At 48.9% G+C, this 516406-nt stretch overlaps 2 protein-coding genes and 1 pseudogene across 2 annotated transcripts; 1 reads left to right on the forward strand and 2 right to left on the reverse strand.

Annotated features, from left to right (window-relative positions):
• Window positions 1–13794: 13794 nt before the first annotated feature.
• Window positions 13795–48987, reverse strand: LOC139281545 (wee1-like protein kinase 2). The gene is made up of 11 exons (XM_070901710.1): window positions 48506–48987; window positions 43154–43374; window positions 38274–38331; window positions 33010–33179; window positions 32098–32219; window positions 25947–26093; window positions 25128–25241; window positions 24500–24585; window positions 20118–20288; window positions 16438–16583; window positions 13795–14768 (listed from the first exon to the last, which is right to left on the reverse strand). Exons 1-11 carry the CDS (start codon window positions 48806–48808, stop codon window positions 14615–14617), a joined length of 1692 nt encoding a protein of 563 aa, XP_070757811.1. The 5' UTR covers window positions 48809–48987; the 3' UTR covers window positions 13795–14614.
• Window positions 48988–222377: 173390 nt separating this feature from the next.
• On the forward strand, window positions 222378–340980 carry LOC139281548 (differentially expressed in FDCP 6-like). Its single transcript, XM_070901713.1, has 12 exons — window positions 222378–222752; window positions 228989–229129; window positions 262735–262917; window positions 289569–289799; window positions 301254–301400; window positions 303651–303759; window positions 314054–314244; window positions 315835–315942; window positions 318321–318487; window positions 333575–333764; window positions 338103–338193; window positions 340387–340980. The coding sequence occupies exons 1-12, from the start codon at window positions 222657–222659 to the stop codon at window positions 340620–340622; spliced, it is 1890 nt and encodes a 629-aa protein (XP_070757814.1). The 5' UTR covers window positions 222378–222656; the 3' UTR covers window positions 340623–340980.
• A 2558-nt stretch (window positions 340981–343538) lies between these two features.
• LOC139281564 (NACHT domain- and WD repeat-containing protein 1-like) lies at window positions 343539–463864 on the reverse strand (annotated as a pseudogene).
• Between the last annotated feature and the right edge of the window lie 52542 nt (window positions 463865–516406).

A 516406-nucleotide genomic window follows, 5' to 3' on the forward strand; every position in this document is an offset into this window, starting at 1 on the left:
AGCAGGCAGGGAAGTGGAGCTGAGTACATGATCACATCAGCCATAATCTTATTGAATGGTGGAGCAGGCTCGAGGGACCGTATGGCCTACTCCTGCTCCTATTTCTTATGTAATATGAGCTCAATACAGGATCTACAGACGCTGTCACAGGCGGGGCTGATGGTGGTTGAAGAGAGAGGGAGGGCGGGTGCTTGATTTGTCATACGCTCCTCCTGCTGTTTGTACTTGGCTTCCGCGTGCTATCAACGAAGAGTCTCGAAGTGTTCGGCGCCTTCTCGAATGCTTTTCCACTTTGAGCGGTCTTGGGCCACTCGGTGGGGATGTTACATTTTTTAAAGGAGGCTTTGAGAGCATTTTTTCTGCCCTCCTGGGACTTGCTTGTCGTGACTGAGCTCGGAGTAGAGTGCTATAGGAGCTGGTGCAATCTCCATCTGATCCCAGGACAGTTATTGGACCCAGCAGCTAGGCCCAACGCACCAATTGTTTTATGGCTTCATAAGCAGTGTGAACCTTCGCACATGTGGGCGGTCGGTTGTCCTGGACTGTCACGTGGTCAACCAGTCTCCAGTGTGCATTTGCCAGGAGGGGCGGTGGGGGAAGATAAAGGGACAGCCACCGAGTGTTGCTCGCCAAGTCCTGCAAGTGAGCGTGCATCTCCTCACTGTTAATGGGATACAGGCTGCTCTCTCAGGTGCTAATACCCCAGTACAGTGTCACCATGGGAAGGGCAGTCTTATCCACGGCTAGGCAACCAAGGCATCTGGATAGAGCTTGGCGGCAATATCTCAAGGCAATGGGTGTTCTGTGCACAATACATTGAAGGTTTGGATGGGGAATGATATTAAAAGGTGCTGTAACCAAATTTTTTTTGGGGGGGGTGGGGGTGAAGAGAGGGGGAATGGGGGAAAGAGCCGGGAGGCTTCACTCCTACATTGTAGCCAGCTGCAGGGGGTGAGACCACCCAGACTTCACCCACCCAAGCAGTTGGGAGTGGTGGGGTCGGGGTTGAATGACTTGTTGGGTCAGCTCGGAGCACAACACAGGTGGGCTGGGCTGTAAGTCACAAAGCAATTGATCAAGGGGTTTAAATGCACAGGGAAGCCAGAGTCACACACACATCAGCCAAGGTTCTGGGCAAAGGCAGCCAGCAAGCTCATAGCCCAGTCTGAATTTAACAAGGCACTTTGTCCAGAAACCATAGATTTGGCCACACGCTGGTTCTGCACCGCACTACAGAGAAGGTAACCTTCGCATGCGCACTTTGGCTGCCACTCCGGACCTCAACCATTCAATACTCTTCCACTTTACCCCGCTTTGTCACTACCTGACCACTCTCTCCTGACCTTATGTCTCTTTTCATCTCCACTCTCTCAGATACTCTGCCTACCCCAACCCTTCATTACTCTTCGACCTTCCTACTCTCCTGCCATTGTCCCAGGCTTGACTCCCTCCTCGATAAACCTGCAGCTTCCCTCTGCGCCTCTCGTCATCCTACGAAGGGCCCATTGAGGCCCTCGTCACTGCCTCCTTACGAGCAGCAACCCCGACAGTCCCATCCTCTCTCCCCAAACTTCCTACCCAGCGAGCCCACTGGGGGCCAATCTCCTTCCCATCCAACACCATCCCCAGCTCTGACTCTGTGGACACTGGTTGTGGGTCATCTATCACCAGCCCTCTCTGTATCTCCCTCCAGAATGTCTGTTCGCTTGTGAACAAGGCCCTTATCGTGGATGATTGCATCGACATCATGGCCCTGAATAGAAACCTTGTTGTTAAGGGGCAATGATGCCTTACCCTTCGCCGAAGCCTCCAAGCCCAGCTATACCTTCCACCACTTGCCCCTCTCAGACCACCGTGGCGGTGTAGCTCTCAACAACAACTTATTTATATAGCACCTTTAATGTGGTAAAACGTCCCAAGGCACTTCACAGCAGTGTTACAAGACAAAACATAAATTTGACACCGAGCCACATAAGAAAATACGGCAGATGACCAAAAGCTTGGTCAAAGAGGTAGGTTTTAAGGAGCATCTTAAAAGGAGGAGAGAGATGAGGAGGTTTAGGGAGGTAGTTCCAGAGCTTGGGGCCCAGGCAACAGAAGGCACGGCCACCACTCGTTGAGCGATTATAATGAGGGATGTTCAAGAGGGCAGAATTTGAGGAGCGCAGACATCTTGTGGGGTTGTGAGGCTGAAAAAGATTACCAAGATAGGGAGGGGCAAGATCATGGAGGGATTTGTAAACCAGGATGAGAATTTTGAAATTGAGGAAATCAAATTTCATCACCAAATCACAACTTAATCTGTCCCCTACTCCTCCGGCACTTTCTCCTCCTTTGAGCATCTCACCTTACTCCACCCCTCTCACCTCATTTAAAACTCTCATTCTCTACCACTCACACAAGTATGAGAAAAATTTTATTACCGATATTTGTTCACTACTTTCCTCCCTCTGTACCGAACGACTTCTCATCCTCGGTGATTTCAACTTCCATCTCAATTCAGCATGCTCTCCTAAGTTCACTACCCTCCTATCCTCCCTAATCTCTCCCTCCATGTAAACTCTCCAACCCATACCATCCCCCACCACCACCTATATCCGCCCCAGAAAAATCTCCCGACTCTCTTACAACTGCACTTCTGTTCAGTCTTTAGCCCTCCATTCACCACCACATTCCTGCAGCTACCGACCTGCTCAATCACACCCTCACCTCCACCTTTGATGCCCCAGTGCCTGTTAAAACTATTACTCTCTCTTGCATTGGCCCTCATCTTTGCTCCCTTAAGTCCAAGGGACGTAGACTTGAACGGATATGGTATAGCCATTCACCGCCAGATCTGTCTGGACCACGTAAAGCATTATCGGGTGGGTCCTGCTCTCCTCTGCCAAAATTGCTCACTATTCCAGGATCATTCTGAAATAGTGAGCGATTTTACAATCATTCTGGAATGTAAAGATAAACCCCAGCTTCTATTCTCCACTGGTAACCGTCTTCTTAAACCCCTCTCCCCAATCTCCACGCTCACCTCTAACAATAAGTGTGAGGAGCTCATGGACTTCTTTGTCTCTAAGATTGAGACCATCTGTTCAGCTGCCTCTAGCTCTTCCCTTCCTTCCCCTAGCCCACCACGTCAAACTTCCTCTAAGGAAGTCCCCTGCCCTAGCCCTGACCTTCTCCAGTTTCTCTCCGATCTCCCCTCGTGGCCTTTCCGAGCTCATGCTGTTTATGTGACCCACTTCCTGTTCTCTTGACTCTATTGCTACCAAACAGCTGACCACCCAAGTTCCTTTTCTGGATCCCATGTTAGCCGATATTGTGAACGGTTCTCTCTCCTCAGGTACTGTCCCCCTCTGCCTCAAATCTGCCGTCATCACCCCCCTCCTCAAAAAAACAACCCTGGACCCCTCCATCCTTAAACTGCTGCCCCATCTCCAACCTCCCTTTCCTCTCCAAAGTTCTTGAACATGTTGTTGCTTCCCAAATCCCTGCCCATCTTTCCTGCAATTTCAGTGCTAGACCTTGTATCATTAGGACAAAGATCTGTTTGAATACCTCTTTTGAATCCCTCCAATCCAGTTTCTGCGCCTGACACAGTAGCGAAACGGCTCTCAAAGTCACAATTCACATCCTTTGTGATGTGACAAAGGCAAAGATCCCTCCTCGTCCTTCTTGACTTGTCCGCAGCCTTTGACACGGTTGACTCACTATCGGACTTCTCTTGATCCCTCCACAGTCTCTAACTTGTCAGACTGCTTGTCCAACAGCCAGTCCTGGATGAGTAGAAATTTTCTCCAATTGAATATTGGGGAAGACCGATGGCATTGTTTTCGGTCCCTGCCACAAACTCCGTTCCCTAGCCACTGCCTTCATTCCTCTCCCCAACTCCTGTCTGGGGCTGAACCAGACTGTCCATAACCTTAGTGTCATAGGACCCTGAAATGAGCTATCCGCCTATTCCACCTCCGTAACATCGCCCGTTTCCGCCCTTGCCTCAGCTCACCTGCTGCTGAAGCCCTCATCCATTTGTTACCTCTAGACTTAACTATGCCAACGCACTCATGCTGGCCTCCCACATTCTACCCAATGTAAACTAGGTGATTATAACCTTAGTTTTGGTATCATCTTTGTCAATCTTTTTTGCACCTTCTCCAGTACCTCGATAGCCATTTTATAACATGTCGACCAGAACTGTTCACGGTACTCCCTCTGTAAATTAGAGGTGATCCAAAACTCGGCTGCCTGTGACCTAACTCGCACCAAGTCCTGCTTACCATCACCCCTGTGCTCACTGACCTACATGGGCTTATGGTTAAACAAGGCCTCGATTTCAAAATTCTCATCCTTATTTTTAAACTCCCCAATAGCCTCGCCCCTCCCTATCTCTGTAATCTCCTCGCCCACCCGAGATGTCTGTGCTCCTCTAATTCTGCCCTCATGAGCATCCCTGATCGTAATTGCTCAACCATTGGTGGCCGTGCCTTTGGTTGCCTGGGCCCTAAACTCGAACTCCCTCCCTAAACCTCTCCACCTCAAGACGCTCCTTGACCCCTACCTCTGATCAAGCTTTCGGGCACTAAGGGATAAATTGTAAGTGTTGCAAATAGGTGGTCAGAATTATGCTGAAGGTAGTGAATTTATCAGTATTAGGAGGGTCTGTATAATTGCCTATTTATGTAACATTTGCTTATGTAGGTATAGCACACATGTATAATGCATTAAGCTGAATCTGTAACCTCTGTAATACTTAAACAGCAAAACCAGCAGTTGTTGACCAGAAGTCTCTGAGGAAGAGATAAGGAAGTCAGTTTAGGCGTCTATTATACTGCGGCAAAGTGCAAGTCATGGAACAACACCATAGAAGATGGGCAATTGCATATATCACTGAGACAGTTTGATAAGAGTCGACAAATCAATGTAACTTCGCTGATAGAATTAGACCTATCGAGGATTTTGTAGGAGGGTGCTCCTCTCCAAAACCTTCATAAGTTCTACTTGAAAGCTCATGTATTTCGGAGGTTCCACGACTGAACCTTCGCTTGCAATTGCTCGTAATAAAAGCCGGTTGAACCTGGGATTTTGTGTGTTCACATCCGTGGTCGTTATAGTTAATCGACATCTCGCCCTTCTCCTGTTGTATATCAGTATCAGTTAGTCCACCTTGAGGGAGAGAAGCCTCCTTTTTACCACAACAGTTACCTGTGCTAATGGCTTGATGTCAATTTTTTTATCTCAATGCTCCTGTGAAGTGCCTTGGGACATTTCACTACGTTAAAAGGTGCTATATAAATACAGGTTGTTGTCTCTGCTGTTCAAGGGAAGGATGCAGGGTGTGGGGAAGCAGTATCTGGGTGGAACTACTGCTTTAACAGTATGGTGGCAAACTGGCCTGCGATCGAACCTGCACACTGCCCAGTCCTGTTATGAGGCAGTCCTGTGGTGGCTAGAGGTTTGACCAGATCCAGTCACACCCACAAACTTGTGGGAGCAAGGCACCTGATGCAGGTGGGCTGGTTTCCACAATGGAGCGATTGGCAGCTACAGCTGGCATGATCTTCTCAAACCAAAACGAATAGGAGGCCATTCGGCCCCTTGAGCCTGCTCCGCCATTCAATGAGATCATGGCTGATCATCTACCTCAACTCCACTTTCCTGCACTGTCCCCATATCCCCTGATTCCCTGAGTATTCAAAAATCTATCGATCTCTATCTCGAATATACTGAGCCTCCACAGCCCTCTGGGGTAGAGAATTCCAAAGATTCACCACCCTCTGAGTGAAGAAGTTTCTGATCTCAGTCCTAAATGGCCGACCCCTTAATCTGAGACTATGCCCCCTGATTCTAGACTCTCCAGCCAGGGGGATTTTATATGTTTCAATGAGATCACCTCTCATTCTTCTAAACTCTAGACAATATAGGTCTAGTCGACTCAATCTCTCCTCATAGGACAATCCCCCCATCGCAGGAATCAGTCTGGTGAACCTTTGTTGTACTCCCTCTAGGCAAGTATATCCTTTCTTGAGTAAGGAGACCAAAACTGTACACAATACTCCAGGTGTGGTCTCACCAGGGCCCTATATAAATGCAGTAAGACATCTTTACTCTTATGCTCAAATCCTCCTGTAATAAAGGCCAACATACCATTTGCTTTGATTGCTTGCTGTAGCTGCATGTTAACTTTCAGTGATTCGTGTACAAGGACACCAACATTTTCCAATCTCTCACCATTTAAACAATACTTTTCTATTTTTCCCTACCAAGGGGGATAACTTCACATTTCTCCACATTATATTCCATTTGCCATGTTCTTGCCCACTCACTGAGCCTGTCTAGATCCCCTTGAAATCTCTGTCTTCCTCACAACTTACATTCCCACCTAGCTTTGTATCATCAGCGAACTTGGATATATTACATTTGATCCCCTTATCCAAATCATTGATATAGATTGTGAATAGCTGGGGCCCAAGCACCAACCGTTGCGGCACCCCACTAGTTACAGCCTGCCAACCTGAAAATGACCCATTTATTCCTACTGTCTGTCAATCCTCAATCCATGCTAGTATAGTACCCCAATCCCATGGGCCCTAATTTTGTTCAATAACCTCTTGTGTGGCACCTTATTGAGTGCTGCCTTAAAATCCAAATACGCCACATCCACTGGTTCCCCCTTATCCATTCTGCTAGTTACAACTCTTGTTGAAACCCAGGATTGAACCAGGAACCTGTAGATTTTCAGTCGAATGCTATCCCAACTGAGCTATTTCGGCTCAAAAAACACTAACAGATTTGTCGAACATGATTTGCCATTCATAAATCTGTGTTGAATCTGCCCAATCTTATTCTTTTCTAAGTGCCCTATTACCACGTCCTTAACAGATTCTCGCATTTTCCCCACTACTGATGTCAGGCTAACTGGTCTATAGTTCCCAGCTTTCTCTCCCTCCTTTCTTAAGTAGCACGGTTATATTTGCTACATTCTAATCTGCAGGAACCGTTCTAGAATCTATGGAATTTTGGAAGATGACAACCCATGCATCTACTATCACTATAGCCACCTCTCAAAATGCTAGGATGTAGGCCATCAGGTCCAGGGGATTTATTGGCTTTCAGTCCCATTCATTTCTCCAGTACTATTTTTTACTAATTCCTTTCAGTTCCTCATTCTCTAGACCCTTGGTTCTTCACTATTTCTGGCAATTTTTTTGCGTCTTCTGTGAATCACAATCAGAAATTTGCAGCACAGAAGGAGGCCATTTCAGCCCATCATGTCCGTGCCGGCTGACCAAGAGCTATCCAGCCTAATCCCACTTTCCAGCTCTTGATCGTAGCTCTGTAGGTTACGGCACTTCAAGTGCACACCCAAGTATCTTTTTAATGTGCTGAGGGTTTCTGCCTCTACCACCCTTTCAGGCAGTGAGTTCCAGACCCCCACCACCCTCTGGGTGAAAAAAAAGTTCCCCTCAAAATCTCCGACCAATTATTTTAAATCTATGCCCCCTGGTTGTTGACTCCTCTGCTAAGGGAAACAGGTCCTTCCTATCCACTATCTAGGTCCTTCATAATTTTATACACCTCAATAAGGTCTCCCCTCAGCCTCCTCTGTTCCAAAGAAAACAAGCCCAGCCTATCCAATCTTTCCTCATAGCTAAAATTCTCCAGTCCAGGAAACATTCTTGTAAATCTCCTCTGTCCCTCTCCAGTGCAATCACATCTTTCCTGTAATATGGTGACCAGAACTGCACACAGTACTCCAGCTGCAGCCCAACCAGTGTTTTATACAGTTCAAGTATAATGTCTTTGCTCTCGTATTCTATGCCTCAGCTAATAAAGGCAAGTATTCCGTATGCCTTCTTAACCACCTTATCTACCTGGCCTGCTACCTTCAGGGATCTGGACATGCACTCCAAGGTCCCTTTGTTCCTCTACACTTTTCAGTGTCATACCATTTAATGTGTATTGATATCTTCCTGCAGTCTACAGCTTTCTTCTTCATTATCATCCACACAGCCGATTTTAGTATCATCTGCAAACTTCTTAATCATACCCCCTACATTTAAGTCTAGATCATTGATATATACCACAAAAAGCAAGGGACCCAGTACTGAGCCCTATGGAACCCCACTGGATACAGCCTTCCAGTCACAAAAACACCCATCAACCATTACCCTTTGCTTCCTGCCTCTGAGCCAATTTTGGATCCAACTTGCACTTTGCCCTGGATCCCATGGGCTTTTACTTCCGTGACCAGTCTGCCATGTGGGACCTTATCAAAAGCTTTGCTAAAATCCATATATACTACATCATACGCACTGCCCTCATTAACTCCCCTGGTTACCTCCTCAAAAAAATTCAACCAAGTTAGTCAGACACGACCTTCCCTTAACAAATCCACGCTGACTGTCCTTGATTAATCCATGTCTTTCCAAATGTTGATTTATCCCGTCCCTGAGAACTTTCTAATCATTTTCCTACCACCGATTGGCCTGAAATTGCTGGGTCCTATCCCTTTTTAAACAGACATACACAAAGTATTTGTTTAGTGTCTCTGCCAAGTGTAGATGCTGAGAAACAGGAGTAGGCCATTTGCCCCCCACCTTATCTACCTGGCCTGCTACCTTCGGGAATCTGTGGACCTGCACCCCACGGTTCCCCCACCCCATCCCCCTTTCCTGCCCAATCCTCATTCCTTTCACAGTCCAAAAATCTATTGATTTTAGCCTTGAATATTCTCAAGGACTGAGCATCCACAGCCTTCTGGGGTCGAGAATTCCAAAGATTACCCAGAGTGAAGACATTTCTCCTCATCCAGCTCCTAACTGGCCGACCCTTACCCGTGACTATGGCCCCTAGTTCTCGACTCCCTCTCAGCAATCTCTCAGCATCTACTCAGAATGCCCACTCAGAATCCTGTATGTTTTGATGGGATCACCCCTCACGCGAGTATAGACCCATTCTATTCAATCTCTCCTCAGGACAATCCTCTCATCCAGGAATTAATCTAGTGAACCTTCATTGCACCCCTCTAAAGGCAAATATATCCTGCCTTAAGCCAGCCATTCGACACGAGGCCAGAACAACCTTTAAGGAGGTGGGGGGCAGGAGTAAAATGACAAGTGTAAATACTTGTTTATTTTCAATTCAACATGTTTTGTATCCCTTGCAAGTTTGCCTTACTTGAACTTAGGTCACAGACTTAACTGAATATTAAATGTAATGATCGTCACTTTGCAAGATGTTCCCTTAATCTTGTTAACTAATTCTGGTTCATTACTAATCACTAACTCTAGCATAGCCTGTTCCCGTGCTGGTTCTAAAACATTGTCCCAGAAAAGTATACCAAAAACATTCTAGAAATTTCTAACTTTACTATTCTGCTTCTCCCAGTCTATGAGAAAATTAAAATCTATTACAGATATAATTATTGTTTTTGCTACATGCTTCCCTGCCCTTGTTATTTACCTATCCACCCTGCCCCCCAGTGCTGACCCTGCATAGGACCTCCCTTTATATACCTGGATGACCAGGTGAGGAGGGTCTCCAAGTTCACCCCCTGTGGCCAAGGTGTGCATTACTCAGGTGTATACAGTGTAGTTACGTGAAGGTTACAAACATGACATCACCTCCCCCCAACGTCCTTGGGTCAAAGATTGAGTCTTTCAGGCGATCGACGCTCTCTCATGGAGCGCCGCAGTTGGGGCTCTGGTAGTTGGGCCTTGGCATGCGTCTCTGTCGCCTGAGGTGATTCCGGCCTGTCCGGGCTGGCCGCAGGGACTGTGCATGCTGGTGAATGTCCTTGGTGCTCGTTCTCTGGCAGTGGTGTAGGTGACATCTCATGATCTTCCTCAGGTTCCTCAGTGTCCATGCTGAACCTTTTCTTTACTTGGTCACGATGTTTGCGGCATATCTGACCATTGTTATGTCTGACCACCATGACCCTATTCCCCTCTTTGCCTATTACAGTGCCCTCAAGCCACTTGCATCCCAAAGCATGATTGAAAACAAATACAGGGTCATCGATTTCTATGCATCTCCCCACTGAGTTGCGATCATGGCACGTGATTTGGGACTGGCGCTTGCCCTCAACAATGTCTGACAGGGCTGGATGAATGAGGGACAGTCGCGTTTTAAGCATGCGTTTCATGAGTAGTTCCGCGGGCGGGACTCATGTGAGCGAATGCGGCCGGGACCTGTAGGCCAGCAGGAGGCGCGATAGGCGGTACCGAAGGGAGGGTCGTTGAATCCGGAGCATGCCCTGTTTTATGATTTGAACCGCACGTTCCGCCTGGCCATTGGAAGCCGGCTTGAACGGTGCTGTCCTGACGTGTTTGATACTATTACCCGACATAAACTCCTGGAATTCATACCTAGTGAAACACGGGCCGTTGTCGCTAACCAGGATGTCCGGCAAGCCGTGGGTCGCGAAGACCGTACGCAGACTCTCCACAGTGGTGGATGTCGTGCACGAATTCAATATGATGCACTCGATCCATTTCGAGTATGCATCAACAACAATCAGAAACATTTTTCCCATGAACGGGCCCGTGTAGTCTACGTGAATACGTGACCATGGCCTGGTGGGGCCTCCCTGAGGGCATTTCCCAGCTGAGCACACGTCGTGCACCTGCAAACCCAGTGTTCCAGGTCTGAGTCAATTCCCGGCCACCACACATGTGACCGGGCAATGGCCTTCATCAACACGATGCCAGGGTGCTCGCTGTGGAGTTCCCTGATGAAAGCTTCCCTTCCTTTCTGGGGCATGACTACCCGGCTGCCCCATAGCAGGCAGTCGGCTTGGATGGAGAGCTCGTCCATCCGTCTGTGAAACGGTTTGACCTCCTCGGGGCACGCTCCGTGTGCGGGCGCCCAATCCCGGGTCAGGACACATTTCTTTATCAGGGATAGGAGGGGATCTCTGTTGGTCCAGATTTTGATCTGGTGAGCTATGATGGAGGAGCCTGCGGTGTTGAAAGCCTCAACGGCCATGACCATCTCTGCACTTTGCTCCGACTCCCCCTCGGTGATCACCAGTGGGAGCCTACTGAGCGCGTCAGTACAATTTTCAGTGCCTGGCCGGTGCCGTATGGTGTAGTCATACGCAGCCAGCGTAAGGGCCCACCGCTGTATGCGAGCTGACGCATTGGCATTGACAGCCTTGCTGTTGGACAACAGGGATGTTAACGGCTTGTGGTCCGTTTCTAGCTCGAACCTTCTGCTGAAAAGGTACTGGTGCAACTTTTTCACCCCGTAGACACATGCAAGTGCTTCCTTTTCAACCATCCCATATCCCCGTTCTGCCTGGGAGAGCGACCTGGAGGCATAAGCCACAGGTTGGAGTTGGCCCTCAGCGTTACTCTGCTGCAACACGCACCCAACCCCATAGAATGACGCATCACACATTAAAACCAGTTTCTTACAGGAGCTGTACAAGGTCTATACAAGGTCAACAGTTTATTAGAACAAAGCAGATTCCACGCCCGATTGAAAGCCCGTTCTTGACAGTCCCCCCAAAACCATTCACAACCCTTATGCAGGAGCATGTGCAGCGGGGCTCCAACAATGTGCTTAAGTTCAGCAGAAAGTTCCCGAAGTAGTTCAATAATCCCAGAAATGACTGCAACTCTGATGTGTTGCCGGGTCTGGGCACACGACAGATCGCCTCAGTTTTGGATTCAATGGGCCGGATCCCGTCTGCGGCAATCCTCCTGCCCAAAAACTCGAACTCTGGGGCCAAAAACACACACTTGGACTTTAGTTGCAAGCCTACCCGGTCTAGTCGGCATAGCACCTCCTCCAGGTTGTGGAGGTGTTCCTCAGTGTCTCGACCCATGATTAGGATGTCATCTTGTAATACGCTTGTTCCAGGGATGGATTTAAGCAAGCTTTCCATGTTCCTCTGGAAGATAGCGACCGCTGAACGAATGCCAAACGGACACCTGTTGTAAACAAATAGCCCCTTGTGCGTAGTGATGGTGGTCAGAAGCTTGGATTCTTCAGCCAGTTCCTGAGTCATGTAGGCTGAAGTGAGGTCCAACTTGGTGAACAGCTTGCCACCTGCCAGCGTGGCAAAAAGGTCCTCCGCTCTCGGAAGCGGGTAGTGGTCCTGTAGTGACACTCGGTTGATGGTGGCCTTGTAGTCGCCACAAATCCTGACTGAGCCATCCGCTTTAAGGACAGGAACGATGGGGCTTGCCCAGTCACTGAATTCAACAGGCGAAATTATGCCCTCTCTTAGCAGCCCGTCCAACTCACACTCAATTCTCTCACACATCACGGCTCTGGCTTTGTGGTGCACTGGTCTGGCATCTGCGGTGATGTGTATCACTACTTTGGTGCCCTTAAAAGTCCCGACACCTGGTTGAAAAAGTGGCTCGAATTTCTGTAGGACCTGTGAGCATGAACTTCGCTCCACAGATGAAATGGCGTGTACATCCCCCAATTTCTAGTTCATCTCGGCTAACCAGCTCCTCCCCAACATTGCGGGACCATTGCCCGGGACAATCCAGAGTGGCAGCTGGTTCTCCGATCCATTGTGTTGACCACTAAGTTTGCACTGCCTAGTACTGGGATGATCTCTCTGGTGTACGTCTGTGTGTTAATGCGTTCCAGTTTGGGCCATAGTTTAAAGCCCTTCTGCCACGGTAAACCCGGGGGCAGGAATCAAAACTCCCCTTGGGCTGTACTTGTAACTTCTTTTTTGTCTACATGAAGCACCATGATCTGTAAACACCTACATAGTGCCATGTACAATGCAAGGTCTGTTTCGTAATGCACGTTGAAAAGAAAAAATTTAAATGTACCGTCACCCATTCTGTGCACTGTAGTGACACATCTAATGTAATGTGTCAAATGTACTAAAATGTATCCCGTGTCGTACACAATTGTACTTGAAATGAAAAGCAAGGAAATGTATCGAACAGAACTGCTGTCAGCACCCAAATGTGGTGTATAGGATTGCTGACCGCAGCTAAACGTATTGACTGCTCTTTACTGTACAAATTTTTTATGAATACATTCAAGTATATTTTGAAATTAATAAAAAAGCTGTGGACATCTGTCACATGAACCCGCTGGACTTCAGCGTCTATAGCTTTGACCCAAGCATCACCCTGCCTTGCAGACTCCTCGTCTGGTTCCTCTGCCTCGTAAACTAGCCTCGCTATGGGCTTTCTGCACATTCTGGCCAGATGTCCACTGAAGTTACAGCTTCTGCAGATAGATTGCTGAAACCTACAGGTTCTCGCATGTTTGCCACCACATCTCCAGCATGAGCAAAGGAACTGTTAACAGGCATTCCTCTCAGATTGTCTCTTTGATTACTCCTGAGCACTCTGTTGCTGAGTGTCAATGGTTCCATCCCGGGACGCATTGTCCCTTGTGATGGCGTGAATTGCCGATTCCCCTTTCATTTCTCTGTTGCTGGCCCACCCTAGAGTCTGTTGCTGCCTGGGCAGTGTTGAATTACCCTTTCTCTGCTATATTAAATCCAAGGGCCAGGGAAAATCCCAGTATTCACACCTGATGAAACTCAAAAATGCAAGTTTGCAGAACCCTCCGGTCAGGACACCAAGTTGCTGTTGGATCATTGTTCCAGGACCAAGGACGATCAGGAGGTGGAGGAGCTGTGGACAGGGCCCCAAGAGCCGAGACTGCCAACCCTGACCCCAGCCTGTGTAACACGTATCAGGTGACACTAGCCGAGCCACAATTCCCTGGACGCAAAACTGCAATTGAAGTGACTGAAGCACAGGCAGCAATATGAAAAATTAAAACTTTAATTACAGTTGAATTCTCCACAAAACTCAATTATCCATTAAAATTAGATAAAATTAGATAAATGCAAGATTTGTCCATGTCCATTTTAAATGGCAGTATGTTGGAGGTGCATTTCCCTTTTAAATACACGCCACTGATTAAAGATTCTGTTCCCCCTGTACAATTGAGAACAGACTAGCCACACCTCTTGGTAAAGGCTCAAAGCAATCCGGTTCAGGAGCTGGAATGCCCCAGAGCCATGGTGGAGTTGGCAAAAGCCTAAAACAATATCCACTGATCGGGACAATCTGCTCAATAACATTTCTCAGCGGCACAGACAAAGACAACCCAGACTCATTGCAAACACTTGATGCCCCAAGCCCCCTCCAAGAGAGAGTTTGGAACCTAAAATGAGACATGCAATCAGTCAGTTACTGCTGCATTAGGGGGATTTAAAAAAAAAGTAGTTCACATCTGTAACTATAGTGGTTTGTATCTAAAGGAGACAGCTAGCTCCTGGAGATGAGAAATAAACAGGAAGATTTAACAGCTCAACATTTACACATTAGAGGTGCACCATTTTGCATTACACAGAATATAAAAATACTCTAGACAAGAGTGGCCATTACACACTGCAGCTTTGTACAGCATCAAAGTGTTAAAGAAATGGCCAGAGGTGATCAAAGCTTACATTATATTAAAATCTCTCGCTGTTTAAAAACATCTGAAACTTATTGCCTACTCCATCTTCATTCTGCTTCAGGTAGATTGATTTAACCATGACTAGTGGCCATCTATTGCCCTACTGAAGGTTGTCCAAGCACCCCCCAGGCCACTGCCTCTCCACCACCCACTTGGATGGCCCTCAGTAACCACCACAGTTGAAGCTCATCGAGCGGCTGGTTCTACCTCCCACCATCCTTTGACTCTTCTCTGGAAGGATTGGCCTCTTCACTGGATGCAGGGATTGAAGATCAGACTGTGGAAAGCCCTGAGAGAGTCTTGCCTTCATCAGCTCCCTAAACACATTTGGGAGAAAAGCCAAAATTAAAGGAATAATTAGCCCAAACACCATGTTGCATAGGTTGTTAAATTCAAGGCAACAGAAACAGGCCATTTATAGAGGCACTGGAGGCAGTTTAGAAAAGGTTCACGAGGTTGATTCCAGAGCTGAGGAGGTTCACTTAAGATAGGTTGAGCCTATACTCATTGGAGTTCAGATGAATGAGGTGATCTTATTGAAACTTATAAGATAATGAGGGGGCTCAACAAGGTGGATGGAGAGAGGATATTTCCACTCAGAATAAAGAGGCAGCCCATTTAAAACTGAGATGAGGAGAAATTTATTCTGAGAGTTGTAAATCTATGGAATTCTCTGCCCCAGAGAGCTGTGGAGGCTGGATCATTGAATATATTTAAGGCAGAGATACAGATTTTTGAGCGATGTGAGTAAAGGGGAGCGGGCAGGGAAGTGAAGCTGAGTCCATGATCAGATCAGCCATGATCATATTGAATGGCAGAGCAGGCTCAAGGGGCCAAATGGTATGTTCTCATGTCTCAGGTCAACACTGAACCACTGATACCACTCTCTATTGCTCCTTCACAATCTCCAGCTTTGAAGGCAATGTGCAGAAAACTGGGAGTAACCTGGGTTAACAGTGTCAAGGAACAGCAGAAGCACCTACAGAAACATCCATCACATACTGAAGGAGTGTAACCATCACACCAACTCAAGTGGGCATTCTTCATGTGAGCAGAGGTAGTATTGGGTTATTTCATGGGAGAACATCAGAACCAAACCCAATCCCATTATCCTCAGACGCACTTTCCAACTATGGTGACCGAACAGATCAAGACCTTGGAATTCCTGCTCTGCTCCCCCTCCCAGTTAGCCCAGGGCCAGAGGTCACAGTCAGACTAGAGCAAGGATTGAACCTTGCACCATCTTGTCTAATGGATCAATAAGTGGCCATGGCCATGACCCACACAGGCCGCAGGGAGCTAACCAGTTGTATTTATGAAGGTGCTATTTTTCCAACAAGCATTCAGCCCCTGCTGTTCATGTATAGAGAGAGGAACAGTTTATCCAGTTACAGAAATTCAACTCACCAAACTGGGTTTAAGGACCTCAAGGTTACCCATCTGCCAAAGATGGAGAGTTGTGTTCACTGATGGAAAATGAAAAACTGGAAACCTAAAGATGCAATGCTGGAAATACAGAGGGCAGTCAGCATTGGTCAAGAGAACAGGCTGGTCATGACCTTTTGGGTGTGTTCAGAACACAAGGGTATGCCCAAAACACATCAACATTCCTGGTCACAGTGCTGAATGGCCCACCGTGCATTTCTGGCATTATTCATCAACTGCTCAATGGAACAGCAGAGAATGAGCATCTGTAAACGCCCAGGACCTCACAACTGGACCACCATCTCCTGGTCATTCATCTCCCCCCCCCCACCCCACAATACAAGCAAAGATTGATTTACCCCCACCATCTCAATGCCAGGCTCAGGAGGGGGCAGAAGTTAGGAATGAGTTTTTTGGACCTCTTGTCCTTGCTTCTAGAAACTTACAACCATGCTGGTCACCAGCACTTGGGACAACATTTGCCCCCCTGCCCACCATGGTGAACAACCCAGGTTACCCCAGTCACTGAACACCCCAGGTTGCCCCCCACATTACCAATACCTTTCTAACATGGCAGTCCTGAAACGTTCCATGTTGAGCTCTTTCCGGAGTTGCGAGGCCAGCTTCCTGGAGTTCCTGTGAAGGACAGGATGTCGGGTCAGTCCCGCAGAGGATGGCCTCTCCACAGGATCTGGGCTAATCATCAGCTGGGTCAGGAGAGAACACAGCCATTAGAACAGGGACTGCCAGATTAGAAACATTTGCTCAGTTGTTGGCGTAAACAGGTGATTATTTGTATTCAAAGAACTAAAACTGTACAATATAAATTAAAATTATCTTTATCTGGAGACTTCTGATCTCATTATCAGACTTATTTTTGGAATTGAATAAAGGTTGCAGCAAGTGGTTAGCACTAAGCACTGGATACTACCTATTAGTGTCTTACATTATGAAAGGAGGACATAAGAAATGGGAACAGGAACAGGCCAATCGGCCCCTTGAGCCTGCTCTGCCATTCAATGAGACCAAGGCTGATGATCTACCTCAACACTTTCCTGCACTATCCCATATCCCTTGGTTCTCTCTGCCCCAAAATCTATCGATCTCACTCTTGAAGATACCAATCCACTGAGCATCCACAGTCCTTTAAAGAATTCAAAGATTTACAACCCTGTGAAGATATTTCTCATCAGTCCTAAATGGTCAACCTCTTATCCTGAGTCTGTGACCCCTGGTTCTAACCTCTCCAGCCAAGGGAAACAGCATCGACTCAGTCAAGCCTTCTTAAGAATTTACATGCTTCAATGAGATCACTTATCTTCCTTCTAAACTCCAAGAATTTCAGACCGATCTACTCAACCTCTCATCATGGGAAAACCCCAGGAATCAATCAAGTGAACCTTCGTTGCTCTATCTCCAAGGCAAGTCTATCCTTCCTTACGACAGGGACCAAAACTGTGCGCAGTACTCCAGGTGTGGTTTCACCAAAGCCCTGTACAATTGCAGCAGAACTTCCTTACTCTTGTACTCCAACCCCCTTGCAATAAAGGCCAACATACCACTTGCCTTCCTAAATGCTTGTTGAATCAGAAGGTTAACCTTCTGATTCATGTGCACCACCACCCAAATCCCCTTTAATACCAATACATAAAATGTCACACTTCCCCACATTATACTCCATCTGCCACCTTCTTGCCCACTCACTTAACCGGACTATATCCCTTTGCAGACTGTTCTCCGCTTACTTGCCCGCCTAGCTTTCCATAGTCAGCAAACTTGGATATATTACACTCGGTCCCCTCATTGATAGATTGTAAATAGCTGGGGCCCCAGCACCGATCCCTGCAGCACCCCACTAGTTACACCCTGCCATCCTGAAAATTACATGTTTATTCCTATGGTTTTCAGTTTGTTAACCAATCCAGGCTAATATATTACCCCCAATCCCAGCTAATTTATTACTCCCAATCCCATGAGCCTTAATCTTGTGCAAAAATCTAGTGTGACACCTTATCAAATACTTTCTGAAAATCCAAATATACTACATCCACTGGTTTCCCCTCAGCTATCCTGCTAGTTACTCCCACAAAAAACTCAATAGATTTGACAAATACAATTTTCCTTTCATAAATCAGTATTAACTATCTAATCATTTTTGCCTCTCCCAGGAGATCACATGGCTCCAGTTGGGGTGGAGCGTAGAATGTTCGCAGGGAGTGTCGCAGTTGTGCGATGCAGACTGGTTGGGCTGGGTGCTCTTTGCCTTTCCGTCATTGTTCATAGGTTTATATGTAACCTTCAGGATTGCTGACCAAGGGCCGTGCCGCTCTGTGTCAGCCGGTGTGGACACGATGGGCCGAATTGGCCTCCTGCGCTGTAAACTTCTATGTTTCTGTTATGATTTTCTAAGTGCCCCATTACCATGTCCTTAATAGATTCAGCATTTTCCTACAAATGTCAAGCTAACCAGCCTATAGTTCCCTGTTTTCTCTCTCCCTCCTTTCTTGAATAGCGGGGTTTGCTACCATCCAATCCATGGGGTCCATTCCGAATCTTGGGAATTCTGAAAGATCAAAACTATGCCTCTACTATCTCTGCAGCTTAAAACCTTCTAATGTTGGCCATCAGGTCCAGGGGATTGGTCAGCTTTTAATCCCATTAATTTCTCCAGTACTTTTTCCTCTATTACTTCAAGTTCCTCACTCCTGCAACCCTTGGTGCCCCACTACAATCAATCAGTAATGAGCTTTTAGCACAGGTTAGATAGTAAATTTCCACACTGCCCCAGTATTTCTCAACTTGCTGCATCTGACCACCATCCTTCCTATGGCCCTGATGCCATTTGAGGAGAGTTTTGTGGTGGGCCCATACCCACCAGAAGGTGGATAGGAGGTTTATTCACCAGCACGGAACACCTGCTCCTGGAGGCTAGGCTTACCGGCTGCACCGGGATCTCTGCTCCAGGGTCCAGTTAGGTGCCTTGGTCAGGGACATATTCCAATTCCACGGCAACGTGGAATTCCTGGCCTTCAAAAAAAGTCCACATTGACCCATTTTCTTAGCCAGGATCACCAAGCTCTGACAGCCTGCATACAAAATGGTATCAAAGTTAAAAACCCACCGACTGAAAAGGAGAGAAGTACAGGAGAAGTGCGGTACCAGAAAGGAGCTGTACACACTGTTCTATCCCCCATCCCATGCAATTTGTAGTTTCAATGGGAAAATGTCCATTCCTCAGCTCACCTGGACCCACCGTTTTATCTCAGTGCTGCGAAGCACCAGGTGACATGTTAGCTAAGTTAAAGGTGCTGAATAATTACAGGTAGTTATACAGAACACCTTGAACAGAAACGGCCCAACAAGCTTCTACACAAAGGGTGTGGAGAACACAGATGCCATGTTCAGATGGATTTTGCCTGAACTGGTCTTCCTTTTGCTAAAGAAGCCAAAATAAAAAGCAACTGTGACAAGTCAAGAGTGGAACCCTCCTTCTATTCCACAGGATGACTGTCGATAATGAGCAAGTTAATTGCACCATCTTACAGTTTGAGAAATCCACTGCGGGCATCATCTTTCATTTACCAATTGGATATCCAGGTATATCCGCATCACGAGATGGGCAATGACACCACATGGTTTAAGCAGCAAATGAGCTGTGTCCTGGCTGTTCAGGAGACCCCTCTCTATTTCACCACCAACTGGAGACCAAATACTACCTCAAGGATTGTGGATCACAAACCACGTGGCCCACTGCCCAGAGAATGGGCACAACCCAGGTATCTGCTCAGACCATCCTTGTGAGCAGTCAGGAGTGAGAGTTAGCTCACGCATAGAGACAGGAACACTGCAGGTAATGTTGGTGCTGGAGCCCACAGGCAAGCAGACAGGATTGTGTTGGCATTGACCTCTAGCAAGCTGAACCTTCCAACTGGGCTATGGCCCCACCGCTGTCCTCACCTTGCCCAAGTGGCCATTCTGCGAGCAGTGACTTTACTCATGAGCCCCTCCTCCTTCCCCTCCACCAATCTACTCAAGGATGTGAACGAAAGGTCACCAATCCGGCTGCTGGCAGGGGCAGAGTAGATGAACCTTTACTGCCCTCAGCTTCTGATCTGGGCATGCTCAGTACGAGCTCTGGACAAACGCACAATTCTCGACCACGGACATCCCTCACTGACCAGAGCAGATCCACGCCCACACCAAGTCAATCTTAAATCATATTGAAAAAGGATAATACTTACTTTCAATAGGCTGAAAAAGTCATGGGACAGCTGTTGTGGGAGTGTGGGCAGGTTGCCCTTCCTGATGTAATGCCAGGCCATGTCGTTCTGGGGCAGCTCCTCCGCTCCTGCTGCGAGGGCCATGGTCAGACCCAACGCAAAGATATCGGCCTTGGGCAAGTTGGAATAGTCCTAAAGGGGCAATGCATGGGGTTGGCTACAATCTTGTAAATAAGGACTATGTTCAGATAGAGTGCCAAAAGGTAAAGAACCTTGCATTTACAAAGCGTCTTTTGAAACTTCAGGATGTCTAAAAGCACTTTACCACTAATGAAGTACTTTTGGAGTGTAGTCACTGTTGTAATGTAGGAAATGCAGCAGCCAATTTGCACACAGCAAGCTCCCACACACAACAATATGATAATGACCAAATTCTTTAAAAAAAAATAGTGATGTTGGTTGAAGGATAAATATTGCCCAGGACACCAGGGATAACACTTCTGTTCTTTAGTGCCATTGGATCCTTTACATCCACTGAAGAGAGCAGACTCTGTCATAACACATCCTAAAGACAGCACCTGACGGAATGCTGCACTCCCTCAGTACTGCACTAGAGTGTCAGCCTGGATTACGTGCTCAAGTATTCAGACAATGCGTCCAGGGATTCAGACACCAGGATGGAAGGATACAAGACTATAAAGTACAACAAAACTCAAGCCGACTTGACATTTACACTAAATATCACTGAAATCAGCTTATTTGCAACACAGGTTCCTGTGGTCTGGCTGGCATTTTGTTCCTTACCCATCCCATGATAAAACATCTGCTTCAATTATAGGCAGAATCCACTCACCATTGGTTAAACCGAATTCATCCTGGACCCCACAGCATTGTAAACCGCGGAGTCCGGAGAGGGTTGTGTAAGGAGCTATTGTTCCAATCACAGATATCAAAGAGGGGTCAGAGGGTCGAGTAAGAAGGAGGAACTGAGGGAAATCCTTTAGTCGGGAAATTGTGTTGGGGAAATTGATGGGATTGAAGGCCGATAAATCCCCAGGTCCTGATGGACTGCATCCCAGAGTACTTAAGGAGGTGGCCTTGGAAATAGCAGATGCATTGAGTCATTTTCCAACATTCCATAGACTCTGGATCAGTTCCTATGGAGTGGAAGGTAGCCAATGTAATCCCACTTTTTAAAAAAGGAGGGAGAGAAAACAGGTAATTATAGACCGGTCAGCCTGACATCGATAGTGGGTAAAATGATGGAATCAATTATTAAGGATGTCACAGCAGCGCATTTGGAAAGAGGTGACATGATGGGTCCAAGTCAGCATGGATTTGTGAAAGGGAAATCATGCTTGACAAATCTTCTGGAATTTTTTGAGGATGTTTCCAGTAGAGTGGACAAGGGAGAACCAGTTGATGGTGTATTTGGACTTTCAGAAGGCTTTCGACAAGGTCCCACACAAGAAATTAATGTGCAAAGTTAAAGCACATGGGATTGGGGGTAGTGTGCTGACGTGGATTAAGAACTGGTTTGCAGACAGGAAGCAAAGAGTAGGAGTAAATGGGTACTTTTCAGAATGGCAGACAGTGACTAGTGGGGTACCACAAGGTTCTATGCTGGGGCCCCAGCTGTTTACATTGTACATCAATGATTTAGAAAGCATGGCAGATGAAGTATAATGTGGATAAATGTGAGGTTATCCACTTTGGTGGTAAAAACAGAGAGACAGACTATTATCTGAATGGTGACAGATTAGGAAAAGGGGAGGTGCAAAGAGACCTGGGTGTCATGGTACATCAGTCATTGAAGGTTGGCATGCAGGTGCAGCAGGCGGTTAAGAAAGCAAATGGCATGTTGGCCTTCATAGCAAGGGGATTTGAGTACAGGGGCAGGGAGGTGTTGCTACAGTTGTACAGGGCATTGGTGAGGCCACACCTGGAGTATTGTGTACAGTTTTGGTCTCCTAACCTGAGGAAGGACATTCTTGCTATTGAGGGAGTGCAGCGAAGGTTCACCAGACTGATTTCCGGGATGGCGGGACTGACCTATCAAGAAAGACTGGATCAACTGGGCTTGTATTCACTGGAGTTCAGAAGAATGAGAGGGGACCTCATAGAAACATATAAAATTCTGACAGGGTTAGACAGGTTAGATGCAGGAAGAATGTTCCCAATGTTGGGGAAGTCCAGAACCAGGGGTCACAGTCTAAGGATAAGGGGTAAGCCATTTAGGACCGAGATGCGGAGGAACTTCTTCACCCAGAGAGTGGTGAACCTGTGGAATTCTCTACCACAGAAAGTTGTTGAGGCCAATTCACTAAATATATTCAAAAAGGAGTTAGATGAGGTCCTTACTGCTAGGGGGATCAAGGGGTATGGCGAGAAAGCAGGAATGGGGTACTGAAGTTGAATGTTCAGCCATGAACTCATTGAATGGCGGTGCAGGCTAGAAGGGCCGAATGGCCTACTCCTGCACCTATTTTCTATGTTTCTATGTTTCTATGTTTCTAGACGAGGGGATTAAGTGTAGTATCTCCAAATTTGCGGATGACACTAAGTTGGGTGGCAGTGTGAGCTGCGAGGAGGATGCTATGAGGCTGCAGAGTGACTTGGATAGGTTAGGTGAGTGGGCAAATGCATGGCAGATGAAGTATAATGTGGATAAATGTGAGGTTATCCACTTTGGTAGCAAAAACAGAGAGACAGACCATTATCTGAATGGTGACAGATTAGGAAAAGGGGAGGTGCAACAAGACCTGGGTGTCATGGTACATCAGTCATTGAAGGTTGGCATGCAGGTACAGCAGATGGTTAAGAAAGCAAATGGCATGTTGGCCTTCCTGCCCCTGTACTCAAATCCCCTCGCTATGGAGGTGTTACTACAGTTATACAGGGCCTTGATGAGGCCACACCTGGAGTATTGTGTACAATTTTGGTCTCCTAACTTGAGGAAGGACATTCTTGCTATTGAGGGAGTGCAACGAAGGTTCACCAGACTTATTCCCGGGATGGTGGAACTGACCTATCAAGAAAGACTGGATCAACTGGGCTTGTATTCACTGGAGTTCAGAAGAATGAGAGGGGATCTCAGAAACGTTTAAAATTCTGACAGGTTTAGACAGGTTAGATACAGGAAAAATGTTCCCAATGTTGGGGAAGTCCAGAAGCAGGGGTCACAGTTTAAGGATAAGGGGTAAGCCATTTAGGACCGAGATGAGGAGAAACTTCTTCACCCAGAGTGGTGAACCTGTGGAATTCTCTACCACAGAAAGTTGTTGAGGCCAATTCACTAAATATATTCAAAAAGGAGTTAGATGTAGTCCTTACTACTAGGGGGGGGATCAAGGGGTATGGCGAGAAAGCAGGAATGGGGTACTGAAGTTGCATGTTCAGCCATGAACTCATTGACATTGAATGGCAGTACAGGCTCGAAGGGCCGAATGGCCTACTCCTGCACCTATTTTCTATGTTTCTATGTTTCTACTGGGATCAAAACTGGCATTGAACAGGAAAAAGTGAAACTCTTGCCCCACCATTTTGTTTTCCGCAAAGGCAAGATTCATGTTGCAAGACCAATAGTTGCCGCTAGCGTAATGGGTGCGACAGCAATGTACAGATACACCAACAGACCAACCACATGGGCTGTTCCAGCCAATCGGTACAATGCAGGAGATTGGTCTAGTTTTTAAACACATTGAATGGACTGCAAAAATAGTCCACCTTATCCAGTTGTAGTTTTGCATCAGTTTTTCCAGGGTAGAGATAAAATACATTGGACTGCAAACCAGTTTATAGGATAGACCTTAAGACAGCGAAGGCACCTCCAACAGAGACTTGAGCAAGAGAGACAGCTGCTGGAGATCTTAGAGAAAGTTATGGTGGAGGAACTTCCAAGGTAAATAAATGTAGATAAAAGGTACACTCAACTTTTCCCAGCAAAGCCAGAATAAATATAACCTGGTGAAGTGAATTTTAAAGAGATTAGGAAGATCTTCTGTTTTCAAAGTGAGAATTATGGGGAATAATCTATTGAGCCAAGTTATTGGGACAAGTTATTGGGACAGTGAAAATGTACTCGGATGCCAGGCAGGATGAGCGGCAATAGACTGGGCCTTTATCAGATTGCTCTTCAAGCTTTAGGTCCTCCTTCACTATTGTGCTGTAGAAGAACTGGTCACATGGGCTATTGCCTCAGGGCTCAACGAATCACAAGACTGTACGGGCAGGCCGGGAGCTCAGCCACGATTGGTTCAAGATAAAAGCGCCAGGAGACACAGAAGCACCCCCTCCCTGGGAGCACTTCACATTTTCAGCCCCAGCTCAGTTATGCTCCCAGTCTGGGGGCGAGGCCTCTATGGGATCGAGATCCTTTGCTGCATTTCTCAGGTCATACTTGCCTCTTGCAAGATCTCATTGGCCAAGAAGCAGCTGTCTCCTTCCTCCACCTGTGGATTGCACATTGACGTCACGTGGCCAAGGTCACCTTAAAAGGCAAAATCAGGAGTGAGCGCAGTCACGGACGTTCAAAGATCACAGTTGCAGGATGTAAACTTAACGCTAACAGGTTCTTTTCTCCCCTCCCCCGCTCCTACACTTGCTTAAAACTGGTTCTATTTAACTTTTTCAGTTCTGACAAAAGGTCATCGACCCGAAACCTTAACTCTGTTTCTCTCTCCACAGATGCTGCCCGACCAGTTTCTATTTCCAGCATCCACCAGTATTTTGCTTGTGAAATTAAATGAAGTTGTGCAGCCACAGTATTAGATGGTCAATAGTTTAGAATGCTAAGGTGCGCCATTAAAGGAAGGGAGGGAGCAGGTGGGAATAACGGAAAACTGAAACCAGATTGGAAACCAACAGGATTGACTCTTGGTTTAGCCAGAGCTGACACTTGGCCACATAGCCCTTGTCCCACAGATGTGCTGCCTGGAGGCCTATTAAACTCACACCACAAGTTGCACCTACACTGTGCTTCTGCAGTCCCCAAACTTCAGCTCCCATTGTCCACACCCGAAAGGCAGTTACCAATTTTGTACAATATGTTGGGAGTGGTCAAGATCCCCTCCTCTTCAGCATCACTCTCCTCTTCCACACAGCCAATCACATCCGGCTTCACTCTTCGACAGATGAAGATGTTACCTAAGGAAAAGCACCACCATTACTGAAGGACGGACACCACTCACACTCACACTCACACTCACACTCACACTCACACTCACACTCACACTCACACTCACACTCACACTCACACTCACACTCACACTCACACTCACACTCACACTCACACTCACACTCACACTCACACTCGACACCTGGGGAGGCCCCTCCCACACAGTACCGAGTCAAGCTCTTCAAGCACTGACCTCAAGTGGGAAGAAGCCCAACATGCCGGAGCCAACTAACCCACAACTGGGAGGCCCAGATACTGCCCTGAGCATTCCTTGCCTTTTGCCCAATATCCGACAACTTCCCAGGCCAGAAACATCCCTTTGAAATGATGGCAACCTCGACAGGCATATGCAGTCCCATTGAGGAGTTAAGGGAACTGCAGAGCAGGGCCACTGTGTTTGAGGGGTCAGTATAGGTGTGCAGAGCAGTGGGCCACAGTACAGGTGGGTACCTTTCTCTATACATTGGATGGTGGCAAGCCCAGTTTAATAGGGAGAATAAAGACAAGCTGTGGAGCTACTAGAAATGTACAAAATTTCATAGGCACTTTGATCAGTCTCATTAATTGTAAAATAGTTTGTTTACATCTGAAGCATAGTCATCATCAAGTAGTCAAATCGACATCAAGCACCCAAGTGATACAGTCCCCACCTTGCATGCAGCCCCAATACTCACTTGGCTTGACATCCATGTGAACCAGGCTGGAGCTGTGAATATACTTCAGACCCATCGATACCTGCAGCAGGACCTCCTTCAGCTCCACCTCCGCCAGCAATATTCCTTCTTGCACGTTCTCCATCAGTGCATCGGCCAGACTGCCCCCTGAAACCACACCAGATACAAGTGCGTCCTTGAAGTGAGGAAGGTGAAATCAAAAGGGACACGAAAAGGTGCAGCCCGGGGTCCAGATAACGTACAACCATTTTACTGCTCCTTCTAATGAGGCACAGAAATAGCTGATCAGAAGTGGCCAGCTGCCCTGCCCCATGGGGAGGGGGGGGGAAACCAGCCCCTTTACACCCTGAGGGAGGGGACAGACCCCCTCCTTCAACTGGCACTCAACGCTATAATCAGCAATTCAGGTTTAATAAGTGGGGTGAGGCAGAACCACAGGGTGTGCACACGTGAAGGGAGGCGGGGTGCAGTAAGGAGAGAGAGAGAGAGAGAGAGAGAGAGAGAGAGAGAGAGAGAGAGACTTAGCCTTGTGGTCCCTAGGCAACAGCGAGAGTCCCTCCTTCCCTCGCACTTTGGATGCAATAGCCCTGGAGTGGGGAACGAGCCCATATAGCTTCCAACAGTTAGAAAATGAACAATACAGGAGGACAAGAGTCACGCCCCCAGTAACTGGGCGAGAGTTAAGTCAGTCCGCTGCTGGAGGCACTTAATCAGCTGGCAGTGTATCCCTAACTGGGAGGTGTTTATTGAGAGTCAATGGTTATGAACTAGTGTTTTTAGAAGGTATATATTCTGCCAAGTTCCCACATTACAACAGTGACTACACTTCAAAAGTACTTCATTGGCTGTAAAGCACTTTGAGACGTCCCGTGGTCATGAAGGGCGCTATATAAATCCAAGTCTTTCTTTTTGCTAAAGAACAGTATGGAGTAAATCTGCTAACTGATGACAGGAATGGAGGGTGGGAATTTAGTGCAGGGGTAATGATGCACAAGTAAATACATAAATTAATGAGTAATTAATTAGATCAAAGGGGATAACATGAAAATTAATGATACCACCAACATTAAAGGAATCTGAATTGCATTAAATAGAAATCTGGTATACATTAATAAATAGGAGCCATGGGAATACCAAAATAAAGTTAACAAAAAAGACAAGACTAATAAGATAGAAATTAACCTGAAATCAAGATAAATCCAACTACTAAATTTAATTGCATGTAGAATTAAATTACTATCAAATAATAAATACTAGAAATGGTAGCACGGGCAATGTGTCAGGACTGTAATATGTGGGAGTTTGTGGACAGCCTGTCTGAGATTGCCACATCTGCAGGAAATGTCACCACTCGAGACAATCCAGCTTAGAGTCAATGATCTGGAGTGTGAGTAAGAGGCACTACAACACACAAGGGGCAGGAATTTCTAGATAGGTTTCTCCAGAGTCCAGTTACACCTCAGGAGAGCACAGGTCCAGGAAGGGGAGTGCGAGATTGTCAGGGAGCCTGGTAAGGGGAAACCAATGGGAGGTAGAGGAGGTATCCCAGGGTCACTGGTTCTATTCAACATGTACAATATACTCACTACCTGGGAGGATAAGGAGAAAGACTGCAGGGAAGGGCAGGCTCAATGCTGACCTTGGCCCCATGGAGCAGAGGGCTGTCCAAAGGGCCGAATAGAAATATAGAAGTTATAGGAGATTCAACAACAACGGCGAGATAGCATCCTCTGCAGCCACGAGAGTCCTAAAGGGTGCGCTGCTTACCTGGTGCCAGGGTAAGGGACATCTCGGAGGCTGGATAAGGAGGAGATGATCTAGTTGTGGTGCATGTGGCAACCAATGATATAGGGAGGAGGTCCTGCTGGGGGAATATCTGAACAATTAATTTTTAGGACCTCCAGGGTGGTAATCTCAAGAATATTACCCAAGCCACAGGTTAACTGGCATAAGGATAGACAGACCAGGAACATGAACAGTGGTGTGGGAATGAGGGGCTCCATTTCACAGGTCACTGGCACAGGAAGGCACTGTATTGTTGGGAACATAATCTTAAAATTAGATTTAGGCCACTCAGGGATGATGTCAGGAAACATCTTCATACAAAGGGCAGTGGAAATCTGGAACTCTCCAAAAAGCTGTTGAGGCCGGGGGTCAATTGAAGATTTCAAAATGGAGATTGTAGATTTGTTCAGCAAGGGTATTAAGAATTACAGAACCAAGGTGGGTAGATGGTGTTAAGATACCAATCAGGCACGATCTAATTGAATGATGGAACAGGCTCAAGGGGCTGAATGGCCTGTTCCTATGCTCCAAAATCTGAGCCTGTGAATTCTGAGAGGTTTGCCAACAGAAGCCGATGATCCAGAAATACTAGGGGACCAAAGGTCTAGCGAGAAGGAGGAACTGAGGGAACTCTTAGGTCAGGAACTTGATGGGATTGAAGGCCGATAAATTCCCAGGGCCTGATAATCTGCATCCCAGAGTACTTAAGGAAGTGGCCCTAGAAATAGTGGATGCATTGGTGATCATTTTCCAACAGTCTATTGACTCTGGATCAGTTCCTGTGGATTGGAGGGTAACTAATGTAACACCACTTTTTTTAAAAAAAGGAGAGAAAACAGGGAATTATAGACCAGTTAGCCTGACATCAGTAGTGGGGAAAATGTTGGAAGAAAATATTAAATATGTAATAGCAGCACATTTGGAAAAATGACAGGATCAGTCCAAGTCAGCATGGATTTATGAAAGGGAAATCATGCTTGACAAATCTGGATTTTTTTTTGAGGATGTAACTAGCAGAGTGGACAAGGGAGAACCAGTGGATGTGGTGTATTTGGACTTTCAAAAGGATTTGGACAAGGTCCCACACAAGAGGTTAGTATGCAAAATTAAAGCACATGGTCTTGGGGTAATGTATTGACGTGCATAGAGAACTGGTTGGCAGACAGGAAGCAAAGAGTAGGAATAAACGGGTCCTTTTCAGAATGGCAGGCAGTGACTAGTGGGGTGCCACAGGCTCAGTGCTAGGATTCCAGCTATTTACAATATACATTAATGATTTAGATGAAGGAATTGAATGCAATATCTCCAACTTTGCAGATGACACTAAGCTGGGTGGCAGTCTGAGCTGTGAGGAGGATGCTATGAGACTGCAGGGTGACTTGGACAAGTTAGGTGAATGGGCAAATGCATGTCAGATGCAGTATAATGTAGATAAATGAGGTAATCCACATTGGTGGCAAAAACAGGAAGGCAGATTATCTGAATGGTGACAGATTAGGAAAAGGGGAGGTGCAACAAGACCTGGGTGTCATGGTACATCAGTCATTGAAAGTTGGCATGCAGGCGGTGAAGGAGGCAAATTGGCCTTCATAACGAGAGGATTTGAGTACAGGGGCAGGGACAACTTACTGCAGTTGTACAAGGCCTTGGTGAGACCACACCTTGAATATTGTGTACAGTTTTGGTCTCCTAATCAGAGGAAGGACATTCTTGCTATTGAGGGAGTGCAGCAAAGGTTCACCAGACTGATCGACTAGGTTTATATTCAATGGAATTTAGAAGGATGGGAGGGATCTCAAACAAAATTCTGGCAGGATTGGACAGGTTAGATGCAGGAAGAATGTTCCCAATGTTGGGGGAAGTCCAGAACCAGGGGTCACAGTCTAAAAGATAAGGGGTAAACCATTTAGGACTGAGATGATGGGAAACTTCTTCACTCAGAATTGTGAACCTGTGGAATTCTCTACCACAGAAAGTTGTTGAGGCCAGTTCATTAGATATAGTCAAAAGGGAGTTAGATGTGGCCCTTATGGCTAAAGGGATCAAGGGGTATGGAGAGAAAGCAGGAATGAGGTACTGAAGTTGCATGAACAGCCATGATCATATTGAATGGTGGTGCAGGCTCAAAGGGTCGAATGGCCTACTCCTGCACCTATTTTCTATATTTATGATCCCTACTGTATTTTATTGTCTCTTGAACACTTCGTTCAACTTTAACTATGAGATCTCAGCCAGCCATGGAGCTTATGATGTTCCTTCACAGACCCTCAATACAGCTCCCTATACCTCCTAGCTAGAGGGTGCTATAAATTATATCAAGATGTCCTAGGTAGAGAGCACTATACATTATATTGTTGCACCTTTCCTTTCATAAACAAAAATGAATTCAAAAGTTAGCTTCAATATAAACAGGTAGAAAATTTAATACATGTATTAAACAACTACAAGTTTAACAAAATTCTTGCCTTATTAATTCTTTATCCAAGTGTCCAGTGTCCATAATTTCTTATTTCTGTACAGTGCTCCAGGTATTTTGGTGATGTGCGGATTCTGTTGCTTTGCCTCAAACGGGTTGTTTCAGTGGTGTTCTATGCACCTATCGCTTTAGTCCCTTTATCAGTGCCCGGAGGGGAAATATCCCTGTTTTCACGTGTTGTGGTTGAAGTGCTGTTTTGCATGTTAGTTGGCTGTGTAGTCAGCAGATTGTGTGGGTGTCACCGAGATAGAGCTTCAAATGAATATCTCAACACAGATGTTTCCTATTTCTGCAATACTCTCAGCCATCTTCTGTAATGACCTGATATGATCGAATGCGACTTGTTTTTGAACCCGAGCTTTTTTTCCCCCACTCTCACGGTTTCTCTTTTCTGAAGTGCAAGACGTGCTGTAGCACCTCTGTTGTAGTAGTGTGCTTGTTTGACATGGTTCTTTTCTTTGTCGACGATGACCGTGTATGATTCTTGGTTTGAGTAGTTCATTTGCGATTGGGATGTTTGTCTTTGTGCGGCGATCAACTTTACCAAGCATCTTTATATAGTCATGACTTCAAAATCAGAACTATAACTCTCTTCATAAACAGTGCATGAACTTTTGGCTTACCTTTATATTTAGGGTTATGTGTAGACTTCAGCCTCGATCCACTGTCTGCACTTTTGAGAAAAGTGATTTAGTTTGTGCAGGTCTTCCCATTTGGTATCTAGTTTTTGACAGCTCATGTCTTTTGCCACAATATCTGCAATTGTTAGTGAACCCGGTCTGTGAATTCTTCCTTGTGGGCCAGGGTTTCTGTCTGATAGCTTTGACATCTTCAGTCTGTTTTAGCGAGCTTCATGGATTTCATTTGGGCAACTGTGGCCTCTGTAGCTTTACAGACCACATTTATCGAGCGTTAGGCTTGATTCTTGCAACAGCCCCTTACACAGAGTGTTATCAGATATTCCACAGACCTCGGTCTCTGATGAAATCATCCCTCAAATTGCCAAAAATCACATGACAATGCTAGCTCTCACTTTCACGCGATCTGTCAAATCGCTCGTCCCCTTGTACACAGTTGTTAAACTGGTACCATTCACAGATGCTGGTTTTACCTTTAGTGCTATTCTTAGAGCTTGAAAATAATCTCAATTTCCTGCTAGTCTTCCTCTGATTTGTAGAGAAGATTATTGTGGATATCTCTGGCATCACTGCCAATGGCAGTGATATACGTTGCAAATTTAACTATTGGGTTTTTCCACAATGTAATAATTTCATAGCTGTCCCACAGCTGTTTGAATTTTTTCCCATTTTCAAATCACCAGTCACCTGCAATGGAGGTGGGAGAGGAATGTGCGTGGGAGTTGGCACTGTGGTGGTCATGATAGCTCGCTAGATTAGGACTGCGTTTTTGTCACATACATGCATACAGTTCAAATACCCAGAGGATTAGAACAAGTCTCAAGTAAAATATCGTGGCCATGTAATTGTAGAAATAAGTTTTCCAATTGTGGCTCTACAATAACTCATGCCACTAAGTTTACTTTACTAACGCCTCTAGATTATTTTACAAGCTTATGACTATCGCCCTTCACGGATCCACGCACGTGTAGGAAGCACGCTCTGCACTGCTTAATGTCGATTTCGATCGGAACGAAAAAGTCTTAGTTCCAATATTTCGGTTGCAGATGCATTCTACGAAAGATCAGAAGTCACTGCTTCTGACACTGTGTATTTTATAGTCTCTTGAACACTTCATTCAACTTAACTATTTATTTGGGAGATCTCAGCCATGTAGAGCTTAAGATGGCATTCCTTCACAGACCCTCCCTCTCAATACAGCTCCCTATACCTCCTAGCTAGAGGGCACTATACATTATCTCATTACACTTACCATTACAGTACTCATTCTGGATCAACATGTGGTCATCCTCTGCCCAGGCCGAATAGTACCGCACCACGTGGGGATGATGTCCCAGCACCGCATGTGCATACACCTCGCGGAGCGCAGTCTGCCTATAGAATAAACAGCAGTAATGACAGATCCTCAGCCCAGGTGTGCTGCAGTCAGTACCTCCATTACAGAGCCCCGCCAGTGTAATCTCCATCTATAATCCCAAGCAAACAGGCCCACCCCAGCTTGCCACAATATATTTCGTTTTAAAATGATAAACTCACTATAATGCAATCAGCAGAACAGAGTAGTGGTAGGGTCAGGAAATAAAACGAGGAATATTTGTAGAACACCTTTCACAAACTCATGACATTCCAAATTACCTTTGGAGTGTAGTCACTGTTGTAATGTAGGAAACGCGGCAGCCAATTTGTGCACAGCAAGCTCCCACAAACACCAATGTGATAATGATCAGATAATCCATGTGGTGTTGGTTGTAGGATAAATATTGGCCAGGATATTAGAACGCCCCTGCTCTTCAATTAGTGCCATGGGATCTTTAATGTCCACCCAAGGAAGCAGACAGGTTCGGGCTTCAGATCCATCAAAAAAGACAGCTCCTTCAACTTTGTGGCACTCCCTCAGCACTGCACCGGAGGGTCAGCCTGGATTAATGTCCTCCAGTCTCGAGTGGGCCTTGGACCGATGACCCCGACACAGAACCACAGCCTGCCAGGAGCAAGGACTCCATGGGAGTCCACTGACCAGCAGGACATGGAAGTGGGCACCCCAGTGTGCTGTAGTTGCTTCAGGTGGACATTGGCAACTAGACGAGTTTCAGGATTAATATTGACTTTTGCTCAGAATTAAGTGATTTGGAAGGGCCAAGACGCTGGAGTACTTGACACTCACTCATCAAGTGAACCGGAGAGGGGTCTTTTCAGCTGTTTGATGGCATACAGGCAGCCATCCAGTCGCTTGACACATTTAAACACAGCACCAAACTCCCCGCAGCCAATCTTCTCCAACTCGTAAAACTCCGTGGCGTAGCGGGAGCACATGTTCTCACGGAAGTTGAATCTCTGGAGGGGACACAGGTGTGAAGCTCATTTACTGAGACACTAGGTTTGTAACAACAAAAACAAACATTCATTCTCAGGATGTGGGCATCACTAGCAAGGCCAGCATTTATTGCCCATCCCTAATTGCCCTCGAGAAGGTGGTGGTGAGCTGTCTTCTTGAACTGCTGCAGTCCGTGTGGTGAAGGGACTCCCACAGTGCTGTTAGGGAGGGAGTTCCAGGATTTTGATCCAGCAACAATGAAGGAACGGCGATACATTTCCAAGTCAAGATGGCGATAAGTGACTCAACTGGTTTGTTAAAACCCTTTAAGGAAACCCACCATCCATACTCAGTCTGGTACAGGAAGTACATCTGAGAGGGCGCTGAGCACAGAGTCTTGTCGCCGAGAGCATGCAGAAACCAAGCACAGGAAGTGGAAAGAGCGTGCAGCAAACCAGTCCCACCCACCCCTTCCCTCAATGGCTATCTGAGAAAGTCTGTGGTTTTCATATTGGACTGTTCAGCCACTGAAGAATTCACTTCAGCAGTGGAAGCAAGTCTTCCTTGATTCCGAGGGACTGCTTATGATGATGGTATAAACAAGACTCCAGTCCCACCAATGTGCTCAACTCAAACTACCTTCTGAAGTGGGCTAGCAAACGCAGTCGGGAGGCGGGAGTTCGTGAGGCGAGTGGCCTATAAAGGCCCAACAGTTTGAGTGTCGGCAGTCGGGAGATGGGAGGCAGGAGTTTGTGAGGAGAACGGACTATAAAGGCCCAGCTTGTGCAGCTGCAGGGGTGAGAGAAGGCAAAAAAGTAGAAAGAAATCGAAAGGTGACATCACAGCCAAGGGGTAAGTGATTGGTGAGTAGCTTTTCTTTTCTTTATCAGCAAGTAATATTGTTGCCAAATTAAGTTTATCTCGGGGTTAAGTCATGGCAGGAGAGCTCGGACACGTGTTATGCTCCTCCTGTACTATGTGGGAAGTCTGGGACACTTCCAGTGTCCCTGATGATGACGTGTGCGGGAAGTTTATCCGCCTGCAGCTCCTGACGGACTGCATTGCGGCGCTGGAGCTGCGGGTGGATGAACTCTGGAGCATCCACGATTCTGAGAATGATGAGAATAGTACTTTGAGCGAGTTGGCCTTACTGCAGGTAAAGTGTACACAGCCAGATAGGGAATGGGTGACCAACAGGAAGAGCAGTGCAAGGAAGGTACTGCAGGGGTCCCCTGTGGTCATCCCCATGCAAAACAGATACACCGCTTTGGGTACTGTTGAGGAGGGATGACTCATCAGGGGAGAGCAGCAGCCAAGTTCATGGCACCATGGGTGGCTCTGCTGCACAGGAGGGCAGGAAAAAGAGTGGGAGAGCTATAGTGAGAGGATTCAATTGCAAGGGGGAATAGATAGGTGTTTCTGCGGCCGCAACAGAGACTCCAGGATGGTATGTTGCCTCCCTGGTGCAAGGGTCAAGGATGTCTGAGCGGGTGCAGGATATTCTGAAAAAGGGAGGGTGAACAGCCAGTTGTCGTGGTGCACATAGATACCAATGACATAGGTAAAAAATGGGATGAGGTCCTACGAGATGAATTTAGGGAGCTAGGAGCTAAATTGAAAAGTAGGACCTCAAAAGTAGCAATCTCAGGATTGTTACCAGTGCCTTGTGCTAGTCAGAGTAGGAATCGCAGGATAGCTCAGATGAATATGTGGCTTGAGGAGTGGTGCAGAAGGGAGGGATTCAAATTCCTGGGACATTGGAACTGGTTCTGGGGGAGGTGGGACCAGTACAAACCAGATGGTCTGCACCTGGGCAGGACCAGAACCAATGTCCTAGGGGGAGTATTTTTTAATGCTGTTGTGGAGGAGTTAAACAAACATGGCAGGGGGATAGGAACCTATGCAGGGAGACAGAGGGAAATAAAATGGAGGCAGAAGCAAAAGATAGAAAGGAGAATAGTAAAAGTGGAGGGCAGAGAAAACCAAGGCAAAAAACAAAAAAGGCCACATTACACCAAAATTCTAAAAAGACAAGCCTGAAGGTTCTGTGCCTCAATGCAAGGAGTATTCGGAATAAGATGGACGAATTAACTGTGCAGACAGCAATTAACGGAAATTGGCATTACGGAGACATGGCTCCAGGGTGACCAAGGCTGGGAACTCTACATCCAGGGGTATTCAATATTCAGGAAGGATAGACAGAAAGGAAAAGGAGGCAGGTGGCGTTGTGTTAATTTTCTCTTTAACCAGCAATAGAAGGAAGGACATTAGCTTGGATAATGTGGAATCGGTATGGCTGGAGCTGCGGAATACCAAAGGGCAGAAAACACTAGTGGGAGTTGTGTACAGACCACAAAACAGTAGTAGTGAGGTTGGGGACAGCATAAAACAAGAAATAAGGGATGTGTGCAATAAAAGGTACAGCAGTTATCATGGGCGACTTTAATCTACATATAGATTGGGCGAACCAAACTGGTAGCAATACAGTGGAGGAGGATTTCTGGAGTGTATTAAGGATGGTTTTCTAGACCAATATGTCGAGGAACCAACTAGAGAGCAGGCCATCCTAGATTGGGTGATGTGTAATAAGAAGGGACTAATTAGCAATCTTGTTGTGCTAGGCTCCTTGGGGAAGTGTGACCAAAATATGGTAGAATTCCTTATCAAGATGGAGTGAGTTAATTTGGAAACTAGGGTCCTGAACTTAAGGAAAGGTAACTTCAATGGTATGAGGCATGAATTGGCTAGAATAGACTGGCAAAGGATACTTAAAGGGTTGACGGTGGATAAGCAATGGCAAACATTTAAAGATCACATGGATGAACTTCAGCAATTGTACATCCCTGTCTGGAGTAAAATTAAAACGGGGAAGGTGGCTCAACCATGGCTAACAAGAGAAATTAAGATAGTGTTAAAACCAAGGAAGAGGCATATAAATTGGCTAGAAAAAGCAACAAACCTGAGGACTGGGAGAAATTTAGAATTCAACAGAGGAGGACTAAGGGTTTAAGTAAGAGGGCGGGGAATAGAGTACAAGAGGAAGCTTGCAGGGAACATAAAAACTGACTGCAAAAGCTTCTATAAATATTTGGAGAAAAAGATTAATGAAGACAAGCGTAGGTCTCTTGCAGTCAGATTCAGATGAATTTATAATGGGGAACAAAGAAATGGCAGACCAATTGAACAAATACTTCGGTTCTGTCTTCATGAAGGAAGACACAAATAACCTTCCTAATTTACTAGGGGACCGAGGGTCTAGTGAGAAGGAGGAACGGAAGGATATCCTTATTAGGCAGGAAATTGTGTTGGGGAAATTGATGGGATTGAAGGCTGATAAATCCCCGGGGCCTGATAGTCTGCATCCCAGAGTACTTAAGGAAGTGGCCCTAGAAATAGTGGATGCATTGGTGATCATTTTCCAACAGTCTATTGACTCTGGATCAGTTCCTATGGACTGGAGGGTAGCTATTGTAACACCACTTTTTAAAAAGGAGGGAGAGACAAAACCGGTTAGCCTGACATCAGTAGAGGGGAAAATGTTGGAATCAATCATTAAGGATGAAATAGCAGCACATTTGGAAAGCAGTGACAGGATCGGTCCAAGTCAGCATGGATTTATGAAAGGGAAATCATGCTTGACGAATCTTCTGGAATTTTTTGAGGATGTAACAGTAGAGTGGACAAGGGAGAACCAGTGGATGTGGTGTATTTGGACTTTCAAAAGGCTTTTGACAAGGTCCCACACAAGAGATTGGTGTGCAAAATTAAAGCGCATGGTATTGGGGGTAATGTACTGACATGGATAGAGAACTGGTTGGCAGACAGGAAGCAGAGAGTCAGGATAGACGTGTCCTTTTCAGAATGGCAGGCAGTGACTAGTGGGGTGCCGCAGGGCTCAGTGCTGGAACCCCAGCTCTTTACAATATACATTAATGATTTAGATGAAGGAAGAGAGTGTAATATCTCAAAGTTTGCAGATGACACTAAACTGGATGGCGGTGTGAGCTGTGATGAGGACGCTAAGAGGCTGGAGGGTGAATTGGACAGGTTAGGTGAGTGGACAAATGCATGGCAGATGCAGTATAATGTGGATAAATGTGCAGTTATCCATTCTGGGGGCAAAAACACAAAGGCAGAATATTATCTGAATGGCAGCAGATTAGGAAAAGGGGAGATGCAACGAGACCTGGGTGTCATGGTTCATCAGTCATTGAAAGTTGGCATGCAGGTACAGCAAGCGGTGAAGGCAAATGGTATGTTGGCCTTCATAGCTAGGGGATTTGAGTATAGGAGCAGGGAGGTCTTACTGCAGTTGTACAGGGCCTTGGTGAGGCCTCACCTGGAATAGTGTGTTCAGTTTTGGCCTCCTAATCTGAGGAAGGACATTGTTGCTATTGAGGGAGTGCAGCAAAGGTTCACCAGACTGATTCCAGGGATGGCTGGACTGTCATATGACAAGAGACTGGATCAACTGGGCCTTTATTCACTGGAGTTTAGAAGGATGAGTGGGGGTCTCAAAAACATAAGATTCTGACAGGACTGGACAGGTTAGATGCAGGAAGAATGTTCCCAATGTTGGGGAAGTCCAGAACCAGGGGACAGAGTCTTAGGATAAGAGGTAGGCCATTTAGGACTGAGATGAGGAGAAACTTCTTCACTCAGAGTTGTTAACCTGTGGAATTCCCTGCCACAGAGAATTGTTGATGCCAGTTCATTGGATATATTCAAGAGGGAGTTAGATATGGCCCTTACGGTTAAGGGGATCAAGGGGTATGGAGAGAAAGCAGGAAAGGGATACTGAGGGAATGATCAGCCATGATCTTATTGAATGGTGGTGCAGGCTCCAAGGGCCGAATGGCCTACTCCTGCACCTATTTTCTATGTTTCTATTAAACGGCTGGGAACTAATGGGCAGGTCTGCCTTGGGGAGCAGGGGAGCCCCACAGATGGCAACTAGTTACGTTGTACTGTTATACCCCCTCACCTCTTGGACCAGCAGCTCACCATCACCCACCCAGCCCTGTCCTGCCCCACCCCCAAGACATTTCTGTTCTTATGTCCTTCTATTAACCGTCGCTGAAGTAATTGAAGTGCCCCGGGTTCGATTTCCTCACCTTCGCCTGTAGCAGTGATTCCTCAATGCTATCGCGCGGTCTCATTTCAACATCTCTCCTAAAAAGCAATGTCGGAAAAAAATGAACTCAGATCCTCGGCAACAGAACGTCATGAAATGCTGGTACAGTCAAGTTCATCTCCCCAAACTGCATTTTCTACTGATGGTCATCAGGGACAGTTGGAAGACAACAGCAATCAATAGGAAGCCCCCCCAAAGTCCAGCGTGTCTTTTCCCTAAGTGGAGGAAGTGCATCCGGGAGGGCACTGAGCACCTCGCGTCCCATCACCGAGAGCATGCAGAAACAGCGTGCAGCAAACCTGTCCCCCCACACCCCTTCCCTCAACGACTGTCAGTCCAACCTGTGACAGTCTGTAATTCCAATATTGGACTGTTCAGTCACCTTAGAGTGGAAGCAAATCTTCCTCGATTTTGAGGGACTGCCTATAATGATTATTGCTCCCCATTCAGCACAGGACACAAACTCTGTTTTAGTCACAGACAAGTGAGCCAGGTATGATCTGGGGGGGCGGGGGGCACAGGGAAGAGAAGGGAAAGGAGAGAAATCAAGTTGATCAACAGTGCAATTATTGCCAGAGTTTTACGCCTTTTGACCAATACCATAAATTGGAGCATTAAATGATAATGCTGAGCAGAGATGCTACATTAAGCCATGCCCAGGCTGCAATCAGAGTTAATCAGGACCAGGCAAGTCCAGCAACCCAACCAAAGTTATTGAAACGGTCCCAATCACATCAGAGTTTGGTTTTGCACATGTATAATCTACACAGCAGAATTAGAGATTGATTCCTTCTCAACCTCTAGTTAACGAAGAAATCCCGTTTTCGATATTGCACTTAACTCCACCTTCTGTTAGTTGGGTTTGCGTCCAGTAACTGATCAGGAACTAGACAATATCAGATATTAAACCATAGACAGAGATCCCACTAGAGATTTATTCCCACACCAGCAGCACTGGGATTTTCCAGCCAAGAGGTTAGGTCAGGAACAATCACTCTGATAACTTCAGTCATCAGCACACAGGAACAATAGGAATATAGGAACAGGAAGAGGCCATTCAGACCCTTGAGACTGTTCTGCCATTCAAATCAGATAATGGCTGATCTGTATCCTAACTATCCCTTAATACCCTTGATTAGCCAAAATCTATCATTCAGATTTAAAATTATTAATTGAGTGAGTTTCTACTGCTTTGAGAGAGTGTGTTCTCTCCACATATCTACCATCCTTTGCATATAGAAAAGTGTTTACAAACTTCTCCCGAATGGCCTGGCTCAGATTTTAAGATTACGTCCCTTGCCCTAGACTCGCCCAACAGTCTCTATCTACCCGATAAAGGATATCACGGAGCGGGGACAGGGCATCCCGAGAGAGGGAGGGGAACTGCCAGAAGTCATGGTCCACGTTGGAACCAGTAACGTGAGTAGAAAGTGTGGAGGTCCTTCAGGAAGTTTCAGCAGCTAGGAAAGAAATTTTAAAAACCACAGTACCTCAAAAAAGGTAGTAATCTTCAGATTACTTCCAGCATCAGATTACAGAAACAGGAAGATGGTGCAGATGGCTGGAGAAGTGGTGCAGGAGGGGGGGGGGGGGTTTCAGATGCTTGAGACATTGAGAGCAGCTCTGGGGTTAGGGGTGCCTATGGAAGATGGACAGTTTGCACCTGAACAAAGGCGGGACTGATAATCTCACCGAGACGTTAATTAGTATTGCTGGAAGGGTTTAAACTAATTTGGCAAGAGGAGAGGGGGAGAAACAGAAATCAGCAGAAAGGAGATCAGAGGACAGATATATAAACAGCAGGAACATTAGAAATATTCCAAAAATTGCAAGGACCAGATTGAGGAAAACAAGTGACAAAGGAGGTATGAAATTGTAAGTCAGTCAATGCCTATAGTGTAACTAATAGAGTTAGCGAGCTGCAGGCACAAATTGCTACATGGAATGATGTCGTTGCATTAACAGACAGGACTCAAACAAGGCCAGGAATGGGTTGGTAATATTCCTGGTTACCAAGAATTAAGGAATGATGGAAGGTAAAAAAGAGGGCGTGGCAGTATTGATTAGGGATGATGTTACAGTTCTAAATACAAGGATATATCCCAAGGGTTTGAGGACAGAATTGAATGGCTCGAGCTAAGGAACAGAGGGGGAGCAGTAACATGGGTGTGCAAGAGCACCAAACAGTGAGGAGGGGACAGAGGAGCAAATTTGTCAGCAAATTTCAACAATGTGCAAAAAAATAGAGAGTAATAATATTAGGAGGCTTTAATGATCCCAAGTGATAAGGGTAGGGAAGAGAGGAATTTCTGAGGTGTACACAAGAATGTTCTCGATCAATATGTCCCCAGTCAAAGGGCGGAAGCAGAGTTGGATCTGTTTCTGGGAAATGAGGTAGGGCAAGTGGAAGGCGTTACAGTAGATCATTATCCAGCTAACCGTGACTGCAACATCAGTTAGAGAAATTATAGAAAGAACAGAAAAGATTGGACAGTAAAAATGCTGAACTGGGAAGAGCGAATTTCACCTAGCATAAGTAGATTGCAGGGTAAAGCAGTAATGATATTCACAGAAGAGATAGTTCGGGTACAAACTCTTCATGTTACTTTGCCGGGAAAAGGTAGAGCATCCTAAATTAATGAGCCCTGGATGACAAACAAAATAAATAAGTTAAAATAAAACAGAAAGGTGGCTTAGGACAAATGTCAGGAGAAAATTAGTTAATAACCAGGGAGATTGTGTAAAGTACAGAAAGCAATTAATACAGGAGGCAAAGAGAGGTTAGGAGAAAAGATTAGCAAGCAAACATTGAATTGAACCCTAAAACATTTAATAAACAAAGTGTAGGATTAGCTCAGGAACAGGCTGGACCTATTAAGGGCCCAAAGGGAGATCTCCGTCTAGAGGCAGAGGACAGGGCTACAGTATGCAAAGGAAGCAGATGGTGTGAAGGTTACACTAAGAGGGAGGAAAGTTATATCAGGATAGTAAGAGAAAGTACATATGAAATGATTAGCATTACTGAATGTTGGATAGAAGGCATCGTGGTGTCAGCGGTGGCTCAGTGGGCACACTCACTTCAGTCAGAAGATTAAGAGTTCAAGTCCCACTCCAGGAACTGGAGCACATTTATTAAAAAAAATATCTAGGTTGACACTGCAGTGTTGAGGAAGTGCTGCACTGTGAGGTGCCGTCTTTTAGATGACTTGTTAAACAGGTGAGCGTAAAAGATCCCGCAACACTATTTCAAAGAAGAGCAGGGGAGCTATCCTCGGTGTCCTGGCCAATATTTATCCCTCAATCAACATTAAAAAAAAATTATCTGGCCATTATCACATTGCTGTTTGTGAGAGATTGCTGTGCGCAAATTGGCTGCCGCATTTCCCATATTACAACAGTGACTACACTCCAAAAGTAGCTGTAAAGTGCTTGGAGACACCCGGTGGTCACGAAAGGCACTATATAAATTTAAGTCTTTCTTTCTATGTTGCTGAAAAAAGCAAAGGTAGAAAAAAGCAGAGGCACTGGTCACAATCTTTAATCCTCATTGGATCCAGGTGTAGTGCGGGAGGACTGGAGAGTTGCTAATGTTAGACCTCTATTCAACAAACGGAAGATAAACCACGAACCTACAGGCTGCTCAGTCTAACATCAGTGGTAAGGAAGTTATCTCAGGGACAAAATAAACTCATTTGGAAAGGCATGGGTTAATCAAGGAGAGCCAGCATGGATTTGTTAAAGTTAAATCGTGCCTGACTAACTCGATTGAATTCTTTGATGAGGTAACAGAAGGTTGATTAAGGTAGTGCAGTAGATGTTGTGTATGGACTTTCAGAAGGCATTTGACAAAGTGCCACACAGCAGGCTTATTAAGAAGTTGGAATCCCATGGAATTAAGACGAAAGTGGTGGTATGGATACAAAATTGTCTCAATGACAGGAAGCACAGGCTGGTGGTGGACGGATGTTTATCAGACTGGGAGGTGTTTTGCAGTGCTGTTGCCCAAGGGTCAGTTTTGGGCCCATTACTCTCAGCAATTTTTATAAACGATCGAGACTCAGGTGTAGGGAGCAGCATTATAAAGTTTGCAGATTATATGAAACTTGGCAAAGTAGTCGACCATGATGAGGATAGTTAAAGGCTTCCGGATGACACAGACAGGACAGTGAAATGGATAGAAGCTCGGCAGATGGAGTTCAACGCAGAGAAATGTGAAGTGATGCATTTTGGGAGGGCCAATATGGACAGACAGTTTACTATAAATGGCACAAATTTAAAATATAGATGAGCAGACACCCTGATGTTCATATACACAAATCCATATAAGGGGATATACAACTCTCTATTGTGTTACCCAAGTCATTAATAAATATAATGACTAGTTGAAGCCCCAGCACAGATCTTTGTGGGCCACCTCTAGTCACTGCCTTCCAATGTGAGTACCTACCCATTATCCTTACTCTGCCTTCTACCCCCTAACCAGGTCATTCATTTGCCTTGAATTCCATGAGCTTTAATTTTAGCTAACAAAAGGAGGAAGAGCTGAACAGTTTTTCTTCCTTCCCTCAAAAAAAAGTACTTGAAACTACAGGTCTTTTCAGGAAGTTGTACAGATGCAACATATTGGGTAGCCTGTGCGTTTAGCATCACCACACTTGGCTCAAGGCTGTTGGGCTAAATGAGGTACCATGCCAGGATCAGTCCACACACAGAGGGGTGCTCTGACTGCTGCTACTGCCATTCTAAATCAGCTGCTGGAAGAGGGGCTCCAGTTAACTTTGCTCATTCACAAGCTCCGTTCCAATGAAGGCAACCTTTCGACCACCTCCTGTCCACACACCAAGCTGCAACAACCTTTACCTGCCTCTTTCTTCAATCCTTTTCTTTCTCTTTCCGGTTTTCTCTGTCTTTACACTGCGTGGGAGGCCCAGCTCATGGTACAGAGTTGGGGTGAAGGGGTTTACGTTCACCGATGGAACCCGCAGGTGCTCAGAACCGGTAGATAGTCCCAATGGTCGACGAATCCTTGAGACAGGACCCTTGGTGGCAGTCGAGAGCTGGCCAGCCTTGGAGAAGAGGCTCTAGAAATAAAACAAGACAGTAACTCCTCTAGATTCAAGAGCAGCAATGGTAGGAGATTCATCGACTCAACTGTTGTTGGTCAGTAAGGATAGTGTACAATAGGAGTTCCTAGTGCACTGAAATAGGGCTTTAAACACCTAGGGCAAGGGGGAAAACTGAAGAAAGGGGTCATATTCTGTAACCTCATGAAGTAACATTACCCACTTACCCAGGCACTGTGCAAATGCAACCACTAACATTACCCACTTTTGCAAAAAACAGAAAATCTCAAACGAACCAAAATGAAGTTGAAACCCAGAAATGCAGCAACTGTAGGAGTTTGCTCCCTCAACCCTTGCAGACCCCATTGCACGCCGATACTATTGGGGCACGGCTCCTTCCTCTCTGCTGGACCATTACCAGTAACAAGATAACCAGGAGAAAAAGAATCATTTTAAGTCTGCTTTATTTTAAATAATTAAAATCCAGTACGAGAGTTGCAAATATGAGCCTGTTTTAGTCAAAAGGCATCTTTTAAAAGTGCCCCACATATCTAAATGGCTAGTATCATCCTAGGCTCAACCATCTTCAGCTGCTTCACCAATGACCAAAAGGTCAGAAGTGGGGATGTTTGCTGATGACTGCAGTGTTCAGTTTCGCAACTCCTCAGATAAGAGAGCAGTCCATGTCCCAAAGCAGACGCTCTACTCGGAACTCCTTCATGGTAAACGAGCCAAAGGTGAGCAGAGGAAACGTTACAAGGACACCGCAAAGTCTCCCTGATAAAGTGCAACATCCCCACTGACACCTGGAAGTCCCTGACAATAGACCGCCCCAAGTGAAGGAAGTGCATCCGGGAGGGTGTTGAGCTCCTCGAGTCTCGTCGCCGAGAGCATGCAGAAATCAAGTGCAGGCAGCGGAAGGAGCGTGCGGCAAACCAGGCTCCCTGCCCACCCTTTCCCTCAACGACTATCTGTCTGACCTGTGACAGAGACTCTGGTTCTCGCATTGGACTGTACAGTCACCTAAGAACTCATGCTAAGAGTGGAAGCAAGTCTTCCTCGATTCCAAGGGACTGCCTATGATGATGACAGCAAGACCTGGACATTTAGGCTTGGGCTAAGTGGCAAGGATCATTTGTGCCACACAAGTGCCAACAAGCGAGTCTAACCACCACCCCTTGACATTCAATGGCATTGCTATTGCCGAGACCCATCAATACCCTGGGGGTCACCATTGACCAGAAACTTAACTGGACCAGCCACATAAATACTGTGGTAACAAGAGCAGGTCAGAGGCTGGGTATTCTGCAACGAGTGTCTCACCTCCTGACTCCCCAAAGCCTTTCCACCATCTACAAGGTACAAGTCAGGAGTGTGATGGAATACTCTCCACTTGCCTGGATGAGTGCAGCTCCAACAACACACAAGAAGCTCAACACCATCCAGGACAAAGCAGCCCGCTTGATTGGCTCCCCATCCACCACCTTCAACATTCACTCCCTCCACCACCGGCGCACCGTGGCTGCAGTGTGTACCATCTACAAGATCACTGCAGCAACTCACCAAGGCTTCTTCAGCAGCACCTCCCAAAACCACGACCTCCACCACCTAGAAGGACAAGGGCAGCAGGCGCATGGGAACACCATCACCTCCACGTTCCCCTCCAAGTCACACGCCATCCTGACTTGGAAATACATCGTCACTGGGTCAAAACCCTGGAACTCCCTCCCTAACAGCACTGTGGGAGCAACTTCACCACACGGACTGCAGTGGTTCAAGATGGTAGCTCACCACCTCCTTCTCAAGGACAATTAGGGATGGGCAATAAATGCCAGCCTTACCAGCAATGCCCACATCCCATGAACTAATAAAATATTCACACAGCAAGATCCCATAAACAGCAATGAGAAAATGGCGAGATAATCTATTTAGTAATGTTGGTTGAGGGGTAATTATTGGCCAGGGGAGACCACTTTGCTCTTCAAGTAGTGGCCATGGGATCCTTTACATCCAGAGATGGAGGGGGAGAAAACCTTGACCAGTTACATATTGGACTCAATATAGGAGCCAGCTATTTCCACAGGGAGCCCCCAATCTCCCACCATAACTTAGATTGACAGTAACTGGAGAAACTGCACAGTGGCCAAGGTTCCCCCCACTCCTGATGTTAAAGATCAGGAACCCCTGTGGAAATTCTAAACCAATATTTCCTACAAGTGGACCTCCTATGGCACTGCCGCAGAACGTCAGGTTAATGAAGATTTCCCTCAGTGCTGCTGGTGCAGGGATGGGTAACTGGACATTTGGAGTGTAGTCACTGTTGAAATGTAGGAAAGACGGCAGCCAATTTGCACATAGCAAGGTCCCCCAAACAGCAACGTGATAGTGACCAAATCATGTGTTTTAGTGATGTTGGTTGAGGGATAAATACTGACCAGGACAGAGGAGAACTCTCCTGCTCTGCTTCGAATAGCGTCATGGGATCTTTAGTGTCCACCCGAGGGGACAGAGGGGATCAGGTTAACGTCTAATCCGAGACAGCGCAGATCCAGATTTCCTGATCCTCATTCCCAGTTTTTCAATTTCTTGCACTCTTTTCTCAAATAACTCAGCCTGTCGCTTCTGCTTTTTGCTCCCCCAGCACCGCACTGGGGTGTCAGCCTGTATTTTGTGCTCAAGTCCCTGGAGTGGGACTCCAACCCACAACCTTCTGACTCGAGGAAGGGGAGGGCAGTGCAAGTGTTACCTATGGAGCCACGGTGACACCTCACGATCTGAGCTGGAGAGTGAACAACGTATAGCTCTAATTATGTTTCCTGTCCTGGATTCTACCACCAGAGGGAAAAAAAGTTTCTATATCTATCCAGTTGAATACTAACACCTCGATCAAATCACTCCTTAATCTTCTATATGCAAGATAATACTACACAAGTTTATGGCACCTCAATTGAACCCTTTAACCCAAGTATAAAAAGTCCATCAGAAAATATCTACAGGCACACGAGTAGAAAACTTAAGACAAGAACAGATAGCAGCCCAACTTGGGCTATCGTCTACATCAGGACATCACATCACATCTGAAGTCTTAAGATTTCACTGAGCAATGCACCATCAGTCATTCTGAAGTAGAATTCACTCTGGGATTGCACTATATACCTTGAGTTTCTAGTTAACCCTTCATCTAGGTCACAAACTAGATTCTGCACATTACATTAGTCAGTTCTTAGATTGAAGAATATTCTATTACCCGGCATATTCTCAACATGATTTGTCGAGGACAGGAGAAGCCATCTGGCTCATCAATGTTCATCCAACTAGAAAAGTCTGCGGAAAACCCCACCTCCAATCACAGCGATTCCGAAAACAATTCCAATATCCTGCCTGGATGTCCACCTCAATCCTAAATGTACTTTGCCAGTCTGAACCAATGCCCTGTGCCTGGTTATAGTTTTGTTCTTATTGTTCCCAATGAACCCATTCAAACCAGCATTTTTACAGCATTTACAAGCAATCATCTCTAAGCCACTGGACAAAGTGGATCCCAACCAGAAGGATTTGCAGGTGGTGGGGTGGGGGGGGGGGGGTGGGGGGGACAGAAGTGAAAAGCAGTCAAAGTAGTAAATTAAAGTTGGTTTTGAAAGTTGGGCTGGGAAGAAACAAGATGGAGTGGGGTGGTGGGGGGCAGGGGCAACATTAGAGGTGAAAGAAAACAGTGTTGATGGATGAGGTATGACAGGGACAATGTTGGTCAGGATCAAGCAGTAGGCTTAAGAAGGGGTGCTGGGGCTGGTGGCAGAGTTTGGGAGAGGGTGGTATCAGTTTTGATGACATTTGCTACAGGAGGTTGTTCTGGCACATCCTCACCTTACTGTTCGAGGCAGCTTTGAATCACAACACAATTACAGACAAAGGAAGGCCATTCAGCCCATCTGAGGGGCTCAGCACAGCATCCAACTATTTAAATGGTTCTGAGACTATCTTTGTTGTGTTACATTGATCCATCGTATGTGCAGTGTATGGGTTCCGACATTAGTCGCAGGCTGGCCTTGCGCCTACACCCCATTAGCCAACTGGGATATATTCTTACCACACAAGATGGCTGCATTACATCATGTGACTTGACATAACTTAGTTATACACCAGTAGTTGCATTACCACAGTAGTCCACTAAATAGGGCTCTATATTACACCTACCCTTCCATTTGGTTATTTTCTAGATCTACCTTTCCACATCATTTACTGTCTCTGCCACCTTCAGGAAGTCCTTCCTCAGTCACCCAAGGCTGAAAATCCAGGTTTCTCCAGTCTATCAGAACCAATTTCATGGCTGCTCTCTGCACTGCCCCAACACATGGAGGTCTGCCTTGTGTCTGTGATCACAACCAGCCCTGGTGCTGGAGCAGTCAGTCTGAAGCTCAGTACAGTCTGATCACAACTCCCTCCAACCTGCTCTGTTGGTTTTAGTGGAGATTTGTTTATCAAGAGACAGAGAAATGAAAGTCCTGTCTTTAAATAAATCTATTTACATTGTTTCTGAACTCAAAGTTCACTTGCAGGTTCAGGAGGCTCTCAAAACACACCCATACTTCCCACCCTCCAGCCCAGCTAGAGTCAACCAGGGCCAGGTTACAGGAAACTTTGGGGCTCGAGTCCTTTAAGAACATAACATAAGGAGCAGGAGTAGGCCATACGGCCCCTCGAGCCTGCTTCGCCATTTAATACGATCATGGCTGATACGATCATGGACTCAGCTCCACTTCCCTGCCCGCTCCCCATAAGCCCTTATCCTCTTATCGTTTAAGAAACTGTCTATTTCTATCTTAAATTTATTCCATGTCCCAGCTTCCACAGCTCTCTGAGGCAGTGAATTCCACAGATTTATAACCCCCTGAAGAAATTCCTCCTCATCTCAGTTTTAAATTCTAACAATGCCCTCTATCTAGTTCTAGTCTCCCCTCTGCATTCTTGCAAGAAAAGTGGTACAAATGGATTAAAAGTTCACTTTAGTCCAGATTTGCAGCAGGTCAGTGTAAAGTTTAGAGGTGACCAGGCAGGAGCCCAAAGCCCCTGGGTCGGCGGCTTACAGAAATACTGACAGAGTTCGAGGCTATGCATCAGGTGGCGTTAGTTATTAGGAAAACAGACGCACCTTGGGAGTGTAAGGGGTGTCACAAAGCCGCAGCTTCCTCCAGTTCAAGCAGTGGATGGGGGTCCCCGGACACTCGCTTCTCCCAGCCAGGCGTGTCCGGGGCAGTGCCCTCTCCCGGGAGGGCGTGCCCAGACCTCCGCCCACCGGGAAGCGGCTGAACGGGGAGACGCACCGTCTCCGGGGCGCCGAGGGGACGGCGGCTTCTTCCTGCACTCGTAGGTCACAGAACTTCTCCTCCTCTCCCTCCTCCTCACTGGAAAACTGCAGCTTCTGGCTGATGGCACTGAGGGTTAAACGGCTCATGCTCACACCAGCCGGGCCCCGGGGCTCCCAATGTTGGGTGATGTGGAGCAGGGTGCGGGCTGCCCACAGGTCTCTCCTGCCCCTACAAGGTGCACCCTCGCTGATACCCCTTCACTTGTGCACAAGACAAGCCTCGACTCCTGTCCCTCTCGGGCTTTCCACCCCCCAAACTCCCTTTCCTTCCCTCTTCTCTTCTCAGGAATGTCACCATCCCCACCCATTGCCCCTCCTTTATAACCAACCCCTGATTGCGTCATTAAGGCGGGGAGCTTCGAACCTGTCAGTTTCAGGAAGCCTGATTTGTGTTAATTTAACACACTCCTGGCGCGGGAAACACCGAGTTATCTCATAATAGTCCAGTCCCAGTCACTGCACTCAGTGCTAGCTCACTATCTCATCAAACAGCAAAGCACCGCCTTCTGCCAAACAGTTGGCCAATTAAAGAGAAAGTTTCAGCCCCAAGATTACATCACTGGATGCTGGTGATGTGATAACTCTGTCAGCGACTATATTTTACATTGAAACACACCCAATGTTAGTTTTGTTGTGTACCAGATAGTTTGGAACTTTATGCTCTCTCTGTATTCTCACATCGCTGGGTACCTTTTTAAGCCTGCCATTATTCGCAGTGCAAGTTTTCAACTTTATTCCAAGTGCATTTGTGCAGCCTCGATAACTGCACTTGGCCATTGGGATTGTACAACAGGCTGGCGCTTTCCTTCCTGGTCCCTACCCAGTGACTCGGGCTGGGAAACACACAACGTGTGTACACTGAACAACATAACATAAGAACATAAGCATTAGGAACAGGAGTAGGCCATCTAGCCCCTCGAGCCTGCTCCGCCATTCAATAAGATCATGGCTGATCTGGCCGGGGTCTCAGCTCCACTTACCCGCCCGCTCCCCGTAACCCTTAATTCCCTTATTGGTTAAAAATCTATCTATCTGTGACTTGAATACATTCAATGAGCTAGCCTCAACTGCTTCCTTGGGCAGAGAATTCCACAGATTCACAACCCTCTGGGAGAAGAAATTCCTTCTCAACTCGGTTTTAAATTGGCTCCCCCGTATTTTGAGGCTGTGCCCCCTAGTTCTAGTCTCCCCGACAGTGGAAACAACCTCTCTGCCTCTATCTTGTCTATCCCTGAACCATGCACAATTCTTATAGGGCTTGACAGGGTAAACATGGAAACATAGACCATAGAAAATAGGTGCAGGTGTAGGCCATTCGGCCCTTCGAGCCTGCACCACCATCCATTATGATCATGGCTGATCATGCAACTTCAGAACCCCATTCCTGCTTTCTCGCCATACCCCTTGATCCCTTTAGCCATAAGGGCCACATCTAACCCCTTTTGAATATATCTAATGAACTGGCCTCAATAACTTTCTGTGGTAGAGAATTCCACAGGTTCACAATTCTCTGAGTAAATGCAAGGAGGATGTTTCCCTCTGGCTGGGAAGTCGAGGACCAGGGATCACAGTCTCAGAATAAGGGGTCGGCCATTTAGGACTGAGATGAGGAGAAACCTCTTCACTCAGAGGATGGTGAGCCTCAGTATTTGGTATATTCAAGGCAGAGATCGATAGATTTTTGGATATTAAGGGAATCAAGGGATATGGGGATAGTGCAGGAAAGTGGGGTTGAGGTTGAAGATCAGCCATGATGTCATTGAATGGCGGAGCAGGCTCGAGGGGCCGAATGGCCGACTCCTGCTCCTAATTCTTATGTTCTTATTACCGGACAGGAATCCAGCTGGACTGTGATGGCCCCACATCTCAACTAGTTCAATACCTCCATTAGACCAGTGGTTCTCAAATCTTTCTTGGTTGAAGGATCCCTTTTCAAATGGATTAGTAATCATAGACTCCCTTCCCAAATTAAACGATAATACTATAAACTCCTTGCACAACAATTGTACATCCCTGTCTGGAGTAAAAATAAAACAGGGAAGGTGGCTCAACCGTGGCTAACAAGGGAAATTAGGGATAGTGTTAAATCCAAGGAAGAGGCATATAAATTGGCCAGAAAAAGCAGCAAACCTGAGGACTGGGAGAAATTTAGAATTCAGCAGAGGAGAACAAAAGGTTTAATTAGGAGGGGGAAAATAGAGTATGAGAGGAAGCTTGCTGGGAATATAAAAACTGCTAAAGCTTCTATAGATTTGTGAAGAGAAAAAGATTAGTGAAGACAAACGTAGGTCCCTTGCAGTCAGAATCAGGTGAATTTATAATGGGGAACAAAGAAATGGCAGACCAATTGAACAAATACTTTGGTTCTGACTTCACGAAGGAAGACACAAATAACCTTCCGGAAATACTAGGGGACCGAGGGTCTAGAGAGAAGGAGGAACTAAAGGAAATCCTTATTAGGCGGGAAATTGTGTTAGGGAAATTGATGGGATTGAAGGCCGATAAATCCCTGGGGCCTGATAGTCTGCATCCCAGAGTACTTAAGGGAGTGGCCCTAGAAATAGTGGATGCATTGGTGATCATTTTCCAACAGTCTAGCGACTCTGGATCAGTTCCTATGGACTGGAGGATAGCTAATGTAACACCACTTTTTAAAAAAGGAGGCAGAGAGAAAGCAGGTAATTATAGACCGGTTAGCCTGACATCAGTAGTGGGGAAAATGTTGGAATCAATTATTAAAAATGAAATAGCAGCACATTTGGAAAGCAGTGACAGGATCGGTCCAAGTCAGCATGGATTTATGAAAGGGAAATCATGCTTGACAAATCTAGAATTTTTTGAGGATGTAACTAGTAGAGTGGACAAGGGAGAATCAATGGATGTGGTGTATTTGGACTTTCAAAAGGCTTTTGACAAGGTCCCACCCAAGAGATTGGTGTGCAAAATTAAAGCACATGGTATTGGGGGTAATGTACTGACGTGGATAGAGAACTGGTTGGCAGACAGGAAGCAGAGAGTCGGGATAAACGGGTCCTTTTCAGAATTTACAATATACATCAATGATTTAGATGAAGGAATTGAGTGTAATATCTCCAAGTTTGCAGATGACACTAAGCTGGGTGGTGGTGTGAGCTGTGAGGGGGATGCTAAGAGGCTGCAGGGTGACTTGGACAGGTTAGGTGAGTGGGCAAATGCATGGCAGATGCAGGATAATGTGGATAAATGTGAGGTTATCCACTTTGGTGGCAAAAACAGGGAGGTAGAATATTATCTGAATGTCGGCAGATTAGGAAAAGGGGAAGTGCAACTAGACCTGGGTGCATTGGTACATCAGTCATTGAAAGTTGGTATGCAGGTACAGCAGACGGTGAAGAAGGCAAATGGTATGTTAGCCTTCATAGCTAGGGGATTTGAGTATAGGAGCAGGGAGGTCTTACTGCAGTTGTACAGAGCCTTGGTGAGGCTTCATCTGGAATATTGTGTTCAGTTTTGGTCTCCTAATCTGAGGAAGGACATTCTTGCTATTGAGGGAGTGCAGCGAAGATTCACCAAACTGATTCTCGGGATGGCATGACTGACATATGAGGAGAGACTGGATCGACTGCGTCTGTATTCGCTGGAGTTTAGAAGAATGAGAGGGGATTTCATAGAAATATTTAAATTCTGATGTGACTGGACAGGTTAGATGCAGGAAGAATGTTCTTAATGTTGGGGAAGGCAGAAACAGGGGACACAGTCTAAGAATAAGGGGGTAAGCCATTTAGGACTGAGATGAGGAGAAACTTCTTCACTCAGAGAGTTGTTAACCTGTGGAATTCTCTACTGCAGAGAGTTGTTGATGCCAGTTCGTTAGATATATTCAAGAGGGAGTTAGATGTGGCCCTTACGGCTAAAGGGATTAAGGGGTATGGAGAGAAAGCAGGAAAGGGGTACTGAGGGAATGATCAGCCATGATCTTATTGAATGGTGGTGCAGGCTCGAACTGCCGAATGGCCTACTCCTGCATCTATTTTCTATGTTTCTATGTTTCACATTGACATTTCTGAATGTAAAGTTCCTCAGTGTCCTGTTAAACGGACTTGCATGAAGTGTTGCCTGGGCTGTCGGATATAGTGAACATTGATGTGATTGGTGATGTGAAAACTTTTATCTTCCCTTAAGCTGAAAGGTAAACTTACAGGTTCAGCAACATGCCTGTTAAATACTTCACCGCACAGCATCTCCCTGCACTTCCGGGAGTGGGATTAGTGCCGATTGTTTGGAACACTCACCGTTTCAGGTGTAACCCTCCACCGCCCGCCTTCTCATTGCACAAATGCTGAGTGTTTCAGGGGCTTTCCCACTCCCCCTGGCTGTTTAGCGGCCTGCCTTTGCTGGAATATCGCTAACACGCTGCCGACTGTGTGACATTTCTGCCACTGGGAACCCTGCCAGTAAGCAGGAGAGTGGCTTTAGTCTGGGGCCAGTCATAGGCCCAACTGCCGTACTCACTGAACGAAGCTGGGCTTATGTATGACGAAAGAGTCTGACTGAATTCTGTGAGCTCAAAGTAAAGTGTGACCTTAGTCTTTTATTGCAGGTCTCCAGAGTGCCTCTCCAACCTGTGAGGCCTCCTTAAGTACCTGTGCTCCCAAGGAATTATGGGATCCATTAGGACTCCAGGGGATGAGCCCTCTGGCGTCACGTACAGAGTATATACAAGTTAACATATATAACAACACTCCCCCCCCCCCCAAAGTCAATAGTGTAACTATTTATAAGGTGAGTCGATCAGGGGCCTTTCTTTCTCTGGTTGATCGTCTCAGGACAAATGCTGGTTTTGGTGAATCATCTGTTGGACCCTCGCTGGGCTGCTGTGCAGCTGGCCTTGCTGGGCTGCCTGGCGTGTTGGGCCCTGCAGGGCTGCTGTGGATGATGGGTTCTGCTTCGTGGTCAACCGTGGTGCTGGTTGCCACTGGTGTGTATGATGGGGGATCAAAAAAGGTAGGGTCCAAGGTGGGTTGCTCAGGATAGTCCGTGAATCTGAGTTTGATTTGGTCCAAGTGTTTTCGGTGAATGAGTCCATTTGAAATGATGACCCAAAACACCCTGCTCCCCTCTTTGGCCACAACAGTGCTGGGAAGCCACTTGGGACCTTGTCCATAATTCAATGCAAATACAGGATCATTGATTTCAATCTCGCATGGCACACTTGCGCTACCATGATATTGAGTTTGTTGAAGCTGCCTGCTCTCTACCTGTTCACATAGATCGGGGTGAACTAACGAGAGCCTTGTCTTAAGTACTCTTTTCATGAACAGTTCAGCAGGTGGAATCCCAGTGAGCAAGTGGGGTCTCATGCGGTACCTAAGCAGGACTTGGGAAAGGCGAGTCTGCAGTGAGCCTTCCATTACCTTCTTCAAGCTCTGCTTGATGGTTTGCACTGCTCTCTCTGCCTGACTATTGGATGCTGGTTTAAACGGGGCAGATGTGACATGTTTGATCCCATTACGGGTCATGAATTCTTTGAACTTGGCACTGGTAAAACATGGCCCGTTGTCACTCTCAAGGACATCAGGTAGTCCGTGCGTGGCAAACATGGCCCGCAGGCTTTCAGTGGTGGCAGTGGACATGCTCGCCGACATTATCTCACATTCAATCCATTTGGAGTACGCATCGACAACCACAAGGGACATTTTACCCAAGAACGGGCCTGCATAGTCGCCATGGACCCTAGACCACGGTTTGGAGGGCCAAGACAATAAACATTGTGGCGCCTCCCTGGGTACATTGCTTAGTTGCGAGCAAGTGTTACATCTGTGCAGGTAGGACTCTAAGTCCGCATCGATACCGGGCCATCACACGTGGGATCTGGCTATCGCTTTCATCATTACGATGCCTGGGTGGGTACTGTGGAGGTCACTGATGAAGGTGTCTCTGCCCTTCTTGGGAACCACTACCCGATTAATCCACAGAGGAGAGGCGTGAGTTCAAGGCCCAGAAGAGCCGAGGGCCCTACTGCAATATGTGTGCAGAGCAGAGCAGGTTTCCAGTCGTCTTGGTTAACCTTTACCACTGGACCAAGACCTCGTTCTGTCAAGCCCGTGTGGTGGCTGGTGTGCAACAGCCAACACACGGTAAAAAACATCCACGCACAGGCATCTTCCACCCTTCAATATGTAGTTCGGGATCTGGAATATCAGGTCCTTCTTTGAAACACCTGTGAACTCATCCCTTTTTGGCGTGGAAGCAAGTCATCCTCGATACGAGGGACCGCTTATGATAACTCCACAGAAGGCAGTCTGCCTGTATAGACATTTCATCTTTTCGCCATTGGAACGGCTTTATCCCTTCCTGCATTTCCACTGGGACACTGGACCAACTCCAATGAAGCACACAGTTTTTGACTAGGGACAATAAGGGGTCCTGGCTCCTCCAGGTTTTAATCTGTCGGGCTGTGACGGGTGATTGCTCACTCTCAAATGCTTCCATAACCAGGACTAAATCTGCGGGCCGCTCCATTTCCACACCCGTGGTGGGCAATAGAAATATAGAAACATATAAATTAGCTGCAGGAGCAGGCCATTCGGCCCTTCGAGCTTGCACCGCCATTCAATAAGATCATGGCTGATCATTCAACCTCAGTACCCCTTTCCTGCATTCTCTCCATACCGCTTGATCCCTTTAGCCGTAAGGGCCATATCTAACTCCCTTTTGAATATATCTAACGAACTGGCCTCAACTGGCCTCAACAACTTTCTGCGGTAGAGAATTCCACAGGTTAACCATTCTCTGAGTGATAATATTCTGTCTTCCTGTTTTTGCCACCGAAGTGGATAACCTCACATTTATCCACATTATACTGCATCTGCCATGCATTTGCCCACTTACCTAACCTGTCCAAGTCATCCTGCAGCCTCTTAGCATCCTCCTCACAGCTCACACCGCCACCCAGCTTAGTGTCATCAGCAAACTTGGAGATTTTACATTCAATTCCTTCATCTAAATCATTGATGTATATTGTAAATAGCTGGGGTCCCAGCATTGAACCCTGCGGCACCCCACTAGTCACTGCCTGCCATTCTGAAAAGGACCCGTTTATCCCGACTCTCTGCTTCCTGTCTGCCAACCAGTTCTCTATCCACATCAATACATTACCCCAATACCATGTGCTTTAATTTTGCACACCAATCTCTTGTGTGAGACCTTGTCAAAGGCATTTTAAAAGTCCAAATACCCCACATCCACTGGTTCTCCCTTGTCCACTCTACTAGTTACATCCTCAAAAAATTCTAGAAGATTTGTCAAGCATGGTTTCCCTTTCATAAATCCATGCTGACTTGGACCTATCCTGTCACTGCTTTCCAAATGCGCTGCTATTTCATCTTTAGTAATTGATTCCAACATTTTCCCCACTACTGATGTCAGGCGAACCAGTCTATAATTATCTGTTTTCTCTCTCCCTCCTTTTTTAAAAAGTGGTGTTACATTAGCTACCCTCCAGTCCATAGGAACTGATCCAGAGTCAATTGACTGTTGGAAAATGATCCACTATTTCTAGGATCACTTCCTTAAGTACTCTGGCATGCAGCCTATCAGGCCCCAGGGATTTATCGGCCTTCAATCCCATTAATTTCCCTAACACAATTTCCTGCCTAATAAGGATTTCCTTCAGTTGCTCCTTTTCGCTCCTCCTCTATGGCAGCCTACTGAGAGCATTGGCACAGTTTTCTGTGCCTGGCCTGTGGCGGATGGCGTAGTTGTATGCGGACAACGTGAGCGCCCATCTCTGGATGCGGGCCGATGCATTAGTATTTATCCCCTTATTCTCCGAAAACAGGGATATCAGTGGCTTATGGTCAGTTTCCAATTCAAATTTTAGTCCACACAGATATTGATGCATTTTCTTTACCCCATTGACACACGCTAACGCTTCTTTTTCAATCATGCTGTCGGCTCTCTCAGCCTTAGACAGACATCTGGATGCATAAGCAACCGGTTGCAATTTCCCCAAATCATTAACTTGTGGCAATACACACCCGACGCCATATGACGACGCATCACATGCGAGTACCAAACGCTTACATGGATCATACAACACAAGCAATTTGTTTGAGCATAACAATTTTCTCGCTTTTACAAAGGCATTTTCTTGGCTTTTGCCCCATACTCATTCGTCCCCTTTACGCAGTAAGGCGTGCAGTGGTTCTAACAGTGTGCTGAGACCCGGTAAGAAGTTACCAAAGTAGTTCAGGAGTCCCAGATACGACTGCAGCTTCGTTACGCTCTGTGGCCTCGGTGCGTTCTCGATTGCCTCTGTCTTCGACTCGGTGGGCCTGATGCCGTTCGCCGCAATCCTCCTCCCCAGGAACTCCACTTCAGGTGTCAAGAAAACACACTTCAAGCGTTTTAACCTGAGCCCCACGCGGTTGAGTCGACTAAGAACCTCCTCCAGGTTCTGCAGATGCTCGACAGTGTCCCGAACTGTAACCAATATATTGTCCTGGAAGACCACCGTGCATGGGACCGACTTCTGTAAGCTTTCCATGTTTCTCTGGAATATCACTGCCGCTGATCGAATTCCAAACGGGCATTTGTTATAAATGAAGAGACCTTTGTGCGTGTTGATGCAGGTTAGGCCCTTCGACGATTCCTCCAGTTCCTGCGTCATGTAGCTGAAGTCAAGTCCAGCTTCGTAAACGTCTTTCCTCCCGCCAGCGTTGCAAAGAGATCGTCGGCCTTTGGTCGTGGGTATTGATCCTGCAGGGAGAAACGATTGATAGTTACTTTGTAATCGTCACAAATTCTGACGGGGCTGTCTCCCTTGAGGACTGGGATGATCGGGCTGGCCCACTCGTTGAATTTGATCGGTGAAATGATGCCCTCTCTTTGCAGCCGGTCTAGCTCGATCTCTACCCTTTCTCTCATCAGGTACGGTACTGCTCTCGCCTTGTGATGGATGGGTCATGCCCCCGGAATTAGGTGGATCTGCACTTTTGCTCCTTAGAATTTCCCAATGCCTGGTTCGAACAGCAAAGGGAACTTGTTTAAGACCTGGGCACACGAAGTGTCGTCAGTGGGCGAGAGCGCTCGGATGTCGTCCCAGGCCCAGCATATCTTTCACAGCCAGCTCCTGCCGAGCACGTGGGGCCATCGCCCGGTACCACCCAGAGTGGTAGCTTGTGCACCGCTCCATCGTAAGAGACTTTTACGGTAGCACTGCCGATTACGGGAATCAGTTCCTTTGTGTAAGTTCTTAGTTGCGTGCAAATTGGAGTTAAGGTTGGTCTTGAGGCCTTGCTGCACCACAATTTTTCGAAAGTCTTTTTGCTCATGATGGACTGGCTCGCGCCCGTGTCCAGCTCCATTGACACCGGGAGTCCATTTAGTTTAACATTCAGCATTATCGGCGGACACTTTGTGGTAAATGTGTATACCCCATATATCTCTGCCTCCTTGGTCTGAGGCTCTGGTTCATTGTGATCCACCTTGGATCTGTCCTCCTCTGCAACATGACAGGATTAACAGGATTTGCAGCTTGCCTGCACATACATTGGAGGTGTCCCATTGTTCCACAGCCCTTGCAAATGTACCCTTTCAAGCGGCATGAATGGAAATGATGATCACCCCCACAGCGCCAACAAGGTGTTAATGGCCTTGCATTCATCATCCTTGATGGTGGACTCAGAGACATCTGCGGATGTGCAGCTGCAGGCATGTGGGGCCTGCCCTGTACGTTGCGATTTGAAAACAACATCACTTTGTTCACAGTACTTGTAGCAGCACTCGTGTGCTGAGAGATTTGCTTAGTATTGTCACTGGTGGCAATGAACGCCTGGGCTATCGCTATGGCCTTACTCAAGGTTGGGGTCTCTATAGTCAAAAGTTTGCGAAGTATTGTTTCGTGGCCAATGCCAAGTATGAAAAAAGCTCTGAGCATGTGTTCCAAATGTCCTTCAAATTCGCAATGTCCTGCAAGGCGTCTTAGCTTGGTGACATAACTCGCCACTTCCTGGCCTTCAGACCTTTTGTAGGTGTAGAACCGGTACCTCACCATCAGAATACTTTCCTTCGGGTTCAAATGCTCCCCGACCAGTGTGCACAAATCATCGTACGATCTCTCTGTGGGTTTCGCTGGAGCGAGCAGATTTTTCATAAGGCCATACGTTGGTGCCCCGCAGACGGTGAGGAGAATCGCCCTTCGTTTGGCAGTATTCACTTCTCCTTCCAGCTCGTTGGCTACGAAGTATTGGTCGAGTCGCTCCACAAAGGTTTCCCAATCATCTCCTTCCGAGATTTCTCCATAATGCCTTCTGTTCTCTGCATCATTGGATTCGTTATCTGTATCTCATCGCCAGTTGTTATGTATGAAGAAAGAGTCTGACTGAATGCTGTGAGCTCAAAGTAAAGTGTGACCTTAGTCTTTTATTGCAGGTCTCCAGAGTGCCTCTCCAGCTGTGAGGCCTTCTTAAGTACCTGTGCTCCCAAGTGATTATGGGATCCCTTGGGACTCCAGGGAATGAGCCCTCTGGTGGCTGTCCAGTGTATATACAAGTTTGTATATATAACACCAACCTTGGACAAGGCTGGCATGGCGGCTCCTTCCCACCTACCTAGAGTGCCAGCTGTGGCTCAGTGGGCAGCACTTTCGCCTCAGAGTCAGAAGGTTGTGGGTTCAAATCCCACTCCAGAGACTTGAGCTCATAAATCTAGGCTGACACTCCAGTGCAGTACTGAGGGAGTGCTGCACTGTCAGAGGTGCCAGCTTTCGGATGAGACGATAAACCGAGACCCTGTCTGCTCTCTCAGGTGAACATAAAAGATCCCACGGCACTATTTCGAAGAAGAGCAGGGGAGATATCGCCGGTGTCCTGGCCAATATTTATCCCTCAGTCAACATAACAAAAACAGATTCTCTGGTCATTATCACATTGCTGTGTGTGGGAGCTTGCTGTGCACAAATTGGCTGCCGCGTTTCCCACATTACAACAGTGACTACACTCCAAAAATACTTCGTTGGCTGGAAAGCGCTTTGAGATGTCCGGTGTGAAAGGCGCTATATAAATGCAAGTCTTTCTTTTCCCCCCAGCCCTGTGAATCCATTCCCGCTATCTCTCGGGCCTCCCATCTCCTATCTTGGGATTCTCAGTCAGTCTGAGGCCCCGCTAATCCGGTTACGTGTGCGTTTCCAGAGCTGCCTCGGCCCCAGTGCTGGTCTGGCGATCACTGATCAACGTCTTACTGTGTGACTGCCCCAGCTCCCCCAGGTCCCCGGGTCTGACACCCAACTCCCTGGGGCGAGAGTTCTCGGCTGTGCCTCTCAAGTGGACCGAGGAAATCACAATATCGGCCAACATTGCCTGACTCGCGCCTTCGCAGTAACAGGTCCCATTCACGTTATTCCACGGACTCCAAGAGTGTCTCTACAGACCCCCAGCAGTGCACAAACCCCAGTTTGAGAGCGACTGAATTAGATCACCTCTTAATTGTCTATGTTCAAAGGAACACTAACCTAGTTTATGCAACCTGGCCTCATAATATAACCCTTTGAGCCTTGGTACCGTTCTGGTGAATCTGCGCTGCTCCCTCCAAGGCCAATATACCCCTCCTGAGGGACAGTGCCCAGAGCTGAACGCAGTGCTCCAGATGGGGGCTGACCAGAGCTGTATATAACTGCAACAAAGGCTTCTACCCCTTTGTATTCCAGCCCACGTGAGATAACGGCCTACATTCCATTGGCCTTTATAATTCTTTTGGTACCTGCCCACTAGCTTTTGGTGATTTCTGTATATGGACCCCTAAATCTCTCGGCTCATCCACAGTTCCAAGCTTCTCGCCATTTAGAAATTACTCTGGTCGATCCTTCTTGGGCCCAAAGTGGATGTCCTCACCCTTTCCCCACATTGAACTTCATCTGCCACAGTTTTGCCCACTCACTTAATCTATCAAAAGTCTCTTTGCAGCTTCCTGCTCCCAGCTGCATCACATACTGTACCAGCTAATGGTGTCAGCAGCAAACGTGGATATATGGTTCTCTACTCCTTCATCTAAGTCACCTATAACTATAGTGAAAAGCTGAGGCCCCAGTACAGACCCCTGGGGATCATCATCATAGGCAGTCCCTCAAAATCCAGGAAGACTTGCTTCCACTCTAAAAGTGAGTTCTCAGGTGACTGAACAGTCCAATACAGGAATTACAGTCTCTGTCACAGGTGGGACAGACAGTGGTTGAGGGAAAGGGTGGGTGGGACTGGTTTGCCGCACGTTCTTTCCACTGTCTGCACTTGATTTCTGCATACTCTCGGCGACGACACTCGAGGTGCTCAGCGCCCTCCCGGATGCACTTCCTCCACTTAGGGCGATCTTTGGCCAGGGACTCCCAGGTGTCGGTGGGGATGTTGCACTTTATCAAGGAGGCTTTGAGGGTGTCCTTGTAACGCTTCCTCTGCCCGCCTTTGGCTTGCTTGCTGTGTAGGAGTTCTGAGAAAACGCTTGCTTTGGGAGTCTGGTGTCGGGTATGCGGACGATGTGGCCTGCCCAATGGAGCTGGTCGAGTGTGCTCAATGCTTCGAGGCTGGGGAACACCACTAGTCACATCCTGCCAATTTGTGTACATACCCATTATACCTACTGTCTGTCTCCTATCCCCAAAATATCCATAGACATTCCCTTATCTACCACGTTACTGACCTCAAAAAAGTCAACTGAGTTTGTTAGACATGACTTATCCTTTACAATCCACGCTGGCTCTGTCTGGTCAATTCGTAGTAAAAAGACTTGTTCCTAGAATCATAGAATGGTTCCAGCACGGAAGGAGGCCATTCGGCCCGTCGAGCCCGTGCCGGCTCTCTGCAAGAGCACTTTAGCTCGTCTCCCTCCCCCGCCCTTTCCCTGTAGCCCTGCAATTGTTTTTCTTCAGGTACTTATCCAATTCCCTTTTGAAAGCCGTGATTGAGTCTGCCTCCACCACCCTCTCAGGCAGTGCATTCCAGATCCTAACCACTTGCTACGTAAAAACAATTTTCCTCATGTTGCCTTTGGTTCTTTTGCAAATCGCCTAAAATCTGTGTCCTCTGGTTCTCGACCCTTCCGCCAATAGGAACAGTTTCTCTCTATCTACTCTGTCTAGAACCCTCATGATTTTGAACTCCTTTAACAAATCATCTCTCAATCTCCTCTCCTCCAAGGAGAACAACTCCTGCTTCTCCAGTCTATCCACGTAACTGAAGTCCCTCATCCTTGGACAGGCCTCTTTCTCAACCTGTCTTGCCACCTTCAATGATTTGTGCCCATATACCCCCAGGTCTCACTGTTCATGCACCCCCTTTAGTTTATATTGCTTCTCCTTGTTCTTCCTGCATTAAATTTCATCTGCCACGTGTCCACCCATTCCACCAGCCTGTCTATATCTTCTTGAAGTCGATCACTATCCTCCTCACTGTTCACTATATTTCCAAGTTTTGTGTCATCTGCAAATTTTTAAATTGTGTCCTGTATACACAAGTCCAAATCATTAATTATATATCAAGAAAAGCAGTGGTCCCAGTACTGCCCCCTGGGTAACACCACTGTATACCTTCCTCCAATCCGACAAACAACGTTCACCGCTACTCTCCGTTTCCTGTCACTGAGCCAATTCCGTATCCATGCTGTCACTGTCCCTTTTATTCCATGGGCTTCAACTTTGCTGGCAAGCCTATTATGTGGCACTTTGCCAAATGCCTTTCAGAAATCCATGTACAGCAGCTCAACCGCATTGCCCTCATCAACCCTCTCTGTTACCTCATCAAAAAACTCCATCAAGTTGATTAAACACAATTTGTCTTTAACAAATCTGTGCTGGCTTTCCTTAATTAATCTACATTTGTCCACGTGACTGTTAACATTGTCCCTGATTATCATTTCTAAAAGCTTCCCCTCTACCGAGGTTAAACTGAGTGACCTGTAATTGCCCAGTTTATCCTTGCATCTTTTTTTGAACATGGGTATAACATTTGCAATTCTTCAGTCCTCTGGCACCAGCCCCGTATCTAAGGAGGATTGGAAGATTATGGCCAGTACCTCTGCAATTTCCACCTTTACTTCTCTCAGCATTCTAGGATGAACCCCAACTGGTCCTTACACTGCGGGGTGACCACCTCCTGAAACATGGTAACTATGTAGCTCTCAGACTCACGGATGCACCGCAGTGATGCCAGCTCCTGCTCATGCTCCAAAACCCGGAGCTTGAGCTCCTCCAGCTGACGACATCTCCTGCACATGTGGTTGTCCCGGACATGGGAAGCATCCTGTTCCACACGGCACAGGATGTGTATTCCGCTGGACAGAGCTGCCCTGCCTTGCCTCCACTTAATAGACTATTAAGTAACTTAACAGAAATAAACTTAAGACTTAAAAAAACTGTCATATATGTATACTTGTATTTACTCTGTACAGCCACCAGAGGGTGCATCCCCTGGAGTTCCAAGGGATCCCATAATCCCTTGGCAGCACAGGTATTTAAGGAGGCTTCACAGGTTGGAGAGGCACTCTGGAGACTTGAAATAAAAGACGAAGCTCACACTATACTTCAAGCTCACAGTATTCAGTCTGACTCTTTCTCCATACACAACAACTGGCAACGAGATACAGATAGCGAACCCAAAGATGCAGAGAACAGTGGGCATCCTGGAGAAATTCTTGGAGGGAGATGATTGGGAAACTTTTGTGGAGCGACTCGACCAATTCTTTGTGGTCAACGAGGTAGATGAGGGAGAGTGCTGACAAATGAAGGGCGATCCTGTTCACCGTCAACTTGCGTGCAATAAAGGTACAGCAGTTATCACGGGCGGCGACTTTAATCTACATATAAATTGGGCTAACCAAGCTGGTAGCAATGCAGTGGAGGAGGATTTTCTGGAGTGCATTAGGGATGGCTTTCCAGACCATTATGTCGAGGATCCAACTCGAGAGTTGGCCATCCTAGACTGGGTGATGTGTAATGAGAGAGAACTAATTAGCAATCTTGTTGTGCGAGGCCCCCTGGGCAAGAGTGACACAGATGGAGAGTGACACAGTTAATTCAGAGAGTAGGGTCCGGAACTTAAGTAAAGGTACTTTCGATGGTATGAGACGTGAATTGGCTAGAATAGACTGGCAAATGATACTTAAAGAGTTGACGGTGGATAGACAATGGCAAACATTTAAAGATCACATGGATGAACTTCAACAATTATACATCCCTGTCTGGAGTAAAAATAAAATGGGGAAGGTGGCTCAACCATGGCTAACAAGGGAAATTAAGGATAGTGTTAAGTCCAAGGAAGAGGCATATAAATTAGCCAGAAAAAGCAGCAAACCTGAGGACTGGGAGAAATTTAGAATTCAGCAGAGGAGGACAAAGGGTTTGATTAGGAGGGGAAAAATAGAGTATGAGAGGAAGCTTGCCAGGAACATAAAAACTGACGGCAAAAGCTTCTATAGATATGTGAAGAGAAAAAGATTAGTGAAAACAAACGTAGATCCCTTGCAGTCAGATTCAGGAGAATTTATCATGGGGAACAAAGAAATGGCAGACCAGTTGAACAAATACTTTGGTTCTATCTTCACAAAGGAAGACACAAATAACCTTCCGGAAGTACTAGGGGACCGAGGATCTAGTGAGAAGGAGGAACTGAAGGATATCCTTATTAGGCGGGAAATTGTGTAAGGGAAATTAATGAGATTGAAGGCCGATAAATCCCTGGGGCCTGATAGTCTGCATCCCAGAGTACTTAAGGAAGTGGCCCTAGAAATAGTGGATGCATTGGTGATCATTTTCCAACAGTCTATCGACTCTGGATCAGTTCCTATGGACTGGAGGGTAGCTAATGTAACACCACTTTTTAAAAAAGGAGGGAGAGAGAAAACAGATAATTATAGACTGGTTAGCCTGACTTCAGTAATGGGGAAAATGTTGGAATCAATTGTTAAAGATGAAATAGCAGCGCATTTGGAAAGCAGTGACAGGATCAGTCCAAGTCAGCATGGATTTATGAAAGGGAAATCATGCTTGACGAATCTTCTGGAATTTTTTGAGCATGTAACTAGTAGAGTGGACAAGGGAGAACCAGTGGATGTGGTGTATTTGGACTTTAAAAAGGCTTTTGACAAGGTCCCGCACAAGAGATTGGTGTGCAAAATTAAAGCACATGGTATTGAGGATAATGTACTGACATGGATAGAAAACTGGTTGGCGGACAGGAAGCAGAGAGTCTGGATAAACGGGTCCTTTTCAGAATGGCAGGCAGTGACTAGTGCCGCAGGGCTCAGTGCTGGGACCCCAGTTATTTACAATATACATTAATGATTTAGATGAAGGAATTGAGTGTAATATCTCCAAGTTTGCAGATGACACTAAACTGGGTGGCGGTGTGAGCTGTGAGGAGGACGCGAAGAGGCTGCAGAGTGACTTGGACAGGTTAGGTGAGTGGGCAAATGCATAGCAGATGCAGTATAATGTGGATAAATGTGAGATTATTCTCATTCGGGGCAAAATCACAAAGGCAGAATATTATCTGAATGGCGGCAGATTAGGAAAAGGGGAGGTGCAATGAGACCTGGGTGTCATGGTTCATCAGTCATTGAAAGTTGGCGTGCAGATACAGCAGGTGGTGAAGAAGGCAAATGGTATGTTGGCCTTCATAGCTAGGGGATTTGAGTATAGGAGCAGGGAGGTCTTACTGCAGTTGTACAGGGCCTTGGTGATGCCTCACCTGGAATATTGTGTTCAGTTTTGATCTCCTAATCTGAGGAAGGACATTCTTGCTATTGAGGGAGTGCAGCGAAGGTTCACCAGACTGATTCCCAGGATAGTTGGACTGATATATGAGGAGAGTCTGGATCGACTGGGCCTTTATTTACTGGAGATTAGAAGGATGAGAGAGGATCTCATAGAAACATATAAATTCTGACGGGACTGGACAGGTTAGATGCAGGAAGAATGTTCCCGATATTGGGGCAGTTCAGAACGAGAGAACACAGTCTAAGGATAAGGATAAGCCATTTAGGACTGAGATGAGGAGAAACTTCTTCACTCAGAGAGTTGTTAACCTGTGGAATTCCCTGCCGCAGAGAGTTGTTGATGCCTGTTGATTGGATGTATTCAAGAGGGAGTTAGATCTGGCCCTTACAGCTAAAGGGATCAAGGGGTATGGAGAGAAAGCAGGAAAGAGGTACTGAGACGAATGATCAGCCATGATCTTATTGCATGGTGGTGCAGGCTTGAAGGGCTGAATGGCCTGCTCCTGCACCTATTTTCTATGTTTCTATGTTTCTATGTAACACCTAGTTGGCGCTGCGGGGGTGATCATCATTTCCATTCATGCCGATTCAAAGAGTACATTTGCAAGGGCTGTGGAACAATGGGACACCTCCAACAAGTGTGCAGGCGAGCTGCAAAGCCTGTTAAACCTGAAAACCACCATATTCCAGAGGAGGACAGATCCATGAAGGATCACAACGAACCAGAGCCTCAGATCGAGGAGGCAGAGGTACAAGGGGTACACACATTCACCACGAATTGACCCCCGATAATGCTGAATGTTGAACTAAATGGACTCCCGGTGTCAATGGAGCTGGACACGGGCGCAAGCTCATGGGCAAAAAGACTTTCGAAAAATTGTGGTGCAACAAAGCCTCAAGGCCAGTCTTAACTCCAGTTCGCACAAAACTAAGAACTTACACGAAAGAACTGATTCCTGTAATCGGCAGTGCTACCGTAAAGGTCTCCTACGATGGAGTGGTGCACAAGCTACCACTCTGGGTGGTACCGGGCGATGGTCCCACACTGCTCGGCAGGAGCTGGCTAGGAAAGATACGCTGGAACTGGGACGACGTCCGAGCGCTATTGCCCGCTGATGACACTTCGTGTGCCCAGATCTTAAACAAATTTCTTTCGCTGTTCGAACCAGGCATCAGGAAATTCCAAGGAGCAAAAGTGCAGATCCACCTAATTCTGGGGGCGTGACCCATCCATCACAAGGCGAGAGCAGTACTGTTCATGATGAGCGAAAGGGTAGAGATCAAGCTAGACCGGCTGCAAAGAGAGGGCATCATTTCACTGATCGAGTTCAACGAGTGGGCCAGACCTATCACCCCAGTCCTCAAGCGAGACAGCACCGTCAGAATCTGTGGCGATTACAAAGTAACTATCAATCGTTTCTCCCTGCAGGACCAATACCCACTACTAAATGCCGACGAACTCTTTGCAATGCTGGCAGGAGGAAAGACGTTCACGAAGCTGGATCTGACTTCAGCCTACATGACACAGGAACTGGAGGAATCATCGAAGGCCCTCACCTGCATCAACGTGCACAAAGGTCTTTTTGTTTATAATAGATGCCCGTTTGGAATCCAATCGACGGCGGCGATATTCCAGAGAAACTTGGAAAGTTTACTGAAGTCGGTCCTGCACACCGTGGTCTTCCAGGACAATATCTTGGTCACAGGTCAGGACACAGTCGAGCACCTATAGAACCTGGAGGAGGTTCTTAGTCGACTCAACCACGTGGGGCTCAGGTAGAAATGCTCGAAGTGCGTTTTCCTGGTGCCTGAAGTGGAGTTCCTGTGGAGGAGGATCACGGCGGATGGCATCAGGCCCACCACCGCGAAGACGGAGGCAATCGAGAACGCACCGAGGCCACAGAACGTGACGGAGCTGCGGTCGTTTCTGGGACTCCTGAGCTACTTTGGTAACTTCTTATCGGGTCTCAGCACACTGTTAGAACCACTGCATGTCTTACTACGAAAAGGGGACGAAAGGGGGTTTGGGGCAAAAGCCAACAAAATGCCTTTGTAAAAGCGAGAAAATGATTATGCGCAAATTGCTTGTGTTGTATGATCCATGTAAGCATTTGGAACTAGCATGTGATGCGTCGTCATATGGCGTCAGGTGTGTATTGCAACAAGCTAATGATTTCGGGAAACTGCAACCGGTTGCTTATGCATCCAGGAATCTGTCTGAGGCCGAGAGACTCTACAGCATGATTGAGATAAAGCCGTTCCAGCGGCGCAAAGATGAAATGTCTATACAGGCAGACTGCCTTCTGTGGGGCAATCGAGTAGTGGTCCTCAAGAAGGGCAGAGACACCTTCATCAATGACCTCCACAGTACCCACCCAGGCATCGTAATGATGAAAGCGATAGCCAGATCCCACGTATGGTGGCCCGGTATCGATGCGGACTTAGGGTCCTGCATTCACAGATGTAATACATGCTCGCAGTTAAGCAATGTACCCAGGGAGGCACCGCTAAGTTTATGGTCTTGGCCCTCCAAACCGTGGTCTAGGGTACACGTTGATTATGCAGGCCCGTTCTTGGGTAAAATGTTCCTTGTGGTTGTAGACACGTACTCCAAGTGGATTGAATGTGAGATAATGTCGGCTAGCACGTCCGCTGCCACTACTGAAAGCCTGCGGGCCATGTTTGCCACACACGGCTTACCCGATGTCCTGGTGAGCGACAACGGGCCATGTTTTACCAGTGCTGAGTTCAAAGAATTCATGACCCGTAACGGGATCAAACATGTCACATCTGCCCCGTTTAAACCAGCTCCCAATGGTCAGGCAGGGAGAGCAGTGCAAACCATCAAACAAGGCTTGAAGAGGGTAACTGAAGGCACACTGCAGACTCGCCTATCCCGAGTCCTGCTTAGCTACTGCACGAGACCCTACTCACTCACTGGGATTCCATCTGCTGAACTGCTCATAAAAAGAGTACTTAAGACAAGGCTCTCGTTAGTTCACCCTGATCTACATGAACAGGTAGAGAGCAGGCGGTTTCAACAAAGTGCATACCATGATAGCGCAAATGTGTCACGCAAGATTGAAATCAACGATCCTGTATTTGTATGAAATTATGGACAAGGTCCCAAGTGGCTTCCCGGCACTGTCGTGGCCAAAGAGGGGAGCAGGGTGTTTCGGGTCAAACTTTCAAATGGACTCATTCATCGGAAACACTTGGACCAAATCAAACTCAGATTCACGGACTATCCTGAGCAACCCACCTTGGACCCTACCTTTTTTGATCCCCCAACACACACACCAGAGCCAACCGACACCACGGTTGACCACGAAGCAGAACCCATCATCCACAGCAGCCCTGCAGGCCCAACACAGCAGGCAGCCCAGCAAGGCCAGCAGCACAGCAGCCCAGCGAGGGCCCAACAAATGATTCAACAATACCAGCCTTCACACCGAGACGATCAACCAGGGCAAGAAGGGCCCCAGATTGACTCCCATTGTAAATAGTTACACTGTTGACTTTGGGGGGGAATGTTGTTATATATGTTAACTTGTATATACTCTGTACAGCCACCAGAGGATTCAACCCCTGGAGTCCCAATGGATCCCATAATCCCTTGGGAGCACAGGTATTTAAGGAGGTGTCGAAGGTTTTAGAGGCACTCTGGAGAACTGCAATAAAAGACTACGGTCACACTTTACTTTGAACTCACAGTGTTCAGAGTGACTCTTTATCCATACATAACAAAAACAATCACCAACTTTCTCACCAATCAGCTCCGTCCCTTGCGCTGACATCACTGACCTCAGTCCCTGACACCCGCGCTCCCTCTTGGCTCTTGGCCCGACCTATATCTGCGGCCGCTCCTCTCGCTGTGCCGAACAGCTGCTCACGTGTCTATTAACTTAGAGACATTGGGTTCTGTGGCCCCATTCCTCCTTTTCAGTCAGACACCTCCACTGCCTTCCTCTTCTGCATCAAAACCCTGCACTCACAAAGTTCCTCACTCTGCTTATGATTCACTCGGTTCGCGCTCTCCCAGCTCGGTCTCCAAGCTCTGTGCTCAAGCTCTCTTCAGCACAGACTGGGACCAGGCGTTGTATTGGGTAAAGACCCTGATCAATGTGGGGGTAAAGGTCCGATTAATGTGTTGGGTAAAGCCCTTGATTAATGTGGGGGTAAAGGCCCTGATTAATGTGAGGGGTAAAGGCCCTGACTAATGTGGGGGGTAAAGGCCCTGACTAATGTGGGGGTAAGGCCCTGATTAATGTGGGGGTAAGGCCCTGATGAATGTGGGAGTTAGGCCCTGATTAATGTGGGGGGTAAAGGACCTGATTAATGTGGGGATTAAAGGCCCTGATTAATGTGGGGGTAAAGGCCCTGATTAATGTGGGGGTTAAAGGCCCTGATTAATGTGGGGGTTAAAGGCCCTGATTAATGTGGGGGTTAAAGGCCCTGATTAATGTGGGGGTTAAAGGCCCTGATTAATGTGGGGGTTAAAGGCCCTGATTAATGTTGGGGTAAAGGCCCTGATTAATGTGGGGATAAAGGCCCTGATTAATGTTGGGGTATAGGCCCTGATTAATGTTGGGGTAAAGGCCCTGATTAAGGTGGGGGGGTAAAAGGCCCTGATAAATGTGGGGATAAAGGCCCTGATTAATGTGGGAATAAAGACCCTGATTAATGTGGGAATAAAGGCCCTGATTAATGTGGGGGTTAAAGGCCCTGATTAATGTGGGGATAAAGGCCCTGATTAACGTGGGAAAAAAGGCCCTGATTAATGTGGGGATAAAGGCCCTGATTAATGTGGGGGTTAAAGGCCCTGATTAATGTGGGGGTTAAAGGCCCTGATTAATGAGGGGATAAAGGCCCTGATTAATGTGGGGATAAAGGCCCTGATTAATGTGGGGGTTAAAGGCCCTGATCATTGTGGGGGTAAAGGCTCCGATTAATGTGGGGGTTAAAGGCCCTGATTAATGTGGGGGTAAAGGCCCTGATTAATGTGGGGATTAAAGTCCTTGATTAATGTGGGGGTTAAAGACCCTGATTAATGTGTGGGTAAAGGCCCTGATTAATGTGGGGGTAAAGGTCCTGATTAACGTGGGGGTTAAAGGCCCTGATTAATGTGGGATAAAGGCCCTGATTAACGTGGGGATAAAAGCCCTGATTAATTTTGCAGTAAAGGCCCTGATTAATGTGGAGGTTAAAGGCCCTGATTAATTTTGCAGTAAAGGCCCTGATTAATGTGGGGGGTAAAGGCCCTGATTAATGTGGGCGTAAGGCCCTGATTAATGTGGGGGTAAATGCCCTGATTAATGTGGGGGTTAAAGGTCCTGATTAATGTGGGGGTAAAGGTCCTATTGATGTGGGGGTTAAAGACCCTGACTAATGTGGGGGTAAAGGTCCGATTAATGTGGGGGTTAAAGACCCTGATTAATGTCGGGGTTAAAGGCTCTGATTAACGTGGGGGTTAAAGACCCTGATTAATTTAGGGGCAAGGCCCTGATTAATGTGGCGGTAAAGGCCCTGATGAATGTGGAGGTTAAAGGCCCTGATTAATGTGGGGTAAGGCTCTGATTAATGTGGGGGTTAAAGGCCCTGATTAATGTGGGGGTAAATGCCCTAATTAATGTGGGGGTTAAAGGCCATGGTTAAAGACCCTGATTAATGTGGGGGTAAGGTCCAGATTAATGTGGCGGTAAAGGCCCTGATCAATGTGGAGGTTAAAGGCCCTGATTAATGTGGGGGTAAGGCTCTGATTAATGTGGGGGTTAAAGGCCCTGACTAATGTGGGCGTAAGGCCCAGATTAATGTGGGGGTTAAAGGCCCTGATTAATGTGAGGGTAAGGCCCTGATTAATGTGAGGGTTAAAGACCCTGATTAATTTAGGGGCAAGGCCCTGATTAATGTGGCGGTAAAGGCCCTGATTAATGTGGAGGTTAAAGGCCCTGATTAATGTGGGGTAAGGCCCTGATTAATATGGGGGTTAATGACCCTGATTAATGTGGGGATAAAGGCCCTGATTAATGTGGGGGTTAAATGCCCTGATTAATGTGGGGGTAAAGGCCCTGATTAATGTGGGGATAAAGGCCCTGATTAATGTGGGGGTTAAAGACCCTGATTAATGTGGGGATAAAGGCCCTGATTAATGTGGGGGTTAAAGGCCCTGATTAATGTGGGGGTAAATGCCCTGATTAATGTGGGGGTTAAAGGTCCTGATTAATGTGGGGGTAAAGGTCCTATTAATGTGGGGGTTAAAGACCCTGATTAATGTGGGGGTAAAGGTCCGATTAATGTGGGGGTTAAAGACCCTGATTAATGTGGGGGTTAAAGGCTCTGATTAACATGGGGATTAAAGGCCCTGATTAATGTGGGGGTTAAAGGTCATGATTAATGTGGGGGTAAAGGCCCTGATTAATGTGGGGGTTAAAGACCCTGATTAATGTGGGGGTAAAGGTCCTATTAATGTGGGGATTAAAGACACTGATTAATGTGGGGGTAAGGCCCTGATTAATGTGGGGGTGAAAGGCTCTGATTAATGTGGGGGTTAAAGGCCCTGATTAATTTGGGGATAAAAGTTCTGATTAATGTGGGTGTTAAAGGCCCTGATTATTGTGGGGATAAAGGCCATGATTAAAGTGGGGGTTAAAGGCCCTGAGTAATGTGGGGATAAAGGCCCTGATCATTGTGGGGGTAAAAGCTCCGATTAATTTGGGGGTTAAAGAACCTGATTAATGTGGGGGTAAAGGTCCTATTAATGTGGGGATTAAAGACACTGATTAATGTGGGGGTAAGGCCCTGATTAATGTGGGGGTTAAAGGCTCTGATTAATGTGGGGGTTAAAGGCCCTGATTAATTTGGGGATAAAAGTTCTGATTAATGTGGGTGTTAAAGGCCCTGATTATTGTGGGGATAAAGGCCATGATTAAAGTGGGGGTTAAAGGCCCTGAGTAATGTGGGGATAAAGGCCCTGATCATTGTGGGGGTAAAAGCTCCGATTAATGTGGGGGTTAAAGGCCCTGATTAATGTGGGGGTAAAGGCCCTGATTAATGTGGGGATTAAAGTCCTTGATTAATGTGGGGGTTAAAGACCCTGATTAATGTGTGGGTAAAGACCCTGATTAATGTGGGGGTAAAGGTCCTGATTAACGTGGGGGTTAAAGGCCCTGATTAATGTGGGATAAAGGCCCTGATTAACGTGGGGATAAAAGCCCTGATTAATTTTGCAGTAAAGGCCCTGATTAATGTGGGGGGTAAAGGCCCTGATTAATGTGGGCGTAAGGCCCTGATTAATGTGGAGGTAAATGCCCTGATTAATGTGGGGGTTAAAGGACCTGATTAATGTGGGGGTAAAGGTCCTATTAATGTGGGGATTAAAGACACTGATTAATGTGGGGGTAAGGCCCTGATTAATGTGGGGGTTAAAGGCCCTGATTAATGTGGGTGTTAAAGGCCCTGATTATTGTGGGGATAAAGGCCATGATTAAAGTGGGGGTTAAACGCCCTGAGTAATGTGGGGATAAAGGCCCTGATCATTGTGGGGGTAAAGGCTCCGATTAATGTGGGGGTTAAAGGCCCTGATTAATGTGGGGGTAAAGGCCCTGATTAATGTGGGGATTAAAGTCCTTGATTAATGTGGGGGTTAAAGACCCTGATTAATGTGTGGGTAAAGGCCCTGATTAATGTGGAGGTAAAGGTCCTGATTAACGTGGGGGTTAAAGGCCCTGATTAACGTGGGGATAAAAGCCCTGATTAATTTTGCAGTAAAGGCCCTGATTAATGTGGAGGTTAAAGGCCCTGATTAATTTTGCAGTAAAGGCCCTGATTAATGTGGGGGGTAAAGGCCCTGATTAATGTGGGCGTAAGGCCCTGATTAATGTGGGGGTAAATGCCCTGATTAATGTGGGGGTTAAAGGTCCTGATTAATGTGGGGGTAAAGGTCTTATTAATGTGGGGGTTAAAGACCGTGACTAATGTGGGGGTAAAGGTCCGATTAATGTGGGGGTTAAAGACCCTGATTAATGTCGGGGTTAAAGGCTCTGATTAACGTGGGGGTTAAAGACCCTGATTAATTTAGGGGCAAGGCCCTGATTAATGTGGCGGTAAAGGCCCTGATGAATGTGGAGGTTAAAGGCCCTGATTAATGTGGGGTAAGGCTCTGATTAATGTGGGGGTTAAAGGCCCTGATTAATGTGGGGGTAAATGCCCTGATTAATGTGGGGGTTAAAGGCCATGGTTAAAGACCCTGATTAATGTGGGGGTAAGGTCCAGATTAATGTGGCGGTAAAGGCCCTGATTAATGTGGAGGTTAAAGGCCCTGATTAATGTGGGGGTAAGGCTCTGATTAATGTGGGGGTTAAAGGCCCTGACTAATGTGGGCATAAGGCCCAGATTAATGTGGGGGTTAAAGGCCCTGATTAATGTGAGGGTAAGGCCCTGATTAATGTGAGGGTTAAAGACCCTGATTAATTTAGGGGCAAGGCCCTGATTAATGTGGCGGTAAAGGCCCTGATTAATGTGGGGATAAAGGCCCTGATTAATGTGGGGGTTAAAGACCCTGATTAATGTGGGGATAAAGGCCCTGATTAATGTGGGGGTTAAAGGCCCTGATTAATGTGGGGGTAAATGCCCTGATTAATGTGGGGGTTAAAGGTCCTGATTAATGTGGGGGTAAAGGTCCGATTAATGTGGGGGTTAAAGACCCTGATTAATGTGGGGGTTAAAGGCTCTGATTAACATGGGGATTAAAGGTCCTGATTAATGTGGGGGTTAAAGGTCATGATTAATGTGGGGGTAAAGGCCCTGATTAATGTGGGGGTTAAAGACCCTGATTAATGTGGGGATAAAGGCCTGATTAATGTGGGGGTTAAAGAACCTGATTAATGTGGGGGTAAAGGTCCTATTAATGTGGGGATTAAAGACCCTGATTAATGTGGGGGTAAGGCCCTGATTAATGTAGGGGTTAAAGGCCCTGATTAATGTGGGGGTTAAAGGCCCTGATTAATTTGGGGATAAAAGTTCTGATTAATGTGGGTGTTAAAGGCCCTGATTATTGTGGGGATAAAGGCCATGATTAAAGTGGGGGTTAAAGGCCCTGAGTAATGTGGGGATAAAGGCCCTGATCATTGTGGGGGTAAAAGCTCCGATTAATGTGGGGGTTAAAGGCCCTGATTAATGTGGGGGTAAAGGCCCTGATTAATGTGGGGATTAAAGTCCTTGATTAATGTGGGGGTTAAAGACCCTGATTAATGTGTGGGTAAAGGCCCTGATTAATGTGGGGGTAAAGGTCCTGATTAACGTGGGGGTTAAAGGCCCTGATTAATGTGGGATAAAGGCCCTGATTAACGTGGGGATAAAAGCCCTGATTAATTTTGCAGTAAAGGCCCTGATTAATGTGGGGGGTAAAGGCCCTGATTAATGTGGGCGTAAGGCCCTGATTAATGTGGAGGTAAATGCCCTGATTAATGTGGGGGTTAAAGGTCCTGATTAATGTGGGGGTAAAGGTCCTATTAATGTGGGTGTTAAAGACCCTGACTAATGTGGGGGTAAAGGTTCGATTAATGTGGGGGTTAAAGACCCTGATTAATGTCGGGGTTAAAAGCTCTGATTAACGTGGGGATTAAAGGCCCTGATTAATGTGGGGGTTAAATGTCATGATTAATGTGGGGGTAAAGGCCCTGATTAATGTGGGGGTTAAAGACCCTGATTAATGTGGGGATAAAGGCCCAGATTTATGTGGGGGTTAAAGGACCTGATTAATGTGGGAGTAAAAGTCCTATTAATGTGGGGGTTAAAGGCCCTGATTAATGTGGGATAAAGGCCCTGATTAACGTGGGGATAAAGGCCCTGATTAATTTTGAAGTAAAGGCCCTGATTAATGTGGAGGTTAAAGGCCCTGATTAATTTTGCAGTAAAGGCCCTGATTAATGTGGGGGGTAAAGGCCCTGATTAATGTGGGGGTTAAAGGCCCTGATTAATGTGGGGGTTAAAGGCCCTGATTAATGTGGGGGTTAAAGACCCTGATTAATGTGGGGGTTAAAGACCCTGATTAATGTGGGGGTAAGGCCCTGATTAATGTGGGGGTTAAAGGCCCTGATTAATGTGAGGGTAAGGCCCTGATTAATGTGGGGGTTAAAGACCCTGATTAATGTGGGGGTAAGGCCCTGATTAATGTGGGGGTTAAAGGCCCTGATTAATGTGAGGGTAAGGCCCTGATTAATGTGGGGGTTAAAGACCCTGATTAATGTGGGGGTAAGGCCCAGATTAATGTGGTGGTAAAGGCCCTGATTAATGTGGAGGTTAAAGGCCCTGATTAATGTGGGGGTAAGGCTCTGATTAATGTGGGGGTTAAAGGCCCTGATTAATGTGGGAATAAAGGCCCTGATTAATGTGGGGGTTAAAGGCCCTGATTAATGTTGGGGTAAAGGCCCTGATTAATGTGGGGATAAAGGCCCTGATTAATGTGGGGGTTAAAGACCCTGATTAATTTAGGGGCAACGCCCTGATTAATGTGGCGGTAAAGGCCCAGATTAATGTGGAGGTTAAAGGCTCTGATTAATGTGGGGGTAAGGCTCTGATTAATGTGGGGGTTAAAGGCCCTGATTAATGTGGGGGTTGAAAGCCCTGATTAATGTGGGGATAAAGGCCCTGATTAATGTGGGGGTTAAAGACGCTGATTAATGTGGGGTTAAAGGACCTGATTAATGTGGGGGTAAAGGTCCTATTAATGTGGGGATTAAAGACCCTGATTAATGTGGGGGTAAGGCCCTGATTAACGTGGGGGTTAAAGGCCCTGATTAATGTGGGGGTTAAAGGCCCTGATTAATTTGTGGATAAAGGCCCTGATTAATGTGGGTGTTAAAGGCCCTGATTATTGTGGGGATAAAGGCCATGATTAAAGTGGGGGTTAAAGGCCCTGAGTAATGTGGGGCTAAAGGCCCTGATCATTGTGGGGGTAAAGGCTCCGATTAATGTTGGGGTTAAAGGCCCTGATTAAAGTGGGTGTAAAGGCTCTGATTAATGTGGGGATTAAAGGCCTTGATTAATGTGGGGGTTAAAAACCCTGATTAATGTGTGGGTAAAGGCCCTGATTAATGTGGGGGTAAAGGTCCTGATTAATGTGGGGGTTAAAGGCCCTGATTAATGTGGGATAAAGGCCCTGATTGACGTGGGGATAAAGGCCCTGATTAATTTTGCAGTAAAGGCCCTGATTAATGTGGAGGTTAAAGGCCCTGATTAATTTTGCAGTAAAGGCCCTGATTAATGTGGGGGGTAAAGGCCCTGATTAATGTGGGCGTAAGGCCCTGATTAATGTGGGGGTTAAAGGCCCTGATTAATGTGAGTTAAGGCCCTGATTAATGTGGGGGTTAAAGACCCTGATTAATGTGGGGGTAAGGCCCAGATTAATGTAGCGGTAAAGGCCCTGATTAATGTGGAGGTTAAAGGCCCTGATTAATGTGGGGGAAAGGCTCTGATTAATGTGGGGGTTAAAGGCCCTGATTAATGTGGGCGTAAGGCCCAGATTAATGTGGGGGTTAAAGGCCCTGATTAATGTGAGGGTGAGGCCCTGATTAATGTGGGGGTTAAAGACCCTGATTAATTTAGGGGCAAGGCCCTGATTAATGTGGCGGTAAAGGCCCTGATGAATGTGGAGGTTAAAGGCCCTGATTAATGTGGGGTAAGGCTCTGATTAATGTGGGGGTTAAAGGCCCTGATTAATGTGGGGGTTGAAGGCCCTGATTAATGTGGGGGTAAATGCCCTGATTAATGTGGGGGTTAAAGGCCATGGTTAAAGACCCTGATTAATGTGGGGGTAAGGCCCAGATTAATGTGGCGGTAAAGGCCCTGATTAATGTGGAGGTTAAAGACCCTGATTAATGTGGGGGTAAGGCTCTGATTAATGTGGGGGTTAAAGGCCCTGATTAATGTGGGCGTAAGGCCCAGATTAATGTGGGGGTTAAAGACCCTGATTAATGTGGGGATAAAGGCCTGATTAATGTGGGGCTTAAAGGACCTGATTAATGTGGGGGTAAAGGTCCTATTAATGTGGGGATTAAAGACACTGATTAATGTGAGGGTAAGGCCCTGATTAATGTGGGGGTTAAAGGCCCTGATTAATGTGGGGGTTAAAGGCCCTGATTAATTTGGGGATAAAAGTTTTGATTAATGTGGGTGTTTAAGGCCCTGATTATTGTGGGGATAAAGGCCATGATTAAAGTGGGGGTTAAAGGCCCTGAGTAATGTGGGGATAAAGGCCCTGATCATTGTGGGGGTAAAGGCTCCGATTAATGTGGGGGTTAAAGGCCCTGATTAATGTGGGGGTAAAGGCCCTGATTAATGTGGGGATTAAAGTCCTTGATTAATGTGGGGGTTAAAGACCCTGATTAATGTGTGGGTAAAGGCCCTGATTAATGTGGGGGTAAAGGTCCTGATTAACGTGGGGGTTAAAGGCCCTGATTAATGTGGGATAAAGGCCCTGATTAACGTGGGGATAAAAGCCCTGATTAATTTTGCAGTAAAGGCCCTGATTAATGTGGAGGTTAAAGGCCCTGATTAATTTTGCAGCAAAGGCCCTGATTAATGTGGGGGGTAAAGGCCCTGATTAATGTGGGCGTAAGGCCCTGATTAATGTGGGGGTAAATGCCCTGATTAATGTGGGGGTTAAAGGTCCTGATTAATGTGGGGGTAAAGGTCCTATTAATGTGGGGGTTAAAGACCCTAACTAATGTGGGGGTAAAGGTCCGATTAATGTGGGGGTTAAAGACCCTGATTAATGTCGGGGTTAAAGGCTCTGATTAACGTGGGGGTTAAAGACCCTGATTAATTTAGGGGCAAGGCCCTGATTAATGTGGTGGTAAAGGCCCTGATGAATGTGGAGGTTAAAGGCCCTGATTAATGTGGGGTAAGGCTCTGATTAATGTGGGGGTTAAAGGCCCTGATTAATGTGGGGGTAAATGCCCTGATTAATGTGGGGGTTAAAGGCCATGGTTAAAGACCCTGATTAATGTGGGGGTAAGGCCCAGATTAATGTGGCGGTAAAGGCCCTGATTAATGTGGTGGTTAAAGGCCCTGATTAATGTGGGGGTAAGGCTCTGATTAATGTGGGGGTTAAAGGCCCTGATTAATGTGGGCGTAAGGCCCAGATTAATGTGGGGGTTAAAGGCCCTGATTAATGTGAGGGTAAGGCCCTGATTAATGTGAGGGTTAAAGACCCTGATTAATTTAGGGGCAAGGCCCTGATTAATGTGGCGGTAAAGGCCCTGATTAATGTGGGGGTTAAAGGCCCTGATTAATGTGGGGTAAGGCCCTGATTAATATGGGGGTTAAAGACCCTGATTAATGTGGGGATAAAGGCCCTGATTAATGTGGGTGTTAAAGGCCCTGATTAATGTGGGGGTAAATGCCCTGATTAATGTGGGGGTTAAAGGTCCTGATTAATGTGGGGGTAAAGGTCCTATTAATGTGGGGGTTAAAGACCCTGATTAATGTGGGGGTAAAGGTCCGATTAATGTGGGGGTTAAAGACCCTGATTAATGTGGGGGTTAAAGGCTCTGATTAACATGGGGATTAAAGGCCCTGATTAATGTGGGGGTTAAAGACCCTGATTAATGTGGGGATAAAGGCCTGATTAATGTGGGGGTTAAAGAACCTGATTAATGTGGGGGTAAAGGTCCTATTAATGTGGGGATTAAAGACACTGATTAATGTGGGGGTAAGGCCCTGATTAATGTGGGGGTTAAAGGCCCTGATTAATGTGGGGGTTAAAGGCCCTGATTAATTTGGGGATAAAAGTTCTGATTAATGTGGGTGTTAAAGGCCCTGATTATTGTGGGGATAAAGGCCATGATTAAAGTGGGGGTTAAAGGCCCTGAGTAATGTGGGGATAAAGGCCCTGATCATTGTGGGGGTAAAAGCTCCGATTAATGTGGGGGTTAAAGGCCCTGATTAATGTGGGGGTAAAGGCCCTGATTAATGTGGGGATTAAAGTCCTTGATTAATGTGGGGGTAAAGGCCCTGATTAATGTGTGGGTAAAGGCCCTGATTAATGTGGGGGTAAAGGTCCTGATTAACGTGGGGGTTAAAGGCCCTGATTAATGTGGGATAAAGGCCCTGATTAACGTGGGGATAAAAGCCCTGATTAATTTTGCAGTAAAGGCCCTGATTAATGTGGAGGTTAAAGGCCCTGATTAATTTTGCAGTAAAGGCCCTGATTAATGTGGGGGGTAAAGGCCCTGATTAATGTGGGCGTAAGGCCCTGATTAATGTGGAGGTAAATGCCCTGATTAATGTGGGGGTTAAAGGACCTGATTAATGTGGGGGTAAAGGTCCTATTAATGTGGGGATTAAAGACACTGATTAATGTGGGGGTAAGGCCCTGATTAATGTGGGGGTTAAAGGCCCTGATTAATGTGGGGGTTAAAGGCCCTGATTAATTTGGGGATAAAAGTTCTGATTAATGTGGGTGTTAAAGGCCCTGATTATTGTGGGGATAAAGGCCATGATTAAAGTGGGGGTTAAAGGCCCTGAGTAATGTGGGGATAAAGGCCCTGATCATTGTTGGGGTAAAGGCTCCGATTAATGTGGGGGTTAAAGGCCCTGATTAATGTGGGGGTAAAGGCCCTGATTAATGTGGGGATTAAAGTCCTTGATTAATGTGGGGGTTAAAGACCCTGATTAATGTGTGGGTAAAGGCCCTGATTAATGTGGGGGTAAAGGTCCTGATTAACGTGGGGGTTAAAGGCCCTGATTAACGTGGGATAAAGGCCCTGATTAACATGGGGATAAAAGCCCTGATTAATTTTGCAGTAAAGGCCCTGATTAATGTGGAGGTTAAAGGCCCTGATTAATTTTGCAGTAAAGGCCCTGATTAATGTGGAGGTTAAAGGCCCTGATTAATTTTGCAGTAAAGGCCCTGATTAATGTGGGGGGTAAAGGCCCTGATTAATGTGGGCGTAAGGCCCTGATTAATGTGGGGGTTAAAGGCCCTGATTAATGTGAGTTAAGGCCCTGATTAATGTGGGGGTTAAAGACCCTGATTAATGTGGGGGTAAGGCCCAGATTAATGTAGCGGTAAAGGCCCTGATTAATGTGGAGGTTAAAGGCCCTGATTAATTTGGGGGAAAGGCTCTGGATTAATGTGGGATTAAAGGCCCTGATTAATGTGGGCATAAGGCCCAGATTAATGTGGGGGTTAAAGGCCCTGATTAATGTGAGGGTAAGGCCCTGATTAATGTGGGGTTTAAAGACCCTGATTAATTTAGGGGCAAGGCCCTGATTAATGTGGCGGTAAAGGCCCTGATGAATGTGGAGGTTAAAGGCCCTGATTAATGTGGGGTAAGGCTCTGATTAATGTAGGGGTTAAAGGCCCTGATTAATGTGGGGGTTGAAGGCCCTGATTAATGTGGGGGTAAATGCCCTGATTAATGTGGGGGTTAAAGGCCATGGTTAAAGACCCTGATTAATGTGGGGGTAAGGCCCAGATTAATGTGGCGGTAAAGGCCCTGATTAATGTGGAGGTTAAAGGCCCTGATTAATGTGGGGGTAAAGCTCTGATTAATGTGGGGGTTAAAGGCCCTGATTAATGTGGGCGTAAGGCCCTGATTAATGTGGCGGTAAAGGCCCTGATTAATGTGGAGGTTAAAGGCCCTGATTAATGTGGGGGTTAAAGACCCTGATTAATGTGGGGGTTAAAGGCCATGATTAATGTGGGGGTTAAAGGCCCTGATTAATGTGGGGGTAAATGCCCTGATTAATGTGGGGGTTAAAGGTCCTGATTAATGTGGGGGTAAAGGTCCTATTAATGTGGGGGTTAAAGACCCTGATTAATGTGGGGGTAAAGGTCCGATTAATGTGGGGGTTAAAGACCCTGATTAATGTGGGGGTTAAAGGCTCTGATTAACATGGGGATTAAAGGCCCTGATTAATGTGGGGGTTAAAGGTCATGATTAATGTGGGGGTAAAGGTCCTGATTAATGTGGGGGTTAAAGACCCTGATTAATGTGGGGATAAAGGCCTGATTAATGTGGGGGTTAAAGGACCTGATTAATGTGGGGGTAAAGGTCCTATTAATGTGGGGATTAAAGACACTGATTAATGTGGGGGTAAGGCCCTGATTAATGTGGGGGTTAAAGGCCCTGATTAATGTGGGGGTAAATGCCCTGATTAATGTGGGGGTTAAAGGTCCTGATTAATGTGGGGGTAAAGGTCCTATTAATGTGGAGGTTAAAGACCCTGACTAATGTGGGGGTAAAGGTCCGATTAATGTGGGGGTTAAAGACCCTGATTAATGTCGGGGTTAAAGGCTCTGATTAACGTGAGGGTTAAAGACCCTGATTAATTTAGGGGCAAGGCCCCGATTAATGTGGCGGTAAAGGCCCTGATGAATGTGGAGGTTAAAGGCCCTGATTAATGTGGGGTAAGGCTCTGATTAATGTGGGGGTTAAAGGCCCTGATTAATGTGGGGTTAAATGCCCTGATTAATGTGGGGGTTAAAGGCCATGGTTAAAGACCCTGATTAATGTGGGGGTAAGGCCCAGATTAATGTGGCGGTAAAGGCCCTGATTAATGTGGAGGTTAAAGGCCCTGATTAATGTGGGGGTAAGGCTCTGATTAATGTGGGGGTTAAAGGCCCTGATTAATGTGGGCGTAAGGCCCAGATTAATGTGGGGGTTAAAGGCCCTGATTAATGTGAGGGTAAGGCCCTGATTAATGTGGGGGTTAAAGACCCTGATTAATTTAGGGGCAAGGCCCTGATTAATGTGGCGGTAAAGGCCCTGATTAATGTGGAGGTTAAAGGCCCTGATTAATGTGGGGTAAGGCCCTGATTAAAATGGGGGTTAATGACCCTGATTAATGTGGGGATAAAGGCCCTGATTAATGTGGGGGTTAAAGGCCATGATTAATGTGGGGGTAAAGGCCCTGATTAATGTGGGGATAAAGGCCCTGATTAATGTGGGGGTTAAAGACCCTGATTAATGTGGGGATAAAGGCCCTAATTAATGTGGGGGTTAAAGGCCCTAATTAATGTTGGTGTAAATGCCCTGATTAATGTGGGGGTTAAAGGTCCAGATTAATGTGGCGGTAAAGGCCCTGATTAATGTGGTGGTTAAAGGCCCTGATTAATGTGGGGGTAAGGCTCTGATTAATGTGGGGGTTAAAGGCCCTGATTAATGTGGGCGTAAGGCCCAGATTAATGTGGGGGTTAAAGGCCCTGATTAATGTGAGGGTAAGGCCCTGATTAATGTGAGGGTTAAAGACCCTGATTAATTTAGGGGCAAGGCCCTGATTAATGTGGCGGTAAAGGCCCTGATTAATGTGGAGGTTAAAGGCCCTGATTAATGTGGGGTAAGGCCCTGATTAATATGGGGGTTAATGACCCTGATTAATGTGGGGATAAAGGCCCTGATTAATGTGGGGGTTAAATGCCCTGATTAATGTGGGGGTAAAGGCCCTGATTAATGTGGGGATAAAGGCCCTGATTAATGTGGGGGTTAAAGACCCTGATTAATGTGGGGATAAAGGCCCTGATTAATGTGGGGGTTAAAGGCCCTGATTAATGTGGGGGTAAATGCCCTGATTAATGTGGGGGTTAAAGGTCCTGATTAATGTGGGGGTAAAGGTCCTATTAATGTGGGGGTTAAAGACCCTGATTAATGTGGGGGTAAAGGTCCGATTAATGTGGGGGTTAAAGACCCTGATTAATGTGGGGGTTAAAGGCTCTGATTAACATGGGGATTAAAGGCCCTGATTAATGTGGGGGTTAAAGGTCATGATTAATGTGGGGGTAAAGGCCCTGATTAATGTGGGGGTTAAAGACCCTGATTAATGTGGGGATAAAGGCCTGATTAATGTGGGGGTTAAAGAACCTTATTAATGTGGGGGTAAAGGTCCTATTAATGTGGGGATTAAAGACACTGATTAATGTGGGGGTAAGGCCCTGATTAATGTGGGGGTTAAAGGCCCTGATTAATGTGGGGGTTAAAGGCTCTGATTAATTTGGGGATTAAAGGCCCTGATTAATGTGGGTGTTAAAGGCCCTGATTATTGTGGGGATAAAGGCCATGATTAAAGTGGGGGTTAAAGGCCCTGAGTAATGTGGGGATAAAGGCCCTGATCATTGTGGGGGTAAAAGCTCCGATTAATGTGGGGATTAAAGGCCCTGATTAATGTGGGGGTAAAGGCCCTGATTAATGTGGGGATTAAAGTCCTTGATTAATGTGGGGGTTAAAGACCCTGATTAATGTGTGGGTAAAGGCCCTGATTAATGTGGGGGTAAAGGTCCTGATTAACGTGGGGGTTAAAGGCCCTGATTAATGTGGGATAAAGGCCCTGATTAACGTGGGGATAAAAGCCCTGATTAATTTTGCAGTAAAGGCCCTGATTAATGTGGAGGTTAAAGGCCCTGATTAATTTTGCAGTAAAGGCCCTGATTAATGTGGGGGGTAAAGGCCCTGATTAATGTGGGCGTAAGGCCCTGATTAATGTGGAGGTAAATGCCCTGATTAATGTGGGGGTTAAAGGTCCTGATTAATGTGGGGGTAAAGGTCCTATTAATGTGGGTGTTAAAGACCCTGACTAATGTGGGGGTAAAGGTCCTATTAATGTGGGGGTTAAAGACCCTGATTAATGTGGGGGTAAAGGTCCGATTAATGTGGGGGTTAAAGACCCTGATTAATGTGGGGGTTAAAGGCTCTGATTAACATGGGGATTAAAGGCCCTGATTAATGTGGGGGTTAAAGGTCATGATTAATGTGGGGGTAAAGGCCCTGATTAATGTGGGGGTTAAAGACCCTGATTAATGTGGGGATAAAGGCCTGATTAATGTGGGGGTTAAAGAACCTTATTAATGTGGGGGTAAAGGTCCTATTAATGTGGGGATTAAAGACACTGATTAATGTGGGGGTAAGGCCCTGATTAATGTGGGGGTTAAAGGCCCTGATTAATGTGGGGGTTAAAGGCTCTGATTAATTTGGGGATTAAAGGCCCTGATTAATGTGGGTGTTAAAGGCCCTGATTATTGTGGGGATAAAGGCCATGATTAAAGTGGGGGTTAAAGGCCCTGAGTAATGTGGGGATAAAGGCCCTGATCATTGTGGGGGTAAAAGCTCCGATTAATGTGGGGATTAAAGGCCCTGATTAATGTGGGGGTAAAGGCCCTGATTAATGTGGGGATTAAAGTCCTTGATTAATGTGGGGGTTAAAGACCCTGATTAATGTGTGGGTAAAGGCCCTGATTAATGTGGGGGTAAAGGTCCTGATTAACGTGGGGGTTAAAGGCCCTGATTAATGTGGGATAAAGGCCCTGATTAACGTGGTGATAAAAGCCCTGATTAATTTTGCAGTAAAGGCCCTGATTAATGTGGAGGTTAAAGGCCCTGATTAATTTTGCAGTAAAGGCCCTGATTAATGTGGGGGGTAAAGGCCCTGATTAATGTGGGCGTAAGGCCCTGATTAATGTGGAGGTAAATGCCCTGATTAATGTGGGGGTTAAAGGTCCTGATTAATGTGGGGGTAAAGGTCCTATTAATGTGGGTGTTAAAGACCCTGACTAATGTGGGGGTAAAGGTTCGATTAATGTGGGGGTTAAAGACCCTGATTAATGTCGGGGTTAAAAGCTCTGATTAACGTGGGGATTAAAGGCCCTGATTAATGTGGGGGTTAAATGTCATGATTAATGTGGGGGTAAAGGCCCTGATTAATGTGGGGGTTAAAGACCCTGATTAATGTGGGGATAAAGGCCCAGATTTATGTGGGGGTTAAAGGACCTGATTAATGTGGGAGTAAAAGTCCTATTAATGTGGGGGTTAAAGGCCCTGATTAATGTGGGATAAAGGCCCTGATTAACGTGGGGATAAAGGCCCTGATTAATTTTGAAGTAAAGGCCCTGATTAATGTGGAGGTTAAAGGCCCTGATTAATTTTGCAGTAAAGGCCCTGATTAATGTGGGGGGTAAAGGCCCTGATTAATGTGGGTGTAAGGCCCTGATTAATGTGGGGGTTAAAGGCCCTGATTAATGTGAGGGTAAGGCCCTGATTAATGTGGGGGTTAAAGACCCTGATTAATGTGGGGGTAAGGCCCTGATTAATGTGGGGGTTAAAGGCCCTGATTAATGTGAGGGTAAGGCCCTGATTAATGTGGGGGTTAAAGACCCTGATTAATGTGGGGGTAAGGCCCAGATTAATGTGGTGGTAAAGGCCCTGATTAATGTGGAGGTTAAAGGCCCTGATTAATGTGGGAATAAAGGCCCTGATTAATGTGGGGGTTAAAGACCCTGACTAATGTGGGGGTAAAGGTTCGATTAATGTGGGGGTTAAAGACCCTGATTAATGTCGGGGTTAAAAGCTCTGATTAACGTGGGGGTAAAGGCCCTGATTAATGTGGGGGTTAAAGACCCTGATTAATGTGGGGATAAAGGCCCAGATTTATGTGGGGGTTAAAGGACCTGATTAATGTGGGAGTAAAAGTCCTATTAATGTGGGGGTTAAAGGCCCTGATTAATGTGGGATAAAGGCCCTGATTAACGTGGGGATAAAGGCCCTGATTAATTTTGAAGTAAAGGCCCTGATTAATGTGGGGGTTAAAGGCCCTGATTAATTTTGCAGTAAAGGCCCTGATTAATTTTGCAGTAAAGGCCCTGATTAATGTGGGGGGTAAAGGCCCTGATTAATGTGGGCGTAAGGCCCTGATTAATGTGGGGGTTAAAGGCCCTGATTAATGTGAGGGTAAGGCCCTGATTAATGTGGGGGTTAAAGACCCTGATTAATGTGGGGGTAAGGCCCTGATTAATGTGGGGGTTAAAGGCCCTGATTAATGTGAGGGTAAGGCCCTGATTAATGTGGGGGTTAAAGACCCTGATTAATGTGGGGGTAAGGCCCAGATTAATGTGGTGGTAAAGGCCCTGATTAATGTGGAGGTTAAAGGCCCTGATTAATGTGGGGGTAAGGCTCTGATTAATGTGGGGGTTAAAGGCCCTGATTAATGTGGGAATAAAGGCCCTGATTAATGTGGGGGTTAAAGGCCCTGATTAATGTTGGGGTAAAGGCCCTGATTAATGTGGGGATAAAGGCCCTGATTAATGTGGGGGTTAAAGACCCTGATTAATTTAGGGGCAACGCCCTGATTAATGTGGCGGTAAAGGCCCAGATTAATGTGGAGGTTAAAGGCCCTGATTAATGTGGGGGTAAGGCTCTGATTAATGTGGGGGTTAAAGGCCCTGATTAATGTGGGGGTTGAAAGCCCTGATTAATGTGGGGATAAAGGCCCTGATTAATGTGGGGTTTAAAGACGCTGATTAATGTGGGGATAAAGGCCCTGATTAATGTGGGGTTAAAGGACCTGATTAATGTGGGGGTAAAGGTCCTATTAATGTGGGGATTAAAGACCCTGATTAATGTGGGGGTAAGGCCCTGATTAACGTGGGGGTTAAAGGCCCTGATTAATGTGGGCGTAAGGCCCAGATTAATGTGGGGGTTAAAGGCCCTGATTAATGTGAGGGTAAGGCCCTGATTAATGTGGGGGTTAAAGACCCTGATTAATTTAGGGGCAAGGCCCTGATTAATGTGGCGGTAAAGGCCCTGATGAATGTTGAGGTTAAAGGCCCTGATTAATGTGGGGTAAGGCTCTGATTAATGTGGGGGTTAAAGGCCCTGATTAATGTGGGGGTTGAAGGCCCTGATTAATGTGGGGGTAAATGCCCTGATTAATGTGGGGGTTAAAGGCCATGGTTAAAGACCCTGATTAATGTGGGGGTAAGGCCCAGATTAATGTGGCGGTAAAGGCCCTGATTAATGTGGAGGTTAAAGACCCTGATTAATGTGGGGGTAAGGCTCTGATTAATGTGGGGGTTAAAGGCCCTGATTAATGTGGGCGTAAGGCCCAGATTAATGTGGGGGTTAAAGACCCTGATTAATGTGGGGATAAAGGCCCAGATTTATGTGGGGGTTAAAGGACCTGATTAATGTGGGAGTAAAAGTCCTATTAATGTGGGGGTTAAAGGCCCTGATTAATGTGGGATAAAGGCCCTGATTAACGTGGGGATAAAGGCCCTGATTAATTTTGAAGTAAAGGCCCTGATTAATGTGGAGGTTAAAGGCCCTGATTAATTTTGCAGTAAAGGCCCTGATTAATGTGGGGGGTAAAGGCCCTGATTAATATGGGCGTAAGGCCCTGATTAATGTGGGGGTTAAAGGCCCTGATTAATGTGAGGGTAAGGCCCTGATTAATGTGGGGGTTAAAGACCCTGATTAATGTGGGGGTAAGGCCCTGATTAATGTGGGGGTTAAAGGCCCTGATTAATGTGAGGGTAAGGCCCTGATTAATGTGGGGGTTAAAGACCCTGATTAATGTGGGGGTAAGGCCCAGATTAATGTGGTGGTAAAGGCCCTGATTAATGTGGAGGTTAAAGGCCCTGATTAATGTGGGGGTAAGGCTCTGATTAATGTGGGGGTTAAAGGCCCTGATTAATGTGGGAATAAAGGCCCTGATTAATGTGGGGGTTAAAGACCCTGACTAATGTGGGGGTAAAGGTTCGATTAATGTGGGGGTTAAAGACCCTGATTAATGTCGGGGTTAAAAGCTCTGATTAACGTGGGGGTAAAGGCCCTGATTAATGTGGGGGTTAAAGACCCTGATTAATGTGGGGATAAAGGCCCAGATTTATGTGGGGGTTAATGGACCTGATTAATGTGGGAGTAAAAGTCCTATTAATGTGGGGGTTAAAGGCCCTGATTAATGTGGGATAAAGGCCCTGATTAACGTGGGGATAAAGGCCCTGATTAATTTTGAAGTAAAGGCCCTGATTAATGTGGAGGTTAAAGGCCCTGATTAATTTTGCAGTAAAGGCCCTGATTAATGTGGGGGGTAAAGGCCCTGATTAATGTGGGCGTAAGGCCCTGATTAATGTGGGGGTTAAAGGCCCTGATTAATGTGAGGGTAAGGCCCTGATTAATGTGGGGGTTAAAGACCCTGATTAATGTGGGGGTAAGGCCCTGATTAATGTGGGGGTTAAAGGCCCTGATTAATGTGAGGGTAAGGCCCTGATTAATGTGGGGGTTAAAGACCCTGATTAATGTGGGGGTAAGGCCCAGATTAATGTGGTGGTAAAGGCCCTGATTAATGTGGAGGTTAAAGGCCCTGATTAATGTGGGGGTAAGGCTCTGATTAATGTGGGGGTTAAAGGCCCTGATTAATGTGGGAATAAAGGCCCTGATTAATGTGGGGGTTAAAGGCCCTGATTAATGTTGGGGTAAAGGCCCTGATTAATGTGGGGATAAAGGCCCTGATTAATGTGGGGGTTAAAGACCCTGATTAATTTAGGGGCAACGCCCTGATTAATGTGGCGGTAAAGGCCCAGATTAATGTGGAGGTTAAAGGCCCTGATTAATGTGGGGGTAAGGCTCTGATTAATGTGGGGGTTAAAGGCCCTGATTAATGTGGGGGTTGAAAGCCCTGATTAATGTGGGGATAAAGGCCCTGATTAATGTGGGGGTTAAAGACGCTGATTAATGTGGGGATAAAGGCCCTGATTAATGTGGGGTTAAAGGACCTGATTAATGTGGGGGTAAAGGTCCTATTAATGTGGGGATTAAAGACCCTGATTAATGTGGGGGTAAGGCCCTGATTAACGTGGGGGTTAAAGGCCCTGATTAATGTGGGGGTTGAAGGCCCTGATTAATTTGTGGATAAAGGCCCTGATTAATGTGGGTGTTAAAGGCCATGATTATTGTGGGGATAAAGGCCATGATTAAAGTGGGGGTTAAAGGCCCTGAGTAATGTGGGGCTAAAGGCCCTGATCATTGTGGGGGTAAAGGCTCCGATTAATGTTGGGGTTAAAGGCCCTGATTAATGTGGGTGTAAAGGCTCTGATTAATGTGGGGATTAAAGGCCTTGATTAATGTGGGGGTTAAAAACCCTGATTAATGTGTGGGTAAAGGCCCTGATTAATGTGGGGGTAAAGGTCCTGATTAATGTGGGGGTTAAAGGCCCTGATTAATGTGGGATAAAGGCCCTGATTGACGTGGGGATAAAGGCCCTGATTAATTTTGCAGTAAAGGCCCTGATTAATGTGGAGGTTAAAGGCCCTGATTAATTTTGCAGTAAAGGCCCTGATTAATGTGGGGGGTAAAGGCCCTGATTAATGTGGGGGTTAAAGGCCCTGATTAATGTGAGTTAAGGCCCTGATTAATGTGGGGGTTAAAGACCCTGATTAATGTGGGGGTAAGGCCCAGATTAATGTAGCGGTAAAGGCCCTGATTAATGTGGAGGTTAAAGGCCCTGATTAATGTGGGGGAAAGGCTCTGATTAATGTGGGGGTTAAAGGCCCTGATTAATGTGGGCGTAAGGCCCAGATTAATGTGGGGGTTAAAGGCCCTGATTAATGTGAGGGTAAGGCCCTGATTAATGTGGGGGTTAAAGACCCTGATTAATTTAGGGGCAAGGCCCTGATTAATGTGGCGGTAAAGGCCCTGATGAATGTGGAGGTTAAAGGCCCTGATTAATGTGGGGTAAGGCTCTGATTAATGTGGGGGTTAAAGGCCCTGATTAATGTGGGGGTTGAAGGCCCTGATTAATGTGGGGGTAAATGCCCTGATTAATGTGGGGGTTAAAGGCCATGGTTAAAGACCCTGATTAATGTGGGGGTAAGGCCCAGATTAATGTGGCGGTAAAGGCCCTGATTAATGTGGAGGTTAAAGACCCTGATTAATGTGGGGGTAAGGCTCTGATTAATGTGGGGGTTAAAGGCCCTGATTAATGTGGGCGTAAGGCCCAGATTAATGTGAGGGTTAAAGACCCTGATTAATGTGGGGGTTAAAGGCCCTGATTAATGTGGGGGTAAAGGCCCTGATTAATGTGGGGATTAAAGTCCTTGATTAATGTGGGGGTTAAAGACCCTGATTAATGTGTGGGTAAAGGCCCTGATTAATGTGGGGGTAAAGGTCCTGATTAATGTGGGGGTTAAAGGCCCTGATTAATGTGGGATAAAGGCCCTGATTAACGTGGGGATAAAAGCCCTGATTAATTTTGCAGTAAAGGCCCTGATTAATGTGGAGGTTAAAGGCCCTGATTAATTTTGCAGCAAAGGCCCTGATTAATGTGGGGGGTAAAGGCCCTGATTAATGTGGGCGTAAGGCCCTGATTAATGTGGGGGTAAATGCCCTGATTAATGTGGGGGTTAAAGGTCCTGATTAATGTGGGGGTAAAGGTCCTATTAATGTGGGGGTTAAAGACCGTGACTAATGTGGGGGTAAAGGTCCGATTAATGTGGGGGTTAAAGACCCTGATTAATGTCGGGGTTAAAGGCTCTGATTAACGTGGGGGTTAAAGACCCTGATTAATTTAGGGGCAAGGCCCTGATTAATGTGGTGGTAAAGGCCCTGATGAATGTGGAGGTTAAAGGCAATGATTAATGTGGGGTAAGGCTCTGATTAATGTGGGGGTTAAAGGCCCTGATTAATGTGGGGGTAAATGCCCTGATTAATGTGGGGGTTAAAGGCCATGGTTAAAGACCCTGATTAATGTGGGGGTAAGGCCCAGATTAATGTGGCGGTAAAGGCCCTGATTAATGTGGTGGTTAAAGGCCCTGATTAATGTGGGGGTAAGGCTCTGATTAATGTGGGGGTTAAAGGCCCTGATTAATGTGGGCGTAAGGCCCAGATTAATGTGGGGGTTAAAGGCCCTGATTAATGTGAGGGTAAGGCCCTGATTAATGTGAGGGTTAAAGACCCTGATTAATTTAAGGGCAAGGCCCTGATTAATGTGGCGGTAAAGGCCCTGATTAATGTGGAGGTTAAAGGCCCTGATTAATGTGGGGTAAGGCCCTGATTAATATGGGGGTTAATGACCCTGATTAATGTGGGGATAAAGGCCCTGATTAATGTGGGGGTTAAATGCCCTGATTAATGTGGGGGTAAAGGCCCTGATTAATGTGGGGATAAAGGCCCTGATTAATGTGGGGGTTAAAGACCCTGATAAATGTGGGGATAAAGGCCCTGATTAATGTGGGGGTTAAAGGCCCTGATTAATGTGGGAGTAAATGCCCTGATTTATGTGGGGGTTAAAGGTCCTGATTAATGTGGGGGTAAAGGTCCTATTAATGTGGGGGTTAAAGACCCTGATTAATGTGGGGGTAAAGGTCCGATTAATGTGGGGGTTAAAGACCCTGATTAATGTGGGGGTTAAAGGCTCTGATTAACATGGGGATTAAAGGCCCTGATTAATGTGGGGGTTAAAGGTCATGATTAATGTGGGGGTAAAGGCCCTGATTAATGTGGGGGTTAAAGACCCTGATTAATGTGGGGATAAAGGCCTGATTAATGTGGGGGTTAAAGAACCTGATTAATGTGGGGGTAAAGGTCCTATTAATGTGGGGATTAAAGACACTGATTAATGTGGGGGTAAGGCCCTGATTAATTTTGCAGTAAAGGCCCTGATTAATGTGGAGGTTAAAGGCCCTGATTAATTTTGCAGTAAAGGCCCTGATTAATGTGGGCGTAAGGCCCTGATTAATGTGGAGGTAAATGCCCTGATTAATTTGGGGGTTAAAGGACCTGATTAATGTGGGGGTAAAGGTCCTATTAATGTGGGGATTAAAGACACTGATTAATGTGGGGGTAAGGCCCTGATTAATGTGGGGGTTAAAGGCCCTGATTAATGTGGGGGTTAAAGGCCCTGATTAATTTGGGGATAAAAGTTCTGATTAATGTGGGTGTTAAAGGCCCTGATTATTGTGGGGATAAAGGCCATGATTAAAGTGGGGGTTAAAGGCCCTGAGTAATGTGGGGATAAAGGCCCTGATCATTGTGGGGGTAAAGGCTCCGATTAATGTGGGGGTTAAAGGCCCTGATTTATGTGGGGGTAAAGGCCCTGATTAATGTGGGGATTAAAGTCCTTGATTAATGTGGGGGTTAAAGACCCTGATTAATGTGTGGGTAAAGGCCCTGATTAATGTGGGGGTAAAGGTCCTGATTAACGTGGGGGTTAAAGGCCCTGATTAATGTGGGATAAAGGCCCTGATTAACATGGGGATAAAAGCCCTGATTAATTTTGCAGTAAAGGCCCTGATTAATGTGGAGGTTAAAGGCCCTGATTAATTTTGCAGTAAAGGCCCTGATTAATGTGGAGGTTAAAGGCCCTGATTAATTTTGCAGTAAAGGCCCTGATTAATGTGGGGGGTAAAGGCCCTGATTAATGTGGGCGTAAGGCCCTGATTAATGTGGGGGTTAAAGGCCCTGATTAATGTGAGTTAAGGCCCTGATTAATGTGGGGGTTAAAGACCCTGATTAATGTGGGGGTAAGGCCCAGATTAATGTAGCGGTAAAGGCCCTGATTAATGTGGAGGTTAAAGGCCCTGATTAATTTGGGGGAAAGGCTCTGATTAATGTGGGGTTAAAGGCCCTGATTAATGTGGGCATAAGGCCCAGATTAATGTGGGGGTTAAAGGCCCTGATTAATGTGAGGGTAAGGCCCTGATTAATGTGGGTTTTAAAGACCCTGATTAATTTAGGGGCAAGGCCCTGATTAATGTGGCGGTAAAGGCCCTGATGAATGTGGAGGTTAAAGAACCTGATTAATGTGGGGTAAGGCTCTGATTAATGTAGGGGTTAAAGGCCCTGATTAATGTGGGGTTGAAGGCCCTGATTAATGTGGGGGTAAATGCCCTGATTAATGTGGGGGTTAAAGGCCATGGTTAAAGACCCTGATTAATGTGGGGGTAAGGCCCAGATTAATGTGGCGGTAAAGGCCCTGATTAATGTGGAGGTTAAAGGCCCTGATTAATGTGGGGGTAAGGCTCTGATTAATGTGGGGGTTAAAGGCCCTGATTAATGTGGGCGTAAGGCCCAGATTAATGTGGGGGTTAAAGGCCCTGATTAATGTGAGGGTAAGGCCCTGATTAATGTGGGGGTTAAAGACCCTGATTAATTTAGGGGCAAGGCCCTGATTAATGTGGCGGTAAAGGCCCTGATTAATGTGGAGGTTAAAGGCCCTGATTAATGTGGGGTAAGGCCCTGATTAATGTGGGGGTTAAAGGCCATGATTAATGTGGGGGTTAAAGGCCCTGATTAATGTGGGGGTAAATGCCCTGATTAATGTGGGGGTTAAAGGTCCTGATTAATGTGGGGGTAAAGGTCCTATTAATGTGGGTGTTAAAGACCCTGATTAATGTGGGGGTAAAGGTCCGATTAATGTGGGGGTTAAAGACCCTGATTAATGTGGGGGTTAAAGGCTCTGATTAACATGGGGATTAAAGGCCCTGATTAATGTGGGGGTTAAAGGTCATGATTAATGTGGGGGTAAAGGTCCTGATTAATGTGGGGGTTAAAGACCCTGATTAATGTGGGGATAAAGGCCTGATTAATGTGGGGGTTAAAGGACCTGATTAATGTGGGGGTAAAGGTCCTATTAATGTGGGAATTAAAGACACTGATTAATGTGGGGGTAAGGCCCTGATTAATGTGGGGGTTAAAGGCCCTGATTAATGTGGGGGTAAATGCCCTGATTAATGTGGGGGTTAAAGGTCCTGATTAATGTGGGGGTAAAGGTCCTATTAATGTGGAGGTTAAAGACCCTGACTAATGTGGGGGTAAAGGTCCGATTAATGTGGGGGTTAAAGACCCTGATTAATGTCGGGGTTAAAGGCTCTGATTAACGTGAGGGTTAAAGACCCTGATTAATTTAGGGGCAAGGCCCCGATTAATGTGGCGGTAAAGGCCCTGATGAATGTGGAGGTTAAAGGCCCTGATTAATGTGGGGTAAGGCTCTGATTAATGTGGGGGTTAAAGGCCCTGATTAATGTGGGGGTAAATGCCCTGATTAATGTGGGGGTTAAAGGCCATGGTTAAAGACCCTGATTAATGTGGGGGTAAGGCCCAGATTAATGTGGCGGTAAAGGCCCTGATTAATGTGGAGGTTAAAGGCCCTGATTAATGTGGGGGTAAGGCTCTGATTAATGTGGGGGTTAAAGGCCCTGATTAATGTGGGCGTAAGGCCCAGATTAATGTGGGGGTTAAAGGCCCTGATTAATGTGAGGGTAAGGCCCTGATTAATGTGGGGGTTAAAGACCCTGATTAATTTAGGGGCAAGGCCCTGATTAATGTGGCGGTAAAGGCCCTGATTAATGTGGAGGTTAAAGGCCCTGATTAATGTGGGGTAAGGCCCTGATTAAAATGGGGGTTAATGACCCTGATTAATGTGGGGATAAAGGCCCTGATTAATGTGGGGGTTAAAGGCCATGATTAATGTGGGGGTAAAGGCCCTGATTAATGTGGGGATAAAGGCCCTGATTAATGTGGGGGTTAAAGACCCTGATTCATGTGGGGATAAAGGCCCTAATTAATGTGGGGTTAAAGGCCCTGATTAATGTGGGGGTAAATGCCCTGATTAATGTGGGGGTTAAAGGTCCAGATTAATGTGGCGGTAAAGGCCCTGATTAATGTGGTGGTTAAAGGCCCTGATTAATGTGGGGGTAAGGCTCTGATTAATGTGGGGGTTAAAGGCCCTGATTAATGTGGGCGTAAGGCCCAGATTAATGTGGGGGTTAAAGGCCCTGATTAATGTGAGGGTAAGGCCCTGATTAATGTGAGGGTTAAAGACCCTGATTAATTTAAGGGCAAGGCCCTGATTAATGTGGCGGTAAAGGCCCTGATTAATGTGGAGGTTAAAGGCCCTGATTAATGTGGGGTAAGGCCCTGATTAATATGGGGGTTAATGACCCTGATTAATGTGGGGATAAAGGCCCTGATTAATGTGGGGGTTAAATGCCCTGATTAATGTGGGGGTAAAGGCCCTGATTAATGTGGGGATAAAGGCCCTGATTAATGTGGGGGTTAAAGACCCTGATTAATGTGGGGATAAAGGCCCTGATTAATGTGGGGGTTAAAGGCCCTGATTAATGTGGGGGTAAATGCCCTGATTAATGTGGGGGTTAAAGGTCCTGATTAATGTGGGGGTAAAGGTCCTATTAATGTGGGGGTTAAAGACCCTGATTAATGTGGGGGTAAAGGTCCGATTAATGTGGGGGTTAAAGACCCTGATTAATGTGGGGGTTAAAGGCTCTGATTAACATGGGGATTAAAGGCCCTGATTAATGTGGGGGTTAAAGGTCATGATTAATGTGGGGGTAAAGGCCCTGATTAATGTGGGGGTTAAAGACCCTGATTAATGTGGGGATAAAGGCCTGATTAATGTGGGGGTTAAAGAACCTGATTAATGTGGGGGTAAAGGTCCTATTAATGTGGGGATTAAAGACACTGATTAATGTGGGGGTAAGGCCCTGATTAATGTGGGGGTTAAAGGCCCTGATTAATGTGGGGGTTAAAGGCCCTGATTAATTTGGGGATAAAAGTTCTGATTAAAGTGGGTGTTAAAGGCCCTGATTATTGTGGGGATAAAGGCCATGATTAAAGTGGGGGTTAAAGGCCCTGAGTAATGTGGGGATAAAGGCCCTGATCATTGTGGGGGTAAAAGCTCCGATTAATGTGGGGGTTAAAGGCCCTGATTAATGTGGGGGTAAAGGCCCTGATTAATGTGGGGATTAAAGTCCTTGATTAATGTGGGGGTTAAAGACCCTGATTAATGTGTGGGTAAAGGCCCTGATTAATGTGGGGGTAAAGGTCCTGATTAACGTGGGGGTTAAAGGCCCTGATTAATGTGGGATAAAGGCCCTGATTAACGTGGGGATAAGAGCCCTGATTAATTTTGCAGTAAAGGCCCTGATTAATGTGGAGGTTAAAGGCCCTGATTAATTTTGCAGTAAAGGCCCTGATTAATGTGGGGGGTAAAGGCCCTGATTAATGTGGGCGTAAGGCCCTGATTAATGTGGAGGTAAATGCCCTGATTAATGTGGGGGTTAAAGGACCTGATTAATGTGGGGGTAAAGGTCCTATTAATGTGGGGATTAAAGACACTGATTAATGTGGGGGTAAGGCCCTGATTAATGTGGGGGTTAAAGGCCCTGATTAATGTGGGGGTTAAAGGCCCTGATTAATGTGGAGGTTAAAGGCCCTGATTAATGTGGGGGGTAAAGGCCCTGATTAATGTGGGCGTAAGGCCCTGATTAATGTGGAGGTAAATGCCCTGATTAATGTGGGGGTTAAAGGACCTGATTAATGTGGGGGTAAAGGTCCTATTAATGTGGGGATTAAAGACACTGATTAATGTGGGGGTAAGGCCCTGATTAATGTGGGGGTTAAAGGCCCTGATTAATGTGGGGGTTAAAGGCCCTGATTAATTTGGGGATAAAAGTTCTGATTAATGTGGGTGTTAAAGGCCCTGATTATTGTGGGGATAAAGGCCATGATTAAAGTGGGGGTTAAAGGCCCTGATTAATGTGGGGGTAAAGGCCCTGATTAATGTGGGGATTAAAGTCCTTGATTAATGTGGGGGTTAAAGACCCTGATTAATGTGTGGGTAAAGGCCCTGATTAATGTGGGGGTAAAGGTCCTGATTAACGTGGGGGTTAAAGGCCCTGATTAACGTGGGATAAAGGCCCTGATTAACATGGGAATAAAAGCCCTGATTAATTTTGCAGTAAAGGCCCTGATTAATGTGGAGGTTAAAGGCCCTGATTAATTTTGCAGTAAAGGCCCTGATTAATGTGGAGGTTAAAGGCCCTGATTAATTTTGCAGTAAAGACCCTGATTAATGTGGGGGGTAAAGGCCCTGATTAATGTGGGCGTAAGGCCCTGATTAATGTGGGGGTTAAAGGCCCTGATTAATGTGAGTTAAGGCCCTGATTAATGTGGGGGTTAAAGACCCTGATTAATGTGAGTTAAGGCCCTGATTAATGTGGAGGTTAAAGACCCTGATTAATGTGGGGGTAAGGCCCAGATTAATGTAGCGGTAAAGGCCCTGATTAATGTGGGCGTAAGGCCCTGATTAATGTGGGGGTTAAAGGCCCTGATTAATGTGAGTTAAGGCCCTGATTAATGTGGAGGTTAAAGACCCTGATTAATGTGAGGGTAAGGCCCAGATTAATGTAGCGGTAAAGGCCCTGATTAATGTGGAGGTTAAAGGCCCTGATTAATTTTGGGGAAAGGCTCTGATTAATGTGGGGTTAAAGGCCCTGATTAATGTCGGCATAAGGCCCAGATTAATGTGGGGGTTAAAGGCCCTGATTAATGTGGGGGTAAGGCCCAGATTAATGTGGCGGTAAAGGCCCTGATTAATGTGGAGGTTAAAGGCCCTGATTAATGTGGGGGTAAGGCTCTGATTAATGTGGGGGTTAAAGGCCCTGATTAATGTGGGGGGTAAAGACCCTGATTAATGTGGGCGTAAGGCCCAGATTAATGTGGGGGTTAAAGGCCCTGATTAATGTGAGGGTAAGGCCCTGATTAATGTGGGCGTTAAAGACCCTGATTAATTTAGGGGCAAGGCCCTGATTAATGTGGCGGTAAAGGCCCTGATTAATGTGGAGGTTAAAGGCTCTGATTAGTGTGGGGTAAGGCCCTGATTAATATGGGGGTTAATGACCCTGATTAATGTGGGGATAAAGGCCCTGATTAATGTGGGGGTTAAAGGCCATGATTAATGTGGGGGGTAAAGGCCTTGATTAATGTGGGGATTAAAGGCCCTGATTAATGTGGGGGTTAAAGGTCATGATTAATGTGGGGGTAAAGGCCCTGATTAATGTGGGGGTTAAAGACCCTGATTAATGTGGGGATAAAGGCCTGATTAATGTGGGGGTTAAAGGACCTGATTAATGTGGGGGTAAAGGTCCTATTAATGTGGGGATTAAAGACACTGATTAATGTGGGGGTAAGGCCCTGAGTTATGTGTGGGTTAAAGGCCCTGATTAATGTGGGGGTTAAAGGCCCTGATTAATTTGGGGATAAAAGTTCTGATTAATGTGGGTGTTAAAGGCCCTGATTATTGTGGGGATAAAGGCCATGATTAAAGTGGGGGTTAAAGGCCCTGAGTAATGTGGGGATAAAGGCCCTGATCATTGTGGGGGTAAAGGCTCCGATTAATGTGGGGGTTAAAGGCCCTGATTAATGTGGGGTTAAAGGCCCTGATTAATGTGGGGATTAAATTCCTTGATTAATGTGGGGGTTAAAGACCCTGATTAACGTGGGATAAAGGCCCTGATTAACGTGGGGATAAAAGCCCTGATTAATTTTGCAGTAAAGGCCCTGATTAATGTGGAGGTTAAAGGCCCTGATTAATTTTGCAGTAAAGGCCCTGATTAATGTGGGGGGTAAAGGCCCTGATTAATGTGGGCATAAGGCCCTGATTAATGTGGGGGTAAATGCCCTGATTAATGTGGGGGTTAAAGGTCCTGATTAATGTGGGGGTAAAGGTCCTATTAATGTGGGGGTTAAAGACCCTGACTAATGTGGGGGTAAAGGTCCGATTAATGTGGGGGTTAAAGACCCTGATTAATGTCGGGGTTAAAGGCTCTGATTAACGTGGGGGTTAAAGACCCTGATTAATTTAGGGGCAAGGCCCTGATTAATGTGGCGGTAAAGGCCCTGATGAATGTGGAGGTTAAAGGCCCTGATTAATGTGGGGTAAGGCTCTGATTAATGTGGGGGTGAAAGGCCCTGATTAATGTGGGAATAAAGGCCCTGATTAATGTGGGGGTTAAAGGCCCTGATTAATGTTGGGGTAAAGGCCCTGATTAATGTGGGGGTTAAAGGCCCTGATTAATGTGGGGGTAAATGCCCTGATTAATGTGGGGGTTAAAGGTCCTGATTAATGTGGGGGTAAAGGTCCTATTAATGTGGGGGTTAAAGACCCTGATTAATGTGGGGGTAAAGGTCCTATTAATGTGGGGATTAAAGACACTGATTAATGTGGGGGTAAGGCCCTGATTAATGTGGGGGTTAAAGGCCCTGATTAATGTGGGGGTTAAAGGCCCTGATTAATTTGGGGATAAAAGTTCTGATTAATGTGGGTGTTAAAGGCCCTGATTATTGTGGGGATAAAGGCCATGATTAAAGTGGGGGTTAAAGGCCCTGAGTAATGTGGGGATAAAGGCCCTGATCATTGTGGGGGTAAAGGCTCCGATTAATGTGGGGGTTAAAGGCCCTGATTAATGTGGGGGTAAAGGCCCTGATTAATGTGGGGATTAAAGTCCTTGATTAATGTGGGGGTTAAAGACCCTGATTAATGTGTGGGTAAAGGCCATGATTAATGTGGGGGTAAAGGTCCTGATTAACGTGGGGGTTAAAGGCCCTGATTAATGTGGGATAAAGGCCCTGATTAACGTGGGGATAAAAGCCCTGATTAATTTTGCAGTAAAGGCCCTGATTAATGTGGAGGTTAAAGGCCCTGATTAATTTTGCAGTAAAGGCCCTGATTAATGTGGGGGGTAAAGGCCCTGATTAATGTGGGCGTAAGGCCCTGATTAATGTGGGGGTAAATGCCCTCATTAATGTGGGGGTTAAAGGTCCTGATTAATGTGGGGGTAAATGTCCTATTAATGTGGGGGTTAAAGACCCTGACTAATGTGGGGGTAAAGGTCCGATTAATGTGGGGGTTAAAGACCCTGATTAATGTCGGGGTTAAAGGCTCTGATTAACGTGGGGATTAAAGGCCCTGATTAATGTGGGGGTTAAATGTCATGATTAATGTGGGGGTAAAGCCCCTGATTAATGTGCGGGTTAAAGACCCTGATTAATGTGGGGATAAAGGCCCTGATTTATGTGGTGGTTAACGGACCTGATTAATGTGGGGGTAAAAGTCCTATTAATGTGGGGATTAAAGACCCTGATTAATGTGGGGGTAAAGCCCTGATTAATGTGGGGGTTAAAGGCCCTGATTAATTTGGGGATAAAGTCCCTGATTAATGTGGGGGTTAAAGGCCCTGATTAATTTGGGGATAAAGGCCCTGATTAATGTGGGTGTTAAAGGCCCTGATTATTGTGGGGATAAAGGCCATGATTAAAGTGGGGGTTAAAGGCCCTGAGTAATGTGGGGATAAATGCCCTGATCATTGTGGAGGTAAAGGCTCCGATTAATGTGGGGGTTAAAGGCCCTGATTAATGTGGGGGTAAAGGCTCTGATTAATGTGGGGATTAAAGGCCTTGATTAATGTGGGGGTTAAAGACCCTGATTAATGTGTGGGTAAAGGCCCTGATTAATGTGGGGGTAAAGGTCCTGATTAATGTGGGGGTTAAAGGCCCTGATTAACGTGGGATAAAGGCCCTGATTAACGTGGTGATAAAGGCCCTGATTAATTTTGCAGTAAAGGCCCTGATTAATGTGGAGGTTAAAGGCCCTGATTAATTTTGCAGTAAAGGCCCTGATTAATGTGGGGGGTAAAGGCCCTGATTAATGTGGGCGTAAGGCCCTGATTAATGTGGGGTTTAAAGGCCATGATTAATGTGAGGGTAAGGCCCTGATTAATGTGGGGGTTAAAGACCCTGATTAATTTAGGGGCAAGGCCCTGATTAATGTGGCGGTAAAGGCCCTGATTAATGTGGAGGTTAAAGGCCCTGATTGATGTGGGGGTAAGGCTCTGATTAATGTGGGGGTTAAATGCCCTGATTAATGTGGGGATTGAAGGCCCTGATTAATGTGGGGGTAAATGCCCTGATTAATGTGGGGGTTAAACGCCATGATTAATGTGGGGGTTAAAGACCCTGATTAATGTGGGGATAAAGGCCCTGATTAATGTGGGGGTTATAGGCCCTGATTAATGTGGGGATAAAGGCCCTGATTAATGTGGGGGGTAAAGACCCTGATTAATGTGGGGATAAAGGCCCTGATTAATGTGGGGGTTAAAGGACCTGATTAATGTGGGGGTAAAGGTCCTATTAATGTGGGATTAAAGACCCTGATTAATGTGGGGGTAAGGCCCTGATTAACGTGGGGGTTAAAGGCCCTGATTAATGTGGGGGTTAAAGGCCCTGATTAATTTAGGGATAAAGGCCATGATTAATGTGGGTGTTAAAGGCCCTGATTATTGTGGGGATAAAGGCCATGATTAAAGTGGGGTTTAAAGGCCCTGAGTAATGTGGGGATAAAGGCCCTGATCATTGTGGGGGTATAGGCTCCGATTAATGTGGGGGTTAAAGGCCCTGATTAATGTGGGGGTTAAAGGCCCTGATTAATTTGGGGATAAAGTCCCTGATTAATGTGGGGGTTAAAGGCCCTGATTAATTTGGGGATAAAGGCCCTGATTAATGTGGGTGTTAAAGGCCCTGATTATTGTGGGGATAAAGGCCATGATTAAAGTGGGGGTTAAAGGCCCTGAGTAATGTGGGGATAAATGCCCTGATCATTGTGGGGGTAAAGGCTCCGATTAATGTGGGGGTTAAAGGCCCTGATTAATGTGGGGGTAAAGGCTCTGATGAATGTGGGGATTAAAGGCCTTGATTAATGTGGGGGTTAAATACCCTGATTAATGTGTGGGTAAAGGCCCTGATTAATGTGGGGGTAAAGGTCCTGATTAATGTGGGGGTTAAAGGCCCTGATTAACGTGGGATAAAGGCCCTGATTAACGTGGTGATAAAGGCCCTGATTAATTTTGCAGTAAAGGCCCTGATTAATGTGGAGGTTAAAGGCCCTGATTAATTTTGCAGTAAAGGCCCTGATTAATGTGGGGGGTAAAGGCCCTGATTAATGTGGGCGTAAGGCCCTGATTAATGTGGGGTTTAAAGGCCATGATTAATGTGAGGGTAAGGCCCTGATTAATGTGGGGGTTAAAGACCCTGATTAATTTAGGGGCAAGGCCTGATTAATGTGGCGGTAAAGGCCCTGATTAATGTGGAGGTTAAAGGCCCTGATTGATGTGGGGGTAAGGCTCTGATTAATGTGGGGGTTAAATGCCCTGATTAATGTGGGGATTGAAGGCCCTGATTAATGTGGGGGTAAATGCCCTGATTAATGTGGGGGTTAAACGCCATGATTAATGTGGGGGTTAAAGACCCTGATTAATGTGGGGATAAAGGCCCTGATTAATGTGAGGGTTATAGGCCCTGATTAATGTGGGGATAAAGGCCCTGATTAATGTGGGGGGTAAAGACCCTGATTAATGTGGGGATAAAGTCCCTGATTAATGTGGGGGTTAAAGGACCTGATTAATGTGGGGGTAAAGGTCCTATTAATGTGGGATTAAAGACCCTGATTAATGTGGGGGTAAGGCCCTGATTAATGTGAGGGTTAAAGGCCCTGATTAATGTGGGGGTTAAAGGCCCTGATTAATTTGGGGATAAAGGCCATGATTAATGTCGGTGTTAAAGGCCCTGATTATTGTGGGGATAAAGGCCATGATTAAAGTGGGGTTTAAAGGCCCTGAGTAATGTGGGGATAAAGGCCCTGATCATTGTGGGGGTATAGGCTCCGATTAATGTGGGGGTTAAAGGCCCTGATTAATGTGGGGGTAAAGGCCCTGATTAATGTGGGGATTAAAGGCCTTGATTAATGTGGGGGTTAAAGACCCTGATTAATGTGTGGGTAAAGGCCCTGATTAATGTGGGGTTAAAGGTCCTTATTAATGTGGGGGTTAAAGGCCCTGATTAATGTGGGATAAAGGCCCTGATTAATTTTGCAGTAAAGGCCCTGATTAATGTGGAGGTTAAAGGCCCTGATTAATTTTGCAGTAAAGGCCCTGATTAATGTGGGGGTTAAAGACCTGATTAATGTGGGGATAAAGGCCCTGATTAATGTGGGGGTTAAAGACACTGATTAATGTGGGGATAAAGGCCCTGATTAATGTGGGCGTAAGGCGCTGATTAATGTGGGGGTTGAAGGCCCTGATTAATGTGAGGGTAAGGCCCTGATTAATGCGGGGGTTAAAGACCCTGATTAATATGGGGGTAAGGCCGAGGTTAATGTGGCGGTAAAGGCCCTGATTAATGTGGAGGTTAAAGGCCCTGATTAATGTGGGGGTAAGGCTCTGATTAATGTGGGGGTTAAAGGCCCTGATTAATGTGGGCGTAAGGCCCTGATTAATGTGGGGGTTAAAGACCCAGATTAATTTAGGGGCATGGCCCTGATTAATGTGGCGGTAAAGGCCCTGATTAATGTGGGGTTAAAGGCCCTGATTAATGTTGGGGTAAGGCTCTGATTAATGTGGGGGTTAAAGGCCCTGATTAATGTGGGGGTTGAAGGCCCTGATTAATGTGGGGGTAAATGCCCTGATTAATGTGGGGTTTAAAGGCCATGATTAATGTGGGGGTTAAAGACCCTGATTAATGTGGGGATAAAGGCCGTGATTAATGTGGGGGTTAAAGACCCTGATTAATGTGGGGATAAAGGCCCTGATTAATGTGGGGGGTAAAGATCCTGATTAATGTGGGGATAAAGGCCCTGATTAATGTGGGGGTTAAAGGACCTGATTAATGTGGGGGTAAAGGTCCTATTAATGTGGGGATTAAAGACCCTGATTAATGTGGGGGTAAGGCCCTGATTAATGTAAGGGTTAAAGGCCCTGATTAATGTGGAGGTAAGGCCCTGATTAATGTGGAGGTAAAGGCCCTGATTAATGTGGAAGTTAAAGGCCCTGATTAATGTGGGGGTAAGGCCCTGATTAATGTGGGGGTTAAAGGCCCTGATTAATTTGGGGATAAAGTCCCTGATTAATGTGGGGGTTAAAGGCCCTGATTAATTTGGGGATAAAGGCCCTGATTAATGTGGGTGTTAAAGGCCCTGATTATTGTGGGGATAAAGGCCATGATTAAAGTGGGGGTTAAAGGCCCTGAGTAATGTGGGGATAAATGCCCTGATCATTGTGGAGGTAAAGGCTCCGATTAATGTGGGGGTTAAAGGCCCTGATTAATGTGGGGGTAAAGGCTCTGATTAATGTGGGGATTAAAGGCCTTGATTAATGTGGGGGTTAAAGACCCTGATTAATGTGTGGGTAAAGGCCCTGATTAATGTGGGGGTAAAGGTCCTGATTAATGTGGGGGTTAAAGGCCCTGATTAACGTGGGATAAAGGCCCTGATTAACGTGGTGATAAAGGCCCTGATTAATTTTGCAGTAAAGGCCCTGATTAATGTGGAGGTTAAAGGCCCTGATTAATTTTGCAGTAAAGGCCCTGATTAATGTGGGGGGTAAAGGCCCTGATTAATGTGGGCGTAAGGCCCTGATTAATGTGGGGTTTAAAGGCCATGATTAATGTGAGGGTAAGGCCCTGATTAATGTGGGGGTTAAAGACCCTGATTAATTTAGGGGCAAGGCCCTGATTAATGTGGCGGTAAAGGCCCTGATTAATGTGGAGGTTAAAGGCCCTGATTGATGTGGGGGTAAGGCTCTGATTAATGTGGGGGTTAAATGCCCTGATTAATGTGGGGATTGAAGGCCCTGATTAATGTGGGGGTAAATGCCCTGATTAATGTGGGGGTTAAACGCCATGATTAATGTGGGGGTTAAAGACCCTGATTAATGTGGGGATAAAGGCCCTGATTAATGTGGGGGTTATAGGCCCTGATTAATGTGGGGATAAAGGCCCTGATTAATGTGGGGGGTAAAGACCCTGATTAATGTGGGGATAAAGGCCCTGATTAATGTGGGGGTTAAAGGACCTGATTAATGTGGGGGTAAAGGTCCTATTAATGTGGGATTAAAGACCCTGATTAATGTGGGGGTAAGGCCCTGATTAACGTGGGGGTTAAAGGCCCTGATTAATGTGGGGGTTAAAGGCCCTGATTAATTTAGGGATAAAGGCCATGATTAATGTGGGTGTTAAAGGCCCTGATTATTGTGGGGATAAAGGCCATGATTAAAGTGGGGTTTAAAGGCCCTGAGTAATGTGGGGATAAAGGCCCTGATCATTGTGGGGGTATAGGCTCCGATTAATGTGGGGGTTAAAGGCCCTGATTAATGTGGGGGTTAAAGGCCCTGATTAATTTGGGGATAAAGTCCCTGATTAATGTGGGGGTTAAAGGCCCTGATTAATTTGGGGATAAAGGCCCTGATTAATGTGGGTGTTAAAGGCCCTGATTATTGTGGGGATAAAGGCCATGATTAAAGTGGGGGTTAAAGGCCCTGAGTAATGTGGGGATAAATGCCCTGATCATTGTGGGGGTAAAGGCTCCGATTAATGTGGGGGTTAAAGGCCCTGATTAATGTGGGGGTAAAGGCTCTGATGAATGTGGGGATTAAAGGCCTTGATTAATGTGGGGGTTAAATACCCTGATTAATGTGTGGGTAAAGGCCCTGATTAATGTGGGGGTAAAGGTCCTGATTAATGTGGGGGTTAAAGGCCCTGATTAACGTGGGATAAAGGCCCTGATTAACGTGGTGATAAAGGCCCTGATTAATTTTGCAGTAAAGGCCCTGATTAATGTGGAGGTTAAAGGCCCTGATTAATTTTGCAGTAAAGGCCCTGATTAATGTGGGGGGTAAAGGCCCTGATTAATGTGGGCGTAAGGCCCTGATTAATGTGGGGTTTAAAGGCCATGATTAATGTGAGGGTAAGGCCCTGATTAATGTGGGGGTTAAAGACCCTGATTAATTTAGGGGCAAGGCCTGATTAATGTGGCGGTAAAGGCCCTGATTAATGTGGAGGTTAAAGGCCCTGATTGATGTGGGGGTAAGGCTCTGATTAATGTGGGGGTTAAATGCCCTGATTAATGTGGGGATTGAAGGCCCTGATTAATGTGGGGGTAAATGCCCTGATTAATGTGGGGGTTAAACGCCATGATTAATGTGGGGGTTAAAGACCCTGATTAATGTGGGGATAAAGGCCCTGATTAATGTGAGGGTTATAGGCCCTGATTAATGTGGGGATAAAGGCCCTGATTAATGTGGGGGGTAAAGACCCTGATTAATGTGGGGATAAAGTCCCTGATTAATGTGGGGGTTAAAGGACCTGATTAATGTGGGGGTAAAGGTCCTATTAATGTGGGATTAAAGACCCTGATTAATGTGGGGGTAAGGCCCTGATTAATGTGAGGGTTAAAGGCCCTGATTAATGTGGGGGTTAAAGGCCCTGATTAATTTGGGGATAAAGGCCATGATTAATGTCGGTGTTAAAGGCCCTGATTATTGTGGGGATAAAGGCCATGATTAAAGTGGGGTTTAAAGGCCCTGAGTAATGTGGGGATAAAGGCCCTGATCATTGTGGGGGTATAGGCTCCGATTAATGTGGGGGTTAAAGGCCCTGATTAATGTGGGGGTAAAGGCCCTGATTAATGTGGGGATTAAAGGCCTTGATTAATGTGGGGGTTAAAGACCCTGATTAATGTGTGGGTAAAGGCCCTGATTAATGTGGGGTTAAAGGTCCTTATTAATGTGGGGGTTAAAGGCCCTGATTAATGTGGGATAAAGGCCCTGATTAATTTTGCAGTAAAGGCCCTGATTAATGTGGAGGTTAAAGGCCCTGATTAATTTTGCAGTAAAGGCCCTGATTAATGTGGGGGTTAAAGACCTGATTAATGTGGGGATAAAGGCCCTGATTAATGTGGGGGTTAAAGACACTGATTAATGTGGGGATAAAGGCCCTGATTAATGTGGGCGTAAGGCGCTGATTAATGTGGGGGTTGAAGGCCCTGATTAATGTGAGGGTAAGGCCCTGATTAATGCGGGGGTTAAAGACCCTGATTAATATGGGGGTAAGGCCGAGGTTAATGTGGCGGTAAAGGCCCTGATTAATGTGGAGGTTAAAGGCCCTGATTAATGTGGGGGTAAGGCTCTGATTAATGTGGGGGTTAAAGGCCCTGATTAATGTGGGCGTAAGGCCCTGATTAATGTGGGGGTTAAAGACCCAGATTAATTTAGGGGCATGGCCCTGATTAATGTGGCGGTAAAGGCCCTGATTAATGTGGGGTTAAAGGCCCTGATTAATGTTGGGGTAAGGCTCTGATTAATGTGGGGGTTAAAGGCCCTGATTAATGTGGGGGTTGAAGGCCCTGATTAATGTGGGGGTAAATGCCCTGATTAATGTGGGGTTTAAAGGCCATGATTAATGTGGGGGTTAAAGACCCTGATTAATGTGGGGATAAAGGCCGTGATTAATGTGGGGGTTAAAGACCCTGATTAATGTGGGGATAAAGGCCCTGATTAATGTGGGGGGTAAAGATCCTGATTAATGTGGGGATAAAGGCCCTGATTAATGTGGGGGTTAAAGGACCTGATTAATGTGGGGGTAAAGGTCCTATTAATGTGGGGATTAAAGACCCTGATTAATGTGGGGGTAAGGCCCTGATTAATGTAAGGGTTAAAGGCCCTGATTAATGTGGAGGTAAGGCCCTGATTAATGTGGAGGTAAAGGCCCTGATTAATGTGGAAGTTAAAGGCCCTGATTAATGTGGGGGTAAGGCCCTGATTAATGTGGGGGTTAAAGGCCCTGATTAATGTGGGGGTTGAAGGCCCTGATTAATGTGGGGGTAAATGCCCTGATTAATGTGGGGGTTGAAGGCCATGATTAATGTGGGGGTTAAAGACCCTGATTAATGTGGGGATAAAGGCCCTGATTAATATGGGGGTTAAAGACCCTGATCAATGTGGTGATAAAGGCCCTGATTAATGTGGGGGTTAAAGGCCATGATTAATGTGGGGATTAAAGGCTCTGATTAATGTGCGGATAAAGGCCCTGATTAATGTGGGGGTTAAAGACACTGATTAATGTGGGGATAAAGGCCCTGATTAATGTGGGGGTTAAAGGACTTATTAATGTGGGGGTAAATGCCCTGATTAATGTGGGGGTTAAAGGTCCTGATTAATGTGGGGGTAAAGGTCCTATTAATGTGTGGATTAAAGACCCTGATTAATGTGGGGGTAAGGCCATGATTAATGTGGGGGTTAAAGGCCCTGATTAATGTGGGGGTTAAAGGCCCTGATTAATTTGGGGATAAAGGCCCTGATTAATGTGGGTGTTAAAGGCCCTGATTATTGTGGGGATAAAGGCCATGATTAAAGTGGGGGTTAAAGGCCCTGAGTAATGTGGGGATAAAGGCCCTGATCATTGTGGGGGTAAAGGCTCCGATTAATGTGGGGGTTAAAGGCCCTTTTTTATGTGGGGGTAAAGGCCCTGATTAATGTGGGGATTAAAGGCCTTGATTAATGTGGGGGTTAAAGACCCTGATTAATGTGTGGGTAAAGGCCCTGATTAATGTGGGGGTAAAGGTCCTGATTAATGTGGGGGTTAAAGGCCCTGATTAATGTGGGATAATGGCCCTGATTAACGTGGGGCATCAAGGCCATGATTAATTTTGCAGTAAAGGCCCTGATTAATGTGGAGGTTAAAGGCCCTGATTAATTTTGCAGTAAAGGCCCTGATTAATGTGGGGAGTAAAGGCCCTGATTAATGTGGGAATAGGCCCTGATTAATGTGGAGGTAAATGCCCTGATTAATGTGGGGGTTAAAGACCCTGATTAATGTGGGGGTAAATGTCCGATTAATGTGGTGTTTAAAGACCCTGATTAATGTGGGGGTTAAAGGCTCTGATTAACGTGGGGATTAAAGGCCCTGATTAATGTGGGGGTTAAAGGTCATGATTAATGTGGGGGTTAAAGACCCTGATTAATGTGGGGGTTAAAGGACCTGATTAATGTGAAGGTAAAGGTCCTATTAATGTGGGGATTAAAGACCCTGATTAATGTGGGGGTAAGGCCCTGATTAATGTAAGGGTTAAAGGCCCTGATTAATGTGGAGGTAAGTCCCTGATTAATGTGGAGGTAAAGGCCCTGATTAATGTGGAAGTTAAAGGCCCTGATTAATGTGGGGGTAAGGCCCTGATTAATGTGGGGGTTAAAGGCCCTGATTAACGTGGGGGTTGAAGGCCCTGATTAATGTGGGGGTTAAAGACACTGATTAATGTGGGGATAAAGGCCCTGATTAATGTGGGGGTTAAAGGCCCTGATTAATGTGGGGGTAAAGGTCCTGATTAATGTGGGGGTTAAAGGCCCTGATTAATGTGGGATAATGGCCCTGATTAACGTGGGGCATAAAGGCCATGATTAATTTTGCAGTAAAGGCCCTGATTAATGTGGAGGTTAAAGGCCCTGATTAATTTTGCAGTAAAGGCCCTGATTAATGTGGGGGGTAAAGGCCCTGATTAATGTGGGAATAGGCCCTGATTAATGTGGAGGTAAATGCCCTGATTAATGTGGGGGTTGAAGGTCCTGATTAATGTGGGGGTAAATGCCCTGATTAATGTGGGGTTTAAAGGCCATGATTAATGTGGGGGTTAAAGACCCTGATTAATGTGGGGATAAAGGCCCTGATTAATGTGGGGGGTAAAGACCCTGATTAATGTGGGGATAAAGGCCCTGATTAATGTGGGGGTTAAAGGACCTGATTAATGTGGGGGACAAGGTCCTATTAATGTGGGGATTAAAGACCCTGATTAATGTGGGGGTAAGGCCCTGATTAATGTAAGGGTTAAAGGCCCTGATTAATGTGGAGGTAAGGCCCTGATTAATGTGGAGGTAAAGGCCCTGATTAATGTGGAAGTTAAAGGCCCTGATTAATGTGGGGGTAAGGCCCTGATTAATGTGGGGGTTAAAGGCCCTGATTAACGTGGGGGTTGAAGGCCCTGATTAATGTGGGGGTTAAAGACACTGATTAATGTGGGGATAAAGGCCCTGATTAATGTGGGGGTTAAAGGCCCTGATTAATGTGGGGGTAAATGCCCTGATTAATGTGGGGGTTAAAGGCCATGATTAATGTGGGGGTTAAAGGCCCTGATTAATGTGGGGATAAAGGCCCTGATTAATGTGGGGGTTAAAGACACTGATTAATGTGGGGATAAAGGCCCTGATTAATGTGGGGGTTAAAGGCCCTGATTAATGTGGGGGTAAATGCCCTGATTAATGTGGGGGTTAAAGGTCCTGATTAATGTGGGGGTAAAGGTCCTATTAATGTGGGGATTAAAGACCCTGATTAATGTGGGGGTAAGGCCATGATTAATGTGGGGGTTAAAGGCCCTGATTAATGTGGGGGTTAAAGGCCCTGATTAATTTGGGGATAAAGGCCCTGATTAATGTGGGTGTTAAAGGCCCTGATTATTGTGGGGATAAAGGCCATGATTAAAGTGGGGGTTAAAGGCCCTGAGTAATGTGGGGATAAAGGCCCTGATCATTGTGGGGGTAAAGGCTCCGATTAATGTGGGGGTTAAAGGCCCTGATTAATGTGGGGGTAAAGGCCCTGATTAATGTGGGGATTAAAAGCCTTGATTAATGTGGGGGTTAAAGACCCTGATTAATGTGTGGGTAAAGGCCCTGATTAATGTGGGGGTAAAGGTCCTGATTAATGTGGGGGTTAAAGGCCCTGATTAAAGTGGGATAAAGGCCCTGATTAACGTTGGGCATAAAGGCCGTGATTAATTTTGCAGTAAAGGCCCTGATTAATGTGGAGGTTAAAGGCCCTGATTAATTTTGCAGTAAAGGCCCTGATTAATGTGGGGGGTAAAGGCCCTGATTAATGTGGGAATAGGCCCTGATTAATGTGGGGGTAAATGCCCTGATTAATGTGGGGGTTAAAGACCCTGATTAATGTGGGGGTAAAGGTCCGATTAATGTGGTGGTTAAAGACCCTGATTAATGTGGGGGTTAAAGGCTCTGATTAACGTGGGGATTAAAGGCCCTGATTAATGTGGGGGTTAAAGGTCATGATTAATGTGGGGGTTAAAGGCCATGATTAATGTGGGGGTAAAGGTCCTATTAATGTGGGGATTAAAGACCCTGATTAATGTGGGGATAAGGCCCTGATTAATGTGGGGGTTAAAGACCCTGATTAATGTGGGGGTAAGGCCCTGATTAACGTGGCGGTAAATGCCCTGATTAATGTGGGGGTTAAAGCCCATGATGAATGTAGGGGTAAAGGTCCTATTAATGTGGGATTAAAGACCCTGATTAATGTGGAGGTAAAGGCCCTGATTAATGTGGAGGTTAAAGGCCATGATTAATGTGGGGGTAAAGGCCCTGATTAATGTGGGGGTTAAAGGACCTGATTAATGTGGGGGTAAAGGTCCTATTAATGTGGGGATTAAAGACCCTGATTAATGTGAGGGTAAGGCCCTGATTAATGTGGAGGTAAAGGCCCTGATTAATGTGGAAGTTAAAGGCCCTGATTAATGTGGGGGTAAGGCTCTGATTAATGTGGGCGTAAGGCGCTGATTAATGTGGGGGTTGAAGACCCTGATTAATGTGAGGGTAAGGCCCTGATTAATGCGGGGGTTAAAGACCCTGATTAATATGGGGGTAAGGCCGAGATTAATGTGGCGGTAAAGGCCCTGATTAATGTGGAGGTTAAAGGCCCTGATTAAATGTGGGGGTAAGGCTCTGATTAATGTGGGGGTTAAAGGCCCTGATTAATGTGGGCGTAAGGCCCTGATTAATGTGGGGGTTAAAGACCCAGATTAATTTAGGGGCATGGCCCTGATTAATGTGGCGGTAAAGGCCCTGATTAATGTGGGGGTTAAAGGCCCTGATTAATGTTGGGGTAAGGCTCTGATTAATGTGGGGGTTAAAGGCCCTGATTAATGTGGGGGTTGAAGGCCCTGATTAATGTGGGGGTAAATGCCCTGATTAATGTGGGGTTTAAAGGCCATGATTAATGTGGGGGTTAAAGACCCTAATTAATGTGGGGATAAAGGCCCTGATTAATGTGGGGGGTAAAGACCCTGATTAATGTGGGGATAAAGGCCCTGATTAATGTGGGGGTTAAAGGACCTGATTAATGTGGGGGTAAAGGTCCTATTAATGTGGGGATTAAAGACCCTGATTAATGTGGGGGTAAGGCCCTGATTAATGTAAGGGTTAAAGGCCCTGATTAATGTGGAGGTAAGGCCCTGATTAATGTGGAGGTAAAGGCCCTGATTAATGTGGAAGTTAAAGGCCCTGATTAATGTGGGGGTAAGGCCCTGATTAATGTGGGGGTTAAAGGCCCTGATTAATGTGGGGGTTGAAGGCCCTGATTAATGTGGGGGTAAATGCCCTGATTAATGTGGGGGTTAAAGGCCATGATTAATGTGGGGGTTAAAGACCCTGATCAATGTGGTGATAAAGGCCCTGATTAATGTGGGGGTTAAAGGCCATGATTAATGTGGGGGTTAAAGGCCCTGATTAATGTGGGGATAAAGGCCCTGATTAATGTGGGGGTAAATGCCCTGATTAATGTGGGGTTTAAAGGCCATGATTAATGTGGGGGTTAAAGACCCTAATTAATGTGGGGATAAAGGCCCTGATTAATGTGGGGGGTAAAGACCCTGATTAATGTGGGGATAAAGGCCCTGATTAATGTGGGGGTTAAAGGACCTGATTAATGTGGGGGTAAAGGTCCTATTAATGTGGGGATTAAAGACCCTGATTAATGTGGGGGTAAGGCCCTGATTAATGTAAGGGTTAAAGGCCCTGATCAATGTGGAGGTAAGGCCCTGATTAATGTGGAGGTAAAGGCCCTGATTAATGTGGAAGTTAAAGGCCCTGATTAATGTGGGGGTAAGGCCCTGATTAATGTGGGGGTTAAAGGCCCTGATTAATGTGGGGGTTGAAGGCCCTGATTAATGTGGGGGTAAATGCCCTGATTAATGTGGGGGTTAAAGGCCATGATTAATGTGGGGGTTAAAGACCCTGATCAATGTGGTGATAAAGGCCCTGATTAATGTGGGGGTTAAAGGCCATGATTAATGTGGGGGTTAAAGGCCCTGATTAATGTGGGGATAAAGGCCCTGATTAATGTGGGGGTTAAAGACACTGATTAATGTGGGGGTTAAAGGTCCTGATTAATGTGGGGTTAAAGGTCCTATTAATGTGGGGATTAAAGACCCTGATTAATGTGGGGGTAAGGCCATGATTAATGTGGGGGTTAAAGGCCCTGATTAATGTGGGGGTTAAAGGCCCTGATTAATTTGGGGATAAAGGCCCTGATTAATGTGGGTGTTAAAGGCCCTGATTATTGTGGGGATGAAGGCCATGATTAAAGTGGGGGTTAAAGGCCCTGAGTAATGTGGGGATAAAGGCCCTGATCATTGTGGGGGTAATGGCTCCGATTAATGTGGGGGTTAAAGGCCCTGATTAATGTGGGGGTAAAGGCCCTGATTAATGTGGGGTTTAAAGGCCTTGATTAATGTGGGGGTTAAAGACCCTGATTAATGTGTGGGTAAAGGCCCTGATTAATGTGGGGGTAAAGGTCCTGATTAATGTGGGGGTTAAAGGCCCTGATTAATGTGGGATAAAGGCCCTGATTAACGTGGGGCATAAAGGCCGTGATTAATTTTGCAGTAAAGGCCCTGATTAATGTGGAGGTTAAAGGCCCTGATTAATTTTGCAGTAAAGGCCCTGATTAATGTGGGGGGTAAAGGCCCTGATTAATGTGGGCGTAAGGCCCTGATTAATGTGGGGGTAAATGCCCTGATTAATGTGGGGGTTAAAGACACTGATTAATGTGGGGGTAAAGGTCCGATTAATGTGGTGGTTAAAGACCCTGATTAATGTGGGGGTTAAAGGCTCTGATTAACGTGGGGATTAAAGGCCCTGATTAATGTGGGGGTTAAAGGTCATGATTAATGTGGGGGTTAAAGGCCATGATTAATGTGGGGGTAAATGTCCTATTAATGTGGGATTAAAGACCCTGATTAATGTGGGGGTAAGGCCCTGATTAATGTGCCGGTAAATGCCCTGATTAATGTGGAGGTAAGGCCCTGATTAATGTGGAGGTAAAGGCCCTGATTAATGTGGAGGTTAAAGGCCATGATTAATGTGGGGGTAAGGCCCTGATTAATGTGGGGGGTAAAGGTCCTATTAATGTGGGATTAAAGACCCTGATTAATGTGGGGGTAAGGCCCTGATTAATGTGGGGGTAAAGGTCCTATTAATGTGGGAATAAAGACCCTGATTAATGTGGGGGATAAGGCCCTGATTAATGTGGGGGTTAAAGGCCCTGATTAATGTGGAGGTAAGGCCCTGATTAATGTGGAGGTAAAGGCCCTGATTAATGTGGAGGTTAAAGGCCCTGATTAATGTGGGGGTAAGGCTCTGATTAAAGTGGGGGTTAAAGGCCCTGATTAACGTGGGGGTTGAAGGCCCTGATTAATGTGGGGGTAAATGCCCTGATTAACGTGGGGGTTAAAGGCCATGATTAATGTGGGGGTTAAAGACCCTGATTAATGTGTGGGTAAAGGCCCTGATTAATGTGGGGGTAAAGGTCCTGATTAATGTGGGGGTTAAAGGCCCTGATTAATGTGGGATAAAGGCCCTGATTAACGTGGGGATAAAGGCGCTGATTAATTTTGCAGTAAAGGCCCTGATTAATGAGGAGGTTAAAGGCCCTGATTAATTTTGCAGTAAAGGCCCTGATTAATGTGGGGGTTAAAGACCCTGATTAATGTGGGGGTAAGGCCCAGATTAATGTGGCGGTAAAGGCCCTGATTAATGTGGAGGTTAAAGGCCCTGATCAATGTGGGCGTAAGGCCCTGATTAATGTGGGGGTTAAAGGCCATGATTAATGTGAGGGTAATGCCCTGATTAATGTGGGGGTTAAAGACCCTGATTAATTTAGGGGCAAGGCCCTGATTAATGTGGCGGTAAATGCCCTGATTAATGTGGAGGTTATAGGCCCTGATTAATGTGGGGGTAAGGCTCTGATTAATGTGGGGGTTAAAGGCCCTGATTAATGTGGGGGTTGAAGGCCCTGATTAATGTGGGGGTAAATGCCCTGATTAATGTGGGGGTTAAAGGCCATGATTAATGTGGGGGTTAAAGACCCTGATTAATGTGGGGATAAAGGCCCTGATTAATGTGGGGGTTAAAGGCCATGATTAATGTGGAGGTTAAAGACCCTGATTAATGTGTGGGTAAAGGCCCTGATTAATGTGTGGGTAAAGGTCCAGATTAATGTGGGGGTTAAAGGCCCTGATTAACGTGGGATAAAGGCACTGATTAACGTGGGGATAAAGGCCCTGATTAATTTTGCAGTAAAGGCCCTGATTAATGTGGAGGTTAAAGGCCCTGATTAATTTTGCAGTAAAGGCCCTGATTAATGTGGGGGTTAAAGACCCTGATTAATGTGGGGGTAAAGGTCCTATTAATGTGGGATGAAAGACCCTGATTAATGTGGGGGTAAGGCCCTGATTAATGTGGGGGTAAAGGTCCTATTAATGTGGGATTAAAGACCCTGATTAATGTGGGGGTAAGGCCCTGATTAATGTGGGGGTTAAAGGCCCTGATTAATGTGGAGGTAAGGCCCTGATTAATGTGGGGGTTGAAGGCCCTGATTAATGTGGGGGTAAATGCCCTGATTAATGTGGGGGTTAAAGGCCATGATTAATGTGGGGGTTAAAGACCCTGATTAATGTGTGGGTAAAGGCCCTGATTAATGTGGGGGTAAAGGTCCTGATTAATGTGGGGGTTAAAGGCCCTGATTAATGTGGGATAAAGGCCCTGATTAACGTGGGGATAAAGGCGCTGATTAATTTTGCAGTAAAGGCCCTGATTAATGAGGAGGTTAAAGGCCCTGATTAATTTTGCAGTAAAGGCCCTGATTAATGTGGGGGTTAAAGACCCTGATTAATGTGGGGGTAAGGCCCAGATTAATGTGGCGGTAAAGGCCCTGATTAATGTGGAGGTTAAAGGCCCTGATCAATGTGGGCGTAAGGCCCTGATTAATGTGGGGGTTAAAGGCCATGATTAATGTGAGGGTAATGCCCTGATTAATGTGGGGGTTAAAGACCCTGATTAATTTAGGGGCAAGGCCCTGATTAATGTGGCGGTAAATGCCCTGATTAATGTGGAGGTTAAAGGCCCTGATTAATGTGGGGGTAAGGCTCTGATTAATGTGGGGGTTAAAGGCCCTGATTAATGTGGGGGTTGAAGGCCCTGATTAATGTGGGGGTAAATGCCCTGATTAATGTGGGGGTTAAAGGCCATGATTAATGTGGGGGTTAAAGACCCTGATTAATGTGGGGATAAAGGCCCTGATTAATGTGGGGGTTAAAGGCCATGATTAATGTGGAGGTTAAAGACCCTGATTAATGTGTGGGTAAAGGCCCTGATTAATGTGTGGGTAAAGGTCCAGATTAATGTGGGGGTTAAAGGCCCTGATTAACGTGGGATAAAGGCACTGATTAACGTGGGGATAAAGGCCCTGATTAATTTTGCAGTAAAGGCCCTGATTAATGTGGAGGTTAAAGGCCCTGATTAATTTTGCAGTAAAGGCCCTGATTAATGTGGGGGTTAAAGACCCTGATTAATGTGGGGGTAAAGGTCCTATTAATGTGGGATTAAAGACCCTGATTAATGTGGGGGTAAGGCCCTGATTAATGTGGGGGTAAAGGTCCTATTAATGTGGGATTAAAGACCCTGATTAATGTGGGGGTAAGGCCCTGATTAATGTGGGGGTTAAAGGCCCTGATTAATGTGGAGGTAAGGCCCTGATTAATGTGGCGGTAAAGGCCCTGATTAATGTGGAGGTTAAAGGCCCTGATTAATGTGGGGGTAAGGCTCTGATTAATGTGGGGGTTAAATGCCCTGATTAATGTGGGGGTTAAAGGCCCTGATTAATGTGGGGGTTAAAGGCCCTGATTAATGTGGGGGTTAAAGGCCATGATTAATGTGGGGGTTAAAGACCCTGATTAATGTGGGAATAAAGGCCCTGATTAATGTGGGTTTAAAGACCCTGATTAATGTGGGGATAAAGGCCCTGATTAATGTGGGGGGTAAAGACCCTGATTAATGTGGGGGATAAAGGCCCTGATTAATGTGGGGGTTAAAGGACCTGATTAATGTGGGGGTAAAGGTCCTATTAATGTGGGATTAAAGACCCTGATTAATGTGGGTTTAAAGACCCTGATTAATGTGGGGATAAAGGCCCTGATTAATGTGGAGGTAAGGCCCTGATTAATGTGGAGGTAAAGGCCCTGATTAATGTGGAGGTTAAAGGCCCTGATTAATGTGGGGGTAAGGCTCTGATTAAAGTGGGGGTTAAAGGCCCTGATTAATGTGGGGGTTGAAGGCCCTGATTAATGTGGGGGTAAATGCCCTGATTAATGTGGGGGTTAAAGGCCATGATTAATGTGGGGGTTAAAGACCCTGATTAATGTGTGGGTAAAGGCCCTGATTAATGTGGGGGTAAAGGTCCTGATTAATGTGGGGGTTAAAGGCCCTGATTAATGTGGGATAAAGGCCCTGATTAACGTGGGGATAAAGGCGCTGATTAATTTTGCAGTAGAGGCCCTGATTAATGAGGAGGTTAAAGGCCCTGATTAATTTTGCAGTAAAGGCCCTGATTAATGTGGGGGTTAAAGACCCTGATTAATGTGGGGGTAAGGCCCAGATTAATGTGGCGGTAAAGGCCCTGATTAATGTGGAGGTTAAAGGCCCTGATCAATGTGGGCGTAAGGCCCTGATTAATGTGGGGGTTAAAGGCCATGATTTATGTGAGGGTAATGCCCTGATTAATGTGGGGGTAAATGCCCTGATTAATGTGGGGGTTAAAGGCCATGATTAATGTGGGGGTTAAAGACCCTGATTAATGTGGGGATAAAGGCCCTGATTAATGTGGGGGTTAAAGGCCATGATTAATGTGGAGTTTAAAGACCCTGATTAATTTAGGGGCAAGGCCCTGATTAATGTGGCGGTAAATGCCCTGATTAATGTGGAGGTTAAAGGCCCTGATTAATGTGGGGGTAAGGCTCTGATTAATGTGGGGGTTAAAGGCCCTGATTAATGTGGGGGTTGAAGGCCCTGATTAATGTGGGGGTAAATGCCCTGATTAATGTGGGGGTTAAAGGCCATGATTAATGTGGGGGTTAAAGACCCTGATTAATGTGGGGATAAAGGCCCTGATTAATGTGGGGGTTAAAGGCCATGATTAATGTGGAGTTTAAAGACCCTGATTAATGTGTGGGTAAAGGCCCTGATTAATGTGTGGGTAAAGGTCCAGATTAATGTGGGGGTTAAAGGCCCTGATTAACGTGGGATAAAGGCACTGATTAACGTGGGGATAAAGGCCCTGATTAATTTTGCAGTAAAGGCCCTGATTAATGTGGAGGTTAAAGGCCCTGATTAATTTTGCAGTAAAGGCCCTGATTAATGTGGGGGTTAAAGACCCTGATTAATGTGGGGGTAAAGGTCCTATTAATGTGGGATGAAAGACCCTGATTAATGTGGGGGTAAGGCCCTGATTAATGTGGGGGTAAAGGTCCTATTAATGTGGGATTAAAGACCCTGATTAATGTGGGGGTAAGGCCCTGATTAATGTGGGGGTTAAAGGCCCTGATTAATGTGGAGGTAAGGCCCTGATTAATGTGGCGGTAAAGGCCCTGATTAATGTGGGGGTAAGGCTCTGATTAATGTGGGGGTTAAATGCCCTGATTAATGTGGGGGTTAAAGGCCCTGATTAATGTGGGGGTTAAAGACCCTGATTAATGTGGGGGTAAAGGTCCTATTAATGTGGGGGTTAAAGGCCCTGATTAATGTGGGGGTTAAAGGCCCTGATTAATGTGGGGGTTAAAGGCCATGATTAATGTGGGGGTTAAAGACCCTGATTAATGTGGGGATAAAGGCCCTGATTAATGTGGGGGATAAAGGCCCTGATTAATGTGGGGGTTAAAGGACCTGATTAATGTGGGGGTAAAGGTCCTATTAATGTGGGATTAAAGACCCTGATTAATGTGGGGGTTAAAGGCCCTGATTAATGTGGAGGTAAGGCCCTGATTAATGTGGAGGTAAGGCCCTGATTAATGTGGAGGTAAAGGCCCCGATTAATGTGGAGGTTAAAGGCCCTGATTAATGTGGGGGTAAGGCTCTGATTAATGTGGGGGTTAAAGGCACTGATTAATGTGGGGGTTGAAGGCCCTGATTAATGTGCGGGTAAAGGTCCTATTAATGTGGTATTAAAGACCCTGATTAATGTGGGGGTAAGGCCCTGATTAATGTGGGGGTTAAAGGCCCTGATTAATGTGGAGGTAAGGCCCTGATTAATGTGGAGGTAAAGACCCCGATTAATGTGGAGGTTAAAGGCCCTGATTAATGTGGGGGTTGAAGGCCCTGATTAATGTGGGGGTAAATGCCCTGATTAATGTGGGGGTTAAAGGCCCTGATTAATGTGGGGGTTAAAGACCCTGATTAATGTGGGGGTAAAGGTCCTATCAATGTGGGATTAAAGACCCTGATTAATGTGGGGGTAAGGCCCTGATTAATGTGGGGTAAAGGTCCTATTAATGTGGGATTAAAGACCCCGATTAATGTAGGGGTAAGGCCCTGATTAATGTGGGGGTTAAAGGCCCTGATTAATGTGGAGGTAAGGCCCTGATTAATGTGGAGGTAAAGGCCCTGATTAATGTGGAGGTTAAAGGCCCTGATTAATTTGGAGGTAAGGCCCTGATTAATGTGGGGGTTAAAGGGCCTGATTAATGTGGGGGTTAAAGACCCTGATTAATGTGGGGGTAAAGGTCCTATTAATGTGGGATTTAAGACCCTGATTAATGTGGGGGTAAGGCCCTGATTAATGTGGGGGTAAAGGTCCTATTAATGTGGGATTAAAGACCCTGATTAATGTGGGGGTAAGGCCCTGATTAATGTGGGGGTTAAAGGCCCTGATTAATGTGGAGGTAAGGCCCTGATTAATGTGGAGGTAAAGGCCCTGATTAATGTGGAGGTTAAAGGCCCTGATTAATGTGGGGGTAAGGCTCTGATTAATGTGGGGGTTAAAGGCCCTGATTAATGTGGGGGTTGAAGGCCCTGATTAATATGGGGGTAAATGCCCTGATTAATGTGGGGGTTAAAGGCCATGATTAATGTGGGGGTTGAAGACCCTGATTAATGTGTGGGTAAAGGCCCTGATTAATGTGGGGGTAAAGGTCCTGATTAATGTGTGGGTAAAGGCCCTGATTAATGTGGGGGTAAAGGTCCTGATTAACGTGGGGATAAAGGCCCTTATTAATTTTGCAGTGAAGGCCCTGATTAATGTGGGGGTTAAAGACCCTGATTAATGTGGGGGTAAAGGTCCTATTAATGTGGGATTAAAGACCCTGATTAATGTCGGGGTAAGGCCCTGATTAATGTGGGGGTAAAGGTCCTATTAATGTGGGCTTAAAGACCCTGATTAATGTGGGGGTAAGGCCCTGATTAATGTGGGGGTTAAAGGCCCTGATTAATGTGGAGGTAAGGCCCTGATTAATGTGGAGGTAAAGGCCCTGATTAATGTGGAGGTTAAAGGCCCTGATTAATGTGGGGGTAAGGCTCTGATTAATGTGGGGGTTAAAGGCACTGATTAATGTGGGGGTTGAAGGCCCTGATTAATGTGCGGGTAAAGGTCCTATTAATGTGGTATTAAAGACCCTGATTAATGTGGGGGTAAGGCCCTGATTAATGTGGGGGTTAAAGGCCCTGATTAATGTGGAGGTAAGGCCCTGATTAATGTGGAGGTAAAGACCCCGATTAATGTGGAGGTTAAAGGCCCTGATTAATGTGGGGGTTGAAGGCCCTGATTAATGTGGGGGTAAATGCCCTGATTAATGTGGGGGTTAAAGGCCCTGATTAATGTGGGGGTTAAAGACCCTGATTAATGTGGGGGTAAAGGTCCTATCAATGTGGGATTAAAGACCCTGATTAATGTGGGGGTAAGGCCCTGATTAATGTGGGGGTAAAGGTCCTATTAATGTGGGATTAAAGACCCTGATTAATGTGGGGGTAAGGCCCAGATTAATGTGGCGGTAAAGGCCCTGATTAATGTGGAGGTTAAAGGCCCTGATCAATGTGGGCGTAAGGCCCTGATTAATGTGGGGGTTAAAGGCCATGATTTATGTGAGGGTAATGCCCTGATTAATGTGGGGGTAAATGCCCTGATTAATGTGGGGGTTAAAGGCCATGATTAATGTGGGGGTTAAAGACCCTGATTAATGTGGGGATAAAGGCCCTGATTAATGTGGGGGTTAAAGGCCATGATTAATGTGGAGTTTAAAGACCCTGATTAATTTAGGGGCAAGGCCCTGATTAATGTGGCGGTAAATGCCCTGATTAATGTGGAGGTTAAAGGCCCTGATTAATGTGGGGGTAAGGCTCTGATTAATGTGGGGGTTAAAGGCCCTGATTAATGTGGGGGTTGAAGGCCCTGATTAATGTGGGGGTAAATGCCCTGATTAATGTGGGGGTTAAAGGCCATGATTAATGTGGGGGTTAAAGACCCTGATTAATGTGGGGATAAAGGCCCTGATTAATGTGGGGGTTAAAGGCCATGATTAATGTGGAGTTTAAAGACCCTGATTAATGTGTGGGTAAAGGCCCTGATTAATGTGTGGGTAAAGGTCCAGATTAATGTGGGGGTTAAAGGCCCTGATTAACGTGGGATAAAGGCACTGATTAACGTGGGGATAAAGGCCCTGATTAATTTTGCAGTAAAGGCCCTGATTAATGTGGAGGTTAAAGGCCCTGATTAATTTTGCAGTAAAGGCCCTGATTAATGTGGGGGTTAAAGACCCTGATTAATGTGGGGGTAAAGGTCCTATTAATGTGGGATGAAAGACCCTGATTAATGTGGGGGTAAGGCCCTGATTAATGTGGGGGTAAAGGTCCTATTAATGTGGGATTAAAGACCCTGATTAATGTGGGGGTAAGGCCCTGATTAATGTGGGGGTTAAAGGCCCTGATTAATGTGGAGGTAAGGCCCTGATTAATGTGGCGGTAAAGGCCCTGATTAATGTGGGGGTAAGGCTCTGATTAATGTGGGGGTTAAATGCCCTGATTAATGTGGGGGTTAAAGGCCCTGATTAATGTGGGTTTAAAGACCCTGATTAATGTGGGGATAAAGGCCCTGATTAATGTGGAGGTAAGGCCCTGATTAATGTGGAGGTAAAGGCCCTGATTAATGTGGAGGTTAAAGGCCCTGATTAATGTGGGGGTAAGGCTCTGATTAAAGTGGGGGTTAAAGGCCCTGATTAATGTGGGGGTTGAAGGCCCTGATTAATGTGGGGGTAAATGCCCTGATTAATGTGGGGGTTAAAGGCCATGATTAATGTGGGGGTTAAAGACCCTGATTAATGTGTGGGTAAAGGCCCTGATTAATGTGGGGGTAAAGGTCCTGATTAATGTGGGGGTTAAAGGCCCTGATTAATGTGGGATAAAGGCCCTGATTAACGTGGGGATAAAGGCGCTGATTAATTTTGCAGTAGAGGCCCTGATTAATGAGGAGGTTAAAGGCCCTGATTAATTTTGCAGTAAAGGCCCTGATTAATGTGGGGGTTAAAGACCCTGATTAATGTGGGGGTAAGGCCCAGATTAATGTGGCGGTAAAGGCCCTGATTAATGTGGAGGTTAAAGGCCCTGATCAATGTGGGCGTAAGGCCCTGATTAATGTGGGGGTTAAAGGCCATGATTTATGTGAGGGTAATGCCCTGATTAATGTGGGGGTAAATGCCCTGATTAATGTGGGGGTTAAAGGCCATGATTAATGTGGGGGTTAAAGACCCTGATTAATGTGGGGATAAAGGCCCTGATTAATGTGGGGGTTAAAGGCCATGATTAATGTGGAGTTTAAAGACCCTGATTAATTTAGGGGCAAGGCCCTGATTAATGTGGCGGTAAATGCCCTGATTAATGTGGAGGTTAAAGGCCCTGATTAATGTGGGGGTAAGGCTCTGATTAATGTGGGGTTTAAAGGCCCTGATTAATGTGGGGGTTGAAGGCCCTGATTAATGTGGGGGTAAATGCCCTGATTAATGTGGGGGTTAAAGGCCATGATTAATGTGGGGGTTAAAGACCCTGATTAATGTGGGGATAAAGGCCCTGATTAATGTGGGGGTTAAAGGCCATGATTAATGTGGAGTTTAAAGACCCTGATTAATGTGTGGGTAAAGGCCCTGATTAATGTGTGGGTAAAGGTCCAGATTAATGTGGGGGTTAAAGGCCCTGATTAACGTGGGATAAAGGCACTGATTAACGTGGGGATAAAGGCCCTGATTAATTTTGCAGTAAAGGCCCTGATTAATGTGGAGGTTAAAGGCCCTGATTAATTTTGCAGTAAAGGCCCTGATTAATGTGGGGGTTAAAGACCCTGATTAATGTGGGGGTAAAGGTCCTATTAATGTGGGATGAAAGACCCTGATTAATGTGGGGGTAAGGCCCTGATTAATGTGGGGGTAAAGGTCCTATTAATGTGGGATTAAAGACCCTGATTAATGTGGGGGTAAGGCCCTGATTAATGTGGGGGTTAAAGGCCCTGATTAATGTGGAGGTAAGGCCCTGATTAATGTGGCGGTAAAGGCCCTGATTAATGTGGGGGTAAGGCTCTGATTAATGTGGGGGTTAAATGCCCTGATTAATGTGGGGGTTAAAGGCCCTGATTAATGTGGGGGTTAAAGACCCTGATTAATGTGGGGGTAAAGGTCCTATTAATGTGGGGGTTAAAGGCCCTGATTAATGTGGGGGTTAAAGGCCCTGATTAATGTGGGGGTTAAAGGCCATGATTAATGTGGGGGTTAAAGACCCTGATTAATGTGGGGATAAAGGCCCTGATTAATGTGGGTTTAAAGACCCTGATTAATGTGGGGATAAAGGCCCTGATTAATGTGGGGGGTAAAGACCCTGATTAATGTGGGGGATAAAGGCCCTGATTAATGTGGGGGTTAAAGGACCTGATTAATGTGGGGGTAAAGGTCCTATTAATGTGGGATTAAAGACCCTGATTAATGTGGGGGTTAAAGGCCCTGATTAATGTGGAGGTAAGGCCCTGATTAATGTGGAGGTAAGGCCCTGATTAATGTGGAGGTAAAGGCCCCGATTAATGTGGAGGTTAAAGGCCCTGATTAATGTGGGGGTAAGGCTCTGATTAATGTGGGGGTTAAAGGCACTGATTAATGTGGGGGTTGAAGGCCCTGATTAATGTGCGGGTAAAGGTCCTATTAATGTGGTATTAAAGACCCTGATTAATGTGGGGGTAAGGCCCTGATTAATGTGGGGGTTAAAGGCCCTGATTAATGTGGAGGTAAGGCCCTGATTAATGTGGAGGTAAAGACCCCGATTAATGTGGAGGTTAAAGGCCCTGATTAATGTGGGGGTTGAAGGCCCTGATTAATGTGGGGGTAAATGCCCTGATTAATGTGGGGGTTAAAGGCCCTGATTAATGTGGGGGTTAAAGACCCTGATTAATGTGGGGGTAAAGGTCCTATCAATGTGGGATTAAAGACCCTGATTAATGTGGGGGTAAGGCCCTGATTAATGTGGGGTAAAGGTCCTATTAATGTGGGATTAAAGACCCCGATTAATGTAGGGGTAAGGCCCTGATTAATGTGGGGGTTAAAGGCCCTGATTAATGTGGAGGTAAGGCCCTGATTAATGTGGAGGTAAAGGCCCTGATTAATGTGGAGGTTAAAGGCCCTGATTAATTTGGGGGTAAGGCCCTGATTAATGTGGGGGTTAAAGGGCCTGATTAATGTGGGGGTTAAAGACCCTGATTAATGTGGGGGTAAAGGTCCTATTAATGTGGGATTTAAGACCCTGATTAATGTGGGGGTAAGGCCCTGATTAATGTGGGGGTAAAGGTCCTATTAATGTGGGATTAAAGACCCTGATTAATGTGGGGGTAAGGCCCTGATTAATGTGGGGGTTAAAGGCCCTGATTAATGTGGAGGTAAGGCCCTGATTAATGTGGAGGTAAAGGCCCTGATTAATGTGGAGGTTAAAGGCCCTGATTAATGTGGGGGTAAGGCTCTGATTAATGTGGGGGTTAAAGGCCCTGATTAATGTGGGGGTTGAAGGCCCTGATTAATATGGGGGTAAATGCCCTGATTAATGTGGGGGTTAAAGGCCATGATTAATGTGGGGGTTGAAGACCCTGATTAATGTGTGGGTAAAGGCCCTGATTAATGTGGGGGTAAAGGTCCTGATTAATGTGTGGGTAAAGGCCCTGATTAATGTGGGGGTAAAGGTCCTGATTAACGTGGGGATAAAGGCCCTTATTAATTTTGCAGTGAAGGCCCTGATTAATGTGGGGGTTAAAGACCCTGATTAATGTGGGGGTAAAGGTCCTATTAATGTGGGATTAAAGACCCTGATTAATGTCGGGGTAAGGCCCTGATTAATGTGGGGGTAAAGGTCCTATTAATGTGGGCTTAAAGACCCTGATTAATGTGGGGGTAAGGCCCTGATTAATGTGGGGGTTAAAGGCCCTGATTAATGTGGAGGTAAGGCCCTGATTAATGTGGAGGTAAAGGCCCTGATTAATGTGCGGGTAAAGGTCCTATTAATGTGGGATTAAAGACCCTGATTAATGTGGGGGTAAGGCCCTGATTAATGTGGGGGTTAAAGGCCCTGATTAATGTGGAGGTAAGGCGCAGATTAATGTGGAGGTAAAGACCCCGATTAATGTGGAGGTTAAAGGCCCTGATTAATGTGGGGGATGAAGGCCCTGATTAATGTGGGGGTAAATGCCCTGATTAATGTGGGGGTTAAAGGCCCTGATTAATGTGGGGGTTAAAGACCCTGATTAATGTGGGGGTAAAGGTCCTATTAATGTGGGATTAAAGACCCTGATTAATGTGGGGGTAAGGCCCTGATTAATGTGGGGGTAAAGGTCCTATTAATGTGGGATTAAAGACCCTGATTAATGTGGGGGTAAGGCCCTGATTAATGTGGGGGTTAAAGGCCCTGATTAATGTGGAGGTAAAGGCCCTGATTAATGTGGAGGTTAAAGGCCCTCATTAATGTGGGGGTAAGGCTCTGATTAATGTGGGGGTTAAAGGCCCTGATTAATGTGGGGGTTAAAGGCCCTGATTAATGTGGGGGTAAAGGTCCTATTAATGTGGGATTAAAGACCCTGATTAATGTGGGGGTAAGGCCCTGATTAATGTGGGGGTTAAAGGCCCTGATTAATGTGGAGGTAAGGCCCTGATTAATGTGGAGGTAAAGGCCCTGATTAATGTGGAGGTTAAAGGCCCTGATTAATGTGGGGGTAAGGCTCTGATTAATGTGGGGGTTAAAGGCCCTGATTAATGTGGGGGTTGAAGGCCCTGATTAATATGGGGGTAAATGCCCTGATTAATGTGGGGGGTTAAAGGCCTTGATTAATGTGGGGGGTAAAGACACTGATTAATGTGTGGGTAAAGGCCCTGATTAATGTGGGGGTAAAGGTCCTGATTAATGTGGGGGTTAAAGGCCCTGATTTATGTGGGATAAAGGCCCTGATTAACGTGGGGATAAAGGCCCTGATTAATTTTGCAGTAATGGCCCTGATTAATGTGGAGGTTAAAGGCCCTGATTAATATTGCAGTAAAGGCCCTGATTAATGTGGGGGTTAAAGACCCTGATTAATGTGGGGGTAAAGGTCCTATGAATGTGGGATTAAAGACCCTGATTAATGTGGGGGTAAGGCCCTGATTAATGTGGGGGTAAAGGTCCTATTAATGTGGGATTAAAGACACTGATTAATGTGGGGGTAAGGCCCTGATTAATGTGGGGGTTAAAGGCCCTGATTAATGTGGAGGTAAGGCCCTGATTAATGTGGAGGTAAAGGCCCTGATTAATGTGGAGGTTAAAGGCCCTGATTAATGTGGGGGTAAGGCTCTGATGAATGTGGGGGTTAAATGCCCTGATTAAGGTGGGGGTTAAAGGCCCTGATTAATGTGGGGGTTAAAGACCCTGATTAATGTGGGGGTAAAGGTCCTATTAATGTGGGATTAAAGACCCTGATTAATGTAGGGGTAAGGCCCTGATTAATGTGGGGGTAAAGGTCCTATTAATGTGGGATTAAAGACCCTGATTAATGTGGGGGTAAGGCCCTGATTAATGTGGGATAAAGGCCCTGATTAACGTGGGGATAAAGGCCCTGATTAATTTTGCAGTAAAGGCCCTGATTAATGTGGGGGTAAAGGTCCTATTAATGTGGGATTAAAGACCCTGATTAATGTGGGGGTAAGGCCCTGATTAATGTGGGGGTTAAAGGCCCTGATTAATGTGGAGGTAAGGCCCTGATTAATGTGGAGGTAAAGGCCCTGATTAATGTGGAGGTTAAAGGCCCTGATTAATGTGGGGGTAAGGCTCTGATTAATGTGGGGGTTAAATGCCCTGATTAATGTGGGTGTTAAAGGCCCTGATTAATGTGGTGGTTAAAGACCCTGATTAATGTGGGGGTAAAGGTCCTATTAATGTGGGATTAAAGACCCTGATTAATGTGGGGGTAAGGCCCTGATTAATGTGGGGGTAAATGCCCTGATTAATGTGGAGGTAAGGCCCTGATTAATGTGGAGGTAAAGGCCCTGATTAATGTGGAGGTTAAAGGCCCTGATTAATGTGGGGGTAAGACTCTGATTAAGGTGGGGGTTAAATGCCCTGATTAATGTGGAGGTAAGGCCCTGATTAATGTGGAGGTAAAGACCCCGATTAATGTGGAGGTTAAAGGCCCTGATTAATGTGGGCGATGAAGGCCCTGAGTAATGTGGGGGTAAATGCCCTGATTAATGTGGGGGTTAAAGGCCCTGATTAATGTGGGGGTAAGGCTCTGATTAATGTGGGGGTTAAAGGCCCTGATTAATGTGGGGGTTGAAGGCCCTGATTAATATGGGGGTAAATGCCCTGATTAATGTGGGGGTTAAAGGCCTTGATTAATGTGGGGGTTAAAGACCCTGATTAATGTGTGGGTAAAGGCCCTGATTAATGTGGGGGTAAAGGTCCTGATTAATGTGGGGGTTAAAGGCCCTGATTAATTTTGCAGTAATGGCCCTGATTAATGTGGAGGTTAAAGGCCCTGATTAATGTGGAGGTTAAAGGCCCTGATTAATTTTGCAGTAAAGGCCCTGATTAATGTGGGGGTTAAAGGCCCTGATTAATGTGGGGGTAAAGGTCCTGATTAACGTGGGGATAAAGGCCCTGATTAATTTTGCAGTAATGGCCCTGATTAATGTGGAGGTTAAAGGCCCTGATTAATTTTGCAGTAAAGGCCCTGATTAATGTGGGGGTTAAAGACCCTGATTAACGTGGGGGTAAAGGTCCTATTAATGTGGGATTAAAGACCCTGATTAATGTGGGGGTAAGGCCCTGATTAATGTGGGGGTAAAGGTCCTATTAATGTGGGATTAAAGACCCTGATTAATGTGGGGGTAAGGCCCTGATTAATGTGGGGGTAAAGGTCCTATTTATGTGGGATTAAAGACCCTGATTAATGTGGGGGTAAGGCCCTGATTAATGTGGGGGTTAAAGGCCCTGATTAATGTGGAGGTAAGGCCCTGATTAATGTGGAGGTAAAGGCCCTGATTAATGTGGAGGTTAAAGGCCCTGATTAATGTGGGGGTAAGGCTCTGATTAATGTGGGGGTTAAATGCCCTGATTAATGTGGGGGTTAAAGGCCCTGATTAATGTGGGGGTTAAAGACCCTGATTAATGTGCGGGTAAAGGTCCTATTAATGTGGGATTAAAGACCCTGATTAAGGTGGGGGTTAAAGGCCCTGATTAATGTGGGGGTTAAAGGCCCTGATTAATGTGGGGGTTAAAGGCCATGATTAATGTGGGGGGTAAAGACCCTGATTAATGTGGGGATAAAGGCCCCGATTCATGTGGGGGTTAAAGGACCTGATTAATGTGGGGGTTAAAGGCCCTGATTAATGTGGGGGTTAAAGACCCTGATTAATGTGGGGGTAAAGGTCCTATTAATGTGGGATTAAAGACCCTGATTAATGTGGGGATAAAGGCCCTGATTAATGTGGGTTTAAAGACTCTGATTAATGTGGGGATAAAGGCCCTGATTAATGTGGGGGGTAAAGACCCTGATTAATGTGGGGATAAAGGCCCCGATTAATGTGGGGGTTAAAGGACCTGATTAATGTGGGGGTAAAGGTCCTATTAATGTGGGATTAAAGACCCTGATTAATGTGGGGGTTAAAGGCCCTGATTAATGTGGAGGTAAGGCCCTGATTAATGTGGAGGTTAAAGGCCCTGATTAATGTGGGGGTAAGGCTCTGATTAATGTGGGGGTTAAAGGCACTGATTAATGTGGGGGTAGAAGGCCCTGATTAATGTGCGGGTAAAGGTCCTATTAATGTGGGATTAAAGACCCTGATTAATGTGGGGGTAAGGCCCTGATTAATGTGGGGGTTAAAGGCCCTGATTAATGTGGAGGTAAGGCCCTGATTAATGTGGAGGTAAAGACCCCGATTAATGTGGAGGTTAAAGGCCCTGATTAATGTGGGGGATGAAGGCCCTGATTAATGTGGGGGTAAATGCCCTGATTAATGTGGGGGTTAAAGGCCCTGATTAATGTGGGGGTTAAAGACCCTGATTAATGTGGGGGTAAAGGTCCTATTAATGTGGGATTAAAGACCCTGATTAATGTGGGGGTAAGGCCCTGATTAATGTGGGGGTAAAGGTCCTATTAATGTGGGATTAAAGACCCTGATTAATGTGGGGGTAAGGCCCTGATTAATGTGGGGGTTAAATGCCCTGATTAATGTGGAGGTAAGGCCCTGATTAATGTGGAGGTAAAGGCCCTGATTAATGTGGAGGTTAAAGGCCCTGATTAATGTGGGGGTAAGGCTCTGATTAATGTGGGGGTTAAAGGCCCTGATTAATGTAGGGGTTAAAGGCCCTGATTAATGTGGGGGTTAAAGACCCTGATTAATGTGGGGGTAAAGGTCCTATTAATGTGGGATTAAAGACCCTGATTAATGTGGGGGTAAGGCCCTGATTAATGTGCTGGTTAAAGGCCCTCATTAATGTGGAGGTAAGGCCCTGATTAATGTGGAGGTAAAGGCCCTGATTAATGTGGAGGTTAAAGGCCCTGATTAATGTGGGGGTAAGGCTCTGATTAATGTGGGGGTTAAAGGCCCTGATTAATGTGGGGATTGAAGGCCCTGATTAATATGGGGGTAAATGCCCTGATTAATGTGGGGGTTAAAGACCTTGATTAATGTGGGGGTTAAAGACCCTGATTAATGTGTGGGTAAAGGCCCTGATTAATGTGGGGGTAAAGGTCCTGATTAATGTGGGGGTTAAAGGCCCTGATTAATGTGGGATAAAGGCCCTGATTAACGTGGGGATAAAGGCCCTGATTAATTTTGCAGTAAAGGCCCTGATTAATGTGGAGGTTAAAGGCCCTGATTAATTTTGCAGTAATGGCCCTGATTAATGTGGAGGTTAAAGGCACTGATTAATTTTGCAGTAAAGGCCCTGATTAATGTGGAGGTTAAAGGCACTGATTAATTTTGCAGTAAAGGCCCTGATTAATGTGGGGGTTAAAGACCCTGATTAATGTGGGATTAAAGACCCTGATTAATGTGGGGGTAAGGCCCTGATTAATGTGGGGGTAAAGGTCCTATTAATGTGGGATTAAAGACACTGATTAATGTGGGGGTAAGGCCCTGATTAATGTGGGGGTAAAGGTCCTATTAATGTGGGATTAAAGACACTGATTAATGTGGGATAAAGGCCCTGATTAACGTGGGGATAAAGGCCCTGATTAATTTTGCAGTAATGGCCCTGATTAATGTGGAGGTTAAAGGCACTGATTAATTTTGCAGTAAAGGCCCTGATTAATGTGGGGGTTAAAGACCCTGATTAATGTGGGGGTAAAGGCCCTGATTAATGTGGGATTAAAGACCCTGATTAATGTGGGGGTAAGGCCCTGATTAATGTGGGGGTAAAGGTCCTATTAATGTGGGATTAAAGACACTGATTAATGTGGGGGTAAGGCCCTGATTAATGTGGGGGTTAAAGGCCCTGATTAATGTGGAGGTAAGGCCCTGATTAATGTGGAGGTAAAGGCCCTGATTAATGTGGAGGTTAAAGGCCTGATTAATGTGGGGGTAAGGCTCTGATTAATGTGGGGGTTAAATGCCCTGATTAATGTGGGGGTTAAAGGCCCTGATTAATGTGGGGGTTAAATACCCTGATTAATGTGGGGGTAAAGGTCCTATTAATGTGGGATTAAAGACCCTGATTAATGTGGGGGTAAGGCCCTGATTAATGTGGGGGTAAAGGTCCTATTAATGTGGGATTAAAGACCCTGATTAATGTGGGGGTAAGGCCCTGATTAATGTGGGATAAAGGCCCTGATTAACGTGGGTATAAAGGCCCTGATTAATTTTGCAGTAAAGGCCCTGATTAATGTGGGGGTAAAGGTCCTATTAATGTGGGATTAAACACCCTGATTAATGTGGGGGTAAGGCCCTGATTAATGTGGGGGTTAAAAGCCCTGATTAATGTGGAGGTAAGGCCCTGATTAATGTGGAGGTAAAGGCCCTGATTAATGTGGAGGTTACAGGCCCTGATTAATGTGGGGGTAAGGCTCTGATTAATGTGGGGGTTAAATGCCCTGATTAATGTGGGGGTTAAAGGCCCTGATTAATGTGGTGGTTAAAGACCCTGATTAATGTGGGGGTAAAGGTCCTATTAATGTGGGATTAAAGACCCTGATTAATGTGGGGGTAAGGCCCTGATTAATGTGGGGGTAAATGCCCTGATTAATGTGGAGGCAAGGCCCTGATTAATGTGGAGGTAAAGGCCCTGATTAATGTGGAGGTTAAAGGCCCTGATTAATGTGGGGGTAAGGCTCTGATTAATGTGGGGGTTAAATGCCCTGATTAATGTGGAGGTAAGGCCCTGATTCATGTGGAGGTAAAGACCCCGATTAATGTGGAGGTTAAAGGCCCTGATTAATGTGGGAGATGAAGGCCCTGATTAATGTGGGGGTAAATGCCCTGATTAATGTGGGGGTTAAAGGCCCTGATTAATGTGGGGGTTAAAGACCCTGATTAATGTGGGGGTAAAGGTCCTATTAATGTGGGATTAAAGACCCTGATTAATGTGGGGGTAAGGCCCTGATTAATGTGGGGGTAAAGGTCCTATTAATGTGGGATTAAAGACCCTGATTAATGTGGGGGTAAGGCTCTGATTAATGTGGAGGTAAGGCCCTGATTAATGTGGAGGTAAAGGCCCTGATTAATGTGGAGGTTAAAGGCCCTGATTAATGTGGGGGTAAGGCTCTGATTAATGTGGGGGTTAAATGCCCTGATTAATGTGGAGGTAAGGCCCTGATTAATGTGGAGGTAAGGCCCTGATTAATGTGGAGGTAAAGGCCCTGATTAATGTGGAGGTTACAGGCCCTGATTAATGTGGGGGTAAGGCCCTGATTAATGTGGGGGTTAAATGCCCTGATTAATGTGGGGGTTAAAGGCCCTGATTAATGTGGTGGTTAAAGACCCTGATTAATGTGGGGGTAAAGGTCCTATTAATGTGGGATTAAAGACCCTGATTAATGTGGGGGTAAGGCCCTGATTAATGTGGGGGTAAATGCCCTGATTAATGTGGAGGTAAGGCCCTGATTAATGTGGAGGTAAAGGCCCTGATTAATGTGGAGGTTAAAGGCCCTGATTAATGTGGGGGTAAGGCTCTGATTAATGTGGGGGTTAAATGCCCTGATTAATGTGGAGGTAAGGCCCTGATTAATGTGGAGGTAAAGACCCCGATTAATGTGGAGGTTAAAGGCCCTGATTAATGTGGGGGATGAAGGCCCTGATTAATGTGGGGGTAAAGGTCCTATTAATGTGGGATTAAAGACCCTGATTAATGTGGGGGTAAGGCCCTGATTAATGTGGGGGTAAAGTTCCTATTAATGTGGGATTAAAGACCCTGATTAATGTGGGGGTATGGCCCTGATTAATGTGGGGGTTAAAGGCCCTGATTAATGTGGAGGTAAGGCCCTGATTAATGTGGAGGTAAAGGCCCTGATTAATGTGGAGGTTAAAGGCCCTGATTAATGTGGGGGTAAGGCTCTGATTAATGTGGGGGTTAAAGACCCTGATTAATGTGGGGGTTAAAGGCCCTGATTAATGTGGGGGTAAAGGTCCTATTAATGTGGGATTAAAGACCCTGATTAATGTGGGGGTAAGGCCCTGATTAATGTGGGGGTTAAAGGCCCTGATTAATGTGGAGGTAAGGCCCTGATTAATGTGGAGGTAAAGGCCCTGATTAATGTGGAGGTTAAAGGCCCTGATTAATGTGGGGGTAAGGCTCTGATTAATGTGGGGGTTAAAGGCCCTGATTAATGTGGGGGTTGAAGGCCCTGATTAATATGGGGGAAAATGCCCTGATTAATGTGGGGGTTAAAGGCCTTGATTAATGTGGGGGTTAAAGACCCTGATTAATGTGTGGGTAAAGGCCCTGATTAATGTGGGGGTAAAGGTCCTGATTAATGTGGGGGTTAAAGGCCCTGATTAATGTGGGATAAAGGCCCTGATTAACGTGGGGATAAAGGCCCTGATTAATTTTGCAGTAATGGCCCTGATTAATGTGGAGGTTAAAGGCCCTGATTAATTTTGCAGTAAAGGCCCTGATTAATGTGGGGGTTAAAGACCCTGATTAATGTGGGGGTAAAGGCCCTGATTAATGTGGGGGTTAAAGGCCCTGATTAATGTGGAGGTAAGGCCCTGATTAATGTGGAGGTAAAGGCCCTGATTAATGTGGAGGTTAAAGGCCCTGATTAATGTGGGGGTAAGGCTCTGATTAATGTGGGGTTTAAATGCCCTGATTAATGTGGGGGTTAAAGGCCCTGATTAATGTGGGGGTAAAAGACCCTGATTAATGTGGGGGTAAAGGTCCTATTAATGTGGGATTAAAGACCCTGATTAATGTGGGGGTAAGGCCCTGATTAATGTGGGGGTAAAGGTCCTATTAATGTGGGATTAAAGACCCTGATTAATGTGGGGGTAAGGCCCTGATTAATGTGGGATAAAGGCCCTGATTAACGTGGGGATAAAGGCCCTGATTAATTTTGCAGTAAAGGCCCTGATTAATGTGGGGGTAAAGGTCCTATTAATGTGGGATTAAAGACCCTGATTAATGTGGGGGTAAGGCCCTGATTAATGTGGGGGTTTAAGGCCCTGATTAATGTGGAGGTAAGGCCCTGATTAATGTGGAGGTAAAGGCCCTGATTAATGTGGAGGTTAAAGGCCCTGATTAATGTGGGGGTAAGGCTCTGATTAATGTGGGGGTTAAATGCCCCGATTAATGTGGGGGTTAAAGGCCCTGATTAATGTGGTGGTTAAAGACCCTGATTAATGTGGGGGTAAAGGTCCTATTAATGTGGGATTAAAGACCCTGATTAATGTGGGGGTAAGGCCCTGATTAATGTGGGGGTAAATGCCCTGATTAATGTGGGGGTTAAAGACCCTGATTAATGTGGGGGAAAAGATCCGATTAATGTGGTGGTTAAAGACCCTGATTAATGTGGGGGTTAAAGGCTATGATTAACGTGGTGATTAAAGGCCCTGATTAATGTGGGGGTTAAAGACCCTGATTAATGTGGGGGTAAAGGTCCTATTAATGTGGGATTAAAGACCCTGATTAATGTGGGGGTAAGGCCCTGATTAATGTGGGGGTTAAAGGCCCTGATTAATGTGGAGGTAAGGCCCTGATTAATGTGGAGGTAAAGGCCTTGATTAATGTGGAGGTTAAAGGCCCTGATTAATGTGGGGGTAAGGCTCTGATTAATGTGGGGGTTAAAGGCCATGATTAATGTGGGGGTTGAAGGCCCTGATTAATATGGGGGAAAATGCCCTGATTAATGTGGGGGTTAAAGGCCTTGATTAATGTGGGGGTTAAAGACCCTGATTAATGTGTGGGTAAAGGCCCTGATTAATGTGGGGGTAAAGGTCCTGATTAATGTGGGGGTTAAAGGCCCTGATTAATGTGGGATAAAGGCCCTGATTAACGTGGGGATAAAGGCCCTGATTAATTTTGCAGTAATGGCCCTGATTAATGTGGAGGTTAAAGGCACTGATTAATTTTGCAGTAAAGGCCCTGATTAATGTGGGGGTTAAATACCCTGATTAATGTGGGGTTAAAGGCCCTGATTAATGTGGGGGTTAAAGGCCCTGATTAATGTGGAGGTAAGGCCCTGATTAATGTGGAGGTAAAGGCCCTGATTAATGTGGAGGTTAAAGGCCCTGATTAATGTGGGGGTAAGGCTCTGATTAATGTGGGGGTTAAATGCCCTGATTGATGTGGGGGTTAAAGGCCCTGTTTAATGTGGGGGTTAAAGACCCTGATTAATGTGGGGGTAAAGGTCCTATTAATGTGGGATTAAAGACCCTGATTAATGTGGGGGTTAAAGGCCCTGATTAATGTGGGGGTTAAAGGCCCTGATTAATGTGGGGGTTAAAGGCCATGATTAATGTGGGGGTTAAAGACCCTGATTAATGTGGGGATAAAGGCCCTGATTAATGTGGGTTTAAAGACCCTGATTAATGTGGGGATAAAGGCCCTGATTAATGTGGGGGGTAAAGACCCTGATTAATGTGGGGATAAAGGCCCTGATTAATGTGGGGGTTAAAGGACCTGATTAATGTGGGGGTAAAGATCCTATTAATGTGGGATTAAAGACCCTGATTAATGTGGGGGTTAAAGGCCCTGATTAATGTGGAGGTAAGGCCCTGATTAATGTGGAGGTGAAGGCCCTGATTAATGTGGAGGTTAAAGGCCCTGATTAATGTGGGGGTAAGGCTCTGATTAATGTGGGGGTTAAAGGCACTGATTAATGTGGGGGTTGAAGGCCCAGATTAATGTGCGGGTATAGGTCCTATTAATGTGGGATTAAAGACCCTGATTAATGTGGGGGTAAGGCCCTGATTAATGTGGGGGTTAAAGGCCCTGATTAATGTGGAGGTAAGGCCCTGATTAATGTGGAGGTAAAGACCCCGATTAATGTGGAGGTTAAAGGCCCTGATTAATGTGGGGGTTGAAGGCCCTGATTAATGTGGGGGTAAATGCCCTGATTAATGTGGGGGTTAAAGGCCCTGATTAATGTGGGGGTAAAGGTCCTATTAATGTGGGATTAAAGACCCTGATTAATGTGGGGGTAAGGCCCTGATTAATGTGGGGGTAAGGCCCTGATTAATGTGGGGGTAAAGGTCCTATTAATGTGGGATTAAAGACCCTGATTAATGTCGGGGTAAGGCCCTGATTAATGTGGAGGTTAAAGGCCCTGATTAATGTGGAGGTAAGGCCCTGATTAATGTGGAGGTAAAGGCCCTGAGTAATGTGGAGGTTAAAGGCCCTGATTAATGTGGGGGTAAGGCTCTGATTAATGTGGGGGTTAAAGGCCCTGATTAATGTGGGGGTTAAAGGCCCTGATTAATGTGGGGGTTAAAGATCCTGATTAATGTGGGGGTAAAGGTCCTATTAATGTGGGATTAAAGACCCTGATTAATGTGGGGGTAAGGCCCTGATTAATGTGGGGGTAAAGGTCCTATTAATGTGGGATTAAAGACCCTGATTAACGTGGGGGTAAGGCCCTGATTAATGTGGGGGTTAAAGGCCCTGATTAATGTGGAGGTAAGGCCCTGATTAATGTGGAGGTAAAGGCCCTGATTAATGTGGAGGTTAAAGGCCCTGATTAATGTGGGGGTAAGGCTCTGATTAATGTGGGGCTTAAATGCCCTGATTAATGTGGGGGTTGAAGGCCCTGATTAATATGGGGGTAAATGCCCTGATTAATGTGGGGGTTAAAGGCCATGATTAATTTTGCAGTAAAGGCCCTGATTAATGTGGGGGTTAAAGACCCTGATTAATGTGGGGGTAAAGGTCCTATTAATGTGGGATTAAAGACCCTGATTAATGTGGGGGTAAGGCCCTGATTAATGTGGGGGTAAAGGTCCTATTAATGTGGGATTAAAGACACTGATTAATGTGCGGGTAAGGCCCTGATTAATGTGGGGGTTAAAGGCCCTGATTAATGTGGAGGGTAAGGCCCTGATTAATGTGGATGTAAAGGCCCTGATTAATGTGGAGGTTAAAGGCCCTGATTAATGTGGGGGTAAGGCTCTGATTAATGTGGGGGTTAAAGGCCCTGATTAATGTGGGGGTTAAAGGCCCTGATTAATGTGGGGGTTAAAGACCCTGATTAATGTGGGGGTAAAGGTCCTATTAATGTGGGATTAAAGACGCTGATTAATGTGGGTGCAAGGCCCTGATTAATGTGGGGGTAAAGGTCCTATTAATGTGGGATTAAAGACCCTGATTAATGTGGGGGTAAGGCCCTGATTAATGTGGGGGTTAAAGGCCCTGATTAATGTGGAGGTAAGGCCCTGATTAATGTGGAGGTAAAGGCCCTGATTAATGTGGAGGTTAAAGGCCCTGATTAATGTGGGGGTAAGGCTCTGATTAATGTGGGGGTTAAAGGCCCTGATTAATGTGGGGGTTAAAGGCCCTGATTAATGTGGGGGTTAAAGACCCTGATTAATGTGGGGGTAAAGGTCCTATTAATGTGGGATTAAAGACCCTGATTAATGTGGGGGTAAGGCCCTGATTAATGTGGGGGTAAAGGTCCTATTAAGGTGGGATTAAAGACACTGATTAATGTGGGGGTAAGGCCCTGATTAATGTGGGGGTTAAAGGCCCTGATTAATGTGGAGGTAAGGCCCTGATTAATGTGGATGTAAAGGCCCTGATTAATGTGGAGGTTAAAGGCCCTGATTAATGTGGGGGTAAGGCTCTGATTAATGTGGGGGTTAAATGCCCTGATTAATGTGGGGGTTGAAGGCCCTGATTAATATGGGGGTAAATGCCCTGATTAATGTGGGGGTTAAAGGCCATGATTAATGTGGGGGTAAAAGACCCTGATTAATGTGTGGGTAAAGGCCCTGATTAATGTGGGGGTAAAGGTCCTGATTAATGTGGGGGTTAAAGGCCCTGATTAATGTGGGATAAAGGCCCTGATTAACGTGGGGATAAAGGCCCTGATTAATTTTGCAGTAAAGGCCCTGATTAATGTGGAGGTTAAAGGCCCTGATTAATTTTGCAGTAAAGGCCCTGATTAATGTGGGGGTTAAAGACCCTGATTAATGTGGGGGTAAAGGTCCTATTAATGTGGGATTAAAGACCCTGATTAATGTGGGGGTAAGGCCCTGATTAATGTGGGGGTAAAGGTCCTATTAATGTGGGATTAAAGACCCTGATTAATGTGGGGGTAAGGCCCTGATTAATGTGGGGGTTAAAGGCCCTGATTAATGTGGAGGGTAAGGCCCTGATTAATGTGGAGGTAAAGGCCCTGATTAATGTGGAGGTTAAAGGCCCTGATTAATGTGGGGGTAAGGCTCTGATTAATGTGGGGGTTAAATGCCCTGATTAATGTGGGGGTTAAAGACCCTGATTAACGTGGGGGTAAAGGTCCTATTAATGTGGGATTAAATACCCTGATTAATGTGGGGGTAAGGCCCTGATTAATGTGAGGGTAAAGGTCCTATTAATGTGGGATTAAAGACCCTGATTAATGTGGGGGTAAGGCCCTGATTAATGTGGGGGTTAAAGGCCCTGATTAATGTGGAGGTAAGGCCCTGATTAATGTGGAGGTAAAGGCCCTGATTAATGTGGAGGTTAAAGGCCCTGATTAATGTGGGGGTAAGGCTCTGATTAATGTGGGGGTTAACGGCCCTGATTAATGTGGGGGTTGAATGCCCTGATTAATATGGGGGTAAATGCCCTGATTAATGTGGCGGTTAAAGGCCATGATTAATGTGGGGGTTAAAGACCCTGATTAAAGTGTGGGTAAAGGCCCTGATTAATGTGGGGGTAAAGGTCCTGATTAATGTGGGATAAAGGCCCTGATTAACGTGGGGATAAAGGCCCTGATTAAATTTGCAGTAAAGGCCCTGATTAATGTGGGGGTAAAGGTCCTATTAATGTGGGATTAAAGACCCTGATTAATGTGGGGGTAAGGCCCTGATTAATGTGGGGGTTAAAGGTCCTGATTAATGTGGAGGTCAGGCCCTGATTAATGTGGAGGTTAAAGGCCCTGATTAATGTGGGGGTAAGTCTCTGATGAATGTGGGGGTTAAATGCCCTGATTAATGTGGGGGTTAAAGGCCCTGATTAATGTGGGGGTTAAAGACCCTGATTAATGTGGGGGTAAAAGTCCTATTAATGTGGGATTAAAGACCCTGAGTAATGTGGGGGTAAGGCCCTGATTAATGTGGGGGTAAATGCCCTGATTAATGTGGGGGTTAAAGGCCATGATTAATGTGGGGGTTAAAGACCCTGATTAATGTGGGGATAAAGGCCCTGATTAATGTGGGTTTAAAGACCCTGATTAATGTGGGGATGAAGGCCCTGATTAATGTGGGGGATAAAGACCCTGATTAATGTGGGGATAAAGGCCCTGATTAATGTGGGGGTTAAAGGACCTGATTAATGTGCGGGTAAAGGTCCTATTAATGTGGGATTAAAAACCCTGATTAATGTGGGGGTTAAAGGCCCTGATTAATATGGAGGTAAGGCCCTGATTAATGTGGAGGTAAAGGCCCTGATTAATGTGGAGGTTAAAGGCCCTGATTAATGTGGGGGTTAGGCTCTGATTAATGTGGGGGTTAAAGGCACTGATTAATGTGGGGGTAAAGGTCCTATTAATGTGGGATTAAAGACCCTGATTAATGTGGGGGTAAGGCCCTGATTAATGTGGGGGTAAAGGTCCTATTAATGTGGGATTAAAGACCCTGATTAATGTGGGGGTAAGGCCCTGATTAATGTGGGGGTTAAAGGCCCTGATTAATGTGGAGGTAAGGCCCTGATTAATGTGGAGGTAAAGGCCCTGATTAATGTGGATGTTAAAGGCCCTGATTAATGTGGGGGTAAGGCTCTGATTAATGTGGGGGTTAAAGGCCCTGATTAATGTGGGGGTTAAAGGCCCTGATTAATGTGGGGGTTAAAGACCCTGATTAATGTGGGGGTAAAGGTCCTATTAATGTGGGATTAAAGACACTGATTAATGTGGGGGTAAGGCCCTGATTAATGTGGGGGTTAAAGGCCCTGATTAATGTGGAGGTAAGGCCCTGATTAATGTGGAGGTAAAGGCCCTGATTAATGTGGAGGTTAAAGGCCCTGATTAATGTGGGGGTAAGGCTCTGATTAATGTGGGGGTTAAATGCCCTGATTAATGTGGGGGTTGAAGGCCCTGATTAATATGGGGGTAAATGCCCTGATTAATGTGGGGGTTAAAGGCCATGATTAATGTGGGGGTTAAAGACCCTGATTAATGTGTGGGTAAAGGCCCTGATTAATGTGGGGGTAAAGGTCCTGATTAATGTGGGGGTTAAAGGCCCTGATTAATGTGGGATAAAGGCCCTGATTAACGTGGGGATAAAGGCCCTGATTAATTTTGCAGTAAAGGCCCTGATTAATGTGGAGGTTAAAGGCCCTGATTAATTTTGCAGTAAAGGCCCTGATTAATGTGGGGGTTAAAGACCCTGATTAATGTGGGGGTAAAGGTCCTATTAATGTGGGATTAAAGACCCTGATTAATGTGGGGGTAAGGCCCTGATTAATGTGGGGGTAAAGGTCCTATTAATGTGGGATTAAAGACCCTGATTAATGTGGGGGTAAGGCCCTGATTAATGTGGGGGTTAAAGGCCCTGATTAATGTGGAGGGTAAGGCCCTGATTAATGTGGAGGTAAAGGCCCTGATTAATGTGGAGGTTAAAGGCCCTGATTAATGTGGGGGTAAGGCTCTGATTAATGTGGGGGTTAAATGCCCTGATTAATGTGGGGGTTAAAGACCCTGATTAATGTGGGGGTAAAGGTCCTATTAATGTGGGATTAAAGACCCTGATTAATGTGGGGGTAAGGCCCTGATTAATGTGGGGGTAAAGGTCCTATTAATGTGGGATTAAAGACCCTGATTAATGTGGGGGTAAGGCCCTGATTAATGTGGGGGTTAAAGGCCCTGATTAATGTGGAGGTTAAAGGCCATGATTAATGTGGGGGTTAAAGACCCTGATTAATGTGGGGATAAAGGCCCTGATTAATGTGGAGGTAAAGGCCCTGATTAATGTGGAGGTTAAAGGCCCTGATTAATGTGGGGGTAAGGCTCTGATTAATATGGGGGTAAAGGTCCTTATTAATGTGGGATAAAGGCCCTGATTAACGTGGGGATAAAGGCCCTGATTAATTTTGCAGTAAAGGCCCTGATTAATGTGGAGGTTAAAGGCCCTGATTAATTTTGCAGTAAAGGCCCTGATTAATGTGGGGGTTAAAGACCCTGATTAATGTGGGGGTAAAGGTCCTATTAATGTGGGATTAAAGACCCTGATTAATGTGGGGGTAAGGCTCTGATGAATGTGGGGGTTAAATGCCCTGATTAATGTGGGGGTTAAAGGCCCTGGTTAATGTGGGGGTTAAAGACCCTGATTAATGTGGGGGTAAAGGTCATATTAATGTGGGATTAAAGACCCTGAGTAATGTGGGGGTAAGGCCCTGATTAATGTGGGGGTAAATGCCCTGATTAATGTGGGGGTTAAAGGCCATGATTAATGTGGGGGTTAAAGACCCTGATTAATGTGGGGATAAAGGCCCTGATTAATGTGGGTTTAAAGACCCTGATTAATGTGGGGATGAAGGCCCTGATTAATGTGGGGGGTAAAGACCCTGATTAATGTGGGGATAAAGGCCCTGATTAATGTGGGGGTTAAAGGAACTGATTAATGTGGGGGTAAGGCCCTGATTAATGTGGAGGTAAAGACCCCGATTAATGAGGAGGTTAAAGGCCCTGATTAATGTGGGGGTTGAAGGCCCTGATTAATGTGGGGGTAAATGCCCTGATTAATGTGGGGGTTAAAGGCCCAGATTAATGTGGGGGTTAAAGACCCTGATTAATGTGGGGGTAAATGTCCTATTAATGTGGGATTAAAGACCCTGATTAATGTGGGGGTAAGGCCCTGATTAATGTGGGGGTAAAGGTCCTATTAATGTGGGATTAAAGACCCTGATTAATGTGGGGGTAAGGCCCTGATTAATGTGGGGGTTAAAGGCCCTGATTAATGTGGAGGTAAGGCCCTAATTAATGTGGAGGTAAAGGCCCTGATTAATGTGGATGTTAAAGGCCCTGATTAATGTGGGGGTAAGGCTCTGATTAATGTGGGGGTTAAAGGCCCTGATTAATGTGGGGGTTAAAGGCCCTGATTAATGTGGGGGTTAAAGACCCTGATTAATGTGGGGGTAAAGGTCCTATTATGGTGGGATTAAAGACCCTGATTAATGTGGTGGTAAGGCCCTGATTAATGTGGGGGTAAAGGTCCTATTAATGTGGGATTAAAGACCCTGATTAATGTGTGGGTAAGGCCCTGATTAATGTGGGGGTTAAAGGCCCTGATTAATGTGGAGGTAAGGCCCTGATTAATGTGGAGGTAAAGGCCCTGATTAATGTGGAGGTTAAAGGCCCTGATTAATGTGGGGGTAAGGCTCTGATTAATGTGGGGGTTAAAGGCCCTGATTAATGTGGGGGTTGAAGGCCCTGATTAATATGGGGGTAAATGCCCTGATTAATGTGGGGGTTAAAGGCCATGATTAATGTGGGGGTTAAAGACCCTGATGAATGTGTGGGTAAAGGCCCTGATTAATGTGGGGGTAAAGGTCCTGATTAATGTGGGGGTTAAAGGCCCTGATTAATGTGGGATAAAGGCCCTGATTAACGTGGGGATAAAGGCCCTGATTAATTTTGCAGTAAAGGCCCTGATTAATGTGGAGGTTAAAGGCCCTGATTAATTTTGCGGTAAAGGCCCTGATTAATGTGGGGGTTAAAGACCCTGATTAATGTGTGGGTAAAGGTCCTATTAATGTGGGATTAAAGACCCTGATTAATGTGGGGGTAAAGCCCTGATTAATGTGGGGGTTAAAGGCCCTGATTAATGTGGGGGTTAAAGGCCATGATTAATGTGGGGTTAAAGACCCTGATTAATGTGGGGATAAAGGCCCTGATTAATGTGGGTTTAAAGACCCTGATTAATGTGGGGATAAAGGCCCTGATTAATGTGGGGGGTAAAGACCCTGATTAATGTGGGGATAAAGGCCCTGATTAATGTGGGGGTTAAAGGACCTGATTAATGTGGGGGTAAAGGTCCTATTAATGTGGGATTAAAGACCCTGATTAATGTGGGGGTTAAAGGCCCTGATTAATGTGGAGGTAAGGCCCTGATTAATGTGGAGGTAAAGGCCCTGATTAATGTGGAGGTTAAAGGCCCTGATTAATGTGGGGGTAAGGCTCTGATTAATGTGGGGGTTAAAGGCACTGATTAATGTGGGGGTAAGGCCCTGATTAATGTGGGGGTAAAGGTCCTATTAATGTGGGATTAAAGACCCTGATTAATGTGGGGGTAAGGCCCTGATTAATGTGGGGGTTAAAGGCCCTGATTAATGTGGAGGTAAGGCCCTGATTAATGTGGAGGTAAAGGCCCTGATTAATGTGGAGGTTAAAGGCCCTGATTAATGTGGGGGTAAGGCTCTGATTAATGTGGGGGTTAAAGGCCCTGATTAATGTGGGGGTTGAAGGCCCTGATTAATGTGGGGGTTAAAGACCCTGATTAATGTGGGGGTAAAGGTCCTATTAATGTGGGATTAAAGACCCTGATTAATGTGGGGGTAAGGCCCTGATTAATGTGGGGGTTAAAGGCCCTGATTAATGTGGAGGTAAGGCCCTGATTAATGTGGAGGTAAAGGCCCTGATTAATGTGGAGGTTAAAGGCCCTGATTAATGTGGGGGTAAGGCTCTGATTAATGTGGGGGTTAAATGCCCTGATTAATGTGGGGGTTGAAGGCCCTGATTAATATGGGGGTAAATGCCCTGATTAATGTGGGGGTTAAAGGCCATGATTAATGTGGGGGTTAAAGACCCTGATTAATGTGTGGGTAAAGGCCCTGATTAATGTGGGGGTAAAGGTCCTGATTAATGTGGGGGTTAAAGGCCCTGATTAATGTGGGATAAAGGCCCTGATTAACGTGGGGATAAAGGCCCTGATTAATTTTGCAGTAAAGGCCCTGATTAATGTGGAGGTTAAAGGCCCTGATTAATTTTGCAGTAAAGGCCCTGATTAATGTGGGGGTTAAAGACCCTGATTAATGTGGGGGTAAAGGTCCTATTAATGTGGGATTAAAGACCCTGATTAATGTGGGGGTAAGGCCCTGATTAATGTGGGGGTAAAGGTCCTATTAATGTGGGATTAAAGACCCTGATTAATGTGGGGGTAAGGCCCTGATTAATGTGGGGGTTAAAGGCCCTGATTAATGTGGAGGTAAGGCCCTGATTAATGTGGAGGTAAAGGCCCTGATTAATGTGGAGGTTAAAGGCCCTGATTAATGTGGGGGTAAGGCTCTGATTAATGTGGGGGTTAAATGCCCTGATTAATGTGGGGGTTAAAGGCCCTGATTAATGTGGGGGTTAAAGACCCTGATTAATGTGGGGGTAAAGGTCCTATTAATGTGGGATTAAAGACCCTGATTAATGTGGGGGTAAGGCTCTGATTAATGTGGGGGTAAAGGTCCTATTAATGTGGGATTAAAGACCCTGATTAATGTGGGGGTAAGGCCCTGATTAATGTGGGGGTTAAAGGCCCTGATTAATGTGGAGGTAAGGCCCTGATTAATGTGGAGGTAAAGGCCCTGATTAATGTGGAGGTTAAAGGCCCTGATTAATGTGGGGGTAAGGCTCTGATTAATGTGGGGGTTAAAGGCCCTGATTAATGTGGGGGTTGAAGGCCATGATTAATATGGGGGTAAATGCCCTGATTAATGTGGGGGTTAAAGGCCATGATTAATGTGGGGGTTAAAGACCCTGATTAATGTGTGGGTAAAGGCCCTGATTAATGTGGGGGTAAAGGTCCTGATTAATGTGGGGGTTAAAGGCCCTGATTAATGTGGGATAAAGGCCCTGATTAACGTGGGGATAAAGGCCCTGATTAATGTGGGGATAAAGGCCCTGATTAATGTGGGGGGTAAAGACCCTGATTAATGTGGGGATAAAGGCCCTGATTAATGTGGGGGTTAAAGGACCTGATTAATGTGGGGGTAAAGGTCCTATTAATGTGGGATTAAAGACCCTGATTAATGTGGGGGTTAAAGGCCCTGATTAATGTGGAGGTAAGGCCCTGATTAATGTGGAGGTAAAGGCCCTGATTAATGTGGAGGTTAAAGGCCCTGATTAATGTGGGGGTAAGGCACTGATTAATGTGGGGGTTAAAGGCACTGATTAATGTGGGGGTTGAAGGCCCTGATTAATGTGCGGGTAAAGGTCCTATTAATGTGGGATTAAAGACCCTGATTAATGTGGGGGTAAGGCCCTGATTAATGTGGGGGTTAAAGGCCCTGATTAATGTGGAGGGTAAAGGCCCTGATTAATGTGGGGGTAAGGCTCTGATTAATGTGGGGGTTAAAGGCCCTGATTAATGTGGGGGTTGAAGGCCCTGATTAATATGGGGGTAAATGCCCTGATTAATGTAGGGGTTAAAGGCCATGATTAATGTGGGGGTTAAAGACCCTGATTAATGTGTGGGTAAAGGCCCTGATTAATGTGGGGGTAAAGGTCCTGATTAATGTGGGGGTTAAAGGCCCTGATTAATGTGGGATAAAGGCCCTGATTAATGTGGGGATAAAGGCCCTGATTAATTTTGCAGTAAAGGCCCTGATTAATGTGGAGGTTAAAGGCCCTGATTAATTTTGCAGTAAAGGCCCTGATTAATGTGGGGTTTAAAGACCCTGATTAATGTGGGGGTAAAGGTCCTATTAATGTCGGATTAAAGACCCTGATTAATGTGGGGGTAAGGCCCTGATTTATGTGGGGGTTAAAGGCCCTGATTAATGTGGGTGTTAAAGGCCATGATTAATGTGGGGGTTAAAGACCCTGATTAATGTGGGGATAAAGGCCCTGATTAATGTGGGTTTAAAGACCCTGATTAATGTGGGGATAAAGGCCCTGATTAATGTGGGGGGTAAAGACCCTGATTAATGTGGGGATAAAGGCCCTGATTAATGTGGGGGTTAAAGGACCTGATTAATGTGGGGGTAAAGGTCCTATTAATGTGGGATTAAAGACCCTGATTAATGTGGGGGTTAAAGGCCCTGATTAATGTGGAGGTAAGGCCCTGATTAATGTGGAGGTAAAGGCCCTGATTAATGTGGAGGTTAAAGGCCCTGATTAATGTGGGGGTAAGGCTCTGATTAATGTGGGGGTTAAAGGCACTGATTAATGTGGGGGTAAGGCCCTGATTAATGTGGGGGTAAAGGTCCTATTAATGTGGGATTAAAGACCCTGATTAATGTGGGGGTAAGGCCCTGATTAATGTGGGGGTTAAAGGCCCTGATTAATGTGGAGGTAAGGCCCTGATTAATGTGGAGGTAAAGGCCCTGATTAATGTGGAGGTTAAAGGCCCTGATTAATGTGGGGGTAAGGCTCTGATTAATGTGGGGGTTAAAGGCCCTGATTAATGTGGGGGTTGAAGGCCCTGATTAATGTGGGGGTTAAAGACCCTGATTAATGTGGCGGTAAACGTCCTATTAATGTGGGATTAAAGACCCTGATTAATGTGGGGGTAAGGCCCTGATTAATGTGGGGGTAAAGGTCCTATTAATGTGGGATTAAATACCCTGATTAATGTGGGGGTAAGGCCCTGATTAATGTGGGGGTTAAAGGCCCTGATTAATGTGGAGGTAAGGCCCTGATTAATGTGGAGGTAAAGGCCCTGATTAATGTGGAGGTTAAAGGCCCTGATTAATGTGGGGGTAAGGCTCTGATTAATGTGGGGGTTAAATGCCCTGATTAATGTGGGGGTTGAAGGCCCTGATTAATATGGGGGTAAATGCCCTGATTAATGTGGGGGTTAAAGGCCATGATTAATGTGGGGGTTAAAGACCCTGATTAATGTGTGGGTAAAGGCCCTGATTAATGTGGGGGTAAAGGTCCTGATTAATGTGGGGGTTATAGGCCCTGATTAATGTGGGATAAAGGCCCTGATTAACGTGGGGATAAAGGCCCTGATTAATTTTGCAGTAAAGGCCCTGATTAATGTGGAGGTTAAAGGCCCTGATTAATTTTGCAGTAAAGGCCCTGATTAATGTGGGGGTTAAAGACCCTGATTAATGTGGGGGTAAAGGTCCTATTAATGTGGGATTAAAGACCCTGATTAATGTGGGGGTAAGGCCCTGATTAATGTGGGGGTAAAGGTCCTATTAATGTGGGATTAAAGACCCTGATTAATGTGGGGGTAAGGCCCTGATTAATGTGGGGGTTAAAGGCCCTGATTAATGTGGAGGTAAGGCCCTGATTAATGTGGAGGTAAAGGCCCTGATTAATGTGGAGGTTAAAGGCCCTGATTAATGTGGGGGTAAGGCTCTGATTAATGTGGGGGTTAAATGCCCTGATTAATGTGGGGGTTAAAGGCCCTGATTAATGTGGGGATAAAGACCCTGATTAATGTGGGGGTAAAGGTCCTATTAATGTGGGATTAAAGACCCTGATTAATGTGGGGGTAAGGCCCTGATTAATGTGGGGGTAAAGGTCCTATTAATGTGGGATTAAAGACCCTGATTAATGTGGGGGTAAGGCCCTGATTAATGTGGGGGTTAAAGGCCCTGATTAATGTGGAGGTAAGGCCCTGATTAATGTGGAGGTAAAGGCCCTGATTAATGTGGAGGTTAAAGGCCCTGATTAATGTGGGGGTAAGGCTCTGATTAATGTGGGGGTTAAAGGCCCTGATTAATGTGGGGGTTGAAGGCCCTGATTAATATGGGGGTAAATGCCTGATTAATGTGGGGGTTAAAGGCCATGATTAATGTGGGGGTTAAAGACCCTGATTAATGTGTGGGTAAAGGCCCTGATTAATGTGGGGGTAAAGGTCCTGATTAATGTGGGGGTTAAAGGCCCTGATTAATGTGGGATAAAGGCCCTGATTAACGTGGGGATAAAGGCCCTGATTAATTTTGCAGTAAAGGCCCTGATTAATGTGGGGGTAAAGGTCCTATTAATGTGGGATTAAAGACCCTGATTAATGTGGGGGTAAGGCCCTGATTAATGTGGGGGTTAACGGCCCTGATTAATGTGGGGGTTGAATGCCCTGATTAATATGGGGGTAAATGCCCTGATTAATGTGGCGGTTAAAGGCCATGATTAATGTGGGGGTTAAAGACCCTGATTAATGTGTGGGTAAAGGCCCTGATTAATGTGGGGGTAAAGGTCCTGATTAATGTGGGATAAAGGCCCTGATTAACGTGGGGATAAAGGCCCTGATTAATTTTGCAGTAAAGGCCCTGATTAATGTGGGGGTAAAGATCCTATTAATGTGGGATTAAAGACCCTGATTAATGTGGGGGTAAGGCCCTGATTAATGTGGGGGTTAAAGGTCCTGATTAAAGTGGAGGTCAGGCCCTGATTAATGTGGAGGTTAAAGGCCCTGATTAATGTGGGGGTAAGTCTCTGATGAATGTGGGGGTTAAATGCCCTGATTAATGTGGGGGTTAAAGGCCCTGATTAATGTGGGGGTTAAAGACCCTGATTAATGTGGGGGTAAAGGTCCTATTAATGTGGGGGTTAAAGGCCATGATTAATGTGGGGGTTAAAGACCCTGATTAATGTGGGGATAAAGGCCCTGATTAATGTGGGTTTAAAGACCCTGATTAATGTGGGGATGAAGGCCCTGATTAATATGGGGGGTAAAGACCCTGATTAATGTGGGGATAAAGGCCCTGATTAATGTGGGGGTTAAAGGACCTGATTAATGTGCGGGTAAAGGTCCTATTAATGTGGGATTAAAGACCCTGATTAATGTGGGGGTTAAAGGCCCTGATTAATATGGAGGTAAGGCCCTGATTAATGTGGAGGTAAAGGCCCTGATTAATGTGGAGGTTAAAGGCCCTGATTAATGTGGGGGTAAGGCTCTGATTAATGTGGGGGTTAAAGGCACTGATTAATGTGGGGGTTGAAGGCCCTGATTAATGTGCGGGTAAAGGTCCTATTAATGTGGGATTAAAGACCCTGATTAATGTGGGGGTAAGGCCCTGATTAATGTGGGGGTTAAAGGCCCTGATTAATGTGGAGGTAAGGCCCTGATTAATGTGGAGGTAAAGGCCCTGATTAATGTGGGGGTTAAAGGCCCTGATTAATGTGGGGTTTAAAGACCCTGATTAATGTGGGGGTAAAGGTCCTATTAATGTGGGATTAAAGACCCTGATTAATGTGGGGGTAAGGCCCTGATTAATGTGGGGGTAAAGGTCCTATTAATGTGGGATTAAAGACCCTGATTAATGTGGGGGTAAGGCCCTGATTAATGTGGGGGTTAAAGGCCCTGATTAATGTGGAGGTAAGGCCCTGATTAATGTGGAGGTAAAGGCCCTGATTAATGTGGATGTTAAAGGCCCTGATTAATGTGGGGGTAAGGCTCTGATTAATGTGGGGGTTAAAGGCCCTGATTAATGTGGGGGTTAAAGGCCCTGATTAATGTGGGGGTTAAAGACCCTGATTAATGTGGGGGTAAAGGTCCTATTAATGTGGGATTAAAGACACTGATTAATGTGGGGGTAAGGCCCTGATTAATGTGGGGGTTAAAGGCCCTGATTAATGTGGAGGTAAGGCCCTGATTAATGTGGAGGTAAAGGCCCTGATTAATGTGGAGGTTAAAGGCCCTGATTAATGTGGGGGTAAGGCTCTGATTAATGTGGGGGTTAAATGCCCTGATTAATGTGGGGGTTGAAGGCCCTGATTAATATGGGGGTAAATGCCCTGATTAATGTGGGGGTTAAAGGCCCTGATTAATGTGGGATAAAGGCCCTGATTAACGTGGGGATAAAGGCCCTGATTAATTTTGCAGTAAAGGCCCTGATTAATGTGGAGGTTAAAGGCCCTGATTAATTTTGCAGTAAAGGCCCTGATTAATGTGGGGGTTAAAGACCCTGATTAATGTGGGGGTAAAGGTCCTATTAATGTGGGATTAAAGACCCTGATTAATGTGGAGGTAAGGCCCTGATTAATGTGGGGGTAAAGGTCCTATTAATGTGGGATTAAAGACCCTGATTAATGTGGGGGTAAGGCCCTGATTAATGTGGGGGTTAAAGGCCCTGATTAATGTGGAGGGTAAGGCCCTGATTAATGTGGAGGTAAAGGCCCTGATTAATGTGGAGGTTAAAGGCCCTGATTAATGTGGGGGTAAGGCTCTGATTAATGTGGGGGTTAAATGCCCTGATTAATGTGGGGGTTAAAGACCCTGATTAATGTGGGGGTAAAGGTCCTATTAATGTGGGATTAAAGACCCTGATTAATGTGGGGGTAAGGCCCTGATTAATGTGGGGGTAAAGGTCCTATTAATGTGGGATTAAAGACCCTGATTAATGTGGGGGTAAGGCCCTGATTAATGTGGGGGTTAAAGGCCCTGATTAATGTGGAGGTTAAAGGCCATGATTAATGTGGGGGTTAAAGACCCTGATTAATGTGGGGATAAAGGCCCTGATTAATGTGGAGGTAAAGGCCCTGATTAATGTGGAGGTTAAAGGACCTGATTAATGTGGGGGTAAGGCTCTGATTAATATGGGGGTAAAGGTCCTTATTAATGTGGGATAAAGGCCCTGATTAACGTGGGGATAAAGGCCCTGATTAATTTTGCAGTAAAGGCCCTGATTAATGTGGAGGTTAAAGGCCCTGATTAATTTTGCAGTAAAGGCCCTGATTAATGTGGGGGTTAAAGACCCTGATTAATGTGGGGGTAAAGGTCCTATTAATGTGGGATTAAAGACCCTGATTAATGTGGGGGTAAGGCTCTGATGAATGTGGGGGTTAAATGCCCTGATTAATGTGGGGGTTAAAGGCCCTGGTTAATGTGGGGGTTAAAGACCCTGATTAATGTGGGGGTAAAGGTCATATTAATGTGGGATTAAAGACCCTGAGTAATGTGGGGGTAAGGCCCTGATTAATGTGGGGGTAAATGCCCTGATTAATGTGGGGGTTAAAGGCCATGATTAATGTGGGGGTTAAAGACCCTGATTAATGTGGGGATAAAGGCCCTGATTAATGTGGGTTTAAAGACCCTGATTAATGTGGGGATGAAGGCCCTGATTAATGTGGGGGGTAAAGACCCTGATTAATGTGGGGATAAAGGCCCTGATTAATGTGGGGGTTAAAGGAACTGATTAATGTGGGGGTAAAGGTCCTATTAATGTGGGATTAAAGACCCTGATTAATGTGGGGGTAAGGCCCTGATTAATATGGAGGTAAGGCCCTGATTAATGTGGAGGTAAAGGCCCTGATTAATGTGGAGGTTAAAGGCCCTGATTAATGTGGGGGTAAGGCTCTGATTAATGTGGGGGTTAAAGGCACTGATTAATGTGGGAGTTGAAGGCCCTGATTAATGTGCGGGTAAAGGTCCTATTAATGTGGGATTAAAGACCCTGATTAATGTGGGGGTAAGGCCCTGATTAATGTGGGGGTTAAAGGCCCTGATTAATGTGGAGGTAAGGCCCTGATTAATGTGGAGGTAAAGACCCCGATTAATGAGGAGGTTAAAGGCCCTGATTAATGTGGGGGTTGAAGGCCCTGATTAATGTGGGGGTAAATGCCCTGATTAATGTGGGGGTTAAAGGCCCAGATTAATGTGGGGGTTAAAGACCCTGATTAATGTGGGGGTAAATGTCCTATTAATGTGGGATTAAAGACCCTGATTAATGTGGGGGTAAGGCCCTGATTAATGTGGGGGTAAAGGTCCTTATTAATGTGGGATAAAGGCCCTGATTAACGTGGGGATAAAGGCCCTGATTAATTTTGCAGTAAAGGCCCTGATTAATGTGGAGGTTAAAGGCCCTGATTAATTTTGCAGTAAAGGCCCTGATTAATGTGGGGGGTTAAAGACCCTGATTAATGTGGGGGTAAATGTCCTATTAATGTGGGATTAAAGACCCTGATTAATGTGGGGGTAAGGCCCTGATTAATGTGGGGGTAAAGGTCCTATTAATGTGGGATTAAAGACCCTGATTAATGTGGGGGTAAGGCCCTGATTAATGTGGGGGTTAAAGGCCCTGATTAATGTGGAGGTAAGGCCCTGATTAATGTGGAGGTAAAGGCCCTGATTAATGTGGATGTTAAAGGCCCTGATTAATGTGGGGGTAAGGCTCTGATTAATGTGGGGGTTAAAGGCCCTGATTAATGTGGGGGTTAAAGGCCCTGATTAATGTGGGGGTTAAAGACCCTGATTAATGTGGGGGTAAAGGTCCTATTATGGTGGGATTAAAGACCCTGATTAATGTGGAGGTTAAAGGCCATGATTAATGTGGGGGTTAAAGACCCTGATTAATGTGGGGATAAAGGCCCTGATTAATGTGGAGGTAAAGGCCCTGATTAATGTGGAGGTTAAAGGCCCTGATAATGTGGGGGTAAGGCTCTGATTAATATGGGGGTAAAGGTCCTTATTAATGTGGGATAAAGGCCCTGATTAACGTGGGGATAAAGGCCCTGATTAATTTTGCAGTAAAGGCCCTGATTAATGTGGAGGTTAAAGGCCCTGATTAATTTTGCAGTAAAGGCCCTGATTAATGTGGGGGTTAAAGACCCTGATTAATGTGGGGGTAAAGGTCCTATTAATGTGGGATTAAAGACCCTGATTAATGTGGGGGTAAGGCTCTGATGAATGTGGGGGTTAAATGCCCTGATTAATGTGGGGGTTAAAGGCCCTGATTAATGTGGGTTTAAAGATCCTGATTAATGTGGGGATGAAGGCCCTGATTAATGTGGGGGGTAAAGACCCTGATTAATGTGGGGATAAAGGCCCTGATTAATGTGGGGGTTAAAGGAACTGATTAATGTGGGGGTAAAGGTCCTATTAATGTGGGATTAAAGACCCTGATTAATGTGGGGGTAAGGCCCTGATTAATATGGAGGTAAGGCCCTGATTAATGTGGAGGTAAAGGCCCTGATTAATGTGGAGGTTAAAGGCCCTGATTAATGTGGGGGTAAGGCTCTGATTAATGTGGGGGTTAAAGGCACTGATTAATGTGGGAGTTGAAGGCCCTGATTAATGTGCGGGTAAAGGTCCTATTAATGTGGGATTAAAGACCCTGATTAATGTGGGGGTAAGGCCCTGATTAATGTGGGGGTTAAAGGCCCTGATTAATGTGGAGGTAAGGCCCTGATTAATGTGGAGGTAAAGACCCCGATTAATGAGGAGGTTAAAGGCCCTGATTAATGTGGGGGTTGAAGGCCCTGATTAATGTGGGGGTAAATGCCCTGATTAATGTGGGGGTTAAAGGCCCAGATTAATGTGGGGGTTAAAGACCCTGATTAATGTGGGGGTAAATGTCCTATTAATGTGGGATTAAAGACCCTGATTAATGTGGGGGTAAGGCCCTGATTAATGTGGGGGTAAAGGTCCTATTAATGTGGGATTAAAGACCCTGATTAATGTGGGGGTAAGGCCCTGATTAATGTGGGGGTTAAAGGCCCTGATTAATGTGGAGGTAAGGCCCTGATTAATGTGGAGGTAAAGGCCCTGATTAATGTGGATGTTAAAGGCCCTGATTAATGTGGGGGTAAGGCTCTGATTAATGTGGGGGTTAAAGGCCCTGATTAATGTGGGGGTTAAAGGCCCTGATTAATGTGGGGGTTAAAGACCCTGATTAATGTGGGGGTAAAGGTCCTATTATGGTGGGATTAAAGACCCTGATTAATGTGGTGGTAAGGCCCTGATTAATGTGGGGGTAAAGGTCCTATTAATGTGGGATTAAAGACACTGATTAATGTGGGGGTAAGGCCCTGATTAATGTGGGGGTTAAAGGCCCTGATTAATGTGGAGGTAAGGCCCTGATTAATGTGGAGGTAAAGGCCCTGATTAATGTGGAGGTTAAAGGCCCTGATTAATGTGGGGGTAAGGCTCTGATTAATGTGGGGGTTAAATGCCCTGATTAATGTGGGGGTTGAAGGCCCTGATTAATATGGGGGTAAATGCCCTGATTAATGTGGGGGTTAAAGGCCATGATTAATGTGGGGGTTAAAGACCCTGATGAATGTGTGGGTAAAGGCCCTGATTAATGTGGGGGTAAAGGTCCTGATTAATGTGGGGGTTAAAGGCCCTGATTAATGTGGGATAAAGGCCCTGATTAACGTGGGGATAAAGGCCCTGATTAATTTTGCAGTAAAGGCCCTGATTAATGTGGAGGTTAAAGGCCCTGATTAATTTTGCGGTAAAGGCCCTGATTAATGTGGGGGTTAAAGACCCTGATTAATGTGTGGGTAAAGGTCCTATTAATGTGGGATTAAAGACCCTGATTAATGTGGGGGTAAAGCCCTGATTAATGTGGGGGTTAAAGGCCCTGATTAATGTGGGGGTTAAAGGCCATGATTAATGTGGGGTTAAAGACCCTGATTAATGTGGGGATAAAGGCCCTGATTAATGTGGGTTTAAAGACCCTGATTAATGTGGGGATAAAGGCCCTGATTAATGTGGGGGGTAAAGACCCTGATTAATGTGGGGATAAAGGCCCTGATTAATGTGGGGGTTAAAGGACCTGATTAATGTGGGGGTAAAGGTCCTATTAATGTGGGATTAAAGACCCTGATTAATGTGGGGATAAAGGCCCTGATTAATGTGGGGGTAAGGCTCTGATTAATGTGGGGGTTAAAGGCCCTGATTAATGTGTGGGTTGAAGGCCCTGATTAATATGGGGGTAAATGCCCTGATTAATGTAGGGGTTAAAGGCCATGATTAATGTGGGGGTTAAAGACCCTGATTAATGTGTGGGTAAAGGCCCTGATTAATGTGGGGGTAAAGGTCCTGATTAATGTGGGGGTTAAAGGCCCTGATTAATGTGGGATAAAGGCCCTGATTAACGTGGGGATAAAGGCCCTGATTAATTTTGCAGTAAAGGCCCTGATTAATGTGGAGGTTAAAGGCCCTGATTAATTTTGCAGTAAAGGCCCTGATTAATGTGGGGTTTAAAGACCCTGATTAATGTGGGGGTAAAGGTCCTATTAATGTAGGATTAAAGACCCTGATTAATGTGGGGGTAAGGCCCTGATTTATGTGGGGGTTAAAGGCCCTGATTAATGTGGGGGTTAGAGGCCATGATTAATGTGGGGGTTAAAGACCCTGATTAATGTGGGGATAAAGGCCCTGATTAATGTGGGTTTAAAGACCCTGATTAATGTGGGGATAAAGGCCCTGATTAATGTGGGGGGTAAAGACCCTGATTAATGTGGGGATAAAGGCCCTGATTAATGTGGGGGTTAAAGGACCTGATTAATGTGGGGGTAAAGGTCCTATTAATGTGGGATTAAAGACCCTGATTAATGTGGGGGTTAAAGGCCCTGATTAATGTGGAGGTAAGGCCCTGATTAATGTGGAGGTAAAGGCCCTGATTAATGTGGAGGTTAAAGGCCCTGATTAATGTGGGGGTAAGGCTCTGATTAATGTGGGGGTTAAAGGCACTGATTAATGTGGGGGTAAGGCCCTGATTAATGTGGGGGTAAAGGTCCTATTAATGTGGGATTAAAGACCCTGATTAATGTGGGGGTAAGGCCCTGATTAATGTGGGGGTTAAAGGCCCTGATTAATGTGGAGGTAAGGCCCTGATTAATGTGGAGGTAAAGGCCCTGATTAATGTGGAGGTTAAAGGCCCTGATTAATGTGGGGGTAAGGCTCTGATTAATGTGGGGGTTAAAGGCCCTGATTAATGTGGGGGTTGAAGGCCCTGATTAATGTGGGGGTTAAAGACCCTGATTAATGTGGGGGTAAAGGTCCTATTAATGTGGGATTAAAGACCCTGATTAATGTGGGGGTAAGGCCCTGATTAATGTGGGGGTTAAAGGCCCTGATTAATGTGGAGGTAAGGCCCTGATTAATGTGGAGGTAAAGGCCCTGATTAATGTGGAGGTTAAAGGCCCTGATTAATGTGGGGGTAAGGCTCTGATTAATGTGGGGGTTAAATGCCCTGATTAATGTGGGGGTTGAAGGCCCTGATTAATATGGGGGTAAATGCCCTGATTAATGTGGGGGTTAAAGGCCATGATTAATGTGGGGGTTAAAGACCCTGATTAATGTGTGGGTAAAGGCCCTGATTAATGTGGGGGTAAAGGTCCTGATTAATGTGGGGGTTAAAGGCCCTGATTAATGTGGGATAAAGGCCCTGATTAACGTGGGGATAAAGGCCCTGATTAATTTTGCAGTAAAGGCCCTGATTAATGTGGAGGTTAAAGGCCCTGATTAATTTTGCAGTAAAGGCCCTGATTAATGTGGGGGTTAAAGACCCTGATTAATGTGGGGGTAAAGGTCCTATTAATGTGGGATTAAAGACCCTGATTAATGTGGGGGTAAGGCCCTGATTAATGTGGGGGTAAAGGTCCTATTAATGTGGGATTAAAGACCCTGATTAATGTGGGGGTAAGGCCCTGATTAATGTGGGGGTTAAAGGCCCTGATTAATGTGGAGGTAAGGCCCTGATTAATGTGGAGGTAAAGGCCCTGATTAATGTGGGGGTTAAAGGCCCTGATTAATGTGGGGGTAAGGCTCTGATTAATGTGGGGGTTAAATGCCCTGATTAATGTGGGGGTTAAAGGCCCTGATTAATGTGGGGGTTAAAGACCCTGATTAATGTGGGGGTAAAGGTCCTATTAATGTGGGATTAAAGACCCTGATTAATGTGGGGGTAAGGCCCTGATTAATGTGGGGGTAAAGGTCCTATTAATGTGGGATTAAAGACCCTGATTAATGTGGGGGTAAGGCCCTGATTAATGTGGGGGTTAATGGCCCTGATTAATGTGGAGGTAAGGCCCTGATTAATGTGGAGGTAAAGGCCCTGATTAATGTGGAGGTTAAAGGCCCTGATTAATGTGGGGGTAAGGCTCTGATTAATGTGGGGGTTAAAGGCCCTGATTAATGTGGGGGTTGAAGGCCATGATTAATATGGGGGTAAATGCCCTGATTAATGTGGGGGTTAAAGGCCATGATTAATGTGGGGGTTAAAGACCCTGATTAATGTGTGGGTAAAGGCCCTGATTAATGTGGGGGTAAAGGTCCTGATTAATGTGGGGGTTAAAGGCCCTGATTAATGTGGGATAAAGGCCCTGATTAACGTGGGGATAAAGGCCCTGATTAATGTGGGGATAAAGGCCCTGATTAATGTGGGGGGTAAAGACCCTGATTAATGTGGGGATAAAGGCCCTGATTAATGTGGGGGTTAAAGGACCTGATTAATGTGGGGGTAAAGGTCCTATTAATGTGGGATTAAAGACCCTGATTAATGTGGGGGTTAAAGGCCCTGATTAATGTGGAGGTAAGGCCCTGATTAATGTGGAGGTAAAGGCCCTGATTAATGTGGAGGTTAAAGGCCCTGATTAATGTGGGGGTAAGGCACTGATTAATGTGGGGGTTAAAGGCACTGATTAATGTGGGGGTTGAAGGCCCTGATTAATGTGCGGGTAAAGGTCCTATTAATGTGGGGGTAAGGCTCTGATTAATGTGGGGGTTAAAGGCCCTGATTAATGTGGGGGTTGAAGGCCCTGATTAATATGGGGGTAAATGCCCTGATTAATGTAGGGGTTAAAGGCCATGATTAATGTGGGGGTTAAAGACCCTGATTAATGTGTGGGTAAAGGCCCTGATTAATGTGGGGGTAAAGGTCCTGATTAATGTGGGGGTTAAAGGCCCTGATTAATGTGGGATAAAGGCCCTGATTAATGTGGGGATAAAGGCCCTGATTAATTTTGCAGTAAAGGCCCTGATTAATGTGGAGGTTAAAGGCCCTGATTAATTTTGCAGTAAAGGCCCTGATTAATGTGGGGTTTAAAGACCCTGATTAATGTGGGGGTAAAGGTCCTATTAATGTAGGATTAAAGACCCTGATTAATGTGGGGGTAAGGCCCTGATTTATGTGGGGGTTAAAGGCCCTGATTAATGTGGGGGTTAAAGGCCATGATTAATGTGGGGGTTAAAGACCCTGATTAATGTGGGGATAAAGGCCCTGATTAATGTGGGTTTAAAGACCCTGATTAATGTGGGGATAAAGGCCCTGATTAATGTGGGGGGTAAAGACCCTGATTAATGTGGGGATAAAGGCCCTGATTAATGTGGGGGTTAAAGGACCTGATTAATGTGGGGGTAAAGGTCCTATTAATGTGGGATTAAAGACCCTGATTAATGTGGGGGTTAAAGGCCCTGATTAATGTGGAGGTAAGGCCCTGATTAATGTGGAGGTAAAGGCCCTGATTAATGTGGAGGTTAAAGGCCCTGATTAATGTGGGGGTAAGGCTCTGATTAATGTGGGGGTTAAAGGCACTGATTAATGTGGGGGTAAGGCCCTGATTAATGTGGGGGTAAAGGTCCTATTAATGTGGGATTAAAGACCCTGATTAATGTGGGGGTAAGGCCCTGATTAATGTGGGGGTTAAAGGCCCTGATTAATGTGGAGGTAAGGCCCTGATTAATGTGGAGGTAAAGGCCCTGATTAATGTGGAGGTTAAAGGCCCTGATTAATGTGGGGGTAAGGCTCTGATTAATGTGGGGGTTAAAGGCCCTGATTAATGTGGGGGTTGAAGGCCCTGATTAATGTGGGGGTTAAAGACCCTGATTAATGTGGGGGTAAAGGTCCTATTAATGTGGGATTAAAGACCCTGATTAATGTGGGGGTAAGGCCCTGATTAATGTGGGGGTAAAGGTCCTATTAATGTGGGATTAAATACCCTGATTAATGTGGGGGTAAGGCCCTGATTAATGTGGGGGTTAAAGGCCCTGATTAATGTGGAGGTAAGGCCCTGATTAATGTGGAGGTAAAGGCCCTGATTAATGTGGAGGTTAAAGGCCCTGATTAATGTGGGGGTAAGGCTCTGATTAATGTGGGGGTTAAATGCCCTGATTAATGTGGGGGTTGAAGGCCCTGATTAATATGGTGGTAAATGCCCTGATTAATGTGGGGGTTAAAGGCCATGATTAATGTGGGGGTTAAAGACCCTGATTAATGTGTGGGTAAAGGCCCTGATTAATGTGGGGGTAAAGGTCCTGATTAATGTGGGGGTTATAGGCCCTGATTAATGTGGGATAAAGGCCCTGATTAACGTGGGGATAAAGGCCCTGATTAATTTTGCAGTAAAGGCCCTGATTAATGTGGAGGTTAAAGGCCCTGATTAATTTTGCAGTAAAGGCCCTGATTAATGTGGGGGTTAAAGACCCTGATTAATGTGGGGGTAAAGGTCCTATTAATGTGGGATTAAAGACCCTGATTAATGTGGGGGTAAGGCCCTGATTAATGTGGGGGTAAAGGTCCTATTAATGTGGGATTAAAGACCCTGATTAATGTGGGGGTAAGGCCCTGATTAATGTGGGGGTTAAAGGCCCTGATTAATGTGGAGGTAAGGCCCTGATTAATGTGGAGGTAAAGGCCCTGATTAATGTGGAGGTTAAAGGCCCTGATTAATGTGGGGGTAAGGCTCTGATTAATGTGGGGGTTAAATGCCCTGATTAATGTGGGGGTTAAAGGCCCTGATTAATGTGGGGGTTAAAGACCCTGATTAATGTGGGGGTAAAGGTCCTATTAATGTGGGATTAAAGACCCTGATTAATGTGGGGGTAAGGCCCTGATTAATGTGGGGGTAAAGGTCCTATTAATGTGGGATTAAAGACCCTGATTAATGTGGGGGTAAGGCCCTGATTAATGTGGGGGTTAAAGGCCCTGATTAATGTGGAGGTAAGGCCCTGATTAATGTGGAGGTAAAGGCCCTGATTAATGTGGAGGTTAAAGGCCCTGATTAATGTGGGGGTAAGGCTCTGATTAATGTGGGGGTTAAAGGCCCTGATTAATGTGGGGGTTGAAGGCCCTGATTAATATGGGGGTAAATGCCTGATTAATGTGGGGGTTAAAGGCCATGATTAATGTGGGGGTTAAAGACCCTGATTAATGTGTGGGTAAAGCCCTGATTAATGTGGGGGTAAAGGTCCTGATTAATGTGGGGGTTAAAGGCCCTGATTAATGTGGGATAAAGGCCCTGATTAACGTGGGGATAAAGGCCCTGATTAATTTTGCAGTAAAGGCCCTGATTAATGTGGGGGTAAAGGTCCTATTAATGTGGGATTAAAGACCCTGATTAATGTGGGGGTAAGGCCCTGATTAATGTGGGGGTTAAAGGCCCTGATTAATGTGGAGGTAAGGCGCTGATTAATGTGGAGGTAAAGGCCCTGATTAATGTGGAGGTTAAAGGACCTGATTAATGTGGGGGTAAGGCTCTGATTAATGTGGGGGTTAAATGCCCTGATTAATGTGGGGGTTAAAGGCCCTGATTAATGTGGGGGTTAAAGACCCTGATTAATGTGGGGGTAAAGGTCCTATTAATGTGGGATTAAAGACCCTGATTAATGTGGGGGTAAGGCCCTGATTAATGTGGGGGCAAAGGTCCTATTAATGTGGGATTAAATACCCTGATTAATGTGGGGGTAAGGCCCTGATTAATGTGGGGGTTAAAGGCCCTGATTAATGTGGAGGTAAGGCCCTGATTAATGTGGAGGTAAAGGCCCTGATTAATGTGGAGGTTAAAGGCCCTGATTAATGTGGGGGTAAGGCTCTGATTAATGTGGGGGTTAAATGCCCTGATTAATGTGGGGGTTGAAGGCCCTGATTAATATGGGGGTAAATGCCCTGATTAATGTGGGGGTTAAAGGCCATGATTAATGTGGGGGTTAAAGACCCTGATTAATGTGTGGGTAAAGGCCCTGATTAATGTGGGGGTAAAGGTCCTGATTAATGTGGGGGTTATAGGCCCTGATTAAGGTGGGATAAAGGCCCTGATTAACGTGGGGATAAAGGCCCTGATTAATTTTGCAGTAAAGGCCCTGATTAATGTGGAGGTTAAAGGCCCTGATTAATTTTGCAGTAAAGGCCCTGATTAATGTGGGGGTTAAAGACCCTGATTAATGTGGGGGTAAAGGTCCTATTAATGTGGGATTAAAGACCCTGATTAATGTGGGGGTAAGGCCCTGATTAATGTGGGGGTAAAGGTCCTATTAATGTGGGATTAAAGACCCTGATTAATGTGGGGGTAAGGCCCTGATTAATGTGGGGGTTAAAGGCCCTGATTAATGTGGAGGTAAGGCCCTGATTAATGTGGAGGTAAAGGCCCTGATTAATGTGGAGGTTAAAGGCCCTGATTAATGTGGGGGTAAGGCTCTGATTAATGTGGGGGTTAAATGCCCTGATTAATGTGGGGGTTAAAGGCCCTGATTAATGTGGGGGTTAAAGACCCTGATTAATGTGGGGGTAAAGGTCCTATTAATGTGGGATTAAAGACCCTGATTAATGTGGGGGTAAGGCCCTGATTAATGTGGGGGTAAAGGTCCTATTAATGTGGGATTAAAGACCCTGATTAATGTGGGGGTAAGGCCCTGATTAATGTGGGGGTTAAAGGCCCTGATTAATGTGGAGGTAAGGCCCTGATTAATGTGGAGGTAAAGGCCCTGATTAATGTGGAGGTTAAAGGCCCTGATTAATGTGGGGGTAAGGCTCTGATTAATGTGGGGGTTAAAGGCCCTGATTAATGTGGGGGTTGAAGGCCCTGATTAATATGGGGGTAAATGCCTGATTAATGTGGGGGTTAAAGGCCATGATTAATGTGGGGGTTAAAGACCCTGATTAATGTGTGGGTAAAGGCCCTGATTAATGTGGGGGTAAAGGTCCTGATTAATGTGGGGGTTAAAGGCCCTGATTAATGTGGGATAAAGGCCCTGATTAACGTGGGGATAAAGGCCCTGATTAATTTTGCAGTAAAGGCCCTGATTAATGTGGGGGTAAAGGTCCTATTAATGTGGGATTAAAGACCCTGATTAATGTGGGGGTAAGGCCCTGATTAAAGAGGGGGTTAAAGGCCCTGATTAATGTGGAGGTAAGGCGCTGATTAATGTGGAGGTAAAGGCCCTGATTAATGTGGAGGTTAAAGGACCTGATTAATGTGGGGGTAAGGCTCTGATTAATGTGGGGGTTAAATGCCCTGATTAATGTGGGGGTTAAAGGCCCTGATTAATGTGGGGGTTAAAGACCCTGATTAATGTGGGGGTAAAGGTCCTATTAATGTGGGATTAAAGACCCTGATTAATGTGGGGGTAAGGCCCTGATTAATGTGGGGGTAAATGCCCTGATTAATGTGGGGGTTAAAGGCCATGATTAATGTGGGGGTTAAAGACCCTGATTAATGTGGGGTTAAAGGCCCTGATTAATGTGGGTTTAAAGACCCTGATTAATGTGGGGATAAAGGCTCTGATTAATGTGGGGGGTAAAGACCCTGATTAATGTGGGGATAAAGGCCCTGATTAATTCGGGGGTTAAAGGACCTGATTAATGTGGGGGTAAAGGTCCTATTAATGTGGGATTAAAGACCCTGATTAATGTGGGGGTTAAAGGCCCTGATTAATGTGGAGGTAAGGCCCTGATTAATGTGGAGGTAAAGACCCCGATTAATGTGAAGGTTAAAGGCCCTGATTAATGTGGGGGTTGAAGGCCCTGATTAATGTGGGGGTAAATGCCCTGATTAATGTGGGGGTTAAAGGCCGTGATTAATGTGGGGTTTAAAGACCCTGATTAATGTGGGGGTAAAGGTCCTATTAATGTGGGATTAAAGACCCTGATTAATGTGGGGGTAAGGCCCTGATTAATGTGGGGGTAAAGGTCCTATTAATGTGGGATTAAAGACCCTGATTAATGTGGGGGTAAGGCCCTGATTAATGTGGGGGTTAATGGCCCTGATTAATGTGGAGGTAAGGCCCTGATTAATGTGGAGGTAAAGGCCCTGATTAATGTGGAGGTTAAAGGCCCTGATTAATGTGGGGGTAAGGCTCTGATTAATGTGGGGGTTAAAGGCCCTGATTAATGTGGGGTTTGAAGGCCCTGATTAATATGGGGGTAAATGCCCTGATTAATGTGGGGTTTAAAGGCCATGATTAATGTGGGGGTTAAAGACCCTGATTAATGTGTGGGTAAAGGCCCTGATTAATGTGGGGGTAAAGGTCCTGATTAATGTGGGGGTTAAAGGCCCTGATTAATGTGGGATAAATGCCCTGATTAACGTGGGGATAAAGGCCCTGATTAATTTTGCAGTAAAGGCCCTGATTAATGTGGAGGTTAAAGGCCCTGATTAATTTTGCAGTAAAGGCCCTGATTAATGTGTGGGTAAAGGCCCTGATTAATGTGGGCGTAAGGCCCTGATTAATGTGGGGGTAAATGCCCTGATTAATGTGGGGGTTAAAGACCCTGATTAATGTGGGGGTAAATGTCCGATTAATGTGGTGGTTAAAGACCCTGATGAATGTGGTGGTTAAAGGCTCTGATTAACGTGGGGATTAAAGGCCCTGATTAATGTGGGGGTTAAAGGTCATGTTTAATGTGGGGGTTAAAGGCCATGATTAATGTGGAGGTTAAAGGACCTGATTAATTTTGCAGTAAAGGCCCTGATTAATGTGGGGGTTAAAGACCCTGATTAATGTGGGGGTAAAGGTCCTATTAATGTGGGATTAAAGACCCTGATTAATGTGGGGGTATGGCCCTGATTAATGTGGGGGTAAAGGTCCTATTAATGTGGGATTAAAGACCCTGATTAATGTGGGGGTAAGGCCCTGATTAATGTGGGGGTTAAAGGCCCTGATTAATGTGGAGGTTAGGCCCTGATTAATGTGGAGGTAAAGGCCCTGATTAATGTGGGGGTTAAAGGCCCTGATTAATGTGGGGTTTAAAGACCCTGATTAATGTGGGGGTAAAGGTCCTATTAATGTGGGATTAAAGACCCTGATTAATGTGGGGGTAAGGCTCTGATTAATGTGGAGGTAAGGCGCTGATTAATGTGGAGGTAAAGGCCCTGATTAATGTGGAGGTTAAAGGACCTGATTAATGTGGGGGTAAGGCTCTGATTAATGTGGGGGTTAAATGCCCTGATTAATGTGGGGGTTAAAGGCCCTGATTAATGTGGGGGTTAAAGGCCCTGATTAATGTGGAGGTAAGGCCCTGATTAATGTGGAGGTAAAGGCCCTGATTAATGTGGAGGTTAAAGGACCTGATTAATGTGGGGGTAAGGCTCTGATTAATGTGTGGGTTAAATGCCCTGATTAATGTGGGGGTTAAAGGCCCTGATTAATGTGGGGGTTAAAGACCCTGATTAATGTGGGGGTAAAGGTCCTATTAATGTGGGATTAAAGACCCTGATTAATGTGGGGGTAAGGCCCTGATTAATGTGGGGGTAAATGCCCTGATTAATGTGGGGGTTAAAGGCCATGATTAATGTGGGGGTTAAAGACCCTGATTAATGTGGAGGTTAAAGGCCCTGATTAATGTTGGGGTAAGGCTCTGATTAATGTGGGGGTTAAAGGCACTGATTAATGTGGGGGTTGAAGGCCCTGATTAATGTGCGGGTAAAGGTCCTATTAATGTGGGATTAAAGACCCTGATTAATGTGGGGGTAAGGCCCTGATTAATGTGGGGGTTAAAGGCCCTGATTAATGTGGAGGTAAGGCCCTGATTAATGTGGAGGTAAAGACCCCGATTAATGTGAAGGTTAAAGGCCCTGATTAATGTGGGGGTTGAAGGCCCTGATTAATGTGGGGGTAAATGCCCTGATTAATGTGGGGGTTAAAGGCCGTGATTAATGTGGGGTTTAAAGACCCTGATTAATGTGGGGGTAAAGGTCCTATTAATGTGGGATTAAAGACCCTGATTAATGTGGGGGTAAGGCCCTGATTAATGTGGGGGTAAAGGTCCTATTAATGTGGGATTAAAGACCCTGATTAATGTGGGGGTAAGGCCCTGATTAATGTGGGGGTTAATGGCCCTGATTAATGTGGAGGTAAGGCCCTGATTAATGTGGAGGTAAAGGCCCTGATTAATGTGGAGGTTAAAGGCACTGATTAATGTGGGGGTAAGGCTCTGATTAATGTGGGGGTTAAAGGCCCTGATTAATGTGGGGTTTGAAGGCCCTGATTAATATGGGGGTAAATGCCCTGATTAATGTGGGGGTTAAAGGCCATGATTAATGTGGGGGTTAAAGACCCTGATTAATGTGTGGGTAAAGGCCCTGATTAATGTGGGGGTAAAGGTCCTGATTAATGTGGGGGTTAAAGGCCCTGATTAATGTGGGATAAAGGCCCTGATTAACGTGGGGATAAAGGCCCTGATTAATTTTGCAGTAAAGGCCCTGATTAATGTGGAGGTTAAAGGCCCTGATTAATTTTGCAGTAAAGGCCCTGATTAATGTGTGGGTAAAGGCCCTGATTAATGTGGGCGTAAGGCCCTGATTAATGTGGGGGTAAATGCCCTGATTAATGTGGGGGTTAAAGACCCTGATTAATGTGGGGGTAAATGTCCGATTAATGTGGTGGTTAAAGACCCTGATGAATGTGGTGGTTAAAGGCTCTGATTAACGTGGGGATTAAAGGCCCTGATTAATGTGGGGGTTAAAGGTCATGATTAATGTGGGGGTTAAAGGCCATGATTAATGTGGAGGTTAAAGGACCTGATTAATTTTGCAGTAAAGGCCCTGATTAATGTGGGGGTTAAAGACCCTGATTAATGTGGGGGTAAAGGTCCTATTAATGTGGGATTAAAGACCCTGATTAATGTGGGGGTATGGCCCTGATTAATGTGGGGGTAAAGGTCCTATTAATGTGGGATTAAAGACCCTGATTAATGTGGGGGTAAGGCCCTGATTAATGTGGGGGTTAAAGGCCCTGATTAATGTGGAGGTTAGGCCCTGATTAATGTGGAGGTAAAGGCCCTGATTAATGTGGGGGTTAAAGGCCCTGATTACTGTGGGGTTTAAAGACCCTGATTAATGTGGGGGTAAAGGTCCTATTAATGTGGGATTAAAGACCCTGATTAATGTGGGGGTAAGGCCCTGATTAATGTGGGGGTAAAGGTCCTATTAATGTGGGGGTTAAAGACCCTGATTAATGTGGGGGTATGGCCCTGATTAATGTGCGGGTTAAAGGCCCTGATTAATGTGGAGGTAAGGCCCTGATTAATGTGGAGGTAAAGGCCCTGATTAATGTGGAGGTTAAAGGCCCTGATTAATGTGGGGGTAAGGCTCTGATTAATGTGGGGGTTAAAGGCCCTGATTAATGTGGGGGTTGAAGGCCCTGATTAATATGGGGGTAAATGCCCTGATTAATGTGGGGCTTAAAGGCCCTGATTAATGTGGGGCTTAAAGGCCCTGATTAATGTGGGGGTTAAAGGCCCTGATTAATGTGGAGGTAAGGCCCTGATTAATGTGGAGGTAAAGGCCCTGATTAATGTGGAGGTTAAAGGCCCTGATTAATGTGGGGGTTAAAGGCCCTGATTAATGTGGCATTAAAGACCCTGATTAATGTGGGGGTAAGGCCCTGATTAATGTGAGGGTTAAAGGCCCTGATTAATGTGGATGTAAGGCCCTGATTAATGTGGAGGTAAAGGCCCTGATTAACGTGGGGGTTAAAGGCCCTGATTAATGTGGGGGTTAAAGACCCTGATTAATGTGGGGGTAAAGGTCCTATTAATGTGGGATTAAAGACCCTGATTAATGTGGGGGTAAGGCCCTGATTAATGTGGGGGTAAAGGTCCTATTAATGTGGGATTAAAGACCCTGATTAATGTGGGGGTAAGGCCCTGATTAATGTGGGGGTTAAAGGCCCTGATTAATGTGGAGGTAAGGCCCTGATTAATGTGGAGGTAAAGGCCCTGATTAATGTGGAGGTTAAAGGCCCTGATTAATGTGGGGGTAAGGCTCTGATTAATGTGGGGGTTAAAGGCCCTGATTAATGTGGGGGTTGAAGGCCCTGATTAATATGGGGGTAAATGCCCTGATTAATGTAGGGGTTAAAGGCCATGATTAATGTGGGGGTTAAAGACCCTGATTAATGTGTGGGTAAAGGCCCTGATTAATATGGGGGTAAATGCCCTGATTAATGTAGGGGTTAAAGGCCATGATTAATGTGGGGGTTAAAGACCCTGATTAATGTGTGGGTAAAGGCCCTGATTAATGTGGGGGTAAAGGTCCTGATTAATGTGGGGGTTAAAGGCCCTGATTAACGTGGGGATAAAGGCCCTGATTAATTTTGCAGTAAAGGCCCTGATTAATGTGGAGGTTAAAGGCCCTGATTAATTTTGCAGTAAAGGCCCTGATTAATGTGGGGGGTAAAGGCACTGATTAATGTGGGCGTAAGGCCCTGATTAACGTGGGGGTAAATGCCCTGATTAATGTGGGGGTTAAAGACCCTGATTAATGTGGGGGTAAATGTCCGATTAATGGGGTGGTTAAAGACCCTGATGAATGTGGGGGTTAAAGGCTCTGATTAACGTGGGGATTAAAGGCCCTGATTAATGTGGGGGTGAAAGGTCATGATTAATGTGGGGGTTAAAGGCCATGATTAATGTGGGGGTAAAGGTCCTATTAATGTGGGATTAAAGACCCTGATTAATGTGGGGGTAAGGCCCTGATTAATGTGGCGGTAAATGCCCTGATTAATGTGGGGGTTAAAGGCCATGATTAAAGTGGGGGTAAAGGTCCTCTTAATGTGGGATTAAAGACCCTGATTAATGTGGGGGTAAGGCCCTGATTAATGTGGGGGTTAAAGACCCTGATTAATGTGGAGGTAAGGCCCTGATTAATGTGGAGGTAAAGACCCTGATTAATGTGGAGGTTAAAGGCCCTGATTAATGTGGGGGTAAGGCCCTGATTAATGTGGGGGTTAAATGCCCTGATTAAAGTGGGGGTTAAAGGCCCTGATTAATGTGGGGGTTAAAGACCCTGATTAATGTGGGGGTAAAGGTCGTATTAATGTGGGATTAAAGACCCTGATTAATGTGGGGGTAAGCCCCTGATTAATGTGGGGATAAAGGTCCTATTAATGTGGGATTAAAGACCCTGATTAATGTGGGGGTAAGGCCCTGATTAATGTGGGGGTTAAAGGCCCTGATTAATGTGGAGGTAAGGCCCTGATTAATGTGGGGGTAAGGCCCTGATTAATGTGGGGGTTAAATGCCCTGATTAAAGTGGGGGTTAAAGGCCCTGATTAATGTGGGGGTTAAAGACCCTGATTAATGTGGGGGTAAAGGTCGTATTAATGTGGGATTAAAGACCCTGATTAATGTGGGGGTAAGGCCCTGATTAATGTGGGGGTAAATGTCCTATTAATGTGGGATTAAAGACCCTGATTAATGTGGGGGTTAAAGGCCCTGATTAATGTGGAGGTAAGGCTCTGATTAATGTGGAGGTAAAGGCCCTGATTAATGTGGAGGTTAAAGGCCCTGATTAATGTGGGGGTAAGGCCCTGATTAATGTGGGGGTTAAATGCCCTGATTAATGTGGGGGTTAAAGGCCCTGATTAATGTGGGGGTTAAAGACTCTGATTAATGTGGGGGTAAAGGTCCTATTAATGTGGGATTAAAGACCCGGATTAATGTGGGGGTAAGGCCCTGATTAATGTGGGGGTAAAGGTCCTATTAATGTGGGTTTAAAGACCCTGATTAATGTGGGGATAACGGCCCTGATTAATGTGGGGGGTAAAGACCCTGATTAATGTGGGGATAAAGGCCCTGATTAATGTGGGGGTTAAAGGACCTGATTAATTTGGGTGTAAAGGTCCTATTAATGTGGGATTAAAGACCATGATTAATGTGGGGGTTAAAGGCCATGATTAAAGTGGGGGTAAAGGTCCTCTTAATGTGGGATTAAAGACCCTGATTAATGTGGGGGTAAGGCCCTGATTAATGTGGGGGTTAAACGCCCTGATTAATGTGGAGGTAAGGCCCTGATTAATGTGGAGGTAAAGGCCCTGATTAATGTGGAGGTTAAAGGCCCTGATTAATGTGGGGGTAAGGCCCTGATTAATGTGGGGGTTCAATGCCCTGATTAATGTGGCGGTTAAAGGCCCTGATTAATGTGGGAGTTAAAGACCCTGATTAATGTGGGGTTAAAGGTCCTATTAATGTGGGATTAAAGACCCTGATTAATGTGGGGGTAAGGCCCTGATTAATGTGGGGGTAAAGGTCCTATTAATGTGGGATTAAAGACCCTGATTAATGTGGGGGTATGGCCCTGATTAATGTGGGGGTTAAAGGCCCTCATTAATGTGGAGGTAAGGCCCTGATTAATGTGGAGGTAAAGGCCCTGATTAATGTGGAGGTTAAAGGCCCTGATTAATGTGGGGGTAAGGCTCTGATTAATGTGGGGGTTAAAGGCCCTGATTAATGTGGGGGTTGAAGGCCCTGATTAATATGGGGGTAAATGCCCTGATTAATGTGGGGGTTAAAGGCCATGATTAATGTGGGGGTTAAAGACCCTGATTAATGTGTGGGTAAAGGTCCTGATTAATGTGGGGGTTAAAGGCCCTGATTAACGTGGGATAAAGGCCCTGATTAACGTGGGGATAAAGGCCCTGATTAATTTTGCAGCAAAGGCCCTGATTAATGTGGAGGTTAAAGGCCCTGATTAATTTTGCAGTAAAGGCCCTGATTAATGTGGGGTTTAAAGACCCTGATTAATGTGGGGGTAAAGGTCCTATTAATGTGGGATTAAAGACCCTGATTAATGTGGGGGTAAGGCCCTGATTAATGTGGGGGTTAAAGGCCCTGATTAATGTGGGATTAAAGACCCTGATTAATGTGGGGGTAAGGCCCTGATTAATGTGGGGGTTAAAGGCCCTGATTAATGTGGATGTAAGGCCCTGATTAATGTGGAGGTAAAGGCCCTGATTAATGTGGGGGTTAAAGGCCCTGATTAATGTGGAGGTTAAAGGCCCTGATTAATTTTGCAGTAAAGGCCCTGATTAATGTGGGGGATAAAGGCACTGATTAGTGTGGGCGTAAGGCCCTGATTAACGTGGGGGTAAATGCCCTGATTAATGTGGGGGTTAAAGACCCTGATTAATGTGGGGGTAAATGTCCGATTAATGTGGTGGTTGAAGACCCTGATGAATGTGGGGGTTAAAGTCTCTGATTAACGTGGGGATTAAAGGCCCTGATTAATGTGGGGGTTAAAGGTCATGATTAATGTGGGGGTTAAAGGCCATGATTAATGTGGGGGTAAAGGTCCTATTAATGTGGGATTAAAGACCCTGATTAATGTGGGGGTAAGGCCCTGATTAATCTGGCGGTAAATGCCCTGATTAATGTGGGGGTTAAAGGCCATGATTAAAGTGGGGGTAAAGGTCCTCTTAATGTGGGATTAAAGACCCTGATTAATGTGGGGGTAAGGCCCTGATTAATGTGGGGGTTAAAGACCCTGATTAATGTGGAGGTAAGGCCCTGATTAATGTGGAGGTAAAGACCCTGATTAATGTGGAGGTTAAAGGCCCTGATTAATGTAGGGGTAAGGCCCTGATTAATGTGGGGGTTAAATGCCCTGATTAAAGTGGGGGTTAAAGGCCCTGATTAATGTGGGGGTTAAAGACCCTGATTAATGTGGGGGTAAAGGTCGTATTAATGTGGGATTAAAGACCCTGATTAATGTGGGAGTAAGGCCCTGATTAATGTGGGGGTAAAGGTCCTATTAATGTGGGATTAAAGACCCTGATTAATGTGGGGGTAAGGCCCTGATTAATGTGGGGGTTAAAGGCCCTGATTAATGTGGAGGTAAGGCCCTGATTAATGTGGGGGTAAGGCCCTGATTAATGTGGGGGTTAAATGCCCTGATTAAAGTGGGGGTTAAAGGCCCTGATTAATGTGGGGGTTAAAGACCCTGATTAATGTGGGGGTAAAGGTCCTATTAATGTGGGATTAAAGACCCTGATTAATGTGGGGGTAAGGCCCTGATTAATGTGGGGGTAAAGGTCCTATTAATGTGGGTTTAAAGACCCTGATTAATGTGGGGATAAAGGCCCTGATTAATGTGGGGGGTAAAGACCCTGATTAATGTGGGGATAAAGGCCCTGATTAATGTGGGGGTTAAAGGACCTGATTAATGTGGGGGTAAAGGTCCTATTAATGTGGGATTAAAGACCCTGATTAATGTGGGGGTTAAAGGCCATGATTAAAGTGGGGGTAAAGGTCCTCTTAATGTGGGATTAAAGACCCTGATTAATATGGGGGTAAGGCCCTGATTAATGTGGGGGTTAAAGGCCCTGATTAATGTGGAGGTAAGGCCCTGATTAATGTGGAGGTAAAGGCCCTGATTAATGTGGAGGTTAAAGGCCCTGATTAATGTGGGGGTAAGGCCCTGATTAATCTGGGGGTTAAATGCCCTGATTAATGTGGGGGTTAAAGTCCTTGATTAATGTGGGAGTTAAAGACCCTGATTAATGTGGGGGTAAAGGTCCTATTAATGTGGGATTAAAGACCCTGATTAATGTGGGGGTAAGGCCCTGATTAATGTGGGGGTAAAGGTCCTATTAATGTGGGTTTAAAGGCCCTGATTAATGTGGGGATAAAGGCCCTGATTAATGTGGGGGTAAAGACCCTGATTTATGTGGGGATAAAGGCCCTGATTTATGTGGGGGTTAAAGGCCCTGATTAATGTGGGGGTAAAGGTCCTATTAATGTGGGATTAAAGACCCTGATTAATGTGGGGGTTAAAGGCCCTGATTAATGTGGAGGTAAGGCCCTGATTAATGTGGAGGTAAAGGCCCTGATTAATGTGGTGGTTAAAGGCCCTGATTAATGTGGGGGTAAGGCTCTGATTAATGTGGAGGTAAGGCCCTGATTAATGTGGAGGTAAAGGCACTGATTAATGTGGGGGTTGAAGGCCCTGATTAATGTGCGGGTAAAGTTCCTATTAATGTGGAATAAAGACCCTGATTAATGTGGGAGTAAGGCCCTGATTAATGTGGGGGTTAAAGGCCCTGATTAATGTGGAGGTAAGGCCCTGATTAATGTGGATGTAAAGACCCCGATTAATGTGGAGGTTAAAGGCCCTGATTAATGTGGGGGTTGAAGGCCCTGATTAATGTGGGGGTAAATGCCCTGATTAATGTGGGGCTTAAAGGCCCTGATTAATGTGGGGGTTAAAGACCCTGATTAATGTGGGGGTAAAGGTCCTATTAATGTGGGATTAAAGACCCTGATTAATGTGGGGGTAAGGCCCTGATTAATGTGGGGGTAAAGGTCCTATTAATGTGGGATTAAAGACCCTGATTAATGTGGGGGTAAGGCCCTGATTAATGTGGGGGTTAAAGGCCCTGATTAATGTGGAGGTAAGGCCCTGATTAATGTGGAGGTAAAGGCCCTGATTAATGTGGAGGTTAAAGGCCCTGATTAATGTGGGGGTAAGGCTCTGATTAATGTGGGGGTTAAAGGCACTGATTAATGTGGGGGTTGAAGGCCCTGATTAATGTGCGGGTAAAGGTCCTATTAATGTGGGATTAAAGACCCTGATTAATGTGGGGGTAAGGCCCTGATTAATGTGGGGGTTAAAGGCCCTGATTAATGTGGAGGTAAGGCCCTGATTAATGTGGAGGTAAAGACCCCGATTAATGTGGAGGTTAAAGGCCCTGATTAATCTGGGGGTTGAAGGCCCTGATTAATGTGGGGGTAAATGCCCTGATTAATGTGGGGGTTAAAGGCCCTGATTAATGTGGGGGTAAAGGTCCTATTAATGTGGGATTAAAGACCCTGATTAATGTGGGGGAAAGGCCCTGATAAATGTGGGGGTAAAGGTCCTATTAATGTGGGATTAAAGACCCTGATTAATGTGGGGGTAAGGCCCTGATTAATGTGGAGGTAAAGGCCCTGATTAATGTGGAGGTTAAAGACCCTGATTAATGTGGGGGTAAGGCTCTGATTAATGTGGGGGTTAAAGGCCCTGATTAATGTGTGGGTAAAGGTCCTATTAATGTGGGATTAAAGACCCTGATTAATGTGGGGGTAAGGCCCTGATTAATGTGGGGGTAAAGGTCCTATTAATGTGGGATTAAAGACCCTGATTAATGTGGGTGTAAGGCCCTGATTAATGTGGGGGTTAAAGGCCCTGATTAATGTGGAGGTAAGGCCCTGATTAATGTGGAGGTAAAGGCCCTGATTAATGTGGAGGTTAAAGGCCCTGATTAATGTGGGGGTAAGGCTCTGATTAATGTGGGGGTTAAAGGCCCTGATTAATGTGGGGGTTGAAGGCCCTGATTAATATGGGGGTAAATGCCCTGATTAATGTGGGGGTTAAAGGACATGATTAATGTGGGGGTTAAAGACCCTGATTAATGTGTGGGTAAAGGCCCTGATTAATGTGGGGGTAAAGGTCCTGATTAATGTGGGGGTTAAAGGCCTTGATTAATGTGGGATAAAGGCCCTGATTAACGTGGGGATAAAGGCCCTGATTAATTTTGCAGTAAAGGCCCTGATTAATGTGGAGGTTAAAGGCCCTGATTAATTTTGCATTAAAGGCCCTGATTAATGTGGGGGTTAAAGACCCTGATTAATATGGGGGTAAAGGTCCTATTAATGTGGGATTAAAGACCCTGATTAATGTGGGGGTAAGGCCCTGATTAATGTGGGGGTAAAGGTGCTATTAATGTGGGATTAAAGACCCTGAATAATGTGGGGGTATGGCCCTGATTAATGTGGGGGTTAAAGGCCCTGATTAATGTGGAGGTAAGGCCCTGATTAATGTGGAGGTAAAGGCCCTGATTAATGTGGAGGTTAAAGGCCCTGATTAATGTGGGGATAAGGCTCTGATTAATGTGGGGGTTAAATGCCCTGATTAATGTGGGGGTTAAAGGCCCTGATTAATGTGGGGGTTAAAGACCCTGATTAATGTGGGAGTAAAGGTCCTATTAATGTGGGATTAAAGACCCTGATTAATGTGGGGGTATGGCCCTGATTAATGTGGGGGTAAAGATCCTATTAATGTGGGATTAAAGACCCTAATTAATGTGGGGGTAAGGCCCTGATTAATGTGGGGGTTAAAGGCCCTGATTAATGTGGAGGTAAGGCCCTGATTAATGTGGAGGTAAAGGCCCTGATTAACGTGGAGGTTAAAGGCCCTGATTAATGTGTGGGTAAGGCTCTGATTAATGTGGGGGTTAAAGGCCCTGATTAATGTGGGGGTTGAAGGCCCTGATTAATATGGGGGTAAATGCCCTGATTAATCTGGGGGTTAAAGGCCATGATTAATGTGGGGGTTAATGACCCTGATTAATGTGTGGGTAAAGGCCCTGATTAATGTGGGGGTAAAGGTCCTGATTAATGTGGGGGTTAAAGACCCTGATTAATGTGGGGGTAAATGTCCTATTAATGTGGTGGTTAAAGACCCTGATGTATGTGGGGGTTAAAGGCTCTGATTAACGTGGGGATTAAAGGCCCTGATTAATGTGGGGGTTAAAGGTCATGATTAATGTGGGGGTTAAAGGCCATGATTAATGTGGGGGTAAAGGTCCTATTAATGTGGGATTAAAGACCCTGATTAATGTGGGGGTAAGGCCCTGATTAATGTGGCGGTAAATGCCCTGATTAATGTGGGGGTTAAAGGCCATGATTAAAGTGGGGGTAAAGGTCCTCTTAATGTGGGATTAAAGACCCTGATTAATGTGGGGGTAAGGCCCTGATTAATGTGGGGGTTAAAGGCCCTGATTAATGTGGAGGTAAGGCCCTGATTAATGTGGAGGTAAAGGCCCTGATTAATGTGGAGGTTAAAGGCCCTGATTAATGTGGGGGTAAGGCCCTGATTAAAGTGGGGGTTAAAGGCCCTGATTAATGTGGGGGTTGAAGGCCCTGATTAATGTGGGGGTAAATGCCCTGATTAATGTGGGGGTTAAAGGCCATGATTAATGTGGGGGTTAAAGACCCTGATTAATGTGTGGGTAAAGGCCCTGATTAATGTGGGGGTAAAGGTCCTGATTAATGTGGGGGTTAAAGGCCCTGATTAATGTGGGATAAAGGCCCTGATTAACGTGGGGCATAAAGGCCCTGATTAATTTTGCAGTAAAGGCCCTGATTAATGAGGAGGTTAAAGTCCCTGATTAATTTTGCAGTAAAGGCCCTGATTAATGTGGGGGGTAAAGGCCCTGATTAATGTGGGCGTAAGGCCCTGATTAATGTGGGGGTTAAAGGCCCTGATTAATGTGAGGGGTAAAGGCCCTGATTAATGTGGGCGTAAGGCCCTGATTAATGTGGGGGTTAAAGGCCCTGATTAATGTGAGGGTAAGGCCCTGATTAATGTGGGGGTTAAAGGCCCTGATTAATGTGGGATAAAGGCCCTGATTAACGTGGGGATAAAGGCCCTGATTAATTTTGCAGTAAAGGCCCTGATTAATGAGGAGGTTAAAGTCCCTGATTAATTTTGCAGTAAAGGCCCTGATTAATGTGGGGGGTAAAGGCCCTGATTAATGTGGGCGTAAGGCCCTGATTAATGTGGGGGTTAAAGGCCCTGATTAATGTGAGGGTAAGGCCCTGATTAATGTGGGGGTTAAAGACCCTGATTAATGTGGGGGTAAAGGCCCAGATTAATGTGGCGGTAAAGGCCCTGATTAATGTGGAGGTTAAAGGCCCTGATCAATGTGGGCGTAAGGCCCTGATTAATGTGGGGGTTAAAGGCCATGATTAATGATAGGGTAAGGCCCTGATTAATGTGGGGGTTAAAGACCCTGATTAATTTAGGGGCAAGGCCCTGATTAATGTGGCGGTAAAGGCCCTGATTAATGTGGGGGTTAAAGGCCATGATTAATGTGGGGGTAAAGGTCCTCTTAATGTGTGATTAAAGAACCTGATTAATGTGGGGGTAAGGCCCTGATTAATGTGGGGGTTAAAGGCCCTGATTAATGTGGAGGTAAGGCCCTGATTAATGTGGAGGTAAAGGCCCTGATTAATGTGGAGGTTAAATGCCCTGATAAATGTGGGGGTAAGGCCCTGATTAATGTGGGGGTAAAGGTCCTATTAATGTGGGATTAAAGACCCTGATTAATGTGGAGGTAAGGCCCTGATTAATGTGGGGGTAAAGGTCCTATTAATGTGGGATTAAAGACCCTGATTAATGTGGGGGATAAGGCCCTGATTAATGTGGGGGTTGAAGGCCCTGATTAATGTGGGGGTAAATGCCCTGATTAACGTGAGGCTTAAAGGTGATGATTAATGTGGGGGTTAAAGACCCTGATTAATGTGTGGGTAAAGGCCATGATTAATGTGGGGGTAAAGGTCCTGATTAATGTGGGGGTTAAAGGCCCTGATTAATGTGGGATAAAGGCCCTGATTAACGTGGGGATAAAGGCCCTGATTAATTTTGCAGTAAAGGCCCTGATTAATGTGGAGGTTAAAGGCCCTGATTAATTTTGCAGTAAAGGCCCTGATTAATGTGGGGGGTAAAGGCCCTGATTAATGTGGGCGTAAGGCCCTGATTAATGTGGGGGTAAATGCCCTGATTAATGTGGGGGTTAAAAACCCTGATTAATGTGGGGGTAAATGTCCGATTAATGTGGTGGTTAAAGACCCTGATGAATGTGGGGGTGAAAGGCTCTGATTAACGTGGGGATTAAAGGCCCTGATTAATGTGGGGGTTAAAGGTCATGATTAATGTGGGGGTTAAAGGCCATGATTAATGTGGGGGTAAAGGTCCTATTAATGTGGGATTAAAGACCCTGATTAATGTGGGGGTAAGGCCCTGATTAATGTGGCGGTAAATGCCCTGATTAATGTGGGGGTTAAAGGCCATGATTAAAGTGGGGGTAAAGGTCCTCTTAATGTGGGATTAAAGACACTGATTAATGTGGGGGTAAGGCCCTGATTAATGTGGGGGTTAAAGGCCCTGATTAATGTGGAGGTAAGGCCCTAATTAATGTGGAGGTAAAGGCCCTGATTAATGTGGAGGTTAAAGGCCCTGATTAATGTGGGGGTAAGGCCCTGATTAAAGTGGGGGTTGAAGGTCCTGATTAATGTGGCGGTTGAAGGCCCTGATTAATGTGGGGGTAAATGCCCTGATTAATGTGGGGTTTAAAGGCCATGATTAATGTGGGGGTTAAAGACCCTGATTAATGTGTGGGTAAAGGCCCTGATTAATGTGGGGGTAAAGGTCCCGATTAATGTGGGGGTTAAAGGCCCTGATTAATGTGGGATAAAGGCCCTGATTAACGTGGGGATAAAGGCCCTGATTAATTTTGCAGTAAAGGCCCTGATTAATGAGGAGGTTAAAGGCCCTGATTAATATTGCAGTAAAGGCCCTGATTAATGTGGGGGGTAAAGGCCCTGATTAATGTGGGCGTAAAGCCCTGATTAATGTGGGGGTTAAAGGCCCTGATTAATGTGAGGGTAAGGCCCTGATTAATGTGGGGGTTAAAGACCCTGATTAATGTGGGGGTAAGGCCCAGATTAATGTTGCGGTAAAGCCCCTGATTAATGTGGAGGTTAAAGGCCCTGATCAATGTGGGCGTAAGGCCCTGATTAATGTGGGGGTTAAAGGCCATCATTAATGAGAGGGTAAGGCCCTGATTAATGTGGGGGTTAAAGATCCTGATTAATTTAGGGGCAAGGCCCTGATTAATGTGGCGGTAAAGGCCCTGATTAATGTGGGGGTTAAAGGCCATGATTAATGTGGGGGTAAAGGTCCTCTTAATGTGTGATTAAAGACCCTGATTAATGTGGGGGTAAGGCCCTGATTAATGTGGGGGTTAAAGGCCCTGATTAATTTGGAGGTAAGGCCCTGATTAATGTGGAGGTAAAGGTCCTGATTAATGTGGAGGTTAAAGGCCCTGATTAATGTGGGGGTAAGGCCCTGATTAATGTGGGGGTAAAGGTCCTATTAATGTGGGATTAAAGACCCTGATTAATGTGGAGGTAAGGCCCTGATTAATGTGGGGGTAAAGGTCCTATTAATGTGGGATTAAAGACCCTGATTAATGTGGTGGATAAGGCCCTGATTAATGTGGGGGATGAAGGCCCTGATTAATGTGGGGGTAAATGCCCTGATTAATGTGGGGGTTAAAGGCCATGATTAATGTGGGGGTTAAAGACCCTGATTAATGTGTGGGTAAAGGCCCTGATTAATGTGGGGGTAAAGGTCCTGATTAATGTGGGGGTTAAAGGCCCTGATTAATGTGGGATAAAGGCCCTGATTAACGTGGGGATAAAGGCCCTGATTAATTTTGCAGTAAAGGCCCTGATTAATGAGGAGGTTAAAGGCCCTGATTAATTTTGCAGTAAAGGCCCTGATTAATGTGGGGGGTAAAGGCCCTGATCAATGTGGGCGTAAGGCCCTGATTAATGTGGGGGTTAAAGGCCATGATTAATGTGAGGGTAAGGCCCTGATTAATGTGGGGGTTAAAGACCCTGATTAATTTAAGGGCAAGGCCTTGATTAATGTGGCGGTAAAGGCCCTGATTAATGTGGAGGTTAAAGGCCCTGATTAATGTGGGGGTAAGGCTCTGATTAATGTGGGGGTTGAAGGCCCTGATTAATGTGGGGGATGAAGGCCCTGATTAATGTGGGGGTAAATGCCCTGATTAATGTGGGGGTTAAAGGCCATGATTAATGTGGGGGTAAAGGTCCTATTAATGTGGGATTAAAGACCCTGATTAATGTGGGGGTAAGGCCCTGATTAATGTGGGGGTAAAGGTCCTATTAATGTGGGATTAAAGACCCTGATTAATGTGGGGGATAAGGCCCTGATTAATGTGGGTGTTAAAGGCCCTGATTAATGTGGAGGTAAGGCCCTGATTAATGTGGAGGTAAAGGCCCTGATTAATGTGGAGGTTAAAGGCCCTGATTAATGTGGGGGTAAGGCTCTGATTAATGTGGGGGTTAAAGGCCCTGATTAATGTGGGGGTTGAAGGCCCTGATTAATGTGGGGGTAAATGCCCTGATTAATGTGGGGGTTAAAGGCCATGATTAATGTGGGGGTTAAAGACCCTGATTAATGTGTGGGTAAAGGCCCTGATTAATGTGGGGGTAAAGGTCCTGATTAATGTGGAGGTTAAAGGCCCTGATTAATGTGGGATAAAGGCCCTGATTAATGTGGAGGTTAAAGGCCCTGATTAATTTTGCAGTAAAGGCCCTGATTAATGTGGGGGGTAAAGGCCATGATTAATGTGGGTGTAAGGCCCTGATTAATGTGGGGGTTAAAGGCCATGATTAATGTGAGGGTAAGGCCCTGATTAATGTGGGGGTTAAAGACCCTGATTAATTTAGGGGCAAGGCCCTGATTAATGTGGCGGTAAATGCCCTGATTAATGTGGAGGTTAAAGGCCCTGATTAATGTGGGGGTAAGTTTCTGATTAATGTGGGGGTTAAAGACCCTGATTAATGTGGGGATAAAGGCCCTGATTAATGTGGGGGTTAAAGGCCCTGATTAATGTGGGGGTAAATGCCCTGATTAATGTGGGGGTTAAAGGTCCTGATTAATGTGGGGATAAAGGCCCTGATTAATGTGGGGGTTAAAGACCCTGATTAATGTGGGGGTTAAAGGCTCTGATTAACGTGGGGATTAAAGGCCCTGATTAATGTGGGGGTTAAAGGTCATGATTAATGTGGGGGTTAAAGACCCTGATTAATGTGGGGATAAAGGCCCTGATTAATGTGGGGGTTAAAGGACCTGATTAATGTGGGGGTAAAGGTTCTATTAATGTGGGGATTAAAGACCCTGATTAATGTGGGGGTAAGGCCCTGATTAATGTGGGGGTTAAAGGCCCTGATTAATGTGGGGGTTAAAGGCCCTGATTAATTTGGGGATAAAGGCCCTGATTAATGTGGGTGTTAAAGGCCATGATTATTGTGGGGATAAAGGCCATGATTAAAGTGGGGGTTAAAGTCCCTGAGTAATGTGGGGATAAAGGCCCTGATCATTGTGGGGGTAATAGCTCCGATTAATGTGGGGGTTAAAGGTCCTGATTAATGTGGGGGTAAAGGCCCTGATTAATGTGGGGATTAAAGGCCTTGATTAATGTGGGGGTTAAAGACCCTGATTAATGTGTGGGTAAAGGCCCTGATTAATGTGGGGGTAAAGGTCCTGATTAATGTGGGGGTTAAAGGCCCTGATTAACGTGGGATAAAGGCCCTGATTAACGTGGGGATAAAGGCCCTGATTAATTTTGCAGTAAAGGCCCTGATTAATGTGGGGGGTAAAGGCCCTGATTAATGTGGGTGTAAGGCCCTGATTAATGTGGGGGTTAAAGGCCCTGATTAATGTGAGGGTAAGGCCCTGATTAATGTGGGGGTTAAAGACCCTGATCAATGTGGGCGTAAGGCCCTGATTAATGTGGGGGTTAAAGGCTATGATTAATGTGAGGGTAAGGCACTGATTAATGTGGGGGTTAAAGGCCCTGATTAATGTGGGCGTAAGGCCCTGATTAATGTGGGGGTTAAAGGCCATGATTAATGTGAGGGTAAGACCCTGATTAATGTGGGGGTTAAAGACCCTGATTAATTTAGGGGCAAGGCCCTGATTAATGTGGCGGTAAAGGCCCTGATTAATGTGGAGGTTAAAGGCCCTGATTAATGTGGGGGTAAGGCTCTGATTATTGTGGGGCTTAAAGACCCTGATTAATGTGGGGATAAAGGCCCTGATTAATGTGGGGGTTAAAGGCCCTGATTAATGTGGGGATTAAAGGCCTTGATTAATGTGGGGGTTAAAGACCCTGATTAATGTGTGGGTAAAGGCCCTGATTAATGTGGGGGTAAAGGTCCTGATTAATGTGGGGGTTAAAGGCCCTGATTAACGTGGGATAAAGGCCCTGATTAACGTGGGGATAAAGGCCCTGATTAATTTTGCAGTAAAGGCCCTGATTAATGAGGAGGTTAAAGGCCCTGATTAATTTTGCAGTAAAGGCCCTGATTAATGTGGGGGGTAAAGGCCCTGATTAATGTGGCGGTAAAGGCCCTGATTAATGTGGGGGTTAAAGGCCCTGATTAATGTGAGGGTAAGGCCCTGATTAATGTGGGGGTTAAAGACCCTGATCAATGTGGGCGTAAGGCCCTGATTAATGTGGGGGTTAAAGGCTATGATTAATGTGAGGGTAAGGCACTGATTAATGTGGGGGTTAAAGACCCTGATTAATTTAGGGGCAATGCCCTGATTAATGTGGCGGTAAAGGCCCTGATTAATGTGGAGGTTAAAGGCCCTGATTAATGTGGGGTTAAAGGCCCTGATTAATGTGGTGGTTAAAGGCCCTGATTAATGTGGGGGTAAATGCCCTGATTAATGTGGGGGTTAAAGGCCATGATTAATGTGGGGGTAAAGGTCCTATTAATGTGGGATTAAAGACCCTGATTAATGTGGGGGTAAGGCACTGATTAATGTGGGGGTTAAAGGCCCTGATTCATGTGGAGGTAAGGCCCTGATTAATGTGGGCGTAAGGCCCTGATTAATGTGGGGGTTAAAGGCCCTGATTAATGTGAGGGTAAGGCCCTGATTAATGTGGGGGTTAAAGACCCTGATTAATGTGGGGGTAAGGCCCAGATTAATGTGGCGGTAAAGGCCCTGATTAATGTGGAGGTTAAAGGCCCTGATCAATGTGGGCGTAAGGCCCTGATTAATGTGGGGGTTAAAGGCCATGATTAATGTGAGGGTAAGGCCCTGATTAATGTGGGGGTTAAAGACCCTGATTAATTTAGGGGCAAGGCCCTGATTAATGTGGCGGTAAAGGCCCTGATTAATGTGGAGGTTAAAGGCCCTGATTAATGTGGGGGTAAGGCTCTGATTATTGTGGGGGTTAAAGACCCTGATTAATGTGGGGATAAAGGCCCTGATTAATGTGGGGGTTAAAGGCCCTGATTAATGTGGGGGTAAATGCCCTGATTAATGTGGGGGTTAAAGGTCCTGATTAATGTGGGGGTAAAGGTCCGATTAATGTGCGGGTTAAAGACCCTGATTAATGTGGGGGTTAAAGGCTCTGATTAACGTGGAGATTAAAGGCCCTGATTAATGTGGGGGTTAAAGGTCATGATTAATGTGGGGGTTAAAGGCCCTGAGTAATGTGGGGATAAAGGCCCTGATTAATGTGGGGGTTAAAGACCCTGATTAATTTAGGGGCAAGGCCCTGATTAATGTGGCGGTAAAGGCCCTGATTAATGTGGAGGTTAAAGGCCCTGATTAATGTGGGGGTAAGGCTCTGATTAATGTGGGGGTTAAAGGCCCTGATTAATGTTGGGGTTGAAGGCCCTAATTAATTTGGGGGTAAATGCCCTGATTAATGTGGGGGTTAAAGGCCATGATTAATGTGGGGGTAAAGGTCCTATTAATGTGGGATTAAAGACCCTGATTAATGTGGGGGTAAGGCCCTGATTAATGTGGGGGTTAAATGCCCTGATTAATGTGGGGGTTGAAGGCCCTGATTAATATGGTGGTAAATGCCCTGATTAATGTGGGGGTTAAAGGCCCTGATTAATGTGGAGGTAAGGCCGTGATTAATGTGGAGGTAAAGGCCCTGATTAATGTGGAGGTTAAAGGCCCTGATTAATGTGGGGGTAAGGCCCTGATTAATGTGGGGTTAAGGTCCTATTAATGTGGGATTAAAGACCCTGATTAATGTGGGGGTAAGGCCCTGATTAACGTGGGGATAAAGGCCCTGATTAATGTGGGGGTTAAAGACCCTGATTAATGTGGGGGTTAAAGGCCCTGATTAATGTGAGGGTAAGGCCCTGATTAATGTGGGGGTTAAAGACCCTGATTAATGTGGGGGTAAGGCCCAGATTAATGTGGCGGTAAAGGCCCTGATTAATGTGCAGGTTAAAGGCCCTGATCAATGTGGGCGTAAGGCCCTGATTAATGTGGGGGTTAAAGGCCATGATTAATGTGAGGGTAAGGCCCTGATTAATGTGGGGGTTAAAGACCCTGATTAATTTAGGGGCAAGGCCCTGATTAATGTGGCGGAAAAGGCCCTGATTAATGTGGAGGTTAAAGGCCCTGATTAATGTGGGGGTAAGGCTCTGATTAATGTGGGGGTTAAAGGCCCTGATTAATGTTGGGGTTGAAGGCCCTAATTAATGTGGGGTAAATGCCCTGATTAATGTGGGGGTTAAAGGCCATGATTAATGTGGGGGTAAAGGTCCTATTAATGTGGGATTAAAGACCCTGATTAATGTGGGGGTTAAAGGCCCTGATTAATGTGGAGGTAAGGCCCTGATTAATGTGGAGGTAAAGGCCCTGATTAATGTGGAGGTTAAAGGCCCTGATTAATGTGGGGGTAAGGCCCTGATTAATGTGGGGGTAAAGGTCCTATTAATGTGGGATTAAAGACCCTGATTAATGTGGGGGTAAGGCCCTGATTAATGTGGGGGTAAAGGTCCTATTAATGTGGGATTAAAGATCCTGATTAATGTGGGGGTTAGGCCCTGATTAATGTGGGGGTTAAAGGCCCTGATTAATGTGGAGGTAAGGCCCTGATTAATGTGGAGGTAAAGGCCCTGATTAATGTGGAGGTTAAAGGCCCTGATTAATGTGGGGGTAAGGCTCTGATTAATGTGGGGGTTAAAGGCCCTGATTAATGTGGGGGTTGAAGGCCCTGATTAATGTGGGGGTAAATGCCCTGATTAATGTGGGGGTTAAAGGCCATGATTAATGTGGGGGTTAAAGACCCTGATTAATGTGTGGGTAAAGGCCCTGATTAATGTGGGGGTAAAGGTCCTGATTAATGTGGGGGTTAAAGGCCTGATTAATGTGGGTGTAAGGCCCTGATTAATGTGGGGGTTAAAGGCCCTGATTAATGTGGGTGTAAGGCCCTGATTAATGTGGGGGTTAAAGGCCCTGATTAATGTGGGGGTAAATGCCCTGATTAATTTGGGGGTTAAAGGCCATGATTAATGTGGGGGTAAAGGTCCTATTAATGTGGGATTAAAGACCCTGATTAATGTGGGGGTAAGGCCCTGATTAATGTGGGGGTTAAAGGCCCTGATTAATGTGGAGGTAAGGCCCTGATTAATGTGGGCGTAAGGCCCTGATTAATGTGGGGGTTAAATGCCCTGATTAATGTGAGGGTAAGGCCCTGATTAATGTGGGGCTTAAAGACCCTGATTAATGTGGGGGTAAGGCCCAGATTAATGTGGCGGTAAAGGCCCTGATTAATGTGGAGGTTAAAGGCCCTGATCAATGTGGGCATAAGGCCCTGATTAATGTGGGGGTTAATGGCCATGATTAATGTGAGGGTAAGGCCCTGATTAATGTGGGGGTTAAAGACCCTGATTAATTTAGGGGCAAGGCCCTGATTAATGTGGCGGTAAAGACCCTGATTAATGTGGGGGTTAAAGGCTCTGATTAACGTGGAGATTAAAGGCCCTGATTAATGTGGGGGTTAAAGGTCATGATTAATGTGGGGGTAAAGGCCCTGATTAATGTGGGGGTTAAAGACCCTGATTAATGTGGGGATAAAGGCCTGATTAATGTGGGGTTTAAAGGACCTGATTAATGTGGGGGTAAAGGTCCTATTAATGTGGGGATTAAAGATCCTGATTAATGTGGGGGTAAGGCCCTGATTAATGTGGGGGTTAAAGGCCCTGATTAATGTGGGGGTTAAAGGCCCTGATTAATTTGGGGATAAAGGCCCTGATTAATGTGGGTGTTAAAGGCCCTGATTATTGTGGGATAAAGGCCCTGATTAACGTGGGGCATAAAGGCCGTGATTAATTTTGCAGTAAAGCCCTGATTAATGTGGAGGTTAAAGGCCTTGATTAATTTTGCAGTTAAGGCCCTGATTAATGTGAGGGGTAAAGGCCCTGATTAATGTGGGCATAAGGCCCTGATTAATGTGGGGGTAAATGCCCTGATTAATGTGGGGGTTAAAGACCCTGATTAATGTGGGGGTAAAGGTCCGATTAATGTGGTGGTTAAAGACCCTGATTAATGTGGGGGTTAAAGGCTCTGATTAACGTGGGGATTAAAGGCCCTGATTAATGTGGGGGTTAAAGGTCATGATTAATGTGGGGGTAAAGGCCCTGATTAATGTGGGGGTTAAAGACCCTGATTAATGTGGGGATAAAGGCCCTGATTAATGTGGGGGTTAAAGACCCTGATTAATGTGGGGATAAAGGCCTGATTAATGTGGGGGTTAAAGGACCTGATTAATGTGGGGGTAAAGGTCCTATTAATGTGGGGATTAAAGACCCTGATTAATGTGGGGGTAAGGCCCTGATTAATGTGGGGGATAAAGGCCCTGATTAATTTGGGGATAAAGGCCCTGATTAATGTGGGTGTTAAAGGCCCTGATTATTATGGGATAAAGGCCCTGATTAACGTGGAGGTTAAAGGCCCTGATCAATGTGGGCGTAAGGCCCTGATTAATGTGGGGGTTAAAGGCCATGATTAATGTGAGGGTAAGGCCCTGATTAATGTGGGGGTTAAAGACCCTGATTAATTTAGGGGCAAGGCCCTGATTAATGTGGCGGTAAAGGCCCTGATTAATGTGGAGGTTAAAGGCCCTGATTAATGTGGGGGTAAGGCTCTGATTATTGTGGGGGTTAAAGACCCTGATTAATGTGGGGATAAAGGCCCTGATTAATGTGGGGGTTAAAGGCCCTGATTAATGTGGGGGTAAATGCCCTGATTAATGTGGGGGTTAAAGGTCCTGATTAATGTGGGGGTAAAGGTCCGATTAATGTGGGGGTTAAAGACCCTGATTAATGTGGGGGTTAAAGGCTCTGATTAACGTGGAGATTAAAGGCCCTGATTAATGTGGGGGTTAAAGGTCATGATTAATGTGGGGGTAAAGGTCCTGATTAATGTGGGGGTTAAAGACCCTGATTAATGTGGGGATAAAGGCCTGATTAATGTGGGGTTTAAAGGACCTGATTAATGTGGGGGTAAAGGTCCTATTAATGTGGGGATTAAAGACCCTGATTAATGTGGGGGTAAGGCCCTGATTAATGTGGGGGTTAAAGGCCCTGATTAATGTGGGGGTTAAAGGCCCTGATTAATTTGGGGATAAAGGCCCTGATTAATGTGGGTGTTAAAGGCCCTGATTATTGTGGGATAAAGGCCCTGATTAACGTGGGGCATAAAGGCCGTGATTAATTTTGCAGTAAAGGCCCTGATTAATGTGGAGGTTAAAGGCCCTGATTAATTTTGCAGTTAAGGCCCTGATTAATGTGGGGGGAAAAGGCCCTGATTAATGTGGGCATAAGGCCCTGATTAATGTGGGGGTAAAGGTCCGATTAATGTGGTGGTTAAAGACCCTGATTAATGTGGGGATTAAAGGCCCTGATTAATGTGGGGGTTAAAGGTCATGATTAATGTGGGGGTAAAGGCCCTGATTAATGTGGGGGTAAAAGACCCTGATTAATGTGGGGATAAAGGCCCTGATTAATGTGGGGGTTAAAGACCCTGATTAATGTGGGGATAAAGGCCTGATTAATGTGGGGGTTAAAGGACCTGATTAATGTGGGGGTAAAGGTCCTATTAATGTGGGGATTAAAGACCCTGATTAATGTGGGGGTAAGGCCCTGATTAATGTGGGGGTTAAAGGCCCTGATTAATTTGGGGATAAAGGCCCTGATTAATGTGGGTGTTAAAGGCCCTGATTATTGTGGGATAAAGGCCCTGATTAACGTGGGGCATAAAGGCCGTGATTAATTTTGCAGTAAAGGCCCTGATTAATGTGGAGGTTAAAGGCCCTGATTAATGTGGGCATAAGGCCCTGATTAATGTGGGGGGTAAAGGCCCTGATTAATGTGGGCATAAGGCCCAGATTAATGTGGGGGTAAATGCCCTGATTAATGTGGGGTTTAAAGACCCTGATTAATGTGGGGGTAAAGGTCCGATTAATGTGGTGGTTAAAGACCCTGATTAATGTGGGGGTTAAAGGCTCTGATTAACGTGGGGATTAAAGGCCCTGATTAATGTGGGGGTTAAAGGTCATGATTAATGTGGGGGTAAAGGCCCTGATTAATGTGGGGGTTAAAGACCCTGATTAATGTGGGGATAAAGGCCCTGATTAATGTGGGGGTTAAAGGACCTGATTAATGTGGGGGTAAAGGTCCTATTAATGTGGGGATTAATGACCCTGATTAATGTGGGGCTAAGGCCCTGATTAATGTGGGGGTTAAAGGCCCTGATTAATGTGGGCGTAAGGCGCTGATTAATGTGGGAGTTGAAGACCCTGATTAATGTGGGTTTTAAAGGCCATGATTATTGTGGGGATAAAGGCCATGATTAAAGTGGGGGTTAAAGGCCCTGAGTAATGTGGGGATAAAGGCCCTGATCATTGTGGGGGTAAAGGCTCCGATTAATGTGGGGGTTAAAGGTCCTGATTAATGTGGGGGTAAAGGCCCTGATTAATGTGGGGATTAAAGGCCTTGATTAATGTGGGGGTTAAAGACCCTGATTAATGTGTGGGTAAAGGCCCTGATTAATGTGGGGGAAAAGGTCCTGATTAATGTGGGGGTTAAAGGCCCTGATTAACGTGGGATAAAGGCCCTGATTAACGTGGGGATAAAGGCCCTGATTAATGTGGGGGTTAAAGACCCTGATTAATGTGGGGGTTAAAGGCCCTGATTAAAGTGAGGGTAAGGCCCTGATTAATGTGGGGGTTAAAGACCCTGATTAATGTGGGGGTAAGGCCCAGATTAATGTGGCGGTAAAGGCCCTGATTAATGTGCAGGTTAAAGGCCCTGATCAATGTGGGCGTAAGGCCCTGATTAATGTGGGGGTTAAAGGCCATGATTAATGTGAGGGTAAGGCCCTGATTAATGTGGGGGTTAAAGACCCTGATTAATTTAGGGGCAAGGCCCTGATTAATGTGGCGGTAAAGGCCCTGATTAATGTGGAGGTTAAAGGCCCTGATTAATGTGGGGGTAAGGCTCTGATTAATGTGGGGGTTAAAGGCCCTGATTAATGTTGGGGTTGAAGGCCCTAATTAATGTGGGGGTAAATGCCCTGATTAATGTGGGGGTTAAAGGCCATGATTAATGTGGGGGTAAAGGTCCTATTAATGTGGGATTAAAGACCCTGATTAATTTGGGGTTAAGGCCCTGATTAATGTGGGGGTTAAAGGCCCTGATTAATGTGGAGGTAAGGCCCTGATTAATGTGGAGGTAAAGGCCCTTATTAATGTGGAGGTTAAAGGCCCTGATTAATGTGGGGGTAAGGCCCTGATTAATGTGGGGGTAAAGGTCCTATTAATGTGGGATTAAAGACCCTGATTAATGTGGGGGTAAGGCCCTGATTAATGTGGGGGTAAAGGTCCTATTAATGTGGGATTAAAGACCCTGATTAATGTGGGGGTAAGGCCCTGATTAATGTGGGGGTTAAAGGCCCTGATTAATGTGGAGGTAAGGCCCTGATTAATGTGGAGGTAAAGGCCCTGATTAATGTGGAGGTTAAAGGCCCTGATTAATGTGGGGGTAAGGCTCTGATTAATCTGGGGGTTAAAGGCCCTGATTAATGTGGGGGTTGAAGGCCCTGATTAATGTGGGGGTAAATGCCCTGATTAATGTGGGGGTTAAAGGCCATGATTAATGTGGGGGTTAAAGACCCTGATTAATATGTGGGTAAAGGCACTGATTAATGTGGGGGTAAAGGTCCTGATTAATGTGGGGGTTAAAGGCCCTGATTAATGTGGGATAAAGGCCCTGATTAACGTGGGGATAAAGGCCCTGATTAATTTTGCAGTAAAGGCCCTGATTAATGTGGAGGTTAAAGGCCCTGATTAATTTTGCAGTAAAGGCCCTGATTAATGTGGGGGGTAAAGGCCTGATTAATGTGGGTGTAAGGCCCTGATTAATGTGGGGGTTAAAGGCCCTGATTAATGTAAGGGTAAGGCCCTGATTAATGTGGGGGTTAAAGACCCTGATTAATGTGGGGGTAAGGCCCAGATTAATGTGGCGGTAAAGGCCCTGATTAATGTGGAGGTTAAAGGCCGTGATCAATGTGGGCGTAAGGCCCTGATTAATGTGGGGGTTAAAGGCCATGATTAATGTGAGGGTAAGGCCCTGATTAATGTGGGGGTTAAAGACCCTGATTAATTTAGGGGCAAGGCCCTGATTAATGTGGCGGTAAAGGCCCTGATTAATGTGGAGGTTAAAGGCCCTGATTAATGTGGGGGTAAGGCTCTGATTAACGTGGGGGTTAAAGGCCCTGATTAATGTGGGGGTTGAAGGCCCTGATTAATGTGGGGGTAAATGCCCTGATTAATGTGGGGGTTAAAGGCCATGATTAATGTGGGGGTTAAAGACCCTGATTAATGTGGGGATAAAGGCCCTGATTAATGTGGGGGGTAAAGACCCTGATTAATGTGGGGATAAAGGCCCTGATTAATGTGCGGGTTAAAGGCCCTGATTAATGTGGGGGTAAGGCTCTGATTAATGTGGGGGTTAAAGGCACTGATTAATGTGGGGGTTGAAGGCCTTGATTAATGTGCGGGTAAAGGTCCTATTAATGTGGGATTAAAGACCCTGATTAATGTGGGGGTAAGGCCCTGATTAATGTGGGGGTTAAAGGCCCTGATTAATGTGGAGGTAAGGCCCTGATTAATGTGGAGTTAAAGACCCTGATTAATGTGGAGGTTAAAGGCCCTGATTAATGTGGGGGTAAGGCCCTGATTAATGTGGGGGTAAAGGTCCTATTAATGTGGGATTAAAGACCCTGATTAATGTGGGGGTAAGGCCCTGATTAATGTGGGGGTAAAGGTCCTATTAATGTGGGATTAAAGACCCTGATTAATGTGGGGGTAAGGCCCTGATTAATGTGGGGGTTAAAGGCCCTGATTAATGTGGAGGTAAGGCCCTGATTAATGTGGAGGTAAAGGCCCTGATTAATGTGGAGGTTAAAGGCCCTGATTAATGTGGGGGTAAGGCTCCGATTAATGTGGGGGTTAAAGGCCCTGATTAATGTGGGGGTTGAAGGCCCTGATTAATGTGGGGGTTGAAGGCCCTGATTAATGTGGGGGTAAAGGTCCTATTAATGTGGGATTAAAGACCCTGATTAATGTGGGGGTAAGGCCCTGATTAATGTGGGGGTTAAAGGCCCTGATTAATGTGGAGGTAAGGCCCTGATTAATGTGGAGGTAAAGGCCCTGATTAATGTGGAGGTTAAAGGCCCTGATTAATGTGGGGGTAAGGCCCTGATTAATGTGGGGGTAACGGTCCTATTAATGTGGGATTAAAGACGCTGATTAATGTGGGAGTAAGGCCCTGATTAATGTGGGGGTAAAGGTCCTATTAATGTGGGATTAAAGACCCTGATTAATGTGGGGGTAAGGCCCTGATTAATGTGGGGGTTAAAGGCCCTGATTAATGAGGAGGTAAGGCCCTGATTAATGTGGAGGTAAAGGCCCTGCTAAATGTGGATGTTAAAGGCCCTGATTAATGTGGGGGTAAGGCTCTGATTAATGTGGGGTTTAAAGGTCCTGATTAATGTGGGGGTAAATGCCCTGATTAATGTGGGGGTAACGGTCCTATTAATGTGGGATTAAAGACGCTGATTAATGTGGGAGTAAGGCCCTGATTAATGTGGGGGTAAAGGTCCTATTAATGTGGGATTAAAGACCCTGATTAATGTGGGGGTAAGGCCCTGATTAATGTGGGGGTTAAAGGCCCTGATTAATGAGGAGGTAAGGCCCTGATTAATGTGGAGGTAAAGGCCCTGCTAAATGTGGATGTTAAAGGCCCTGATTAATGTGGGGGTAAGGCTCTGATTAATGTGGGGTTTAAAGGTCCTGATTAATGTGGGGGTTGAAGGCCCTGATTAATGTGGGGGTAAATGCCCTGATTAATGTGGGGATTAAAGGCCCTGATTAATGTGGGGGTTAAAGACCCTGATTAATGTGGGGATAAAGGCCCTGATTAATGTGGGTATAAAGGCCCTGATTAATGTGGGTGTTAAAGGACCTGATTAATGTGGGTGTAAAGGTCCTATTAATGTGGGATTAAAGACCCTGATTAATGTGGGGGTAAGGCCCTAATTAATGTGGGGGTTAAAGGCCCTGATTAATGTGGAGGTAAGGCCCTGATTAATGTGGAGGTAAAGGCCCTGATTAATGTGGAGGTTAAAGGCCCTGATTAATGTGGGGGTAAGGCCCTGATTAATGTGGGGGTTAAAGGCCCTGATTAATGTGGGGGTAAATGCCCTGATTAATGTGGTGGTTAAAAGCCATGATTAATGTGGGGGTTAAAGACCCTGATTCATGTGGGGATAAAGGCCCTGATTAATATGGGGGTTAAAGACCCTGATTAATGTGGGGACAAAGGCCCTGATTAATGTGGGGGTTAAAGACCCTGATTAATGTGGGGATAAAAGCCCTGATTAATTTGGGGATTAAAGGCCCTGATTTTTTTGGGTTAAATGCCCTGATTAATGTGGGGGTTAAAGGTCCTGAATAATGTGGGTGTAAAGTTCCTATTAATGTGGGGGTTAAAGACCCTGATTAACGTGGGGTTAAAGGCTATGATTAATGTGGGGATTAAAGACCCTGATTAATGTGGGGGGTAAAGGCCCTGATTAATGTGGGGGTAAGGCCCTGATTAATGTGTGGGTTAAAAGCCCTGATTAATGTGGGGGTTAAAGGCCCTGATTAATGTGGGTGTTAAAGGCCCTGATTAAAGTAGGGGTTAGAGGCCCTGATTACAGTAGGGGTTAAAGGCCCTGATTAAAGTAGGGGTTAAAGGCCCTGATTAAAGTGGGGATAAAGGCCCTGATTAATGTGGGTGTTAAGGGCCCTGATTAATGTGGGGGTTAAAGACCCTGATTAATGTGGGGGTTAAAGAACATAAGAACATAAGAACATAAGAATTAAGAACAGGAGTAGGCCATCTAGCCCCTCGAGCCTGCTCCGCCATTCAATAAGATCATGGCTGATCTGGTCGTGGACTCAGCTCCACTTACCCGCCCTCTCACCGTGACCCTTAATTCCCTTATTGGTTAAAAATCTATCTATCTTTGCCTCAACTGTTTCCTTGGGCAGAGAATTCCACAGATTCACAACCCTCTGGGAGAAGAAATTCCTTCTCAACTCGGTTTTAAATTGGCTCCTCCGTATTTTGAGGCTGTGCCCCCTAGTTCTAGTCTCCCCCACCAATGGAAACAACCTCTCTGCCTCTATCTTGTCTATCCCTTTCATGATTTTAAATGTTTCTATAAGATCACCCCTCATCCTTCTGAACTCCAACGAGTAAAGACCCAGTCTACTCAATCTATCATCATAAGGTAACTCCCTCATTTCTGGAATCAGCCTAGTGAATCGTCTCTGTACCCCTTCCAAAGCTAGTATATCCTTCCTTAAGTAAGGTGACCAAAACTGCACGCAGTACTCCAGGTGCGGCCTTACCAATACCTTATACAGTTGCAGCAAGACCTCCCTGCTTTTGTACTCCATCCCTCTCGCAATGAAGGCCAACATTCCATTTGCCTTCCTGATTACCTGCTGCACCTGCAAACTAACCTTTTGGGATTCATGCACAAGGACCCCCAGGTCCCTCTGCACCACAGCATGTTGTAATTTCTCCCCATTCAAATAATATTCCCTTTTACTGTTTTTTTTCCCAAGGTGGATGACCTCACACTTTCCGACATTGTATTCCATCTGCCAAACCTTAGCCCATTCGCTTAACCTATCCAAATCTCATTGCAGCCTCTCTGAGTCCTCTACACAACCCGCTTTCCCACTAATCTTAGTGTCATCTGCAAATTTTGTTACACTACACTCTGTCCCCTCTTCTAGGTCATCTATGTATATTGTGGTCCCAGCACTGATCCCTGTGGCACACCACTAACCACTGATTTCCAACCGGAAAAGGACCCATTTATCCCGACTCGCTGCTTTCTGTTCGCCAGCCAATTCTCTATCCATGCTAATACATTTCCTCTGACTCCGCGTACCTTTATCTTCTGCAGTAACCTTTTGTGTGGCACCTTATCAAATGCCTTTTGGAAATCTAAATACACCACATCCATCGGTACACCTCTATCCACCATGCTCATTATATCCTCAAAGAATTCCAGTAAGTTAGTTAAACATGATTTCCCTTTCATGAATCCATGCTGCGTCTGCTTGATTGCACTATTCCTATCCAGATGTCTCGCTATTTCATCCTTAATGATAGCTTCAAGCATTTTCCCCACTACAGATATTAAACTAACTGGCCTATAGTTACCTGCCTTTTGCCTGCCCCCTTTTTTAAACAGAGGCGTTACATTAGCTGCTCTCCAATCCGCTGGTACCTCCCCAGAGTCCAGAGAATTTTGGTAGATTATAACGAATGCATCTGCTATAACTTCCACCATATCTTTTAATACCCTGGGATGCATTTCATCAGGACCAGGGGACTTGTCTACCTTCAGTTCCATTAGCCTGTCCAGCACTACCCCCCTAGTGATAGTGATTGTCTCAAGGTCCTCCCTTCCCACATTCCTGTGGCCTGCAAATTTTGGCATGGTTTTTGTGTCTTCCACTGTGAAGACGAAAGCAAAATAATAGTTTAAGGTCTCAGCCATTTCCACATTTCCCATTATTAAATCCCCCTTTTCATCTTCTAAGGGACCAACATTTACTTTAGTCACTCTTTTCCGTTTTATATATTTGTAAAAGCTTTTACTATCTGTTTTTATGTTTTGCGCAAGTTTACCTTCGAAATCTATCTTCCCTTTCTTTATTACTTTTTTAGTCATTCTTTGCTGTTGCTTAAAATTTTCCCAATCCTCTAGTTTCCCACTAACCTTGGCCACCTTATACGCATTGGTCTTTGATTTGATACTTTCCTTTATTTCCTTGGTTATCTACGGCTGGTTATCCCTTCTCTTGCCGCCCTTCTTTTTCACTGGAATATATTTTTGTTGCGCACTATGAAAGAGCTCCTTAAAAGACCTCCACTGTTCCTCAATTGTGTCACCATTTAGTCCTTGTTTCCAGTCTACTTTAGCCAACTCTGCCCTCATCCCACTGTAGTCCCCTTTGTTTAAGCATAGTACGCTCGTTTCTGACACAACTTCCTCATCCTCAATCTGTATTACAAATTCAACCATATTGTGATCACTCATTCCGAGAGGATCTTTTACGAGGAGATCATTTATTTTTCCTGTCTCGTTACACAGGACCAGATCCAAGATGGCTTGCTCCCTTGTATGCTCTGTTACATACTGTTCTAAGAAACAATCCCGTATGCATTCTATGAATTCCTCCTCCAGGCTACCCCTGTGATTTGATTTGACCAATCGATATGTAGGTTAAAATCCCCCATGACTACTGCCGTTCCTTTTTCACATGCCTCCATTATTCCCTTGATTATTGCCCGCGCCACCGTGAAGTTATTATTTGGTGGCCTATAAACTACGCCGACCAGTGACTTTTTCCCCTTACTATCTCTAATCTCCACCCACAATGATTCAACATTTTGTTCATTCGAGCCAATATCATCCCTCACAACTGTCCTGATATCATCTTTTATTAACAGAGCTACCCCACCTCCTTTCCTTTCTTGCCTATCTTTCTGAATCGTCAGATACCCCTGTATGTTTAATTCCCAGTCTTGGCCACCTTGCAACCATGTTTCTGTAATGGCCACCAAATCATACCCATTTGTAATGATTTGTGCCGTTAACTCATTTACTTTATTTCGAATGTTGAGTGCATTTAAGTAGAGTTTTTTCATCCTAGTTTTTAAACCATGATTTTTAGTTTTTACCCCTCCTGCAGCCCTTTTATATTCAGTGGCCCTTTTTGTTTCTTGCCTTTGGTTTCTCTGCCCTCCACTTTTACTCATCTCTTTTCTGTCTTTTGTTTTTGTCTCCTTTTTGTTTCCCTCTGTCTCCCTGTATTGGTTCCCATCCCCCTGCCATATTAGTTTAACTCCTCACCAACAGCACTAGCAAACACTCTCCCTAGGACATTGGTTCCGTTCCTGCCCAAGTGCAGACCGTCCAGTTTGTACTGGTCCCACCTCCCCCAGAACCTGTTCCAATGTCCCACGAATTTGAATCCCTCCCTGCTGCACCACTGCTCAAGCCACGTATTCATCTGTGCTATCCTGCGATTCCTGCTCTGACTAGCACGTGGCACTGGTAGCAATCCCGAGATTACTACTTTTGAGGTACTACTTTTTAATTTAACTCCTAGCTGATTAATTAAAGGCCCTGATTAATGTGGGGATAAAGACCCTGATTAATGTGGGGGTTAAAGACCCTGATTAATGTAGGGATAAAGGCCCTGATTAATGTGGGGGTAAGGGCCCTGATTATTGTGGGGTAAAGGCCCTGATTAATGTGGGGGTAAAGGTCCTGATTAATGTGGGGGTAAGGCCCTGATTAATGTGGGGGTAAAGGTCCTATTAATGTGGGATAAAAGACCCTGATTAATGTGGGGGTAAGGCCCTGATTAATGTGGGGGTAAAGGTCCTATTAATGTGGGATAAAAGACCCTGATTAATGTGGGGGTAAGGCCCTGATTAATGTGGGGGTTAAAGGCCCTGATTAATGTGGAGGTAAGGCCCTGATTAATGTGGAGGTAAAGGCCCTGATTAATGTGGAGGTTAAAGGCCCTGATTAATGTGGGGGTAAGGCTCTGATTAATGTGGGGGTTAAAGGCCCTGATTAATGTGGGGGTTGAAGGCCCTGATTAATGTGGGGGCAAATGCCCTTATTAATGTGGGTGTTAAAGGCCATGATTATTGTGGGGATAAAGGCCATGATTAAAGTGGGGGTTAAAGGCCCTGAGTAATGTGGGGATAAAGGCCCTGATCATTGTTGCGGTAAAGGCTCCGATTAATGTGGAGGTTAAAGGCCCTGATTAATGTGGGGGTAAAGGCCCTGATTAATGTGGGGATTAAAGGTCTTGATTAATGTGGGAGTTAAAGACCCTGATTAATGTGTGGGAAAAGGCCCTGATTAATGTGGGGATAAAGGCCCTGATTAATTTTGCAGTAAAGGCCCTGATTAATGTGGAGGTTAAAGGCCCTGATTAATTTTGCAGTAAAGGCCCTGATTAATGTGGGGGGTAAAGGCCCTGATTAATGTGGGCGTAAGGCCCTGATTAATGTGGGGGTTAAAGGCCATGATTAATGTGAGGGTAAGGCCCTGATTAATGTGGGGGTTAAAGACCCTGATTAATTTAGGGGCAAGGCCCTGATTAATGTGGCGGTGAATGCCCTGATTAATGTGCGGGTTAAAGGCCATGATTAATGTGGGGGTAATGGTCCTATTAATGTGGGATTAAAGACCCTGATTAATGTGGGGGTAAGGCCATGATTAATGTGGGGGTTAAAGGTCCTGATGAATGTGGAGGTAAGGCCCTGATTAATGTGGAGGTAAAGGCCCTGATTAATGTGGAGGTTAAAGGCCCTGATTAATGTGGGGGTAAGGCCCTGATTAATGTGGAGGTAAAGGTCCTATTAATGTGGGATTAAAGACCCTGATTAATGTGGGGGTAAGGCCCTGATTAATGTGGGGGTAAAGGTCCTATTAATGTGGGATTAAAGACCCTGATTAATGTGGGGGATAAGGCCCTGATTAATGTGGGGGTTAAAGGCCCTGATTAATGTGGAGGTTAAAGGCCCTGATTAATGTGGGGGTAAGGCTCTGATTAAAGTGGGGGTTAAAGGCCCTGATTAATGTGGGGGTTAAAGGCCATGATTAATGTGGGGGTTAAAGACCCTGATTAATGTGTGGGTAAAGGCCCTGATTAATGTGGGGGTAACGGTCCTGATTAATGTGGGGGTTAAAGGCCCTGATTAATGTGGGTTAAAGGCCCTGATTAACGTGGGGATAAAGGCCCTGATTAATTTTGCAGTAAAGGCCCTGATTAATGTGGAGGTTAAAGGCCCTGATTAATTTTGCAGTAAAGGCCCTGATTAATGTGGGGGGTAAAGGCCCTGATTAATGTGGGTGTAAGGCCCTGATTAATGTGGGGGTTAAAGGCCCTGATTAATGTGAGGGTAAGGCCCTGATTAATGTGGGGGTTAAAGACCCTGATTAATGTGGGGGTAAGGTCCAGATTAAAGTGGCGGTAAAGGCCCTGATTAATGTGGAAGCTAAAGGCCTTGATCAATGTGGGCGTAAGGCCCTGATTAATGTGGGGGTTAAAGACCCTGATTAATTTAGGGGCAAGGCCCTGATTAATGTGGCGGTAAAGGCCCTGATTAATGTGGAGGTTAAAGGCCCTGATTAATGTGGGGGTAAGGCTCTGATTAATGTGGGGGTTAAAGGCCCTGATTAATATTGGGGTTGAACGCCCTGATTAATGTGGGGGTAAATGCCCTGATTAATGTGGGGGTTAAAGGCAATGATTAATGTGGGGGTTAAAGACCCTGATTAATGTGGGGATAAAGGCCCTGATTAATGTGGGGGTTAAAGACCCTGATTAATGTGGGGATAAAGGCCCTGATTAATGTGGGGGGTAAAGACCCTGATTAATGTGGGGATAAAGGCCCTGATTAATGTGGGGGTTAAAGGACCTGATTAATGTGGGGGTAAAGGTCCTATTAATGTGGGATTAAAGACCCTGATTAATGTGGGGGTAAGGCCCTGATTAATGTGGGGGTTAAAGGCCCTGATTAATGTGGAGGTAAGGCCCTGATTAATGTGGAGATAAAGGCCCTGATTAATGTGGAGGTTAAAGGCTCTGATTAATGTGGGGGTAAGGCTCTGATTAATGTGGGGGTTAAAGGCCCTGATTAATGTGGGGGTTGAAGGCCCTGATTAATGTGGGGGTAAAGGTCCTATTAATGTGGGATTAAAGACCCTGATTAATGTGGGGGTAAGGCCCTGATTAATGTGGGGGTAAGGCTCTGATTAATGTGGGGGTTAAAGGCCCTGATTAATGTGGGGGTTGAAGGCCCTGATTAATGTGGGGGTAAATGCCCTGATTAATGTGGGGGTTAAAGGCCCTGATTAATGTGGGGATAAAGGCCCTGATTAATGTGGGTATAAAGGCCCTGATTAATGTGGGGGCTAAAGGACCTGATTAATGTGGGTGTAAAGGTCCTATTAATGTGGGATTAAAGACCCTGATTAATGTGGGGGTAAGGCCCTGATTAATGTGGGGGTTAAAGGCCCTGATTAATGTGGAGGTAAGGCCCTGATTAATGTGGAGGTAAAGGCCCTGATTAATGTGGAGGTTAAAGGCCCTGATTAATGTGGGGGTAAGGCCCTGATTAATGTGGGGGTTAAAGGCCCTGATTAATGTGGGGGTAAGGCCCTGATTAATGTGGGGATAAGGCGCTGATTAATGTGGGGGTTAAAGGCCCTGATTAATGTGGGGGTTGAAGGCCCTGATTAATGTGGGGGTAAATGCCCTGATTAATGTGGGGGTTAAAGGCCCTGATTAATGTGGGGGTTAAAGACCCTGATTAATGTGGGGATAAAGGCCCTGATTAATGTGGGTATAAAGGCCCTGATTAATGTGGGGGTTAAAGGACCTGATTAATGTGGGTGTAAAGGTCCTATTAATGTGGAATTAAAGACCCTGATTAATGTGGGGGTAAGGCCCTGATTAATGTGGGGGTTAAAGGCCCTGATTAATGCGGAGGTAAGGCCCTGATTAATGTGGAGGTAAAGGCCCTGATTAATGTGGAGGTTAAAGGCCCTGATTAATGTGGGGGTAAGGCCCTGATTAATGTGGGGGTTAAAGGCCCTGATTAATGTGGGGGTTGAAGGCCCTAATTAATGTGGGGGTAAGGCCCTGATTAATGTGGGGGTTAAAGGCCCTGATTAATGTGGAGGTAAGGCCCTGATTAATGTGGAGATAAAGGCCCTGATTAATGTGCAGGTTAAAGGCCCTGATTAATGTGGGGGTAAGGCCCTGATTAATGTGGGGGTTAAAGGCCCTGATTAATGTGGAGGTAAGGCCCTGATTAATGTGGAGATAAAGGCCCTGATTAATGTGCAGGTTAAAGGCCCTGATTAATGTGGGGGTAAGGCTCTGATTAATGTGGGGGTTAAAGGCCCTGATTAATGTGGGGGTTGAAGGCCCTGATTAATGTGGGGGTAAAGGTCCTATTAATGTGGGATTAAAGACCCTGATTAATGTGGGGGTAAGGCCCTGATTAATGTGGGGATAAGGCTCTGATTAATGTGGGGGTTAAAGGCCCTGATTAATGTGGGGGTTGAAGGCCCTGATTAATGTGGGGGTAAATGCCCTGATTAATGTGGGGGTTAAAGGCCCTGATTAATGTGGGGGTTAAAGACCCTGATTAATGTGGGGATAAAGGCCCTGATTAATGTGGGTATAAAGGCCCTGATTAATGTGGGGGTTAAAGGACCTGATTAATGTGGGTGTAAAGGTCCTATTAATGTGGGATTAAACACTCTGATTAATGTGGGGGTAAGGCCCTGATTAATGTGGGGGTTAAAGGCCCTGATTAATGCGGAGGTAAGGCCCTGATTAATGTGGAGGTAAAGGCCCTGATTAATGTGGAGGTTAAAGGCCCTGATTAATGTGGGGGTAAGGCCCTGATTAATGTGGGGGTTAAAGGCCCTGATTAATGTGGGGGTTGAAGGCCCTGATTAATGTGGGGGTAAGGCCCTGATTAATGTGGGGGTTAAAAGCTCTGATTAATGTGGGGGTTAAAGGCCCTGATTCATGTGGGTGTTAAAGGCCCTGATTAAAGTAGGGGTTAGAGGCCCTGATTAAAGTAGGGGTTAAAGGCCCTGATTAAAGTAGGGGTTAAAGGCCCTGATTAAAGTGGGGATAAATGCCCTGATTAATGTGGGTGTTAAAGGCCCTGATTAATGTGGGGGTTAAAGACCCTGATTAATGTGGGGGTTAAAGAACATAAGAACATAAGAACATAAGAATTAAGAACAGGAGTAGGCCATCTAGCCCCTCGAGCCTGCTCCGCCATTCAATAAGATCATGGCTGATCTGGTCGTGGACTCAGCTCCACTTACCCGCCCTCTCACCGTGACCCTTAATTCCCTTATTGGTTAAAAATCTATCTATCTTTGCCTCAACTGCTTCCTTGGGCAGAGAATTCCACAGATTCACAACCCTCTGGGAGAAGAAATTCCTTCTCAACTCGGTTTTAAATTGGCTCCTCCGTATTTTGAGGCTGTGCCCCCTAGTTCTAGTCTCCCCCACCAATGGAAACAACCTCTCTGCCTCTATCTTGTCTATCCCTTTCATGATTTTAAATGTTTCTATAAGATCACCCCTCATCCTTCTGAACTCCAACGAGTAAAGACCCAGTCTACTCAATCTATCATCATAAGGTAACCCCCTCATTTCTGGAATCAGCCTAGTGAATCGTCTCTGTACCCCTTCCAAAGCTAGTATATCCTTCCTTAAGTAAGGTGACCAAAACTGCACGCAGTACTCCAGGTGCGGCCTTACCAATACCTTATACAGTTGCAGCAAGACCTCCCTACTTTTGTACTCCATCCCTCTCGCAATGAAGGTCAACATTCCATTTGCCTTCCTGATTACCTGCTGCACCTGCAAACTAACCTTTTGGGATTCATGCACAAGGACCCCCAGGTCCCTCTGCACCACAGCATGTTGTAATTTCTCCCCATTCAAATAATATTCCCTTTTACTGTTTTTTTTCCCAAGGTGGATGACCTCACACTTTCCGACATTGTATTCCATCTGCCAAACCTTAGCCCATTCGCTTAACCTATCCAAATCTCATTGCAGCCTCTCTGAGTCCTCTACACAACCCGCTTTCCCACTAATCTTAGTGTCATCTGCAAATTTTGTTACACTACACTCTGTCCCCTCTTCTAGGTCATCAATGTATATTGTAAACAGTTGTGGTCCCAGCACTGATCCCTGTGGCACACCACTAACCACTGATTTCCAACCGGAAAAGGACCCATTTATCCCGACTCTCTGCTTTCTGTTCGCCAGCCAATTCTCTATCCATGCTAATACATTTCCTCTGACTCCGCGTACCTTTATCTTCTGCAGTAACCTTTTGTGTGGCACCTCATCAAATGCCTTTTGGAAATCTAAATACACCACATCCATCGGTACACCTCTATCCACCATGCTCATTATATCCTCAAAGAATTCCAGTAAGTTAGTTAAACATGATTTCCCTTTCATGAATCCATGCTGCGTCTGCTTGATTGCACTATTCCTATCCAGATGTCTCGCTATTTCTTCCTTAATGATAGCTTCAAGCATTTTCCCCACTACAGATATTAAACTAACCGGCCTATAGTTACCTGCCTTTTGCCTGCCCCCTTTTTTAAACAGAGGCGTTACATTAGCTGCTCTCCAATCCGCTGGTACCTCCCCAGAGTCCAGAGAATTTTGGTAGATTATAACGAATGCATCTGCTATAACTTCCACCATCTCTTTTAATACCCTGGGATGCATTTCATCAGGACCAGGGGACTTGTCTACCTTCAGTCCCATTAGCCTGTCCAGCACTACCCCCCTAGTGATAGTGATTGTCTCAAGGTCCTCCCTTCCCACATTCCTGTGGCCTGCAAATTTTGGCATGGTTTTTGTGTCTTCCACTGTGAAGACGAAAGCAAAATAATAGTTTAAGGTCTCAGCCATTTCCACATTTCCCATTATTAAATCCCCCTTTTCATCTTCTAAGGGACCAACATTTACTTTAGTCACTCTTTTCCGTTTTATATATTTGTAAAAGCTTTTACTATCTGTTTTTATGTTTTGCGCAAGTTTACCTTCGAAATCTATCTTCCCTTTCTTTATTACTTTTTTAGTCATTCTTTGCTGTTGCTTAAAATTTTCCCAATCCTCTAGTTTCCCACTAACCTTGGCCACCTTATACGCATTGGTCTTTGATTTGATACTTTCCTTTATTTCCTTGGTTATCTACGGCTGGTTATCCCTTCTCTTGCCGCCCTTCTTTTTCACTGGAATATATTTTTGTTGCGCACTATGAAAGAGCTCCTTAAAAGTCCTCCACTGTTCCTCAATTGTGTCACCATTTAGTCCTTGTTTCCAGTCTACTTTAGCCAACTCTGCCCTCATCCCACTGTAGTCCCCTTTGTTTAAGCATAGTACGCTCGTTTCTGACACAACTTCCTCATCCTCAATCTGTATTACAAATTCAACCATATTGTGATCACTCATTCCGAGAGGATCTTTTACGAGGAGATCATTTATTTTTCCTGTCTCGTTACACAGGACCAGATCCAAGATGGCTTGCTCCCTTGTATGCTCTGTTACATACTGTTCTAAGAAACAATCCCGTATGCATTCTATGAATTCCTCCTCCAGGCTACCCCTGTGATTTGATTTGACCAATCGATATGTAGGTTAAAATCCCCCATGACTACTGCCGTTCCTTTTTCACATGCCTCCATTATTCCCTTGATTATTGCCCGCGCCACCGTGAAGTTATTATTTGGTGGCCTATAAACTACGCCGACCAGTGACTTTTTCCCCTTACTATCTCTAATCTCCACCCACAATGATTCAACATTTTGTTCATTCGAGCCAATATCATCCCTCACAACTGTCCTGATATCATCTTTTATTAACAGAGCTACCACACCTCCTTTCCTTTCTTGCCTATCTTTCTGAATCGTCAGATAACCCTGTATGTTTAATTCCCAGTCTTGGCCACCTTGCAACCATGTTTCTGTAATGGCCACCAAATCATACCCATTTGTAATGATTTGTGCCGTTAACTCATTTACTTTATTTCGAATGTTGCGTGCATTTAAGTAGAGTGTTTTCATCCTAGTTTTTAAACCATGATTTTTAGTTTTTACCCCTCCTGCAGCCCTTTTATATTCAGTGGCCCTTTTTGTTTCTTGCCTTTGGTTTCTCTGCCCTCCACTTTTACTCATCTCTTTTCTGTCTTTTGTTTTTGTCTCCTTTTTGTTTCCCTCTGTCTCCCTGTATTGGTTCCCATCCCCCTGCCATATTAGTTTAACTCCTCACCAACAGCACTAGCAAACACTCTCCCTAGGACATTGGTTCCGTTCCTGCCCAAGTGCAGACCGTCCAGTTTGTACTGGTCCCACCTCCCCCAGAACCTGTTCCAATGTCCCACGAATTTGAATCCCTCCCTGCTGCACCACTGCTCAAGCCACGTATTCATCTGTGCTATCCTGCGATTCCTGCTCTGACTAGCACGTGGCACTGGTAGCAATCCCGAGATTACTACTTTTGAGGTACTACTTTTTAATTTAACTCCTAGCTGATTAATTAAAGGCCCTGATTAATGTGGGGATAAAGACCCTGATTAATGTGGGGGTTAAAGACCCTGATTAATGTAGGGATAAAGGCCCTGATTAATGTGGGAGTAAGGGCCCTGATTATTGTGGGGTAAAGGCCCTGATTAATGTGGGGGTAAAGGTCCTGATTAATGTGGGGGTAAGGCCCTGATTAATGTGGGGGTAAAGGTCCTATTAATGTGGGATAAAAGACCCTGATTAATGTGGGGGTAAGGCCCTGATTAATGTGGGGGTAAAGGTCCTATTAATGTGGGATAAAAGACCCTGATTAATGTGGGGGTAAGGCCCTGATTAATGTGGGGGTTAAAGGCCCTGATTAATGTGGAGGTAAGGCCCTGATTAATGTGGAGGTAAAGGCCCTGATTAATGTGGAGGTTAAAGGCCCTGATTAATGTGGGGGTAAGGCTCTGATTAATGTGGGGGTTAAAGGCCCTGATTAATGTGGGGGTTGAAGGCCCTGATTAATGTGGGGGCAAATGCCCTTATTAATGTGGGTGTTAAAGGCCATGATTATTGTGGGGATAAAGGCCATGATTAAAGTGGGGGTTAAAGGCCCTGAGTAATGTGGGGATAAAGGCCCTGATCATTGTTGCGGTAAAGGCTCCGATTAATGTGGAGGTTAAAGGCCCTGATTAATGTGGGGGTAAAGGCCCTGATTAATGTGGGGATTAAAGGTCTTGATTAATGTGGGGGTTAAAGACCCTGATTAATGTGTGGGTAAAGGCCCTGATTAATGTGGGGGTAAAGGTCCTGATTAATGTGGGGGTTAAAGGCCCTGATTAATGTGGGATAAAGGCCCTGATTAACGTGGGGATAAAGGCCCTGATTAATTTTGCAGTAAAGGCCCTGATTAATGTGGAGGTTAAAGGCCCTGATTAATTTTGCAGTAAAGGCCCTGATTAATGTGGGGGGTAAAGGCCCTGATTAATGTGGGCGTAAGGCCCTGATTAATGTGGGGGTTAAAGGCCATGATTAATGTGAGGGTAAGGCCCTGATTAATGTGGGGGTTAAAGACCCTGATTAATTTAGGGGCAAGGCCCTGATTAATGTGGCGGTGAATGCCCTGATTAATGTGCGGGTTAAAGGCCATGATTAATGTGGGGGTAATGGTCCTATTAATGTGGGATTAAAGACCCTGATTAATGTGGGGGTAAGGCCCTGATTAATGTGGGGGTTAAAGGTCCTGATTAATGTGGAGGTAAGGCCCTGATTAATGTGGAGGTAAAGGCCCTGATTAATGTGGAGGTTAAAGGCCCTGATTAATGTGGGGGTAAGGCCCTGATTAATGTGGAGGTAAAGGTCCTATTAATGTGGGATTAAAGACCCTGATTAATGTGGGGGTAAGGCCCTGATTAATGTGGGGGTAAAGGTCCTATTAATGTGGGATTAAAGACCCTGATTAATGTGGGGGATAAGGCCCTGATTAATGTGGGGGTTAAAGGCCCTGATTAATGTGGGGGTTAAAGGCCCTGATTAATGTGAGGGTAAGGCCCTGATTAATGTGGGGGTTAAAGACCCTGATTAATGTGGGGGTAAGGTCCAGATTAATGTGGCGGTAAAGGCCCTGATTAATGTGGAAGCTAAAGGCCTTGATCAATGTGGGCGTAAGGCCCTGATTAATGTGGGGGTTAAAGACCCTGATTAATTTAGGGGCAAGGCCCTGATTAATGTGGCGGTAAAGGCCCTGATTAATGTGGAGGTTAAAGGCCCTGATTAATGTGGGGGTAAGGCTCTGATTAATGTGGGGGTTAAAGGCCCTGATTAATATTGGGGTTGAAGGCCCTGATTAATGTGGGGGTAAATGCCCTGATTAATGTGGGGGTTAAAGGCAATGATTAATGTGGGGGTTAAAGACCCTGATTAATGTGGGGATAAAGGCCCTGATTAATGTGGGGGTTAAAGACCCTGATTAATGTGGGGATAAAGGCCCTGATTAATGTGGGGGGTAAAGACCCTGATTAATGTGGGGATAAAGGCCCTGATTAATGTGGGGGTTAAAGGACCTGATTAATGTGGGGGTAAAGGTCCTATTAATGTGGGATTAAAGACCCTGATTAATGTGGGGGTAAGGCCCTGATTAATGTGGGGGTTAAAGGCCCTGATTAATGTGGAGGTAAGGCCCTGATTAATGTGGAGATAAAGGCCCTGATTAATGTGGAGGTTAAAGGCTCTGATTAATGTGGGGGTAAGGCTCTGATTAATGTGGGGGTTAAAGGCCCTGATTAATGTGGGGGTTGAAGGCCCTGATTAATGTGGGGGTAAATGCCCTGATTAATGTGGGGGTTAAAGGCCCTGATTAATGTGGGGATAAAGGCCCTGATTAATGTGGGTATAAAGGCCCTGATTAATGTGGGGGTTAAAGGACCTGATTAATGTGGGTGTAAAGGTCCTATTAATGTGGGATTAAAGACCCTGATTAATGTGGGGGTAAGGCCCTGATTAATGTGGGGGTTAAAGGCCCTGATTAATGTGGAGGTAAGGCCCTGATTAATGTGGAGGTAAAGGCCCTGATTAATGTGGAGGTTAAAGGCCCTGATTAATGTGGGGGTAAGGCCCAGATTAATGTGGGGGTTAAAGGCCCTGATTAATGTGGGGGTAAGGCCCTGATTAATGTGGGGATAAGGCTCTGATTAATGTGGGGGTTAAAGGCCCTGATTAATGTGGGGGTTGAAGGCCCTGATTAATGTGGGTTAAATGCCCTGATTAATGTGGGGGTTAAAGGCCCTGATTAATGTGGGGGTTGAAGGCCCTAATTAATGTGGGGGTAAGGCCCTGATTAATGTGGGGGTTAAAGGCCCTGATTAATGTGGAGGTAAGGCCCTGATTAATGTGGAGATAAAGGCCCTGATTAATGTGCAGGTTAAAGGCCCTGATTAATGTGGGGGTAAGGCCCTGATTAATGTGGGGGTTAAAGGCCCTGATTAATGTGGAGGTAAGGCCCTGATTAATGTGGAGATAAAGGCCCTGATTAATGTGCAGGTTAAAGGCCCTGATTAATGTGGGGGTAAGGCTCTGATTAATGTGGGGGTTAAAGGCCCTGATTAATGTGGGGGTTGAAGGCCCTGATTAATGTGGGGGTAAAGGTCCTATTAATGTGGGATTAAAGACCCTGATTAATGTGGGGGTAAGGCCCTGATTAATGTGGGGATAAGGCTCTGATTAATGTGGGGGTTAAAGGCCCTGATTAATGTGGGGGTTGAAGGCCCTGATTAATGTGGGGGTAAATGCCCTGATTAATGTGGGGGTTAAAGGCCCTGATTAATGTGGGGGTTAAAGACCCTGATTAATGTGGGGATAAAGGCCCTGATTAATGTGGGTATAAAGGCCCTGATTAATGTGGGGGTTAAAGGACCTGGTTAATGTGGGTGTAAAGGTCCTATTAATGTGGGATTAAACACCCTGATTAATGTGGGGGTAAGGCCCTGATTAATGTGGGGGTTAAAGGCCCTGATTAATGCGGAGGTAAGGCCCTGATTAATGTGGAGGTAAAGGCCCTGATTAATGTGGAGGTTAAAGGCCCTGATTAATGTGGGGGTAAGGCCCTGATTAATGTGGGGGTTAAAGGCCCTGATTAATGTGGGGGTTGAAGGCCCTGATTAATGTGGGGGTAAGGCCCTGATTAATGTGGGGGTTAAAAGCTCTGATTAATGTGGGGGTTAAAGGCCCTGATTAAAGTAGGGGTTAGAGGCCCTGATTAAAGTAGGGGTTAAAGGCCCTGATTAAAGTAGGGGTTAAAGGCCCTGATTAAAGTGGGGATAAATGCCCTGATTAATGTGGGTGTTAAAGGCCCTGATTAATGTGGGGGTTAAAGACCCTGATTAATGTGGGGGTTAAAGAACATAAGAACATAAGAACATAAGAATTAAGAACAGGAGTAGGCCATCTAGCCCCTCGAGCCTGCTCCGCCATTCAATAAGATCATGGCTGATCTGGTCGTGGACTCAGCTCCACTTACCCGCCCTCTCACCGTGACCCTTAATTCCCTTATTGGTTAAAAATCTATCTATCTTTGCCTCAACTGCTTCCTTGGGCAGAGAATTCCACAGATTCACAACCCTCTGGGAGAAGAAATTCCTTCTCAACTCGGTTTTAAATTGGCTCCTCCGTATTTTGAGGCTGTGCCCCCTAGTTCTAGTCTCCCCCACCAATGGAAACAACCTCTCTGCCTCTATCTTGTCTATCCCTTTCATGATTTTAAATGTTTCTATAAGATCACCCCTCATCCTTCTGAACTCCAACGAGTAAAGACCCAGTCTACTCAATCTATCATCATAAGGTAACCCCCTCATTTCTGGAATCAGCCTAGTGAATCGTCTCTGTACCCCTTCCAAAGCTAGTATATCCTTCCTTAAGTAAGGTGACCAAAACTGCACGCAGTACTCCAGGTGCGGCCTTACCAATACCTTATACAGTTGCAGCAAGACCTCCCTACTTTTGTACTCCATCCCTCTCGCAATGAAGGTCAACATTCCATTTGCCTTCCTGATTACCTGCTGCACCTGCAAACTAACCTTTTGGGATTCATGCACAAGGACCCCCAGGTCCCTCTGCACCACAGCATGTTGTAATTTCTCCCCATTCAAATAATATTCCCTTTTACTGTTTTTTTTCCCAAGGTGGATGACCTCACACTTTCCGACATTGTATTCCATCTGCCAAACCTTAGCCCATTCGCTTAACCTATCCAAATCTCATTGCAGCCTCTCTGAGTCCTCTACACAACCCGCTTTCCCACTAATCTTAGTGTCATCTGCAAATTTTGTTACACTACACTCTGTCCCCTCTTCTAGGTCATCAATGTATATTGTAAACAGTTGTGGTCCCAGCACTGATCCCTGTGGCACACCACTAACCACTGATTTCCAACCGGAAAAGGACCCATTTATCCCGACTCTCTGCTTTCTGTTCGCCAGCCAATTCTCTATCCATGCTAATACATTTCCTCTGACTCCGCGTACCTTTATCTTCTGCAGTAACCTTTTGTGTGGCACCTTATCAAATGCCTTTTGGAAATCTAAATACACCACATCCATCGGTACACCTCTATCCACCATACTCATTATATCCTTAAAGAATTCCAGTAAGTTAGTTAAACATGATTTCCCTTTCATGAATCCATGCTGCGTCTGCTTGATTGCACTATTCCTATCCAGATGTCTCGCTATTTCTTCCTTAATGATAGCTTCAAGCATTTTCCCCACTACAGATATTAAACTAACCGGCCTATAGTTACCTGCCTTTTGCCTGCCCCCTTTTTTAAACAGAGGCGTTACATTAGCTGCTCTCCAATCCGCTGGTACCTCCCCAGAGTCCAGAGAATTTTGGTAGATTATAACGAATGCATCTGCTATAACTTCCACCATCTCTTTTAATACCCTGGGATGCATTTCATCAGGACCAGGGGACTTGTCTACCTTCAGTCCCATTAGCCTGTCCAGCACTACCCCCCTAGTGATAGTGATTGTCTCAAGGTCCTCCCTTCCCACATTCCTGTGGCCTGCAAATTTTGGCATGGTTTTTGTGTCTTCCACTGTGAAGACGAAAGCAAAATAATAGTTTAAGGTCTCAGCCATTTCCACATTTCCCATTATTAAATCCCCCTTTTCATCTTCTAAGGGACCAACATTTACTTTAGTCACTCTTTTCCGTTTTATATATTTGTAAAAGCTTTTACTATCTGTTTTTATGTTTTGCGCAAGTTTACCTTCGAAATCTATCTTCCCTTTCTTTATTACTTTTTTAGTCATTCTTTGCTGTTGCTTAAAATTTTCCCAATCCTCTAGTTTCCCACTAACCTTGGCCACCTTATACGCATTGGTCTTTGATTTGATACTTTCCTTTATTTCCTTGGTTATCTACGGCTGGTTATCCCTTCTCTTGCCGCCCTTCTTTTTCACTGGAATATATTTTTGTTGCGCACTATGAAAGAGCTCCTTAAAAGTCCTCCACTGTTCCTCAATTGTGTCACCATTTAGTCCTTGTTTCCAGTCTACTTTAGCCAACTCTGCCCTCATCCCACTGTAGTCCCCTTTGTTTAAGCATAGTACGCTCGTTTCTGACACAACTTCCTCATCCTCAATCTGTATTACAAATTCAACCATATTGTGATCACTCATTCCGAGAGGATCTTTTACGAGGAGATCATTTATTTTTCCTGTCTCGTTACACAGGACCAGATCCAAGATGGCTTGCTCCCTTGTATGCTCTGTTACCTACTGTTCTAAGAAACAATCCCGTATGCATTCTATGAATTCCTCCTCCAGGCTACCCCTGTGATTTGATTTGACCAATCGATATGTAGGTTAAAATCCCCCATGACTACTGCCGTTCCTTTTTCACATGCCTCCATTATTCCCTTGATTATTGCCCGCGCCACCGTGAAGTTATTATTTGGTGGCCTATAAACTACGCCGACCAGTGACTTTTTCCCCTTACTATCTCTAATCTCCACCCACAATGATTCAACATTTTGTTCATTCGAGCCAATATCATCCCTCACAACTGTCCTGATATCATCTTTTATTAACAGAGCTACCACACCTCCTTTCCTTTCTTGCCTATCTTTCTGAATCGTCAGATAACCCTGTATGTTTAATTCCCAGTCTTGGCCACCTTGCAACCATGTTTCTGTAATGGCCACCAAATCATACCCATTTGTAATGATTTGTGCCGTTAACTCATTTACTTTATTTCGAATGTTGCGTGCATTTAAGTAGAGTGTTTTCATCCTAGTTTTTAAACCATGATTTTTAGTTTTTACCCCTCCTGCAGCCCTTTTATATTCAGTGGCCCTTTTTGTTTCTTGCCTTTGGTTTCTCTGCCCTCCACTTTTACTCATCTCTTTTCTGTCTTTTGTTTTTGTCTCCTTTTTGTTTCCCTCTGTCTCCCTGTATTGGTTCCCATCCCCCTGCCATATTAGTTTAACTCCTCACCAACAGCACTAGCAAACACTCTCCCTAGGACATTGGTTCCGTTCCTGCCCAAGTGCAGACCGTCCAGTTTGTACTGGTCCCACCTCCCCCAGAACCTGTTCCAATGTCCCACGAATTTGAATCCCTCCCTGCTGCACCACTGCTCAAGCCACGTATTCATCTGTGCTATCCTGCGATTCCTGCTCTGACTAGCACGTGGCACTGGTAGCAATCCCGAGATTACTACTTTTGAGGTACTACTTTTTAATTGAACTCCTAGCTGATTAATTAAAGGCCCTGATTAATGTGGGGATAAAGACCCTGATTAATGTGGGGGTTAAAGACCCTGATTAATGTAGGGATAAAGGCCCTGATTAATGTGGGGGTAAGGGCCCTGATTATTGTGGGGTAAAGGCCCTGATTAATGTGGGGGTAAAGGTCCTGATTAATGTGGGGGTAAGGCCCTGATTAATGTGGGGGTAAAGTTCCTATTAATGTGGGATAAAAGACCCTGATTAATGTGGGGGTAAGGCCCTGATTAATGTGGGGGTAAAGGTCCTATTAATGTGGGATAAAAGACCCTGATTAATGTGGGGGTAAGGCCCTGATTAATGTGGGGGTTAAAGGCCCTGATTAATGTGGAGGTAAGGCCCTGATTAATGTGGAGGTAAAGGCCCTGATTAATGTGGAGGTTAAAGGCCCTGATTAATGTGGGGGTAAGGCTCTGATTAATGTGGGGGTTAAAGGCCCTGATTAATGTGGGGGTTGAAGGCCCTGATTAATGTGGGGGCAAATGCCCTTATTAATGTGGGTGTTAAAGGCCATGATTATTGTGGGGATAAAGGCCATGATTAAAGTGGGGGTTAAAGGCCCTGAGTAATGTGGGGATAAAGGCCCTGATCATTGTTGCGGTAAAGGCTCCGATTAATGTGGAGGTTAAAGGCCCTGATTAATGTGGGGGTAAAGGCCCTGATTAATGTGGGGATTAAAGGTCTTGATTAATGTGTGGGTAAAGGCCCTGATTAATGTGGGGGTAAAGGTCCTGATTAATGTGGGGGTTAAAGGCCCTGATTAATGTGGGATAAAGGCCCTGATTAACGTGGGGATAAAGGCCCTGATTAATTTTGCAGTAAAGGCCCTGATTAATGTGGAGGTTAAAGGCCCTGATTAATTTTGCAGTAAAGGCCCTGATTAATGTGGGGGGTAAAGGCCCTGATTAATGTGGGCGTAAGGCCCTGATTAATGTGGGGGTTAAAGGCCATGATTAATGTGAGGGTAAGGCCCTGATTAATGTGGGGGTTAAAGACCCTGATTAATTTAGGGGCAAGGCCCTGATTAATGTGGCGGTGAATGCCCTGATTAATGTGCGGGTTAAAGGCCATGATTAATGTGGGGGTAATGGTCCTATTAATGTGGGATTAAAGACCCTGATTAATGTGGGGGTAAGGCCCTGATTAATGTGGGGGTTAAAGGTCCTGATTAATGTGGAGGTAAGGCCCTGATTAATGTGGAGGTAAAGGCCCTGATTAATGTGGAGGTTAAAGGCCCTGATTAATGTGGGGGTAAGGCCCTGATTAATGTGGAGGTAAAGGTCCTATTAATGTGGGATTAAAGACACTGATTAATGTGGGGGTAAGGCCCTGATTAATGTGGGGGTAAAGGTCCTATTAATGTGGGATTAAAGACCCTGATTAATGTGGGGGATAAGGCCCTGATTAATGTGGGGGTTAAAGGCCCTGATTAATGTGGAGGTTAAAGGCCCTGATTAATGTGGGGGTAAGGCTCTGATTAAAGTGGGGGTTAAAGGCCCTGATTAATGTGGGGGTTGAAGGCCCTGATTAATGTGGGGGTAAATGCCCTGATTAATGTGGGGGTTAAAGGCCATGATTAATGTGGGGGTTAAAGACCCTGATTAATGTGTGGGTAAAGGCCCTGATTAATGTGGGGTAAAGGTCCTGATTAATGTGGGGGTTAAAGGCCCTGATTAATGTGGGTTAAAGGCCCTGATTAACGTGGGGATAAAGGCCCTGATTAATTTTGCAGTAAAGGCCCTGATTAATGTGGAGGTTAAAGGCCCTGATTAATTTTGCAGTAAAGGCCCTGATTAATGTGGGGGGTAAAGGCCCTGATTAATGTGGGGGGTAAAGGCCCTGATTAATGTGGGTGTAAGGCCCTGATTAATGTGGGGGTTAAAGGCCCTGATTAATGTGAGGGTAAGGCCCTGATTAATGTGGGGGTTAAAGACCCTGATTAATGTGGGGGTAAGGTCCAGATTAATGTGGCGGTAAAGGCCCTGATTAATGTGGAAGCTAAAGGCCTTGATCAATGTGGGCGTAAGGCCCTGATTAATGTGGGGGTTAAAGACCCTGATTAATTTAGGGGCAAGGCCCTGATTAATGTGGCGGTAAAGGCCCTGATTAATGTGGAGGTTAAAGGCCCTGATTAATGTGGGGGTAAGGCTCTGATTAATGTGGGGGTTAAAGGCCCTGATTAATATTGGGGTTGAAGGCCCTGATTAATGTGGGGGTAAATGCCCTGATTAATGTGGGGGTTAAAGGCAATGATTAATGTGGGGGTTAAAGACCCTGATTAATGTGGGGATAAAGGCCCTGATTAATTTGGGGGTTAAAGACCCTGATTAATGTGGGGATAAAGGCCCTGATTAATGTGGGGGGTAAAGACCCTGATTAATGTGGGGATAAAGGCCCTGATTAATGTGGGGGTTAAAGGACCTGATTAATGTGGGGGTAAAGGTCCTATTAATGTGGGATTAAAGACCCTGATTAATGTGGGGGTAAGGCCCTGATTAATGTGGGGGTTAAAGGCCCTGATTAATGTGGAGGTAAGGCCCTGATTAATGTGGAGATAAAGGCCCTGATTAATGTGGAGGTTAAAGGCTCTGATTAATGTGGGGGTAAGGCTCTGATTAATGTGGGGGTTAAAGGCCCTGATTAATGTGGGGGTTGAAGGCCCTGATTAATGTGGGGGTAAAGGTCCTATTAATGTGGGATTAAAGACCCTGATTAATGTGGGGGTAAGGCCCTGATTAATGTGGGGGTAAGGCTCTGATTAATGTGGGGGTTAAAGGCCCTGATTAATGTGGGGGTTGAAGGCCCTGATTAATGTGGGGGTAAATGCCCTGATTAATGTGGGGGTTAAAGGCCCTGATTAATGTGGGGATAAAGGCCCTGATTAATGTGGGTATAAAGGCCCTGATTAATGTGGGGGTTAAAGGACCTGATTAATGTGGGTGTAAAGGTCCTATTAATGTGGGATTAAAGACCCTGATTAATGTGGGGGTAAGGCCCTGATTAATGTGGGGGTTAAAGGCCCTGATTAATGTGGAGGTAAGGCCCTGATTAATGTGGAGGTAAAGGCCCTGATTAATGTGGAGGTTAAAGGCCCTGATTAATGTGGGGGTAAGGCCCTGATTAATGTGGGGGTTAAAGGCCCTGATTAATGTGGGGGTTGAAGACCCTGATTAATGTGGGCGTAAGGCCCTGATTAATGTGGGGGTTAAAGGTCCTGATTAATGTGAAGGTAAGACTCTGATTAATGTGGAGGTAAAGCCCCTGATTAATGTGGAGGTTAAAGGCCCTGATTAATGTGGGGGTAAGGCCCTGATTAATGTGGGGGTAAAGGTCCTATTAATGTGGGATTAAAGACCCTGATTAATGTGGGGGTAAGGCCCTGATTAATGTGGGGGTAAAGGTCCTATTAATGTGGGATTAAAGACCCTGATTAATGTGGGGGTAAGGCCCTGATTAATGTGGGGTTAAAGGTCCTATTAATGTGGGATTAAAGACCCTGATTAATGTGGGGGTAAGGCCCTGATTAATGTGGGGGTAAAGGTCCTATTAATGTGGGTTTAAAGACCCTGATTAATGTGGGGGATAAGGCCCTGATTAATGTGGGGGTTAAAGGCCCTGATTAATGTGGAGGTAAGGCCCTGATTAATGTGGAGGTAAAGGCCCTGATTAATGTGGGGGTTAAAGACCCTGATTAATGTGTGGGTAAAGGCCCTGATTAATGTGGGGGTAAAGGTCCTGATTAATGTGGGGGTTAAAGGCCCTGATTAATGTGGGATAAAGGCCCTGATTAACGTGGGGATAAAGGCCCTGATTAATTTTGCAGTAAAGGCCCTGATTAATGTGGAGGTTAAAGGCCCTGATTAATTTTGCAGTAAAGGCCCTGATTAATGTGGGGTGTAAAGGCCCTGATTAATGTGGGTGTAAGGCCCTGATTAATGTGGGGGTTAAAGGCCCTGATTAATGTGAGGGTAAGGCCCTGATTAATGTGGGGGTTAAAGACCCTGATTAATGTGGGGGTAAGGTCCAGATTAATGTGGCGGTAAAGGCCCTGATTAATGTGGAGGCTAAAGGCCCTGATCAATGTGGGCGTAAGGCCCTGATTAATGTGGGGGTTAAAGACCCTGATTAATTTAGGGGCAAGGCCCTGATTAATGTGGCGGTAAAGGCCCTGATTAATGTGGAGGTCAAAGGCCCTGATTAATGTGGGGGTAAGGCTCTGATTAATGTGGGGGTTAAAGGCCCTGATTAATATTGGGGTTGAAGGCCCTGATTAATGTGGGGGTAAATGCCCTGATTAATGTGGGGGTTAAAGGCCATGATTAATGTGGGAGTTAAAGACCCTTATTAATGTGGGGATAAAGGCCCTGATTAATGTGGGGGTTAAAGACCCTGATTAATGTGGGGATAAAGGCCCTGATTAATGTGGGGGGTAAAGACCCTGATTAATGTGGGGATAAAGGCCCTGATTAATGTGGGGGTTAAAGGACCTGATTAATGTGGGGGTAAAGGTCCTATTAATGTGGAATTAAAGACCCTGATTAATGTGGGGGTAAGGGCCCTGATTATTGTGGGGCAAAGGCCCTGATTAATGTGGGGGTAAAGGTCCTGATTAATGTTGGGGTAAAGTCCCTGATTAATGTGGGGGTAAGGGCCCCGACTATTGTGGAGTAAAGGCCCTGATTAATGTGGGGGTTAAAGGCCCTGATTAATGTGGGGATAAAGAACCTGATTAATTTGGGGGTAAAGGCTCTGATTAATGTGGGGGTTAAAGGCCCTGATTAATGCGGGGGTTAAAGGCCCTGATTAATGTGGGGTAAGGGCCCTGATTAATGTGGGGGTTAAAGGCCGTGATTAATGTGTTGTATAGGCCCTGATTAACGTGGGGGTAAAGGCCCTGATTAATGTGGTGTATAGGCCCTGATTAATTTTGGGGTAAGGGCCCTGATTAACGTGGTGTATAGGCCCTGATTAACGTGGGGGTAAAGGCCCTGCACGATGTGCAGGTTGGATCCCCGGTCCATGTTGTTAGCTGATTTCCTGGCGGTCTAATGGTGGAGCAGCTGCAATTGGCCTCAGTGCCCAAGGCGGATGAGGGAAGTGCCATTGTCAGCCAGGGCTCCGGCTCTGGCTTGCTCTCCTGCGACCCCTGCTAGAAAGTGTGTGTCTTGCCATAAGGTGAAGACAGGATTGGATCTGGTGTAATGCCTTTTCCAGTTGAATAGCATGCTGACACACTCACAGGCCCACTTGGACAAGGTATCTTCGGAACAGGAGTAGACCATTCAGCCCCTCGAGCCTGTTCCCCCATTCAATGAGATCATGGCTGATCTGCGAGCTAACTGCCTTTGCCCCATATTTCTTAATACCTTAGGTTAACAGAAATCTATCAATCTCCGATTTAAAATTAACATTTGATCTAGCATCAATTGCTTTTAACGGAAGAGAGTTTCAAATGTCTACCACCCTTTGTGTGTAGAAGTGTTTCCTCCTATAAGGTCTGGCTCTAATGTTTAGACTCTGCCCCCTAGTCCTAGACTCTCCAACCAACGGGAATAGTCTCTCTCTGTCTACCCTCTCTGTTCCCCTTAGTATTCTGAAAACTTCGATCAGATCATCCCTTAACATAAATTCTCGTGAACACGGCCCCAGTTTGTATCAGAGGCCCCCGGCCTGCAAGCACCATCAGAGCAGGCCGGGGAGTAGAAGGAGCAGCATGGAGGTGTACCACTCCAGGGAGCAGGAGGGCAACGCAGTGAAGAGTGACGTCAGCAAGGTCCAGGTCGGTGATTGGAGCATGGGCAGGTACTGCAGGAGCAGCGAAGTCGGGACGAAGGAGCGGCGAGAGATTGTAGAGGGATGTGACCGGGGCCCAGAAGAGGCGAGGGTCCGGGGCAGCACAGACCAGCCCACACTGCGATATGTGTGTGCACTGGGTCCGTGCAGCAGAGCTGGTCTCCAGTCGTCCTGTTTAATCCTTGTCACTGGACCAAGACCAAGCTCTGTCAAGCCGTGTGGTGGCTGGTGTGCAACGGTCACCCCACGTTAAAATAATCCACATTCAGGCATCTTCCACCCTTCTGGATGTTGTTTGGGACCTTGAATATTAGGTATTTCTTTGAAACACCTGTGAACTTTTTGGCGTAGAAGCAAGTCATCCTCGATTTAAGGGACCGCCTATGATGATGGTATCAGAGGGTGGGTGGCACACACACTCCAGCATCGTGAGGAGAGGAATGGACGATTCACTGAGTCTCTGTAAATCGCCCTGGGGGACTTTCTGAGACAAGGCACTTCACAAACTGTTTTCAATTTGACCTTACTGCTTTTCCTCTTGTAATACCGCTTGGAGTCAGCAGGTGTCACTTGGGAACGTTTTTCTAACGAGCACTCCAACTCTATCCTGGTAATAACGCAAAAACAGCATGGCACCGGGAATGTGAAAAATCCGAAACCATAAGGCAGCATCTGGGGAAATGGAAATGGACAGACAACATTTTGGGGGCTCGGTCATGGGTTAATCGCCTACTGTAAATAGCACCTTATAGGTCATTGCAATTCTTATTATGTGTCTGTGTCTGAGTGCAGGTGTGTGTATATGTGTATGTGTGTATATGTGTGTATGTGTGCGTGTGTGTGTATATGTGTGTATGTGTATGTGTGTGTGTATGTGTATATGTGTGTATGTGTACGTGTGTGTGTATGTATGTGTATATATGTGTATGTGTGTGTGTGTGTGTGTGTATGTGTATATGTGTGTATGTGTACGTGTGTGTGTATGTATGTGTATATATGTGTATGTGTGTGTGTGTGTGTATGTGTATATGTGTGTATGTGTGTTGTTAGAAATCAGGGATTCAAAATAAATGAAACTGACATGAAGGATATGGTCTTTAAAATGTTGTTTTGAACAGGAGCTGAACTGTCTCCTCAGAAATGCTAATATATTGGCTCCCTGCTGAGATGTTATAGTATCCTGCATTATGACAACCATTATCTGTCGTTTTCAAGTTAAGACTTCAACTTTGTTTATGTATCTTTAAAACAATTTGTTATAAAAAGACTTAGAATGCATGGAATTGTGAGAGTTAACATAAACATTTGCTACATCATAAAGGAGGTACCGGTGTGATGTCCGAAATCCGGAAACCTCGGGATTGAGGCCATCCTGGATTCTGGGTATTTCCAGATTTCAGAACGTTTTTGCCTTGGCCGAGGTAGGTGGGGTGGGGGGGGGGGGGGGCAGTCGGATAGGTCAGAGTGAGGTCGGGGCGAGGTTGGGCGAGGTCGGGGGAGGTCAGGGTGAGGTCGTGGCAAGGTCGGGGTGAGGTCGAGGAGGTCAGGGCGAGGTCGGGGCGAGGTTGGGCGAGGTCGGGAGAGGTCAGGGTGAGGTTGGGGTGAGGTTGGGCGAGGTCAAGGCGGGATCGGGGGAGGTCAGGGTGAGGTTGGGGTGAAGTCGGGGGAGGTCAGGGTGAGGTTGGGGTGAAGTCGGGGGAGGTCCGGGCGAGGTCGGGGGCGAAGTCAGGGCGAGGTCAGGGAGGTCAGGCTGAGGTCGGGAAGGTCAGGGCAAGGGCGGGGAAGTCAGGGCAAGGTCAGGGTGAAGTTGGGCGAGGTCGGAGACAAGGTCGAGGGCGAGGTCGGGAGACGTCAGGACGAGGTCAGGGCGAGGTCGGGGGACATCAGGACGAGGTCAGGGGAGGTCAAGGCAAGGTCGGAGGAAGTCAGGTTGAGGTCGGTGGCGAGGTCAGGGCGAGGTCACGGGAGGTCAGGACGAGTTCGGGGGAGGTCAGGGTGAGGTCGGGGTGAGGTCAGGGCGAGGTTGGGGAGGTCAGGGCGAGGTCGGGGAGAGGTCAGGGCGAGGTCGGGGTGAGGTTGGGTGAGGTCATGGAAGGTCAGGGCGAGTTCGGGAAGGTCAGAGCGAGGTCGGGGGAAGTCAGGGTGAGGTCGGGCGAGGTCAGGGTGAGGTCGGGGAGAGGTCAGGGCGAGGTCAGGGTGAGGTTGGGCGAGGTCAGGGGCAAGGTCGGAGGAGGTTGGGGAGGTCAGGGCGAGGTTGGAAGAGGTCAGGGCAAGGACAGGGTGAGGTTGGACGAGGTAGGGGAAGGTCAGGGCGAGGTCGGGAAGGTCAGAGCAAGGTCGGGGGAAGTCAGGGTGAGGTCAGGCGAGGTCAGGGCAAGGTCGGGTGAGGTCAGGGCGAGGATGGGGCGAGGTTGGGTGAGGTCAAGGCAAGGTCAGGGGAGGTCAGGCTGAGGTCGGGGAGGGCAGGGCGAGGTCGGGTAGGTCAGTGCGAGGTCGATGGAGGTCAAGTCGAGGTCGGGGCAATGTCAGGGCGAGATCGGAGAGGTCAGGGTGAGGTCGGGGTGAGGTCGGGGGTGGTCAGGGCGAGGTCAGGGCTAAGATGGGGGGAGGTCAGGGCGAAGTTGGGGGGAGGTCAGGGTGAGGTCAGGGCAAGGTCAGGGCGAGGTCGGGGCGAGGTCAGAGCGAGGTCAGGCGGCCAGGGCGGGGGAGTCCAGATTTCAGAACATTTTCCAGTTTCCGGTCGAACTCGCCGCGGATCAGCCCAGTGTCTGGATTCCGGAACATTCCGAATTTCAGAACTCCGGATTTCGGACTTTCAACCTGTAACACTCTGAAGCGAGCAGTTTTCTGGTTTGGCCTCATGGCATCAAAGGTAGGATATGGACGAAAGAGATAAGATACAAATTTGAAAGTACAAGCCCTGGGAAAGTGTATAAAGAAAGATCTGTGGCCAAAATCGTTAGGGCAGGTTCTTGACACAAGAATCGAGACAACGAACTAGAAAGCTAGTTTTTAGGGGAACCTCTAAAGGTCAAAAGGTCTTGTTAATACCCCATGTCGGGCCCACCCCTAAAAAGAGAACAAAAGTAGCCTCCTCAAGGCTCCCCTCACAAATGGTGTGAGGGGAGAGCGAAACTGGAGTTGTGTTGGTCAAATATTCTCTCAACGATCCCATGCTTTACCGAAGGAAGATCGAGATGAAGAGAAAGAGGCTGAAAGTCGGAGAACTGCTCACATGCACCAACTGTTTGTCCAATCGGGATCGGTATCAGCTGCTTGTCACGGTCGTATGTTTTTGCTGAATAACTAATGTGTTATATTCCATCTTAAATTCTGATTAAACACAATATACCCACCAGATTGGTTTACTGTCAATACTGCTTATTAAAGTGACCAGAGACAGCCTTAAACTTGGCAATTTTTATCAGCGTGTATGTGTATATGTGTGTGTGTGCGTGCCTCAGGGCAGTGTCCTAGGCCCAACCATCTTCAGCTGCTTCATCAATGACCTTCCCTCCATCATAAGGTCAGAAGTGGGGATGTTCGCTGATGATTGCACAGTGTTCAGTTCCATTCGCAACCCCTCAGATAATGAAGCAGTCCATGCCCGCATGCAGCAAGACCTGGAAAACATTCAGGCTTGGGCTGATAAGTGACAAGTAGCATTTTTTTTAATGGTGAGCCACCTTCTTGAACCGCTGCAGTCCGTGTGGTGAAGGTGCTCCCACAGTGCTGTTAGGGAGGGAGTTCCAAGATTTTGACCCAGCGACGATGAAGGAACGGCCGATATATTTCCAAGTCAGGATGGTGTGTGACTTGGAGGGGACCGTGGAGGTGATGGTGTTCCCGTGCACCTACTGCCCTTGTCCTTCTAGGTGGTAGAGGTCGCGGGTTTGGGAGGTGCTGCCGAAGAAGCCTTGGCGAGTTGCTGCAGTGCATCTTGTAGATGGTACACACTGCAGCCAGGGGGCGCCGGTGGTGGAGGGAGTGAATGTTTAAGGTGGTGGATGGGGTCCTGATCAAGCGGCTGCTTTGTCCTGGATGGTGTCGAGCTTCTTGAGTGTTGTTGGAGCTGCGCTCATCCAGGCAAGTAGAGAGTATTCCATCGCACTCCTGACTTGTGCCTTGTAAATGGTGGAAAGGCTCTGGGGAGTCAGGAGGTGAGACACTCGCCGCAGAATACCCAGCCTCTGACCTATCTCGTTGCCACAGTATTTATGTGGTTGGTCCAGTTAAGCTTCTGGTCAGTGGTGACCCCCAGGATGTTGATGTTGGGGGATTTGGCGATGGTAATGCCGTTGAATGTTAAGGGGAGGTGGTTAGACTCTCGCTTGTTGGAGATGGTCATTGCCTGGCACTTGTGTGACGCGAATGTTACTTGCCACTTATCAGCCCAAGCCTGAATGTTGTCCAGGTCTTGCTGTACGCGGGCATGGACTGCTCCATTATCTGAGGAGTTGTGAATGGAACTGAACACTGTGCTGTCATCAGTGAACATCTCCACTTCTGACCTTATGGTGGAGGGAAGGTCATTGATGAAGCAGCTGAAGATGGTTGGGCCTAGGACACTGCCCTGAGGATCTCCTGCAACGATGTCCTGGGGCTGTGCTGATTGACCTCGAACAGTCACAACCATCTTCCTTTGTGCTAGGTATGATTCCAGCCAGTGGAGAGTGTTCCCCCTAATTCCCATTGATTTCAGTTTTACTCGGGCTTCTTGGTGCCACACTCGGTAAAATACTGCCTTGATGTTGAGGGCAGTCACTCCTACCTCATCTCTGGAATTCAGCTCTTTTGTCCATGTTTGGACCAAGGCTGTAATGAGGTCTGGAGCCGAGTGGTCCTGCTGGACCCCAAACTGGGCATCGGTGAGCAGGTTATTGGTGAGTAAGTGCCACTTGATTGCACTGTCGATAACACCTTCAATCACTTTGCTGATGATTGAGAGTAGACTGATGGGGTAGTAATTGGCCGGATTGGATTTGTCCTGCTTTTTGTGCCCAGGACATAACTGGGCAGTTTTTCACATTGTCGGATAGATGCCAGTGTTGTAGCTGTACTGGAACAGCTTGGCTAGAGGCGCAGCTAGTTCTGGAGCACAAGTCTTCAGCACAACAGCTGGGATGTTGTTGGGGCCCATAGCCTTTGCCATTTCTTGATATGACGTGGAGTGAATCAACTTGGCTGAAGACTGGCTTCTGTGATGGTGGGGACCCCAGGAGGGGCCAATATGGATCATCCACTGAAGATGGTGTCTTTTGTACTCATGTACTGGGATTTTTCATCATTGAGGATGGGAATGTCCATGGAGCCTCCTCCTGTTAATTGTTTAATTGCCCACCACCATTCATTACTGGTGTCGAATCCTACATCATCAACATCCTGGAGGTCACCATTGACTAGAAACTTAACTGGACCAGCCACATAAATACTGTGGCAACAAGAGCAGGTCAGAGGCTGGGTATTCTGCTGTGAGTGCCTCACCTCCTGACTCCCCAAAGCCTTTCCACCATCTACAAGGCACAAGTCAGACGTGTGATGGAATACTCTCCACTTGCCTGGACAAGTGCAGCTCCAATAACACTCACGAAGCTCACCACAATCCAGGACAAAGCAGCCCACTGCACTGCAGCAACTCGCCAAGGCTTCTTCAGCAGCACCTCCCAAACCCGCGACCTTTACCACCTAGAGGGACAAGAGCAGCAGGCGCATGGGAACACCATCACCTCCACGTTCCCCTCCAAGTCACACACCATCCTGACTTGGAAATATATCGTCGTTCCTTCATCGTTGCTGGGTCACAATCCTGGAACTCCCTCCCTAACAGCACTGTGGGAGCACCTTCACCACACGGACTGCAGCGGTTAAAGAAGGCAGCTCACCACCACCTTCTCAAGGGCGATTAGGGATGCCGGCCTTGCCAGCGACGCCCACATCCCATGAAGGAATAAAAAATAGGTGTGCTGATATATGTGTGTGTATGAGTGTGTGAATCCATGTTCATCAAACTGAACAATACCTGTACCCACACACCGGGCAGTGACATTACCCACACACTGGACAGTGCGCCCACACACCGGGCAGTGGGCCCACACACCGGTCAGTGAGTTGTTACTCTACCCACAAGAAGGTGGCAATGTAACTCGGTGCTAAGCTCACATCCTGGATAAAATGAGTTCTCTATTTTAAAACAAAGAGGGAGCCTCAATATTTGAAAGTTGTAGAAAGCCCTATACCATGATGTGTGTGTGGGTTTGGAAGTGTTTATGTTGGGAATGAGTTCAGGACGGAGTTGGAGAAGTGAATACTCCCTGTTTAGCAGCCCCCTATGTGAGCCAATGACGGCTCTTCCGGGCGCGGTGCCCTGATGCCGGGGACACACCCACGGCTGATCGGCTACAGGTGGCGTCGCGTGCCCGCACATCGAGCGTAAAGCCGTCAATGCGGGCGGAAGTTCAGGAGGGAGACAGAGAGAGAAACAGAAGTGAGGAGAACCGGTGTGGCGGGTTGTGGACCGAGTGCTTGGCTCTGGGCAGTGCCAGGGGCAGGGGAGCGAAGTCCCCCCCAGCCGAGCAGCCAACGCCTGTCACTTTGCTGGTCACTTTGCAGTGTCTCTCTCCTCGCCCGGCGCACACTCCGCGTTGGACTTTATTCTCTCATTCTCTGCCAGGATCTGCTGCAAACCATGGATTTAAAAAGCGAGCTCCTGAAATCCATCTGGTACGCGTTCACAGCCCTGGATCTGGAGAAGAGCGGCAAGGTTTCCAAATCCCAGCTGAAGGTAAAGAGGATGCAGCACCGACAGGGTCTGTGTGTGTGTGTGGAAAATTCCAGTTGTTTAAAAGTGCAGCTAACTTCTGCACTCCGAACCTGTACGCTGCCAGCTCTCGGCTCGGTGGCATTGTTTTTCCAAAAATATACTTTATTCATGTAAAATGTTCACAATACATTGGAAAATAGTTCAGTACCTTACGGTCAGCAATTCCATACAATTCACTAGTGTGCATTTCATTTCAATGTACAGTTTAATACAATCTGTAAATCACCTTACATGTAGTACTGCGCAAATAAGGGTATTACATGGAGCAGGTAAGGACAGGTTTACATTACATTCCAGGATACATTTCAATACCGATCACCGATCACGTTACATGTAACACTATGTAGGCTCAGTGGCATTGTGCAGACCATGCCCAGGCCAGCACTGAGTCCTCACCCAGTGTCACTAACACACAGCCGTGCCTCAGTGCCAACACTCTCCCGCTGGGTCACAGGGCTGTGGCTTCAAGCCCCACTCCTGATGCCCCAGTGCAGTGCTGAGGGAGCGCCGCACTGCCTGCCCACTCAACTGCACATTAAACATCCCGCGCAGGGGAATTCTCCCTGGCGTTTTGGCCAAATAAATCGGCACATTAAAGTGGAAGGGGCAAATTAAAGGGAAAGACACATGCCATCCAACATGTACATTGACAGGAATGTGAGTGATTTCCATCACACTACCCATTCTGTCTGCTCCGTTTCTCTGGGTTTCTCTGCTGACTGCAGTAATTACCTCTTGTTCCCTAAACCCCCCACCCCAGCAGCAGAATTGCGTCCCACATCATCATCATCATAGGCAGTCCCTCGGAATCGAGGAAGACTTGCTTCCACTCCCAAAGTGAGTTCTTTGGTGGCTGAACAGTCCGATACGAGAGCCACAGACCCTGTTACTGGTGGGACAGACATTCGTCGGGGGAAGTGGGGGGGGGTGGAACTGATTTGCCGCGCGCTCCTTCCGCTGCCTGTGCCTAACCTCTTCACGCTCGCAGCGTTGAGACTCGAGGAGCTCAATGCCCTCCCGGATGCACTTTCTCCACCTCGGGTGGTCTTTGGCCAGGGACTCCCAGGTGTCAGTGGGGATGCTGCACTTTACCAGGGAGGCTTTGAGGGTGTCCTTGTAACGTTTCCACTGCCCATCTTTGGCTTGTTTGCCATGAAGGAGCTCCGCGTAGAGCAATTGCTTGGGTAGTCTCGTGTCTAACTTGCGAACTGTGTGGCCTACCCAGTGAAGCTGATCGAGTGTGGTCAGTGCTTCAATGCTGGGGATTTTAGCCTGGTTGAGGACACTGATGTTGGTGTGTCTGTCCTCCCAGGGGATTTGCAGGATCTTGCAGAGACATTGTTGGTGGTATTTCTCCAGCGACTTGAGGTGTCTTCTGTACATTGTCCATGCCTCTGAGCCATACAGGAGGGCAGGTATTACTACAGTCCTGTAGCCCATGAGCTTGGTGGTAGGTTTGAGGGCCTGGTCTTCAAACACTCTTTTCGTCAGGCGCTGAAGGCTGCACTGGCTCATTGATCTCCGCATCAATGTCTGCTTTTGTTGATGAGGCTCCCGAGGTATGGGAAATGGTCCACAGTGTCCAGGGCCATGCTGTGGATCTTGATGACTGGAGGGCAGTGCTATGCGGCAAGAATAGGCTGGTGGAGGACCTTTGTCTTACGGATATTAAGCGTAAGGCCCATGCTTTCATATGCCCCGGTGAATACACCGACTATATCCTGGAGTTCAGCCTCAGAATGTGCGCCGACGTAGTCGCAGGCATCGTCCATGGACTGCACCATCGCCACATGGACTGCAGTAGTTCAGGAGGTGACGGTACACACTGCAACCACGGTGCGCCGGTGGTGGAGGGAGTGAATGTTGAAGGTGGTGGATGGGGAGCCAATCAAGTGGGCTGCTTTGTCCTGGATGGTGTCGAGCTTCTTGAATGTTGGAGCTGCACTCATCCAGGCAAGTGGAGAGTATTCCATCACACTCCTGACTTGTGCCTTGTAGATGGTGGAAAGGCTCTGGGGAGTCAGGGGGTGATAACAACTCTGTCAGTCCCAGTGGGCAGAGTACGTGAGGTCACTACAGCGCCAGCCAATCCATTAGCTTCATTCTCATTGACCAGGGATTGTCAGATCCATGTTTGTCCAAAGGTGCCAGTTAGAAGACATCAACGCCAGGGCAACACCGTTGGGATAACCTCGGGAAAGAGCATAAACAGCCCATAACCCAGGGAAATGGAGAGTGCAGGGAGCAATGAGCTGGGGGACTGTGGTGTAATGAGCTGGGGCCTTTTTTTTTTCGCTCCTGAGATGTGGGAATCGCTGGCAAGGCCAGCATTTATTGCCCATCCCTAATTGTCCTTGAGAAAGTGGTGGTGAGCCGCCTTCTTGAACCGCTGCAGTCCGTGTGGTGAAGGTACTCCCACAGTGCTGTTAGGGAGGGAGTTTCAAGATTTTGACCCAGTGACGATGAAGGAACGGCGATATATTTCCAAATCAGGATGGTGTGTGACTTGGAGGGGAACGTGGAGGTGGTGGTGTTCCCATGCGCCTGCTGCCCTTGTCCTTCTAGGTGGTAGAGGTCGTGGATTTGGGAGGTGCTGCCGAAGAAGCCTTAGCGAGTTGCTGCAGTGCATCTTGTAGATGGTACACACTGCAGCCACGGTGCGCCGGTGGTGGAGGGAATGAATGTTGAAGGTGGTGGATGGGAAGCCAATCAAGCGGCTGCTTTGTCCTGGATGGTGTCGAGCTTCTTGAGTGTTGTTGGAGCTGCACTCATCCAGGCAAGTGAGGAGTGTTCCATCACACTCCTGACTTGTGCCTTGTAGATGGTAGAAAGGCTTCGGGGAGTCAGGAGGTGAGACACTCGCCGCAGAATACCCAGCCTCTGACCTGCTCTTGTGGCCACAGTATTTATGTGACTGGTCCAGTTAGGTTTCTGGTCAATGGTGACCCCCAGGATATTGATGGTGGGGGATTCGGCGATGGTAATGCCGTTGAATGTCAAGGGGCGGTGGTTAGGCTCTCGCTTGTTGGAGATAGTCATTGCCTGGCACTTGTGTGGCGCGAATGTTACTTGCCACTTATCAGCCCAAGCCTGAATGTTGTCCAGGTCTTGCTTATGCGGGCATGGACTGTTCCATTATCTGAGGAGTTGCGAATGGAACTGAACACTGTGCTGTCATCACCGAAAACCCCCTCTTCTCACCTTATGATGGAGGGAAGGTCATTGATGATCCTAGGCCCAAGATAGCTGAAGATGGTTGGGCCTAGGACACTGCCCTGAGGAACTCTTGCAGCGATGTCCTGGGGCTGTGATGATTGACCTCCAACCACCACAACCTTTGTGCTGGGTATGACTCCAGCCAGTGGAGAGTTTTCTTCCCGATTCCCATTGACTCCAGTTTTACTCGGGTTCCTTGATGCCACACTCGGTCAAATGCTGCCTTGATGTCAATCTCACCTCACCTCTGGAATTCAGCTCTTTGTCCATGTTTGGGCCAAGGCTGTAATGAGGTCTGGAGCCGAGTGGTCCTGGCGGAACCCAAACTGGGCATCGGTGAGCAGGTTATTGGTGAGTAAGTGCTGCTTGATAGCACTGTCGATCACACCTTCCATCACTTTGCTGATGATTGAGAGTAGACGGATGGGGCAGTAATTGGCCGGATTGGATTTGTCCTGCTTTTTGTGGACAGGACATACCTGGGCAATTTTCCACATTGTCGGGTAGATGCCAGTGTTGTACCTGTACTGGAACAGCTTGGCTAGAGGCGTGGCTAGTTCTGGAGCACAAGTCTTCAGCACAACAGCCGGGATATTGTCGGGGCTCATAGCCTTTGCTGTATCCAGTGCACTCAGCCGCTTCCTGATATCACGTGGAGTGAATCGAATTGGCTGAAGACTGGCCTCTGTGATGGTGGGGACTCCAGGAGGAGGCCAATATGGATCATCCACTTGGCACTTCTGGCTGAAGATGGTTGTAAACACTTCAGCCTTGTCTTTTGCACTACATGCTGGGCTCCGCCATCATTGAGGATTGGGATATTCATGGAGCCTCCTCCTCATGTTAGTTGTTTAATGGTCCACCACCATTTACGACTGGATGTGGCAGGACTACAGAGCTTTGGTTGTGGGATCGCTTAGCCTTGTCTCTAGCATGCTGATTCCACTGTTTAGCGTGCATGTAGTCCTATATTGCAGCTTCCCCAGGCTTGTACTCATTTTCAGGTATGCCTGGTGCTGCTCCTGGCATGCTCTTCTACATTCCTCATTGAACCAGGGTTAGTCGCCTGGCTGGATGGTAATGGTAGAGTGAGGGATATGCCGGGCCACGAGGTTACAGATTGTGGTGGAATACAATTCTGCTGCTGCTGATGGCCCACAGCGCCTCATGGATGTCTACTTTTGAGCTGATAGATCTGTTCTGAATCTATCCCAAGGACAGATGCATCTGAGACAGGTAGATTGGTGAGGACGAGGTCATGGAGGGTTTTTTTCACCACCTGCTGCAGGCCCAGTCTGGCTGCTCCATCTTTCAGGACTCGGCCAGCTCGATCAGTAGTGGTGCTACCGAGCCACTCTTGGCGATGGACATTGAAGTTCCCCACCCAGAGTACATTCTGTGCCCTTGCTACCCTCAGTGCTTCTTCCAAGTGGTGTTCAACATGGAGCATACTGATTCATCAGCTGAGGGAGGACAGTAGGTTTCCTTGCCCATGCTTGACCTGAAGCCATGAGACATCATGGGGTCCAGAGTCAATGTTGAGGACTCCCAGGGTCCATCCCTCCCGACTGTATATCACTGTGTCGCCACCCCTGGTGGGTTTGTCCTGCTGGTGGAACAGGAAATACCCAGGGATGGTGATGGACTATGTCAGACTGTTTGCTTGACTAGTCTGTGGGACAGCTCTCCCAATTTTGGCACAAGTCCCCAGATGTTGGTGACGAGGACTTTGCAGGACTGGGCTGGGTGTGCCGTTGTCCTGTCTGTAGCCGGTGCCAAGTGGTCCGTTCGGTTTTGTTCTTGTTTTATATAGCAGTTTGTTACAACTGAGTGTCTCGCTGGGCCATTTCAGGGCAGTTCGAGTCAACCAAATTGATGTGGGTCTGGAGTCACATATCGGCCAGACAGGGTAAGGGCGACAGATTTCCTTCCCTGAAGGCCATGAGTGAACCAGATGGATTTTTACAACAATCTGGTAGTTTCATGGTCACCAGTACTGATACTAGCTTTTTATTCCAGATTTATTTAATGAACTGAATTTAAATTCCCCAGTTGCCATGGTGGGATTTGAACTCATGTCCCCGGATCATTAGTCCAGGCCTCTGGATTACTGGTCCGGTGATGTTACCACTATGCTACCATTCCCTATGTTGTCAGGGCCCATAGCCTTTGCTGTATCCAGTGCGTTCAGCCATTCATTGGGGAGTAATGAGCCTGTGGGAGTGGGGAGTAATGGGTTGGGGGGCTAGTGGGGAGCAATGAGCCCGGGGGCGGTGGGGGGAGTGGGGAGTAACGAGCCAGGGGATAGTGGGGAGTAACAAGCTGGGGGAGGGAGTGGGGAGTAACGAGCCAGGAGGGCGGGGGTGGGGGTGAGTGGGGAGTAATGAGCCGGGGGGGTGAGTGGGGAGTAATGAGCCGGGGGTGTGTGGGGAGTAATGATCCGGGAATGGGGGGAGTGGGGAATAATGAGCCGGGGGGGGGGGGGGGTTAATGGGGAGTAACAAGCCGGGGGGGGGTGGGGAGTGGGGAATAATGAGCTGAGGGATGTGGGGAGAGTAACGAGTCGGGGGGGGGGGTGGGAGAGTAACGAGTCGGGGTGGGGGAGGGTGAGTGGGGAGTAACAAGCCGGGGGTGGGGGGTGAGTGGGGAGTAATGAGCTGGGGGGGGGGGGGGCAGGGGCAGTGGATAGTAATGAGCCGGGGGGGGGGTTTAAACTGGGGAGTAACGAGCCGGGGTGGGGCGGGGGAGGACATGAGTGGGGAATAACGAGCCGGGAGGTGGGGGGGCGGGGAGTAACGGGGTGGGGGGGGGGGGGGGGAGTAACGAGCCGGAGGAGGGAGGGTTGAGTAATGACCGGCGCAGGCTCACAGATCAGGTGGGGAGGTTGTCGGGGTGACTGCCGAGGGGAGTTGAGTGTGTGACGTGCTGGGTGAAGTGGTGACCCAGTGACAGAGTATTGACCGTTGCCGTGTGTTTTCCAGGTGTTGTCACACAACCTGTACACGGCGCTGAACATTCCCCATGACCCCACCGCTCTGGAGGACCACTTCCGCGATGACAACAATGGGCCTGTTTCCAGCTACGGGTACATGCCTTATCTCAACAAGTACATCCTGGACAAGGTGAGTCAACGTTCAGGGTCCTGTTTTATCTGATCCGAGGTCGCCACCTCGCCATTGCCTTGAACAAGCCGGCTGTCGTCTCTCTGTCTCTGGGGCGGAGGGCTCACACACAGTAGTACAGGGTATAGGTCTGGCACCTGGCTTCCCCACTCTGAAATCCCTCATTTCTGACGGGCAAATTACTGTGGGAACATGCTGAGGTCGAGGGCATGTGTAAGCAACAACAATAATGTGCATTTGTACAGCACCTGTATGTTGTAAAACATCCCAAGGAACTTCACAGGAATGTAGTGAAACACAATGTGACACCGAGCCACGGGATAAGACATTAGGTGACCAAAGAGCCAAGGAATGTTTCAAAGGAAGAGGGAGAGGTATAGAGGCAGAAAGTTTAGGGAAGGAATTTCATTACAGGAGATAGAGGAGCAGGTTTGCAAAGAAATTACTGAGAGGTGCAAAAACTATAGAGTACTGATAATGGGAGACTTTAACCAGCCTAATATTGAATGGGGTCGTGTAAAGGGCAGAGAAGAGGAGGAATTTCTGAAGTGTGCTCAGGAGAATTTTGTTGATCAGTATGTTCCTTGCCTAACGAGCAAAGAGACTTTGCTGGATCTGGTCCTGGGGAATGAAAAGGGGCAAGTGCAGAATGGCACAGTTGGAGAGCACCTTGAGAATAGTGATCATAATATAATAAGGTTTAGATTATGGAGAAGGACAAGGAGCAATCTAGAGTAAAAAAACTTAACTGAAGGAGGGTTAATTTCAGAGAATTGAGGAGGGATCTGGCCCAGGTATATTGGAGTCACAGACTGGCGGGCAGGAATGTAATGGAGCAATGGGCAGCCTTTAAAGAGGAGATGGTTGGGGTACAGTCGAGGTATATTGCCACAAGGGGAAAAGGGAGGGCGACCAAAGCCAGACCTCCCTGGATGACAAAAGAATATAAAAAGTGCAGAGGAGAAGTGAAAGAAGAAATGAGGGGCAGAGAGTACCAGAATAGATTGGTGGTTAACATAAAAGGGAATTCAAAGGTCTTCTTTTGGCAGTAAATGGGTTATCAGAGGATTGATGGGGCCAATTAGGGACCAAAATGGCAATATATTGGTGGTGGCAGAGGGCATGGCCGAGGTACTAAATAAGTACTTTGCATCGGTCTTTACCGAGCAAGAGACTTTGTCAAAGCTATGATGAACGAGGAGGCTGCTGGGATATTGAATGAGATAAAAATAGATAACGAGGATAAGTCAGGATGGGATGCCTCCTCGGTTGCTGAAGGAGGTTAAGGTGGAAATCGTGGAGGTACTGGCCATAACCTTCCAATCCTCCTTTGATTCAGGAGAGGTGTTCAAAGAACTGGAGGATTGCAAATGTCAGACCCTTGTTCAAAAAAGTGTCGAAGAATAAACCCAGTAATTACAGGCCGGTCAGTTTAACGTTGGGGTTGGGGAAGCTTTTATTAACAATAATCGGGAGAGAATGAACAGCCACTTGGACAAGTGTGGAGTAATAAAGGAGAGCCAGCACAGGTAAATCGTGTTTGACTGATGTGATTGAGTTTTTTGATGAGGTAACAGAGAGAGTGGATGAGGGCAGTGCAGTTGAGGTTGTGTATACGGACTTTCAAAAGGCGTTTGATAAAGTAGCACATTATCAGGCTTGTTAGCAAAATTAAAGCCTGTGGAGTAACGGACAGTGGCAGCATGGATACAAAATTGGCTCAGTGACGGAAAACAGAGAGTTGTGGTGACTGGCTGTTTTCAGACTGGAGGGAGCTATACAGTGGCATTCCCCAAGGTTCAGTACTTGAACCCTGCTGTTTCTGATACATATTAATGACTTGGGCTTGTGGGTACAGGGCATAATTTTGAAACTTGGAAGTATAGTAAACAGTGAGGAAGATAGTGATAGACTTCAAGAGCACACAGACAGGCTGGTGGAATGGGCGGACACGTGGCAGATGAAATTCAATGCAGAAAAGTGTGATTTTGGGAGGAAGAATGAGGAGAGACCATGCACACTAAATGGTACAATTCTAAAGAGGGTGCAAGAACCGAGAGACCTGGGGGCGCTTGTGCACAAATTGTTGAAGGTGGAGGGCAGGTTAACAAACCAGTTAAAGCATATGGGATCCTGGGCTTTATAAATAGAGGCATAGAGTATAAAAGTCAGGAAATTATGCTGAACCTGTATAAAACACTAGTTCGGTCCCAGCTGGAATATTGTGGGGACCACACTTTCCTCTTGCAAGGCTTTGGAGAGATACAGAAAAAAATTGCGAGAATGGTTCCATGGTTTATGGTTTACAGTTACACTAGAGAAGGCTAAGAGGAGATTTGATGGAGGTGTTTAAAATCACGAAGGGTTTAGTTAGAGTAAATAAAGAGAAGCTATTTCCAATGGCTGAAGGGTGGATAACGAGAGGGCACAGATTTAAGGTGATCGGCAAAAGAACCAGAGGCAACATGAGGAAAAATGTTTTTACGCAATGAATGGTTAGGATTTGGAACACACGGTCTGACTGTGTGGTGGCTACAGAGTCAATGGTAGCCTTCGAAAGGGAATGGGATAAATACTTGGAGAAAAAGTTTCTAGGATATGGGGAAAGAGCGGGGGAGTGGGACGAACAGGATCGCTCTTCAAAAGACTCGATGGGCCGAATGGTCTCCTGCTGTGCTGTACTGTTCTATGCTTCTGTGACTCTATGAATTTGAGAGCTCAGGGTCTAGACTGCTGAAGACATGGCCGCCCATGGTGCAGCGATGGAAATCGGGAGTTGGAGGAGCGCAGGGATCTCGGAGGGTTGGAGTTACAGAGATAGAGAGGGGCGAAGCCAGGGAGGGATTTGAACAGAAGGATGAGAATTTTAAAATTGAGGCCAGTGTGGGTCAGTGAGCACAGGTACACCTAGGAACCTGATGACTTTAACATGACCAATTTTGCCTGCACTGAATTCAGGCTCCTGATTTTCCACAGTCCCATTGTCTTGCTCAGCTCCCACACCCTTTAAATAATTTCCTTCAGCAATGAACCTGCACCTTTCTGAATTCTGGACTCAGCACATGGAGCAAGGCATTTCACAGCCCAACCGCCCGATAAGGTTAGCGCCTTCTAGCCTGCCCCTTTATGTAGCAAGTGTTTTCCTGTGGTAATATATATTCTGGTTATTGTTTTTAATTTCACACCACGATCCCTCGATTTACCAAGATCCTGTCAGCTGTGGCTCAATTGTTAGCATACCCGCCTCTGAGGCAGCAGATGGCGGATTCTAAGTCCCGCTCCAGGGACTTGAGCCCATAATCCAGGCCGACGCTGCAGTGCAGTGCTGAGGGAGTTGTGGAGTTTCGGATGGGACGTTAAACCGAGGCCTCGTCTGCCCTCTCAGTTGGATGTTGGGACGTTCTGAGGTCAGGAGAGGCCCAACATAAATATTGGTCTTTGTTTTATGTTTTCTTTTACTGAACTATTCTCTGTTCTCCGGGCTATTCTGTTTCTCAATTTGGCACTTTGCTCAAACTCCCCTCTCAATCCGCTCAGTCAGAGAGATGAGTAGCCAAGCGGGAGGCGGACACTGCTCCCCCATATTCCCCAATGTCCCATCACATTGACATCATCAGAGCCCGAGCCACGTTCGGCTGGACTTCCTGCAACCAAAACCCACAGTCGGCCGGATGGGGGGGGTGAATGGAGTGGGTCAGCTCGTCCCTGCTCCATTTTAACCACCTCCCCTCATGGTTATCCTTAGGTGGGGCTAAAATTGAGCCTGTAGCGTCTCCAGGAATGTATGGAAACTGTCGATGAGCTGATAGATCGACCTGATTCACTGTCCTGTGTACTCACGTGAAACATTCCCTGATTTGTCTCCCAGGTTCACTTGCAGTCCCTGGGAGGTAGAACCACAGGGGGAGAAATTTGGTTGGTTAGCACCACCCTGGGGGGGCTAAGCACCTCCTGGTGGAGCGCCGCTCTGTCATTGCCTACCGCAAACGTCAGTGAACGTTTAGTGGAGGCGCCGACAGTTTACATTGCGTTCACTAGCCCCGCCCACTCGGTGACATCATCGAATGTGCAACGCCCCCCGTAGTCGTGCGTTTGTAAAATTCAGTCTTTCGCCTGCCGTAGCCTGAGACCGGCGGGGGAAAGCAGTCGGTCAGCGATGATCCCGGGTCGATATCGTCCGCAGCGCAAGGTAAGGGCTGGAATTTCACTTTTTAAACTTTTATTTATTTGTTGCAGTAGTGGGGAAGTGTGGGTGAGGTTTATTGCCGGCATCCTAACACCAACAATTGAGTAGGCCTCCTGTGCTATCGCTCCGTTAGCACCCAAAGAGGAGTGTGGAATGCTTCTCTTCGCGAACAACTCTCCTCTTGGGGCGATACAACAGAATATCGCACTTTGAGGCGGTAAACATCGCCCAGCGCTAAAGGTGGCACTCCGGTGGCACCAAAGCGGGCGGTAACGAATTTCTTGCCCTCGAGTTCTACAGCACAGAAAGAGGCCATTCGGCCCATCGTGCCTGTGCCGGCTCTGTGAAAGAGCGATCCAATTAGTCCCACTCCCCCGTCTTTCCGCACAGCCCTGTAAATTTCTCTCCTTCAAGTTTTTATCCAATTCTCTTGTGAATGTTATTAAATCTGCTCCCACCGGCCTTTCAGGCAGTGCGTTCCAGATCACAACAACTCGCTGCGTAAGAATATTTCTCCTTATGTCGCCTCTGATTGTTTCGCCATTTATCTTAACTCTGTGTCCTCTGGTCAACAACTCAATCCCTGGCACCATTCGAATAAATCTCCTCCGCACCCGCTCTAAGGCCTTGATAGCCTGCCTAAAGTGTGGTGCCCACAATCGGCCACAGTACTCCGGCTGGGGCCGAACCAGGGATTTAGATTTAGTTCCTGGATATTCCCGCACAATCGGAAGGGTTCGCTACATTAGCTGACAACACACATGGCCCCCAAATCAGCCCAGTTGTTCTCCCTCCCTGCCCCCACCCCCATCCTGCAACCACCCCCACCCCCGCCCCCGCCCACATTACTGCCCCCATCCCTGCCCCCGCCCCTGTCCCCACCCCCCCATCCCCACTCCTGCCCCCAACCCCACCCCCACCCTCGTCCCTGCCCACATTACTGCCCCACCCCCTGTCCCCACCCCCCTGTCCCCACTCCTGCCCCCAACCCCACCCCCACCCTCGTCCCTGCCCACATTACTGCCCCAATCCCGTCCCCATCCCCCTGTCCCCACTCCTGTCCCCAACCCTACCCCTACCCCCACCCCCCCACCCCACATGTTTCCCACAGTGAGTCTGCCTGTGTGGGGGGAGGCCTCTCAGGCAAAGTTATCACCAGGGGCCGATGTGAGAAAGGCAACAGTTGCAGTTCGGGCTGCAGTGTATTGTGCGTCAGCATGGCCAAGATCGGCAGCCAAACATGTTACAGTTTACTGGTGACGGACTGTTCAAGGCTAACTGTGAACTGTTGCTGAGTGTGCAGGGCACCACACGCACTGTGACGAACCCTGTGCTCGGAGATACCACTCCCACCCTCTCGCCACATACCATCTGTAACTTTAGCTGCTCTGTATTGTGCAGACACTGATTCCCAGGACGATGGTAATGTGAGCACTCACACTGGGTACTATGGGCAAGTTAGCACATGTCAGATAATGGCCGGGCCCCACATGTCCCCATGGATACATTTATCTCAATGTGGCCTCGAATTGTCACAAATGACAAAGGCCTTTACTGTTTTTCTTTCACGATTTCTTAAAGTGATTGGCCTCATAGCTGCAGGGGCAGGAGAAGCTTGGGACTTTCTGCTACAATAATAATTCTCCCTCAGAGGCTTGTTTCAATGGCTGGTACCTGGGGCAATGGAAGAATACTCACTCCTGATAGGTGCTTGGGCCCAACCAGAGAGAGGCAATGTCCCTCCTCACATCGACTGAACCCCCCCCCTCACATTGACTGAACCCCCCCCTCACATCGACTGAACCCCCCCTCACATCGACTGAACCCCCCCCTCACATCGACTGAACCCCCCCCCCCTCACATCGACTGAACCCCCCCCCATCACATCGACTGAACCCCCCCCCCTCACATCGACTGAACCCCCCCTCACATCGACTGAACCCCCCCTCACATCGACTGAACCCCCCCTCACATCGACTGAACCCCCCCCTCACATCGACTGAACCCCCCCCCTCACATCGACTGAACCCCCCCCCCTCACATCGACTGAACCCCCCCCCCTCACATTGACTGAACCCCCCCCTCACATCGACTGAACCCCCCCTCACATCGACTGAACCCCCCCCTCACATCGACTGAACCCCCCCCCCCTCACATCGACTGAACCCCCCCCCATCACATCGACTGAACCCCCCCCCCTCACATCGACTGAACCCCCCCTCACATCGACTGAACCCCCCCTCACATCGACTGAACCCCCCCCCATCACATCGACTGAACCCCCCCCCTCACATCGACTGAACCCCCCCTCACATCGACTGAACCCCCCCCTCACATCGACTGAACCCCCCCCCCCTCACATCGACTGAACCCCCCCCCATCACATCGACTGAACCCCCCCCCCTCACATCGACTGAACCCCCCCCTCACATCGACTGAACCCCCCCTCACAGCGACTGAACCCCCCCCCTCACATCGACTGAACCCCCCCCTCACATCAACTGAACCCCCCCCCTCACATCGAATGGACCCCTCTCAGACAGAATGGGTCCTCATCAGATATAATAGATCCCTGTCGGATAGAATTGATCCACATCGGATCTCATTGAAATGTATAAAATTCTGACTGGGTTGGATAGACTGGATGAGGGGAGGATGTTTCTGGGAAGTCTAGAACAAGGGGTCACAGTCTCAGAATACGGAGGAGGAAAATTAGGACCGAGATGAGGAGAAATGTTTTCACTCAGAGGGTGGTGATCCTGTGGAATTCTCTACCACAGAAGGCTGTGGAGGCCAAGTCACTGAATATATTTAAGAAGGAGATAGATAGATTTCTAGACACAAAAGGCATCAAAGGCGTATGGGGGAAAAAGTGGGAATATGGTGTTGAGATAGAGGATCAGCCATGATCATATTGAATGGCGGCACAGACTCGAAGGGCCGAATGGCCTACTCCTGCTCCTATTTTCTATGTTTCTATGAATTGATCCCTGTCGGATAGAATGGGGGATAAAACTGTGTTTATGTAACGCCCGTTGTCTGGGTACCACGTGTGGTGAATTGACTCAGAAATGTTGACGAGCTGCGAGCGACACCATTGCTCCGGGCCGCGCCGCACGTTGTTTTGGTGAGGGGCATTGATCGTGGCGTCTCACTGATCTTATTCCACGCTGCCATATTCAATCTCAACGCTGGAGCGAATGCTCTCTCTTAACCGCGCACAGCTGAACATCGTTCAGCAGCAGGAAGGACCCCCACCAGCGATATTTATAGGATCATCATCTACTTACTTCCACTGGCTGTCGCTGAGTTTATAGAAGTGTTTGGTGCTTTCTAGACTTCTTTAAAGTTGCATAAAGTCTGCAAGGAGTGGTGTGGCACTTGCTCAAGGACTCGGTACTGACTTGCAAAGGTTTCGCTCAGACCAGTGGCTCCCAGACATGGTGCAGCAGTTTGTACCCCGCTTGGCCTGCAACGTGACAGGGAGAATGAGCAGAGGTGACTTAGAGCAGGGCAAGCTGCTCGAGGGGGGAGGGGGGGCAGGGGGGAGGAGGGGGAGGGGGCGAAGGGGCAGGGGGAGGATGGGGAGGAACACTCTCAGCAGGAGGCCATTTCCACCTAGGGTTTTCAGGGAGTAGTTCTCCTCCTTCGACCTCAGTGACGAACAGTGTGCGCGATAACTGGGTTTTACAAAGGAGGTACTGACTGAAATCCGCCCCCTGCTGCAGCCTCAGTCCAGGACAAGGGCAGCATTGCCAGCGGCTGTAAAGGTAAGCGGGCCTTGAACTGCTTCACTTCGGGCTCCTTCCAGCCTGGAGCAGGCGACATCTGTAACATCCCCCTGTTTGCCGTCCACTCCTGTTTAAGGGAGGTGAGTGAGGCGTGTATGCAAAGGGAGCTGAATAAATGTCATTCTCTCTTGCCGGAGAGACGCAGGCGGAGTGAGCACATGGCTTTTCCAGGATAGCAGACTTCCCCATGGTGCGAGGTACCATTGACTGCACACACATCGCTTTGTGGGCTCCGCATCGCGATTGGGAGATGCACTGCAAGCGGAAGGGATTCCATCCCCTCAATATCGACGTGGTGTGTGACCATACTCAGCCCATTGTGCAGGTCAATGCCCGGTATCCTGGCAACAGTCATGGTGCCTTCATTTGGTGGCAGTCCGCTGTACAATCAGCATTTGAACCACCACAACAAACCAGTAGGTGGCTACTGGCCAAAGGCTATCCGCTGACCACCTGGCTCGTGACTTCGCTGTGCAATCCACACACACATGGGCAGCCTGCATATAACGAAAACTATGCTGCCACACCGATCATTGGAGGCAGCAGGCGGTTGAGAGGGTTGTCGGCCTGACTGCCGACCTCTCTTCTGCAGCAAAGTTCCAGCCCGGGTGTCACAGAATCATAGAAATTTACAGCACGGAAGGAGGCCATTTCGGCCCATCGTGTCTGCGTCGGCCAATTAAGAGCTATCCAGCCTAATCCCACTTTCCAGCTCTGGGTCCGTAGCCCTGTAGGTTACGGCACTTCAGGTGCACATCCAAGTACTTTTTAAATGTGGTGAGGGTTTCTGCCTTTACCACCCTTTCAGGCAGTGAGTTCCAGACCCCCTGGGTGAAGACATTTCCCCTCAAATCCCCTATAAACCTCCCCCCAATTACTTTAAATCTATACCCCTTGGATGTTGACCCCTCTGCTAAAGGAAATAGGTCCTTTCTATCCACTCCAACTCGGCCCCTCATAATTTTATACACCTCAATGAGGTCTCCCCTCAACCTCCTCTGTTCCAATGAAAACAACCTCAGCCTATCAATCTTTCCTCATAGCCAAAATTCTCCAACCCAAGCAACATCCTCATAAATCTCCTCGGCATCCTTTCCAGTGCAATCACATCTTTCCTGTAAAGTGGTGACCAGAACTGCACGCAGTACTCTAGTTGTGGCCTAACCAGTGTTTTATACAGCTCTTGTATTCTATGTCTCAGCTAATAAAGCCTAATCGTCAATAATAGTTTCAAATTTTTTAAAAAAAGGCACGTTTTGTAGTTGAGCCCCAGGGCACAGCGGCGGGTCGCGACCCCTCCCCTCCCCTGCTGGGAATGATGCCGGACAAGTGTGGGTTGTCGGTTAAAGGAATACCAGATAAGAGAAGTTCAACCTGTACTCTCATCGACCCTCCTGGTTACCTCCTCAAAAAATTCAATCAAGTTGTCAGACACAACCTTCCCTTAACAAATCCAAGCTGACTGTCCTTGATTAATCCTTGTCTTTGTAAATGAAGCTTTATCCTGACCCTCAGAATTTTTTCCAATAATTTTACCACCACCAAGGTTAGGTTGTCTGGTCTATAATGACTCAGTCTATCCCTTTCTCCCTTTTTAAACAACACCTGTATCCAGAGAGGATTGGAAAATGATGGTCAGAGCATCTGCTATTTCCTCTTTTGCTTCTCTTAACAGCCTGGGATCCATTTCATCTGAGCCTGGGGATTTATCCACTTTCAAAGATGCTAAACCGCATAATACTTCCTCTCTCACTATGTTTATTTCATCTAATATTTCACACTCCTCCTCCCTGATTGCAACGTCTGCATTACCCCTCTCTTTTGTGAAAACAGATGCAAAGTATTCATTAAGAACCTGGAGATGGAGCACGCGGTGTCCACCGGTACGCTCGAGGCCTTCGGTGGCCGGTGGGCACTGGAGGGACTGGAGTGCTTCATCCCCCCCACCCCCCGTGTATTACATTTTAATTTAATTTGTTAAGTTTCCTTTAAACCTTTTTGTTAAGTCACAGTTTTTATTGGTTGTGTCTACTTAAAAAGGGGGTACATGCTGCACTTTAAATTGGCATTTGCCAGAAATAAGGAGAGTGAGCAGACCATTGGCATCCATAACCAACATTTCCTCTGCCTGCAGTACTGACCAGAGCACGTCTCAAGGTTCGTCATGGTCTGCTGTAAGCTGCACAACCTCACCATCATGAGCCCATACGGTGACTTGCTGAGGAGGAGGAGGATATTAAGGCAATCAAGGGATAGGGGGGACAGTGGAGTTGAGGTAGAAGATCAGCCATGATCTTATTTGAATGTTGGAGCAGGCTTGAGGGGCAGAATGGCCGACTCCCGCTCTAGTTCTTGTGTTCTTACGAAGAGGAGGAAGCAGAAAGGGGGAGGCATCGCAGGCAGCCCCTTTCTGCCCGGGCTGTCCATGATCGACTCATCTGACTGCGGTACCAATGAATGCAATCCCAATTCCCCATTCACCAATCGTCCCACACCTTCCTTCCCTCTGTTGCTGACCATCACAGGGTCCTCTTGGCCGCAATGCTACAATAAAAGCCACCACAAAACAAGCATTCCAAACCATTTTTATGAATCAAACCATTACAATATTTCATTCAAAGGTCAACTAATCACCCTTGTTTATCCCTTAGTGCCTTGTCTTCATTGTGCTGTTGCTGGTCCGAGTGCACCGACACAGTGCTCCCTCTGTGACTGCAGCATGGCTGGTAGAAGGCTGCTAACTTTCCTTGGGGGAGATTGCAGAACAACCTCAAGGAGCTCTGGGCCTAGTAACATAGAAACATAGAAAATAGGTGCGGGAGTAGGCCATTCGGCCTTTCGAGTCTGCACCACCATTCAATATGATCATGGCTGATCATTCAACTTCAGTACCCCACTCCTGCCTTCTCTCCATACCCACTGATCCTTTTAGCCGTAAGGGCCACATCTAACTCCCTTTGGAATATATCCAACGAACTGGCCTCAACAACTTTCTGTGGTAGGGAATTCCACAGGTTCATAATTCTCTGAGTGAAGAAGTTTCTCCTCATCTCGGTCCTAAATGGCTTACCCCTTATCCTTAGACTGTAATCCCTGGTTCTGGACTTCCCCAACAACGCGAACATCCTTCCTGCATCTAACCTGTCCAATCCCGTCAGAATTTTATATGTTTCTATGAGATACCCTCTCATTCTTCTAAATTCCAGTAAATACAGGCCGAGTCGATCCGGTCTTTCTTCATATGTCAGTCCTGCCATCCCGAGAATCAGTCTGGTGAACCTTCGCTGCACTCCCTCAATAGCAAGAATGTCCTTCCTCAGATTAGGAGACCAAAACTGAACACAATATTCAAGGTGTAGTCTCACCAAGGCCCTGTACAACTGCAGTAAGACCTCCCTGCTCCTATACCCAAATCGACTCGCTATGAAGGCCAACATGTCATTTGCTTTCTTAACTGCCTGCTGTATCTACATGCCAACTTTCATTGACTGATGTACCATGACACCCAGATCTCGTTGCACCTCCTCTTTTCCTAATCTGTCACCATTCAAATATACTGTCTTCCTGTTTTTGCCACCAAAGTGGATAACCTCACATTTATCCACATTATACTGCATCTGCCATGCATTTGCCCACTCACCTAACCTGTCCAAGTCACTCTGCAGCCTTATAGCATCCTGCTCACAGCTTACACTGCCACCCAGCTTAGTGTCATCTGAAAACGTAGAGATATTACATTCAATTCCTTCGTCTAAATCATCAATACATATTGTAAATAGCTGGAGTCCCAGCACTGAACCTTGTAGTACCCCACTAGTCACTGCTTGCCATTCTGAAAAGGACCCGTTTATTCCCACTCTTTGCTTCCTGTCTGCCAACCAGTTCTCTATCCACGTCAATACATTACCCCCAATATCATGTACCTTAATTTTGCACACTAATCTCTTGTGTGGGACCTTATTAAAAGCCTTTTGAAAGTCCAAATACACCACATCCACTGGTTCACCCTTATCCACTCTACTAGTTACATCCTCAAAAAATTCTAGAAGATTTGTCAAGCATGATTTCCCTTTTTATAACTCCATGCTGACTTGGACCGATCCTGTCACTACTTTCCAAATGCGCTGCTATTACACCTTTTAATAATTGACTCCAACATTTTTCCCACTACTGATGTCAGGCTAACCGGTCTATAATTCCCTGTTTTCTCTCTCCCTCCTTTTTTAAAAAGTGGTGTTACATTAGCTACCCTCCAGTCCATAGGAAGTGATCCATAGTCCATGGAATGTTAGAAAATGACCACCAATGCATCCACTATATCTAGTAGGCCTGGCTTCGGACTGCACCATCTCTGCATGGGCGGCAGCAGTCTGGCTGGCTGGCTGACAGGAAACAGTAAGGGCACTGGCAGAGTGGCAGTGGTGGGAGATGAATGCTGTCATCCTGAGAGATGACAGCAGGTTTACCTCCACGGAGCCACTGCCACTCACCCGGGGCAGCGCCTCAGCAATCCTAGTAAATTGTTGGAGGACGGACTGCTGTGACACCATGCAAGCCCCTTTCCACACTGATAATCTCAGCCATGATGGCAGCAGTCAGTACCTGTGTGGCAGTAAGCTGAGCTTGCTTGACTTCAGTCTGAGCTTGCACTGCCACACTTGGACGTTGGTTGGCTGCTGCTTGTGCTGCAGTGGAAGCTAGGACCTCGGCCATCAGATGCTGCATGCTGGTTGGGTCCATAAGTGTACGAATGGTCCTGCCCACCTCTTCCACGCTGGACAGGATGGGCTCCAAGCTCTGCCCCGTGCTCCTTGACATTGCATTCAGGCTTTCTGGCAGGCCTGCCAATGCACCAAGCATTTTGTTGTGCATAGCCTCAGCTTTGTTCTGTCGGCTGCCCCATCGAACTCCTCATCTGAGTCCTGTGCAGCAGAACTCGTGTGTGAGCTCACCCTCCAGGGACCGAGCACATGCGCCACCCTTTGCTCCTGCCCTGGCCACAGCGCACTCACGCCTGGTGACACACTCCGTGCAGATCCCGCTTCCTAGCTTCCCCCGAAAATCTGCCCAGTGCCAGTATATTATTTTTATACGTTCCAGGATGTGGGTGTCACTGGCATTGTTGGCATTTATTGCCCATCCCTAATTGCCCTTAGGTGGTGGTGAGCCGCCTTCTTGAACCGCTGCAGTCCGTGTGGTGAAGGTGCTCCCACAGTGCTGTTAGGGAGGGAGTTCCAGGATTTGACGCAGTGACGATGAAGGAACGGCGATATATTTCCAATTCAGGATGGTGTGTGACTCGGAGGGGAATTGGAGGTGGTGGTGTTCCCATGCGCCTGCTGCCCTTGCCCTTCCAGGTGATGGAGGTCGCTGGTTTGGGAGGTGCTGCTGAAGAAGCCTTGGCGAGTTGCTGCAGTGTGTATCTTGTAGATGATGCACACTGCAGCCACAGTGCACCGGTGGTGGAGGGAGTGAGTGTTGAAGGTGGTGGATGGGGTGCCAATCAAACGGGTTGCTTTGTCCTGGATGGCGTCGAGCTTCTAGAGTGTTGTTGGAGCTGCACTCATCCAGGCAAGTGGAGAGTATTCCATCACACTCCTGACTTGTGCCTTGTAGATGGTGGAAAGGCTTTGGGGAGTCAGGAGGTGAGACACTCGCTGCAGAATACCCAGCCTCTGACTTGCTCTTGTTGCCACAGTATTTATGTGGCTGGTCCAGTTAAATTTCTGATAAATGGTGACCCCCAGGATGTTGATGGTGGGGGATTTGGCGATGGTAATGCCGTTGAATGTCAAGGGGCAGAGGTTAGACTCTCGCTTGTTGGAGATGGTCATTGCCTGGCACTTGTGTGGTGCGAATGTTACTTGCCACTTATCAGCCCAAGCCTGAATGTTGTCCAGGTCTTGCTGAATTCTTTATTAAGATGGAGAGTGACAGTGTTAATTCAGAGACTAGGGTCCTGAACTTAAGGAAAGGTAACTTCGATGGTATGAGACATGAATTGGCTAGGATAGACTAGCAAATGATACTTAAAGGGTTGACAGTGGATAGGCAATGGCAGACATTTATAGATTACATGGATGAACTTCAACAATTGTACATCCCTGTCTGGAGTAAAAATAAAATGGGGAAGGTAGCTCAACCGTGGCTAACAAGGGAAATTAGGGATAGTGTTAAATCCAAGGAAGAGGCATAAAAATTGGCCAGAAAAAGCAGCAAATCTGAGGACTGGGAGAAATTTAGAATTCAGCAGAGGAGGACTAAGGGTTTAATTAGGAGGGGAAAATAAAGTATGAGAAGAAGCTTGCTGGGAACATAAAAACTGACTGCAAAAGCTTCCATAGATATGTGAAGAGAAAAAGATTAGTGAAGACCAAAGTAGGTCCTTTGTAGACAGAATCAGGTGAATTTATAAAGGGGAACAAAGAAATGGCAGACCAATTGAACAAATACTTTGGATCTGTCTTCACTAAGGAAGACACAAATATCCTTCCGGAAGTACTAGAGGTTCGAGGGTGTAGCGAAAAGGAGGAACTGAAGGAAATCCTTATTAGTCAGGAAATTGTGTGATGGGAAATTGATGGGATTGAAGGCCGATAAATCCTCAGGGCCTGATAGGCTGCATCCCAGAGTACTTAAGGAAGTGGCCCTAGAAATAGTGGATGCATTGGCGATCATTTTCCAACATTCTATTGACTTTGGATCAGTTCCTATGGACTGGAGGGTAGCTAATGTAACACCACTTTTTTAAAAAAAGGAGGGAGAGAGAAAATGGTGAATTATAGACCGGTCAGCCTGACATCAGTAGTGGAGAAAATGTTGGAATCAATTATTAAAGATGAAATAGCAGCGCATTTGGAAAGCAGTGACAGGATCGGTCCAAGTCAGCATGGATTTATGAAAGGGAAATCATGCTTGACAAATCTTCTAGAATTCTTTGAAGATGTAACTAGTAGAGTGGACAAGGGAGAACCAGTGGATGTGGTGTATTTGGACTTTCAAAAGGCTTTTGACAAGGTCCCACACAAGAGATTAGTGTACAAAATTAAAGCACATGGTATTGGGGGTAATGTATTGACGTGGATAGAGAACTGGTTGGCAGACAGGAAGCAGAGAATTGGAATAAACGGGTCCTTTTCAGAATGGCAGGCAGTGACCAGTGGGGTGCCACAGGGTTCAATGCTGGGACCCCAGCTATTTACAGTATACATCAATGATTTAGATGAAGGAATTGAATGTAATATCTCCAAGTTTGCAGATGACACTAAGCTGGGTGGCAGTCTGAGCTGTGAGGAGGATGCTAAGAGGCTGCAGGGTGACTTGGACAGGTTAGGCGAATGGGCAAATACATGGCAGATGCAGTATAATGTGGATAAATGTGAGGTTATCCACTTTGGTGGCAAAAACAGGAAGACAGAATATTATCTGAATGGTGACAGATTAGGAAAAGAGGAGGTGCAACGAGACCTGGGTGTCATGGTACATCAGTCATTGAAGTTTGGCATGCAGGTACAGCTGGCGGTGAAGAAGGCAAGTGGTATGTTGGCCTTCATAGCTAGGGGATTTGAGTATAGGAGCTGGGAGGTCTTACTGCAGTTGTACAGAGCCTTGGTGAGGCCACACCTTGAATATTGTGTTCAGTTTTGGTCTCCTAATCTGAGGAAGGACATTCTTGCTATTGAGGGAGTGCAGCGAAGGTTTACCAGATTGATTCCCGGGATAGCAGGACTGACATATGAGGAGAGATTGGATCAACTGGGCTTGTATCCACTGGAATTTAGAAGAATGAGAGGGGATCTCAAAGAAACATATAAAATTCTGATGGGATTGGACATGTTAGAGGCAGGAAGAATGTTCCCGTTGCTGGGGAGTTCCAGAACCAGGGGTCACAGTCTAAGAGTAAGGGGTATGCCATTTAGGATCGAGATGAGGAGAAACATCTTCACTCAGAGAGTGGTTAAACTGTGGAATTCTCTACTGCAGAAAGTTGTTGAAGCCAGTTCGTTAGATATATTCAAAAGGGAGTTAGGTATGGCCCTTACTGCCAAAGGGATCAAGGGGTATGGAGAGAAAGCAGGAAAGGGGTACTGAGGTTGAATGATCAGCCATGATCTTATTGAATAGCGGTGCAGGCTCGAAGGGCCGAATGGCCTGCTCCTGCACCTATTTTCTATGTTTCTATGTTTCTGTGCTGCACATGGGCATGGAGGGGTTGCGAATGGCACTGAACACTGTGCAATCATCAGCGAACATCACCACTTCTGACCTTAGGATGGAGGGAAGGTCATTGATGAAGCAGCTGAAGATGGTTGGGCCTAGATAACACCCTGAGGAACTCCTGCAGCGATGTCCTGGGGCTGTGATGATTGACCTCCAACCACCACAACCATCTTCCTTTGTGCTGGATATGACTCCAGCCAGTGGAGATTTTTCCCCTGATTCCCATTGACTTCAATTTTATTCGGGCTCCTTGATGCCACACTCGCAAAAAATGCTGCCTTGATATCGAGGGCAGTCACTCTCACCTCACCTCTGGAATTCAGCTCTTTTGTTCATGTTTGGACCAAGGCTGTAATGAGGTCTGGAGCCAAGTGGTCCTGGCGGAACCCAAACTGAGCATCGGTGAGCAGGTTATTGGTGAGTAAGTGCCGCTTGATAGCACTGTCGACGAAACCTTCCATCACTTTACTGATGATTGAGAGTAGACGGATGGGGTGGAAATTGGCCGGATTGGATTTGTCCTGCTTTTTGTGGACAGGACATACCTGGGCAGTTTTCCACGTTGTCGGATAGATGCCAGTGTTGTACCTGTACTGGAGCAGCTTGGCTAGAGGCGCAGCTAGTTCTGGAGCACAAGTCTTCAGCACAACAGCCGGGATGTTGTCGGGGTCCATAACCTTTGCTGTATCCAATGTGCTCAGCCATGATATCACGTGGAGTGAATCAAATTGGCTGAAGACTGGCTTCTGTGATGGTGGGGACCTCAAGAGGAGGCCGATATGGATCATCCAATCGGCACTTCTGGCTGAAGATGGTTGTAAACACTTCAGCCTTGTCTTGTTCCCCCGCGTGCTGGGAACCGCCATCATTGAGGATCTGAGCTGGTGGCTGCGAGTTTCAGATTGAGTGACGGTGTCTCTTCCTCATCATCATTCTCCTCTTCCTCTTCCTCTTGCATCACTGCCTGGCCAGGTTGTATTTCTTGTGTCTCTGAAATCAGAAAGCCCCAAGGGTTGGGTTGTGGTGAGGGGGAGAATGGGGGGCAGCACGATGTCCATGCTTACACCATCTGCAGCTTGTAAGTCACAAGTGGTTGTGGGATGAGGGGAAAGTGGGATGTGAGAAGGAGGATTGGGTATGAGCGTCCTGTCATGTTCAATGGTTTCATGGCTATGACCTCAGTCACGGCCACTCCAGTTATGCCAAGCACCGTCTCCTCGAGCGGGGTCAGGATACGGAGGCGCGCCTGTCCCCTTCCGGTTAGCTGCCACTGTCTACGGTTGTGTGCCACCTTGTCCTGCAAGAAAGAGGCAAGTGAGTCAGTGAGTGTGGTTCAATGTGTTTGTGTGATGTGGCTGTCATGGTTGAATAGCTTGCAGTGTGTGCAAGCTGGGAGATGTGGATGTGAGGCTTGCTGCAGTTGTAAGTGTGTGAAGGTGAGATGGAGCATATGAACATGAGTTATAAGTTGTGATTGATAGAGATGGTTGGTAGATGGGTGACGGGGGGTGTGGTGAACTGAGCAGTGTGTGAGGCTAGTGGTGTAGTTGGTCGGATATGGAATGTGAAGATGCATGCACTGACCTTGAAACCTCATGTGAGGTCATTGAACTTCTTCCGGCACTACATCCAGGTCCTCAGGGCAACACTGCTGGCATTGGCCTCCATGGCTATCTGCTCCCACTGCCTTTGCAGTCTCTGTCTGGCACCCTGTGAAAACAGGACCACGCTCCTCCTTGCCACCTCCTGCACTAAGGCCACCAGTGCTGCGGCTGAGAGTCTTGGAGTCCTTTCCCTGGCCTGTTGTGACATTCCTGTATGTTTCCCAGGTGAAAATCCCTTCCAGCACCTGGTGTCATCAAACTGCACCTCCTTTAAGAGGTGCAGACTGGCTTTAAGAAGTGCAAGCCTCACAAGAACTTGTGCCACCTGATGAGCGTATAGCCACTCAGCGGCACTTTTAGCAGGATCCGTATGGATTAGACACAGAAAGAAAGACTTGCATTTATACAGAGCCATTCGTGACCACCGGACATCTCAAAGCACTTTACAACCAGGTGAATTTATAATGGGGAACAAGGAAATGGCAGACCAATTGAACAAATACTTTGGATCTGTCTTCACTAAGGAAGACACAAATAACCTCCCAAAAATACGAGGGGACCGAGGGTCTCGCGAGAAGGGGAAACTGAGGGAAATCCTTATTAGTCAGGAAATTGTGTTAGGGAAATTGATGAGATTGAAGGCCGATATATCCCCAGGGCCTGATAGTCTGCATCCCAAAATACTTAAGGAAGTGGCCCTAGAAATAGTGGATGTATTGGTGATCATTTTCCAACAGTCTATCAACTCTGGATCAGTTCCTATGGATTGGAGGGTAGCTAATGTAACACCACTTTTTAAAAAAGGAGGGAGAGAGAAAACAGGGAATTATAGACCGGTTAGCCTGACATCAGTGGTGGGGAAAATGCTAGAATCAGTTATTAAAGATGAAATAGCAGCACATTTGGAAAGCAGTGACAGGATCGGACCAAGTCAGCATGGATTTATGAAAGGGAAATCATGCTTGACAAATCTTCTAGAATTCTTTGAAGATGTAACTAGGAGTGGATAAGGGAGAACCAGTGGATGTGGTGTATTTGGAATTTCAAAAAGCTTTTGACAAGGTCTCACACAAGAGATTAGTGTGCAAAATTAAATCACATGGTATTGGGGGTAATGTATTGACGTGGATAGAGAACTGGTTGGCAGACAGGAAGCAAAGAGTGGAAATAAACGGGTCCTTTTCAGAATGGCAAGCAGTGACTAGTGGGGTACCACAAGGTTCAGTGCTGGGACTCCAGCTATTTACAATATGTATTGATGATTTAGACGAAGGAATTGAATGTAATATCTCTAAGTTTGCAGATGACACTAAGCTGGGTGGCAGTTTGAGCTGTGAGGAGGATGCTATGAGGCTGCAGAGTGACTTGGACAGGTTAGGTGAGTGGGCAAATGCATGGCAGATGCAGTATAATGTGAATAAATGTGAGGTTATCTATTTTGGTGGCAAAAACAGGAAGGCAGATTATTATCTGAATGGTGACAGATTAGTAAAAGGGGAGGTGCAACGAGACCTGGGCGTCATGATACATCAGTCATTGAAAGTAGGCATGTAGGTACAGCAGGCAGTTAAGAAAGCAAATGGCATGTTGGCCTTCACAGCGAGACGATTTGAGTATAGGAGCAAGGAGGTCTTGCTGCAGCTGTACAGGGCCTTGGTGAGACCACACCTTGAGTATTGTGTTCAGTTTTGTCTCCTAATCTGAGGAAGGACATTCTTGCTATTGAGGGAGTGCAGCGAAGGTTCACCAGACTGATTCTTGGGATGGCAGGACTGACATATGAAGAAATATTGGATTGACTAGGCTTATATTCACTGGAATTTAGAAGAATGAGAGGGGATCTCATAGAAGCATATAAAATTCTGACAGGATTGGACAGGTTAGATGCAGGAAGAATGTTCCCGATGTTGGGGAAGTCCAGAACCAGAGGTCACAGTTGAAGGATAAAGGGGTAAGCCACATAGGACCGAGATGAGGAGAAACTTTTTCACCCAGAGAATTGTGAACCTGTGGAATTCTCTACCACAAAAAGTTGTTGAGTGCAGTTCGTTGGATATATTCAAAAGGGAGTTAGATGTGGTCCTTATGGCTAAAGGGATCAAAGGGTATGGAGAGAAAGCAGGAATGGGGTACTGAAGTTGCATGATCAGCCATGATCTTATTGAATGGTGGTGCAGGCTCGAAGGGCCGAATGGCCTCCTCCTGCACCTATTTTCTATGAAGTACTTTTTGAAGTGTAGTCATTGTTGTAATGTGGGAAACACGGCAGCCAATTTGCGCAAAGCAAACTCCCACAAACAGCAATGTGATAATGACCAAATAATCTGTTTTTTTTGTTATGTAGATTGAGATAAATATTGACCTATACACTGGGGATAACTCCCCTGCACTTCTTCAAAATAGTTCCATGGAATCTTTTACATGGAATCTGAACCTGAGAGGGCAGATGGGGCCTCGGTTTAATGTTTCATCTGAAAGACGGCACCTCTGACTGTGCAGTGCTCCCTCAGTACTGCACTGGAGTGTCCGCCTAGATTTCTGTGCTCAAGTCCCTGGAGTGGGACTTGAACCCACAACCTCCTGACTCAGAGGTGAGAGTGCTACCCACTGAGCCACGGCTGACAGGAGGTCGGTGATCTGGGTCAATGGGGATTGGAGGTGGTGGGGGGTCGGTGAGGTGGGAGGGGGGTCGGTAAGCTAGGTCAGTGGGGATTGGAGGTTGGGGGGGTTTGGTGAGCTCGGTCAGTGGGGATTGGTGGTGGGGGGGGCTCGGTGTGCTGGGTCAGTGGGGATTGGAGGTGGGGGGGTCGGTGAGCTGGGTCAGTGGGGCTTGGAGGTGGGGGGCGGTCAGGGGACTGCAGGGGGGACGTCGCTGAGCTGGTTCAGTGGGGATTGGAGGTGGGGGGGTCGGTGAGCTGGGTCAGTGGGGATTGGAGGTGGGGGGGGGTGTCACTGAGCTGGGTCAGTGGGGATTGGAGGTGGGGGGCGGTCGGTGAGCTGGGTTAGTGGGGATTGGAGGTGGAGGGGGAGCATCGGTGAGCTGGGTCAGTGGGGATTGGAGGTGCTGGGGGAGCATCGGTGAGCTGGGTCAGTGGGGATTGGAGGTGGGGGGGGTCGGTGAGCTGGGTCAGTGGGGATTGGAGGGGATGGGTTGTCTGGGAGCTGTTGATGAATGGAGGATAGTGGGGGCTGCAGGAATGCCCTCACGGGCAGAGGCCGAGTTATGATACCGTCAGGCAAAGGCACTGCTGGGACGGCTAAATCCCAAATATTTACCGTACAGGATTATTGCCGCAGGAATGAGCGAGTGGAGTTAGAAATTGTCTCCCTCGGACTTTCCCTCCCCGGTCCCCTGGAGGGGCTGACTGCTACTAGGCTGTAGCTAAACTGGTCCCTTGTCCCCTGTGTCATTATTTTTCGCTTGTGAGCTGATATGGTGAATGTTGGCAGGCTGTTCAACCATGGAAACCATCGCATCATGGCAGGCGTCACCACCCTCTGGGAAATCTGCTTTTGGACACCGTGAACTGACGCGACCTTGTGTTTAGTCCTTATCTGGTGCTGAGAGCTGAGTCTGACGTTACACTGGGAGGGGGGAGCGGAGATAAAATTGTCCAGTGTGACCTTGAATAGAGGAGATTTATTTATTTTTGGGCTAACGTCCAGTGCTGATCCGTATGTGATGAACTCTTGAGAAAGCGATGATCCATGGTATCTGCAGACTGACCTCTCCTGAAATCAGGCCACGGGTTCCTTTGAATATATAGAATCATAGAAACATGGAAAATATGTGCAGGAGTAGGCCATTCGGCCCTTCGAGCCTGCACCGCCATTCAATAAGCTGATCATTCACCTCAGTACCCCTTTCCTGCTTTCTCTCCCTACCCCTTGATCCCTTTAGCCATAAGGGCCATATCTAACTCCCTCTTGAATATATCTAACGAACTGGCATTAACAACTCTCTGCGGTAGGGAATTCCACAGGTTAACAACTCTCTGAGTGAAGAAGTTTCTCCTCATCTCAGTCCTAAATGGCCTACCCTTTATCCTTAGACTATGTCCCCTCGTTCTGGACTTCCCCAACATCGGGAACATTCTTCCTGCCTCTAATCTGTCCAATCCCGTCAGAATTTTATACGTTTCCATGAGATCCCCTCTCATTCTACTAAACTCCAGTGAATACAGGCCCAGGCAATCCAATCTCTCCTCATACGTCAGTCCTGTCATCCCAGGAATCAGTCTGGTGTTTCACTTTCACTAATTCATTCATTCTGTCGGCACATCCCCCTGTCTGTACCTTCTCCCCCCATCTGTACCCTCTCCCCCCACCCCGGTCTGTACCCTCTCTTTCCCCCCCCCCCCCCCCGTCTGTACCCTCTCTTTCCCCCCCCCCCTGTCTGTACCCTCCCCTCCCCCGTCTGTACCATCTCTTTCCCCCCCGTCTGTACCCTCCCCCCCACCGTCTGTACCCTCTCTCTCCCCCCTCCCCCCGTCTGTACCCTCCCCTCCCGTCGTCGTCTGTACCCTCTCTTCCCCCTCCCCCCCGTCTGTACCCTCTCTCCCCCCCCGTCTGTACCCTCTCTCCACCCCCCCGTCTGTACCCTCTCTCCACCCCCCCGTCTGTACCCTCTCTTTCCCCCCCTCCGTCTGTACCCTCCCCCCTCCCCCCCCGTCTGTACCCTCCCCCTCCCCCCCCCGTCTGTACCCTCTCTCTCCCCCCCCCCCATCTGTCCCCTCTCTCTTCCCCCCCCCCATCTGTCCCCTCTCTCTTTCCCCCCCCCCCGTCTGTACCCTCTCTTCCCCCCCCCGTTTGTACCCTCTCCCCCCCACCCCCTGTCTGTACCTTCTCTCTCCAACCCCCCCCGTCTGTACCTTCCCTCTCCACCCCCCCCCACCGTCTGTACCTTCTCTCTCCCCCCCCCCCCCAGCCCCCCGTCTGTACCTTCTCTCTTCCCCCCCCCATCTGTACCCTCTTCCCCCCCCCCTCCTCCCCCCACCTCCGTCTGTACCCTCTCCCCCTGCCCCCATCTGTATCCCCTCCCTCTCCCCAATCTGTATCCTTCCCCACCCCCCACCCCCCTCCTGTATCTTCTACTTCCCGTCTGTACCGTCTCCCCGTCCCCCTCCCCGGTCTGTATCTTCTTCCTCCCGTCTGTACCCTCTTCCCCCCCCATCTGTATCATAAGAACATAAGAAATAGGAGCAGGAGTAGACCAATTGGCCCCTCGAACCTGCTCCGCCATTTAATACTGGACCAGTACAAACCGGACGGTCTGCACCTGGGTAGGACTGGAACCGATGTCCTAGGGGGAGTGTTTGTTAGTGCTGTTGGGGAGGCTTTAACCAAACTAATATGGCAGGGGGATGAGAATCTACGTAGGGAGGCAGAGGGAAGTAAAAAGGGGGCAGAAGCAAAAGGTAGGAAGGAGAAAAGCAAGAGTGGAGGGCAGAGAAATCAAGGGCAAAAATCAAAAAGGACCACATTACAACATAATTCTAAAAGGTCAAAGTGTGTTAAAAAAACAAACCTGAAGGCTCTGAGTCTCAATGCGAGGAGCATTCGTAATAAAGTGGATGAATTGACTGCTTAGATAGCTGTTAACGGATATGATGTAATTGGGATTACGGAGACTGGCTCCAGGGTGACCAAGGCTGGGAACTCAAAATCCAGGGGTATCCAATATTCAGGAAGGACAGACAGACAGGAAGGAAAAGGAAGTGGGGTAGCGTTACTGGTTAAAGAGAACGTTAACACAATGGTAAGGAAGGACATTAACTTGGATGATGTGTAATCTAAATGGGTAGAGCTGCGAAACACCAAAGGGCAGAAAATGTTAGTGGGAGTTGTGTATAGACCACCAAACAGTAGTAGGGAGGTTGGGGATAGCATCAAACAGGAAATTAGGGACTCGTTCAATAAGGGTACAGCAGTTATCATGGGTGACTTTAATCTGCATATTGATTGGGTTAACCAAACTGGTGGCAATACTATGGAGGAGGATTTTCTGGAGTGTATAAGGGATGGTTTTCTAGACCAATATGTCGAGGAACCAACTAGAGAACAGGCCATCCTAGACTGGGTTTTGTATAACGTGAGTGGATTACTTAGCAATCTGGTCATGCGGGGCCCTTTGGGGAATAGTGACCATAATTCTTCATTAAGATGGAGAGTGACACAGTTAAGTCAGAGACTAGGGTCCTGAACTTAAAGAAAGGTAACTTTGATGGTATGAGACGTAAATTGGCTAGGATAGACTGGAGAATGATACTTAAAGGATTGACGGTGGATAGGCAATGGCGGACATTTAAAGATCACATAGATGAACTACAACAATTATACATCCCTGTGTGGCGTAAGAATAAAAAAGGGAAGGTGGCTCAACCGTGGCTAACAAGGGAAATTAGAGAAAGCGTTAAATCCAAGGAAGAGGCATATAAATTTGCCAGAAAAAGCAACAATTCTGAGGACTGGGAGAAATTTAGAATTCAGCAGAGGAGGACTAAGGATTTAATTAGGAGGGAGAAAATAGAGTATGAGAGCAAGCTTGCAGGGCACATAAAAACTGACTGCAAAAGCTTCTATCGATATGTGAAGAGAAAAAGATTAGTGAAGACTAATGTAGGTTCCTTGCAGTCAGAATCAGGGGTCTTCATAATGGGGAACAAGGAAATGGCAGACCAATTGAACAAATACTTTGGTTCTGTCTTCACGAAGGAAGACACGAATAACCTCCCGAAAATACTAGGGAACAAGGGTCTAGCGAGAAGGGGGAACTGAGGGAAATCCTTATTAGTCAGGAAATGGTGTTAGGGAAATTAAAGCGACTGAAGGCCAATAAATCCCCAATTCCTGATACTCTGCATCCCAGAGTACTTAAGGAAGTGGCCCTAGAAATAGTGGATGCATTGGTGGTCATTTTCCAACATTCTATAGACTCTGGTTCAGTTCCTATGGATTTGAGGGTAGCTAATGTAACCCCACTTTTTAAAAAAGGAGGGAGAGAGAAAACAGGGAATTATAGACCGGTTAGCCTACTATCGGTAGTGGGGAAAATGTTGGAATCAATTATTAAAGATGTAATAGCAGCGCATTTGGAAAACAGTGACAGGATCGGTCCAAGTCAGCATGGATTTATGAAAGGGAAATCATGCTTGACAAATCTTCTAGAATTTTTTGAGGATGTAATTAGTAGAGTGGATAAGGGAGAACCAGTGGATGTGGTGTATTTGGACTTTCAAAAGGCTTTTGACAAGGTCCCACACAAGAGATTAGTGTACAAAATTAAGGCACATGGTATTGGCGTGGATAGGTTGGCAGACAGGAAGCAAAGAGTAGGAATAAATGGGTCCTTTTCAGAATGGCAGGCAGTGACTAGTGGGGTACCGCAGGGTTCAGTGCTGGGACCCCAGCTATTTACAGCATACAATAATGATTTAGACGAAGGAATTGAATGTAATATCTCCAAGTTTGTAGATGACATTAGGCTGGGTGGCAGTGCGAGCTGCAAGGAAGATGTTAGGAGGCTGCAGATAAACTTGGACAGGTTAGGTGAGTGGGCAAATGCATGCAGATACAGTATAATGTGGATAAGTGTGAGGTTATCCACTTTGTTTGCAAAAACAGGAAGGCAGATTATTAAAAGGGGAGGTGCAACGAGACCTGGGTTTCATGGTACATCAGTCATTGAAGGTAGATATGCAGGTACAGCAGGCAGTAAAGAAGGTAAATGACATGCTGGCCTTCATAGCGAGGGGATTTGAGTATACGAGCAGGGAGGTCTTACTGTAGTTGTACAGGGCATTGAATATTGTGTGCAGTTTTGGTCTCCTAATCTGAGGAAGGACATTCTTGCTATAGAGGGAGTGCAGCGAAGGTTCACCAGATTGATTCCCGAGATGACAGGACTGACATATGAAGAAAGACTGGATCGCCTAGGCTTATATTCACTGGAATTTAGAAGAATGAGAGGGGATCTCATAAAAACATAAAATTCTGACGGGATTGGACAGGTTAGATGCAGGAAGAATGTTCCCGATGTTGGGGAAGTCTAGAACCAGGGGTCATAGTCTAAAGATAAGGGTAAACCATTTAGGACTGAGATGAGAAACTTCTTCATTCAGAGAATTGTGAACCTGTGGAATTCTCTACCACAGAAAGTTGTTGAGGGCAGTTCGTTAGATATATTCAAAAGGGAGTTAGATGTGGCCCTTACAGCTAAAGGGATGAAGGGGTATGGAGAGAAAGCAGGAATGGGGTACTGAAGTCATATTGAATGGCGGTGCAGGCTCGACGGGCCGATTGGCCGACTCCTGCACCTATTTTCTATGTTTCTATGTTTAATATGATCATGGCTGATCTTCTACCTCCACTCCACTTTCCTGCACTGTCCCTATATCCCTTGGTTCCCTTAGTAATCCCATCTATAGCCTGTCCCACCGTCCCCACCCCCCTCACCCTGTTGCTATTTTCTGTCTCCCCTGTCTGGGCCGTTTCAATTCCTGTTTCCCCAGCTCTGAGTTTGACGTGTACAGTGATCCTTGACCAGTAAACCAGAGACTGTGAGTATAAACTCCAGGGCATGTTGTGAACCTGAATTCAATAAATCTGGTCAGTTGTGGCTGGCCCCGAGAAGGATTGTTGTAGATGGTCTTTAATGACCTTCAGGAGGACAATCTCCCACCCTTACCTTGGCTGGTCTACACGTGACTCCAGTCCCACCCTGCATGGTTGGCTGAATCCTTTGGAAGTGGCCTTGCAAACCGGCTAGTTTTAAGTAAGAGATGGCAATTATTGACCAGAGTCACTCACAGAACAAGCACAAATTAAAGACAAAACAGAAACTAGTGGAAATACGGGTGATCTCATCGAGGTGTTTAAGACAAATACAGCAACAACTTGTATTTATATAGCACTTTTAACAAAGTAAAACGTCCCAAGGTGCTTCACAGGAGTGTAAAAAGACAAAATATTTGACACCGAGCCTCATAAGGAGAAATTAGCGCAGGTGACCAAAAGCTGGTTGAAAGAGGTAGGTTTTAAGGAGCGTCTTAAAGGGGGAAAAGAGAGGTAGAGAGGCAGAGAAGTTTAGGCAGGGAGTTCCAGAGCTTGGGGCCTAGGCAACAGAAGGCACAGCCACCGATGGTGGAGCGATTATAATCGGGGATGCTCAAGAGGGCAGAATTAGAGGAGCGCAGACATCTGGGGGGTTTGTGGGGCGAGAGGAGATTGCAGAGATAGGGAGGGGCGAGGCCATGGAGGGATTTAAAAACTAGGATGAGAATTTTGAAATTGAGGCATTGCTTAACCGGGAGCCAAGGTTGGTATGTGGGGAGCAATACAAGGAAGTGGTGAGAGATGGCCTTATCTGCGATTGACATGATGGGAGTAGCGAGACCAGAAGAGATGGCACGGTCGAGGGGCTGGCCGTGAATATGGGTTGGGTACATAGAGGGAGAGATTAAGAGAGGAGAGGAGGCTAGCAAACTCAGAGGAGAGAGCGCAAGATGAATTGAGATGGAGGTTGAAATCTCTGAGGATGAGAAGCCACTTGGTGCAGAGGCTGAGGGAGGAAAGTAGTGAAGATATCTCGGTAATACACTTTTATCATAGTTGGGCGGTAGAGAATGAGAGGTGAGAGAAGTGGAACAAGGTGAGATGCTCCGAAGAGGAGAAAGTGCCGGAGGAGTAGGGGCACAGACCAAGGTGTGATTTAGTGATGAGAGCCACACCGCCACCACGGTGGTCTGTACGGGGCAAATGGTGGAAGGTATAGTCAGGCGGGGAGGCTTCGTTTAAAGGTTAGGTGTCATCACCCCTCAGCTAAGTTTCTGTCAGGGCCATGATGTCGATGCAATTATCCACGATAAGCTCATAGATGGCAAGGACCTTGTTCACAAGTGAACAGACGTTCTGGAGGGAGATGCGGAGAGGGTCGGTGATGGCTGATGCACTGCCAGCGTTCACAGGGTCAGCACTTGGAGGGGTGAGTTGGATGGGGAGGAGATTGGCAAGGTTAGCCCTCAGTGGGCACGCTGGGCGGGAAGGTCAGGGAGAGAGTAGGATTGGGCAGTTGGGGTTGCTGTTCGTGAGGAGGCAGTGATGAGGGCCTCGATGGGCCCATCATAGGATGCCAAGGGAAGTTGCAGACTTGTCTAGGAGGGAGTCAAGCCTGGGACGGCGGTGGCGGGGGGGAGGGGGTTAGAATAGGAAAGTCAAAGAGTAATGAAGGGTTGGGGGAGGGATTTGGGAGGGCAGAGTATTTGAGAGAGGAAAGATGAAAGGCAGCAAGAGGACAGGAGAGAGCAGTCAGGGAGAGATAGAGAGAAATGGAAAAGAGTATTGAATGGCTAGGGTCCGGAGCGGTAGCCGATATGCACACGCGAATGGTTACAGGGGAAACACGTTCAGGTTACATAGTCCTGTTTAAATGTAGCAGTTAATGGGATACAATAGTAGGGAGGTCAGGGTCGGAGGTCCCATGGATGAACAGGTTGAGCCAGCACAGAGCATCGACGGTCCGCTGCCCAAGGCAGGCAAGTGAAGCCCAGAAGCTGTTTGAGGTGTGGAGAGTTTGAGGATGTGCTGCAGGAGGGAGAGTCGGTAATGGTGCAGGAAGCTGATGGCGACAGTGACGCAAGTTGGAGGTCACCGTAAATCAACGTGGCGGAAAAACGGTGAAACCACAAGCCAGCGACCCGCAAAGCTGAAAACCGGGGCAACGAGACACCGGGCAGCACGTGAAGCAGCAACAGTGAGCTAGGAGCCAGCAGAACCTGTTCAGCAGAGACACATCATAGGCAGTTCCTCGGAATCGAGGAAGACTTGCTTCCTCTCTAAAAGTGAGTTCTCAGGTGACTGAACAGTCCAATACGGGAATTACAGTCTCTGTCACAGGTGGGACAGACAGTGGTTGTAGGAAAGGGACACAGCCCGAGTTTTAAAGATAAAAAATCTTTTAGCAGCAGGGATAGAGACACAGCAGGTAAGTCTTACAGTGTAATCCAGTGTGATACAGTGAAGAAATGTAGTGCTGTGATCCAGTGTGATCCAGTGAAGAAATGTAGTGCTGTGATCCAGGGCAGAAACATAGTGCTGTAATCCAGTCTAATCCAATGCAGAAATGTAGTCTCGATGTCCAGGGAAGTCCAGGAGATCAGAAACCAATTTGATAAAAGAATTCAGCAGCCACAGGCTGGGTCACGGTGTGGTCAGTACAGCAGTGCGTCCTGTTGGCCAGGAATCCAGGTGATGGAAGTGAAGTTTCAGCAGAGTTGCGGCAGTTGAAAGAGGTTGGTGAGAACAAAGACACGCCAGGTCGGGCGATGGGCAGTGGTTCTCAAACTGAGGTCCGTGAAACATTGACCAATTGTCCTTCTACCTCCCTTCCTACTTTAAATGGTTAGTGCGGAATGGTTTGCTGACAGAGTGCATACCTGCCTGGCACTCTGCTCGGTGGTTGGGTATTGGGGCATTTACTGTTATAGACGGACATTCCCTGATGTCGCAGGCTGATTGGCGGTTCTGTTATCCAATCAGCCGTCTTGCCCGATGGTTTGTTTGGAACGTTACTAACGGGTGTTATCCAATCAGCTCATGGCAAAAGTGGGACCTCCATGTGTGAAGGTAGGAGGAAGGGGAGTAGCTTTGTGTGAGAGCTTAGATCTGCATCGTCTGCATGCCAGACACGAGACTCCCAAAGCAAGCGCTCTACTCGGAACTTCTTCACGGCAAGCGAGCCAAAGGTGGGCAGAGGAAACGTTAAAAGGACACCCTCAAAGCCTCCCTGAAAAAGTGCGACATCCCCATTGACTCCTGGGAGTCCCTGGCCAAAGACCACCCTAAGTGGAGGAAGTGCATCCGAGAGGGCGCTGAGCACCTTGAGTCTCATCGCCGAGAGCATGCAGAAATCAAGCACAGGCAGTGGAAAGAGCGTGCGGCAAACCTGTCCCATCCACCCTTACCCTCAACGACTATCTGTCCCACCTGTGACAGGGACTGTGGCTCTCGTATTGGACTGTTCAACCACGTAAGGACTCATTTTTAGAGTGGAAGCAAGTCTTCCTCGATTCCGAGGGACTGCCGATGATGATGATGATGGGATCTTATACACACACCCTTACTGTGTAATGTGTGGGCTTAAACCCGGCTGGTAAATGCAGCATGGATCAACCTTCAGATATATTTCAATAAATGTGGGATCATCCCAAACATCCACATGTGACCTGCCTCACGGAGTCCGGGGTGAAATTGACACACTTAATCGTAATCAATTGAGGAACAGTCTTGCTCATTTCAAGTTGAGCAAGCGGAAATAAGAAAACTCTGGAATGACATTTTATGTGTGGGAATTGATATTTTCGATTTGCTGGGATGGCTATTTTCAGAAATCAAACTATTTTTGGGAGCTGGGCGAGTCCAAGCATTTGGAAGTGAGTGTGTGGATCGAGCGAAAGGCGGGGGGAGGCCAGGCTAACCTGAACCAAACGCAATGATTGTCGAGGTCTCAGGGACAGGAGACACAAAGGAGCAATCTTTTTAACTCAGCACGGATGGCAAATGGGAGTAAATTTACTGAAATGAAACAGGAAGGAGTAACTAGGTGCATTTTCTCCCTCCCTGACCTGAAGCCACCACGTCCTGGTATCGGTTTGGCTGCCCTGTGGTACCTTGTTCCTATGGCCATTCCTTGGGTGAACCTGGATACTAAGTATTGGCATGCTATGATAGCTGAGCAGATCTTGTCCTCACCAGTCCCCACACAAGCCTATTTCCAGCAGGAGTCTTAGCAGAGTAATCAGGATTGGGAAATTTGGCCCCAATTTTAGTTTTCCCTTCTTACGGTTGGGTGCTGACACCGATTGTCGTGAATGCGATCCTCCTCACTCTTGCCACCAGCCAAGTCATTGTAGACCAAGGATCTGACCTGCGATCTTCCTGGTCTGTGAACAGTGCCACACTTGCGAGTGTATTTAACCGTGGAGTCATTGGAGCAGCTCAAGTGACATCTGGCTTGCTGAATGGGGGAAGGGATGTTAGCGAAAGGAGGCGTAGAAATAAGTTGTCTAACATCACACCAAGAATAGACTGGAGTGAGAAGCAGGCACACCATCTCACCATCTGTGAGCAAATACTAGAGGCTAGACATTGCATGGCGCCCTGTTTGGGGTGCTAACTTTTAAATTATCGCCAAAGTATCGGCAGGTGAAAATGATTTTCTGCTCCTGGGAACTTCCGCTTTAATGCTCCAAGAGGGAAGTGGAGTGTTAACTCACACACTGCCACCTCCCTTAGAGTGCTAAAGTGTGTGAGGGGGCGATATCGGCAGAGCGCTCAACGATGTTCCGTCCAGCGCTGCCGGCATCAGAGGCTCCTTCCCTCGCTTAAAGGGACGAGCCGGTGATGGGCTGAAACATTCTATTGCTCTCTGTGTGGGCCCATGGGACCTACGCGACTTGCATTACAGCCCGAAGGAATCCGAGAATGGAGGGCTGAGACACCGCGCAGAAATCAGCGGTGGAAAGCAATCAGAAAGCACCAGACTGGTGCGAGGAATTAGGTTTGCCCTACCTGACCAGCATTGCCTTTAATAACCGCTCCCCAAGTGGCCGGCCGCGGTGACCACACCTCCTGAAGCTGCCGTTGTCGACGCCTGGCGATATCGCAGGGGGCAGGAGCGAATATTGCATCCGGGCCGGTAACGGAGCGCTGCGCACCGGATGATGTCACGATCTCTGGGCACCAGCGCAAAACCGCCAACGAAGTTCACGGGCATCGGTGAATCCGCCTGGCCCGGTCAGTAACCCCTCAGTGCCCCGTTAACGTCCCCCACAGGCACTAACGGGAAGTGCAGCAGCCAAATTTATCCCCCTCGTTTTCTTACAAGCATTATTAAACACTCTTTACATGCAGCACTTTCATAGTATGAGTATTATATCGTATTATAATTTAGATGGGGGGGGTCTGCGATTACTAATCTATTTGAAAAAGGGTCCTCCTACCGAAAAGGTTTGAGAACCACTGGTTGAAGAAGATTAAAGGATTTGGATAGGGTAGACAGAGAAAAATATTTCCTCTGGTGGGGGATTCCAGAACAAGAGGGCAACAATGACAACTTGCATTTATATAGCGCCTTTAATATAGTAAAACATCTCAAGGCTCTTCATAGCAGTGATTATCGAACAATATTTGACACCGAGCAATATGAGGAGATGTTAGGACAGGAATCAAAGAGGTAGGTTTTAAGAGCAACTTAAAGGAGGAGAGAGAGACAGAGAGGTTTAGGGAGGGAATTCCAGAGCTTAGGGCCTTGGCACGGTCGCCAATGGTTGGGCAATAGGAGTAGGGGATGGATAAAACCAGTCTGCATTTGGAGTCTCTGAGGCAGAGGCGAGAGCAGGGATGCAGTGTACCAGGTGAGAGCAGGTTGACAAGAATTGCTGCCTCACCTGGCAGGTTGTGTGTGGGGCCCTGGGCAGTGATGGGGGGGGAGGTGGGTATCTGTGGGCAGTGATTAGGGGGAGGTGGGTATCTGTGGGCAATGATGGGGGGGGCTGGGTATCTGTGGGCAATGGTGGGGGGGGGCTGGGTATCTGTGGGCAGTGATGGGGGGGGGGGGGAGAGCTGGGTATCTGTGGGCAGTGATGGTGGGGTGCTGGATATCTGTGGGTAATGATGGGGAAAGCTGGGTATCTGTGGGCAGTGATGGTGGGGTGCTGGATATCTGTGGGTAATGATGGGGAGAGCTGGGTATCTGTGGGCAGTGATGGGGGGGGGGGGGAGAGCTGGGTATCTGTGGGCAGTGATGGTGGGGTGCTGGATATCTGTGGGTAATGATGGGGAAAGCTGGGTATCTGTGGGCAGTGATGGTGGGGTGCTGGATATCTGTGGGTAATGATGGGGAGAGCTGGGTATCTGTGGGCAGTGATTGTGGGGTGCTGGGTATCTGTGGGCAGTGATGGGGGGGGGAGAGCGGGGTATCTGTGCGCAATGGTGGGGGGGCTGGGTATCTGTGGGCAGTAATGGGGGGGGGGAGAGCTGGGTATCTGTGGGCAGTGATGGGGGGGAGAGCGGGGTATCTGTGGGCAATGGTGGGGGGGACTGGGTATCTGTGGGCAGTGATGGGGGGGGCAGAGCTGGGTATCTGTGGGCAGTGATTGCGGGGTGCTGGGTATCTGTAGGCAGTGATGGGGGGGTGGGAGAGCGGGGTATCTGTGGGCAATGGTGGGGGGGGTTGGGTATCTGTGGGCAGTGATGGGGGGGGGGGGAGAGCTGGGTATCTGGGCAGTGATGGGGGGGCGGGGGGAGAGCTGGGTACCTGCTGTGGGTATATGGGGAAGGGGAGTTAGATGTCAGCGTGATGGAAGAACGAAGGAGATCCGGGGAATGGTCTTCCGGGGAAGCGGAGAGGGGAGGGGAGAGGTTTCGGTGCTTAGTGCTGGGATAACACCACACGTGGAGGACACAGCAGCAAATGGCTTGGTGCAGGGGTAGGCTGCTGGGGTTGAAGGTGAGGACAAGGAGGATCTTGCTGTTGTGGGAGGGAGGGTAGGAATGATGGAACAGGCAGGAGAAAGGACCAGTCAGCTACGACTAAAGGGAGAGGAGCATCCATCAGTCTGGGTGCTAAGGGTGAGTTTGACTCATGGTCATGTGACTGATCATTATGTACTCGTTACTGAGAGCAGCGTTCTAAAGGAAAGTTGCCATCTGTGCCCAAATATTCTTCCTTCCCTAATTGTTGCTGTCGTTCGTATGAAAGGCTTTACCCGACTGACACTCCCAATGTGATGTCACTTTTTATTCCAGGTGCAAGACGGTAATTTTGTCAAAGAAACATTCAACGACCTTTGCTGGACATTAACTGCCAAGAAGAACTACAAACCCTCGAAAGGCCAGGGCCTGATTGCCGAGAGAGACGCCTTCAAGCTCTGGTGTCTCTTCAACTTCCTGTCAGAGGACAAGTATCCCCCGATCGTCGTCCAAGAGGAGGTGAGGGTCTGTTGCGTTTCACTAAGGAAGGTGGGAGGGGGTGGGAGCAAGGTGGGCTATGTTAGGGTAGGGGGGCTTTAGAACATAAGAATTAGGAGCAGGAGTCCGCCATTCAATAAGATCATGGCTGATCTGATCATGGGCTCAGCTCCACTTCCCCGCCCGCTCCCCATAAACCTTTACTCCCCTTTTCGCTCAAAAATCTGTCGACCTCCGCCTTAAATATATTCCATGACCCAGCCTCCACAGCTCCCTGGGGCAGAGAATTCCACAGATTTACAACCCTCTGAGAAGAAATTTCTCCTCATCTCAGTTTTAAATGGGCGGCCCCTTATTCTGAGACTATGCCCCCTAGTTTTAGTTTCCCCTATGAGTGGAAATATCCTCTCTGCATCCACCTTGTCGAGGCCCCTCATTATCTTATATGTTTCGATAAGATCACCTCTCATTCTTCTAAACTCCAATGAGTATAGGCCCAACCTGCTCAACCTTTCTTCATAAGTCAACCCCCTCATCTCCGGATTCAACCAAGTGAACCTTCTATGAACAGCCTCCAATGCAAGTATATCCTTCCTTACGGAGACCAAAACTGTACGCAGTACTCCAGGTGTGACCTCACCAATACCCTGTACAGTTGTAGCAGGACTTCCCTGCTTTTATACTCTATCCCCTTGCAATAAAGGCCAACATTCCATTTGCCTTCCTGATTACTTGCTGTACCTGCATACTAACTTTTTGTGTTTCATGCACAAGGACCCCCAGGTCTCTCTGTACTGCAGCACTTTGTAATCTCTCTCCATTTAAATAATAATTTGCTTTTTTATTTTTTCTGCCAAAGTAGATAACCTCACATTTTCCCACATTATACTCCATCTGCCAAATATTTTCCCCCTCACTTAGCCTGTCTATATCTCTTTGCAGATTTTTTGTGTCCTCCTCACAATTTGCTTTCCCACCCATCATTGTATCATCAGCAAACTTGGCTACATTACACTCAGTCCCTTCATCCAAGTCATTTAATATAGTTTGTAAATAGTTGAGGCCCCAGCACCGATCCCTGCGGCACCCCACTAGTTACTGTTTGCCAACCGGAAAATTACCCATTCATCCCGACTCTCTGTTTTCTGTTAGTTAGCCAATCCTCTATCCATGCTAATATATTACCCCCAACCCCGTGAACTTTTATCTTGTGCAGTAACCTTTTATGTGGCACCTTATCGAGTGCCTGCTGGAAATCCAAATACACCACAACCACTGGTTCCCCCTTATCCACCCCGCTCGTTACATCCTCAAAGAACTCAAGCAAATTTGGCAAATATGATTTTCCCTTTCATAAAACCATGTTTCATTGTTTCATTGAATCATGCTTTTCCAAATGTCCTACTACTGCTTGCTTAATAGTTGACTTCAGCATTTTCCCAACGACCGATGTTAGGCTAACTGGTCTATAGTTTCCTGCTTTTTGTCTGCCTCCTTTTTTAAATAGGGGCGTTACATTTGCGGTTTTCCAATCTGTTGGGACCGCCCCAGAATCCAGGGAATTTAGGTAGATTACAACCAATGCATCCACTATCTCTGCAGCCACTTCTGTTAAGACCCTAGGATGTAAGCCATCAGGTCCAGGGGACTTGTCCACCTTTAGTCCCATTATTTTACCGAGTACTACTTCATTAGTGATAGTTATTGTGTAGCCATATAGCCCCTTGATTATCCACTATTGAGATGTGTTTAGTGTCTTCTACCGTAAAGACCGATACAAAATATTAGTTCAACGTCTGCTATTTCCCTGTTCTCCATTATTAATTCCCCAGTCTCATCCTCTAGGGGACCAGCATTTACTTTAGCCACTCTTTTCCTTTTTACGTACCTGTAGAAACTCTTACTATCTGTTTTTATGTGTTTTCTTGATTTGTTGGAGGGTGTTTCATGGGCAGGGGTGTACTGCACCTGCTAAGTAGTCTGGTCACTAGATAACAATAACTTGCATTTATATAGCGGCTCCAACATGGTCAAACATCCCAAGGCGCTTCACAGGAGTGTACGCAGACAAAAACTGATGCCAAGTCAAAGCAGGAGATGTTGGGACAGGTGATGTAATGCTTGGTCAAAAAGGTAGGTTTGAAGGAGCTTTTTAAAGGCGGGGAGACAGGTAGGGAGGTGGAGTGTAGGGGGAGAATTCCCGAGCTTAGGGCCTAATCAGCTGAAGACACAGCTGTCAATGGTGGAGGGATGAAAATCAGGAATACGCAAGAGGCCAGAATTGGAGGAGCACGGAGATCTCGGAAGGTTGTAGGGCCAGAGGAGGTTACAGAGGTAGGGAGGGGCGAGGGCATGGAGGGATGTGAACACAGATATGTGGCATGGTACGTTATGTTTTAATGTAGCATGTTAAATATTACTAGGGACAATGAAACCAGACAGTGGGATTCAGAAGCAGGCAGATGGACACCTCACTCTGGGGCCTTTTAACGTCGGACCTTGAGGTTGATTTACAGATCTGACATGATGGCGTGGGCAAACATGGAGACTAAGTGCCGCCCACACACAATTAATCTGGGACAGCCAGATTCACAGCCACCTCGCTGGGAGACACATGTTCTGTTAGATGCTCAGTACTCACCCGACCCCATCCCAAATACCGCAGCAAGGTGTTTAAAATCAGTCCCAGTATTGTTTGTGCTGAAATTATGGTGAGACCAGGGAGAAAGCAGCCAAACAGGGAACTGATTGGGACAATAGTTTTATTTTACGATCATTATCCATTTTGGTTCTCTTCCCCCTTGATTCTCTGCCCCATTAGATGTCTCCTCACCCATGCAACATCGATCTCGGTTACACTGTTCCCCAGACCCACTCCCTCCCCCAGCTCCAATGGTTAATTCCCCCAGTCCCACTGCTGCCCCCCCCCAACTCCAATGGTTAATTCTCCCATCCCCCCCCCCCCGCAGTTCCAATGGTTAATCCCACCCACACCACGATCCCACTCCTGCCCCCCCCCAGCTCCAATGGTTAATCCCCCCAGCCCCCCCCACACCCCAGCTCCAATGGTTAATCCCACCCATCTCCCTATCCCACTCCGCCAAACCCCCAGCTCCAGTGTTTAATCCCCCCAGTCCCACTCCCCCCCAACCCCCCGAGCTCCAATGGTTAATCCCCCCCAGTCTCTCTGACCGCCCCCCCAGCTCCAATGGTTAATCCCCCCCCCCCCAGCAGTTCCAATGGTTAATCCCACCCACCCCACTATCCCCCCCCTCCCCCCCGCTCCAATGGTTAATCCCACCAGCTCCCTATCCCATGCCGCCCATCCCTCCCCAGCTCCAGTGGTTAATCCCCCCAGTCCCACTCTCCGCCCCCCCCCCCAGCTCCAGTGGTTAATCCCCCCAGTCCCACCCCCCGCCAGCTCCAATGGTTAATCCACGCAGTCCCCCCCACCCAGCTCCAATGGTTAATCCCCCCCCACCCTCATCTCCAATGGTTAATCCCCCCCATTCCCACTCCTCCCCCTAGTTCCACTCCACCTCCCCACCCCCAGCTCCAATGGTTAATCCCCCCAGTAATCCGACGCCAGTCCCACTCTCCCCCGCCCCCCCCACCCACCCCTCCAGCTCCAATGATTAATTCTCCAGCCTGGTTGTTCTGGGTGGCCTGTTTCTGTAATGTAATTGCTATTAAATTCTATGTAATGTCGGTGAAATATCAAGCCTCAGGCCTGGTGACATTGCGGAGCAGTTTAATGGCAAACAGCAGCATAGAGACTGTGAGTGAGCAGGCAGTCTCTGTTCTCAAGCAGCTGGTTTAAATGGTGCAAAATCCTGTGACTTTGATGCCACAAATCCTGATTGTGTGTCGGATTGCGGTTATTCTAAGATCCTTGGCTGGGTGCGAATGTCAGGGGAGCTTGACATTTGGCTAAGTTGCTCGTTGTTGTCGAATGGCCCACTGACACTCACTGTCCAGGCTCCCATATCACTAATGGTCACTTGGGTGAGATGCTTCAGGGTGAGCGATGTCCATAGAACTGTCCCCAACCTGAGTCCGATCCTTCAGCATGGGAACAGAGAGTGTGGGTGAGAATAGAATAAAGAAACATAGAAAATTGGTGCAGGAGTAGGCCATTCGGCCCTTCGAGCCTGCACCACCATTCAATAAGATCATGGCTGATCATTCATCTCGGTACCCCTTTCCTGCTTTCTCTCCATACCCTTTGATCCCTTTAGCCGTAAAGGCCATATCTAACTCCCTCTTGAATATATCCAATCAACTGGCATCAACAACTCTCTGCGGTAGGGAATTCCACAGGTTAACAACTCTCTGAGTGAAGAAGTTTCTCCTCATCTCAATCCTAAATGGCTTACCCCTTATCCTAAGACTGTGTCCACTGGTTCTGGACTTACCCAACATTGGGAACATTCTTCCCGCATCTAACCTGTCCCGTCCCGTGAGAATCTTATTCGTTTCTATGAGATCCCCTCTCATCCTTCTAAACTCCAGTGTATAAAGGCCCAGTTATTCCAGTCTCTCCTCATATGTCAGCCACGCCATCCCGGGAATCAGTCTGGTGAACCTTCGCTGCACTCCCTCAATAGCAAGAACGTCCTTCCTCAGATTAGGAGACCAAAACTGAACACCATATTCCAGGTGAGGCCTCACCAAGGCCCTGTACAACTGCAGTAAGATCTCCCTGCTCGTATATTCAAATCCCCTAACTATGAAGGCCAACATACCATTTGCCTTTTTCACCGCCTGCTGTACCTGCATGCCAACTTTCAATGACTGACAAAACATGATACCCGGGTCTCGTTGCACCTCCCCTTTTCCTAATCTGCCGACATTCAGATAATATTCTGCCTTGGTGTTTTTGCCCCCAAAATGGATACCCTCACATTTATCCACATTATACTGCATCTGCCATGCTTTTGCCCACTCACCTAACCTGTCCAAGTCACCCTGCAGCCTTTTAGAATCCTCCTCACAGCTCACACCGCCACCCAGTTTAGTGTCATCTGCAAACTTGGAGATATTACACTCAATTCCTTCATCTAAATCATTAATGTATATTGTAAATAGCTGGGGTCCCAGCACTGAGCCCTGCGGCACCCCACTAGTCACTGCCTGCCATTCTGAAAAGGAATACCGTTTATCCCGACTCTCTGCTTCCTGTCTGCCAACCAGTTCTCTATCCACGTCAGTACATTAATGGGAACTTGACTTCGAATTGCAGGACTTGTGAAATACTTCCCGTCCCGTACGGTCGGTGGTTATGTAGGTCAGTGTGGAAGTATACCAACAAATGATCTGTTGTTTACTGGTGTTTGCTGAGATATGAATGTTGGCCAAGATCCCTGGGGAAGCCCCGCTCCTCTCAGCAGGCTCTGTGACGGGGCCTGGGTTTAACCTCCTATCTGTGGATAACACTGAGGTGTCGGTGTAGACTCTGTGCTCAAGGTGCGGAATGAGGCTTCAGCCCACAATCCTCGGGGCGACTAAGCCATGCTGACACTTTAGGGCGATCGCACGATGTAGTTGTGACATTGTTTGCCTGGGCTCTGCTGGCAAGGTGCTGTGTTCATACTCTGGAGCTCACGGGACAGGCATTAGGACCCTGCGGGAGCTATTCACAGTTGCTGTACTCATGCTGGTTCATGCTGGTTGGGGAACTCCATTTTGGATTGTATAAAAGCACACTTAAGTTAAGTTACTTTTCTCCTGGCTCAGTTTGTCAGTTATTTACCCGTACACAACACAAAGCTTCATTTTTTATCCATCTCTAAACCCTAAAAACAACAACAACTTGTATTTATATAACGCCTTTAACATAGTGAAACGTCTCAAGGTGCTTCACAGGAGTATTATGAGATAACCTTTGACACCGAGCCGCATAAGTAGAAATTAGCGCAGGTGACCAAAGCTTGGTCAAAGAGGTAGATTTTCAGGAGCGTCTTGAAGGAGGAAAGTGAGGTGGAGAGGTTTAGGCAGGGAGTTCCAGAGCTTGGGGCCTAGGCAACAGAAGGCACGGCCACCAATGGTTGAGCGATTACAATCAGGGATGCTCAGGAGGGCAGAATTAGAGGAGCACAGACATCTCGGGGAGGGGGGTTGGTTGTGGGGCCTGGAGGAGATTACAGAGATAGGGAGGGTTGAGGGCCATGGAGGGATTTGAAAATAAGGATGAGAATTTTGAAATCGATGCGTTGCTTAACCGGGAGCCAGTGTAGGTCAGCGAGCACAGGGGTGATGGGTCGATGGGACTTGGTGTGAGTTAGGTCACAGGCAGTTGAGTTTTGGTCCAGTTGCCTTCTGTAGTGAGCAGCTTACTAGACTTTCAGAGGGCATTTACGGGTCACAGAGTGCGGAACAGGAGTCACGTATAGGCCAGACCAGGCAGCTTCCCTCAATGGGTGGTACTGAGTCAGAGGTTGTGAGTTCGAGCCCGGCTACAGGAAGGATGTGATTGCACTGGAGAGGGTACAGAGGAGATTTACGAGGATGTTGCCTGGGCTGGAGAATTTTAGCTATGAGAAAAGATTAGAAAGGCTGGGTTGTTTGGAACAGAGGAGACTGAGGGGAGACCTTATTGAGGTGTATAAAATTATGAGGGGCTTAGATAGAGTGGATAGGAAGGACCTGTTTCCCTGAGCAGAGGGGTCAATAACCAGGGGGCATAGATTTAAAGTAATTGGGGGGAGGTTTAGAGGGGATTTGAGGGGAAATTTCTTCACCCAGAGGGTGGTGCGGGTCTGGAACTCACTGCATGAAAGGGTGGTAGAGGCAGAAACCCTCACCACATTTAAAAAATACTTGGATGTGCACCTGAAGTGCCCTAACCTACAGGGCTACAGATCAAGAGCTGGAAAGTGGGATTAGGCTGGATAGCTCTTGGTCAGCCGGCACGGACATGATGGGCCAAAATGGCCTCCTTCCGTGCTGTAAATTTCTATGATTCTGAGATTCCAGATATTTAAGCACATAATCCAGGCTGTGGTGCTGAGGGAGTGCTGCACTGTTGGAGGTGTTGTCTTTCAGATGAGACGTTAAACCGAGGTCCTGTCTGCCCTCTCAGGCTGATGTAAACAATCGTATGGCACTATTTGAAGAAGAGCAGGGGAGTTCTCCCCGGTGTCCTGGCCAATATTTATCCCTCAATCAACATCACTAAAACAGATTATCTGGTCATTATCGCATTGCTGTTTGTGGGAGCTTGCTGTGCGCAAGTTGGCTGTCGCGTTTCCCACATTACAACAGTCACTATACTCCAAAAGTATTTCATTGGTTGTAAAGCACTTTGGGACGTCCTGAGGTCATGAAAGGCAAGTTCTTCCTTTAAGGGGGTGAAATGGGTCTACTCCAGAATTGAGAAACAGCCTCATGGTGAATCGCTTTACATGAGCGTTTAACGTCAATGGGAAAGAAAATGGGATGGGGTGTAAACTGAGCTGGTGAGTGACTGTGGGCCTGTTCTGCCCGACTGGCATCGGCCAATCCTTCCCCCAGAGTGGGTTTCATGCTCACTGTCTGAACTTGCCATGGTGAGATTATGAGCTCACCCTCTCTGGGGTGCGAGTCTCAGACTAGAACCACTCCACTACAAGGTATAAATGGATCTGACACCTCTGATGATCAGCTCCTGCTGTTGTGTAGTTTTCTCTCTTGTTTAAGTCAGTAGTACTCAGCTATCTGTCAGAGTGAAGTTTGAAGGTCCTCCCTCTCCCCACCCCATCATCTGTGGTCCGTGGTTTGGCCCAATTTCTCTCAAGTCTTTGCTCGGTTCTAGGCATTTTCCACGCTCTTACTTCCTGCTGTGCTACCCAGTGGTATTATCTGATGCTCAGTGAAGATGGTGATGGAGGGGTGACCTTTAATGGTAACCAAGGAGACACAGCCACTTCAGACGGCCGTGAATACTTGCTGTGGTTCACTCGTGATTTACACGCACAGCATGTTCATTCGAAAATAGGACAACATCCAACAGGCTCGGTCCTGGCACCAAACTCGTACACAGATCACTCTTCAGTGCCTCTGAATAGAGTGCAGCATGATTCATAACCTTCACAGCAATGTCTACAATTCTCTACAGGTTGAGTGTCCGAAATCTGGAGTTCCAAAATTTGGAATGTTCTGGAATCCGGATACCGGGCCGATCCGTGGCGGGGTTGTCTGGAAACCGGAAAATGATCCAAAATCCGGACTCCCCCTGCCCCCCCACTCCCCTGCCTCGGTGGCCCGACCTCCCCCCCCCCTCCCCCTGACCTCCGGCGGCCCGACCTCCCCCCGGCCCTCGGTGGCCCGACCTCCACCCCCCCTCCCCCTGACCTCCGGTGGCCCGACCTCCCCCCGGCCCCCGGTGGCCCGACCTCCACCCCCCCTCCCCCTGACCTCCGGCGGCCCGATCTCCCCCCGGCCCCCGGCGGCCCGATCTCCCCCCGGCCCTCGGCGGCCCGACCTCCACCCGACCTCCCCCCGGCCCTCGGCGGCCCGACCTCCCCCCGGCCCCCCGGCCCTTGGCGGCCCGACCTCCCCCCCCAACCTCCCCTCGGCCCCCGGCGGCCCAACCTCCCCCCGGCCCCCGGCGGCCCGACCTCCCCCCGGCCCCCGGCGGCTCGACCTCCCCCCGGCCCCCGGCGGCCCGACCTCCCCCCGGCCCTTGGCGGCCCGACCTTCCCCCCCCAACCTCCCCTCGGCCCCCGGCGGCCCGACCTCCCCCCGCCCCCCCCCTCCCCCCGGCCCTTGGCGGCCCGACCTCCCCCCGGCCCTTGGCGGCCCGACCTCCCCTCGGCCCTTGGTGGCCCGACCTCCCCCCCCCCCCCTCCCCTCGGCGGCCCGACCTCCCCTCGGCCCTTGGTGGCCCGACCTCCCCCCCCCCTCCCCTCGGCCCCCGGCGGCCCGACCTCCCCCCGGCCCTTGGCGGCCCGACCTCCCCTCGGCCCTTGGTGGCCCGACCTCCCCCCCCCCCTCCCCTCGGCCCTCGGCAGCCCGACCTCCCCCCAGCCCTCGGTGGCCCAACCTCCCCCCCCCCCCCCCACCGGCCCCCGGCGGCCCGACCTCCCCCCGGCCCTCGGCGGCCCGACCTCGCTCCCTTACCATGGCTGCCGGACCCCACCGACCTCGGCCCAGGCAACGACGTTCCAAAATCCGGAAATACCCAGAATCCGGAATGACCTCGGTCCCAAGGTTTCCGGATTTCGGGTGCTCAGCCTGTACAACCATCCACCTTGGACAGTTCCGAGAATGTGGCTTCGAATCTACCCTGGGAGTCAATGGGAAGGGTTTAGTATACTTAGATCATATACACTGGGAGTGATTGGGAAGGAATTCAGTATACTGGGATCATATACACAAGGAGTCAGTGGGAAGTGTTTAGTATACTGGGATCATGTACACTAGGATTGAATGGGAAGGGGTTCAGTATACTGGGATCATATACATTCGGAGTCAGTGGGAAGGGTTTAGTATACAGGGATCACATACACTGGGATTGATTGGGAAGGAGTTCAGTACACTAGGATCATATACACTGGAATTGATTGGAAAGTGGTTCAGTATACTTTGAAAAAATTTGTTCCGGGAAGGCCAGCATTTATTGCCCATCCCTAATTGCCCTTGAGAAGGTGGTGGTGAGCTGCCTTCTTGAACCGCTGCAGTCCGTGTGGTGAAGGTACTCCCACAGTGCTGTTAGGGAGGGAGTTCCAGGATTGTGACCCAGCGACGATGAAGGAATAGCGATATATTTCCAAGTCAGGATGATGTGTAACTAGGAGGAGAACTTGGAGGTGGTGGTGTTCCCATGCACCTGCTGCCTTTGTCCTTCTCATCATAGGCAGTCCCTCGAATCGAGGATGAATTGCTTCCACATCAAAAAATTCACAGGTATTTCAATGAAGGACCTAAAATTCCAGGTCTGAACTAAATCTTCAAGGGTGGAAGATGCCTATGTGTGGATTTTTCTAATGTGTGGTGGCCGTTGCACACCAGCCACCACATGGGCTTGACAGAGCTTGGTCTTGGTCCAGTGGCAAGGATTAACCAAGACAACTGGAGACCTGCTCTGCTGCACTGACCTAGTGCGCACACATATCGCAGTGTGGGCTGGCTCGTGCTGCCCCTGGGGGGACTCATGTCTCTCCCGGGTCCCACTCACATTCCTTTGTCCTTCTAGGCGGTAAAGATTGCGGGTTTGGGAGGTGCTGCCGAAGAAGCCTTGGCGAGTTGTATCTTGTAGATGGTACACACTGCAGCCACGGTGCGCCGGTGGTGGAGGGAGTGAATGTTGAAGGTGGTGAATGGGGAGCCAATCAAGCAGCTGCTTTGTCCTGGATGATGTCGAACTTCGTGAGTGTTGTTGGAGCTGCACTCATCCAGGCAAGTGGAGAGTATTCCATCACACTCCTGACTTGTGCCTTGTAGATGGTGGAAAAGCTTTGGGGAGTCGGGAGGTGAGACACTCACCGCAGAATACCCAGCCTCTGACCTGCTCTTGTAGCCACAGTATTTATGTGGCTAGTCCAGTTAAGTTCCTGACCCCCCAGGATGTTGATGGTGGGGGATTCGGTGATGGTAATGCCGTTGAATGTCAGGGGTCAGTGGTTATACTTTCGCTTGTTGGAGATGGTCATTGCCTGGCACTTGTGTGGCGCGAATGTTATTTGCCACTTATCAGCCCAAGCCTGAATGTTGTCCAGGTCTTGCTGCATGTGGGTATGGACTGCTTCATTATCTAAGGGATTGCGAATAGAAATGAACACTGTGCAGTTATCAGCGAACATTCCCACTTCTGACCTTATGATGGAGGAAAGGTCATTGATGGTTGGGCCTAGGACACTGCCCTGAGGATCTCCTACAGCGATGTCCTGGGGCTGTGATGATTGACCTCCAACCACCACAACCATCTTCCTTTGTGCTGGGTATGACTCCAGCCAGTGGAGAGTTTCCCCCCCCCCCCCCCGATTCCCATTGACTTCAGTTTTACTCGGGCTCCTTGGTGCCACACTCAGTCAAATGCTGCCTTGATGTCAAGGGCAGTCACTTCCACCTCACCTCTGGAATTCAGCTCTTTTGTCCATGTTTGGACCAAGGCTGTAATGAGGTCTGGAGCCGAGTGGTCCTGGCGGAACCCAGACTGAGCATCGGTGAGCAGGTTATTGGTGAGTAAGTGTCGCTTGATAGCACTGTCAACGAAACCTTCCATCACTTTGTTGATGATTGAGAGTAGACTGATGGGGCAGTAATTGGCCGGTTTGGATTTGCCCTGCTTTTGGTGCACAGGACATACCTGGGCAGTTTTCCACATTGTCGGGTAGAAGCCAGTGTTGTACCTGTACTGGAACAGCTTGGCTAGAGGTACGGCTAGTTCTGGAGCACAAGTCTTCAGCACAACAGCCGGGATGTTGTCGGGGCCCATAGCCTTTGCTGTATCCAGTGCACTCAGCCGCTTCCTGATATCACGTGGAGTGAATCGAATTGGCTGAAAACTGGCTTCTGTGATGGTGGGGATCTCAGGAGGAGGCCAATATGGATCATCCACTCGGCACTTCTGGCGGAAGATGGTTTAAAATACTTCAGCCTTGTCTTTTATACTCCCGTACTGGGCTCCATCATCATTGAGGATGGGGATATTTATGGAGCCTCCTCCTCTCGTTAATTGTACACCTTTCACGACTGAATGTGAGCTGAAACATCGCGAGAGCGGCTCCCATTCAAACAGCGTGAGTTAGCCGGAGCAGCCAGCAAACCAGCATCAACTGACCTGCCAGGATAAGGAGTTAAAAGAATCGAAGTATGACGTCAGAGGAAAATATGGAAGTGATTGGTTGGTCAGTTTTTCTCTCTATTCTTGGGCAATAGTTCAAATTAAGAGCCATGATTAAAAACTAAATGTTCAAAACTTGAATACTTAATTAACTTAATACATTAGGACACGATGGGCCGAAATGGCGTCCTTCTATAAACTTCTATGATTCGAGATGGCAGGGCGGGCAATGTGTTACTGCTGCAACATGTGGGAGCTGGTTGAGCCCATTGAGGGCCACGGTGACCACATCTGCAGCAAGTGTCTACAGCTCGAGGAACTTCGGCTCAGAGTTTGATGAGCTGGGGTCCGAGCTTCAGACACTGCAACACATCAGGGAGGGGGAGAGTTACCTGGACACTGTGTTCCAGGAGGCAGTCACACCCCTTAGGTTAATTAATTCAAATTTGGTCCATGGTCAGGGACAGGAGGGTGTGACTACGAGCGAGGCAGGTATGGGGGCCCAGGAGGTAGTGATGGGGGAGCCTCAGCCCTTGCTCTTGTCCAACAGGTTCGAGGTTCTTACTCCCTGTGTGGACGAGAGCAGGGACTGCAGGGAGGATGAGCAAACTGACCACAGCACCGTGGTACAGGGGGCCATTCAAGTGGGGGGTGTAAAAGAAACATTGTAGTGGTAGGGGACAGTATAGTTAGGGGGATAGATACCGTTCTCTGCAGCCGAGAGCGTGAGGCCCGAAGGCTGTGTTACCTGCCCAGTGCCAGGGTTAAGGACATCTCCTCTGGGCTGGAGAGGAACTTGGAGTGGGAGGGGGAAGATCCAGTTGTTGTGGTCCACGTGGGTACCAACGAAATAGGTAGGACAAAGAAAGAGGTTCTGCTGAGGGAATATGAGCAGCTAGGTGTTATGTATGTAATAACTCGATAGACTGAATACTGTAAACTAACACAGGTACAAACCTGGCTCTACTTTATCAGGGCCCAAAGTGATCACATTACATGATGGCTTGCCTTTTATACCTGGGCCGCACACACGTGCACACAGCCCAATGACCTCCGACAGTGGCGCCGTCTGGTGGCTAGTAACCCCAAGCATACATACATGACAATATCCCCCTTTAAGATATTAGTAACAGTCTTTTTACAAATTGAGATGGTCCGAGGCTTTCTGCTCCCGAGTTGATCGTCTCAGTTCAACTGCAGCCTTGGGCGAGTGTTCTGAGTCTGTTATGACTGGGGGCTGGGTAGCCGATCTGATGGGAATGGCAATGAAAGTTCAGATTCATTGATGACAGCAGAGTCCTCTGATGACTGAGGGTAGGTTGGTTGTGTCACTGATTGTGTCTTCCTCAGACTGTTCCGGTTCATCCGTGTGCCGCAGTTTTATCTGATCGACATGTTTCCTGCATGTCTGCCCATTCTTGAGCTTAACGATAAACACCCTGTTACCCTCCTTGGCCATAACAGTACCGGTGATCCATTTGGGACCTTGACCATAATTTAGTACATACACAGGACCATTGATGGAAATGTCGCGTGACACAGCAGCGAGATCATGATACCACTGCTGACTTGGACGTCTGTATTCAACATGTTTGTTCAAGTCAGGGTGGACAAGCGAGATCTTGGTCTTGAGACCTCTCTTCATCAATAGTTCAGCAGGGGGACCCCGGTAAGCATGTGGGGTCTTGTCCTGTAGCTAAGCAATATACATGACAAGCAAGTCTGCAGTGAATCTTGAGTTACACGGTTCATTCTCTGCTTGATGGTTTGGACAGCACTCTCTGCTTGACCATTAGATCGGATTTGAATGGTGCTGAGCTCACATGTTTGAAACCATTGAGTTTCATGAACTCTTGAAACTCCATACAGGTGAAGCAAGATCCGTTGTCGCTTACAACGATGTCAGGCAGACCATGCGTAGCAAACATGACACGAAAGCTCTCAATGGTAACTGTGGATGTGCTGGATGACATAATTATACACTCTATCCACTTGGAATATGCATCCACCACAACTAAAAACATCTTTCCCAGGAAGGGACCTGCAAAGTCGATGTGGACCCTGGACCATGGTTTAGACGGCCACGACCACAGACTCAGTGGCGATTCCACTGGTGATTTACTAAGCTGCATGCAAGTGTTGCACTGATGCACACATGATTCCAGATCAGAGTCAATTCCAGGCCACCATACATGAGACCTGACAATGGCTTTCATCATGACAATACCGGGATGAGTGCTATGTAGATCATGTACAAATTTCTCTCTGCCTTTCTTAGGCATAACAACACGATTACCCCACACTATACAATCTGACTGAATGGATAGTTCGTCTTTGCGATGGTTGTAAGGTTTGGTCTCATACCCATTTGCTTGGGTATGGCAGACCAATTACCACTAAGGACACAATGTTTCACAACCGATAATATCGGGTCCTGGCTGGTCCAGGTCTTAACTTGTTGGGCCGTGACAGGGTTCCTTCACTTTCAAAAGCATCCATACCTAACAGTAGGTCTGCAGGTTGTGGCGTCTCCACCTCCGGTGTGGGCAACGGCAGACGGCTCAGTGCATCGGCACAGTTCTCGGGGCCAGGTCTATGCGAATGACATAATCATAGGCAGATAATATAAGTGCTCACCTCTGGATGCGGGACGATGCATTGGTATTTATACCTTTGTTTTCAGAAAACAATGAAATGAGTGGCTTGTGATCTGTTTCCAGTTCAAACCGAAGACCAAACAGGTACTGATACATCTTTTTAACCTCATACACACAGGCTAGTGCTTCTTTCTCTACTATGCTGTAGGCTTTTTCCACCTTTGACAAACTTTTAGAAGCATGCGCAACAGGTTGTAGCTTACCCAACTCATTAGCTTGTTGGAGCACGCAACCAATTCCATATGACGAAGCATCACAGACGCTTACACAGATCATAATGTACCAGCAGCTTGTTAGAGCAAAGCAAATTAGTGGCTTTCTCAAAAGCTCTGTCTTGAGACTCACCCCAAACCCATTTGTCGCCTTTTCTTAGCAGCATGTGCAGTGGCTCTAATGAAGTGCTCAATCTAGGTAGGAGATTACCGAAGTAGTTGAGTAGACCAAGGAACGAACACAGCTCCATCACGTTCTGAGGCTTGGGTGCATTTTTGATGGCCTTGGTTTTCGAGTCGATAGGCCTGATGTCGTCAGCAGCAATTTTCCTCCCCAGGAATTCGACTTCTGGTGCCATGAAGAAGCACTTTGAATGTTTCAGTCTGAGTCCCACTTTGTCCAGATGATGTAGAACCTCTTCCAGGTTGTTCAGATGTTCAGCGGTGTCACAACCTGTGACTAGGATGTCATCTTGGAACACGATAGTTCTAGGGACGGACTTCAGTAGATTCTCCATGTTCCTCAGAAATATGGCTGCAGCCGAGCGAATTCCGAAAGGACACCTGTTGTAGATAAACAGTCCTTTATCAGTGTTGATACATGTATCGACCAGCTCCTGTGTCATGCAGGCCAACGTCAGATCCAGTTTAGTGAACAACTCCCCCCGGCTAGCGTTGCAAACAGGTCATCAGCCTTCGGTAACGGGTATTGATCCTGTTTCGAAACTCGGTTGATCGTAACCTCGTAGTCTCACAAATCCTGACAGTGCCAACACTCTTCAACACAGGAACAATGGGGCTGGCCCATTCGTTAAATTAGACCAGTGATATGATCCCTTCACACTGGAGTCTGTCCAATTCGATTTCGACCTTCTCCCTCATCATGTACTGAATCGCCCGAGCTTTATGATGGATGGGTCTTGCATCCGAGTCATAGAAACATAGAAACATAGAAAATAGGTGCAGGAGTAGGCCATTTGGCCCTTCTAGCCTGCACCGCCATTCAATGAGTTCATGGCTGAACATGCAACTTCAGTACCCCATTCCTGCTTTCTCACCATACCCCTTGATTCCCCGAGTAGTAAGGACTCCATCTAACTCCTTTTTGAATATATTTAGTGAATTGGCCTCAACAACTTTCTGTGGTAGAGAATTCCACAGGTTCACCACTCTGGGTGAAGAAATTCCTCCTCATCTCGGTCCTAAATGGCTTACCCCTTATCCTTAGACTGTGTCCCCTGGTTCTGGACTTCCCCAACATTGGGAACATTCTTCCTGCATCTAACCTGTCTAACCCCGTCAGAATTTTAAACGTTTCTATGAGGTCCCCTCTCATCCTTCTAAACTCCAGTGTATAAAGGCCCAGTTATTCCAGTCTCTCCTCATATGTCAGCCCCGCCATCCCGGGAATCAGTCTGGTGAACCTTCGCTGCACTCCCTCAATAGCAAGAATGTCCTTCCTCAGGTTAGGAGACCAAAACTGTACACAATACTCCAGGTGTGGCCTCACCAAGGCCCTGTACAACTGTAGCAACACCTCCCTGCCCCTGTACTGAAATCCCCTCGCTATGAAGGCCAACATGCCATTTGCTTTCTTAACCGCCTGCTGTACCTGCATGCCAACCTTCAATGACTGATGTACCATGACACCCAGGTCTCGTTGCACCTCCCCTTTTCCTAATCTGTCACCATTCAGATAATAGTCTGTCTCTCTGTTTTTACCACCAAAGTGGATAACCTCACATTTATCCACATTATACTTCATCTGCCATGCATTTGCCCACTCACCTAACCTATCCAAGTTGCTCTGCAGCCTCATAGCATCCTCCTCGCAGCTCACACTGTCACCCAACTTAGTGTCATCCGCAAATTTGGAGATACTACATTTAATCCCCTCATCTAAATCATTAATAAACAGTGTAAACAGCTGGGGCCCCAGCACAGAACCTTGCGGTACCCCACTAGTCACTGCCTGCCATTCTGAAAAGTCCCCATTTACTCCTACTCTTTGCTTCCTGTCTGACAACCAGTTCTCAATCCATGTCAGCACACTACCCCCAATCCCATGTGCTTTAACTTTTCACATTACTCTCTTGTGTGGGACCTTGTCGAAAGCCTTCTGAAAGTCCAAATATATCACATCAACTGGTTCTCCCTTGTCCACTCTACTGGAAACATCCTCAAAAAATTCCAGAAGATTTGTCAAGTATGATTTCCCTTTCACAAATCCATGCTGACTTGGACCTATCATGTCACCTCTTTCCAAATGCACTGCTATGACATCCTTAATAATTGATTCCATCATTTTACCCACTACCGATGTCAGGCTGACCGGTCTATAATTCCCTGTTTTCTCTCTCCCTCCTTTTTTAAAAAGTGGGGTTACATTGGCTACCCTCCACTCCATAGGAACTGATCCAGAGTCAATGGAATGTTGGAAAATGACTGTCAATGCATCCGCTATTTCCAAGGCCACCTCCTTAAGTACTCTGGGATGCAGTCCATCAGGCCCTGGGGATTTATCGACCTTCAATCCCATCAATTTCCCCAACACAATTTCCCGACTAATAAGGATTTCCCTCAGTTCCTCCTCCTTACTAGACCCTCCGACCCCTTTTATATCCGGAAGGTTGTTTGTGTCCTCCTCAGTGAATACCGAACCAAAGTACTTGTTCAATTGGTCCGCCATTTCTTTGTTCCCCGTTATGACTTCCCCTGATTCTGACTGCAGGGGACCTACGTTTGTCTTTACTAACCTTTTTCTCTTTACATATCGATAGAAACTTTTGCAATCCGTCTTAATGTTCCCTGCAAGCTTCTTCTCGTACTCCATTTTCCCTGCCCTAATCAAACCCTTTGTCCTCCTCTGCTGAGTTCTAAATTTCTCCCAGTCCCCGGGTTCGCTGCTATTTCTGGCCAATTTGTATGCCACTTACTTGGCTTTAATACTATCCCTGATTTCCCTTGATAGCCACGGTTGAGCCACCTTCCCTTTTTTATTTTTACGCCAGACAGGAATGTACAATTGTTGTAGTTCATCCATGCGGTCTCTAAATGTCTGCCATTGCCCATCCACAGTCAACCCCTTCAGTATCATTCGCCAATCTATCCTAGCCAATTCACGCCTCATACCTTCAAAGTTACCCTTCTTTAAGTTCTGGACCATGGTCTCTGAATTAACTGTTTCATTCTCCATCCTAATGCAGAATTCCACCATATTATGGTCACTCTTCCCCAAGGGGTCTCGCACAATGAGATTGCTAATTAATCCTCTCTCATTGCACAACACCCAGTCTAAGATGGCCTCCCCCTTAGTTGGTTCCTCGACATATTGGTCTAAAAAACCATCCCTTATGCACTCCAGGAAATCCTCCCCCACCGTATTGCTTCCAGTTTGGTTAACCCAATCTATGTGCATATTAAAGTCACCCATTATAACTGCTGCACCTTTATTGCACGCACCCCTAATTTCATGTTTGATGCCCTCCCCAACATCACTACTACTGTTTGGAGGTCTGTACACAACTCCACTAACGTTTTTTGCCCTTTGGTATTCTGCAGCTCTACCCATATAGATTCCACATCATCCAAGCTAATGTCCTTCCGAACTATTGCCTTAATTTCCTCCTTAACCAGCAATGCTACCCCACCTCCTTTTCCTTTTATTCTATCTTTCCTGAATGTTGAATACCCCTGGATGTTGAGTTCCCAGCCCTGATCATCCTGGAGCCACGTCTCCATAATCCCAATCACATCATATTTGTTAACATCTATTTACACAGTTAATTCATCCACCTTATTGCGGATACTCCTTGCATTAAGACACAAAGCCTTCAGGCTTGTTTTTTTAACACCCTTTGTCCTTTTAGAATTTTGCTGTACAGTGGCCCTTTTTGTTCTTTGCCTTGGGTTTCTCTAACCTCCACTTTTCCTCATCTCTTTTCTGTCTTTTGCTTTTGCCTCCTTTTTGTTTCCCTCTGTCTCCCTGCATTGGTTCCCGTCCCCCTGCCATATTAGTTTAAATCCTCCCCAACAGCACTAGCAAACACTCCCCCTAGGACATTGGTTCCGGTCCTGCCCAGGTGCAGACCGTCCAGTTTGTACTGGTCCCACCTCCCCCAGAACCGGTTCCAATGCCCCAGGAATTTGAATCCCTCCCTGCTGCACCACTGCTCAAGCCACGTATTCATCTGCGCTATCCTGCGATTCCTACTCTGACTATCATGTGGCACTGGTAGCAATCCCGAGATTACTACTTTTGAGGTCCTACTTTTTAATTTAGCTCCTAGCTCCTTAAATTCGTTTTGTGGGACCTCATCCCTTTTTTTTACCTATGTCGTTGGTACCAATGTGCACCACGACAACTGGCTGATCTCCCTCCCTTTTTAGAATGTCCTGCACCCGCTCCGAGACATCCTTGACCCTTGCACCAGGGAGGCAACATACCATCCTGTAGTCTCGGTTGCGGCCGCAGAAACGCCTATGTGGATCTGCACCTTGGTTCTTGTGAAATTGCCGATGCCTGGGTCAAACAGCGAGGGGAACTTGTTCAGCACTTGAGCACATGGAGTATCATCCTCCGACGTCAACGCTTTGATATCGTTCCAATTCCATTTGATTTTTTTCTAGCCAATTCCTGCCGAACAGCATTAGACCATTGCCTGGAACAATCCATAAAGGTAAATCATGAACAGCACCATCATACGACACCTTGACTACTGTACTGCCAATCACCGTTATGAGTCCTTTAGTGTACGTACGCAACTTGGCATTGACTGGACTCAGCTTAGGCCTCACAGCTTCAGTATCCCACAGCTTGTCGAATGTCCTCTGGCTATTATTGATTGACTCGCACCCGTATCCAATTCCATCGGTCCCGGCACACCGTTAAGTTTCAAATTAATCATTATCGGTTGGCTCTTTGTTAGAAACGAATACAGTCCATACACCTCCTCCTCTGGTATCTCTGATTGCATATCCGGATCCGCGCTAGACTGGTCATCATCCTCCACATGGTGTGTCGCAGTACGCTTGCTCAGTTGAGGACACATGCGCTGGAGAATGTACTGTTTAAACCGACATTGATGAGGCCGATGATTTCCCCCACAACGCCAACACGGTGAAATCGGATTCATTCCCGCTGGTGGCCTTTGAACAGCCACAGGTTTCGCATACACAGTCGCGTAGGCCCTGCTATATGCAGCTCTGCCAAATGACGATGCTATCTTGTTTACAGTACTTGCCGAGTTCCGATTTTTCGATGACATTTGCTTTCAGTTTTTGTCCGCCGTCATGCATGCCTGGGCAATTGTGTTGGCCTTGCTCAAATCCAGCGTCTCCGCTGACAGTAGCTTATGCAAGATCACCTCATGGTTGATGCCCTCAGCATGTCTCCCAATGCGTTTTCAAACTTACACGGTCCAGCTAGACGTCTTTGGTCGGCAACGAATTCCGACACATCCTGGCCCTCAGATCGAACGTGCTTGTAGATTCGATATCGTGAGATGATGATGCTGCCTTCTGGTTTGAGATGGTTACGTACCAGAGCACACAATGTGTCTTAGTCCTTGTCCGTTGGACTTGCAGGCGAGAAAAGATTCTTTGAGTCCATAGATTTTCGGACCACAAACCGTGAGGAAGACCGCCCTGCACCTAATTGCGTCAGTGGGTTCCTCCATTTTGTTGGCCATGAAGTACTGGTCCAGGCGAGCTACAAAATTTGCCCAGCCCTCTCCCTCTATGAATCTCTTCAGAATTCCAATTGTGCTCATTTTTGCATGCGAAGGTTCTTAAGTGACCTCGTCGCCAAATGTTATGAATGTAATAACTCGATAGACTGAATATTGTAAACTAACACAGGTACAAACCTGGCTCTACTTTATTAGGGCCCAAAGTGATCACATTACATGATGGCTTGCCTTTTATACCTGGGCCGCACACACGTGCACACAGCCCAATGACCTCCGACAGTCGATGGCTAGGGACTAAATTAAAAAGCAGAACCACAAAGGTAAGAATCTCTGGATTACTACCTGAGCCACGAGTAAATTTGCATAGGGTAAATAAGTTCAGAGTTAACTACGTGTCTCAAAGACTGGTGGGGGAGAAATGGGTTTTGGTTCATGGGGCACTGGCACCATTACTGGGGTAAGAGGGAGCTGTTCCGTTGGGGCCGGCTTCACTTGAACCATGCTGGGGCTGGTGTCCTGGCGAATCAAATAACTAGGGCTGTAAGGAAGGCTTTAAACTAAATACAGTGGGGGAGAGTTCATGTGAGCGGAAATTTAAAAAGTCAAAAAGCAATAGAGCAGGGTAGCATGGGGGGAAATGATAACCAGAGCGTGACAGGAAGGGACAGAATGTATAAACATAAGAGTGTATCAGAAAGTGGGGTCAAAGCAGGGAAAATGGTGAAAAAACAAAATTAAAAGATCTTTATCTGAATGCACGCAGCATTCGATAGATGAGTTGATGGCATAAATAGATATAAATGGGTATGATCTGATAGCTACAGAGACATGGTCGCAAGGTGACCAAGGCTGGGAACTGAATATTATCGGGTATTTGACAATTAGGAAGAATAGACAGAAAGGAAAAGGATTTTAAATAAAGGAAATTACAAAGATATGAAGGCAGAGTTGGCTAAAGTGGACTGGGGAAATAGATTAAAGACATTTAATGAGATATTTCATAACTCGCAACAAAAATATATTCCAGAGAGAAGGAAAGACTTTGAGAAGGAAGAACCATCCATGGCTAACTAAGGGAATAAGGATGGTATGAAATTGAAAACAATGGGAAACAAAGTGGCCAAGATTAGTGGGAGGCCAGAGGATTGGGAAACTTTTAAAAACCAGCAAAGGACGACTGACTAAATAATAGAGAGGGAAGATAGATTATGAGAGTGGACTAGCAAAAAATATAAAAACAGATAGTAAGAGTTTCTACAGGTATATAAAAAGAAAGAGAGTAGCTAAAGTAAACGTTGGTCCATCTGAGGATGAGACTGGGAATTAATAATAGGGAACAGGGAAATGGCAGAGACGTTGAACAAGTAAAGGCTGTTATCAAATCGGAACTTTTTAAAAACCAGCAAAGAAAGACTAAAAAAGATGATAAAGGGAGGGACGATAGATTAGGAATGTAAGCTATAAAGAAATACATTATTCTACAGGTATATAAAAAGGAAGAGATTAGCTAAAGTAAACTTTGGTCCCCTGGAGGATGAGACTGGGGAATTAATAATGGGGAACAGGGAAATGGCAACGACTTTGAACAAATATTTTATATCGGTCTTCACGGTAGAAGACACTAAAAACATCGCAATAGTGGATAATTTGGGGGCTATAGGGAGGGAGGAACTTAATACTATCACTATCACTAAAGAAAAAGTACTCGGTAAAATAATGGGACTAAAGGTGGACAAGCCCCTCGGACCTGATGGCCTGCATCCTAGGGTCTTAAAAGAAGTAGCGGCAGGGATAGTAGATGCATTGGTTGTAATCTACCAAAATTCCCTGGATTCTGGAGAGGTCCCAGCGGATTGGAAAACTGCAAATGTAACGCTCCTATTTTAAAAAGTAGGCAGGCAGAAAGCAGGAAACTATAGACCAGTTAGCCTAACATCTGTCATTGGGAAAATGCTGGGGTCCATTATTAAGGAAGCAGTAACAGGACATTTGGAAAAACATCATACAGTCAAGCAGAGTCAGCATGGTTTTATGAAAGGGAAATCATGTTTGACAAATTTGCTGGAGTTCTTTGAGGATGTAATGAGCAGGGTGGATAAGGGGGAACCAGTGGATGTGGTGTATTTGGATTTCCAGAAAGCTTTCGATAAGGTGCCACATAAAAAGTTACTGCACAAGGTAAAGGTTCATGGGGTTGGAAATAATACATTAGCGTGGATAGAGGATTGGCTAACTAACAGAAAACAGAGAGTCGGGATAAATGGATCATTTTCCAGTTGGCAAACAGTAACTAGTGGGGTGCCGCAGGGATCGGTGCTGAGGCCTCCACTATTTACAATCTATATTCATGACTTGGATGAAGGGACCGAGTGTAATGTAGCCAAGTTTGCTGCTGATACAAAGATAGGTGGGAAAGCAAATTGTGAGGAGGACACAAAAAATCTGCAAAGTGATATAGACAGGCTAAGTGAGTGGGCAAAAATTTGGCTGCTGGAGTATAATGTGGGAAAATGTGAAGTAATCCACTGTGGCAGGAAAAATAAAAAAGCAAATAATTATTTAAATGGAGAGAAATTACAAAATGATGCAGTACAGAGATATAAGATCCTGAAGGGGCTTGACAAGGTAGATGCAGAGAGGATGTTTCCCCTCATGGGGGAAATCTAGAACTAGAGGGGCATAGTTTCCGAATAAGGGGTCGCCTATTTAAAACTGTGATGAGGAGAAATTTCTTCTCTGAGGGTTGTAAATCTGTGGAATTCTCTGCCTCAGAGAGCTGTGGAGGCTGGGTCATCGAATATAATTAAGGTGGAGATAGACAAATTTTTGAACAATGAGGGAGTAAAGGGTTATGGGGAGCGAGCAGGGAAGTGGAGCTGAGCCCAAGATCGGATCAACCATGATCTTATTGAATGGTGGAGCAGGCTCAAGGGACCAAATGGCTGACTCCTGCTCCTATTTCTTATGTTCTTATGACTGCAAAGCTTTGATCTGATCTGTTGATTGTGGGATCGCTTAGCCCTGTCTATAGCTTGCTGCTTCCGCTGTTTAGTATGCATGTAGTCCTCTGTTGCAACTTCCCCAGGTTGGTACCTCATTTTTGGTACACCTGGTGCTGCTCCTGGCATGCTCTTCTACACTCCTCATTGAACCCGAGTTGGTCCCCAGGCCTGATGGTAATGGTAGAGTGAGGGATATACCGGGCCATGAGGTTACAGATTGTGGTGGAATACAATTCTGCTGCTGCTGATGCCTCATGGATGCCCAGTTTTGAGCTGCTAGATCTGTTCTGAATCTATCTCATTTAGCGCGGTGGTAGTGCCACACAACATGATGGTGTGTTCTCAGTGTGAAGACGGGACTTCGTCTCCACAATGACTGTGTGGTGGTCACTGCTAACAATGCTGTCATGGACAGATGCATCTGTGACAGGTAGATTGGTGAGGACGAGCTCAAGTAGGTTTTTCCCTCGTGTTGGTTCTCTCACCACCTGCTGCAGTCCCAGCCTGGTAGCTATGTCCTTCAGGACTCGTCCAGCTCGGTCAGTAATGGTGACACCGAGCCACTCTTGATGATGGACATTGAAGTCCCCCACCCAGAGTACATTCTGTGCCCTTGCTACCCTCAGTGCTTCTTCCAAGTGGTGTTCAACATGGAGGATACTGATTCATCAGCTGAGTGAGGGCGGTAGGTGGTAATCAGCAGGAGATTTCCTTGCCCATGCTTGACCTGAAGCCATGAGACTTCATGGGGTCTGGAGTCAATGTTGGGGATTCCCAGGGCCCCTCCCTCCCGACTGTATACCACTGTGCCCCCACCCCTGGTGGGTCTGTCCTGCCGGTGTGACAGGACATACCCAGGAATGGTGATGGAGGGGTCTGGGACATTGGCTGAAAGGTATGATTCTGTGAGAATGACTGTCAGGCTGTTGCTTGACTAGTCTGTGGGACAGCTCTCCCAATTTTGGTGCAAGTCCCCAGATGTTGGTGAGGAGGACTTTGCCGGGTCGACTGGGCTGGGTGTGCCGTTGCCGTGTCTGTAGCCGATGCCTAGGTCGATGCCGGGTGGTCCGTCCGATTTTATTCTTATTATTTTTTTCTTGAAGCGGTTTGTTACAAATGAACGTCTCGCTCGGCCCTTTAAGGGCCGTTAATGGTCAACCACATTTCTGTGGGTCTGGAGTCACATATAGGCCAAGCCGGGTAAGGACGGCAGATTTCCTTCCCTGAAGGACATTAGTGAATCAGATGGATTTTTCCAGTTTCATGGTCACTATTATTGACACTAGGAAGCAGAAATTTCCCTGTGCCAGAAACGGGGCCCACCTACTATTTTTGTTGTGTTCTTGGCGGCCTATCCGGCGAAATTCAGCTCCTCCTCGTTTTTTTTCCGTGGGGCGGAAGTAGATTATCATGGGGGCAGAAGTCGGGGTGGGACGGAGTGTCTGCCGCTGTCAGACATCAATGCTCCACTGATGACATCATCACGCTGGCACGTCACAACGTCCCTCCCCTTCAGTTAAAGGAGCGGGACGCTGTGAACTCTGCATTTATTGCAGTTGGGCCACTAGGTCACCAGGGAGGGTTTCGGCCGGGCCAGCGGTCTGACACCCAACCTGGCAGTCGTCCAACAAAAAAAATAACATGGCGGCTGCAGCAGTGCGCCCTCCCCTTTAAAGGCAGCCGCACCGCCATTTCACACACAGTGTGGCGACAAAAAAAGCTGTCGGGGGCACCGGCCGGTGGCAGCTCCGGCGCAGTTTCGGTGAAGGGAGTCTCCGCCAGACGGTAAGGGGTCGGTGTGTGCACAGGGCGGCAGGAAAACCGGCAGAGGGTTCCGGACACCACGCCGCTCCTGAGGAAGGGCAATTTAGAAAATGGCGGCCCCTCCGCGGAAATTCGGCGGCCATTCCGCACCACCCCGTGGCCGCCGTTTCAGGTGGTCAGAGGTTTATCGGGAAGGGCAATTTTAGCCCACTTTTTAACCCAGATTTATTTAATTTAATGAAGTTAAATTCCCCAGCTGCTGTGGTGGGATTCAAACTCACTTCAGTGGATTGTTAGTCTCGGCCTCTGGATTACTCGTCCCGTATACTTGGATAATATACACCGGGAGTCAATGGGAAGGGTTTAGTATACTGGGGTTATATAAACCGGGAATCAATGGGAAGGGTTTAGTATACTGGGATCAGATACACCGGGAGTCAATGGGAAAGGTTTAGTATACTGGGGTTATATAAACCAGGAGTCAATGGGAAGGGTTTAGTATACTGGGGTTATATACACCAGGAATCAATGGGAAGGGTTTAGTATACTGGGATCAGATACACCGGGAGTCAATGGAAAGGTTTAGTATACTGGGGTTATATAAACCAGGAATCAATGGGAAGGGTTTAGTATACTGGGATCAGATACACCGGGAGTCAATGGGAAAGGTTTAGTATACTGCGATCATATACACTGGGAGTCAATGGGAAGGGTTTAGTATACTGGAATCAGATACACCGGCAGTCAATGGGAAGGGGTTCAGTATACTGGGATCATATACACTGGGAGTCAATGGGAAGGGTTTAGTATACTGGGGTTATATACACCGGGAATCAATGGGAAGGGTTTAGTATACTGGGGTCATATACACTGGGAGTCAATGAGAAGGGTTTAGTATACTGGGGTCATATACACTGGGAGTCAATGAGAAGGGTTTAGTATACTGGGGTTATATACACCGGGAGTCAATGGGAAGGGTTTAGTATACTGGGATCATATACACTGGATTTGATTGGTTAAGGTTTCATTCTTTCTCTTTTTCCCCTTCTTTTCCTTCCCTCCCTCTCTCCCTCCCTTCCCTCCTTCCTCCCTTCCTTTCCTCCCTCCCTCCCTTCCTCCCTTCCCTCTTTCCTGTTCGGGAGGGAGTTGGATGTGGTCTTTGCGGCTGGGGGGGTCGGGGGGTGTGGAGGGGGCTTGGGGGGGAGGTGCTGGGGTGGGTGATCAGCCATGATCTTGTTGAATGGCGGTGCAGGCTCAAAGGGCCGAATGGCCTACTCCTGCACCTATTTTCTATGTTTCTATGTTTCCCTCCTTCCTTCCCTCCCTCCCTCCCTTCCTGCCTTCGTGCCCTCCTTCCTTCCCTCCTTCCCTCTCCACTCCTGATCACTGACCCGTGACCACCCTGCGTTTGTGTGTGGGCGAAGGTGAGGTCAGAAGTGGGCACAGCCCTGTGTGTTTGGAGACCCAGTGCGGTGGGCTAACATAGGGCCAGCGATGCCTGTAGAATGTCAGCAAGTGTTACCAGAGGCTTGGTTTGACCATCTTACCAAATCGATTTTGTTTCCCTGTCCGGGTCCATGCAGGTGGCCTATTTGCTGAGGAGGTTGTTCATGGCCACGGGGCAGGAATGGCTTCATGAAGAGGAACTGATGGACTACTTTACCCAGAATCTCTCCCTTTCGGGAGCAGTCACAGTATGGCAGTTCCTGGAGCTGATGGAGTCGGGCAGGCTTACTAAACCAGCCAGCAAGGAGTCTCTCGCTCTGGGGATCCAGTCCGTTTTTGAAGAGCTGGTGTTGGACGTGATGCAAAAGGTCAGTGGATATTTTCCAAAATCTTCATAACTCATTTAAACAACCTCCTGGAATTCTCACCTGTATCTGCACTGTTCACCTACAGAAAGCATGAGGGGGCCTCTCAGAAATGAACCAGCGAAGGCCTGCTTCAAAGGGACCCTTTTAGTCAAACCCAGATCCAACAACTCTCCTGTGGTTGGTAGAGACCCATGAGATACCATCAAGATCTCAGTAGTGCATTACTCCCGATACGGACTGAGCTTGGCTGTTGGTCTATAGACCAGGCAGGTCTACTCTATGCTGAGTTAGCTAATCTCAGCCGGGCTACCAAACCTGGCCTCAGGACTCCTGTGTAGGGAAAGAAAGGCCAGCCAGGGCTCCCATTTATTAATCTTTAATAATGGCAGTAGGGATGGGGTGGGTTGCTGTTCATCTCCTCTTCCTGTTTCTCCCCCTCTTCCTTTTCTTACTCTTCTGTTCCTCTTCCTTCTTCTCTAGTTCCTCCTCCTCTTCCGTGTTCCTATTCCACTTCCTCCTTGATCTCCTTGTTCTCCTGTTCCTGCTCCTCTTTTTCTGTTCCCCACCTCCTCCTCCTCCTGTTCCCCACCTCCTCCTCCTCCTGTTCCCCACCTCCTCCTCCTCCTGTTCCTCTCCTTCTCCTCCTCCAGTTACATAAGAACATAAGAAATAGGAGCAGGAGTAGGCCATACGGCCCCTCGAGCCTGCTCCACCATTTAATAAGATCACGGCTGATCTGATCTTGGACTCAGCTCCACTTCCCTGCCCACTCCCCATAACCCTTGACTCCCATATCGTTCATAAATCTGTCTATCTCCACCTTTAAATATATTCAATGACCCAGCCTCCACAGCTCTCTGGGGCAGAGAATTCCACAGATTTATGACCCTCTGAGAAGAAATTCCTCCTCATCTCAGTTCTAAATGTGTGACCCCTCATTCTGAAACTATGACTCCTAGTTCTAGATTCACGGACAAGGGGAAACATCCTCTCTGCATCTACCCTGTTGAGTCCCCTCAGTATCTTCTATGTATCAATAAGTTCACCTCTCATTCTTCTAAACTCCAGTGAGTATAGGCCCAACCTACTCAACCTTTCATCATATGTCAACCCCTTCATCTCAGGAATCAATCTAGTGAACCTTCTCTGAACTGCCTCCAATGCAAGTATATCCCTCCTTCAATAAGGAGACCAAAACTGTATGCAGTACTCCTAGTGTAGCCTCACCAATATCCGGTGCAGTTGTAGCAGGACTTCTCTGCTTTTATACTCCATCCCCCTTGCAATAAAGGCCAACATTCCATTTGCCTTTCTGATTACTTGCTGTACCTGCATACTAACTTTTTGTGTTTCATGCACAAGGTCCCCAGGTCCCTCTCCATTTAAATAATAATTTGCTTTTTTATTTTTCCTGCCAAAGTGGATAACCTCTCACTTTCCCACATTATACTCCATCTGCCAAATATTTGCCCACTCAATTAGCCTGTCTATATCCCTGAGCAGATTCTTTGTGTCTCCTCACAATTTGCTTTCCCACCTATCTTTGTATCAGCAGCAAACTTGGCTACACTACACTTGGTCCCTTCATCCAAGTCATTAATCTATATTGTTGAGGCCCCAGCACTGATCCCTGTGGCACCCCACTAGTCACTGTTTGCCAACCGGAAAATTACCCATTTATCCCGACCCTGTTTTCTGTTAGTTAGCCAATCCTCTATCCATGCTAATATATTATCCCCAACCCCGTGAGCTTTTATCTTGTGCAGTAACCTTTTATGTGGCACCTTATCGAATGCCTTCTGGAAATTCAAATACACCACATCCATCAGGTCCAGGGGACTTGTCCGCCTTTAGTCCCATTATTTTACCCAGTATTTTTATCCACCCCTGCTCGTTACATCCTCAAAGAACTCCCGCAAATGTGTCAAATATGATTTCCCTTTCATAAAACCATGCTGACTCTGCTTGACTGCATTATGATTTTCCAAATGTCCCACTACTGCTTCCTTAATAATGGACCCCAGCATTTTCCCAACGACAGATGTTAGGCTAACCGATCTATAGTTTGCTGCTTTTTGTCTGCCTCCTTTTTTAAATAGGGGCGTTACATTAGCAGTTATCCAATCCGCTGGGACCACCCCAGAATCCAGGTAACTTTGGTAGATCTCTGCAGCCACTTCTCTTAAGATCCTAAGATGTAAGGCATCAGGTCCAGGGGACTTGCTCGCCTTTAGTCCCATTATTTTACCCAGTACTTTTAATTTAGAGATAGTTATTGTTTTTTAAGTCCCCCCTCCCTATAGCCCCTTGATTATCCACTATTGGGATGTTTTTAGTGTCTTCTACCGTGAAGACCGATACAAAATATTTCTTCAAAGTCTCGTTGTTCGAAGTTCCTCTCCTCTTCCATTTCCTCTCCTTCTAGCGTCTGGTGGATTTAGGTCCTGGTCGCGGGAGGACCACCCACCTCAGGGGAGGTAAAGACGGAGCAGGTCAACACGTTAGGCGAATGGCTGTAGGGCCAGCAGCCCCATGATCCGTATACCGGCTTAAACCTCCCTCCCTCCCCCCACCCCCCCAACGGTAAACCTCCCCCACGGTAAACCTCCTCCATCTTAAACCTCCCCCCTCCCCCATGGTAAACCTCCCCCCCTTCCCCCATCTTAAACCTCCCCCATCTTAAACCTCCCCCTCCCCCACCTTAAACCTCTCCCCTCCCCCACCTTAAACCTCTCCCCTCCCCCACCTTAAACCACTCCCCTCCCCCACCTTAAACCTCTCCCCTCCCCCACCTTAAACCTCTGCCCTCCCCCACCTTAAACCTCTGCCCTCCCCCACCTTAAACCTCTACCCTCCCCCACCTTAAACCTCTCCCCTCCCCCACCTTAAACCTCTCCCCTCCCCCACCTTAAACCTCTGCCCTCCCCCACCTTAAACTTCTACCCTCCCCCACCTTAAACCTCTCCCCTCCCCCACCTTAAACCTCTACCCTCCCCCACCTTAAACCTCTCCCCTCCCCCACCTTAAACCTCTCCTCTTCCCCCACCTTAAACATCTCCCCTCCCCCACCTTAAACCTCTACCCTCCCCCACCTTAAACCTCTCCTCTTCCCCCACCTTAAACCTCTCCCCTCCCCCACCTTAAACCTCTCCCCTCCCCCACCTTAAACCTCTCCTCTTCCCCCACCTTAAACCTCTCCCCTCCCCCACCTTAAACCTCTACCCTCCCCCACCTTAAACCTCTCCTCTTCCCCCACCTTAAACCTCTCCCCTCCCCCACCTTAAACCTCTCCCCTCCCCCACCTTAAACCTCTCCCCTCCCCCACCTTAAACCTCTCCCCTCCCCCACCTTAAACCTCTCCCCTCCCCCACCTTAAACCTCTCCCCTCCCCCACCTTAAACCTCTCCCCTCCCCCACCTTAAACCTCTCCCCTCCCCCACCTTAAACCTCTCCCCTCCCCCACCTTAAACCTCTCCCCTCCCCCACCTTAAACCTCTCCCCTCCCCCACCTTAAACCTCTCCCCTCCCCCACCTTAAACCTCTCCCCTCCCCCACCTTAAACCTCTCCCCTCCCCCACCTTAAACCTCTCCCCTCCCCCACCTTAAACCTCTCCCCTCCCCCACCTTAAACCTCTCCCCTCCCCCACCTTAAACCTCTCCCCTCCCCCACCTTAAACCTCTCCCCTCCCCCACCTTAAACCTCTCCCCTCCCCCACCTTAAACCTCTCCCCTCCCCCACCTTAAACCTCTCCCCTCCCCCACCTTAAACCTCTCCCCTCCCCCACCTTAAACCTCTCCCCTCCCCCACCTTAAACCTCTCCCCTCCCCCACCTTAAACCTCTCCCCTCCCCCACCTTAAACCTCTCCCCTCCCCCACCTTAAACCTCTCCCCTCCCCCACCTTAAACCTCTCCCCTCCCCCACCTTAAACCTCTCCCCTCCCCCACCTTAAACCTCTCCCCTCCCCCACCTTAAACCTCTCCCCTCCCCCACCTTAAACCTCTCCCCTCCCCCACCTTAAACCTCTCCCCTCCCCCACCTTAAACCTCTCCTCTTCCCCCACCTTAAACCTCTCCCCTCCCCCACCTTAAACCTCTACCCTCCCCCACCTTAAACCTCTACCCTCCCCCACCTTAAACCTCTCCTCTTCCCCCACCTTAAACCTCTCCCCTCCCCCACCTTAAACCTCTCCCCTCCCCCACCTTAAACCTCTCCCCTCCCCCACCTTAAACCTCTCCCCTCCCCCACCTTAAACCTCTCCCCTCCCCCACCTTAAACCTCTCCCCTCCCCCACCTTAAACCTCTTCCCTCCCCCACCTTAAACCTCTCCCCTCCCCACCTTAAACCTCTCCCCTCCCCCACCTTAAACCTCTCCCCTCCCCCACCTTAAACCTCTCCCCTCCCCCACCTTAAACCTCTCCCCTCCCCCACCTTAAACCTCTCCCCTCCCCCACCTTAAACCTCTCCCCTTCCCCACCTTAAACCTCCCCCCTCCCCCACCTTAAACCCCCCCCCCCCCCTCCCACGGTAAAACTCCCCCCTCCCCCCACAGTAAACATTCACCCCTCCCCAGAACAGATGCCAGAATCTATATGGTTTGAGTTAAGAAACAATAGAGGTGCCATTACACTACTCGGTATATTCTATAAGCCACCGACTAGTGGGAAAAATATGGGGGAGCAAATTTGTAGAGAAATTAGAGAGATGCAAGAATTATAGAGAAGTGATAATGGGGGACTGCAATTTTCCTAATATAGACCGGGATAGTAACGGTGTAAAGGGTAGAGAGGGGAAAGAGTTTTTGAAATGTGTTCAGGAGAACTTTCTTGATCAGTATGTTTCCTTCCCAGCGAGGGAGGAGGCATTGCTGGATCTGGTTCTGGGGAATGAGGTGGGTCAGGTGGAGCTAGTGTCAATAGGGGAACATTTAGGGAACAGTGATCATAGTATCATAACGTTTAAATTAGCTACGGAAAAGGATAGGGAGCAATCTAGAGTTAAAATAATTAGAGGAAGGGAAATTTCAGTGGGATGAGAATGAATCTGACCCGGGTAAATTGGAATCAAAGATTGGCAGTAAAACTGTAATGGAACAATGGGTTGCCTTTAAAGAGGAAATAGTTTGGGTACAGTCGAGGTACATTCCCACTAGGGGGGAAAGCCAGGGCAACTAAAGTCAGAGCTCCCTGGATGATGAACGAAATAGAGAGTAAGGATGAAGCAGAAAAAGAGTTTGTATGACACATATCAGGTTGAGAATACACGTGAAAATCAGGCTGAATATAGAAAGGTCAGAGGTGAAGTGAAAAAGAGCATAAGAGGGGCAAAGAGAGAGTATGATAATAGATTGGCAGCTAATGTAAAAGGTAATGCAAATGTCTTCTATAGGCATATAAATAGTAAGCGGAGGAGTGGGGCCGATTAGGTACCAAAAAGGAGACCTACGCATGGAGGCAGAGGGTATGGCTGAGTATAAATGAATACTTTGCATCTGTCTTCACCAAGGAAGAAGATGCTGCCACAGACACAGTAAAGAAAGAGGAGGTAGTGGAGATACTGGATGGGATAAAAATTGATAAAGAGGCGGTACTAGAAAGGCTGGCTGCATTTAAAGTAGATAAGTCACCAGGACCGGATGGGATGCATCCTCGGATGCTAAGAGAAGTTAAGGAGGAAATTGCAGAGGTACTGGCCATAATCTTCCAATCCTCCATAGATACGGGGCTGGTACCAGAGGACTGGAGAATTGCAAATGTTACAGCCTTGTTCAAAAAAGAGTGTGAGGATAAACCCAGAAACTACGGGCCGGTCAGTTTAACCTCGGGAGCGGGGAAGCTTTTAGAAATGATAATCAGGGACAAAATTAACAGTCACTTGGACAAGTGTGATTAATTAAGGAAAGCCAACACGGATCGTGCTTAACCAACTTGATGGAGTTTTTTGATGAGGTAACAGAGAGGGTTGATGAGGGCAATGCGGTTGAGGTGCTGTACATGGATTTCCAAAAGACATTCGACGAAGTGCCACATAATAGGCTTGCCAGCAAAGTTGAAGCCCATGGAATAAAAGGGACAGTGACAGCATGGATATGGAATTGGCTCAGTGACAGGAAACAGAGAGTAGTGGTGAACGTTGTTTGTCGGACTGGAGGAAGGTATACAGTGGTGTTACCCAGGGGGCAGTACTGGGACCACTGCTTTACTTGATTTATATAAATGACTTGGAATTGGGTGTACACGGCACAATTTCAAAATTTGCAGATGACACAAAACTTGGAAATATAGTGAACAGTGCAGAGGATAGTGATAGACTTCAAGAGGACATGGACAGGCTGGTGGAATGGGCAGACACGTGGCAGATGAAATTTAATGCAGAAAAGTGCAAAGTGATACATTTTGGTAGAAAGAAAGAGAAAGAAAATATAAACTAAAGGATACAATCATAAAGGAGGTACTTGACCTAGGGGTATATGTGAGCACATCGTTGAAGGTGGCAGGCATGTTAAAAAAGCTTATGGGACCCTAGGCTTCATAAATAGAGGCATAGTGTACAAAAGTGTGGAAATAATGATGAACCTTTATAAAACACTGGTTCGGCCCCAGCTGCAGTATTGTGGCCAATGCTGGGCCCCGCACTTTAGGAAGGATATGAAGGCCTTGGAGAGGATGCAGAAAAGATTTACAAGAATAATTACAGGCATGACGGACTTCAGTTATGTTGATAGACTGGAGAAGCTGAGGTTATTCTCTTTTGAGCAGATATGATTGAGAGGTGATTTGATAAGGGTGTTCAAAATCATGAGGGGTCTGGACAGAATAGAGAGAAACTGTTCCCATTGGTGGAAGGGTTGAGAACCAGAGGACACAGATTTAAAGTGATTGGTAAAGAACCAAAGGCTCCACACCCCCTCCCATCCCTCCCCCGCTCCTCCCTTCCCCGCTCACTCCCCCTCCTCATCCCGCTCCCTCCCCCACTCCCTCCCACCCTTCGCTCCCTCCCTGCTCCCTCCCATCCTTCACTCCCTCCCCTCTCCCACTCCCTCCCACCCTTCGCTCCCTCCCCTCCCCCACTCTCTCCCACCCTTCGCTCCCTCCCACCCTTCGCTCCCTCCCGGCTCCCTCCCATTCTTCACTCCCTCCCCTCCCCGCTCCCTCCCATCCTTCGCTCCCTCCCCTCTCCCACTCCCTCCCACCCTTCGCTCCCTCCCCTCCCCCACTCTCTCCCACCCTTCGCTCCCTCCCCGCTCCCTCCCATCCTTCGATCCCTCCCCCACTCTCTCCCACCCTTCGCTCCCTCCACCCTTCGCTCCCTCCCTGCTCCCTCCCATCCTTCACTCCCTCCCCTCCCCGCTCCCCCCCTCCCATCCTTCGCTCCCTCCCCTCCCCCACTCTCTCCCACCCTTCGCTCCCTCCCCGCTCCCTCCACCCTTCGCTCCCTCCCCGCTCCCTCCCATCCTTCACTCCCTCCCCTCCCCGCTCCCTCCCTCCCATCCTTCACTCCCTCCCCTCCCCGCTCCCTCCCTCCCATCCTTCGCTCCCTCCCCTCCCCCACTCTCTCCCACCCTTCGCTCCCTCCACCCTTCGCTCCCTCCCCGCTCCCTCCCATCCTTCGCTCCCTTCCCTCCCCACTCCCTCCCATCCTTCGCTCCCTCCCCTCCCCGCTCCCTCCCATCCTTCGCTCCCTCCTCTCCCTCCCCTCCCCCACTCCCTCCACTGCCCAGCGCCCCCCACATCACCTGCCTGTAAATATCGGGTCCCAGTTTTTCAGATTGCGATCTGCATGTGGTTTATGTGAGTCACGTGTACTACAGAGTCCAGATGTGTTCATCAGAAATAATTACTAAGCAGCCAGAACAGCAATTTCTTCCAGCGGAAGTGGAATAAAAATAGTTGCGATGTTGTCAGTCTCTGGTTTTGAGTGCTGGCTTCCTCACACATTTCCCTCACTCAGCTTCACCGCGAGAGATTACAGCTCCATCTGTCAAACTCCACACAGCAGCATTTCAGTCACACACATGTCTCTGATTGTTAACACATTAGTTTTCTCACCTCCACAGCAAACCATTCGGATTGAGTTTCCTACAACCGCGACTGCACTTTAAAAGTATTTCACTGGCTGTAACTTTATTTGGGGCGTCCTGAGGCCATGAAAGACGCTCTAGGAATGCGAGTTCTTGTTCTCCCCACGGGTCTGTTTCCCCAGGTGTCTCTGGTTCCTCCTGTCCACCTTCAGCTTCCACTGTCCGATCACAGATCCCCAACCACTCTCGCTGGTAACCAGCTCCTGCCCCAATCCCGCCAGCCTCTCCCTCTCTCCGTGCTCCCAGCAGATCCTGGGACCGGCTTGGCTTTGCAGAGGAGAGGTTTATATCATTTCAGGAAACGGGGAGCTGTGGGGAGGTGTTCTGTTTGTCTGCTGGGCAGTCTCTGAGCTGGTGAGCAGGGCAGTATCTCGCTTGGTGAATTGACCCAGTGGCGAAGAGTAAGGTGAACGCCTGTGTTGGATTCATGTCTTTTCTGGGAGATTAAAAAAATATATTAATTCACAGGATGTGGGCATCACTGGCAAGGCCAGCATTTATTGCCCATCCCTAATTGCCCTTGAGAAGGTGGTGGTGAGCCGCCTTCTTGAACTTTTTTTAAAAACATTTTTTAATTTTAATTTTTTTATTTTAATTAATTTATTTTTTCCGCCTTCTTGAACTGCTGCAGTCCGTGTGGTGAAGGTGCTGTTCGGGAGGGAGTTCCAGGATTTTGACCCAATGACGATATACTTCCAAGTCAGGGGAACATGGAGGTGGTGGTGTTCCCATGCGCCTGCTGCCCTTGTCCTTCTAGGTGGTAGAGGTCGCGGGTTTGGGAGGTGCTGCCGAAGAAGCCTTGGCGAGTTGCTGCAGTGCATCTTGTAGATGGTACACACTGCAGCCAGGGGGCGCCGGTGGTGGAGGGAGTGAATGTTTAAGGTGGTGGATGGGACGCCAATCAAGCGGCTGCTTTGTCCTGGATGGTGTCGAGCTTCTTGAGTGTTGTGGGAGCTGCACTCATCCAGGCAAGTGGAGAGTATTCCATCACACTCCTGACTTGTGTCTTGTAGATGATGGAAAGGCTTTGGGGAGTCAGGAGGTGAGACACTTGCCGCAGAATACCTAGCCTCTGACCTGCTCTTGTTGCCACTGTATTTATGTGGCTGGTCCAGTTAACTTTCTGGTAAATGGTGACCTCCCAAGAATTTGTTGGTGGGGGATTCGGCGATGGTAATGGCGTTGAATGTCAAGATGGTTAGACTCTCGCTGGTTGGAGATGGTCATTGCCTGGCACTTGTGTGGCGCGAATGTTACTTGCCACTTATCAGCCCAAGCCTGAATGTTGTCCAGGTCTTGCTGCATGTGGACATGGACTGTTCCATTATCTGAGGAGTTGTGAATGACACTAAACACTGAGCAATCATCAGCGAACATCCCCACTTCTGACCTTATGATGGAGGGAAGGTCATTGATGAAGCAGCTGAAGATGGTTGGGCCTAGGACACTGTCCTGAGGAACTCCTGCAGCGATGTCCTGGAGCTGGGATGATTGACCTCCAACCACCACAACCATCTTCCTTTGTGCTGAGTATGACTCCAGCCAGTGGAGAGTTTTCCACGATTCCCATTGACTTCCATTTTACTAGAGCTATTAATGCCACACCCAGTCAAATGCTGCCTTGATGTTGAGGGCAGTCACTCCCACCTCATGTCTGGAATTCAGCTCTTTTGTCCATGTTTGGACCAAGGCTGTAATGAGATCTGGAGCCCTGTGGTCCTGCTGGACCCCAAACTGAGCATCGGTGAGCAGATTATTGGTGAGTAAGTGCTGCTTGATAGCACTGTCAATGACACCTTCCATCACTTTGCTGATGATTGAGAGTAGACTGACGGGGCGGTAATTGGCCGGATTAGATTTTTCTTGCTTTTTGTGGACAGGACATACCTGGGCAGTTTTCTACTTTGTCGGATAGATGCCAGTGTTGTACATGTACTGGCTAGAGGCACAGCTTGTTCTGGAGCACAAGTCTTCAGCACAACAGCCGGGATGTTGTTGGGGCCCATAGCCTTTGCTGTATCCAGTGCGCTCAGCCGTTTCTTGATATCACGTGGAGTGAATCGAATTGGCTGAAGACTGGCTTCTGTGATGGTGGGGACCTCAGGAAGGGCGGATATGGATCATCCACTCGGCACTTCTGGCTGAAGATGGTTGTAAACACTTCAGCCTTGCCCTTTTGCACGCATGTGCTGGACTCTGCCATCATTGAGGATTGGGATATTCATGGAGCCTCCTCCTCCCGTTAATTGTTTAATGGTGCACCACCATTCCTGACTGGATGTGGCAGGACTGCAGAACTTTGATCTGATCCATTGATTGTGGGATCGCTTAGCTCTGTCTATAGCATGCTGCTTCCATTGTTTAGTATACCTGTAGTCCTGTGTTGCAGCTTCCCCAGTGTTAGGTGTGGCTCCTGGCAAGCTCTTCTGCAGTTCTCATTGAACCAGGGTTGCTTTTCAGCCTTTACACTTGTGACCTTGATCGGCAGCTTGCCATCTGACTGTGGGTACCATGGTGTTGGGGCCGAGACCGTTCTCTGACTGTTGGCAAGTAACCAGTGCTGAGAGTCGCACTTTGAATAGCATGGAATGCAGAGCATGTGCTCACCTGTGTTCTGATCTTACCCGCTTTGATCAGGTCACACTCCCCCGGATAACCATCTGGCCTCAGGTCTCAGGTCTCATGCTCTTGACTCTGTCGCGATTCCCACGGCCCAGGCTCCGTGGATCTTGCCCCTGCCCCAGTGGCAGGGTGTCCACAGTGGGTGGAGATGCAGTGTTGGGCAGCCAGTGGGGGACGAGTGGCGGTGGGAGGATAAAGAGGCCGCTCTCCTCGAGACCAGCAGTGTGAGGGAGCTGGGCTCCGGGAATCTACTGAGTCCCACTCCCATCGTCCATAACACAACGTCCACCTGCTCTGTGCACCGGGACTGGTGTGGGAACAACCAGGTGACCCAGTGACCCAGCCCCCCAGTGACCCAGCCCCCCAGTGACCCAGCCCCCCAGTGACCCAGCCCCCAGTGACCCAGTGACCCAGTGACCCAGCCCCCAGTGACCCAGCCCCCAGTGACTCAGTGACCCAGCCCCCAGTGACTCAGTGACCCAGCCCCCAGTGACCCAATGACCCAGCCCCAGGTGACCCAGCCCCAGGTGACCCAGCCCCAGTGGCCCAGCGACCCAACCCCAGGTGACCTCACCCTGCCTTCTTCTATGGGATCACTCCCAGGTTCCTGCCCATGGCAATAGATTGGGGTGGGCCCCGATCAATACTCATGATGTGGGGGCTTTGAGAGAGAGTTGTGACTCACTATTGGTTTCGACATGCCCTTTAATTGCTTTACCTCACCTCCTCCTTTCTCTCGGCCTCTACTTGCAGGGCTACATGTGGAAGAAAGGGAATGTTCGGCGGAACTGGAATGAGCGCTGGTTCGTGCTGAAGGCGTCTCATGTCCTGTATTATGTCAACGAGGATCTCAAGGAGAAGAAAGGGGAAATTCATCTCGATCAGGACAGCACAGTCGAGGTAAACACCAGCAGGGGTACACTGTCCCATCGAACACTGGGGTACAGTACTGGTGGGTATGCTGTCCCATTGAACACTGGGGTACAGTACTGGTGGGTACAGGTCTGTCACTGTATAACACTGGGGTACAGCACTGGTGGGTACAGGTCTGTCACTATAACACTGGGGCACAGTACTGGTGGGTATAGGTCTGTCACTGTGTAACACTGGGGTACAGTACTGGTGGGTACAGTTCTGTCACTATAACACTGGGGTACAGTACTGGTGGGTACAGGTCTGTCACTGTATAACATTGAGGTACAGTACTGGTGGGTACAGGGTATGTCACTGTATAACACTGGGGTACAGTACTGGTGGGTACAGGTCTGTCACTGTATAACACTGGGGTACAGCACTGGTGGGTACAGGTCTGTCACTGTATAACACTGGGGTACAGTATTGGTGGGTACAGGTCTGTCAGTGTATACCACTGGGGTACAGTACTGGTGGGTACAGGTCTGTCACTGTATAACACTGGGGTACAGTACTGGTGGGTACAGGTCTGTCACTATAACACTGGGGTACAGCACTGGTGGGTATAGGTCTGTCACTGTATAACACTGGGGTACAGTACTGGTGGGTACAGAGTATGTCACTGTATGACACTCTGGTACAGTACTGGTGGGTATAGGTCTGTCACTATAACACTGGGGTACAGTACTGGTGGGTACGCTGTCCCATTGAACACTGGGGTACAGTACTGGTGGGTACAGGTCTGTCACTGTATAACACTGGGGTACGGCACTGGTGGGTACAGGTCTGTCACTATAACACTGGGGCACAGTACTGGTGGGTATAGGTCTGTCACTGTGTAACACTGGGGTACAGTACTGGTGGGTACAGTTCTGTCACTATAACACTGGGGTACAGTACTGGTGGGTACAGGTCTGTCACTGTATAACATTGAGGTACAGTACTGGTGGGTACAGGGTATGTCACTGTATAACACTGGGGTACAGTACTGGTGGGTACAGGTCTGTCACTGTATAACACTGGGGTACAGCACTGGTGGGTACAGGTCTGTCACTGTATAACACTGGGGTACAGTATTGGTGGGTACAGGTCTGTCAGTGTATACCACTGGGGTACAGTATTGGTGGGTACAGGTCTGTCACTGTATGACACTGGGGTACAGTACTGGTGGGTACAGGTCTGTCACTGTATAACACTGGGGTACAGTACTGGTGGGTACAGGTCTGTCACTATAACACTGGGGTACAGCACTGGTGGGTACAGAGTATGTCACTGTATGACACTCTGGTACAGTACTGGTGGGTATAGGTCTGTCAATGTATAAAACTGGGGTACAGTACTGGTGGGTACAGGTCTGTCACTGTATAACACGGGCACATTACAGGTGGGTACCGGTCAGTCACTATGACACTGGGGTACAGTACTGGTGGGTACAGGTCTGTCACTGTATAACACTGGGGTACAGTACTGGTGGGTACAGGGTATGTCACTGTATAACACTAGGGCACAGTACTGGTGGGTACAGGTCTGTCACTGTATAACACTGGGGTACAGTACTGGTGGGTACAGGTCTGTCACTGTATAACACTGGGGTGCAATATTGGTGGATACAGGTCTGTCAGTGTATACCACTGGGGTACAGTATTGGTGGGTACAGGTCTGTCACTGTATGACACTGGGGTACAGTACTGGTGGGTACAGGTCTGTCACTGTATAACACTGGGGTACAGTACTGGTGGGTACAGGTCTGTCAATGTATAAAACTGGGGTACAGTACTGGTGGGTACAGGTCTGTCACTGTATACCACTGGGGTACAGTACTGGTGGGTACAGGGTATGTCACTGTATGACACTGGGGTACAGTATGGGTGGGTACAGGTCTGTCAGTGTATAACACTGGGGTACAGTATTGGTGGGTACAGGTCTGTCACTGTATAACACGGGTACAGTACTGGTGGGTGCGGGTCTGTCACTGTATAACACGGGTACAGTACTGGTGGGTACAGGTCTGTCACTGTATACCACTGGTGTACAGTATTGGTGGGTACAGGTCTGTCACTGTATACCACTGCGGTACAGTACTGGTAGGTACAGGTCTGTCACTGCATTACACGGGTACAGTAGTGGTGGGTGCAGGTCTGTCACTATGGAACCTTAGCTCTTTTCCCTTTTGCAGTTGACTTTGAGCGATGTTCCGCGTCTCAGCGTCAGTCCTTACACTGTGTTCCTCTCCTGTAGGCACTGCTCGATAAGGAGGGGAGGCGATGTTTGTTCTGCATTAAAACTGCAAACCGAACGTATGAGCTGAGTGCGTCTGACACCAAACGGCGCCAGGAGTGGATGGATAGTAAGTGGCCGATCTCAGTGACTCTCCCTCCGAGGTCCTGCTGCCTATCCCGTACTAAGTGGCTCGCCTCCTGCCCTGCTTTGCACTGGGGTTGTGTTGTGCAGTTTCCGGAAATTTCTAAAATGAGGACGGATGCAAGATTCTTTTTTTTTTGCTCTGCTTTACTTCTGCGTCTCGTGGTGTCAGCTGGGAGTTGTTTTAGTGATTGATTGCTGGCAGACAGGTGGAGTGTAACATTGGGGCATCCTTGCCCCGTGTGCTCCCATACCCCACACACACAGACACAGCGAGTGTCCCCTCACTGCTGGGAGGACCCATTCGTTCAATCTTTGCTCCAATCCCCTCCCTGGCGTCTCGATCCTGCTCAGTGGCCCGTTTGGACTCGGATCATTTTGGGGTCAGACGCATGGGCCAATTTGAAGGAGGTTAAAGAATGCGCTTGAAATGATGGTCACTGCTGAGCATGTCAGGCGGCAGAGATTAGTGTCTGATCTTTAACTGTGCCCTTTCTCACGACCTCACCCAGCCACATCTGGCTCAACTTTGGGACTCTTAGCATCATCATAGGCAATCCCTCGGAATGCGCCCACTCTTAACATGAGTCCTTAGGTGACTGAACAATCCAATACGAGGACTACAGTCTCTGTCACAGGTGGGGACAGACAGTGGTTGAGGGAAAGGGTGGGTGGGGAGTCTGGTTTGTCGCACGCTCCTTCCGCTGCCTGCGCTTGATTTCTGCATGCTCTCGGCGACGAGACTTGAGATGCTCAGCTCCCTCCCGGATACACTTCCTCCACTTAGGGCGGTCTTTGGCTCTTCGCAACCTCTGTGCAGAACGCGGAGTCAATTTCCTTCAGCTCTGTTCCCTCAGCGACAGGGTCAGCACCAGCTGCCCACTGCGCCCTGCCCTCGCCAGCCTCCCAGAGAGATGCCCAGGTCATTGAGCACTGTGGCCTTTACCCTCTGCCCCACAAACCTCCAGCTGCAGGGGTGAGCTGAGGCTCCAGGGACACCAAGGGGCAGACTTCCTCCCTTAACGCATCGGGCCACTTAACGGCTGGGTGCTTTCTCCGTGACGGACATTCCCTCCAACTCTGCCTGTACACACCCGAGCACAGCACAGGGACATCTGTCCTGATTTTAAAATTCTCATGCATTTGTTTCATGGGTTATTTGTTTAAGAATTCATAGCAACATATTGCTATTAAGAACTAGTTTGTTTATTAGCAAAGGTTTAACAATCACACTACACATTACCAGTTCATCCACCAGGCTCACAACCACCTACCCCATCATGGATCCCCCGAACCCAACTGGCCGGGTTTTATTGAGTCTTGTGAACATCATGTGACTGGCTAAGCCACTCCCAACTCAACAGCTCTACAACTATTTTGCTGAAGCAATAAATCAAGTGCCCCCTTATTAAAGGGGCACTAAAACCGACACATTAAACAAATTAAACTTTGGACGTTAAACAAATCAAATTAAAATTTGGTTGCCGGGGGTGATGATGCACTCCAGTCCCACTGGCGCCCACCTCACGTGGAAGGCTGCGAGCGTACCGATGGACACCGTGTGCTCCATCTCCAGGGACACCCTGGCTCGAAGAGAGGCAGGCAGTCGGGCTGAACGACCCCCTCAACTGCCCGCTGCCTGCACCTTTCATCAGCTGTCCAAACCTGTGAGCATACTCACTGGTGCATACAGTGCAGTGTTCAAATCACTTCAGCAAGCCCGATTTTAATCGCTGCACCTTCAGCTGCCTGGGCCTAAGCTCTGGAACTCCCTCCCTAAACCTCTCTACCTCTCTTTCCTTCTTTAAGACTGATATGTCCTTACTATACAGTATAGATGCACATGAGGCCCATACTTGCGAGAAGGTCACTCTGTGACCAGTTACCTTTATTACCAAGACCTCAAGTGATGAAGGTGGGTGGAGCTTCCCCTTTTATACCTGAAAGTCCAGGTTAGGAGTGTCTCCCATGAGTTCGCCCCCTTGTGGTCAATGTTCACAAGGTGTACAACTTCAGTCAGCTTATACATGGGTTACAATGTTAGTTGAATACATAACATCACCTCCCCCCCCCAAAGTCTTATTGGGATCACAGGTTAAGTCTCTGGTAGTTTATGTTCCCTTGTAGAGCGCCTGAGTTGGGGCTCCGGTTGTTGGGCGCTGGCCTGAGTGTCTGCTGTTTGCGGTGCCTCAGGCCTGTCCGGACTGCCCTCAGTGACTGGGCTCTCCTCCAATTGGTTCCGTTGTTTGGTCACCTGTGGTGGACTAAACTCTGTCATGTTCTTCCTCTGCTTCTTCTATGGGGTGCTGAACCTCCTTTTAGTTTGATCCACATGTTTGCGGCAGATTTGTCCATAGGTAAGTTTAACTACCAAAACCCTATTCCCCTCTTTGGCAATCACAGTGCCTGCGAGCCATTTGGGCCCTGCAGGGTAGTTGAGGAAAAAACAGGGTCATTTACATCAATACATCACGCCCTTGCATTCCTGTCATGGTAGTCACATTGTGACTGACGCCTGCTCTCAACAATTTCTTTCATAGTAGGGTGTATAAGGGATAACCTGGTTTTGAGCATCCTTTTCATTAGCAGCTGCAGATGGAACCCCTGTGAGCAAGTGTGGTCTGGATCTATTGGCCAACAGGAGGCGTGATAAGCGGCTTTGTAGGGAACCCCCTTGGATTCTGAGCATCCCCTGTTTGATTATCTGCACTGCTCGTTCCGCCTGGCCGTTTGAGGCCGGCTTGAACGGTGCCGTTCTGACATGGTTGATTCCATTGCCTGCCATGAAGTTCTGGAATTCAGTGCTTGTGAAGCACAGGCCATTGACGCTTACCAAGACATCCGGTAGACCATGGGTGGCGAACATTGCCTGTAGACTTTCTACCGTGGCAGAGGATGTGCTTGAATTTAAAATGGCACACTTAATCCATTTAGAATAGGCGTCTACTACAACCAAAAACATTTTTCCCATGAAAGGACCTGCGTAGTCCACATGGATGCGTGACTATGGCTTGGCGGGCCAGGACCAGGAGCTAAGGGGGGCTTCCCTGGGTGTGTTGCCCAGCTGAGCACACGTGTTGCAACTGCGAACACAAAGTTCCAGGTCTGCATCTATCCCTGACCACCAAACGTGTGACCTGGCAATTGCCTTCATCATGACAATGCCCGGGTGCTCATTGTGAAATCTCTGATGAACACCTCTCTGCCCATCTGGGGCATGACTACTTGGTTTCCCCACAGTAGGCAATTGGCCTGAATCGAGAGTTCATCCTTGCGCCTATGAAATGGTTTAAATTCCTCAGGGCATGCTCCGTACGTGGCTGCCCAGTCCCCATTCAGGACACATTTCTGAACTAAAGACAGTAGCGGGTCTTTGTTTGTCCAGACTTTAATCTGACGGGCTGTCACAGGTGAGCCTTCGCTTTCGAAAGCTTCAACAGCCATGACCATCTCAGCAGCATGCTCGGTTGTCCCCTCGGTGGTGGCTAGTGGGAGCCTGCTGAGTGCATCGGCGCAGTTTTCAGTGCCCGGTCTGTGACGAATTGTGTAGTCATAGGTGGCTAAAGTGAGTGCCCACCTCTGTATGCGGGCCGATGCATTCGCATTTATGGCCTTGTTGTCAGCCAAAAGGGACATTAGGGGTTTGTGATCTGTCTCCAGCTCAAATTTCCTGCCAAACAGATACTGGTGCATTTTCTTTACATCATATATACATGCTAGCGCTTCCTTTTCTGCCATCCCGTAGCCCCTTTCTGCCTGGGACAGACTTCTGGAGGCATAAGCTACCGGCCGTAACTGACCATTGGCATTGACATGCTGCAACACACACCCGATCCCATAGGATGACGCATCGCACGTTAAAACAAGTTTCTTACATGGGTCATATAACGTCAACAGTTTGTTGGAGCATAACAAATTGCCTGCTCTATCAAAAGCCCTTTCCTGGCTGTCCCCCCAGACCCAATCGCGACCTTTGCGTAGGAGCACGTGTAGCAGCGTGCTCAATTTGGGAAGAAAGTTACCAAAATGGTTCAGGAGCCCCAGGAACGAACGCAGCTCCATCATGTTGCGGGGTCTGGGTGCTCTCTGGATTGCTTCCATCTTGGATGCAGTAGGGCTGATACTGTCTGCTGCTACCCTCATCCCCAGGAATTTTACCTCCTGGAGCGAAGAAGACGCACTTCGCCTTTTACAGTCGCAGCCCTACCCGGTCCAGTCTATGTAGCACCTCCTCCAGGTTGTGGAGGTGTTCTTCAGTATCGCGACCCATGATGAGGATGTCGTCTTGAAAAACCACCGTCCTTGGAATTGACTTGAGAGGCTTTCCATATTTCGCTGAAAGATCACGGCGGCCGAACGAATCCCGAACGGACATCTGTTATACTCAAACAACCCCTTGTGTGTCGTGATGGTGGTCAGCTTCTTCGACTCACTCACCAGCTCCTGGGTCATGTAAGCTGAGATCAGGTCCAATTTTGAAAAAAGTTTGCCACCGGATAGCATCGCAAAGAGGCCCTCCGCTCTCGGTAGCGGGTACTGGTCTTGGAGTGACACCCGATTGATGGTGGCCTTGTAATCGACACATATCCTGACCGACCCATCCGCCTTGAGCACCGGCACAATCGACTGAATTCGACTGGCGAGATGATGCCTTCCCTCAGCAGGCGGTCCAATTTTCGCATTCTATCTTTTCCCGCATCGCGTACGGCACCGCTCTGGCCTTGTGGTGTACTGGCCTGGCGTCCGGGTTTATGTGACTCACTACCTTGGCCCCATGAAAGTGCTGGTGCCGGGTTGAAATAATGAGTCAAATTTGTCCAGGACCTGTGAGAAAGATACTCGCTCCACAGAGGAAATTGCATTGACATCGCCTCATTTCCAGTTCATGACAGCAAGCCAACTCCTCCCCAGTAGTGCGGGACCGTCCCCCGGGACAATCCAGAGTGGCAACCTGTTCTCCGAATCTTTGTGGGTCATGACTACCGTGGCGCTGCCAAGCACCAGAATGATCTCCTTTGTATATGTCCATAGCTGTGCGTCAATCGGCAATAATTTTGGCCTCCTGGCCTTGGACACCCACAACCTTTCGAACTGTTTGATACTCATCAGGGATTGGCTGGCCCCCATGTCTAGCTCCATTAATACTGGGATGCCATTGAGGAGCACTTTCATCATTATTGGTGGCGTCCTGGTATATGAACTGTATATGTGCTCCACATGAACTCGCTGAACTTCAGCTTCCAGGGATTTCCCACAGCATTCAATTGGCCCCGTAGGGCTTACATCGGGCCCGTCCACCTCGTACATCAACATGGCTGCAGGCTGCCTGCACATACGCACCAAATGACCGCTGACGTTACAGTTTCTGCAGGTATATTGCTGATACCTGCAAGCTCTGGCTGGGTGTTTGCATCCACACCTCCAGCATGAGTTGGAGGCCCCGTTGTTGGAAACAAAAGGTCCATTACCAGTCAATCATCTCTGACTGTCTCTGTAACTATCCTTAAGCGCACCATTAACAGGTGTTGATGGCCCCATTACTGGCTGCATTGTCCATTGTGATGGCATGAATCGCCATTGTCTCTGTTGAATTCCCCCTTTGGGTTCGACATACATGCTGGGGCATGTCCGATTGCCCTTGTCTGCCTTGAGAACTGTGTGCCGCGTTAACAATGTTGACTCCCTGGTCATTTGCCGCATTTGAGCCAAGATTTTTATCATACATTATTCTGGTCTCTTCCTCCCCTGAGATAAATGTCTGGGCTATCAGAGCCGCCGCTTCCAAGGTCAAGTCTTTGGTCTCAATCAGTTTCCTGAAAACCCTAGCGTGCCCGATGACCTCAATAAAAGTCTCACAGCATCTCCGCTCTGCATGCATCTGGGAACTTACATAGGCTCGCCAGTCGCCGGAGATCCGCCACGAAGTCAGGAACGCTTTGCCCTTCTCGCCGCTGGTGCGAATAAAACCTGTGTCTCACCATGTGCATGCTGCTCGCCAGTTTAAGGTGTTCCCCGATCAACTTACTGAGCTCTTCGAACGTCTTGTCCGCCGGCATCTCTGGCGCTAGAAGGTCCTTCATCAGGGAATACGTTCTGGATCCACAAACCGTCAGGAGATGAGCCCTGCGTTTGTCGGCCGAATCCTGTCCCAACAATTCCTTAGTGACAAAACTTTGCTGTAGTTTCTCAATAAAGTCGTCCCAATCATCACCAACACAGTACCTCTCTTCTGTGCTGCTAGTGGCCATGCTCGCGTGGTTTAAATCCCAGTTTCTCATCGCCAATGATATGTCCTTACTATACAGTATAGATGAACACGAGGCCCATACTTGAGAGGCGGTCACTCTGTGACCACTTGCCTTTATTACCAAGACCTCAAGTGATGAAGGTGGGTGGAGCTTCCCCTTTTATACCTGAAAGTTTAGGTGAGGAGTGTCTCCCACAAGTTCATCCCCTTGTGGTCAATGTTCTCAAGATGTACAACTTAGGTCAGCTTATACATGGGTTACAATGATAGTTGAATACATGACAAAGACATTCCTTAAAACATACCTCTTTGACCAAGTTTATGTTCACCTGCCCTAATATTTCATCATGGGGCTCAGTGTGAACATTGTGTTTGATAATGCTCCTGTGACACGCCTATGTTAAAGGCACTACTTAAATGTAAGTTGTTGTTGATTGCCTTGTTGTCCCAGTTCCAACAAGTGTGGTGGGCTTTCCCTGCACAGCTCTCCCCCAGCACCCCCCACAGCAGTGCTGTTGGTGCCCCTTACTCCGGACCCCTGAGGCGTTGCTCCACCCCGCTCTCAGCAGCACAATGGTAGTGACGGAATGACGAGCCACCATTTTGTGTCTAGCCAGAGGTAGGCCGAGAGCTCAGCCTGCCACAGGCCAATGATCAGTTTTAATTCTCCCCCATCAACAGACTTCCCCCAAACACCAAACACTCTGGCGGGCAGGAAATCAAACATGACTTTCAACCAGCTGTGTGTGAGGGAAGTGTTTCTTTCAGTGTGTGGATGTGAGTGTGTGTCAGTATATCAGTGTGACTGTGTGATTGTCAGCATGTCTGTGTGTTTGTGTGTGGTAGTATGAATGTGGGTGTGTGTGTGTGAGGTAAGTGTGTGTGTGAGGTAAGTGTGTGTGTGAGGTAAGTGTGTGTGTGAGGTAAGTGTGTGTGTGAGGTAAGTGTGTGTGTGAGGTAAGTGTGTGTGTGAGGTAAGTGTGTGTGTGTGAGGTAAGTGTGTGTGTGTGAGGTAAGTGTGTGTGTGTGAGGTAAGTGTGTGTGTGTGAGGTAAGTGTGTGTGTGTGAGGTAAGTGTGTGTGTGTGAGGTAAGTGTGTGTGTGTGAGGTAAGTGTGTGTGTGTGAGGTAAGTGTGTGTGTGTGAGGTAAGTGTGTGTGTGTGAGGTTTGTGTGTGTGTGTGCGTGTGTGAGTGTGATTGTGATTGTGTGTGTGTGTGTGTGTCAGGCTGACCATCCTAGACTGGGTGATGTGCAATCTTGTTGTGCGAGGCCCCTTGGGGAACAGTGACCACAATATGGTAGAATTCTTTATTAAGGTGGAGAGTGACACAGTTAATTCAGAGACTATGGTCCTGAACTTGGTGAAAGGTAACTTCGATGGTATGAGACGTGAATTGGCTAGAATAGACTGGCGAATGATACTTAAAGGGTTGACGGTGGATAGGCAATGGCAAACATTTAAAGATCACATAGATGAACTTCAACAATTGTACATCCCTGTCTGGAGTAAAAATAAAATGGGGAAGGTGGCTCAACCGTGGCTAACAAGGGAATTAAGGATAGTGTTAAACCCAAGGAAGAGGCATATAAATTGGCTAGAAAAAGCAGCAAACCTGAGGACTGGGAGAATTTTGTAATACAGCAAAGGTGGACAAAGGGTTTAATTAGGAGGGGGAAAATAGAGTATGAGAGGAAGCTTGCTGGGAACATAAAAACTGACTGCAAAAGCTTCTATAGATATGTGAAGAGAAAAAGATTAGTGTAAACAAATGTAGGTCCCTTGCAGTCAGATTCAGGTGAATTTATAATGGGGAACAAAGAAATGGCAGACCAACTGAACAAATACTTTGGTTCTGTTTTCACGATGGAAGACACAAATAACCTTCCGGAAATACTAGAGGACCGAGGGTCTAGTGAGAAGGAGGAACTAAAGGAAATCCTTATTAGGCGGTAAATTGTGTTAGGGAAATTGATGGGATTGAAGGCCGATAAATCCCCGGGGCCTGATAATCTGCATCCCAGAGTACTTAAGGAAGTGGCCCTGGAAATAGTGGATGCATTGGTGATCATTTTCCAACAGTCTATCGACTCTGGATCAGTTCCTATGGACTGGAGGGTAGCTAATGTAACACCACTGTTTAAAAAGGAGGGAGAGAGAAAACGGGTAATTATAGACTGGTTAGCCTGACATCAGTAGTGGGGAAAATGTTGGAATCAATTATTAAAGATGAAATAGCAGCGCATTTGGAAAGCAGTGACAGGACTGGTCCAAGTCAGCATGGATTTATGAAAGGGAAATCATGCTTGACAAATCTTCTGGAATTTTTTGAGGATGTAACTAGTAGAGTGGACAAGGGAGAACCAGTGGATGTGGTGTATTTGGACTTTCAAAGGCTTTTGACAAGGTCCCACACAAGAGATTGGTGTGCAAAATTAAAGCACATGGTATTGGGGGTAATGTACTGACGTGGATAGAGAACTGGTTGGCAGACAGGAAGCAGAGAGTCGGGATAAACGGGTCCTTTTCAGAATGGCAGGCAGTGACTAGGACCCCAGCTCTTTACAATATACATTAATGATTTAGATGAAGGAATTGAGTGTAATATCTCCAAGTTTGCAGATGACACTAAACTGGGTGGCGGTGTGAGCTGTGAGGAGGATGCTGAAAGGCTGCAGGGTAACTTGGACAGGCTAGGTGAGTGGGCAAATGCATGGCAGAAGCAGTATAATGTGGATAAATGTGAGGTTATCCACTTTGGGGGAAAAAACAGGAAGGCAGAATATTATCTGAATGGTGGCAGATTAGGAAAGGGGGAGGTGCACCGAGAACTGGGTGTCATGGTACATCAGTCATTGAAAGTTGGCATGCAGGTACAGCAGGCGGTGAAGAAGGCAAATGGTATGTTGGCCTTCATAGCTAGGGGATTTGAGTATAGGAGCAGGGAGGTCTTACTACAGTTGTACAGGGCCATGGTGAGGCCTCACCTGGAATATTGTGTTCAGTTTTGGTCTCCTAATCTGAGGAAGGATGTTCTTGCTATTGAGGGAGTGCAGCGAAGGTTTACCAGACTGATTCCCGGGATGGCGGGACTGTCATATGAGGAGAGACTGGATCAACTGGGCCTTTATACACTGGAGTTTAGAAGGATGAGAGGGGATCTCATAGAAACATATAAGATTCTGATGGGACTGGACAGGTTTGATGTGGGAAGAATGTTCCCAATGATGGGGAAGTCCAGAACCAGGGGACACAGTCTTAGGATAAGGGGTAAGCCATTTAGGACTGAGATGAGGAGAAACTTCTTCACTCAGAGAGTTGTTAACCTGTGGAATTCCCTACCGCAGAGAGTTGTTGATGCCAGTTGATTGGATATATTCAAGAGGGAGTTAGATATGGCCCTTACGGCTAAAGGGATCAAGGGGTATGGAGAGAAAGCTGGATAGGGGTACTGAGGGAATGATCAGCCATGATCTTATTGAATGGTGGTGCAGGCTCAAAGGGCCTACTCCTGCACCTATTTTCTATGTTTCTATGTGAGTGCATGTGTGTCTGACTATGAGAATGTGAGTGTGTGTGTGTCTGACTATGTGAGTGTGTGTGTGTGTGTGTGTGATTGCTACCACAATATTACCACTCTTGTCCCTCTAGGTGGTAGAGGTCGCAGGTTTGGGAGGTGCTGCTGAAGAAGCCTTGGCGAGTTACTACAGTGAATCTTGTAGATGGTGCACACTGCAGCCACGGTGCGCCGGTGGTGGAGGGAATGAATGCTGAGTCCATTGCCAGGGACGCCAATCAAAGGAAGTGCAACGATGGGTGCTACCGGTCAGAGGGAGGGCGGTTTGTAGAATCGGGGCTAACGTGTTACCCTGACTCCCTCCGGGAGCACGGGAACGATGAATGTACCCGGTCCTGTTCCAACATTCACACACAGGAAGCCGCTCGGGAACAGGAACGTGGCCAACGATTTATCGTTTGCGTCTTGAGCCGCGATTGTTGAATTGTCCCAAAATCTTTGTGTTGTTCTGTGTGCAGGCATCGCCACAGCCATTTGGCTTCAGACAGAGAACAAGAGCTCGGTGCAAAAGGAGCAGAGACAGCGACGCCGAGAGCAGAGGCAGCAGGCGGTACACAGGAGGCTGGAGAAGCGAGTGGAGGAGGAACGGCTGCTGGAGCTGCAGCAGGAGAAGGAGCAGCAGCTGTGGGAGCTGGAGCAGCTCAGGCAGGTCCGTGAGTCTCATTGTCCCTATCCCTGCCCCCCACCGAGGGCCGGCACAGTGCGGGGACCCCCAGCTCACGGTGTCCCGGTGCTCACGGTGTCGCATGTGAGCCTGAGCACCAAGGCCAAGCCAACCGTATCTTTCTCCAGGTACAGGGGGGCAAACGGTGGGCGGTGTGTGAGCCCCCAGACCAGGGGGAGAAAGCCCCCGGTCCACGGAGAGGGGACTTTGGGTGGGGGGGTGGGGGGAGCCCAGAAGGCTAGGCTGGTCAGGGAGCCCTGGAGCTGAAACCAGGCCCCTTCCCCGTGCAAATCCCAGGCTTAATGCTGGCCTGGGGCCCACTTACCACACTGAACGGAGCCTGCCCGCGAGAGTGCGCGAATGTCAGTGTGAGTGTATGTCATCGAAGCGCGCTTGCCACCTCTCCCGCCCTCCCTCCCCTCTCCCGCCCTCTCAACCCTCCCCAGCCGCTCTCTCCCCTCCCCCAAGCTCTCTCTCCCCTCCTTCCCCCTCTCTTCCCCGCGCTTTCTCTCCCCTTGTCCGACCTCTCTCCTCCACGCTCTCCCTCCTCTCCCCCGTGTTCTCTCTCCCAACCCGTCTCCCCTCCCGCGACCCTCTCTCCCCTCCCCCCGCGACCCTCTCTCCCCTCCCCCCGCGACCCTCTCTCCCCTCCCCCCGCGCGCTCTCTCCCCTCCCCCCGCGCGCTCTCTCCCCTCCCCCCGCGCTCTCTCTCCCCTCCCCCAGCGCCCTCTCTCCCCTGCGCTCTCTCTCCCCTTCCCCCCGCCCCCCCCTCTCTCTCAACTTCCCCCGCCCTCTCTCTCTCAACTTCCCCCGTCCTCTCTCTTTCTCTCTCTCCCTTCCCCCCGCCCTCTCTCTCCCTTCCCCCCCCTCTCTCTTCCCTCCCCGCCCTCTCGCGCTCTCTCTCCCTTCCCCCGCCCTCTCGCTCTCTCTCCCTTCCCCCGTCTTCTTGCTCCCTCTCCCTTCCCCCGCCCTCTCGCTCTTTCTCCCTTCCCCCGCCCTCTCGTTCTCTCTCTCCCTCCTCCCGCCCGCTCTCTCTCCTTCCACCCGCGCTCTCCCCCCCCCGCCCCCAGACTCACTGTGTGCTGACACTCTCTCACTTGGTGACAATTACATGCCGCACGACCAGTGCTCAGTCATGGTGCCCATGGCCCTGAGAAGCACCAGGACTGGTTTACGCCCCAATTAGGGCCTGGATCAATTTCAGGCCAATAGTGCCACCAAGATGTTCGGGCATTAGAGGCCTCACCGCAGGGCCCAGCCCGACGCACTTTCCAAGCAAGGTCAGTGAGGAGCAGTCAGGCGAAGCCACGCTAGCTCAATGTTTGTTTTTCTGCCACCCCAAGGGAACTGAGGCTAGTTGTAGGCCTCCCTCTCCCCGGCTGAGATCAATGAACCCAGGCCTGGCACCATCGGGCCTGTATGGGCTGACACTCCACAATGGGAGGCATCACAATTGTCTCCTCCCTTCATATCACCACGGTTATCGGACCCACTGCAGCTCGTCAGCCCAATGATGCATGGGCTGTCTGCAGGCTCGGTTCCTCAGCATCGCAAACACTTTGTTTGGCCTCCTAGGCACAGCAAGAAGCCCAGGCCCTATGGCACACCAAGGATTTCCAGCGGATGAAGCAGCACGAGGAGCTGCAGCAGGCACTACAGAGGCAGCTACACGAGGCCCAGATGGTAAGAATGACAGGAGGTCTGGGGTCTGGATCTAGGGTCTGGGTCTGGATCTTTGGTCTGGGGTTGGGCCTGGGTCTGGGTCTGGGTCTGGACCTGGGTCCTGGACTCTGGGCCTGGGCAGTGAGGCCTGGAGCTCGGGTTGACCACCACAGAACAAATGAGCTTCAAGCGACCTCAATGCAGTGCCCCCTCGGCACGTGCCTCCAGCAAAAGGCCGCGCCTAGTCGGCAGTCACAGGACAGTTGGTGTCAGAACTTGGGGCAGTTGCGGAGCACTCTGTATCTAACCCCGTGCTGTACCTGCCCTGGGAGTGTTTGATGGGACAGTGTAGAGGGAGCTTTACTCTGTATCTAACCCCGTGCTGTACCTGCCCTGGGAGTGTTTGATGGGATAGTGTAGAGGGAGCTTTACTCTGTATCTAACCCCGTGCTGTACATGCCCAGGGAGTGTTTGATGGGACAGTGTAGGGTGTGCTTTACTCTACCTAACCCATGCTGTACCTGCCCTGGGAGTGTTTGATGGGGATAATGTAGAGGGAACTTGACTCTATCCAACCTGTGCTGTACCTGCCCTGAGAGTGTTTGATGGGGCAGTGTAGAGGGAGCTTTACTCTGTATCTAACCCCTTGTACCTGACCTGGGAGTGTTTGATGGGGCAGTGTAGAGGGAGCTTTACTCTGTATCTAACCCGTGCTGTACCTGCCCTGGGAGTGTTTGATGGGGCAGTGTAGAGGAAGCTTTACTCTGTATCTAACCCCGTGCTGTACATGCCCTGGGAGTGTTTGATGGGACAGTGTAGAGGGAGCTTTACTCTGCATCTAACCCGCGCTGTACCTGCCCCGGGAGTGTTTGATGGGACAGTGTAGAGGGAGCTTTACTCTGTATCCAACCCGTGCTGTACCTGCCCTGGGAGTGTTTGATGGGACAGTGTAGAGGGAGCTTTACTCTGTATCTAACCTGTGCTGTATCCCACCTGGGAGTGTTTGATGGGGCAGTGTATAGGGAGCTTTACTCTGTATCTAACCCGTGCTGTCCCTGCCCTGGGAGTGTTTGATGGGGCAGTGTAGAGGGAGCTTTACTCTGTATCTAACCCCCTGATACTGGATGCACACCCCAGCACTGACATACCTCACCGCAGTAAGGATAATTGTATTTACCCATGGAGGTTAGGAAGCTGATGGCTCCACCAACGTTAGACCAGAGAACAGTGAGAGGAATGAAATATTGCAGAACAGTAAAGGCTACAATCTGAATGGGGAAAGGGATAAATGGACAGGCCAGTTGATGGATTTAGAAAGTTTTCTTCTCAGTGGCCTGCAATGACAGAGAGAGCCAGCACTGACAGGATGGGCCGAATGGCCTTGCTCCGAGCTGGAATCGGTGGGAGGTGGTGTCTCTGGGGGGGCAGGGTGAAGCTCAGTCTAATCTCTTTCTCTCTTTCACCGGAGACGGAAGAGCCACGCAGAGGAGCCGATTCTGGCCATCGCCAGCATCCAGGGGAAAGGGCAGAGGGACATTGAAACACAATGGGCTACTCTTCTCACCTTTCAATACTTTAGTTTATGACATAGAAACATTGGAGGCGGGGAAACAATGGCTGTTGGACAGGGTGAGGCTAGCAAGCATGTGATCAAACCTCCACCCAGAGTTGGTAACCCTGGCCCAGAAGGAACTGGGAAAGAAATCTGATTTGCATTGTCAAAATGTATACACGGCCAAGCCAACAACTCTGGGACTGCTGGAGGTCCTGCATCATTCATGGGAGGTCCAAAGAATGAGGGAGGGAGCGAGGCAGGAAATAATAAGGGTCCATGATAGTCTCCTCAGGGTGAGTCCAGGTTCCTGTCTCGTCCGTGCAGTGAGTGCTGTGTCACTGAGTCACAGAGGGCCCAGATTCAATGTCCAGTTTCTGCTGTGTTAGCTAGCCTCAGTCGGGGCAGCAGTTTGGGAGCCCTCCTCTATGTACTGGGAATAGGGAGAGGGGGAAATCAGCTGGGTCCCACTCCAGCCAGCTCTGCAGTGCCTCCCACTGGACTGGGAGCAGGGTGCGGTGCAGTGGTGGGCGATAATGGGGGGAGGGGGCGGGGGAGGATGGGGAGCAGGCGGGGGAACCGGGCAGTGATGGAGGGAGCGGGCGGGGGGGCGGGAGCAGGCAGGGGGAGTGGGCGATGAGCGGGCGGGGGGGAGCAGGCGGGGGAACCGGGCGGTGATGGGGGGAGCGGGCGGGGGGTGGGAGCAGGCAGTGTTGGGGGGGAGCGGGTGCTGGTGGAAACGAACCCAGCACGGCAGCTCCTGGAGGGACAGTAAGCCGGGAGCGGGAGGAAGGTTGTTTGTTGCCGCACCCTTCAGTGTATCACCCTCTGTCTCGGCCCTGCACAGGACAAGCTCCACATGCAGTTGGAGATGGAGCAGAAGGAGCTGGAGGCTGGAGCACAGCGCCATCGTATCCAGGAGCTGGAGGAGATGCAACGAGGGCTGCAGCAGGCCCTGGGGGCCGAGATCCAGGCCCGCACGGACGAGCAGACCGTGCGTTCGGCACAGACAAGGTGCAGTGACGAGAGGTGCATCAGGGGGATTGTAACTCTGCCCATCGTCGGGGAGCGGGGGGGGGGGGGGGCAAGGCATGTAGGGCAACCAATGGCGGGAACCTGGGGGCAGGCCATGTGATGAATGCAGCTAACTAGAATTGGAGACCCTAAGCAGACTGCTTGAATCCACTCCCGGACAGGAATGCCCTCCGCTCCGACCAGCACTCCCGCTGGCACCCGGGCCCAGTAAATAACTGACAACCTGAGCCAGGAGTAAATGTAACTTAACTGTGCTTTTATACAACCCAAAAATGGTGTCCCCAAACCAGCATGAGCCAGCATGAGTACAGCAACTGTGAATAGCTCCCGCAGGGTCCTAATGCCCGTCCTGTGAGCTGTAACAAATAAATAGAGCATGAACACAACATGCAGCGAGACCCCAAGGCTGATGGCTCCTCACTGGTGACACACTGGCTCGTGACTCTTACTCTGCTCTGAGTTGGAGCCGGACTTCATTTCTCCTTCAATCATCTCCTCTGGAAGTGCGGAAGGAGGGAGAGTGAGTGAGGCTGGGGGAGTGGGGGGGAGGGGGAGTTTGTGAGGGAGGGAGGGGGGAGATGGGGAGAGGGGGGAGTGGGTGAGGCTGAGGGGGAGAGTGAGTGAGGCGTGGGGGAGGAGTGAGTGAGCCTGAGGGAGGGGGGGGAGTGGGAGTGAGGGGGAGGGGTGTGAGTATGGGAGTGGGGGGGAGGGGAGTGAGAGGGGAGTGTGGGAGAGTTTGGTTGGGGGAGGGAGTGGGAGTGGGGGGGTGGGGGGTTGGAGGGGGATGGGGTGAGGGGGGAGTGTGGGAGAGTTTGGTTGGGGATGGTGTGGGGGTGAGGGGGGAGCATGGGGGAGGGGGAATGGGGTGAGGGGGGAGCGTGGGGGAGCGGGAATGGGGGGAGGAAAGTGGCGGGGGGGAGTGGCGAGGGGAAGTGTTGGGGTGTGGAAGGGGAGGGGTAGTGGGGGAGAGTGGGAGTGGGGGAGGGAGCCGCCCTTGGTATGGAAGCAGACGGAGTTACAGAGTTAATTGCTAATGGGGTAGGAAGTATTTGGCACAAGAACCTGAGCTTTATTAATGCAGTGGATGTGGGAGTTCCGTCAGGGATCAGAGGAGGTAGTGAGGCAAGTTTGACAATAGAAGCAGTCACGCTGAGGGCTGCCACAAGGTTATGTGCCGGTGTGAACCTTATCCCGCAGATGAGCAGGGAGTGAGGTCGAGGCGGAGCCCTGATCAGCCGTCGACTGGGTGCAATCTGACCTTGAGTAGGGGAGTTCTCACCTTGTCCCACCCAATATTTATCCCTCAACCAAAACCTAAAAACAGATTATAGAAACATAGAAAATAGGTGCAGGAGTAGGCCATTCGGCCCTTCGAGCCTGCAGCACCATTCAATAAGATCATGGCTGATCATTCCCTCAGTAACACTTTCCTGCTTTCTCTCCGTACCTCTTGATCCCTTTAGCCGTAAGGGCCATATCTAACTCCCTCTTGAATATAGTCAATGAACTGGCATCAACAACTCTCTGCGGTAGGGAATTCCACAGGTTAACAACTCTCTGAGTGAAGAAGTTTCTCCTCATCTCAGTCCTAAATGGCTTACCCCTTATCCTAAGACTATGTCCACTGGTTCTGGACTTCCCCAACATTGGGAACATTCTTCCCGCAGCTAACCTGTCCAGTCCCGTCAGAATCTTATACGTTTCTATGAGATTCCCTCTCATCCTTCTAAACTCCAGTGAATAAAGGCCCAGTTGATCCAGTCTCTCCTCATATGACAGTCCAGCCATCCCGGGAATCAGTCTGGTGAACCTTCGCTGTACTCCCTCAATAGTAAGAACGTCCTTCCTCAGATTAGGAGACCAAAACTGAACACAATATTCCAGGTGAGGCCTCACCAAGGCCCTGTACAACTGCAGTAAGAACTCCCTGCTCCTATATTTAAATCCCCCAACTATGAAAGCCAACATACCATTTGCCGTCTTCACCGCCTGCTGTACCTGCATGCCAACTTTCAATGACTGATGAACCATGACACCCAGGTCTCGTTGCACCTCCCCTTTTCCTAATCTGTCACCATTCAGATAATATTCTGCCTTCATGTTTTTGCCCCCAAAATGGATAACCTCACATTTAATCACATTATACTTCATCTGCCATGCATTTGCCCACTCACCTAACCTGTCCAAGTCACCCTGCAGCCTCTTAGCGTCCTCCTCACTGCTCACACCGCCACCCAGTTTAGTGTCATCTGCAAACTTGGAGATATTACACTCAATTCCTTCATCTAAATCGTTACTATATATTGTAAAGAGCTCGGGTCCCAGCACTGAGCCCTGCAGCACCCGACTAGTGGCCTGCCATTCTGAAAAGGACCCGTTTATTCCGACTCTCTGCTTCCTGTCTGCCAACCAGTTCTCTATCCACGTTTGTACATTACCCCCAATACCATGTGCTTTGATTTTGCACACCAATCTCTTGTGCAGGATCTTGTCAAAAGCCTTTTGAAAATCTAAATACACCACATCCACTGGCTCTCCCTTGTCCATTCTGCTAGTTACATCCTCAAAAAATTCCAGAAGATTCGTCAAGCGTGATTTCCCTTTTATAAATCCATGCTGACTTGGACCAATCCTGTCACTGCTTTCCAAATGCATTGCTATTTCATCCTTAATGATTGATTCCAACATTTTCCCCACTACTTATGTCAGGCTAACTGGTCTATAATTACCCATTTTCTCTCTCCCTCCTTTTTTAAAAAGTGGTGTTACTTTAGCTACCCTCCAGTCCATAGGAACTAATCCAGAGACGATAGACTGATGGAAAATGATCAACAATGCATCCATTATTTCTAGGGCCACTTCCTTAAGTACTCTGGGATGCAGACCATCAGGCCGCGGGGATTTATCGGCCTTCAATCCCATCAATTTCCCTAACACAATTTCCCACCTAATAAGGATATCCTTCAGTTCCTCCTTCTCACTAGACCCATTGTCCTCTGGTACATTCGGAAGGTTATTTGTGTCTTCCTTTGTGAAGACAGAACCGAAGTATTTGTTCAATTAGTCTGCCATTTCTTTGTTCCCCATTATAAATGCACGTGAATCTAATTGCAAGGGACCTACGTTGGTCTTCACTTATCTTTTTCTGTTCACATATTTATAGAAGCTTTTGCAGTCAGTTTTTATGTTCGCTGCAAGCTTCCTCTCGTACGCTATTTTTCCCCTCTTAATTAAACCCTTAGTCCTCCTCTGTTGAATTCTAAAATTCTCCCAGTCCTCAGGTTTGTTGCTTTTTCTGGCCAATTTATATACCACTTCCTTGGATTTAACACTATCCTTAATTTCCCTTGTTAGCCACGGTTGAGTCACCTTCACCATTTTATTTTTACTCCAGACAGGGATGTACAATTGCTGAAGTTCATCCATGTGATCTTTAAATGTTTGCCATTGCTTATCCACCGTCAACCCTTTAAGTATCCTCTGCCAGTCTATTCTAGCCAATTCACGCCTCATACCGTTGAAGTTACCTTTCCTTAAGTTCAGCACCCTAGTTTCCGAATTAACTGTGTCACTCTCCATCTTAATAAAGAATTCTACTATATTTTGGTTACTCTTGCCCAAGGTGCCTCGCACAACAAGATTGCTAATTAGTCCCTTCTCATTACACATCACCCAGTCTAGGATGGCCAGCTCTGTAGTTGGTTCCTCGACATATTGGTCTGGAAAACCATCCCTAATACACTCCAGGAAATTCTCCTCCACCGCATTGCTACCAGTTTGGTTAGCCCAATCAATATGTAGATTAAGGTGCCACACAAAAGGTTACTGCAGAAGATAAAGTTACGCGGAGTCAGAGGAAATGTATTAGCATGGATAGAGAATTGGCTGGCGAACAGAAAGCAGAGAGTCGGGATAAATGGGTCTTTTTCCGGTTGGAAATCAGTGGTTAGTGGTGTGCCACAGGGATCAGTACTGGGACCACAACTGTTTACAATATACATAGATGACCTAGAAGAGGGGACAGAGTGTAGTGCAACAAAATTTGCAGATGACACTAAGATTAGTGGGAAAGCGGGTTGTGTAGAGGACTCAGAGAGGCTTCAAGGAGATTTGGATAGGTTAAGCGAATGGGCTAAGGTTTGGCAGATGGAATACAATGTCGAAAAGTGTGAGGTCATCCACCTTGGAAAAAAAAAACAGTAAAAGGGAATATTATTTGAATGGGGAGAAATTACAACATGCTGTGGTGCAGAGGGACCTGGGCATCCTTGTGCATGAAACTCTTTTGGAGTTTACCTGTAAAACATAAACATTAATCGGTGCCACCCGACCTGGATGACACACCAGATATTTACAAGGCCCAATTTTTTTTTCTTTTTTGTGGTTTTTTTTTTGTGTTTTTCTTTTTTTGGGGGGTTTTTTTTTGGGCACTAAAATCAAATTTTTTTTTTTCCCCTCCAGTGCCCCCTATAAAAGGGGAGGGGGACACTAAAAGCACTGGCAATTAAAACAAATTAAACTTTAAAACGTAAAATCAAATTAAAATTTGGTTGCCGGGCGTGATGATGCACTCCAGTCCCTCCGGTGCCTACCTCTCGCGGAAGGCCGCAAGCGTACCGGTGGACACCGCGTGCTCCATCTCCAAGGACACCCTGGACCGGATGTAAGAGCGGAAGAGAGGCAGGCAGTCAGGTTGAACGACCCCCTCGACCGCCCGCTGCCTGGACCGGCTGATGGCACCCTTGGCCGTGCCCAGGAGCAGTCCTACGAGGAGGCCCTCGGACCTACCCGCTCACCTCCGCACAGGGTGCCCAAAGATCAGGAGAGTGGGACTGAAGTGCAGCCAGAATTTCAGGAGCAGCCCCTTTAAATAATGAAACAGGGGCTGCAACCTCGTGCACTCAATAAAAACATGGAACACGGACTCCTCCAGACCGCAGAAATTGCAGGCGGCCTGGGAGTCCGTGAACCGGCTTAAAAATTTGTTGCACGGCACTGCTCCGTGCACCACCCTCCAGGCCAAGTCCCCGATGAATAGTGGGAGGACTCCATCGGGGACCCCCGCCTCCTCCGGACGGCAAGATGGTACGCCATGGCTTGTCCGGACGGCCGGCGAGGATGGCAAAGTTGAGAGTGTGCAGGAGCAGCCCGTACAGGAAACCCCTCCGCGCGGAACTGAAAGGCACGGAGGGGATTTCCCCGAGGCGGCTCAAGTTGTGAGGCGCCGGCCCCCGAGGGAGGTTCCGGGGTTTGGCGCCAATGAGGAATTCCGTCCGGACGGGGGTCAGCTCGGACGGGATCTCCCCACGTGCTTGAGCCTCCTCGATGCACCTAACGGAGTCAGGGCCCAGAGCTGTTTTTAGCGACTCGATGGCTTTGGCCACGCGGCGGACGTCTGCTAAATTTAGGTGCCGCGCCAGCGTGTCTGGCGCCATCCAGCCCGCTCCTCCGCCATCGAGCAGGTCCCTGACCCTGGTCACCTCACCAGCCACAGCCCTCTCTTCCGACAGCCACATAAAACCTCGGCCGTGGAGGTACGGATTCCCGAGCAGCGGCTCCTGCAGGACGGCCGCCACTCCAGCCGGCGGAGAGCTGCGCTTGGTGGAGACTTTGTTCCAGACCCTGATGAGTTCCTTGTAAAAGACAGGCAGCTCCCGGAGGGCAGTCCTGACACCCCCCCAAGTTCACAAACCGGAGCTGCGTGTCATAATTGAGGTCGGCGGAAGAAATATGTCGCCAGAGCGCACCACCTAGGAGGGGGCTCGACGTAAAGGTATCTCTGCAGGGTCTGAAGATGGAAAGTCGCGAGCTGGGCGCTGACGCACACCAACGACTGACCGCCCTCAAGCGGGAGACTCAAGACCGCTGCAGAGACCCAGTGCTTCCTGTTGTTCCAGAAGAAGTCCACCAGCTTCTTCTGTATCTTGGCGACAAACGCAGGGGGAGGGGTCAAAGTGACCAGCCGGTACCACAACATTGCGGCCACCAGCTGGTTTATGACTAGCGCTCGACCCCTGTAGGACAGCACTCGGAGCAGTCCTGTCCAGCGCCCTAGGCGAGCGGCGACCTTGGCCTCCAGCTCCTGCCAGTTCGCCGGCCAGGCTTCCTCGTCGGGGCTAAGGTAGACTCCCAGATAGAGGAGATGGGTCGTGCTCCAGGCAAAAGGCCTGAGCTCCTCCGGCAGGGAGTCCACCTGCCACTGACCCACCAGGAGTCCGGAACATTTCTCCCAGTTGATTCTGGCGGAGGATGCGGCCGAATAAATCTCCTGGCACTCACGCATCCTCCGCAGGTCAGCGGGATCCTCTACCGCGAGGAGCACGTCATTGGCGTAAGCCAAGAGGACGACCTCCACGCCCGGCCCTTGCAGAGCCAGTCCCGTCAACCTCGTCCGGAGGAGGCGCAGGAAAGGCTCCACGCAGACGGCATATAACTGGCCGGACATGGGGCATCCCTGGCGCACCCCTCTCCCAAAGCGAAGGGGCGCCATCAAGGACCCGTTAACCTTAATCAGACACTCCGCGGCGGCGTACAAAAGTCGGATCCGGGCGACGAAATGCGTCCCGAACCCGAAAGCGCGCAGAGTTCCGAGCAGATAGTCGTGATCCACCCTGTCGAACGTCTTCTCTTGGTCGAGAGATAAGAAGGTGACCGACAGACCAGCCTCCTGGGAATGATGGATGAGGTCCCGGACCAGATGGATGTTGTCGTGGATTGTCCGGCCCGGGACTGTGTAGGACTGGTCGGGGTGGATCATGTGGTCCAGCACGGCGCCAAGGCGAGCAGACATCGCCCTGGCAAAGATTTTGTAGTCCGTGCTGAGGAAGGAGACCGGGCGCCAGTTCTTAAGGAGGCGGAGATCGCCCTTCTTAGGCAGCAGGACGATGACTGCCCTGCACCAAGAGAGGGGCATCTCCGCGGTCGCCAGACTTTCCCCCAGGACCTGCGCGTAGTCGCTCCCCAGGATGTCCCAGAATGACCTGTGGAACTCCACGGTCAGCCCGTCCAGCCCCGGGGTTTTTCCCCTCGAGAGCCGGTCGAGGGCACCGGTCAGCTCCGCCAGGCTTAGCGGAGCTTCCAGATTTTCGGCGCCCTCCGGGCTGACCTTCGGCACGTCCTCCCACAAAACTCTACTCGCTTCCTCACTGGACGGATCCGGAGAGAACAGAGCCCCGTAATATTCACGGGCCCTGTTGTTGACGCCCTCCGGATCCGAGACGAGAGAGCCGTCGTCGGCCAGCAGCGTCAAGAGCTGCTTACAGACACTCTGTCTTTTTTCCAGCGAGTAGAAGGGGGAGCCGCGGTCCAGATCCCGCAGGAACCGGATCCGCGACCTCACGAACGCGCCTCGGGACCCGACGAGCTGCAGGTCCTTCAGCGCGGCCTTCTTCGCTTCGTACACCGTCCGCAGGGCCGGGTCCTGGACGACTTGACCGAGACGGGTCTCCAGGTCAAGCACCTCTTTTTCTAGGCGCCCGACCCTGGCCGCCCGCCTCTTGGTCGACCCCCTCGCGTACTCTTGACAGAAGACGCGGACGTGAGCCTTGCCCACGTCCCACCATAGCCTCAAGGAGGGGAAGCCCCCCTGCTTCCTTCTCCAGTCGGACCAGAATCGACGGAATGAGTCCTGGAACCGCACGTCCTCCAGCAGCCGGTTGTTAAAGTGCCAGTACGCGGACCCCGTCCTCGCGCGGAGCGAAGCGAGCTCCGCCCACACCAGGTGGTGGTCCGAACACAGCACCGGCCGCATGGAGGCCGCCGGGACGCAGGAAACGTACGCCCGAGACACGTAAAGGCGGTCGACTCTGGACCATCCTACTCCAGGCCTCACCCAAGTAAAGGCGCTGGAGTCGGGATGGAGATTTCGCCAGACGTCCACCAAGTCGAAGGACCCGACCAGGTCCCTCAACTTCTTCATCGCCGTCATGCACTGCGGGGCACCGGAGCGGTCCCTCGCCTCGAGGGTGCAGTTAAAATCCCCCCCGAGGACAATGCAGTCGCCGACGTTGACGGAGCCAAGGAGAGCGGACACCTCTTCAAAGAAGCGCGTCTGCTGCGGGCCGGGCTGAGGGGCGTACATGTTCACGAGATGGAGCGGCACGTCCCCCAGGCGAACCGTTACGTGCAGCAAGCGGCCTGGCACGGGCTCCTCGACCCCCAAGATCTCCGGCTGAAAATGCAGGCCCAGCAAGATGGCCACCCCACTAGAATTGGCGGTGAGGTGGCTCATGCAGACCTCTCCTTGCCATTCCAGGAGCCACGTGGCTTCGTCTCCCGGAACGGTGTGGGTTTCTTGCAGGAAGCACACCGCATATTTCCCCTCCCGCAGGAGCGAAAAATTGTCAAATCTACGGCGTGCCCCTCTGCCGCCGTTGATGTTGAGGCTGGCTATGGTTATCTTCATGGCAAAAGCATAGTGCAACCTCTACCTTAACCTATTGTGGGGGAGGGAGCGGAGTCTTTTGTTGAACTCCACTCCCTCCGCAGCCCAGCGAGGAGTCCCTCGAGCTCGCGCTGCTCAAGGTGTTGCGCCTTTGTCAAGGGCCCGCCCGCGGCCAAGGTTTTAGCGGCGGCGCGGACGGACCTCTTGATCAGCTCTGGCTCGGACCATTTTTCCAGGGCCAGTCGGGCTTGGTTGCAGCGACCCCGGCTCTGGGCCAAAAAGTCCCGGAGTTCCTTTGAAGGAATGAGGAGGGTCTCAGCGGTGGCCGCGAGCAGATCCACCGCCTCGCTGGCGGTGGTCTCTAGGTCTTCACCCGCGTCCCCCACCGAGTCCCCGTCCTCCTCCGGGAGGTGGCCGCCAGCAGCCGTCCCATCGACTGCACAAGGTACGGCAAATGAACCGGCCGCTCCAACCGGCCCTGGCTCTGCCCCGATCCCACCCCCAGGATCGTCGGCAGAGGAGTCCCCACAGGCTCTTTTAAAAATGGTGCTGGGTCGGGAAACGACAGCGGAAGGGGTTCCCCCTCCGCCCCCGGAACCGGGGAACAAGGAGAGACCCGGCCATAGGAAATCCCCAGGCTCTCCAAGTGCTCCAGCTCCAAAGTAAGGGGCGAGGGTGGGTGTTCCTCCCCCTCCCCGCTGCCACCCCCCGGCCCAGCATCTACAGTGTCATAAAAACCAATAAATTGTTTTTCTGCCGGGTCGAGCGACTCCCGGGGGAAGTTGGGTATTGGCTAGGCGGGCTCAGGTTCGGCGTTTTCGGCCCCGCCCGCCTCAGTCCCCGGGACGCCCGGCCCGGCGGCAAAGCATTCCTCCACTGGCCCCACGCCCCCCACGACGGGCAGATCTTCCACGCCATCCCCGGGAGGCAGCGGCTGGGCAGCCTCGACTGTCTCACCCTCCCCGGGGACAGACTCCTCCCGCCTACGGCGCAGCTTGGGGGCGCTGGTGGGGGACGCGGGACACGCGGCGGGCACCGACTCCTCCGTGGAGGGATGTTGTTCCCCCTCCGCCTCAACGGAGCGGCGCCTCCTTTTGTTGCTGGGGGTGCGCTGAGGCAGGGAGACCTCCATGTCTGCCGAGGCCTCCCGCTCCACCCCCCCCTTTTTCTTTTCTTGCCCGCGCCCGAGCCCCTCTGCGGTATTGGTCAAGGGCTCAGGCACGGGCTCAGGGCACCCTGTGCTCGCCGGTGACGGGGTTGGGCTGAGCGCGGTGGTCAAATTTTCTGGCGCACTGAGGGGACCCGCCTCTGGATGTTTTGCCTTCTTCCGCGCCGCCTTTCCGGTCGGACTCTCTCCCCCCCCCCCCCCCAGAGGCCGTGAAAGCATCGGCCCCCGACGATGCCCGCGCACCTACGGCTCCCGGCACGCGGACGCAATTAGGGGGAGGGGTGGCGGCGGCAGCAGCCTTGGCCGCCTTCAGTGGTTTGGCGGCCTTGGAGGCGAGGCAGTTCTTGCGAACGTGCCCTACCTCTCTGCAGGCATGGCACCGCACGCCGTCCGACGTCCAGAAGACGCGGTAGGCAGTCCCCTCGTGCACCACATTAAAATACCCCTCCGTCGTCTCCTCCCGCGCCAGCCGGACAAAGAGCTGGCGGCGGAAGGAGAACACGTGGCGCAGGCTGTTCTCCCGGAGGCCAAGCGGTATGGGGTTGATCCCTGACCTTACCTCCCCCAGTTGGTGTAGGTGAGGGAGGAGGAGCTCAGCGGGAACAAAGGGCGGGACGTTTGAAACGATGACCCTCTGCGCGGTGGCCTCGAGAGGGTCCACCGGCAGGAACGTCCCGCCCACCGTGAGCCCCTTTTCAAGGGCCAGGGACACCGCCCGCTCCGACCCCAGGAAGAACACAGCCTTCCCAGACATCTTGGAGGCTGCGACAATGGCCGAGGGGCCGACTACCCCAGCCATCGCCCGCACGCACTCCTCGATGCTCATTGTGGGGTGAGTGTAGCTCTTGACCCCGTGTTTCTTTGTAATAAGTCTGAATGGTGGCAGGGCAGCGGGTGGCGCAGGAGGTGCCATGGAAGCGGTTGCCACCTGCGCATATGTCTTTGCTGGCCCTGCCACCGGCGTGGATGGGGTCGCCATCACGGGGTCCCTTTAAGGGCTACACCCACCCCAAAGTCACAGGCCTTAATGGTCTTAATTGGCCTCGTATAATAAAGACTGAGCAGAGGAGCTCTTAACGAGGCACACCTCTCCCCTAGTTGGCAATTGGGGAGGGGCCTTGCTCCCTCTGCTCAGTTGTTTTATTTATTTATTTTTTAATTTGGAGGAAAGGGCTCTCAGAGAGAGAGGGGAGAGACAGAGAGAGAGAGATAGAGTAAGGGGGTGCGGGAAAGAGGGAGGCTGCGAGGGCAGGTTTCCCCTCACAGCAATGGTTGGGTGCACTCCCCAGATGGCAAAACAAAGTACAGTCTTTGGGGTGGTCTTTGGGTGAGGGGAGAAGATGTCTTCACCTGGGGCAGCTAGAGCCAACCAGGCACACACTCCCAACGATGTTCTTAGGGTACTTAAAGAATCTTCAGCCTGGTAGCTCCAGCTATCCCAGGCTAGGCAATGGGGGGGAGGGGTGTTTCAATTGTGTGTGGGGCCTAGTTGGAAGCAAGGCCCCCACACACACTTCCACACACACACACCCCCCGCGATGTTCCGGCCCTCAGTGGTCTTCTTTCCTCCCCCCACCGATACAGCAAAGTCTTTTAGGGAAATGCACCCACACCCACCTGTAGAATGGTAGAGTCTCCCTCTTTCCACACTGGATGTTGTTGTTGGTCTTTCCCCCTCTCTCCAACTCTTTGTAGAATGGTAAAGTTGTTAAAAGTTTTCTGCTTTCCTCCTCTCCCTCTGGGTGAAAGTTGGTGGTGAAGCCCCTTCCTTCCTTCTCTTCCTGGGCTGATTCACAGGAGCTGCTCTCCTCACTGCTCACTCAGCCAATTGAGCAGGACACGCCTCCACTGCTCCACCATTGGTGCATGAATCCCAAAAAGTTAGTTTGCAGGTGCAGCAGGTAATCAGGAAGGCGAATGGAATGTTGGCCTTCATTGCGAAAGGGATAGAGTACAAAAGCAGGGAGGTGTGGCTGCAACTGTATAAGGTATTGGTAAGGCCGCACCTGGAGTACTGCGTGCAGTTTTGCTCACCTTACTTAAGGAAGGATATACTAGCTTTGGAAGGGGTACAGAGACGATTCACTAGGCTGATTCCAGAAATGAGGGGGTTACCTTATGATGATAGATTGAGTAGACTGCGTCTTTACTCGTTGGAGTTCAGAAGGATGAGGGGTGATCTTATAGAAACATTTATCATGAAAAGGATAGACAAGATAGAGGCAGAGAGGTTGTTTCCATTGGTGGGGGAGAATAGAACAAGGGGGCACAGCCTCAAAATACGGGGGAGCCAATTTAAAACCGAGTTGAGAAAGAATTTCTTCTCCCAGAGGGTTGTGAATCTGTGGAATTCTCTGCCCAAGGAAGCAGTTGAGGCTAGCTCATTGAATGTTTTCAAGTCAAAGATAGATAGATTTTTAACCAATAAGGGAATTAAGGGTCACGGTGAGAGGGCGGGTAAGTGGAGCTGAGTCCACGACAAGATCAGCCATGATCTTATTGAATGGCGGAGCAGGCTCGAGGGGCTAGATGGCCTACTCCTGTTCCTAATTCTTATGTTATGTTCTTATTAAAGTCACTCATGATAACTGCTGTACCTTTATTGCACACATCCCTTATTTCTTGTTTGATGCTGTCCCCAACCTCACTACTACTGTTTGGTGGTCTGTACACAACTCCCACTAGCGTTTTCTGCCCTTTGGTATTCTGCAGCTCCACCCATACCGATTCCACATCATCCAGGCCAATGTCCTCCCTTACTATTGCATTAATTTCCTCTTTAACCAGCAACGCCACAGCGCCTCCTTTTCCTCTCTGCCTATCCTTCCTAAATGTTGAAGACCCCTGGATGTTGAGTTCCCAGCCTTGGTCACCCTGGAGCCATGTCTCCGTGATGCCAATTATATCATATCCATTAACTGCTATCTGCGCAGTTAATTCGTCCACCTTATTCCGAATACTCCTCGCATTGAGGCACAGAACCTTCAAGCTTGTCTTTTTAACACACTTTGCCCCTTTAAAATTTTGCTGTAATGTGGCCCTTTTTGTTTTTTGCCTTGGGTTTCTCTGCCCTCCACTTTTACTCTTCTCCTTTTATCTTTTGCTTCTGCTTCCATTTTATTTCCCTCTGTCTCCCTGCATAGGTTCTCATCCCCCTGCCATATTAGTTTAACCCCTCCCCAACAGCATTAGCAAACATTCCCCCTAGGACATTGGTTCTGGTCCTGCCCAGGTGCAGACCGTGCGGTTTGTACTGGTCCCACCTCCCCCAGAACCGGTTCCAATGCCCCAGGAATTTGAATCCCTCCCTTCTGCACCACTCCTCAAGCTACGTATTCATCTGAGCTATCCTGCGATTCCTACTCTGACCAGCACGTGGCACTGGTAGCAATCCTGAGATTACTACTTTTGAAGTCCTACCTTTTAATTTAGCTCCTAGCTCCCTAAATTCGTCTCGTAGGACCTCATCCCATTTTTTACCTATATCGTTGGTACCTATATGCACCACGACAACTGGCTGTTCACCCTCCCTTTTCAGAATATCCTGCACCCGCTCCGAGACATCCTTGACCCTTGCACCAGGGAGGCAACATACCATCCTGGAGTCTCGGTTGCGGCCGCAGAAACGCCTGTCTATTCCCCTTACAATCGAATCCCCTATCACTATCGCTCTTCCACTCTTTTTCCTGCCCTCCTGTGCAGCAGAGCCACCCACGGTGCCATGAGCTTGGCTGCTGCTACTCTCCCCTGATGAGTCATCCCCCCCCCAACAGTACCCAAAGCGGTGTATCTGTTTTGCAGGGGGATGACTGCAGGGGACTCCTGCACTACCTTCCTTGCACTGCTTTTCCTGTTGGTCACCCATCCCCTATCTGGCTGTGAACCGTTTACCTGCGGTGAGACCAACTCACTAAGCGTGCTATTCACGTCATTCTCAGCATCGTGCATGCTCCAGAGTGAATCCACCTGCAGCTCCAGCGCCACAATGTGGTCTGTCAGGAGCTGCAGATGGATACACTTCCCACACACATAGTCGTCAGGGACACTGGAAGCATCCCTGACTTCCCACATAGTACTGGAGGAGCATAACATGTGTCCGAGCTCTCCTGCCATGTCTTAACTCTTCGATTAACTTAATTTGACAATAATAATGCTAAAGGTTATTTACTGATAAAGAAAAGAAAAAAGAAAAACTACTTGCCAATCACCAGCCAATCAGTTACCCCCTTGGCTGTGACGTCACCTTTCGATTTCTTTCTACTTCTTTTTTTGCCTCCACGCTGCAGCTGCATCAGTAGGCCTCTCGACTGATGGGCCTTTTGTAGGCCTCTCGACTGATGGGCCTTTTGTAGGCCTCTCGACTGATGGGCCTTTTGTAGGCCTCCCGACTGATGGGCCTTTTGTAGGCCTTGCGACTGATGGGCCTTTTGTAGGCCTCCCGACTGATGGGCCTTTTGTAGGCCTTGCGACTCTGCTGCTCTGCCTCCTCAACGACTCCTCGACCTCCTGCTTATTTATCACATTGCTGTTTGTGGGAGCTTGCTGTGTGAAAATTGGCTGTTACAACAGTGACTACGATTTAAAATACTGAATTGGCTGTTACACGACTGTTGGGACGTCCTGAAGAGGTGAAAGGTGCTATAAAAATACAAGGCTCTGTCTTTCTCTCTCCTTTCTTACTTGTAGATCTGAACAAAGTCAAACTGGATCCAACCATTGTCCAGTGAACATAAGAAATAGGAGCAGGAGTCGACCATTCGAGCCTGCTCCGCCATTTAATGAGATCGTGGCTGATCTTCTACCTCAACTCCATTTTCCTGCACTATCCCAATATCCCTTGATTCCCTTAATATCCAAAAGTCTATCTGAGCCTCCACAGCCCTCTGGGGCATAGAATTCCAAAGATTCACCACCCTCTGAGTGAAGAAGTTTCTCCTCATCTCAGTCCTAAATGGCCGACTCCTTATTCTGAGACTGTGATCCCTGAATCTAGACTCCCCAGCCCGGGGGAAACATCCTCCCTACATCTACCGTCAAGCCCTGTAAGAATGTTGTATGTTTCCATGAGATCACCTCTCATTCTTCTAAACTCTAGAGAATATAGGTCTAGTCTACTCAATCTCTCCTCATAGGACAATCCCCCCATCCCAGGAATCAGTCTGGTGAACCTTCGTTGCACTCACTCAATGGCAAGTATATCCTTCCTTAGGTCAGGAGACCCAAACTATGCACAATACTCCAAGTGTGATCTCACCAAGGCCCAATATAATTACAATAAGATGTCTTTACTCTTATACTCAAATCCTCCTGTAATAAAGGCCAACGTACCATTTGCTTTCTTAATTGCTCACTGTACCTGCAGGTTAACTTTCAGTGATTGGTGTACAAGGACACCCAGGTCCCTCTGAACACCAACATTTCCCAATCTCTCACCGTTTAAAACATACTCTGCTTTTCTATTTTTCCAAAGCTGGCTTTGAATTGTTCTTCAATGGGTTTATTTGTGTTGCGTTAGGTTGTTGCAGGAGGAGGAGGAGAAGCTGAAGGAACTGATGAAGCTGAAGTCGGAACAGCGGGATCTGATCGAGCAAAGCTGGCAGGAGAAGAGGCAGCTGCAAGAGGACATGGCCAGCAAGGTGCAGGCCCTGCAGCAGGACATGGAGGAACTGCGAGAGAACCGACAGCGCAACAAACAGCAGCTAGCTGTGAGTGAATGTGCGCCGTGCCCCCGTCCACTTTCTCCTCCCATTGCTACACTTCCCCTGCTTGGTTACCAGGAGCTGGATTTGGGGCTTTGCCGATTTTGGGGCAGTAATGGCGACGGGGCGGGAACAGTTTGCGCCTCAGTCAGCCAAATTGGGCAGCTGGGCCCAGAGTGTGGGGCGGGGCGCTAAGGATGGCGTTGTACACTTAGGGCGCTAGGCCAGCTGAGCATGGGAAGATCCCGAGCTAAAGAGCCGGCCTCGGAGCACTCTGAGAGAGCCCTGGGGAATATAAATCCACGAAAAACATTCTTAATATATAACACATGCCACCACAACATAAATCGCAAAAAAACAAACCCACACTTACCTCACTGCGGCCGGTATAGGTCAGACCGCCCGTTTTCACAAGCGATCCAGCAGGACGCACTGTGGGGCCTTATAGGTCAGGTGGGAGTCACAAATCGAGCCGATGTCACAACCAGGGGCGTTACACACCGACTCGCCTCATCCGGGCGGTAATGCTCCACGACCCGGTAAAACCGGCCCCGAAAACCCCCAGGGGCCCTGGAAGCCCAGAACAGCTCACCGCCGCCATTGCCGTCCCTCGGGAGAAAACAAGCAGACAGCACCAGAAAATCCCCGAGTCCGCAGCACAGAAACAGGCCATTTGCCCAACTGGTCTATGCCTCCCCCCCTCCTTCCTCACTGAATTGTATCAGTATATTCCCTTCTCCCTCGTGTGTTTATCCAGCTTCCCCTTAAATGCATCGGTACTATTGACCTCAACCACTCCCTGTGGTTGTGAGATCCACATTCGAACCACACTCTGAGATTAGTCTCTAGGATTAAGTAGATAACTTCAGGAGTGAGAGATTGTTTCCATTGGTCACTGAGACGGAAAGGAGAGTGTGCAGATTTAATATAAGCACAAGAAGTACAGAAGAATGACTGAATCTTCAATCCTGTGATGGGCAATGCTGGATATCAGGGTCCGAAATACTTCTAAAAGGGAATCAGATAACTGCTTAAAACTGAAATATTGGTGGATATTGGCAGCCCTCGCTGCATCTCCTCCAGCTCCTGGATACAATGGCGCTGTGCTCCAGCCTCCAGCTCCTTCTGCTCCATCTCCAACTGCATGTGGAGCTTGTCCTGTGCAGGGCCGAGACAGAGGGTGATACACTGAAGGGTGCGGCAACAAACAACCTTCCTCCCGCTCCCGGCTTACTGTCCCTCCAGGAGCTGCCATACTAGGATCGTTTCCATGGGCACCCGCTCCCCCGCCCGTTCCCCTGCCCAACACGCCCCCCAACATCGCTCGCTCCCAACACCTGCTCGCACCCCCAAACACCCCCCGGTTCCCCTGCACTCTCTCTGCCCTCACTCCCCTCCCCCGCACACTCCCCCCGCCATCTCCCCACCCCCCCCCCGTGCTCTCTCTCCTCCCCCCCCTGCGCTCTCCCCCCCCCCGCTCTCTCTCTCTCTATCCCCCCCCGCTCTCTTCCCCCCTCCCCCACACTCTTTCCCCCCCCCCCCCCACAGACTCACTGTGTGCTGACACTCTCTCACTTGGTGACCATCACATTCCGCACGACCAGTGCTCCGTCATGGTGCCCATGGCCCTGGGAAGCACCAGGACTGGTTTTATGCCCCAATTAGGGCCTGGATCAATTTCTGGCCATAAGTGCCACCAAGATGTTCGGGCATTAGAGGCCTCACCGCAGGGCCCAGCCCGACGCACTTTCCAAGCAAGGTCAGTGAGGAGCAGTCAGGCGAAGCCACGCTAGCTCAATGTTTGTTTTTCTGCCACCCCAAGGGAACTGAGGCCAGTTGTAGGCCTCCCTCTCCCCGGCTGAGATCACGGACTGGGAATCAGGCCTGGCACCTTCAGGCCTGTATGGGCTGACATTCCACTATGGGAGTCATCACATTTGTCTCCTCCCTTCATATCGCCACGGTTACCGGACCCACTGCAGCTCGTCAGCCCAATGATGCATGGGCTCCCTGCAGGCTCGATTCCTCAACATCGCAAACACTTTGTTTGGCCTCCTAGGCACAGCAAGAAGCCCAGGCCCTATGGCACACCAAGGATTGCCAGTGGATGAAGCAGCACGAGGAGCTGCAGCAGGCGCTACAGAGGCAGCTACAGGAGGTCTGGTCCTGGGTCTGAGCCTGGTGCCTGGGGCCTGGATCTGGGCGTGGGATCTGCGGCCTGGGGCCTGGGGTCTGAGGTCTGAGATCTGGATCTGGGGCCTGGGGTCTGAGGTCTGGGTCAGGGCCTGGGATCTGGGTCTGGGCTTGGGTCTGGGCCTGGGGTCTGGGTCTGGGCAGTGAGGCCTGGAGCTCGGGTTGACTACCACAGAGCAAATGAGCTTCAAGCGGCCTCAATGCAGTGCCCCTCAGCACGTGCCTCCAGCAAAAGGCTGCGCCTAGTCGGCAGTCACAGGACAGTTGGTGTCAGAACTTGGGGCAGTTGCGGAGCACTCTGTATCTAACCCCGTGCTGTACCTGCCCTGGGAGTGTTTGATGGGACAGTGTAGAGGGAGCTTTACTCTGTATCTAACCCCGTGCTGTACCTGCCCTGGGAGTGTTTGATGGGACAGTGTAGAGGGAGCTTTACTCTGTATCTAACCTGTGCTGTACCTGCCCTAGGAGTGTTTGATGGGACAGTGTAGAGGGAGCTTTACTCTGTATCTAACCCGTGCTGTACCTGCCCTAGGAGTGTTTGATGGGACAGTGTAGAGGGAGCTTTACTCTGTATCTAACCCGCGCTGTACCTGCCCCGGGAGTGTTTGATGGGACAGTGTAGAGGGAGCTTTACTCTGTATCTAACCTGTGCTGTACCTGCCCTAGGAGTGTTTGATGGGACAGTGTAGAGGGAGCTTTACTCTGTATCTAACCCGTGCTGTACCTGCCCTGGGAGTGTTTGATGGGACAGTGTAGAGGGAGCTTTACTCTGTATCTAACCCGTGCTGTACCTGCCCTGGGAGAGTGATACTGGATGCACGATACTGGATGCACATCCCAGCACTGACATACCTCACCGCAGTAAGGATAATTGTATTTACCCATGGAGGTTAGGAAGCTGATGGCTCCACCAACATTAGAGCAGAGAACAATGAGAAGAATGAAATATTGCAGAACAGTAAAGTCTACAATCTGAACGGGGAAAGGGATAAATGGACAGGCCAGTTTATGGATTTAGAAAGTTTCTTTCTCAGTGGCCTGCAATGACAGAGAGAGCCAGCACTGACAGGATGGGCCGAATGGCCTCGCTCCAAGCTGGAATAGGTGGGAGGTGGTGTCTCTGGGGGGTAGAGTGAAGCTCAGTCTAATCTCTTTCTTTCTTTCACCGGAGACGGAAGTGCCGCGCAGAGGAGGTACAGCGCGGCTTAGATACAGAGTAAAGCTCCCTCTACACTGTCCCATCAACACTCCCGGGGCAGGAATAGCACGGGGTTAGATACAGAGTAAAGCTCCCTCTACACTGTCCCATCAAACACTCCCAGGGTAGGTACAGCATGGGTTAGATACAGAGTAAAGCTCCCTCTACACTGTTCCATCAAACACTCCCAGGGCAGGTACAGCACGGGTTAGATACAGAGTAAAGCTCCCTCTACACTGTCCCATCAACACTCCCAGGGCAGGTACAGCACAGGTTAGATACAGAGTAAAGCTCCCTCTACACCGTCCCATGAAATATTCCCAGGGCAGGTACAGCACGGGTTAGATACAGAGTAAAGCTCCCTCTACACTGCCCCATCAACACTCCCAGGGCAGGTACAGCACGGGTTAGATACAGAGTAAAGCTCCCTCTACATCGTCCCATGAAATATTCCCAGGGCAGGTACAGCATGGGTTAGATACAGAGTAAAGCTCCCTCTACACTGTCCCATCAAACACTCCTAGGACAGGTAAACACTACAATTCTGCTAGGCTTTTCTCGAAGGTTTGGATCTTGCTAAATTCTCAATCCTCATGGATTGTGATAGAGGATAAATTCCAGGACACGCTCAGGTTACATCAGCAAAGCTGCCCTCCCAGCTGGCGGCCACACGTGAAGGGAGGGTAGGTCAGAGTGTGAGCACCAACACTGTGAGGTCAACTCTCCAACTACAGCTCCCGCACGCACACCGTGACCCCGCACCGTGACCCCTCACCATGAGAGTGGCGTTGTGGGCATTGCTTTCTCGTGCCTCTCTTGCTCTGCGATGGGACACTTGTGGTCAGCTCCTGTGCAGTTTGTCTGCTGCAGGGAACCTTATCTATGTGCGCTGTGGGGGGAGCGGGGTGAGGATGGACGGGAGTCGCCATATTGACATGTTCTCTTGTCCTCAGGTGGCGGAGAGGAAGCGCAGACGGGCAAGTCGTTACGTTAAACGGTGGAATGTGCAGCTGAACCGACTGATGCAGCCAATCGTGCCTGGGGGTAAGAGCACCTATCACACCCGGCTGGGCTAACGTGAGGTGTGGTGTACCGTGCCAGAGGTGAAGTGGGATGGGGCAGTCTTCTTCTCTTCTTGGGCAGTCCCTTGGAGTCGAGGATGACTTGCTTCCACACTAAAAATTAGTTCTCAGTGACTGATGAGTCCAATGTGGGACCTACAGACTCTGTCACAGGTGGGGCAGACGGTGGTTGGAGGGACGGGTGGGTGGGGCGCTTGGGTTGTCGTGCGCTCCTTCCGCTGTTTGCGCTTAGCTTCCATTTTCTCCCGGCAAAGAGACTCGAGGTGTTCAGCGCCTTCTCAGATGCTTCTCCTCCACTTTGAGCAGTCTTGGGCCAGGGATTCCCAGTTGAAGGTGGGGATGTTCCATTTTTTCAAGGAGGTTTGAAGGTCCTTGAAATGTTTCCTCTGCTCTCCCAGGGCTCACTTGCCGTGTTGGAGTTCGGAGTAGAGCGCTTGTTTTGGGAGTCTCGTGTCGGGCATGCGGACGATGTGGCCCGTCCATCAGAGCTGGTCGAGTGTGGTCAGTGCTTCGATGCTGGGGATGTTGGCCTGAGCGAGATCACTGATTTTGGTGCGCCTATCCTGCCAATGAATTTGCAGGATTTTGCGGAGGCAGCGTTGGTGGTACTTCTCCAGTGCTTTGAGGTGCCTGCTGGATATGGTCCATGCCTCTGAAGCATATAGGAGGGTGGTTATCACTACTGCTCTGTAGACCATGAGCTCGGTGCCGGGTTTGAGATCCTTCTCTCTTCCTCAGGCGACCGGGGGCAGTATTGGAATTGGCACTGGGGCAATAATCAGCAGCAGGATGTTTACCTGAAGCGAAGGTCGTAGGTCATAGTATTCATTGTACAGTACAGCCGGTCAACGATGGGTCAATTCTGTGGGGATCTCTCCAGCCACAAATGTGTGGTTAAGGGCGGTGGGCTCTGCCTGTCATCACTTCCCTTTCAAACCACCTTCCTCTCTCTTTTTCTCATTTTCCTTTTTGTCCTCACTCTTCTCTCGTTTCTCTCATTTGTTCTTTTTCTTTTTCTTTTCCTTCTCTCGCTCTCCCTTTCTCAGTTCACCACCACCCCACCCCCCCCCCCCCACCATTTTGGTCTGGTCGTGAGATTAACCAGTATTTTCTCTGGCTGGATAGCGAGAGGGATCCATGAAAATGGGGTCATCCCAATAGCGATAACCTGCCTTCCCTTCCTCCCTGTTGAGAGAATGGGAGAGGGGTGGCTGGGATTACTGGGGCCTTCCCTGTTGGAGATGGCAGTGCTGAGATGGAAGGCTGACAGAGGCTGGCCAGCGGCCAGATGTGATTGTCTTGGGTTGCTTGGCTTGTGAGAGCACTGAGCTGGTGGTGACTCGCACCAAGTCCCGCTCACTTCTGTGCTCGCTGATCCACACTGGCTGCCAGTCCGCCAACACCTCAATTTTAATCGCTCCATGGCCTTGCCCCTCCCTATCCCTGTAATCTCCTCCAGCCCCACATCCATCCGGAACCTCTGCCCTCCTCCAATTCTGGCCTCTTGCGCAGCCACGATTTTAATCGCTCCACCATTGGTGGCCGTGCCTTCAGCTGCCTGACCCTAAGCTCTGGAATTCCCTCCCTAAACCTCTCCGCTTCTCTCTGCTCCTTTAAAGGTACCTCTTTGACCAAGCTTTTGGTCATCTGTCCTCATGTAACGTATAATATTATGAAGGGGCTTGACAGGGTGGATGCAGAGAGGATGTTTCCACTGATGGGGGAGACTAGAACTAGAAGGCATAATCTTAGAATAAGGGACTGCCCATTTAAAACTGAGATGAGAAATTTCTTCTCTCAGGGTTGTTAATCTGTGGTATTCATGGCCTCAGAAAGCTGTGGAAGCTGGGACATTGAATAAATTTAAAACAGAGATAGACAGTTTCTTAAATGATAAGGGGATAAGGGGTTATGGGGAGCGGGCAGGGAAATGGAGCTGAGTCCATGATCAGATCAGCCATGATCTTATTAAATGGCGGAGCAGGCTCGAGGGGCCACATGGCGTACTCCTGCTCCTATTTCTTCTGTTCTTATATGGCTCGGTGTGAAGTTTTGTCTGATGACGCTGCTTGAAGTGCCTTGGAATGTTTTACTATGTTAAAGTCGCGATATAAATGAAAGTTGTTGTTGTTTAATGTTTGACCTCATATTACAGATGTCCAAAATCAGCCAAGCAGTGACATCCTGAGCCACAGAGGAGGCGGAGCCTTCCTCTCCAAAGAATTCAGCATCAAGAAGGCCAATGGGAAAAGCAGAGCCCAGACACAGGACAAGAGTGACGAACCCAAGGCTTCAACCAAGTCCCCAATGGTGACGTCTGACTCTGATGATTATGAGAACATAGAGGAACACATGAAGAACATGTCGTTGATGGGGGCAATATCCCTCTAGGTCAATGCCGATTGGCTATGATGGCGGAGCAAACTGGCGAGGAAGGTGTGAAGAATCCCACACAGGGTACGGGCCCTGAATTAGTAAGACACGCTATCCTTCAGTGGGTCTCCAACATACACCCACTGCAAGCTAGGACCCAAAGCTCAGCTGCATTCATTGACACTGGAACCTTGGACATAATAAGTGGGGTGGAGACAGCCTGAGATAGTCAACAGCAGGACAGACAGATCCATCAGCACAAACTCACCCCAAACTGCTCGGCAGGGATTGAGCCTGCAATAAAGATAAATAATTCTCACCAACTTCAATCTTCTCTTTTGCCTCGTTTTTCTACATGTTTTCTGATACGCTTATAATAAAGGATGAAACTGAGCACTGTGAGCAATGAGTGTGACCTTAGCTCCTTTAATAAGACTCCAGAGTGCAGGTACCTCGTGGGTGGCCTGCTTATATACAGTGCTCCCAAGGGATGCTGGGATCCCTTGGGACTCCAACAGGTAGGGCCTCTGGTGTGGTGTGATACAGGTTGCAAAGGGTTAAATATATACCATCTCCATTGTTTCTTTTGTAGTGGTGTGGAGAATTATTGTTGATCAGAAAGACATGACTGAAATTGGGAGAGGGAGAGGGGTCTGTGGGTGGAGACGTTACTGGGACTGGGGTGTAGGGGGGAGGGAGAGATGGATCCACGGGTCAGAGCATTACTGGGACTGGAGTGTGGAGGGGGGGGAGGGACGTTACTGGGACTGGGGTGTGGGGGGGGGAGGGGGAGAGAAGGGGAGATGGATCCGTTGGTGGGGACATTGCTGGGACTGGGGATAACAGGTCCACCTCTGTTATCCTGTGTCCAGCTCTGGTCACCCAATGACTGGAAAGATGTTAGGGCCTTTGAGAGAGGATCGAAGGGGCATCAATGACTCTGATATCATGAGGAGGAGGAGAAGGAGGAGGAGGGGGGACAGTTTTCTCTGATAAAGAGGAGACATTGTGGTGATTCAGTTGGGGGTTGAGGGTCATTAAAGGAATTGAGAAACCGTTCCGGTCAAATTGGTTACTCAGGGTGAAGTTTCAAATGCCAGGGGTTAAGACAGAATTTGGGGCAGGACAGAATTTGGGGCAGGACAGAAGCCATGGGATGATGGAGGTGTGGGGTGAGGTAGGACAGTGTCAGTGGACAGGGGAGACACAGAGCTATGTGTTCTCCTGTGTTCACTGTCAGTGATGTAAGGTGAGCACATGAAAGTTACACTTGCACTATTTCAGTAAGACCCAGAGGAAAATAGGGGATGGGTGTTCAGATTTGGCCCTGGAGGTAACCTGATGGGCAGCGACAGGGGGGGAAGGCAATGCAAGTGACCTCAGTAACCCTGAACAAACACATATCAGCCAATGCCTCCCCAGTCACTGTCCTACCATAAAGGACACCTATTTGGATGTTGGCTGGGCTGCGATGTCCTCCGTGGTAAATAAGCTGACGATACGCACTGTCTAGCTTCACACATGGACAATGGTCAGTTAGCCCACGTACGGAGGGATTCCGGGATCCAATGGATCATTAACTAGAAGCAGTCAGTAACCTTGGGCTGGAGAACCAGCCTGAACACAGCATCCTGATTGCTCAGTTGGAATCAGTCAGACCTGTGTCTACGTGTGACCTGCTCATCTATTCTCCGACATGGGCCCAGTGCCACAACGCACAAAACTCGCATCATTCTATTGGGCCTTCAGGTCCTGAAATCAGGGTTCAACTTCAACCCTGGGGAGGAACAGGAGGGTGGGCACCTTCAGGGCTCAGCTACTAGAATGAATCCGTCGCCTTTAATCCTGGTCTGATCCAGCCAGGGTCAGTCTGCAGAGAGAGTAATACTGATCAGTCTCTGTCTCCAACATCGGGATATCGAAAGGAGGGAATGTTACTTTCAGGGGGGGGTCAGCACCTTCAGGGGAAGGGGAGAGAGAGTGAGCACCGGCAGGGGAGGGGGGGGGGGGGTGGGTGGGAGAGAGAGTCAGCACCATCGGGGGAGGGGGAGAGAGAGTCAACACCATTGGGGGAGGGAGAGAGTCAGCACCTTCAGGGGAGGGGGGAGAGAGTGAGCACCTTCAGGGGAGGGGGGGAGAGAGTGAGCACCTTCAGGGGAGGGGGGAGAGTCAGCACTTTCAGGGGAGGGGGGAGAGTCAGCACCTTCAGGGGAGGGGGGAGAGAGTCAGTACCTTCAGGGGAGGGGAGAGAGTCAGCACCTTCAGGGGAGGGGGGAGAGTCAGCACTTTCAGGGGAGGGGTAAGAGTCAGCACTTTCAGGGGAGGGGGGAGAGTCAGCACTTTCAGGGGAGGGGGTAGAGTCAGCACCTTCAGGGGAGGGGGGAGAGTCAGCACTTTCAGGGGAGGGGGGAGAGTCAGCACTTTCAGGGGAGGGGTAAGAGTCAGCACTTTCAGGGGAGGGGGGAGAGAGTCAGCACCTTTGGGGGAGGGGGGAGAGAGTCAGCACCTTCAGGGGAGGGGGGAGAGTCAGCACCTTCAGGGGAGGGGGGAGAGTCAGCACTTTCAGGGGAGGGGTAAGAGTCAGCACTTTCAGGGGAGGGGGGAGAGTCAGCACCTTCAGGGGAGGGGGGAGAGAGTCAGTACCTTCAGGGGAGGGGAGAGAGTCAGCACCTTCAGGGGAGGGGGGAGAGTCAGCACCTTCAGGGGAGGGAGAGAGTCAGCACCTTCAGGGGAGGGGGAGAGAGTCAGCACCTTCAGGGGAGGGGGAGAGTCAGCACCTTCAGGGGAGGGGGGAGAGAGTCAGCACCTTCAGGGGAGGGAGAGAGTCAGCACCTTCAGGGGAGGGGGGGAGAGTCAGCACCTTCGGGGGAGGGGGGGAGAGTCAGTACCTTCGGGGGAGGGGAGCAGAAAGCTAAAGAATTTAATCCGTTTATTTTGTTATCTTTTTAATGAAAGACATTGCTCAGTGTCACAGTGAACATGAATGGTGAGCAGCTGTGCAATAGCCGAGGGCTCAGTCTGTGCATGTTGAGGGCTCAGTCTGCCTGCATGTCGAGCCTTGCCTGCCGATGGGAGTGGCGTTGCTTGCTGGCGTTGTACAGTGCGAGCGGCAGGCCGTGTATTGAGAGCAGGGAGCGGGCCCGGGACTGCGGGCTGGGCTGCTGCGTGCCCTGGTGTGTGGGCTGGTTGGGGTTCCTCTGGTGGCGATGTTGGTGCTGCAGATGGCCTTCATGCTTCCGAGTGCAGTGTACCCCGGATCCACAGCGGCTGGGCAGGTGAATCTCTCCTTGACCAGGTAACCCAGCCTGGTGCTGGCCACCAAGCTGCCCGCAGTCGGCAGCACTCGGCCCACGGCCACATACACGTCCTGGACAGTCAGGGGCGAGCCTGAGGGAGCAAAGTGCCATTAGTGGGGTATCTCCACAACTCACCCATCCTGCCGCGCTCAGAGTCCGGCGTGGGCCACATTTACCCTAGCATAGCTTTCTGCCGCTTAACGTCTTCCTGTCAAATTCACCAAACAAATCAGCCCATTCAAAGTAGGTGGGTCAATAAGACAGGGGCTGAATGTGAACATGTTAACCAATGTGCTACACACACACAGGAAATGAGTTTCTCACATACACAGGTGTCAACTGGCTCAGTGGGTAGCACTCTCACCTCAGAAGGTTGTGGGTTCAATCCCCACTCCAGAAAGCTCAGCACATAATCCAGGCCCAAACTCACGGTGCCAGCACTGAGCAAGTGCTCCACTGTCGGAGGGGCAGTACTGAGGGAGTGCTCCACTGTCAGAGGGGCAGTACTGAGGGAGCGCTGCACTGTCGGAGGGGCAGTACTGAGGGAGCGCCGCACTGTCGGAGGGGCAGTACTGAGGAAATGCTACACTATTGAAGGAGCGGTACTGAGGGAGTGTTGCACTGTCAGAGGGGCAGTACTGAGGGAGTGCTGCACTGTTGGAGTGGCAATACTGAGGGAGCGCCGCACTGTCGGAGTGGCAGTACTGAGGGAGTGCTGCACTGTCAGAGGGGCAGTACTGAGGGGGTGCTGCACTGCCAGAGGTGCCATACTGAGGGAGTGCTGCACTATCGGAGTGGCAATACTGAGGGAGCGCCGCACTGGCGGAGTGGCAGTACTGAGGGAGTGCTGCACTGTCAGAGGGGCAGTACTGAGGGGGTACTGCACTGCCAGAGGTGCCATACTGAGGGAGTGCTGCACTATCAGAGGGACAGTACTGAGGGAGTGCTGCACTGTCGGAGGTGCAGTACTGAGGGAGCGCTGCACTGTCGGAGGTGCCTTCTTTTGGATGAGATGTTAAATTGAGGTCCTGTCTGCCCTTTCAGGTGGATATTAAAGATTCCATGACATAACTTGAGGAGGAGCCCGGTGTCCTAGCCAAAAGTTATCCTTCAACCAGCTTCACTAAAAAACACATTATCCAGTCATTTATTGCATGGCTATCTGTGGGATCTTGCTGTGTGCTCATTGATTACTGAGTTTCCCTACATTACAGGGGCTACACTTGTAAAGTACTTCATTGGCTGTGAAGCACTTGGGCATGTGGTGAGATTGTGTGAGGAAGCCGTGTGCTGCGTGTTCCCTTCCACACAGCAGCACACGGACATTGGGACCTCAGCCGAGGAACAGTTGAGGGCGGGGTGTTGTAACTCACTGTGCACGCACCGTCCTGGTCACTACTGTACTGAGCCCAGGGGATAGATGTTGAGCTTTCGCTTCCAACAATGGGTTTAAATCTAGCCCACACAGATTGGATGGTACACCGGTTGGAAAGGTTGTACATGTCTATGGACAATCTTAAACTAGCTATAAAAATTTAAAAGGGCATAGCAGAAATTGCTTATCCTTCCGACAAAGTATCACATACATGCAAAATAAAGAATTATTGTTATATCAGAAAGTGAGACTGTAAAGTCCTTCTATTTTCAAATGGTGATGAACCAGCTATGCACTTCTAGCATTTTGTAGTTTATTTTATGTGAGCAGTTAATTCTACACGCTGTTAGTGTACACCACAGGCCAGTGCGTGCTGGAAATGCTCAGCGGGTCAGGCAGTATCTGTGGAGAGAGAAATAGAGTTAATGTTGCAGGTCATCAGAACTCAACCCAGTAGCGAGTAGTCACGGGTCCACAGTATAAAACTGCCCCTCACTGGGGAATATCAAGTCAGTCTGAGAGGTCACAGTTGAGCAGTGTGGTCAATGGGAAATGTTCACTCATGGAGTGTTGTCTGAGATTGGGCTTGGCTATTGACTGGTCTAGAGGGAGCTTTGCGCTGCATCTAACCACTACTGGAGCCGACCTTGGGGTGCACGATGCTGACACTACACGTCCAAAATCAAACACGCTCCACCTCCTTGAAAAGCCCAAATACTCATTTGATATGTCAAAGGACCACAGACTGCTTTATCGCCATTTGTTTGCAGTAGGTGAGCATGGCATCAAATTGCACCTCAAACAACCAGAAACAGCAGGGAAAGAGCCCATAGTCAGCTCCCCGATGGTCCTGCTGTAATGCCCTCTGTTTGGGCACTGTATCTGGGCGAACAGCCGCTGGGTTAGGGAGGGCAAAGTCAGCTGGGTTCCAGCTCCTCATCACTAACCAGTGACTTCTGCAGGCCTGTATGTTGGGCCAGGACAGGAGTGGGCTTGCTGTGATGTCCCTATAGTTAAATAGTCTGCTCTCACCCATTCCCCTCCCTCTCAGAACCATGACAGGGTTCCCATTGTCCTCACCTTTCACCCCACCAGCCTCCATGTTCAACGGATCATCCTCTGCCATTTCCATCACCTCCAGCGTGATCCCACCACCAATTACATCTTCCCCTCCACTCCCCTCTCAGCGTTTGGAAGGGAGGGCTCCCTCTGCGACACCATGGTCCATTCTTCAATCACCCCCAGCGCCCCCTCCCCTTCCCACGGCACCTTCCCGTGCAAGCGCAGGAGATGCAACACCTGCTCTTTTACCTCCTCCCTCCCCACTGTCCAGGGCCCCAAACACTCCTTCCAGGTGAAACAGCGATTTACTTGTACTTCTTTCAGTTTAATATACTGTGTTCGCTGCTCACGATGTGGTCTCCTCTACATTGGGGAGACCAAACACAGATTAGGAGACCGCTTTGCAGAACATCTCTGCTCAGTCTGTAAGTGTGACCCTGAGCTTCTGGTCACCTGTCACTTTAATTCTCCGCTCCATTCCCACTCTGACCTCTCCGTCCTCGGCCTCTTACACTGTTCCAATATACTCAATGCAAGCTCGAGGAACAGCACCTCATCTTTCGATTAGGCACTTCTGGACTCAACATCGAGTTCAACAATTTCAGATCTTAACCTCTGGCCCCATTTTATTTCCTTTCCTCTTTCTTTTTTACAAACTCCGCCCCCCTTTTTATTTTTATTTTTCTCTCGGTTTCCCATGGCAACTGGTAATTATTCTGCCATTAACACCCTACTAGACTCATCTTTTGTTTCCTAACTTGTGCCATTACCATCTCAATTTTTCCCATCATCCCTTTTGTCTCTCAAATCTCTCCTGCCTTCCACCCTATCACAGACCTTCCCTTTTGTTCTTTCCTCCCCTCCCCCTTTCCCTGCCCCACCACCTGCTTAACTTTTGCCAGTTCTGACGAAGGGTCGTTGACCTGAAACGTTAACTCTGTTTCTCTCTCCACAGATGCTGCCTGACCCGCTGAGTATTTCCAGCATTTTCTGTTTTTATTTCAGATTCCAGCATCCGCAGTATTTTGCTTTTGTACAAGTTAAATAGTTTGCTATCTGGGCTCACATGTGACAAGGTGCCAGAGTAGGATTTTCCCGTGGGAACGTGTGCCAGCACAAATTAGTGTCTTCAGGAGAACAGGGGCCGCAAGCTGATACAAGAAAAGTGAGGTCATTCCAAACCCAAGCAGGTTGTCCCCACACATCTGGCAGGAGCCTGCCACAGAGCAGCAACAGGGGGAGGCCTGGGTCAGTAACATAGACTCGAGTCTGGATTGCGTTCAGGAGAGAGGGAAGAGCAAGGGAAGGAAGTGGGAGACCAGTGTAGAAGCTCAATCGAGGAGGCCCATGACAATGGGTTGGTTGAGGTAGGGGCTGGTTCACATATGTTTATTGATTTGCTGCTTTACCCTGTTTGAGGTCTGGGATGGGCAGTGCTCAGCGCTGTTACCTCCAGGACAAGGAAGGTACTCCCCCTGATCAGCAGCAACTGATCTTTGCTGGAAAACAGTTGGAGGATGGCCGTACTCTCTCTGATTACAACATCTAGAAGGTATGTTCACATTTATGTTGTGCTTGAATACATCTGTGAACTTACAACCACATCAGCAGCAGGTTGCGGCCATAAAAGGAGCGGTGGCCATGGGCAGCGTGGAGGCAGGCCACTACAAATTACAGCGCAACCTGGTGTAGGAGGGCCACGGCTGTGAAGAGGGATGTCATCAAGGTCCAGGTCGGTGATTGGAGCGTGGGCAGATACAGCAGGAGCAGCGAGGTCGGGGCGAAGGAGCAGCGAGAGATTGTGGACGGATGTGATCGGGGCCCAGGGGAGGCATGAGTTCGGGGCCAGGGGCCCAGAGGCAGCACGGGCCAGCCCACACTATATGTGTGCGCACTAGGTCCGTGCAGCAGAGCTGGTCTCCAGTCGTCTTGGTTAATCCTTGCCACTGGACCAAGACCTAGCTCTGTCAAGCCCGTGTGGTGGCTGGTGTGCAACGGTCACCACATGTTAAAAAAATCCACCCACAGGCATCTTCAGGATTTAGTTCAGGTCCTTCTTTGAAACACCTGTGAACTCATCCTTTTTTTTGGCGTGGAAGCAAGTCATCCTCGCTTCGAGGAACCGCCTATGATACCTCATTGGTGGATAAATCCTCACTCAATCAGAACACCAGGAGCTGTCAGCATCAGCAACTCGAGGTACATGGGAATTAATGAAGCTAGGGGGCACCCTTTATACCCGGACCCCTCCCTGAGTCTCCGCGCTACAAACCTATACAGCCCACGGAAGGAACAGCTTGGGCAGCCCTGGGGGAGGGGATGATGGTAGAAGGGCGGAGGCCTGTTCACAATGATTGTTTGGTCAGTTGCCAGGAGCCTTTCTGAGAGTGGCCAATCCGACGGCCCCGAAACCAGCGACAGCGACACAAAGCGTTCTGAAGGTCCCACACTTTGATGGTTCGATCCTGTGAGCCAGTGTAGACGTGCCGATCGTCCTGGGAGAACGCAGCACAAACCACACCTTCAAAGAATATGCCCTGATTGGATTCGAAGAGCAGAGAGTCAGCGTGGCTTATCCTGAGTCAAATTCCTCCCGTCAGTTTCAGCAATAAGCATGGCTCTCAATTATTGCGGCAAGCGACCTGCAAGTCGCTGAGGGAAGGTCAGACCCAGTGCATGACTCCCACACTCCAGCATACTGGGACTTCATTCATCTTTTCATCCCCAATATCCCTCTTGAGTGCTGGCTCCTTGCTGAGTTACCGATCTATGAGCCTTCCCGGAACTGGACTAAGCGGCTCGAGTGAGTGAGAGGACAGGCTATTCACCCATAGAGGCCTACTAAGCCCAATCTGGCTTTCGCCCAATGCCCACACACAACACACATGCTCACAACACAACACACGCAACACACACACAACACACACAACATGCAAAACATACACATGCAACACACACACAGCGCACACACGCAACACACACATGCACACAACATGCAAAACACACACCACAACACACACTCACACAACACGCAAAACACACAACAACATGCAACACACCACATGCAATACAACACGCAATGCAATACACACACAGCACACACATGCAACAAACATACACATGCACCACATGCACAATGTACATGCAACACAACATGCAAAACACACAGAACACAAAACACATGCAACGCAATACACGCACACGCAACACACACGCGCACGCAACATGCACACAACATACACACACAACACAACACACAACACACATGCACACAACACATGCAAAACACAAATGCAACACACCACAACATGCAACACAATACACACACACAATGGTGTCATCTCTGAGTCAGAAGGTCATGTCTTCAAGTTCCACTCCAAAGACCTGAGTCCATAATCCAGGCTGACACTCTCACACAGTACTGAGGGAGAGTTGCACTATTGGAAGTGCGTCTTTCCAATGAGACATTAAACTGAGGCACGGTCTTCCCTCGTGGATGGCTGTAAAAGATCCCCTGGCACTATTCAAAGTAAAAGGAGGGGAGTTCTCCCTGGTCTCCCGGTCAATATTTATCCCTCAACCAACACCACTAAAACAGATGATTTGGCATTTAGTAGATTGCTATTTCTGAACCTTGCTGTGCGCAAATAGTCTGTTGCGTTTCCTACAACAGTGATGACACTTCAAAAAGTACTTCATTGGCTGTGCAGCACTTTAGGATGGCCAAAGGTCATGAAAGGCACTATAGAAATACCAGTTCTTTCATTCTTCTTTCTATAGAGATGCTACGATCTGGAATGCGCTGCCTGAAAGGATGGTAGAAGCAAATTCAATGGTAACTTTCAAAAGGATAATGGATAAATACTTGAGAAGGAAAACGTTACATTCAACGGCATTACCATCGCCGAATCCCCCAACATCAACATCCTGGGGATTGACCAGAAACTGGACCAGTCACATAAATACTGCGGCTACAAGAGCAGGTCAGAGGCTGGGTATTCTGCGGTGAGTGTCTCCCCTCCTGACTCCCCAAAGCCTTTCCACCATCTACAAGACACAAGTCAGGAGTGTGATGGAATACTCTCCACTCGCCTGGATGAGTGCAGCTCCCACAACACTCAAGAAGCTCGACACCATCCAGGACAAAGCAGCCACTTGATTGGCACCCTATCCACCACCGGCGCACCGTGGCTGCAGTGTGTACCATCTACAAGATGCACTGCAGCAACTCGCCAAGGCTTCTTCGGCAGCACCTCCCAAACCCAAGACCTCCACCACCTAGAAGGACAAGGGCAGCAGACGCATGGGAACACCATCACCTCCACATTCCCCTCCAAGTCACACACCATCCTGACTGGGAAATATATCACCGTTCCTTCATTGTCGCTGCGTCAAAATCCTGGAACTCCCTCCCGAACAGCACTGTGGGAGCACCTTCACCACACGGACTGCAGCGGTTCAAGAAGGCAGATTACCACCACCATTAACAGAAAACAGAGAGTCGAGATAAATGGTTCATTCTTGGGTTGGCAATCAGTAACTAGTGGGTTGTCGCAGGGATCAGTGCTGGGACCCCAACTATTTACAATCTATATTAACGACTTGGATGAAGGGACTGAGTGTAACGTAGCCAAGTTTGCTGACGATACAAAGGTGGGAGGAAAAGCAATGTGTGAGGAGGACACAAAAAACCTGCAAAAGGACATAGACAGGGTAAGTGAGTGGGCAAAAATTTGGCAGATGGAGTATAATGTTGGAAAGTGTGAGGTTATGCACTTTGGCAGAAAAAAAAATCAAAGAGCAAGTTATTATTTAAATGGAAAAAAATTGCAAAGTGCTGCAGTACAGCGGGACCTGGGGGTACTTGTGCATGAAACACAAAAGGTTAGTATGCAGGTACAGCAAGTGATCAGGAAGGCCAATGGAATCTTGGCGTTTATTGCAAAGGGGATGGAGTATAAAAGCAGGGAAGTCTTGCTACATTTATACAGGGTATTGGTGAGACCACACCTAGAATACTACGTGCAGTTTTGGTTTCCATATTTACGAAAGGATATACTTGCTTTGGAGACAGTTCAGAGAAGGTTCACTTGGTTGATTCCGGGGATGAGGGGATTGACTTATGAGGAAAGGTTGAGTAGGTTGGGCCTCTACTCATTGGAATTCAGAAGAATGAGAGGTGATCTTATCGAAACGTATAAGATAATGAGGGGGCTCAACAAAGTGGCTGCAGAGAGGATGTTTCCACTGATGGGGGAGATTAGAACTAGAGGGCATGATCTTAGAATAAAGGGGCCACCCATTTAAAACTGATGACGAAGAATGTTCTCTCAGAGGGTTGTGGATCTGTGGAGTTCGCTGCCTCAGAGAGCTGTGGAAGCTGGGACATTGAATAAATTTAAGACAGATATAGACAGTTTCTTAATCGATAAGGGGATAAAGGGTTATGGGGAGCGGGCAGGGAAGTGGTGCTGAGTCCATGATCAGATCAGCCATGATTGTATTAAATGGCAGAGCAGGCTTGAGGGGCTGTATGGCCTACTCCTGCTCCTATTTCTTATGTTCTTATGTTTTCAAGGGCAATTAGGGATGGGCCATAAATGCTGGCATTGCCAGCGATGCCCACATTGCAGGAACGAATAATAAAAAAAATGATAGTTAAGTCTTACCTTGTAGGACATCTCGAGGTCCCACCTCCGCACAGAAAGATTCCATATTCTGTGGACTGGGCCCTGGCAGCCACTCAAGGTGTACACTTCATTGTGACTGGTTTCCAGGCAGGTGACCCTGCTGTGGTGTGGCTGGTGGCGAGCTAGCGGTGAGCTCCCCGCTGTCCAGGCTGAGGAGCACGGTGCAGTCGGAGAGTACGGCGATGCTGGATAATGCGGACTGAGGCGGAGTGGTGAAGGTGTCCAGGGCCTGGGCTAGCGTCGAGCAGGACTCGGCGCCCCGCAGCGCGGACACAGTGATGGAGCTGCCGCCAGCCACAGCCACCAGCCCCTCGTCTCCGCTGATGGCGACATACTGCTTCACCGCGCTCGGGCCGGGGTGGGCATGCCAGCTCCTGTCACCACCCCATGCAGTAGACCAGCACCGAGCCAGACTTCAGTCCGCACACCAGCAACTTCCCTCGCTCAGCCACCGCCACGCAGCAAACCTCGGAGCCAGCGCTGAACGTGCGGAGCGCTACACCTGCAGCAAGGCAGCGCAGAGTGAGTCCATGGTCACTGCACGGTCAGAGTCTGCAGCACTGCTTCCCCAGCCCATCCACACATACTACATGGTTACTGCACGGGCAGAGTCTGCAGCACTCATTCCCCAGCCCATCCACACACACTACATGGTCACTGCATGAGCAGGGTCTGCAGCACTCATTCCCCAGCCCATCCACACACACTACCGGCCTATCCTGGCATTCCCCCCCGCGCCGGAGCACATGTCACATCTTACCGCCCCGGCCCTGTCTCAATGCTGAGGTTCAGCTGCTCGCCCGCCTGGGCGGGGTGGTTGGTTCAAGCATCGGGTGGCCGCAAAACCGCCCACCGCCACCAAACAACACTGCCAGCAGCAAGGTTAGTCTGGGAGGGGGGTGCGGTGGGGTTATGAGCAAAGACCCAGGGTTTCCTTGTGGAGCCCAGAGGGCACTCCCATTGCTCTCTATAGAGAACCCCCCCCTCCCATCACACTATAGAAACCCCCTCCCCTCAAACTATAGAGAACCCCTCCCCTCACACTATAGAGAACCCCTCCCCCTCCCCTCACACCATAGAGAACCCCTCCCCTTCCCCTCACACCATAGAGAACTCCTCCCCTCACACTATAGAACTCCCCCTCCCCTCACACTATAGAATCCCCCCTCCCCTCACACTATAGAATCCCCCTCCCCTCACACTATAGAACTCCCCCTCCCCTCACACTATAGAACTCCCCCTCCCCTCACACTATAGAGAACCCCTCCCCCTCCCCTCACACCATAGAGAACCCATCCCCTCACACCATAGAGAACCCCTCCCCTTCCCCTCACACCATAGAGAACTCCTCCCCTCACACTATAGAACTCCCCCTCCCCTCACACTATAGAATCCCCCCTCCCCTCACACTATAGAATCCCCCTCCCCTCACACTATAGAACTCCCCCTCCCCTCACACTATAGAACTCCCCCTCCCCTCACACTATAGAGAACCCCTCCCCCTCCCCTCACACCATAGAGAACCCATCCCCTCACACTATAGAGAACACCTCCCCTCACACTATGGAGAACCCCCCTCCCATCATACTAAAGAGAACCCCCCTCCCCTCACAATATAGAGAACCCCTCTCCCATCACACTATAGAGAACCCCCCCTCCCCTCACACTACAGAGAACGCCTCCCCTCACACTATAGAGAAACCCCTCCCCTCACACTATAGAACTCCCCCTCCCCTCACAAAATAGAATCCCCTCTCCCCTCACACTATAGATAACCCCCCTCCCATCACAATATAGAGAACCCCCATCCCCTCACACGATAGAGAAACCCCCTCCCCTCACATTATAGAACCCCCCCTCCCCTCACACTATAGAGAACCCCTCCCATCACCCTATAGAATCTCCCCTCCCATCACAATATAGAGAACCCCCATCCCCTCACACGATAGAGAAACCCCCCTCCCCTCACACGATAGAGAAACCCCCCTCCCATCACACTATAGAGAACCCCTCCCATCACACGATAGAGAAACCCCCCTCCCATCACAATATAGAGAACCCCCATCCCCTCACACGATAGAGAAACCCCCCTCCCATCACACTATAGAGAAACCCCCCTCCCATCACACTACAGAGAAACTCCCCTCCCATCACACTATAGAGAAACCCCCCTCCCCTCACACGATAGAGAAACCCCCCTCCCATCACACTATAGAGAAACCCCCTCCCATCACACTATAGAGAAACCCCCCTCCCATCACACTATAGAGAACCCCTCCCATCACACTATAGAGAAACCCCCCTCCCATCACAATATAGAGAACCCCCATCCCCTCACACGATAGAGAAACCCCCCTCCCATCACACTATAGAGAAACCCCCCTCCCATCACACTATAGAGAAACCCCCTCCCATCACACTATAGAGAAACCCCCCTCCCATCACACTATAGAGAAACCCCCTCCCATCACACTATAGAGAAACCCCCTCCCATCACACTATAGAGAAACCCCCTCCCATCACACTATAGAGAAACTCCCCTCACATCACACTATAGAGAAACCCCCCTCCCATCACACTATAGAGAAACCCCCTCCCATCACACTATAGAGAAACTCCCCTCACATCACACTATAGAGAAACCCCCCTCCCCTCACACGATAGAGAAACCCCCCTCCCATCACACTATAGAGAAACCCCCTCCCATCACACTATAGAGAAACCCCCCTCCCATCACACTATAGAGAAACCCCCTCCCATCACACTATAGAGAAACTCCCCTCACATCACACTATAGAGAACCTCCCCTCCCCTCACACCATAGAGAAACTCCCCTTCCATCACTGTCCCTGGAGAGAAACCTGGTCGCGAAAGTAAAAGCCCATGGGATCCAGGGCAAAGTGGCTAGTTGGATCCACAATTGGCTCAGTGGCATGGAGCAGTGGGTAATGGTTGGTGGGTGTGTGGGAGTGCAAGCCTGCATTTCTGAAACTCTTTGCTTCGGCGCAGTCTGGAGAAATCAACAGGGTTAAAAGTTGGAAGATTGAAGTTTGGATTAAAAACAGGATGTTTCGATTGAAAGAGGCTGCTCGACAATATGGTACCTTTTAGCCAATGAAACGTTGAGTATCTGAGTGTAACTTGTTACGATGCGAATAATAATCTATGCATGGAATCAAAGATACTCCTCTGCTGAACATTTGAGTTGTGTATAGTCATTCGTGATTTGGGGACCAGTTAAACAAATACTTTGGTTCTGTTTTCACGAAGGAAGACACAAATAACCTTCTGGAAATACTAGGGGACCGAGGGTCGAGTGAGAAGGAGGAACTGAAGGAAATCCTTATTAGGCGGGAAATGGTGTTAGGGAAATTGATGGGATTGAAGGCCGATAAATCCCCAGGGCCTGATAGTCTGCATCCCAGAGTACTTAAGGAAGTGGCCCTAGAAATAGTGGATGCGTTGCTGATCATTTTCCAACAGTCTATCGACTCTGGATCAGTTCCTATGGACTGGAGGGTAGCTAATGTAACACCACATTTTAAGAAGGGAGGGAGAGAGAAGGCGAGTAATTATAGACCGGTTAGCCTGACATCAGTGGTGGGGAAAATGTTGGAATCAATTATTAAAGATGAAATAGCAGCACATTTGGAAAGCAGTGACGGGATTGGTCCAAGTCAGCATGGATTTATGAAGGGGAAATTCTGCTTGACAAATCTTCTAGAATTTTTTGAGGCTGTAACTGGTAGAGTGGACAAGGGAGAACCAGTGGATGTGGTGTATTTGGACTTTCAAAAGGCTTTTGACAAGGTCCCGCACAAGAGATTGGTGTGCAAAATTAAAGCACATGGTATTGGGGGTAATGTACTGACGTGGATGGAGAACTGGTTGGCAGACAGGAAGCAGAGAGTCGGGATAAATGGATCCTTTTCAGAATGGCAGGCAGTGACTAGTAGGGTGCCGCAGAGCTCAGTGCTGGGACCCCAGCTAATTACAATATACATTGATGATTTGGATGAGGGAATTGAGTGTAATATCTCCAAGTTTGCAGATGACACGAAGCTGGGTGGGGATGTGAACTGTGAGGAGGACGCTAAAAGGCTGCAGGGTTACTTGGACAGATTAGGTGAGTGGGCAAACGAGTGGCAGATGCAGTAAAATGTGGATAAATGTGAGGTTATCCACTTTGGGGGCATAAACATGAAGGCAGAATATTATCTGAATGGCGGCAGATTAGGAAAAGGGGAGGTGCAACGAGACTTGGGTGTCATGGTACATCAGTCATTGAAAGTTGGCATGTAGGTACAGCAGGCGGTGAAGAAGGCAAATGGTATGTTGGCCTTCATAGTGAGGGGATTTGAGTATAGGAGCAGAGAGGTCTTACTGCAGTTGTACAGGGCCTTAGTGAGGCCTCGTCTGGAATATTGTGTTCAGTTTTGGTCTCCTAATCTGAGGAAGGATGTTCTTGCTATTGAGGGAGTGCAGCAAAGGTTCACCAGACTGATTCCCGGGATGGCAGGACTGACATATGAGCAGAGACTGGATTGACTGGGCCTGTATTCACTGGAGTTTAGAAGGATGAGAGGGGATCTCATAGAAACATAAAATTCTGACGGGACTGGACAGGTTAGATGCGGGGAGAATGTTCCCAATGTTGGGGAAGTCCAGAACCAGGAGATATAGTCTAAGGATAAGGGGTAAGCCATTTAGGACTGAGATGAGGAGAAACTTCTTCACTCAGAGAGTTGTTAACCTGTGGAATTCCCTACCGCAGAGAGTTGTTGATGCTAGTTCAAGAGGAACTTAGATATGGCCCTTACGGCTAAAGGAATCAAGGGGTATGGAGAGAAAGCAGGAAAGGGGTACTGAGGTGAATGATCAGCCATGATCTTATTGAATGGTGGTGCAGGCTTGAAGGGCCGACTGGCCTACTCCTGCACCTATTTTCTATGTTTCTAAATTTCTATCGTCTGTATTTGAGTGTACCTTGTTACTATTTGATGATATCATCTGTATGTTAAACAATCTGGTTTGTGTATAGTCATTCAGAAAGTAGTTAGCCGTGATTTCAGGACAATTCTAAATCATCTGCATGTTAATTGTCTAAATGGACTATGCAAAGAAATAAGAGTTCAAAGGTTTTTGTTGCTATAAAGATGAAAGTTTGACACGGACTGTTCACACACTGGAATCCTGGAAGGTGTGTCACCAGCAGCCACGGAAATCGGAGCAAGCTGCCTTTGTGAAGTATCTCGGTAACTTTCATACTGGGTTTGTTTCGTATGAATGTTTAAATAAAAGATCCAATCCTGCCTTTACTACAACTGAGTGTATGTAATTCGATGTTTAAAGCATCAAAATGAAAAGAGCAAGGCAGCCGTTACAATAGGGTGTTTTGTGACTGGAAGGATGTTTCCAGTGGGGTTCCACAGGACTCAGTACTAGGTCCCTTGCTTTTTGTGGTATATATCAACGATCAAGACTTGAATGTTGAGGGTATGATTAAGAAGTTTGCAGATGATACTAAAATCGATTGTGTGGTTGATAATGAAGAAGAAAGCTGTGGACTGCAGGAAGATGGGCAGAACAGTGACAAATGGAATTTAATTCGGAGAAGTGTAAGGTAATGCATTTGGGGAGGACTAACAAGGGAATAAGCATTAAATGGTTGGACACTGAGAAATGTAGAGGAACAAAGGGACCCTGGAGTGCATGTCCACAGATCCTTGAAGGTAGCAGGCCAGGTAGATAAGGTGGTTAAGGAGGCATATGGAATACTTGCCTTTATTAGCCGAGGCATGGAATACAAGAGCAGGGGGGTTATGCTTGAACTGTATAAAACACTAGTTAGGCCACAGCTGGAGTACTGCATGCACTTCTGGTCATCATATTACAGGAAGGACGTGATTGTACTGGAGAGGGTACAGAGGATATTTATGAGGATGTCGAGGAGAGTGGAGAATCTAAGCTATGAGCACAGATTAGATAGGCTAGATTTGTTTTCATTGGAACAGAGGAGGCTGAAGGGTGACCTCATTGAGGTGCAGAAAATTATGAAGGGCCGAGATAGAGTGGATAGAAAGGGCCTATTTCCCTTAGCAGAGGGATCAACAACCAGGGGGCATAAATTCAAAGTAATTGGTAGAAGGTTTAGAGGGGATTTGAGGGGAAATTTCTTCACCCAGAGGGTGGTGGGGGTCTGGAACTCACTGCCTGAAAGGGTAGTAGAGGCAGAAACCCTCACCACATTTAAAAAGTACTTGGATGTGCACCTGAAGTGCCGTAACCTACAGGGTTATGGACCTAGAGCTGGAAAGTGGGATTAAGCTGGATAGATCTTGGTCGGCCGGCGTGGACACGATGGGCCAAAATGGCCTCCTTCCGTGCTGTAAATTTCTATGATTTTATATATACAGGCACTTCCCCCACCTCTGTCTACAGAGAAACCTCCCCCTCACATCACTGTGTATAGAGAACACCCCCTCCCATCACACTATAGAGAAACTCCCCCTCCCATCACACTAAAGAGAAACCCCCCTCCCATCAAACTACAGAGAAACCCCCCTCCCATCACACTACAGAGAAACCCCCCTCCCATCACACTACAGAGAAACCCCCCTCCCATCACACTACAGAGAAATCCCCCTCCCATCACACTACAGAGAAACCTCCCTCCCATCACACTACAGAGAAACTCCCCTCCCATCACACTATAGAGAAACTCCCCTCCCATCACACTATAGAGAAACCCCCCTCCCATCACACTATAGAGAAACCCCCCTCCCATCACACGATAGAGAAACCCCCCTCCCATCACACTATAGAGAAACTCCCCTCCCATCATACTATAGAGAAACCCCCCTCCCATCACACTACAGAGAAACTCCCCTCCTATCACACTATAGAGAAACCCCCCTCCCATCACACTATAGAGAAACCCCCCTCCCATCACACTATAGAGAAACTCCCCTCCCATCACACTATAGAGAAACTCCCCTCCCATCACACTACAGAGAAACCCCCCTCCCATCACACTATAGAAAAACTCCCTCCCATCACACTATAGAGAAACTCCCCTCCCATCACATAACAGAGAAACTCCTCTCCCATCACACTACAGAGAAACTCCCCTCCCATCACACTATAGAGAAACTCCCCCTCCCATCACACTATAGAGAAACCCCCCTCCCATCACACTACAGAGAAACTCCTCTCCCATCACACTATAGAGAAACTCCCCTCCCATCACACTATAGAAAAACTCCCCCTCCCATCACACTATAGAGAAACCCCCCTCCCATCACACTATAGAGAAACCCCCCTCCCATCACACTATAGAGAAACCCCCCTCCCATCACACTACAGAGAAACTCCCCCTCCCATCTCACTATAGAGAAACCCCCCTCCCATCACACTATAGAGAAACTCCCCCTCCCATCACACTATAGAGAAACTCCCCCTCCCATCACACTATAGAGAAACTCCCCCTCCCATCACACTATAGAGAAACCCCCCTCCCATCACACTATAGAGAAACCCCCCTCCCATCACACTATAGAGAAACCCCCCTCCCATCACACGATAGAGAAACCCCCCTCCCATCACACTATAGAGAAACCCCCCACCCATCACACTACAGAGAAACTCCCCCTCCCATCACACTATAGAGAAAACCCCCTCCCATCACACTATAGAGAAACTCCCCCTCCCATCACACTATAGAGAAACTCCCCCTCCCATCACACTATAGAGAAACCCCCCTCCCATCACACTACAGAGAAACCCCCCTCCCATCACACTATAGAGAAACCCCCCTCCCATCACACTATAGAGAAACCCCCCTCCCATCACACTATAGAGAAACTCCCCTCCCATCACACTATAGAGAAACTCCCCCTCCCATCACACTATAGAGAAACCCCCCTCCCATCACACTATAGAGAAACTCCCCTCCCATCACACTATAGAGAAACTCCCCCTTCCATCACACTACAGAGAAACCCCCCTCCCATCACACTACAGAGAAACCCCCCTCCCATCACACTACAGAGAAACCCCCCTCCGATCACACTTTAGAGAAACTCCCCTCCCATCACACTATAGAGAAACTCCCCCTTCCATCACACTACAGAGAAACCCCCCTCCCATCACACTACAGAGAAACCCCCCTCCCATCACACTACAGAGAAACTCCCCTCCCATCACACTATAGAGAAACCCCCCTCCCATCACACTATAGAGAAACCCCCCTCCCATCACACTATAGAGAAACCCCCCTCCCATCACACTATAGAGAACCCCCCTTCCCATCACACTATAGAGAAACCCCCCTCCCATCACACTACAGAGAAACCCCCCTCCCATCACACTATAGAAAAACTCCCCCTCCCATCACACTATAGAAAAACTCCCCCTCCCATCACACTATAGAGAAACCCCCCTCCCATCACACTATAGAGAAACTCCGCCTCCCATCACACTATAGAGAAACCCCCCTCCCATCACACTATAGAGAAACCCCCCTCCCATCACACTACAGAGAAACTCCCCTCCCATCACACTATAGAGAAACTCCCCCTCCCATCACACTATAGAGAAACCCCCCTCCCATCACACTATAGAGAAACTCCCCCTCCCATCACACTATAGAGAAACCCCCCTCCCATCACACTATAGAGAAACTCCCCTCCCATCACACTATAGAGAAACTCCCCCTCCCATCACACTATAGAGAAACTCCCCCTCCCATCACACTACAGAGAAACCCCCCTCCCATCACACTATAGAGAAACTCCCCTCCCATCACACTATAGAGAAACCCCCCTCACATCACACTATAGCGAAACCCCCCTCCCATCACACTATAGAGAAACCCCCCTCCCATCACACTATAGAGAAACTCCCCCTCCCATCACACTATAGAGAAACTCCCCCTCCCATCACACTATAGAGAAACCCCCCTCCCATCACACTATAGAGAAACTCCCCTCCCATCACACTAAAGAGAAACTCCCCCTCCCATCACACTACAAAGAAACCCCCCTCCCATCACACTATAGAGAAACTCCCCTCCCATCACACTATAGAGAAACCCCCCTCCCATCACACTATAGAGAAACTCCCCCTCCCATCACACTATAGAGAAACTCCCCTCCCATCACACTATAGAGAAACTCCCCCTCCCATCACACTATAGAGAAACTCCCCCTCCCATCACACTATAGAGAAACCCCCCTCCCATCACACTATAGAGAAACTCCCCCTCCCATCACACTATAGAGAAACTCCCCCTCCCATCACACTATAGAGAAACCCCCCTCCCATCACACTATAGAGAAACTCCCCCTCCCATCACACTACAGAGAAACCCCCCTCCCATCACACTATAGAGAACCCCCCCCCCATCACACTACAGAGAAACTCCCCTCCCATCACACTATAGAGAAACTCCCCCTCCCATCACACTATAGAGAAACTCCCCTCCCATCACACTATAGAGAAACCCCCCTCCCATCACACTATAGAGAAACTCCCCTCCCATCACATTATAGAGAAACTCCCCCTCCCATCACACTATAGAGAAACTCCCCCTCCCATCACACTATAGAGAAACCCCCCTCCCATCACACTATAGAGAAACTCCCCTCCCATCACACTATAGAGAAACTCCCCTCCCATCACACGATAGAGAAACCCCCCTCCCATCACACTACAGAGAAACCCCCCTCCCATCACACTACAGAGAAACCCCCCTCCCATCACACTATAGAGAAACTCCCCCTCCCATCACACTACAGAGAAACCCCCCTCCCATCACACTATAGAGAAACTCCCCTCCCATCACACTATAGAGAAACCCCCCTCACATCACACTATAGCGAAACCCCCCTCCCATCACACTATAGAGAAACCCCCCTCCCATCACACTATAGAGAAACTCCCCCTCCCATCACACTATAGAGAAACTCCCCCTCCCATCACACAATAGAGAAACCCCCCTCCCATCACACTATAGAGAAACTCCCCTCCCATCACACTAAAGAGAAACTCCCCCTCCCATCACACTACAAAGAAACCCTCCTCCCATCACACTATAGAGAAACTCCCCTCCCATCACACTATAGAGAAACCCCCCTCCCATCACACTATAGAAGAAACTCCCCTCCTATCACACTACAGAGAAACCCCCCTCCCATCACACTATAGAGAAACCCTCCTCCCATCACACTATAGAGAAACTCCCCTCCCATCACAGTATAGAGAAACCCCCCTCCCATCACACTATAGAGAAACCCCCCTCCCATCACACTATAGAGAAACCCCCCTCCCATCACACTATAGAGAAACTCCCCCTCCCATCACACTACAGAGAAAACCCCCTCCCATCACACTATAGAGAAACTCCCCTCCCATCACACTATAGAGAAACCCCCCTCACATCACACTATAGAGAAACCCCCCTCCCATCACACTATAGAGAAACCCCCCTCCCATCACACTATAGAGAAACCCCCCTCCCATCACACTATAGAGAAACCCCCCTCCCATCACACTATAGAGAAACCTCCCTCCCATCACACTATAGAGAAACTCCCCCTCCCATCACACTATAGAGAAACTCCCCCTCCCATCACACTATAGAGAAACCCCCCTCCCATCACACTATAGAGAAACCCCCCTCCCATCACACTATAGAGAAACCTCCCTCCCATCACACTATAGAGAAACTCCCCCTCCCATCACACTATAGAGAAACTCCCCCTCCCATCACACTATAGAGAAACCCCCCTCCCATCACACTATAGAGAAACTCCCCCTCCCATCACACTATAGAGAAACCCCCCTCCCATCACACTATAGAGAAACCCCCCCCATCACACTACAGAGAAACTCCCCTCCCATCACACTATAGAGAAACTCCCCCTCCCATCACACTATAGAGAAACTCCCCTCCCATCACACTATAGAGAAACTCCCCCTCCCATCACACTATAGAGAAACCCCCCTCCCATCACACTATAGAGAAACTCCCCCTCCCATCACACTATAGAGAAACCCCCCTCCCATCACACTATAGAGAAACTCCCCTCCCATCACACTATAGAGAAACTCCCCCTCCCATCACACTACAGAGAAACCCCCCTCCCATCACACTATAGAGAAACTCCCCTCCCATCACACTATAGAGAAACCCCCCTCACATCACACTATAGAGAAACCCCCCTCCCATCACACTATAGAGAAACCCCCCTCCCATCACACTATAGAGAAACCCCCCTCCCATCACACTATAGAGAAACCCCCCTCCCATCACACTATAGAGAAACCTCCCTCCCATCACACTATAGAGAAACTCCCCCTCCCATCACACTATAGAGAAACTCCCCCTCCCATCACACTATAGAGAAACCCCCCTCCCATCACACTACAGAGAAACTCCCCCTCCCATCACACTATAGAGAAACTCCCCCTCCCATCACACTACAGAGAAACCCCCCTCCCATCACACTATAGAGAAACTCCCCCTCCCATCACACTATAGAGAAACTCCCCTCCCATCACACTATAGAGAAACCCCCCTCCCATCACACTATAGAGAAACTCCCCCTCCCATCACACTATAGAGAAACCCCCCTCCCATCACACTATAGAGAAACCCCCCTCCCATCACACTATAGAGAAACCCCCCTCCCATCTACTATAGAGAAACCCCCCTCCCATCACACTATAGAGAAACCCCCCTCCCATCACACTATAGAGAAACCCCCCTCCCATCACACTATAGAGAAACTCCCCCTCCCATCACACTATAGAGAAACTCCCCCTCCCATCACACTATAGAGAAACCCCCCTCCCATCACACTATAGAGAAACCCCCCTCCCATCTACTATAGAGAAACCCCCCTCCCATCACTGTGTATAGAGAAACTCCCTCCCATCACACTATAGAGAACCCCCCCCTCCCATAACACTATGGAGAAACTCCCCTCCCATCACACTATAGAGAAACCCCCCTCCCATCACACTACAGAGAAACCCCCCTCCCATCACACTATAGAGAAACTCGCCCTCCCATCACACTACAGAGAAACCCCCCTCCCATCACACTACAGAGAAACCCCCCTCCCATCACACTATAGAGAAACTCCCCCTCCCATCACACTATAGAGAAACTCCCCTCCCATCACACTATAGAGAAACCCCCCTCCCATCACACTACAGAGAAACTCCCCCTCCCATCACACTATAGAGAAACCCCCCTCCCATCACACTATAGGGAAACTCCCCCCTGCCACCCATCACAGTCTGTAGAGAAACTCCCCACTCCTATCACTGTCTGTAGAGAAATATTCTCCCTCCCATCGCTGTCTGGACTGAGCAAGTCCTAATTTGTACGTAGAGATAGCCGGTGACATTCCTTGTCCCAGTAAAGTATCAGTTCCACCTCTTTTGAGTCGTGCAATAACCAAGTTAAAGCCATCATAATATGGGTCAGACATATCCCTCCAGGGATGAGAAGACACTGTCGCCTCTCCATCCAACGGCTTATTACTCTTAATTACACACTTGACGGAATCTCTGTTTGATATCCAAGTGCAAGCAGAGGACAATCTGCTCTATTATTATCAGCAGAGCATTCATGGGAGTTTGCCTTCTTAGATACTTCACCCATGCACTTGTACTACAGGGTGGAGTGGGGCCAAAATAGAGGTGAGTTCTTTGCTGTTAACCTTTTGCCAGACAGGTTATGTTCGATAATATCTAGTGATACAAATAACCTAAGCCCTCACCTTCTTCACAATTCCAGAGGATTATTTTCTCCGAGTCCGCGGTCTTTGGGAAGCACACCAAGTTGCTGTCTTGCGACAAGCCTATGATGGCAGTACGGTTATGGAAAGGCACAATGGTGTTGTGCTGGCAGTCGTAGGCAAGATTCCAGATCTTCAGGTATAGGCACCACGTGATGCAGATATCAAGGTATTCCCAGATATCGAGAGCGAGGTGATAGGAACCCCCATCCCTTCCATGGAGCCCATCAGCTTGACGTTGTGTGATAAGCTCCACACCTAGGAGGAGGGAATAAACAGGGGCTAACCGCACAGTTTACAAGTCTCTCAGTTGTCCCATTCCTCCAAACCAGTATTCCACACAACCTCCTGATTGCAGCGTTCAATGTATGGCAATAACCAGCAATGTTGGGTGTCAGAGATAGGCTCAGGTGATCCAAGACCTTCCATAGCTTGGATATAATGGATCACTCAGTGAATCTCATGATGGTTGATGCAAAGACTAAAACTCAGCTTCTTATAATCACCACCCGCACTCTTAAAATTCTGTTCCCCTTTCTCTAGCTTGCTTCTACACTGTCCCCCAAGCAGAAATCAAAAGGCATCAGGTCTGCAGCCAATGCCGTTCGGGAGCTGGGAGCTGCTTGCGTGACCTGGGCTAACGCACCAGTTGACTGTGTCTGGTGGAACACATTGAGGGTTGATTGTGACTTCGTACGATCATGTAAATCGGGTGATAGCGAATCGGCAAGCCCCAATTTCAACCAAGCCCGCTGGGTGGGAGTTTGGCAGGTTCGGGTCAGATGCCCATTGCACGCCCCACTCCAAGTAGATTAGGCAGCAGTCTCACAATTGGAACCTCACCATCAGGACCCTTTTAAAGGGAATCTTACTGTTATGTCTTGAATAAACAATCAGACTAGATACTGCAAGCTCAAAGTAAAGTGTGACCGTCGTCCTTTATTACAGATCTCAGAGTGCCTCTCCAGCCAGTGAGGCCTACTTATATACAGGCGCTCCCAAGGGATTGTGGGATCCCTTGGGACTCCAGGGAATAAGCCCTCTCTGGTGGTTAGACATGGTATTTACAGGTTTACATACTTAACAACACTCCCCCCCCAAAGTGTAACTATTTACAATGTGAGTCGATCTGGGGCCTTCCTTTCCCTGGTTGATCGTCTCAGTGCCAATGCTGGTTTTGGTGAGTCATTTGTTGGGCCCTCACTGGGCAGCTGGCCTTGCTGGACTGCTGGGGGTGGTGAGTTCTGCTGGGCTGCTGCGGGTGATGGGTTCTGCTTTGTATTCAACCGCTGGGTCGGTTGCCACTGTGTGTGTGTTGGAGGGTCGAAAAAGGTCAAGTCTATTGTGGGTTGTTCTGGATAGTCCGTAAATCTGAGTTTGGTTTGGTCCAAGTGTTTCCTGCAGGTGAGTCCATTTGAGAGTTTGACCACAAACACCCTACTCCCCTCTTTGGCCAAAACAATGCCAGGAAGCCACTTGCGACCTTGTCCATAGTTCAACACAAATACAGGATCATTTATCTCAATTTCGCGTGACACATTTGTGCGATCATGAAGCCGCCTGCTCTCTATCTGTTCGTGTAGATCAGGGTGGACTAACGAGAGCCTTGTCTTAAGTGAGCAGTTCAGCAGGAGGGACCCCAGTGAGCGAGTGGGGTCTTGTGCAGTAACTAAGCAAGACTCAGGATAAGCAAATCTGCAGTGAGCCTTCAGTTACCCTTTTCAAGCTCTGCTTGGTTGTTTGAACTGCTCGTTCTGCCTGACCGTTGGACGCTGCTTTAAACGGGGCAGATGTTACATGTTTGATCCCATTGCGGGTCATGAACTCCTTGAACTCGGCACTGGTAAAGCACGGCCCATTGTCACTTAGAAGGACATCAGGCAGGCCATGCGTGGCAGCCGTCGTGCTTGCTGACATTATCACACATTCAATCCATTTGGAGTACGCATCTACAACCACTAAGAACATTTTTCCCAAGAATGGGCCTGCATAGTCGGACATGGATCCTAGACCATGGTTTGGAGGGCCAGGACCATAAACTTAGTGGCGCCTCCCTGGAAGCATTGCTTAACTGTGAACATGTATTACATTTGTGCACGCAGGACTCTAAGTCTGCATCGATACCGGGACACCACACGTGGGATCTGGCTATCGCTTTCATCATTACGATGCCTGGATGGGTGCTGTGGAGATCACTGATGAAAGTGTCCCTGCCCTTTTTTGGCACCACTACCCGATTACGCCATAGGAGGCAGTCTGCCGGTATAGACATTTCACCTTTGCGCTGCTGGTACGGCTTTATTCTTTCCTGCATCTCTAACGGGACACTGGACCAACTCCCGTGGAGCACACAGTTTTTACTAAGGACAGTAAGGGGTTCTGGCTCATCCAGGTTCTAATCTGTCAGGCGGTGACAAGTGAATGCTTCCATTACCATAACTAAATCTGCAGGTTGTGCCATCTCCACCCCGGTGGTGGACAATGGTAGCCTACTGAGAGCATTGACACAGTTTTCTGGGCCTGGCCTGTGGCGGATGGCGTAGTTGTATGCAGACAATATGAGTGCCCATCTCTGGATGCTGGCCGATGCATTTGTATGTATCCCCTTGCTTTCAGAAAAAAGGGATATTAGCGGCTTATGGTCGGTTTCCAATTCAAATTTGAGCCCGAACAGATATTGATGCATTTTCTTCACTGTAAACACACGCTAACGCTTCTTTTTCGATCATACTGTTGGCCCTCTCGGCCTTAGACATGCATAAACAACTGGTTTCAAATTCCTAAATTCATTAGCTTGTTGCAATACACACCCGACCCCGTACATGGATCGTACAACACAAGCAATTTGTTTGAGCATAACAGCTTCCTAGCTTTCTCAAAGGCATTTTCTTGGCTTTTACCCCATATCCATACATCTCCTTTACGCAGTAAGGAGTGCAGGGGTTCTAACAATGTGCTAAATCCCGGTAAGAAGTTACCAAAATAGTTCAGGAGTCCTAGAAACGACCGCAGCTCCGTCACATTCTGTGATCTCGGGGTGTTCTTGGTTGCTTCCGTCTTTGACTCGGTGGGCCTGATGCCGTCTGCTGTGATTCTTCTCCCCAGGAACTCCACTTCAGGCACCAGGAAAACGCACTTCGAGCGTTTTAGCCTCAGCTCCACACGATTAAGCCGACTAAGAACCTCCTCCAGGTTCTGCAGGTGCTCGACGGTGTCCCGAGCTGTAACCAAGTTGTCATCCTGAAAGACCACAGTGCGCGGGACCGACTTCAGCAAGCTTTCCATGTTCCTCTGGAATATCGCCGTGGCCGATCGAATCCCAAACGGGCATCTGTTGTAAATGAAGAGACCTTTGTGCGTGAGGCCTTTCGATGATTCCTCCAGCTCCTGCGTCATGTAGGCCGAGGTCAAGTCCAGCTTCGTGAACGTTTTCCCGTCCGCCAGCGTTGCAAATAGGTCGTCTGCCTTCGGTAGCGGGTATTGATCCTACAGTGAGAAATGATTGATAGTTACTTTGTAATCACCACAGATTCTGATGGTGCTGTCTCCCTTGAGGACTGGAACAATCGGACTGGCCCACTCGTTGAATTAGATCAGCGAAATGATGCCCTCTCTTTACAGCCTGTCCAGCTCGATCTCCACCCTCTCTCTCATCATGTAAGGTACTGCTCTCGCCTTGTGATAGGTCGCGCCCCCGGAATCAAATGGATCTGCACTTTTGCTCCTTGGGACTTCCTGATGCCCGGTTTGAACAGTGAGGGGAACTTGTTTAGGACCTGGGCACATGAGGTGGTGTCGACGGACGAAAGCGCTCGGACGTCGTCCCAGTTCCAGCGTATCTTTCCCAGCCAGCTCCTGACAAACAGCGTGGGGCCATCACCTGGTACCACCCAGAGTGGTAACTCGTGCACCGCTCCATTGTAGGAGATCTTTACGGTAGCACTGCTAATTACGAAAATCAGTTCCTTTGTGTACGTTCTCAGTTTAGTAGGAATGGGAGTCAGGACTGGCCTTGAGGCCTTGATGCACCACAATTTATCGAAAGTCTTTTTGCTGATTATGGACTGGCTTGCAACCGTGTCCAGCTCCATGGACACGGGGAGTCCATTTAATTCTACCTTCGCCATTATCGGGGGACACTTTGTGGTAAATGTGTGCACTCCAGGGAGGGTTTTGACCGGGCCAGAGGCCTGGCTCCCGAGCGGGGGTGCCAGGCTGCCTGTTGGTGGCCTGGCCAAACCCGGGGGCATAATTGTCGGGCCGACATGGCAGTCGGCCGTGAAAAAAAACATGGCGGCAGCGGCAGTAGGCCCTCCCCTTTAAGGAAAGCCTCCACCGCTGCAGAAAGCCACAGCCTCACTGGACCGCCGGGCAAACAGGTTTTGGCACCGCTAGGCGGGCCGAAGATTTTCCGAGGGGAATGTCGCCGTCGGGAGGGTAGATCAGCGGTGCGCACGGTGATGATGCACTTACCACGGATCAGCAGCAGTGGAGCATTTGTGGGGGGGGGAGGATTGGGGCATCGCTGGGAAACCTCGGGAGGGCAATTGGACTTGCAGCGGCCATGCCTCCAAGAATCGACGGCCACTCCACTCCGATGATTTGCGGTGGTAACAGGCCTTAAGGAGAGGGGCAATTTTTGCCCCATGATGTCTTACTGCATTTATACAGGGCCCTGGTGAGACCACACCTGGAGTAGTGTGCACAGTTTGGGTCTCCTTACCTAAGGAAGGATAGACTTGCCACAGAGGGAGTGCAACAAAGGTTCACCAGACTGATTCCTGGGATGGGGGGATTGTCCTATGAGGAGAGATTGAGCAAACTAGGCCTATATTCTCTAGAGTTTAGAAGAATGAGAGATGATCTCATTGAAACATACAACATTCTTACAGGGCTTGACAGGGTAGATGCAGGGAGGATGTTTTCCCCTGGCTGGGGAGTCGAGAACCAGGGATCACAGTCTCAGAATAAGGGTGTCGGCCATTTAGGACTGAGATGAGGAGAAACAAATTCACTCAGAGGATGCTGAATCTCTGGAATTCTCTGCCCCAGAGGGCTGTGGAGGCTCAGTCTTTGAGTATATTCAAGACAGAGAGCGATAGATTTTTGGATATTAAGGGAATCAAGGGATATGGGGACAGTGCAGGAAAGTGGAGATGAGGTAGAAGATAGCCATGATCTCATTGAATGGCGGAGCAGACTCCTGCTCCTAATTCTTATGTTGTATTGAATGGCAAAATTGCTACCTGGGCCCAGAATACAACAATGTACAATAGGGGCCGATTTTCATCAAGGCCTCCACCCGCCTCAGTGCCACCCAAAGTGCCGCCGATGGTCGCCGAGGTACCTGACGGTACTTTGGGCGGGATATTCATCGTTGAGGTTCCTCGCAGGCGGCAAATCAACGACATACGCCGCCAATCTGGGTGGCAGCGGGTGGGAGCTCTCATTCTCGGCGGCAGAGGCGCTTGCCGCACAAGTGCCGCCAAGGATGGAGTTGGGCCCACGGAGGGTCAAAGAGCTGGAAATAAAAATCAACACTAAAAAATAAAAAAATTACCCAAAGACCTCCAGGGGACCCCATGCGGGTAAGTCGCTGTTGACATATTTTTTTTAAATGTTCACTAACCTTTTTTTCAGGATATTCAGACTTACCGTCGGGGACAGACCAGCCTCCAGTCAGCGGTCCACCCCCGTCCTGGCACAGAGTCCCGCCGACTCCCGCCCGCAGGAATCTGGGAGCTCGGCGGGCGGGAGCTCAGTTGCTCCAGTCGGCCGCCCACTGACGTCAGCCGGCGGTTCCCGGTGGCTCCTCCGCTTCAGGCCGCCCCGAAAGTGGCACTGGGCGGGTCGCCACGAGGAATGTCAGCGGCAGCGGGCAGTGAGTTGATGAATTTCAGCCCCGAGGTGTTTACAATGATTAAAAGATTTGACAGAGTAGATAGAAGGAAACGGTTCCCTCTAGTAGGGAAGTCCTGAACAAAAGGGTATAACCTTGAAGTTAGAACTAGGCCTCTCAAGGGTGATACAGGAAACATTATTTCACACAAAGGGTGGTAGAAGTCTGCATCATCACCCCAAAAGCTGCAAATTCTGGAGTCAAGTGGCACTTTCAAGACTGAAATGGATAGAGTTAAGAAAGAAAGACTTGCATTTATATAGCGCCTTTCACAACCACCAGACGTCTCAAAGCGCTTTACAGCCAATTAAGTACTTTTTTTTGGAAATGTAGTCACTGTTGTAATGTGGGAAATGCGGCAGCCAACTTGCGCACAGCAAGCTCCCACAAACAGCAATGTGACAAATGACCAGATTATCTGTTTTTGTTGTGTTGATTGAGGGATAAATATTGGCCAGGACACCGGGGATAACTCCCCTGCTCTTCTTTGGAATGGTGCCGTGGGATCTTTTACGTCCACCTGTGAGAGCAGATGGGGCCTCAGTTTAACGTCTCATCTGAAAGACGGCACCTCCGACAGTGCAGCACTCTCTGGAGTGTCAGCCTAGATTTATGTGCTCAAGTTCCTGGATAGGGATCTGTATCAAAGGCGGATAAATGGAGCTGATGTACGTCTCAGTTATGATCTGATTGAATGGTGCAACAGGCCCGAGGGGCTGTTCCTATGTTCCTGCTCATGAGTTGCGTTGTAGATGTCCTTTCCTACCGTTAATTCCTTATGTGACCTTGGCTGGTGTGCTCGGGTGTCTGCGTGGTGTGGTCTTTGCCCACAGGGCGAGAACATCAGAAACAAAGTGGTCTGGAACTCCCAGCTGCCAGGTACAGGGACCTGTGATAGAGACGGGACACAGGTTGGCTGGTCATTTGTTTAGTATAATGTGTGACAGACATAAAAAGATGGAAAATTAATTTTAGAAACCAAACTGTTGGAGATAGAAGAACATATCAGGAATCTAACTGAGGAGGAAATGTTGGGAATTTAGACATGTTTTCTTTTCATAAAACAAAAAGTTAATTGACGGTTTCAAAATGTTAGGAATTGAGAGAAATGATCCAAGCAAATTGTCCACTGTGGTAAAGGGTTAAATTCCAAGTGGATCCAAACTACAAATGAGGAAGTTCAGAGCCAGAGGGAAGCGTTACGAGCACGCTGCAGACGCACTGTTGGAGAGAGAGCGCTGACTGATGACAGAGGCTCAGTTACCAGTGGTAAAGGCTAAGGACGGGGAAGCCATCAGCCTGTCTCTCCACCAGGTATTCTCCCATGTCATATCGGAGCCGCTTCCACAGCAAGGGAGGCAGGCGGATGACATCTTTGTTGGGAGGTGACCAATATTGGTAGATGTCACCAAGAACTTCATCATCCAGTGACAGGACATCCTTCAGCTCAGCCTCTGAAAGTCCATTCCTGCAATATTAATATACCGCACTGTAATAAAACAATATACTACACTGTAATAAAAACATATACCACACTGTAATAAAACCATATACTACACTATAATAAAATCATATACCACACTGTAATAAAACAATATACTACACTATAATAAAATCATATACCACACTGTAATAAAACAATATGCCGCACTGTAATAAAACAATATACTGCACAATACTGAAACAATATGACAAGATAATCTGTTTTTAGTGGCGTTGGTTGAGAGATAAACTTAGGGTGGGATACCTAGGAGAACTCCCCTGCTCCTCACACAGCGCCGTGGGATCATTTGTGTCCACCTGAGAGAGCAGACGGGCTCTCGCTTTAACCTCTTGTCTGAAAAACGGCTGGTCTGGCAGTGCAGTGGTCAGCCCGGATTCTGGGCTCAAGTCTCTGGAGTGGGCTTGACCCCACGACCTTCTGACTCGGGGCTGAGAGTGTTCATACAGACCCGGAGTTGCACCATACAGACCAAGAGTTACTCCATACAGACCAGGAGTTGTTCCAGGAGTTGCTCCATACAGACCAGGAGTTGCTCCAGGAGTTGCTCCATGCAGACCAGGAGTTGCTCCATGCAGACCAGGAGTTGCTCCATGCAGACCAGGAGTTGCTCCAGGAGTTGTTCCATGCAGACCAGGAGTTACTCCATGCAGACCCACAGTTGCTCCATACAGACCCAGAGTTGCTCCATACAGATCAGGAGTTGCTCCATTCAGACCAGTAGTTGCTCCAGGAGTTGCTCCATACAGATTAGAGTTGCTCCATGCAGACCAGAAGTTTCTCCATACAGATTAGGAGTTGCTCCATGCAGACCAGGAATTGCTCCATACAGATTAGGAGTTGCTCCATGCAGACCAGGAATTGCTCCATACAGATTAGGAGTTGCTCCATGCAGACCAGGAGTTGCTCCATACAGATTAGGAGTTGCTCCATGCAGACCAGGAGTTGCTCCATGAGTTGCTCCATAGAGACACGGAGTTGCTCCATGCAGACCAGGAGTTGTTCCATGCAGTCCAAGAGTTGCTCCATGCAGACCAGGAGTTGCTCCATACAGACCCGGAGTTGCTCCATGCAGACCAGGAGTTGCTCCATGCAGACCAGGAGTTGCTCCATGCAGACCAGGAGTTGCTCCAGGAGTTGCTCCATGCAGACCCGGAGTTGCTCCATGCAGACCCGGAGTTGCTCCATGCAGACCAGGAGTTGCTCCATACAGACCAGGAGTTGCTCCATACAGACCAGGAGTTGCTCCATGCAGACCAGGAGTTGCTCCATGCAGATCAGGAATTGCTCCAGGAGTTGCTCCATGCAGACCCAGAGTTGCTCCAGGAGTTGTTCCAGATGAGGAGTTTGGGGACGGGGTCAGTACACCCCATCCCCCAACGGGACAGTGAGAAAGCACTGTGGAATTGGCTGGTTATCGCTATTGTGTTCCGAACACAGATGAGACTGCACACAGGGAGGTTAAAGTAACAGTGACCTCAGTCTTTAATAAGGCTTATATACAGTGCTCCCAAGGGATGCTGGGATCCGGACTTCAAGAGATGTGCTCCCTGGTGGTGGAACATGGGAGTGCATGCTTTACAGATACACAACATCACTCCTCTGCCCAAAGTCAAAGTGAAAACTATTTACAAGGTGAGGCGGTCGGGAGCCTTTCTTTCCCTGGTGGACCGCCTCGGTACAAATGTCTGTTCTGGTGTGTTGGCTGTGCCCTCGCTGGGCTGGCGTATTGTTGGCCCTGCAGGGTTGGTGGTGAGCCTGGCCTTGCTGGGCTGTTGGGCGTGATGGGTTCGATTTCCTGGTCCGGCATGGTGTCGTTGTTCCTTTGGGTATGTGTTGTGGGCTCGAAAAAGGTGGTGTCTGCTGTGGGTTGTTCAGGGCAGTCTGTGAACCGCAGCCTCGTTTTCTGCTTTCTGCAAATTTCTCCATTGTCTAGTTTGACTATCACCGTACCCGCGATCTACTTGGGACCATGTCCATAGTTTAGCACATAAACAAGGTCATTCAGATCAATTTCCTGTGACACAGTGGCGCGACCATCGTTGACAGTTTATTGCTGCCACTGCTCTCTACCTGATCATGCAGGTTGGGGTGAACCAGCGAGAGTCTGGTTTTAAGTGTCCTTTTCATGAGTAGCTCAGCCGGGGGCACCCCTGTGAGCGAGTGGGGTCTCGTGCGGTAGCTGAGCAGTACTTGGGACAGGCGGTTTGGAATGAGCCTTCTGTGACTCTTTTAAGGCTCTGTTTGATGGTTTGTACTGCCCGCTCTACATGCCTATTGGAGGCTGGTTTAAATGGGGCCGAGGTGACATGTTTGATCGCATTGCGGATCATGAATTCTTTAAATTCGGCACTGGTGAAACATGGCCCGTTGTCACTGACCAGTATGTCAGGCAGGCCGTGGGTGGCAAACATGGCCCTCAGGCTTTCAATGGTGGCGGTGGCGGTGCTTCCCGACATTATTTCACATTCAATTCATTTTGAAAAAGCATCCACCACCACCAGGAACATTTTACCGAGAAATGGGCCCGCATAGTCGACATAGATCCTCGACCATGGTCTGGAGGGCCAGGACCACAAACTTAGTGGTGTCCCTCTGGGCGCATTGCTCAACTGAGCACAAACGCTGCATTGCCGTACACAGGACTCTAAGTCAGAGTCGATATTGGGCCACCACACGTGGGATCTGGCGATCACTTTCATCAATACTGTACCCGGGTGTGTGCTGTGGAGATCAGAGGTGAACGTCTCCCTGCCCTTTTTGGTAGCACTACACGGTTACCCCACAACAGGCACTCTGCCTGAATGGACAACTCATCCTTTCGCAGCTGAAACGGCTTAATTGGCTCTTGCATTTCAACGGGGATGCTGGCCCAGCTCCCATGCAGTACACAGTTTTTTACTAGGGACAGCAGAGGATCTTGGCTGGTCCAAGTCCTAATCTGGCCGGCCGTGACAGGTGATTTATCATTTTCAAACGCTTCCATGACCATCAACAAGTCTGTGGGCTGCGTCACCATCAACAAGTTTGCAGGCTGCGCCATTTCCACCCCCGTGGTGGGCAATGTTAGCCGACTGAGAGCATGCGCACAGTTCTCGGTGCCTGGCCTGTGGCGGATGGTATAGTTATACGCTGATTGCGCGAGTGCCCACCTTTGTATGCGGGCTGAGGCATTAGTATTTATCCCCTTGTTTTCAGCGAACAGGGATGTGAGGGGCTTGTGATCGGTTTCCAGTACAAATTTGAGGCCAAACAGGTACTGATGCATTTTCTTTACCCCGAACACACACGCTAATGCCTCTTTGTCAATCATGCTGTCAGCCCTCTTGGCATTAGACAAGCTCCTGGAAGCATAGGCGACAGGTTGCAACTTCCCCGCAACATTAGCTTGTTGTAATACACACCCGACTCCATACGACGATGCGTCACATGCTAGCACAAGTCTTTTACATGGGTTATACAATACAAGCAGCTTGTTGGAGCATAAAATGTTTCTGGCTTTCTCAAAAGCAATTACTTGGTTTTTTTCCCCATACCCAGTTCTCACCTTTGTGCAATAACACATGTAGGGACTCTAAAAGGGTGCTTAACCCTGGTAGGAAGTTACCAAAATAGTTGAGGAGTCCCAGGAATGATCGCAGCTCCGTGACGTTCTGTGGCTTGGGCGCATTCCTGATAGCCTCTGTCTTGGCGTCTGTGGGCCGAATGCCGTCCGCCGCGATCTTTCTCCCCAAAAACTCCACTTCTGTTGCCATGAAGACGCATTTCGACCTCTTCAGCCGCAGCTCTACGCGATCCAGTCGCTGGAGGACCTCCTCCAGGTTTTGTAGGTGCTCGGCGGTGTCCCGACCCGTGACCTGTATGTCGTCCTGAAAAACCACCATGCATGGTACCAACTTGAGTAGTCTCTCCCTGTTTCTCTGGAAGATCGCTGCAGCCGACCGAATTCCAAACGGGCATCTGTTATAGATGAACAGTCCCTGTGCGTGTTGATGCAGGTGAGGCCCTTCGAAGACTCCTCCAGCTCCTGCGTCATGTAGGCTGAAGTCAGGTCGAGCTTGGTGATCGTCTTGCCTCCTGCCAGCGTCGCAAATAGGTTGTCTACCTTAGGTAGCGGGTATTGGTCCTGTAGCGAGAAACAATTAATGGTAACCTTATAATCGCCGCAAATCCTGACCGTGCCATCACTTTTGAATACTGGAACAATCGGGCTGGCCCACTCGCTGAATTCCACTGGGGAGATGATGCCCTCGCGTTGCAGCCTGTCCAGCTCGATTTCCACTCTCTCCCTCATCATGTGAGGTACCGCTCGCGCCTTGTGGTGAATGGGTCGTGCCTCTGAGACCAAGTGGATCCGCACCTTCGCCCCGGAAAAGTTTCCAATGCCTGGCTCAAAAAGGGAAGGAAATTTGTTAAGAACCTGGGTACATGAGGCCTCATCAACATGTGATAGCGCTCGGATGTCATCCCCGTTCCAGCGGATTTTGCCCGGCCAGCTCCTTCCAAGCATGTGGGGCCATCGCCCGGGACAATCCAGAGTGGCAGTTCGTGCACCGTGCCCTCGTAGGTGACCTTGACCATGGCGCTGCCCAGGACAGTGATAAGCTCTTTGGTGTACGTTTTCAGTTTCGTGTGGCTAGGGCTCAGGGCTGGTCTGAATGCCTTGTTGCACCACAGTCTCTCAAACATCTTTTTACTCATGATGGATTGGCTAGCGCCAGTGTCCAGTTCCATGGCTACATGTAAGCCATTCAATTTTACGTTTAGCATTATAGGTGGACATTTTGTTGAAAATGTGTGCACCCCATGTACTTCAGCAACTGCCTCCTCTCTCTGAGGCTTGAAATTGCTTTGATCCACCATGGATCGATCTTCCTCTGCCACCTGGTGGTTAGCAGGTTTTGCAGAGCTTGCAGCTCATTTGCAAGCTTGTTGGAGGTGCCCAATTGTTCCACAGCTAATGCAAACATACTCTTTGAAGCGACATGAATAGACTGAATGGAAGCCTCCACAATGCCAACAAGGTGTGAATTGCCTTGCATTCATCCTTTGTTGGGGACTCTGAGTCATCTGGCTCACCTTAGGCCTGCTGGCAGTTGCAGACTTGTGGGTTCTGCTCTGTACATTTCTGCTCGCAAACACAGTTCCAGTTAATTTATGAACATTGCTAGCACTTGTGTGCTGAGAGATTTGTTTGGTGTTATCACTGGTGGACATAAACACCTGTGCTATCGCAATGGCCTTACTCAGGGTCGGTGTCTCTACAGTCAAAAGTTTTCATAGGATGGTCTCGTAGCCAGTGCCCAGTACAAAAATGTCTCTGAGCATTTGCTCCAGGTAGCCATCAAACTCACATTGTCCTGCAAGTCGCCTTAGCTCGGCGACGTAGCTCGCCACTTCCTGACCTTCAGATCACTGGCACGTGTAGAACCAATACCTCGCCATCAACACGCTCTCTGTCGGGTTAAGATGCTCCCGAACCAGTGTACACAGCTCCTCATATGACTTATCTGTGGGTTTCACCGGAGCCAGAAGATTCGTCATGAGGCTGTATGTCGGTGCCCCGCACGCTGTGAGAAGCACCGCTCTCCATTTTGCAGCGCTTCCTTCTCCGTCCAGCTCGTTGGCTACAAAGTACTGGTCTAGCCGTTCGACATAGGCTTCCCAGTCCTCACCCTCTGAGAACTTCTCCAGGATGCCCACAGTTTGCTGCATCTTTGCGTTGGATTCATATTCTCGTCGCCAGTTATTGTGCTCCTAACACGGATGAGGCTGCACACAGGGAGGTTAAAGTAACAGTGACCTCAGTCTTTAATAAGACACTCCAGAGTGAGGAACAGGCCTTAGGGGCCGGCTTATATACAGTGCTCCCAAGGGATGCTGGGATCCCTTGGGACTTCAGGGGATGAGCTCCCTGGTGGCAGAACATGGGAGTGCATGCTTTACAGATACACAACAATCACGCCCAGCTCCCGGTTTGTACAGCTCTCTGCCGTGGAATAGCGGAATTGGGCGCACCGCCAGGTTGAAGCACTCCCGGGTCTGTGCCTTTACAAGGAGAATAAAGCTCCCCGTGTATTTCCCCATTGGAAACTCCCAGATCAGGGATAACATGGTGTGGGTGCAAAGAAAAGCTGACCTCCTCAGTGCACCTTAATCCCGATCCCTACTGCACCAACAGGAATCGCCGCAAATGTCCTGGGGTCTTCTCCTAATCCATTGTTGTGCCGCAGTCCCATCACAGACAGACTAACGGGCTCCAATCACCTTGTGTTGCAATGGAATGAACAACAACAACTAGCGCCTTTAACATAGTAAAATGACCCAAGATGCTTCACAGGGGTATTATAAGACAAATCAGTAAATTTGACACGAGAAGAAATTAGCACAGGTGACCAAAGAGGTAGGTTTTAAGGAGCATGTTGAAGGTTGAAAGAGAGGTGGAGAGGTATAGGGAGGGAGTTCCAGAGCTTAGGGCCCAGGCAGCAGAAGGCACGGCCACCAATGGTGGAGCGATTATAATCAGGGATGCTCAGGAGGGCAGAATTAAAGGAGCACAGACAACTCTGGGTGCTATGGGGCTGGAGGAGATTACAGAGATCGGGAGGGGCGAGGCCATGGAGGGATTTGTAAACAAGGATGAGAGTTTTGAAGTAGGACAGACCTGGAGCAGGCGATATATCCCAGAGCGTGAAACAGGAAGATCTCGCCGTGCCTCCTCTCTAGGCGTGTGTACAAGCGGCACACCACATCCCACGTGCTCCTGGCCACATACAGCTCAGAGGCCGGGACGTACGAGCTCCATCTCTTGGCTTCATCGAAGAATAGCGTGAGCATGAGGGGCTGCCCGCACTGCCTGAGGCTCTCCACAAGGAGCTGTTGCTGTGTGCTGGTGAGTGTTCGCCTCGCCCTGGCCATCAGCTGTTGGCCCTGCTCGCAGGACAGTGGCTCCACTTGGAAGTAGCACTCTGGGCTTGGCATGACTTGCTGCAGGACCTTTAAGATGTTGCATTCCTCGGGTAAGGTGGAGACCATGAGGTGGACCTTTGGGGGGCATTCCTTCAGCTTCCAGTGGAGCCGGTGCGCTCCATCACTGGGAGAGAGTTGGTTCAGAGAGTGCAAGATCAGGACCAGTGACTCCTTGTTCTTGGACACTGCACTCAGAAGGCGGTGGAAAAATCGGACCAGCTCATTGTAAGAGTTGGCAACCTAGGCCAAAGGAGGTTTGAGCTGGAAGGCCAGGCATACCTGGAAGTAGACAGTTTTGAGCACGGTGTGAATGTGGGCGCTGAGGGGCGATGTACCCAGTATCCTGGTCACCACCACAGTGCCATGGCCAGCACTGCGCCCCACCTGCTCGGCAAGTTTGCACATGACCACCGTCTTGCCGGTCCCTGACGGGCCGTAGACCACCAACGGCCCGTGGCTACACTCGTTCTCCAGTCCCACACTCCGGCACATGTTGGCAAGGAGCTGGGCGTGCCCGCAGAAAGTGCTGCGCTTGTTCCGGCACAGAGCCGTGTGGTGAGACAACTCTGCAAACAGCCCGCCCTGGGCATCGCGCCGGCCCGCCACTCTCAGAACCTGCTGCTCCATGTCCTGCACAGAGCTGCGGCACAGGTTGTGCGGGTAATCGCTGTGAGCTTGGCTGCGCCTGCCCAGGACCCCGTTCGACCAGCGCACTTGGTGCACCTGCAGCTTCTTTCAATATTTGCTGACCAGCTGGCTCTTCAAGCCCGTGAGAAGCTCCTGGGCCTCTGTGTCGATGTTCCCATCGCTTGTGACATCGATAAATCGGTGAAATTGCTGCCAGTCGTAGTGTTCTTGGATATTGAGGACATTGTGGATGAAGATGGAAGAGTACATATCCCTTTTGCGTGTTTCCCGAAGGCCGAGGTCACTCCCATTCAGTGACTGCAACACAGAGGGCAGCGTGACCATTATCAGGGCAGCAGCCTTTTGTAGGACAGAGCCATGTTGGACAGCAGCAATTGTTCAGAGTGGAATCAGTGTGAACCAGGGGAGTGTTACCCCAATCTGACCCAGGCAAGCGGGGCAGGAGGGTAGTTATAATGGCGGTGGGGGCATTTGCACCACCTGCCCACTTAACGCCATGATTACTTCACAGGAAACCCGTTTAGGAGGGCAGTCCATGCCAGGTGGGCAGGCAGGGGCCTGCTTCAGATTCTAACATCACTGCCCCGTGGGCAGGTGCCGAGACTTTATCCGGCTGCTCACCAAATCCGCCCGTCTGGCAAGAGGCCGCAACGAGGCCAGAGAGGCCAAGGTAAGTGATCTGCTTCGAATTATGTGAGGTGACCAAGGCTGGGAACTGAATATTCAGGGATATTTGGAAGGATATGTTCTGTTCATAAAGGATGAGATCAGTACAGTAGTGAGAAATTATATTGGCTCAGATCATGATCTGGAAACAGTTTGGGCGGAGATAAGGAATAATAAGGGAAGAAGTCGCTAGTGGGCGTAGTCGATAGGCCCCCTAACAGTAGGTACACTGTTGGATGGAGTATAAATCAAGAAATAATGGAGGCTTGTAAAAAAGGAACGGCAATAATCATGGGTGATTTTAATCTTCATATTGATTGGACAAATCAAATTGGCCAGGGTAGCCTTGAGGAAGAGTTCATAGAGTGTATCCAGGATGATTTCCTTGAACAGTAGATTACGGAACCAACCAGTGAGCAGCCTATCTTAGATCTGGTACTGTGTAATGAGACAGGATTAATAAATGATCTCCTAGTAAAGGATCCTCTAGGAAAGAATGATCATAGCATAGTTGAATATCAAATTCAGTTGGGTGGTGAGAATGTTGGATCTCAAACCAGTGTCCTGATCTTAAATGAAAGAGACTACAAAAGTATGAAGGCAGAGTTGGCTAAAGTGGATTGGGAAAATAGATTAAAGTATAAAACGGTTGATAAGCAGTGGCAGACATTTAAGGAGATATTTCATAACTCACAACAAAAATATATTCCAGTGAGAAGGAAAGACTTTAAGAGAATGGGGAACCATCCGTGGCTAACTAAGGAAGTAAGGATGGTATCAATCTGAAAATAAGGGCATCCAATGTGGCCAAAATTAGTGGGAGGACAGAGGATTGGGAAACTTTTAAAAAACAGCAAAGGACGACTCAAAAAATAATAAAGCGAGGGAAGATAGATTATGAGAGTAAACTAGCAAAAAAGTAAAATCAGACAGTAAGAGTTTCTACAGATATATAAAAAGGAAAAGAGTGGCCAAAGTAAATGTTGGTCCCCTAGAGGATGAGACTGGGGAATTAATAATGGGGAACAGGAAAATGGCAGAGACTTTGAACAAATATTTTGTATTGGTCTTCCCAATAGATAATCAAGGGACTATAGGGAGAGAGGAACTTAAAACAATCACCATCACTAAAGAAAAAGTACTCATTAAAATAATGTGATTAAAGGTGGACAAGTCCCCTGGACCTAAAGGTGGCCTGCATCCTAGGGTGCTAAAAGAAGTGACTGCAGAGATAGTGGATACATTGATTGTAATCTACCAAAATTCCCTGGATTCTGGAGAGGTCCCAGCGGATTGGAAAACCGCAAATGTGACGCCCCTATTTAAAAAGGAGGCAGACAGAAAGCAGGAAACTATGGACCAGTTAGCCTAACATCTGTTGTTGGGAACATGCTGGAGTCCATTATTAAGGAAGCAGTAGCAGGACGTTTGGAAAAGCATAATACAATCAAGCAGAGTCAGCATGGTTTTATGAAAGGGAAATCATGTTTGACAGATTTGCTGGAGTTCTTTGAGGATGTAATGAGCAGGGTGGATAAGTGGGAACCAGTGGATGTGGTGTATTTGGATTTCCAGAAGGCATTCGATAAGGTGTCAGGGCCCGATGGAAGGAGCACTTTGAAGATCTCCTCAATCGAGACTCTGCCTTTGACTCGAGTGTTCTCGACTCCATCCCGCAGCATGCGACCCGCCACCAACTCAGTGAGACTCCAATGCTGCACGAGGTAGGCAAAGCCATAAAACAGCTGAAGAATAACAAGGCTACAGGTGCGGATGGAATCCCTGCTGAGGCGTTAAAATATGGCGGAGAGGCGCTGTTGGCGCGGATACATAACCTCATCTCTCTCATCTGGAGGAGGAGAGCATGCCAGAAGATCTGAGAGATGCAGTGATTGTGACTATTTTTAAAAAGGGGGACAAGTCCGACTGCGGCAACTATAGGGGAATCTCCCTGCTTTCAGCCACTGGGAAAGTTGTCGCTCGAGTTCTCCTCAATCGTCTTCTCCCTGTGGCCGAGGAGCTCCTCCCAGAATCACAGTGCGGATTTCGTCCCCTACGGGGCACAACAGACATGATCTTTGCAGCGCGACAGTTGCAGGAAAAATGCAGGGAGCAGCGCCAGCCCTTATACATGGCCTTTTTAGATCTTACAAAGGCCTTTGACACTGTCAACCGTGAGGGTCTATAGAGCGTCCTCCTCCATGTCAGATGCCCCCAAAAGTTTGTCAACATCCTTCGCCTGCTTCACGATGACATGCAGGCCGTGATCCTTACCAACGGATCCATTACAGACCCAATCCACGTCCGGACCGGGGTCAAACAGGGCTGCGTCATCGCTCCAACCCTTTTCTCAATCTTCCTCGCTGCCATGCTCCACCTCACAATCAACAAGCTCCCCGCTGGAGTGGAACTGAACTACAGAACCAGTGGGAAGCTGTTTAACCTACGCCGCCTTCAGGCCAGGTCCAAGATCACCCCAATCTCTGTCATTGAGCTGCAGTATGCGGATGACATCTGCGTCTGTGCACATTCAGAGGTTGAACTCCAGGATATAGTCAATGTATTCACTGAGGCATATGAAAGCATGGGCCTTATGCTTTACATCCGTAAGACAAAGGTCCTCTACCAGCCTGTCACAGTCTCACAGCACTGTCCTCCAATCATCAAGATTCACGGCATGGCCCTGGACAACATGGACCATTTCCCATATCTCGGGAGCCCCTTATCAACAGAGGCAGACATTGATGCAGAGATTCAGCACCACCTCCAGTGCACCAGTGCAGCCTTCGGCCGTATGAGGAAAAGAGTGTTTGAAGACCAGGCCCTCAAATCTACCACCACACTCATGGTCTACAGGGTCTGTAGTAATACCCGCCTTCCTGTATGGATCTGAGGCATGGACGATGTATAGAGGGCACCTTAAGTCGCTGGAGATATATCACCAACAATGTCTCCGCAAGATCCTGCAAATCCCCTGGGAGGACAGGCGCGCCAACATCAGTGTCCTCGACCAGGCTAACATCTCCAGTATTGAAGCACTGACCACACTCAATCAGCTTCGCTGGGCAGGCCACATAGTTCGCATGAGACTCCCTAAGCAAATGCTTTATGCGGAGCTCCTTCATGGTAAACGAGCCAAAGGTGGGCAACGGAAACGTTATAAGGACACCCTCAAAGCCTCCCTGGTAAAGTGCGACATCACCACTGACACCTGGGAGACCCTGGCCACTGACCGCCCGAGGTGGAGAAAGTCCATCCGAGAGGGCGTTGAGCTCTTTCGCGTCTCGGCGCAAAGAGAATGGAGGAGCCAAGTGCAGGCAGCGGAAGGAGCGTGCAGCAAACCAGGCCCACCGACACCTTCCCTCAACGAATGTCTGTCCCACCTGTAACAGGGTCTGTGGCTCTCGTATCGGACTGTTCAGCCATCAAAGAACTCACTTTGGGAGTGGAAGCAAGTCTTCCTCGATTCCGAGGGACTGCCTATGATGATGACATAAGAGGTTACTGATAAAAGCTCATAGGGTTGGGGGTAATATATTAGCATGGATAGAGGATTGGCTAACTAACAGAAAACAGAGTCGGGATAAATGGGTCATTTTCTGGTTGGCAAATGGTAACTAGTGGGACCAAATTTAATGTAGCCAAGTTTGCTGATGATACAAAGATGGGTGGGAAAGCAAGTTGTGAGGAGGACACAAAAAATCTGCAAAGGGATATAGACAGGCTAAGTGAGTAGGCAGACATTTGGCAGATGGAGTATAATGTGGGAAAATGTGAGGTTATCCACTTTGGCAGGAAAAATAAAAAAGCAAATTATTATTCAAATGGTGAGAGATTACAAAATGCTGCAGCACAGGGACTTGGGTGTCCTTGTGCATGAAACACAAAAAGTTAGTATGCAGGTACAGCAAGTAATCAGGAAGGCAATTGGAATGGAGTATAAAAGCATTACAAGTGAAAACAACTATACAAGGTATTGGCGAGGCCACACCTGGAGTACTGCATACAGTTTTGGTCTCCGTATTTAAGGAGGGATATACTTGCTTTGGAGGCAATTCAGAGAACGTTCACAAGGTTGATTCCTGAAATGAAGGGGTTGACTTATGAAGAAAGGTTGAGTGGGTTGGGCCTATACTCATTGGAGTTTAGAAGAATGAGAGGTGATCTTATTGAAATATATAAGATAATGAGGGGGCTCAACAAGGTAGATGCAGAGAGGATGTTTCCACTCATGGGGGAATCTAGAACTAGGGGGCATAGTTTCAGAATAAGGGGTCACCCATTTAAAACTGAGATGAGGAGGAATTTCTTCTCTCAGAGGGTTGTAGCTCTGTGGAATTCTCTGCCCCAGAGAGCTGTGGAGGCTGGGTCATTGAATATTTTTAAGGCTGAGATAGACAGATATTTGAGCGATAAGTGAGTAAAGGGTAATGGGGAGTGGGCGGGGAAGTGGAGCTGAGCCCATGATCGGATCAGCCATGATCTTATTAAATGGAGGAACAGCTCGAAGGGTCAGATGGCCTACTCCTGTTCCTTTTTCTTATGTTGTTATGTTGTATTAGATTATGGTTGGCCTGTATTTTAACTCCATCTACTCTATGTGTAATGTATTTACTTCATGGGTTCGTTGCTTAAGAATTCATAGCAACACATTGCTATTAAAATCAGTTGGTTTATTAGCAAAGGTTTAACAATCACACTACACATTTCCAGTTCATCCACCAGGCTCACAACCACCTGCCTCATCCCCCGAATCCAACTGGCTGGGGTTTTATTGAGCCTTGTGAACATCACATGACTGGCTAAACCACTCCCACTCAACAGCTCTACCAACCTGTGAGCATGCTCAGCAGTGCATACATTACACTATATAATACCCTGTACAGCTCAGTCAGTATTTGACACGGGAACTGAAGCATGACATATTTAACTCCCCGTACCAACCCAGTGACCGGGAGCTAGAACGCTGGCTGATGTTTTTAATTTCCCTTTTAAAGCAAAGGCACCATTGCTGCCCAAGATCAGCTAACTCAGCACAATGCGGTTTATGGAGAGGAGGCAGGTGCCTTTAACCATCGGCCATGGGGGGAGCAACCCAGAATCCTGTGCAGCTTACCTGATTTGAAGTACTTGTGCTTTGCCTCTTTCTTTATTTGACCCTCCCCCTCAGCCTGTGCCGCTGCTGTTCAAAGCAGAGCTGCGATCTGTTGTTCCAGCTCTGACCAGGCGTGCACCTCCTTCTCGTGTTGCTCCCGGTTACCTGGGCTCGAGTCACTGCAGGTGTGTGGTGATTGGTTGAAGGGTGTACACGGGAGGAACGGCATTCTCATCTTTCCAGAACCAATCCAGAAGCAGTTTGACAGATCAGGAATCTGAAGAGAGCTTCAACAGCAGCACCTCAAATTCCTTTTCTTCTATAACACGGGGGATGGGGTGATATCCATAGCGATTGCCAACAAGTGCCTGCCAGGGTAAGATAAACATTGTGATCAATACACAGATGATGGACCAGAGTGGATGTGTTCAAAAGAAAACAAGTGTAAAGAACTGAGGAGAGGAGAATACTGAGCAGCAAAGGAAAACAAACTACTTACTATAAATGTGGGCCCCAGTGACGTTCTTTGGCAAGATTCAATCTCTCTCAGGCACAGCTTCGCGATCATGTGATCAACAGTCAGTGCATTCGGCACTCCCCACCGCATGTCGACCACCTGAAAGCGATAGGTGGACAAACTAGGTCACCATGTGTTCCTCCAGTAACAATGGGGGTAATGTCTACCCCCAAGAATGCCTGAGTAATTAAAATAATTGATTTTATGGATCACGACAGCAACCTGGCTCCAATGTGCCCATTTCCAGATTTAAGAAAGAAAGGCTTGCATTTCTATAGCACCTTTCACGACCACCAGATGTCTCAAAGCACTTTACAGCCAATGAAGTACTTTTGGAGTGTAGTCACTGTTGTAATGTGGAAACTGCAGCAGCCAATTTGCGCACAGCAAGCTCCCACAAACAGCAATATGATAATGACCGGATAATCTGTTTTTGTTATGTTGATTGAGGGATAAATATTGCCCCAGGGATAACTCTCCTTCTCTTCTTCAAAATAGTATCATGGGATATTTTACATCCACCTGAGGCCTCAGTTTAATGTCTCATCTGAAAGACGGCACCTCCAACAGTGCAGCACTTCCTCAGCACTGCATTGTCAGCCTGGATATTTTGCGCTCAAGTTCCTGGAATGGAACTTAAACCCACAACTTCCTGCCACAGAGGCAAGTGTGCTAACACTGTAACCAAGGCTGTTTGTATATCGCTGAGAAACCTACTCTCCAAAATCAGGATTTTAATGAATGCAGGCGGGCGGGTAATTATCACAGGAATTATCACAGGACACGTTAATGAGAACTTTTTGTAATTGAATTTCACTGACCTTTACATTAATGTCTTTAGCATAAGTTTCCAGGGCTCGGGAAACCCAGCAGATGAAGGGAAGCGAGAACGGGCAGATCCAGCTAATTAGTACCTTTACAGCACAGCATGTGGGCCAGGAGGTGCTTCCCCTCAATCCCTCCCGAAGCATTCCTGCAAACCACTCTGATCCCCGAACCCCTCCTCGATGTTTGACCTCCGATGTCCAAACTCTCCCCTTACAACAGACGCCCCCTCCCCACCATGTCTTACTCATATCTACTTGGCTCCCAGTCAAACTCCCTCACTGTCATAGAAACATAGAAATATAGAAAATAGGTGCAGGAGTAGGCCATTCGGCCCTTCGAGCCTGCACCCCCATTCAATATGATCATGGCTGATCATTCTCTCAGTATCCCTTTCCTGCTTTCTCTCTTTAGCCGTAAGGGCCATATCTAACTCTCTCTTGAATATATCCAATGAACTGGCATCAACAATTCTCTGCAGTGGGGAATTCCATAGGTTAACAACTCTCTGAGTGAAGACGTTTCTCCTCATCTCAGTCCTAAATGGCCTATCCCTTATCCTAAGACTATGTCCCCTGGTTCTGGACTTCCCCAACATTGGGAAAATTTTTTCTGTAGCTAACCTGTCCAGTCCCATCAGAATCTTATACGGTTCTATGAGATCCCCTCTCATCCTTCTAAACTCCAGTGAATAAAGGCCCAGTTGATCCAGTCTCTTCTCATATGACAGTCCAGCCATCCCGGGAATCAGTCTGGTGAACCTTCGCTGTACTCCCTCAATAGTAAGAACGTCCTTCCTCAGATTAGGAGACCAAAACTGAACACAATATTCCAGTTGAGGCCTCACTAAGGCCCTGTACAACTGCAGTAAGACCTTCCTGCTCCTATACTCAAATCCCCTAGCTATGAAGGCGAACATGCCATTTGCCTTCTTCACCGCCTGCTGTACCTGCATGCCAACTTTCAATGACTGATGAACCATGACACCCAGGTTTTGTTGCACCTCCCCTTTTCCTAATCTGCCACCATTTAGATAATATTCTGCCTTCGTGTTTTTGCCCCCAAAATGGATAACCTCACATTTATCCACATTATACTGCATCTGCTATACATTTGCCCACTCACCCAACTTGTCCAAGTCACCCTGCAGCCTCTTAGCATCCTCCTCACAGCTCACACCGTCACCCAGTTTAGCGTCGTCTGAAAACTTGGAGATATTACACTCAATTCCTTCATCCAATGTATATTGTAAAGAGCTGGGGTCCCAGCACTGAGCCCTGCGGCACCCGACTAGTCACTGCCTGCCATTCTGAAAAGGACCCGTTTATCCCGACTCTCTGCTTCCTGTCTGCCAACCAGTTCTCTATCCAAGTCAGTACATTACCCCCAATACCATGCGCTTTGATTTTGCATACCAACCTCCTGTGCGGGACCTTGTCAAAAGCCTTTTGAAAGTCCAAATACACCACATCCACTGGTTCTCCCTTGTCCACTCTGCTAGTTACATCCTCAAAAAATTCCAGATTCGTCAAGCATGATTTCCCTGTCATAAATCAATGCTGACATGGACCGATCCTGTCACTGCTTTACAAATGCACTGCTATTTCATCCTTAATGATTGATTCCAACATTTTCCCCACTGCTGATGTCAGGCTAACTGGTGTATAATTACCCGTTTTCTCTCTCCCTCCTTTTTTAAAAAGTGGTGTTACATTAGCTAACCTCCAGTCCATAGGAACTGATCCAGAATCGATAGTCTGTTGGAAAATTATCACCAATGTATCCACTATTTCTAGGGCCACTTCCTTAAGTACTCTGGGATGCAGACTATCAGTCCCCGGGGATTTATCGGCCTTCAATCCCATCAATTTCCCTAACACAATTTCCCGCCTAATAAGAATATCCTTCAGTTCCTCCTTCTCACGAGACTCACTGTCCCCTAGTACCTTCGGAAGGTTATTTGTGTCTCCCTTCGTGAAGACAGAACCGAAGTATCTGTTCAATTGGTCTGCCATTTCTTTGTTCCCCATTATAAATTCACCTGAATCCGGCTGCAAGGAACCTACATTTGTCTTCAATAATCTTTTTCTCTTCACATATTTATAGAAGCTTTTGCTGTCAGTTTTTATGTTCCCTGCAAGCTTCCTCTCGTACTCTATTTTCCCCTCTTAATTAAACCCTTAGTCCTCCTCTGTTGAATTCTAAATTTCTCTCAGTCCTCAGGTTTGTTGCTTTTTCTAGCCAACTTATATGCCTCTTCCATGGTTTTAATACTATCCTTAATTTCCCTTGATAGCCACGGTTGAGCCACCTTCCCCATTTTACTTTTACTCCAGACAGGGATGTACAATTGCTGAAGTTCATCCATGTGATCTTTAAATGTTTGCCATTGCTTATCCACCGTCAACCCTTTAAGTATCCTTTGCCAGTCTATTTTAGCCAATTCACGCCTCATACCATCGAAGTTAACTTTCCTTAAGTTCAGGACCCTAGTTTCCAGCTTAATAAAAAATTCTACCATATTATGGTCACTGTTCCCCAAGGGGCCTCGCACAACAAGATTGTTACTTAGTCCCTTCTCATTACACATCACCCAGTCTAGGATGGCCAACTCTCTAGTTGGTTCCTCGACATATTGGTCAAGAAAACCATCCCTAATACACTCCAGGAAACCCTCCTCCACCGCATTGCTACCAGTTTGGTTAGCCCAATCAAAGATTAAAGTCGCCCATGATAACTGCTGTACCTTCATTGCACACATCCCTTATTTCTTGTTTGATGCTGTCCCCAACCACACTACTACTATTTAGTGCTCTGTACACAACTCCCACTAGCGTTTTCTGCCCTTTGGTATTCCGCAGCTCCACCCATACCGATTCCACATCATCCAAGCTAATGTCCCTCATTACTATTGCATTAATTTCCTCTTTAACCAGTAACGCCACCCCGCCTCCTTTTCCTCTCTGCCTATCCTTCCTAAATGTTGAATACCCCTGGATGTTGAGTTCCCAGCCTTGGTCACCCTGGAGCCATGTCTCCGTTATGCCAATTACATCATATCCGTTAACTGTTGTCTGCGCTGTTAATTCGTCCAACTTATTCCGAATACTCCTCGCATTGAGGCACAGAGCCTTCAGTCTTGTCTTTTTAACACACTTTGCCCCTTTAGAATTTTGCTGTGGCCCTTTTTGTTTTTTGCTTTGGATTTCTCTTCCCTCCACTTTTACTATTCTCCTTTCTATCTTTTGCTTCTGCCTCCCTTTTATTTCCCTCTGTCTCCCTGCATAGGTTCCCATCTCTCTGCCATGTTAGTTTAACTCCTCCCCAACAACATTCGCAAACACTCCCCCTAGGACATTGGTTCCGGTCCTGCCCAGGTGCAGACCGTACAGTTTGTACTGGTCCAACCTCCCCCAGAACCAGTTCCAGTGTCCCAGGAATTTGAATCCCTCCCTTCTGCACCACTCCTCAAGCCATCTGAGCTATACTGCGATTCCTACTCTGATTAGCATTTGGCACTGGTAGCAATCCTGAGATTGCTACTTTTGAAGTCCTACTTTTTAATTTAGCGCCTAGCACCCTAAATTCGTCTTGTAGGACCTCATTCCATTTTTTACCTATATCGTTGGTACCTATATGCACCATGACAACTGGCTGTTCACCCTCCCTTTTCAGAATGTCCTGCACCCGCTCCGAGACATTCTTGACCCTTGCACCAGGGAGGCAACATACCATCCTGGAGTCTCGGTTGCGGCTGCAGAAACGCTTATCTATTCCCCTTACAATCGAATCCCCTATCACTAGCTCTTCCTTTTTCCTCTTTTTCCTGCCCTCCTGGGCAGCAGAGCCAGCCACGGTGCCATGAACCTGGCTGCTGCTGCTCCCCCCTGATGAGTCATCCCCCTCAACTGTACTCTCTCTCACTCGCATCCTGCCACACTCTTCTCCTGTCACATTCCCTCACTGTCACACTCCCTCACTGTCACACTCCCTCACTGTCACACTCTTTCCTGTCACACTCCCTCACTGCAACACTCCCTCACTGCAACACTCCCTCACTGTCACACTCTCTCCCTGTCACACTCAATCACTGTCACACTCCCTCTGTTACACTCTCTCCCTGTCACACTCCCTCACTGCAACATTCCCTCCATGTCACACTCTCTCCCGTCACACTCTCTCACTGTCACACTCCCCGTCACACTATGTCCTTGTCACACTCTCTTCCTTTCACACTCTCTCCCTGTCACACTCTCTCCCTGTCACACTCCCCCAATCACACTCTCCCTGTCACACTCCCTCCCTGTCACACTCTCTCCCTGTCACATTCTCTCCCTGTCACACTCCCTCCCTGTCACACACTCTCCCCTATCACACTCTCTCCCTGTCACACTCCCCCGTCACACACCCTCTGTCACACTCTCCCTGTCACACTCCCTCTGTCACACACCCTCCCTGTCACACTCTCTCTATCACACTCTCTCCCTGTCACACTATCTCCCTGTCACACTATCTCCCTGTCTCACTCCCTCTGTCACACACCCTCTGTCACACTCTCCCTGTCACACCCTCACTGTCACATTCCCTCCCTGTCACACTCCCTCCCTGTCACACACTCTCCCCTATCACACTCTCTCCCTGTCACACTCCCCCGTCACACACCCTCTGTCACACTCTCCCTGTCACACTATCTCCCTGTCTCACTCCCTCTGTCACACACCCTCTGTCACACTCTCCCTGTCACACCCTCACTGTCACACTCCCTCACTGTCACACTCCCTCACTGTCACACTCCCTCACTGTCACACTCCCTCCCTGTCACATTCTCTCCCTGTCACACCCTCTCCCTGTCACACTCCCTCACTGTAACACTCCCCTGTCACACTCCCCGTCACACTCTCTCCCTGTCACAGTCCCCTGTCACAGTTTCTCCCTGTCACACTCTCTCCCTGTCACACTCCCTGTGTCACACTCTCTCCCTGTCACACTCCCTGTGTCACACACTCTCCATGTCACACTCCCCCGTCACACTCTCTCCCTGTCACACTCTCCCCCTGTCACAATCCCTGTGTCACACTCCTTCTGTTACATACCATATCTGTTACTCTTCCTTCCTCCCTCCCTCCCCCCTTCCCTGTCACACGAATGGTTAAATGAGGACCATAGTTTGATCCCAGAAGCAGAGATGCCCTTTGAATATAGTCCCTGAGCTGATAGACGGTCTGCCCAGTTTCTGACAGAAAGCCTGTACCTCCGGATAGGCCTTGTCCAGGAGAGCACCCTGTTCCATGCTCATATCTGAAAACCACGGGAGGAGCTGGTCACTGTGAGAATACTGATCGTGGGCAGCAGGGCGGGATGGGAAATGCTGCACCGTCGAGCGAGACCGACCGTGGATCAGCGGGAGTGGAGCCTCAGCTCGACTCTGGTCATTGCTGCTGACCGTTGACCTGTGCCCACCTCCTCAGGACATAAGAATTAAGAGCGGGAGTGTGATATATTCACAGAGCACTAGCACACCCAGCTTTCTAACATGGCAGGCAACTCTTGGAAGTCACCGAAACCTGCTGCTTCTGTTTAATTATTAACTCTGTAATACACAACACATCCACGTCCACAGTGTGGAGCTACAAACATTACAAGCTTACAGACATTACACTTCTCCCTCCTTAATGAAGAAGTTATTATAGCAACATCATACATAACTTGCATGTTTATACATAACACAGGATAAAGACTTATTTTTTCCATATTTACAAATTTAACTTTACCACTTGTTTTCTGTTTCGAAGAGGATACCTTCGCTCTCGAACAGAAACTTCCAAACATGGTGTCGAATCTAAACTCCTTCGAGGCTCATCCTAAGGAACGTTTTCCTCCAAGGAATGCCTTTGATTTTCATTTGAACTCTCTCTAACTTCAGACTGCTTGTTTTCCTGACTCGGACTCAGACTTACATTCTGACTTTCTCTTGGATTTGTTTCCAGTACACTGGATGTAGGATATGCTACTGGTGTATTAAAACTATCTGATGAGTCAGAAATAATTGAATCATTCCCACCTTCAACTCCTTCCATGTCTGTGGGTAAAATATAATCAATATGAACAAACCTAAGCTGAGCATTATGAAACATCTTTACCAAATATGTGCGAGGACCACATATCGTCACCACTCTTCCGAGTAACCATTTATGGTGATGGTTCTTCACTCTCACCTTCTGGTTTAATTTCACACTTCTCCCTTTTACTCTACCTCTATCCTGATTCGCTTTCTGTCTTAATTGTGTCTCTTCTACGGACTATGCCAAATTTGGTTTTAGCAACGAGGATCTGGTTCATGGCTGTCGTTTGAAAAACAACTCTGCTGGTGTTCTACCAGTAGTTGTATGAGGAGTATTATGATATGTAATCAAAAAATTAGCCAATTTGTGATCCAATGACAACTGTCATTTCTTTGGATTTGGATCTAACATTTGTTTTACACAAGAGATTGGTGTGCAAAGAGATTGGTGTGCAAAATCAAAGCACATGGTATTGGGGGTAATGTACTGACGTAGATAGAGAACTGGTTGGCAGACAGGAAACAGTGAGTCAGGATAAACGGGTCCTTTTCAGAATGGCAGGCAGTGACTAGTGGGGTGCTGCAGGGCTCAGTGCTGGGACCCCAGCTATTTACAATATACATTAATGATTTAGATGACGGAATTGAGTGTAATATCTCCAAGTTTGCAGATGACACTAAGCTGGGTGGCGGTGTGAGCTGTGAGGAGGATGCTAAGAGGCTGCCGGGTGACTTGGACAGGTTAGGTGAGTAGGCAAATGCATAGCAGATGCAGTATAATGTGGATAAATGTGAGGTTATCCACTTAGGGGGCAAAAACACGAAGGCAGAATATTATTGAATGGCAGCAGATTAGGAAAAGGGGAGACCTGGGTGTCATGGTTCATCAGTCATTGAAAGTTGGCATACAGGTACAGCAGACAGTGAAGAAGGCAAAAGGTATGTTGGCCTTCATAGCTAGGGGATTTGAGTATAGGAGCAGGAAGGTCTTACTGCAGTTGTACAGAGCCTTGGTGAGGCCTCACCTGGAATATTGTGTTCAGTTTTGAACTCCTAATCTGAGGAAGGACATTCTTGCTATTGAGGCAGTGCAGCGAAGGTTCACCAGACTGATTCCCGGGATGGCTGGACTGTCATATGAGGAGAGACTGGATCAATTGGGCCTTTATACACTGGAGTTTAGAAGGATGAGAGGGGATCTCATAGAAACATATAAAATTCTGACGGGACTGGACAGGTTAGCTGCGGGAAGAATGTTCCTGATGTTGGGGAAGTCCAGAACCAGGGAACACAGTCTTAGGATAAGGGGTAGGCCATTTAGGACTGAGATGAGGAGAAACTTCTTCACTCAGAGAGTTGTTAACCTGTGGAATTCCCTGCCGCAGAGAGTTGTTGATGCCAGTTCATTGGATATATTCAAGAGGGAGTTAGATATGGCCCTTATGGCTAAAGGGATCAAGGGGTATGGGGAGAAAGCAGGAAAGGGATACTGAGGTGAATGATCAGCCATGATCTTATTGAATGGTGGTGCAGGCTCGAAGGGCCGAATGGCCTACTCCCGCACCTATTTTCTATGTTTCTATGTTTTATGTGGGCACGTTTTACAATTTGTATAGTACGCTCTGCTGCACCATTCGAAGCCGGGTGGTATGATGGAACCTTGATATGTTTCACACCATTTTTGCTCATGAATTGTGCAAATTCTTCTGAATGAAATTGTGGTCCATTATCCGAAACAATTTCTTCTGGGAGGCCAAATGAAGAAAATAAACTTCGCAAAATGTCCAATGTTTTACTTGTTGTTATTTTCCACATTGGAAACACCTTGACCCACTTCGAATGGCTATCAATCACAATGAACAATTGTTGTCCTTCTAACTCAGTAAATATCAATATGTAGCCTTTGCCACACCCTAGGAGGCCATTTTCATGGCTGTAATGGTACTGATGGTGGTTGCTTGCTAACCGATTGATATGTCGTACATTGACTCACGATGTACTCTATATCTTTATCAAGGCCTGGCCATCATAAATAACTACGCGCAAAACTCTTGGTCAAGCTCATTCTCAGGTGCTGGTCATGGAAGTCTCCTAATAATTTGGACCGAAATTTAGTTGGTATAACCACTCTTGCACCCCACATGAAACAATCTTTATCGACTGATAATTCATTCCTACGAATGAAGAATGGATGAATATCTTTGGTCTGTTACCTCGTTTGGCCATGCATTTGCAATATAATCATACACCTTTGACATCACTGGGTCACGTTTGGTTGCTCTACAAATCTCTTCAGCTGTGACTGGCAGTTCATCAATGTATGAAAAATAAAACACTTTTTCCCTATCGGGTGTAACTTGTGATGAAGAAGGCAATCTAGACATTGCATCAGCATTAATGTGATCAGCTGATCATCTGTTTTCACTATCATATGTATATGCTGACAAAATCAAAGCCCATCTCTGCATTCAGGCTGCAGCTAATGTTGTATCTGGAGACTTTTGATTGAGGATTGCTGTTAGGGGCTTATGGTCCGTAATGACGACCATACAAGTATTTGTGGAACTTCTTGACCCAAAAAATTAATGCCAAAGCTTCCCTTTCAATTTGCGCATAATTACTCTCACTGGCACTGAGAGTGCGTGAAGCAAAAGCAATTGGTCTCTCCTCCTCACTACGTGATACATGAGAGATCACTGCCCCAACTCCATATGGAGAGGCGTCACATGCTAGCTTAATCTCCTTAGATACTGTAGAATTTACCAATATCTCGCAAAGATTCCAGGTACCTTTCCCCTGCAGAGGAGAAGAATCCCTTTCTGGGCTTTTAAAATGAGTTTAAAGGGGCAGACGAAGCCTGCGGGGGATAAAAGGGGATGCGTTCATGGAGACCCCCCCCCAGTGTTTGGACTCATAGGAAAGGGAATTCAAAATGGACCTAAATTACAGAAGCTTGAGATCCCCTAAACATCTCGGGGAAGGAGCATATCAATTTTAAGATTCTACAACATATTGGCTGCAAAAAAAAAGAGTTACCAAATACAGGAGGTGGGGCCAAATTCGTGTATTAAAGACCCCAGACTGTCTGGGGGAACTATTCACCCTCTAAGGGATAATCGAATTACCCAATCAAGCACAATGGAAATCATGGTCAAGAAACTGGACAATTCTAAAACAATGCAAAACCACTGATAGCACATTCTCACACCCTAATCGAGTTACTGCTGACAAAGGAGACATTTGAAAATCAGTGGACAGTACAGTTTAAACAGAGCCCAAGAGATTTGATGGGAGATAACGGAGCCTTTTTTTGGAATATATCTATCCCCCAGTTTTTACAAGAAAAGACCAGCAAGGAGCAGCACACAGACTGGAACACAGACACAGACACAAGCAGCCGGAGCTGGGGAGTGAAGAAATGGAGCAGTGAAGGAAACTACTAGAACTCATCAAGAACCGACCGAGCACGAGGCCCACGAAACGGAAGGTTGTCAGCAACCAAATTGACAAACCCGGGCCACCACAACCAGCGAAACGACCAACCAAAACCAACTCAGCAAAAACCGAAGAATCGACATTTATTTCCACTCTACAATCTACTTCGGAACGACCAACGGGGGAGAAATTACCAAAAGGGACTAACTAAACTATTCCTAATCAAAGAAAGTGGGTACTTACCCCATACATCCAAAACGCAACTTACCGCATCAACGGACGCACCCCAACCGAAGACTACGCAGTCCGAAGTCCTCTCCTCCGACCGGGGTACGGCTCGCCTAGAAGGCCAAGTACAGCGAACCCCGAAACCGCGATTCACCGGCAACTGTCTAAAAGGGGATTGGTGAGCATGGCCCCTGAACCCACAGAGCTATAACTTCGTTAGTTAGGGGAATTGGGGGAGGGAGGCTGGGATAACTTGTGTAAATGTATCTGCATTCTCCTCTTTACCCCATTTAGAGTTTAAGCTGTATTCTTTTCCCCACAGACTGTAATTGGACAATTTATTCAATGTGTTGTACCCCTCAGTGTGTATTGGTCTGTGTGTGTTATTAAAGGTGTGCCTTTTACTTCTTTTTAAACACAATAAAGCCATACCTGCTTCCTACCTTGAAACCGATTGTCTGTCCAAGTCTGTCACAGTCCCTTCATAATTCCAGTGTCTAGAACCAAGGATGTGGGAACGATTCGGAACCGCTCATATAAGGTCAGAAGGGAAAGCTGACCCCCTGCAAACCACCCCTTACACATGGCGACCCAGATGGGACACTGGTACAAGGGACGTGATAAGAGAGAGACTGGTTTCAGGAAACGAAGCAAAATGGAAGAGGGGATTTCCTCGTATGTGTTTAAGAGGGTAAATGTGGCTAAGGAGTGGGTACTCGATTTTTTGTATGCTGAGCGTCCAGAAGATGCTGCAGCTCAATGGACCAAGAGCAAGGACCATAAAAGGTCGATAGAGAAGGCCATTTGGCTAATTTGCCTTCAGCAACAGATCCGGCTTCTAGATGAGGAGAATGAGAAATTAAAGGGAGTATTGAGACAGGCAGAAGAGAGGTCCAGCACAAGGGCCACAGTCGGGGAAAGGCTGTGGACAGAGGTGGGACAGTTAAAGGAAAGTAGAGAGCTCACTAAAGAAAGGTACAAAACCCAACTGGACCTTTTACAGTGTCAGATTATTGAAGCCAAGTATAGCGAACGGGCATTGCGGGAAGAGAATTCCTGCCTCACCAAGCAAGTTAAAGAGTACGGGGAGAGGGTGAGAGACATTCAGGTAGCCTATAAGGTAGCCAGTGCCAGGGAATTTGAGGCAGGAGACCACGGCCCCTGCCAGCAGCAGATCCAAAGCTTGAACCTTGCTCTATCCCGGGCTAAAGGCATGGTGTGCCTGATAAACCCGGGTTTAGCCCAGGAACACCTGGTAGAGCAAGGAGAAACCCCTCAGTCACCGCCTGCAGTTCCCAGGAATGGCCCAGGGCAGCAGGGGTGTCAGCCAGAGTGCGGGGCAGGCAAGGATTGCAAACTACCAACACCGGCAGCCCCGAGTTTTAACTCGGCTTGGCAGCAGCGGGAAGAGAGCGAGCCAATACAAGAAGGGCCGGAACCAGGGCCAATGCACCCGGTCCGGCAGCAGACGTTCTGCCCGCCTGATGCCAATGGAGCGGCAGGACCCCTAGAAAGCAACTTCGTAGTCCCCCTCGACACCCAAAAACTGAGGGCTATGATAGGCCACCTAAATAAGCTCACCCAACAGGGGATCCCTCGGTACACTTCCTGGAAGTGGAACACACAGGGGATATTAACCGGTGCGATGATTCAGAGCAGGCTAAGCTGTTGCTCTTCTCGCTAGACACCAAGCTGTGCCATTCCCTCTCTGCAGACAGCAGAAAGGGGTGAAACACGTACGCTATGGTTAAGGAGGAGGTTCTAGAGGCCATGGGTATGAACGACGGGAGTCCTTTCTCCCGAGTGGAGAAGACAGTGCAGCTCGATGGGGAGACTCCACAGGCTTTCGCTGACAGGTTATGGCCGGTCTACGAAAGGGCCTGTAGTGGGGTTCTTGACCGGGCCCACCTGAACCCTAACGAGCTGGCTCACTGGCTCCGCAGCCTGGTGGCAAACAGCTTACCTGGAGTAAAGGCAAAAGCCCAGGTCTGGTTCGATCCAAGAGATCCCAGAACCACCGAGGAGACAGTAGTCAGGCAGTTGACCCTGGCTTACTGGAACGGTAGAGGGACAGAGGAGCCCTCCTCTAAAGGGAGGGTCCATGAGATTAAACCCAGCCAAGGCATCAGGAAGGTGGCAACCCTCTCCACAAAGGGGGTGAGTGTTTTGGGTGTGGGAAAAGTGGGCACTGGAGGAAGGATTGTAGGAACCCCTGGAAAGAGACTAAGGGAAAGGCCACTCCAGCCCCAGCCCGTAAGGCCGGGGCAGGAACACCCGACACATATGAGACACTCGTAGCCGTCCTACAGACACTCATAAACGGACAGGGAGCAGTAGCTATCGCAACTGGTCCAGTAGCCGGTACGGTAAAACCCTCTGCTCCAACCCACCCAGATGCATGACTAAGGCCAGTGCAGCCTGTGTACCGTGTTCCCTAGAGTACGATGCCTGGAAGAGACCGTGCGTTACGATGGAGGTGGAGAAAGTGAAAGGGACCTACCTGCTAGATACTGGTGCTTCCAGCACCCTTGTATATGCAGATAACCCAGCTACCTCACCTCTATCGAACGGGGTCCCGTACAGTCTAGTGGGGTTCACAGGCAATGAGCAAACTGGTTCATTTTCCATCCCGCTCACCATTCAGTTAGGGACACTCAAAACCAAATGGAAGTGTGTCCTGATGAAATGGGAGCAGAAGGGAAAAGGGATCCTGGGAGCTGATTTTATCATTGGCTACCAGATCCTAGTGGATCTCAGGAACCACTGTCTATGGGGAGCCATAGTGACTGACAGGGAAGGTGAGGTGGCGGTGATCCCAGAAAAAGGGGCCAAGGGAACCTTGTGTACCGTGAAGCCAAAGGAGGGTTATGACTTGGAATTACTGGTCAGTAACACCCCAGTGGAGTACCGGGCATATGTACGGGCACATCTTGCAGCATTTGCCACCCACAAACATGACTGTGGTAGGGTAATGGGGGTGGAAGTTAGTATAGTAGGGAACCCCATGACCCGACCACAAAAGCAATATAACTTCCCCAGGGAGGCAGAGGCAGACCTGACAACGGCTCTGGGATCACTGGTAGAGCAAGGGGTGTTAAGACCGATAGCAACCCATGTGAACTCTCCACTGTGGCCGGTTAAGAAACCGGACAACTCATGGAGGGCCACCGTGGACTATCGAGTACTAAATAAGAATATCCCTGCCTGTGCACCCACTGTAGCAGCCATAGCGGATCTCATAGGGAGTATTCCAGCATCCGCAACCACTTTCACGGTGCTGGATATTTCAAATGGGTTCTGGTCCATTCCTTTAAAACGGGAGGACCAGTACAAGTTCGCCTTTACCTTTAAGGGCCAACAATACATGTGGAACTGTCTTCCCCAAGGCTTCCACAATAGTCCCAGCATTTTTCACCAATGCATGGCGAAATGTTTAAAGGGCTTTAGTAGACCCCAGCAGTTGGTGCAGTATGTGGATGACCTGCTCCTGTTCACCGATCAGGGGGAGGAGCATGGCCCACTGCTGGCTGAGCTGCTGGAGCTGCTAAAAGAAGAAGGGTTTAAAGTAAACCCCAAGAAGGCACAGACCGGCCAGAAGGAAGTCAAATTCCTGGGGCTGACTGTGCGCGCTGGGGAAAGGGCCATAGACAAGGCTAGAAGGGAGGCAGTACAGGAGTTACCAGCCCCCAACACAGTGACAGGGGTAAGATCCTTTCTAGGGCTCACCGGGTACTGCAGAGACTTCATTGAGGATTATGCAGCCACCGCAGCCCCTCTGCTCAGGCTCCTACACAAGGGGGTAGAGTGGGACTGGGATTTGGGTTGCGAGGCAGCATTTAATCAGCTCAAGAAGGACTTGCAGACCGCGCCAGCCTTGAGAGCGATAGATGTAGGAAAGGAGTTTTTCCTGGAGGTGGCAGCCAGCGGGGACAGTTTGAGCTCAGTGCTGCTTCAAGAGCGGCACGGCCAGCTGAGACCGGTGGTTTACTCCTCCAGGATCCTCACAGATGTGGAGAAGGGGTACTCCAACTGTGAGAGACACCTCCTAGCCACACATTGGGTAGTGAAAAGATCCTTGATCTTCACGGGAGGGTCTCCTCTAACACTCCTAACCCACCACACACCGACTCAGATGCTCCTAGATGGGAGGATTAAGGACGGGACGGTGAGCAGTGCCCACATTGCTCGCTGGACCCTGCTCCTCTCCCAGATGGACCTCAGAGTAGAAGGCCCCCGCAGCCAACCTAATCTATCCAGGGAAATCCCACAGGTGCTCCATAGAAGGGGTATGGGAGGTGAATATTGGCCTTCGGGTGGGGTTACACCCTACAGGCCGGGACATCTACGTGGAAGGGTCCAGCACGGTATCTGCTGGCGAACGACTCACTGGCTGCGGAGTCTATGACCCAAGCGCAGGTATTGCCCTGGCAATCAAGCTCCCCAGCACCATGAGCGCCCAGCATGCTGAACTGTCCGCCGTAATATACGTGGTGACCCACCCCGAGGAATTCCCTACCCCGTACACGATTTGCTCGGACAGTATGTTCACCTGCAATTCATGTACGGAGTACCTGGCTATCTGGTCCCATCGCGGATACACGTCCGCTGACGGGAGACCCCTGGCAATCAAGCCCCTGCTGGAGAAAATCATGACAGCGGTGGTGGAAGAAGGAAAGGTCTACATACATAAGGTGAAGGCCCATTCAAAAACCGAACCCCGTGCAGAGGGAAACCAACAGGCTGACAAACTGGCCAAAGAAGGTGCCCGCACGGGAAAGTTCTGGGACCCCTATGACACTGGCCGCATAGCAGCGGTCAAGAATAAGAACAGGGCAGCAGAGAGTACAGGGATAGCCTTGGCCCCGGACTTAAATACAGTTCAGGCACAGGACCCAGTCCTGAAAGCTGTCCTGAACGCGCTAGCTAGAGGAGAGAGAGTAGAAGGTCCGTACGGCACAGCAGCCATTACCGTTAAGGAAGGCATGCTGTTTAAAGAGGGACAATGGGTCGTGCTGCAGCAGCACCAGAGGGAATTCCTAAAACTGGCCCATGAGGGTCCAGGAGCGGGACACCCCGGGCCTGAGACCACCTGGCAACGGGTGGAACAGGCAGGATGGTGGCCGGGACTCAGGGAGGACGTCCGTGAGTTCTGTGCGAACTGCCTGGTGTGTGCTGCGAACAACCCTGACCCCCAGAAAAGGAAGGTGTCCCTAGGACACGTCAGGAGGGTAGAGGGACCATGGCAGTCAATCCAAATTGACTACATCGGGCCCCTATCCACCGCCCAGGGAGGCTACAAATACTGCCTAGTCCTGGTGGACGTGTTTCAAAATGGGTTGAAGCCTTCCCCTGCCAAACAGCTACCGCACTAGGGACAGCTAAGATTCTAGTGAGGGAAGTGTTCTCCCGGCGGGGACTCCCACAGTATGTAGAGTCGGACCAGGGGAGCCATTTCACCGGGCAGGTAATGCAGGCAACCCTTGAGGTGCTCGGCATTGAGGGGAAATGGCACGTTGCCCACAATCCACAGTCATCGGGTATTGTGGAGTGTTTAAACCGCACCATTAAAGAAAGGCTGCGGAAGGAAATGAGAGACTCACCCCAAAAGTGGGTGGAGGTCTTACCGTTGGTCCTAATGGGCATCCGAGCTAGCCAGTCAAAGAGCATGGGGTATTCCCCATATGAGCTCATGACTGGCCGGATCATGCGGACCCCCCACCCATGTCCTAGCCCCGGTGCTCACAGAAGGTCAGCTCAGAGAGGTGAACCGGAACCGGTTTGTCAGGAACCTGTTTGAACCCCTCAAACTGATTCACTGGCAGGCTGCTAGTAACATGGGCAGACAGCATCAGAGTAACCGATTGCTGCTAGAACCCAGCAAACACCACGAATGGGAGATAGGGGACCAGGTCATGGTGAGGAACTATGCTCGGGTCGGGGTATTTGAAGCATTATATATGGGGCCATATAGCATTGTGGACAAGGCAAGCCCGATGGTCTATGCCATAAAGCTGCCCCGCCGTACTAAGTGGTTCCACATCAACCACTGCAAGCTATACAAACCAGGGTCAGCCAACCACAGAGGGCAGCCGGGAGGGGTGAACCGTCCTCAGGACAGGGACCCTCCGTTGGCCGCCCCCGACGGTGGAGGGCCCACAGGGAATGTGGCAGGCTCAGAAATCGTGCCTATAGGGGCGGTGAATTGCAGTACTGGAGGGGCTATCTCACCCATCGTTTGGGATTCGGACGCACCCCCAGTAACCCAAGCCCTGAGAAGGACCCTCCGTACACCACGGCCAAAGATACCGTGGTCACTGGCATCTGAACCTCAGCGATTCTACCCTAGGAGAAGGGCAGCCCGACAGGAAAGGCCGAAGGTCAGAAGTACAGAGGCCGCTCAGAGGAGGGACCACCAGCCAGCCGCCTCCAGCGGTGAGGGTCTCAAAGGAGCAGTAGCAACGAGCTGTCCCTGACACAAGGGTCTCCAGCTCACCGGCTGCGGGGAAACCCTAGCATCCAGGCGGCTATCAGGCCGTACAAGGCTTGGGCCCGACAGGGACTAACCAGGCCACCCGGAGACGGGTGGCGGTTGGACATAGCTCTAATTTTAGTTTAAGGATATTTTAAGGTTTAGTTTAGAATTGAGGGTAATATTGCAGTAATGTTTAGGTGATTATTTTAAGTTTGTCTTGTGTGTCAGCCAGCCTGAGAGCAGTTCTCAAGGGCAGGATCCAGACATTACCTGGAGACCAATTGATGTTGTTTAATTTTAATCTAGGTTTTTTTTCCTTCTGTAATGTGGTTGTACGTTGCCTATATGCTGGTGAATATAATGTAACTGAAATGAAATGTAACTGTGCTGAAATGCAATTGTAGTGATTGAACCCCCTCCAAGCTTGGAGGGTATAAATGTAAAAAGTTTGTACCTGTAAAGGGAAAAGTGTGCATCTATGGTGATGTTGCATAAGTGTAATGCATTTTGGGTATTAGTTTAGCTAATTTACGGGGAAGGTTATCTCTTGGGAGTCAGGAACTTTGCTCACCTTGAAGAATGATACCATAAGTGATATGGTATCACAGGGGGGAATGTAGAATTTACCAATATCTCGCAAAGATTCCAGGTACCTTTCCCCTGCAGAGGAGAAGAATCCCTTTCTGGGCTTTTTAAATGAGTTTAAAGGGGCAGACGAAGCCTGCGGGGGATAAAAGGGGAGGCATTCATGGAGACCCCCCCCCCCCAGTGTTTGGACTCATAGGAAAGGGAATTCAAAATGGACCTAAATTACAGAAGCTTGAGATCCCCTAAACATCTCGGGGAAGGAGCATATCAATTTTAAGATTCTACAACATTTTGGCTGCAAAAAAAAAGAGTTACCAAATACAGGAGGTGGGGCCAAATTCGTGTATTAAAGACCCCAGACTGTCTGGGGGAACTATTCACCCTCGAAGGGATAATCGAATTACCCAATCAAGCACAATGGAAATCATGGTCAAGAAACTGGATAATTCTAAAACAATGCAAAACCACTGATAGCACATTCTCACACCCTAATCGAGTTACTGCTGACAAAGGAGACATTTGAAAATCAGTGGACAGTACAGTTTAAACAGAGCCCAAGAGATTTGATGGGAGATAACGGAGCCTTTTTTTGGAATATATCTATCCCCCAGTTTTACAAGAAAAGACCAGCACACAGACTGGAACACAGACACAGACACAAGCAGCCGGAGCTGGGGAGTGAAGAAATGGAGCAGTGAAGGAAACTACTAGAACTCATCAAGAACTGACCGAGCACGAGGCCCACGAAACGGAAGGTTGTCAGCAACCAAATTGACAAACCCGGGCCACCACAACCAGCGAAACGACCAACCAAAACCAACTCAGCAAAAACCGAAGAATCGACATTTATTTCCACTCTACAATCTACTTCGGAACGACCAACGGGGGAGAAATTACCAAAAGGGACTAACTAAACTATTCCTAATCAAAGAAAGTGGGTACTTACCCCATACATCCAAAACGCAACTTACCGCATCAATGGACGCACCCCAACCGAAGACTACGCAGTCCGAAGTCCTCTCCTCCGACCGGGGTACGGCTCGCCTAGAAGGCCAAGTACAGCGACCCCGAAACCGCGATTCACCGGCAACTGTCTAAAGGGATTGGTGAGCATAGCCCCTGAACCCCCCCAGAGCTATAACTTCGTTAGTTAGGGGAATTGGGAGGAGGGAGGCTGGGATAACTTGTGTAGATGTATCTGCATTTGCCTTTTTACCCCATTTAGAGTTTAAGCTGTATTCTTTTCCCCACAGACTGTAATTGGACATTTTATTCAATGTGTTGTACCCCTCAGTGTGTATTGGTCTGTGTGTGTTATTAAAGGTGTACCTTTTACTTCTTTTTAAACACAATAAAGCCATACCTGCTTCCTACCTTGAAACCGATTGTCTGTCCAAGTCTGTCACAGTCCCTTCATAATTCCAGTGTCTAGAACCAAGGGTGTGAGAGCGATTCGGAACCGCTCATATAAGGTCAGAAGGGAAAGCTGACTCCCTGCAAACCACCCCTTACAATATGTCATAGTGAACTAACATGATGCTCTCTACCAATTTGCTTTTACACTCCTTGAATGCTGTATCACATTCTTTTGACCACTTCCAATGGACCTGTTTTTTCAATAGTTCATTCAGTGGATGTAATACTGTAGCCAAATTTGGTAGGAACTTCCCAAAATAGTTCAAAAGACCCAAAAATGAACGAAGTTCAGTGACATTCCTGGGAGTGGGTGCATTTTTAATTGCATCCAGTTTTCCCATGGTTGGATGTAAACCATCTTTGTCTACTCTGTACCCTAAGTACTCCACTGAGTTTTTAAATAATTCACACTTACGAGCAGACACTCGTACTCTGTGCTTCTCTAGCCGTTTGAGGACTTCATTCAATATGTTATTATAAATTGCCCATTTGGTGCCGAAATTAGTATGTCATCCAAATAACATACTACCCCTTCAATACCTTGCAAAATCTGGTTCATCACCCCTTGGAATATGGCAGGGGCGGAAGACACTCCACACAGTAGCCTATTAGACTGATACAGGCCTAGATGAGTATTTATTGACAAACATGACTTGGACTCCTCATCTAGTTCAAGCTGTAAGTAAGCATTCGTAAGATCCAATTTTGAGAAGATCTGACCACCTGTCAGTGTTGTGAACAAATCTTCTACATTTGGCTATCTATTGGGGACATTACCCTCTTGAACCTGGTTTACGGTTACTTTATAATCACCACAGAATCTTACCTTATCATCGGACTTAGGTACAACAACAATGGGTGTAGCCCAATTACATCGATCTATCTTACAAATAATGTTCTCAGTCTCTAGTCTTTTGAGTTCTTGCTCAACTTTCTCCTTCAGTGCATATGGTACGGAACGTGGCTTGTAGTAAACCGATCTAGCGTCCTTCTGTACCCTGACACTCGCCTTGAAGCCTTGGATCGGACTGCCTGTTTCGCAGAACATTTTCGGATAACTCTTGATAACATCAACCGTTGATGCAAATCTCATTTCAACACTAAAAATCTCATTCCAATCCAGCTTCAGTGATCTCAACCAATTTCTTCCTAGTAAGGCAGGCTTGTCTCCTTTCACTACTATTAGAGGCAAGTTCTGAAATTGATCCTTGTATTTCACCGGTACGGTGATACGACCTACCATGGGAATTTTCTCTCCAGAGTAGCCTCGCAGCTTTATCTTGGATTTCTCCAATGGGAAATCACACAATTTTTCGTGGTATTGCGACTCCGGTACTACACTCTTGGATGCACCAGTGTCTTGAATCCTGCAACATCTATATGGATTTTGATACTTTTTGAATCACTGTCCGTTAACCTCGTGCTCCTGATGACATGTAACTCTAATATCTTCTCGTCCTGTTGTTGTTCTTCCATGGTATGTAGTCTCTGGGGATTTCTACACATAGCTTTAAACACTGGACTCATAGTTTTAAAAGCTGGTTTACTCTTCTGTCGGCATGCCTTCGCAAGATGCCCAGTCTTTCTGCAGAAGAAACACTCTGCCTTCACATATGGACAACTTTCAGCAATGTGTTGTCCCAGGCACCTATAGCACGACTTCAGCGCTCTGTTAGAATTTCCAGTTTCTGAGACTTTGGGCCCCCACCATCTTTTACTTTGAATCTGCAGGCGATTCATCTTGGTTGACTGACGACTGTAATTATTATTTAATTCTCGGGAATATTGATCGGCCATGCCCATTGACCTCGCTATCTGACAAGCAATCTCAAAAGTCAAGTCATCCGTCGTCAATAACTTCCTTCTGATCGCATCATTTTTCACCCCACAAACAAAACGATCCCACAAAGCTCGGTTTTGAAAGTTTCCAAAATTACAGTGAATAGATAGCTTTTTTAATGCTACAATGTAATCACTGATACTTTTGATTTCGTATACCAAAACGATAGCTTTCAACAATTTCTAACGGTTTGGGGTTATAGTGCTGCTCCAGCTTCATTAAAATCTCTTTAAGCATTGTGTCCTTTGGCTCATCAGGCACAAGCCGATTTATCAGAGTTTCAAACAATTCCGGTCCAGCTTCCGATAAGAAAATCGCTCTCTTACGTTCCAATATCTCCTGATTCTGGACTGCATTGTCTGGAACTTCGATTATATTATTTGCAGTGAAATACATTTCTAGCCGATCCACATACGCTTTAAAACATTCCCGGCGTGTCTATATTCACCCAAATGACCCATTACACCTGCGGGTTCTGCCATTTTAATTTCTAGCTGTTCACACAGTGTGCTGTATTTTACCTTGGATTTTGTAGCTTTTTCCAAATACAGAAGCTTCCAAAGTCTCTCTGTCGGCTGGCTGAATCCTTCACCAACAAAATTTCAGCTTTAAATCATCAAAAAAATCCCATCTCACCGCCAAATGTGATATATTCACAGAGCACAAGCACACACAGCTTCCTAACATGGCAGACAACTCTCAGAAGTCATCGGAACCTGCTGCTGCTGTTTAATTATTAACTCTGTAGTTGCAGTACACAATACGTCCACATCCACAGTGTGGAGCTACAAACATTACAAGCTTACAGACATTACAGGAAGTAGGCCATTCGACCCCTTGAGCCAGCTCCACCATTCAATAAGATCATGGCTGATCTTCTGCCTCAACTCCACTTTCCTGCACTATCCCCATATCCCTTGATTCCCTTAATATCCAAAAATCTATCAATCTCTGTCTTGAATATACTCAACAACTGAGTGTCCACAGACCTCTGGGGTAGAGAATTTCAAAGATTTGCCACCCTCTGAGTGAAGAAGTTTCTCCTCATCTCAGTCCTAAATGGCCAACCCCTTATTCTGAGATTGTGACCCCTGGTTCTAGACTCCCCAGCCAGAGGAAACATCCTCCCTGCATCTATCCTGTCAAGGCCAGTGCAGCTATCCTCACATAATGCTTCACCTTGTGGGTTTGATGAGCACTTGGAAAAACTCTATCCAGTGAGGGAAAAGGAACTTTAAATACGAGGAGCAGACCTCTGTCGTTACCGGTTTCTAATAACACAGATATTGTACCAGACAACCTGCTGTGTATTATTACGCTGCTAAGGTGCAGTGCTGGAATGTAAGTAGGCACATCCTAAGGTCAACTTGAGATGACAATTTTTAGTAAATTTTGGATTCCAGACCATGTAAGGGCGGCAGATTTCCTTCCCAAAATGACAATCCGGTAGTTTCATGGTCATCAGTACTGAAACTAGCTTTTTATTTCAGACTTATTTAATGAACTGAATTTAAATTCCCCAGCTGCCGTGATGGGATTTGAACTCATGACTCTGGATCAGTCCAGGCCTCACGATCACTAGTCCAGTGAAATAACCAATATGCTACCATCCCCTCATCTTATGTTTCCTAGGTTATTAAAAAGCAGTCCTACATAAGAACATAAGAAGTAGGAGCAGGAGTAGGCCATACGGCCCCTCGAGCCTGCGTCGCCATGCAATAAGATCATGGCTGATCTGATCATGGACTCAGCTCCACTTCCCTGCCTGCTCCCCATAACCCTTTACTTCCTTATCGCTCAAAAATCTGTCTATCTCTGCCTTAAATATATTCAATGACCCAGCCTCCACAGCTCTCTGAGGCAACGAATTCCACAGATTTGCAACCCTCTGAGAGAAGAAATTCCTCCTCATCTCAGTTTTAAATGGGCAGCCCCTTACTCTGAGACTATGTCCCCTAGTTTAGTTTCCCCTATGAGTGGAAATATCCTCTCTGCATCCACCTCTGTTAAGTTAGTATTTAGTCTTTAAATAAAGGTTAGTTAAATCAGCTGATTGCTGAGTAGTTGCTGGGTGTGTTTTGCTAAGGTTTAGAGTTTATTTTTGCTCAATAGTTGCGAGTGTAACTAGAAGGGTGGCAGGACAGTTCAGTTCCATGGATTGCACATCCTGTGGCATGTGGAAAGTCCTGGACACTTCGTGCAGCCGGGGTGATCACGTGTGCAGGAAGTGTCTCCAGCTGCAGCAACTCGAGCTCCGTGTTTTGGAGCTTGAGCAGCGGCTGGGGTCACTGCGGTGTATCCGCGAGACTGAGAGCTATGTGGATAGCACGTTTCTAGAGGTGGTCACCCCACAGCTTAAGAGTGTGCAGACAGATAGGGAGTGGGTGACCGTCAGACAGAAGAGGAGGACTAGGCAGGTAGTGCAGGAGCCCCCTGAGTCCATCTCGCTCTCCAACCAGTATTCCCTTCTGATGGTGCCCCTGGGAAATGCAGCCAGAGCCAAGTCTACGGCATCACGGGTGGCTCAGCTGCACAGGGGGAAGGAAAAAGAATGAAGAGCAATAGTGGTAGGGGATTCGATAGTCAGGGGAGCAGACAGGCGTTTCTGTAGCCGCAGACGTGACTCCAGGATGGTATGTTGCCTCCCTGGTGCCAGGGTCAAGGATGTCACTGAGCGGCTGCAGGGCATTTTGGGGGAGGGGGTGAACAGCCAGAGGCCACGGTCCATATCGGGACCAATGACATGGGTAGAAAGAGGGATGAGGTCCTGCAGGCAGAGTTTAGGGAGCTAGGAGAGAGATTAAAAAGCAGGACCTCAAAGGTAGTAATCTCCAGATTACTCCCGGTGCCATGAGCTAGTGAGTATAGAAATAGGAGATACAGCAGATGAATGCATGGCTGGAGAGATGGTGTAGGCAGGAGGGCTTTAGATTCCTGAGGCATTGGGACCATTTCTGTGCGAGGTGGGACCTGTACAAGTCGGACGGGTTGCACCTCAACAAAGCCGGGACCAATATCCTCACCGGGGTGGCGGGGGGGGGGGGGGGGAGTGGGGTTTGCTCGTGCTGTTGGGGAGAGTTTAAACCTTGGAAGGGGATGGGAAGCTAAAAATAGATTCAGTAGGGAGGGGAGTACAGATGGAATTAGAAAGCAAAAATAAAGAAAGTGAGTTTGAAGGACAGAGGAAATAAGCAGGAAAAAAAGGTAAAAAAGCAAATTTAAAAGCTCTTTGTCTAAATGTACGTAGCATTCATAACAAAATAGATGAGTTGATGGCATAAATAGATACAAATGGGTGTGATCTGATAGCACTGGTTGCAAGGTGACCAGGACTGGGAACTAAATATTCAGGGGTATTTGACAATTCGGAAGGACAGACAGAAAGGAAAAGGAGGTGGGGTAGCTCTGTTAATAAAGGATGGGATCAGTGCTTTAGGAGAAACGATATTGGTTCAGAGGATCAAGATGTTGAATCAGTTTGGGTGGAGATAAGGAATAATAAAGGGAAAAAGTCGCGGGTGGGCATAGTCTATAGGCCCCCTAACAGTAGCTACACTGTTGGACAGAGTATAAATCAAGAAATAATGGAGACTTGTAATAAAGGAATGGCAATAATCATGGGCGATTTTAACCTTCATATTGATTGGACAAAGCAAATTGGCCAGGGTAGCCTTGAGGAGAAGTTCATAGAGTGTATCCGGGATAGTTTCTTTGAACAGTACGTTGCGGAACCAACCAGGGAGCAGGCTCTCTTAGATCTGGTACTGTGTAATGAGGCAAGATTAATTAATGATCTTGTAGTAAAGGATCCTCTAGGAATGAGTGACCATAATATGGTTGAATTTGAAATTCAGTTGGAGGTTGAGAAAGTTGGTTCTCAAACCAGGGTCCTATCTTAAATAAAGGAGACTACAAAGGTATGAAGGCGAGTTTCCTAAAGTGGACTGGGAAAATAGACTAAAGTATGCAGTGGCAGACATTTAACTCGCAACAAAAATATACCCCAATGAGAAGGAAAGACTGTAAGAGAAGTGGCTTACTAAGGAAATAAGGGAGGGTATCACATTGAAAACAAAGGCATACAATGTGGCCAAGACTAGTGGGAGGCCAGAGGATTGGGAAACTTTTAAAAGCCAGCAGAGAACGACTAAAACAATGATTGAGAGGGAAGATAGATTATGAAAGTAAATTAGCACAAAATATAAAAACAGATAATAAGAGTTTCTACAGGTACATAAAAAGGAAAAGAGTGGCTAAAGTAAATGTTGGTGCCCTGGAGGATGAGACTGGGGAATTAATAATGGAGAACAGGGAAATAGCAGAGACATTGAACAAATATTTTGTATCGGTCTTCACTGTAGAAGACACTAAAAACATCCCAATAGTGGGTAATCAAGGGGCTATAGGGAGGGAGGAACTTAATACAATCACTATCACTAATGAGGTAGTACTGGGTAAAATAATGGGACTAAAGGTGGACAAGTCCCCGGACCTGATGCTTTACATCCTAGGGTCTTAAGAGAAGTGGCTGCAGAGATAGTGAATGCATTGGTTGTAATATACCAAAACTCCCTGGATTCTGGGGCGATCCCAGCAAATTGGAAAACCACAAATGTAACACCCCTATTTAAAAAAGAGGCAGACAAAAAGCAGGAAACTATAGACCAGTTAGCCTAACATCTGTCGTTGGGAAAATGCTGGAGTCCATTATTAAGGAAGCAGTAGCAGACATTTGGAAAAGCATAATACAATCAAGCAGTCAGCATGGTTTTATGAAAGGGAAATAATTTTTGACAAATTTGCTGGAGTTCTTTGAGGATGTAACGAGCGAGGTGGATGAGGGGGAACCAGTGGATGTGGTGTATTTGGATTTCCAGAAGGCATTCGATAAGGTGCCACATAAAAGATTACTGCACAAGCTAAAAGCTCATGGGGTTGGGGGTAATATATTAGCATGGATAGAGGATTGGCTAACTAACAGAGAACAGAAAGTCAGGATAAATGGGTCATTTTACGGTTGGCAAACAGTGACTAGTGGGGTGCCACAGGGATCGGTGCTGGGTCCTCAACTATTTACAATCTATATTAAGGGACCGAGTGTAATGTAGCCAAGTTTGCTGATGATACAAAGATGGGTGGGAAAGCAAATTGTGAGGAGGACACAAAAAATCTGCAAAGTGATATAGACAGGCTAAGTGTGTGGGCAAAAAATGTGGCAGATGGAGTATAATGTGGGAAAATGTGAGGTTATCCACTATGGCAGAAATAATAGAAAAGCAAATTATAATTTAAATGGAGAAAACTTGCAAAGCTGCAGTACAGAGAGACCTGGGGGTCCTTGTGCATGAAACACAAAACATTAGTATGCAGATACAGCAAGTAATAAGGAAGGCAAATGGAATGTTGGCCTTTATTGCAAGAGGAAGGTTCACTAGGTTGATTCCTGAGATGAAAGGGTTGTCTTATGAGGAAATTTGAGCAGGTTGGGCCTATACTCATTGGAGTTGAAGAATGAGAGGTGATCTTATTGAAACATATCAGATTCTGAGGGGGCTCGACAGGGTAGATGCAGAGAAGATGTTTCCCCACGTAAGGAAATCTAGAATTAGTTTCAGATTAAGGGATCACCCATTTAAGATGGAGATGATAAGAAATTTCTTCTCTCAGAGGGTTGTGAATCTTTGGAATTCTCTACCCCAGAGAGCTGTGGAAGCTGGGTCATTGAATATATTCAAGACTGAGATAGACAGATTCTTGAACTATAGGGGAGTCAAGGGTTATGGGAACAGGCAGGAAAGAGGAGTTTAGGTCAAGATCAGTTCAGCCATGATTTTATTTAATGGTGGAGCAGGCTCGAAGGGCCCTATGGCCTGCTCCTGTTCCTATTTCCTATGTTCTTATGTAATGGAGAACCAACATTGGGTCACTGTCCAGTGACCCCAGCTAGAAGTGGATGTGTGAGGACACTGGGTGAGGAGAGAATCAGGCCTGGCTGTGAAGAAGGTAAAGAATATTGTCACAAATGTGCTGTGTATTATAACAAATAACAACAGCTGGTAGAGTGAGGTGAGATAAATACTCAGTACCGCAGTTTCTACATCAGCAGGTAACCCTGTTACATTCATACAATGGTTACAACATGGAAGGAGGCCACTGGGCCCATCAAGCCCGTGCCAGATCTCAGCTAGTCCCACTCTCCCGCCCTTTCCCCAAAGCACTGCGAATGTTATTCCTTCAGATATTTATCGACTTCCCTTTTGAAAGCAGTGATTGATTCTGCCTCCACCACCCTTTCAGGCAGTGCAATCCAGATCCCAACCACTCGCTGCGTAAAAACATTTTTTTCTTATGTCGCCTTTGGTTCTTTTGCCAATCACCTTAAATCTGTGTCCTTTGGTTCTCAACCCTTCTGCCAATGGGAACAGTATCCCCCTATCTATTCTGTCCAGACCCCTCATGATTTTTAACACCTTGATCAAATCTCCTCTCAATCTTCTCTTCTCCAAGGAGAACAACCCCAGCTTCTCCAGTCTATCCATGTAACTGAAGTCCCTCATCCCTGAAATCATTCTCGTAATGTTGGGAGTTCCGGGAGAGTCAGAGAGCAGGAGAGTCCGAGTTCGGGAGAGTTCGAGTTCCGGGGGAGTCCGAGTTCGGGAGGTTGGTGAGTTTGGTAGGCTGCAGAGGTCGGTGATTCGGGTGGCCGCAGAGGTCAGTGAGTTGGTAAGCCCTGTGAGGTCGGCGAGTCAGCAGACCCTGAGGTCAGCAAGTAGGTAGGCCCTGTAAGGTTGCGAGTCGGGAGTTCGGAGGTCGAGAGGTTGGGAGGCCACAGAGGTCGATGAGGTGAGTTGGTGAGTAGCTCTCTTTTCTCTATTTCTTTTTGAGTAGATTTTAAACTAGATAAGGCTAACTAGAGGGATGGCAGTGCAGCTCAGTCCCGTGGAGTGCACATCCTACGGCAGCCTAGACAACCATGTGTGCAGATGGTGTCTCCAGCTTCTACTCAAGCTCTGCATTTCGGAGCTGGAGAGGTGGGTGGAGTCAATATGATGCATCCGCGAAGCTGAGAGCTATGTGGATAGCACATTTCAGGAGGTGATCACCCCGTAGCTTAAAGGCGTGCAGGTAGAGGGGAAGTGGGTGACCATGTAGTAAGAACGCTAGGCAGGTAGCGCAGGAGTCCCCCCGTGAGTCCATCTCGCTTTCAAACCGATGTTCACTTCTGAGTATTGGTAAGGATGGTGGTGCCTCTGGGGAGTGCAACCAGAGCCAATTCCAAGGCACCACGGGTGGTTCAGCTGCACAGGGGGGAGGGACAAAGAACAAAAGAGCCCTAGTGATAGGGGATTTATAGTTAGGGGAACAGACAGGTGTTTCTGCGGTCGTAGACGTGACTCCCGAATGGTTTTGTGCCTTCCTGGTGCCAAGATCAAGGATGTCACAAAGCGGACGCAGGGCATCCTGTGGCGGGAGGGTAACCAGCTAAAGTCGGAGAGGCGGGAGTTCCGGCGGCAGAGAGTCGAGAGGCTTATAAAGGCCAGTGAGACCAGGAGCTCGGGGAGTCGGAGAGGCGAGAGTTCCGGGGTCGGAGCGTCGAGAGGCCTATAAAGGCCAGTGAGACCAGGAGCTTGGGGAGTCGGAGAGGTGGGAGTTCCAGGGTCGGAGCGTCGAGAGGCCTATAAAGGCCAGTGAGACCAGGAGCTCGGGGAGTCGGAGAGGCGGGAGTTCCGGGGTCGGAGCGTCGAGAGGCCTATAAAGGCCAGTGAGACCAGGAGCTCGGGGAGTCGGAGAGGCGGGAGTTCCGGGGTCGGAGCGTCGAGAGGCCTATAAAGGCCAGTGAGACCAGGAGCTCGGGGAGTCGGAGAGGCGGGAGTTCCGGGGTCGGAGCGTCGAGAGGCCTATAAAGGCCAGTGAGACCAGGAGCTCGGGGAGTCAGAGAGGCGGGAGTTCCGGGGTCGGAGCGTCGAGAGGCCTATAAAGGCCAGTGAGACCAGGAGCTCGGGGAGTCGGAGAGGCGGGAGTTCCGGGGTCGGAGCGTCGAGAGGCCTATAAAGGCCCAGCTTGTGCAGCTGCAGTGGGGACAAAAGGCAAAAAAGAAGCAGAAAGTAATAGAAAGGTGACATCATAGCCAAGGGGGTAAGTGGGTAAGTGACTGGCTGGTGACTGGTAAGTAGCTTTTCTTTTTCTTTTCCATTTCAGTAAGTAACATTTAGCATTGTTGTTGCCAAATTAAGTTAATCTAGGGGTTACATCATGGCAGGAGAGCTCGGACATGTGTTATGCTCCTCCTGTACCATGTGGGAAATCAGGGACACCTCTGGTGTCCCTGACAAATACGTGTGCGGGAAGTGTATCCGCCTCCAGCTCCTAACAGACCGCATTGCGGAACTGGAGCTGCGGGTGGATTCACTCTGGAGCATGCACGATGCTGAGAATGATGTGAATAGCACGTTTAGTGAGTTGGTCTTAACGCAGGTTAGGGGTCCACAGCCAGATAGGGAATGGAAGACCAACAGGAAGAGCAGTGCAAGGAAGGTAGTGCAGGGATCCCCTGCGGTCATCCCCGTGCAAAACAGATACACCGCTTTGAGTACTGTTGAGGGGGATGACTCATCAGGGGAGGGCAGCAGCAGCCAGGTTCATGGCACCGTGGCTGGCTCTGCTGCAAAGGAGGGCAGGAAAAAGAGTGGGAGGGTAATAGTGATAGGGGATTCAATTGTAAGGGGAATAGATAGACGTTTCTGCGGCCGCAACCGAGACTCCAGGATGGTAAGTTGCCTCCCTGGTGCAAGGGTCAAGGAAGTCTCAGAGGGGTGAAGGACATTCTGAAAAGGGAGGGTGAACAGTCAGTTGTTGTGGTGCATATAGGTACCAACGATATAGGTAAAAAATGGATTGAGATCCTACAAGACGAATTTAGGGTGCTAGGAGCTAAATTAAAAAGTAGGACCTCAAAAGTAGTAATCTCAGGATTGCTATCAGTGCCACGTGCTAGTCAGAGTAGGAATCGCAGGATAGCTCATATGAATACGTGGCTTGAGCAGTGGTGCAGAAGGGAGGGATTCAAATTCCTGGGACACTGGAACCGGTTCTGCGGGAGGTGGGACCAGTACAAACCGGACGGTCTGTACCTGGGCAGGACCGGAACCAATGTCCTAGGGGGAGTGTTTGCAAGTGCTGTTTGGGAGGAGTTAAACTAATATGGCAGGGGGATGGAAAACTATGCAGGGAGACAGAAGGGAATAAAATGGAGACAGAAGCAAAAGATAGAAAGTGGAGGGCAGAGAAACCCATGGCAAAAAACAAAAAGGGCCACTTTACAGCAGAATTCTAAAGGGGCAAAGTGTGTTAAAAAGAAAAGCCTGAATGCTCTGTGCCTCAGTGCGAGGAGTATTCAGAATAAGGTGGACGAATTAACTGCGCAGATAGCAGTTAACGGGTATGATGTGATTGGCATCACGGAGACATGACTCCAGGGTGACCAAGGCTGGGAATGCAACATCCAGGGATATTCAACATTTAGGAAGGATAGACAGAAAGTAAAAGGAGGCGGGGTGGCGTTGCTGGTTAAAGAGGAAATTAATGCAATTGTAAGGAAGGACATTAGCTTGGATGATGTGGAATCGATACGGGTGGAGCTACGAAATACCAAAGGGCAGAAAACGCGAGTGGGAGTTGTGTACAGGCCACCAAATAGTAGTAGTGTAGTTGGGGACAGCATCAAACAAGAAATAAGGGATGTGTGCAGTAAAGGTACAGCAGTAATCATGGGCGACTTTCATCTACATATTGATTGGGCTAACCTAACTGGTAGCAATGCAGTGGAGGAGGATTTCCTGGAGTGTATTAGGGATGGTTTCCTAGACCAATATGTCGAGGAACCAACCAGAGAGCTGGCCATCCTAGACTGGGTGATGTGTAATGAGAAGGGACTAATTAGCAATCTTGTTGTGCGAGGCCCCTTGGGGAAGAGCGAACATAATATGGTAGAATTCTTTATTAAGATGGAGAGTGACAAAGTTAATTCAGAAACTAGGGTCCTGAACTTAAAGAAAGGTAACTATGATGGTATGAGGCACGAATTGGCTAGATTAGACTGGCAAATGATACTTAAAGGGTTGACGGTGGATAGGCAATGGCAAACCTTTAAAGATCATATGGATGAACTTCAACAATTGTACATCCCTGTCTGATGTAAAAATAAAACGGGGAAGGTAGCTCAACCGCGGCTAACAAGGGAAATTAAGGATAGTGTTAAATCCAAGGAAGAGGCATACAAATTAGTCAGAAAAAGTAACAAACTGGAGGACTGGGAGAAATTTAGAATACAGCAGAGGAGGACAAAGGGTTTAATTAAGAGGGGGAAAATAGAGTATGAGAGGAAGCTTGCCGCAAACATTAAAAATGACTGCAAAAGCTTCTATAGATATGTGAAGAGAAAAAGATTAGTGAAGACAAACGTAGGTCCCTTGCAGTCGGAATCGGGTGAATTTATAATGGGGAACAAAGAAATGGCAGACCAATTGAACAAATACTTTGGTTCTGTCTTCACAAAGGAAGACACAAATAACCTTCCGGATGTACTCGGAATCAGAAGGTCTAGTGAGCAGGAGGAACTGAAGGATATCCTTATTAGGTGGGAAATTGGGTTCGGGAAATTGACGGGATTGAAGGCTGATAAATCCCCACGGCCTGATAGTCTGCATCCCAGAGTACTTAAGGAAGTGGCCCTAGAAATAATGGATGCATTGGTGATAATTTTCCAACAGTCTATCGACTCTGGATCAGTTCCTATGACTGGAGGGTAGCTAATGTAACACCACTTTTAAAAAAAGGAGGGAGAGAGAAAACGGGTAATTATAGACCAGTTAGTCTGACATCAGTAGTGGGGAAAATGTTGGAATCAATCATTAAGGATGAAATAGCAGCACATTTGGAGAGCAGTGATAGGATTGGTCCAAGTCAGCATGGATTTATGAAAGGAAAATCCTGCTCGACAAATCTTGTGGAATTTTTTGAGGATGTAACTAGTAGAGTGGACAAGGGAGAACCAGTGGGTGTGGTGTATTTGGACATTCAAAAGGCTTTTGACAAGGTCCCACACAAGAGATTGGTGTGCAAAATCAAAGCACATGGTATTGGGGGTAATGTACTGACGTGGATAGAAAACTGGTTGGCAGACAGGAAGCAGAGAGTCAGGATTAACGGGTCCTTTTCAGAATGGCAGGCAGTGACTAGTGGAGTGCGGCAGGGCTCAGTGCTGGGACCCCAGCTCTTTACAGTATACATTAATGATTTAGATGAAGGAATTGAGTGTAATATTTCCAAGTTTGCAGATGACACTAAACTGGGTGGCAGTGTGAGCTGTGAGGAGGACGCTAAGAGGCTGCAGGGTGATTTGGACAGGTTAGGCGAGTGGGCAAATACATGGCAGATGCAGTATAATGTGGATAAATGTGAAGTTATCCACTTTGGGGCAAAAACACGAAGGCAGAATATTATCTGAATGGCGGCAGATGAGGAAAAGGGGTGGTGCAGCGAGACCTGGGTGTCATGATTCATCAGTCATTGAAGGTTGGCATGCAGGTACAGCAAACGGAGAAGAAGGCAAATGGTATGTTGGCCTGCATAGCAAGGATTTGAGTATAGGAGCAGGGAAGTCTTATTGCAGTTGTACAGGGCCTTAGTGAGGCTCCACCTGGAATATTGTGTTCAGTTTTGGTTTCCTAATCTGAGGAAGGACGTTCTTGCTTTTGATGGGGTTCCACGAAGGTTCACCAGACTGATTTCTGGGATGGCAGGACTGACATATGAGGAGAGACTGGATTGACTCGGCCTGTATTCACTGGAGTTTAGAAGGATGAGAGGGGATCTCATAGAAAAATATAAAATTCTGACGGGACTGGACAGGTTAGATGCAGGAAGAATGTTCCCGATGTTGGGGAAGTCCAGAACCAGGGGACATAGTCTTAGGATAAGGGGTAAGTCATTTAGGACTGAGATGAGGAGGAACTTCTTCACTCAGAGAGTTGTTAACTTGTGGAATTCCCTACCGCAGAGAGTTGTTGATGCCAGTTCATTGGATACATTCAAGAGGGATCAAGGGGTATGGAGAAAAAGCAGGAACGGGGTACTGAAGGAATGATCAGCCATGATCTTATTGAATGGTGGTGCAGGCTCGAAGGGCCAGATGGCCTACGCCTGCACCTATTTTCTATATTTCTATGTTAAAGGTCGTGGTCCATATCGGGACCAACAACATAGGTAAAATAATTGATGAGGTCCTACAAGAAGAATTTAGGTAGCTTGCAAGAAAACTAAAGTGTAGGACCTCAAAGGTGGTAATCTCCGAGTTACTATCGGTGCCACGTGCTAATGAGTATAAGAATAGAAGGATAGAGAGGATGAACATGTGCTGAAAAGTTGGTGTAGGAGAGAGGGCTTTACCTTTTTGAGGCATTGGGAACGCTTCTGGGGGAGATGGGACCTGTACAAACCAGACGGGTTGCACCTCAACAGCGCCGAGACCAATATCCTCGCGGGGAGTTTTGCTAGTGCTGTTGGGGAGAGTTTAAACTTGCTTGGCAGGGGGATGGGAACCTGAGAACAAATTCTAAAGGGAAGGAAGTAAAGCAGAATTTGGATAGCAAAAATCTAGAAAGCGAATCTGTAAGACAGAGGAAACAGGACTTAGTATGTAGTACCGCAAGGAGGTCTTCCTGTGCTAAATGGTACAAACTTTAGTGCAAGGGGTATAGCGAATAAGGCGGATGAGCTAAGAGCACAGGTATACACTTGGGAGTATGACATTATAGCCATTACAGATACATGGCTGAAAGAGGGGCAGGTTTGGCAGATCAATATTCCTGGCTACAGGATTTTTAGACAAAAAAGAGAGGGGGGTAAAAAGCGGGGGGATGGGCGTCGCAGTACTATTTAAAGAAAATATTACAGCGGTGAGGAGAGATGATATGTGAGAGGAATCATCAAATGAGGCCATATGAGTGGAATTGAAAAATAAAAAAGGGGCAATCACACTGCTGGGCATGTATTATAGACCCCCAAACAGTGGGAGGAAGATAGAGGAGCAAATATGTAGGCAAATTGATGTAAAGTCTAAAAACCATAGGGTAGACGTGGAAGGGGATTTTAACTATCCAAATATTGATTGGGAAAAAGTTAGAGTGAGTGGTATAGAGAGTGCGGAATTCTTGAAATGCATTCAAGAGAACTTTTTTAGTCAGTATGTAGCAAGCCCAACATGAGAGGGGGCAGTCTTGGATTTAGTTTTGGGGAATTAAGCGGGACAGGTTGAAGGGGCAGTATTAGTGGGGGAGTATTAGGGTGCCAGTGACCATAATTCAGTCAGATTCAAGTTGGTTATGGATAAGGACAAGAATAGGCCTGGAATAAAAGTTCCAAATTGGGGAAAAGCTAATTTTGCTAAGTTAAGGAGTGATTTGGCCACAGTGGACTGGAAACAGCTACCTTTGGGTAAATCAGTGTCGGAATAGTGGGAGGCATTCAAGGAGGAGATCCGGAAGGCTCAGGCCAAACATGTGCCATTAAAGAAAAAGGCTGGGAAAAATAATTCTAGAACCCCTTGGATGTCTAGGGACGTACAGGGGTGGATTAAGAAAAAAAGGGACGCTTATGTCAAATATAAACAGCTAAATACTATAGAATCTTTAGAGGAATACAGAAAGTTAAGAGGCAAAATTAAAAAGGATATTAGGAATGCTGAGAGAGAGCACGAGAAATTCTTGGCCAGTAAAATTAAGGAAAACCCTAAGATGTTCTATAAATATAATAAGAGTAAGAGGGTAACTAAAGGAAGGGTAGGGCCTATTAGAGACCATGAGGGTAATCTTTGTGCGGAGGCGGAAGATGTTGGGAGGGTTCTTAACGAAAACTTTGCATCTGTTTTCACAAAGGAAAGGGGTAATGCAGATACTGCTATCGAGGAGGAGTGTGATATTCTGGATTAAATAAATATAGTGAGAGAGGAAGTATTAAAGGGTTTAGCAGCTTTGAAAGTAGAAAATTCCCCAGGCCCGGATGAAATACATCCCAGGCTTTTGAGCGAAGTAAAAGAGGAAATAGCAGAGGCCTTGACCATCATTTTCCAGTCCTCTTTGGATCTGGGGATGGTGCCGGAGGATTGGAGGACTGCTAATGTAGTACCCTGGTTTAAGAAGGGAGAAAGGGATAGGTCGTATAATTGCAGGCCTGTCAGCCTAACCTCAGTGGTGGGAAAATTATTGGAAAAAATCCATAAAGACAGGATAAATCTGCATTTGGAAAGGCAAGGATTAATTAGGGACAGTCAGCACGGATTTGTTCAGGGAACATCGTGTTTGACTAACCTGATTGAATTTTTTGAGGAGGTAACCAAGAGGGTCGATAAGGCTAGTGCCTACGATGTAGTATATATGGACTTTAGCCAGACTTTTGTTAAAGTCCCACATGGTAGACTGGTCATGAAGGTTAAAGCCCATGGGATCCAGGGCAAAGTGTCAAGTTGGATCCAAAATTGGCTTGGAGGTAGCAAGCAAAGGGTAATGGTTGGTGGATGTTTTTGTGACTGGAAGGATGTTTCCAGTGGGGTTCCGCATGGCTCAGTGCTGGGTCCATTGCTTTTTGTGGTGTATATCAATGATTTAGATTTGAATATGGGGAGTATGATTAAGAAGTTTGCAGACGTCACTAAAATTGGCTGTGTGGTTGATAATGTAGAGGAAAGTCATGTGCTGCAGGAGGATATCAATATACTGGTCAGGTGGGCAGAGCAGTGGCAAATGGAATTTAATTCAGAGAAGTGTGAGGTGAAGCACTTTGGGAGGGTTAATAAGGAAAGGGAATACACATTAAGCGGTAGGTCACTTAATAGTGTAGATGAACAAAGGGACCTTAGAGTGCTTGTCCACAGAACTCTTTTTGGGAGGAAACTAAAACATTAAATCGTGTCCCCCCGATCTGGGGGACACACCAAACATTTTCAAGGCCCTTTTTTTTGTGGTTTTTTTTGTGTTTTTGTTTTTTCTCCAGTTTTTTTGGGGCACTAAAATCATATATTTTTTTCTCCAAGTGCCCCCTATAAAAGGGGAGGGGGACACTAAAAACAATGGCAATTAAAACAAATTAAACTTTAAAACATAAAATCAAATTAAAATTTAGTTGCCGGGCGTGATGATGCACTCCAGTCCCTCCGGTGCCCACCTCTCGCGGAAGGCCACGAGCGTACCGGTGGACACCGTGTGCTCCATCTCCAAGGACACCCTGGCCCGGATGTAGGCGCGGAAGAGAGGCAGGCAGTCAGGTTGAACGACCCCCTCGACCGCCTGCTGCCTGGACCGGCTGATGGCACCCTTGGCTGTGCCCAGGAGCAGTCCTACGAGAAGGCCCTCGGACCTACCCACTCCCCTCCACACAGGGTGCCCAAAGATCAGGAGTGTGGGACTGAAGTGCAGCCAGAATTTAAATAATAAAACAGGGGCTGCAACCTCGTGCATTCGATAAAAACATAGAACACGGACTCTTACATACAGCATAATTTGCTGGCGGCCTGGAAGCCCGTGATACGGCTTAAAAATTTATTGCACGGCACTGCTCCGTGCACCGCCCTCCAGGCCAAGTCCCCGATAAATAGTGGGAGGACTCCCGCTTAGAGTGCCCTCCATCAGGGACCCCCGCCTCCTCCGGACGGCAAGATGGTACGCCATGGCATGTCCGGACGGCAGGCGAGGAAGGCAAAGTTGAGAGCGTGCAGGAGCAGCCCGTACAGGAAACCCCTCCGCGCGGAGCTGAAAGGCACGGAGGGGATTTCCGCGAGGCGGCTCAAGTTGTGAGGCGCCGGCTCCCGAGGGAGGTTCCGGGGTTTGGTGCCGATGAGGAATTCCGTCCGGACGGGGGTCAGTCTGGACGGGATCTCCCCACGTGCTTGAGCCTCCTCGATGCACCTAACGGAGTCAGGGCCCAGAGCTGTTTTTAGCGACTCGATGGCATCGGCCGCGCAGCGGACGTCGGCAAAATTTAGGCGCCGCGCCAGCGTGTCTGGCGCCATCCAGCCCGCTCCTCCACCATCGAGCAGGTCCCTGACCCTGGTCACCTCACCAGCCACAGCACTCTTGTCCGACTGCCACCTAAAACCTTGGTCGTGGAGGTACAGATTCCTGAGCAGCGGCTCCTGCAGGATGGCCGCCACTCCAGCCGGTGGAGAGCTGCGCTTGGTGGAGACTTTGTTCCAGACCCTGGTGAGTTCCTTGTAAAAGACAGGCAGCTCCTGGAAGGCGGTCCTGACGCCCCCCATGCTCACAACCAGGAGCTGCGTGTCGTAGTTGAGGCCGTGCTGCTTGCGGAAGAAATACGTCACCAGAGCACGCCACCTAGGAGGGGGCTTGACATAAAGGTATCTCTGCAGGGTCTGAAGAGGGAAAGTCGCGAGCTGGGTGCTAACGCATACCAACGACTGACCGCCCTCCCCAAGCGGGAGACTCAAGACCACGGCAGAGACCCAGTGCTTCCTGTTGTTCCAGAAGAAGTCCACCAGCTTCTTCTGCATCTTGGTGACAAATGCAGGGGGAGGGGTCAAAGTGACCAGTCCGTACCACAGCATGGCGGCCACCAGCTGGTTTATGACTGGCGCTCGACCCCTGTAGGACAGCACTCGGAGCAGTCCTGTCCAGCGCCCCAGGCGAGCGGCGACCTTGACCTCCAGCTCTTGCCAGTTCGCCGATCAGGCTTCCTCGTCGGGGCTAAGGTAGACTCCCAGATAGAGGAGATGAGTCGTGCTCCAGGCAAAAGGCCTGAGCTCCTCCGGCAGGGAGTCCACCCGCCACTGACCCACCAGGAGTCCGGAACATTTCTCCCAGTTGATCCTGGCGGAGGATGCGGCCGAGTAAATCTCTTGGCACTCACGCATCCTCCGCAGGTCAGCGGGATCCTCTACCGCGAGGAGCATGTCATCGGCATAAGCCGAGAGGACGACCTCCACGCCCGGCCCTTGCAGAGCCAGTCCCGTCAACCTCGTTCGCAGGAGGCGCAGGAAAGGCTCCACGCAGACGGCATATAACTGGCCAAACATGAGCATCCCTGGCTCACCCCTCTCCCAAAGCAAAGGGGCGCCATCAAGGACCCGTTAACCTTAATCAGACACTCTGCGGCGGCGTACAAAAGTCGGATCCGGGCGACGAAATGCGTCCCGAACCCGAAAGCGCGCAGAGTCCCGAACAGATAGTCGTGATCCACCCTGTCGAACGCCTTCTCTTGGTCGAGAGATAGGAAGGCGACCGACAGACCAGCCTCCTGGGAATGATGGATGAGGTCCCGGACCAGATAGATGTTATCGTGGATTGTCCGGCCCGGGACCGTGTAGGACTGGTGGATCATGTGGTCCAGCATGGCGCCAAGGTGAGCAGACATCGCCCTGGCGAAGATTTTGTAGTCCGTGCTGAGGAGGGAGACCGGGCACCAGCTCTTAAGGAGGCGGAGATCGCCCTTCTTAGGCAGCAGGACGATGACTGCCCTGCGCCAAGAGAGGGGCATCTCCCCGGTCGCCAGACTTTCCCCCAGGAACCGCGCGTAGTCGCCCCCCAGGATGTCCCAGAACGCCCTGTGGAACTCCACGGTCAGCCCGTCCAGCCCCGGGGTTTCTCCCCTCGAGAGCCGGGCTTAGCGGAGCTTCCAGATTTTCGGCGCCCTCCGGGCTGACCTTCGGCAGGTCATCCCACAAAACTCTACGCGCTTCCTCGCTGGACAGCTCCGGAGAGAACAGAGCCCCGTAATATTCACGGGCCCTGTTGTTGACGCCCTCCGGATCTGAGACGAGAGAGCTGTCGTCGGCCAGCAGCGTCAAGAGCTGCTTACGGACACTCTGTCTTTTTTCCAGCGAGTAGAAGAAGGGGGAGCCGCGGTCCAGATCCCGCAGGAACCGGATCCGCGACCTCACGAACGCGCCTCGGGACCCGACGAGCTGCAGGTCCTTCAGCGCAGCCTTCTTCGCTTCGTACACCGTCCGCAGGGCCGGGTCCTCGATGACTTGACCGAGACGGGACTCCAGGTCGAGCATCTCTTTTTCTAGGCGCCCGACCCTGGCCGCCCGCCTCTTGGTCGACCCCCTCGCGTACTCTTGACAGAAGACGCGGACGTGAGCCTTGCCCACGTCCCACCACAGCCTCAAGGAGGGGAAGCCCCCCTGCTTCCTTCTCCAGTCAGCCCAGAAATGACGGAACGAGTCCTGGAACCACACGTTCTCCAGCAGCTGGTTGTTAAAATGCCAGTACGCTGACCCCGTCCTCGCGCGGAGCGAAGCGAGCTCCGCCCACACCAGGTGGTGGTCCGAACACGGCACCGGCCGCATGGAGGCCGCCGGGACGCAGGAAACGTATGCCCGAGACACGTAAATGCGGTCGATTCTGGACCACCCTACTCCAGGCCTCACCCAAGTAAAGGCGCTGGAGTCGGGGTGGAGATTTCGCCAGACATCCACCAAGTCGAAGGACCCGACCAGGTCCCTCAACTTCTCGATCGCCGTCATGCTCTGCGGGGCACCGGAGCGGTCCCTCGCCTCGAGGGTGCAGTTAAAATCGCCCCCGAGGACAATGCAGTCGCCGACGTCGACGGAGCCAAGAAGAGCGGACACTTCTTCGAAGAAGCGCGATTGCTGCGGACCGTGGTGAGGGGCGTACACGTTCACGAGATGGAGCGGCACGTCCCCCATGTGAACCGTGACGTGCAGCAAGCGGCCTGGCACGGGCTCCTCGACCCCCAAGATCTCCGGCTGAAAATGCGGGGCCAGCAAGATGGCCACCCCACAAGAAGTGGCGGTGAGGTGGCTCATGCGGACCTCTCCTTGCCATTCCAGGAGCCACGTGGCTTCGTCTCCCGGAACGGTGTGGGTTTCTTGCAGGAAGCACGCCGCATATTTCCCCTCCCGCAGGAGCGTAAAATTGTTAAATCTACGGCGTGCCTCTCTGCCGCCGTTGATGTTGAGGCTGGCTATGGTTATCTTCATGACAAAAGCACAGTGCAACCTCTACCTAACCTATTGTGGGGGAGGGAGTGGAGTCGTTTGTTGACCTCCACTCCTTCAGCAGCCCAGCGAGGAACCTTTTGAGCCGGCGCAGCTCAAGGCTTTGCGCCTTTGATAAGGGCCCGCCCGCGGCCATGGTTTTAGCGGCGGCGCGGACGGACGCGATGAGCAGCCCCGGCTCGGACCATCTTTCCCGGGCCAGATGGGTTCGGTTGCGGCGACCCTGGCTCTGGACCAAAAATTCCCGGAGTTCCTTTACAGGAATGACGGGGGACTCAGCGGCGGGCACGAGGAGATCCACTGCCTCACTGGCGATGGACTCGAGATCTTCTCCCTCGTCCTCCACCGAGTCCCCGTCCCCCTCCGGGAGGTCGCCGCCAGCAGCCGGCCCGTCGACCGCACGAGGTACGGCAAACGGCCCGGCCGCTCCATCCGACCCTGGCTCTGCCCCGATCCCACCCCCAGGATCGTCGGCAGAGGAGTCCCCACTGGGCTCTTTTAAAAGTGGTGCTGGGTCAGGAAGCGACAGCGGAAGGGGTTCCTCCTCCGCCCCAGGAACCAGGGAACACGGAGAGACCTGGTTTAGGAAATTCTCCAGGTCCACCAAGTCCCCCAGCTCCAAAGTAGGAGGCGAGGGTTGGTGTTCCTCCCCTTCCCCGATGCCACCACCTGGCCCAGCGTGTTCAGAATCATTAAAATTGTTAACACGTTGTATTTCTTCCGGGTCGAGCGAGTCCCGGGGGAAGTTGGTTAATAGCTGGGCGGGCTCAGGTTCGGCCTTTTCGGCCCCGCCCGCCTCAGTCCACGGGAAGCTCGACCCGGCGGCAACGCATTCCTCCGCTGGCCCCACGTCCCCCACGACAGGCAGATCTTCCACTCCATCCCCAGGAGGCAGCGGCTGGGCAGCCTCGACTGCCTCACCCTCCCCGGGGACAGATTCCTCTCGCCTACGGCGCAGTTTGGGGGCGCCGGTGGGGGACGCGGGACACGCGGCGGGCACCGACTCCTCCGCGGAGGGATGTTGTTCCCCCTCCGCCTCATTGGAGCGGCGCCTCCTTTTGTTCCTGGGATGGCGCGGAGTCAGGGAGACCCCCATGTCTGCTGAGGCCTCCCGCTCCACTCCCCCCTTTTTCTTTTCTTGCCCGCACCCGAACCCCTCTGCGGTATTCGTCAAGGGCTCGGGCACGGGCTCAGGGCACCCCGCGCTCGCCAGTGACAGGGTTGGGCTGAGCGCGGTGATCAGACTGTATGGCGCACCGAGGGGACCCGCCTCGAGATGTTTCCCCTTCCTCCGCGCCTTCTTTCCGATCGGACGCTCTCCCTCCCCCCCGCCAGAGGCCATGAAAACAAATTTCTCCGACGATGCCCGTGCACCCTCAGCTCCCGGCACGCGGACGCAAATAGGGGGAGGGGTGGCGGCGGCGCCAGCCTTGGCCGCCTTCGGTGGTTTGATGGACTTGGAGGCGGGGCAGTTCTTGCGAACGTGCCCCACCTCCCTACAGGCATGGCACCGCACGCCGTCCGACGTCCAGAAGACGCGGTAGGCAGTCCCCTCGTGCACCACATTAAATGATCCCACCGTCGTCTCCTCCCGCGCCAGCCGGACAAAGAGCTGGCGGCGGAAGGAGAACACGTGGCGCAGGGTATGGGGTTAATCCCTGACCTTACCTCCCCCAGTTGGTGTAGGTGAGGGAGGAAGAGCTCAGCGGGAACAAAGGGCGGGACGTTAGAAAGGATGACCCTCTGCGCGGTGGCCTCGAGAGGGTCCACCGGCAGGAACGTCCCGCCCTCCGTCAGCCCCTTTTCAAGGGCCAGGGACACCGCCCGCTCCGACCCCAGGAAGAACACGGCCTTCCCAGACATCTTGGAGGCTGCGACAATGGCCGAGGGGCCGACTACCCCAGCCATCGCCCGCACACACTCCTCAATGCTCATCGTGGGGTGAGTGTAGTTCTTGACCCCGTGTTTCTTTGTTATTAGTCTGAACGGTGGTAGGGCAGCAGGTGGCGCAGGAGGCGCCGTGGATGTGAACGCCGCCTGCGCATATGTCTTTGCTGGCCCTGCCACCGGCGTAGATGGGGTCGCCATCACGGGGTCCCTTTAAGGGCTACACCCACCCCAAAGTCACAGGCCTTAATGGTCTTAAATGGCCTCGTTGGTGTTTGAACAGAGGGAGCTCTGAAAGAGGCACACCTTTCCCCTAGTTGATGATTGGGGAGGGGCCTTGCTCCCTCTGCTCAGTTGTCTTAATTTAATTTTGATTAAGGAGGAAAGGGGCTCTCAGAGAGAGAGGGGAGAGACAGAGTGAGTGATAGAGAGAGTGAGAGGGGGTGGGAAAGAGGGAAGCTGTGAGGGCAGGTCTCCCCTCACAGCGATGGGTGGGTGCTTTCTGGGGTGCACTCCCCAGATGATGAAAAAACAAGACACAGACTTATATGATGGTCTTCGGGTGGGGGCAGAAGATGTCTTCACCTGGGGCAGCTGGAGCCACCCAGACACACACTCCCAACGATGTTAAATAGGGTGATTACTAATTCTTCAGCCAGGTAGCTCCAGCTATCCCAGGCTAGGCAATGGGGGAGGGGTGCTTCAGTGGTGTGTGGGGCCTAGTTGTGGGCAAGACCCCCACACACACTTCCACACACACACACCCCCCGCGATGTTCCGGCCCTCGAAATTGTCTTCTTTCCTACCCCCACCGATACAACAAAGTCTTTAGGGGAATGCACCAAAATACACCCACCTTTGATGATGAAGTCTTTCCCTCCTTCCACACTGGATAGTTGTTCTTTTTCCCCCTCTCTCCAACTCTCTGCAGCAGTATTAAAGGTTGTTGAATTTTCTGCTCTCCTCCTCTCCCTCTGGATGAATTGGAATTGTAGTAAGCCCCTTCCTCCTCTTCCTGGGCTGTTTCACAGGGCTCACAAAGGCCTTCCAGGCAGGAGCAACAGCAGGGAGCTCCTTCTCTCACTGCTCCAAGCTGCAAGTGAATAGGCCACGCCTCCAACAGCTCCACCATTGGTCCACAGAACTCTTTTTGGGAGGAAACTAAAATATTAAATCGTGTCCCCCCGATCTGGGGGACAAACCAAACATTTTCAAGGCCCTTTTTTTTTTTGTTTTATTTTGTTTTGTTTTTTTTGGGCACTAAAATCATTTTTTTTTCTCTCCAAGTGCCCCCAATAAAAGGGGATGGGGACACTAAAAAAAACACCGGCAATTAAAACAAATTAAACATTAAAACATAAAATCAAATTAAAATTTGGTTGCCGGGCGTGATGATGCTCTCCAGTCCCTCCGGTGCCCACCTCTCGCGGAAGGCCGCGAGCGTACCGGTGGACACCACGTGCTCCATCTCCAAGGACACCCTGGCGCGGATGTACGCGCGGAAGAGAGGCAGGCAGTCAGGTTGAACAACTCCCTCGACCGCCCGCTGCCTGGACCGGCTGATGACACCCTTGGCCGTGCCCAGGAGCAGTCCTACGAGGAGGCCCTCGGACCTACCCGCTCCCCTCCGCACAGGGTGCCCAAAGATCAGGAGTGTGGGACTGAAGTGCAGCCAGAATTTCAGGAGCAGCCCCTTTAATAATAATACATTCGATAAAAACATGAAACATGGACTCTTCCAGACCGCAGAAATTGCAGGCGGCCTGGGAGCCTATGAACCGACTTAAAAATTTATTGCACGGCACTGCTCCGTGCACCACCCTCCAGGCCAAGTCCCCGATAAATAGTGGGAGGACTACTGCGTAGAGTGCCCTCCATCGGGGACACCCGCCTCCTTCGGACGGCAAGATGGTACGCCATGGCGTGTCTGGACGGCAGGCGAGGATGGCAAAGTTGAGAGTGTGCAGGAGCAGCCCGTACAGGAAACCCCTCCGCGCGGAACTGAAAGGCACGGAGGGGATTTCCTCGAGGTGGCTCAAGTGGTGGGGCGCCTGCTCCCGAGGGAGGTTCCGGGGTTTGGCGCCGATAAGGAATTCCATCTGGACGGGGGTCAGTTCGGACGGGATCTCCCCACGTGCTTGAGCCTCCTCGATGCACCTAACGGAGTCAGGGCCCAGAGCTGTTTTTAACGACTCGATGGCATCAGCCGCGTGGCGGACATCGGCCAAATTTAGGTGCCGCGGCAGCGTGTCTGGCGCAATCCAGCCCGCTCCTCCACCATCGAGCAGGTCCCTGACCCTGGTTACCTCACCAGCCACAGCCCTCTCGTCCGACCGCAACCTAAAACCTCGGTCGTGGAGGTACGGATTCCCGAGCAGCGGCTCCTGCAGGACAGCCGCCACTCCAGCCGGCGGAGAGCTGCGCTTGGTGGAGACTTTGTTCCAGACCCTGATGAGTTCCTTGTAAAAGACAGGCAGCTCCTGGAAGGCGGTCCTGACGCCCCCCAAGCTCAAAAACAGGAGCTGCGTATCGTAGTTGAGGCCGTGCTGCTGGCGGAAGAAATACGTCACCAGAGCACGCCACCTGGGAGGGGGCTCGACCTAAAGGTATCTCTGCAGGGTCTGAAGACGGAAAGTCGCGAGCTGGGCGCTGACGCACACCAACGACTGACTGCCCTCCCCAAGCGGGAGACTCAAGCCCGTGGCAGAGACCCAGTGCTTCCTGTTGTTCCAGAAGAAGTCCACCAGCTTCTTCTGTATCTTGGTGACAAACGCAGGGGGAGGGGTCAAAGTGACCAGCCGGCACCACAACATGGCGGCCACCAGCTGGTTTATGACTAGCGCTCGACCCCTGTAGGACAGCACTCGGAGCAGTCCTGTCCAGCGACCTAGGCGAGCGGCGACCTTGGCCTCCAGCTCTTGCCAGTTCGCCGGCCAGGCTTCCTCGTCGGGGCTAAGGTAGACACCCAGATAGAGGAGATGGGTCGTGCTCCAGGCAAAAGGCCTGAGCTCCTCCGGCAGGGAGTCCACCCACCACTAACCCACCAGGAGTCCGGAACATTTCTCCCAGTTGATCCTGGCAGAGGATGCGGCCCAGTAAATCTCCTGGCACTCACGCATCCTCCGCAGGTCAACGGGATCCTCTACCGCGAGGAGCACGTCATCGGCGTAAGCCGAGAGGACAACCTCCACGCCCGGCCCTTGCAGAGCCAGTCCCGTCAACCTCGTCCGCAGGAGGCGCAGGAAAGGCTCCACGCAGACGGCATATAACTGGCCGGACATGGGGCATCCCTGGCGCACCCCTCTCCCAAAGCAAAGGGGCGCCGTCAAGGACCCGTTAACCTTCATCAGACACTCCGCGGCGGCATACAAAAGTCGGATCCGGGCGACGAAATGCGTCCGGAACACGAAAGCGCGAACAGATAGTTGTGATCCACCCTGTCGAACGTCTTCTCTTGGTCGAGAGATAGGAAGGCGACTGACAGACCAGCCTCCTGGGAATGATGGATGAGGTCCCGGACCAGATGGATGTTATCGTGGATTGTCCGGCCCGGGACCGTGTAGGACTGGTCGGGGTGGATCATGTGGTCCAGCACGGCACCAAGGCGAGCAGACATCGCCCTGGCGAAGATGTTGTAGTCCGTACTGAGGAGGGAGACCGGGCGCGAGTTCTTAAGGAGGCGGAGATCGCCCTTCTTAGGCAGCAGGACGATGACTGCCCTGCGCCAAGAGAGGGGCATCTCCCCGGTCGCCAGACTTTCCCCCAGGACCCACGCATAGTCGCCCCCCAGGACGTCACAGAACGCCCTGTGGAACTCCACGGTCAGCCGGTCAAGGGCACCGGTCAGCTCCGCCAGGCGTAGCGGAGCTTCCAGATTTTCGGCGCCCTCCAGGCTGACCTTCGGCAGGTCCTCCCATAAAACTCTACGCGCTTCCTCGCTGGACGGATCCGGAGAGAACAGAGCCCTGTAATATTCACGGGCCCTGTTGTTGAAGCACTCCGGATCCGTGACGAGAGAGCTGTCGTCGGCCAGCAGCGTCAAGAGCTCTGTCTTTTTCCCAGCGAGTAGAAGGGGGAGCCGTGGTCCAGATCCCGCAGGAACCGGATCCGCGACCTCACGAACGCGCCTCGGGACCCTACGAGCTGCAGGTCCTTCAGCGCGGCATTCTTCGCCTCGTACACCGTCCGCAGGGCCGGGTCCTCGACGACTTGACCGAGACGGGACTCCAGGTCGAGCACCTCTTTTTCTAGGTGCCCGACCCTGGCCGCCCGCCTCTTGGTCGACCCCCTCGCGTACTCTTGACAGAAGACGCGGACATGAGCCTTGCCCACGTCCCACCATAGCCTCAAGGAGGGGAAGCCCCCCTGCTTCCTTCTCCAGTCGGACCAGAATCGACGGAACGAGTCCTGGAACCGCACGTCCTCCAGCAGCTGGTTGTTAAAATGCCAATACACGGACCCCGTCCTCGCGCGGAGCGAAGCGAGCTCCGCCCACACCAGGTGGTGGTCCGAACACGGCACCGGCCGCATGGAGGCCGCCGGGACGCAGGAAACGTACGCCCGAGACACGTAAAGGCGGTCGACTCTGGACCATCCTACTCCAGGCCTCACCCAAGTAAAGGCGCTGGAGTCGGGATGGCGATTTCGCCAGACGTCCACCAAGTCGAAGGACCCGACCAGGTCCCTCAACTTCTCCATCGCCGTCATGCTCTGCGGGGCACCGGAGCGATCCCTCGCCTCGAGGGTGCAGTTAAAATCCCAGCCGAGGACAATGCAGTCGCCGACGTCGACGGAGCCACGAAGAGCGGACACTTCTTCGAAGAAGCGCGTTTGCTGCGGGCCGGGCTGAGGGGCGTACACGTTCACGAGATGGAGCGGCACGTCCCCCAGGCGAACCGTTACGTGCAGCAAGCGGCCTGGCACGGGCTCCTCGACCCCCAAGATCTCCGGCTGAAAATGCGGGGCCAGCAAGATGGCCACCCCACTAGAAGTGGCGGTGAGGTGGCTCATGCGGACCTCTCCTTGCCATTCCAGGAGCCACGTGGCTTCGTCTCCCGGAACGGTGTGGGTTTCTTGCAGGAAGCACACCGTATATTTCCCATCCCGTAGGAGCGAAAAATTGTTAAATCTACAGTGTGCCTCTCTGCTGCCGTTGATGTTGAGGCTGGCGATGGTTATCTTCATGACAAAAGCAGAGTGCAACCTCTACCTAACCTATTGTGGCGGGGGAGTGGAGTCGTTTGTTGACCTCTACTCCTTCAGCAGCCCAGCGAGGAACCCTTTGAGCTAGTGCAGCTCAAGGCCTTGCGCCTTTGATAAGGGCCCGCCGGCGGCCATGGTTTTAGCGGCGGCGCGGACGGACGCGACGAGCAGCCCCGGCTCGGACTATCTTTCCAGGGCCAGATGGGCTTGGTTGCGGCGACCCTGGCTCCGGGCCAAAAAAGTCCCTGAGTTCCTCTACAGGAATGAGTGGGGACTCAGCGGTGGGCGCGAGGAGATCCACCGCCTCACTGGCGATGGACTCTAGATCTTCTCCCTCGTCCCCCACCGAGTCCCCGTCCCCCTCCGGGAGGTGGCCGCCAGCAGCCGGCCCGTCGACCGCACGAGGTACGGCAAACGGCCCGGCCGCTCCATCCGGCCCTGGCTCTGCCCCGATCCCACCCCCAGGATCGTCGGCAGAGGAGTCCCCACTGGGCTCTTTTAAAAGCGGTGCTGGGTCGGGAAGCGACAGCGGAAGGGGTTCCTCCTCCGCCCCAGGATCCGGGGAACACGGAGAGACCTGGTTTAGGAAATTCTCCAGGTCTACCCACTCCCCCAGCTCCAAAGTAGGGGGCGAGGGTTGGTGTTCTTCCCCCTCCTCGCCGCCACCCCCCGGCCCAGCGTGTGGATGTATGTTAAAAAATTTAAAATTTTAATTTTCTGCCGAGTCAACAAGTCCCGGGGGAAGTTGGATATTGGCTGGGCGGGCTCAGGTTTGGCCTTTTCGGCCCCGCCCACCTCAGTCCCCGGGACGCTCGACCCGGCGGCAATGCATTCCTCCAATGGCCCCACGACAGGCAGATCCTCCACGTCCTTCCCGGGAGGCAGAGGCTGGGCAGCCTCGACTGCTCCACCCTCCTCGGGGACAGACTCCTCCTGCCTACGGCGCAGTTTGGGGGCGCTGATGGGGGACGCAGGACACACGACGGGCACCGACTCCTCCGCGGAGAGATGTTGTTCAGCCTCCGCCTCATTGGAGCGGCGCCTCCTTTTGTTCCTGGGGGTGCGCGGAGGCAGGGTGACCTCCATGTCTGCCGAGGCCTCCCGCTCCACCCCCCCCTTTTTCTTATCTTGCCCGCGCCCGAGCCCCTCTGCGGTATTGGTCAAGGGCTTGGGCACGGGCTCGGGGCACCCCGCGCTCGCCGGTGACAGGGTTGGGCTGAGCGAGGTGATCAAACTGTCTGGCGCACTGAGGGGACCCGCCTCGAGATGTTTCGCCTTCTTCCACGCCTTCCTTCCGATCGGACGCTCTCCCTCCCCCCCGCCGGAGGCCGTGAAAACAAAGGCCCCCGACGATGCCCGCGCACCTACGGCTCCCGGCACGCGGATGCTACTAGGGGGAGGGGTGGCGGCGGCGCCAGCCTTGGCCGCCCTCGGTGGTTTGGCGGCCTTGGAGGCGGAGCAGTTCGTACGAACATGCCCCACCTTCCTACAGGCATGGCACCGCACGCCGTCCGACGTCCAGAAGACGCGGTAGGCAGTCCCCTCGTGCACCACATTAAAAGACCCCTCCGTCGTCTCCTCCCGCGCCAGCCGGACAAAGAGCTGGCGGCGGAAGGAGAACACGTGGCGCAGGCTGTTCTCCCTGAGGCCGAGGGGTATGGGGTTGATCCCCGACCTTACCTCCCCCAGTTGGTGTAGGTGAGGGAGGAGGAGCCCAGCGGGAACAAAGGGCGGGACGTTAGAAAGGATGACCCTCTGCGCGGTGATCTCGAGAGGGTCCACCGGCAGGAACGTCCCGCCCACCGTGAGCCCCTTTGCGAGGGTCAGGGACACCGCCCGCTCCGACCCCAGGAAGAATACAGCCTTCCCAGACATCTTGGAGGCTGCGACAATGGCCGAGGGGCCGACTACCCCAGCCATCGCCCGCACGCACTCCTCGATGCTCATTGTGGGGTGAGTGTAGCTCTTGACCCCGTGTTTTTTTGTTATCAGTCTGAACGGTGGCAGGGCAGCAGGAGGCGCAGGAGGCACCGTGGATGTGGACGCCGCCTGCGCGTACGTCTTAGCTGGCCCTGCCACCGGCGTGGATGGGGTCGCCATCACGGGGTCCCTTTAAGGGCTACACACACCCCAAAGTCACAGGCCTTAATGGTCTCAAATTGGCCTCGTTTAAGTGTATGAGCAGAGGAGCTCTCAATGAGGCACACCTCTCCCCTGGTTGACAATTGGGGAGGGGCCTTGCTCCCTCTGCTCAGTTGTCTTAATTGTTCTTTTCAATTAGGAGGAAAAGGTTCTCAGAGAGAGAGGGGAGAGACAGAGTGAGTGATAGAGAGAGTGGGAGAGGGGTGGGAAAGAGGGAAGCTGTGAGGGCTGGTCTCGCCACACAGCGATGGGTGGGTGTTTTTCTGGGGTGCACTCCCCAGATGATGGAAAAGCAAGACACAGTCTTTAGGATGGTCTTCTGGTGGGGGGAGAAGATGTCTTCACCTGGGGCAGCTGGAGCCACCCAGGCATACACTCCCAACGATGTTAAATAGGGTGATTAATCAGTCTTCAGCCAGGTAGCTCCAGCTATCCCAGGCTAGGCAATGGGGGAGGGGTGTTTCAGTGGTGTGTGGGGCCAAGCTGTAAGCAAGACCCCCCACACACACTTCCACACCCACACACTCACCGCGATGTTCCGGCTCTCGAAATGGTCTTCTTTCCTCCCCCCACCGATGCAACAAAGTCTTTAGGGGAATGCACCAAAATACACCCACCTTTGATGATGAAGTCTTTCCCTCCTTCCACACTGGATAGTTGTTCTTTTTCCCCCTCTCTCCAACTCTCTGCAGCAGTATTAAAGGTTGTTGAATTTTCTGCTCTCCTCCTCTCCCTCTGGATGAATTGGAATTGTAGTAAGCCCCTTCCTCCTCTTCCTGGGCTGTTTCACAGGGCTCACAAAGGCCTTCCAGGCAGGAGCAACAGCAGGGAGCTCCTTCTCTCACTACAGCACAGCTCCAAGTGAATAGGCCATGCCTCCAACAGCTCCACCATTGGTCCACAGAACTCTTTTTGGGAGGAAACTAAAACATGAAATCGTGTCCCCCTGATCTGGGGGACACACCAAACATTTTCAAGGCCCTTTTTTTTTGTGTTTTATTTTGGGTTTTTTTATGTTTTTGTTTTTTTTAAAGTTTTTAAAGTTTTTTTGGGGGCACTAAGTGCCGCCGATAAAAGGGGAGGGGGACACTAAAAAAAAACACCGGCAATTAAAACAAATTAAACTTTAAAACATAAAATCAAATTAAAATTTAGTTGCCAGGCATGATGATGCACTCCAGTCCCTCTAGTGCCCACCTCTCGCGGAAGGCCGCGAGCATACCGGTGGACACCGTGTGCTCCATCTCCAAGGACACCCTGGCGCGGATGTACGTGCGGAAAAGAGGCAGGCAGTCAGGTTGAACGACCCCCTAGACCGCCCGCTGCCTGGACCAGCTGATGGCACCCTTGGCCGTGCCCAGGAGCAGTCCCATGAGGAGGCCCTCGGACCTACCAGCTCCCCTCCGCACAGGGTGCCCAAAGATCAGGAGTGTGGGACTGAAGTGCAGCCAGAATTTCAGGAGCAGCCCCCTTAAATAATAAAACAGGGGCTGCAACCTCGTGATTTCCATAAAAACATGGAACACGGACTCCTCCAGACCGCAGAAATTGCAGGCGGCCTGGGATCCAGTAAACCGGCTCAAAAATTTATTGCACGTCACTGCTCCGTGCACCACCCTCCAGGCCAAGTCACCGATAAATAGTGGGAGGACTCCCGCGTAGAGTGCCCTCCATCGGGGACCCCCGCCTCCTCCGGACGGCAAGATGGTACGCCATGGCATGTCCGGACGGCAGGCGAGGATGGCAAAATTGAGAGTGTGCAGGAGCAGACCGTACAGGAAACCCCTCCGCGCGGAACTGAAAGGCACGGAGGGGATTTCCCCGAGATGGCTCAAGTTGTGAGGCGCCGGCTCCCGAGGGAGGTTCCGGGGTTTGGCGCCGATGAGGAATTCCGTCCGGACGGGGGTCAGTTCGGACGGGATCTCCCCACGTGCTTGAGCCTCCTCGATGCACCTAACGGAGTCAGGGCCCAGAGCTGTTTTTAGCGACTCGATGGCATCGGCCGCGTGGCGAACATCGGCTGAATTTAGGCGCCGCGCCAGCGTGTCTGGCGCCATCCAGCCCGCTCCTCCGCCATCGAGCAGGTCCATGACCCTGGTCACCTCGCCAGCCACAGCACTCTCGTCCGACCGCCACATAAAACCTCGGTCGTGGAGGTATGGATTCCCGAGCAGCGGCTCCTGCAGGACGGCCGCCACTCAAGCCGGTGGAGAGCAGCGCTTGGTGGAGACTTTGTTAAAGTCCCTGATGAGTTCCTTGTAAAAGACAGGCAGCTCCTGGAAGGCGGTCCTGACGCCCCCCCGAGCTCACAAACCGGAGCTGCGTGTCGTAGTTGAGGCCGTGCTGCTGGCGGAAGAAATACCTCGCCAGAGCACGCCACCTAGGAGGGGGCTCGATGTAAAGGTATCTCTGCAGGGTCTGAAGACGGAAAGTCGCGAGCTGGGCGCTGACGCACACCAACGACTGACCGCCCTCCTCAAGCGGGAGACTCAAGACCGCGGCGGAGACCCAGTGCTTCCTGTTGTTCCAGAAGAAGTCCACCAGCTTCTTCTGTACCTTGGTGACAAACGCAGGGGGAGGGGTCAAAGTGACCAGCCGGTACCACAGCATGGCTGCCACCAGCTGGGTTATGACTAGCGCTCGACCCCTGTAGGACAGCACTCGGAGCAGTCCTGTCCAGCGCCCTAGGCGAGCGGCGACCTTGGCCTCCAGCTCCTGCCAGTTCGCCGGCCAGGCTCCCTCGTCGGGGCTAAGGTAGACTCCCAGATAGAGGAGATGGGTCGTGCTCCAGGCAAAAGGCCTGAGCTCCTCCGGCAGGGAGTCCACCCACCACTGACCCACCAGGAGTCCGGAACATTTCTCCCAGTTGATCCTGGCGGAGGATGCGGCCGAGTAAATCTCCTGGCAGTCACGCGTCCTCCGCAGGTCAGTAGGATCCTCTCCCGTGAGGAGCACGTCATCGGCGTAAGCCGAGAGGACGACCTACACGCCCGGCCCTTGCAGAGCCAGTCCCGTCAACCTCGTCCGCAGGAGGCGCAGGAAAGGCTCCACGCAGATGGCATATAACTGGCCGGACATGGGGCATCCCTGGCGCACCCCTCTCCCAAAGCGAAGGGGCGCCGTCAAGGACCCGTTAACCTTAATCAGACACTCCGCGGCGGCATACAAAAGTCGGATCCGGGTGACGAAATGCGTCCCGAACCCGAGCGGTATGGGGTTGATCCCCAACCTTACCTCCCCCAGTTGGTGTAGGTGAGGGAGGAGGAGCTCAGCGGGAACAAAGGGCGGGACGTTAGAAAGGATGACCCTCTGCGCGGTGATCTCGAGAGGGTCCACCGGCAGGAACATCCCGCCCACCGTGAGCCCCTTTGCGAAGGCCAGGGACACCACCTGCTCCGACCCCAGGAAGAATACAGCCTTCCCAGACATCTTGGACTACCCCAGCCATCGCCCGCACGCACTCCTCGATGCTCATTGTGGGGTGAGTGTAGCTCTTGACCCCGTGTTTTTTTGTTATCAGTCTGAACGGTGGCAGGGCAGCAGGAGGCGCAGGAGGCACCGTGGATGTGGACGCTGCCTGCGCGTACGTCTTAGCTGGCCCTGCCACCGGCGTGGATGGGGTCGCCATCACGGGGTCCCTTTAAGGGCTACACCCACCCCAAAGTCACAGGCCTTAATGGTCTCAAATTGGCCTCGTTTAAGTGTATGAGCAGAGGAGCTCTCAATGAGGCACACCTCTCCCCTGGTTGACAATTGGGGAGGGGCCTTGCTCCCTCTGCTCAGTTGTCTTAATTGTTCTTTTCAATTAGGAGGAAAAGGTTCTCAGAGAGAGAGGGGAGAGACAGAGTGAGTGATAGAGAGAGTGGGAGAGGGGTGGGAAAGAGGGAAGCTGTGAGGGCTGGTCTCGCCACACAGCGATGGGTGGGTGTTTTTCTGGGGTGCACTCCCCAGATGATGGAAAAGCAAGACACAGTCTTTAGGATGGTCTTCTGGTGGGGGGAGAAGATGTCTTCACCTGGGGCAGCTGGAGCCACCCAGGCATACACTCCCAACGATGTTAAATAGGGTGATTAATCAGTCTTCAGCCAGGTAGCTCCAGCTATCCCAGGCTAGGCAATGGGGGAGGGGTGTTTCAGTGGTGAGTGGGGCCGAGCTGTAAGCAAGACCCCCCACACACACTTCCACACACACACACCCCCCGCGATGTTCCGGCTCTCGAAATGGTCTTCTTTCCTCCCCCCACCGATACAACAAAGTCTTTAGGGGAATGCACCAAAATACACCCACCTTTGATGATGAAGTCTTTCCCTCCTTCCACACTGGATAGTTGTTCTTTTTCCCCCTCTCTCCAACTCTCTGCAGCAGTATTAAAGGTTGTTGAATTTTCTGCTCTCCTCCTCTCCCTCTGGATGAATTGGAATTGTAGTAAGCCCCTTCCTCCTCTTCCTGGGCTGTTTCACAGGGCTCACAAAGGCCTTCCAGGCAGGAGCAACAGCAGGGAGCTCCTTCTCTCACTACAGCACAGCTCCAAGTGAATAGGCCACGCCTCCAACAGCTCCACCATTGGTCCACAGAACTCTTTTTGGGAGGAAACTAAAACATGAAATCGTGTCCCCCTGATCTGGGGGATACACCAAACATTTTTAAGGCCCTTTTTTTTTGTGTTTTATTTTGGGGTTTTTTATGTTTTTGTTTTTTTAAAAGTTTTTTTGGGGGCACTAAAATCATATATATTTTTTTCCAAGTGCCGCCGATAAAAGGGGAGGGGGACACTAAAAAAAAACACCGGCAATTAAAACAAATTAAACTTTAAAACATAAAATCAAATTAAAATTTAGTTGCCAGGCGTGATGATGCACTCCAGTCCCTCTAGTGCCCACCTCTCGCGGAAGGCCGCGAGCATACCGGTGGACACCGTGTGCTCCATCTCCAAGGCACCCTGGCGCGGATGTACGCGCGGAAGAGAGGCAGGCAGTCAGGTTGAACGACCCCCTAGACCGCCCGCTGCCTGGACCGGCTGATGGCACCCTTGGCCGTGCCCAGGAGCAGTCCTACGAGGAGGCCCTCGGACTTACCCGCTCCCCTCCGCACAGGGTGCCCAAAGATCAGGAGTGTGGGACTGAAGTGCAGCCAGAATTTCAGGAGCAGCCCCCTTAAATAATAAAACAGGGGCTGCAACCTCGTGATTTCCATAAAAACATGGAACACGGACTCTTCCAGACCGCAGAAATTGCAGGCGGCCTGGAATCCAGTAAACCGGCTCAAAAAGTTATTGCACGTCACTGCTCCGTGCGCCACGCTCCAGGCCAAGTCACCGATAAATAGTGGGAGGACCCCTGCGTAGAGTGCCCTCCATTGGGGACCCCCGCCTCCTCCAGACGGCAAGATGGTACGCCATGGCGTGTCCGGATGGCAGGCGAGGATGGCAAAGTTGAGAGTGTGCAGGAGCAGCCCGTACAGGAAACCCCTCCGCGCGGAACTGAAAGGCACGGAGGGGATTTCCCCGAGATGGCTCAAGTTGTGATGCGCCGGCCCCCGAGGGAGGTTCCGGGGTTTGGCGCCGATGAGGAATTCCGTCCGGACGGGGGTCAGTTCGGACGGGATCTCCCCACGTGCTTGAGCCTCCTCGATGCACCTAACGGAGTCAGGGCCCAGAGCTGTTTTTAGCGACTCGATGGCATCGGCCGCGTGGCGGACATCGGCCGAATTTAGGCGCTGCACCAGCGTGTCTGGCGCCATCCAGCCCGCTCCTCCGCCATCGAGCAGGTCCCTGACCCTGGTCACCTCACCAGCCACAGCCCTCTCTTCCGACCGCCACATAAAACCTCGGTCGTGGAGGTACGGATTCCCGAGCAGCGGCTCCTGCAGGACGGCCACCACTCCAGCCGGTGGAGAGCAGCGCTTGGTGGAGACTTTGTTAAAGACCCTGATGAGTTCCTTGTAAAAGACAGGCAGCTCCTGGAAGGCGGTCCTGACGCCCCCCCGAGCTCACAAACCGGAGCTGCGTGTCGTAGTTGAGGCCGTGCTGCTGGCGGAAGAAATACGTCACCAGAGCACGCCACCTAGGAGGGGGCTCGATGTAAAGGTATCTCTGCAGGGTCTGAAGACGGAAAGTCGCGAGCTGGGTGCTGACGCACACCAACGACTGACTGCCCTCCCCAAGCCGGAGACTCAAGACCGCGGCGGAGACCCAGTGCTTCCTGTTGTTCCAGAAGAAGTCCACCAGCTTCTTCTGTATCTTGGCAACAAACGCAGGGGGGGGGGTCAAAGTGACCAGCCGGTACCACATCATGGTGGCCACTCGCGCTCGACCCCTGTAGGACAGCACTCGGAGCAGTCCTGTCCAGCGACCTAGGCGAGCGGCGACCTTGGCCTCCAGCTCTTGCCAGTTCGCTGGCCAGGATTCCTCGTCGGGGCTAAGGTAGACTCCCAGATAGAGGAGATGGGTCGTGCTCCAGGCAAAAGGCCTGAGCTCCTCCGGCAGGGAGTCCACCCGCCACTAACCCACCAGGAGTCCGGAACATTTCTCCCAGTTGATCCTGGCGGAGGATGCGGCCGAGTAAATCTCCTGGCAGTCACGCGTCATCCGCAGGTCAACGGGATCCTCTACCGCGAGGAGCACGTCATCGGCGTAAGCCGAGAGGACAACCTCCACGCCCGGCCCTTGCAGAGCCAGTCCCGTCAACCTCGTCCGCAGGAGGCGCAGGAAAGGCTCCACGCAGATGGCATATAACTGGCCGGACATGGGGCATCCCTGGCGCACCCCTCTCCCAAAGCGAAGGGGCGCCGTCAAGGACCCGTTAACCTTAATCAGACACTCCGGGGCGGCGTACAAAAGTCGGATCCGGGTGACGAAATGCGTCCCGAACCCGAAAGCGTGCAGAGTTCCGAACAGATAGTCGTGATCCACCCTGTCGGACGCCTTCTCTTGGTCGAGAGATAGGAAGGCGACCGACAGACCAGCCTCCTGGGAATGATGGATGAGGTCCCGGACCAGATGGATGTTATCGTGGATTATCCGGCCCGGGACCGTGTAGGACTGGTCGGGGTGGGTCATGTGGTCCAGCACGGCGCCAAGGCGAGCAGACATCGCCCTGGCGAAGATTTTGTAGTCTGTGCTGAGGAGAGAGACTGGGCGCCAGTTCTTAAGGAGGCGGAGATCACCCTTCTTAGGCAGCAGGACGATGACTACCCTGCGACAAGAGAGGGGCATCTCCCCGGTCACCAGACTTTCCCCCAGGACCCGCGCGTAGTTGCCCCCCAGGACGTCCCAGAACGCCCCGTGGAACTCCACGGTCAGCCCGTCCAGCCCCGGGGCTTTTCCCCTCGAGAGCCGGTTGAGGGCGCCGGTCAGCTCCGCCAGGCTTAGCGGAGCTTCCAGATTTTCGGCGCTCTCCGAGCTGACCTTCGGCAGGTCCTCCCACAAAACTCTACGCGCTTCCTCGCTGGACGGATCCGGAGAGAACATTCACGGGCCCTGTTGTTGATGCCCTCCGGATCCGAGACGAGAGAGCCGTCGTTGGCCAGCAGCGTCAAGAGCTGCTTACGGGCACTCTGTCTTTTTTCCAGCGAGTAGAAGAAGGGGGAGCCGCGGTCCAGATCCCGCAGGAACCGGATCCGCGACCTCACGAACGCGCCTCGGGACCCGACGAGCTACAGGTCCTTCAGCGCGGCCTTCTTCGCTTCGTACACCGTCCGCAGGGCCGGGTCCTCGACGACTTGACCGAGACGGGACTCCAGGTGGAGCACCTCTTTTTCTAGGCGCCCGACCCTGGCCGCCCGCCTCTTGGTCGACCCCCTCGCGTACTCTTGACAGAAGACGCGGACGTGAGCCTTGCCCACGTCCCACCATAGCCTCAAGGAGGGGAAGTCCCCCTGCTTCCTTCTCCAGTCGGCCCAGAAATGACGGAACAAGTCCTGGAACCGCACGTCCTCCAGCAGCCGGTTGTTAAAATGCCAGTACGCGGACCCCGTCCTCGCGCGGAGCGAAGCGAGCTCCGCCCACACCAGGTGGTGGTCCGAACACGGCACCGGCCGCATGGAGGCTGCCGGGACGCAGGAAACGTACGCCCGAGACACGTAAAGGCGGTCGACTCTGGACCATCCTACTCCAGGCCTCACCCAAGTAAAGGCGCTGGAGTCGGGGTGGAGATTTCGCCAGACGTCCACCAAGTCGAAGGACCCGACCAGGTCCCTCAACTTCTCCATCGCCGTCATGCTCTGCGGGGCACCGGAGCGGTCCCTCGCCTCGAGGGTGCAGTTAAAATCCCCCCCGAGGACAATGCAGTCGCCGACGTCGACGGAGCCAAGAAGAGCGGACACTTCTTCGAATAAGCGCGTTTGCTGCGGGCCGCGCAAACCGTGACATGCAGCAAGCGGCCTGGCACGGACTCCTCGACCCCCAAGATCTCCGGCTGAAAATGCGGGGCCAACAAGATGGCCACCCCACAAGAAGTGGCGGTGAGGTGGCTCATGCGGACCTCTTCTTGCCATTCCAGGAGCCACGTGGCTTCGTCTCCCCGAACGGTGTGGGTTTCTTGCAGAAAGCACACCGCATATTTCCCCTCCCGCAGGAGCGAAAAATTGTTAAATCTACGGCGTGCCCCTCTGCCGCCGTTGATGTTGAGGCTGGCTGTGGTTATCTTCATGACAAAAGCATAGTGCAACCTCTACCTAACCTATTGTGGGGGGGGAGGGAGTGGAGTCGTTTGTTGACCTCCACTCCCTCAGCAGCCCAGCGAGGAACCTTTTGAGCCGGCGCAGCTCAAGGCCTTGCGCCTTTGATAAGGGCCCGCCCGCGGCCATGGTTTTAGCGGCAGCGCGGACGGACGCGACGAGCAGCCCCGGCTCGGACCATCTTTCCAGGGCCAGATGGGTTCGGTTGCGGCGACCCTGGCTCCGGGCCAAAAAGTCCCGGAGTTCCTTTTCAGGAATGAGGAGAGACTCAGCGGTGGGCACGAGGAGATCCACCGACTCACTGGCGATGGACTCGAGATCTTCTCCCTCGTCCTCCACCGAGTCCCCGTCCCCCTCCGGGAGGTGGCCGCCAGCAGCCGGCCCGTCGACCGCACGAGGTACGGCAAATGGCCCGGCCGCTCCATCCGACCCTGGCTCTGCCCCGATCCCACCCCCAGGATCGTCGGCAGAGGAGTCCCCACTGGGCTCTTTTAAAAGCGGTGCTGGGTCAGGAAGCGACAGCGGAAGGGGTTCCTCCTCCGCCCCAGGAACCGGGGAACATGGAGAGACCCGGTTTAGGAAGTTCTCCAGGTCCTCCAAGTCCATCAGCTCCAAAGTAGGGGGAGAGGGTTGTTGTTCTTCCCCCTCCCCGCCGCCACCCCCCGGCCCAGCGTGTACAGAATCGTTAAAATTGTTAACACTTCGATCAGACATTTTGATCACCGCGCTCAGCCCAACCCAATCATCGGCGAGCGCGGAATACCCTGAGCCCGTGCCCGAGCCCTTGACCAATACTGCAGAGGGGCTCAAGCGCGGGCAAGATAAGACAAAGGGGTGAGTGGAGCGGGAGGCGTCGGCAGACATGGAGGTCTCCCTGCCTCTGCGCACCCCCAGGAACAAAAGGAGGCGCCGCTCCAATGAGGCGGAAGTTGGTTAATAGCTGGGCGGGCTCAGGTTCGGCCTTCTCGGCCCCGCCCGCCTCAGTCCCCGGGACGCTTGACCCGGCGGCAACGCATTCCTCCGCTGGCCCCGCGCCCCCCACGACAGCCAGATCTTCCACGCCATCCCCGGGAGGCAGAGGCTGGGCAGCCTCGACTGCCCCACCCTCCCCGGGGACAGATTCCTCCCACCTACGGCGCAGTTTGGGGGCGCTGGTGTCTGACGTGGGACACGCAGCGGGCACCGACTCCTCCGCGGAGGGATGTTGTTCCCCCTCCGCCTCATTGGAGCGGCGCCTCCTTTTGTTCCTGGGGGTGCGCAGAGGCAGGGAGACCTTCATGTCTGCCGAGGCCTCCCACTCCACTCCCCCCTTTTTCTTATCTTGCCCGCGCCCGGGCCCCTCTGCGGTATTGGTCAAGGGCTCGGGAACGGGCTCAGGGCAACCCGCGCTCGCCGGTGACAGGGTTGGGCTGAGCGCGGTGATCAAACTGTCTGGTGCACTGAGGGGACCCGCCTCGAGATGTTTCGCCTTCCTCCGCGCCTTGTTTCCGATCGGACGCTCTCCCTCCCCCCCGCCGGAGGCCGTGAAAACAAAGGCCCCCGACGATGCCCGCGCACCCACAGCTCCCGGCACCCGGACGCTACTAGGGGGAGGGGTGGCGGCGGCGCCAGCCTTGGCCGCCCTCGGTGGTTTGGCGGCCTTGGAGGCGGAGCAGTTCTTGCGAACGTGCCCCACCTCCCTACAGGCATGGCACCGCATGCCATCCGATGTCCAGAAGACGCGGTAGGCAGTCCCCTCGTGCACCACATTAAAACTACCCTCTGTCATCTCCTCCCATGCCAGCCGGACAAAGAGCTGGCGGCGGAAGGAGAACACGTGGCGCAGGCTGCTCTCCCTGAGGCCAAGCGGTATGGGGTTGATCCCTGACCTTACCTCCCCCAGTTGGTGTAGGTGAGGGAGGAGGAGCCCAGCGGGAACAAAGGGCGGGACGTTAGAAAGGATGACCCTCTGCGCGATGGCCTCGAGAGGGTCCACCGGCAGGAACGTGAGCCTCTTTTCAAGGGCCAGGGACACCGCCCGCTCCGTCCCCAGGAAGAATACAGCCTTTCCAGACATCTTAGAGGCTGCAACAATGGCCGAGGGGCCGACTACCCCAGCCATCGCCCGCACCGTGGATGTGGACGCCGCCTGCGCGTACGTCTTAGCTGGCCCTTGTGTTTTGTTTTTTTTTAAGTTTTCTTTGGGGGCACTAAAATAATTTTTTTTTTCTTTTTTTTTTCCCTCCAAGTTTCCCCTATAAAAGGGGAGGGGGACACTAAAAACACCGGCAATTAAAACAAATTAAACTTTAAAACATAAAATCAAATTAAAATGTGGTTGTCGGGCGTGATGATGCACTCCAGTCCCTCCGGTGCCCACCTCTCGCGGAAGGCCGCGAGCATACCGGTGGACACCGCGTGCTCCATCTCCAAGGACACCCTGGCGTGGATGTACGCGCGGAAGAGAGGCAGGCAGTCAGGTTGAACGACCCCCTCGACCGCCCGCCGCCTGGACCGGCTGATGGCACTCTTGGCCGTGCCCAGGAGCAGTCCTACGAGGAGGCCCTCGAACCTACCGCTCCCCTCCGCACAGGGTGCCCAAAGATCAGGAGTGTGGGACTGAAATGCAGCCAGAATTTCAGGAGCAGCCCCTTCAAATAATAAAACAGGGGCTGCAACCTCGTGCATTCGATAAAAACATGGAACACAGAAATTGCAGGCGGCCTGGGAGCCCGTGAACCGGCTTAAAAATGTATTGCACGGCACTGCTCCGTGCACCACCCTCCAGGCGAAGTCCCCGATAAATAGTGGGAGGGCTCCCGCGTAGAGTGCCCTCCATCGGGGACCCCCGCCTCCTCCGGACGGCAAGATGGTATGCCATGGCGTGTCCGGACGGCAGGCGAGGATGGCAAAGTTGAGAGTGTGCAGGAACTGAAAGGCACGGAGGGGATTTCCCCGAGGCGGCTCAAGTTGTGAGGCGCCGGCTCCCGAGGGAGGTTCCGGGGTTTGGTGCCGATGAGGAATTCCGTCCGGACGAGGGTCAGTTCGGACGGGATCTCCCCACGTGCTTGAGCCTCCTCGATGCACCTAACGGAGTCAGGGCCCAGAGCTGTTTTTAGCGACTCGATGGCATCGGCCGCATGGCGGACGTTGGCGGAATTTAGGCGCCGCACCAGCGTGTCTGGCGCCATACAGCCCGCTCCTCCACCATCGAGCAGGTCCCTGACACTGGTCACCTCACCAGCCACAGCCCTCTCGTCCGACTGCCACCTAAAACCTCGGTCGTGGAGGTACGGATTCCCGAGCAGCGGCTCCTGCAGGACAGTGGCCACTCCAGCCGGTGGAGAGCTCCGCTTGGTGGAGACTTTGTTCCAGACCCTGGTGAGTTCCCTGTAAAACACAGGCAGCTCCTGGACGGCGGTCCTGACGCCCCCCAAGCTCCCAAACAGGAGCTGCGTGTCGTAGTTGAGGCCGTGCTGCTGGCGGAAGAAATACGTCGCCAGAGCACGCCACCTAGGAGGGGGCTCGACGTAAAGGTATCTCTGCAGGGTCTGAAGATGGAAAGTCGCGAGCTGGGCGCTGACGCACACCAACGACTGACCGCCCTCCCCAAGCGGGAGACACAAGACCGCGGCAGAGACCCAGTGCTTCCTGTTGTTCCAGAAGAAGTCCACCAGCTTCTTCTGTATCTTGGTGACAAACGCAGGGGGAGGGGTCAAAGTGACCAGCCGGTACCACAACATGGCGGCCACCAGCTGGTTTATGACTGGCGCTCGACCCCTGTAGGACAGCACTCGGAGCAGTCCTGTCCAGCGCCCTAGGCGAGCGGCGACCTTGGCCTCCAGCTCCTGCCAGTTCGCCGGCCAGGCTTCCTCGTCGGGGCTAAGGTAGACTCCCAGATAGAGGAGATGGGTCGTGCTCCAGGCAAAAGGCCTGAGCTCCTCCGGCAGGGAGTCCACCCGCCACTGACCCACCAGGAGTCCGGAACATTTCTCCCAGTTGATCCTGGTGGAGGATGCGGCCGAGTAAATCTCCTGGCACTCACGCATCCTCCGCAGGTCAGCGGGATCCTCTACAGCGAGGAGCACATCATCGGCGTAAGCCGAGAGGATGACCTCCACGCCCGGCCCTTGCAGAGCCAGTCCCGTCACCTTGTCCGCAGGAGGCGCAGGGAAAGGCTCCACGCAGATAGCATATAACTGGCCGGACATGGGGCATCCCTGGCGCACCCCTCTCCCAAAGCGAAGGGGCGCCATCAAGGACCCGTTAACCTTAATCAGACACTCCGCGGCGGTGTACAAAAGTCGGATCCGGGCGACGAAATGCGTCCCGAACCCGAAAGCGCGCAGAGTTCCGAGCAGATAGTCGTGATCCACCCTGTCGAACGCCTTCTCTTGATCGAGGGATAGGAAGGCGACCGACAGACCAGCCTCCTGGGAATGATGGATGAAGTCCCGAACCAGATGGATGTTATCGTGGATTGTCCGGCCCGGGACCGTGTAGGACTGGTTGGGGTGGATCACATGGTCCAACACGGCGCCAAGGCGAGCAGACATCGCCCTGGCGAAGATTTTGTAGTCCGTGCAGAGGATGGAGACCGGGCGCCAGTTCTTAAGGAGGCGGAGATCGCCCTTCTTAGGCAGCAGGACGATGACTGCCCTGCGCCAAGAGAGGGGCATCTCCCCGGTCGCCAGACTTTCCCCCAGGACCCGCGCGTAGTCGCCCCCCATGACGTCCCAGAACGCGCTGTGGAACTCCACGGTCAGCCCGTCCAGCCCCGGGGCTTTTCCCCTCGAGAGCCGGGCGAGGGCACCAGTCAGCTCCGCCAGGCTTAGCGGAGCTTCCAGATTTTCGGCGCCCTCCGGGCTGACCTTCGGCAGGTCCTCCCACAAAACTCTACGCGCTTCCTCGCTGGACGGCTCCAGAGAGAACAGAGCCCCGTAATATTGACGGACACTGTTGTTGACACCCTCCGGATCCGAGACGAGAGAGCCGTCGTCGGCCAGCAGCGTCAAGAGCTGCTTATGGACACTCTGTCTTTTTTCCAGCGAGTAGAAGAAGGGGGAGCCGCGGTCCAGATCCCGCAGGAACCGGATCCGCGACCTCACGAACGCGCCTCGGGACCCGACGAGCTGCAGGTCCTTCAGCGCGGCCTTCTTCACTTCGTACACCATCCGCAGGGCCGGGTCCTGGACGACTTGACCGAGACGGGACTCCAGGTCGAGCACCTCTTTTTCTAGGCGCCCGACCCTGGCCGCCCGCCTCTTGGTCGACCCCCTCGCGTACTCTTGACAGAAGACGCGGACGTGAGCCTTGCCCACGTCCCACCATAGCCTCAAGGAGGGGAAGCCCCCCTGCTTCCTTCTCCAGTCGGCCCAGAAACGACGGAACGTGTCCTGGAACCGCACGTCCTCCAGCAGCCGGTTGTTAAAGTGCCAGTACGCGGACCCCGTCCTCGCGCGGAGTGAAGCGAGCTCCGCCCACATCAGGTGGAGATCCGAACACGGCACCGGCCGCATGGAGGCCGCCGGGACGCAGGAAACGTACGCCCGAGACACGTAAAGGCGGTCGACTCTGGACCATCCTACTCCAGAACTCACCCAAGTAAAGGCACTGGAGTCGGGATGGCGATTTCGCCAGACATCCACCAAGTCGAAGGACCCGACCAGGTCCCTCAACTTCTCCATCGCCGTCATGCTCTGCGGGGCACCGGAGCGGTCCCTCGCCTCGAGGGTGCAGTTAAAATCCCCCCCGAGGACAATGCAGTCGCCGACGTCGACGGAGCCAACAAGAGCGGACACTTCTTCGAAGAAGCGCGTTTGCTGCGGGCCGGGCTGAGGGGCGTACACGTTCACGAGATGGAGCGGCACATCCCCCAGGCGAACCGTGACGTGCAGCAAGCGGCCTGGCACGGGCTCCTCGACCCCCAAGATCTCCGGCTGAAAATGCAGGGCCAGCAAGATGGCTACCCCACAAGAAGTGGCGGTGAGGTGGCTCATGCGGACCTCTCCTTGCCATTCCAGGAGCCACGTGGCTTCGTCTCCCGGAACGGTGTGGGTTTCTTGCAGGAAGCACACCGCATATTTCTCCTCTCGCAGGAGTGAAAAATTGTTAAATCTACGGTGTGCCTCTCTGCCGCCGTTGATGTTGAGGCTGGCGATGGTTATCTTCATGACAAGAGATTAGTGCAACCTCTACCTAACCTATTGTGGGGTGGGGGGGGGGGGAGTGGAGTCATTTGTTGACCTCCACTCCTTCAGCAGCTCAGCGAGGAACTTTTTGAGCCGGCGGCCATGGTTTTAGCGGCGGCGCAGACGGACGCGACGAGCAGCCCCGGCTCGGACCATCTTTCCAGGGCCAGATGGGTTCGGTTGCGGCGATCCTGGCTCTGGACCAAAAAGTCCCGGAGTTCCTTTTCAGGAATGAGGGGGGACTCAGCGGCGGGCACGAGGAGATCCACCGCCTCACTGGCGATGGACTCGAGATCTTTTCCCTCGTCCCCCACCGAGTCCCCATACCCCTCCGGGAGGTCGCCGCCAGCAGCCGGCCCGTCGACCGCACGAGGTACGGCAAACGGCCCGGCCACTCCATCCGGCCCTGGCTCTGCCCCGATCCCACCCCCAGGATCGTCGGCAGAGGAGTCCCCACTGGGCTCTTTTAAAAGCGGTGCTGGGTCGGGTAGTGACAGCGGAAGGGGTTCCTCCTCCGCCCCAGGATCCGGGGAACACGGAGAGACCTGGTTTAGGAAATTCTCCAGGTTTACCCAGTCTCCCAGCTCCAAAGTAGGGGGCGAGGGTTGGTGTTCCTCGCCCTCCCCGCCACCAACCCCCGGCCCAGTGTGTGGATGTATGTTAAACAATTTTACATTTTCATTTTCTGTCGAGTCAAGCAAGTCCCGGGGGAAGTTGGTTAATAGCTGGGCGGGCTCATGTTCGGGATTTTCGGCCCCGCCCGCCTCAGTCCCCGGGACGCTCGACCCGGCGGCAACGCATTCCTCTGCTGGCCCCACGCCCCCCACGACAGGCAGATTTTCCACGCCATCCACGGGAGGCAGAGGCTGGGCAGCCTCGACTGCCTCACCCTCCCCGGGGACAGACTCCTCCCGCCTATGGCGCAGCTTGGGGGCGCTGGTGGGGGACGCGGGACATGTGGCGGGCACCGACTCCTCCGCGGAGGAATGTTGTTCCCCCTCCGCCTCATTGGAGCGGCGCCTCCTTTTGTTCCTGGGGGTGCACGGAGGCAGGGAGACCTCCATGTCTGCCGAGGCCTCCCGCTCAACTCCCCCCTTTTTCTTATCTTGCCCGTGCCCGAGCCCCTCTGCGGTATTGGTCAAGGGCTCGGGCACGGGCTCAGGGCACCCCGCGCTCGCCGATGACTGGGTTGGGCTGAGCGCGGTGATCAAACTGTCTGGCGCACTGAGGGGACCAGCCTCGAGATGTTTCCCCTTCCTCCGCGCCTTCTTTCCGATCGGACGCTCTCCCTCCCCCCCGCCGGAGGCCGTGAAAACAAAGGCCGCCGATGATGCCCGCGCACCCACGGCTCCCAGCGAGCGGACGCTACTAGGGGGAGGGGTGGCGGCGGCGCCAGCCTTGGCCGCCTTCGGTGGTTTGGCGGCCTTGGAGGCGGAGCAGTTCTTACGAACATGCTCCACCTCCCTGCAGGCATGGCACCGCACGCCGTCCGAGGTCCAGAAGACGCGGTAGGCAGTCCCCTCGTGCACCACATTAAAACTACCCTCTGTCGTCTCCTCCTGTGCCAGCCGGACAAAGAGCTGGCGGTGGAAGGAGAACACGTGGCGCAGGCTGTTCTCCCTGAGGCCGAGCGGTATGGGGTTGATCCCCGACCTTACCTCCCCCAGTTGGTGTCGTGAGGGAGGAGGAGCCCAGCGGGAACAAAGGGCGGGACATTAGAAAGGATGACCCTCTGTGCGTTAGCCTCAAGAGGGTCCACCGGCAGGAACGTCCCGCCAACCGTGAGCCTCTTTTCAAGGGCCAGGGACACCGCCCGCTCCGACCCCAGGAAGAATACAGCCTTCCCAGACATCTTGGAGGCTGCGACAATGGCCGAGGGGCCGACTACCCCAGCCATCGCCCGCACGCACTCCTCGATGCTCATTGTGGGGTGAGTGTAGCTCTTGACCCCGTGTTTTTTTGTTCTAAGTCTGAATGGTGGCAGGGCAGCAGGAGGCGCAGGAGGCGCCGTGGATGTGGACGCCGCCTGCGCGTACGTCTTAGCTGGCCCTGCCACCGGCGTGGATGTGGTCGCCATCACAGGGTCCCTTTAAGGGCTACACCCACCCCAAAGTCACAGGCCTTAATGTTCTTAATTGGCCTCGTTTAAGTGTATGAGCAGAGGAGCTCTCAATGAGGCACACCTCTCCCCTGGTTGACAATTGGGGAGGGGCCTTGCTCCCTCTGCTCAGTTGTCTTAATTGTTTTTTTCAATTAAGGAGGAAAGGGCTCTCAGAGAGAGAGGGGAGAGACAGAGAGAGAGAGAGAAAGAGTGCGGGGGGTGGGAAAGAGGGAAGCTGCGAGGGCAGGTCTCCCCTCACAGTGACGGGTGGGTGTTTGTAGATGGTCTTCGGGTGGGGGGAGAAGATGTCTTCACCTGGGGCAGCTGGAGCCACCCAGGCACACACTCCCAACGATGTTAAATAGGGTGATTAGTAATACTTCAGCCAGGTAGCTCCAGCTATCCCAGGCTAGGCTATGGGGGAGGGGTGCTTCAGTGGTGTGTGGGGCCTAGCTGAAAGCAAGACCCCCACACACATTTCCACACACACACACCCACCGCGATGTTCCGGGCCTCGAAGAAAGCTTCTTTTCTCCCCCCACCGATACAACAAAGTCTTTAGGGGAATGCACCAAAACACACCCACCTTTGGTTGATGAAGTTTCTCCCTCCTTCCACACTGGATAGTTGTTGTTCTTTTTCCCCCTCTCTCCAACTCTCTGCAGCAGTATTAAAGGTTGTTGAATTTTCTACTCTCCTCCTCTCCCTCTGGATGAATTGGAATTGTAGTAAGTCCCTTCCTCCTCTTCCTGGGCTGTTTCACATGGCTCATAAAGGCCTTCCAGGCAGGAGCAACAGCAGGGAGCTACTTCTCTCACTGCTCCAGGCTCCAAATGATCAGGCCACGCTTCCAAAGCTCCACCATTGGTCCACAGAACTCTTTTTGGAAGGAAACTAAAACATTAAATCATTAAATCGTGTCCCCCCGATCTGGGGGGCACACCAAACATTTCCAAGACCCTTTTATTTTGTGTTTTTTTTGTTTTTTTTGTGTTTTTGTTTTTTGTAAAGTTTTTTTTGGGGCACTAAAATCATATTTTTTCTCGAAGTGCCCCCTATAAAAGGGGAGGGGGACACTAAAAACACCAGCAATTAAAACAAATTAAACTTTAAAACATAAAATCAAATTAAAATTTGGTTGCCGGGCGTGATGATGCACTCCTGTCCCTCCGGCACCCACCTCTCGCGGAAGGCCGCGAGCGTACCGGTGGACACCGCGTGCTCCATCTCCAAGGACACCCTGGTGCGGATGTATGCGCGGAAGAGAGGCAGGCAGTCAGGCTGAACGACCCCCTCGACCGTCCGCTGCCTGGACCGGCTGATGGCACTCTTGGCCATGCCCAGGAGCAGTCCTACGAGGAGGCCCTCGGACCTACCCGCTCCCTTCCGCACAGGGTGCCCAAAGATCAGGAGTGTGGGACTGAAGTGCAGCCAGAATTTCAGGGGCTGCAACTTCGTTCATTCAATAAAAACATGGAACACGGACTCATCCAGACCGCAGAAATTGCAGGCAGCCTGGGAGCCCGTGAACCGGCTTAAAAACTTATTGCACGGCACTGCTCCGTGCACCACCCTCCAGGCCAAGCCCCGATAAATAGTGGGAGGACTCCCGCGTAGAGTGCCCTCCATCGGGGACCCCCGCCTCCTCCGGACAGCAAGATGGTACGCCATGGCATGTCCGGACGGCAGGCGAGGATGGCAAAGTTGAGAGCGTGCAGGAGCAGCCCGTACAGGAAACCCCTCCACGCGGAACTGAAAGGCACGGAGGGGATTTCCTCGAGGTGGCTCAAGTTGTGAGGCTCCAGCTCCCGAGGGAGGTTCCGGGGTTTGGCGCCAATGAGGAATTCCGTCCGGACGGGGGTCAGTTCGGACGGGATTTCCCCACGTGCTTGAGCCTAATGGAGTCGAGACCCAGAGCTGTTTTTAGCGACTCGATGGCATCGGCCGTGCGGCGGACGTTGGCAGAATTTAGGCGCCGCGCCAGCGTGTCTGGCCCCATCCAGCCCGCTCCTCCGCCATCGAGCAGGTCCCTGACCCTGGTCACCTCACCAGCCACAGCCCTCTCGTCTGACCGCCACCTAAAACCTCGGCCGTGGAGGTACGGATTCCCGAGCAGCAGCTCCTGCAGGACAGCGGCCACTCCAGCCGGTGGAGAGGTGCGCTTGGTGGAGACTTTGTTCCAGACCCTGGTGAGTTCCTTGTAAAACACAAGCAGCTCTTGAAAGGCGGTCCTGACGCCCCCCCAAGCTCACAAACAGGAGCTGCGTGTCGTAGTTGAGGCCGTGCTGCCTGCGGAAGAAATACGTCGCCAGAGCACGCCACCTAGGAGGGGGCTCGACGTAAAGGTATCTCTGCAGGGTCTGAAGATGGAAAGTCGCGAGCTGGGTGTTGATGCACACCAACGACTGACCGCCCTCCCCAAGCGGGAGACTCAGGACTGCGGCAGAGACCCAGTGCTTCCTGTTGTTCCAGAAGAAGTCCACCAGCTTCTTCTGTATCTTGGTGACAAACGCAGGGGGAGGGGTCAAAGTGACCAGCCGGTACCACAGCATGGCGGCCACCAGCTGGTTTATGACTAGCGCTCGACCCCTGTAGGACAGCACTCGGAGCAGTCCTGTCCAGCGCCCTAGGCGAGCGGCAACCTTGGCCTCCAGCTCTTGCCAATTCGCCGGCCAGGCTTCCTCGTCGGGGCTGAGGTAGACTCCCAGATAGAGGAGATGGGTCGTGCTCCAGGCAAAAGGCCTGAGCTCCTCCGGCAGGGAGTTCACCCGCCACTGACCCACCAGGAGTCCGGAACATTTCTCCCAGTTGATTCTGGCAGAGGATGCGGCCGAGTAAATATCCTGGCATTCACGCATCCTCCGCAGGTCAGCGGGATCCTCTACCGCGAGGAGCACGTCATCGGCGTAAGCCGAGAGGACGACCTCCACGCCCGGCCCTTGCAGAGCCAGTCCCGTCAACCTCGTCCGCAGGAGGCGCAGGAAAGGCTCCACGCAGATGGCATATAACTGGCCGGACATGGGGCATCCCTGGCGCACCCCTCTCCCAAAGTGAAGGAGGGCCGTCAAGGACCCGTTAACCTTAATCAGACACTCCGCGGCGGCATACAAAAGTCGGATCCGGGCGACGAAATGCGCCCCGAACCCGAAAGGGCGCAGAGTTCCGAACAGATAGTCGTGATCCACCCTGTCGAACGCCTTCTCTTGGTCGAGAGATAGGAAGGCGACCGACAGACCAGCCTCCTGGGAATGATGGATCAGGTCCCGGACCAGATAGATGTTATCGTGGATTGTCCGGCCCGGGACCGTGTCGGACTGGTCGGGGTGGATCATGTGGTCCAGCACGGCGCCAAGGCGAGCAGACATCGCCCTGGCGAAGATTTTGTAGTCCGTGCTGAGGAGGGAGACTGGGCACCAGTTCTTAAGGAGGCGGAGATCGCCCTTCTTAGGTAGCAGGACGATGACTGCCCTGCGCCAAGAGAGGGGCATCTCCCCGGTTGCCAGACTTTCCCCCAGGACCCGCGCGTAGTCGCCCTCCAGGATGTCCCAGAACGCCCTGTGGAACTCCACGGTCAGCCCGTCCAGCCCCGGGGCTTTTCCCCTCGAGAGCCGGTCGAGGGCGCCGGTCAGCTCCGCCAGGCTTAGCGGAGCTTCCAGATTTTCGGCGCCCTCCGGGCTGACCTTCGGCAGGTCCTCCCACAAAACTCTACGCGCTTCCTCGCTGGACGGATCCGGAGAGAACAGAGCCCCGTAATATTCACGGACCCTGTTGTTGACGCCCTCCGGATCCGAGACGAGAGAGCCGTCGTCGGCCAGCAGCGTCAAGAGCTGCTTACGGACACTCTGCCTTTTTTCCAGCGAGTAGAAGAAGGGGGAGCCGCGGTCCAGATCCCGCAGGAACCGGATCCGCGACCTCACGAACGCGCATCGGGACCCGACGAGCTGCAGGTCCTTCAGCGCGGCCTTCTTCGCTTCGTACACCGTCCGCAGGGCCGGGTCCCCGACGACTTGACCGAGACGGGACTCCAGATCGAGCATCTCTTTTTCTAGGTGCCTGACCCTGGCCGCCCACCTCTTGGTCGACCCCCTCGCGTACTCTTGACAGAAGACACGGACGTGAGCCTTACCCACGTCCCACCATAGCCTCAAGGAGGGGAAGCCTCCCTGCTTCCTTCTCCAGTCGGACCAGAATCGACGGAACGAGTCCTGGAATCGCACGTCCTCCAGCAGCTGGTTGTTAAAATGCCAGTACGCGGACCCCGTCCTCGCGCGGAGCAAAGCGAGCTCCGCCCACACCAGGTGGTGGTCCGAACACGGCACCGGCCGCATGGAGGCCGCCGGGATGCAGGAAACGTACGCCCGAGACACGTAAAGGCGGTCGACTCTGGACCATCCTACTCCAGGCCTCACCCAAGTAAAGGCGCTGGAGTCGGGGTGGAGATTTCGCCAGACGTCCACCAAGTCGAAGGACCCGACCAGGTCCCTCAACTTCTCCATCACCGTCATGCTCTGCGGGGCACCGGAGCGGTCCCTCGCCTCGAGGGTGCAGTTAAAATCCCCCCCGAGGACAATGCAGTCGCCGATGTCAACGGAGCCAAGAAGAGCGGACACTTCTTCGAAGAAGCGCGTTTGCTGCGGGCCGGGCTGTGGGGCGTACACGTTCACGAGATGGAGCGGCACGTCCCCCAGGAAAACCGTGACGTGCAGCAAGCGGCCTGGTACGGGCTCCTCGACCCCCAAGATCTCCGGCTGAAAATGCGGGGCCAACAAGATGGCCACCCCACTAGAAGTGGCGGTGAGGTGGCTCATGCGGACCTCTCCTTGCCATTCCAGGAGCCACGTGGCTTCGTCTCCCGGAACGGTGTAAGTTTCTTGCAGGAAGCACACCGCATATTTCCCCTCCCGCAGGAGCGAAAAATTGTTAAATCTACGGCGTGCCTCTCTGCCGCCGTTGATGTTGAGGCTGGCTATGGTTATCTTCATGACAAAAGCATAGTGCAACCTCTACCTTAACTTATTGTGGAGGGGAGTGGAGTCGTTTGTTGACCTCCACTCCTTCAGCAGCCCAGCGAGGAACCTTTTGAGCCGGCGCAGCTTAAGGCCTTGCGCCTTTGATAAGTGCCCGCCCGCGGCCATGGTTTTAGCGGCGGCGCGGACGGACGCGATGAGCAGACCCGGCTCGGACTATCTTTCCAGGGCCAGATGGGTTCGGTTGTGGCGACCCTGGCTCTGGACCAAAAATTCCCGGAGTTCCTTTGCAGGAATGAGGGGGGACTCAGCGGCGGGCACGAGGAGATCCACCGCCTCACTGGCGATGGACTCGAGATCTTCTCCCTCGTCCCCCACCGAGTCCCCATCCCCCTCCGGGAGGTCGCCGCCAGCAGCCGGCCCGTCGACCGCATGAGGTACGGCAAACGGCCCGGCCGCTCCATCCGACCCTGGCTCTGCCCCGATCCCACCCCCAGGATCGTCGGCAGAGGAGTCCCCACTGGGCTCTTTTAAAAGCAGTGCTGGGTCGGGAAGCGACAGCGGAAGGGGTTCCTCCTCCGCCCCAGGAACCGGGGAACACGGAGAGACCCGGCCAAAGAAATTCTCCAGGTCCTCCAAGTACCCCAGCTCCAAAGTAGGGGGCGAGGGTTGTTGTTCTTCCCCCTCCCGCCGCCACCCCCCAGCCCAGCGTGAACAGAATACGGCGCAGTTTGGGGGCGCTGGTGGGGGACGCGGGACACGCGGCGGACACCGACTCCTCTGCGGAGGGATGTTGTTCCTCCTCCGCCTCATTGGAGCGGCACCTCCTTTTGTTCCTGGGGGGCGCGGTGGCAGGGAGACCTCCATGTCTGCCGAGGCCTCCCTCTCCACTCCGCCCTTTGTCTTATCTTGCCCGCGCCCGAACCCCTCTGTGATATTGGTCAAGGGCTCGGGCACGGGCTCAGGGCACCCCGCGCTCGCCGGTGACAGGGTTGGGCTGAGCGCGGTGATCAAATTGTCTGACGCACTGAGGGGACCCGCCTCGAGATGTTTCGCCTTCCTCCGCGCCTTCTTTCCGATCTGATGCTCTCCCTCCCACCCGCCGGAGGCCGTGGAAACAAAGGCCCCCGACGATGCCCGCGCACCCACAGCTCCCGGCACGCGGACACTACTAGGGGGAGGGGTGGCGGCGGTGCCAGCCTTGTCCGCCCTCAGTGGTTTGGCGGCCTTGGAGGTGGGGCAGTTCGTACGAACATGCCCCACCTCCCTACAGGCATAGCACCGCACGCCGTCCGATGTCCAGAAGACGCGGTAGGCAGTCCCCTCGTGCACCACATTAAATGATCCCTCCGTCGTCTCCTCCCGCGCCAGCCGGACAAAGAGCTGGCGGCGGAAGGAGAACACATGGCGCAGGCTGTTCTCCCTGAGGCCGAGCGGTATGGTGTTGATCCCTGACCTTACCTCCCCCAGTTGGTGTAGGTGAGGGAGGAAGAGTCCAGCGGGAACAAAGGGCGGGACGTTTGAAAGGATGACCCTCTGCGCGGTGGCCTCGAAAGGGTCCACCGGCAGGAATGTCCCGCCCACCGTGAGCCCCTTTTTAAGGGCCAGGGACACCGCCCGCTCCGACCCCAGGATGAATACAGCCTTCCCAGACATCTTGGAGGCTGCGACAATGGCCGAGGGGCCGACTACCCCAGCCATCGCCCACACGCACTCCTCAATGCTCATTGTGGGGTGAGTGTAGCTCTTGACCCCGTGTTTCTTTGTTATTAGTCTGAAAGGTGGCAGGGCAGCAGGAGGCGCAGGAGGCGCTGTGGATGTGGACGCCGCCTGCGCATCTGTCTTTGCTGGCCCTGCCACCGGCGTGGATCGGGTCGCCATCACGGGGTCCCTTTAAGGGCCACACCCACCCCAAAGTCACAGGCTTTAATGATCTTAAATGGCCTCGTTGGTGTTTGAACAGAGGGAGCTCTAATAGAGGCACACCTCTCCCCTAGTTGACAATTGGGGAGGGGCCTTGCTCCCTCTGCTCAGTTGTCTTAATTGTTTTTTTCAATTAGGAGGAAAGGGCTCTCAGAGAGAGAGGGGAGAGACAGAGAGAGAGAGAAAGAGAGCGGGGGGTGGGAAAGAGGGAAGCTGTGAGGGCAGGTCTCACCTCACAGCGATGGGTGGGTGTTTTTCTTGGGGTGCACTCCCCAGATGATGGAAAAACAAACACAGTCTTTGTAGATGGTCTTCGGGTGGGGGGAGAAGATGTCTTCACCTGGGACAGCTGGAGCCACCCAGGCACATACTCCCAACGATGTTAAATAGGTGATTAATAGTTCTTCAGCCAGGTAGCTCCAGCTATCCCAGACTAGGCAATGGGGGAGGGGTGCTTCAGTGGTGTGTGGGGCCTAGCTGTAAGCAAGACCCCCACACACACTTCCACACACACACACACCCCCCGCGATGTTCCGGCCCTCTAGCAAATCTTCTTTCCTCCCCCCACCGATACAACAAAGTCTTTAGGGGAATGCACCAAAACACACCCACCTTTGGTGGATGAAGTTTCTCCCTCCTTCCACACTGGATAGTTGTTCTTTTTTCCCCCTCTCTCCAACTCTCTGCTGCAGTATTAAAGGTTGTTGATTTTTCTGCTCTCCTCCTCTCCCTCTGGATGAATTGGAATTGTGGAAAGCTCCTTCCTCCTCTTCCTGGGCTGTTTCACAGGGCTCACAACAGGCTTTCCAGGCAGGTGCAACAACAGCAAGCTCCTTCTCTCACAGCAACAAAGCTCCAACTGAATAGGCCACGCCTCCAAAGCTCCACCATTGGTCCACAGATTCCCTGAAAGTAGCAGGCCAGGTGGATAAGGTAGTTAAGAAGGCATACGGAATGCTTGCCTTTATTGGCCTAGGCATAGAATATAAGAGCAGGGAGGGTCTGCTTAAATTCTATAATACTTTGGTTAGGCCACAGCTGGAATGGAGAATCTTAGTTATGAGGACCGATTGGATAGGCTGGGTTTGTTCTCATTGGAACAGAGGAGGTTGAGAGGAGACCTCATCGAGGTGTACAAAATATTGAGGGGCCTGGACATAGTGGATAGTAAGTATCTATTTCCATTGGTGGAGGGGGCATAGTTTTAAGGTTGGTGGAAGGTTTAGAGGGGATTTGAGGGGTGGCTTCTTTACACAGAAGGTTGTGGGGATCTGGAACTCGCTGCCTGGAAGAGTGGTTAATGCAGAAACCCTCACCACTTTTAAGTGATGGTTGGATGGGTGCGTAAAGTGCAGTAACCTGCAGGGTTACAGACCTAGAGCTGGTAATTGGGATTAGACTGGATGACCTTTTGTTGGTCGGCGCAGATATAATGGTAAGTACTGCAGGGAATAGAATATGGCCAGGGTGATCTCCTGGACTAGTTTCGATTGCCTGGATGGGTCAGAGAGGAATTTTCCCAGATTTTTTCTCCCTCAATTGGCCTGGGTTTTTATCTGGTTTTTGCCTCTCCCAGGAGATCACATGGTTCCGATTGGGGTGGAATATAGAATGTTTCAGTATAAGGGGTTTCTCAGTTGTGGTGACACAGATTGGTTGGGCTGGGTGCTCTTCGCCTTTACGCCATTGTTCATAGGTTTATATGTAACCTTTAGGGCTGCTGACTAAGGGCCGTGCTTGGGCTCTTTGTCGGCCGGCGCAGACATGATGGGCCGAAATGGCCTCCTTCTGCGTTATAAATTTCTAGTTTCTAAATCCTTTCTGCACCCTCTCTAAGGCTTTCCTAAAGTGTGGTGCCCAGAATTGGACACAATACTCCAGTTGGGGCTGAAGCAGTGTTTTATAAAGGTTCATCATAATTTCCATACTTTTGTACTCTATGGGCCTGAATTTGGTGAAGGCCTCCGCCCACCCAAAGGACCGCCGATGGCCGCCGAAGTCCCTGATGGTTCTTTGGGCGGGGTTTTCATCACCCAGGTCCCTCGAAGATCGTCAGGCGGTAAATCTGCGACTTACGCCACCACTCTGGACGGTAGCTCGTGGGTAGTTTCATTCTTGGCGACAGATGCGCTTGCCGCCCAAGGGCCAATGACCTGAAAATTTAAATTATCAGATTTTAAAAAATCCAGCGGAAGATCTTCAGGGGACACCGTTGAGGTAAGTCGCTGTGAAAATCTTCCTACCTATCGTCGGGGACAGACCAGCCTCCAGCCAGCGGTCCACCCCCGGTCCGGCGCTGACTCCCACCGACTCCCGCCCGCAGGAATCTGGGAGCTCGGCGGGCGGGAGCTCAATTGTGCCACTCGGCTATCCACTGATGTCAGCAGGCGGTTCCTGGCGGCTCTCCCCTCCCGCCCGCTCCAGGCCACCCCGAAAGTGGCACTGGGTGGATCTTCAGGAGGAATGTCGGTGGCAGCGGGCGGTAAGGTGATCAAATTCGGTCCCTAGACCTTTATTTATGAAGCGCAGGATCCCATAAGCCTTTTTAACTGCTTTCTCAACCTGCCCTGCCACCTTCAACAATTTATGCACATACACCCCCAGGTCGCTCTGTTCATGCACCCCCTTTAGGATTGTACCCTTCAGTTTATCTTGCCTCTCCTCATTCTTTCTACCAAAATGTATCACTTCTCACTTTTCTGCATTAAATTTCATCTGCCACGTGTCTGCCCATTCCACCAACCTGCCAACCTGTCTATGTCTTCCTGAAGTCTATCACTAACCTCCTCACCGTTCATTATATTTCCAAGTTTTGTGTCATCTGCAAATTTTGAAATTGTGCCATCCATGGGCTTCAACTTTGCTGGTAAGCCTATTGTTGTCAAATCTATTTTTGGAAATTCATATACACTACATCAACTGCATCAACCCTCTTTGTTATCTTATCAAAAATTCTTACCAAGTAAGTTAAACACAATTTGCCTTTAACAAATCCGTGCTGGCTTTCCTTAATTAATCACACTTGTCCAAGTGACTGTTAATTTTGTCCCTGATTATTGTTTCTAAAAGCTTCCCCGCTCCCGAGGTTAAACTGACCGGCCCGTAGTTTCTGGGTTTATCCTCACACCCTTTTTTGAGCAAGGCTGTAACATTTGCAATTCTCCAGTCCTTTGGCACCACCCCCATATCTATGGAGGATTGGAAGATTATGGCCAGTACCTTCGCAATTTCTTCCTTCACTCCCTTCAGGGTCCTAGGATGCATCCCTTCTGGTCCTGGTGACTAATCTACTTTAAGTACAGCCAACCTTTCTAGTACCTCCTCTTTATCAATTTTTATTCCATCCAGTATCTCCACTACCTCCTCTTTCACTATGTCTGTGGCAGCATCTTCTTCCTTGGTGAAGACAGATGCAAAGTACTCAGCCATACCCTCTGCCTCCAGCACAGCTCTCCTTTTTGGTCCCTAATCGGCCCCACCTCTCCGCTTACTACCCGTTTACTAATTATATGATTATTGAAGACTTTGGCATTAACTTTTATGTTGGCTGCCATTCTGTTCTCATACCCTCTCTTTGCTATTCTTATTTCCTTTTTCATTTCCCCTCTGAACTTTCTATATTCAGCCTGATTCTCACTTGTATTCTCGACCTGACCTCTGTCATACATGCTTCTTTTCATGCTTCACCATATTCTCTATTTGTTTCGTCATCCAGGGAGCTCTAACTTGAGTTGCCCTGCCTTTCCCCCTAGTGGGAATGTACCTCGACTGCATCTGAATTATTTACTCTTTAAAGGCAGACCATTGCCCCATTATAGTTTTACCTGCCAATCTTTGATTCCAATTTACCCAGGTCAGATCCGTTCTCATCCCACTGAAATTGGCCTTCTCCAGTTAAATATTTTTACTCTAGATTGCTCCCTATTCTTTTCCATAGCTAATTTAAACGTTATGATACTATGATCACTGTTCCCTAAATGTTCCCCTATTGACACTAGCTCCACTTGACCCACCTCATTCCCCAGAACCAGATCCAGCAATGCCTCCTCCCTCGTTGGGCTGGAAACACAGAAAGTTCACCTGAACACACTTCAGGAGATTCCTGCCTCATCATCATCATCACTGGTTATCTCTCCGTTCACACTGTACGTATATCCATCAACCATGGCATACACTTCATGTAACCTCGCATTTACGTCCTGCCACGCCTGTTGTTATCAGATATCCACCCCCGTTCTCCTCACCTGAGACAACTGGATGGTGGATCTGCCCACCGATTATATAGCTTCCACAGAACAAAACTACTAAAGGCGAAACAAATACTGTTTTCAGGGCTGTATTTCCAAACCATTTTTCTCTCCATCTCGCTATACTCTGCTATCTCAGTCCGTGTGGCCTCGACAGTGAGTTACAGCAGGATATTCACCCATGGGGGCCACACATTTCCCATTACTCTCACTGTATAGTGGTGGGAGCAGATATTCTGCCAGATGTTGATTCCCTACGGTGGCCGCAACTGAGTTTAGCTAACCCGGCCTGGACCGGGGATCAAACCTTGGCACCTCGCAGTCTCCTTGGCACCCATGGGTGCCTTGACTCTCTACCTCATTTAAAGCATGACAGACAGGAGAGACAGTTGTTGATTACTGAATGTGTGAATGTGGAGCTGATGAACACACGGACCACGTTGGACTGGTCCACGGGGACGTGGGTCGGCTTCCCCCGCAGTAGAGTGTGTCAATGGTCAGTGTGCAACATCCCAGCCTTCATCCTGTCCGGGACAACTCAACACGCCAGGCTGGCCCGCCAATCCTCCTCTATCTGTGCAAATGTTGTTCTGATCTGTTTGAACAGTGAGAAAAGGTGATGTAGAATTAAATGGTACTTCACTCCTTCAATCTGTCTACCTGTCTGCTCTTTCCTCTTGGCCTTTTTTGTCTCCTCAGTCTCCAAAAATACATTGATGTCCTGTTTCTAACTCTGATTGTGTTCTTTAAACATTACCTGCTGATGGTGCGCATCCGTCAGTATAACTGTGGCACTTCCCCCTGCCTGCAACCTTCACTCACTGCAGTCCTGCCCTCACTCACTCTCTTCACTCCTCACTCCTTTCAAACCTCCCTTACCCTCTCCCTTTATCTTCACCCATCTCCTGACGTGCTTCACGCACACTGGGAGCTGCAATCTCGTGTGTCTGTGTATCCTCAGCCAGGAAAGGCATCACCGTGACAACCAATTCATTTTCACACCTGAGCGGATGCCAGGTGATACGTGGGGTGCTCAGGTATCAGAGCGATTCTTTGCAAGAACAGGAGCCTGGAGCAGTGTCACCAGGAGCTCTGTCATTCTGTACTTCATTACAGTGTGAGTGCTGCAGCACCCATTGCACTGAAAGCCTCATGGGCTTTGTATCTGTCATGTATGTAACCATTGACACAAAAAGGTGTAAGGGGGGAGGTGATGTCATGTATGTAACCATCATGCTACGGTAATCTTCATGTAACTGTAACCTTCATGCAACTCCTGTACTCTGTACTTATACCCTAGAAATGAACACCCTGACCACAGGGGGTGAACTTGTGGGAGACACTCTCACCTGGGTTTCCAGGTATAAAAGGGGAGGTCCCACCCAGGGTCAGCACTCCTTGGTCCTGGGAATAAAGGTTAAGGTCACATAGTGACTGTGTCTGCAGTACATGCCTCATATGATTTTGTAGTAAGGTGCAGAGACACTACATTTGGCGACGAGAAATGGGAATCACTAAACCACGAGGATGACCACCGGTAGCACAGAGGAACATTACTGTGTGGGTGAGGACTGGGATGACTTCGTGGAGAGACTCCAGCAGAGCTTTGTCACAAAGGACTGTCTGGGAGCGGCAGTGGCTGACAAGCGGAGGGCGCATCTACTGACCAGCTGCGGACCACAGACGTATGCGCTGATGAAAGACCAGCTCGCACCCCAAAAGCCAGCGGACAAGTACTTTGAAGAGCTCAGCCAGCTGATCAGTGAGCATCTCAAGCCGGTGAGTAGCGTACACATGGCCCGGCACCGATTCTACACATACCGGCGTCGGGAGGGTCAAAACATCTCGGACTTCGTTGCGGATCTATGGCGCTTGGCCAGTCTCTGTAAGTTCACAGACGCCTGCAGGGGGGAGATGTTAGGGGATTTCTTCATTGAGGGCACTAATCATGCCGGGATTTTCAGGAAGCTCATAGAGACGAAGGACTTGACTTTAGAAGGGGCGGCGTTGATAGCTCAGACCTTCATGGCAGGGAAAGAGGAGACCAAGCTAATTTACGCGCACAGCCCTGGTCCCAACGTGGCGATGGACCAGGGAGTTAACATGGTGAACGCGGCTCAGGACCCCACAGGCAGGCAAGGGCATTTCGAAACCGCCCAGGCAGCAACAGGCTCTAGGGTGGGCCCGCAACAAGGACAATGGAAAGGGGATCGGCAATTCACGCCATCTCGAGGAACAATGCGTCCCACGATGGGACCATTAACACCCACCATCAGAGTGCCTAGAAACAACCAAATGGGCAATCAGAGAGGAATGCCTGGTAACAGTCCTTTTGTCAACAACAATTTCAGCTCATGCTGGAGGTGCGGGGGTAGACATACTGTGAAAAGCTACAGGTTTCAGCAATATACCTGTAGGATTTGTAACGTCAGTGGACACTTAGCCAGGATGTACAAAAAGGCTGTAGCAAGGCTAATCTGCAAGACAGAGGAACCAGCCGAGGGATCTGCAATGCAGGATGATGCCTGGGGAAAAGCCATGGATGCTGAAGTTCAGCGAGTTCATGTGGCTGACGTCCACAGCTCATACACTAAAACGCCACCCATGATGATGAAAGTTTTATTAAATGGCATCCCAGTGCGCATGGAGCTGGATACGGGAGCCAGTCAGTCACTTATGAGCGCCCAACAATTTGAGAGACTATGGCCACACAGAGCTAGCAGGCCCAAACTGGAACGCATTGCCATGCAGCTACAGACATACACCAAAAAGATCATCCCAGTGCTAGGCAGTGCAAACTTGGTGGTAACACATAATGGATCACAGAACTGGCTGCCACTCTGGATCGTCCCGGGAAATGGCCCCGCGCTCTTGGGGAGGAGTTGGCTCGCCGAGATGAATTGGAAATGGGGGGATGTGCACACCATTTCATCCGTGGAGTGAAGTTCATGCACACAGGTCCTACAAAAATTCGGGTCACTGTTTCAACCTGGTGTCGGAACGTTCAAGGGCACCAAAGTTGTGATACGCATCACCCCGAATGCCAGACCAGTGCACCACAAAGCCAGAGCATTGCCGTATGTGATGCGTGAGAAAATTGAAAGCGAATTGGACAGGCTGCTCAGAGAGGGCATAATTTCAGCCATTGAATTCAGTGACTGGGCAAGTCCCATCGTTCCTGTCCTCAAAGCAGATGGCTCGATCAGGATTTGTGGCGACTACAAAGCCACCATCAATCGAGTGTCACTACAGGACCAATACCTGCTCTCGAGAGCGGAGGACCTTTTTGCCACGCTGGCAGGTGGCAAGCTGTTCACGAAGCTGGACCTCACTTCGGCCTACATGACTCAGGAACTGGCTGAAGAATCCAAGCTTCTGACCACCATCACGACGCACAAGGGATTATTTATCTACAACAGGTGTCCGTTTGGCATTCGTTCGGCGGCAGCTATCTCTCAGAGAAACATGGAAAGCTTGCTCAAATCCATTCCTGGAACAATCGTATTCCAAGACAACATCCTTATAATGGGTCGAGACATCAAGGAACCCTCCACAACCTGGAGGAGGTGCTACGCCGACTGGACCGGGTGGGCTTGCGGCTGAAAAAGGTCAAGTGTGTGTTTTTGGCCCCAGAGGTCGAGTTTTTGGGCAGGAGGGTTGCCACAGACGGGATCCGGCCCACTGAATTAAAAAACGGAGGCGATCCGCCGGGGGACCAGGCCCGGCAACACGTCGGAGTTGCGATCATTCCTGGGACTTTTGAACTATTTCGGGAACTTTCTGCTGAACTTAAGCACATTTTTGGAGCCGTTACACATGCTCCTGCGTAAAGTTTGTGAATGGCTTTGGGGGGACTGTCAAGACCGGGCTTTCAATAAGGCGAGGAACCTGCTGTGTTCTAACAAACTGTTGACTTTGTATGACCCCTGTAAAAAACTGATTTTAATGTGCGATGCATCATCCTACGGGGTTGGGTGTGTGTTGCAGCAGGGTAATGATGACGGCCGACTCCAACCGGTGGCTTATGCCTCCAGGTCGCTCTCCCAGGCAGAGCGTGGGTACGGCATGGTCGAAAAGGAAGCACTCGCGTGTGTTTACAGTGTGAAAAAGATGCACCAGTACCTTTTCGGTAGATGGTTCGAGCTAGAAATGGACCACAAGCCGTCAACATCCCTGTTGTCCGACAGCAAGGCTGTCAATGCCAATGCTTCAGCTCACATACAGCGGTGGGCTCTCACGCTGGCTGCATATGACTACACCATACGGCACCCACCAGGCACCGAAAATTGCGCTGACGCACTCAGCAGGCTCCCACTGGCCACCACTGAGGGGGCGTCGGAGCAAAGCGCTGAGATGGTCATGGCCGTTGAGGCTTTCGACACCGCAGGCTCCCCCATCATAGCCCGCCAGATCAAACTCTGGACCAACAGAAACCCCTTCCTATCCATGATAAAGAAATGTGTTCTGACTGGGGACTGGGTGCCCGCACACGGGGCGTGCCCCGAGGAGGTCAGACCGTTTCAGAGATGGATGGATGAGCTCTCCATCCAAGCCGACTGCCTGCTATGGGGCAGCCGGGTAGTCATGCCCCAGAAAGGAAGGGCAGCGTTCATCAGGGAACTCCACAGCAAGCACCCTGGCATCGTGTTAATGGAAGCCATTGCCCGGTCACATGTATGGTGGCCGGGGATTGACTCAGACCTGGAACACTGGGTTCGCAGGTGCACGATGTGTGCCCAGCTGGGCAAAAACCCCCAAGGGAGGCCCCACTCAGCCCATGGCCCTGGCCCACTAGGCCATGGTCACGTATTCACGTAGACTACGCGGGCCCGTTTATGGGGAAAATGTTCCTGATCATTGTCGATGCATACTCGAAATGGATTGAGTGCATCATATTAAACTCACGCACGACATCCATCACTGTGGAGAGTCTGCGTACTGTTTTCGCGACCCACGGCTTGCCGGACCTCCTGGTCAGCGACAATGGTCCGAGTTTCACCAGCCGTGAATTCCAGGAGTTTATGTCGGGCAATGGTATCAAACATGTCCGGACAGCGCCGTTCAAGCCGGCTTCCAATGGCCAGGCGGAACATGCAGTCCAAGTCATAAAACAGGGCATGCTACGCATCCAAGGACCCTCCCTTCAGTACCGCCTATCACGCCTCCTGTTGGCCTACAGGTCCCGCCCGCGCTCGCTCAAGGGAGTCCCGCCAGCGGAACTCCTCATGAAATGCACGCTTAAGACGCGGCTGTCCCTCATTCACCCAGCCCTGGCAAACAATGTTGAGGGCAAGCGCCAGTTCCAAACCGAGTTCCATGATTGAAACTCAAGGGGGAGGTGTATAGAAATGTATGACCCGGTATTTGTTCTTAACCATGCTTTGGAATCCAAGTGGCTTGAGGGCACAGTATTTGGCAAAGAAGGCTTATAATGGTCAGACTAAACAATGGGCAGATCTGCCGCAAACACTTGGACCAAGTAAAGAAAAGGTTCAGCAATAACGGAGGAACCTGAAGAAGAGCATGAGATGTCACCCACAATACTGCCAATGGATGAGCAACAAGGACAGTCCACAGCATGCACAGTCCCTGTGGCCAGCCCGGACAGGCCGGAATCATCTCAGGTGACAGAGACGCGTACTGAGGCTCAGCCACCAGAGTTCCAACTGCGGCGCTCCACGAGAGAGCGTTGACCACCATTGACACAAAAAGACGTAAGGGGGGAGGTGATGTCATGTATGTAACCATTATGCTACGGTAACCTTCATGTAACTGTAACCTTCATGCAACTCCTGTACACTGTACTTATACCCTAGAAATGCACACCCTGACCACAGGGAGTGAACTTGTGGGAGACACTCCTCACCTGGGTTTCCAGGTATAAAAGGGGAGGTCACACCCAGGGTCAGCATTCCTTGGTCCTGGGAATAAAGGTTAAGGTCGTGTAGTGACTGTGTCTGCAGTACATGCCTCGTGTGATTTTGTAGTAAGGTGCAGGGACACCACAGTATCTCTGCTCACACACTCCCTCCTACACCGAAAAACCTAAAACATGGCACTTCTTACTTTGACTGTTTTCATTTTATTTTGTACTAATGTTGGAAAGTTTCTGAGGGAAGGTGCAACCTATACTGTGAGACAGTGTCAGTAGGAATGATATAACTGTAGACTCTGTGTACACAACCTACATTGTGAGACAGTGTTAACAACAACTAGCTTCTTTAACGCAGGAGTGTAATCAAACAAAATTTGAGACATACCTACATAAAGAGATATTAGGATAGGTTAAAGAGTTAGATTTTGAGGAGGGTCCTCAGGGAGGAGAGGGGGGTAGAGAGGCGGAGAGGTTTGAGGAGGGAATTCCAGAGTTTGGAGCCTAGACAGCCGAAGGCCCGGCCGCCATTGGTGGAGCAATGAGTATCAGGAATGCACAAGAGGCCAGAATTGGAGGAGCGCAGAGGTCTTCGAGGGTTATAGGGCTGGACAAGGTTACTGAGATGGGGAGGGGAGAGAGGGTTTAACAAAAGGATGAGAATTTTGAAATCAAGGCGTTGTTTAACCGGGAGACAATGCAGGTCAGCGAGCACAGGGGCTGGACTTGGTGGGATTGGGACACGAGCAGCAGAGTTTTGGATGAGCTGAAGTTTATGGGCTCAATTTTCCCCAGTATTTGCGCAGTTTCTTTGTTGCGGCGCTTTTTTTGGCCTAAATTTAAAAATTCAAGTTTCCCCAAACATTGTGCGTCAGCATAACTCAGTTAGTTACAATTGTTTTAGGTTTTGGGGGCGTAACCTGATGTCTGCGCCAGTTTTTCACATTTATTCAAGTTTGGCCAACTTACATTTCTCCGAGGACAGCGTATGTGACCACTCCCAAAAAACCTTCTGCGTACTTAAGAAAAACCAGCGTACATCAAAAAATCGGCGCAGAAAGACGCTGTTGTTTTTAGGCGAAGTTTTGGAGGGAGTCAAGGACACATTAAATATGTATCATCCAGCTTAAATTTTTCCAACTGAAAAAGCAAAAAATGGAAGTTTCATCCAATTCTTTAAGTATGGATTTTTTTTTTAAGTGCCACGCCACCACCGAACATCTCCAAACCAGGCTCAAGGGTCGGAGCATCGGCCGGCAAAATCAGTCCCTCGCCCGGACATAGGGGCTCGGCTTGAAAAGAAACCCAGAGGGTACGGGGTTTGGAAGCTGAACTGAAGGCATGAGAAGCCTTACACTATGCCACTATGCAGCAAGCAGCATCAAACAAAGCCCGGGGTCGGAGGGGGGGCGGGAGGGGTAGGTGTGTGGGGGGGGGTTTGTTTCCCGATCTAAGCGAGCCTATTGTGCATGCACAGACCGGGGTGTGGTCCATACTGGGGCGTCGACCTTGGAGAGAGAGAACAAAGAAGCTTGTCCTCCTGCCATTCTGAGCTTCTTACAAAGGCACAATTTAATCATGGGGGCAATACTGACAATGCCTGACCTCGTGCAAGCCTTGTGCATGATGGTGCTGCGGAGGAGACAATTGATTCATTGTCATCGCATTAGGAACCTCAGAGCACGTAGAGTAATGGGCAGGCGGCCTTACCCATGTCAGATATATCAAGTCAGGCATTCGTCCCTGTACCTGAGTGATGCAGACTGTGTCAGGAGGCTGCGTTTCCGCAAAGAAGTTGTAACTGAGATCTGAGAGTTAGTAAAAGCAGACCTGCACCCTAGAAGCGTCAGGAGGACTGCTTTGTCAGTTTAAGTGAAGGTGACTGCTGCACTTTCATTTTACGTGTAATGTATGTATGTAAACCTCACCAATATGTAAGACTTGCCACCAGGGGGCACACCTGTGGGAGACCTAAGGGTCACCTGTCTAAATAATAACTTCACGGTGGGGCGGGCAATAATCAAGGGAATAATGGAGGCATGTGAAAAAGGAACGGCAGTAGTCATGGGGGATTTTAACCTACATGTCGATTGGTCAAATCAAATCGCACAGGGTAGCCTGGAGGAGGAATTCATAGAATGCATACGGGATTGTTTCTTAGAACAGTATGTAACAGAACCTACAAGGGAGCAAGCCATCTTAGATCTGGTCCTGTGTAATGAGACAGGAAAAATAAATGATCTCCTCGTAAAAGATCCTCTCGGAATGAGTGATCACAATATGGTTGAATTTGTAATACAGATTGAGGATGAGGAAGTTGTGTCAGGAACGAGCGTACTATGCTTAAACAAAGGGGACTACAGTGGGATGAGGGCAGAGTTGGCTTAAGTAGACTGGAAACAAGGACTAAACGGTGGCACAATTGAGGAACAGTGGAGGACTTTGAAGGAGCTCTTTCATAGTGCGCAACAAAAATATATTCCAGTGAAAAAGAAGGGCGGCAAGAGAAGGGATAACCAGCCGTGGATAACCAAGGAAATAAAGGAAAGTATCAAATCAAAGACCAATGCGTATAAGGTGGCCAAGGTTCGTGGGAAACTAGAGGATTGGGAAAATTTTAAGCAACAGCAAAGAATGACTAAAAAAGCAATAAAGAAAGGGAAGATAGATTACGAAGGTAAACTTGCGCAAAACATAAAAACAGATAGTAAAAGCTTTTACAGATATATAAAACGGAAAAGAGTGACTAAAGTAAATGTTGGTCCCTTAGAAGATGAAAAGGGGGATTTAATAATGGGAAATGTGGAAATGGCTGAGACCTTAAACAATTATTTTGCTTCCGTCTTCACAGTGGAAGACACAAACCATGCCAAAATTTGCAGGCCACAAGAATGTGGGAAGGGAGAACCTTGAGATAATCACTATCACTAGGGGGGTAGTGCTGGACAGGCTAATGTGACTGAAGGTAGACAAGTCCCCTGGTCCTGATGAAATACATCCCAGGGTATTAAAAGAGATGGCAGAAGTTATAGCAGATGCATTCGTTATAATCTACCAAAATTCTCTGGACTCTGGGGAGGTACCAGCGGATTGGAAAGCAGCTAATGTAACTCCTCTGTTTAAAAAAGGGGGCAGACAAAAGGCAGGTAACTATGGCCGGTTAGTTTAACATCTGTAGTGGGGAAAATGCTTGAAACTATCATTAAGGAAGAAATAGCAGGACATCTAGATAGGAATAGTGCAATCAAGCAGACGCAGCATGGATTCATGAAAGGGAAATCATGTTTAACTAACTTACTGGAATTCTTTGAGGATATAACGAGCATGGTGGATAGAGGTGTACCGATGGATGTGGTGTATTTAGATTTCCAAAAGGCATTAGATAAGGTGCCACACAAAAGGTTACTGCAGAAGATAAAGGTACGCGGAGTCAAAGGAAATGTATCAGCATGGATAGAGAATTGGCTGGCGAACAGAAAGCAGAGAGTCGGGATAAATGGGTCCTTTTCCGGTTGGAAATCAGTGGTTAGTGGTGTGCCACAGGGATCAGTGCTGGGACCACAACTGTTTACAATATACATAGATGACCTAGAAGAGGGGACAGAGTGTAGTGCAACAAAATTTGCAGATTACACTAAGATTAGTGGGAAAGCGGGTTGTGTAGAGGACTCAGAGAGGCTGCAAGGAGATTTGGTTAAGCGAATGGGCTAAGGTTTGGCAGATGGAATACAATGTCGGAAAGTGTGAGGTCATCCACCTTGGGAAAAAACCCAGTAAAAGGGAATATTATTTGAATGGGGAGAAATTACAACATGCTGTGGTGCAGAGGGACCTGGGGGTCCTTGTGCATGAATCCCAAAAGGTTAGTTTGCAGGTGCAGCAGGTAATCAGGAAGGCAAATGGAATGTTGGCCTTCATTGCGAGAGGGATAGAGTACAAAAGCAGGGAGGTCTTGCTGCAACTGTATAAGGTATTGGTAAGGACGCACCTAGAGTACTGCGTGCAGTTTTGGTCACCTTACTTAAGGAAGGATATGCTAGCTTTGGAAGGGTACAGAGACGATTCACTAGGCTGATTCCAGAAATGAGGGGGTTACCTTATAATGATAGATTGAGTAGACTGGGTCTTTACTCCTTGTAGTTCAGAAGGATGAGGGGTGATCTTATAGAAACATTTAAAATCATGAAAGGGATAGACAAGATAGAGGCAGAGAGATTGTTTCCATTGGTAGGGGAGACTAGAACTAGGGGGCACAGCCTCAAAATACGGAGGAGCCAATTTAAAACCGAGTTGAGAAGGAATTTCTTCTCCCAGAGGGTTGTGAATCTGTGGAATTCTCTGCCCAAGGAAGCAGTTGAGACTAGCTCATTGAATGTTTTCAAGTCAAAGATAGATAGATTTTTAACGAATAAGGGAATTAAGGGTTACGGGGAGCGGGCGGGTAAGTGGAGCTGAGTCCACGACCAGATCAGCCATGATCTTATTGAATGGCGACGCAGGCTCGAGGGGCTAGATGGCCTACTCCTGTTCCTAATTCTTATGTTCTTATGTTCTTATGTATAAAAGGCAATCCACCATGCTGCTTCCTCACTCTGGAGTCTGAATAAAGAGACCAAGGTCACAACAGTTTGAGCTTACAATACAGCCTTGTGGAGTTATTCTGAACATAACAATTGGCGACGAGTAACGGATCACAAACTTTCACGCGGTAATGGCTACCGTTGGTATTCTTGAGAGACTTGTTGAGGGTGATGATTGGGAAGCCTTTGTTGAGTGTCTCGACCAGTACTTTGTGGCCAACGAACTGGACAAGGCTGAGATGGCGGTCAAGCGCAGGGCGATTCTCCTCACTGTATGTGGGTCTTCGATATATGGCCTCCTCAAAAATCTGCTGGCACCAGACAAACCAACGACAAGACTTACACAGAGCTGGTTCAGGAACACTTCAAGCTGAAAGGGAGCATCTTAATGTCCAGGTATCGCTTTTACACGCACCATCGCTCCGAGGGCCAGAACGTGGCGAGCTATGTTGCCGACCTTGCGGGACAGTGCAAATTTGCCGGATCTTTGGGGGAAATGTTGCTGGACTTTTTAATGCTTGGAATTGGCTGCGAGGTCATTCTTCACAAACTGCTGTCTACCGAATCCCTAGATTTGAGCAAGGCCATCACGATAGCCCAGGCTTTCATATCCATGAGCGACAAGACGAAACAGATTTCTTCACAGAATCGAAGCGCACCGGCAAGTACTGTGCATAAATTAATGCTTTCTACAGGCAGAACTGTACATGGCAGGACCTACGCGACCACAGAGGCCAGACCTAGGGTGACCCAGAGTCCGCCATGGGCCGTGAATGCGTATCCATTAGCACCATGTTGGCGCTGCTGCGGCAGTCATAGAGTCCATCAATGTTGATTCAAGCACTATGTGTGCAAGGGCTGTGGAACAATGGAGCACCTCCAGCGAATGTGCAAACGACCTGTAACTCACCACGTGGCTGAGTCAGGAGAGGGTGACAGATCCAGCGAGGATCACGCTGAATGAGCAGGAGAGGCTACTCAACCTGAGGATGAAGAGGCAGTATATGAGATACACACCTTCACCACCAAAAGCCCTCCAATAATGTTCAAAGTTAAACTCAACGGCACTCCAGTCTCCAAGGAACTGGACATGGGGGCGAGTCAATCAATAATGAGCCAGAAGGCATTCGAGAGGCTGTGGGGCGATAGAGCACAACGACCCAAGCTGATGCCGATTCAGGCAAAGCTGCGCACCTACACCAAGGAACTGATACCAGTTGTTGGTAGTGCGGACATAAAAGTATCCCATGAGGCAGTGGTGCACGATTTACCACTGTGGATTGTTTCAGGTGATGGGCCAACGCTGCTTGGTTGAAGGTGGATGGGGGAGATTCGATGGGATTGGGAAGACTTCTGTGTACCTTCTCTGGCAAACGACGTCTCCCTTGCTCAAAGGCTGAGCAAGCCCCCACCCTCAGTTGAACCAGGCATCGAAATGCAGATCCATTTGCAGATCCCCGAGGCACAGGCCGCTCATCACAACCACGAGGAGGTAAAGATCAACCGAGCAGCAGTACAGGTGCAGTACCCACCATCCAAAACCGACGACCTCTTCTCGACGTTGGAAGAGGCTCCAAGTTGACCATGCAGAGTGGGACTCCGGCCGAAACGATCCGAATGCATCTTCCCGATGCCAGAGGCAAAATCCCTGGGGAGGAAGATCGCGGCAGTCGGCATCACGGACACAGACGAGAGTGCGTCCAGACCACGGGATGTCGCCACAACAAAACAGAGGCATGTGTCGCCCAGTAAGGAAGACAACTGAGCTTGGGGCAAAGGTAAAGGGGCGGCTGCTGAGAAGGCCAGGACCCACTAAGTTCCAATAAGTTGTTTGCATCGTGTAACCCATGTGAGTGCTCTTTCGCGGCTAATAATGTATTATCATATGGGGTCGGGGGTACCTTACAACAAGCCAAAGTAGCAGGCGAACACCAACCGGTCGTATATGTATCTGACAAAGTACGTGTCGCAAGTAATGTGTTATCACACAGAGTCGGGCGTGTTGTACAGCAAGCCAAAGTAGCGGGTGAGCCCCAACCGATTGTACATAGAAACATAGAAACATAGAAAATAGGTGCAGGAGTAGGCCATTCGGCCCTTCTAGCCTGCACCGCCATTCAATGAGTTCATGGCTGAACATGTAACTTCAGTACCCCATTCCTGCTTTCTCACCATACCCCTTGATTCCCCTAGTAGTAAGGACTTCATCTCACTCCTTTTTGAATATATTTAGTGAATTGGCCTCAACAACTTTCTGTGGTAGAGAATTCCACAGGTTCACCACTCTCTGGGTGAAGAAATTCCTCCTCATCTCGGTCCTAAATGGCTTCCCCCTTATCCTTAGACTATGTCCCCTGGTTCTGGACTTCCCCAACATTAGGAACATTCTTCCTGCATCTAACCTGTCTAACTCCGTCAGAATTTTAAACGTTTCTATGACGTCCCCTCTCATTCTTCTGAACTCCAGTGAATACAAGCCCAGTTGATCCAGTCTTTCTTGATAGGTCAGTCCCGCCATCCCAGGAATCAGTCTGGTGAACCTTCGCTGCACTCCCTCAATAGCAAGAATGTCCTTCCTTAGGTTAGGAGACCAAAACTGTACACAATACTCCAGGTGTGGCCTCACCAAGGCCCTGTACAACTGTAGCAACACCTCCCTGCCCCTGTACTCAAATCCCCTCGCTATGAAGGCCAACATGCCATTTGCTTTCTTAACCGCCTGCTGTACCTGCATGCCAACCTTCAATGACTGATGTACCATGACACCCAGGTCTCATTGCACCTCCCCTTTTACTAATATGTCACCATTCAGATAATAGTCTGTTTCTCTGTTTCTACCACCAAAGTGGATAACCTCACATTTATCCACATTATACTTCATCTGCCATGCATTTGCCCACTCACCTAACCTATCCAAGTCGCTCTGCAGCCTCATAGCATCCTCCTCGCAGCTCACACTGCCACCCAACTTAGTGTCATCCGCAAATTTGGAGATACTACATTTAATCCCCTCGTCTAAATCATTAATGTACAGTGTAAACAGCTGGGGCCCCAGCACAGAACCTTGCGGTACCCCACTAGTCACTGCCTGCCATTCTGAAAAGTCCCCATTTACTCCTACTCTTTGCTTCCTGTCTGACAACCAGTTCTCAATCCATGTCAGCACACTACCCCCAATCCCATGTGCTTTAACTTTGCACATTAATCTCTTGTGTGGGACCTTGTCGAAAGCCTTCTGAAAGTCCAAATATACCACATCAACTGGTTCTCCCTTGTCCACTCTACTGGAAACATCCTCAAAAAATTCCAGAAGATTTGTCAAGCATGATTTTCCTTTCACAAATCCATGCTGACTTGGACCTATCATATCACCTCTTTCCAAATTCACTGCTATGACATCCTTAATAATTGATTCCATCATTTTACCCACTACCGATGTCAGGCTGACCGGTCTATAATTCCCTGTTATCTCTCTCCCTCCTTTTTTAAAAAGTGGGGTTACATTGGCTACCCTCCACTCCATAGGAACTGATCCAGAGTCAATGGAATGTTGGAAAATGACTGGCAATGCATCCACTATTTCCAAGGCCACCTCCTTAAGTACTCTGGGATGCAGTCCATCAGGCCCTGGGGATTTATCGGCCTTCAATCCCATCAATTTCCCCAACACAATTTCCCGACTAATAAGGATTTCCCTCAGTTCCTCCTCCTTACTAGACCCTCCGACCCCTTTTATATCCGGAAGGTTGTTTGTGTCCTCCTCAGTGAATACCGAACCAAAGTACTTGTTCAATTGGTCCGCCATTTCTTTGTTCCCCGTTATGACTTCCCCTGATTCTGACTGCAGGGGACCTACGTTTGTCTTTACTAACCTTTTTCTCTTTACATATCTATAGAAACTTTTGCAATCCGTCTTAATGTTCCCCGCAAGCTTCTTCTCGTATCCATTTTCCCTGCCCTAATCAAACCCTTTGTTCTCCTCTGCTGAGTTCTAAATTTCTCCCAGTCCCCGGGTTCGCTGCTATTTCTGGCCAATTTGTATGCCACTTCCTTGGCTTTAATGCTATCCCTGATTTCCCTTGATAGCCACGGTTGAGCCACCTTCCCTTTTTTATTTTTATGCCAGACAGGAATGTACAATTGTTGTAGTTCATCCATGCGGTCTCTAAATGTCTGCCATTGCCCATCCACAGTCAACCCCTTTAGTATCATTCGTCAATCTATCCTAGCCAATTCATGCCTCATACCTTCAAAGTTACCCTTCTTTAAGTTCTGGACCATGGTCTCTGAATTAATTGTTTCATTCTCCATCCTAATGCAGAATTCCACCATATTATGGTCACTCTTCCCCAAGGGGCCTCGCATAACGGGATTGCTAATTAATCCTCTCTCATTACACAACACCCAGTCTAAGATGGCCTCCCCCCTAGTTGGTTCCTCGACATATTGGTCTAAAAAACCATCCCTTATGCACTCCAGGAAATCCTCCTCCACCGTATTGCTTCCAGTTTGGTTAACCCAATCTATGTGCATATTAAAGTCACCCATTATAACTGCTGCACCTTTATTGCACGCACCCCTAATTTCATGTTTGATGCCCTCCCCAACATCACTACTACTGTTTGGAGGTCTGTACACAACTCCCACTAACGTTTTTTGCCCTTTGGTATTCTGCAGCTCTACCCATATAGATTCCACATCATCCAAGCTAATGTCCTTCCGAACTATTGCCTTAATTTGCTCCTTAACCAGCAATGCTACCCCACCTCCTTTTCCTTTTATTCTATCTTTCCTGAATGTTGAATACCCCTGGATGTTGAGTTCCCAGCCCTGATCATCCTGGAGCCACGTCTCCGTAATCCCAATCACATCATATTTGTTAACATCTATTTGCAGTTAATTCATCCACCTTATTGTGGATACTCCTTGCATTAAGACACAAAGCCTTCAGGCTTGTTTTTTTTAACACCCTTTGTCCTTTTAGAATTTTGCTGTACAGTGGCCCTTTTTGTTCTTTGTCTTGGGTTTCTCTGCCCTCCACTTTTCCTCATCTCCTTTCTGTCTTTTGCTTTTGCCTCCTTTTTGTTTCCCTCTGTCTCCCTACATGTATCCAATAAGTTACCCAAGGCAGCAGCCTGGGTTCACGGGACAAAAGAGACGTACCAAAGAGTGTCCCAATATTTGCTCGAGTCAGACAAGCTGCCCATCCCACAAGCTTGGGAGAGCAGAGGCACCATTATCAATGCTTTGTCTCGAATATGTCTAACACTGTCTGTGCACTGTAACATGATCCGCCATGGGCCAGGCACTGAGAACAGCGCTGATGCCCTCAGTTGGCTACCGTTGCCCACCACCGGGGTGGAAATGGCACAGCCTGCAGACCTTCTCGTTGTTATGGAAATGCTAGAAAGTGAGGGGTCAACTGTAACTGCTCCCCAGACTAGGACCTGGACCTGCTAACGGCGAACCGCTCGACGGGATGTTGCAGCTTATCCATCGCAAAGACGTAATGCTCATCCCATCAGATTGCCCCCTATGCAAAGAAAGGCAGGGAGGCTACACACAGTCGGTGATCCGGGGCCTCCATACCATGGCCCAGGATCCACGGGGACCACACGGCCTCCCGCCACTACCGAAAATCTCAAGGCCATATCGGCCATCCTTGGCTTGCCAGACCTTAGGGTCAGTGACAATAGTCCGGAGCGGGCAGCCCAAATCATAAAGCCAAGCACCACACATGTCACGGTAGACTCCCTACAGACCCAGGTGCTATGCAGTCACCGGATAGAATCGCTCAGAACCGAGCTTTCCGTATGCTATCAGAAGAGAATGTACCATGATCGCACGGCTCCTCCACGTGACATCAGAATAAATGATGGAGACCATGTTCATGGCCCCAAATAGGCTGCCATGAACATGTATTAGCCAAAGAGGGGAATGGAGTGTTTGTTATGAAAATGGAGTGTTTGTTGTGAAACCACGTAATGGACAAACGCAGAAAGCATTTGTACCAGACCAAACTGTGAACGACAGAAAACCAGGAACCACTGTGAAAGGACCTGCCCCCCAGTGACCCACTAACACAATCGACCTCTCTGCCAACCACAAGGATAAACCCACCATGCCCGTCAGTCCGATCAGACCAGCTGCGCTGCAGTGCAGCAATGATCCCACCGACTCACCCATACCAGGACTTCAACTCAGGCGATCGACCCGGGAACGCAGAGCGCCAGATCGCCTCAACCTGTAAATTACTTGTACATAAGACTTTGGGGGGGGAGGCGGGAGTGATGTTATGTATGTATGTAAACTTCACCAATATGTAAGAATTGTCACCAGGGGGCTTACCTATGGGAGACCTAAGGGTCACCTGTGCACCTTGGGCAAGCAGGTATAAAATGTAATCTAGCATGCTGCTTCCTCACTCTGGAGTCACATTAAAGAGACAAAGGTCACAACAGTTTGAGCTTACATTACAGTCTTGTGGAGTTATTCTGAACATAACACTATGCATCTGGATCATTCCAGGCCACAACTGGGGATGTGCGTGCACACATATCTGCATTCGGCAGGTGACTGCTGCACTATATGCCCAAAGGAATGACTAATTAAATTACCCCATGAGCGCCCAGGCAATATGTGAAAGGGCTGTGAGATTCTCCAGGATTGCTGGCTTCCCAAAGGTACAGGGCTGCATTGATTGTACCCACATCGCCTTGCAAGCACCTTTGGAGGATTCCAAGATGTACAGGAGCAGAAAAGGCTTCCACTCCGTAAATGTGCAACTCGTGTGTGACGGCATGCAACGCATCATGTCAGTTGATGCAAGATACCCTCGGAGCACCTATGATGCGTTCATCCTACGCGAGAACATTATAAGAACATAAGAACATAAGAAGTAGGAGCAGGAGTAGGCCATATGGCCCCTCGAACCTGCTCCATCATTTAATACGATCATGGCTGATCCGATCATGGACTCAGCTCCACTTCCCCGCCCACTCCCCATAACCCCTTATTCGCTTATCGCTTAAGAAACTGTCTATCTCTGTCTTAAATTTATTCAATGACCCAGCTTCCACAGTTCTCTGAGGCAGCGAATTCCACAGATTTACAACCCTCTGAGAGAAGAAATTCCTCCTCATCTCAGTTTTAAATGGACGGCCCCTTATTCTAAGATTATGCCCACTAGTTCTAATCTCCCCTGTCAGTGGAAACATCCTCTCTGCATCCAACTTGTCAAGCCCCCTCATAATCTTATACGTTTCGATAAGATCACCTCTCATTCTTCTGAATTCCAATGAGTAGAGATCTAATGTCCTTAACCTTTCCTCATAAGTCAGCCCCCTCATCCCCGGAATCAACCTAGTGAGCCTTCTGTGAACTGCCTCCTTTATATCCTTTCTTAAATATGGAAACCAAATTCTGCTGTACTGTAGCATTTTGCAATTTTTCTCCATTTAAATAATAACTTGCTCTTCAATTTTTTAAGCCAAAGTGCATGACCTCACATTTTCCCACATTATACTCCATCTGCCAAATTTATGCACACTCACTGAGCCTGTCTATGTCCTTTTGTAGGTTTTTTGTGTCCCCCCTCCCTTCTTTGTATCGTCAACAAACTTGGCTACATTACACTCGGTCCCTTCTTCCAAGTCGTTATTATAGATTGTAAATAGTTGGGGTCCCAGCACTGACTGATCCCTGCGGCACCCCACTAGTTACTGATTGCCAACCCGAGAATGAATCATTTATCCCGACTCTCTGTTTTCTGTTAGTTAGCCAATCCTCTATCCATGCTAATATATTACCCCCAACCCCGTGAACTTTTATCTTGTGCAGTAATCTTTTATGTGGCACCTTATCGAATGCCTTCTGGAAGTCCAAATATACCACATCCACTGGTTCCCCTTTATCCACCTTGTTCGTTACATCCTCAAAGAATTCCAGCAAATTTGTCAAACATGACTTCCCCTTCATAAATCCAGCTGACTCTGCCTGACTGAATTATGCTTTTCCAAATGTCCTGCTACTGCTTCTTTAATAATGGACTCCAACATTTTTCCAACCACTGGTCTATAGTTTTCTGCTTTTTGTCTGCCTCCTTTTCTGAATAGGGGCGTTACATTTGCAGTTTTCCAATCTGCTGGGACCTCCCCAGAATCCAGGGAATTTTGGTAAATTACAACCAATGCATCCACTATCTCTGCCGCTACTTCTCTTAAGACCCTAGGATGCAGGCCATCAGGTCCAGGGGATTTATCTGCCTTTAGTCCCATTATCTTACTATATCTGCCATGTGGCTACTGAGAGACAAAGGGTATGGCCTCGCCACCTGGCTCATGACGCCCCTACGTGTAACCTGGACGGAAGCTGACCGTGAATACAACATATCGCACATTGCGATGCGCAGAATAATAGAGAGGACCATTGGCATCTTGAAACAGCGTTTCTGATGGCTGGACCATTCCGGAGGCTACTTGCTGTACTCCCCTGAGATTGTCAGTCAGTTCACTGTTGTGTGCTGCATGCTGCATAACTTAGCCATCATGAGGCAGCAGCAGCTGGTAGTGGAAGACCCACCTGAGGTGAGAGTGGCTGATGATGATGAGCAAGATACAGATGACGAGGAGGAGGATGAGGACGAGGAAGCCATGCAACTACCTCAACCCGAAGCACGACGGTGGAGGAGGGCGGGCCGTCGTGCCCCTTTAACGATTGCTCGAGCCTTGCCCCAGCAGCTCATCCATGAACGCTTTGCTGCCTGAGGGCTCAGCGGCAACTCTTCCACATGGACCATGTTTACTGTTTGGACCTGTTCCGTAATGTTGTGTTAATGGAACAAATGATGAAAATGATTCTTCTTTACTTCAAAAAGTTGTGTTAATAATGGAACAAATAATGAAATGATTCAGTTATAAATTAAAATATATTTTATTCAAAAGTTTAACAAACATTTGTTTGTACTTAACTTAACTTTAAGAAAAATATTCTTGTATCAAATTTTAAAGTTTTCAGTTAAGATCACTTCCAAACTTTAAGATTACTTACAAACTTTAATATCATTTACAAACTCTAAGATCACTTAAAAACTTTAACATCACTTACAAATTTATATAACTTCCCAAAAACTTTTAATTTGAGAACAGTTACAACAGTAACAACAATAATAACAACAACAGCAGCAGCAGCAAAGAAAGGCTGCACCCATCTCTCCTCCACCTTACTCCACCTTGGTGACTCCATCCCTTCCCGCAGGCAGTGGCGCATGTTTCTCGGGTTTGTTCCAAGCTTATTCTTTCGAACATCTCGGGTAATGCGCACTTCTTGATTGGGGGGGAGGGCGGGGTGGCAGCCACTAATGTGGAAGGCCCAGCTTGAGCCTCTTCAGAGGCTGGTCGAGGGATTGGAGTTGATTCTGTCAATGGGCACGGGGTCTGGTCGTGTTCCCTTATTGCAGCAGCTAACTCCAACATTCCCTCCCTCATGTGCCCTGACATGTGTCAACAACCTGCAACATTTCCTCCTCATGTTCACTGACAGTGTATCCGCTGCCTGCGACATTCCCTCCCTCATGTTCCCTGACAGTGTTCCCATTTCTCGTGAGAGTGTTGTTACTTCTCCCGACAGTCCCGATATCTCATCACCCACCCCACTGATGGTGTCCAGGAGTGATCGGGTAAGGTCAATGCTCTCCGCACTCATTGCCATCATCTGAACCATATCTGTTAGATCCTGCACCTCAGGAGAGCGCTACCGAGCTCTCCTTCCCCTCCTCACCCTGGGTGTGGCTCGCAGCATTCCACTGGGACCCACAGCCTCAGCCTGGTGGGGCCCTGGGTGTGCCTCGCTGCACCCCACTGGGATCCGCAGCCTTGGACGGTGGGCCCTGGGTGTGCCTCGCTGCACCCCACTGTTACCCGCAGCCTCAGACGGTGGGGCCCTGGGTGAGCTTTGCTGCACCCCACTGTTACCCACAGCCTCGGACGGTGGGGCCCTGGGTGTGCCTCGCTGCACCCCACTGGGACCCGCAGCCTTGGACTGTGAGAAACTATGGAATATCCCAGCAACACTTGTACCACTCAGGAAAGGGGCTGGCACCTCAATGGGCGACACCTGCACCTCCTCCAGTGAGTGTAACAGTGGGGGCTTCATCCATCATCTCCCCCTCTCCCTCACGCTCTTGGTCTGGAATGTGGGATTGGAAGATGTTCTCCTCTTCAGGCTCGTCCTCGTCTGAATCTTCTGCATCGTCGGGGTTGGCCTCAAGTTCTGCAAAATATAACAGCACAGACAAATGGCTAGCAGCAGAGGAGGGGCAGGGTGGGTGACATGAGTAGGTTCACAGCGCAGGCAGCAGGCTGATTTGAAGGACCACGATGAATGATAGCACATTGCATCAACCGAAGCGTAGCTGACGGAGACATCCCCATGAACCGAAGCATGGCTAGCCCACGCAGTACTGAACATTTAGCAAAGCCAGACTGTGGAATTTGCAGGCCTTACCCTCTCCCTCGAGTGTGGGCCCAGCTTGTGCAGTGTTGGTTGCTTTTCTCCAGGCAGGTCCCATCCAAGGGTGTCAGTGGGTGCAGATTTGCCGGGCCACCTCCTGTTTGAGTTCTTTCCCATTTGTTGTGTGCCACCTTCCTCTGCAAAGATGAAAATATAACTTTTTAGGCATAGACAGCTGGTCACATTTACAATTGCAATTCCAGTGAATAAATGAAAATATTACTTACACAAACCACTTGACCAAGGTCCTGCCACTTCTTGTTGCACTGGCCTCCAGACCTCGGGGTGGTACCTATTGCACAGTAAGTTGTGTTGTGTATGGAGAAAGAGTCAGACTGAACACTGTGAGCTCAAAGTAAAGTGTGACCGTAGTCTTTTATTGCAGGTCTCCAGAGTGCCTCTCCAACCTGTGTAGCCTTCTTAAATACCCGTGCTCCCAAAGGATTATGGAATCCCTTGGGACTCTGGAGAATGAGCCCTCTGGTGGCTGTACAGAGTAAATACAAGTCCACATATATAACAACATTCCCCCCCAAAGTCAATAGTGTAACTATTTACAATGTGAGTCGAGCTGGGGCCCTTCTTGCCCTGGTTGATCGGTGTGAAAGCTGGTGTGTTGAATCATTTGTTGGGCCCTCGCTGGGCTGCTGTGCAGCTGGCCTTGCTGGGCTGTCTGGTGCGTTGGGCCCCTGCAGGGTTACTGTGGATGATGGGTTCTGCTTTGTGGCCAACCGTGATGTCGGTTGCCACTGGTGTGTATATTGGGGAATCAAAAAAGGTAGGGTCCAAGATGGGTTGCTCAGGATCTCCGTAAATCTGAGTTTGATTTAGTCCAAGTGTTTCCGGTGAATGAGTCCATTTGAAAGTTGACCCGAAACACCCTGCTCCCCTCTTTGGCCACGGCAGTGCCAGGAAGCCACATGGGACCTTGTCCATAATTTAATACAAATACGGGATCATTGACTTCAATCTCGCATGACACATTTGCACTATCATGGTATGCACTTGAAGCCGCCTACTCTCTACCTGTAGATCAGGGTGAACTAACGAGAGCCTTATCTTAAGTGCTCTTTTCATGAGCAGTTCAGCAGGTGGGATCCCAGTGAGTGAGTGTGGTTTCGTGCAGTAGCTAAGCAGGACTCGGGGTAGGTGAGTCTGCAGTGAGCCTTCAGTTACCCTCTCAAAGCCTTGCTTGATGGTTTGCACTGCTCTCTCTCTGCCTGACCATTGGACGCTGGTTTAAACGGGGCAGATGTGACATGTTTGATCCTGTTACGGGTCATGAATTCTTTGAACTCAGCACTGGTAAAAAATGGCCCGGTGCTCACCAGGACATCGGGTAAGCCGTGTGTGGCAAACATCACCCGCAGGCTTTCAGTAGTGGCAGCGGACGTGCTAGCCAACATTATCTCACATTCAATCCACTTGGAGTACACGTCCACAACCACAAGGAACATTTTACCCAAGAACGGGCCTGCATAGTCGACGTGTACCCTAGACCACGGTTTGGAGGGCCAAGACCATTAACTTAGCGGCGCCTCCCTGGGTACATTATTTAACTGCGAGCATGTATTACATTTGTGAATGCAGGATTCGAAGTCCGCATCGATACCGGGCCACCACACATGAGATCTGGCTATCGCTTTCATCATTACGATGCCTGGGTGGGTACTGTGGAGGTCATTGATGAAGGTGTCTCTGCCCTTCTTGAGGACCACTAATTGATTGCCCCACAGAAGGCAGTCTGCATGTATAGACATTTTATCTTTGCGCTGCTGGAATGGCTTTATCTCTTTCTGCATTTCCACTGGGACACTGGACCAGCTCCCGTGAAACACACAGCTTTTGACTTGAGATAATAAGGGGTCCTGGCTTGTCCAGATTTTGATCTGCCGGGCAGTGACGGGTGATTGCTCACTCTCAAATGCTTCCATAACCATGGCTAGATCTGCGGGCTGCGCCATTTCCACCCCCGTAGGCGTAGTTTTCTGTGCCTGGCCTGTGGCGGATGGCGTAGTTATATGAGGACAACGTGAGTGCCCATCTCTGGATGCGAGCCGATGCGTTGGTATTTATCCCTTTACTCTCGGAAAACAGGGATAGAAGTGGCTTATGGTCAGTTTCCAATTTGAATTTTAGCCCAAACAGGTATTGATGCATTTTCTTTACCCCATGGACACACACTAACGCTTCTTTTTCAATCATGCTGTAGGCGCTCTCGGCCTTAGACAGACTCCTGGATGCATAAGCAAATGGTTGCAGTTTCCCGAAATCATTAGCTTGTTGCTGTCATGTATGAAACCACAATGTAACACCACTGTGTTACTGTTTTCACTCAACCTAGATGCACACCTTGGCCACAAGGGGTGAACTTGTGGGAGACACTCCTTACCTGATCACACAGGTATAAAAAGGGAGGTCCCATGCAGGGTCATCGTCTTCGGAGTCCTGTGAATAAAGAGTTAAGGTCACAGAGTGACCTTGTCCCCAGAATGTGCCTCGTGTGGTTTCATACTGTAGAGTAAGGACTTTACATTGGCGACGAGAAGCGGGAATTCACGACCCACGAGAATGGCCACCGGTAGCACAGAGGAACGGTACTGTGTTGGGAAAGACTGGGACGATTTTGTCGAGAGGTTTCAGCAAAGCTTCGTTACGAAAGAATGGCCGGGGGATGCAGCGGCCGACAAGTGAAGGGCTCATCTTTTGACCAGCTGCGGTCCAAAGACTTACACGCTCATGAAGGACTTACTAGCACCCGAAAAGCCGGCGGACAAAACCTTTGAAGAACTTAGCAAATTAATCAGGGAGCACCTCAAACCTGCGAGTAGCATACATATGGCCCGACAGATTCTATACCCACTGACGTCGTGAAGGACAAAGCATGCCAGACTTCGTAGCAGACCACGGCATTTGGCCAGCCTCTGAAAGTTCACGGACGTCTGCAGGGGGGAGATGCTAAGGGACTTCTTTATCGAGGGCATCGGTCATGCGGGAATTTTCCGCAAATTAATTGAGACCAGGATTTGACCTTGGAAGCGGCGGCGTTGATAGCTCAAACTTTCATGGCGGGGGAGGAAAATAATATACGCGCGCAATTCTGCCTCTAATGTGGCGATGGATCAGGGAGGCAACATCATCAATGCAACTCAGAGCCCCGCAGGCAGGCAGGGGCAGTCCGATACTCCCCAGGCAGCAATAGACCCCAGAGTAGGACTTCAACAGAGACAATGGACATTCATGCCATCACAGTGGACAATGCGGCCCACTTAAGAGCAGTCAAAGGGACAGTCAGCGAGGAATGCCTGGCCATAGTCCTTTTGTTCCCAACAATGGAAACTTTAACTCATGCTGGAGGTGTGGGGGAAAACACTCAGCTAGATCTTGCAGATTTCAACAGTTTGTCTGCAGGAACTGCAATCTCAGTGGCCACTTAGCTCGAATGTGCAAATCGATGGACGCCGAGGTTCAGCGGGTCCAGGTGGCGAATATTCACAGTTCATACACCAAAACGCCACCAATGATGATGAGGGTTTTATTAAACGGTATCCCTGTACACATGGAGCTGGACACTGGGGCCAGCCAGTCACTCATGGGCGTTCAGCAATTTGAGAAGCTATGGCCACTTAAAGCCAGTAGAACCAAATTAGCACGTATTGAGACACAATTACGGACTTACACTAAAGAAATCATTCCGGTGCTAGGCAGTGCAATGATGGCTGTCACACACAATGGGTTAGTGAATCGGCTGCCGCTCTGGATTGTCCCGGGCAATGGTCCCGCACTGTTGGGGAGGAGCTGGTTAGCCGAGATGAACTGGAAATGGGGGGATATTCATGCAATGTTATCTGTGGAGCGAAGTTAGTGCTCACAAGTCCTACAACAATTCGATTCACGATTCCAACCTGGCGTCGGGACTTTCAAAGGCACTAAAGTAGTGATACACATCACCCCAGACGCCAGGCCAGTGCACCACAAAGCCACAGCAGTGCCGTATGTGATGCAGGAAAAGATCGAGAGCGAATTGGACCGGCTGTTGAGAGAGGGCATCATCTCGCCTGTTGAATTCAGCGACTGGGCGAGCCCCATCGTTCCCGTCCAAAAAGCGGATGGCTCTGTCAGGATCTGTGGCGACTACAAGGCCACCATCAATCGGGTGTCCCTACAAGATCAATACCCGCTCCCGAGAGCGGAAGACCTCTTCGCCACGCTGGCAGGCGGCAAGCTGTTCACCAAGTTAGACCTCACTTCAGCCTATATGACCCAGGAGCTGGCCGACGAATCTAAACTACTGACCACCATTACCACGCACAAGGGACTGTTCGTTTATAACAGGTGCCCATTTGGCATTCGATCAGCGGCCGCGATTTTTCAACGAAACATGGAAAGCCTGCTTAAATCCATTCCTGGAACGATCGTATTCCAGGATGACATCCTAATCACGGGTTGAGACACCGAGGAACACCTCCACAACCTGGAGGAGGTGCTACACCGACTGGACCGGGTAGGCCTGCGACTCAAGAAGTCTAAATGTGTGTTCTGAGCTCCTGAGGTTGAGTTTCTGGGCAGGAGGGTTGCTGCAGATGGGATTCGGCCCACCGAATCCAAAACAGAGGCGATTCGACAAGCACCCAGGCCCTGCCACACATCGGAGTTACGTTCATTCCGGGACTGTTGAACTATTTCGGGAACTTTCTGCTGAACTTGAGCACGTTGTTGGAGCCGCTACATGTGCTCCTGCGTAAGGGTTGCAATTGGTTTTGGGGGGACTGTCATGAATGGGCTTTTGATCGGGCGCAAAACCTACTTTGTTCAAACAAGTTGTTGACCCTGTACGATCCCTGTAAAAAATTGGTTCTGACATGTGATGCATCGTCCTATGGGGTTGGGTGCGTGTTGCAGCAGAACAATTCTGAGGGTCACCTACAACCTGTGGCTTATGCTCCAGGTCGCTCTCTCAAGCAGAACAGGGATATGGGATGGTTGAGAAGAAAGCGCTTGCATGTGTCTATGGTGTAAAAAAAATGCATCTTTGGTCAGAAGTTTGAATTAGAGACGGACCACAAGCCATTAACATCCCTGTTGTCAGACAGCAAGGCTATCAATGCCAACGCATCAGCTCACATACAGCGATGGGCTCTCACGCTGGCTGCTTATGACTACTCCATCCGGCACCGGCCTGGCACTGAAAATTACACTGACACGATCAGCAGGCTTCCACTGGCCACCACTGAGGGGACAGTGGAGCAAAGTGCCGAGATGGTCATGGCTGTCGATGCCATTGACAGCGCAGGCTCCCCCATCACAGCCCGTCAGATCAAAATCTGGACAAGCAGAGATCCCCTCCTATCCCTGATTAAGAAATGTGTCCTGACTGGGGATTGGGTGCCCGCACACAGAGCAGGCCCTGAGGAGGTCAGACCGTTCCACAGACGGATGGATGAGCTCTCCATCCAAGCCGACTGCCTACTATGGTGCAGCCGGGTAGTTATGCCCCAGAAGGACAGGGAGATATTCATCAGGGAACTCCACAGCGCGCACCCAGGCATTGTGCTGATGAAGGCCATTGCCCGTTCACACGTTTGGTGGCCTGGAATTGATTCAGACCTGGAACACTGTGTTCGCAGGTGCACGACATGTGCCCAGCTGGGTAATGCCCCCAGGGAGGCCCGCTCAGCCCGTGGCCCTGGCCCACCAGGCCATGGTCACGCATTCATGTTGACTACGCGGGCCCGTTCATGGGTAAGATGTTGCTTATTGTGGTAGATGCGTACTCGAGTGCATCATTCTGAATTCATGCACGTCATCCACCACCGTGGAAAGCCTACGTGCGGTCTTTGCAACCTATGGCTTGCCGGACATACTGGTTAGTGATAATGGCCCATGTTTCACAAGCTACGAATTCCGAGAGTTTATGTTGGGCAATGGCATCAACCACGTCAGGACTGCGCCGTTCAAGCCGGCCTCCAATGGCCAGGCGGAACATGCGGTCCAAATCTTTAAGCAAGGTATGCTCAGGATTCATAGACTCTCCCTGCAATGCCGCCGATCGCGTCTCCTGCTGGCCTATGGATCCCGACTGCACTCGTTCATGGGGGTCCCGCCCGCAGAGCGACTAATGAAACGGACACTCTAAACTCGGCTGTCCCTCATTCACCCAGGCCTGACCGACATAGTTGAGGGCAAGCGCAAGTCACAAAACGAGTACCATGACCGTAATTCGAAGGGGAGATGTACAGAAATAAATTATCCTATGTTCGTCCTCAATCACATCATGGGGCCCAAATGGCTTGAGGGCACTGTAATTGACAAAAAGGAGATTAGGGTCATCGTGGTAAAACTCAACTATGGTCATATATGCTGTAAGCATCTGGACCAAGTAAAAGAAAGGTTCAGCATCGACACGGAGGAACCTGAAGAAGACCATGAGATGGAACTCACAACACCGCCAGTGGTCAGCCCAGACAGGTCGGAATCACTACAGGTGACAGACACTCACGTCAGTGTCCAACAACCAGAGCCCCAACTGCGGCGCTCCACGAGGAAGCGTAGACCACCTGAAAGACTAAATCTATGATCTCAATAAGACTTTGGCAGGGAGGTGGGGGTGGGGGTGGGGCGCGGGAGGTGATGTCATGCATGTAACCACAATGTAACACCACTGTATTACTGTATACACTCAACCTAGATGCACACCTTGGCCACAAGGGGTGAACTTGTGGGAGACACTCCTTACCTGATCACACAGGTATAAAAAGGGAGGTCCCATGCAGGGTCATCGTCTTCGGAGTCCTGTGAATAAAGAGTTAAGGTCACAGAGTGACCTTGTCCCCAGAATGTGCCTCGTGTGGTTTCATACTGTAGAGTAAGGACTTTACATTGGCGACGAGAAGCGGGAATTCACGACCCACGAGAATGGCCACCGGTAGCACAGAGGAACGGTACTGTGTTGGGAAAGACTGGGACGATTTTGTCGAGAGGTTTCAGCAAAGCTTCGTTACGAAAGAATGGCCGGGGGATGCAGCGGCCGACAAGTGAAGGGCTCATCTTTTGACCAGCTGCGGTCCAAAGACTTACACGCTCATGAAGGACTTACTAGCACCCGAAAAGCCGGCGGACAAAACCTTTGAAGAACTTAGCAAATTAATCAGGGAGCACCTCAAACCTGCGAGTAGCATACATATGGCCCGACAGATTCTATACCCACTGACGTCGTGAAGGACAAAGCATGCCAGACTTCGTAGCAGACCACGGCATTTGGCCAGCCTCTGAAAGTTCACGGACGTCTGCAGGGGGGAGATGCTAAGGGACTTCTTTATCGAGGGCATCGGTCATGCGGGAATTTTCCGCAAATTAATTGAGACCAGGATTTGACCTTGGAAGCGGCGGCGTTGATAGCTCAAACTTTCATGGCGGGGGAGGAAAATAATATACGCGCGCAATTCTGCCTCTAATGTGGCGATGGATCAGGGAGGCAACATCATCAATGCAACTCAGAGCCCCGCAGGCAGGCAGGGGCAGTCCGATACTCCCCAGGCAGCAATAGACCCCAGAGTAGGACTTCAACAGAGACAATGGACATTCATGCCATCACAGTGGACAATGCGGCCCACTTAAGAGCAGTCAAAGGGACAGTCAGCGAGGAATGCCTGGCCATAGTCCTTTTGTTCCCAACAATGGAAACTTTAACTCATGCTGGAGGTGTGGGGGAAAACACTCAGCTAGATCTTGCAGATTTCAACAGTTTGTCTGCAGGAACTGCAATCTCAGTGGCCACTTAGCTCGAATGTGCAAATCGATGGACGCCGAGGTTCAGCGGGTCCAGGTGGCGAATATTCACAGTTCATACACCAAAACGCCACCAATGATGATGAGGGTTTTATTAAACGGTATCCCTGTACACATGGAGCTGGACACTGGGGCCAGCCAGTCACTCATGGGCGTTCAGCAATTTGAGAAGCTATGGCCACTTAAAGCCAGTAGAACCAAATTAGCACGTATTGAGACACAATTACGGACTTACACTAAAGAAATCATTCCGGTGCTAGGCAGTGCAATGATGGCTGTCACACACAATGGGTTAGTGAATCGGCTGCCGCTCTGGATTGTCCCGGGCAATGGTCCCGCACTGTTGGGGAGGAGCTGGTTAGCCGAGATGAACTGGAAATGGGGGGATATTCATGCAATGTTATCTGTGGAGCGAAGTTAGTGCTCACAAGTCCTACAACAATTCGATTCACGATTCCAACCTGGCGTCGGGACTTTCAAAGGCACTAAAGTAGTGATACACATCACCCCAGACGCCAGGCCAGTGCACCACAAAGCCACAGCAGTGCCGTATGTGATGCAGGAAAAGATCGAGAGCGAATTGGACCGGCTGTTGAGAGAGGGCATCATCTCGCCTGTTGAATTCAGCGACTGGGCGAGCCCCATCGTTCCCGTCCAAAAAGCGGATGGCTCTGTCAGGATCTGTGGCGACTACAAGGCCACCATCAATCGGGTGTCCCTACAAGATCAATACCCGCTCCCGAGAGCGGAAGACCTCTTCGCCACGCTGGCAGGCGGCAAGCTGTTCACCAAGTTAGACCTCACTTCAGCCTATATGACCCAGGAGCTGGCCGACGAATCTAAACTACTGACCACCATTACCACGCACAAGGGACTGTTCGTTTATAACAGGTGCCCATTTGGCATTCGATCAGCGGCCGCGATTTTTCAACGAAACATGGAAAGCCTGCTTAAATCCATTCCTGGAACGATCGTATTCCAGGATGACATCCTAATCACGGGTTGAGACACCGAGGAACACCTCCACAACCTGGAGGAGGTGCTACACCGACTGGACCGGGTAGGCCTGCGACTCAAGAAGTCTAAATGTGTGTTCTGAGCTCCTGAGGTTGAGTTTCTGGGCAGGAGGGTTGCTGCAGATGGGATTCGGCCCACCGAATCCAAAACAGAGGCGATTCGACAAGCACCCAGGCCCTGCCACACATCGGAGTTACGTTCATTCCGGGACTGTTGAACTATTTCGGGAACTTTCTGCTGAACTTGAGCACGTTGTTGGAGCCGCTACATGTGCTCCTGCGTAAGGGTTGCAATTGGTTTTGGGGGGACTGTCATGAATGGGCTTTTGATCGGGCGCAAAACCTACTTTGTTCAAACAAGTTGTTGACCCTGTACGATCCCTGTAAAAAATTGGTTCTGACATGTGATGCATCGTCCTATGGGGTTGGGTGCGTGTTGCAGCAGAACAATTCTGAGGGTCACCTACAACCTGTGGCTTATGCTCCAGGTCGCTCTCTCAAGCAGAACAGGGATATGGGATGGTTGAGAAGAAAGCGCTTGCATGTGTCTATGGTGTAAAAAAAATGCATCTTTGGTCAGAAGTTTGAATTAGAGACGGACCACAAGCCATTAACATCCCTGTTGTCAGACAGCAAGGCTATCAATGCCAACGCATCAGCTCACATACAGCGATGGGCTCTCACGCTGGCTGCTTATGACTACTCCATCCGGCACCGGCCTGGCACTGAAAATTACACTGACACGATCAGCAGGCTTCCACTGGCCACCACTGAGGGGACAGTGGAGCAAAGTGCCGAGATGGTCATGGCTGTCGATGCCATTGACAGCGCAGGCTCCCCCATCACAGCCCGTCAGATCAAAATCTGGACAAGCAGAGATCCCCTCCTATCCCTGATTAAGAAATGTGTCCTGACTGGGGATTGGGTGCCCGCACACAGAGCAGGCCCTGAGGAGGTCAGACCGTTCCACAGACGGATGGATGAGCTCTCCATCCAAGCCGACTGCCTACTATGGTGCAGCCGGGTAGTTATGCCCCAGAAGGACAGGGAGATATTCATCAGGGAACTCCACAGCGCGCACCCAGGCATTGTGCTGATGAAGGCCATTGCCCGTTCACACGTTTGGTGGCCTGGAATTGATTCAGACCTGGAACACTGTGTTCGCAGGTGCACGACATGTGCCCAGCTGGGTAATGCCCCCAGGGAGGCCCGCTCAGCCCGTGGCCCTGGCCCACCAGGCCATGGTCACGCATTCATGTTGACTACGCGGGCCCGTTCATGGGTAAGATGTTGCTTATTGTGGTAGATGCGTACTCGAGTGCATCATTCTGAATTCATGCACGTCATCCACCACCGTGGAAAGCCTACGTGCGGTCTTTGCAACCTATGGCTTGCCGGACATACTGGTTAGTGATAATGGCCCATGTTTCACAAGCTACGAATTCCGAGAGTTTATGTTGGGCAATGGCATCAACCACGTCAGGACTGCGCCGTTCAAGCCGGCCTCCAATGGCCAGGCGGAACATGCGGTCCAAATCTTTAAGCAAGGTATGCTCAGGATTCATAGACTCTCCCTGCAATGCCGCCGATCGCGTCTCCTGCTGGCCTATGGATCCCGACTGCACTCGTTCATGGGGGTCCCGCCCGCAGAGCGACTAATGAAACGGACACTCTAAACTCGGCTGTCCCTCATTCACCCAGGCCTGACCGACATAGTTGAGGGCAAGCGCAAGTCACAAAACGAGTACCATGACCGTAATTCGAAGGGGAGATGTACAGAAATAAATTATCCTATGTTCGTCCTCAATCACATCATGGGGCCCAAATGGCTTGAGGGCACTGTAATTGACAAAAAGGAGATTAGGGTCATCGTGGTAAAACTCAACTATGGTCATATATGCTGTAAGCATCTGGACCAAGTAAAAGAAAGGTTCAGCATCGACACGGAGGAACCTGAAGAAGACCATGAGATGGAACTCACAACACCGCCAGTGGTCAGCCCAGACAGGTCGGAATCACTACAGGTGACAGACACTCACGTCAGTGTCCAACAACCAGAGCCCCAACTGCGGCGCTCCACGAGGAAGCGTAGACCACCTGAAAGACTAAATCTATGATCTCAATAAGACTTTGGCAGGGAGGTGGGGGTGGGGGTGGGGCGCGGGAGGTGATGTCATGCATGTAACCACAATGTAACACCACTGTATTACTGTATACACTCAACCTAGATGCACACCTTGACCACAAGGGGTGAACTTGTGGGAGACACTCCTTACCTGATCACACAGGTATAAAAAGGGAGGTCCCATGCAGGTCATCGTCTTCGGAGTGCTTTGAATAAAGAGTTAGGGTCATAGAGTGACCTTGTCCCCAGAATGTGCCTCGTGTGGTTTCATACTGTAGAGTAAGGACTTTACAGTTGTAATGCACACCTGACGCCATATGACGACGCATCACACCAAACGCTTATATGGATCATACAACACAAGCAATTTGTTTGAGCATAACAATTTTCTTGCTTTTACAAAGGCATTTTCTTGGCTTTTGCCCCAAACCCATTCACCCCATTTTCATAGTAAGACATGTAGTGGCTCTAGCAGGGCGCTGAGACCTGGTAAGAAGTTACCAAAGTAGTTCAAGAGTCCCAGAAACAACCGCAGCTCCGTCACGTTCTGTGGCCTCAGTGCATCCTCGATTGCCTCCGTCTTCGCGTTGGTGGGTCTGATGTCGTTCGCCGCAATCCTCCTTCCCAGGAACTCCACTTCAGGCGCCAGCAAAATGCACTTTGAGCATTTTAACCTGCGCCCCGCGCGGTTGAGTCGACTAAGAACCTCTTCCAGGTTCTGCAGATGCTCGACTGTGTCCCAACCGGTGACCAAGATGTCGTACTGGAAGACCACGGTGCGCGGGACCGACTTCGGTAAACTTTCCATGTTTCTCTGGAATATCGCCGCCACTGATCGGAATCCAAACGGGCATCTATTATAAATAAAAAGACCTTTATGTGTGTTGACGCAGGTGAGGGCCTTCGATGATTCCTCCAGTTACTGCGTCATGTAGGCTGAAGTCAGATCTAGCTTCATGAATGTCTTTTCTCCCACCAGTGTTGCAAAGAGGTCGTCGGTTTTTGGTAGTGGGTATTGGTCCTGCAGGGAGAAACGATTGATAGTTACTTTGTAATTGCCACAGATTCTGACGTTGCCGTCTCCCTTGAGGACTGGGACAATAGGACTGGCCCACTCGCTGAACTCGATCAGTGAAATTATGCCCTCTCGTTGCAGCCGGTCTAGCTCGATCTCTACCCTTTCTCTCATCATGTACGGTACTGCTCTTGCCTTGTGATGGATGGGTCACGCCCCCGGAATTAGGTGGATCTGCACTTTTGCTCCTTGGAATTTCCTGATGCCTGGTTCGAATAGCGACAGAAATTTATTTAAGACCTGGGCACATGAAGTGTCGTCAGCAGGCGATAGCGCTCGGATGTTGTCCCAGTTCCAGCGTATATTTCCCAGCCAGCTCCTGCCGAGCAGCGTGGGACCATCGCCCGGTACCACCCAGAGTGGTATCTTGTGCACCGTTCCATTGTAGGAGACCTTTACAGTAGCACTGCCGATTACAGGAATCAGTTCTTTAGTATAAGTTCTTAGTCTCATGCGAACTGGAGTTAAGACTGGTTTTGAGGCCTTGTTGCACCATAACCTTTCAAAAGTCTTTTTGCCCATGATGGACTGGCTCGCACCCAGGTCCAGCTCCATTGACACCAGGAGTTCATTTAGTTCAACATTCAGCATTATCCGGGACAATTCATGGTGAATGTGTGCACCCCATGTACCTCTGCCTCCTCTATCTGAGGCTCTGGTTCGTTGTGATCCTCCGTGGATCTGCCCTCCTCTGCAACGTGGTGGTTTGCAGGTTTAACAGGCTTAGCAGCTCGCCTGCACACTCGTTGGAGGTATCCCATTGTTCCACAGCCCTTGCAAATGTATCCATGAATAGAAACGATGATCACCCCCGCAGTGCCAACAAGGTGTTAATGGCCTTGCATTCATCACCCTTGATGGTGGACTCTGAGACATCTGCGGATGTGTAGCTGCAGGTATGTGTGACCTACTCTGTACGTTACGATTCGAAAACAACATCACTTTGTTCACAGTATTGTAGCAGCACTTGTGTGCTGAGAGATTTGTTTAGTATTGTCACTAGTGGCAATGAACACCTGGGCTATCGCTATGGCCTTACTCAAGGTTGGGGTCTCTACAGTCAAAAGTTTGCAAAGTATGGTTCCGTGACCAATGCCAAGTACGAAAAAGTCTCTGAGCATGTGCTCCAAATGTCCTTCAAATTCTCAATGTCCTGCAAGGCGTCTCAGTTCGGCGACATAACTCACAACTTCCTGGCCTTCAGACCTTTTGTAGGTGTAGGTGTAGGTGTAGGTACCTCGCCATCAGAACGCTTTCCTTCGGGTTCAAATGCTCTCAGACCAGTGAGCACAAATGGTCGTATAATTTCTCCGTGGGTTTCACTGGAGTGAGCAGATTCTTCATGAGGCCTTACATTGGTGCCCCACAAATGGTGAGGAGGATCACTCTACGTTTGGCAGCGCTCTCTTCCCCATCTAGCTCGTTGGCCACAAAGTATTGGTCGAGTCGCTCCACAAAACTTTCCCAATCATCTCCCTCCGGAAATTTCTCCAGGATGCCCACTGTTCCCTGCATCTTTGCGTTCGCTATCTGTATCTCGTCGCCAGTTGTTGTGTATGGAGAAAGAGTGAGCTCAAAGTAAAGTGTGACCTTAGTCTTTTATTGCATGTCTCCAGAGTGCCTCTCCAACCTGTGAAGCCTTCTTAAATACCTGTGCTCCCAAGGGATTATGTAAATAAACAGCCCTTTGTGTGTGTTGATGCACGTCAGTCTTTTCGAAGATTCAGCCAGCTCCTGTGTCATGTAGGCGGAGATAGGTCCAACTTGGTGAACAATTCCCCCCCCCATCCCGATGCCCCCCCCGCTAACGCTGCTTAGGCAGCGGGTACTGGTCCTGTAGTGAGACTCGATTAATCGTTACCTTTAGTCTCCGCAGATTCTGACCGTGCCATCGTTTTTCAACACCAGAACAATTAGACTGGCCCACTCGTTGAACTCGACTGGCGATATGATTCCTTCGCATTGGAGTCTGTCCAGTTCGATCTCGACTTTCTCCCTCATCATGTACGGAACCGCCCGAGCCTTGTGATGGACGGGCCGTGCATCAGGGCCGAGATGGATCTGTACCTTGGCGCCTGTGAAGTTGCCGATGCCTGGTTCGAATAGCAAGAGAAACTTGCTCAGCACTTGAGCACACGAGACATCATCCACTGAAGATAGTGCTTTGATGTCGTTCCAATTCCATCTAATCTTTTCTAGCCAGCTTCTGCCGAACAGTGTTGGGCTATTACCTGGAACAATCCACAATGATAAGTCATGCATAGCTCCATCATACGATACCTTCACTGCTGCACTTCCAATGACTGGTATGAGCTCTTTGGTGTAGGTACACAGCTTTGCACTAATCAGGTTCAGTTTGTGCTTTTGTGCTTTGTTGCCCATAGTTTCTCGAAAGCCTTCTGGCTCATTATTGACTGACTTGCACCCGTGTCCAACACGTGGTATGTCGCAGCGCGTTTGCACATTCGCTGGAGCTACCACATTGTTGCACAGCCTTTGCACACGTAGTGCTTGAATTGACATTGATGGGCCCGATGATTACCCCCGCAGCTCCAACACAGTGCTAATTGATTAACATTCACCCCTGATGGCGGACTCTGAGTCATCACAGGTCTTGCAGCCGCAGACGTATAGGCCCTGTCATAAGCAGTTCGGCCTGCTAGCGATGTTATTTTATGCACAATACTTGCCGATGAGCCTCGATGTTGAGAAGATATCTGTTTGGTGTTATTGTCTGTGGCCATGCATGCCTGTGTGATCGCGATGGCCCTGCTCAGGTCTAGGGTTTCGGCAGCCAGCACTTTTCGAAGAATGACCTCGTGGCTGACGTCCAGCACGAAAAAGTCCTGCAGCATTTTCCCCAACGCAGCTCCAAAATCGCAAGGTCCTGCGAGGTGTCTCAGGTCGCGACATAATCCGCCACGTCCTGGCCCCCGGTGCGATGGTGCGTGTAAAATCAATATCTGGCCATGAGGATACTCTCCTTCGGCTTAAGGTGGTCCCGAACCAACTCTGTATATTCCTTCTCCGTTGGTTTTGTTGGTGCGAGCAGATTCTTGATGAGGCCGTATATTTTAGGCCCACAGACGGTGAGGAGAACCGCCCTGCGCTTGGCCGCGTTAGTGTCTCCTTCCAGCTCATTGGCCAAGATGTACTGGTTGAGATGCTCGACGAAGGCTTCCCAATCATCACCTTCTATGAATCTCTCTAATATTCGAACGGCAGCGATGGTTGCGTGAAGGTTTGTATTCTGTTACTCGTTACCAGTTGTTGTGTATAGAAGAACTCCATGAGGCTGAGTACTGTGAGCTAAACTTAGTGTGACCTTAGTCTTACATAAGAACATAAGAATTAGGAACAGGAGTAGGCCATCTAGCCCCTCGAGCCTGCTCCGCCATTCAACAAGATCATGGCTGATCTGGCCGTGGACTCAGCTCCACTTACCCGCCCGCTCCCCATAGCCCTTAATTTCATTATTGGTTAAAAATCTATCTGTCTGTGACTTGAATACATTCAATGAGCTAGCCTCAACTGCTTCCTTGGGCAGAGAATTCCACAGATTCACAACCCTCTGGGAGAAGAAATTCCTTCTCAACTCGGTTTTAAATTGGCTCCCCCGTATTTTGAGGCTGTGCCCCCTAGTTCTAGTCTCCACAACCAGTGGAAACAACCTCTCTGCCTCTATCTTGTCTATCCCTTTTATTATTTTAAATGTTTCTATAAGATCACCCCTCATCCTTCTGAACTCCAATGAGTAAAGACCCAGCCTACTCAATCTATCATCACAAGGTAACACCCTTATCTCCGGAATCAGCCTAGTGAATCGTCTCTATACCTCTTCCAAGGCTAGTATATCCTTCTTTAAGTAAGATGACCAAAACTGCACGTAGTACTCCAGGTGCGGCCTCACCAATGCCCTGTACAGTTGCAGCAGGACCTCCCTGCTTTTGTACCCCATCCCTCTCGCAATGAAGGCCAACATTCCATTCGCCTTCCTGATTACCTGCTGCACCTGCAAACTAACTTTTTGGGATTCATGCACAAGGACCTCCAGGTCCCTCTGCACCGCAGCATGTTGTAATTTCTCCCCATTCAAATAATATTCCCTTTTACTGTGTTTTTTCCCAAGGTGGATGACCTCACATTTTCCGACATTGTATTCCATCTGCCAAACCTTAGCCCATTCGCTTAACCTATCTAAATCTCCTTGCAGCCTCTCTGTGTCCTCTACACAACCCGCTTTCCCACTAATCTTTGTGTCATCTGCACATTTTGTTATACTACACTCTGTCCCCTCTTCCAGGTCATCTATGTATATTGTAAACAGTTGTGGTCCCAGCACCGATCCCTGTGGCACACCACTAACCACCGATTTCCAACCCGAAAAGGACCCATTTATCCCGACTCTCTGCTTTCTGTTAGCCAGCCAATTCTCGATCCATGCTAATACATTTCCTCTGACTCCGTGTACCTTTATCTTCTGCAGTAACCTTCTGTGTGGCACCTTATCGAATGCCTTTTGGAAATCTAAATACTCCACATCCATTGGTACACCTCGATCCACCATGCTCGTTATATCCTCAAAGAATTCCAGTAAATTAGTTAAACATGATTTCCCCTTCATGAATCCATGCTGCGTCTGCTTGATTGTACTATTCCTATCTAGATGTCCCGCTATTTCTTCCTTAATGATAGCTTCAAGCATTTTCCCCACTACAGATGTTAAACTAAACGGCCTATAGTTACCTGCCTTTTGTCTGCCCCCTTTTTTAAACAGAGGCGTTACATTAACTGCTTTCCAATCCGCTGGTACCTCCCCAGAGTCCAGAGAATTTTGGGAGATTATAACAAATGCATCTGCTATAACTTCCGCCATCTCTTTTAATACCCTGGGATACATTTCATCAGGACCAGGGGTCTTGTCTACCTTGAGTCCCATTAACCTGTCCAGCACTACCTCCCTAGTGATAGTGATTGTCTCAAGGTCCTCCCTTCCCACATTCCTGTGACCAGAAATTTTTGGCATGGTTTTTGTGTCTTCCACTGTGAAGACCGAAGCAAAATAATTGTTTGAGGTCTCAGCAATTTCCACGTTTCCCATTATTAAATCCCCCTTCTCATCTTCTAAGCGACCAACATTTACTTTAGTCACTCTCTTCCGTTTTATATATCGGTAAAAGCTTTTACTATCTGTTTTTATGTTTTGCGCAAGTTTATTTTCGTAATCTATCTTTCCTTTCTTTATTGCTTTCTTAGTCATTCTTTGCTGTCGTTTAAAATTTTCCCAATCTTCTAGTTTCCCACTAACCTTGGCCACCTTATACGCATTGGTTTTTAATGTGATACTCTCCTTTATTTCCTTGGTTATTCACGGCTGGTTATCCCTCCTCTTACCGCCCTTCTTTTTCACTAGAATATATTTTTGTTGAGCACTATGAAAGAGCTCCTTAAAAGTCCTCCACTGTTCCTCAATTGTGCCACCGTTTAGTCTGTGTTCCCAGTCTACTTTAGCTAACTCTGCCCTCATCCCACTGTAGCCCCCTTTGTTTAAGTATAGTACGCTCGTTTGAGACACTACTTCCTCACCCTCAATCTGTATTACAAATTCAACCATACTGTGATCACTCATTCCGAGAGGATCTTTTACTAGGAGATCGTTTATTATTCCTGTCTCATTACACAGGACCAGATCTAAGATAGCTTGCTCCCTTGTAGGTTCTGTAACATACTGTTCTAAGAAACAATCCTGTATGCATTCTATGAATTCCTCCTCAAGGCTACCCCGTGCGATTTGATTTGACCAATCAATATGTAGGTTAAAATCCCCCATGATTACTGCCGTTCCTTTTTCACATGCCTCTATTATTCCCTTGATTATTGTCCACCCCACCGTGAAGTTATTATTTAGGGGCCTATAAACTACGCCCATCGGTGACTTTTTCCCCTTACTATCTCTAATCTCCACCCACAATGATTCAACATTTTGTTCATTCGAGCCAATATCATCTCTCACAACTGCCTTGATATCATCCTTTATTAACAGAGCTACCCCACCTCCTTTCCCTTCTTGTCTATCCTTCCGAATTGTCAGATACCCCTGTATGTTTAATTCCCAGTCTTGGCCACCCTGCAACCACGTTTCTGTAATGGCCACCAAATCATACCCATTTGTAATGATTTGTGCCGTCAACTCATTTACTTTATTTCGAATGCTGCGTGTGTTTAGGTAGAGTGTTTTAATACTAGTTTTCAAACCATGATTTTTAGTTTTGACCCCTCCTGCAGCCCCTTTATATTCATACATATTGTCCCTTCCTATCACCTTGTAGTTTACACTTACCCCAATGCTACTCTGCTCTGTTGCCTCCTGCCTTTTGCATTCTTCCTTATTACAACTCCAGAAAGCATAAACAACATGGCAACCAACCTTTTATACTGACCCTGCACATGTGTGCAGGTGACCCTTGGGACTCGAACAGTCGCGCCCTCTGGTGGTGAGTATTACATAGTTACATACATAATATCACTCTGCCCCAAAGTCTTCGGTACATGTTATTTACAAGTTGAGGTGATCCGGAGCCCTTTGCTCCCTGGTTGATTGTGTGAGTTAGCCAGACCATTGCTGTACTGCACCACGGCTGTCTGACCGGACTGTCAGGCACGGAGGATTCATCCTCGTGATTGACAGCGAGGTCAATTGCTGGTTGGGTGTGTGTTGGTGGGTCATCGATGATGATGTCCTCTTCAAGTCATTCCTGGTTGTCAGTAAATCGCAATTTTGTCTGATCTAAATGCTTTCTGCACATTTGGCCATTTAACAGTTTGATTATAAACACCCTGCATTTTTCCTGCAGCTGTTGCACTGAAGATGCAGGGAACAGCGTCAGACCTTATACATGGCATTCTTTGACCTTACAAAGGCCATTGACACTGTTAACCATAAGGTTCTATGGAGCGTCCTCCTCCGTTTCGGATGCCCCCAGAAATACGTCACCATCCTCCACCTGCTCCACGACGACATGCAGGCCGTGATCTTTACCAACGGATCCATCACAGATCCAATTCATGTCCGGACCGGTGTCAAGCAGGGCTGCGTCATCGCCCCAACCCCAATCTTCCTCGCTGCCATGCTCCACCTCAAAGTTGATAAGCTCCCCGCTGGAGTGGAGCTAAACTACAGAACCATGGGAAGCTGTTCAACCTTCGCTGTCTCTAGGCCAGGTCCAAGACCACTCCAACCTCTGTCGTCGAGCTACAGTACGCGGACGACACCTGCGTCTGTGCACACACAGAGGCTAAACTCCAGGACATAGTCGACGTATTTACCGAGGCATATGAAAGCATGGGCCTTACGCTAAACATTAGTAAGACAAAGATCCTACACCAGCCTGTCCTCGCCGCACAGCACTGCCCCCCAAACATCAAGATCCACAACGTGACCCTGGACAACGTGGACCACTTCCCCTATCTCGGGAGCCTCCTATCAACAAGAGCAGGCATTGATGATGAGATCCAACACCACCTCCAGTGTGCCAGTACAGCCTTCGGCCGCCTGAGGAACAGAGTGTTTGAAGATCAGTCCCTCAAAACTGTCACCAAGCTCATGGTCTACAGGACCGTAGTAATACCCGCCCTCCTGTATGGCTCAGAGACGTGGACCATGTACAGCAGACTCCTCAAGTCACTGGAGAAATACCACCAGCGATGTCTCCGCAATATCTTGCAAATCCCCTGGGAGGACAGATGCACAAACGTTAGTGTCCTCGTCGAGGCCAACATTCCCAGCAGTGAAGCACTGACTACACTTGATCAGCTCCGCTGGGCAGGCCACGTAGTTCACATGTCAGACACGAGACTCCCAAAGCAAGCGCTCTACTCGGAACATGTCCACGGCAAATGAGCCAAAGGCGGGCAGAGGAAACGTTACAAGGACACCCTCAAAGCCTCCCTGATAAAGTGCGACATCCCCACTGACACCTGGGAGTCCTTGGCCATAGACCGCCCTAAGTGGAGGAAGTATATCCGGGAGGACGTTGAGCTCCTCAAGTCTCATCGCCGAGAGCATGCAGAAATCAAGCACAAGCAGCGGAAGGAGCTTGCTGCAAACCAGGCTCCCTGCCCACCCTTTCCCTCATGACTATCTGTCCGACCTGTGACAGAAACTGTGGTTCTAGTATTGGACTGTACAGCCACCTAAGAACTCATGCTAAGAATGGAAGCAAGTCTTCCTCGATCCCGAGGGACTGCCTATGATGATGCTATAAACACCCTATTCCCTTCCTTGACCAAAACTGTGACAGCAACCCACTTGGGACCATGACCATAATTCAGGACAAACACAGGGTCGTTAACATCAATATCACGTGAAACAGCCGTGCGATCATGGTACATGTTCTGCCGTTGTCGCCGGGTTTCCATGTGATCATTAAGATCCGGGTGGTCGAGGGAGAGCCTGGTTTTGAGGGCTCTCTTCATTAACAATGCTGCCGGGGGAACCCCGGTGAGCGAGTGGGATCATGTCCGGTAACTGAGCAGAATGTGAGACAAGTGGGTCTGCAGGGAGCTGTCCGTCACGGGTTATGCTCTGATTGATTGTTTGGACTGCCCGCTCTGCTTGACCGTTTGACGCGGGCTTAAACGGAACAGACCTGACATGCTTGATGCCATTGCGGGTCATAAACTCGTTGAATTCCGAGCTGGTGAAACACGGTCCATTGTCACTGACAAGGACGTCAGGCAAGCCATGGGTGGTGAACATGGCCTGGAGGATTTCAATGGTGGCCGTGGACGTGATGGATGACATGATTACGCATTCAATCCATTTGGAGTAAGCGTCCACAACTACTAAAAACATCTTTCCTAAAAAAATCTATGTGGATCCTGGACCACGGTTTGAAGGGCCATGACCACAGATCCAGTGGAGCCTCCCTTGGTGCATTGCTCAGTTGTGAGCAAGTGTTGCACTGATGCACGCATGACTCCAAGTCCGAGTCAATGCCGGGCCACCAAACATGCGACCTGGCAATTGCCTTCATCATGACAATGCCTGGGTTGGTACTGTGTAGGTCGTTTTTGAATGTTTCCCTGCCTTTTTTTGGCAAAACCATGTGATTACCCCATAAGAGACAATCCGACTAGATGGACATTTCATCTTTGCGTCGATGCAACGGCTTAATTTCATCTTGCATTTCCCTGGTAACGGCCGACCAGTTCCCATTTAGGACGCAACTCTTTACTAATGATAGCACAGGATCCTGGCTGGTCCAGGTCCTGATCTGGTGAGCTGTGATGGGTGACCCCTCGCTCTCAAAAGCATCCATGACCAGTAATAAGTCTGCGGGCTGCACCATTTCAACCCCAGTGGTGGGTAATGGTAGCTGGCTGAGAGCATTGGCACAGTTTTCATAGTCATAAGTGGATAATGTTAGTGCCCATCTTTGGATGCGGGACGAAGCATTGGTTTTTATACCTTTGCTCTCTGAAAACAGCGAAATGAACAGCTTGTGGTCAGTTTCAAGCTCAAACCGAAGTCCAAATAGGTATTAATACATTTTCTTAACCCCATATATACATGCTAATGCCTCTTTCTCGACCATACTATAGGCTCTCTCAGCCTTAGACAGGCTTCTAGATGCGTATGTAACCGGTTGGAGGTTGACCGATACATTGGCTTGCTGTAACACACAGCCGATCTCATACGATGCTAGCACTAAACGTTTACATGGGTCATAGTATACAAGTAAGTTATTTGAACATAGCAGGTTCTTGGTCTTCTCAAAGGATGTGTCTTGAGATTTGCCCCAAACCCAGTCATCACCCTTATGTAGCAACATGTGCAAAGGCTCTAACAACATGCTCAACCCGGGTAGAAAGTTACCAAAATGGTTGAGGAGTCCCAGGAATGAATGCAGCTCCGTTACATTCTGTGGTCTGGGTGCCTACTTGATGGCTTCTACCTTTGAGTCCGTGGGCCTGATGCCGTCTGCTGCAATCTTTCTCCCCAAAAATTAGACTTCTGGCGCCAGGAAAACATATTTGGAGCGTTTCAGCCTGAGTCCCACTCTGTCTAGGCGACTTAGAACCTCTTCCAGGTTGTGTAGATGTTCGATGGTGTCACGACCAGAGATCAGGATGTCGTCTTGAAACACAACGGTATGCGGAACAGATTTCAGCAAACTCTCCATGTTTCTCTGGAAAATGGCTGCAGCCGAGCGAATACCGAATAGGCACCTGTGGTATATAAACAGCCCTTTGTGTGTGTTGATGCACGTCAGTCTTTTCGAAGATTCAGCCAGCAAATGTGTCATGTAGGCGGAGATAGGTCCTTGGTGAACAATTTCCCCCCCACCCCACCGCCCCCCGCCCCCCCGCTAACGCTGCTTAGGCAGCGGGTACTGGTCCTGTAGTGAGAGTCGGTTAATCGTTACCTTGTAGTCGCCACAGATTCTGAGCGTGCCATCGCTTTTCAACACCAGAGCAATTGGACTGGCCCACTCATTGATCTCGACTGGCAATATGATTCCTTCGTATTGGAGTCTGTCCAGTTCGATCTCGACTTTCTCCCTCATCATGTACGGAACCGCCCGAGCCTTGTGATGGACGGGCCGTGCATCGGGGCCGAGATGGATCTGTACCTTGGCGCCTGTGAAGTTGCCGATGCCTGGTTCGAATAGCAAGGGAAACTTGCTCAGCACTTGAGCACACGAGACATCATCCACTGAAGATAGTGCTTTGATGTTGTTCCAATTCCATCTAATCTTTTCTAGCCAGCTTCTGCCGAACAGCATTGGGCTATTGCCTGGAACAATCCACAATGATAAGTAATGCACAGTTCCATCATACAATACCTTCACTGCCGTGCTTCCAAATACTGGTATGAGCTCTTTGGTGTAGATACGCAGTTTTGCATTAATCGGGCTCAGTTTGGGCCTTTGTGCTTTGTTGCCCACAGTTTCTCGAAAATCTTCTGGCTCATTATTGGCTGACTCGCACCCGTGTCCAACTCCATGGATACTGGAACTCCATTTAATTTGACTTTCAGCATTATAGGAGGGCTCTTGGTGGTGAAGGTATGTACCCCATACACTTCTTCCTCAGACTGAGTTGCCTGTGCTGCGTGATCCGTGCCAGATCGATCATCCTCTGCCACGTGGTATGTCGCAGCACGTTTGCACATTCGCTGGAGGTGCCCCATTGTTGCACAGCCTTTGCACACGTAGTGCTTGAATCGAAATTGATGGGCCCGATGATTACCCCCGCAGCGCCAACACGGTGCTAATGGATTCACATTCACCCGCGCTGGCAGACTCTGAGTCATCACGTCTCGCAGCCGCAGACATATAGGCCCTGCCATATGCAGTTCGGCCTGCTAATGACATCATTTTATGGACAGAGCTTCGATGTTGAGACGACATATGTTTGGTGTTATTGTCTGTGGCCATGCATGCCTGTGTGATCGCGATGGCCCTGCTCAGGTCTAGGGTTTCGGCAGCCAGCACTTTTCGAAGAATGACCTCGTGGCTGATGCCCAGCACGAAAAAGTCCTGCAGCATTTTCCCCAACGCAGCTCCAAAATCGCAAGGTCCTGCGAAGTGTCTCAGGTCGCGACATAATCCGCCACGTCCTGGCCCCCGGAGCGATGGTGCGTGTAAAAACAATATCTGGTCATGAGGGTACTCTCTTTCGGCTTGAGGTGATCCCGAACTAGCATGCACAACTCTGTATATTCCTTCACTGTTGGTTTTGTTGGTGCGAGCAGATTCTTGATGAGGCCGTATATTTTAGGCCCACAGACAGTGAGGAGAACCGCCCTGCGCTTGACCGCATTAGTGTCTCCTTCCAGCTCATTGGCCATGAAGTACTGGTCGAGATGCTCGACGAAGGCCTCCCAATCATCACCCTCTACGAATCTCTCTAATATTCCATCGGCAGTCATGGTTGCGTGAAACATAGAAAATAGGTGCAGGAGTAGGCCAATCGGCCCTTCGAGCCTGCACCACCATTCAATAAGATCATGGCTGATCATTCCCTCAGTACCCCCGTTTGTATTGTTACTCGTTGCCAGTTGTTGTGTATAGAAGAGCTCCACGAGGCTGAGTACTGTGAGCTAAACTTAGTGTGATCTTAGTCTTCTTTATTATAACTACAGAATGCCTAAACAACATGGCAGCCAACGTTTTATACTGGCCCTGCACGTGTGTGCAGGTGACCATTAGAACTCCAACAGTCGCGCCCTCTGGTGGCGAGTATTACATAGTTCCGGAAGTAGATGCCTGGGGCGGGGACAATAGTTTTGATAAATGGTTGGCAAGGGTAGAAAGTTTGTATCAGAGAACTGCAGGTATCGCAGTCATGGAAGTTAGACAGGGGTTACAGTGATGGAAGACAGAAGGGCCTGAGTGGATGAATCTGGTGAGGAGTCGCATAAAAGGAACCTCGGTTCAGTTGGTGAGGTTGGGGGTAGATTCCGCAGGTGAGGGGGAATTGCTATAGGGATACCGTGTCTTAACTACACATGTACTGTTGAGGGGGATGACTCATCAGGGGAGGGCAGCAGCAGCCAAGTTCATGGCACCATGGCTGGCTCTGTTGCACAGGAGGGCAGGAAAAAGAGTGGGAGAGCAATAGTGATAGGGGATTCAATTGTAAAGGGAATAGATAGGCGTTTCTGCGGCCGCAACCGAGACTCCAGAATGGTATGTTGCCTCCCTGGTGCATGGGTCAAGGATGTCTCGGAGCGGGTGCAGGACATTCTAAAAAGGGAGGGAGATCAGCCAGTTGTTGTGGTGCACATTGGTACCAACGACATAGGTAAAAAAAGGGATGAGGTCCTACAAAACGAATTTAAGGAGCTAGGAGCTAAATTAAAAAGTAGGACGTCAAAAGTAGTAATCTCGGGATTGCTACCAGTGCCACGTGATAGTCAGAGTAGGAATCGCAGGATAGCGCAGATGAATACGTGGCTTGAGCAGTGGTGCAGCAGGGAGGGATTCAAATTCCTGGGGCATTGGAATCGGTTCTGGGGGAGGTGGGACCAGTACAAACCGGACGGTCTGCACCTGGGCAGGATCGGAACCAATGTCCTAGGGGGAGTGTTTGCTAGTGCTGTTGGGGAGGATTTAAACGAATATGGCAGGGGGATGGGAACCAATGCAGGGAGACAGAGGGAAACAAAAAGGAGGCAAAAGCAAAAGACAGAAAGGAGATGAGGAAAAGTGGAGGGCAGAGAAACCCAAGGCAAAGAACAAAAAGGGCCACTGTACAGCAAAATTCTAAAAAGACAAAGGGTGTTAAAAAAACAAGCCTGAAGGCTTTGTGTCTTAATGCAAGGAGTATCCGCAATAAGGTGGATGAATTAACTGTGCAAATAGATGTTAACAAATATGATGTGATTGGGATTACGGAGACGTGGCTCCAGGATGATCAGGGCTGGGAACTCAACATCCAGGGGTATTCAACATTCAGGAAAGATAGAATAAAAGGAAAAGGAGGTGGGATAGCATTGCTGGTTAAGGAGGAAATTAAGGCAATAGTTCGGAAGGACATTAGCTTGGATGATGTGGAATCTATATGGGTAGAGCTGCAGAATACCAAAGGGCAAAAAACGTTAGTGGGAGTTGTGCACAGACCTCCAAACAGTAGTAGTGATGTTGGGGAGGACATCAAACATGAAATTAGGCGTGCGTGCAATAAAGGTGCAGCAGTTATAATGGGTGACTTTAATATGCACATAGATTGGGTTAACCAAACTGGAAGCAATACGGTGGGGGAGGATTTCCTGGAGTGCATAAGGGATGGTTTTTTAGACCAATATGTCGAGGAACCAACTAGGGGGGAGGCCATCTTAGACTGGGTGTTGTGCAATGAGAGAGGATTAATTAGCAATCTCGTTGTGCGAGACCCCTTGGGGAAGAGTGACCATAATATGGTGGAATTCTGCATTAGGATGGAGAATGAAACAGTTAATTCAGAGACCATGGTCCAGAACTTAAAGAAGGGTAACTTTGAAGGTATGAGGCGTGAATTGGCTAAGATAGATTGGCGAATGATACTGAAGGGGTTGACTGTGGATGGGCAATGGCAGACATTTAGAGACCGCATGGATGAACTACAACAATTGTACATTCCTGTCTGGCGTAAAAATAAAAAAGGGAAGGTGGCTCAACCGTGGCTATCAAGGGAAATCAGGGATTTGGCATACAAATTGGCCAGAAATAGCAGCGAACCCGGGGACTGGGAGAAATTTAGAACTCAACAGAGGAGGACAAAGGGTTTGATTAGGGCAGGGAAAATGGAGTACGAGAAGAAGCTTGCAGGGAACATTAAGACGGATTGCAAAAGTTTCTATAGATATGTAAAGAGAAAAAGGTTAGTAAAGACAAACGTAGGTCCCCTGCAGTCAGAATCAGGGGAAGTCATAACGGGGAACAAAGAAATGGCGGACCAATTGAACAAATACTTTGGTTCGGTATTCACTGAGGAGGACACAAACAACCTTCCGGATATAAAAGGGGTCAGAGGGTCTAGTAAGGAGGAGGAACTGAGAGAAATCCTTATTAGTCGGGAAATTGTGTTGGGGAAATTGATGGGATTGAAGGCCGATAAATCCCCAGGGCCTGATGGACTGCATCCCAGAGTACTTAAGGAGGTGGCCTTGGAAATAGTGGATGCATTGACAGTCATTTTCCAACATTCCATTGACTCTGGATCAGTTCCTATGGAGTGGAGGGTAGCCAATGTAACCCCACTTTTTAAAAAAGGAGGGAGAGAGATAACAGGGAATTATAGACCGGTCAGCCTGACATCGGTAGTGGGTAAAATGATGGAATCAATTATTAAGGATGTCATAGCAGTGCATTTGGAAAGAGGTGATATGATAGGTCCAAGTCAGCATGGATTTGTGAAAGGAAAATCATGCTTGACAAATCTTCTGGAATTTTTTGAGGATGTTTCCAGTAGAGTGGACAAGGGAGAACCAGTTGATGTGGTATATTTGGACTTTCAGAAGGCTTTCGACAAGGTCCCACACAAGAGATTCATGTGCAAAGTTAAAGCACATGAGATTAGGGGTAGTGTGCTGACATGGATTGAGAACTGGTTGTCAGACAGGAAGCAAAGAGTAGGAGTAAATGGGGACTTTTCAGAATGGCAGGCAGTGACTAGTGGGGTACCGCAAGGTTCTGTGCTGGGGCCCCAGCTGTTTACACTGTATATTAATGATTTAGACGAGGGGATTAAATGTAGTATCTCCAAATTTGCGGATGACACTAAGTCGGGTGACAGTGTGAGCTGCGAGGAGGATGCTATGAGGCTGCAGAGCGACTTGGATAGGTTAGGTGAGTGGGCAAATGCATGGCAGATGAAGTATAATGTGGATAAATGTGAGGTTATCCACTTTGGTGGTAAAAACAGAGAGACAGACTATTATCTGAATGGTGACAGATTAGGAAAAGGGGAGGTGCAATGAGACCTGGGTGTCATGGTACATCAGTCATTGAAGGTTGGCATGCAGGTACAGCAGGCGGTTAAGAAAGCAAATGGCATGTTGTCCTTCATAGCGAGGGGATTTGAGTACAGGGGCAGGGAGGTGTTGCTACAGTTGTACAGGGCCTTGGTGAGGCCACACCTGGAATATTGTGTACAGTTTTGGTCTCCTAATCTGAGGAAGGACATTCTTGCTATTGAGGGAGTGCAGCGAAGGTTCACCAGACTGATTCCCGGGATGGCGGGACTGACCTATCAAGAAAGACTGGATCAACTGGGCTTGTATTCACTGGAGTTCAGAAGAATGAGAGGGGACCTCATAGAAACGTTTAAAATTCTGACGGGGTTAGACAGGTTAGATGCAGGAAGAATGTTCCCAATGTTGGGAAAGTCCAGAACCAGGGGACACAGTCTAAGGATAAGGGGTTAGCCATTTAGGACCGAGATGAGGAGGAATTTCTTCACCCAGAGAGTGGTGAACTTGTGGAATTCTCTACCACAGAAAGTTGTTGAGGCCAATTCACTAAATATATTCAAAAAGGAGTTAGATGGAGTCCTTACTACTAGGGGAATCAAGGGGTATGGTGAGAAAGCAGGAATGGGGTACTGAAGTTGCATGTTCAGCCATGAATTCATTGAATGGCGGTGCAGGCTAGAAGGGCCGAATGGCTTACATCTGCACCTATTTTCTATGTTTCTATGTTTCTATTTCGTTTCTTTAGGACCCTTACCTCAGGATAAGGGTGGCCATACCCTTATCGAGGCACGTGTGGAAGGACAGCGGGAAATGGACACAGGGTCTGCCGGACAAATGAAGGTTGAGGTGGTCCAGGAAGAAGGGGATTCCCCTCTTCAGAGACAGTATCCCATCTCCCCAGATGCACGAGGAGCAGTTACTGAATAGTCAGAGATGAAAGCAGTGGGAGAAGCTTGTTCAGAAGCATTTAAAATTTCTGCAGGAATAATGGGCTGTCTCAGAACTGATGAGATGTTCAGTGCAAATCTCAAATGTGGGAGTTATAAACATGATCTTAAAGGATGCGAAATAGAAATTGGATTGTTGCAAATGTTGAACGAGGAAATTACAGCAGTTCCGAAGGAGAAGGACTGAGAGGATTGGAACTCTCGACTGACAATTCAGCATTTCCGTCATCCTTTACTCTGTGTTCTCCCACAAAGCAGAGGAAATTGTTAAAACCTGTGCAGAGGGCACCAGACTTGGTCGAAGTCACCGATTACAAGTTTACATTTCTGAATGTAAACAGCATGGAACTCAGTAGAAAACATCAAAAATTGAAAGTTGGCTTAAGAGAAAATGGACATGGTAATTTAAGATCTTGTATGGAATGCTCTCGCTCATGCAATGTTGAAGTTTGGCGGTTAAACAAATCTATAATTGTAGATATGGGGTTTGGTCACTTATGTATACATAATGTGCGTCCTTGTAACGGTTTTGTTGTTACTAATGACCAGCTACAAATATATATGCGTCTGGAGGTTGGATCTTATTGCGCTAATTGTGGAATGTGATCATTTACAATTCTATCGACACAAGGTGATCACAGACTTTAAAATGACAGCCTGAGAATCTGAGTCCACAGCAACCCTACGTTGACCCCAATCATGCTGCTATTCTGAAGAAGGAAATGCGGAAATGGAGTACAAGATTTTAACAGCTATAGGGTTTGAATCAAGCAATTGTTGTGGACATTAACCACCACATTGCGGAAATCGAGAACGTTCGCACAACTTTGGAGCAGATTGGACATGTAAGCTGGTGGGAGTCATTGTTGGGATGGAGCCCGATGGCAACAGGTGTGATGAACACAATGATACACCCTGTCCTTGTGCTGGTGCTGTTTCAGTTGATTGTGTTGGACATTTTGATTTACCAAGGATGGTGTGTTCGAAAACAAGGACTACAACAGGAGAATGCTGTTGAACGAGCTTAAATGGCCATACAAATGTTACCCAGATAAGGCCTAGCAGAGAGACAGAGAGAAGTGGGGGAATAGAAACATAGAAACATAGAAATTTACAGCGCAGAAGGAGGCCATTTCGGCCCATCGTGTCCGCGCCGGCCGACAAAGAGTCACATGGCCCTTGGTCAGCAGCCCTAAAGTTTACATATAAACCTATGAACAATGGCGGAAAGGCAAAGAGCACCCAACCCAACCAATCCGCCTCACCACAACTGCGACACCCCTTATACTGAAACATTCTACACTCCACCCCAACTGGAGTCATGTGATCTCCTGGGAGAGACAAAAACCAAATAAAAACCCAGGCCAATTTAGGGAGAAAAAATCTGGGGAAATTTCTCTCCGACCCATCCAGGCGATCGAAACTAGTCTAGGAGATCACCCGGGCCGTATTCGAGTCCCTGCAGTACTTACCATTATATCTGCGCCGACCAACAAACAGTCGTCTAGTCTAATCCCAATTACCAGCTTTAGGTCCATAACCCTGCAGGTTACGGCACTTTAAGTTCCCATCCAACCATCTCTTAAAAGTGGTGAGGGTTTCTGCATCCACCACTCTTCCAGGGAGCGAGTTCCAGATCCCCACAACCCTCTGTGTAAAGAAGCCCCCCCTCAAATCCCCTCTAAACCTTCCACCAACCACCTTAAAACTATGACACCTCATAATAGACCCCTCCACCAATGGAAATAGGTCCTTTCTATCCACTATATCTAGTCCCCTCAATATTTTGTACACCTCAATGAGGGTCTCCTCTCAACCGCCTCTGTTCCAATGAGAACAAACCCAACCTATCCAGTCTGTCCTCATAACTAAGATTCTCCATTCCAGGCAGCATCCTAGTAAATCACCTCTGCACCCTCTCTAGTGCAATCACGTCCTTCCTATAATATGGTGACCAGAACTGCATGCAATACTCCAGCTATGGCCTAACCAAAGCATTATACAATTTAAGCATAACCTCCCTGATTTTATATTCTATGCCTTGGCCAATAAAGGCAAGCATTCCGTATGCCTTCTTAACCACCTTATCCAACTGGCCTGCTACTTTCAGGGATCTATGGACAAGCATTCCAAGGTCCCTTTGTTCATCTACACTATTAAGTGGCCTACCGCTTAATGTGTATACCCTTTTCTTATTAGCCCTCCCAAAGTGCATCACCTCACACTTCTCTGAATTAAATTCCATTTGCCGCTGCTCTGCCCACCTGACCAGTTTATTGATATCCTCTTACAGCCCATGACTTTCCTCTTCGTTATCAACCACACAGCCAATTTTAGTGTCATCTATAAACTTTTTAATCATACTCCCTATATTCAAATCTACATTGTTGATATATACCACAAAAAACAAGGGACCCAGTACTGAGCCCTGCGGAACCTCATTGGAAACATCCTTCCAGTCACAAAAAACATCCATCAATCATTACCTTTTGCTTCCTACCTCCAAGCCAATTTTGGATCCGACTTGACACATTGTCCTGGATTCCATGGGCTTTAACCTTCATGACCAGTCTACCATGTGGGACCTTATCAAAAGCTTTGCTAAAGTCCATATATACTACATCGACCCTCTTGGTGATCTCCTCAAAAAATTCAATCAGGTTAGTCAGACACGATCTATCCTTAACAAATCCGTGTTGACTGTCCCTAATTAACCCTTGCCTTTCCAAATGCAGATTTATCCTATCTTTCAGGATTTTTTCCAATAATTTTCCCACCACTGAGGTTAGGCTGACATGCCTGTAATTACTCGGCCTATCCCTTTCTCCCTTCTTAAACAAGGGTACTACATTAGCAGTCCTCCAATCCTCCAGCACCATGCCCAGATCCAAAGAGGACTGGAAAATGATGGTCAAGGCCTCTGCTATTTCCTCTTTTACTTCGTTCAACAGCCTGGGATGCATTTTATCCGGGACTGGGGACTTATCTACTTTCAAAGCTGCTAAACCCCTTAATACTTCCTCTCTCACTATATTTATTTCATCCAGAATATCACAGTCCTCCTCGAATGTGGCAGCGCAAGCCCGTATTTCTGAAACGCTTCGGCACAGTCTGGAGAAATCGAAGGGGTTGAAGGTTGAAGATTGAGGTTTGGATCGAAACAAGCTGCTAGACGATATGAAGCCAGTTAACCATTCAAATGTCATCATCATCATAGTCAGTCCCTCAAAATCGAGGAAGACTTGCTTCCACTCTAAAAGTGAGTTCTCAGGTGACTGTGTAGTCCAATACGGGAATCACAGTCTCTGTCACAGGTGGGACAGACAGTGGTTGAAGGAAAGGGCGGGGAGCCTGGTTTGCCGCACGCTCCTTCCGCTGCCTGCACTTGATTTCTGCATGTTCTCGGCGATGAGACTCGAGGTGCTCAGCGCCCTCCCGGATGCACTTCCTCCACTTTGGGCGATCTTTGGCCAGGGACTCCCAGGTGTCGGTGGGGATGTTGCATTTTATCAAGGAGACTTTGAGGGTGTCCTTGAAACGTTTCCTCTGCCCATCTGGGGCTCGTCTGCCGTGAAGGAGTTCCAAGTAGAGCGCTTGCTTTGGGAGTCTCGTGTCTGGCATGCGAACAATGTGGCCTGCCCAGCGGAGCTGATCAAGTGTGGTCAATGCTTCAATGCTGGGGATGTTGGCCTG

This window comes from Pristiophorus japonicus, chromosome 15, assembly GCF_044704955.1.
Source record: "Pristiophorus japonicus isolate sPriJap1 chromosome 15, sPriJap1.hap1, whole genome shotgun sequence".
Classification (NCBI taxonomy): Eukaryota; Metazoa; Chordata; class Chondrichthyes; family Pristiophoridae; genus Pristiophorus; species Pristiophorus japonicus.

What these genes read in the sequence shown, in the direction of transcription:
- LOC139281545 (XM_070901710.1), bottom strand. Translation starts at nt 48,808, where the DNA reads ATGAGCCGTTTAACCCTCAGTGCCATCAGCCAGAAGCTGCAGTTTTCC. An exon ending in TCACATGGATGTCAAGCCAA is followed by an intron (nt 25,242 to 25,946) that starts GTGAGTATTGGG and finishes GCTTTTCCTTAG; the next exon opens with GTAACATCTTCATCTGTCGA. An exon ending in CCAATGAGATCTTGCAAGAG is followed by an intron (nt 20,289 to 24,499) that starts GCAAGTATGACC and finishes TTGCCCCTTTAG; the next exon opens with GACTATTCCAACTTGCCCAA.
- LOC139281548 (XM_070901713.1), top strand. Translation starts at nt 222,657, where the DNA reads ATGGATTTAAAAAGCGAGCTCCTGAAATCCATCTGGTACGCGTTCACA. An exon ending in AGCTACACGAGGCCCAGATG is followed by an intron (nt 315,943 to 318,320) that starts GTAAGAATGACA and finishes GGCCCTGCACAG; the next exon opens with GACAAGCTCCACATGCAGTT. An exon ending in GTGCGTTCGGCACAGACAAG is followed by an intron (nt 318,488 to 333,574) that starts GTGCAGTGACGA and finishes GTGTTGCGTTAG; the next exon opens with GTTGTTGCAGGAGGAGGAGG.